The sequence below is a fragment of the Cygnus olor genome, chromosome 2, assembly GCF_009769625.2.
Source record: "Cygnus olor isolate bCygOlo1 chromosome 2, bCygOlo1.pri.v2, whole genome shotgun sequence".
In the NCBI taxonomy this organism is placed as follows: domain Eukaryota; kingdom Metazoa; phylum Chordata; class Aves; order Anseriformes; family Anatidae; genus Cygnus; species Cygnus olor.
Genome location: NC_049170.1, coordinates 136,373,342 through 136,950,057, shown reverse-complemented (window position 1 = coordinate 136,950,057; position 576,716 = coordinate 136,373,342). Strand labels below are relative to the sequence as shown.

Here is a 576,716-nt window from a genome sequence, read left to right as displayed (position 1 = left end):
ATAAATCTACCACTGTAGAGTGGCTTTGGCCTGGGCACTGCATTTCAATTACAGAGAAACTGTGTGGTTTAAGTGCCGGAAGTTTGCTGCTTATACAGAAAAATGTGTTTCCCTCAAAGCTCTCCTAGTGAGATTCCCTGTTATAATTTTCACACAGGCTTGACCTGATGAAGGAGGAACACTCAACCTGGATTTCATATCCACTGGACATCTTCTGGGCAGTGTACTTAGATCTTTTACTCTTCTCCTACTCTGAGGCGGATGATCTCCTCACTGTCCCTCACTAGCATGGTCTTGTTCCTACAAGAGAATCAAGGCACTCTGGACTAGCCAAGAGTGAAAAAGATATATATGTTTATAGTCTTCAAAACCTTTCAATTTAGTATTTTCAATTTAATAAAGAAGATGTGGGTTTTGCCAGTGAAATGGTTTCCTGTGTCTCCAAAAATGAAGAAAACAGTACCTTGGTGGAGGATAAACCATGAAGCTGTCACATTTGAAGAACTTATTTTTAAAACCACTGTTGCCAATTAGTACCCAAGAAGAGCATTAGGGAAAAATGAAGGGGAAAAATACAACAGCATTGCTGGAAGAGTAGATTGTCGTGTTCATAGAAAGTTTAAAGCTAACAGCTAGGAAAATCAAATGAATATAGGCATCTGGAGGGGGTGAAATTATGTTTCTATTACGTAACATTAAGGCCTTAAAATGTTTAAAACAACAGGGCCAGGGATGTGAGACTTCATTTAATTAACATGCTCGGAAACCTTATTATCAAGTTGAATGTGAATTCTTCGTGATATTTTACTTGCTCTGTTGCCTGAGGCTGGCTACAGGAGGCCTTATCCCTATTTTCCTGTAAAAACTACTTCCACATTCCACATCCCAATTACTCTGAAGGGCATACCCAAACTCCCAATAAAATCGTGCTTGGAGTCTACGCTGACTTCTAAATGCTATTCTACATGTGTTTCTGATCACCAAATCAGATTTCCGAATGTCAAAATTATACTCCAAGTGGAAACTGAAGAATAGGTTAAGCCTTTCTATTTGTGTAGAAAGCTGAAAATGAAAATATGAAGCACCTGAAAATTCACTAAATTGCCTTCTTTATTTCTATTTGAAGCAGCAAACTGAGACCTATTGAACTCCAGTTCATTTACACTTCTTCACGTTGTGAGCACCGAGGGGGCAAGGACTGCTTCCACTTGCCGAGCACAACAGCCACAATGAGGGGACAACCGATTCCTGCCTTCCTTCAAAGAAGTCATTAAACCACGAATAATTCAGAATGCCTGGGTTTGGGTTGACTATACAGGCATTTGAGAGGTGGAGGAATATCTCCTGTTGGCATCTATGGGCAAACATCGTGGGAGCAGCAAAGGAATTGCAGCCCCTTCCCTGTGCTTCTGCAACCATTTACTGTTCCTTGCAAGAGCTGCACCTCCATATGCAACATCATTTATAAAAAGGACATTGGCAAGATTTTCAGAAGCAAATATTCAGTTTTGATACACCAGGTACTCACTCCCTGATTCAATGTGTTTCCTCCAGTGTTCTCTGTTTTAATACCATCCTCTCCACCCAGTTTTGTCAACGCTGATAATAGCTAACGATTTACTGCATGATACTCCCTTCTTAAGCCCCGTTGCTTTTCTTCTGTCAGATGCTCATTGTAAATTCTTATAATGTGAAACAGCTCATCTGAGCGGGGCTCCATATTTTCTTCTGTTTCTGGTAACTTGTGAGGAGTTGTCACTTCGCATCCAGGAGATTTTCAGGGAAAGATGACAGACTCCACAGGCTGCACATTTCAGAGCCGGAGGAAATGGATACTAAACACAATGTCATTTAGATTTAAAATAATGGCTCTTAAGTGTTCGCTGTTGTTTGTAATAAATATAATATATATAAACTTTAGCTTGTGGCTGAAATCTAAACTATCTGTTTTAAATGAATGATAACATAAAACATGTCATAATTCCTGGTCCATTAGTATTGATGAGGCACAAATTAACATTCCACAACCTGGCTGGAGTGAGCTGTGCTCAGTTATGGAAAGGTGAAAGCATCTGAATGCCAAATGTACAACTCCTATAGCCCTCGGCTCACTGTCATTTAATAACAGGACTTTCTTCCAGTCATCGCTTGCTTTAATGTCATCCATGGGACTGATTATCTCTGCATCTGGAGATCTTCTTTGTTTCCGTACAATGCAAGGTGAACACTCCTGAGTAGGGATTGTGAGGCTCTTATCTATCAATCAGAGAGACTAAAAGCGTTGCCGTACTACTCCTGTGCTTCACTTCAGTTCCCAATAGAGAAACTAAGCCCTCTTTATCCAGCCCTGTGCTACAGAGTCAAGTCTGGCAGAAAACTGCTTGCTTGGGGCCCACTGCCTTTATCAGGGAAAGCCAGCAGGTTTTCCTAAGTCAGAAGCTCAGAAGCTCAGAAACGCAAGGTGATCTGTCCAAATGGTGCTGAAAAAAAAACATCAAAAGAAGTCGAATTCCATATCCAGAAGCAATTGACAGGCAGGGTCATCACATACAAGCTTTCACAGAGCAAAAACTATTAAGGTGGTGAATGCTTGAATTGTGAGGAGATTTGTATCACTGAGGTCTGACATAATAACATCAGAATTCACTTACGGCATGACCAACCTCTAGAAAGTAATCTTCAATGAAATTTAATTTAGAAAAAAAAAAAAAGAGGGAAAAAAGAAGAAAAAAGGCAATAGAAATGGCCAACAGATGTCATCTTTTGGTCTTTAAAGCTAGAGTCTGCATCCACACTCATGCACATTTGAAAACCTCTAACACTTTTGTTTGCTGCTTTTGTTTGTGACAGCCAGCCAAATGTCAGAGGGGTTTTATTTATTTGTTTGTGTGTTTATTTGTCTGTTTATTTTTATTTCCTTGTAACAAGTTTGTGTATTTTACATTAATTTGCTATTACTACCTGACCTCATTTTACTTCTTCATCATGCTGTCTGTGGTAGTGATTTAGATACATACAGAATAGAAAAGTGAATCTAGAATTTAGCGTATATAAGGACATGAAGGCAAAGGACAGATGGGGGAAAAAATGGAGGCTTTTTTTCCTAAAACTGCCTTAATTTGATTAAATTTGGCAGTTATTTTTCTGGGAAATGCCACAGACAAACAACTTAGCCTTTAAAAGACATATGATACACAAACTCTGAGAGTACATGTGTTTATGTACATCTATATACAGAAATTCACACATATATATATGTAATCATTGACGTCTGCTTGCAGGTTTAAAGGAAATGGTGCCCTTTCCTTTACGCAATATGTAGTTGAACCAAGGAGTTCATTTGTGTAAAACACTACAGTATCCAGAAAGACAGAGGGGTTCAAAATCACTGGAAGAATAAAAGTCAGGAAAGTTCATCAAGGATTATTGAACGCAAAACTGCAATTTCCAGTTCAGGCAGTCTCCAAGCCACAAGCTGACAGCAAGTGAGACAATTTGAGAGAGGAGTGATCAATGCACCCTTTTTGTTGTTATAGTCTTGCCTCCGCATCTGCTGCCCTGCCAGAGGCAGGATGCTGGAGCAGATGAACCTTTGCTCTGAATCCACTTGGGCATTCTCACGTTAGATAGAAAGTCACGGTAGGGCTACATGATGAAGAGCCTGGGAAATAAAGACAATGGGCTTATGTTTGATGTGATAGTAAAAATGGAGACATAGAAGGGAGATGAAGGAATGGCATGGTCAACACAGGAAACCTTGACACGTAATCCTAAATTTTGTATCATCTCATGGGGCTTCAGTCCTTGAAAGCCAAACTCACTGCAGTGCTTTAACAAAACCAGTGTGAGCTGGAATGGACTAATTTCTGTGCACTTCGAGTGGCCTCCAGGCTCACACACAGGTAGAAACCGTACGCTCCAGGATGGGGACCAGTTACATTTCTCTCCTGAGTCAGTAGGGATGTGCTGATGTGCACAAGTGCATTGTCACTTGACTTACTTGATGGCAGGTTGCAGTGGAGATCCAGAAGCTGCATCAGTCAAGAAGATACACAAGGCTGCATAAAGAAATGTGATATGGCTGTGCTGTGTTTCAAAATTCAGATCTGGTGCCAGGGCTGCAAGTAAAAGATTTAGCTCAGCAGCCTCAGTGGCTCTCTGAGAACAGATAGGTTACGCCGGATACTTTGCTCCCATCAGAGAGCCTGTGCCACTATGTTAATGATTTACTGTGCACGAACCATCTCACTGAGGGAATTGAAAAAATTGAAGTTGAAATTGCTATTAAAGATGAGCTGGGCTCTTCAGTCTTGACTGTCTTGCTCCCAGAAAACACCTCAGCTGTATTTGAAGCTTTTCTCCAGCAAGAACTTCAAGATGTGTTTGAGCTCAAGCAACAACTTCAGGTTATTTTCACCCCTGTTCAAAACACTGGGAAAAGGCAAAGACTTGCCAACTTAAACATGACCAAAACATGTGAAGGAAAGTGTATTTTCAAATGATTCAAATGCAAGTGGAGAGAATAAAAAGGAGAAATGCAATGGTTAAAAATATCTTGAGAGTATCCCTGTGAGGGCTAGTGGTTCTCACAGACACTGGGGCTCTGTGGGTCTGAACTAGAAATGAGCATAAGATGAATATGAAATAGCATCTTACACTACAACTGGCTCAGATTAGGCAGAGATTCCCTGAAATCCTATATATCAAAAATATTTTGGATATCTAACTAGATAGCCATTCCCCAGGACCACTATTTTGCAGGTTTATGAGATACTGGGAATGTCTAAGGGAAAATATCAGCCCTTTGTGGGAAAAGACCAGCAGCTTTTAATTTCACTTACCGTCTGCAGCACATTCCATTCTGTCTTGTGAAACTGAAAACAAATTTGGCAGCAGGCAGTCATCTGATTTTCATGTAATTCAATAATTTATCATGAAAAATATTCATTTATAAACAATTACTTGTTTTGGAATAATAGCAGCTGTCATTCTGGAGTCTGTAGTTCCCCCCACTGGGATATTTTTCTGAGTTTATCCATCATTAAATCATGCAGTGTTCAATGTGTTTGGAATCTGGGCTGAATGCATTTTACAACGTGTTTATGTTTTGTTATGTGCATAATATCATTTTTGCTTTACAGACATGAAATCCAATATTGCCAGATGTAGAAATCTCTCCTTTCTGAGCAGCTCCCCTTGATATGACTCTTTGGCTTTAGGGAGGAATTCCCCCATACAGAACCAATATCCAAAATATCGCCATCTCTGTTTCACAGTCACAACCGTGTAAATACCCAAGTCACAGGCACAATAAACAGCTTCAGCTAGAGGCCCCCCAGGCTTGACTGAAAGGCTCATGAAAGCACTGCCTTTTGGATTTCAAATGAAAACCCGAGCTGAAACCATGCAAGCATTTTCTTTTATTGCTGCCATTCTATCACAGGGTGAAAACCAGACAAAACTGATGTAGCAAAAGTGACTTAGAAGGGATATCGACCTCAGGCATGGACTTGCCCTGCTGTTACCAGCATCCTGCATTGAACTAACAGAGAGTGTTCGTGTGTGTATGAGCCAAAAATTCAGGCATTCATGAGAGAAGTAGCTCAACAGCACTGCCTTTACAGTAGCATTTTTTAAGAAACACTACCTCTCCAACCTCACAGATATACTGGGCAATCAATAAAACCAATGAGCTTCTCAATAATATGTGTATTGGTTGGCAAGGGATTAAACAGAAATTGCAGTGGGTTTTTTTGTTTGTTTGTTTTTTTTTTGAGCTTTATAAAATGTAGTGACATGCAAAAAGAGCCCTCTCAAAGGGAGAAGTTTCCTATCTCCTCATTTATTTTACTTTAGAAAGGGCTGAGGGGCATCAACTGAGACTGCTCTGGCAATACTATGGATGCCTTGGCATGCTCAGGAGAAGTTCTTCCAAAAGGTACACAGCTTTTTGGAGTTTAAACAACAATATCCATTTTGCAATCTATATCCAATATGGATACACCAATATCCATTCATTAGAAACTGAAACGAAAAACACTGTCTAAAAAGCATGTAAAATATGAGTGATTTGAATAATAAACTTTTCTGTTTTCAATTGTTCAGATTTGTTTCTTGTGGATTCACATGGTGCTCATGTTTCTGTATGCTCTGCTTCTCCAGGCTCACAGACAAAGTAAAAACTAGAAATGTAAAGACTAGAAAAAAGTAAAGATTAGAGCAGATCTTTTTTGAGAAGATTATTCAAGACTTCTTATGCAAGCCATTGTTCTGGAAACACAGCAGTATTGATGTTAAGACAGAGATAGTGTTATGGAAGAAGCAATGGAACTTGAAAAATGAAAAGCAAAGAATTAAGCTTTTAACATGATGGTAAGGTGGACAACACAAGAGGTTTGTGCTAATGAAGCCCACCATGCCACCCCAGTTCTGTTCAGCAGAACACTTACGCATGTGCTTAGCTTTAAGCATGAGCTTAAGTCCCACTGTATGAATTGGTCCAGGGCCAAACATGCACTCAGGCATTCCTCTGAACAGAGCAAACAAGCCTATGTTTAACCACTTTGCCACACTGGTTATGATATGATTTATCAGATTCATTAATGCCCTGGGAAAAGGGCAAAAGTGAAGAAGGAAACTCGGCAACCGATAGATAGGTTGGCTGATATTTGGGAGGAACTTGCAAAGCTCAGTCATCGGTCAACTCACTGAGAAGTAAAACTCAAGGTAGACAAAGGCAGAAAAATGCATGCCGGAGACAAATATATTAAACCTTTCAGACCCATGACAGGGTCCTAAATCAGCTGCAGCCACTCCAAAAAACAATCCTAGCACCATGGTGGACAGCTCAATGAACACCTCCTTTGAGCAGGCAGCCTAGGTGGGGAGTCCAAACCAAATGCTGAGACGCAGAAGGAAAGTAATGGAAAATAATGCTGAAGTATAAGAATGCAACTAAACCAAGGGTGTAGGATTTCACATTCACTTCTGGTCACCCCTTCTTCTGCCAGATGGCTGACTTGGCTGAAACAAGTAACAAAAACAGAAGGAATAGAGAGATTTTAAAGGATAGTGGCTATTTAGTTATTAGAAAGAGGCAGAGAATAAAATGGGACCTATTAGAGAGGAAAACAGTAATGGAAGAAGAGAGAGAGAGAGAGAGAGAAGTCACACAACCCTATTTACCTTTTTCTTTTTGTCACTGAGCAAAAAAGAAAGGGATTCTCCAGGAAAATTGCCAAAGTTAAACCAATAGGTATGTATTAACACTTTGTGTTTTAAACCAAAGTAGTTAAATCTTCTCCTAATTCTACGCATCTTTAACCTTTTGATGTTGTTATCACAAGGCCACAATATTAGTGATATTTGGAAAAAAGAAAAAAAGAAAAAAAAAAGAAACATTACACACTAACAGGAATACTTGGCATAACACCAGTTACTAAATACTGGATTTACTCCTGTGCTGGAGATGTAGGTCTTCCTATTTCTGTGCATATCCTAGCTGCCGACTGAGAAGGACCAAAGGATTCTTCTCCTCAGAATATGGTTTTACTTTCTATTTTTAGTTTTTTTCCCATAGTCACTGATTGCAGCCCTCTGCATCTGCCCATGAGAATCTGCTAAGCAGAGGGTGCATAACAAGCTATCAGGATCTCCCTTCGTGTTCAAATCCAGAAGATGTTGTGTGCCTTTCTTTCTCCATGGACAGATAAATATTAGGCAGAAAATATAACTGCTATAGTCATCATCCTCTGAAGACAAACGTTTGTTTTCCTGTTTGTTGTCTGTTCCCTCCCTGCATCAGACAGCAGCAATGAACTGGTGAAAACAGTCCAGAACCCCAAAACATTGAAGCAAGGAGACATCAACCTTCCTCTCCATTGCCCCTCTTTTCTTTGCCTCTCTCATGCTAGCACAAAAAAGATGTCCTTGTCCTCAGACCTGCACCAAATGCAGAAAAAAATAGAACACTGCAACAAACAAACAAACAAACAAACAGGTATCTGGGGCTAGGTGCTTTCTTGAAAGATGATGGTGAAGAAGGACACCCAGTAGTACCTGGCCTGCACAGAGTATTTTACACCTGTGATGTGTTTTCCAAACACTATACCACTGGTCCATGGGACAGGTCTGAGGATGACACTCATGTTAGAGTGCCTGTTCTATGGATGGGAGAACAACAAGGTTGAGTGACGTGCCCAAGGTCTTGGTGGGGGCACTGACAGAGCCAGGGGCAATGCAGAGAAGTCCCCACTCCAAGAGAAGAAAAGAGAAAAAAAAAAAAGCTCCTGGAGGAGTGCGATGTATTTGAAACCTGATAAGTGGCTGCTGGTGTTGCTAAAAATTACTGTTTTTAACAAAGGATTTTGCAGAGTAAATCTGTAGACCCTGATTAACTTTGAGATGGTTTACTCTCACATGTAACTATTCTGTGTTTTTTTTCCAGAAGATATTTTAAATGCTTCGGCCAACTTAATTCAAATGTGGGGTAAAAAAAAAAAAAAGCTAAATATGAGAAGTAATAATTTTGGAGTGATGCAGAGTTGTAAGCTGGTCAATGCTGGCTTTATGCAAAATATAGATTTTTTTTTTCTTTTTTTTTACAGTGCTGGGTCAAATGAAATTTCTGAAGTTTTGCAGCCTGCAATAGCTGACATGGAAAGGCTGCACAGCCGGACACTACTGTGCACATCATGCACAGTAGCATGTGCACATGAATGTGCACATCATGGCCTCTTCAATGTACTGGGGAAAAGCAAACTAACTCCTTATTCTCTTGCAGTGATAGACTACTTCTCTTTCCTGTCCCTACTTCCACTCCACTGCAGCCCTGGTTTTGGTCATCATCTGCTCTCTGCTCAGCATGGTGAGGAGAAGGGAGCATGGGGCTCTGTTTTGGGCTGCCAAAAGCAGGGATTTCTTTCTGGCCCATGTCCTGTTCTTGATGGAACAAACCCAGAGGAAGCTTTCTGAAGTTTCTTTCTTTCAAGTGTTTTCTCACTGGAGTTTATGTTATCTGCTGCTGTAGAAACCGTGTCGTAGAGACAGAAGGGAAGGATGAGCCCATAAGGGAATAGGGGAAAATCAGGGCATCTTTCAGGCTAACAGAAGCCCAAAAAATCTTTGTGCTTGGCAAAATTCCTTACTGTTTGCTGGCCCTGATACCTACCTGTGCTTGATGTTTGTTCCTTACAGCCCTTGGATGCCACATGTGAGTCTTTTCCATCTCTCCCTGTACACTCCTGTCTCCTCTGTGCCCTGCCTGTGCGTGGTACAGTGCAGAGCAGCATTGGTCCTCCAACACAGCACCCACCCAGGCTCCCTCTTCCAACTTCAGCTGGTCCTCCTAAGGGGCAGCAATTTGTGTTGGCATGCTGTGGATGGACACACTGATTTCACCAAGACTCATTCCCCACGTTGCGAGCCTTTGACAAACACTGCGTTCACTGTAATGCAGAGATACCAAATCTTTCAAAGTGAAAATAAATTAGTCCACAACTGCTAGGCAAAACAGGCTTGATAAATGGAAGTTTTAGCCAGTGATGTTTAAAGTGAAATCAGTAAAGTGTGCATAATGATGGATGACTCCAAAGTTTTTTATTAAATACAATAGCCTAAAGAAACATAGGGCGCTATTATAAATGAAGCAAATGCTAGTTTAACTAAAACAACTCTTGTTTAGAGAAAAATGTTGGGATTTATTATCCTATTAGTTGCTTTTTTCCCTCCTTTTTTGTAAGGAGTAGCTCTCAGGGTGTCCCGGGCAGAAAGTCAAATTCTACATTTACCCAAGATGTTTAAAAAACATCCTCTTGAAAGTCGAAACTACTGAGTTTTTGATGGGACAACATAAATATATTCAAACTGTTGTCAGTACACACTAGGCATCTTGAAAAGTGTAGTACATCTCCACTGGACATAATATTATAAATGTATTTGAAACACTTTGGCATTTATTTTTAAATAGCAAAGAGGTTTGATTTGATTCCAAAAGGAGCTGTAATCCAAAAGTATCTCCTATTATAATATTTTAAATGACTGGATGTGCAGAAAGGCAAACACAGCATTTTTTAAGGATCAGCTGACTGAAAAAAGAGTTTGGAAATGTGTGCTGGGAACCAGTTTGTGCTGTGCTGCTGTTCAGGTTTCATTTTAGTATCTTCACCTTGCTGTTAGACACTGGGTTTTATTGGCCCCAGACACAAATAACAGTCCAGGCTGGAGTATGGGTTATAATGAGTCCTGCAGGACTGCAGGCTCTGATCTGCCCCATGACCACTTTGCAAAGATTAGGTAGCCCAGAAATGTCTCAGAGACTTTGCAAAGGATTGCCTCCAACACTCCTAGCCCTCCTGGTCTTTCTCTTACCTGGGTAGGAGTCAGAGAGGAAAAAAGGGGAGCAGGAATGTCTGAAGAATTGAGGTCTTCAACTACCTCCAATTTTTCAGATGGGGTTTGTGATACGGCATGGACTGGGACAAGCTAATCTAGGTTGGATCAGGCTGTCTGTTTTTCTCATCTTCCCATCCTGTCTTCCCTCCCAGTCTGATATGAAGATTTGGCATTGAAATAATCTGCTCTGTTGAATTTTCCCAGTAGGACTCAAAGCTTTAGAGCCCATTGCTACATAATGCTGAAGCCTGCTGAACAATTTGAACCAATGAATGTCACAGTGTCAGATGGTTAAAAATGATCTTGGGTGCTGTGTCAAGCCATTGACAGTCTGCTTTCACCATAGCAAGCACTGGGAACTATGTCTTACTAATGCTATAGAAAAAGAAATGAAAACAATTCAAAAATCCACATGTAAATGCCTAAATAAGGCTTGCAATGGAAGAACTGTTCTCTGTCCTTTTAGCTCTAAAGTATGTCTGGGAAAACTCCTGGCTTGAGAGTAATTTGGATAGGTTTTGAAAGGATGATTCTGAAAGAAAAGGAATTAAAAAAAAAAAAAAAAAAAGAGCAAGGACCTAGTTTTTTGATTGTCTTATTTCCTTGAAGGTATAAAAAGACCCCAAAATCACTCAAAAGGAAAAAGAACAGCAAGACATAATTTTGGTTTCTGCTTCTGGTGCTGCTTTTTCTCGTAGACTCATTGCAGTTGATAGAATCATAGAATCACAGAATCATTTAGGTTGGAAAGACCCATAAGATCATCAAGTCCAACCATCATCTAACACTACCAAGCCCACCACTAAAACATGTGCCTAAGTGCCACGTCCATGCGTCTCTTAAATACCTGTTGGGATGGAGACCACCACTTCACTGGACATCACGTTTCAATGCCTAACCACTCTTTCTGGGAAAAAAATTCTTCCTGATATCAATTCTAAACCTCCCCTGTTGCAACTTGAGTACATTTCCTCACATTCTAATCTGAAATGAAGTGCTGAGATGAAGTGCTCAGCATTGATGGACTTATTGGCAAACCTGAGCCTGGGGACAAGCTCCTGCCAAGAGCAGATCTGGGTGCTGCTGAAGCTGGTGGATGGGAATAGGTGAGGTTCAGAACGGAAAAAAACCCTCAGTGTCCTGATGAACTCAAGAGCTGACAGCGCTCAGAGTCATGCCTCTTGTGCATGCTTGAGGTCTCAAAGACAAAGAGTGACCAGTGGAGGATATCAGCTTCTAGCCATTAGCACTACCCAATTGAACGCCTTGTTGATTTAAAGATAAACCTTCTAATTAATAGTGATGTTTTTCTTAGAAAACTGTGTAGCACACAAAATGTTGATAAATTAGGCCATGTCTAAACTGATGGACCAGGCAATTCCTGGCTCTGTCCCATCCCAGCACCAATGCATGACCTGGATGTGCTCCAGCCTGAGGATGCAGAAATGAAATGAGGTGTGTGGGCAGAAGGGAGCAGTGACACATCTGGCCAGGTTGCACATCAGGATGCTGACAGGTCAGAACATGCACTTGGCGCTCAGTCCCTCAGTTCAGGCAGCCTGAGGAAGCAGACCCTTGCACTTCCTGCAAGGTGCAGCATCTCCTGACGTTTCCTTGGGAAGTGCAAGGGAGTGATGTCTGTTCCAGGAGGACGTGGACATGGAGATCACTGACTGGAAACTTTCCTGGCTGGATTTTGCAGACAAGCCAGTTCAATTTTTTCGGGGGAGATATCTCTTTAAAAGGATACATACACTCAGAATGGAACTTAGAGCAGAATTCAAAGAGATTCATTGTATTGCTAGAAAAGAGTTTAGTGGATACCTCATGCTGACTTCAGATGTTCAACAGATGAGGAGGGCAAACCCAGGACTGTGCTGCTGGAGATCACCAGCCAAGACTGGAATGGCCTTGGCTTCTCATACCTGCCCTAAAAACCACTCAAGTTTTTTGAATTATAGCACTGGAGAAGATACAAAAACAGAGAAGGATATAGGATCCTGAGTGACTGCACTCTCTGACAGCTCAGTGTTGCCATTTCTGTTTATACACAGCTTTCCCTAAACATGGTTGAGAAAGCACCCCTGCTTACAGGGGGCTATTTTAGCAAACCAAGGGTTATATCCCAGAGGGGGTCTCTGAACACCTCTCTTCTCCTTGTCTAACTCAATGCACTTGCTACAAAGCTGGTAGGTGCATCATCAACTTGCCCTGGAGAAATGGAGAACACTTGCTCTCATTTCTTCAATGAGGGACTATGAGGTTAGGGCCTGAGGTCAGAGGAAGGAGTCTGGAGAACTGAATTTGAGACCTGCTCCTACCTGCAGTGTCTCCCTTTCAGCTAGCTTTGCACAGGACCTGCTCAGCAGTGTGCTGACTGCCCATAAACCTAGCCTGAAGCACTAAGTTTATATTGGATTTTAGTCCTTCACTGCATTCATCCCCTGGTCACCAAAGCAGAAAGTGGGCATGGCAGTGACAGGGACTATCCGGGAAGTGTATGGCCATTAGCTGGAAACAAACAGGCATCCAACACAGTAGAAGTAATATTTTCCTGTGCCCAGACCGATCATCTGCCTTTCCTTTACCCCTTTAGGGTCTGGAGAGAGACATCAACATGCACCATATTAGTGATGATTCCCACCAGAGCCAGCCTTTGCTGTTGCTGGTGGCTCTGCAGGGCTACACAAGCTGGACCAGCTCTGCACAGTCACCTGCCCTTCCTACAGAGCTCACTCTTTTGTCTGTTTTTTGCAGCTGTAAGGTGAGATTCCCATATTCCAGCCCTAGAAAATAACATGACCGTCAGCTGCAAGGTAAGCAGGTTGGAAAGGAGATCGGTTTTCTTGAACACTGCTGACACATGCCCATTTTGGGGAAATAATCCTCATCCCAAGACCCGTGACTCAATCTGTGCCTCACCCATCTGGCACGTGTGCCTGCCACTTTGGGTGACTTGCTGCCCACGGCTGTTGCTCACACTTGCAGGGACTCTCCGGCAGCAGAATCCATGTTCAGTTTCCTGCCAGGCAGGAGGGGAGACCGCCAAGGAGAGGTGGCAAAACTCATGGCAGAAAATTTTGCTGTTCTTCCTCAGGGAATTAAGAGAGGAGGAGGAGAAGCCAGCCTGAGAGGAGAAATATTTGTGCTGGACAGGACGTGTCACTAGAAATACAAGGCCAGGACCCACTACTTATCATGTGCAGAAAGTCTAGCAGTTTCCTTAATTTCACACATGTTATCTGTACAATAATGCTAAAATGTACACCCTTTCCCCCCATGCAGTTTATTGGAAATTACTAATTAATTGCTTCTTTCATTAACTTAATTGTTGAAGTGTGATGTTGTATGAAACGATTAACCACCTGTGTAAAGATCTCAGCAGATCCAACCAGCACTGAGTGTGCTGAGCAGCCTAATTCCTACTAAGTGTTGTCAGCATCATTTACAGGAGGGGACACTGAGGCGGGGGAGATCGCAGCCACCATTTTCATCCTGGAATCACCCAAACTCAGGTTTCATCTTTTTGTGACCTGGCACAAGCAGGAGTTTACCAGAAGGCACCAGAACTCCCCGGCACTGAGGCTCAGAGACCCAGATGGCCCAGCTGGGTGGACCTGTCCAGAGCTAGAGAAGAGCTCTTCTTTTTCACTGGAGAGAAAAGTTTTGGGGTCTTCCCAAAACAGTCCACCTATCCTTTGCTCTGCAGAAGCTTCAAGGCATTGGACCAGCTGGATTTTATCCAGATGGATTTTGGTTAATTAGTAAATTCTATCTCAAAATTAACCAAACCAGCAGACAATGTATTTCGGTAGCCAGTATCTAAGCCATTACGTGAACAGGAGGCATGGATATTTCTGTACAGAGACTTGTAGGTGAAAAGGGAATTCAGTGAGGCAGTTATTCCTGACACCAAAACCCCATCACAGCTGCCTGTGGGAGCATCCATGCCCAAACTGGAAGCAGAAAGATGCTGAAGAACCATCTTTAGGAAGAGATGTGAGAATCCAGTTATGCTGGATCAGCATGGTCTGTTGGATTTGCCTTCTTCTATTTAAGGCTAAATGAAAACTTTTTCATCCTTTGGAAATACGTATTCTCAGATAATTCCCAGTCCTCCCATTAGGAACTCAACCCATTAGCAGTCTACGTGTTTCTGTACACTTCTGGCGAGCTTTAGACATCTCTGATCAAGACAAAGTCTTAGTGAAAATTTGCCAAAAGCTGTGCGTCTGTAATCACATCACTGCATTTGGCAGCAGGATTGGTACATATGGCAAACTTCAAAGATTTGGCAAAGTGAGCTTACCTTCAAAGAGAGTGTTCTGAGTTACTGGAAAATGAATTCTCTTTGACTGGTGCTAAGTGTTGAGGTTTTTTTTTTTTTCTTACAGCAATAAAACTGAATTCAATTAGAAGTGAAGAAATAAAATTTCAAAGACAATGATGAACAAAGGTTTATAGAATAACAAACTCTTACAGAATAAGTTACCAGGTCAAAGCAATCCAAGGAAGACAAAATGGCTATTAATTCAGCTAGACTGGAATTCATACTGCCCTGAAACTGAATCTTCCATCAAATTAACCTCTGATGTTTCCTCTGTTCATTTTGACATTTTTTGAAATCTGTATCCTTTCTGGAACACTGCACAGCCATGTGGATAAAAGCTGTGTCTTCGCAGTATCTGTACTGCACATAAAATAGTTTGGAAGTATTAAGACTGTAATGTCAAGTATCTGAAAGTTACGAAACATTAGAATCCAGGTTGCTTTTTAAGCATCAATTTGCCCTGCACACACAAATATCAGCATATCAGTATATATACTGCCCCTGCATTAGCATCATGTCACAGCAGGGACACTGCAGCCCATGGGGGCTGATAAAGAGTCTCAAGGTAGCATTGAGAACCATCTTCACTCTGACAGCAAATCTGTGCCTGTGGGTAACATAAGTACTGAACTAAACGTCCAAGCAATGTGTAGAGTCAATAGATCTTTCATGGGACAATTCAGGACACTTTGTTCAGGGATGCCGACCTCTACTAATTTCCAGGCACTCTGAATTCCTGAATCATGATGATGTTAGCAAAGTGATAACTTGGTGGGGTGGAGGGGAAGTTCAGCACTCAGCAACCCAGACAAGGAGATTCTGTCCTCTAACAGGCTTATCCCTCTCTTTATGGGCTGCACACACACACCCATGCATAGCAAAGCAGAGGTACGGAGTATCCTCCAGGACCAGCTGTAGTATGTATGCTTCAGTGGCCATGCAGACTCAGCATCTGCAAGCCTATAGCATCCACAAACACAAAGTGGACATCAATTCTCTGTTACAGACACCTTTTACAATTTTTAGTTTTCTTTCTTCGAAGTAGGCAATGTCTCTGCTTTATTCAGCAGTTGTTTTTCCTTTCTCATTGCCTATATTCCTTTCTTCTGCCTTCCAGGGAGGGTCTCTTTGCCTTTCTTTATTTCCTTATGTCTTGAATAACATCAGGACAAAAAAAAAAATGAGGCATTATTTTGGAAGGTGGATGCAAACACAGGTTACTTACACTAACAGTTGCTCATGTGTACTGCAGGCTACTTGGGCTACAGTGCCATCGATATGACATTATTTTAAGACTGTCACTGTTAGCCATCTACTCTAAGATGGTAATAGAAGCATTTCCTACTTGTCCACAGTAATACCAGCTATTTGGTAGCTGGAAGATCTTTCCAAAACAGCGATTACACTATTCAAACACAGGCAACTTCTGAATCAAAACAAAGTATGTGTGACTTCAGGGTCCTCTTGCATGAATTGAATATACGTTATATGCTGTGGTTCAAAAACATCTGTTGGTTAGGCTGTATACAGTAAGGATACACAGAACACATGGCACTGTCATTTGCATATAATATGTCACTGTTGTATTAAGAGCAGAGGAAGATCACAAAAACCTTGAAAAAACAGCGGAATGTAAGAATACAGCTGTATAAGTCATGGGGAGCACTGTAGTAACACAGCAAACTGACAAAAATCTGACAAATTAGAAACAAAAACAAAAACACTTGCAGCAAAGTTCTGAGTAAACTGGTAAAGACCTGACAGCAGTGTTCACCTGGGGGAGTTGTTAAAATGACCTTGAAGAGGGATAGATTGCCTTTGTATCTTCTTTATTTTTATTTCATTTTATTTTTTTTTTTTTTTTTTGCAGTACAGTGCATAAAGAAAGCTCAAACAGCAGTTTCAGAGGTCCCTTCCTGTCCCCCTCATCTTTCCAAATGCTTATGGCCATTAGTGGTAATGGATCTTTTTTAACTATGGCAAGAGCCTTCTTGCTCGTGTGAGCCACGTACCAAAGTGTCCATACATTGAGAGTCCTGATGGACCTAGCATCCCTCAGAGGTCTTATAGGATGATGAAATCCAAGAATGAGAGATGAGAATGAACTTGCATTTGCTTTTCAGGATGAGGCCAAGCTCCATGCACCTCCTCACTGCAGGGAGCCCGTGCAGATTTGGCTGCAGCAGCTCTGGCTGACTCATGTCCGCCAGTTAGCAGAGGTCTGGGTTACACGGCATCCTCAGCACCAGCACAGTCTTGCTGCTGGCCATGGGATACAGCCTCAGCTGGAAGGCTGCAGCTGAACTCACGAGCTGCATACTCATGGGTAAACAGTATTGCACCTTTGCCAAGCCATATAACTGAAACATTCACAAAACTGGTTTGATTTAAAAATTAAACTAAAATCAAGTTTGTTTGGTTTGGTTTTCTGGCGTGCAGGCTTCAGTGGTTCACTTTTAGAATTCTTTTCCTGTCATTCTGATGCTATGTTTTTCCTCTAGCTGACATTCTCATACCACCCCTCATTTCAGAGCTTAGGCATTTGGAAGATGCTGCCTCCCAACAGGCACTCCGAAGCCATGAGGGCTTTCAGTATTTCTGTGCAGGGTATTGCATTTTCAGGAACTGGGGTCAACATGCACAACTCCAAGCCTGACCACCAAAAGGCATTTGTAAAGCTTTACCACACATCACCATCCTCATCAAATTCCTGTTGTGGCTAATTTTATGTCACTTATTAATTGTGCATATTACTTTGAAGGAGAATGTCCATCTGCTTTCCTTTCCATAGAGGGTGGGAATGTTTTTGGTTTTTTGCTGCCCTGCCTGAGGTAGTTGGGGAATCCCTGAGAGCAACAGAGCCTTGCCCAACCAGTTTTCTCCTCTCCCACTTTCTCTGGGCACATATCTGCCTCTGGCAACTTTAGCTTAATTGATACAAAGGAGACTCAGGGTCTCACTGACCACAGCTGCAGCTCCAGCTCCAGAACAAGGGCCTGAAGTGGCTTGTGGCTGAGTCCATGAAGGAATCTTGATTAAACCACTTCAGACTTAGTACAAACCATGATTTGACAAAGATTTGTGATTTTCCAGATTTGTTAGAAAAATCCAAGACCAACATTTGGCATTTGTACTCATAAAACAATTGTCCATGAGAGTGACCAATTCCCAGCAATGCCTTCAGGGAATACTTCCCATGCGCATGCACAGCCTATGGTGGTTATACATTGAAACAGAATTCCTACAGCTGATAATGGGGTAAACACTGTACAGTTTGGGCAAAGCTTTTTAAAAGGAATATTTAAATCTGTTTACATTTATATCTGTAGAGATCAGGTGTGGTGGGATGGAGTTAGTTGTACAGCAGATCACTTACGCCCTAACATCTTCCATGCAAGCACAGTGATTTTCAGCGTATCATTCATCCAAACAAAAAGACACACAACTCAGTTAATATTAAATCTAATGATTTGTCCATTCAGTCAAATATCTTAACATGCAGTATTGATGAGTTTAGGAGATCTGATATTTAAAGAGTCCATCAACTGTTTGAGTTTGCAGAGGCCCAAGTAATGCTGTTGCTAACTTATTTCTGCAAAAAGGTAGTTCATGCTGTTGGATCATGAATGAAATGCAGCCCCTATTACACCTCTAGGCTCTGCCTACAGCTGTCTGCCACACAGTACAGTTCAGGATCACAGCTTAGGGAGCAGCCTGAGAATCTACTCAACAAATAGCTGCTAGGAGTTGGCCAAGAGGAAACATGAGGGGTGTTACAAACCTGCTCCCATTCACGTGGCAGTAAGGAGGAGCTAGCTGCCATCCTGGGGCTCCTGCAAGAAGGTGTTACAGCCTCTCTGTAGGGGCTGGCAGAGGTCCCTTCCCCCGTCAATATACAGGGAGTTGGGCCATGCCATTACCAAGGCACAGCCCTTGTTTACTTTCACAGAAACAGTCCTTGGCATGGTCTCTAGCTTGCCTTTGCCCCATTTTTGCAGAAAATGCCCTAACAGTAAGGCACTTATGGAGTCACATTCCTTCTCACGTCCATCATGTCCCTGGTAGATCTGGGATCGTGGCCCCAAAGCTCTGGTGTGTATGTCTTCCTCCAGTTCCCACACTCCGGGACATGCCTTGTTCTCACTAACCCACCTTCGCACTTCCACAGTGCAGGTGGGTTCCCTGCTCACCCAGACAGTGTCTTACAGAGCTGCTGCTCCTCTCCCTCTGCTTAAAGTGGGAGTCCTCCCTTCAGAGAATTTTGTTCCAGTCAATGTGCATTAGGAGATGGTCAAGTGGCTTGAGCCATCCCAGGTACCTGGGGGATGGTATTTACATATGATCTGCTCAGATCTGGCTAATGGGGCAACCCTGGGCACTCACAGTAGAGGTTTTGACAGCAAGAGAACCTGATGTTTTCCAAGTAATTCATATATGAGCTTCAGGTATCTTTAGGGCTATGGAGCAATTGAGCAAGGGTTTTCAGAGTGGTTTGGCACACCATCCTATTAAAATAGTCATTTTCTTTCCTTGCATGAGGCCCCAAAACACTTGAAAAAATATCCCATGGGGATATGTGGAGCAATGCCAATCACTACTGTCCCTAAAAATATCTCACCTGAATCTATGTAATATGTTGCATCTATTATTAGAAATTTAGTAATTTCAAAATCTGCATCCATTTCTAGGGAAATTTATAGGCATGATATCATGCCAAAGTACCATTGCTGCCTTCATAATAAAATAGTTTGGATAACAACAACTTTTATTTAAGATGTGAAATAGTAGTATGAGGGTTGACATCTAAGCCTGGTCCTGTGCATGTCTGTTTCTTTTTTATCTGCACAGATTCCTTGGGGTTTGGCTCTGGCATAAAAAATGAACACTGAAATTTACTTTAAGTGATATGTTTCTTTTGGTCTATTTTTCTTTTACAACAGAAAAAAATATTTGCTGCTAAATATTTAGGATTTTTGTCTGCTTTTCTAAAGAAATCTAAGCAACTAAAGGCCCAGTCCTACAAGCTTTCTCATGTGTGTCATCCTTGCTTGGACGCAGTTCCCTGGAGACAAGGGGGGACTTGCGTGAGAGAGGAGAGTAAACTGAACCCTGAGAATGGAAATGCAATTTTTAAACAAGCAAAACCAAAGCATCAATGTGGTTGACATTGCTTCCTACTTTGGATTATATATTGTATATAATCCAATTTAGACCAGTCAAGGAGGGCAAAAGACTTTTGTGAGCCAAAAACCAAGGAAGGAGAGATCCTAAATCCTGTGAGATTTTGTTTGTATTTCAGAAACTAACCAGAGTGGAAATGCATTAAAAATATATAAATAAATAAAAAAAATAAAAAATCCATTACTTAAAGCTGACCTGCAGTTCTTGCAGTCTCCTTACACCCAATCTACATGTTCCCGCTAGTTTGCACGCTACCGTCTCTGAAGTTCCTGCTACTAATCACTACAATATGAAGTCTCTAGCCTCAATGTTAACATTAAATATAGTGGCTTTCAGCTGTAGCCCTCCTAGCATTAAGAAAATAAACCCCTGCTGAAAGCCATTTTCAGCCTCATGTAGGCAGGGACCACAGGGACCACCAGCAACCATTTTGGGCTGAATTTTGATCTGTTGCTTTTGCCTTTACCCATCTGGCATGTATTTTTTAGGGGGTTTACAGCTACAGAGACACCAGAACTGCATGCCAATCTGTTTCAGGCTGACATTCAGACTTCTGCAGTGCCAACCACCTCCCTTGCTGTTCAAGATCAGACTTAAACATAATCATGAGTGTGTGTGACTGGCTGTAAAGCAGATTTTAACATGATCTGGCTGAAGATCCACTAGATGGAATTTAGGGACACACGTAGGAGTTGGACTCGATGATTCTTGAGGGTCCCTTCCAACTCGGGATATTCTATGATTCTATGATTCTATATCCAAGCCCTGACCCTGATCTCTAATTCTGTAAATGTGTTTAAAAATTCTTTGTAATGCATGTAACAAACCTGCAAACTGTAGGAAGCCATCACAGGTACTCAACACTTATGTAGCCTTCATTTTGAAGCATCTGGTGAGGTAAATGAAATAGCAATAGGCCAATGATATTAATATGCTTTTTTCCCCAAACAATTCTGGTTTTAATTTATATTATTTAAAGAACTGTGAGAAATAAACCAGCACTGAGGTGGAATGATCATGAAAGCTGAAATGTTTTGTACAGGGCACTCACACTGAATTGAGAAGAAAGTTCTCCGACAAGTGTTGGTCTGGCAAATGTAGTGCACTAACTTGAGACTCAAAGTATCCCCATTGAGATCAACCATGTAGGGAGTGGAGGTGCCTAGCATCTTGTCAAAATGGAGTTTAACTCTTGAAAACTCACAGAGTGAAAATATTGTAATAGAATAGTACTATGAATGGTCATGGAAACTCACAGACAAGGAAGACTGAGAGGACTATACAAGGTGTTTGTTTATTTATTTATTTATTCATTCATTCATTCCATTTTGAAGGTGCTAGGCTTCTAGCCTTCAGACTTTGACTCCACTAAAAATATCCCCATCCTGTACACCCTCCTGAATACAGAAAGACGGCTAGCTTTTAGACACTTTCATCCTTTGTAGTTTCTGCCAATCCATCACATACAATTTTCCACTTTCCCTTCTCTATTAGCCTTTGGTCACTGAAGAATTTCAACTGCTCCATAAAACCCGTGAACAGTCCTGATGATGGGGAGCTCAGCACTGATGTGGAGGCAGAGGAGTGCTTCAGATCTGGGTCTGTCAGATCCCGAAGCGCTTCACCAAGATGTGACTGAAGACTGGAAGAGGCAATTTTTGCTGTGCTGGTACACGATCTGTTTGCCAGTTTAAAGAGAAGGCATGCCTCAGTTCACCTGAAAGCCCAGGGTTCATTTGCTATGTTTGTTGCAGAGGGCGTGAGCTGCAGTCATGAACAGATACATGACACCACACTTTCACAAGCATAGCTTGCAGTCTACCTGTCAAAATCCTCTTCACTTCAGCATCAATGCAAGTTATCCTGTGACACAAGTAACATGAGAGAAAGCCGGTGAAAGAGAGCCTATCCCCTCAGCATGGAGTGGGCTTTTCAGTCCTCTACTCCTTCCACATGACCAAGTTCTGGATTCTGCACCTGAGATAGGACAGCCCTGTCTGTATATACAGATGAGGGCCAAGAGGCTGGAGAGCAGCCCTGTGAAAAGGGATCTGGGGTTCTGGTTGACAGCAAGTGGAATTTGAGTCATCAGTTTGCCCTGGCAGCCAGGAGGGTCAGCATGGGGTGCCTCAGGCCCAGCATCGCCAGTCAGTCAAGGAAAAGGATTGTCCTGCTCTGCTCTGTGCTGTGCGGCCTCACCTCGGGCACTGTGTGCAGTTTGGGGCACCACAACATAAGAAGGAATTAAAACTATTAGGTAATGGCCAAAGGATGGCTACAAGAGTGGTGAAGGGTCTAGAGGTCAAGACGTGTGAGGAGCGGCTGAGGTCCCTTGGTTTGCTCAGCCCAGAGCAGAGCAGGCTGAGGGGAGGCCTCATGGCGGCCTGCAGCTCCCTCACGAGGGGAGCGGAGGGGCAGGCACTGAGCTCTGCTCCCTGGGGACAGCGACAGGACCCAAGGGAACAGCATGTTTTGACTCCTCCTTAGGGGAGGTTCAAGTTGGATATCCCATCTGGTACCACTCCTGCTCTGGGCAAGAACACCACGACTTCCTGGGATCTCTGCAGAAAGAAAAGAATTTGTGAGGAGTATAGCTTCTTGGAATGAGCTTCTTTATACAGCTTTTGGTTGTCCTTAGAAACTTTAGAGACCTGATTTCTGCGTCTTGCCTAGGGACAATTACGGGGCATAGGCACTACACAACAGTCAGCTGTAATACTAGGGCTGGGCATAATACGTGTGGCTTAATCATAGGTGGATGAAGTTAGATGGGAATACAAGTCCATACAGCTGGGCATGCAGCACAGGTCAGAAGAGGGCTCTCTTCTCTCCTGTTCAGAGCTTCAGAATGGAACCTGGAGATACAACAGGGTGCTGTGCAGGCCTGTGGTGGCAACAGGCAGAGATGCTGGGCACTGTGCAGGGAATGACCTCCCTCTGTAGTAAGGGAGCCAAGCAGAACAAGGCTGGTGGGGAGGAAGAGGAGAGGTGTGATTCTTCCTCAGCTCCCTGCTGGATCACACCTGGCCATGCACCTCTGAGGTCATGGACAGATGTCCCCTCAGCAGACAGCTGTTGGCTGGAGGCTCTGCTGTTGTTCAGGTGTTCTTCACTGCTCCTCAGAGAACACTGCCTATGCTGGCTAGTGGACAAACAAGTTGATTGTCTCACATAGAGCTTGCTGGAGTATCAGTTTTGTCCCAGTTTTCAAACCAACTTGACCACCATCAGAACTGTGGGGGCAACAGCCACCAGCTGGTGATTGATGAGGGGCACCCTGGGAGGGCAATGTCTTCCCCCACTGCACCTGGAGCTGGAACAGGTTATATTTGGCCATGGCCTGTACCAGTGTGATATAACTAAAAGGGAGTCCAAACTAGCTCAATATATGTGTTGAAGAAAGCCAGACAACAGCATGCATTGAACTGACTTAGCCTCCATCCAGATTTCACCCCAAATTTGGCCTCTCTTCAACCAGCTGTTCCTCTGACTATGTGGAGATGGGGGCTATAGAGACAAATAAACCTCAGGGAAGACCTTCTGGAGTCCTCTCTGCAGGCAACTGTGGCTCGCCCTCGTGAAGTTCTGGGTTTGATGGCCTAGTAGGTCTTCTTCATCCCATGGCACCATGATCCTACATCGCCTTGGTTCACGTTCCCTTCTCTTCCTGGCCTGGAATCTCCAACCACTCTGCTGCTCTGCCGCCTGGGAGGCTGAGTGTTTCTGCCAAGGCAGCTGCTCCATATGAGATCTGACACTGAAGGAGGAGGGAGTATTATTCCCCTGAAAGTAAACCCTGTGTAAATGCAGGAGTGCCAGGAAGGAATATTCTTGGCTTGTCTTTCATCTGAACTGTAAATGATGTATCTCGTGAGTGGTGAGTGGTGATAGCGAGCTGCATCCAAATCCTAATCAGCCAGAAGTATGGTCACAACCAATAAACTAATGAACCCCTGCAAAGTCCAGCCTCCCAGGAGGGGTCAAAGCCTATTTATACAGAGTGAGAAAAGACTTCAATTCACAGGCCCTGGAACAGCAAAAGCAGGTTATTCATTGGCATTCGTTTTCTCTCTGCGGAGCAGGGAGGAGGAAAAATTGGCCCCTTCTTCCCTGTTACATAGCATTAGAATATTTGGGGTTAAAACAAAGCAATTATTTGCTGAAGAGTAAATTAGGAAAGCTCTCAGCTATTTGTGAATTTGGGTTGAATTTCATGATTAGTTCCTGTTGGATAAGGGGAGAAATGTTTTAAGAATGTCACAGTGTTTTATTTGGTTGTGATATTTGTGAAATGAAACATTTGGATTTAGAACAATATTTTCTACTGGAAATGTCACCTCTAAAACAATGTTTAAAAATATTTTAAAACCAGGTTTTGCAATTTCAAAAAGATACAGATCTTTCCCTTTTAAGTCAAGGGAACCATTTAAAGTTAATCTCAGATGACTGCTTTTTCTTTTCAATTAGCTTTGCCAACTTCTGTCCTTCCCCCTGCTGTGTGCTTCACTTTGGTTTGGCAGGAGCTGGCTCCATGATTTCTGCTCCTTTCCTCTTCTCCTTAATTGCCTGTATGGCTCTCTAGGCCAAACAGGCATTATTCACCCAACCCAGTTTATGTCCCTTTGGATTAGAAAAGAATCAGAAAACATTTCTGTAGAAAATTATTTCAACTCATTTTTGACAAAATGACTTCTGAAACAAAGTATTTAAGAGTTGAATAGATAAACCAAAGTGGTGATTTAATGGAGCCCTTAGGCTTCATGATCTAATAAAACACATGGAGGATGTTGCAGTGACCCCAAGGTTAAACAGTTTGCGTGTACGAGCCAAGAAGACGTAGACTGGGATTAGAAAAATCTTGGGTCACTGCAAATTTAGTATTCCTTGTTGTCACGGTTGCAAGGTAAGCAACTTCCTCCTAATACATTCCTCCATCTAACTAAGGTGTTGCTTTTGTGATAGCCCTGTGAACACTTCCTTTCATACGTTGAAGCACCATATGAACCCTGGCAGCTCTACCTATCTTGTGTTTTGATGATTTATTAGAAAGCAAAGACTGATTGTATCGCACTGGCATCAAAAACCCAAGCTCTCCTAAGCCTTTTGGGTGTATCATAGCACCATAGTCCTAGAGGGTTGCAGTTGCTTTCACACTTACTTCACAGGCTTTCTGTTGGACTTGGAGTCACCAAAAGTTTAAGTTATTTCTTCACTGCAGTAACTTGTTGCATCCTGTTAACAAAGAGTGCGGAGGCTTTGTATAGGGAATGTATCTTTCTAGCACTTGCTTTGGTTGGCAGAATGCAGTAACCATTTGATCCCAGTAAATGTGTGCCTGGCCTGACTCATAGAGCTCTCCTTTGCAGCCCAGCCTTGATCTCCTTTGCTCATGTATAAACAACATTTAGTTTAAAGCCTGCCTCATTGAAATCAGTGGCAAAGCTCCTATTCTCTTCAGAAGTCCACCTCTCACATGCATTCGAAGGAGAAAGACTCCTTCCCCCTTATGGTTTGTACTTCACATTATCTGATGTTAAACAGTATCCAAGAGCACGGACACAGTGAAAAAGACAAAGGAATCAGGTAAAAGACTTCATATGAGCTATACAAGATAAAATGGGACCACAGTGTGACTAAACCAAGAACCTTGGTTTGTAACGGTCAAGTAGAGATGTGATTTTTCATATAAAAAAATCCATGTGTTGGAAACTGAATCTAGATGCACAGCCATCGAAAAGTGACATTTTTTAAGTAAGGAATTACTAGCATTTACCTGGGTACATAGTAGGGTTTTCTACCCTTGAAGTCTTTAAATAAAGGCATCTTATAAAGAAATATACTTTTATCTATCCAGACTCTTGTTGCTTTTTTGGAATGATACATTGAAATCCTCAGACATGCATGCATAGATCAGACTAAGCACTAAAGGTGCTTCTGCTTTTAATTTCTTTTTTTTTTTTTTCTAAATAAAATCTCTGCTTCATGTGCAATTCTTGCTATGCTTCAATCTTTGTATTTTAAATATTTGTCAATCTGTGTATTTTAAAAGAAAAATGTATAGACTTTTCAAATTTTTTGAACTTGCAGTGTCAATATGTTAGATATTTTGTGACCACTTCACACACATTGCTACAGGAATGGGGAACACTGCGGACATGGTTGAAAAGATAATCCCAGTGACTTCTCACCATTTCTAAATAAATCATCTTCAGTAGTTGGGGGCCATCTTCTTCATGGTAATGCCTCATAGAAATGTTTCTGAATCTTCATTTTGACCCCTTTTTGTCTATAAAATAAACATTTTTGCCAACAGAGTATCCCTTTACTGTTCGATATCTGACCTTTCGCAAAGAAAGGTCCGTTAGGAAATGTGATGCTTATCGCACTTCCCTTGCTTCCCTATTTTGCTGGAACTCAGCAAAAGGCTCCCTAATTATTTCTTTATGAGTTAAACCAGATCATTTTCTCATGTGGGGATGGGTCAGTTTAAAAGCCCAAGCAAGTGAAATCATGCTCCTTTTGGAACAAAAATGACTTTCACAAAGAAAGTATAAAAATAGTGCCAGGCTGTCATTGTCAATATAAAACTAGCTATTTTCTACAGGTAGAAATTCAGCCTTAAATTAAAGCATTAGGGAAATTTCTATTTTTCTTGCAAAATTCTGTACATGCAAAATCTGAATTTTACACAGCTCAAGAAGAATCTTGCTGTCAAAAGAGAACCTCTAATAAACGTTCCGTCAAGTTATGAAACTTACAACAAGCAATGGAAACTGAACAGATCCTACAGGGGCTGAGATCCCAGGTAAGAGGAGGGAGGACAACTTGGAGGCACCAGTGGCAGCTGGGAGGGCGACCTGGTGGGCACCAGTCTCAACCAAGCTCGCCAGTGTTGCTCTGGGGGGGAACCAACCACATGAACATGCGATGTTTGGCTCCCCCTCTTGGTGGGTTATTAGTTGTAAGGGAACAGAATACAGTCCTTTTTTTTTCTTCTTCTATTTTTTTTCCCCTGTCCCTTACTAAAAGCAGATTATCAAAATTTCCTTTCCCTACTTACATTGTGCACCTGGAAATAGTTTCAGTTTAAACCAGGGCGTTTTGTCCAGTGATTCAACATAAAGCTATTTCATCCCTCTTTAAACAAATGGACTCTACTCTTGTTTTGCTCTTGCTCTCTCTCTTGGAACTATCTCGCACTAGTTTCTATGACCTGTTGTTTCACATTATGAATAAATTGGTTTTCTTCACTTTAGTTATCCCCTAATCCCTTTTAGGCATATGATAGTTTTGGAACTTTATACAGTGTCTCTGGTTAATGTACCTCTGAGAAGTTAGATAAGGCTGATCCTTATTTAGCCTGCATTCAGTAGAATTACATTGAGCTATTTTTGGCTGAATGCCCTTTTAATTTTCCAAGCTCTCAAATGGAGTCATTTAAAGTATAAAAATGTATGAACATCTTTCCTCTGAACTAAATGGCACTCTTTTTCTTGGCTTAATTTCCTTTGGAAGTAAAAGCTATACTATGCTTCACTGGTACCAACAATCAGAAATGTAGTATAGATTGCCAGACGTAAAGATTAGGTAAGTATTTGAATTTCCAGTAGTGTTTTCATGGAATTATCTATATGCAGCTCATATTCTATTCTGAGAACACAGCTGGACTAGCAACACTAATTATATTTCTTGTCTAAAAGAAAATGATATTTGCTAAAATGGAATGACTTGAAATCTATTTGATGTGAATTTATAATTTTTTAAAAATCATCCTAAGGGTCAACATTGATGTTGGTCCTGAATATATTCTAGAACCTGAGAATGCCTTGAAGATGCAACAATTACACTGCACCATTTGCTCTTAATAGTTTGGAGTGGGGAAAAAAAAAAAAAAAAGAAAAGAAAAAAAAAATGGCATTTAGTTCCTCTTAATTGAATTTTCTTTCAAGTTGAATTTACGATCTCATTTTTTTAAGTATCAGAATAATAGTAACTTCCTAATAATGGTCAATTCTGGTCTAAGAGGTAACCATGTCAAATTTCCCTAGGCTTCCTCATCAGAGCTATTCCTTGAATGCACTGAGTCATTTCTGCAGACTGAGGACAAAAATAGCTTTTTACTCCTGTCATTGCAGGAGAGCCAAGAAGGCTTGGAGAGATGAGGCTGGAATTGATTTCTCTTCTGCATCATCTATTTTGAATGAAGAGAAAAATCTTTTTTTTTTTTTTTTAATGTTTCCTGAAATATATATGTTTCTTAACAAACTTCTCTTGCAAATAGGCAAACTTTTCCCCTGCCTTCCATTTTAAAACTTTTGTTCACCAGCTGAATTTTCTCAAAGTCTCTCTGTTTCATTAGGAGGAAGTGGATTGTACTATTTTGTATTTATAAACCCAAACCTATTCATATCTCACTTTTTTTCCAACAAAACCAACAGTATAATTCAGCTGACCAAGCCAGCTTAGACAACTTTTAGAGAAATACAAGTTTTGACAACTTTTAGAGGGGATATGAAGAAAGATCCTTGGGTTCCAGAGCTGAAATATTCAGTAATCATAATTCATAAAGGAAGTCCTCTGTTACGAACCTTGCTGTGTTCCCATGTATTGGCTGGATGAGCGCTTGCCCAGGATGGAGGGAAATGAAGAACTCTGGCTGGTAGGGTTCATTTTCCACACTGTGAGGTGCAGGAACGTATAAATGACCAGGGCACTTTGCCACTGCATCTCGTGTGCTTTTAAATGCTTCCACAACAAGAGCTACTGCTTATCTGTGTGTGTGGGAAGCATGAACCTGTTCTTCCCCCGTCCCTGTGGGACGACCAGGAGCAGTATGAGTGTTATACAATACCTTCATCTTTTAGCCCTGTTTTGACCAGGTACATTTTATCTCATCAGGACCAGATGCCTTAGGAATAAGGTATTTTTTCTTGCCACCTTTCCCCTACACGTCACCTCCAATGGTTCTCCTCCATGAATACTTGAAATTTTACATCTGAACTGTGTATCTGAGCAGCTCCTGAAACTGGGAGCACTCAGGTCTGGAGATGCCAGCACAGAATTCGAATGGGCTGTGATAAATATCTCTGGTGTTAAAGCACCTGGTGCATGTCATGGGGTCTTTTTGTGCCTAGACCTAAGAATGTTTCAGTGCTCTTCGGAGAGTCTGTGTGTGTAATGAAGAGTGTATGAGGGTGGGAGGTGAGGCTGTGTCTCTTTACGTACTACTTATTCATTTTTACCCACTTCCTAAATCCTTCACCAGAGTCTCAAGGGATCATTAGTTTGTTATAAAGCTAATAACTTTTGTATCTTTCCAGTATTTAGGTAAGTGGAAAAGAGCCTATTTTCCTAATCTCATTGGCATCTAGATTGTATTTTATGGATTTTATCATATGGAACTAATATTTCAGTACATTTCAAAAAAGACTTGGCGTAATGCAATCCAGCATTGCTGATTATACTGGCCAATTTTTACAACATTATGAAACAATTAAGATGATACATATGCAATATGAATATGGCATAAGTAAAATATGAGCTGAGCAACATGATGGTGAGCAGACCTATTTATGGGACACTTTTTGCTTGATACTTGACTGAACAAAGAGGGACAGGGACGAAAGAGCTGGGAAGGTGTTTCTCTGTAAGCCTGAGGCTCATGTACTTACAGCACGTTCAGCTGACTGTGTACAATAAATGCAGAATGGAGTAGCCAGAAGGAGACATTGAAGGGACATCAGTGTGCAAAGGTCCTTATCAGAGCTGTTCTTTCTGCAAAGCCTTGCTGAAGTCCTACAGAAAACCTGCAAGAGAAAGAACTTTGCCCTCCCAGCTCAATCTGTGTGCCAATGCTGTAAGTATAGCTCAGAAAATTTGGTTGGTGTTACACTGTCAGACTTACTTGTGGAGGAATGCAGGTTTCCTGGACTGCAGGCACAGAGTCATGAGAAGAGACCTGCCCTGGGATCCTTCCCAGGGGTGGTGGGGAGCAAGGTGCCCTGTGAGAGGAGAATATCACTGGGAATGAGACAGCAACAAACCAGCTTCACACAAATCAGCCTGTGCAGAGTCCTCCCAGCAGCGTGCTGGGTTGCAGTGTTATGGCAGGGACGAGGAGACTAGTACAGATGTACATACATGCAGGCAGAGCATGTGGTAACCATTCTCAAAATGCCGGGCTCAGAGAAAGAATAGACACAGGCAGTGTGTTTGATGGTAAATTATTTGAATAAAAGCTGACAGTGAATCTCTTGTATATGCTCTGTGCAACAGTGTTAGCATTGCAAGAACCTGCTGTCCCGAGCATGGTGCCTGGCAGGAATTTAGCGCTGATGGTCTTATGGCACTGACCCTGTCACTGCTCTCCTGAAGGCACTGACAGTGCATCTAGGCTCTAACACTGCTTCTGCTATTTCTGCAGCCCTGCGGTAATTTCATGCATCAAAGTCCTACTGCAGTCTCTCCCCCTCTCCCCCTTTGTTGCCCCGGGGTCTTGTGGGACTCCAAAAGTCTCTCACTTCATTTTCCTTTAAGCAGATTACTTCTGGACATTCAGCTGTGGGAGGGGAATGGGATTCTGGCAACTTTAGTGATGTCCAAGGGTATTTAGGTTCAAGTGATGACAAATGAACGTAATTAATATATTAAAGTATGAGACTGTAAGTACTCCCACCCTCAGAGTAGTTTTGCTTGTTTTTAAAAACAGTTTCAAAACATAATTCATTATGTGATCTGAGGGGATGCCGAGCCAATTTCCACTTGGATCCACGTCCTCAAGGACTGTAAGGAACGTGTTATTCTGCCTAGCACCAGCGATAATGCGTGCTTCTCAAACTGAATTCATGTGAATTGCTTTCAAGTAGCAGTACTCAAGCAAGCAGATGGTTGGACTGAAAACTCCAGTGAAGGCATCTTTGAAGGGCCAGGCACACACACAGTCAGATCTGTCCTGGCTCTTCCTGGCAGTCACTGCTTTCACTCAGATGTAGCTTTTGGTTTGAAAATACTTGCTTGGCAGCATCATCAGCTGAGGCAAAAGGCACAGTTCCTGCCTTAGGTTAATAGCTTTGTTTCAGAAAGACAATCCATACCACCAACCTGCTGTACTTGAGTACCTGACCAAAAATGTTTGGATATTACCACTTTCTAGACCCAAACTTGGTTCCAGTGGCTGTATCCAAAACTTTGGCAGAATTCTGAAAGTGATGAGGACTTGGGTTTCACTTCAGATGTTTTCAGAATTCTTTTCTTTGGTCTTTAGGATCAGTTGATCTTTGATCTTCATTGACCTTTATTGTCTTTATTGTTTGCTCCATTGGTTGACACATTTACCACCATAAGAAACAATGTGTTTGGATTGCACAAGATGTTTTGCTGACAGAGAGCTGACATACATACCTTTTACCTCTCTGGGTTTGTCTTTTATTTCATGGGTCTCAGGTTATTCAGAGCACATGATTCAGAGCGTGAGTCAGAGAAGCAGTCTAATCCAGGTGGTCTGAATTGGCCTCGGTTGCCTCTATCTCCAGAGATAACTTACAGAGGCTATGCAGACTGGCATCTCACACTGATGCAGTAGCGCAAAGATCTCCCCAGGAGGATCTGAAACAGTAGGCAATCTCTTCCAATCTATTCAGTCATCTGCAGGATAGGAATATTCTCCCAATGATCTGGAAAAACTGTGTCATAGCAGAGTAAAATTAGTTAATATTATGCCCTATATAGAGAGGCACTAAAGCATTATCAACTCAGTGAAAGAGTCCAAAATCAGAAAGGATGACTGTTTAATGAAAGAAACACTATAAGAGGTTTAAGGTATTTTGAAACATGTACCATGCCGTATGTATATGTCATCTGGATTTATTCTTTTATTGGGAACTGTTCAACTGGGTTGCACTTGCACACAATATTTGAAAGTGTGAACTGGAATAGATGAAGCAATTATTTTAATTAAAGCTTCTTAAAGTATACAGAGTGCAAAGTTCAAATAACCAGTAGCTCTGCACACAGTTCACATGGTGAACCAAACAAAAAAATTTTGTCTTGCAAAACTTTCACCCATCACACCCATATGTTTCATCCATATGTTGTGTGCAAATACTGTTTATGTCGAAAGTGCTTTATACCACACAAAGCTCCAACTGAAGTCAATTAAAAGTCTGAAAATGCCCCAAAATAAATTGCTATAGTGATTTCAGTACGGAAATCAACATGACAATAAATGTTCCTTGAACAGTAATAATCATATCATATCTCTCTGGTCAGTTGTAAAAATAATGATTTTGCATTTCCCAATGAAAATTAAAATATTGAGTTCTGAGGTGTGCACTTACAGTCTAATAAAATATTTACTTTGACATGTAACAAAAATACATGCAATTTCTGAACAATGTGGCTTTGTACTATTCTAAATATTTCATCACTATGATTTATCCAGAAAGCAATATTGAACCTTTACAGCTGAGACAGCAGGTGTCTTCATAATGTCCTGGAGTCAATTGAATTGTACAGTCCAGGTATAGGACAGATTCCTTTTCTAATTACAAGAAAATTATCTATAAGTTCAGTTTGGAAAGAGCTTGATAAGAACATAGCCCTTAATAAGGCTAGCCCCATTCTGCTTTGCTTGCTGCACTATGTGGTATGTATGAGTGGGCAGTGACCACGCAGCTGCACAGCCTCTCCATCACAGGCAGGATTTACATAGACCATGTGAACATGCACACTGCAGGCTGCTGTGACAGATATCCAAGCTATTTCTGTCAAGGTCAGCTCAAGTAGTTAAAACACTCTGTCCAAAGCACTGCTCTGCAAACCTAGGCTACCTGGAGGAAGCAACACGGTGCTGTCATTCGACTGATCAGTTAGTTGCCTGGGACAGGTTGCAATCAGAGAATATCCCAAGTTGGAAGGGACCCACAAGGATCTTTGAGTCCAACTCCTGGGTCCACACAGGACCACCCAAAAGTCAGACCCTATGTCTGAGAGCGTTGTCCAAGTGCTTCTTGTACTCTGGCAGGCTCAGTGCCGTGACGACTTCCCTGGGGAGCCAGTCCCAGTGCCCGACCACCCTCTTGATGCAGAACCTTTTCCTAACACCCAGCCTGACCCTCTCCTGTCCCAGCCCCATGCCGTTCCCTCGGGTCCTGTCGCTGTCCCCAGAGAGCAGAGCTCAGCGCCTGCCCCTCCGCTCCCCTCGTGAGGGAGCTGCAGGCCGCCATGAGGCCTCCCCTCAGCCTGCTCTGCTCTGGGCTGAGCAACCCAAGGGACCTCAGCCGCTCCTCATGTGTCTTCCCTTCTAGACCTTTCACCAACTTAGAAGCCCTCCTTTGGCCACTATCTAATAGTTTTATGCCCTTTTTATACTGTGGTGCTCAAAACTGCCCAATACTAGAGGTGAGGCCACACCAGCAAAGAGCAAGATGGGATGTTAGCTGTAACTACCCCAGACAGACCTGCACAGCACTGCACAGGGATTGCTGTCTCTACTCTCTTGCTAGCAGAGAGGAGAGATCAGCTGGATAAGCCTGGGATTAGGGAGCTGGAAAAGCAAGGGAAGGAAACCTGGAGCTTGTGAAAAATACCCAAATGGAAATGTAGAGTTTGGGTCATGGAACTGCAGCCCAGATCTCCTCTTAGACCACTGAGTTCAGTCTTCTGAAAAACTCATGGTCCTGGACATGAGGTTGCTGTTGAAAGTAAGATTTAACCTGTGGACTGTCACTATGAGCAAAATAATGTAGCTACAATATAGAGAAATGCAACTACATTAAAATTATTATACTTGATATTAAACTAGTACTTTCTGATTTGCATGAGCAATCTAATTTTCAGATCTTTCCTCCAATATAAAATAGGCAATGAATGACTCAGGTATTTGCCCTGTCTACTGCAGTGGAGTAGATATGGTAACTGTCTATACTGCAGGTGACTTGCTAAATCCTGTTTTTATATACTCATATCTTTGAAATATTAAATCTCTCTATTAATAATTACTATATTATTTCTTACCTTTTGGGTTCAAGTTTTTTTGCAGCTGCTGCTAAACCCGGGCTTTTGATTTCCCAGAGGTTGGGACAGCTACACTTCTCCATTTGCAGAAATATTCAAGCTCCTTCAGACTATGCCTGAAATGAAAATGACTAATACTTGAAATTTAGTTTATCTCAGACAAAAGTTAAAGCAACAGAAAGTGTAAAAGCCATGAAGTTTTCTCTTAATAAGGCTAATAAGGCAGCTACTAAGGCTTTTGCAGAGTTCAGAGAAAGCCTGCCCACTCAGAGGTGAATCCACAACCTGGAAATCATGGAACCTTTCCCTGACTTCAGCGGGGCTGGAACCAGCCTTTCTGCGCTATTGCCATTTGTTTTCCTGCTAAGGTTTTGTTTCTAGGACAATTTATCAATGGAGGCTCAGATTTACATCATGCCACACAAAAATTTTGGTTCATACATTGGCATGAATTCAGTTGTAGTAGAGAAGGAAAGTAAAACCTGCCTTTGCATCCTTCCGAAGCACGTCATTTTACTGGCAATGGTGCCAATGTCCTGGCTTAGTCAGATGATTATATAAGCTGTCACGTTGCTGATTTGGCAGTTTCTCCTACTTTCTCTACTTCCACTTGCTTCAGAGAAGGGCGGTGGAGAGTTTGGTCTGTTGACTTGGGTTCATCCAAGGAGGCTGACTCACCCAAAATGCCCAGATTCTCTGGGGCAATGCCTAATCTGCAACCGTATTCAAGCCCTCCAAGACAACTTCAGATTTGTGTGAGTTTATTACACTGTCCTTGAATGTTTCCCAATAACCCTTTTCAGATACATAGTAAACTGTTTCCTAAATGAACTCCAAGCCAGGACACGAGCCTCCCTCATTCATTTATATGCTGCTGGCTTCATGCAAACAACACTAGCTCTGCGGTTTTGTGAAATGGACTCATTTATCACTGAATGTGATGGTGATGATACCACCACCCTTTACTTATGTCGGATGCCTCACAGCTGTCTGATCAGACAGATTTCTTGGTTCCTCTGGCAAGGCTTCATGAAAGGCACAATGCTAAAGATGAAAGGTCGATTTTATATAATGGATGAAAACAATGAGTAGCAGATTAAACTAGCTTTCTGGTAAATGGTGCCATTACTTTCCAGTAAATAATGTCATGAATTACTTGATGAATAACATAAGTTGTGAGATAAAAAAGATACTCATTAAGTGATGGAAAATTAGGCAGCTCTATAAACTCAAATATGCGTTTGGTTTTCTTTCCAGTATGATCTAGTCCTTAAAACATTTACTAACAGGTCATTTTAGCTAGACTAACTAATGAAATCTGTGTATGAGTTTAAGCTAAATTCACTGTATGGAGATAGTACTCTTTAAGCAGCCTTTATTTTATGATTTACAAAAATGTGAGATGCAGCCCCTAGGAAACATTCTTTCCAAACATCACATTCAAAAGACTCTGAGCATTCCCCCACAATCCTTGACCCCCTAACCCTCCTCACCACTTGCATCACAGCCATTTTAAGCAATCATTTCAATTTCTGATCATGAGTCAAAAGCACCTCCCCTGCCAGTAAATACATGGAGAAAGTTTTTCTGCAGAGGTAGGAGCTTTTCTGTGGATTTGCTTCCAGAGAAATTACAGCTGGCATGGCTTCTAGCCAGAACAGCAGCCGGAACCATTCCTTCCTCAGTGGAAGGGAATTGCTAAAAAGAGGAAAGATTTCCAGCCTAAAATACTGAATTCTGTTGTTTTTACAGAAGCATAGAAGCCAAAATCAGTGGGGAATCTTGCATGAAGGACAGGAGGAAATGTAATCTGGTCAAGTAAGAAAATATGTTTAAAGTAACTGTCTTTCAAACTCCTCAGCAGAGCTGGACATATACTAAAGAGCACTTATGAGCCATAGCTAGTGGGTCTATGAACAGGAAAAAGCAACTCTAGAAAGCACTTCTAGGAAGCATAGTGGAGGGCCATAAATATATCTTGTTAATACTGAACTTGATAAGCTGAGAAAGAAATTACAACAAGTAGTTGACTGTGACCCCAAGGAGACTCATTTTAGTAATACAGCGAGGTCTCTTCCAGTTCTCTTTCACCACATTTAAAAGCCACTTCATGTAAGTGTGTTTTAGCCATTTTATTTTCTCTTTCATAACCACTGGTGTGAAAGAGTATCTCTTTGCACAGAAAGGTTGCTGTGGGTATGCACATGTACCCCTCTCTGCAAGACCTCACAGAGGGCTCTGTGTGTCAGTCTGTGTCCTCTTCTCTTCATTTTGAAGGTCCAATCACTCAGGCAGAGAGCAGAAATAGGAAGTTGCACGTTACTTAGGAAGATGGTGGTTTACTTCAGAAAATAAAACAGCAAATAGTCAAATGGTTGCACCTTGCACCTCTGCCATTAGAGAAGGAAGTGACTTGTTGGTGGCATCTGGATTGAATTGTGTGGGTGTGTTATCTCTGGTATACCCACAAGCAAAGATTTTGGTAGAGTTAGTCACAGCTGTGCACACTCAAGACATGAGATGTAGCACCATAAAGGCCTCTGTCTACCTTCTATGGTTCTTCTCGGCCACCTTACGCCTGCAGAACTTCTCCATGCTCTCATGCATGAGCCCATCCCCACAATAGCGTCTTCTTCTCAAGTCTTCAGCCAGTGAACACAGACCAGTGGTCAAAATCTCCAAGTGAGTAATGCCTACCAGAACAATGGGCTTTGCTCCCTGGGCACATGGTGTTGGAGAGCCTGTTGAGACTCCCTCTCCTCCTCTATCAGACAGGGCTGGAAATCAGCTGAAGATTTTAATCAGACAAACAAATATTTATACAGTATCATTGACTGTTGCAGCCCAGGGTTGCTGTGGAAAAAAACAACACTGTAAATTTTTATAAACATCTCTTGCTCATGTCCTCTTCTTCAGAAATTACAACACATTTGCTTTCTAAATTATTTTCAGGGGGGTGAGGAATGAACAACAAAAATACACATTTTGCAATTATAATTCAACTCCAGTTTAGCCAGAGGAAGTGAATTTGCAGATATATTTTCATCCAAACTGGCCTCCTTTAATATTTCCATCTTTTTCCATCTTGTCTGGATAACCGAACACAGATCATAGGAAAAAAAAAAAAAAAAAAGAATCTGCTATTATTCATTTCTTCTTTCTGGCTGCTGTAGGGACCTCTGTTTATTGTTTGTTTTGGAGTATATAATAGCTTCTCTTCCTTACATGTCTGTTTGCTGGCTTCTGTCTCATCAGGACATGTTACCCTCACTCAGTGCACAATGGGTTTGACAGCTGGGAAACCGTCACCAGGATCTCTTTTTTGAATCATCAAGAAATCTCTACCTAGAGCTCTGAACAGAAAGTGAGAAGAGCCTCCCTCCTGCTTTTCTTGTAGGCACCCAAATCCCAAGTCCAACACCCAAATCCCAAGTCCATCACCCAAGTGCCCAGCTGATCCCATAAATGGGGCAGGTTGTTCCTCAAGCTCCTCTCCTTGACGCAGATTAGGCAACTGCCACCTGCCTCTCTGTGCCTTTTCACCAAGCAGCTTACTTTCGGTAAATTAATTCATTCTCAGTATCTGCATTCACAGTCATTCATCCTGCGCAGAGGTCCAAACTATGTTAGGCTTTTGGGACAGACTATAAAACTTAAGAGCAAGATACTCTCTTGCACAGAAGAATGGGCAACCTGTGAAGGTGACATTCAGTCTTTCGTCTTCTTGCTCAACATGGGGAAATAAAAACTGCCAGGTTTGGTCTTCAGCTATCTTAAAAAGCAAAGTCTGATGTAAGCCAGTCTGGACTCCTTTGACAGATCTCACAAGTATAGAAACATAGAATCATTTAGGTCGGAAAAGACCTCCGAGATCATCTAGTCCAACCTTTAACTTAGCACTGAAGAGTGCTAGTGACTAGTTTCTAGTCAGGTAGAAGTGACTGAGATGACTCCTGCCAGACTTTGCTTACCCACTGTTGGACAAGAGGTGTGCACGAAAGGTGGGCACGATACCAGGACAGCCCAGATCTGGTTCAGGGGCTCACGAGCCAGACCCCTGTGTTCTGGTTCATCAGCCATTTTGCAGAGAGGTGCACCCTCAGGCCCCTTGGGAAATGGTAGGCAGCAACTGTAGGCCCATATAAAGGAAGTTAAATAGTGGAAATTGTAAAGCCAGGCTTACCAAGGTGAGTCTGACTTTTGTTATTTGCTCTATTCAGACATTTTAAAATACTAAATTCTACACTTGATGTTTTGTTCCAACTACCCTAAACTGTTAAAACACTAAACCAAAAGTCTCTGCCAATCTGGAAACAATAAATCTCGATGCTGGAACATTAATCGGGTTTCCAAACACCCTCCTAAATAGCACTTAATTTGAATTATGGATACTAGCTGCAGCTGTGTTCAAATAACAACGACAAGCATGGTTCCATCACACTAGGACGTGACTGCAGCTTCACAGTTGTATCACTGAGCTGAGGGATCATTTCTAATTTCTGTGTTAGCAGAAATCCACCATGGCCAACACTGTTTGGAAATGCCATCAAGATGTCTTCTTCAGTAGCGCTTGATGTGAAAGCAAAGCCTAGGCTCCAGGCTGTGGCCACTGCAAAATGTTTCTCAAAACCAAGACCTGATCTGCTTTGTTTCCCACTCAGATTGCTTGGATGGGCGCTTGAAATGCCGGCTGTAGTCTCCCTGTGACCTACAGGCCACATTTCAGCAGAAAACAGTTTTCCCGGTGCAACAGGCTTTCTCTCCTAATTGCAGAGCTGAACTTGACCTTGTGCTCTTTCAGGAGAGGAGCTCAGTGGTTGATCACATCTTTCTTAGCTCCCACTTACAATAACCAGCTATAGAAATCATCTAACAAAACCCATAGCACGTATTTTGCAATCAAGACAAGCAATAATTACCTCAAGCTGCACTACCTGAGTGAAGAACGGTGGTTCCCCATTTCTTCATGTGTTTTCAATATATTTCTGTGATGTAACTTAGCAGATGAAAAACATTTTGAGAGGATGCAGAGATTCCCAACATTAAGAATAAGGCATCCAAAACCTCATCCAGATATTTATAAACATTTCCTAGCCAGCCAGCACAAGGACCAGGCAGATTTAGAACAAAACAGTCAAACTGCATCAGCTGGAGGATGAGATCAGCAATTCTGTAAATAGTCAGCTGCATGGTACATCTGTAGTACCCTTGGCTGTGCAAAATGTGCCACATAGAGTAGAATGTAAAACTTTCAAGGCACATCTTTAATGTTTCTTCTGTTCTTTTAAGAATTTTAAAACCAGGTTTGAAATAACCTTTTGTCTGGAGCTAGTTACCCTTGAGGGTTTTTGCTGCGTGGACATGGTCCTGGCCAGCCTGCTTTAAGTGGCCCTGCTTGAGCAGGAGCATTGGACCAGATGAGCCCCAGAGGTCCCTTCCAACCTCAACCATTCCATGATTCTGTGATTCTGTTTTTAAAGGCAGTTTTCTTATGATCATTCAAAAACCAACCAACCAAAAAACTAACACACATTAAAAAAAAAAAAAAAAAAGATTATTTCTTAAACTTAAAATAAATAAACAAATAATCATTCTTAACAACCTGTTCTTAATTTCTGGACCCTAAATATTGAAAGGAAGCACTTTGCCCATAACTGCAAATAATAAAAAAATCCTGTTCATTCTTCTCAGCCACTCTACTGCTGCCCAGTCTGACTAAGCCTGATGAATTTCTAGCTCAGATTACATACAGTAAGCCCTCCCACATCTCACAGGATCATTTCTAAATTGTAAACAAGAACCCCAAAATACCCTCATGGTGCAGCTGTGCTTGTGGCCAAACTTCAATGTGCTATTACTTTAATTTGACTCTTATAAGCATGAACAGATTCACATCTTCAGGCAGGAAAGCACCCCATCAGTGGTTTCTTTTCTCTTGATTTGTATGCATGCCTCTGACTCTCGCTGTGACTGCCACAGCCAAAAGGAGAACCAGATCTCCATTTCACTCAGCCTTGCATAAATAAAAATATCATTAAGCGCTATTTAAAATATGTTACATTTAACAAATTGACATGAAATCCCTTACAATTTATTGCACTTGGCAATATTAATAAATGTGGTCTATATTTTACAAATCAAGAACATGTTTGCTGGAGGTGTGTGCACTTGAAATCACTTCTATCCAGAATTTTGCTCTTATTTCCATCAGGAAGTGTTTTCTCCTGTTTTACTGGATACATGTCTATCGGAGTGACTAAAAGATACGTTTTAGTCAAACAATATATTTTCTCTCTTCCCACCAGATGGGAAATGCTTTCTCCTCATTGAAAATGTCATCTTGTATTGATTGTCAATCACTATAAGTGCATTACTAGCTTAAATTGGTTCCTTTAAAATAAATTTAAAAAAAAAAAAAAAGAATCAGAAGACAGAACAACGGGAACAAGTAAGTATCGCAAAATCCTTTGCCTCTTTACTATGAAAAGTCTTTGGGTTAAGTCAGTAATGCCATCCTCCTCATCCTTATGTGAAATAAATTTGTTACTACTTTTTCTTTTTCTATCTAAAAGGAATATTTTATCAAACTGTCACAAATCACAGACCTTTATACATTCCACAGGTGCTGGTAGATGCAGAGAGGTGTGTCAGTCTATAACCCACTGAAGTCCCTGATACGGCATTTGCATGATACATGTGCCTCATAAAAGGCTACAGAAGCTCCTGTTTTCTACCTGGGCAGAAAGCTAAAGCTTGTACATACAACTCAACTAGAGGAGTGAGCATGCAAGTCATGTTTTTTTTTTTTTTTTTTAATCCAGCTTATTTGGAGTCTCACCTTTTTACACCTTCTCTGAGCAACTCGTAAACCAGCCCAGATACAATTTCCTTGCAACTGTGAATCCTGCAGCTTTCTAGACTCAGATGGAGACATTTGGCCAGACATCTCTCCCTTTGACATCTCTGAGCAACCAAGACCCCAAATCAGTCCTGGGTCAGAGTCTGCCCTTCAAGGAAGAGATGAAGGCAGACATGAGTAAGAAGGCAGCAGGATCTCCTGGAATACTGAAGCCTTTGGTTCAGATATCAAAAATGAACCAGAGGTGAGTGGATCTGCAGAAATGCACCCACTGGTTTCAACCATCTTTGGACAGCTGGTCTTTCATTAACCCAAACACAGAACCAATGAGATCCTCGTGCAAAGTGTACCAATGTGAGAACTGTGCTTTAAATGCAATGTAAAATTCAGGGGTTGATCCTCAGACTGCCTTGCTGGGATTACCTGCAGCTCCTTTCCTGTAACCTCCAGGCTTTGCCCCTTGTTGCTCCTGCCCAGGTTAGCCTGTTGACACTCTTTGTACATCCAGGGGCAAGCTGGAACTTTATGGCAAAACTTACAAATCAAGACGTTAGACTGCCTTATCGCATTTAAGTATTTTAAATATTTTCTTTTATGATGAAAGGGCATTTTATGTTCATTGTTAAAACTGTCAGGGCTCATTTTTCTAAATTTGTGGGTTTAAACTAAGCCAACTATTATGCTTACTCCTGATGGGTATGCTACACAGATTTCACTACCTGCCTTGTCCTTTCTGTTATGTATTAAAATTCTTACCCCCCTTCTTCATTGATAGCACTGTAAATGTGATTTGATGCATCTGTTGTCAAGAGGCTGTCATTCTTTTCAGTTTCATATTTCTCAAATGAAAATATGTTGGAGATGAGATTATGTACTCACAAACACATGCTCTTCTCCCACTGTGCTTCTTTATAGCAAGGCTGATTTTGACCGGCTGACCTCAAGTCAGCAGAAACGTTGCATGTGTTCATACTTAGGGGTTGGTGGTATTTTTTTTTTTTTTTTTTTTTGCATTATTCTGCCCTTGCATTCTCTGTATCTGACTTTCAGTGAATCAACAATACAAATAAGACATTCCTAAGTGACATTATTTAATTTATTAATCAGAGCTACAAAGAAGAACAAAGGGTGTTAATTATTCTAAATATATAAATATTTTTGTCATCTCAACTCTTCTCGGTCTTGAAAAAGGTGATCCTATATCACCTTTGCTGCTGAATCCCATCTCATATTTGCAGAAGCATTGCCTGGTTTCAATAAAGTCCTTCTTATCGATCCTCTTTAACTTCAGATACCCAGATGTCCTGTTGAGAGTCATGTCTTGACTTTGCAAAGGCATCATGAGCATCACTACTGGGTGCATTTATTCATTTTACCAGTTACTTTCCCCTGTGCTCACACTACTTGTCTGCAGTAGTGGCTGGGACTTATTTCCAACAACTCATTTTATGCAAAAATATTGGCATAAATCATATTGTCAGAATGGAAAACAAGTTTAAAAAGTAGCCGTAGGAATTCACTGCCTTGTGAAAAAGGCTGGGGGAAAGATAGAAGGTTTTAAGAGTTACTAACTTGTGAAGTGGAGCTTAGCCGAGGAAAAGATTGGGTCCAGGAAATATGTCCACAGTGAAATATGTAGACGTATGGAAGGACTGGACATTCTTCCCAGATAAACTTTCTCAATATTAATGGCTGTGTTTTTAGCATTAAACGACTATTCCACCCAGATTTGGGACAGAATCCAAGGATTTTGTTGCATTGAGGTATGCATTTAAATGGCATCTTGACCTGGGGCCAGAATTCAGGGGCTCCTTTGGGGTGGCTCTGTGCAGTTAGGGGAGTCATGCCCACGCTGGAGCTGCTTGCCCTCTGAAATGTGCCATCACCCAGCTGCAAACACTCCCAGCTCCTCTTCCAGGAGCTCCTTACTAAAACATACTGTACGCTATACTAGATAAGGGCAAGAATTTCAGGGATTTTTTTCAAATGATTAAAGAAGTTGCATCATTGCTAATACATCATCTCTAACACAGCACTCTCTGCCAAGGAAAATCCCACGCAATCACATAAAGGCAACAAGCAAAGCAGCAGACATGAGCAAACCCAGAATTCCTGAATGCCTGTGTTAGGCTGCTACTGTTGCCTACAACACAGACTTCACATGAAAGACCCAGTACACTGATCCATACATTATTTAGACATCTAAGCTGCTTGCCCACAAATCTCCAAGGCTAGGCAGTGCAGGCTGCCTGGGGAGACGAGAAACAACAGGTACAAAAGGCAGACCCCTAGCCCACGTTGTACTCAATTAATGATAATTAATGATACAAAGGGAACTTGGGAAACATTTTTGAAGGTTTATTTTTTGTCTGTGTGGGAAGCAATACAGGTTTATTTACTAGAGGAGTATTATAAGAGACAAAGGCACTTTCAGAGGTTTTATGTGGCACTGTTTCATAACAATTATCAGCGTCTATATCTGAATCTGTAAAAGTTACCGTGGGTAAAAATGCTCTGGTGACTTAGGACAGCATGTAGAGAGTCCATTCGACAAGTGGGACCCCAAAGTTAAACTCCATGTGCAGCTGGAAGAAGGCAAGATTCAGGCAGCACCGCTCTCACAGGACAGGCTGGGAGGTATGATGGCAGATGTGCACCTTCTTGCACACCACAGCAGGGCAGGACTGCTGTGGGTAAGACAGAGTAGGATAAAACTGGGCAGGAGAGGACTTCTCCATGTGCTGTACAGAGGGAGCAAGTGCAAGCAAATCCTTGGGCTCATCTGTTGGGCATTCAGCCCTGGGGCTGCCTGCTTCCAAGGGTAATGCTGTACTCCTTTTTTTTTTTTTTTTTTTTTTTTTTGTGCAGAGTGATGCTGAGAAACAGGTCTAGGAGCAAGGCTAGAGAGACCAAGGCTGTTCTGACCAGCACCGTATCCTATGCAACGCACAGTGGAGTGCTCTCTGCCCAGCTCCCACAAGAGAGAGATGGAAGGCCAATTGGAAGAAGTGTGCACACAGATGGCTCTTCCCTCCAAGGTAGATTCAGAAGCCTCAAAAGGACTTCCAGAGAGCATGTCCAAAGCTCCAACACACGAAGAAATACATTTTGTCATCCTGATGGATGTTGGCATGGTATATTCTTAAAACTTCCCCAGTAAGGACATTCTGAAGCCTTTCAAAGTAATCTATTATGGGGCTTCGTTGCCTTACTGACAAAAACATGTTCTTCTCTCTAACCAAAACATTTCTTGCTACAATTTAAGTCCATAACTTCTTTTCCTAACCACAACAGACAGAAAGAAGAAATTATTCCCTTGTGGCCAACAGCAGCCTTTTTTATGTTTGATATTTGCTGTCATATTCTACCCTCAAATTTTTCTCCTTCAGGGTAAGTAATTCCAACTCCTTCAGTCTTCCTTCCCTGTCCTGTTTTCCAGAACCCCATCATTCTCCAGATAGACCGCTTCTGGTTGATTCACATCTATCTCAAAGCATGGCACTACAGTGGGAAGCAGCAGTTCCACAGAGGCTTTGCCAAAGCTGAGAGGAGCAGAAATAGCACTTAGCCCAGTAGTAAGTCTGGTAATGGTAGTCCAGTAATGGTGGTCACCATTCAAAGTCTGGGTGCAGCACTGGATCTTCACCAAAACTGGGTGCATCCATGGTCAAGGATCCTGTGATCCACTACAGCCTAAAGTCCTTTTCTGCAGAACAGCTGTCAAGCCAGTTGTTTTTACATTTTGTTTCAGCATTTGTGGTCTCATCTCATGAAAGCATCCATAATATTACTGTTTTAGAGAATCTTAAAGTACTACTCACTTGATAGCATCATCCTTTTTTTTTTTTTTTTTTTCAGACTAAATCTCCAGTCCTTCTGGAATTCCAGTCCTGTCCTCCAGTGTATTCCAAGTCCCTCTAAGTTGTTGTGACAGCTTATTTAAAAAGCATTTGACTGCAGCCCAATCTTACCAGCACATGTCGCTAGGGAGGAGACCACAGACCACAGACCACACACTGCAGTTGTTCTGATGTGCTCACTTGGGTCCATGGGATGGAGGCTCTCCATCCCTGTAGTAGCACCTTTTTGGAGTCACAGTATTGGTACATCAGCCTTCCCCCACGAACCGCAAACAAAACTCCAGTGCAGAGGTTAACCCTGGGTCACTGCAGTAGGGACTGCTTGCCTAAAGCTAAATTCTATTTAAGCAAAGGTCCATGCTTTTCCTTCCTTATGTTTCTACTAGGAATTTCAGGTCAAGGGATTTCATCAGGAAAAGAATTAAAAATTTTCTCACTTTTCTCTTCCACGGTCAGTGTGTTCAGTAAGTCCAAAAACTATCGTAAAAAAAAAAACAAAAAACAAAAAACAGAAAGGGTCTGAAGCTGAGTAGGAGTAGCTCAGTTTTGAGTACTAGGCATGAGGCAGTAGGATTTTCTTAGAAAATAAAAAACATTAAAAACTCACAGAGCACACATTATCTTTAAAGTTAAAAAGCTCCACACTGTGCAATAACATACAATAACATAATAGCCTTGGAGTGATTTCATGAGAAAAATGTAGCTGGAACCTTTTTCAGTTTAAACTCTAGTTTGTCTTCTCAAATTATTAGAAAATACCAGAGAAGATGTTACCTAAATGTTACATTATGTGGTCCCAATTCATTAAGCTTCTTTGCTGTAGTGTATTCAGTTCTACAGAAATCTGTGTCCAGCTCTCAAAGCTTGCATGCTAGACATAGGATCCTGCAAGTCGGGATGAGGAGGAATTGTTTAGGGCTCACCAAGAGCATCCAGTGGACATTTTCTTTTGCATCCTGCTAGGCAACAAAATCGTTTGAATCTCAAATTTTTTTTTTTTTTTTTTTTTTTTTTTTTCCCCATACCACAGGACGGAAGCGGTCATTTGCCTCTTTTCATTACTGTCTTCAAGATCAGAACTAACACCAGTGAGGCTGTTAGGGTTATAGCTATATCAGGAGGACCTGGTAAAGCTAGGAGGAGACTCATTCTCAGATTTTCTTTTTTATGGCAGCAAAGAGAAATTTTATGTCATTTCCTATTGAAAAAAATTATCTAAATTCAAAATTTTATTTGTTTAATTTTGCATTTTGCAAAAGTAATACTTGTATTTTACGAGTCAGTTATACAATGAAAGTTATTTTCCCTCTCTTTCCATTCTGCTCCAGTTAATTACGTAATTATTGTTCATTATTCCGAACTTAAAAACTAACTTTTCATAAGATACCACTACATCATTTCAGTATCTCACATTACCAAAATGTTTCAAACTTCTGTTCTGTGACTTAATCACTTCCAAGTGCTTCTTCAAGAAATCACTGAAAACATTTCCAAGTTTTATCAAGATAACTAGATAGGGAGAAATAAGAAATACCCAGAACATTTCAGTTATAATACAGATTAAAAGTACACCTCTAATACCTAAATTAAACGAAGTACTTTGTGACCAAGAAATGTTCTTTTAGTTTTGTGTCTTAGTTTGCATTCATAAACACCTAGTATAAATATACAGATCTGATTCAAGTCCTGTCATATTCCGATTTTCATATATAAAATGCAAAACTGAAAATATTAGTTTTGCAAAAATTGATTTAAAATAATTCTTAACATTTTTGGTTATCAAAATTCCTGTGTGGGTCTATACACCAAATCTTGGGCAAATATGAACCTAGCAGAGGTGTTTCTGGTACAGTTTTTCAATTTAACTCACCAGAACTCACAGGTGTATATGACCTCCTCTATATCTTAACCTAAGTTGGTGCATTGCCTCCTTCCAGAGTGTTGTACCATAGCTATTTAGGGAAGACTTCTGTACACTGCTTTCAGAGGGGTGTACTCTGGGACCACTGATGTTTGACTACTTCAAAAAATCCTTCAGCCTGAAGAGATTTTTTGCATTTATGTTTATTTAAGAGCATTTCAAGTTACTGAAAGGACAAAAGCAGCAAGTGCAGATCACACAGGACCTAAAAACCATCTCCCAGCCTGTTGCATTTTGCCTTGAATCTGTGAAGTTGCAGGTTTACAGCTAACATAGTTGAGACCTACTTCATAATTCGGACCTGAACGTGGCCTTCTATATTGCTGCAGATTTGACACATGTGTGTGCAATCAGAAGCAACCCCCCTGATATCTCTCCTACAGCAAATCCTGTAGCAGTATTATTATAACCATACATAGCTACATATAATATCTGGAATCCAACCAGCAGCCAGATTTGAGGGATCATCCATAAAAGTTTCACATAGCTAAAGAGAGCAGTCAACCCACTCTTAATAAATTTAACATTTTCACAGATTCTCTGGTCAGCTTCACAGGCTAAGGTACTCTTTAAAGAGACATATACATTTATATGCATGTACTCAGGTCAGCTGGAAAACATCCAAACCCTTCCTTAAAGCAGTCAGGCACAAATTTCTAGATGTATTAAGCAAGATCTTTGTGCTGTAGTCATGATACTGCTCACAGCACTGCAGATTTATTTGGTGTAGCAGTGGGTTCAACAGAATTTCAGACCTGCAAATATGTCATAAGATAAGCATGTCAGAGGCTGTGGGTATGTCAGGTAATTTGACTTGTACACCTATCTTTGTTCTGGCATCTGCCCATTTGTGATATACACAAATGATACAGCATAGGGAGTACAGAAGACCTGACTGTTACTGGTACTTGTTAAAGTAAGACATAAAATGGTAAATATTATCTATCTACTTGGTTTAGAGAAGTCAGGCAATATATTTCTGGCAGGCTGAAAGACTGTCTGATGTGGTACATGACATTTGTATCTGATACATGATTAAATGCCAACATGTAAGTTGAAACCTACGGGTCTGTTTTACTGTACGGTTTCTAACAAAAAGATGTTTAACAGTGGTAGGAGAAAATACATGTTAGAAGTAATCTCAGTCTGAAAAAGAGCATACTACATCTTGTGAGCAAGGGCTCACCTCTAAGAGTCGTCACAGGTAGCCTGCTGTGGATGTTGGTGCAGAAGAGGAAAGAAGCAAGGACACAGAAAACAAGTAGTGACCTGGTATTAAGTAGCAGGTTGAACGCTGTCACTCCACTGGGCTGAACAACATGCTAAGAAGGCTTGCAAATGGATGAAATCTGAGGTTTTCTGGGTTGCAAACTTTGATATGGGTCCAGATGTTGCAATAACCTACATTATGTGTGCAATAATCATAGTAACCGAAGCATACTGACACTTGCACGTCACCAGGAGCTGAGCTTCAGAGTCCGAGCTGCCTGTATTTTTCAGCTTAGGTTAACTTCATCAAAAGCAGGCACCAGGACATTTGCACATATGGGCCAAGCTCTTTTAAAATAAGCTCCCTGAATTCTTGTGGTTCCTTATTCTAGAATTAGGAATAGTCTCCAGGGTCTTCATGGGGAATGGTCTATACCTATTACTAAAAGAAGGTGCCCCAATGATGGACTGAATGGTAAAAGAAGAGCAAAGTGTCAGCTCCAGCCAAAAAAGAGCAGAAAATGCTTCTTGCAACTTAGAAAGACCTCAGATGTAAAAAGTCAGGCAGTGTTTAGCAATTATCTGTGTTCGGCAGTCTCACATTTGTATGCCTACTTCTGATGGATCAGGAAGCAGAAAAGTCAGGGTAAAGGCAGCAAGGCTGGTCGTTTTTTTTCAGTATTTTGAACCCAACTAGGAGCAACAAATATTGAGAGAAACACTCGGTGACCTTTCATTACCTCTCAACAAGAAGAATTAATACAAGAATTAACATAATGAATATTTTGGTCAGCACTCTTATTAGCCATCCATATTTCTAAAGTCTGTCTTTTTCTCTCCATGTTTACTTGAACTGAAAAGGGCAAGGGAGCATGTCTTAAGGGAAATACTATCTGGAGGGCATCAATAATGCCATTACAGTTTAATAACAATTCATATATAGTCATTCCCTAATTGGAAAATTAAGTGTACATTGATTGATGCTTACAGTTTCTGATGTCTACTAGGTGGTCTAAATATTAAAACAATCCCCAAGGTATTTTTCTTCATCAAGCCCAGGTTTCTGGTTATTTCTGCAAATTAAGAAGTCACAACACTTCCACCTTTCTATAGTGTTTGCCTTCTCTAAGCTACCAAGAAAGTTATATTTCGTCATGAGAGAGGCAAATGAGAGGCCTGGTTGAATACAGGACCAGTAGATGAGAACACCCAATCCAATTCCATCCTAGCAAAAGCCCTCAGCATGCAACCTGTTGGAAAGGAAGAACAGCCCATATATAAATTACCAAGTTTAATAGGTGAAACTCAAGCCATTAATTTTTATGTAATATTTTAAGATAAAAATCTACATAAATATAGTCTTTTATGTTTTTTAGCTGTAGAGAGCATATGGTTTCAAGTCTTTTAAAAAGTTTTTAGTGTTTTAAAGGCTTTTAGGTCTTTCAAGTCTTTAGATTTTATAGCATATATGGTTAAAAATAAGCAAGGAAAACAGTTTGCAAGAGTAAACAGATGAAGTAATTTAATTAGCAGCTAGAAGCTGTCCCTTGTGTATTCTGAAGGGTAGCTTACAAGTGTATTAACCTAAAATCATTTTAACAGTATTTGAACTGAAGTCTTGCTGGAGAATCTTAGCAATTTATTGCTCTTATTGATATACTTAGGCCTCTTGTTATCACGGTGGCTATAATTGGAGTGTACAGAAATTGGTATTAGTATTTGGATTCGAGAGCTGTACTTGATAATTATGGGAACTGTAGGTGAGAACCACTCCAAGGAGACTATGCTTGCAAATAACAGCTTTGTGTGTGTCCAGGACGCATGCAAAGCCATAGCATGGGTGTGGATGTTGATACAGAGACAGTCACCAGTTTGCTGAAAGTTTTCACTGGTGTTAGTTTCTAGACCTTTATACTTGAGTAGTTCAACCCAAGCAGAAGTCGTGCACATAAGACACAGAGTCACACTAAAAGATATCTCCAGGCGCCAACAGTCCTACTAGTCACCACCCTCCTTACCTGCTCTCTTCCATGCTCAGCTGGCCTGAAATAAACACTATCTGCACCATTCCTCAGTAATATCTGCTCCCCCTGCCATTTCTATAGCTACAAGTGGCACTAAAATCACCATCCATTTTCTGAATACATGCTTTTCAAGATCCAGCAATTAATTTAGCCTTGCAACATCTTTTTCTCTGTTTCTGTATACCAAGAAATTTTCTCTGTTTTCTAACACCAAGATGAAGCATGGGCTCAGCTTTAAGTGAAACACCACTAATTCCAACTTATTCAATGGGCTAGTGGGACTTACTGGGCTGTGGATGAATGAGTATCCCTAAGGATCAGCTTAGGGTCAGAGCCCATGGTTACAACATAGAATCTTAGTATCATTTAGGCAGGAAAAAGCCTCTGAGATCATCAGGTCCAAACATTAACCTATCACTGCCAAGTCTACATTAAACCACGTCCCTAAGAACCACATCTACATGTTTTTTGAAGACCTACAGGGATGGTGACTTAACCACTTTCCTGGGCAGCCTGTTCGAATTCTTCACAACACTTTCAGTGAAGAATTTTTGCCTAATGTCCAGCTAAGCCTCCCATGACACAACTTGAGGCTGCTTCCTCTTGTCCTATTATTTGTTACTTGGGAGAAGAGACCGATCCCCACCTTGCTGTAGCCTCATCTAAGATAATTGTAAAGTACAGTAAGGTCTCCCCTGAGCATCCTTTTCTCCAGGCTAAACAACACCAGTTCCCTCAGCTGCTCCTCATAAGACTTGTTCTCTAGACCCTTCACCAGTTTTATTGCCCTTCTTCAGACATGCTCCAGCACCTCGATGTCCTTCTTGTAGTGAGGGGCCCAAAGCTGAACACAGTACTCGAGGTGAGGCCTCACCAGAGCCGAGTACAGGGGGACGATCACCTCCCTAGTCCTGCTGGCTACACTATTTCTGATACAAGCCAGGATGCTGTTGGCCTTCTTGGCCACCAGAGCATACTGCTGGCTCATATTCAGCTGGATATCAATGAATACCCCCAGATTCCTTTCCTCCAGGCAGGTTTCCAGCCACTCTCCCCCAGCCTGTAGCATTGCTTGGGGTTGTTGTGCCCCAGGTGCAGGACCCGGCACTTGGCCTTGTTGAACTTCATACATTGGCCTCGGCCCATCAGTCCAGCCTACCCAGATCCCTCTGTAGAGCCCTCCTACCCTTGAGAAGGTCAACACTGCCTAACTTGGTGTCACCTGAGAACTTACTGAGCGTGCACTAAGACCTGCCACAGCATCAGAAAATGCTGGTGCTGCAGGATTGGGCCATCTCAGTCTATGGAGGACAGTGAACACAGGTCGCCCGCATGTGGGTGAATGCTTTAACCATTGGGATGTAAACACCTCAGACTGTGACTGAAAAAAAAATAATTATCCCCACCTCTTCTGAGTGCAGAGTATAATCTGATTGGCATGTGATAAGAGTAAGGAGAAAGTGATAATCCGACCAGATCACTCAGCTCTTGCTGCTGAAAGAACGTCCAGTTTATTAACCCATGCCAGAAGCAAGTGCCAAACTTCTCTAAGCAGTCCATGTAGAGGCAAGGGCAAAGCTCTGGTGATCTAGAAAACTTTGGCCCAAAGAAGGAGACTTAAAGTGAGTCCATGTACTACACTGGAGTTCAACTCCTTTGCCCTGCAGAAACTTTGTTTGTTCAGGTCCTCTGCAACCCAAACTTTTTGTACCTAGATGTACAGTTGTTTTTTTTTCCTGATGTGGTCTGTTGAATGATACTGCTGTGTTTTTGCAATGTTTTCCATGGCCACAGCCATATCCACAAAAACATCTGAAACCAAATATTAACATGTTTTTAAACACAAGCACTAGTTCAAATTGATTTTCTATTCCTTCAAATTGTTTTTACTGCTATTCACCTGTTCAAAGTCCTTTATTACTATTTACAGTGAAGATGTGGTGCCTCTTAGCTGAGATAGACCATCTTGTACCAGGAAAAACAGCCACTAACAAAGAAACAAGCAGCTCTGGAATAATCCAGACACTTAAGTTCCTTTGCATAAACTATTCCTTTAGTATTTATGAATAACAAATGCACCCACTGAAATAAGGTTGTGAATGACTCATGTTCAGAAAAAGGCCAAATTTCATTGGGCATTCTGTTTATAAAAAATAATTTAACCACTCTAAAAATATTTTGGGGGTTTTTCCTTACAGGGAAAAAAAAAAGTGTCTCACCAAAATGAACTTGTTAAAAGGGAAAAAAAGTCCTCGGACTGGCTCGTAACCCTGCAATCCAGCCCAAATAAGGACAGCATGTGGCTGTGCTATCCCAGGAGCAGACCGTTGACCAGACTGTGCCTGAAAATCTGATACTTCCCCTCTGAGGCGTGGGAGAGAGAAACCACTCAGCTGCAGCCTCACAGCTCCTCGCCTGCCCCAGCGTTGGCCAGAGGAGCCTGGAGGTAAAGCTGGCAGGCTCTGCACCCCTCCAGCACTCTGACCAGCTCTGGTGACACAAGTCACTCACCTGGGGAGCTGGGCAGCACCTCGGACTTTTATCCTTGCACTGACATGCAAGGAATCGCTGCTTGGGTCCAAGTCTGCGAAACTCCTTTTCCAAATCTTGTGCAGTAGGTGGGTTATATAATGTTGTAATGTTATAATGTTGATATAGTTTAAAGTGTGTGAATATCTCACACTTTTGCTTGTATTCTCTGGGTTCTCGGTGCCCCGACCCACTGCTGAACCGTTGCCTTTGACAGCTCCTGCCTCACTGTCCCTCTAATGCTTTCTGACTTACTGGGATTGCACCGATGTGTGGTACAACACTACATGCATTCCTGAAATCCAAAGAAATTATGTCTATCCAGCTGGGATAATGTACCTCCAAAAATCCGAATACACTTATCAGACATGAGCTATTTTTTAATTGTTTCATGCTGAGCGACCTTTAACAAATCCAAGCTAAAAAAAGCCCTCATAGGTCAATGCATGTGTTTCCTCCCCTTAATGTGCTCCAGTCTATGGGCAGGTAGGAAAATGCTTAACTTCACAGCCTCCTGCAAACTTCTCCTAAGTGCAACAAGAATTAGTGCTGTTTTGGCTGGGAGCCTGTATGCATAAAATCTTGTAAGAGTTCATCTTACAAAAATGTTGCTCCCTCGTATGGCACGGGTTAGGCAGAATCAGCCTTACCCTGCTAGGACTGCCTGTGACACGTCTCCCCTAGCCCAGAAAATGTGGGAATAAGATGCCACCATTCAGACAGAAGCAACACGGGGAAATGCATGGATGCCTGCAAGGTGCAACCACTGTTCTCCGGGATCTCTTCAGGAAAATAGTCTGACATTGGAGAACAGAACATAAGAACAAGGAGACCAGTGTGTGATGATGACCAATGAGGCTGAAGCTGCTCCTGGTGAAAGGCCTGCTTGAATTATGGAAACAGCAAAGGGAGGCAGAAAACAGCAACACATAGTTCAAAAGAGAAGCTATGTGCAAGAGTGAACTCTTGAATCTAACACCATAGATTGCTTAGGAGCCCAGATGGAACCATGATCATGAACCATACACACCAGGTCACTGTAGTTTAGTTTAGTTTAGTTTAGTTTTGCATGTTTCTCAGACTCCCAGGGTGGCTGAGGCTGGCCAGGCCCTCTGGAGCCACCCGGTGCCACCCGTGCCCAAGCAGGGACACCCAGAGCAGGGTGCCCAGCACCACGTCCAGGCGGCTTCTGAAGGGCTCCAGGGAGGAGACCCCACAGCCTCTGGGCAGCCTGTGCCAGGGCTCCGTCACCCGCACAGTACAGAAGTGCTCCTGGTGCTCAGGGGGAGCCTCCTGGGGTCCCATTTTTGGTTTGTGCCCATTACTTCTTGCATGTTTGCTGGGATATTGATAGGGTGAGTGGTCTGTGAACCTTTCAGGAAAAAAAAAAAAAATATATATATATATATATATAATAATAATAATTTCCAAAGCCTGTGTAATTTTTTGCTGTGCAAATGACTGTAGATTGATTCTTCAAGATAAAACTCTTGGTTCTATCTGAATAAAACACTTGCTTTTACCAGCTTATTTAAGAAAATACATTCAGCTGGGCAGAAGATGGGCAGAGTGTCTGTATGTCTTGGCATTAGTCTGTGCAGACTCATGGGTCATGTCATATGTATGCAGTCACTCCAGCAGCATAATCCACACTCACAAGCTAGTGTCTCTGGCATCCAGAGTAGCATTATTGCTACCTACCTACCTAGCACAGCATACAAAGATTTGCTGCAAGTTCATATTACTGCAGTGGTTCCCTTGTTACATCAGGATCAGGAGATAAATAGCCTTACACTGGGGGGGATTAAATGATTCAGAGTACAACACTGGAAAAAGGTACGTGGAGGCTCACGGTTCATCCCTACCTCTGGGCTGTGGGACCCCAGTGAGGCACATTTCTGTCTTAGAGCAAATGGGATGCAAATTCCCAGTACACAAGTTAAAATGCAACTTGCAGCTATGTTAGAAGCAAATGAAATGAGTGCTCAGAAGCAGCTGAATGCTTTCAACTGCACGGTCCAAATACAGCTTCAATTCAGTTAGTCCACGAGGAAGGACTTCTTGCCCATACAGAGCATATTGCAGGATTGGGGCCAAAACCAGCAAAATTCTTCTGGAGCACTGAAGACATGAGTGATTTTTGTAACATAATATTTATACCAGCACCAGCCATCATATATCTTGTTTCTGCCACATTCTGGAGAAAGCACTTCACAAGATATTTACTGTTTATACATTTTTATTGATATTATGTATGTTTGGGAAGTCCAGAAGCTTTTATGAACTATACACAGCCCTTGAAATTAAAAAAAAAAGAGTTTTTCCAACTGCCCTAAAATAACTTTTTGATGCTATCCTGGGAGTTGCAAGATTCATGTCCATTGTTTTTGCATAACTGTAGACAGAAAAATTGTACTCCTAAACTGAGCACCTCAAACAGGCATGCCCAGATCTGGCTGATGAGCCAGAACCCAGTGCCCTGTACCTATTACGGGTCTCTGTTGTAGACTGATGTAATTTGGGGCAGGGGGATAAGAATGGAAACTCCGTGTTTATAATGGAAAGAAGGAAACTTCCTGTGACAGGGTTTTAGCATAGGCTCAGGGTTGAGCATGAGCTGTTTGAGTGCTGCTCAGAGGTTTGCAGTGCCAGAAGTGGTCCCAGCAGAAATGGATTAGTGGGCAAAGAACAAGTAAGGAGATCAAAAGGTGAAAACTAAATGTAATTTATCATGTGGCTCTGGTGTTTATGACCTCGATAGAGAAATTAAGGAAATAGCATGGATATCATCACTTTGCATAGGATGACCCTACACACATACGATCTGATCTACTACTCTGGATTAGCTTCTTAAACCTGTGAAAAGGGACAGAGAAATAGACCCAGCTACTTTGCATCGTCTGGCAGGCTCCTGTTTGGGAATTAAACACATGTCAATATCTTTAACATGATCAGTCTCCACAGTAAAGCGACCGAGAGGAGAATTCATACCCAGACTGGGAAATTTCCACGGCAGTTTTACAGTTCAGAAAATATACATATCACACACACACGCATATGCAGTAAGCATAAAAGATTAGCATTGGAACTGACAACTTGTAAGCCAAGTTTTAGCTTTATGTGATTCGAAACAGCTGAGTGATAAATTAAAATAAAAACAAATGCCAGCAGCTCCTTAGCGCTAGTGGGATTGGTGGGTGCTCCTGTCATGAGAGCCTGGTGAATACATATTGTTATAATTGGCCGGGTGGAGGTGGTAGAACAAACGTGACTCTTCCAAGGCAGTGTTGGCACTGACAATAATTGTTAACAGATTTGGTTTCCTATTCACCTCTTTTTTTCCCTTATAGCTCCTTCTTAACTTATCAGCAGATTTTATTTTTGAGTTATTAGAAATTGCATCCTTCTTTTATTGATTCTTGCGAGTTGCCAGCCAGCCACTAATTGCTTCCAGCTCTGGCTTTTCAAAATTACCAATTTCCTTTTAGATACTTTAATCATTCATATATCTTCCTCTCCATTCCTCCACCCCCTTTTGACTTTCTTTGGCTTGAGCTTTTCTCAGAGGAGCAGTGAGCTTAGTTAACCCTAGTAGTTCTAGCCAAGCACTGCTCTCATTCCTATGGCAAAGGGTAGTCAAGAACTGCTGATAAATGTAAATCCTCATCTAACTTAACTCCTAGCTCAAGCAGTCTGAATCCAAATACTTTGAATTTGAGCATCTAGTTCATGTGCTGTGCAGGTGTACACATATATTTTTATATATGCGTGCACACATACATACACACACATACTTACATATATGTACTCTCATAAAGTGAGTTTCTGTGTTTCCATGTAAATTTATGTAAATATATATCTTATATAAATATAATATGTAAAAAAATGCATAGCTGTATTTTGTAAAGGAATGGAAGTACTTGTCTTTAAGGTCCAGTATACTTCCCCTCCCGGCCTGATGGCTCTGGGGGCAGGGCAGACCTCATGGCACTGAGGCTGTCAGAGTCACCCAGGAGTCACCAATTAGCAAGTCACCATACATTATCCAAGCAACAGGAACTGCTGACAGATTTGCTGCTAACCCAGGCAAAGGGAAGGAGAGCTGACTGCTTACAAGAGCTCTCTGAGTGTGAGCAAAGATAACTTGAATTAACACGCATTCTCCTGGCACTAGAAGTGACTTGCCAAGGTGCAGTATCTGGTGGATGAGCCCGAGCTCTGCAGTCATGGTCTGCACAGCCTGCTTCCCCAGGCTGGAAAACCCCATCACAGCCTCACCAGGTCTTTGTCCTGGGATGCACACCTTGCTACTGCTGTCACCCTATACACACAGCCCTGCACTTCCCATCCACCCTAGAGACATCCCAGCCTGCAAGCCCAGCCTGCTGTGGACCAGGACTTTCCAGGCTATCAGTCCTGTTCAGCTGCTCAGGAGGCTAGCACTTTCCCAGGTGCATGCTCTGAGCTGTCAGCAGCACTTTTAAAAGTGCGTGTCCCATAAAGCAATCAATATAGGACCTGGGGTCACTTGAGGACATTCCTCCTTTCCCTATTGCATAGTCACTTCTTCCCCAGACCTCACGTAAACTACTCCACTGCTTAGCTCAAAGCAACTAATGGCAGCTGCTAAACATATGGTTTAATTTTAGGGATCAGTCACAGTCATGCAAATTAGTTTTCACTTGTGTTAAATGCAAGCAGCAATTAAGAGCCTCTTTGCATAGTGAGAACAGAAGCAATTGGAAGCTGCTGCCCAAAGCAAGATCCTGCCTGAGAAGACCAGTAGTCCTCAGGGTGCAAACAGGAGTGCAGGCACAAAGGTGAAGAGAACAACTGGCTGCAGCTGAGCTCAGTAGTAAGGCAAAAGCCTGAAGATGGACATAGCTTTGGGAGAAAGACGCATTCCTCTATGCCACGATGCTCATTGGAAAGACAAGCTTGCCGAGGGTAAAATTGCAAAGCTTTGTCAGTCTTATTATAGTACTGTTTTGTCCTGTTTAGAACAGACCTCCAAAAATTTGTGACATAGAATATTTTAAAGAGCTAATTTTAAGAAGAGCAAGAAGAAAGGCATTATTTCAGTAACCAGAATTTGCCATGTCTTTTTCTTCCACAGGCCACTTCCAATCTTATGCATTCTGTTTGGGTTGTAAATGCACTGCAGGAAACATGCTCAGGTTTCTCACTGAGTGGCAGTCAATATCCAGAGATGATGTAGATAACAAGTATCTATATGATGAAATTATGAAATTAGTTTTTGGTTTTTTTTTTTCATTTAAGAGGACCGAATGTTCCTCTTCGTGCAGTAGTTGATGATCTTGTACACAGTTTATAAGACTTTTTGCCAATGAAAAGCATATTTCATTGGCAAAATTTCTGTTTAATAACCAACTTCCATGGTGTTGATGTCAACCAAAATAAAGGTGGGTTCAAAGCTTCATGTTTTCAACCTGTAATGCTGATTGGTCGGTGAGGGTCAACATGACACAACATCACAGTTACAAACCAACTCAGTGCATGTCAATCAGTCTTAAAGTATTGTTTTTCTCTTCATATATGCAACAGAGGTTGTGACCCTAGTAGTAAGGGAGAGCTAGCACGTCTCTGTGTGTCCTGAAGTTAAAATAAAATATATATTCACTGCGGGCAAGCCAAATCCTCTATCCAAGCCTGGTCCCTGTTCCAGATGACAGGTTAGAGTATACAGCTTTCCCATTCAGCAAAAACTTCAGTTTCCTGAGAGCTCTAAAAGTCTGCAGCAGAGCTAGCAAGTAGCCAAGGAGGGACAATTCTATTCCCAAATTCACAAACTCACCCTTAAAATTGCAGTCTTGAATTCTTGTCTTATTTCTGTGGTAGAACCATGCCCCTTGAGTGATTTCTCATTCAAAAGAACATTTTTAGTCCTTTCTTTGACTTTCTAGAAGCACCACTGTATCACTAACTAGTTGGCTTTTGACAGATAAAGGGGATGTTACAACTGGGGAAAAAAAAAAAAAAGGAAAAAGAAAAGAGAAAAAAATCTTGACTGTTACGGAAGATTCTTCCTTTTAAATTATGCGGGAGAAATGGTTACCCTGTTGAATCACAGGGGTGCTGTGGCTGGGTAATTTAAAAGATTTGCTGCCTGAGAAAGCACATTTAAAAATTATCTTTTCTTTCTTCAGCTATCAAGATACCATTGGGACTTCACCAGGTCCACAGATCTGCTACATAATGTGTGAATAGCTGTATCTCACCATGGAGTCAAGAGTTGAGCTGTTAGGAATACTATGTAAGTAAGACCAAAATCAGAGTTGATTTGTGTGAGAAGACTTTATAGCTGCATGCAAAAAGCAGGAAGGTCGAGGATGGAGAAATGTGATGAGTAAAATATAAAAAACAGCAAATATAAACAAATTGACTAGATGGATTTGCAACATTCAGCATCATCTCAAACAGTTTTATCAAACCCTACTAATCATTTGAAAATAGCAGTTCATTTACGTCAACTCACAATTATTGAAGGGAGAGGTAGCACAGTTTTCTCAAGCTTACCTGTATGATCACCTGTATGATCTAGCAGCATTTCATACCTCTCCTGCAAATGCATCACCTTTTCTTTTTTCATGCTCTTACTATGTTAGCGCATGGTGATCATTCTGGAACTGAATTCTGGAACTGAACTGATCATTCTGGAACTGATTCATCATCCTTGCCTGATGTTATACCCATTTCATGAGCTTCCAGTTTTAACATGCTACTTATGTTCATCCTTGAATATCTGACTGCGCTTTTTGTACTAAGGACCTTAGTGTTCTCCTTGTGCCATCTTCTGCATGTTGTTAGTGCTATTTTCACAATATTCTGAGCCTACAGTGTTAAATGGTGCCACCTTCTAGCCAATAGTCTCTAATTATACTTAATAATACTCAAGCAATTAATATCTCCTCAGAAGCTACTTTCCCAGCTTGATCACTGTTCTTGTTCTAATCTCTCCCATCTTCTTGAACATGACTGTATCAAATGACACACTGAAGTCCAACTGGATTGTATCTAGACTTGTAGCTTTGTCTAAATTACTAGACAAATATCTTAAAGTTGTCTAATGTGTCCTCATGGACTGTATTATGCTTTTTTTTTTCCTGCATTTCTACACTTATTGTGCAATGTGGGTGAAAATGGGGAAAACTTACCTTAACCCAACAGCTAGAGGAAAATGTTAAATGAAGCTTGTTTTCCTCACAATAAGATGCCTCTCCAGGGTGGTATGCACATCATATTACAGAAAAGTTACATCACTGCTCATTTTTTGACATATTTGTAGTAGATGTGAGAGGACTGTTTTTGACCAACAGCTGTACCCACACTAACTCCCAAGGTAACTCCATTCAAAACTCCTCTTCTTCTAGGAAAGCAACCTCCCTTAGTCTTGGCAGATAGTTTGTGCTTCCTTCTTCTGTCTCGTCACTGAGGACAGAACTGGCTCCCAGTAGGCTGGGAAGGAGCCCAGCTCCAACAGCAGGGTAATTCCCAGCCAGGGGTATCTCCTTGGAAGCAGTTCTCTAAATAAACCTTACAGTCTTTTCTGACTGTAAAATTATTGTTCATTGTTTTGATATTCTGTCTGATCAGCATAATAGATTGGCACAGCTTGTCACATAAAATGGCAAGCAGAAAGATAGTGTCAAAATCCATCCATTATTTTGCAATGTAAAGTGTAATACCTTGCAGGAATCCAAAGGACTAATGCAATGTTTTCTTCTATGAAATGAAGGATTCATTTCAAATCAAACTGATACTCTGTTCAGCCTACAGAAGATAAGGCTCTGGGATGACCTCATTGCAACCTTTCAGTACTTGAAAGGGACTTATAAAAAAGATGGGAAGCAACTCTTTGCTCAATTGGATAATGACAGGATGAGGGGGAATGGTTTAACTAAAAGAGGGGAGATTTAGATTAGTGGTTAGGAGGACATTCTTCACTCAGAGGGTGGTGAGGCACTGGCACAGGTTGCCCAGAGAAGCTGTGGTTGCCCCATCCCTGGAGGTGTTTAAGCCCAGGTTAGATGAGGCCCTGAGCAACCTGATCTAGTGGGTGGCGTCCCTGCTCATGGCAGGGGAGTTGGAAGAAGATGATCTTTGAGGTCCCTTCCAACCCAAGCCATTCTACAATTCTGGTACAAAGCTGTGATTTCATCACCACATACAAAAATACAAAAAATATCATTTAAAAGATATTACTTCTGAGCCAGATCATCATATGTCACAAATTCAGATTAATTTAAACAGAGCTGCTTTAGTTTTTACCAGTTCTATATCCACTTCTCTTTTCCCCGTGGTCTGGAACATTATAAAATATTTCCAAATTTTGGATTTTTTAATATTTTCCAAATGCTGTTAGAATTTTAGGGAAGGGGGGTTATACTTCCCTTTTTCCTGCCTTTTACCACTCTGCTATCTTTCATAAGGCTTTCTTCTTGATTTGACTGAGGATCTGTTTAATAAAAACAAAAAAAAAGCTGATCTCCTAGTTTTTGTTAGCCAACACTGTAAAATGTCAGTCAGGTGGAAAATAGCTAAAGAATTACAGAATCACAGAATCGTCTAGGTTGGAAGAGACCTCCAAGATCATCTAGTCCAACCTCTGCCCTAACACTAACAAGTCCTCCACTAAACCATATCACTAAGGGCTACATCTAAACGTCTTTTAAAGACCTCCAGGGATGGCGACTCAACCACTTCCCTGGGCAGCCCATTCCAATGCCTAACAACCCTTTCAGGAAAGAAGTTCTTCCTAATATCCAACCTAAACCTCCCCTGGCGCAACTTTAGCCCATTCCCCCTCGTCATGTCACCAGGCACATGGGAAAATAGACCAATCCCCACCTCGCTACAGCCTCCTTTAAGGTACCTGTAGAGAGCGATGAGGTCTCCCCTGAGCCTCCTCTTCTCCAGGCTGAACAATCCCAGCTCCCTCAGCCACTCCTCGTAAGACTTGTTCTCCAGACCCCTCACCAGCTTCGTTGCCCTTCTCTGGACTCTCTCGAGCACCTCCATGTCCTTCTTGTAGCGAGGGGCCCAAAACTGAACACAGTACTCGAGGTGCAGCCTCACCAGAGCCGAGTACAGGGGGACATTAATTGGACATTAAAATCTGTAAAATACTAGTCTTAGAAAAGCAGATATAAAATAAATGACAGGAAGGAAACTTTCTGCTCAGTACTTTAGAAAGTGGCTACTGTTGAATGCAAAGATCAGAATAAATGCAAGGAAAAGTGAACTGTTGTTAAACTCCTAAGTCTTGATTCATTTTTTTGTTCTCATAACAACAACTTTCTTTAAAAGTCCATTTAGCATGCAGGTTCACTATCTGTTTGGGACTGTGAAAAATAATATTCAGTTACTAAAAATTCATATTATTTCTTCAGTCATACTTTCTATTAACTCCAATTTTCACTGTAAGGAGTGAACCAGGGACTTGTAAGCCACATCTTGGGGAGAATACAAGGAACAGTATATGAAGAGAAAAAATCAGTAAGGCCAAAGCCCAGCACAAGCTCAACCTGGCCACTATGGTCAAGAATAACAAAAAATGTTTTTATAAATATATTAATGGAAAGAGGAGGACCAAAGAGAATCTCCATTCCTGACTGGACACAGGGGGGAACATGGCTACAGAGGACAAGGAAAAAGCTGAGGTACTTAATGCCTTCTTTACATCTGTCTTTACTAGCCAGACCACTTATCCTCAGGGTACTCATCCTCCTGACCTGGAAGTCTGGGACAAGCAGTAGAAGAACTCTTCCACAGTTCAGGTGGAAACAGAGACCTGCTGCTCCACCTGGACTGTCGCAAGTCCATGGGGCCAGATGGGATCCACCCAAGGGTGCTGAGGGAGCTGGCAGATGTGATTGCCAAGCCGCTTTCCATCATCTATCAGAGGTCATAGTCATCCGGAGAGGTCCTGAATAACTGGAGGCTTGTTAATGTGATACCCATCTATAAGAAGGGTCATAAGGAGGAACCAGGGAACTACTGGCCTATCAGCCTGACCTTGGTGCCAGGAAAGGTGATGGAACAGGTCATCTTGAATGTAATCACACAATGTATGCGGGACCACTGGGGGATCAGGCCCAGTCAGCATGGGCTCATGAAAGGCAAGTCCTGCCTGACCAACTTCATCTCCTTCTATGACCCGGTGATGCGCCTGGTGGATGAGGGAAAGCCTGTTGATGTAGTCTACCTTGACTTCAGCAAGGCCGTTGACACAGTCTCCCATAATATTCTCCTGAAGAAGCTAGTGGCCCATGGCTTGGACAGGTACACTCTTTGCTGTGTTAAAAAGTGGCTGGATGGCCGGGCCCAGAGAGTGGTGGTGAACAAAGTGAAATCCAGCCGGTGACCGGTCACCAGTGGTGTTCCCCAGGGGTCGGTGTTGGGGACCATCCTCTTTAATGTATTTATTGATGACTTGGATGAGGGAATTGAGTGCACCCTCAGTAAGTTTGCAGACAACACCAAGTTGGGGGGAAGTGTTGATCTGTCAGAGGGTAGAAAGGCCCTGCAGAGGGACCTAGACAGGATGGGTGGATGGGCAGAGGCCAATAGGATGAGGTTCAAATGGCTAAGTGCCAGGTCCTGCACTTTGGCCACAACAACCCCATGCAGCGCTACAGGCTTGGGGAAGAGTGGCTCAAAAGCTGTGCAGAGAAAAAGTATCTGGGGGTGTTAATTGATGCTCGCCTGAACATGAGCCAGCAGTGTGCCCAGGTGGCCAAGAAGGCCAACGGCATCCTGGCTTGTATCAGGAATAGCGTAGCCAGCAGGAGCAGGGAGGTGATTGTTCCCCTGTACTCCACTCTGGTGAGGCCTCACCTCGAGTACTGTGCTCAGCTTTGGGCCCCTCACTACAAGAAGGACATCGAGGCCCTGAAACGTGTCCAGAGAAAGGCTACAAAGCTGGTGAAGGGCCTGGAACACAAGTCCTATGAGGAGTGGCTCAGGGAACGGGGGTTGTGCAGCCTGGCAAAGAGGAGGCTCAGGGGAGACCTTATTGCTTTCTATGACTACCTGAAAGGAAGTTCAGGTTTAGGTTAAACATTAGGAGACATTTCTTCTCAGAAAGAGTAGCCAGACATTGGAAGGGGTTGCCCAGGGAGGTGGTGGCGTCACCATCCCTGGGAGTATTCAAGGAAAGGTTGGACGTGGTGCATAGGGACATGGTTTAGTGGGTGACATTGGCAGTAGGGTGGTGGTTGGACCAGATGATCTTGAAGGTATTTTCCAACCTTAATGATTCTGTGATTCTATGTTACACTGATCAGAGGCTAGAGCCTGAGCTGGAAAACATCATGTGGAACAAGGTAGATAAGGCTGTAATTTCCAAGGTCCTGCAGTTTTGCCACCTAACCTAACCCATAAAAGTGGTGTAAAAGAAAGCTGGATAGGGACTCTATCAGGTAGCCTAGTGATGGAACAAGGAATAATGGCTTTAAACAAAGGGAGGGGAGATTTAGATTAGATGTGATGTGAGGAAGAAATTCTTCACTCGGAGCACAAAGCACACATGGGAATTAGGACTGAAGACGCATCTTGCTTCTGTTCTTTTCCATAAAGAATAGAGTGAAATTACCTAAAAAACAGTGTTAAAAATAAACCCAGGGCACAGGATGGGAGGTGGAGGGCAGACCCTGTGGCTGAGGGGCAGATTTTCTCTCTGGCAAGCCAAATGGCCTGGGGGAGCCAGCCCCAGAAAAGGGGCCCTCAGCTCCCCCAACCCTCCTCCTTCTTCCACGTGAGGGCATCTTCCAGGCTGCTCCCAACACAGCCGCCTTTGGCCACGCGTGGGCCACTCCATCACAGAGCCTTGCTGAGGTCACAGTGGCCACCGCTGCCCCGCCTTTGCTCTGGGCCCTATAAAACAGGACCCCTGCAGCTGGCCCACCATTCGCTGAGCTTCTAGGCGCTCTGACAGCCATCTTGTGTGGCGGGAAGACAACTAGAAACAGCAAGGCAAGCGGCAGGCCTCCTCGGTGTGAGAGGACAGCTATGCAGTCCAAGGAAGCACCGAGAAGGAACGCACCTAACGAGAAGAAGTGTCGTGGGCAGAGGGAAAGCACCTGCAGCACAACTGACACCAGTGCTCGAGGGACCTCTGGCGCGCAGCCCACAGACACTTACAGGCGGTACCGTTGGCACCGCAACGACGCAGGGAACAGGCCGGCCCCTCACACATACAGCGACAGGGGGCTTGGGCCTAACCATTAGAACAACAGTGGCTTGGGGCAAAGGCAGGAGCGCCAGGCAGACAGCCGTGTGGAGCAGAGGCATGCCAATTGTCCAGAACACAGTGTTCGACCCAGCCATGGCCGTGAAACAGACGGCAATGTTGAACCCATGCATGGAAATCAACTGGACAGTGGCATGGGACCTCAGCGTGGAACTGGATGACCCCCTGGTTCTGCACCCTGGCCTGAAAACATTCCAGATGGAAGGCATCCCGTTTGGGCAGTCCCGGGCAAGGACTGGCTTGTCCTTCTGCCAGACATCGTGGAGCCCATGGAGATGGATCCACCAGATGTGGAGGAATCAATGGAAGTGGATCCACCTCAGCCAGAGCAGACCTGGAACTACCCCGGCATGTCTTTGCTACCTGCCATCCGAGCGCTCAAACAGTGTCGCAGCAGTGCCCGGCGAGCTCCCTACTCGTCTCGCAGGCTCCGTCCCAAGCCTTAGCTTGGAGCCACCAAACACCACAGACATCCTGCAGGCTCACCTGCAAGATGTCCCGGCAATAAAGAACTCTGTTGCCGATTCTCAGGGGTTGTGTGAGTGCTTCTTTCCCATCCCCCAGCCCCTGTGCGAGAGGTGGCATCCCTTCTTCACAGAGCCTCAAGGAAGAGCACAAGAGAGGACCCAGCTTCCTTCGGGCTGCTGCGCTGGGGTGACAGAAAGAGTCCCCGGGGGTCACCATGTACCTTTAACATTTGTGAAAATAGAGTGAGTGGTGAAAATAGTAGTGTGTAAGCGATTATGGCTGGCTAATTTCTTATATTAGGAGTGAGTTTCTATATCTGAGTAATTGGTAACGACAGACGTGGAGAAGGCTGAGGTACTCAACTTTTTTGCCTCTGTCTGCACTGGCAGACAGGCTTCCCTAGTATTTCATTTCCCTGAACCCATAGATGGAGGCTGGGGGAGCAAAGTCCCACCCACTGTAAGTGAAGAGCAGGTTCAAGACCACCTGATGAATCTAAACAGCTACAAGTCTATGGGACCTGATGACATGAATCCCAGGATCCTGAGGGAACTGGCTGATGTAGTTGCCAAGACTCTCTCCATCACTTGAAAAGTCCTGGCAGTTGGGCAAAGTCCCTGGTGAGTGGAAAAAGGGAAATATCATGCCCCTTTTTAAAAAGGGATGAGAAAGTCAGGTCATTTAGAAAGTAGAGGAACTCCTACTCAGACTGGGGAGGAAGAAGAAAAGATAGGCTACTCTGAAGTGGCTGGGCCATCAGCGGAACAGGAGGATGAAGAGGAAGATATCATAAGAGTATCAATAACTGCGTGAGGCCTATACCAGTGTGAGCCTAACTGGGAATGAGTGTCAAAAGCACCCTATTGTGACTGGCCTGGATGCTCCGTGCATCCTTAATATAGACTATCTCAGGAGAGGATGTTTCAAGGAACTTTTATCTTCAGAGAGCCAATTTATGAATGGGACAGGGGGAGATGTTTTTCCCACTTGTTCATTCTTTCTTTCTCCTTCACCTCTCTCTTCTCCTAGTTATGATAGTTCTTCAGGTCTTTGAATATCCTTGGGATGTTCAGACCAGCATGCTCTTATAGTTATGTGTCCTGAGTGCATTTCAGGTTTTGTTCAAGGTTAAACAACTACTTTGGAATGCCATCCAGAGATCTGTCCTGAGGCAGGATAGTTATGAGTGGCAGGGAGTGTGGGAGAACAGGGGCAGGCATCTAGAGCAGTGGGCACCTCCAGTGCTTTGGAAATTCACCCCTGAACAACTGCAAAATCCTAAAAAACTGGTAGAATGCTTGAAAAAGGTGTGTCATCACCCTGGCAATTCCAGAGAGACACAAATCACTGCCATGTGCTGGGGTTGGCCTATGCCTATCGAGCTGCAATCAATGACACTATAACCCCAGTGACGGACCCTGTGGCCAATCCAAGCCTTGTGACAGGCCCAGCAACCACTTCAACCCCTGCAGCCGCTCCAACTCCTATGACGGGCCCTGTGGCCACTCTGAGTCCTATGACAAGTCCTGCAGCCACTCTGAGTCTTTTGACAGGCCCTGCAGACACTCCAAGCCCTGTGACAGGCCCTACGGCCACTCCAAACCCAGCAGCCACTCCAAGCCGGACCATCACCTGTCCTGCTTCTGTCCCCTCCCATCTCCTGCTGCACCCTCAGCCTCCTCACTGGCAGGGCAATGTGAGAAGCTGAAAAGTCTTTGACTCAGTGTAAGCACTACTCTTCAACAGTTAAAACAATTAGGAGACATTTCTTCTCAGAAAGAGTGGTCAGGCATTGGAACGGGTTGCCCAGGGAAGCGGTGGAGTCACCATCCCTGGGGGTGTTCAAGGAGAGGTTGGACCTGGTGCATAGGGACATGGTTTAGTGGGTGACGTTGGTAGTAGGGTGATGGTTGGACCAGATGATCTTGGATGTCTTTTCCAACCTTAATGTTTCTATGATCTCTGGTAGCTAGACTAAAGCATGCACTGTGGGCAAAGACATTTGGGCACTGCTCGGCCCAACTTCTTGCCAGGCTGGACCTCTGCTTTCTACTGGGGGCATTATTTCACCACAGAAAGAAGACAATGACTAATTAGTGTTCAGAGCATAGGCAAGGGGCACACCAGGACCTGTGAAACATGCGGGGATTCATCTCAGAACTCCATCAAAACCCAGAGCAGTGATGTCTCCTGACCATCTCTCTCTGAAACTCTCCTGTTTTCCGTTGATGTTAGCTGTGTAAATACATGTGCCCTCACAATATGGCAACGAAGCTGGTGAGGGGTCTGGAGAACAAGTCTTACGAGGAGCGGCTGAGGGAGCTGTGATTGTTCAGCCTGGAGAAGAGGAGGCTCAGGGGAGACCTTATCGCTCTCTACAGGTACCTTAAAGGAGGCTGTAGCGAGGTAGGGGTTGGTCTATTTTCCCATGTGCCTGGTGACAAGACGAGGGGGAATGGGCTAAAGTTGCGCCAGGGGAGGTTTAGGTTAGATATTAGGAAGAACTTCTTTCCTGAAAGGGTTGTTAGGCATTGGAATAGGCTGCCCAGGGAAGTGGTTGAGTCACCATCCCTGGAGGTCTTTAAGAGACGTTTAGATGTTGAAATTGGTGATATGGTTTAGTGGAGGACTTGTTAGTGTTAGGTCAGAGGTTGGACTAGGTGATCTTGGAGGTCTCTTCCAACCTAGATGATTCTGTGATTCTGTGATTCTGTGGAATATTTATGGAGAACATGAACAAGTTGAAAATGTCAAGATAACTGTGCTTCTGACCTTTTAGAAGCTGTATGTCCCCCAGATAGCCTGTAAATGGATTATTTAAGAAAACCATACCCTTTTGACCCAGTTTTCCTCTGAACAGTCTATTTTCAGTACATTCAGTACATTCATTAATAATATGAGAAATAACTTTACTGAATGTCTTTGAAAATTCTGCTGTATAACGTCTGTTTTTCCATAGTTACTGTGGCAACTATATCTTTGAAAAGTAATCAGTCACTCAATTAAGTATGACCTATACCTCATAAAACCATATTGGCCGTCTCTAATGAAGTTACGCTTCTTATTTTGTTCACTTACTGAGTCCTCTTAAAGTCTTTACATTGATATCCTTACCAATAATGCAGAATACACTGGCTTATTGCTGCCTCTTTCTAATCACATATACCACAGCCATATTTTCTAATCCTTGCAAATGTGAATACCTACCTACATTTATCAGTAAAAACATCATTCTTTTTTATGCATGGTTCCTTCTAAACTCAAGGATGAGAGCTAGTCAAAGCTCACTTCATCAAACTCTGCCTAACTCAAGGACTACTAATCTTTCTCAAGCCTCTGAAAAGGTGTTTGTTTAGGATGGAATTCCTCTTCTGGTGCACTGGAGGACCTCTTGCCAGTGGTGTATGGCTCTGCTTGCCTAGGCACTGTAAAGTCTAGAGGGAAGAGAATAGCTTGCACTGAGTGACTTCTTAGCTGAGGTTTGCTTCTAATGCTCTTTCGCAGATTTTCAATGCTTAGAATTTCCTTCATGCTATTCTGTAATCAAAATGGATTTCTAAATGACCCGCGAGTACTTCTTGGCACCTGACCTACCCATGGGTAGTTTTACTGGGAGTAGCAAGGTACAAGACTCAGAACTGTAATGGGATGAATTAAGTCAGAATGAGTACAGAAATGATCTGGATGGAGGTAGCTTTTGGAGTATTGTCAATCCCAGTATTGCTCCCAAAGTGAGAAATGCTGGTGCTGCCTAACCTGTGGCTGCAGGAGACTTCCCAGTATGCAGAAGAGAGAGAAGTGTATCCTAGCCAGCCTGGACTAATGGACCAGACACTCAGTGAGTACCTCTCTGCTGCAGAGTTGCACAGAGACACCATGTGTTCTCATGTGTGAGGAAGAACCAAGTGCTCAGAACTACTCAAATTTTAGATAAATTTTCCTAGAACAACCCACCTCTCTCCATTGGGAACTGAGGTCAACTACTGAAGCTGAACTCTTAAGTGGGAGACTTCATGCTAGTTGCCTAAATTTAGGTGGAATGAATCCAGGCCCTAACACTTACGCTAATTCTTCTGGGTAGCTGCAGACACAGCAACAGTCATTATTTCCATGAAAGCACTTGCTAGTCAATCTTTTGCATAAAATATCTAACAGCAGCACAGACAGAACTGTGTGCTTATAATAATAAAACGGAAGAAATACAGAGAAAGATTTGAATATGTTTTGCAGTAGTTATTCGGGCCTGTTAAACACAATTTGAAATATTTTTAAAATGTTTGTTTCTTTGTTTATGAGGTCTATATCTATGTTTCTTAAAGGAGATTATCTTAATTTTTTTTAATTAATTTTTTTTTAATTATGCCACATAGCATGAATACATGTAAAAACCCATCACCATGTATAGAGTTCCATTGGCATAGATCCTTCTAACGTTAGCCCTACATCTCTGTAACTGGACTTTCTCCTGACATGGCCCTCCAGCCATTTCTAGCTTCATCTCTCCAAAAAGATTACACTACTTGAATTTTGTTTTGGGGCTTAAAGATTTTTCCTGTTCAGGTGGTGATCAGATACTCTGCTGATGCCAAGGAATACACACAGACTTAAAACTACTTGGGACTGATAATTTCATTGCTACTTATATTTATTCAACAGAGGTAACCCCATCACAGCCACTGGGTTGTTAATACTGGTGCCTATAAGGTATTGAGAACCATCAAAAGATTTGCTACCAGCAAAAGCCACAACTGACCACAAGTGCACACAAATGTGCAGCAGCTTGACTTCTTGCACATGTACAGAAATCACTTTACTTGTATGAGCATCCATACAGCCTATCCTGCTAAGAAGAGCTGAGTTCAGGATTCTTTTGTTTTGAACTTTGAAAACCTTTCACAGTGTTACTCCTACCTCCTCATCCAAATGTTTAAGTCCCTGTACATTTAAATATCAAATCTTATTTTTCATTCTCAACTAGTAAATCTCATCTATTTCTAAATCCCTCTTGAAATATTAGTGTTATTGTGCATGTTCTGTCATAAGTATTACTTTGTGGATTACATTGCCAAAATACTTTTGTGATCTGTCTGAGCTTAGCCATTTTAAATCCAACCATTAATACACATCTGCTCACAGCTGAGCAAAATTCTCTGTTGGAATTATAAAAGATGAAGTTATTGCTATATGTATTTTCTGTGTGAGCTTTTTGTTTTATTTACTCCTAGACACTGGGTCCTGTGGATCTGCGGGATGTCCCTAACTGGGATGAGGCACTTGCTCTTGGCTTCTTTGGAGCTCCCTGAAGCTGCTTTAGCGGGACAGGTTTCCAGTCCATGGTGATGGCTTTGAAAACTAGCTGACTTCTGAGGGGATCATCACAGCTGATATTCTTGGTAGATACATGCTCTTGTAGTGGTGAATATGCCCTGGAACAAAGCTCTTCAGTCTTCCCAAAGACTTGCAGAGGGGAGGTGATGGCACCATCAACAGTGCAATCAGAAGGTTTCTTCTGCCAGCCTCCCTGCCCTATCAGCCAGGGTGACCAGGTTGATCCCTTCCACAGATGTCCAGGAAACAAGGCCAAACCTTTGCTGTCAAGGGCATAAAAGGCATGTATATCATAGGCCTTTAAACTTTATTATCACACCAGATCCAGTAACTTTGATGCGGTTAAAAACTCACTTCAGAAGTACCTCTAATGTGATTGAAGGGAACCAGGAGAACAAATACCTGCTTGCACTGCTAGCTTCCCAGACTAGCCAGTCATCCTTCCTGCTGAAAATCTGTGTCTTTATTTCTAATTTTAGCCTGTCTGTCTGCAGCTCTCAGACCTTGGCTCTAATGTCTTGGCTCTAATGTTCCCAGTTTTCTCTCCCTTGAAAGGTGCTTACACAGTGTACACAAGACGCTTCGCAACCTTTCTGACTGATCGCGGTCCTGGGAGAAGGCCCCAGACTCTCCAAGGCCACTGACTCCAGTCTGCCATCACGGTGGGTGGTGAAATCCTTTTCCTGCACTGACAGACCGGGCAACCCTGCTCTGCAGGTCTCTGGCTGGAAGGAATCCTTTCCGGGGACTTGAGCAATTTCCATGATTTTCTATCCTCACTGGTTTTTAATAACTTCTTAAAAATGCGTTCAGAAAAGCTGGGGATAATATTCCAGCACTGGTCACAGCAAGGATCCTCCTGATGTAGTCAGGACGTTCAACTCCTCCCTTTTACACCTTCCCATTAATATAAAAATAAGGGAAGCCAGGCCTGGAGCAGGACACTGCATTGCAGGTACTGTTTTCCAACATTTTGTTGTGCCTGATCCAGATGCCTGAGGCTGCTCAGATTGTGCTGGGGGAGTGCAGCCGTTTTTCGTCTTTGTGGATTTTCTGTGGACAGGTTACAAATTCTCAGGCTTTATTTTCTGTGCTAAATCAGCCTGAGAGCTGCCGCTTCCAAGAGGTGTAAGTGCCAGCGAGGTGTGCTCTTCTTCCCTTGCCTGGGTGCCAAGGAGTCTTGCCAGGTGATGGAGGAAAAGGGAAGGAGTCAGAGGGAGAGGGAAAGGGATTTCCATCATGAGGAGAAAGTGGGGAATGTTTGCCCTACGTAGGGATGCTTGGGGAACCTAGCTCAGCTTCTCACACTGCCTGACAGTCATCAATCTGTTGTACTTCAGCAATGTTTCTGGAGACTTCTCAAGCTAGTAAAATTTTGTGCTTGCAGCAAGTGAACACAAGGATCCTGAGCAAGATAGAATCAGGTTCATCTTTCACCTGAGACAAGTATTGGTGAAAAATCTGTACTACACCTCTTCTGGCTCCTGTCCCCAGTCCTCTTCTCCACACCTTTCTGACCGAATTCAGCAGTCAGCTGATGGATGCCACGTTTAGTCCAAAACCTGCGGACAGGCAGGAGGCATGGGATTCTTGTTTACAGCAGTGGCCTCAGGCTAGGCCAGGCAAGGACAGTGGCCCCTAGGATTTTTCCTGGGAGGACAACATGGATCCAGAAGGAGTGCTGTGCCCTTCCTTCTGCAGAGAAGTAGCGCACTCAGGACACTACAAATTTGCAAAATGCCATACAAATGCAGCAACCACTGCAGAGGTGACTGATGTGCTGAAGAAGCAGAGTCCAAGGCTGAATGAAGGCTGACTTGCATCAAGACTAAAGAAGAAAATTTCTCTTTGTTATTGGGAGAAGTCAAACATGTCTTCCTGTTATGGGACAAGGAGAAGAGCTGCCATCCCAAGGATGCTCACCCCCAGTCCTTGTCCCATACTTTCTCCATAGAATTTGTGCCATGCGGGAGCAGGGAGTCCAGCCCTTGTATACCCACATGGTGTTCTCAGCATGGGCAACATCTGTCTGATATAATCCCTCCTTGACTTCTACCAGGTGTAGAGAAGAACATCCTGTCTGCTCTTCCACAGGCAGTGATAACGAGTCCTTTACAACAAGTGAATGTTGCACTTACTTCCCTTCTCTCTATTTCTGCAGGTTGCTGGTCCATCCATGGCTAAGACAGAAAACAGCCAGGTTTTGTCTCCTCTGTTTTGCTGGTAATATTAGCCCCCAAAGCTCTATACCTATAAGGGCTGCTACACACCTGTGACTTGGATCTGTGAGCCGCTTTGCAGGTCAGTAATAAAGAGAGGTCTTTCCTGATCTTTGTTCTTAAAAAAAAAAAAAATAAATAAATCCTGAAGTGATCCTGCCTAGTGAAGCAGGGTGGTCGGTGCAATGCCATGCCATAGCTGGCAGCTCCAAGCCCCAGGTGCCAGCCCCAGCGAGATGTGCTGATCTTGCCTTCAGGTTCTCCTGTGCTTTGAGCCACTTCCACAGCCCTTGGGAAGAAAGACTGGCCTGGGTGTGACCTCTTGATTTTCTTACCTTCACCGGAGGCACAGAGACTTCCTCCAGAACAGGGCTGAAAGCAAACTGTCTTGCCAGTGGCTACTCTGCATGAGCTCTTTGCAGGTGACGGAGCCCTGGCACAAGCTGCCCAGAGGCTGTGGGGTCTCCTCCTTGGAGCCCTTCAGAAGCCGCCTGGACGTGGTGCTGGGCACCCTGCTCTGGGTGTCCCTGCTTGGGCACGAGTGGCACCGGGTGGCTCCAGAGGGCCCTGCCGGCCTCAGCCACTCTGGGACTTTGTGAATCAAATCAGCAGACTTGATAACAAACAAAAAAAAATAATAATGTGATTTTTCTTAACCCTCAGGACTACCACCCCTGGGCAGCTGACACACCACGATAGGGACATTGCAGGAATTGCTGCTGCAACAGCTGCTACAGCACTGCTTTCTGTGGTGCAGAAAATGGTGTGGCAAACTGTGTGATAAAAGGTGTTTATCACTCCTAGACCTGTACAGTCAACTTAGGACCCATCAACCTTAACTCACCCACCCCGACTGCCTTGCAGCCATCTGTGACTGCAGGGACTCACTACATCAGCTGTGATGACAACTGGAACTGGCCCCATCTTTTATGAAAAGCCTCCTCCTCTTCCAAAATGAAGTGGCACACGTCTCATAAACTTTTCTTTCTTGGCTCTAGTGAGAGACGTGTGTCAGGGCACAGACAAGAGGAACACATTCAGGCACAGATGTACACCAAAACAGATATGACTACAGGAAAAAAAAAAAAAAAAGGAGGGGGGAGGGAAGTTGGCTAGGGAACAAGTATTTTTAATAGTGTTCCCTTTAACAGAGCCTAAAGAGAAGTAACACTTCATTTTACCTTTTCTATTAAAGCAAAGAGCTCACCAGTGTCAGTTGTGTGCAGGTGCTATGCGCAGTGGGAAACAACCCAAACCAGCATGTGTTCTTTGAAATATTTCTTTTAAACAGACACTAAGTATTTTCAGCTTTCGGAGAATGTGGTTCGAAATAACAAGTAGATAAAATATCACTGTGCTGTGCAAGGGAGGATACGTGCAGTTATCTTCTGCGATTTCACACTCATATTTAGCTATCATATAGCACTCTCCCTGCTGACCCCACTGTATAAACACACAGTAATTAACCAGCAACTTTCCAGCTATGCAGCCCGTAGGTTGCTCGTCCCGTCCCCAGGTTACAGGCAAGGAATTTGGAGAGATGATGAAGCTTATCCAGACCCACTCAGGATTTCTAAGGCAAAGCAGAGAGCAGGATCAGTCCCTGCAGGATACTTTCCCCGGCTCTGCCTTTAATGTTACAGCCTGGAGACATGTCAGAGCAGTCCTTGGTGGAGAGGAGTCCACCTGCAAAAACTACTAAAGCCGTTTCACACCCCTGGCAGTGTCTGGAGCAGAAGAGGCGCAGAGGGGAGCCACGGGAGTGCTGTAAATCAGGATGGAGGCAGAGCAGTGTGGGAAAGCTTTCCTGGGCTCTGCCGCTTGCTGGGAGCTTTTCCCAGCGTTTTTGGTGCTTCTTGTTCCTCATGGCTAGAAGCTGCATGCTGTGTAAAAGCTCCTCATTGACTAATCATCCAGTTTAATTACAGTGTGTGGTTTGGTTGTGGAGGAGGTGTGAAAATGAGAATGCAAGCATTGCACTAATTCACTGCAGGTACAGGGCTGCAGGAATGGCTCGTGAGCATCCTACGGCTTGTAGTGCCGTAGCAGGGATGTCATCCCTCACCTGATTCCCAGCGGGGCTGCCCATCTCTTTCATTTCATCCCATTCGCAATCACTGCCATCAGAAGCAGAAAGCTGAATAACAGAGAGTAGTTCTCAAAATAATAATAATAATAATAATAATAATAATAATAATAATAATAATAAAAATAAATAAATAAAAATTAGCAGTGTTACACATGAAATTATTAGCTTCTCACACTTTGCACCTGATTTTGGTTTAAGCTTTGAGTGATGAGGAAGAACATGTCATGGACCACTGAGATTATTTTCACCATAGGAAATGACGTGAAGCAAAAGGCAATCTTTGTGTGGAAATTATAGAATCATAGAATCATTAAGGTTGGAAAAGACCTCCAATTAGTCAAATCATGTTGAAACTTCAATTCACCATAAGGGCTGCATTTTTTTCTGCAGCGAGGTCAGTAAACTTGGGGATGTACTAAAAAGCACTGTTCCATTTTTCCCATTTTCTCCTGAAGGAATCTATGGATACAATTGCATGGACAGTTAGTTGAAAAACAGGCTTAAGGAAAGCAACAACATTTTTCTGGCACAATATTCAGGAAGTTTTGGCTTGGCTATTTAGAAAGGCTGTTAGTTTTTTCACTTTGCTGCATGGAAACTGTGTATGGCTGCTATTTTTCATGGCCCAACACGTTCTTATGCCCTTGCATAAAAGTCTTATACTGCAGCAACATTGCCACCACTTCTAAAACAGGCAGCATAATGCAGTCCTGACCATAGGAGCTCGTATCTATTACAAAAATCAAACTGCATGTTTTTTCAGGTGCTACCATCTTGGAAACAAGGCACATGGGGACCCAAAAATGTGTTTCAGGACTTAACATGAGGCCTACAATTAGAATTTTTTATTGAATCTCGTTATTGCAAACTGCTTTCAACTGAAGTGTGCATTTGTTTAAACACCTTCAAACCCAAATTTGCTCTGACCATTGAAGTTATATTTTCAGAGTCAGTAGAAGAAAATAGTGCAGTTTAATTGGCAATGTTATTTCTTGTGACTGAAACACTTTATTTAAATCAGTAACATTTTGCAAAGATGAACGTTTTAAAATACACTGCAAACATTTTAAGTGTGCAGGATAAAGTTTCTTAGTGGAAGCGTGTTGTGCTGTACATGAGCAATGTAACACTTACACCCCAACCCAAGTGCACATGGAAAAATATGGATGGTGCAATTCAGAGTTCCTGCGTAACTCAGACAAGTTGCCCGAGGTCTGTTTTCCAGCATTATCTAGCACATGTATCTTCAGTTGTCTCCAGATGGATTTAAGTCTGATAGCTGAAGCACCTCGGTAGCTGAAATTTTAAAGGAGTTTGAAGAAATCATGCAGGCTTTTTATAAAACTCTCCTGGCTCCTTTGAAAATGAGCCTTCAGTTCCTAGTTTTCCCCTGCAAAATGGGAGCAGTGACATTTCCTGTTCTCTGAAATTTGCCTACATATTTTGCATGTTAATACAACATTTAACCCACCTTGTCTGTACTCTCCAGGTGTTACTCCAGTTTGCATGGCACAATGCAGACCAGTCTGCACAGGATGGTGCCAAGCTCCCAGCTGTCGTCTCAAGAACCTCACGGTTGCAGAAGAACAGGTTGCAGGAGAACTGGCACTGCAGCTACTCCTGCAATGTCTCTCAGTGTCAGATCAGAGAACCGATGTGTTGCTGTGAGCTGGAAAAAGACTTCTGGCATGTCCAAGGATGTCGGTGAGACACAGTCCAGCCCCAATATTCATGTGGGGACTCCTTTTCCATTAGATCATGACAGTTTAAGCATTAAGTGCAGAAAGAGAATTAGGTGTTAGGAAATTCTGAATGCTGTCTAGTTCTGGGTTTGACCAGAGCATACAATGCATACATGCGCGCACACATGTTGAATTACAAATTTTCTGTATTACAACACTTCTCAGATTAACACCAGGAAATTTCAAAAAATATTAAAACTAGGACTCCTTAAAATGAAGTCAAAATACCTTGTCTTGGATCTTCATAGGTTTTCTTGGGAGTTTTATCTAAATCACTCATATTTATCAATTGTCAAATTTTTGTACATGTTTTGCAGTCATTATTAGATGAAGAATGGGTTAGAATTGCACAATGATATTAATTTTAGAGATAAAACTTAGTAGCACAATGTGCATCTGATCTGAAATCATAGAATCACAGAATGCTTTGTGTTATCATAGAATATCATAGAATATCATAGAATGTCTTGGGTTGGAAGGGACCTTAAAGATCATCTAATTCCAACCACCCTGCCATGAGCAGGGACACCTTCCACTAGACCAGGTTGCTCAAAGCCCCATCCAACCTGGCTAATCTGTAGCTCTAGGCTGGAATATGTTGAAATTTGCTAACTCAAGACCTGAGTTCAAATAATATACAACTCTTCATGTAGTCATAGTTATATATACCAAATCTACTGTATCAGCAGTGTATGTTATAAATGTAATATTGACATATTAGGGAGTACAGCAAACAGTAGAATGTCCTTGAGAAAGGCTGAGTATAAAGGAAAGAAGAGATCACCTTTGCCCCAATGGGAAGACTCATAACAAATGGCAGATGTGGGGAATGTGGGTTAGTGACAGACAAGAGCCAACAGCCAATGCTGCTTTCTTTCAGCACATCCTCAACATGTCCCTCAAGCCTCCCTCACACTGCCTCCTGGCAGGGTACAATGTAGACATTTGTGGTGTCTCCTTTCTCTTAGGGAGGGCAGGTTAGAAATAAAATCAGTGTTCCTCTGGGATGCCTCCAAGGGTGTAATCTCTTTCACAGTTTACCAAATTATAAGACTGATGGCCTCTCCTTAGGCATCACTCCAGGAGACCTCACCACCAGGACTTTTCTCTTTTTCATCCACTTGTCACTGATTTTCTACAGGTTTCATTGTGATCTTCTCTGCTAGACTCTCCTAAGCAATGTCAAAGGGTTCCATTCCTCCCTGTGTTCAACATGGGGTCAGGCCCAGCCCAAACATCATGGCTAATCCCACGGTATTAGGAGATCCTAGGTAGCACTTATGCAACATTTGCTACTTCCAACCCAGCCGCATGGACTAGAGCACAATGTCTGTGATGATTTTGGCAGGAAGAATAAAAATACATGAACCTTTTCTGTAATGGTGTTGGCATATCTGTATTTGTTACCTTTGTCCTGCTACAGTAAGGAATTTCCCTCTTTTATTCACTGTTCTTAGCAAATATTGACCAGAGTGATCAATGAGTAGAAACCCCTTTCCAGTGTAAATCAGGCATGAGCTGGTTCAATGTTTTAAAAGTCCCTCTGCCTACTCCAGTCCCTTATCCTGAATACTTATGTTCATTGCTTTCACCGTGAAGAAACAACATGCAGGAGGTCAGGGTAGGTATGAGAGGAGAGAGAAAATTCCTTGGCAGCCAAGGTGCAAAAATGAGTAACTCCGTAGTAAGTCCTGCAGGTCTTTAAAGTGGCTTCACATATCCTTTTCTGCCTCTTCCCCCCTCCACCATGTGTAGTGATTGCTTACCAAAATTTAGTTCTCAGAATCCTTCCAGTTTCTCTCTCTATCCTTGACCATGTTGGTGGCTCATTGGTAGGTTCCACTGACATAGTCCTAAATGAAGTAGGGACTTCACTCTCAAGACAAGGATCCCGGAACTGCCCTGAGCATCTAATCCCACAGGAAAGCCTCTTGCAGCACCTCCAGAGGGAAAACTACCTCCCTGAGAAATGACAAGATGGCTCTGCACACATGACCCACAAGCACAACTGCGTCTTTGCCCTGAGAAGTTATTACTAGGTCACATCTGATTTGTTACCTATTATCTATCCTAAATCTTTATAAACTCAATGGCATCCAAGTATTTCCCTCCTGCTGATTATGCAGTTAGGATGATTTTCCCTGAGATATATTAGTTCGTGTGTTAGGTTTTTTTTCTCAGTTGAATCTAATTGTGCTGTTTCCTGCCTGTATTTCCAACCCTGAAAGTCCCTTTGGAGAAAGGATTTCTCTGTCCTCACCGCTGTACACGTGAGGAAGACTAAGCAATCGCCCAGGGCAGAAAAACAGGAAGGAGAAAAGTAATAAAGGTTCTCAGTTCTCAGGTCCCATTGATTTCATATGCACTGAGAGGTCTGCAGTGGGAAATCAGCACCATGCAGGCATGTGAAACACAACTGATCCCTGAGACGGAGAGGGAGACAGGAGAGCTGGTAACATGTTACCAACCTCCAGTAATTTAAGAATCGTTTTGTTAACTACTTCAACATGTTGGGCTTTTATATTAAAAAAAAAATCCTTTTATAGTGTAAATAAAGTCATTAAATAAAATCAGGATCAGTTATAATCCCTGCAGATTTCTCTCCGACTCAGTATATGGCTGTTTACCATTAGCATTTGTTTCCAATCTTTTATTCAGTTTTCACTCCACATAATAAAGTTCATGTCCAAGTAAGACACTCCAAATGTTAATAACAAAGAATTTACCAAGTGCTCCAATCAAGTGAGTATTAGAGTGAAACCATCCAGACACTGAAGTGACCTGCTTTAATATTTCTTTCACACACATATACATGCACAATTCTTTTTACACATTTCACGTCACTTTGTTGCTCTGGCATTACATTTTTGGCAAGCCAGTGACATATTATTAAAAAAAAAATACTCTGACATTTTATCCAATAAGAATGAATTAAAGAATATTGTTGCTTTTGGTCAGGATCAGTGCATCTTATAATTTGCAAGATAAATGACAATAAAAAGTACATAATTCCTGTAATTTATCAAATTTTGAAAATTTTAATTGGCTGTACCCAAGACAGTGAAAAAGAATTATACAATTGTTCTTCACACAAGAGGTGTTTACAGCTTGTAGTAATTATTCCCTTCCGAGATTCCCAGAACACTTCAGAAGATCATTGAAACCAAGATCATGAAACCAAGTTACTGTATGGTGTTAAGAAATTCAGGAAGCCTTACAGCTATTTAGGGTTCTTTAGGCTACAACTTTGTAAAACATGGTCCAAAATTAGAACATGCTGATAAAGATGTTCTCCCAGACTCCTGAGTCTTTGAGGAGAGCCTGGGTTATTTTCCAGCTGTGCACCAATATATATATGAATTTTCCAGATTAGGTCAGCTTCGCTTTGAAAAATGAGTAGAGCTCAAGAGCTCTGAATAAGTTTTGTTCTGTGATTTTTGCCATATTCCGAAGTTTACCGGGTAGAAATCCCCACACATCAAAACCAAGAAAATGTTCCCATGAACTCCTGTGAAGACTGAATTTTTGGCAGCTCTGCTGAAACCTAAAACAAGCGTGAGAGAGCTACAATCGACAAAAATTATTCATCAACATTTTCACTATATATGGATATGTTTTATTTATATGAATATTTTATATGTGTTACGATCTATGAGCTGTTTGCCTGTTATTCATCATCAAAGAATCTCTGGGCATGCACCAGGATTTTAGTGTCCATTTTCTTGTAGCCTTACTTCAGAAGTGCTTATTTCCTACTGATCTTGCTTTCCTGAGGGCTGTAAGCACTCCCCACCACTGAGCACGAGACCACTGGTCATGAAAAACGCAGAAATAGTGTCGTGTTTGTGGCATGTCTGCTGATCTGAGTAATGTGAATTAAAAAACCCTGATACGGTCCTAATGCTACCATGTTAGCTTGAATAAAACCAAATCAGACTATACTAGGCCACCTGAATTCAATTCTGTTATCAATCAGAGGGGGAAATCGTAGATAAAATAGCAGTAGAAGATACTTTTCTTTAGAAAAAAAAATATTTACAGAGGCTCTATATTCTTTGCAAAACCTGTAAGAAGAGAGAAAGAGATTTAAAGTAATCTAGTAATTATAAATATGTTTGTCCCCATTGCACTTATCCACATTTCCATAATTCTGATGAGGTAAGAAAGACTTACAAGAAGCGCCAACACATGCCAAGGGGGCACGAAGGGGCTCATCGCAAAGGATGGACAAGCCTTTGTTCATCTCATTCGTCTTCACCGTGTCTGTCTCCAACCTTCCCTTCAGCTCCTCACCTCTGAGTCTCTTCCCCCTCAACCAAAGAAAGAAAATGTGCAGATGGGTCTCATAGCTCTGTGTGAATGGTGCCTTTGTGAATATTTGGGCTTCAGGAATGAGAGACAAAGTTGATAATGTCCAGCTCCCAAAGTACTCCAGAGGCACCTCTCTGACAGAGTTATTGTTGCCCCAAATGAACCTTCCAAAGATTGTATTAATCAGAGATTTCTATATCCCACCACCACCACCAAGATGGGGGGGAAATAAAGGAATGGCAAAAACTCTTCCAAACGTTTTGCACGTAACTGATGATCCTGTTAGCAAGCTGGAGTACTGTTCTCAGAGTTACCCCTGGAGCATTCCTGGCCTGCAACGTAAACCGAGGTAATCGTGTGCAATAACAGTCAGGAGGAAAAAACAAGTCATTCCCACAAGAGACCATCCATAGCCACAGGAAAACGATACAACACTGTAAGTAAATAACTAACTGGAGGGGGCTGACAGTCTTCTTTTGGCTAACAGGAGGGGATGCACATTTGGATTCAAATTGACAGCCGCTTCTGGGATGGAAGGCCTTTCATTCGTGGCGCTGAGTATGATGGATCAGTACCAGCATAAAATTTGCAGATCCAAGGCTACATGCACTAATAGCTGCTTCTGGGAGGATTTTAGAAATTCAAGAAGAGAAGGAAAAATGTTATCATGTAGGAAGGGAAATTCTGAGAGTGTAAGACATCTGGCTTGTCAGTAGACTCTGTCTGGAGAGAGGAAGGAAACTAGCATGTGAGGTGCAAAACATCTCTTAACTGTAGAGTTTCAGAGCAATATTCTCCTGGACGTGCCTCTGTTCCTATGTTTAGGTTTCTTATTTAACCCACAGACTATTTGGCCAGTGCTGTTCCAGTGCTATGTGTAATGCAGAAATATTTGAAATGAAGAGCAATTAGGGTTACCGCAACATTAAGGCTCAAGCATTTAGAAGGCAGGACCCTTTTAAAGTCAGGCTTTGCTAAAAACAGCACCTTCTATTTTTCAGTTTTTACATCTCAGAGCTGGCTGTTCACACTGCTGGCACATGGTGAGGTAATCACAGCAACAGGGAGTGGTATTGCCATATGGGCCAAGTGGAGCTAGGCTGATTTTCCCCACCTGAGAATGTGATCCAAAATCTTTCACAGGTGGATTTGGCCAAAACTAGGACGTAGCAAGGTGAGCACAAATAAAAAGTGATGGTAGAAAAGTTACTGTGGCCTCTTCTGCACACAGTGAAAAATCCCCATCAAACCTTTGCAGTTCCTTTCACCTCTTTCTCTTTTATTTTTATTTTTATTTTTATTTTTATTTTTATTTTTATTTTTATTTTTATTTTTATTTTTCCCTCTGCATGTATTTGATGACTGGGTACATTGCTCATTCCTGCTCGCATGGTATCAATGCACCATTTTTGCAGATGTTCAGGCTCCTGACAGCTCAGGGTCCCTGCTGCAGTGGGGACCTCTCTTCCCCTTATTCTGCTGAAGGAAAACCATTCCCTACAACTATTTTCCTCACATATGAAGACCAGACCTGGGGCACCGCTACCCCCAGGCTATCATGTTTAACTAGTTGCAAGTGGGGGAATTTTCCAGTGGTCCAGCCAAGCAAATGCTTATGAGGACGCAGAGCATACACAGGGCCTGTACGTATGCACAGAGGGGATGATCTAAAAGTTTCCTGTTACTGCAGTACAGCTACTAAATGTAAATTGACAGAATGCAAAGAATATTATCATGGAAACATCGGCAAGCAGAGTAGCCTGTGGGAAAACATCACAGGAAAAGGCAAAAAGAGTTCCCCTCCACATTTGGAAATTTGGATGAAGTGCTAAGCTGCAGGGGTTGGATCTTGAACTAAATGTCAGTGCTTTGGGGTCAGTGACCTTACCTCTACAGTACTTTATTGGTAGTGTGATAGATAATTTATAGCTTTAAAAAATGCTGGAAGGACATACTCTTTCATGGAACATATGGTTTGGATTTGTACTATGTCCATTACTCTTGTTTCTGACAGTCTGTAATAAGTCTATATAAATTTGTTACTAAATTACTATTTCTAATAGATATACAGTATTTCCATTATTCGACAATATTATTGTCACAGGGATACATACGTCAAGTCCAAAAGCTCTTATGAAATGTGTGACTATGTGCCAGGATTTCACTTTGACATGCAAGCTTTAATTTTAAATATAGTCATATAAGCAATAAAGGTTCAACAATTCTGCTTGAATTCCTTCTAATAATAGCCTTTTTTATTTCCTTCTTTTAAATAAAATTGACACTGACAGCATATTGGCAGGGTTAAAACAATCCTGTTATTACAAGCCTTTAATCACAATAAAAAGGAAACAATGTATTTTTTTGAAAATATTCCTTTGAAGCATTACTGTCTGATTACCTCATAATTTCTTTATCTCTCAGCTAGTCCCTGCCAAGCCTGTGTTTCATTCCTCTATCCGTGAAGAATGACATTTTTTCCCCAAATAGAAGCAGAATTTCTTTCAGTGGCTGATAATTTCCTTCCTATTTCTGATATTCCAGCAAGAATCACCAAGAGTGATTTATCAAGGGAAATAAGTTTTAATTATTTTGATAACTTTCTTCAATATTAAAACAATCTGTAAGTTTCTGCCTGTTGTTTAGCAGAATGTGACTGTATAAGCAATAACTAGCCATTTCTTTCATGTTGGCAATACTGAGTTCCTGTGGCCAGAGAATTTAGTGCCTGAGTCAGCTCCCAGCTAAGTCAACAGAGTTTTGCCATCAACTTCCAAGGGAAAAGGTTCAGGTTCCAGGTAAGGAACAGCTGAAAGGTCTGTTGGTCTGTTTTTTGCACTTTTTTTTTTTTTAACTGAAAGCTAATTCTTTCATGAGATTCAGGGAAAATCATGCAAAAGCTTTTGTTTCTTTCATTATTCTGTCCTAGCAGCAAAGGGTCACTGCTGAGATGTTATGTCTAGTAGAGACTGCCAAGGTTTGTCATTAAGCACGATCACTTGGGAATGTTCCAAACACTAACACTTTTATATTCAAGATAATGATATTTTCAGTCAAGTGATATGCACTTTTTGCCAAACCCAAGCAATGCAAATGCAACTTCTCTTTGGTCATATTGGCGGGGCCTGTATTGCGTGGCAGGTGTCCTCCACAGCTTTGGTCCCCTGAGAGGTTGCTCTGGGGCCCTCCTGGAGCATTTTGGGGCTCCCTCTTGACTTTGAGCCTGGGTTTCCTCTGCAAAGCTAGCCAGGATTGCCTGGAAATGGTGCACATCTGAGTCTTGTCCCAGCAGGAGAAACACTCCTGGATCCCACATTGCAGAGGAAGAATTTATCATTGCCTATTCCCATTATTCTGTCTCTCTGTTCATCTTATGACAAACCACAACAACAGAACTAGCAAATGTTCTGTTTGCCATTTTTTGTTCTGCATCTTTCAAACATAGTTTGCTATTTTCATTTTTCAAAAATCAAGGCCTATTATGTGGCTGTTCTATTTCCAAGCCAAGTGTTAACTCCAAATTTACCTGTGCAAAAGAGGCATTACAAACATAATCACTCATCCTATTGCCATTGGAGATGGGAAATCTCTCATCAGCACACAAAGAAAACAAGAGTATTCTGTTCCAATGTTTGACAGAACTGTATCTTCTATTAGTAATAAAAATACATCGCACATATAAATTGCATTTTATGCAAAGGTCCCTGTGTGCATTACAAAGGTTGAATTACCATTATCCTTGTTTTACAAATTGCCTACCAGCGTCACAGTGAAAACCATTATATCATTATTCCTTCAGCTAGATCTTTTTAATCACTAGTGGCCTGGACTGAGCTCAAAATCCAACTCCCACGCAAGTATCAAACTAGTATTTAACCCTCCTCATTGTCCCCTGGTGACACTTCCATGGAAGTAATAGTGATGAGCTTGAACATGTTGCTGAGTGCTGCATATTTGTGAGAGAAGAGCTCTAAGAGCATTGTACGCTCCAGTTTGCCATCCCCATGAGCCACTCCTGGGGTAAACAGGACTTACCTACCAGTGCATTGCCAGTAAGTTGTGAAAGAACTGCAGATATCAAGATAGATTGGCTTCAAGAGAGGAGAGGTGGCTCCAGATCATGTATGATTAGGGATCAGGCAACACCTCCTTTAAGTGACAAAGTGCTGCAGAGATCCTGTAAGTCATTCCCTTTTGCATGTGCATCAAAAGGTCTCATGACCCTTGCAACGCCACAAGAGCAAGCAGTTAGTAAGAAACTCATCCTAGACCAGACTCAAAGAAGGCTCTCTCTTAACCTTGTTCCCGTGAAGGAGAAAAAAACTATTGAATGGTGGTGTTTTGGAAACACTTTACCCAACCATCTGCGGGGCATCCCAGCCCTAGGACTCTGCATGCTTCATATGGACACCAACCTCCTGCAAGATGGATCTGCTTGTGCTGTAAGGCACTCATCTAAGGCAGCGTGAATCCCAAGGTAGGATTTCCTTACCGCCTCACTGTCCTCCAGAAAGTGAGTGCATATTTGCTGGAACATGTTGGAAAGAAAGTACTGCTGTGTCAGAAGTGGTGGCTCGGCCTGCTCTTCCTACCCAGGCCTGCTCTTCCTTCCCACCTGCATGTGGAGGCCATTTTCCACACATGTCCATGAGGACAACCCAGCCCTATGTAACTCCATGCTCCCCACAAAGCCAAAGTCAGTGTACCTTGTATTATACCTGCTATGGACTCTGACTTTATGCAAGAGAGGAACCAAAACCCCTGATATAGACCTCACAGGAGTTCGGAGACAAAAGCAATTATTAGATCGGCAAGTCTGACTTCTGCTAGTTCATAAGATAGAGGATGTCACAAATCCTTTTCCATTCTTTAGGAACAAAGACTGAATAAACTAAGTCATTTCAGACTTCAGGTAGCTTAACCATATGCTGCTACAAGCAAAGAACAGGAGAGAACGAGATGCCCAGGATCTGGAGACTCAAGAGATGAGAGATGCCAAAACAGCTCCAGCTTTCATCATTTTGCCTGATGAAAAGTGAGGAAGAAAACCATTGTGAAAAGCTCCTCATGAAACAGGCCAAGCCTCCTGCTCGCTTCAGAGAAGACCTGGCAGTGCTAGGACCAGCTTCATCAGAGTACACCAAAACCATGTGGATGTTTACAGTATTTGCAGTGGTACTGAGCAAAAGAGAAAGTTGCAGAAAAGACAGAACTTTTTCTTTTGAACCTTGCTAAACTCCTGTGCTAAGACCCCCATTTGAGCCATTCAGACATGCTCAGGTACTTGTTGGCACAGGTTATATGTTTTTTACCTTTTCTTAGTGTTTCTACATATTTCTGGATAAATATGTTCTCAGTATTAGCTGAGTTTCCAGTTCACTGGGAATATAGAAATAGCCTCATCTCAAATGGGTGGATCTTGCAGTACTGAGAGAGACATTCCCCTTCTTTCTTCCTTAAAATGCATAGACATTTCTTTTTTCGTATGCATTTAAATTACAGCACTAAAAGCATCAATTAGCATCATTATTTATTATTTTTTTTAGGAAAAATCCATATTTTTCACCAGCATGCCTGGTGCATGCCCCCTGCCCAGGGATATGTATATAATAGTTTTGTCTCCTACGGAATTTACTTCAGCTCTGATGAGTTTGAGAAATCACGTATATGAACTCTAGTAGAAAAGTCCAATATCTGGTCTTATCAATTTTAATCTCAAGAGGAGTAGCCAATAAGTAAGCACTAGAAATAAATATAATAATAATAATGTATTTTGAGAATTTCAGTGGGATAACATGTTTGAAGAAAGTATGTAAGAGCTGCTATCTTTAGGTGTTAAAAATACTTTGCAATGTCTTTTGTGGGGTGATCATTTCATGCTACTTGGCTTTTCAATAGTTTGCTTTTTCACAGCTCTATGTGTTTTCCTAGTAAGAGGTTTATCCCCTTATAAATCCCAACTCCAGTCATTTAGAATCTTAGCACTTAACTTACTGAAGCTTGACCCAGCTGTTGACTGCCTTTGCTCAAGAGGAGCCAGGTAACAGCACTTGGGGAAGGATGCAAAGCCCCAGACTGAGCTCCCGTGTCTTTACACAGACCTGCAGTTGCCTTCATTGCACCTACCTGAAAGGAAGGGCAGGTGGGAGGCAAAACTGCTTATAGGAGGGCAGGAGCTGAGGCATAGGATGCATTCATACATCCTTTGGTGGTGAGGGAAAAGGAATCAGAAGGCCTGGATTTGTCCCACCTCTGGCTATATCACCTCTCCTTTCACTCCGGGAGCACAGACAATGATAAACAAATCCTTTTCTCCCTCCTCTTCCCTGCCAGTGTACACCACGTCATTTTGCTAAGCACCTGCCTTTGTGACTGCAGCCGTGCTCATTTTGGGGACACCTCCACACAGACCACAGCAGCAGCAACATCACTTCACCTGTGTCATGGCCAGTCCTCAGAGGTTGCAAGCCATACATAGTGGCCAGTTTGTTTTTCCTAAAGGTTTTCACCCTATTCCTACTTTGAATTCACCTAGTATCAACTTTCAGGCTTTATACTCTGCTATGCCTTCATCTGCAAGGCATTCCACTGCCAGCTTTACTGGCGTTCCCCTGGGAATTGAGTGTTTGCCCCTTTCCAGGGTCCCCAGCAGCTGTTGGACAAGTGATAAAAGGGAAGTAAAATATTGGCCAACAATGTAAGTATATAAAAGAATAACCAAAACACCTTGGAAATCTGGGTAGAATTATTTCATACACATAAAGGATCTTATTTTGATATTTCTGTTTTAGATGTATTTATTTTTTAAGAACACCTGTGATTTCCACATCTGGAGTTTAGCAGGATGAGAGGTTTGGGTCCCTCTCTGTAAAATCAACTGAAGCTGCAAAACAGATCCAGATACCAGTGGCTGTGTGACTCAAGGACTGATAACTAGAGGCATTGGATTTACATTGAAGGCCTTCCTTGAAGCCTGTTTCTGTCCAGAAATGAGCTAATGCCGTTGTTGTATGATGGCTCACAGGCATGCCGTCTCTGGAGTGCAGGGAAAAACAAATGGTGATGTTTGTTCAGTTTTTGAAGAACTGCTCACGGTCACTATCTAACACCTTTTCAATAACTTCATTGGAGAGAACAAGTATGGAATGAAAATGTTTTTATTCCTCCAGACCAGAGCCGATTATAGCAATAAGTCAGCATGAGGACAATTGCTTTGTGTTGCCTAGGCAAACAAACGTAGAGTAATATTTATTTTGTGTTCATAGACCAGTTTGCATAATCACTGACTAAAACTGTAGATTATATGTCCTACATGTTGATAGACCAGATTCAGGCTAACAAGCTATGGCAAAGACAGTAGCTTGATTTATCTACTACCTGAAATCCTTTTCATTGAAAAGTATGAATAACAAAATGTGTCTCTCCATGAACACTTGTTCAAGTAAGGTTATTAAGGAAATTTGGATGGACATGGTTTCCACGGAAATAAATGAAGGTCTGCCCAAACAGAAAGATTTCTTAGAACCATTTCAGCTCTCTTGAAACTATTGTTAAGAATTAAAAGAAGAAACTGTGATGAGAATGCTGAAAAAGACAGTTTTGATATTTTCTGAATTAATCCTTTCTGACATTTAATTTTAAAACATTTTCCAAATTCAAAATGAAACAAACTTAATTATATAAATCAAAATCTTGCAATTAGACGGCTTTTTTTTTTGTCTGTTTGTATGGGGTTTTTTTGTTGTTTGTTTGTTTTGTTTTGTTTTTTTTCCTTACAAAATGAAAGCAAATTTTAAAATCCTAAAACAGCTCTGGGAGATGACATTTTATTCTGAGCATAAATCTAGCACACATGGTTTAGTGACTTTATTTTAGTTACATTCACTCATTTCTGCTTGTGTATTGCAAAGAGTTTAGTGCTTTAGTACTCTTTTAGGAAAGAAAATTTCAAAGTCACATATCTCAGCGTTTCTGAAGTAAATAACCCTGATGTGATGAATGACAAATCACAAACAGGGAATCTGATTTAACACTTGAATTCATTTCTGATTTAGAGAGTAAAGCAAACTATTTAAACAAGTTAATGGGAGAAATGAATTCACGAGAAGTCCGAGGTAATGGAATTTCCCTTTGTGTGTTCCTTGAGCATGTTTTTCTTTGTGACTTACTTGCTTGTATCCATTCATGAAGTAATATTCCATATCTAAATAACTGAGGCAGCCTTTTTCTGAGTATTTCTCAGGCACTTAGAATATATATAGCCTATAATCATTGCAAAATGCCAAGAATTTAACAAGATTAGAAGATGCAATCAGATAATTACACAGATATTAAGTATCTTTACTTGTGTGCTACAATATTTTTTTAAATCTTCATACTTCAAATTTAGAAAATGCCTCAAGGGGAGAAACACATTTTTCAATGAATATTTAACAACATACATAGGGACATTTCAGTTGTCTGAAGCATCTTGGGAAGTAGACTGGTCTACACAAAGACTTAAATGAGGAGAGGGAATGAATGAGATGCCACATTTATTCATCATTTTTCTTCACTTCTGTAAAATCCTAAGCACAAGGTAACAGAAAAGAAATGCATCTCATGATTTTCCCTAAAAACAAATTGCTTTGTTTTCCACTAATAGTAACTTTGTCATAACTTCCCACAGAACGATCCAGACTGCCAAAGGCAGTCATAAGTCAGTACAACTTCTACAAGCTGAGGACCTGTCCTGCCTTGATGCTCCAGCCCCTCTCCAGCCCTGCCTAGATGAGCAGATCACCTACACAGTCAGCAGAGAAAGCAGAATGCTTCCCTGTGAAAAAAAAAAAAAAAAAAAAAAATTAAAAAAAAAATGAACCTGCAGCTTGGATAGTTGCGGTAGAGACCAAATTGATTGTTCTCTCCAATTGTGTGGGAGATCACATCTGTAACTAACATTTTGCCAAAATTCTCCCTTCCTTCAAAGAGATCTGCAGTGCCAGCAAGGAACTTGACAATATCCCATCACCCAAAACCAGGACTCGCTCGGTGTCCTGTGTCTATATTAATTACCTTCAAGCTGCTTTGTTGCTTCAACCAAAGCAGGCTAGTGTGCCAGGACACTGTTTCTGGTGAACCTGATAAGTGCACAGCAGGAGCACTCTTCCACATGCCTGCAAGAAACCTTAGTTAGATAGTGCCCAGCTACAGTGACAACAGCCACAAAATGTTCCTATATGGCTATTTTTACTCTTCCACCTGGCAGGACTTCTATGCTGCCCTCAAACCCACCCTTTTCTTTTTGAGATGTTCTGTTATCTGTTTCTAAGGAACCATTTGAATGGGGCATTTCAAAACAAAGTGTGAACCATTCCAAGTTACATTTCAAAAATTTTGCATATGTCTGTGTTTTGAAAAATAGCCAGTGATACAGCTCAGTTTGCTAGGTAGGTGCCAGGTACCAAGGACTCAGTTTGCAGAGAAAGTGCTTTAAAAAAGTGCTTTTTTCCACAGATTTCAGCCTGAATTAGAGGAGGATGATGCAACTTCTTAAAACGTCTTAAATCAGCCAGCAAAAATAGACAGATGCTTAGTAATCAAGTTTGAAAACTTTAACACCTCCGCTTTGTCCCATTGTATCTGAAAATAAGGGTAACAATTGTCATCCAGAATACAAGATATTAATTTACTTAACATCTATACGACATTTAAAAGAACAAATAATGGCAAGTTTAAACCATAACAGCCTTTGCAAATGAGGTTTGGGGGCCTTTCTTTTTTGTTCTTCTTTTGTGCACTTATTTACTGTCATGTACAGTCATTATACAGTGATGCTTACACAGAGAGGAACCAAGCAGAGCATTTTGAAGGGTTCACAAGGTTTGAGAATTTAAAAGAGAATTACTGTCACCATATTTCAAAAGGTCTTATCCCTCCTTTCAGTTAAATGGATGTTTATAAGGTCACATGTAGAGGTTACATGGTCACATGTAGGCCCAAATTAAGTCTTGTATGGCTTAAGGAAGAATGATCTGCCAGGACCTTACAATACCATTGATATAAGCTACACATTTGATAAAATTGATATAAGCATTACCTTTTGATGTGAGCTGTGAGTTTCTCTCTGCCCTGACCCACAAAACAAACTTGGATCAAACTAAAATACTGACTGTGACGCTGAGACCAAAGCTGTCCTAGATATCAGTTGGCCATCAACTTGCACTGGCACATCTTCCTCAGCAAGCCAAAGTCCCAGAAGTATGCCTGTAGCCTCTGATAACAAAATTGTGATTTTGCTAAGTTGTGTGTTTTCATCTGCTGACTAGGAAAGTGAGAAGAAAGCCCAGCAGATTATGGACAGAAGGGAGCAAGAAGAGGTTGGGAGCTGCTAGAATAGAATAGAGTGGAATGGAATGGAATGGAATGGAATGGAATGGAATAGTTCAGTTGGAAGGGACCTGCAAAGATCGTCAAGTCCAACGGCCTGGCCACCTTAGGATTTAAAGCGTATTGATGAGGACATTGTCCAAATGCCTCTTGAACACCAACAGGCATTGGACATCCACCACCTCGCTAGTAAGCCTGTTCCAGTGCTCGTCCACCCTCATGGTAAGGAAATTTTTACTAATATCTAATCTGTTATGTTTTAGGTCATGCAGTTGCATTCCCAGGTGTTTGTCCATTAAGCTCCAACTGTGCTGACCCTCCTGCTGTGCCTGCCTGCATGCGCGTGGAGGGGATAGTATGCATCCTGTCTGCATGAGCAGCATCTCCTGCCAAACCATGGTAGATGTCCTTTCTTCTTCTGTGGAAACAAATGCTCCCAGAGGGGCCATGAGAGACACACACACCCCTGATATACTCTTAAAGAAAAAAAGTGTACACTACAGGACCTGACTCTGGGAAAGCCACAGGGGAAATCCCAGCAGGGGTTTCTGTCAGTCCCATCAGACGTGTGCAGCCATGGACGTGCCCTGAAAATATCCATACAGACACACAGTGCACTTCTGCTTCTCTTCACGCTCAGAGCAGGCATAGCAGCTTTTGCAGTTTTTCAGCCAATGTTTTTTCCCTTCCAGGTGATGTTTGGCTCAATACAGAGGAAAGGAGAGGGAGGGAAAAGAGAGTGCACTGGGGCTCTCTTTCTGTTTTTAAATAAACCAGACTGGTGAGGTTTCTGTGGCTGATGGGCAAGTACCTGTGTGAGCTCCCATGCGGCTGCTCCACGTCCCCTCCTTGGCAGCACAGCCATGCCCAGAGCCTCTCTCAGCAGAGGTCACTGGCATATGTCAATATTGAAGCATGCCCTGGAGATAGATGTCTATGGATGGACAGAACAGGTCAAAATTAGGCTAAGATACGTATAAAAAGTTAAACAACCCATGTCTCTGGGGGCCTGTACCCCGGTCCTTAATTATTTATTGTAATAGATGCAGCTGCCCTCTCCTGCTGCCACAATCTGTGCTTAAACTGCCCTCACACCCTGTTGGAGGTAATTTAAAGCCCTGGAGGCGTCTCCACGAATGCTGTGGCTATGGGGCAAGATGCTCTGGCAGGTGGGACCCTCCTTAGGGGCCACAGGAACCCCTTGCAGACACAATCCTTCCCACAGACCCTTTCCCCCTACCATCTCTGTGCACCCTGCAGCTGGTGGGACACTCCAGACCTTGCTGGAGCCCTGTGCCCATCCATGGCTTTCTCCTGTCTGGATCACTCATAGGGCTGCTTTACTTCCTTCGGATTTGGTGTGCCTGCTGCAGAAAAAAAAGTCATGCTGCGAGACTGCATGAAGGAATTTGGACTATTTCTGCCTTGTATTTGGGCACTGAGATTATATTTGCCTGTAATCAGAAACATTACCTTCTCCTCCCCCCAATAAAATGATTCTTCTAATATTTAAGTTCCAAGACCATACACTGTGTTTATAAGCCTCGGGCCCTGAAGTAAAATAAGATTGAGTTTCCCTCAGGTAAGTACTTTCCAGACACTTATCTTGCTATATCATTACAACTATACTCTATTTGTTACTGTACTATGTAACACAATACTTGCATTATATTCCACATGAAAGCTGTTTCTGCAGCATCTTGTCATCATTTCACAAACGCGGCTTTGAAGCCGTTTTGAATTCTGAATTCGGTGCATAACAGCTAAGGCTCAAGTGCACAACATCGTATTATTTACTCAGATGGGGTTAATTGCTGAATAAGAATGGTTCCTTTCAGTTTACCTTTTTACAGCCTCACGCGCACTGGATATGGAAGACAGGAAAGTCTGTGATAAATATCAAACTTTCTAATCAGAAACTAGCCCAGTCGTATTTGAAATCTTGAACTTAATCCAGAATCAGGAAATGCAGCCACTTGTGTTACTGTTGCTGAAAGAAGAAAATGACCTTTTTATTGTAGCTTACATTCACTATTGTACCTGTGAACCATGGGGAATGGAGCAGAAGAAATGCAAGGGCTTAAGGAGACCTTCTTTAACAAGAAAACTGAAATTGGGTGTAATAAAAATATATAGCTGATATAAAGGCTGTGTTTCTCCAGGGGATATTGGTGACTTTGACATGGATTCAATCCTAACTTTCCTGCTTCTTAGCTATTGTTAAATGTTTTCTGTCAGATACATTGCTTTAAATTTTACCAGAAGAAGACCGTTTGAGAAAAATTAATAAGCCACACCTTTAACAGGAACACAAAAGTGAAATAATGCTCTAAATTTTGAAGTGAAGACTGACATTCAGCAAATACTTTTTATTTCCCAGTGATGTTACGGGGTGAATGCCTGCAGGATTATTTCAATATAATGACCCTCTGCCGATGACTAATTTATAGCTGAAGTGGAAGCAACACCAGTACCAAAGGGCCATAACTCAACAGCATGCTCCTGGACTGCACGCAGTGGTAGGTGACGTTGGACCAGATGAGATCACAAACATAAAATTATTCACCCAACCAAGCTTTTTTATTTTATTTATGTTTTTATTTTCTAATGAGTGCTTCATTGTGGTACCCGCTGAGGTTCTGAAGAACTGGAGAATCAGATGCAAAGGGTATTGACAGCACAGGTGGAGCTAGATTTGCCAAGTAGTCATAATACTTAAATGAAGTGGATAGATTTTAGAATAGTTTTAATATATTTTAAATATTTTAGAAATTCTAAGAGCGTTATACATTCCTTAGGGCTGGCCATTCTCTCTGGAAATTTGTAGTCTTAATCCTCTGGAGAAATCAGATCCTAGTTATAAGTGAAAGTTTAAGTTGATGGGTCAGACAGTGGAAAGCTGTAAAAGCTTCCTGTTCATTTTTATACAGTTTTCAGTACCTGGTAAAAGAGAATTGGTCTTGATTTCTGATTCCTAGATCTCATTTTTCACTCTGCTGGATTCTGGCATTAAGATTTTCATTTCCTTTTCACTGTTTATGATATAAAATTCTCCAAAAGATATTTAAAATGGATCAAAACAAAATCACACACCAACACAAAAGAAAAATTCACAGGAATTTCTTTAAGCTTGCCTGTTACTCAGTGAAACATTGGTATTGGACTGAAAGGATAATCTTGTACTTTTCTGGAAAAAGGCCGTATGGATTATTTTATCAGATCACCAGCTCTTATAGGGCATAATGAAAATTTTGCCATGAGTTTCAGCTGGAAACTTTAGGCCTTACCCAGATGGTTCATTGGCTGTGACATGCAAGGACTGTCTAAGGTCCAGCACCGGCCACTCCTTATACCAAAGGATGAGAGAGTGAGTGACTAAATCCCACCACCAGCAGCCACCAGCAGCGCTGTGTGTGATTCCCCAGGGTCCAACCTCAGCACTGGCAATTACATGGTGCTCCCCAAGGAATTAAACTGCATTGACATGTCACGTTAGCAGGTGGAGTTGCAGCAGATGGGATGTCAGTAAGCACACCTTGAGCCCGCAGCAATTCTCAGACTGGAGTTGGACAGGAAGCAGTTTTATAGTCCCACCTTTACTGCTGTGGATATTTTAATTTTTCACTATGCTTCCATGAGAAGAGGGAAATCAAGACCTTCTGAAATGAAAGAAAGAACAACAAAAATCAAGAAAATAACTACATTGTAAAAGCCAGTCCTGTAGTTAGGTCATTGGCTTGAAATCTGGGAAAGTAACCTCCATGTCATTGCTCTAAGTCATTTAGAATAAGAGCTCATTTAGCATAAGAGATGATTGAAAGGGACATAGCTAGTCAGAAAGGCTGCTGTAATAAGCATCCACCACACACAATTATTTTTGCAAACACATCAATTTGTGTGTGTCTAACCTGAGTGCTGAGTGAAAGACATGTTTGTTGAAATACAAAACTAGACCAGCCATTTGCCTTTTATACTCTGCTTGGATGTCTGTTTCAGAATATCCCTGTTACAGAGAAATTTCTTCTCATTTCCACCCATATTTATATGTGTATAGCGTATTCCCACCTGTTCCTACATGAACAGTTTCCTCTAACACAAACTGTTTTTCCCACTCTGATGTTCCTGTGATGTATTTTTACAGATTAGTTAAATCCCTTCTCACTCTTCCTTCTGCTGAGCTGATGAGGTTTAACTGCCCATATCACAGAACCACAGAATCATCTAGGTTGGAAGAGACCTCCAAGATCATCTAGTCCAACCTCTGATTAACAAATCCTCCACTAAACCATATCGCTAAGCTCTAAATCTAAATGTCTCTTAAAGACCTCCAGGGATGGTGACTCAACCACTTCCCTGGGCAGCCCATTCCAATGCCTAACAACCCTTTCAGTAAAGAATTTCCTCCCTAATATCCAACCTAAACCTCCCCTGGCGCAACTTTAGCCCATTCCCCCTCCTCCTGTCACCAGGCACGTGGGAGAATAGACCAACCCCCACCTCGCTACAGCCTCCTTTAAGGTACCTGTAGAGTGCGATAAGGTCGCCCCTGAGCCTCCTCTTTTCCAGGCTGAACAATCCCAGCTCCCTCAGCCACTCCTCGTAAGACTTGTTCTCCAGACCCCTCACCAGCTTCGTTGCCCTATCTCACCTCATACAAGAAGAGATCCTCCTCCAGCCATCCCTGCCACTGTGGCAGCAGAGGACTCGCACACAGTCTTTGTAGGAGGCTTTGCCACCAGCATCGATCCTTCCATCCCACTGCTGAAAATTCTGGGTGTAAATCTCTTTCATTTGGACCGTGCTGAGGGCTCATGGATGCCCTGTAGTTGACTAGCACCCCCTGGTCTTCCTTCTCTTCTATTGTTTTACAGTTATGAAGTCTTAAAACAGCAGAAAACTCTTGTAGTTTGAAAATAAAAGTGTGACTTTGCCGTAAAACCTGTGTTATTTTAACCTCTTACTCTTATTGCAGACCTCCTCTGAGCTGATGATGCTTCAGTGCCATCAATACATTTATGTCTCTGTGTTAAAGTCACTAATGTAAAAATTTTTGTAAGATGAGTTTAAAAGTATCTTCCATATACTTTGTCAATAACATCTTCCCAACAGTTTTAATATAACTAGTAATTACATTGTCTGCTTAGCCGGTTTTTAGAGTTTTAGCATAAAAATTATACAAGATGTGTTCATACAAAAGAGAATCTCCATCCTAGCAGTTTTGTAGCAAGCAACAAAGGTATCATGTATGTTTTCCTTGTTCCAGATATGCATCACGTCACAGAAGAAAGTATTGCCTTAAGTCTGGTTGATCCACTTTTGTTATATCCCTTATGTCTTTTATTCTACTTTCTGTTTACTTGTATCTTTTCTTTCCAAGGTTTTCTCTAAAACCTTACACGCTGTTGGAGGACACCTAGGAAACCTGGGGTTTCAGAATTACTTTTTCCCTCCATTTAAACTTCTTTCTTTTCCGCCTGTTAGACCTTTGCTGACAACCCAAAACACCAGAAATCCAGGATGGGGGTTGTTCAACAACCCAGTTTAAATTAGGAAACTTCTAATCTCAGCCTCCTATATGAGCTTGGAGTGCTCAGAATCATTTGGCCCTACTTCCCTGATGGTGCTGAATTCACTGCTACAGTAACTCCTCAGCAAACAAGCAAGGAAATTGATAATCAGTTGCCTCACTTGCTGATGTGACATTCAGAAACAAAGCATGCCATATTTATTTAGTCTATCTCCAGTTGTGCTTTAATGATGGTTTTGTGACGGCACAAGAAAGAGTTAACAACAAAAAACAAGTCCTGCTTCAAGTATTTTTATACCTTCATGCTACAGAGCTGTGGTGAAAAACAACATTTTAAGTGTTGCTCTTTTTTTCCATTAGGTTGTCTGCTTTTACAGGTGGTGTGTCAATATAAGATCTGAAAATCTCCACACATGAAAATGTGATGGAGAGATGGTCTGCAACTGAAACACTCAACCTATCTGACCCGTTGCTTAAGGGTGTATAACACAGTCACTCAGTGACTAACAGTAACAGTCTGGTGTGTGAACACCTAAATCTATGAAAGCCAGAGATACAGCTGTCTCCCTAGCAGCTGGTTCTCTTTGTCCTGGAGCAGTGGATATAGACTCAATTCCAAATCCCCTGACAAAAGAGTCTAGCAATCACAGCATTCACCCAACAACCAAGTGAAGAATTTCACCTGTAATCTATTTAATAAAAGACAGACCCCCACTGATTCTTTCCTACCACTTTCATTGTTTTTAAGATTTGCATGGCTGTTTATCACCTTCAAAAGTGAATTATTTGTGTACCACTATTCTGCCAGAAAGCTGGATCAAGATGAACATTTGGAGTCAGAGGGAACAGAGCTGACAGCTTTGGCTTTACATCTTCTCACAGTCAACTGATACCACCAGACTGCTACCACAATCAGAACATTACTGGATAATTCAGGTGTAAAGGGACCTCAGGGGGCTGCTAGCCCAACCTGCTGCTCCAGGCAGGGTCTGCTTTCTGGTCACCTTAAGTTGCTCAGGTCAGGTCTTGATAACTTCCAGAGATGGGCACTGCACATCTTCCCTGAGCAGTTTGTTCCCCTGCTTGATTGCCCTCATGGGAAAAGAGTTTGTCCTTGTATCCAGTTGGAAATTCAGTTCTTTTAATTTAATTGAAAACAAAATTGTCTGTTGTCTGTTGTCCTGCTACCATGCAACTCATCTGGTCTCATGGACTTGTAGAGGTTGGGTTCTTGCAAATAGTTCCTCACTGGATCCTCAGCCAGAGCTGGCTATTCTTATCACCCTTGAACCCATTAAATAAACACAGATGTCTGGGAGGCCTTGCCGATGAAGAGGCAAAGCAGGCAGCAAGTACCTAAGCTCTGTTGCGTCTGCTGGCAGTAGATCACCTTCCCCTTTCAGCAACAGAACCTTGTTTTCTCTGCTTAGCCTTTTCCTGAGCTAATGGCAGAAGTTCTTGTTGCCTTTGACATCTTTTGCAACCATCAACTATAGGTGAGCCTTGGTTTTCATAGCACTTCCCTTATATGTCTGGGCGTGGGTTCCAAATCCCTTTGTGGCCTGTACCTGCTTTCACTTCCTGTGTGCTGTTTTTTCCTGCAGGAGCTTGTACTTGTGTTCTCTGTTTAGCAAAGTCAGCCTCCTGATACACCTACCTGATTTCCTGGGTGTTGGGAGGGATTGTATTTGAGTCTGGAGAAGGTTGTCCTTAGCACCTGCCAGATTTCCCGAGATCTTTACCTTCAGAGCTCTTCCCATGGGATCCCATCTGTCCATTTCCCAACTTAGCCAACCTCTGGCTGCCCCTATTCAGCTATTCTTCCTCCTCACACCCCTCAGGATCTTCAATTTAGTGGGCACTAAAATAGTGGCTGCCTCTGATTATCACATTCCCAACCAACTCTTTCTTGTTTGTAATAGCAGATCTAACTGTGCATAACCCATGGTTGACCCATCCAGTACCTCTACCAAGAAATGACCCTGCCTTCCATAAACCTCTTAGACTGCTTGTGTCCACAGTGCTGCTCTTCCAGAAGATGCCATGAGGTTGAAATCCCACATAAAAAATAGCATCTCTCATCCAAGGACTTTCTTGAGTTGTTTAAAGAAATCTTTTCCCACTTATTCACCTTGTTTGGGTGGTCTGTAACACCATCACACCACATTGCCATTCTCACTGAGCTCTCCTCTGATCATGATGCACAAACTCTCACCCAGCCCATCAAACATCCCATTCAAGCACTCCATATATTAGATCTGCTTCTTCACATAGAGGATAAGCTACCGTTGTTTTTTCTGTGTCTCCCGAAGAGCTGATATTCACCATAGCACTGCAGTCATCTGAACTTTCCCCTGCTCATCCAAGTTATTCCAACAATGTTGTAGCTCTGTAACCACATGCAGAGCTCTAGTTCCTCCTGCTTGTTTCCCACTCTCTGCACTTTATTGCACCTGTACTTGAGTCAGGCTTCCTTTCACATTTTTTTATCATTCCTGAGGAATTTATTTTTCTTATCCCCCCCAAAATTTTCTTTCCACCCATGACCATGGTTTCTGCTCTTAGAGGTGGTTTGCAGTCTCCTTTCCCGAATAGTTCAAGTTTAAAGAACTTTCAATACCTAAAATACTCGATATCTTTCAATATTCAGTACTTTCCAATATCCAGTAATGTTCAAAACTTTGCTTTTCATTCTTCCTGCTGTGGGTGTTTTGTTATTTATTTTGAAACACATTAAACGTATTCATATCAGATTTTTCATGCTGTGTCACCATGACATGTTTTCTTAAAGCACCATGAGATGTTTCCTTGAAAGGGGCACTATGTGGATTTTCCATGGTGCTTAATGATCAAAAGTAGCAGGCTGCTTTTAGCTGCCATCATTGGGAATCACCACACAGAAAGATAATTTGGAGTAAATGTATCAACGGCAGTGATGGCAGGAGAGTCCGGTGCCCTTAAGTATCATTTTTTGTTTTTATCCAAAAGCAACCTTTTCTAACGAGTTCACAGAACGCATAATAATACTGTCTTAAAGTGTCTGCCACACAGAATAAGGTCATGCACCACCACAGAGGAGGCGCAAGGGAATGAAAGGTGGACAAAAAATATTGCAAAATATTAATTCATATCATTTTTTTTTCTGATCTCTGAGAGGACATGAATCTGTGAGGAGGAATGTGAATGAACCAGAAGGAAGAAGATAACATATGTCCTTCCGAGAATGAATGAAAATTGAGTTTGTTGCCTGTTTTGTTCCTATCAACATGCTATTTTTGGAATTTAATGTAAAACTCCTGTGTATTTCTAATATCAGTGAAGCTGACCACAATATGAAACAGCCACTGGAAGATGTCCACAGATGACCAAGGGGGTTTTGGAATTAGACTGACTGATATGTATTGCCAGACAGCACAACATGGGCAGTCTAATGGAATAAGACTTTCAACATTGTAAAAATGCTTGAGGCATAAGTAGAATTATTCTGAACTTCAAATTAGAAACTTTGGGTCAATTGGACAAAAATTCTTTTAACTTTGGGGGTTGATCAGGTTTGACTTGTTCCTTTATGAGACTGTCCAATAATTTAGGAACTAGGTTTATCTGTTTGTTTATTTGCTTTCCTTCACTTTCTTGTCTATGCTGAATCTTTCTGTACCAAGAAACACGAAGAAGTCAAAGGCCATTCAAGACTTGCTGCACTCTTTCCGAGACAGAGTCCTCAGACAGCCAGAACTGCTTTTTATGCAATTTATTGGCAGCGAAAAGGAATGGAAGAGAGGTGAAGAGATGGCCCATAAAAAAGGTTGTTCTAGGTTGGTGTCTGATCTGGAATTTCACATCTGGAAAGGTGGAAAGTCAAAAGGCTCAGTTTTGCCCTTTAGGTGTGGAAAAGTGAGTATGTTTTATAAATAACATGTCCTTTCACTTGAGCAAAAAATAATAGCATGCTGTACATGACATTCCTTCTCTGAGTAGGTGAGAGTGAGATGAGGGCAGTAACATCTGAACTGAAGAGGAAGGTGAATCAAATTCTACCACTTCTTACCTATCACAAAAATTGCAACTTGATAGGAACAAATCAATCTGGACATAATAATGACCCTTTTCCCAAACATAAGCATCTCCGTACCAGTGATTTAAAGATGAAAAAAGGAATTTCAAACTTGTATTGATTTCTTGTTTCTTTCCATTTTATTTGAAAATGAATGTTGGAAAAATTTATTTTAGCTTGGTTCAAATTTTTAAATATATATATTTAAAATTAGATATTCATATTCCAACCAGGCTGAAAGATACTGTGACTGGGGGACTGGTAGAGTGGCAACACCATTGAAGAATTTGTTAAGACAGATATTTTAAGGTAACTAAAATGACTTTTAGAGTTTATTACTCCCATTTAACTTCAATATTTAGCATTGAGAAGAGAAGACTTCATTGAAAAACTAAGAGTCAAACCATTTTAAGTATTATGATTCACAGTAAACACCGCTTTTACCTTCCAGTAATTCTTTGAAAAAACAGACAATGCCAAAATTTTACTCATAATTTTAATAATATAAAGGGGTAAAAGAAGAAAAACTCTTCAGATACAACTTCCAGGTTGTTCTGCTGTGAGGCAAGGCAAGGCAAGGCAAGGCAAGGCAAGGCAAGGCAAGGCAAGGAAAATATTTTTAACACAGACATGACTTTAAGGAAAATAAATTTCTAGAGTGAAGCCCTAAGTCCTCTTGAAAATAGTAATGATGACAACAGTCAAGTTCTGCATGATTGATTCTTAACTTCCAGGGTAGAAATCCAAATAATTTCAGTGGTTTACTGAATGTGACTAAAATTTTTTTTAATACTTTGTTATTTACCAGAAACAGAAATTCAACCTGACAGTTTTTTGCTCTTTAAATTTTTTGTATTTTTGTTTGGTTGGTTGGTTGGTGTTGTTTTTGCTTGGTTGGTTTTGCTTGTTTGTTTGTTTTGTAAATTACCTTTCTATATCACAAAAGATGATTTTATTTTTCAGGGATTTCTGATCTGACTCTCTAGGTCAGAAGAGCATTGGTGGCAGCCATCAAAGGGCATCTGGTATACCATGCAGCTCTGCCCAGCCCACTGCCTTTTTTGCTGATGATGTCAAGGACTGAAGGTTAACCCACAGCAAAAATAGCACATCATGAGGGTTCCAAGAGCCAAACAGCTCCTCAAATGCTTTGCCACAACTTGGTATTTAACGCATGGGCTGCCATGACTGAAACCTAACACCTGATCGCTCAGCCTTCAAAAGGCTGGACAACCTCATGGCAAAGCCATTAGATTCTGGAGGTCTCCCTTAGTGGCATATATACAATAAAAGAAGTCTTTAATGTCATATTTCAGTGAACCAAAATCTCATATTTTCTTAACTGCTCATTACTGCTTTTTGTTTTTTCCAAGTCTGAGAGAGAAACGTAAGTAAATTTCCCAGTGATGTTGGTGATGTGACTATCACAGCAATTAACTGATTGCATCTGGGATAACAGCTATCAGCAATATTACTTATGGGTTATTTTTAGCTGTACACATTGCATGGAAAAATGAGATGCCCAATAAAGGAGACTTGCTGCATCTTTCATACCTCAAATGGGAAAAAGGAGGGCAGACATGTTTTGTCTGTTCTGTTTTTGTCAAACAAACTGAGCTCTGATCTTATGGATGAGTCTGGAAGACTATGAGTGTCACTATCTCATTATACAGCGCAGTTTGGTTACTTGCATGGATGATTCAGCAGAATGTGCAGAAGTAGAGAAGTGACACATTTGTGATTTCTGAGGCCTTCTTCCAGCAGAGATTTACAGTAACTGATGATGAGACATATTTTTAACTATTCTTAATGTATACAAAAAGCCCAAACTTGAACTATTACATGTCCTTTGCATGCATCAGTCTCTCACATGTTTTAGCCATCTTGACAATTCAAGACTTTGCTGTTTTTAAGAGTTTACAAGGTAAAAAAGAATTGCACTTTGGTTTAGTTAAGGTTTCTGGATTAATGTACATGGATGCTTCTGCATGTTGTTGATAAGCATCAGAGTGTCTGTTCAATAGTGAGAACAAATATATGTGCATCTCAGAAATGAGGAAGAATGGAGAAATTTCCCTACAATTAAGATTTCAAAAGGCTATTCTTCTAGGTCCATAGGAAGAAACTTTCTAAAGTCCCACCACCAGCATGCTTTTTGCCTTTTTATTTTACATACAATACACTATGTAAGTGAGGTACGAAAAACACATTTTCCTTGGTACTGTGTCTACTGAAATGAGGTCTTGCTAAGGCAAAATCATGGGGTTTAACAATCTAAGGTTAAGGTCCAGCCTCCTAAACCATTTTGTGTGTCTCCTTCTCTGGAGATTGGGAGCCAAGACATGTATCTGTATGATATCTACTATTGAGGCACACATATCATTCATTTGATTAACTTCGGGAATGAATCCCATGACAAATCAACTCCTGGCATAAAGCTTGCTTAGGTCTCTGCCTGCTGATGTGAGGGAGCTATTAGAAAACATTTTGTGAGATGAAAACAGAAGTGCCGTGCAAATGTCTCAGATATGAGGTGGCAGCAGACTTGAATATCTGAAGGTACCCACAATTACCAGGAGACTTCTCCTTATAATGGATGTAATGATTTGTGTCAGGTTTTGGAGTTACACAGGCTAATAGGTGGATTGAACTGGCACAGAATGAGTTAAAAAGGTTCAGGGATGTGCATATGATTCAAGGAGCAGTACCAGGAAATATCCCTGGCCAGGATGCCCCAGGAAATCACATTTCTTTTTGCTCCATTAATGTCTCCTGCCAGCTGCCTGGCTGCTGTGTCAGCTCTTCAAGCCTGTCATGGCGCTGCCTACTGGCAGCTCTTACGACATTGCAAGGAAACCTCTAACAAAGCTTGCTGCCCCTGCAGTCGCCTCTTCTCCCCCTCTCCAGGAGTGCAGAAGAGATTGCTGAGGACACCAGGGCATCTTCTGACATGGCCTGTGCAGCCAGGACATGGAGGTGCTTGGAGCACAGTGTGCTGCAGACCCAGGGTAGGTATTGCTGTCTATCTGACAGACTTTATCTCAGGTTTTGGATTTGAGCTCTGAGAGCTACTTCAAGCTGGTATGGCGGACCAGTATGCTGCTGAGCAGGGGTCATTCTGACATGGAGGAGAGCTTGCAGTGGTTCCTGTTCCCATGCATGACACACAGCAACCGAGGTGGCCCAGAGAGAGAGGCCCCTAGAGAAAGGCCACAGCAGTGTGCTGCAAATGGGCCTGGCACAGACCCAGCTCTGGGGACGGAGATGGGAGCCAGAGGGGTGAATCTTGCTCTGCCCATAGAGAACCTGGCCAGGTAAGCAAAGCCATCTCCAAGTACTGCTTGCCCAGAGGTGCAAGCACACCCAGCAGCCCAAGCACTGCACTGCAGATTGCAGGCCCCATCTGCTGCACAGCTCTTGCACCTTGGCCCAAAAACTGGGGTGAGGACTGAAGAAGGGATATGAAAATGCCAAAAGAGCAGACTGTGAACTTCTGACCAGGACCCAGATTAAACTTTCCCGGCACTTAAGGATGCTCTCCACAGAGCACACACGGCAGGACCCAGAGTGCCTGTGGTCTCCTCCATGGCCGCGACTTGGGTGGCTCTGGATTCCTCCACACAAGCATCTCCGCCTGGAGCCGCAGCCAGCTGTGCCAGCAGCACGGAGACCGGAGCTGGTTCGATATCTCTGCTAAGTGACTCATTGCAGGAATCCAGCTTCTGGTGCTGTCACGGGGATCCTACTCTCACTGCAGTGCCGTCGCCCCGAGCGAGCGAGGAAGGAGCGGGCTCTGGAGCCAAGCCTGCAGCCTCCGCTGTTGCTCTCAGCATGGGCTCGCATTCCTCCAGCACAGCTGCATCACGTCGCACAGGGCTTTGCATTGCTGGAGGACAGTGCCACTGGCAGGCCTGAGCACTCCTATCTGCTTTGTCAGGAAAACAACTGTTAGGGCCAGCTTCGGTCCCGTAGTCACGATTCCCCCATCCACACAAGGCTGCATGGGGAAGGTGGGGGTGCCTCAGGGCAGGAGCTGACTCCCTGCCACCAGCTCTGCTGCTGAAGTAATGCTGTGAGATACAGCATAGCATTGTCTGCAGGGGGAGAGCCCTGAATTACAATCTGAATTAGCTTTAAGTGGATTAGTTACACCCTATCAAACTCTTGTGTGCATGTTGCTATTCAGAATTACAGTGACCTGATTTCAGCACAACTTAATTCCACTCGTAGTGTGGTTAACCTAAATCTTAAGATGAATGTTTTATTACAGCTGGTAAATCTGCTTTGCACCTCTGCTTAATTTGGATTAACTTCCCAGAGGGACCATCCGTCCTTGAGCCCTGCTGGTGGCCAACTCGGGTTAAAGCCTCTGCTGCTGCCCCTGCCACTGTCACTGCCAGGAGGTGGAGTGCTCCCTGCCACAAGGAAGGAGCAGAAGAGGGTCAGTTACTGTGGACTACTGCCATAAGTCAACACTCAAAGCCCTTCTCTCTCTAGCTTTATCACCACCTGTCTGCTTAGGCAGGTACCACAGAGTCTCAGGGCCAGGACAGTGATGTGGGAGAAGGAGGTGCCACCACCCTGGGATGGGACAATCTGACACTGTTGCTGTGGAGAAAGAAGAAGGTTCCCAGCTGAGGGGAGGAAAACTGTCCTGGGAGCACCCCCTTTTCCCAGGCAGAGGAGGGAGGTACACCAGGGGTCCTCTTTAGCCTTCAAGGTAATCCCTACAGTGGAATTCCCCACTCACATGGATGCTTCCGTAGACTGCTACTTCCCAAACCCTTGCACAGGCAAGTCAATATTTCCTAAACGTGATGAGTCCAATGGTCAAGATGACCCAGAAGTGTATCTGGGCATCACCGCTAACCAAGGAACAACATTGCAGTCTTTGATTGCAGAGCTCTCCTACAACCACAGGGCATTTCTGCCCCTCTGGTGTGTGCACTTGGATGTGTTTCTTACCACTCCGAAATGATCAGCAAGAATCTGGTTCTGCCTGAATCTGAGCATTTTTCACTTTATGAATATTTGTCTAAGATGTCTGATTATTAAGGCCAAATGAAGCCTTCACTTCCTCTATAAATATTTGTGCAATGACCTATAACTACTGGCCAACATGCCTGCCAGCACTCCATTAGATGACATCCCATTTTACAATTAACTATTATCATTTGATAACCTCTTGAGGTTAAGAATACAGATGTAAGATCTCCAAGATTTCTGATGGGAATACTTCATATCAGAAGTATGTTTCCCTTGAGGATGACATCACCACAGGGACACATTTTTCAAATATTTTGGCCATCATATTTTGAAAGCTTCTTTAGAAATACAAAAATTATTTTTGAGCACTAAAAGAACTTTTCTATCAGTTTCAAGTAAACATACTACCATTTAACTCTTTTGAAAGCCCTGCACAATAACAACAAAAAGCGTCATGGGAAACAAAGATAAGTATTGTTGTGTAGCCAAAGAAAGAAGTATGTCCAATATATAGTATTTATATTACCTGACAGAAAAGTTTTTTGCTGAATGCTATCCTAGCTTTTTTTTGTGTGTGTGTGATGAAATAGTTCAAGTGGTGCCTAAGTCACAGTTTCAGATCAGGACCCTGACAGATTGTGGAGCTGGACTCCAGGTTCAAATCTAAGAAATCTCTGTGCACTGTGGAGCATTAGCTAACCTAAAGCCCTAAGCCTGAACCCCTCCCAGACATCAAACTCTGGTAAAAGCTGGATGTAAATTTAGTCTTGCCCCTGATTATAGACAGGACTTTTATCAGTGCCTGAGTACTGAAGGTAAATCAGGCAGAACCCTACTCAGTTTGGGTCCTCTTCTGCTGGCTGCTGCAAAGAGCCAACCATGTATGATTGACAAGGCCACGGGCTCTTGGGTCTTTATTGTAGGACAGCACTAAATAAATGAACATTCATTACCTCTTTTTTTTTTTTCCTTGTAGCTGATGAGCAGGTCTATAATTGCTCTGAGATGTTCTCTTACTTCCATTTATCATGCTAGATTAAAAATCTCATGTAACCTCAGTAAAATCTCATGAAGTATTACTCCATCATTCAAAAGGTAGCCATGATTTAATTAGTATTATCTTTATAAAACCTCATTTACTTATAATGTTATTTTGATAATATAGTATGCAAAATCATCCAAATGAGACTTTAAATTTACTCTAAAGACAATATTCAAACTAAGAATGAGCACTTGAACTTCGTTAAATAAGACTAGTTTAAGTGCCCAACCCCATTAATGCTTCTTGAATGCAGCACTAAAGTCACTTCCATTCTCAAAGGCTTCATAGAATTTCTAATAGTTTGATAGACAATCTCTGAAGATGTGTTTAACAGGAATGACGAACATAGCAAAGCATAATTTAAGCAATTAATTAGGTCTGAAATCTTAGTGTAGAATTAACATTGTGTGTCTAAGTTTCATAGTTTGAAAACCCATGGTATATTTTAAAATGTGAGTAGTTTGAGCTTTAAGAAGGAAAACAAAGTCAGTGTTGCTTTCAGAAAGCTGTATTAATACCTATGTGTCTTGATGGGTGTATTTATATTGTGAGACATATTAACTAATAAAAGAATGGTACCTTAAGGTAAACTGTTCTTCACTTCCACCAGTTTAGACAGCCAACAGTTTGGGTGTGTTGATAATAGAGGAAAACAATGGCTCCCATTGGCAAGGGCACCCACTCCTCTGTTGCATGTGCTCAGAGACTTTGCACCACTGGAAGGGAGACCCTGAAAAGCAAATTGCGGCATGTCCACATAACAGCAAAATACAGGCTGTTTTAAAAAACATCAGTGAAAGAGTGTTAGACTACTGCTGAGAAAGTGGTCCATCCATTTTCCAGCCTATGCAGAAATCTTGTGATAAGCTTCATCTTAGTCTTTTCAGAATACATACAAAATTCAGTTGTGCTATCTGGATTGAAAAACTGAGCGAAAGAAAAATATGTATCTATATACAGACTTTTTTATGTTTTATATTGCAGTATAACTGTCACTCTGGTCATCTTTCTTATCCTGCAAGGAAATGATCTTTTTTTATAGGGGTAACAGCTTGCAAGTCTGTTTTCCGTGAGACACCTCCCAAAATAAATTAAGTGTATACAAAGTGGGACAAGTATTCCTTCTTTTTCTTTCTCTCCCACTTCACTTTTATTGTACTTAGGCATTTATACCACACATACTAATAAACTGAATTTTCCACTACATCATACTGATGTAGATTGTGAAAAAGGAAAATAGAATATAATCAGATTCTGTTAGGTAGTATGGCTCTCGCCTCTACCTTTCTATCATATTAAAAACGGTCAACACTCTTGGGATTATATCAAATCTATTGCTCAGAAAAATACTTTAACTACACATAAACTAACAGTATAGTTAAAACATAAAGAACATATTTAAAGACCAAGCAATGTGATACAGAAATGCGATGATGCCTTTTTGATATGAACACCAGTCTAAGAATAGAAAGAGAAAAAGAAATTCACAGGAATTGTGGTTTAAGTTGATAAACACATGAAAGTGCATGAAATATGCATTTACTGGTCTAACAGTCCATGAGAAATTGTCACTCCAAGAAGAAATATTTGCAAAGCATAGAGAAGTTCATACAGTAACACCAAATTAAATAGATTTCATTGTCAGTTTTTGACATTACTAGACAAAAGACCACAAATCAGTAATACAGACTAATTCTAATGTGACCTAAAATTATAGAAACATAAGAGAAGGAATGAAAAAACTTTCAAATTTAGTTTAAAAGTACAGATGTCTTTGTTTTTTCATTGGCAACTTCAGCACTATTGCCTTTGGACATTTTATTTTTAAGAAACATCTGTCCAATTTGGATCTGTCATACTGCAACTGTGATTAGTTAGAGATGTTACAGAAAGCAAAATTATTTATGCAAGTAAAGTCTACAGAGATAGTATCTCATGAATACAAAGTAATAAACTTCGTGAGAATGACAATTTGAATTTTTCTATTGTCTTTTACCCATGGAGCCTAAACCACCTGAAAAGCATTATTTAATTGTATATTGCATAACCTAGAGAGATAGACAGGATGCATAACTAAAGCTCTGTAAGACTCCACTGAGATGGAAAACAGCACATATTCAGAAGTAGGAGTGCAATGCCACAACTTCAGAGGACATGAGGATGGAAGTCAATGAAAATTCAAGAACACGTAAGCAGGTAGCCTGTAATTATTTATGTTATGGTTGGCTGAGCTATCACCTTTAACATCAAAGCACTTGGGGTCCCTGCTCCGTGATGCTTACAACCACAACTGGACGGTCATTCTTCCCCTCCAAATATGGCAGTGGTAACTGCTCTGTTTTAAATCGTTTTTGTGAGAACTTTGAGATAAATTTTAGAGCTGGACAAAAAAATTTTAGACAAATAGTTTACTCGCCAAAAAATGCAGGATGACTGAAGCTATTTGGGAGCTTGGATTGAATTCAGCAAATTGTTTCAGCCAAACAATGTGGGGGAGGAAAGTGGAATTCTGAAAATGTGAAACATTTTGTTCTGACATTATCAAAATTACAAAATTCTTCCTTTATTTTCTTCTTTTTAGTTCAAGCATTAGAAAAAGTGGGCAGTGTAATCAAAAGAGAAGAAAAGAGGAGAATGACACACCACAAGAAAAACCTGGAGTGTGTCACACTTGGAAGCTTTTCAGTCTGACCATTTCCAGTTTGTGCAAGAAAGTCTCCAAATGAGAATGAGCTGTACCACAGAGAATAAGGATACGTGCACATTCCAGCTGAGAACATATTTCTCCTGTGAGTTAGAGCAAAGATGCACCAGTTGAAAGCTGGAAAATGCCGTTACTGAAGTCTACCAGTTTGATCTATTTGCTTGTCTTATATAACATGTTTGATGAGAAGTGATTTAGATGGCTTCTCATCTGCCTTGACTGAACTATTTTTGCACGGGTCATCCTCTGCCTTTTAGTGGTTACAAATATCAAGTAGACAAAACTATCAGTACTCTGGAATTGACCACACATCTTAGTCAAATGCTTCTCTTAGCAGACTACAGTTGCCTAGAGCTGACAAGTGCAGAATAAAGTTAAAGCTGCCTTACCTGCTCACCAGAGGACGGTTTTGTGGCTGAGGAGACATCACCTGGTGACTGAGGAACCAGCTAAAAGCAATTATTTTCCCACTCACCAACAGAGCAGCATGCAACTTTTCTTGAACTCTGGAAAACCCATTGAATATAATCCACATGACTTAAAATGATTGTCCTATGGCACACATTGGGCTAGTACAGTTATACAAATGGCCACAGCCAACTAGCTCAAGATCAAGGAATCCAAGAAAAATAAATCAACCTTTGCACATTCTCTTGTCCCAAGCTCCCCAGCAAGATCTTCAGCTGCAGCTGAAGGTCAAGACCAGTGACTGTATTAGTTTCTGAGCCCTAAAATACTGCCTTAAAGAAAAAAAAGAAAAAAAAAAGAAAAAAAATTAAATGTATCTAAGCCTTTGTGCTAGAAACCAATTCTAACCATGGCTCTCATCTCAGCAGTCAGAGGTAAGAGCAGCTCTCGTGGCACTGCTGTGTACATTCAGAGAATGTCTGGGAGAGATGGCACTCTGATAGGACCAAACAGTTGTTCTAGCAGACTGAGCTGCTCAGGCTGCAGATTTGGAACTGACTATTTAAAGTGTTTGGGAGACCCTATGACTCAAGCCCTAGCATTGAACTCCTGCTTGATAACAGACAGAGGGAGAGTGCTTACTCATAAACATGAGTGATGTTCAAATGTCTGAAATATCATTCCTTCCACTGTAGGAAACTGGCAGGGAAGCAAAAGATTAGAGGACCTACAAAGATGCATAGCTCAGGGACGTGTGGGAGGCTCTGACCCATTTCTGGCTGGATGTGTGAGCCTGCTCTCAGGGGCATGTTGACCAATCATCTGCAATACAAACCTTCAAGCCCTGGCAATTCACCTTGAACCTCAGAGACTCTGGAGCCTGACCCCAATCTGTTGTTGCTCATGCAGTCTGGATGAATTGGGCAGCCCTCAACAAACTACAGCTTCCACTGCTGGCAGAAATCCCAAGCTCAGCTGTACTGAGGCTCGATGGCTTCTCTTGCCCTTTGAGAGCTCATATAAGCTCCCTTGCAAGGCAAGAATCTGGCATCCAGAGCTGCAGCTACTAAACTCCATTTACAGTCATCTGCATATGATTTGCCATATGGAACTGAGGCACCACATTGTTGTGAAGGGAGAAGAGTGATGTGGAGGAGTGAAAAACATTCCTATAGGATCCAAATCTTGTTTCAATATTTTCGTAGGTTCATTCACTTTTGCGGTGCACAAGGAATGGGAACAGAGGAACTTTTGAGTATGTGTATGGCAGACTCACACACGATGCACTGGGCTGTTGATGTGAATTTGGCTGAGCTTTACAATGGCCATATATTGACTCATGTTAGGAAGCAGCCCATCCCAGCTGTGTTTGTTCTGATGCTGATTTCTGGTTAGGGGTCTTCTCAGGGCCCAGAAGTTGTTATCCACAATGGTGTGTGGGAAAATGCAGTTCACTTCCACAGGGAAAACCTTCTGCTACCAAGATAACAGAGAACAGGTGTTGAAATCACCGAAAAGAGTGCTATGCTGCTAGCCAACTAGAGCCACAACAGGGTATGAAACAGAAACTTGTTCTGGACTTGAGTTTGACTGATTTTGGTGTGAATGACCTCTATCCTATTGACCACAGTGGTCTATTTTCCTGTTTGCTTCTTCAGAAGCTACCTGACTACCATTTATTTCAGCATACTTTTCCCTCCCCAGCTCACATTTGTGAAATATATGTATATATATTCTCAGGCTCCAAGTCTGTTGGAGTTCAAGTCTGCCAGCTGATCTGCTCTTGAGAGCACCACCTCATCTGATTCATCCTCATTAGCAAACAGCAAAATATTTTACATAGCCTTTCTATTTGAACGGGTTCAAAAACACACCAGAGCAGCCCCACCAGCAAACCCAATGGTCAGTAATATATGCAGGAAGGAAGCGATGAGAAGGCAGAACTGGGGAGGGTTGGATACTCTACATAGCAAGTTGAAATGACTTGTCACAGACCGCAGTGCAGAACAGAACACATACCTGATTTCCGTGTTGGCCTAAACTTCAAATTGATCTTTATTCTGACATTTAAAAGCAACAGAAAAAGGTAAAACTGTCGGCCTTGTTTGTTTGTTTTCAGAGTAACTAGTACTTTCATATATAATTAGAGAAGAACATGAGGAGAAGGAATAAAAAAGAATCAGAAGAGGAAAAGGAGTAATTATTTATGAATTTCACCATTTTTTACTGAAAGGGAAAAAAGCAGACCTGATGTTTACCAAGGAAAAGAATATTTTCCCCTGATCTTTGGTAGACATAACGATTATAGCAAAGAAAAAGTAATAGAGAATTTGTTGTGTTTGCTATTTGCAAAGCATTGTTCAAACTCAATCACTAAGTCACAGCAGTTGTGTAATCGCACCTAAACATGATCGGGTTATCTTCCCTCTTTCTCTCCTCACGTACATTCAATTTTATAAAGTGCTGAGGAAAAGGAAATTGAGATTACACTACTTACAGATGTCCTGAGAATGCTGGAAATTGTTGATGGAATAAACTACCCTGAGAGATCACCTTTCCTTCATTTCAAAGCCTGCATTCCGTAATTTGGCTGATGCTGAGAGATGTTTTCTTCATGGGGCCTTCTGTCTCTTCCACTTTGGCAAGCAATGGGAGAGGATGATATAAGAAAAACTGGTCCAAGTTCAGGAACATACAACCTTGACTTTAACTCATGTTTGGAGGGGAAAGTTGTTTCTGCTACATAAATAAATCACACCCTTTACATAAACCTTTATATGGCCATCTGACAGTAATATTCAATGTAAAGTGATATTTTTATCATGTACAACCTGTGAAAACTGTCCTTTTGTCATGAGAAAGGATTAAGGCTGTGCTATTTTCATTCTTGGCACATTTCCTTAACTAAATTGTAATGGCTTCATTTCCTTTTCTTTTCAGTGTGAATTTAGTGCTGATGAAAGGTACCAGCTTAGCAGCTCAGGAGGCTGAAGCATGTTATTCATCCGGAGAGTGAGAACAACATAGGTAATCATACTGTAGAGTACCACCAAAGCCAATCAAATTTGATGTGGATGGGAAAATAATTTCAGTCAGACAATATGTTCCCCCCTTCCCAAGGTATGTACAATTCTTAGTCTCTCCAGGGACTTGGCCAACATTGAGTCCACTAGTGTTCCTGAAAAATGGTTGCCTAAAAAATTTAAGAACTTTTTCATCAGGACTGTTAAGTCAAAATGTGAACAAAGCAAATGTGACTATAACTATTTCACTGACAAATCGGTTGGTGAAGCTTTCCAAGTAGCTATTTTTTTAATGTCAAATATCCCCCAAAGAAGTTGTTCTTAAGATGATGTCCAGATTTCATTTTCAGACAGTAATCTCATGCATCCGCAGTTATGCTCCACAAAATGGCTATTCAAAGCTGGCTCAGGTGCAGCATGCAAGCATCTAGTATGCCTCACATGCCTGATTTCAGTCTAAATGTGCCTCCGTGCTAGAGTGTCAAACAGTAAAGTCACCTTCTTAGTGGCTCTATGTTCAGGCTCAAATTCACTTCTCAATGGAAAAAAATAAAAAATAAAGAATGTGTTCTGGTGGTGAACTTTTTTCTGGGTTTGGTGCCCCTTAAAATCCAAACAATTCAAAAGATGCACTACTTCACAATGTGCTAACCTACATATTTGATAAGTCAGTGGGACACATTCTATGGAGATACTGTGTACTGTAGAAGACTAACCTTGGTACATGCTGCATACAATGCAGAGTGTTTGAAACTAGATATGTCATACCTAAATAAAGGACAACTGCAGTCTATGCAGGATGTTTCCAAATCCCCCTCAAATGCTACCATCAACAAACAGCTCAAATATTTGCAATAAGGCTTTAATACTGAAGTCTTTGTTATTTCAAAGTCCTACAGAGCAGTTTCTGTCATGCATGCTGTGAATCCTCTACCTGCTAAACAGTACGTAGACTGAAACTCTTCTCTCTACTTATAACAGTGTTGTTGCACAGATGTGAAGACAAAGCAAATATGACTCAGAATATATGATAATGGTCATTAGGTTATTTAAATCTAAACATCCAAGGTGCCCTAAAGTTTAGCCACTGTTGGATAGGAACGGGGTTATATTCTTGATTACATATGCTAAGTTTTTAGCTGTAAATGTGTTCTTCAATAGCTCTCTCTTTTCTTCTGAAGTGATAAATAGCTGTCTTCAGGGTATCAGTGGTATGATGATAATTAAATTTATGATAATATCATTGATAATGTGAACAGTGTTGATAATTACAACATTGTTGATAATGATGTGTATGTTAACATACATATATTACCACAGCACACAGAAATGATTAATCTTGGACTAAGTCCTGGGCCCTGAGACCCTGGGGTGTATAACCCATGCCCATCCTGGCTTGGGTGGTGGGAGGAGACTGCATGATGAGCTCTCCTCTGCCACTCCAGATAGGCTGGGAGCTTTGGTATTTGTCAGCACAGGACCCGGATCCCAAAAATACATCAGAAAGTTCCCCGGCTCCGCATTTTAGAATTAGTCTTAGAATACTGTTAGGAGTAAATGCAAATATCTTAGGCCAGACAATACTCACTCACCAGTGTTCAGGAGCAGCTGAGCCAGGAAGCCTCAAAATTTTGACTTATGCTCTCTTATTAGCTGACCTTCTTACTCTACTCCTCTCCCTCCCATTAGGTGGGGGGTTAACTAACCTAAGACTTCCTTAAATTCCTTAAATGCAGCTTTGGATGTCCAGGTTCAGAGCTCGTGTGAGAAGCCAAGGGATTTATACTGTGGCTGGTGCATGTGAGCCTGAGTGCATCTCAGTGAACATAAATGAAAACTCAGTCTGAGGGAAGCTGGGTCAGTGTAATGCACTCCTGGGAGGAGGGGAGGCGGAAGAAGGTGTAAAATACACCAACACAGACTCCCTCCAGAATTGCAGAACTCAGATTCACATCTGAATTTGGCTTCCATTGCCTGACTCAGAAAAATGAACTCTTTCCAAGTCTGGAGACACCAGTACATTCTGTGCAAAATCCTTAAAGGGATACTTTTAAGCTTGTCTAGCCCACAAATTAACTTAGCCTGACATATCTTAGGTTTTACTCTGGAGGCACAGACTCTGTTCAAAGAATCTCCGCGCAGCAGAAATGAGGAAAACAGAATGTGCTGCTCACAACCTGCCACTGTAGCCTGCAGCCTGTGGCCCTGGTGCCATGGGTATTTATGCTGGGGTTGCATGGACCTTTTATATTTTAGATGGAGGAACAGGAAAGAGAATGAGATGATTTGCTGTAGCACAAATACATTGCAGAGAAGCTTCCTAGATCCTTACAGCAATACATACTGTGAGAACTGCATGTCAAAGTAGGGGCTGGTTGGCTTTTAGATGTGACACAGCTACATAAGCAACATGCACAGGTGAGGACCCTGTCCTACCATCTTCATAACAGGAAGTCATTTGACAAAGTCAAATGACGAAGCAAGAGTATTAGTGCTGGCATCTGCCCTGGAAAGGAGTGGTGACCTTCAGAGACTGCTGCCTCCTTCTCTTCCGTGATTTCTGTGAAAAATGATACTATAAATTGTGTTTGTAGTAATTCACATGCCAATATATAGTGGTGACTAACACCCATGACTTGAGGAGATCATGGGTCACAGTTTAGTTAAGGGGGTGTCATCATTAGCTTTTAGTTAAGAGGGCGTCTTACCTGCACATCTGAGAAAGTCTGGGGAAAGCACTGTAATTTCTCTTCTACCATCAAAATTTGGCTTTACAATGGAAAAGTTACAAAACTAAAAGTAGATAAAATTGGGGAATGGCAATTTTAAAAAATTTTGGGAAGAACTTATGATTTTGCTAATGTAAACCCTCAGATCAAGGAAATGTAGTGTTGGTTACTTTTTAGTTCTATTCTTTCCCCACCACTGAACTTAGGGTAAATGTCTGAAGTACCATACCTTTCCCTCGTCTTTCCCTCCTTTCTCCCCCAGTGGTAAAGAGATTTTGATAGAATCTGAAGGGCTGTTTACTTTTTGAAGAATTAATGGGTTTTACTATAGCAGTAAACTTTTTAAGGGTTCGGTTTTTGTTTTGTTTTAATCTAGAATTATTAATGCTGGGAACAAATTGCTCAAATTATGACTTATTTCTTATCAAGATCATGATGGATTTCCATATAAAAACAAATTATATCACAAAAGGGCTGTCTCAGAAATTGGCTGAGTGCAGGAGCCCTGCAATCTGTGCTGCTGACACCATGAAGAAGGGCAGGAGAAAAAGCAGAAGGACAACTGCATTTTGGTCCAGCAAGGGAATGCAAGGTAGAAATGCAATGAGGAGGCGAGCAGTGTCAGCAGCCTAAGGCAGCATGAAGTGTCTGTGAGAGAGAGCAGCAGCCCCAGCACAGCTGTGTCCCAGAGACCACATTTGTAATGACTCGGCAGAGCACATGCCAGAAAGCCTGCCTACCCCCGCAACCATCGGAGTTGTGAGTGGATGCTTCAGGCCAAATTAATCCCTGGTGGAAGTTCAGAAAAAGCCAGGGGAGCTAGAGGCACAAAAAAATGCAGCCCTTTATTAGCATCATAGCTTGGAAGCCAGTTTTTGTACATCAAGAAGCGATAAGCAACCAAAACGATGTCGGAACAGAAGAGGACTTCTCTTTCTAAGAACTTCTGACTCCGGTGTTACTCATCCTTATTTCCTGCTGTCCCTTCTATTCACTCCAGTGTCTGGTGGGAATCCAAAGCCTATTAATTATCCCTCACTAAAGAAACAGACTAAATAACTCTAAGAGAGGACTCCGCGATTTGGTCAGCTTCGTGGACATGGGCCAAGAGATTAGCACTAGATCGCGCAAGCAAAGGATCAGCCTGAGGTCTGCTGCAAGCCCACACTTCATGCAGGGGAAAGTTTTCCAGACGTAGGAATTGCACCTGAAAACTGTGCACTGTAACATGATAGAGCGGATAACATCTGCCAGGGTTTGAAAGATGTTAAATACACAAACATATGTTTGGGCAACCTCATGCAGATTTTTGTAGCTCGTAAAGAAGACACCTAAGGGGGTATGCTTTCAAGGGCTGAGGTCGGTATTTTTGGTTGGGGGTGATTCATATTGGTTGGAAAGTGAGCAGTAATGGTGGTGAAAACTGGGAAAAATAAACTTCAATAAAAGTCTGAAAAAAGCAGGCATTCCCAGAAAATGTTTAGACCAAAGCCAATTTTCCTTAGAGAAAAAGTGCTAAAAGAAAGCAATCAGCCCAAACACTGACTAATTCAGCTTTTTGCTTGCTGCCAGGCATTTCGAGGTGCAAACGCACAGGTTTCCAGCTAGAGCTGAAGTACAGGTGTGGGTTTGATGGCAATTCAATTAGAGTAATATGCAAAGCAGGTATCAGTGTGCAAAATGCAACCACATAAAGACAATTGTTCGTGCTCTTTTCAAATGTTTTGCACAACTCAGTTTAATCCATGTCATGCCTGACCACATAGAGTTAAATCAAAACAGGCTGTTAGGGGAAACAAAGAGGAAATGAAACAATGGCAAAGATAAGTTCAGGCTGAAAATACCAAGTGGTCTTTGAGGAAACAATAGGGATGCTATTAATTGTAAAATACCCTGTAGGCTCCAAGCAGGTTGGCAGCATTCACTTTTCCAAGCCTGGGGCCAGAATCAAAGAGGACACTAAATCATCAAAGCAACCAGGGCCCAGAAAAGCAGAAGAGCTGAATGTGTTGCTGAGGGTTATGGAGAGAGTGTCAGTGAATGCTGGCGGCTGGACAAGACACCCAGACAGAGACCCACAGACCACGCCGCAGCTCAGCAGTCTGCTCTGAGCCCAGCAGTGGAGGTAACAGGGCTGTGGAGCAGCTCGTGCTTGCAGGGGAGGATTAAATTCCTGTCTCACGTTACTCTGGGTCAGGAATAGCTGATGGTACTGATAGTTGTTTAGTATTAGACCTATTATCTGTGATTTAGTAGGTAGAAGCCAATGTGAGTTTCCATGAGAAGTCCTGGGTCTCCGTGAAGAATGCATTTACGCATCCAGGCTGAAACCATTCCAAACACCAGTCAGAGAAAGATGATGTCTCCTCACGAATAACATGTATGGGAAACAGGAGTACGGCATAAGGAATGGAGTGAGGGAAAATGCACACCATTGTCCCGCGTTGAGCATGGCACAGGTGGGGCAGCCCAGCACACCGGGCTGTGCCATCCAAGCCTTGCTCGCTCAGGGACTGTCCTGGGCGCTGCTTCCAGCCCCAGAGCTTGCACAGCCTATGTCACCTTAAGCACTGCTGCCACGGGCTGCAGCCCACTCTGCTGGCCACACTCGAGTAGTGGGGCAGAGATGGGGTTGTGTATGGAGACTGTCCCAGAGGGACCTCAGGTGCCCCTCCAGGAACTCGCTTCTGGGAGAGGAGTCGCTATCTGCAGCCGCAGTGCAGGAGTGACCCCCAAGCTTGGTACAAGGTAGCTCCCAGTCCAACTCTGGAACAGGTGCAGTATTTTGGGAAGAGCATCCCACTCCTCCACAACACTTATTATTAAACCTGAAGTGGGGCAAACAGGGCTTTCTGGGGCTTGCCTTAAGTAAGGATTCAGGTGCCCATATGTGATGGGTTTGGTGTGCATGCCTTATCGGGCTACTGGGCTATATCCAGCCCCTTGGATATAGATGCTGAATATCATCATGTGGGGCTACACCAAAAAATTATGTGGCTAGATGTAAGAGCTACTATTACTTAAATGATTTCTACTAGAAGTAGCCACTTTAAAATAACAAGTGTAACTCCGTTGTGTGTAGTTTTACATTCTTATTCGGTGATTGCCAGCAATATGAATGAATATCTATATAGAGGCATTTAGACAAGAAGAAGTACAAAAGAGAAACAAAATGAAAGGAGTTAATGTTTAAATCAATGCCTATTCACATTCTAGTCAGTCTTGCATAAAGTATGCAAGGTTACTTTAAAAAAACTGTAACAAATGTTTTAGCTCAAACCTCTTACTTGAAAATAAATTGTTTTAATATGAATTGCTTTGATTGCACTTTATTTTTAATACATTTTGATATATAAAAAAAAAAGCAAAACAGCAAAATATTGCACTCAGAACAGAACTCAACATTTTTAGCTAAAATATGTTGTGTTTTGGTCAAACCTTCATTGGCTTAAAAATTTGCCAAATTCTTGGTCTCACCAAGAGGCCAAAGAACAAAATTCTTTGGAGATTAAGGAAAACTTTTAGGATATAGTGTCATAAAACAAAGATGAAGGAACATCACAAGCCAGGCCCTAGGAAAGTTCCCATAGCTATAAATACAAGGACTGATATGAGAGCTGAATTTACACATTGCCCAGATTATCCCTGGCCTATATTGTCCCTTGAGTCACCACGTAGACCTAATGGTACCTATATATGGCTGCTCCCACGGTGGAGCAGGCCACCTGCCATGTGCAGGCAGCACGAGCATGCTCAGGGTGATGGAGGCTGCCCCAGTTTGCCTCCATGCTGGGGGAGGAGAGGATGCCACTTACATGAAGATCTGTCTCATTTTCCTCTTTCTCCTCCTGCCATCTCATACCTATTTCTTGCTCTTGCCACCTGCTTTTTGCTGTAAGGCCGACTAGTGCCCAGCCTGACTTCTGATTTAGTCCTTTCAAATTATGTTTATATAAATAGATTTAATCATCTCAGGATCTGTCCCTACTACCTTGCCACTATTTTGAGGGACAGCAAATTCAACAGCACAGACTCTAGCCATACCAGTCCAGTTGGCCTTGCTACCAGAGAACATGCCTTGGCATTTTTAACTTTTCCAAGATAGATGTGGCCATGAGAACCAGGAAATATCATGCAGAATTAAATAAATACATAAAAGAGAATATTTTCCAATATCTACAAGGAAATTTTGGAGGAGATGACTGGTGCCAAATATTTTTTTACACTTGATGTGTCAGCAGGGTTCTGGCAGGTGCCCTTAGCAAAAAACAAGCACATATTTGTGCACATTCAACACCCTCTTTGGGAGATGCTGTTTGCTCAAACTGCCATATGGGTTGTATTCAGTATCCAAGGTGTTTTACAGGAAAATAAAACAATTTTTTATCATATACAGAGTGCTTAAGCCTAAACAGATGAGGAGAAATAGTAAAATAACAAGACAAAAGGCTCCAAGCAAATTTGGAAATAACTAGATCTGCTGCAAAGAAATTAAACAAACAGTAACACTAATCTAAGTGCTATATAATGAAAATAGCACACCTGGAGGAGAAGTTTTGACAGCATAGCATACAGACAGGTTTCAGTGTAGCTGGGCTGTCACTAACATGCCTGCCCCAGCAAGCGGAGGATAGACAGATTCCTCATAGCAGTGAGCACTGGAAATAAATGTATGGCTGAAATACCTTATCAAAAAACATGCAAAATTGATCTTGTCAGAGGGAGCTCTGTTCTGAGGCAGCCCAGCACTAAATGTCCATCAGACTTGCCAGTGTGTGCGAACATGGTGCTGGCGCAGTGCCCTCACAACAAGCAGGTCCAGACTGGAGGGTGATCAGCTCCGGGCCACGACCACCACCAAACACCATCAGATGTTCGAGGGCCATCATCTTTCATCCCAGGCTCTGGGTTTTCAGATGCTTGCTCGAGGAAGAAGTTGCTCAAAGCAAGAACAATATGCTGCTGTTACAAATTATGCCCTGCCAAGCCCTTCACCAAGAACACACAGAGCTTTTTTTTTTTTTTTTTTTCAGCTTCCAAGGACTGTTTTGCAGTTGAGCACAAACCCAGTGAGCCTGGGAATAGTCTGGAGCATTTGACAAAAATGTGGAGGTCCTCAGTCTGAAACAGCCTATGTAATATCCAACTGGATGAGTCAAAGCCTTGTCTCTTTTCAGGGAGACCACGATGGCCAGAACTGCTGTGTGAGAACTGCAGCAGAAGGCACCTGTGAGGCCCTGCTATCAGCATCAGCATGATCTTGTTTTTCTGGCAGAAAGCACTGGTCACATAGAGCAATAATATCATCGGATACCAGTTACTCAGGGTCAGGTGAGACCTTCTGAAAAACACTAGCCTCAAGGAAGTGTAGGGCAAAGAGTTGACAGGCTCACCCAAGGGAGTCTCGTATAAACAATATCAAAATTGAATTCAGATAGCTGCGTCCCACAGCATGACATGGTACAGAGGCCTCCACACAACACCACAGTCTCCAAAAGTTAACTAAACCATGCTGCTTGGTTGGCTGCCTGACACCTTGTATTCTCTACATTTTGCTTCTTGTAATTTTTACAGTAGGTAGAGGAAGAGGGTGTCTATCTTTATCTACCTTCAATAATCCCTTGCAGAATTCAGTTGGAGCCAGTTTTCTTATTGGGCAGAAGCCCATGTCACACAGTGCTATCAGCTAGCACTGAAGGAAGGGACCTGTTAGACTTCTCAGGTCGGAATGATTTCCAGCCAAGACAATGGGTCTGGCCTCAGACATCTGCACCCAGACATGCCTCAGACTCCATCTAACCCAGGGCTCCTCTTGGTATGCCAAACAGGACAAGGGTCACTTTTTGAGCACAGTGGAGTAGCAAGTATAGAGTTTCTAATGGGGAGAAATGAGGTTCATTTTGATAGAGAAAAGACCAAAGCAAAAGGATTAAAACATGAGATAATCAGAGCACAATGACCTGCTGTTTAAATCCAGTCTGATAATGCTGAGGGAGAAGAAATTAATCAAATAGTGACCCAACTATTCCATTTTTAAAAGTCAGACAATTCCTTTTATAAATAACTTGTATAAAACAATAGATGGTGGAGCAAAGGGACTGAAGATTATATTGTTTTCATCAAACAATGTTGTATTTGGGGATTAGAGGAACTAGTAATTACGATGTTTTAATAAAGTCTGGTTTTGGCAGCTTTTTCAGCATCCACATACAGAGTGAAATGTCACTTCCAAATATCAGATTAACAGTAAATCTAGTTCTTTCATTTCTCCTGAGTTTCATTCCATTGACTTTCAAATCACTGAGTGATTTAGAATACCAGGGTGTTTCAGAAACAGAATATACTTGGTGGCATTTCAAGTCTGACATTTTGCTCAAATGTGCATTCTACAATTCAGCAGATTATTTAACAAAAAGCAGCTACAAGGGTCAACAAACTTGTTTCAGCTATGAAGTTACTGGAAGAAACCAAGCTGATAGATTAAAAAAAAAAAAAAAAAAAAAAAAAAAAAAAAAAAACAGATAAACCACATGATTGGGTTTCAAGTTTTAAATGAATTTCACAAAGAAGTGATCTGACAGAAAAACAGCATCAGAAGGCAAGTTAGCAGAGGACTCAAAATGCCTTGCTTGTAACTTTAGTACTTGTTTGATTGTGGGAATAAATCAGAGTATCAATACTGTCAGTGAAATTCTTGCCATTTTCTGTGGGAAGCATATTGCATTAAAGAGACTCTAATCTAGAGATCCCTTGATCATTAAATTTCTCAATAATCAAAAGAGGTCAAAAGGCAAACAAATGAAATAAAATCCAGTGACTACAAAAATAAACAACTGAGCAGTAGATGGTAATTTCATGAAGCGTATGCAGTAGTTCATATTGCAAGAGTGGGAGGACTGGGAAAAAAAAATACTGAATTTGGGGGAAAAAAAAAAAGATATTTGTCTGAAAATGATCTCTTAATTTTTTGGCTACTCTTTCATCCACCACAATTGTGTGGTCTGTTTTTCAGAGAAAGAAGAAGCCAACTGAACTTCCTTTGGCCAGAGTTATATTGTCTCAGGAGTGGAGTCAGGTTTCTCTTAAATAACTGAAGGCAAGATTGTTGTCTTATATTATATGTGTTGTTACCAAAGCTATTGTGGATGAAGACCTTACCCAAACCATAACAGACTGTACCAAGTCCAGAGAAATATGTCCTTTCCTTCAGAAGAAGAAGAAAAAAAATGTTTTCCATTGTACAACTGAGAAAACATCTGTTGCTAATCCATGTAGTTTTAGAAGACTGACTAGTAGCTGTGTCCCTCTGGACATAGATTGACTTAACATGCAATAGATTAGTCTTAAGAAAATATCTTCACCAGTGCCTTAGTGCCCTCTCTGCACCCTAAACATACCAAACTGAGGAGAGCAGATGTGCCACACTCCAGCAGGAGGTGATGAAAGATGAGCTGGAGGAATCCCTAGCTGTCCCTGTAAACCCTGCGTTTACCTGCAAGGCTTTGTAATACCTTTTTTCATGCTTTTAAAAATATTTTGTATGCAAAACCCACATACAAGATGTTGGGAAGAAAATGAAATTTAAAGATGTCTGAGGACCATGACCATAGCACAGGAGAACATGCTAGGTAACCTTCAGATCTCAAACCTGTGATGACAGCCAGCTCCCTCCGTATTGTCTAGGAAGTTGTCTTTGGCACTTGCTCATCATTTTAGAGGTCCTGTGTATTTTCAGCTCTGTGGCTGCCTCCAGGAGAGGACAGAACAAATGCTACAAGGGGAAGCAGGGGCAGGAACAGTGTGTGTCAAGGCAGCCAAACCTCTGTACTCCTGGACCAGGAACCTATTCACAGAGCATACTCAAGAAACAAAATGGTAGGTGATGCTTTTTGCTGTTATCCAATTGGTATCTGGAAATATATTTGTCTATGTCGTTTGACCCGAAATTTAAACCAGATCATCTCTGATTTTTTTAAACCAGATCATCTCTATTCTTTTTCTCTCTGGCTTCCCTTGGCCAGATCACCCTCCCAACAATGGGAAAAGTCCCCCCTCTGAGAAGTCCTTGTGGTGACCCACAGGAGCCAGCAGACTCCAGGGCCAAGCACAAGGCTGGGTGCCTGAAACCACAGTGGTGAACATCAGCCTGCAACATCCATGCTACAGCACTCTGTGTATCATCCAGAAATGTAGGTGAATGTTAACTCAGGTGGTCTAGGCACTTCAACAAACCAAAATGTTTTCATTTGAGAACAGGAACAATGAAACACGTTGACTGAAAGCATCAAAATGAAGCATTTCCTCATTTCAAGCAATACGTGTGTGTATGCCATGAACTTTCAGTACTATGAAATACTGCCTCTATGAACACCACATCACAGTTTAATCATTTAGAATAAAAGATTAAAAGGTTTTGAAAGCAGTGGGTTTCCTGTAGATTATAGCAGACAGCCTACATTATCTAGAAGTTTGCCATCTTTCAGCAGAGAACTTGGATGGCATTTCTTTATTAATTTTCCCAGCAAGTCACTTTCTTTTAATCCTGTTTCTTGTCTCCTTCAGAAGTTGTTTGACTCAGTTGCCTGGAGTTTTGGTTCTCCTCCATATCCTGCCTGTGACACATCCTGCCCCAGTGGGCAGAGTTTGCTGAACTCAACAGCTGCACAGATGTACGACATCAAAGCAGATGGCATTTGCAGCAAGTTCTAAACACAATTGTATTTCTCCTTGCCCATGGACAGTCAGCACCTCCTAGGACCAAACACGTTTTCATACTGTAAATCCCTCACAGTATTTAAAGACACTTATAAACATATGGAATTCATAAATTACTCAAGAGCAGCCCAACATCCTTCAAGTTTTTTCCTGAAGCTAAATATTCTACAGAAATGCAAGCTATTATTATTATCATGTCATGTGGCCAATAGCTGCTGGAAGTAGTGAAGAGATCACTGCCACTTTCTCTTGCATTGTGCTACCCTAATATGTACTTAGAGTTTGCTGGACATTTATAATTCAGAAAAACCCATTGCTTAACATTTTTTTTATAAGCAAAGAGATAGAATTCAAAACATATTGAGCAGAATTGAAAAAGCCCATTGTTAATAATCTTAAAATTAGTGAGCTAATTAAGTTAGGACAAGAAAATCATATTCTCCACATTGCCATTAGATTTAAAATAAGGGAAGTTTGAAGAAAATTGATTCAGCTGTTACTCACATATATGCATACAGCTTTCCTTTGGAATGTCTGGGTCAAATTTTGCTGATACAAGCACAGGAACAGCTGGATGTACTGTGATGAAACAAGCGAACAAACAAAAAAGGGAGTTTCGGAGAGCATTTTGATACAAAATAATTTGTTTGAGATGGTTATGGTCCATTAGATTAATACCTGACTGAAAGACAGTTGAAGCCAAAGACTCCCTCCCAGCTTTGATGGGCTTTGGATGAGACCATAAAGCAGATTATAATATGAGCTGCAGTTCATCCTTAGCTATTGCAGGTGTTATTCTTCCAGCTACAAATTACTGACAAGTAACAAATACTGATGGACTTTAAGTATTTCTACCAGATGACAGTGATCTGGTCATTGAAAAAAGACTCTTTGCTTCTGATTAATGACTAGTTGGTGAGTTTTCTATACATTGTGGTTACCCTGACCTGCAGCTTTCTGCATCCACTGAATGTTTGTTCCACTGCTGTACTTGGACCGTACAGTCAAAGGTCTCTCTTGTGGTGAAAACTGTAATGTTAGACAGTTTTCTGCCTGGGCTTACTGCATAAGTCTGCTCATTAATTCAGTCTTTGTTCCACAAGCACAGGTTAAGGGTCTGGAGAACAGTGCACTGAAAAGATGTTAAGGGAGAGGTGAGGTAGGGCCAGCAGAGGCTAGTGGAACTGAGTGCATGTTTCTACAAGACACTGAGCTGTTCCAGCTTTCTCCATTCCAGAAGGTGGATTGGTCCCAAGGCAGGATAATGTTGGCATTTCTCCTTTCCCTCTCTCAGCAGACACTTCTTCCAAAGAGCTTGTCCAGCCAGAGTAGAGAATAAGAACATTGTTTTGATCAAGGATAATTTTATCATTTTTCTGGAATGCTGTCTCAGCTAGAGACTGACTCAGAAAGGAGAGTAGTAGGGGGAGTCTATGGATTCCTATTTAGGTGAAAGATGAGACATTGATCTATTCCAGCCCACTAGAAACACTTTGGGACAGAAGCGTTTTCTTTTTCTTTAATTCTTAATGACTAGTTCCTTTAAATAACAATTATAATAAGTCACCCAACACTGTCTGGCAGTGTGCAATTTCAGCCCCTCTTTACTTTGCAAGGCACTGATTAAATGCAATAAAATACAGCAGGCAAAATGTCTTGGATTTTCTTTATTAGCAGCACTAGGAATTCTGGCCACTCCAAAGGAGGCAAGGAGATTGTGGCCCCACTCCAAGAACTGTCAGCAGAGCAGATCTTCTTCATGGGACACAGCAGTGGGTATCGCCCAGCTTCTGTTAGGGGATCATGCTTCCAGCAGCTCTCTCGTTCCCCAAGATCTGGAGGACAGTACTTAAACTGCACGGGTGAAGAACTTTGAATTATGTGTGGTTCTGATAATCAACGTCAACACCAATATATTTCTGCAACTGTATCACAGTTGCCCTTTCATTATTATTCTGTGAGATTGTTCCCAAAAGGCACTAGCAGTAGATAGATCACCCAGTTTGTAGGCACTGAAGCTCTCTGGGACACCCCCAAATTGTTCCGGTCATATCTAACCCCAAACCAAATTTTCTGTGGACTCAGCATTATTCCTGAGTCATTGTTGCACCCCCAAAAAGTCCCTTCGTACATGCAACTTGCCTCATTCATCTGCATCGTGCAGAGCTCCATCCCAGTGCCTACCACAAAGAGCTTGGCTTGACACATGCTATCAGCATCTCAGAGTAAGTTAGGCAGAGATTAGTTAGGAGTGTTACTGTTGCAAAATCTGAACAGAGATTTCTGGGTTTCAATTTTTCCTGCTGGTTCAATGCTAGCCTAAAGGTTCACCAGCCTGCTAGAGTCCTTGCAAAGCACGATGTGTAGGAAAGAGAAGGCCCCTTCCTTGATATGTGTGTGTACTTTGAGGGAATTTGGGAGTGTTCCCTGCAACAGCAAGTTCATAAGGCTTTTCCTAAAATGTCTCACGTGCTTCATCCTTGACTATTATCCAGAAGAAAGCTCCTTAGGTCTCTCCACTCTCATATGCCATGGGCTTGAATAAGGGAAGACAGACCTTGTGGGTCAACAACTGGTTGAACAGCTGGTGTTGACAACAGAGATCTGTTTTTTACAGTCGTGGAACAATCAAGGAGTTCTAGGAAGAGATGGGATCCATCTGACGAAATGTAATCAGCAAAACGGGTGAAGTGATTCCACCCCAAGTTTACGCGTGTAAATAAGAAAGCGCCTTCAGGAAAGCATTATGTGAAAAGCTCTCATTCCTCTTTTGGGTAATCAGCATGACTGAGCACCTCTCTGAAGTGCACTAGTGCATTGCACTAATGCAAGCAGCATGGAGAACAAGAGGAATTAGCAGTCTGCGTGCAGTTGTTGAGCTACAATCTCAATGGAACCACAAGGACATGGGGGGATAGCTGAAATAACTGGAGCACTGCCATGGCTGGATGCAGGAATTTTAGCAAGGACTGGCTGGGAGGGTGAGAAGGGGGAGTTGCTCTTTCTGTAAGAAAGCAGCATGGATCACCTGAAGCTCTGGCTGTGGCCAGATGATGATCACCTGGTAGCTGGTGGGTCAGGATTACAAGGCAGACCAACATGGAATGGGATGGAATGGAATGGAGTGGAATAGTTCAGTTGGAAGGGACCTACAAAGATCATCAACTACATCTGCCTGGACACATCTGGGCTAACCAAAAGTGAAAGCACATTAATGAGGAAATTGTCAAAGTGCCTTTTGAACACCAAGTGGCATGGGGCATCAACCACCTCGCTAGGAAGCCGGTTCCAGTGTTTGACCACACTCACAGTAAAGATATTCTACCTAATATCCAACCTGAACCTCCCCTGGCACAGGTTTTTGCTGTTCCCTTGCATTCTATCATGACTAATCCTAGGTATAGGAGGATCAGGTTAGGGAACATTTAAACAATTTGGACATACACAAGCTCATGGGAGCAAATGGGATGCATCCGTGAGTGCTCATAGAGTTGGCTGGTTATGGCAAGGCCACTGCCAATTACCTCTGAAAGATCATGGTGATCAGAGGAGGTTCCTAAGGACTGAAAGATATCAAATGCCCTTTCCAGAAGGAAGCAGCGGACCAGTTTACCCAGGATATGGAGAAGGCTGAGGTACTCAATGACTTTTTTGCCTCAATTTTCACCAGCAAGTGTTCTAGCCACAATGACCGAGTCTCAAAAGGTAAATGCAGGGACTGGGAGAATGAAGAACCACCCACTGTAGGAGAAAATCAGGTCTGAGATCATCTAAAGAACTAGAAGGTGCACAAGTCCATGGAACCTGGTGAGATGCATCCTGAGGATATCATAAAATCATAGAATGGCTTGGGTTGGAAATGTATTGGGTTTACATGGCAAGGTTTTTTTGGGGGGGGGCTGCAGGGGTTGCCTCTGTGAGCAGAGGCCAGCAGCTGCCCCATGTCAGATCAGAGCCAGCTCCAGATGGCTCCAAAACGGACCCGGTCTTGGAGATATTCAAACCTGATTAGACACAGCCCTGAGATACATGCTGTAGCTAATCTCACTTGAAGCATGACGTTGGACCAGACGATCTCCAAAGGTGCTTGCCAGCCACAGCTATTTTATTACTCTGTGATTCTGTAAATCGGTCACATATAGCTGAAACAAGAGGTTTCAGGAGAGCCTTCACATCCTTCACACAGGAGTGCAATCCAAGCTACAGATTCACCTTTTGGGATCTCACAGCCAAGACACTGGCAGAAAAGAGTCGAATATGGAGGAATCTTTCTGCTCTCTTGAGATTGCTCATGGGCTTGATGACAGCACCACTGAAGGCTATGATCTGACTTCATATTAAAGCCCACTGTTCAAATTGAAATGGAGAAATGGCAGTCAGCATGAAGGGGAGTATTGTCAGAGGCTCAATTTTTCTGTGAAATATGCCTACAAACCAGGACTGAAAATCTGGTTAAGGTGGAGGCAGGGTGGAATCCACAGCTGGGAGAAGGAAGGGAGAAGGAGACGATGAGTTTTATTTTAAACATATGTACTAATCATGGCAGAGAAGAGAAATAAGGGTGGGAAACTGCAGCTGGGAGGGGGAGGGCAGACAGAGGCGCTGATGATTATTTTAGATATATTTATTAAATCATTGCTCCAAGCAGGGAACCAGGGTGGGAATATGCAGCTGGAAGGTGGAGGGCAAGGGGAAAGCAGCAATTTTATATTCAATGTTTGCACTGAGCATGGCTCAGGATGGGGACCAGGGGTACAGCCTTGCAGCTGGAGGTGGGAGTGCCACAGGAGAACGCTGGTTGCTAGACCTGTCATGTTAAAATATGCACATCTTGCCTCCAAGAAACTGTGGTGCAAAGGCTTTGCAAAGCTTGTGGAATGGGAGAGCTTTTATTTTAAAGGAGTGAGGGAGAAAGCCTGTTCACCTGCTGGGTTTTTGCTAAGCTCTTGCAGCTCTATTACAAAATTACTCCATAAACTTTTACAGCTGGCCCTGTGCCAGCAAAATGTCATTATTAATACTGCTATGGAAAGTGCCAACAGAACTGAAATACTCATGGGGAGACACTGCAAAAGACATACAAAACCCCAGACCTTTGGAGAGTCAGAAGAAGGAAAAGGGGAAGGGGAGGAAAGAAAACTGCCATATGGACCCCGTATGAAATAATGAAGTTTGTAACAGAACAGAGGTCAGTCATCAAGACCGGCCACTGCCAGCATGTTTCCAACTTGGCAGTAGTAAGTGCATCAGCTCTGGCCCGTAGAAATAAGAAGGCAAATGTGTTTAAGGCAGGGAAAGGAATTATTGTGTGTTTTATGTGTTCCACAGAGGTAAGAACGACAATCCACAAACAAGCTATGGAAGGGAAAAGGCCTTCTCTTGTGCTGAATATTTTCATCCTCCAAAGCAAGTGCTGGGAGCAGAAGGTACTCAGAAACTTTTGGGGTCTGGCTCTTGGCTATGTCATCTCCTTTTGAGGTCTTTCAGTCAATGGCACAATCTGCTGGAAAAGTGATCACAAAGATGTGCTTTGACTTGGTCCTCTTACAGCTGTGGCGATGCAGCTGAAATTTTCAGAGCTCAAAAGATAAAAATGAGAAAACTTTAGTAAAAACTCTATAGACATATGCACAGATCCCTACACAGGCCCTAGAATTACAATCAATCGCAACACCACAGAAGTGTGTGTAGTCATCCAGCTCTTGATTTTGGACTCAGAAGAACCAACACAAAGTAAGAAGCTCTGCAGTCACAAGTCACTTGGGCATTGATTATCCACATCAGGGAAGGCCTCAAGCTGGAGATTTAGAACTGGATCAAGAGAAATAATTGCCAAATTTGCAATAATCTAACCTGAAGTTAGTCCGAGATTTGGTGCAGTTCATAGGTAATGGAAAAATCAGATCCATAAAAGCTTGAACATCTATTCAGGCCCCCAGTTAACCTGTTTTCAATTCCTCCCCGGATAATTCTGAGGGAAGCTGAATGTCAGTCAAAGAAGTCACATTAAAGCATACGTTTTTAGATCTTTTAGTACTGAAAATTTGTCATGTTCTCATCCTCAGGTTGTTGGGATATTCTCTGGCTTAACCACTTTCTTGAATAGGATTGCTTTATTGAATCAGGGCCACAGAAAACATCTGTCTCTGCAGCACAGGAGATGCTCTTCACAAAGTTCATCATCAGGAAGTCCTTCATGAATAAAGCATTAAAGCAACACTAAAGCAAGAATTTTCTCAATTCTTTTCTTTTTGCTACCTATTAGAGAAAAAGCACCATGTAATAAAACGGGGCCTGTATCATTATCTTGTAGCTTATCATGATCGCTGTCTTTTGTGTCCTTTAGATGGAGAAACCACTTAAAATAGCAGAATTAATCACTAGAAAAGAAAAATTCACCTCGCCCTTTTCCTGCCAGTGAAAGATTGTTTCCTGTACTTTCTATGTCTCATCTAGATCAACTTTAAAAGTCTCAAGAATTCAGCAATTCATTTTTTTTCCTGGGAAAAAATCTCCAAAGAGCTCAAAGTTAGAAGCTTATTTTGAATGTCCTCCTCCTAAGCTCTATTTACATTTAGCCTTCTTCCTATACAGTGGCTTGAAGCAATGCTCTCATCACCTTAAAATATATAATTTCACCCTTTTGAAATCTGAAACTAAGTCTTATAAATCAAAAGGCGAAGAAGACGAAGAAGACAAAGAGGAAGAAGACGAAGAAGAAGAAGAAGAAGAGGAAGAAGACGAAGAAGAAGAAGAAGAAGAAGAAGAAGAAGAAGAAGAAGAAGAAGAAGAAGAAGAAATATGATTTTATGAACAGCTGTGAACTGCTGCTGCTGTCAGTGCTCTCTGGATATTGACAGTTAGAACAGTTAGACATCTTTAGGTTAGTTCTGGTTTACACTTGTCTTTTCTCAATGATTTCATTCTCCTTTAATATGAAGAAACCTGAATCTAGAAGTTAACAAACTAATATACACCATTTTTGTGGAGAAACAATGTCCATTGTTTTTCATTTTAATATTTTTTCTTCATGCATTCAGAAATTGTTTTATGTTAGGTTATGTTACATTGCAAGCATTTTCTGGAATTTTATAACCACTGTAATTTGATTTCATAATAACAAATTGTTCAATGATAGTATAACGATAGTACGAAGACATTTTTGAGTTCCACACATGAAACTATTTTATAGACAGGAAGACTGAAGAAACACTCAACTGCTTGCCTAAGACTAGATAGTTGTGGCTGCACTGTACACTTTCAGAACAACCAGGTTTCTCTTAGTGGTTTCCTGGGTGAAGGAGACAGCAATGGGGCCCATGCAAACAGGCTGGATGCAGTCACAGTGTTGATGTATGAAACCTCCCTTGTCTTTGGAAAATACATGAAAAAGCCTCCATGGAATTAAGCAGGGCAGATCTCAAGTCTTCTAAGTTGTATGTTTTCATTGCATGCTCAGACAGGGTTACATTACTGTATATTTGTCTGCATATTTAGATGGGCTTAAGATAAACCTGGGGACCAAATATGACTGAGAAAAGGACCGGATTCAGATATCCAATGAAGCACAAGTTTTAGGGCTGACTAATTCAGACTTATTTGACTCTTACCGTGGTGGCAGATCAGAATTTAAATTCATAGTGAGTGGAATCAGCCTGTCATTTCAAAGCTCTTGAGTGCAAATTTTGTTCAAATTGTAACTATACTAAAATTAAAAGTCTCATTTTTTCCAACAATATAGCTAGGAATGCTTATCTTAACACTTTTAGATTTTCAAGTTTAAAAATATGATCCACAGCATTAAAGATGTGGATCTCTCCCCACCACCACTTTTTTTTTCTTTTTGCTGGGGGAGTTTAAGTACATCAGAAAAATATTACTTTAGCCTTGATAAGGCAATAGACAAGGTTCTTCTCCAGTTTGTACTAAGCATATAATGGTATAACAATAATGACATCAGTGAAATCTCTCTTGATCTGCCAGGTGGAAGCAAAAGAAGAATCAGATCATTTTTTATTTCTTTTTTGCAATTTCCCTATCCAGCCAGACAGGTGTGTTGGCCATGTTATTTCTCCATATGTCAGGAAAAATGTTTTTTAAAACAGCTAATACTATACTTGGGAAAATTCTACGTAGCATGTGCCGTTTAATATGTACACATTTTATCCATACAATTATACAATTTTTTATCCATACAATTATACAATTGGGTAAAATATACAAAATCAAGTTGTATTTAAGATGATTTTTGGTTATAAGCCAATGCAAATATTATTCTCCCAAGATTCCAGGAAGAGATTAAGTGTAGAGCAGTGACTTGTGCAGTGTCTGCCAACTGCTGACTAATTGCATGCCCGTCATTATTGCATCCACATATACAATGAGGGTGAAAATTCAGAGCACCACACTGCACAGCATACTTCAAATAGCAATGGCCATTTCGAAACAAATTAACATATATTTTTCCAGTGTTAATTTCACTCAGTTGTTTTAGGGTCTTGGGGGACTTGGAGCATCATAGCACTGAAAACAAAGTAGTGGACATGTGTGTAGTATAAATGAGAAAGCAGAGACAAATGTATGTACATAAGCTGTACGACTTTTTCAACCTTCTTCCTCAACTAAGTATAACAATGGGAGAAAACTACACTACATTGCTCTTTATGTATCCTGTCTATCAGCAAACATTTTATAAGACAGGACCCTGGGAATGTTGTACATTATCACTGGGGAAAATAATTACAGCAACCACAATGTATATATAGTCAGAGAGACATCTTGGAAAAACATTTCCTATAATTGTACTGTGACAAAATGTGCAGTTAAATATTATACACATGGTGAAAATTACACCACAATTAATGGCATGCCTCAAACATAATTCATTCTTAATGTTTTTTATTAGTTTAGGAAAAGAGAGCTATCACTGAGCGTTTCATGTTATCATATTGTTAGACAACAAGTCTCAACAAATGTCATAAGCCAGGCAGTGTTGGTTCTGGTAAAAGCTCACCTACATTCACGATGTTTCAAGAGTAAAGCTCAGGATACCTCTCTCCAACCCAGTTTAAGTTTGTAGGTAGAACTAAAACATTAAAACAATAGATTAATAACATTCACCAATTTAATTGAATGATTTTGCTGAAAAGTATATCGGTATTTAGGGAAATGGTGTATTGATTTCCCCTCTTTGCTATATTTAGTATCCTGTTGCATGAGAGCAGTGTTGTTGTACGTTTCTTTAATTCTAACAAGTGGGTTGCTTTGATAACAGTTGGTGTTTTCCAAAGCAATATCTACAAACAGGACATTTTCTATTGCTGAATGAAAGACAAGCTGTGTTATTTTCTGACTCCTCCAAATCTGGGATACAGACAAGGACAGTCAGACATACTCAGCCAGTTGTCACCTAGATGAATGTTAAACCAATATCTCAACACTGTATTAATAGGTGGCATTCAAAAGGACACATCCTCTGAACTTAAGAGAATATTAGTGTATGAAATTCCCAATAATTATAATCTCCTCTACCCCTTAAAGACCTACTGATATTTACAGCCATTAAATGCCTCTTCCATGTCCCGACCACACACAGCATGGTTAATTACTCTCGGGGAACTTAAATTCCCACTTCAATTTCAACAGGACTGCACTTAATTTCTATTCAAATCTCTTCTACAGCAACAGTGTTTGCTGCAGAGGATATCAGAACACAGAGCTCCAAGCAACTTTCTGGGCCATTAAGTTGATTCCCCTGTTACTGCAAACAAACACAATGTATAATTTCTTTCATACAATCTTCAGGCTCCAACATAAAAGAAGTTGTTGGGGTTTGGCCTGTGTTACTCAACTGGAGAATATCCCAAAGCGCACTTGCTCTAAAAATGAAGAGCTGCCTTCTCATTTCCAGCTTAAACTTGTTTCTCCTCATTTTACACCCATTGTACATGTGAAAATATTTTAATTTAGCTTAAATGACTCTTTTATTCCTGATGCTTTCCCCTATGCTCTTCTTCTTATCCTCACTTTCCCAGAGTAAACAAGCCAAGCTTTTCTATCATCCTCTTATCAGGACAAAGATACCTCTTTTGAACCTTCTTGAATCCTCACCTGCCTCTGCTAGATTTTCAAATGGCCTTTTTTAACCATGAATGGGCAGACGAGTACATAATGCTTGAGAAGAGGTCTAGTCAGAGCCTTGCATGATGATATTAGCATTTCTTTGTCCCCACTGACAATAATTTCACTGGAGAATTCTGGGACTACATTTGTCTTTTCATGGTTATATCAAATTGGTGGCTCTCAGACAGTTCTTGATCAATGAGTAAGAGGCTCTTTCACAACTTTCTACTAACAGATGAGCTCTGAGATTCTAGCATAATTTTTCATTAATCTTATTATTATATTTTATCCCACTTCTATTTGGGCCGTTAGACCCTGCGCTTTCCAAAAGATCTGTATTAGCAATGCTTCCAAACTCCATATATCAGTAAACCTTCTCAGTACTCTACTAATATTTGTGTCAAGTCCCAAAGAAGGTATTAAAGAAAACAACTATTGTAGTCTGGTTGATCCATTCCATTTTCACAGGCCCTGCTGCTGTCCACCATATGTCTCCAGTTACTTCACAATTCTCCTGATTTGTCTCATTATAACAAGTAAAGGCTGCCCATTTGCTTTCAGAGCATGTTTTCCTGAAATCTTGATGGATGATATTTACCACATCATTTTTGTCCAGAAAATTAGGAATTACATAGAAATAGTTCAATGTGATCTACCTTTGCTAAAACTATTATTTGCATTTTACTGTTTTTCATTTATCTCTTTCAAAGACTGCTGTAGAGCCCATTTAGGTTAGACTTACAGGTCCATGGCTGTCTGGATACCTTTTCCCACACTCGGATATAGACATTTTCCTTGCTATCCGCCTGACCTGAAGTGCTAATGCTTGTTTGAACCAATTAGTGACTGCAATTGCTGCCAAGCTTGCAGTTCTCAACAGCAGATCTTCCTGTCTCCTGGGATGGAGATCATCAGCCAGTTGAAATTTTCACTTGGATGCCTCATTCCCATTGATCCCCTCCCCTTTGTCCTCATGGTCACTATTTTCATCCTTGCTGAACAATGGGACAAAGGATTTCTCATGGTTTGTCTCCAAGTCAAAAATACCTTTAGTCTCAATTCCATTCTTAATGGACAGAAGTCCTACTTCTCTGTACCTGCAGTGGACAAACTCTGGGGTTTCTTTTTTTTCCTTCTAAGCTCAGTTCAGGTTGTCATTAGTTAGTCTCCCTTTATTCCCACCCTTTTTGAATTTATACCAAGGATTTCCTTGTAAAGCAGTCCTTTTTTTCAGCTTCCATATCCCTACTTATTGCCAATATCCTTCCTGAGGTAGTAGTTTCCCCACACACATCTGAAACATCTCCCTTTGTTGTTGTCACTATTGCTTGTGATAATTTTATATATCCCTCAGCATCTTTGACCTGAAGCAGGTCCATACCTTCTCTACTTGGAAGACCCTGAACTCCTCAGCCCCAGCTGTCTTTCCTAACCAGTTCTCTCAATTTATCAAAGTTTGCCCCACCAAAATCTGAAATCTTAATTAGAGAACTTGACAGCTCACAACCACTCATGCCAAGTCCCATCCAAGAGGTGACCGAACTTTATTAGTGGATGAAGTGATTGCTGCACATAGTATGCCGAGCCAAGTCCTGACACCTTTCCTCTGTCCTCTTTATTCTGGCATAAGTTTGCTGAAATCAATGGGAGTTTTGTTTATATAAGAACTAAAGGATTGGGCCTACACTTTGTAGTCCTCTTTGAAATCCCTTACTATGAAAGGCGCTACGCAAATACATTATTATTTTTACATGCTTTTTATAAAGCACAAAATATTATTGGCCACTGAAGTTTATGGAAACTTGATGCAATCGCAGTTGGCATTGACCTTTTCCCCAGCACAGGAGTCCCTAGGATAACACAGATGTCATGTGCAATGAAATTAATGTTGTGGGCACAGCTGTTTAGTAAAATAAAGTAAGATAAAAGAAGCAATTACCTAATTTGATATGGGATCTTTTCAAATTTTTTTCTCTACCTTATGCTACAGTTTGCAACTTATTGACTCATCCAGTGCCAGATAGACTTTTTCCCTTCTGTAAAACAAGTTTTCACCTACATATACTGCTGGGAAGCATTATTTGAAATGATGAAGTGTAGGAAGTAGAGCCGACAAGAACATTTTACATAGCAAGCATGTACACCCTGACTTCTCTTCTGCAATTTACTTATAGACTTAACTTGATTGTTCTCAGGTTAATATGCACAATTTGGAAAATTGAAATAACCTTCTATAATGTTCAAACACAATCCCATAAACTGAATCAGTTGTTAAAGTAAGCTTTACCTCAAGACCCCACAATGAGGTATCTATTACCAGGAGCTCTAAGCAAATGTTCTTTTAATTAGCTACATTTATCTTTAATCCCTGTTTTGACAGAAACTCTAACATAAACATACATTACAAATACAGAAAATCCAGCTCAAAGTATGGTTAATTTTTATGTTTGACAGAGCCATTTGGAAAAAATAACTGTGACCTTTTTGGAGCCTGGAAAAAAAAATCTTAATGTGATGTCATTATAGCACAGTTTCAGAAACCAAGAAGAAACCAAGAAGAAACAGTGGCATCTGTAGCTAAAGTACAATAACAATTCTTAAAATGTTCCTTAAAAGTGGCAATAAAACCCTGAAAAGACCTTTGGGCCTTATGATGAGGCAGCTGCAAAATCATGTTAAAAAATTTCTGTAAGGACAACAGTAATTACAAACCTGCTTAAAGTTTACCTACATTTCATTCCTAGAGTGTCTGAAATGAGGACTGTGAAACCAGATGGTTACAGAGCACACGTGATGGATATATCCCATCAAGCATGTCCGTTGCCTTGGAAACAACAAGAATAACATTATCTTTAGTGTCTATTTCTTCACAAAACTGTTCATTTAAGTGTTGCTGCCAATCTAAGCAAAATCCATGTGAATGCTTAAGTATCAGCTCAAAAAAATAGGTCTGCCTCTCCCCACTCTGTGGTAAGTGTGTTGGACGTTGCTGAGTGTTGCAGGAATGATAGCAGTGTGTGTCCTCTCCTCAGTGCATGCCTTATTCAGCTGCTTTTCTACAACCTTTCTTTTTGTTTTGTTTTGTTTTGTTTTGTTTTGTTTTGTTGGTTGGTTGATTGGTTGTTTTTTTGTTTGTTTTGAAGGAATTCAATTTGGCTTAAAATCTTAAGTTATCGTATTCAGAGAGTTCAATTGTTATCTGAACAAAAACCAAACCAGATGATAAATGTTTCTTCCTTTTCCAGTTTCTATACTGATAAAAGGAACCAGAGGCAGAGCAGAAGAGAGTTTGAAAAAGACATGAGACAATACATATGGCTTTTACGGGAAGTCTTAACCTTGCAAACAAGCACATGGATTAGAAAACAGTAAATCTGAAGCTGAATGAGGGAATGTGTATAAACAGAGATGATAGACAGTACTGGCACCGTACTAACTTGAGGTATTCTACCTTCATCCTCTGTTATGGCTGTTTCAGGAAGATAATGCTCCAACCTATCTCCTAACATTTCCCTCTCATCCCCTTCCAAAAAAAATAAACAGTAGGCAGTGCTATATGTAACAAGCCATCCCCAGCCCTCCAGCACCACAAAAGGGCATACTTTCCGGTTTGCATTCATTTTAGAAATGTGTGGAACACATCAATGATCTGAAATAGCTTTATGAATCCAGTGACTGCAGCAAAAAGAGGCAGTTTAAAAAGATCTCGATGTTTGATCTGCTCATTCAAGTCTGATAAAATGATCTGTGAGATGAAGGCTCAACTTGTCCCTAGTAAAGTACATGGCAAAAATCCTATCGATATCACTGGGCAGTGGTTGACCTGATTCTCCATCCCTCCCAAAGTACACCTAGCAGGTCCATCACACAATATGTATAAGCAGGTTAAAGCATTTCAGCCACAAGATTGTCTTAACACCTGTTCCTACAAACAACGAGCTCAATGATGTGTTATGCCACACAGGCACTAGATCAAAAGTCCTGGCCAAAACTTATGGAAGCATTTCTGAGAACACATGAATCAGATCTGCATCTTTGCTCCATCCAATATCCACATCTATGAAAATATATATATATAGAGGAGTTAAACATGTCATACTGAGTCCAATCTGCTGCTTAAGAATTTCACACCTCAAAAGCTGTGTGGAATATGCATCACAGTGGCTTGTGGAGGGAAAGTGAGGGAGGGCTGAGAAGCAGAGACATGCCAGTGCAGGCTGGGAGTAAAACATCTAGGGCTCCACTTGTTACAGCCTGGCTTTCCATAAGAATATGCCCAAATCTTTTGTGCTTTATTAGTGTATCAGAAGCATGCTTTATACAGGCAGTAGCTGGGGCTGCTCCTTCAAGTTCACCTGCTCGCACAGGAGCTTGAAGTCTGTGACAGGGGCATGACGGCCACAGACGGCTGAAATATCTGCAGCTGGAAAGCTGCAGATATGCTCGTCTGAGGGATATCATGTTACCTGGGCGCTTTCCATTTTCACGTTCAAAGCTCTGCATACCTGTGCCCTGACCCCTACTTAAGTCCAGTGTCTTATCATATTCCCTCTTCATCCTTCACTGAGACCAGTGTTTTTAAATTCCCTTGCACTCTGCACTTCACAGGGAGTGTTTTATTGTAATGGGTCAATATTTGGGCTCCCTGGTCTTACAAAGAGGGTGTTTTTCCCAATGAAAGTTGACTGGTGCTACCAAAACCAAGGGCAGCATATTGTACAACGTACACTGTATTGTTCCTGTCCCCAGTGCACAAAGTAAAATATAGCACATTTTCCCAGGGATGGTGGCTAAATACCCTAGAGCTGGCCAGGCTCTCCCACAATGCACACATTTGTTTTGCTGCCTTGAAGGAAGTTGTCAGGATGCTTATTTGTCTCAGCATTTGCAATTGACATACAGTTCAATTACACCTATGCTTTTTTTTTTTTTTCCAGGATGGCATCGTCTTTGATTCCTCTCATGCCCCCATCACCCAGGAGAGGTGAAGGCAAATGTCATGGGTGTCTATACTGCAAAAGATGCATCCCACCCAAATACTCCTAAAAAAGCCATATTACTCTTTCGTATAACTAGCAATGGGGGGCACAACACAAACCCTCATTTTTCTTTAAAAAACATGAAATTTGTCCCTTTGCTCCTGTCACCTTGCTTTTATTTCCATACTGTTGAATAAGCAGAGTTGTTTATCTGCTCCCTCATACATAAAAATTGTCTTCATACGTCTGAGTGAGAGTGGCTCCAGAACAACATATAATATTGCAAGTATACTCCCCCAACGACTGGCTTTGTTTTCTGAAACATCTGTAACCTGGGGCCCAACTGCCCTATACAGGACAGAAACAACTACCACCAAAGTCAAATTCAGCTTAGCCACTGCCTGAATTTCCCTTCGACAGCTTTGACTTGCCCCTCACTCTTTTGCTTTTCCTCTGACACAAATTCTTTGGTGGCTTGGGGTTTTCACTCCTCAGTTGTCCTTGGGGTGACACCAAGTCATGCAGAGACATACAGTGATTTCTTTATCTCTTTCTCTCTTCATCTCCCCAAAAAGTAGAAACCAAGTGAATTTGTTTTTCAATGTGCTTATACGGTTCTCATGTAGTACATGCTGTGCTTTCTGCTTTTATTAGAAAAGCAGTTCAAAGAAACAAGCCTTTCCTTGGAACAGAAATTTTGCTGCAAACGACTAGGGAAAATTTTGGTCCCAATAAATATATCCTGCAGTTATTAAGAGGAAGTAAATAGACCAGGCAGAAAAAGACTGGAAACAACAGAGTGGCGCAGCTGCATGCATTGCATTAAAACATGTTTATCATCTGGTCTACTTGGAGTTGTATTTTACATCGCAAATTTATTATTTTTTGGCTTAATAAACTTGAATTCTCACGTTCTTCCAAAGTTATAAGTAAGTCCAGATATGTTTCCCACACATTTCTTCATGATCTCAGGTTGTGTTTTTCAACCTAGTACCTCAAAAATTAATTTAAATATATGAGAACAAATTAGGCCATGTCAGGTGCATTTCTCATATCTGGCTCCTTTTGCTGAGACAAACGAAAAACAAAAGCTGAACTTCATTCTCACTGGAAAATCTTGAGCTGCACAAAACATAACCACAAGTGAAAAGAACAGGAGAGAGAGATTGTAGAAAGCCATGCCATTATAGAATTTGAGAAAAAAAAAATCTAAAATGACTTTAAAATATGCTAACGTGTACATATTGAACAGAACAAATGGCATTTCCCACTGTCTTTGGAAGATCTCCTCTCAAGGATGGAAGGAAGGAAGGAAGGGAGGAAGGAAGGAACATAAGGTGCCTCCCTTCTCAGTGACTGCTGCAAAGCTGAATCTCTGTCATTTTTATTCACTACGTCAACTTAGATGATAAGCATTTAGAGGAAAAGGTCAGGCACTAATGAGTGACTGTGAGTGGGGAGACTGAGCACGCCAGTATTCAGCCTTGTCTGGTTCTTTTATGCTGCTATGATAAAAAACAGTTAATGATAATATTATTTCTCTGAAGGGAAAATCCTGTTCAGCAAAGTAAAAATATATATGACAATCCTTGTATAATCATTAGTAGAAATTATTTTTAAAGTTAGACATAAATTTTTCTATGAGACCCCGTATGTTTGAAATCACCTTGAAGTTGTTTAATATAATTAGCTTTCAGACATCATTTCTATGTGTTAAAAATGTGCTATGAAGAGGTGGAAACCTGAGAACACACCGAAGTGCAGAGTGGGCTTGAAGAATTAAATGAATGTGGTCAGAGAGGATTATGTATTACCAAAAGGAAAGGTTCCCAGATCTGGGAACCAGTTTACTGATTCTTGTCAACTGAAATGAGATCTATTTTCTTTCTTTTTTTTCCCTCTCTCTCTCTTTTTTTTAAAAAGAAAGAAAGAAAGAAAGAAAGAAAGAAGGAAGGAAAGAAAAAAAGAAAGAAAGAGAAAGAAAGAAAGAAAGAAAGAAAGAAAGAAAAAAGAAAGAAAGAAAGAAAGAAAGAAAGAAAGAAAGAAAGAAAGAAAGAAAGAAAGAAAAAGAAAGAAAGAAAGAAAGAATGAAGGAAGGAAAGAAAGAAAGAAAGAAGGAAAGAAAGAAAGAGAAAGAAAGAAAGAAAGAAAGAAAGAAAGAAAGAAAGAAAGAAAGAAAGAAAGAAAGAAAGAGAAAGAAAGAAAGAAAGAAAGAATGAAGGAAGGAAAGAAAAAAATAAGGAAAGAAAGAAAGAAAGAAAGAAAGAAAGAAAGAGAAAGAAAGAAAGAAAGAAAGAAAGAATGAAGGAAGGAAAGAAAAAAAGAAGGAAAGAAAGAAAGAAAGAAAGAAAGAAAGAAAGAGAAAGAAAGAGAAAGAAAGAAAGAGAAAGAAAGAAAGAAAGAAGGAAGGAAAGAAAAAGAAAGAAAGAAAGAAAGAAAGAAAGAAAGAAAGAAAGAAAGAAAGAAAGAAAGAAGGAAAGAGAAAGAAAGAAAGAAAGAAAGAAAGAAAGAAAGAAAGAAAGAAAAAAGAAAGAAAGAAAGAAAGAAAGAAAGAAAGAAAGAAAGAAAGAAAGAAAGAAAAAGAAAGAAAGAAAGAAAGAATGAAGGAAGGAAAGAAAAAAGAAGGAAAGAAAGAAAGAGAAAGAAAGAGAGAAAGAAAGAAAGAAAGAAAGAATGAAGGAAGGAAAGAAAAAAAGAAGGAAAGAAAGAAAGAAAGAAAGAGAAAGAAAGAAAGAAAGAAAGAATGAAGGAAGGAAAGAAAAAAAGAAGGAAAGAAAGAAAGAAAGAAAGAAAGAAAGAAAGAAAGAGAAAGAAAGAGAAAGAAAGAAAGAGAAAGAAAGAAAGAAAGAAAGAAAGAAAGAAGGAAGGAAGGAAAGAAAAAGAAAGAAAGAAAGAAAGAAAGAAAGAAAGAAAGAAAGAAAGAAAGAAAGAAAGAAAAAGAAAGAAAGAAAGAAGGAAAGAGAAAGAAAGAAAGAAAGAAAGAAAGAAAGAAAGAAAGAAAGAAGGAAGGAAGGAAAGAAAAAGAAAGAAAGAAAAAGAGAAAAAAATCTCTAGGAAAGGAATTCTGATTCTGAAGTGTTTGTAGTGTAATTGAGGGAAAGAAGATGAAGTGTCTCAAAATCTACACAATTTTATAAACAATAACACTGTATTTTTCTTTCTAAAGAGGAAAAAAAATTGACAGAATCACTAAAATGCAGAATCATCCATGCTAAGAAATGAGAACGCTCTTTCCAAAGCCTGCTATGACCAGCCAGCTTGCTTGCCAAGGGTCAGCTTACAACTGCCGCCCAAGGAACATTTTAATTACATTGTCCAGACCAGCCTCAGAAGTCCCACTTGCCCATTCGTTTATCTCAAATAGTGTCACATAAATTGGCTGGTCACTGAAACCTCCTGTTTTCCTCAGCCATTCCCAATGAACCCATGGGAGAAAAGAAAGGGGGGGAAACTGTCAAAAACATTCAATTCCTGAAAAAAAAAAAAAAAAAAAAAAAAAAAAGAAAAAAAGAAAGAAAGACAAGAAAGAAAAGAAAGCCTTGAAGGCAGGAAGTTAGCTGGATGCCCCTTGAAGAGAAGATGACAGCAAAGGGGAGAAATGTCTGGGACTGACTGGCTGCTCCAGAGAGGCAGCAGGAGGAGGCTGGGGAGGAGGACCAGTGCCTTCGTCTTGGTCCATCCATGCCAGTTGCTCTTCTGCTTTCTCCTCCAGGTCCCGGAGGGGCTGAGGGCTCAGAGGGAGCCAGGCTTGTGTAATCCCTCTGGGTGAGAAGGAAATAAAAATTAACAAAGAGCTGATGTGGGCACCTTTAAAATGGGAACTTTGTGCATGCCTCCTACTTCTGTGGGGCAAAGTGCTAAGACAGCGTGGTAACTCAAGGGGTTCTCACCCTCAATGTTGGGAATATTCTCAGCTGGCTGGGGCTGGCAAGGGAGACAAACTCCAGGCGCAGCAGGTAACCACAGAGTTCCTAGCATGGTTACTGTTCTGCTCCTTCTTTCCCATGCTACCCCAAACTATAAGCAAGGATAATTTTTCACATATTTTGTGCCCTGTGTTTTGAATTCACAAGAATGACTCAGCCAGCATTCAGCACATTTTTGTTGCCCATTGAAGACCCTGCCCTAGCGTTGGCAGTGTGCTGGACCCTTGGTGAGGGCTGGAGAGTTCACATGGGCCACGCAGTGGTGGCCCTTCCTGGCTCTGGCCACCTCCTCACCCAGTCTCTAGTCCTCTGAGCCCCGTGGCTCTGCACTACAGAGCACAATCCCACTTTGAAGAGAGATGGATATTGGCACGGATTTATTTTTGCAAAGGTAGGAGTGCTTGGTTGACATCTGCAGGAGAACAAGAGGAGTTTTCTGGAGTGGCTCATTTCCCCCATCCCAAAAATTCTGTTTTCTTAAACTGGTATCTGCAGCTGTGGAAGAACCAACCACCCAGACCATGTAGGATATTTTTCCCCCATATTTGTAATTGGGAAGTCAAGCCAGACCTCAAGCAAGGGCTCATAAATGCCCGGACAAGGCACTTGTGCTCCTTCTAGCTCTCCCTTGGCAGCCAAGCCAAGCAGCATCTTTCTTCCTAGGGAAAATGCTCCAGCATTTAGAGGTTAGGCTGCCCATGGACATCTGCATCGGCCCCAGCCCGATAACTCCAGCTCCTTCCACCCACCAGCAGGACCAAGCTGCAGGCTCCTTCGCGGCATGCTGGGGCTGCACAGCTCTGCTCAGGCAAATAAGAGGAAGCAGGTTTTCCAGCGGGGTGATCTAATTTACGTGCCGCTTATGCTGCGTTATACGGGAATACATTTGACTTTTTGATTTCCCGATTGTAAATTTTACTCCTGCTGACAGAAAGAGTAATTGCCGTGACCAGAATCAAACTGATTGCTCAAAATGTTGAAGTTGACTTTTTTGTTCCACTTGTACAATATATACATTCCTGAAGGCTGAGGTTTCGAAGGATAGATATGGTATTGGTGTTTACCAGAAGTATCTTTGAAATGCTTTGTAGTGCCAAAGTATACAGAAGGCTCATTTACTGTGTTGGAAGAGTAAATGCAACAGGGGTGTTTCTGCAGAAGTAAAATATATGTATGTTTTTATTTCCTATTCTCTTACATAACCTTGTTATTAGTTTGAAACTCTCCAGGCATTCTGTAGGTGATAAAAAGAGGAGAAAAGTTATTTCTAGAAAGCTGAGCAGTTCTAATTTCTTGTGTTTTTACACTAAACATGCCAGCTTAAGCAGAAAGGTGTAACCACACTCCGCTTTGGGGACAGGATAGCAGTCAGGCCAGCAAATGAAAATAAAGGTCAAAGCAATTTCCATAAGGAGATGCAGCCGAAGGCCACTGATCCTTTCACAGATACAGCTGCCCGCAAAGGCTCAGGAGGTGCAGCGAGGAGGGCTGCAGTTGGGGAGGGAAAAGCAGCCAGCAGAAGGAATCAGACAAGAGGCTGCTCCTCAGCTTGCACCAAGCCTCGTACAACTCTCTCACCATCTAATCACATCTAGCCAGATCTGCTTGCTGCCATGCAAAGTCACTCAGATGGCTCAGAAGTGCGTAGCAATCGCAGCAAGGATTTGGGAGCATGAAGGCAGTCCCGTGCTTTCAGCTGTCCCCTGATGGTCTGACGCCTGGCTCAAGGTGTGCTCCCAGCCCTTCCCCATGCTCCCATCCGACCACACCGCTATTAACAGATGCTCTGGTGTAGATCAGCACCGCATGCTCTGCACATATTATTTGAATTTACTTAAACTCACTGAAAGATGGAGCCTTTGGGAGGTAATCAAGTGCTCAAATGAAAAAAGGTTATTTTGATTAGTTTTGTAGGCTAAATTCAGATTAAAATTGCTGTAGATACAGAGAAACAGGGTAATAATCCCACGTGTGTTAAAATACTTCATTTTGCCTGGTCCAGCCCTTTTCTAGCCGGCCATGCCTCCCCATCCCTTCCTATACCATACTTGTTGCATGGTATATCACCCCTGTGGATGATGAGGAAGACTGACACAGTGATGTCTCCTTCTAGCCACTTTCCCAGAAACCAAGTCAGCTGAATAAACATTCCTCGCTGCTCAGGAAATAAGGAGTGAGCTCACAATGAGGTTGATAAGGGTGGAATCTTCCTCCCTGACCCCACAATGCCCATAGGTGGGAAACCTGCTTCCAACCCTACCCATGTTCGTCAATGGGCATGGAGCAGGAAAAACCACTGGGACACTAGGTTCATATCCTCAGCCTTGTGTCATCCAGCCTTAGTGTCACTTGCAGAGCCTGAAGAGATGTTCTGATGTAAAATAACTTAACCTTAGTCGAGGGCCATTACTCCATACTTATCCTACATACCACATGTCCCATAGGTGACACAAATGCCTTGGAGGCTTTGCTGCAGATAAATTAACCAGTGCATGGCAGAAAATACAATATAATTATTATTAAGTCAGTGTAATTTTTAAGGTTGTACTATAATGGATTTGCACCCTTAAGAGCATTAGGAAGGAGCAGGGAGAAGTTCAGGTCAGCACTAAGGACTCTCAAAAATCCTTCTCCTCCATCTCTAAAAGCAACCCAAAATGTTAAATATAATAATATTTGGGGAGTTTCTATGGAAAAATCTGGAAGCTTCTGAATAATTCAATATTTAGAATGATGGTCTGAGTATCTTCAAAAATACTCTGTGAACTACATCTAAATGGTATTACACAGCCTTGTAAAAACAAATAAAGCATCACTTCACGGGAACGTGTAAACAGAGAACTGAATTCTGCCTTTCTGTGGGGAAAACTGGCAAAAGGGAAAGTCATTGTAAAAAATCCGTGTGGCTGAGGAAACTGTGGCATTACCATGAGGACTCAGTTTAATGGAGATTGGAAAGGGACAGCACGGATGGGCAGAAAGCTGCAGAGACAGGAGATCTCTGCCACAGGCTGCAAAGAACCCAGGTCTTGTTTAGCAAATACACTTTGCACTATTCCTGCACATATCACAGACATAAAGGCTCAATGCCATCCCCTCCTTGATGTTCTCCAGCCCCTTGGAGCAGGATCTGTGACTACTAGTCGGGTTGCAAACCTGACTTCCACAAATGCTGTGCCCTTTATAGAGTCTTCATACAATCAATATTCTCCCATGTCACTCTGTGTGGCTCACTCTGCAAAAGCTGGTGAGAGAAAAGTGTGCCAAGCTGCTCCACCTGCAGAGGGCTGGAAGCACTAGGGCAAAATACAGCTGTCTTTATTCTGAAATGGGCATCTATTGTGCATTTCAGCTGCCTCCTTACTGTTCTCCATTCAGTTTCACAGGTACGTTGTGAAAGTCTGGTTCAGTCGAAATGCTACACAGAGCTGTTTTAACATGCTTTAACTCTGAAGTCCCCAGGCTTAGTTTATTAATTCTCCAGAGACCTATATTAGTGCCAGTCAAGGGAACCTAGTCTGTAAGAGAAAGGTATGTTAATCTTTTTATTGTTACATTAAAATGCATGGCTTATTACGCTTGCCTCATAACTGTGCATGGCTACATGCAAAAACTGATGATAAAAATGAAGTCATGCTTTTTATAATGTGACTACTAGAATAATTTTACATGAGTAACTACTATTTGGGATACATTTGAAATGGTAAGGAATTCCTAGATGGCTGTTTCAGCATACTGTATTAATCAACTCAGGCGTAATTGTATGATGGCCCAAAAGTCAAACTTTTCCTTAAGTTTCCTGACCTTGACCTGAAGAAAATGTTATAACAAAATTTCAGATTGGGTTTCTTCAAGGCAACAGTTCCTCTTACCTAAACATACCTTTGAAATGGAGAGAAAGAGCTTGCTGATAAATGTTTCAACACCATACTTTATTAAAACAAGTTATTCCTGTTGTTTACTATGTGGTTAGGCCATGATGAAAAGCAGATCTTCACCAATACATTTTTGTGCAAATTCCTTACCTTTCTGTTTACAAAAGAAAGTGAAGTACCTTTCAGTGGTATTTGTCACAGAGCACTAGCAGCCAACAATGCGCACTGTCAACTGCTTAAGGTTTCACTTCCTAATTAACTTTCTGAGAAGCTAAAGAACTGTCTAAAAACACAAAGCTCCCACATTTACCCTCCTGCCACTCCTCCCCATTCATCCATGGGGAGGCTGCAGCCACGAGAGCAACAAAGTCCTGCAGGAGGGTCCCCACAGCCCCAACATCAAGGGGAAACCTGAGCAGCCCGACTGCACAGCAAAACACTTATCTGCTTTAGTGGGGGGTTTCTCTAAAAGATGCAATTCCAAATGCAATTCCACCAGAAAGAAAAAAATTCCTCGATGCTAATATTTTTCTGAAACAAAGCTATTTCCTCTCTCTCTTTTGCCTGTGCTCATAGAGATAACTTCCCACTCAAACACTTTCTAGGTTCATGGAGTAAAGAGACTGTCCCCAGGTACAAATCATCTTTTGTTCTACCGAATAGCAAAAATAGTAGACATAGCTGAAATGGTTATGGAGGGTGTTGAGATCTACTTGAATGTGATAAACAGAGAAAAGAGTGTTCCGTGGACCAGCTCACAAGTATTGCTTTGCTTTGCAGTGGGAAAATGGTTTTAATTTGAACAGTCCAAAATGCAGATCAGTACAAAAGGAGGCACGAATCCTGCCCATTTCAAACACATGCCCCTGTTTCTTCTAATAGTTAACCCCGGGTTCACTTTTGACTATCAGGTGTGTCTTTTAGAGCACGGTTTGTTTACCTGCAGCAAACCTCTGCAATAATTACCACAGCACTAACCAGCTGGAATGGGCTGAACCCAGATGTTGAATACAAATATGATTTCACCAAGTTTCTACAAACAAGGACTGGCTAAATCTCTGAACAATGTGCCCTGTCTTCTGCTGTTTGCTGACCCTTGGGCTGGCCCGAGCTCTTTTTTCCTTACAATGATGTAAAAACAAGTTTGGCATGAGGCTGAAAGGCACAGAAAACCAACCTGTTATGATTTTTCTGCTGTTTTTTCCTTGTCAGGTTGATTGTAAAGTACTAATTGCATTATAGGTCGAATGTCTCAAGATGATTACAGGCTGTGAAGCTCTTCCAAATGCAAGCATGCAAGCTTATCGACATCGCACAGATCCTGGTAGCTGACTTCCAAAACGACAGACTCGTCAGCTGAATGAGCTGCTATCAGATAATATTAGCTGGCAGACATCTCCAAAGAAACAGGCGGCATCTGCAGAGCCCCGGTAATTAACTGTTTACAGGTCCAACACCTGCCTGGCGATAGTATTTATTTCACAAATCATTTTAATGGCCATTGTCTCCAGCAGAAGAAGGTAAAAAGTTCAGCGCCAGCCCACTCTGCGATGCAGCGAGCGGAGCGGGAAGGGAAGGAAAGGAAACAAAGCGCTGCAGAGCAGGGCGATGAGTGACGGGCCAGCTCCTGCGGCCACCTCACCAGGATGCTCGCCACCCGACGGGAAGGGCTCTGCCAGCTGCACCGCCAGGCACCAGCTCTCTCTCGCAATTAGGGAGCGAGGCCAAAAGTGCAACGCGGATCCTGGCAGCGGGCGAGGTGTGCACGGGCAACAGACGCCTGGTCGGCCGCTCGTAACGTTGCTGCTGTTTTTACAGTAGGAGAGACAATGACACTAATAGGCATTAATCCTCCCAAAGGCTTTCTGGTCCCTTGCCAGGTCGGCTCTAATCGGCTGTGGCTGTAAAAAAAGTACAGCTTTCGAGGACCGCGCAGCAGCATAGGTTATATTGCACAGCAAACCTTAGAGATGCATCACATCCAGTCCCACAAGTCAGCCAAGATAGCTGCTTAAATAACCCTCTGCTCATGGTCAGCACTGGTGATCTGCTTAAGAAAATGTGGTAAACAATCATACAAGTAACATGATTTCAAATACTCATGTTTCAGTAATTATCCATTTTTATCATCAGCAAACCCACAGATACAATATTTTAATGGTAAAGCGTAAAGACTGAGATTCTGAGTGATGTCAAATATTGGGTTGAGGTATTGTGCACTAAGCTCTCTGCCCTCCAAAAGAGCTGCTGACTTGTGAACATACACAGGCCGTAGGTCGCTCAGAGCCAATGCCTTGATGCCACTTAGCAGCAACTTCTGGGCTCAGGCACCTCCAGCGCTGGGAAGTGGCCCTGTTTTCCATGCCTGAATCAACAGTCCAGACACATTGCGAAGATTAATAACGTGATTTCTTTCTATTAAAAAAGCAATATTTATATAAGGAAATACAATAAATGTATTAACAGCAGGAAATCCCATTTGCACTGGGACAAGTCCAGATGTTGCTTCCTAAGTGCAAATGCTAAAGTGCAAAGTGCAGCGGGTACCACTGAAATTGAGCTATCTGAATTAAGTTAATGGAGGCATTTCCTATTCTGAGATTTTGGAAACAACAAGGCATCTGTTAAGATAAACAGGGAAAACTAGAGAATAAACTCTTTACACTTTCCATTCAGGAACTTCCTTCAGATCATTTTTAAAGCACGCACTTAAAAATTTCCGTACCTGAAGGATCATAATTTCAAGAACATGTGAGTTATCTGAGAACACGAGAAGTGAGGTATGCCTCCTGTCACGGTAAATAATCTGATAAATACCCACGAGTCCTGTCTCAGTCATTGTGCTCAATCTTCTTGGCAAATCGGTGGAGGTTTTTTGTTTTTTCTTTTTTTTTTTTTTTTTTTTGCCAGACTGATTCTCACGGGGGTACTGCTCACGTTTGCTCCCATAGCCACTGCATGTTAGTAACAGCCCAGCTGTGCAACCACACTCCTTGTGCAGCAGCAGGGTAGAGACATGTAACTCCACGCTAGGATTTCACAAGAAAAAAAATGGGGTGAAAAAGCTGGGCCTGGCAGACCAGCATGCAAAGATTATTACTGATATCTAGCAGCACACCGGACACCATAGTGCATCCAGAAAAAAAGATTATCCTACAGTTTAAACAGGCATCCTGGCCAAGGAGGGCTGCTTTGTGTCCTGAAACACCTTACTTTCCTTTCCTCGCCCCTGCGGCCATTTGTGTTTTGAAGACCTGGAACTAAATCTGGTTGGTACAGATATCCCCTGTGAAAAAATTCCAGGTGTTCAGCAAAAAGATGCAAAGAGCATGATTTTATTGGCTATAACAATGTTCAGAATGGGAAATACACCTCTATTTGTACAGAAGAGTTGCAGCCCCAGAGCCTCACACCCATTTTCTCTGCTGAAGATCAGGCTCTAGCCTTTTGCACATCCTCAAAGGTCCATCCCACCAGCCTGCAACCAGACAAAGAGTGGGAATTTCCATTTTGCAGGAAATTCTGCAGTTGAGTTGCAGCCACAGCACAAAATTTGGAATTTCCAACACTTTTTTTTTTTTTTTTTCACGGAGGGAAAATCAAAACATTTCCACCTGAAACCAAACAGAGCAGCTGGCCGCACCAGTCCTGGACAATCCAAGGAACCCCAAGCCTTGGCAGTGATCCAGGATTGTCAATGCAGGGTCACCCTCTGCCAGCATCTCGGCCACCCCTGGCACTGCTCCCCATCCCGCCAAAGGTGAGGGGACATGAGCAGCACTGAGCTCTCACCACCTGCATCCCAGCTGCTGCATGGCATCAGCATTCTGTTGCATTCTCCCTGCTACATATTGCGGCTTTTCAGAAATTTTAGGTTTTTTGGACTAGCATTCCTGTGTTTCCTAGAGGGTGCTGAGGATGCAGATGGAGGGTGAGTATATCCAGATGCTCATATTGGCTTTTTGAGACACAGCCTTGGGTTTTGCAGTTGCAGGAGGAAGGGAAACTGAACCCAAATATTCTGTTACTGTCGTAAACTCCCCCAGTTCTCCCACTTTCAATGCTTCTAAAATTAGGGCCATGCACCATTGCCTCACTATATCCTTTTCACTCTGCTCTTTACAGATATTCTATATGAGGCCGGGCTACAGTTTCTGTCATCATTAGAGGATTTCATGACAAATAGGCTATAAGCCTGAACCTTTAATCCTTCCTATTCATGCGAGCACACAGACCCTGGGGAGCGCCTGCATTGTATTCTCACGGACGAGACTCCCTCAAAGTGAATCTCTTTCCCCTGAGGATATTCAGTGTCCACATCACCAGTGGCACCTTTCTGAAGGGAGTTCCCTATAACTCCTCCGTGTCAATTTTTTCACCAATGCAGTAGTTATGGGTAACAAACGCTTCATTACATAGGACAAAATCCCTGGCCACAAGGAAGTCAAATAGCGAAACTCCTGTTGCCATTAAGCCATGCTGAGCAGATCATACAGTCCAAAGGCTACATATGGAAACGTCATCTGTGCATCCCTGTGTAAAAATAGCATCCATGTTGCTTTTGTTATTCCTATTATTTCCTGGCCCATAACAAGATCCAACAAATCCTAAATCTCCCCTTTCCTAGAGCTCCTGTTAATGAATAGAATCTCACACCCACATTATTCCTTGACAACGGAAAGATGGGTCTGCATTCTCAGCTTTAAAAAAATAAATTAAAAAATAATAAATTAAAAATCAGGTTCATTAAAAGCACACAGAACTTCCAGATCTTGCCAAAAATTTGATATGGCCTTGAATTGGTTACAACTGAAGAGTAAAGTGGACAGAGCTTGCTGGTAATTTTGAATCTTTTTATAGTAAATAGAATTTTATTGTAAATTGAATCTATTTATTATAAACACAGCGTGTGATAGGCTGGAGAGGCCAAAATCTCAGTGTCCAAACTTCTGGCTGTGCTCCTACATCAGCTCTCTGAATGTGGGATGGTGTGGTCCAAGCAAGAGAAACCCCTGGCCCTCCCAGAAGTACTGTACACAAGTTATCTGCAGATGAAAGACTGTGAATGGCAGCGTCACCTCTAAGACCCTGAGGATTCTGTAGCTTAAGTCATCACTTAACACATACTGCTCCACTGCCAAGAGAATTAACAAGTCTGGTTTTCTACAGCCTTGTGTCCTTTGTGTCCCCTTCCTCCTCACCACAATAATATCAGCCTCCCTCTCTGCTGTGTGTGAGCAAGAAGCAGCAGGGGCTGGCTCTCGGGGCTGGCTGCACACACTGCTTGAGCAGGTCTTCCAGGCTTTCCTCCTGCAGCAGCATCCATCTGAGCCACCCGTTTCAAGTCAAACGTCTTCACGGAGCTTGTAGGCATGCAACAGTGGCGAACCTGCTATTTCCACCAAATCTGGTTAATTTGGCTAAAAATAAGCTAAAATAATGAAGCATTTGATAGTCGGGAAACATCCAAATCAATTTTGCTTGCATAACTAATGTTTAACTAGCTTTTCACTGTTTTGTTTTGCTTCGTTTTGTTTTGTTTTGTTTTTGGTACAGGTATTTTCCCGCAGGATCCTTATCCCATTCAATTCACAGGGCAGGCATGCTTTAGAAATGGATCCAGATTCTGAAATGAAGACTGTTATCTGCAGGGCTTCTCCCTCCTTCCTTGCAGAATTCGAAAAAGGAATGAGGCAGGGAACTGCAGAAGCAGAATGAAGTTCATGCCTGCAGCTTCTAGCTCACAGCCAGACATTTCACATGTGGTCACTAATTGTGAAGACTTCATTTGTTGAATGCCTGGCAGAAGATCTGGCACTTGACTTCTAAGCATTCCCAGATACAAGTCCCTGGAAGCTGAGTAAGTCTATCTAACATTACATTTCTCTGCAGACCCTTGCCTCCTTAGGAAGGGCAACCAAACTAAATAATCACTTCTGGTCTCTGTTCCTATGGATTTCACCATCCCACTTCTACAACAGGGCCAATATCCCCTTCATACCACAGAATCCACTGCTTTACTGATGCATGGATTAATATGAAGAAATACGTCTGTTTCATGCCCATTGCTACCCCTAGAAAACATCTCTGCAGAAATGGACCTGCCTGCCATCAGAGCTGAGGTGGAATGGGGTGCAATAAATCAGGTGTGGGGCCACTTGCAGAGCAATGAAGGGATGCAGCGATGTTAAAGACTGCTCAGTAATTAAGAGCTTGCACTTACTGTGTGCACAGAGGGAGGCAGAAAATGGATCATTTGAACAAGAAATTTGGACCTGTATATGGATAAAAAAAAGCGGGGGGCAAATGAAGGATAAGTGTCCTTAATATTGGTATTTAATAATGGCTATTCAAGGGTTCATTTTATGGTCTTGATAATGGTCCTCTAAGAATTACTTTAAAAAAAAAATCATATAAGACTACACATGGAAAACCTCATGGCAAAATAACACATGACTCCTGAGGTTCTTGCCTCTATTTTGGCTCCCATAGTAGGATTTTATCTGGGGTAAACTTCTCTGTCCTGCACTTCCAGGCTTGTCTCATCCTCCTCTGCTCCCTCAGAGCTACCCTGGCTTGCTTCTGGCTCTTCTCCACCCTTGAATCTTCTTTCCTTTTTTCAACATATATCCCAATATCTCTCTTTCTGGCTTCTCCTTTCAGCTCCAGCACCTTGCCCGTGCTCCACCATCATTTCCCACCTGTCCTCTGGCCCCAGTCTCTTGCCCTGCTCACAGCTCCTGTCCATGTGTCCTGACCACCTCACGTCCTGCTGCCCAGCTCTTCACCCAAATTCCCTGTCCTAATCCCAGCCACCCCAGCCTCCCATCCCCAATCTGGGGACAGCGATGGAGGGGAAGAGCCTTCTCACCACTTTAATCCGCGACCGGAGAGATGACACAGACCATGGTCTCAGGCTCATCAAAAACATCTTGTGGGAAGGGCAGCTGAAGTCAAAGTATCTTCAGTCAAAAATGAATTTTTAGCTGCTCATGTCAAAGAAGTCTCTCATCGTAACTAAGGATATACAAACCTGTGATTTCTCAAAACTTGGTAATATAAACAAATTTTGTCATGAAGATAACCAAGCGTGCAGTCATGAAACAAAGGCCAAATTTCAAATCACGATACCGAAGCCTGGTGGGACTTTGACTTAAGGTTGTTGTTTCTTTTTAATTCTTTTCCCAAAATATCAAAATATGAACAAGCAAATATATTTATGAACTGATTTCTTAAAGCAGCAAAACAGCTTGGTAAGACAACACTTTCCATACATTATACAAATAATCTTCATTTCAATGGGGAGAAAAAAAAAAGCAAATAAGAAAATAAAAGAAAAAAAATATGAAAAAGGATTCAAAGTTTAGCAAAATTTTCTGGGAACAAGATTGAAAGTATGTAGCATCAGCAGCACTGCCTGTAATAGCAGTTAAATGTAACAGTGCATAAAAACTTAATCATAAATTATGTCTTCAAATGTATCCTGTGCAAAATATCATCTTGCACAATGCGTTGCAGCTGACCTATAGAGGAAGTATCTTTTTTAAGCAAAAGCATTTAACAGACATAAATGCTAAACTTGTCCAAAGATCACATCTTTAACTGCAGATCCAACTTAAATCTAATTTTAGTTTTGAAACTGGTTGCAGAATTTACTTGTGAAATGCCAGAAAACTTATCCAATGCATAGTGTTGTAAATTGCTAAGGACTGGCTGCACCTTTCATATAAAAACAGAGATTTGATCCCCACAGAGTAAAACTTAGTCTTAAAAATGTCATCATGCTTGGGCCTTCCAGCATGCTTTATCATTTACTATTATTTGTTGATTCTTATATACACAAGCTCAGCTAGCAACAAAAGATCCTTAGTAATATAAACTAGATGAGTATAGAAAGAGGCAGAATCACTAATTCCCAAGGTTACCAGTTAATTGTGTTTTTATTTGAAACCATTACATATGGACTTTTTTTTTCATTTTGTACTGTTAATTAGTGCTTTCCTGATCAAATTCACTTGCTTTAAAGCTCCTTGATTATTAAATGGTGCTTGCTAGTTCTAACTAATCTCAAATAAGAAAAAAAAAAAAGTTTAGTTGTGTAGCAGAGATTAAAGGTCTTTGACATGCTCACTGTTAACAGGAAGTAAAGAAAATACATTTCTTCATCAAATCATTTTCACAAAGTCTCATATATTTCATCAAAAATGGCCATTAGTGTTATTTCAAAGACGTTCCTGTGGTTTCTGCTAACTACTTATTACACAACCATCATTTTATAATATAAACCAATGACTTGGTGATAAAGTACACCAGTTGGAAACATAAACAGATGCATTATGGATAACTTAAGTACTGCTTTCTCTTCTACAAAATTCATTCTATGTCACTTAAAAGGAAAAATCAAAGGAACCTTATGTTTAATGATATTTAGATATTCAAGATATGCCTAAACTAAGCATTTACAATAGCCTATGTTGCAGAATACTGAACTCTGGATTCAAAAACTAAATGAGATGGAAAATGCTTATGATCCCTTGATAAGCGTAGCTAGGAATGAATTGGCATATGGAGGTGAAAGAAAAGCCAAAAACAGCAAGAGTTGTGCTGTGCAGGGCTTTTGTAATGACTTTGTGGCCCTATTTCCCAGATTATATTTCCAGTTTTGAAAATCAGACAGGCAAGAACTACATTTTGAAAAATCAAATTCTTCTGCAAAACTATTTATATGTTTTTATAACTATCTTGTGGTAAATGCAGACCCAGTCCTAAAATGCATACACAAACAGGCAACCTCAGCTCCAGGATGCTGCCATTGTCTCTAGCAGTGCCTTCACAGAAAATAACTCTCCAGTTGTATGGCAGAGCTTGCATGTTTGCTGGTTGCCTTTTTGATGGTATGGGTGATCTCAGATTCAGGTTCCTTTGATAAGAATTCAAACCTTTACAACTGTATGCTTAAAAAAAGTAAATCCAAAAAATTATCACCTTTCACCTTGTATTGCAAAGGATGAGTTGATAAATTTAATCAAAGACAGTGTCTGAGTCTTAGAATTGTTAAAGCCAACTAATGGGGGATTAAGTTGAAGTTTTGGCATGCAGCTTTGAAAGACCCACATCAGAAGCAGAAGCAGCAGATGTTGCTGATCCCTCACTGCCCCAGAATGATTCTGTGAGTAATGCCCTCCATAGATAGGACACTCCATGGCACTCCACATCTCCAGGACAGAGATTTAGAGGCAGAAGTAGCTTGAAATATTTCCTTATTCTTTCATGTGGTGGCATATTCCCAACTAGCAGCTACACACTGAACTGCTCTCAGAAGGGAATTTCAAAACACCATCTCATTTTTAAAAGGAAAAGCCCTAGGAAGCTGCAGAGGAATTTCCATTTCTCTGTACAATTTCCAGTAGCCGTCTTACAATTTGTACTCTTAAGTGTAGCCCCAAGAAGAGCACCTCTCCAGTGAGTTATTTCCCAATGGAGGAAACGTTTCCTTTAGCAAGGCTTTCAGTGCAACATCCTGTAGCATCTTTATATCCAAGATGAGCCATTGCAGTCCTGATGGATGTACTACAAATTTGATGCAAAACCGGCTGGATTATCAGTCAAAGGGTAGAGATTACTGAGTAGTACCCTACATAGTAGCTGGTGACAAGAGTTCCTCAGGGATCTGTCCTAGGACAACGATGTTCTGGGCTGCATTAACAGGAGTCAGCAGATTGTGGCAGTGATTATCCCCCTCTACTAAGCACTTCTTGGACCACATCTGGAATACTGTGTCCAGTTTTGTCCCACTCCCCCAGTACAGGAAAGACACTGATGATATAGAGCAATCTCAGCAAATGGCCAATAAGGTCTATAGGGATCACTCTTAAGAGGGAGGGAGGAAATTAGGACTTTTTCAGCACTTTTAATTGAAACAAGACCATGATTATGGAATTTAAGAATGCTTTTTTTTTTTTTTAACTAAATTTTGCTACTGCTTTTTCTGTGTCAAAAAGTTTGGGGAAGATCTTTTTTTTCTTTTGAGAAAATTGAAAATGTCATCAAAATCCTATTTTTGATGGAAATATATTTTGAAAATATTCCAAGTAACTCTAGTGGATAAATAAACAATAATAGCAAAACTGGCAAAGCCAGCTGACTTTAAACATCACATAGCTGTGTTTTTTCTACTGCATCCTGGTTGAAAGTGCCAGAGGAAAAATATCAAGGAAGCTTGAGGACTTCAGTTGATGCCAGTGCTGTCCTTTCTCCCTTTCTTTGTATATATATATATTTTTTCTTAAATAATTTTCTTCTTATGTGAATTTTGGCTAATATCTTAACCAAAAGGAGACAATTAAAGTGAAGAGCGCTAATTAACCATAAAACAATCATAAGGCAGTTTCTTGCACTACATCTCAAGACCCGTGGTTATGAAGGAAATTATCTGACTCAACACAACAGTCGGGGAAGGAAAGGAGGAAGCTCTGCATCATACAGAAAATTTGGTACCAAGCACTGAAAGAACATGAGAGTATACATGAGTATAATGCGCCTGGTTAATTTTTAAATCAAAGAAGTTTTTTAAAAAAATGCTAATTTTAAGCTCTTATGGTAATTGCTTAATGAAGAGCAGCAACTGCCTATGTAATGGGGTCATTTTATATTAAGAACAAACAGTGCCCTCTGTGGTTTAACAGAAAATGTGGTGTTGGTTTCTTCTGCATTGTATTTTTAAACACAGAAGCCAGCAACACCCAAAATTGCCCTATTTAGTATAATCACTTAGCTCGATGAAAATCCTCAGTCTTTTTAACATGCTTACCTCAGGAATGCAGATTACAAGTAGCAAACAGAAAGTAATCCACAAATAGCTTTAGAATCCTGTTTGAAAAATTGGCCTGCAAGCTGTGTAGGTCTAAAAGCCAAGTGAGTACATTATGATCCAAAAAAGTGAACGATTTTTTAAAATGATTTATGTAAACTAAGAAAGAAAAACTCACTTTAAAACAAACTAGACCATGTATTGTTGATACGATCACATTTTAGAATACACTAAGTGTTCCAAATGGCCCTCAGATCAATTTGGGGAAGTAAACAAAGCTCAGCTTTCAATGAGATTTAGGTTTTAAAACACAAGAAATTAGGTATAGGTTAATTCAAACATTCATTAAATCCAGACTGCCATGAGTTATATCCCATGGTCTAAAGTGATGACTAATGCAGATAACAGTCATGCTTATGCAATCTGTTACAGATAATATGTTAAGTAAAATAGTTTGCACAAACTCTAAAATAAAGGACCTTTCCAGTTAAGAAAAAAGACAAAATGAACGCATCGTTTAAAACACATATTTTGTTCTGTATTTGAAATCAGAGAGTGCGTCCACGTTTTATATACACACACAGGCGTTCGTGCACACACATTATTTTAATAGATGCCAGATGGGAAATGTATCTGACATCCAGTTTTCTGTCGGGATACAAACGCTGTGCTCACGAGGCGCAGAGCTGCTCAGCAGCCGTTATGGAGCACAGCGTTCCTGGGGCAGGCCTCACGATGGCCCTAGAACATGGGGGGACATCGGGCAGGCCGCACAGTGTCCCCAGGACCCAGGGGGACACAGCTGGCCACAGAGGAGCAGTGCCCATGGGGGCCACATCCTCAGACTGCCTGTGGACCTCAGGAGGAGGAAGGAGTTGAGATCAGTTCCCATCCCATGTGAGTAGATGCTTCTCCTGTGGCTGGGAGGAGGACGTAGCCCATGGAACAGCACTGGAAGATGCAGCTCAGCCTCACCTTCAGGAAGGGAGCGTTGGGGAATTGAGGGGGGTGCTGCTCACTTCCCACCCCAGTTGCCTTTCCCCAGCTCCAGCTGCCCTTTGCCTATCTCATCCATGGCACAGATATCAGGACAGGGGGACACCTCTGCAAGCCAGTGTTTCCGTGAGCAGCTGAGCCCCAAAATGGGGTCAAATCATGTGAGTATCCCCCACAGTGTAAGGCACTATGGTTTTTGCCACTGTTAGCACCTAGGAAAGTCTTCCTTGACAGCAATTTATGGTAACGCATGTTCACACTCCTATGAGATCCTGACCATTGGCCAAGACAGCTGTGGACGCTCTAGCAAGCTGGAAGACACTGGTCAGCACCCAAAGACCTCATAGTCCAAGTGGAGGCGAGAGTGGGTGCAGGAGGGGACCGGGGGTGTGCCTGGGGACAGCCATGGCCCCGTGGGGATGCAGCACCTCACTGCACCGAGCACCCATCCACTCTCAGAGTCACTGCAGAGTCACAGTGAGCCTTCTTTCAAAAATTTTATTACACAATGTCTAATCTGCTCTTGGGGGAGCCCCAGGGAAACCCACAAGTGTCTGCAGCTCAGTTTCAGTGGTTCGCCATCTGGAGCATCATCGTGTTATTCTCACAGGCACCAAGACCAGATTTGCTGAAGCAGCTGGAGAAATATCAAGGCAGGTTTACTATACAATAAAGCTATTACCATACTTCATTGATGGTTGTTTGTAAAAGACTCTGAAGATGTAAAGAGTAATATAAGCACTGAGTGATAATATTAGTGTTTCAAAAGCTACTTTGGCTTTTAGGCTTGATACATCTGCAGCATGCAAAAAAAGCCATCTCCCCATACTTTGTCCTGTAGCTGGAAAGCCATCAGTGTGCAGAGAGTGAAAAATGAACTCACAAGTATCTATCAAAACACTTACATTAATTTAACATACTCGTATTAGTGAAGTATTGTAGTGCAAAGTATTATTAGAGTTAGCTGGATGTCTGGGGTGGATATGGGAAGATGAAGAAATTAAATATTTATTTTACTACCCTGGGTGTCACTTTTGTTATGATATCTGGGTGTAGAGTGCTTTTCTGGCTGGGCCCTTCTGTAAACTCAGCACTGCAGGGCACAGCACAGACCTGTCTAAATAATCTCCAAAGGCAGTTTCACTTTGCTGATTACTGGTGGTGTCAGTGCGCTTACGTGGGACCTCCTGCTCTACTTTCCGAGCACCTCTTTATCCACTGGCATGAAACTTCAGCACATCAGTTGTGTGGCACCCAGGAGCATTTCCCATTTCCCAAGGAATGCAACCCAATGCCCACCCTGACTACATTATAGGACATAGCTGCAGATGCTCCTCTGGCCCCGCGCTGATGGACAAGTTGGTACGCAAGCCAGAAGAGAGCACGAGTGGCCTGAAAAGTCTAGGTAAGATATTTTTAAATTACTGTTCCAGGCTCATAGTTTTGTAACAAGGTTCTGCAGTCAAACCTTTTCAGCATTCCCCTCCCTTTCACAAGTGGGCAACTGATTTTGGCAGAAAGCCTGGGGGTTGTGTCTAAAAGAGCATTCACATAAAAAGGGCATTTTAATCATAGAAAAAAAGCATTAGAAAAAGAGGTGGTCAAGAGGACACTGAGTCAAAACAAAGAAAATTAACAAATTTATTGCATATAAAATATATATTAAAAACACTTTGAACTGTTGTCACAGGGTCTCATGGGAGCTGTAGGCAAATTGCTTCCTGTCTTCACTTTCATCTGTGGCTGCATTTCTTGGCAAGACCTCATCTCCTGGGGTGCCAGAATGGCTCCCAGGATGCACTGCCGTGCATTCACCATGAATAGGATCCACTGAGAATATTTTTCTGTGAAAGATATAGGGGAGGAAAGGAACTCACACTAGAAGAAAGACAAAAGACTTAAATTATTGTTCCATGTTTTTGCAGTGATAAAAGGAAAAACATCTAAGGTATAGAAATATATAAGCAACCTATTTTGAATGGCTTGGATAAAATTTGAACACTCTACCACAAAGGGAAGAAAGGAGACACCATTAACAAATCTATTATTTACAGGATTAACTTACATCTTGTTGAAGCCTCAGGCATCCTAGTGAAAAACAATATCATAGGCCTAGTGGGAGTATAAAGGCACCTCTGCCTGAGGCTCCCATTTTTCCCTCATTAATATCCAAATATACGTCCCTAACAGCTAATTTCCATTTTTCTCACCCACATGTTCAAAGTATTGCCGGTGACATGGTTGGTTTCCCGGGGATGCCAAGAGCTGTAGATTAAAGTGCTCTTTGATACATCCTCCTCATATAAAATCATATGTTCATCCATACACGAGGAGCGCCACTTCATGTCACAAGGGAAAAAATATCAAATCACTACACACAGAAAGAGCTATTAATTCATCTGCTCTATCTTGCTGACAGCACAAGATGCTCCTACAACAGAGCTTCTTCTCCTCTAATTGGTTGGCTGTCACAGCAGACTCAAGAGGAAATCTTCAACCAAGTGACAGTCTTCAACTGTTTCCCCACAGATGCAATTCTGCAGCTTAACTTGTTTCATAGATATCTGATGCTTGATAGCCTGATGCTTGGCTGAGAATCGTTCTATTTCTTCTTGGTGTATTCCAGTGTAGATTATGAACCATCACTCACCAGAACTCCATTGAAGTTGGATGAAGATTGCAAAAGACTTAAGTTAGAAAGTCTCCCACAGAAAACGAAAGGTGGAAAGCAGTTCTTCAGAGCAGCACTCATCTGTGTTCATCAAAGGACTATCCTTTCTCCTCCTATAATCATCTGTAGCCTTTACCCTATGACTCTTCTAACTTCTGTATCCAGAGAAGCCCGAGCCCTACAGACCAGAGACCCTTCATTGAAAAACCCCAATCCATATCAAGGGCATGATGATACTGTGCCTTGACCACTGCACTGTTCCGTGGGAAACAATAAATGAATACAGGTTGATTCCTTCCATTCCTACGTATTCAAGGGAGGAAAATTATCCCTAGTACTTTCAAGATTTGGAGTGATTGGTTTTTAAGCATTAGGTGAAGTTATTTCAATAACACTTGGTTGAGAAATTAGGGGTTGGGGGAGGCTGAATGGTTGTTTACTAGCCTGGATTTTCAAGAGAGAGAAAAAGATAAGTAACATGGCATCAGTAGCCTTACTTGCTACTATCTAGGAATGAAAGCTTCAGGGCAAGTGCTCTACCTCTTGACAAGAAGGATAACAAACCAGAGCAAGAATCAGATGTACCTGTTCCACTAGGATGGCACCAAAAGGCAATCAGGCATGACTAGGACACCTCACAGATTTTTTTTTTCTCAACAGGGAATGGTGAGCAAAATGTAGAAAGCACAGGTCGATTCATAGCTTCACAGCATACTCTGGTGGTCACCAGCACTCAGCATAACCTCATTTGACCCAACACCTTTTGTCCAGTCTCTCTTCAGCTCAAAACAGATATGCTCCCATTGCTTCTCCAGATTCCTTAGCTTTTTGTCCCAGTCCCCAAATCCTTCCCATCAGTCCTAGCCTCCCAAACAGTGCTTTAACCTCAACTATTCATCCAATAGATTTATACATTTATTACACCATTAGGGATTGTTATGTTCTTCTGCTTTGATCTTCTCTATAAAATAACACACACAATTTCACTGCAATAATTATTTGAATAAGGACAACACCTTTTTCTAAAAATCCTAATTTTAAAGTGTCTACTGAAGGAAATGTGCCACAAGTGTGTTATGTGGCTCAGATGGTTAACAGCACTCTCTCAAAATATTTGTCCCAATTTCTGCTCGAAATTTTCAAGCTGCAACTCTCAGGCCTTGGATTGCATCACTTTTTTTGTACGTTTGTTTGTTTGTTTGTGCCATACCAAACCAGAGCACTACCTCTTAGCATTCGTTAACTGGAACCTTCATCCAACATAACCACCAAAGCTAAGTAGCAAGAGTACCTTAAAGATTTACCTCCCCTTTAAATCTAACTTCTCCTTTGATTAAAATAATCATATTGACCCCTCTGAGTCTTTCAGCAGAGGGCATGTTCTTTCATGAACATGTTCTTTCTGACCACATGTCCTCTGACATGTGGTCTTTCACCCACTCTGGTCTCCTTGTAACCACCTACAGTATACTCTGCACACTGAAGGATCTGATCAGCCTTTTTAATAGAATACCTTGCCTGACAGCATCCTTTGTAGAGTTACTTCTGACAAGTCAGAGCTACCTATCTCACAAGCAAGGCTCATTCTCTGTGTTAATAGAAGTGTGATGTTACTTTTACCAGCACACTTGAGTCAGAAGACTGACTTCTTCAGTAGCCACCTGCCTTTGTTACTTATTCCTCTCCAGTCTCTGCAGCAGTTGCAAACCTACCCAGCAATGATTTCCTTTCAGGTCTTCAATTAGAAAAACTGGGGGGAAAAAAAAAATCAATACCAAGAACTACAAGATGCCAATAAAAATATAGATATTCCATTATGATTATCTGTTCATTTTGACATTATGGCATCTAATGCAGCTAGAATACTTCTGGGACTGAATTATGTTGTTCTTTATTAAAATGTTGCATGGTACTAAATGAAACATTTTATAAGCCTTGCTTTTCAACCAACTTGTAAGACATTCCAAATATATATATATGTTTCATTTTTTTTCCAAAAAAAACCTATGTTTTGGGTATTAATTATATTAACTTCCTTCATTTTTTATTAATTGAGCTTTTCATCAACAATTCTGTTTCTTCACGATTAGCGTAAAGTTAACAGGTTTAAAATTACCTGGGTTGCAATATTACCCCTTTTAGTATGGTGTAACATTAATTTTTGCTCTGTCCTCTAAAACCTTGCGCCGTTCCAAGACTTACTGAAAAGTACCATTAATCAGCCAGAGAGCTCTTCGGCAAGCTCTTATAAAACTCTCAGATGCAAATTATCTACACTGCCTGATTTTAAATTGTCTAGTTTTAGTAGCTGCTGTTTAACATCCTCCGAGTAACTGCTGGACTGGAAAGTGTTTCAGTATCAGGATCAGCATGTAATATGACTAATTCACATGGCTTTTTCCCAAACACATAACAGAAGTATTTACTTAACACTTGTGTTATTTCTCCATTATAATTGACACTTCTTCCATTTCTTCTTTCAATAGCCAATATTCTTTTTGTTCCTCGGATTCCAAAACTTGTTCTTATTGTCTTTGGTGGTTGCAAACATTGATTTATTCTTGCGATTTTTATTTCTATTACCAAGCTTTCAGACTTCTTATTTCTTACTTAAAATCAAGCTTGTTTGTACACTGCACTATAAGAATTTTAGAGTTTATTCTGTCTCCAAATCATAATCTGATTATAACACATTTATGATCCAATCATGGCATGTGACTATTTATTTTCTATTTAATAATATTAAATCTGATTTACTATTCAGTTCTGAAAGATGCTAAATCATTTAAAATTCAGTGCCTCTTGAAAAGTGTACAATATTTTAATGTAGACAGAATGAGACAGCCAGTTTATCATTCAGACTGAAATTTCCAGCAATTTATGGGTCTTTTTTGTTCCAACACACAGTACCAGCATGCACTGAAGAAATTCACTATTGTGATTTTGTGATTTCTTTTGAAAACTAATTAGAAGCATCTCATGTTTTCTCTCAGAATAGCATTCAATGCCATTTTCATGACCTCATGTGAACCACCCCAGGAATGCAGGACTGCAAGAGACATACCCAGACTCTTTCCCATGTGCATCCACATCACAAAATACCTTGGCAGGCTCAGATTTTTGCTTCTTTTGATGTAAGGTGTTTTCTTACAACACTCAAATGGTTTAAATGGATTTTTTTCTATGTCCTCTTCAGGCTTCAACATCCCTTTCTGATGATGAGCATCAGAGCTGGATGCCATATCCCCATCAATGCCACTCTTCTACATATGAATGTACAAGGACAAGCAATACACACAGGCTCCTTTCTGAAAGTTTCCATAGCTGCTAAGGATAAAAATGTCATCCATCCATCCATCCATCCATCTATCCATCCATCCACCCATCCACCCATCCCTTCTCCACAGTGCAGAAATGTTGAGCCCAGCTCCCACCAGCTGTGTCAGCCAGGAGCTCCCTTCTGCTGGGACGATATGTTACCGGTACCTGGGAGAAGGACATTTTGTGTTGCACAACCATGGTGTGCATGCAGCAGGGGAACTGCCAGCTGTCAGGGCCAGTCTGTGCCGTCATGCTCTGCTCCCTGCATTGTTTTCTCCATGGCACCATGTCCTCCGACCACGACTCCCCCGAAACTGGAGTGCAAACATGGGAGGAGAAGAGGGATGTCCAGTGACTCAGAGAGAGATAACAGCCTGTCTTATGTAGCTTACCATTCCCTTTCCCCTCTTGACTCTTCCTAAATAGGTTGCATTCAGAGACTTTTGCATTCCAGGCATGTGAGTCCCACAAGCAGCATCCAGTGATGGCAAGGCAGCCAGATTTATTACCAGGTTCAGAGGACTGCTATATGGACAATTAAATGCTCTTTCTCCTCAGATCTCTTTGTGCCTTGATTAATTTTAGCTTGATATATTGATTGGATGAAAACAAGCATTCATTTTTTCCCACTTCTGACCTGGTTATCAGGTGGATCTGCTGCCCTGCTCCTTTACAAGGTTGGGAGGGATGCCGCCGCTCCTGGAGCCAGCACCATCCCCAGCTGGTGTCTCTGGTGTCCCTCTGTGCTCCCCACTGTGCCGTATGCCCTGCAGGTTAAGGGCAACATCCACAGGAAGAAGGCTTGCTGAAATCACCCTATAACCTTTATATGTATGCATATGAAACAAAAGAGTGGTTTGGGCTTGGTGCATAGAAGTCTGTTAGGTTTGCAGCCTCCCTTTTCCCCTGTCTCACACAGAAAGGAGTAAGAGTCGTTTGATATGGCCCTCAAGGCCCAAGCTGGGATGGCTCAAAGGAATTTCCTATCTAGATTTCTTGGCTGCCTTGTCTGTGGAGCCAGTCGTTATTTGCAAAACTCCAAAATTTTTGAAAACATGGCTAATATTGGGAAAATAGACATTGTCTGCTCATCATAGGTAATTTGGAGGGACAAGTTAAAGGCCATATTCTATCCAGGTGACTCTTTTCTCATTGAGTTTCAAAAGGGTGCTGACACACTTCTGAAAACTTCACCAAGAAAAAGACTTTTAATAACCAGCAATGTCAGGAAACATCAGCGGCCAGGGTCCCCATCCAGCTGCGCATGTTGCATATTCATACTGATGCAGAGCACACCGTGCGCTTCTTCGTCCACGCTGCCAGGCACAAACAGGAGGGGTTAACATGAAACATTCCTTCACTTAATCACAGCACCTGAAGGGTGGCTGTAGGGAAACACAGCTACCAATACCGTGAAGTCATTTTAGGTGGATAAATAAATAAATAAATAATGTGCATAGCCCAGGGATGATTTTCAGTTTGGCTCCAATTTTAATCAGGATAATAACACCCAAGAGCAGCATGGCAGTGCTTTTCCTTTCATTTTGTGCCACGTTCAAGTGATGTTGTTTCACAGCTTTAATAGTCCTGTCAGCATTCATCAGCAAATCAAGACAGCCTCCAGAATACTGCCATAAAAACACAGTGGATTTTTAATTAGAACAGGGCAGCCTTTAGCACACCAAATACATGTTAAATTGATATTTCTCACTGCAAGCTCTAGATTACCCAGTTTCAGCTGTTTCCAAATGAAGCAAATCAAGCTTAATGTGGGCTCAGCTGAACAAATGTATTTTCTTAGGTTTACGGCAGCTTTTAACTTTTAATACCGTGTCTTTTTTTTCCCCCTTTTTTAAGATGATGTTATGGTAGGAAAATGTTACACTTGCCTATGTAAGATTTACAGATGACCTTTTTACTGGACAAAAGTTCTGTGGGACATGGGACAGAATATAAATCCCAGTCTCTGCTCCATCAAAAGCTGATAAATAAGTGAGGAAGATTAAGAGTGCAGTTTAATGAGGCAGTATGTTTTCCATTACAGTTGTAACTATTTGCCAAAAAGTGTTCTTTCCACATTCATTTTGTTTTGAAAAATAATGAGTCCTTCATGAAGCCATCTAGTAGGTTTTCTGGATTCACCACTTTTTAGGAGATGGGTGGTTTGTGGTCACGTTGGTGTGGATCAGAAGAAATCAGTCTTTTGTTGCTTTTCCTGCAACCTAAAGTACCACAGGCTGCTGGATCATTTGTTATTAGTATCTGGGAAATATTAAACTGTACTCAGGATTCTCATCCAGTCCCATTTTACAGTAACAGAAAGCACAGAAAAAAATGTGATGTTTGTTACTCCTGTGTTAGTTTCCCATTAATTATGTGAAATATATTCCCCTGTTGTTCTTCTATTTAGCTAGTCAATACTCAGAAGTCATGACTCAGGAAAAAAAAAAATATGTGTTTTCAAAGGTTAGCTTAAAACAGTGGAAGAGGGAAAATTATCCTGGTGACAGTACCCACCTCCTCCTGATCTGCACATCTACCACAGCAGCTGGTTGGATCCCCTGAAATCAGACAACCTGTACTTCACTGGTTCCATGTCCTAAAAAGCAAGAGAAAGGACTGTGCCCACCTGCAGGAGAAAGCATCTTCAGGCACTTTTAACACAGCAGTCTCACCTCCTGGACACAAGGCTTCACCTAAGGCAGCATTAGGAAACCAGGAGTCAGGCACATTGCTCCTTTCCTTGTCTTAACACTCACCGGAGAATTTTTGCTGGTGCACGCAGCTGTATTTTCCACAATAATTCATGAGCGATTTGTGTTGACCCACTTGTGGAGTTGCTTAGTGTTGGAATATGTACTTCAGCCTAGCAAGAGGTAAAAGTACAACAGCTGAAAGGAAAAAGCATAGTTAGACAACTAAGTTGTTTGTATTCTGGTGCCCATATGGGTGCTGCAACTCTCCAGCGTATTTTGAGCTTTACCTAAGGGTCCCCAAATCTCAAAAATAATGTAAGAGAGTTAAATCCCTCAGAAAAGGATTGAATTTCCAATGTCTAGAGCAGGGAGACCACTACACTGCCCAGTGGGAAACTGGTGGCAGTGCAGAGGCTACGCTGCTCTCTGCCTTCCTCCAGTGTTGGGCTGCGAGACAAGACCTGCAGATGTCAGAGGATGCACCCTCACTGCTTGCTGTACAGCAACCTCCTCACATCTCTGTGCCCTGCCTTGCTGTAGAGGTCTGGAGGAGAGCAGGGAGCTGCACCAGGGTCATCCAAGCAAACCACACGTGCTGCCTCTCCCAGAGCTTGAGCCCCCTTCTTACGAAGGTCTCTCTGGTGCCAATCCTCCTGGCAGCGAATCACTCTGTATATATTTTTCCTTGGTCTCTCAGGAAACCTGCAAGACTTGCAGGCTCTTCAACCAGCTTATTCCACACGGGGAATGATGCACTCTGGCAGGCTGATGGGACAAAATCTCCCTCCAAGCATATCTCACGTGTCTTATTATTGGTTTTGGGTTTAGTCCTAAATGTCCCGTCGTCCCCCCCCTCCCTCCCCCCCAAATAAACATATACATCACAGTTAGACATTCCACCTCAATCATTTTTCTCACTGCTCAACCCAAAACAGCCAGAAAGAGAAATACCTTTAAGTCAATCATCAAAGATAAATTAAATAAGCACAAACCTTCACTTAAGTTTTAAATGGCAATGAAGCTTTGAAAAAGGGTTCTGTACCTGAAACTTCATGTGTAAATTATGACTTCACTTTCAAAATTTATCTTGGCCAAATTTCTGGAGTAAATCCATCAAATGCAATCTTCTGTGGGAAGCTTACTTCCGAGAAACAATTTCCTACACCGAGATGCAAAGAATAAGTCGAATGACAAATGCATCCCTTTGCGTGTGACTGGTAGAAATAGGCAGACATCATGATAATGCACAACTCAGAGGGACTGGGACAACGTCTGCATTTCACCGTCTACCTTCTGTTTCAGCTCCATGCTAAGGCTCAGAGCGGGAAGGTGCTGAGTGTCCCCAGTTCAGCAGACACCGAAGGGCACAATTTACTTCAAGCCTACAAAGAGGCCTTCAAAACTAATGGGGAATCAAACAGATTAAAAAGCAGTGGAGCAAGAAAGCACACTCTGTCATAATACAAGTGGACAAAATTAATCACACATTAGTCTGATTAGACCTCAGCTGAGCTGGAATCCCTGTTAGAGAAGGCAAAGGTCCATTTCCATCCCCATGAGTTTCCCCAGCCCCATTTAGCAAGCTGTTTCTTCACAAGCCCTTACTTTTGTCTCTGTATGTCTTCCCTCAGGGTGAGGCATCGGCCTTCTGAGAAACATCATGTCATTGAGCCAGGGTGTGACAGGGAACATGACTTTTGCCCAGAGAAGCTGTGGACACCCCATCCCTGAAAGTATTCAAGACCAGGTTGGAGGGGGCTTTGGGCAACCTGGTCTGGTGGGAGGTGTCCCTGCCCATGGCAGGTGGGTGGAACTGGGTAGGCTTTAAGGCCCCTTCCAACTTGAATCATTCTATGATTCCATGATTTTATGATTCTTTCGATCATAACAGGTAACATAAGCAGGTAACAGCAGTGGTTTCCAGGTGGCACTTGAGATGCTAGCTTTGAACCTGGGACTTGCCTGACTTCTTGCTCACAGAGATTGAATTAATAATGCCAGCTAGAGCGTTCTTTCTGTCTCTCATCATGTACAGAGACAGACTGGGCTTGTATCCTGCTCAAGGCACCTCCACTTTATGTCTGGGAAAAGAGCATCTTGGGTATGAAAAAATACCTGGAGAAAATAAGGAGGTTGGTTCTGTTTGTGCTGGTGCCCCCTTTAACACATGATGTTAGTTACATGTTTAGTAAAATCATACATTCTGTACATAAGGGAAAGACAGCAGCACTCAGCAGCTAGAATGATTTACTTCAATATGGATCTAGACCACGTATGGCAAAGCACACACAAAAACCTGACACAAAGATTCAAGAAGTAGCATCTTCCTTTTTATTTGGCACTTGGCAGAGTACGTCTCACCTACTCTGTGGCAGTCAGGTTCAATTACCTCAGCTAGCAGAAGGAACTTATGCCCCAAGTTTATTTCCCCTGGAAAAACGTTCTTCTGGTGGGGAAAGACCCGGACCTCCTTCTACAGCTGTCCTAGCCTGGCCCAGGCCCAGAGGAGATCTGAAGTATAAGTTTGCTGCTGTTGGATGGATACTTTATCCCAGCTGTCCCAGCCACATCACAGGCAAGCCTGCCACACTCCAGCCCTAGTGTGTTCACCTTTCTTCTGTTCAAACCATCATAATGTGCAGCACGGGAATGACTCGGTCATCTCATCTTTCCATTAGGAAAATATCCAGACTCCAGTCCCTGCTCCAGCAAAGTGTGGTTGTACATAAAATGTCCCTGTCATGGACTAGCAAAAGCCTAAAGCTTGTTGCTGGGGACAGCAGCTGAGAGATGTGGCATAACACTCCCAGTGCCCTTGTCCAGAGGGTGCCCAAATCTCTGCAATTTTAGGAGAAAGCAGGCCAGTGCCTTCTCTTCTAATAGACTCATCTCAGAGGGAATGCCTCAGACCATCTTTCAAGGAGAAATAGTTAAGGAGAAACATGTGAGAAACACTACTGGAAATCCATTAGTGCAAGAAAGGATTTGTTTTCAAAGTTTAAATAATTCAGCTAAAGCAGTACTAGCCAGCGGAGTGGATCTCACATAAACATTTCACAAGTGGGTGGCAGGGAGCAAAGAACCAGAAAGGAGTAAATAAATTACTCCTCTCTGCCAAATAAATCATGTGAATGGTAAGCTTTCTGGGGCATATACTTTCGATACTTTCTTTTCTCTCTCTGTTTGTACAGCATACCTCAACACAGCCCCCCAAATTATTTAAGGTGACCTCTAGACACTCCAGGAATATAAATGGAAAATTGGATAAAAATCAGTCCATGATAAGGCAGACATGGTCCCAGTCTGAAGGGAAGGAAGGGCCAGGGAACCATGTCTGCATCACTTCATTGCATGCGTGGCTGAGCTCTCTCACCTTCCTGCACTGATGAAATTGGGGCAGCCCCAAGCTGAGGACACCCCAAAGGCTGCCCTGATCCCCTGCTGCTGACACAGGTTTATCACCTCCTGTGGCATTTTCTTCCCGTGCCTCTCCACTTAGGGAAGAAATCAGGAGAGTTTTCTGGAGACACTCCCCACATTAAAAAGACCCGAGCAAACATCACATGGTGACTTCAAGGCAGGGCTCTACGGAGTACACGCAGCGTTTAGGTTACGTTTGGGTAGATGCACATCAGCACAGCTTCAAAGAAGTGGCAAACAGCTCCTTGAGGCAAGCATGAGGAAATGTTCCCATTGGAAACCTTAGATTGATTATTTTGTATGTATGCCCCCCCTCAAAAAAATTATGCTGGGTAATCCATGTGTGCTTAACCTTTGGGCTCTTGACTAATTAATTAAAGTTGCACATAGTACACGCAGTGTTAGTGAGGTAATATTTCATCATGTTTAAAGTAGTGAAGGTTTTGGCACAGTGCAGTCTTTTCTTAGTCCAGATTGGAATAACAGGGGTTATATAAATGCAAATTACACAATTTGACAGCTGTGTAACATCAGCATGTTACAACTTAAAGAGCTAAATCCCAAGACCCTTACTGACCAGTGAAATCAGGCTCCCATTGATTTTTGCCTGTGCAGGGGCCTGCAGAAAACAACCCTGGCTGTACCTTCTTGCCCTCCTGAGCAGCCCTTCTTGCCACCCTGCTCCACTCACTTATGGTTTTTGCGTGTATGCTTCCCCCCCTTTACACAACACCAGCTATTCCAGAGTTTCTTCCATCTCACACCCACCACGTCTTCTTTCTTCACTTTCTCCAACTTTAACTTGCCTTTTTTTCTGCCTTCCGTCGTCTTGCTATATTTCTGTCTAACTTTCCTATATTTACTTCTTCTAAGTGCTTCTTCCCACTCATCAGAACAGTTTCATGATATTTTAATTGTTTGTTATTACTTTGCTGCTTTCTGAGCATTTCTGGTGTCTTCTTCCATTCCTCTGGCCATTGTCCTTCCAGTTCAGCACATTTGTCCTTTTGGCCCATTTCTCCTTCCCTGGCTCTTTCTTTGCCTTCTCCCCACCCAGCACTGCCCTTTCACCCCACTTTTCCACAGTGCCCAAGCAGTGCTGTGGGTGCTGGTGTAAGGCTGGGTTTGCAGGGTCCTGCACATGTCCCACACACAGGATGGAGGAGGATGGATTTGTTGGCCAACAACAAGGTAGGGTATCTAGAGGTCCTCCATAACAACAGTGACTCCACCAGCTGCTGACATTTCTGCTCTGGGAAACAAAACAAAGTCAAGTTGTTCCTTGTTATCTAATGCACATTCCAAACATTCTTCACTGGGGTGAAAGGACAAATCAAGATGAATGTATGCCTAGAGAAACATGAGAAAAGTGCATCCACTTGCAAGGCCCTCATCTCAGGATTCATTAAGGATTCATTCATCAATTCCTATTCAGTTTCTGATCAACAGCTTGCCCAAAGTAGGATACGGCTTGGTTTGGCCTGGACCACCCAAAACTTGGTTATATGCAGGTGACACCCCACCACGACCTTGTTTTCTCTGTCACAGCTTCTCCTGCTTTTTCAGGGTGCCTCTTGTCCCAGTGACCGGCATACCCTGAAGGCGCTGTAGCAAACGCCTGCGCTGGCTCCTCTGCAAGTCCTACGGCAGAGCCAGCCTGTCAGAGCTGTTTCTGTTTTTGTTGGCTCCAACCACTTCTCAGAAGAACCTGATTCCTAGATCTGGCAGAAACAAGGACTCTCCAAGTATTTTCCCCAGAAACAAGGCATCCATAGCGTTAGCATATTTGCCCTCTTGCTTGCTCTCCTCTTTCTGCTGTGTCCAGAGCCTAACCTGGACACGCAAGACAGGTGTTTGTCCTTCCCCTGGGACATACCCAATATTAATTCTGGTTTTGCTACACTAAAAAAATATAATAAATAAATGTTTTTTTAATTCATAAACTTAAACAAATGTGAATGAAAATGATTGAAACATTTATACTTAGCAACAAAATGCAAATGAAATATGACCCATCAGGCATTAACAGATTGTCTCTAAACCTGTATCAGTCAGTGGGCTTTATCACACACAGGGATAAACCTGAGGGCTCACCAGTTTTCACGGAAAAAGGCTTGAATCAACATGTAATTTTCACGTGCATTACAGTGTGATCTGAAATACAGCAGAGGCCAGAACCTCATTGCAGGAGGCATTGCACAGACACAGAATTAGGCAGCAGTCCTCCTCCCATGGAGCTTACAACCAAGTACCATGTAAGAGACAGCAAAGAGTAGGAAAAGCCCAGGGAAATACAATTTCTAATCTTTTCATACAATGTCTGTAACATCAAAGTAATGTGATTGTTGTAGTGCTGTTTCACACAAAGGACATGCCCAGGGACACCTGGATGGAAGACCCATATCTACACTGCTCTCCTGGGGCTCCCCTGGGGACCAGATCAATGTTGACTCCTGTCTGTTTCAAAACTTCTGGCCCTCAGGGTCTGCCTGCTCTCAGTGCACACCATCATACACACCAAGATCACAGTTTGGACATGAAAGGGTTTGCATCACATTTTTCTGTCTCACCCCTGTAAGGAGCTCTCCCAGCTCCATCCCCTACATCCAGGCATGTCCCAAGTCAGTGGTGCAGAAGGGGAGCAGGTAGGTTGTGGGGAAGGCCCATGAGGACAGCTCACAGAGGAAAGTGCTATACAAGTCCTGCTCCACCAGCATCCTTGGCCAAAGCTGTGTCTTACTCCCTGGTTCACAACAAGTTTTATTCCACGCCCTGCTCATCATTGCACCCTGAGCAGAGGAAGGGGCACAAAGTGTAGGAGGGAGGGACAGCTCTTCATATGAAATACACAATAAGAGGGATCGCTCGGGACATGGAAGGAATCAAGGAAGGTGAAGTCCTGCCAAAAGCTAAAGAGCATCTGACTTTACCAAAGAAAACATCTCTGAGGATATTTTCCAAAATAAATAAACTACATAAATACTCTTTTTTTCCTAGAGTTTTCGAAGAAAGAAAACCCTGCTGACCCTGGTGTCTGTGCTTTTTATATTACAAGATCCAGAAGTAATTTATAAAAATTGATAATTCCTCCCTTTGTTGCAGACAGCAATTACCCCCATGTACAGATGAGGAACAGAAGTTAAATGAGTTACTTGAGGTCACACAAAGCTAGAGCTGAACACAGCTCTTTTGGCTTCCAGGACTGTGACCTAAAACATAATCTTTCCTTTTTCTCTACCAGCATTGCAGCTTCCACCTCACTGAAGACTCAGTACAGTGGTAATCACAATTTTACACTAATTTTAACTCATTTTCTACATCAGTGCTCTGCATTTAATTACTTCAAAATGTATCTCTGAACCATCTAATATACTGTAACTGCTTTTCTGTGTTAAATAGAAGCATCAAGTGGTCTGGCAAAGCTCAGCATTAAATAAATAGACCTCAAGGGAAAAATCTGATTGAGATGGGGAGATAGTTCTTTCCCCAAAAAAAAAGCTGTGGCTAACCTTACCCATGTTTCCTAAGCCTGTTAGAAAGCTCCATAGAGTGGAACTGAGAAAATAACTGGGGGAAAATATATATATATATATATTTGATTGATGCAGCCTTCTTTTCAGTCTTTGTAGCATTCAAAAGGAGATTTCTGATTTTTTTATATGCTAATTATTTATACTTATTCAATCATGAAAAGCGACATGCCAGTTAGGTAGGGAAAGGAAAGCAACAAACAGAAAAGGAAGAAGTTATTGGCAATGAGCATTTAGTTTGCCAAAATACTTGTTACAAACCAAGAAGAGTTGACAGGACAAGCTCAGTGTCTCAGCAGATATTCAGCAATAAGGTAATAGTACAGTGCAGAAAAACATGGCCAAGATGCAGACTGACCTCTGCTCTTTGCAGGAGATACAGTCATTTTGGGAGAGTGGGCCACTGGGGAGGACAAAACCACAGATCCCCAAAGGCACTGAAATTGTAGTGATTATTGTGGCCTGAAAATAATATTTTAATCCAATTTTCTTAACAGGAAATTCTGCATCTTTTCCAGTGGATTTTTTTTTTTAACAAAGAATAAATTTGATAAAATGGTACAGAAAATGACAAAATGTTTGATAAGCACTTCTTTTCCAAATCTGAGAAAAACTATTCATGGAAGTCACACTTTATAGTGGCAATGTGTAGCTGGTATGTAGACTAATGTGAAAGAAAATATATTAAAAAAAAAAAAAAACCTGCTGGCAGCATTTTCTAATCCTTAGGACAGAATTTCTGGCAATTTACACATCCAGAGGAATTGGCTGAAACATCTGAAGACACTCACGCATTAAATCAATGGGGAAACTTCAGCAGATGAGCACAAGATTATCCCAACCCGGCAGTGGACACCTGGGTGCCCCTGGGCTCAGGCCGGCTCTGCACAGGTACATCTCAGGGCATAACCTCGAGCCTCAGCAGTTTCCACAGCACCAGTGGTGTAGTGGTATCATGCAAGATTCCCATTCTTGCGACCCGGGTTCGATTCCCGGCTGGTGCACTTAATTCCTGCAGCTGCTTCCAGAGCCTGTCCCCAATGAGGGGGCTCTCAGCGCCTTTTAGGTCCCTTCGATAGCCCAGCTGGTAGAGCGGAGGACTGTAGGGGCGCACCTTGTGAGAACCCTTAGATCGAAGGAGACGACACAGAATTTTTAAGTGCCTAGGAGAACAATGCTGAAGCTGGGGGTGAGGCAGACATCTCATCTGAAGTGCATCTATACCAATGCACACAGCATGGGCAATAAACAGGAGGAGCTGGAAGCGATTGTGTGACAGGCTAACTGTGACCTAGGTGCTATAACTGAAACATGGTGGGATCACTCCCACAACTGGAGTACGGTGATGGATGGCTACAAGCTCTTCAGAAGGGATAGACAAGGAAGAAAGGGTGGTGGTGTGGCTCTTTATATTAAAGAGTGTTTTGATATTGAAGAGCTTGGGGTTGGGAATGATAAAGTTGAGTATCTATGGATAAGGATCAAGGGGAAGACCTATAGGGGTGACATCTTGGTGAGGGTCTGTTATAGACCGCTTAATCAGGATGAAGAGATGGATGAGGCATTCTATGAGCAGCTCGCAAAAGTTACACGATCGCCAGCACTTGTTCTCATGGGAGACTTCAACTTCTCTGATATATGCTGGAAATATAATACTGCACAGAGGAACCAGTCCAGGAGGTTTCTAGAGTGTGTGGAAGATAGCTTCCTGACACAGCTGGTTCAAGAGCCTACCAGGGGAGGTGCCCCATGAGACCTGCTCTTCACTAACAGAGAAGGACTGTGGGGAGATGTGAAAGTTGGGGACTGGCTTGGGCAGAGCAACCATAAAATCGTAGAGTTTTCCCTTCTTGGTGATGTCAGAAGGGTAACTAGCAAAACTGCTGTCTTGAACTTCCAGAGGGCGGGTATTGACCTGTTCAGGACACTTGTTGAAGGGGTCCCTTGGGAGTCACTTCTGAAGGGCAAAGGGGTCCAGAAAACCTGGATGCTCCTCCAGATGGAAATCTCAAAGGCACAGGAGCAGGCTGTTCCTGAGTCCCATAAGGTGAGCCGGAGGGGAAGAAGGCCGGCATGGATGAACTGGGAACTTTTGTTGAGACTCCGGGAGAAAAAAAGAGTCTACGTCTGCTGGAGGAAGGGACAGGCTACTTGGCGAGACTACAAGGAAGTTGCTAAGATATTCAGGGAGGAAGTTAGAAAGGCAAAAGCCCAGCTTGAACTTGGATTGGACACTGCAGTAAAAGAGAACAAGAAATCCTTTTACAAATATATCAACAGCAAGAGAAGAACCAAGGAAAATTTCCATCTTTTACTTGATGCAGCAGGGAATGTGATCACTGAGGATAAGGAAAAGGCTGAGGTTCTCAACGCCTTCTTTACATCTGTCTTTAACAGTTGGATCAGTTATCCTCAGGGTACCTTATGCCCTGACCTGGAAGTTCCCTGTGATTCAGGTAGAGCATCACCCCTGTGATTCAGGAAGAGACAGTTAGAGACCTGCTCCTCCATCTGCAATGTCACAAGTCCTTGGGACCAGAGGGGCTCCACCCTAGGGTGCTGAGGAAGCTGGTGGAGGTGATTGCCAAGCTGCTTTCCACCATCTATCAGCATTCCTGGCTATCTGGAGAGGTCCCAGGGGATTGGAGGCTTGCCGATGTGACTCCCATCTACAAGAAGGGCCGTACGGAGGGCCTGGGGAACTACAGGCCTGTCAGCCTGACCACGGTTCCAGGGAAAGTTATGGAGCTCATCTTGGGCGAGATCACATGGTACGTGCGTGGCATCCAGGCGATCGGGCCCAGCCAGAATGGGCTGAAGCTGCCCCATCAGCAGCCCCAACCCACTGCTATTGATGTCAAGCCATGGAATTGGTTGCCTAGTCCAACCTGCTTGCCTGGGCTTGGACAGTGGCAGAAGGAGGACGTCTCCATAAGGAGATTCATCCCACTGACGTGAAACTTATTTTAGGAAGGAATGAGCCAACTTCTAGATGCACCAGGTTAGAGAGCAAAAAGAAGTCACCCAGAGTGAGCCCTCTCGCAGGAAGCAACGTGAGTGCATTAGCACCAAGGGCCATAAGGTATGTCCCAGCAAACACAGAAGCCTGCAGGCTGGTTGCATACCATAGCAGGCACGTGTGCTCCAGCACACCTGAGAAAGGCTGGAGCAGGTGGTGACCAGCAGCCGTGCAGAGCAGAAGTAGAGTCACATTTTTCAGATATATTTTTAATCCCAAATTTCCCAAGGTTATTCCTGGGGAGCAGTGTGGTTTATGCAACAACATTTCTGTTGGACTGAACCAAAAGCTACAGTCTACTCCTTATTTTTTTTGTATTACTCAACCAGTTCCACCAAAAACCCACACCTTCTCTGGACATTGCTTACATGGTGCAGAAGGGGAATTTTTAAACCACGTGTATTGTATACAGAATATAATTTAATGCAGAATATACTTTAATTACTTCCTGAAGCCTATGATTTTGCTAAAACATATCTCCAGCGGCATGCAAATCTGGATTTTATTATTATAACCTGAGGTGTGATTGAAACTGATTTGTAAATGAATTCATTTCTAAAAAATATGAAGTCATACAAAATTGCCTACTATTAGTTCAAGTTTTTATCTGGCACAATAAATAAATCCCAGTTCTCCTCAGTGAGGAACAGGGAGAAAAGTACTAAACTGTGGAAAACACCTTTTGAGCAAAAAATGTTCAGTAATTGTTCCTATCTGTACCTTCTTTGCTTTTAATTAACTTATAGAGAAAAGAACAAACAAAACTCTAACTAAAATATTCCTGAATTTATGTATTGCACATTTTTTAAAATATTCTTTTCTATATGGTGTTGTGAAAAAAAAAAGAAAAAAAAAAAAGGTAAAATACTTTATACTTCCATACCCTCAGTTTGCATTCTATATTATTAGAAAAATGCTACAAACACAACTTCGCTTGTATTGCTCTGTATCTAGGGCTCAGAAAGAAGGTTGCTTCTGTCAGTGTTATTATTTCCCAGTGCTCTTTACACGGCCATATTTCTCTTCTATTTTCTGCTCATTCAAAGCTAAAAATGATAACCACTGACTTTCATTTTTCAGTGTCTTTCAGCCAAAATATTTTTCAGTCTCTTTTGTTATCAAATACCCATCAAACCTGTAAGCCCTTGGAGCAAGATTTGGAGACTGTCACATTCAGGATTTCAAGGACTAAAGGCAATGCCAAATTCACAACGATTCCAAATCGAGGCTTCTTGGCAAGGATTAAATTGCCAAACCCCAATCTGTTCCAAGGCAGAGCAGCTGACAGGGACCTGCAGGGACCTGTTCTGCTGGTGGGGACATCGGTCCAGGTGCTGGAGCCAGGCAGGAAGTGCGGAGGTGGCTGCAGCCACACAGCTGGACCAAGCAGTAGCTGCAGCGTGCTCTGTGCACCTCTGCGCACGGGCATGGAAAATTTTCCATGCACTGAAAACCTTTGTGATGTGCAGTAACTGGCAGTTCTTTGAAGGCCATGGCAGCTTCTTCTGGGGCCTCCCCACATACTCCTTACCTGGCGCCCAGTGCTGGGTATGCTCCTGGCTGGGCTGGTGTGACAGGCCCTGGTTGTGAGGTCCTGCCCTGGCAATAACCACCTAAGTCCTGGAAAGTTAATTAAATTTGAAATTGTGCCTCGTAATTAGCTGAATGCTAAAAATTAGAATAGTATCGATTAAAATAGTGCAACTATTTCCACAATGCAAACTATTAGCAGTAACTGTACTTTTACTGCATATGGTGCTCTACATCCAGAAACCTCATCAGTGAAGTATGGCCTACAAAATGTGTCGTGGGGGACAGCAGTGAGGATAGGAGATGTTGGTACAGTTCAAATAACATTGAATAATTACAAGAAACTTCTATGTATATTTTAATAGGTAATATAAATAAATAAGTCCAGCTTAAGAAACAAAGAGATGACTGACTGCTCTGTTGTAATAAAATTATATATACAAGGCAGTTTCTTTATGGTTTTATTTCCTTTTTCCATTAGATCTGAGAGAATCACAGAGATTTCACTTCCATCATTACGCAATGGTTATGCAGTTTGTTGCCATCTTTGAGAGCAGTCACTGAAAAGATAGAGCTAAAATTAGGGAAAAAACAAGCTCTGTATAACCATCAGTTGTTGTCTGTGCTCTGTCTCCTATTAAATCTGCCCTGCAGGTGGTTAACACTCTTGCAAACTTATTTTCTTTTCTGCTCATATTTCTAAAGACCAGAAGTATAATGCAGCATAATGCCATTTGATTTTTTTTTTCTGAGATTTGTAACTATTTGGTTTGCATGTATTCTCCAAAAGGTCTCTTGGTATGAAGTTTTCAGGAGACATAGAACTCAGTTTTTCCCTTGGTAGCTCAATATCTTTCTAGGATAGCTTAAACTTTTGTCTCATCGCTCTGCTGTTTTGGTCTAGTGCTAACTTGTATCCAAGACCTTGTTCTGCCTTTCTCTGTAAGGATATAGAGTCCTTTCCTACTCATTATTTTCACCAAGTGAAATATCTTACACATTGATTAAATAGTTGCACAAACTTTTTTTTTTTTTTTTCCTGATAAGCTACACAGATCAAGTTTTTTTTTACATTTTCAGGTTTCAAATCATGCTACTGACTCTATACAGTTTTTAAGTATTCCAGTACAGGGGTGTAATGTCCCAGTATTACAAATAGTATGTTGAGAGGGGAAATCATCTCCCTATATTGACTTTGTATACATTAACTTCTTTTTTCATAGTATCACACTGAAAGCTAACCTTCAGCTCTGTGTCCACTGTGAATCCTAAATCCTCACGTGGTTTCAAGCAGCAGACAAACTAATGCTGTATTGTTTTACAATACGATGGCATATAGCACCCTGAAAGATAAATAAGAATTTAAGTATTACAATGAAGATAAGGCACCAGAAAATGTGAGTCTATCCCAGCACATGTATAAAATATCATCACACCCCTATCACCATAATTCCTGAGCACTTGCCAGCAGCACATTAAGCAATGGGATTGCTATCTGTTTTGGGTGTTTCATTCACTCCTTCACCTGCTTCCTGAGGGTGGAGAGCTGACTGTGCACTACTGGGTTTTCCTTTTGCTGGGTTTCTCATTCAGATATATTTTTCATAAATGCTTCTTCTGCTGTACATCTACTCAGGGAGAACAAAGCTGGGCGACATGCCTCCTGCATATGGTGTGGAAAGCACTGAAGCTCGGGATGCTCATTATTCCCGTAGGAGTCAGATCCACCGTCTCCAACTGGCTGCCCAGAAACCTCTGGCTATACTACAAGGCCAAAGTTTGTCTGTAGAGCTGTCTGAAGACTACTGCTAGCTGGCTGTTTGCTGGATGCTAGCATCTGTTTAAGAATATTGAGCAACATTGTGCAACAGTTGGGGTGAAAATGTCAAGTTACATTAATAGACACTTCAAGAGGAGTGCAAAATGTTAAGTACTCTAATTGCAATGTGGGAAAAAGACTAATATTCTTCTGATTCACATGAAAAATACCTTTCATAACCACTTGAGGTTCAGTGTTTTAGTTCCATACCATGTCTAAAACAGGATCCCTCTTTTAGCAAAGTGGACACAATGCTAAATCACAAGAATTCCAATTGCTGAATCAAAAGTACTGCTCAAAAACTTGTTTGCTCCAAATACCATGTAACTGAATGTAGATCCTGGGAAAATGATTACAGATGAGAAAAATAAATAAATAAATAAATAAAACACAGATGAACTAAAGTTGCTTCTCATTGCTTACTGGTTTCCAGGGAAAATTCAAGTATTACCTACTGCAAGAGACATCGCTACTCCCATAAATACACAGGTAGAGCTTTTTTAGCTGATGGCTATAAATGGCACCCCCACTATCGTCTGTCTGTCTTTCTCCAGCAGTCTCCCTTTCTGTTCACTATTCCAGTCTGTGGAAGTCCCAATGGACTAATATAAAGTAGACAATTTTTAAAAGCCCCAAGTCCCCTTTAAATAAAACACTTTCCCTAGCTGAAGAGTAACACCAGAAACTTTTATTTTACCCCAGGTCTCACTCCATATGACACCTATAAACAATAAAACAAAGCACCAGCATCAGCCTTTTAACCTCCACCACTACTCATTTCTGGCTAATTAAAAAGGCTTTTTTAACTTTCTTGGATAAATATGAAATGGCCGAATATGATGGGCTGGTATAGGCTGCATTTGGTATCATTGTAAAATGAAGTTCATAAGGTTAATCAAGTCACCAGCATTTTAGAAGTTGGGAAACTTTCTGTCCCAGATGGCTTAACAGGTGACTCCTATAAATTACACAGTACATTACAGCGGCATCCGCTAGCCTTGTTAGAATAAGGAGTCAGTCAGCATTTCCATTATAAACCCCTATTTTCAAAGTTTATTAGATAGCCATAAAAAACATTCTCCAAGCTGAATCTTGGCACAGTGGGTTTTCACCTTATGAACAAACCTTCTGTGTTACAGAAAGCAAGATAATCATCTTCAAGTCACATTTCAAATTAGATAAAAATTTTCAAAGCTAATTAAAAACAAAACCCCTGAAATTTTTAGAACCCTTCTTACCATTTCTGTGTTGTTACTGAGGATATTAAGTTTAACAAGGTTTTGTTCCTTTATGGCCTATAATTTCTTGCTAACTGATCCTGAAAGCAGGTTATTGAACTTGCAACATGATAATTCTTTTCATACCAACACACCAGAACATCATAAAGGGAATCTTATACTAACTTCTAACAGAATGACATCTTGGGCTTTGGTGGAAAAAAAAACAATGTAAATGAAAAAATAATCTGTGAAAAACACTTTAAGTTTGTTTGTAGCTTGATTCCCTGTGGCTAGGTGCAATAAGCGCTTCTAGCAAATATCCTGTGAACAGATGGATGAGTTTCACCCAAGACTGGGTAAATTCCTAGAAAAAGATCACACAGTAAGATGGTGGCAAAATTTAGGCAATGGTTTGATGCTCAGAAAATGTGTGGAATTCAATATTAACCAAAACCAAAGGGGGGACAACTTCAAATGCACCAAAAACATTATTTAGCATACTTAAGAGGCCATAAGTAGAGATGAACTAGTTTTAAGTAAAAGAGATGAGAGATGTGCCTCTCACTGTGCATGCTAGGAAAAAACATGGCCGCATCTTCCTATAGTGCATCTTGTCCTGTTCTACATGACTAACACCCTGAGGTTCCCATTTCAGCTCAGTCCTTCAAACACAGACTTTCTCTGAACAAATAAAAGGTCTCCCTGATTTCTAAAAGACAGTCCACATGCAGACAGGCTGGCTCAGGTACAAGTGTTGGCAAGGTCAGGGTTCTTTCCACGCTGTCAGTCAGGCTGCACATATCCTATTTCTTCCTCTCAACCAACTGCACAGCCAGCTGAAGCCTCTCTGGCCTTTGGGGGCCCTTTGCTTTATGCCTTTGGTTCACCTCACTCTTATGCAAGGAGGTGTGGGGATTCAGGACTTTGCATCCACTTCTAGCTGCTATAATTGCTTACAGGAGTACAAAGCAGTTTTAGCTGGTCACACACTAACACCCCAAATTATTCCAGTCCATATGATGCATTTATTTATTGTAAGATGAATAGCAAAATAATAAATTTGAAGTTTGGATGAGAATTGTCTTGTTCATAGCCTCCCTGGCAGGCTTCCACATGCAAGACAAGAGAAACTCATTTAACTCACTCACTGCTTCTTCAGCTCCCCCCCTGCCCATGCTCAGCCACTCTTTTTGCTGGGCTTTTGCTTCCAAATTGCAACTTTATTAACACTAATTTACTGTATTTAAGTGTCCTTGGAAGAATGTAAGTCAAACTAGTTTCTGTTTACATTTTGGCTTCTTATCTGAGAAATCCTACCTCAGTGGTGTCTTCTCGTCTTCATTATGGCCTTCCTCGTGCCTTTGCTTTGTGTTGCCTGACACCTACTAGTGTGCAGCATCTCACACACATTGAATTTATATCTCTCCATAGTAACAACAGAGGGATAATAAAGAAAAAGAGAATGTGGTACATGACCATCCAAGTTCCTGTATAACAACGAAATTGCTATCTTCTTACAAGTGGCCTGGGAGCGACATAGTCCAGGTCTAGTTTAACCAAGGAAATGTTTTAAGTTCTTGCTGGCCCAGAAAGCTTTCCTCTGTCAAAAAGATCCACAGACAAAAGAAACCCTTTCACATATAACTTCCAAGCTTTTGTTTGCCTTTGTTTTCTTCACATAAATACAGAAACAGGAGACGGTACTCAAACTTTACAGTGAGAAGAGCTTTGACAGTCTCAGCAGACAGAAGGAAGCTTGCTCAATATCTGCCACATTTAGAGAGAGCTATTTTCCTCTTGAGATTACACCTTTGCTTTGGTTTTATCTCGGAGATGTGAGAAGGGTAAGTAAAAGGACATACTTGTCTGCAGCAACTCCCTAAACCCTAGCTACTACATCTATACTTGTCTCTCTTGATCCACGCTATTTTTCACTGTTACTTTTGTTGACACTATCTAGGTGATTTTAAGTCCTCTAGCTTTACTGATTTCCTGCAGAAGACAACATACTGGTTTAAACAGACTGATGCAGTTTGGATTTCCTGTTCTGCAGCCTTTTCCATAGCTATTGTAGGGATACATACTTTGGTTGTTGCATTAACTGCAACCCATTCTTTCCAGCTACCAAATCCTTCTGATTCCTAAGTTTTCCCATCTCAGTTTCCAGAGGAGGTAGAACAACATTGTAATTGGCTTTTTTTTTTTTCTTCATATTAAATGATTTGTTTCCATCTTTTCGCAATAGACTTGGGAAAAAAAAGAAAAAGAAAAAAAAACTACTTCCAATTATGCACTTGTAAGCACAGTGTGTATGGGACTCGGTCCATTCAGTGCTCACCCCATTGTCCCTGCAATGGGTCAACGTTCCCCAAGGACCGCAGAAAAGAAATGGTACATTTACTAAAGACATGATGTGGTTTTGCACCCTAAGATATGTGGGTTAGTTTTGAAGGGAAATTTTGCCCTGGGTTATTTTGGAGCAGCAAGCCACTCATCCTCAATTCATTTCAGCTGTCTTTTGGGAAGAAGAGGGGAGCATAAAGATTCCTGAACTTGATCAGGTTTCCTCGTTTTGCAGAATTTCATCAGTGGAGTGTTCTCTGTTTAAGAGGAATGTAACCCTGATCTTAAAATGCAACCCAGGTCTGTGATTCTGTGAAAAACTTCATGAACTAATAATAAAATGGCAAAGAGAAGGACCTTTAAAGAACCGTAATTACCAACAGTCAAATGGCTGTTACACTGCTCACCTAGAATAAAATCTAAGTCCAAATTTTTTTTCCTTGTTTCTGAGATGTTTTCCACACAAGTAACACCTCAGCAATTAATAAAGCTTAAAACAGATTCATTAAAAGAAGGAATTTGCCAGGTTGTGGACATCAGACAGGAATGTGATTCAGTAGACAGTAATAAAACTCCAACCTAACTGCATTCTACTCTGATTTTAAGAAGTCCCAAAAAATAGTTGTGGTGGAGAGGTGTTCAGATGAATTTTTTTGCCATCATGAATTTTTTGGCTTCTTAAAAAGAAGCCTTAAACCTGTAAGAGCTTAGCATTACTTTCTTGATGGCAGTACCTTATTGCACATTTGTTTATTCATGGTTTCCATCCAGAATTGAAGAAATTCCTGTTTATCAATTGGAAAATTAGAAATCCTTTTTTTTTTTTTTTTTTTTGTGAGGTGAGTTGAGACAAAGTGAAAAGAGGAACCAAACAGATGCCTCTTTTTTTTCCTAAATAAAAATGGTAATTTCTGGGGTCTCTTGTGGTGTAGGGTCTTATTTAAAACACTGGTTGACCCCAAAAGTTATGAACCATAACAGTCTGGAGCCACTGGGAAGCAACATGGATGGTTCTGTTACTGAGGTCTTGAATCCATAAAGAGGTCTCTTTATCTACCTGGTCCTTCATGCGGTGATTGTTTAGCAAACTGCAGTCCTCCCAAAAGACTTTAAAAAGAATGATTGCATATGTATTTATTTTTTACATAACTGAGTAATGCAGAACATGAGGTGCCTCCAAGCTTTGGCAGAAGCTCACAAGTACAGAGCAGGTAATGATCGAGGCAGGACATCTCGAGCCTCTGAGCTATGAGTTGTCTCTATCAGAAGATCAAGCTCTTGATAAATGCAAATGGCTTGGCTTCACTCCATGAAAGAAGCCACCTTCATGCCCTTTTATCTTCTGCTTGTCCCACGGTATGTGAACACAGTGGCACCTTTGGATACTTTTGTGTATCTGAGCACATATGTATAAATACATACAGATATGCATGGGGTAAGTGGATGTAAGTTGTTTGTATGAGCAAAATACTTAAAATACCAAATAAATAGAGGATATCTAACTCCTGTTGCAAAGACAAAGTTGCATAAAGTCAGTTAAAGGATAACACAGAAACAAAATAATTCAACGTCTTGCAAATATTTGCCTCATTATTCACTTGTTTATTGTGATTCTTATCCTAGTTTTCCACAACTGTGCTTACCCTGTCTGTCCTATCCATCAGCTTATCCTAATTGTATTTGGCAGACAGTAGACAACTTAGAGGATATTCACACATATTTGCTGAAAATCAGAAATGTCTGATGGAAACTGCAAAGCGGACTCAGCTGTTGTTCAATCTGTTTGGCAGCAGCTGGCCAGTCCACAGGCGTGTGCTCTCTAGAAAATGCATACATATGTATCTCTGCACTAGATATTGTGCACGGTGCCCAACAGCACAAACCTGCAGGAGCTTAGAGCACTGTGGAAGGGGAATAGGACCAGAGGGTGAACTCATTGTGCTGTTGTAGGGGAGGCTGGCAGCGTGGGTAGTGTTCAGGAATAGACGTTACTGCATTGCGCTAAGGAATGTAAGACACGGGACAACAAACCTAGAGGAAATCACTAGCTCTGCTGCTCAGGGAACTTCTATTTCAGCAGAAAACACTAAATCCCTTCCCCCAGATCAGGCTTCCTCCAGTGCTCAAACCCCTCATCCTCTCACCATGGAAGGCCACATCTTCCACACCTGCTTCCCCAGGAAAAAAAAATTTGTTTGGGAGCTGCCAGAAGTCTAGGATGATGCTTGCACCAGGAGAGAGAGCACTTGGCAGACTCTCGCTCGGCTCAGATATCTCAGACTGAGATATGTCTGGGTTACACCAGCTCCTGGGACTAAATCCGCAAAGTCACTCCCACACTTGAGCTCCTTCCACGGCAGTGGAGTGCATCGCCTCCAAGCCACTTGCCCGGCCCCTCCAAAATATCCCTTCGTTTAATTGGGCTTGGCTAAGGAAGGAGTGCAAATAAATCCATTGATATTGCAACTTAATGCACAGCATCTTCTTTAATGCGCTGAATCGTAATATGACCAAACTTAAATGCTCAGGGATGCAATGTAAAGCTAGTCAGCATACATAAATCCAGCGCTTGTAATGAAAACAATGTAGTAGAGAAAGACTTTTAACCACATACAGGATAGCTGAAATTAATTCATGCTGTCTGTCCAACTACCTGCCAGAGAGGTTGTAATTCAGCTGACAGTGTTCTCAACAGATGTTGTCTGACTGTCAAAAAAATAAAATGTCTGGGTTCACTTCCAATATAGAAATGGAATGGAAATAAATATGAAATATTTTGCCATCTGTTACATTGCTGAGTCACTGGAGAATATCATCCCCAAATGTGCATACTTGTAGATTAATTGGTCTATAGCTGTCTGGCAGCTAGAATTAAAAAAAAAAAAAAAATCCTCCAAGGCATTGATCTGACCACGTTACAGAAGATGTATGGAGACTGTTGTAAGGAGGAACATTAAACCCAAGCGCTAGGAGGAGGTTACAAGAAAGCCCTTTAAACATTGAACCATCTCATCACACGTTAATTAATAACCAGATCCTTCTAATGATCCTCCCAGGAGCCTGTGGGTATTGTGCCTTCCAGCAAGTCACTTATAGCCGTGCTTGGAGGGTGCTCCACATGATGCACAGGGGGGTGGGCTCAGGAGTGGAGAAAGAAGGAGGGATTTCTCCCCAAGGAGACAGGGATTTCCTGGGGGTGATTTTCCTTTGCATTTATGTGTTGTTTGAATGCAAACCTATTGTGGAAACAGCATGAGGCTTCAAGTGGTGTGATGTGCCCAGCAGCAATAGGTTGTGCCAAGATAAAACATCTAATTTAAGTGGCTGTGAGGGTACCAAGAGGAGCACTGAGCCTCCTTACCTTTGTGTCCTTTAGTTCCAGGGTGTTAGCACACCTTGTCTCACCTGGACATAGGTCCCTGGCCTCAAAACAGAGTTGACTGGTAGAACCCATGGCCAGAGGCCAAGCAGGACTACTGCAGACCATGGCAAGTGGCAGGAGGTGCCTATGTTTAGGCAACTGAACTCTTCCTCCAACACCTCTCAGTTCACCAGTGCATCATCTCATGGTTCACAAATGGCTTTATTTACCAGCAGCACCAAGTTATGTAAAGACAATTCTATTCATTTTTCTGTCTTTGAGGTTGAACCATGGGCTTGAGCACAAAGCTGAATTCATAGATATGACAGCTATCTGGTGCCATAGAGAGGTCCCTTTTGGGGACCAATCCAGGCTCACTGGGTGGATTTCAGTCCCACCCATTCCTGTCCCCCAGCACCATGAGAGTTAACGTGAAATCCCTCTGCACAGAGTATGCTTATGAGTGGTACCATGGGACTGTTTTCAGGGTACAACTGGGAGGATTGTAAAAGGGAAAAGGGATTCTCCCTTTTCACTTTCTCTAAAGTCAGATCCAAAAAAATATTAAAAATGACAACTCACTGGAAGAATCCCCCCCAGCAGAGGCCAAGGAAATATCAGGACCAGCACCTCAGCATGAGCCAAGTCAATGCTGACATTCAAAAGCAGAAAGCGGATACGCAGCAAGATTTAAGGATGCTACCAGGTGGTGTGTTTAAACCTACCTCAGCTTCTCCTTCTACTTCTACACTGAATAGGTGATGAAAGAGAAGAAGGCAGAAAAGCTGAAGAACAAAGTCTTCTAGTTCAGCAGAAAACACTAGAAATTGTCTTCACATTCTACATGGAGGGGAAGAGAAACAGGTCACCTCAGCAGAAAAGGGTGATCTTGGCAGGAATTTGGCTTTATTTTTCACCAAATATCAGGGTGGCTTACAAATTATTTCTTTCACAACATCCTACCCACCTCAGGGAGAAAAGGTCCTGATGAACAATGTGTTTCACAGAACATCTTGCCAAGACTGGCTTTTCTGCCTCCATCCCTGAGCCACCTCACAGTGAGCTCACCCCCAGCAAGGCTCCATGCCATCCCCTACAGATCTTCAGCAATGTGAGCAAGATGGGCTGGTGAAGCAGTGCTGGTAGCACAAAATGCAGCAAGCATGGCAGCCTGTTGGCAGCACCTGACCACAGCAGTTCAGCCCATCAAGTTTTCTCCATGATGAGGAGCTTGCTAACAGTGACACCACTGGCAGCATGAGTGGAGGGTTATACCTTCTTCAGCTTTCCCTTACTCCTGACTCAGTATGTTTTTGGTACAGAAAAGCCCATTGGAAGCATTTGATGATGGCAATGCCACTTATGCATGGGCTGTGCTACCATCCCTGCGGAGCAGTGGCTCTGGCAGCCCAGGAGGGCCAGGATGGCCAGCCAGGCTCTGCCATGTGCCCTCCCATCCTGGTGCAAGGCTGGAGGCAGCCCCACTACCTCCTCATTTGCTGATGATTCCCTCTCACTGGGGAAAGATTTGCCTCCCAGTCACTTGCGGCCAGAGTACCTAGCTTCTGGAGTACTTGGGTGACACTTAGGATTCAGCTGCTCAAGGGTTAATTCACCTTCCCAGAGCATGGCAAAGCTCCCTTAATTGTTTCAGGAGAGATAATGGTTCCTTTTAGACACTGGCTTAACATGAAAGAAACCGCAGCACCAAGAGATCGGTTCCTTTGCAACTCACGTGAGACCGGTCATGAAGTACTTGGCCATACTCTACTCCAGTACATGGGGGCACTTCTTTCAAATCTGTGGCTTTAGGCCAAGGTTACAGCTGTGCTGCTGAGATTGAAATCAATTCTTTCAGTCAGGTAGATCTCAGAGCATGTCCACTATTTACCTACACGTGCTTTACCCCATTCAAACAAAGAAGTGTGTAGGACAGAAAAGCAACCTGGATGCAGAAGAACAGACTCTCTAGAAACCCTATCTCCTGCTTCATAATATTTTTATAGGATTATTTTTTTGATTGCTGTCTAATTGTTAAGTATGGTACCCATCATCTACCAAAGGAGAAGCCAGAGAGACCAAGTGAGTTGGGACTACAAACTCACACCTGGACAGCATCAGGGGTGAGAGAAAATAAACCCAAGTGGGAAAGGGACACATTCCCACCCAAACCCACCAAAGAAATAATGCACTCCTATCCCTGGCAGAGCAATTAATTATCTGCCAGGATGAACCAGAAATGCAATGCAAGAAGTCACTCCTCCCAGACTTTGAGCAACTTTGGTGCACTTTGAAATCAAAGGGAAATGTGACGGCCAAATGAGCCTCTCATCTGAGCTCATACCTGTATTTTAGATAACGTCTGTAAAGACTCTATGCTTATGGAGTCAATAAGTTAAAAATTTTTCTGAATTCTGTAGGATGGTTGAGGACTTAAAATAATTCCAACCCATCTTACACAGTTTTTGAAGCAATGTTAGATTTAAAGTGATAAAACCCAAAATTGACAAATGGCCATTTCAGAGTGATGCTATTTCATTAGTTGTATTTGGATTAGGTGAACTCACTAAAAGAAACAATAATTGTTTTGTAGACTGAGATTGTTCAGTTCTAATTGACAATGGAGAATAATTTAAAATGCCCTTACAGTTCGCTTTGTAAATGAGGCAGATATAGGCACCTGCTCAGTTACCAGAATCCTGAAGTATTAAGGATGGTGAGAGAGTCCTGAGAACAGGCAATGGAAGAAGCAAAGACAGGCAGAACTTGGTCTATTCTGTTTGCTTGAAGTGCATAATCCCACTGAATTCAACAGAAAGAGCAGAAAAAAGCCAGAAGACAAGAAAGATATGGCCAAAAACAAGCCATGCAGATTGCACCAGGAATTAAAACCATTAAACAGCAGAAAAGGATCACATTAGGCCAAGGGAGAAGAGGTGAGACAGGGAAGAACAACAAATCTTCAAGAACAAACTCAGGAAATCAGACCAACTCCCCAGAAAGTAATGAGAGCTCACAAAAATTTTCTAAGGTGTCTGTACACAAATCCAAAAACAAAGAATAAGAAATCAAAGGCTGTAGACACAACAGCATGGAATAAAGGGGGGGGGGGGGGGGGAGGAAGAAGAAACAAAAAAAAGAAAAAGAAAAAGAAAAAGAAAAAGAAAAAGAAAAAGAAAAAGAAAAAGAAAAAGAAAAAGAAAAAGAAAAAAGAAAAAAGAAAGAAAAAAAAGAAAAAGAAAAAGAAAAAGAAAAAGAAAAAGAAAAAGAAAAAAAAGAAAAAGAAAAAGAAAAAGAAAAAGAAAAAGAAAAAGAAAGAAAAAAAAGAAAAAGAAAAAGAAAAAGGGGAAGGGGAAGGGGAAGGGAAAGATACAACAGAAAAGCAAAGAGCTCTGTAAAGACTAAATAGGAAGGATGGTGTTAGAGAACAGCCTGAATTCACTGGGGATTTGCAAGAGAACTCACTCAGTTTGAGTCAGGTATCCCATGTGAGTCTCATTTTCCTGATTTGTGATATGTATGTTTGATACCTCTTGGAACCAAAGTGAACCTTTATTTCCCCAGGTCATGAGTATAATATTCAGCAGCAGGAACTCCACTCATCACATCTGTCTGATCTAGCAGACCAGGTTTGCTTTTTGGCATAGACTTAATATTGTAGCCTTCTCATGCCATCATTTCTTTGCATTTTAAGCCAAAATAGATCAAGATTATCAGTTTCATAAGGGTGAACATGATTGCCATTTCTGCTTAATATCTTCAAATAGAAGGTTTCATCATATTATCTCATCTTACTCTAAAGAGAACTTCTTCAAGGATCTAGTCAGAGTTCCTGCCTCTCGCCCATGAAGGTCCTGAGCTCCATTTTTGTGTTCCATGTGGTCATCACATCGTCCAAGACATCCGAGCTGTTTTGGACCCTCATGGCTGCTACCTCTTTCAGCACTTTCTGTCAAGACAAGGTTGTGTTTAGATGACTGTCCCCCCAAATTTTACCCACTTTATTATGAGTGAGATATCTAAGAGGGTAATTTTCATATTTTCCCCCTTAAGATGCAGATGTCCAAGGCAAGATCTATGTTCCTGGGTAACAGACAGGTATTGTCTTTTCCTACAAACCAACTCTCCAGGACATACTAGGGATGCTCCCTGGCAAGGCGACCTGTGGAAACCTTCATATCTCTGTGTCCACAGCTGAGAGGTCCAGAAGAAGGCACCCACACAGAGATTCTCATTGGGTAACTCATTGAATAGGTGAGAGCTCAGGAACTGTTTTTTTGTTTGGTTGGTTTTGTTTTGGCTTTGTTTTTAGACAATAAAATTCATGATTATGATATCTCTCTTCTCCTTTCCTTTTTTTTTTTCTTATTTTCCAGACCTTTCCTTTATGAAACTTCATTTGTGGCACCCATACAATTTATTTGTCTTGAGAGTAGTCTGAAGTACTTCTGTTTGTGTTATTGGTAATGAGTGATTTTCCCCTATTTTGCAGAAAGAGAAGCATCTGAATTCATTTTCTAACCCCAGCAACTCTGTGTATACCCTCTTCTTCCACTCTCCCCAAAACATTCACTGCAGCCATTGATGGATGCTGTCCCTGTGGTCAAATCCAGTGTGGTTCTTGTGTTCCTGCTTCCTCATACCAAATGTTCTTCTAAGAGTGGATGCAGAAGCTTTCCAAATGTTTCCAGCCAGGTGTCCATGTGCTGTTTCTGCCAGTTAGAAAGGGTCAGCTTGACTCATATTGGCCTGAATATGTACAAACCAAAAATATTAAGCGGAATGAGACCTTAAAAAATTGCAGTGACATTTTATTCACCAAGAGGGAGACGCAGCACTGTAACAGATCCCTAGCAATGGACTGTAATTAGAGGGTTTCTGATCAGGTCTACCCTGATCTAGACGGTAACAGACCTCCTTTCATCAGGCAGCTTCCACCGATGTCCAACTCAGCGGTGTTCCCATGATTTCAAACAGGACGTTTAAAGGACAGCCCTAATGTGGATGGGTCAGAACAGCTGCATAAACATGTAAACCAGGTAAAATGGTTAAAAGCAAAATAAGGCTGCAAGCTTCATCTCCTTTTTAAATGTGTTCCCCTAGGAAAGTCAGTATTCATTGTAATTCAGAATGATTGTTTAACATTGGATTATTTTTTTTCCAAGAATAGTGAATGTTTTTATTAGTGGAGCAAGCAAAAGTGCACTTGGTAACAGGCTAAGTGAGAACAAGACTTACCTACTTATGCCACAATGATGGTCTTCTGCTCTTAGATATGTGGATGATATCTCTATATGACTGATTTCCAGGCCTTCTTTTGCAAATACGTCCAGGAGGAAAGAGGGAGAGAAAAAAAAGGCAGTGAAAAAAAAAAAAAAAAAGAGTAAATCTGTGCAGCTTGTTTTACTTCCCTGGTGAAATAACCATTAGCTTCCAAATAGACCCATAGCTCCCAATAGCCCTGACTGGCTATTACTCCACTGTTCTGGCAAGTTGCTAATGGCTTTGCATTTTCTCTTATTGTCAGCAAGAGCGGCTGGAATTCATTAAGAATTATATGAATAGCCTCAGTGCTTTCATACTAGATTTGGGAATACACTTAGAAGTGATCAGTGATTTCAGACTTCTATTAATTCTATGGTAGCCCATCATAATTACTGAAGGACTGAATAAAAAAAAATAATAAACTTGGTAAATGGAGAAAAGCTGTATGTATGTCTAATAAAGTGGTATGTAAGTGTAACAGAGAACATCAATTACTTTAGAGAAGTTGTTATTAAGTAACCATAGCATTGCATTTAAAAGTTCTAGCAAGAGTTAAAAATGAAAACAAAAATAACATTTGCAATGGCTATAAATCAAAAAAAAAAAAAAAAAAAAAAAAAGGTTCCCTGAAATTTAAATCAAATACTTGCACAAATTTACATACTTTTAACTGACCATAAAGTACTAATTGTGGCAACATTCACTTGCAACAGCTTATCAGGGAACAGCAGAGCCACCAGGCCCAGTATTTTTTTTAAAGTACAAAGAATGCGTGCTGAAAACCCAGAGGACAATTTGGGGGGCTGCTTGGAGAGAGATTAGATGCAACATGAACACATTACACTGACTCACATATAGGGACAAAAGTAGAAAATATGGCCATTTATTTTTTATCTTCTATAATTTCTCAGTGTGAAATATGTTTTTAAAGAGACAGGAATGTGAGGAAACATTTATTTTAGACTCTCATGGAAATTAAAGTCTTTGCATGCAACAATCTTGATACCTTCCTTTCATTTTTCGTTATCTTTGAGTATTATTTACAACCAGACATTGAAGTAAATACTCCTACCCCAAACACATGAAATGCTGACTGAAATGAGACTGTCTCAGTTAGGACTATTAAACTATGAAATAATCTCCAAAAGGAAATGATGCAGGGTAAAGCGCTTCAAAAACTGAAAACTAGACCAGACAAGATACTACGAAATATAACAAAGAAAAAAAAAAGAAAAAAAAAAACAGCAGAGACAGCATCTGGCCAGCCTAAGAGGGTTCTGTAATTGCTTTTGTGTCATTATGTACTTTGGAAACCTTAGTGATACACAGGAAAGCACCTGAAAATTTTAGAACTGCTCACCTGGTCAAACACACAGCATGGGCAGAGTTACTGACAGGTGCTGGTCTTCTATGGACAATGCAATTCACTTAATTGACTTTTCTGCCACCCGGCAGAGAACAGCATGTACATCACAGTAGTAAAGTGTTAGTCAACAAAAGTCAACACTGCAGAAAAAGAAAACAGGCATTGAACTCAGGGTGGTGCAATGCTCCTCCTGCTATCCCTTCATCCAGTTCCCCCTCGCCCTGCTTAACCAACCCCCCTCCTCACCATCACACCCCTTAGTGGTGCCACCACATCCACTGCTGCTGCAGAGGATGGAGAGAGAAGACCACAGCCCACTGCTCCAGGAGAAATTTTCCCTGGAGTTTACTTGAGGAGAAAACGATGCTCTCAAAACACTGGGGATTTCTATTTGCAGTAGAAATTGGAGCCCAAGTGGATTGGGACCCAACAGGCAAACCTTAGGGAAAACACTTGTTGAACTGAACACGACCAGACGACACCGGAGGCTTAACCTGTGGCTGGCTGACCTGAACACAGCCTGGGAGGCGAGGACATGGCCATTACTACAATAAGTCTACACGTTTTGATCTATACTATAAGGATGAGCATTATCAGCAGCGGTGATCAGGGCACACGCATTCCCCTGGAGATTAATCACTGTTTGGAAAGAGCTGATGGACAGAGGGCCTTAGGGCATTAACCCCAAATGGCCATTAATCCCCAAAAACACCATCTACTGAGGCATTTACCACTATTAAAAGATAAAAACCACAGAAAGGGAGGGGAACAGAAGGACTGCATGAAAACCAGCATTTTCTTCTTCTTTCCTGCGGTATGGTTCAAATCTGTATAATGATTCACATCAATCAACTGTTCTGAGTTACTCTTCTTGACCGGGACAGAAACAATTCTCCTTTTTCCTCCTTCTCTCTCAATTAAGAATAAAAATAAATACGGTGCCTAAAAGAAAATGAGGAGTGGAAAGGGAGGGAGGCAAGGAAGATACTGTGCTGCACTTTAAGCTGATGTGTTTTATTAGTTGAAAGGCCACGTCTAGCTGAATGCCGTGATCAGTTGTGGAAATTCAAAACAGAAAAAATGATCTTCGTACTAAGTGCAACTGACTCCCAAGATATCCGTATACACATAAAGTGAAATAATTAGACCTTGGATGAAAAATCTTGACAGTACAAAGAAAGACCATGATCTAATATCAGAACAAAGTTAACAGATGTCATTAAGTGAGACGATTAGCCGATGACGGAAGGTCGCACCCAGTTTACTTTTCACAGTTGACAGATCAAAGTTATTTGTTCAGTTTGAGCAAAGACTGAATACAGTTACCCTAGGAAAATCCTTTCACATAACATTAAGTCTCTCTGTGTCTTGTGTTTCTTAGACGTGAATTGTCAGGAAAAATACCGATGAAATAGTACAGAGCAAGGGCAACCAGCTCGTATAGTCCTGAATGGAAATTCCCTTAGTGGTAGGTAAAAATAAATGTGTAATTGTATCCAGTGGCCCTTACACTTGTGTGAATCACATGCCTGAGATGTTACGAACTAGACCCCACCGCGAGTGACACAGCTGTGAGCCAGGAGAAGCCACTACACCATGTCCCACACTAGGACAGGATAGTGTCCAGCAGGCACTGGATCCAGCCCTGCCACCTCCCTTCAATGCCAACCCTCACAGGCCACTGCACATCTCCCATTGCCCACATCCCACTCCTGTGCCAGCCCCAGCAATGAATGAAAGGGGATTATGGAACTGGGGGTGTTGTGTGATGCCTGGGAGAAATGCCCAGGGTCCATCTCTGCCCCTGAACCTCCATGGTGCCCTGGAGTTGGCCTGGATCAGCATCAGCAGAGCCATGCAGCATCACCATTGTGCCCCTCTTGCCCAGGTGGGCATCCAGCCCAGCAAGTGCATGTCACAAATCGCAAGTAGGGCCATTGCAATTCCTTTTTTATTATTGAATTTTTACATAGTGTCCACCCAGGTTTGGGATAGCTGTTGTTAGTGTTGGGTTTTGCTCTTGTTTTTTCTTGTTTGCTCTCCTGAGTTGGAATGAAGGAGAATATTTAAAACTCAGATTTTAAACCTTACTTCCTTCATACCTCTTCTACGACAAAAATGTTATTCATTTTATATTGGATTTCATTTAGAAGGACACTGGAAGTATTCATTTGTAATCTTGAAACCTACAGTGAAAAACATACAGGAGAAATTCTCAACTTCAATAAGTTCACTTTACTCCAAGCATGCATCCAACACTTGTCCATTTACTTAGTTACACCATCAAATAATATCTCTTAGAGAACTGCATTTCATTTATTCTCCAGAGACTGAATTAGGTTGATTTTAAAAACTCTGAGCCTTTACCTCAACGTTGCCCATTTTGTACCAAGAAAAAAATGAAGCTGCAGCCTCCAAATAATCCACAGAGCAAGTATTAAAAATATGTTTGTACCATAATAAAATTAAGGAAAAATAACACATTTATACTCTAATAAAAATATTCACAAATGCAGTGGAGTAGAGTTTCAACAGGCTGCAGTTCAAATATTCTACAAAACTCTGTGTCAGCTAAAGTTACCATTTGAATGCAGAGAGCCTAACATTAAAGAATGTTTTAAAATGCAGAAAGATTATGCTGGCCACTGCCCTTTGCAAGCTGGGGAATTTGTTCCCTGCCAAACCTGCTGCGGGATGAGAATCTAGACATTCAGACCCTGCCGGGGAAGAATGATTGCTTCATTGTGTGAAGGTATTTCTGTTACATGCAGCACAATAGCGGGGTTCTTCATCAGGGAAGCGCACAGTGGATTATAAAAACTCTTAACTCTGTGGTCATCAGGAATTTTAGCAGTATCAAAGTAAGAGGACCAAAGAAAGTGGCGACTAACAGAGAAAAGAAAGGGAGGGCTTAACCTTTGTCCTGAGGGTGATAAAATAGCATCACATGGCTGAAAATCAGTCTAACTTCAGCCATGTGATGCAGTTGACACGGTCACTTTTGTGAAAGTTACAGGATGGCATCAGTAGTCAAAAGGTCATATTTGAAAGGACTTTCTAATTATGCCATCACAATACTGGCTGCAAGACTGGGAGGTTTTATTCCATAGCTACAACTCTGGGTATGTGCTTATCCTTGCATTAAAGGCCAGAGCAACAGGCAGACTACAGGAACTACAGCATGCAATTGACGCATTTATTTGTGGGTAGGGGTAACACACCAAATCTCACATCTCATTGCACAGAGCCCATCTCCACTTGTCTCAGCTTTTTCACAGCAACAATTACAGTGGTATTTGGGTGGGATTATAAGTGGACTTAATTGGCAGAAGACAATTTCTGAAGGGATCATTGAAGACATGGACTGAATGCTCTGCCCTACTTGTTGATGTGGTTGAGAGAGTGCAAAAATGTGTTTCTGTGTTTCAATTTTCTTTTGAGAGAAGACAAATACCTTAAAGCAGCAGGAGCTTGTTGTTCTCCATTGCTGGTGGACTTTCAAACAGACCTTCTTCGACTGCCTTTAACTGCAGACTCAAGAACAGTTCCTTATTTTCTCTTCCCAGGTCTGTTCTGCTCTCATTCACGAAGTTGATCAGAGGGATGAAGCACCTCCCCTATGAAGACAGGCTGAGGGAGTTGTGCATTGTCAGTGGGACCCCATTACTTAAACAGGGCTTATAAAAAAGATGGAGAACAACTTTTTGATTGAGCAGATAATGATAGGACATGGGGGAATGGTTTTAAACTAAAAGAGGGTAGGTTTAGATTAGATGTTAGGAGGACATTCTTTACTCAGAGGGTGGTGAGGCACGGGCACAGGCTGCCCAGAGAAGCTGTGGATGCCCCATCCCTGGAAGGGTTCAAGGCCAGATTGGATGGGGCTTTGACCAACCTTGATCTAGTGGGTGGCGTCCCTGCCCATGGCAGGGGGGTTGGAACCAGATGGGGGGTTGGAACTTCCAACCCAAGCCATTCTACGATTTTATGATTCTAGGAAAATTGTCCACTGTGCAATGTCCTCCTTCTGCAAGTTTTATGAGCATGCCTTCTCAGTCTCCTACTCAAATAATGAACCCAAACATGGCTTTCTTGGAAAACCCAGCTCCATACCACTTGCCTGTGAGTGATTACAAAGGTCCTCTGCTATGCCTTCTCTTGCAGTAACTTCATCCACTTGTAGGCAATATGGCCTTTTCTCTGTCCTGATAACTTTGTCTCTCCAGACTGCTTGTCTCCCACTACATAATCCCCTGAACCCCTCTAGATCAGACATTTCAGCCTGCTTAGCCTTCTGTTGTAATCAGTGTGACCAGAACTTAATTCGTAAACTTTTCTTTTGAAATTTTCCTGCTCTCCCACCTCCACCGGCAACACCAAGAGGTTTTTCATGATATACCACACACCTTTAGAGACACTGACTCTTCAGAAGTAGATGATAAACCTGTCTTTCACCTCTTTCAAATAAACATTGAGTTTCATTTTAAAACTGACTTCTCATATTTATTGCAGTTACCTGGACAGATCCGAAAATTTTCTCTACGGTTTTGTGATCATATTCCTCCACACTGAGTGATGTAACATCAGATGAGAGTTCAAGATCCTAGAGCATAAACTGACATAAAAATTTGTAAACCAACACAACATAAATTTCTCACACTTCTCTTAGATGATTTCCCCAAAGGCCCCTAAATGGGAACAGGCAGACATCCCAAGTTGAACAGCCTTAAGCACAGATCTTGCAAAAGAGCAGTTTGCCAACCTGTGAAGAGTACTGATCTTCAGCATCATCCTTATCCCACTGTAACCTTCTGGAAGGCAGATGAGTGATTCCAGTAAATCTTTCCACAATTTGCCTATAAAAGTAAGAAGAAAAGACTGAAAGACAGGTCCAAATCGGTTTATTCCAAAAAATAACTTGAAAAAGTACAGAAATATACAGAGGAAAGGAAGTCCCCTGTATTGTTTTGCAATTATCCTTTGGTTCCCCAGAAATCTCAGGTTTAATCAGTCACCTTATTAAGAAAGAAAGAAGCCAAATTTGCCTGCTTAAACATGAGGCACAACCTTCCCACGCCTGTGACCAGACCTGGGGAGAGGACCCCATCTGCAGCTAGCAGCACAGCCCTGCTGGCTGCTGCTCTGTGGCGGCTGTTAAGTAATTCCAGTGACGACAACCAGCTCCTGAGCTACAGATGCTTCTCCCAAATTGCTGCTTGCTGGGGAGCAACTGTCAGCTATTAAACTGCTGTGGCACAGGCCACCCAGGCCTTGCTGGATGGTATTTACCTTCTGTCATCGCTCTTTTTCCTAGATGAGGCAGACAAAGTCAGAGGCTTTGCCCAGGTGATGCCTCCCAAGAGGACTCACATCCCTGTCCAGGGCACTGGTGTTAGTGCCTGCCACAGTTCTCACCACCAGAGCATGTGTCATCATTTTTCAGATGATAGGCAAGGAAATTGCTAGATGTTTCAAGCACCTGGGCCATCCCATCCAACCTCTGAAGCCATTGTGTCTTACCAAGTCAATGTGCCTTCAGCCTATTTACAAAGCACATGCACGTAACATCACTTAATGTTGTTTCCAGCAAGCAGCACAAGCTAGGTGGTCACCACTGCTGGTGGACTTTCTGACAAACCTGCTTCATCTGCCTTTACCTGCAGAGACAATAATGGGTCTTTATTTGCTCATCTCAAGACCAATCTGCTCATCACATGATTTTATAATACAAACAGTCGGCTAACTCCAAATTGTTTTCTCCAAAAAAAAATCATCTCTCTCCAGTTTTAACATGAAGCCTGCTTTTTCCAATTTTACTTTTTAAGAGGAAGAGCACGCAATGCATCACAGAACACATCACTGTGTTTGAAAGAGAGAGAGGGAGTTATGAACCACAGCAGTGATTCAAAACTAATAAACACATCGTTGTAACCAACATTTACAGAAAGACTTCCTGTTTGAGGGAAAATCAATGACCAGTTTAACACATAGTATTCTTTTTCTATTTCTTTTTTTTTTTTTTTAAGGAAAAATTATATTCTCTTGGGTATTAAAAATTGCTGTTTATAGCCAGGTTCTAAATTCCTGAAACCTAAGATGTATTATGGGAACTTTTAATATTAACTATATTTAGTGGGCATTTTATTGTCCATACAGGCAATGCTATAAAAAATATTTCTTTCATAACCTATATATATATATGTGTGTGTGTGCATGTGCATTTGTGCTCGTGAAGAAATTCATATGGTCAGCAAAAAGGCTTTGGGTTTTATTTTTAAATGAATAGAAAGTCTCACTAGATCTTAAACTAAATGCAAAGGAAACCAGAAATGGACAAAGCATTTGTGAGTACAAGCAGCCAAAACAGTTTGCAATCTGAGTATCAGCAGAATCAGTCATATATGTTATAACAAAGTTATTGTTAGTTTTTGCCCACACACCAAGAAAATGTTTCAAAGGCCTGTGTCTCTTCAGACTTCCAGCTCAGGAAATAGTTAGTGTTTCTTTTTTCCTTTTTTTTTTTTTTTTTTTTCCCATACAAAAGAGCAAGCAGATATATTCATATTTTAAATGAGGGGAACAAAAGTAGAGGAAAAGCAATGTTCCTGCGTGAACACGTGTTTCCCTCTGTGACAGTCTGCAACGAGCAAAATAACAGCCTGTGTCTGCAGGCACCAGGGGATTGGGAAATGTAAGAGTGTAGCACGCAGAAAGCAGAGATGACAGCTGCCCAGAAAAGCTGCACACAAGAAGGTGAATGAGGTGCCTCTAGCCGCCTCCTCCGGCGGACACTGAATCCACAGCTGAAGTGCTAGGAGGTGCTGTGCCCTCCTTCTTCCCTCTGCTACCCATGACCTGGGAGGTTAGCCACACAAGAGCAGCTCTCCCATAGCCATCTCATGTTCAGTAACACGCGTTCAATGGCAGTGAGAAGGGAATGTGGGAGGAACAAGCCCACCTTATGCTACGACCCCTTCAGCCATCCTTGCTGCAAAAGTGGTCGCTGGCTGAGGGGAGGCCTCATGGCGGCCTGCAGCTCCCTCACGAGGGGAGCGGAGGGGCAGGCGCTGAGCTCTGCTCTCTGGGGACAGCAACAGGACCCGAGGGAACGGCATGGGGCTGGGACAGGGGAGGGTCAGGCTGGGGGTTAGGGAAAGGTTCTGCACCCAGAGGGTGGTCGGGCACTGGGACAGGCTCCCCAGGGCAGTGGTCACAGCACCGAGCCTGCTGGGGTTCAAAAAGTGTTTGGACAATGCTATCGGACACATGGGCTGTTTTTTTGGTGGTGCTGTGTGGAGCCAGGAGTTGGACTCAATGATCCTTGTGGACCCCTTCCAACTTGGGTATTCTGTGATTCTATACGATATGCCGTGGGTTCATCCCACTTGGGCTGTACTGAGCAAAGAAATGTTTGCCAGTGACTACTGCTTTTAACTGGTAGTCGTCCGAGTACAGAGAGATGTCTTGAGATTTAAGGACTGCAGAACTGGCGGTATGCTCAACCGCAAAAGAGAATCCAAATATTGAGTCTTGAAATGAAACTCTTTTGGTGCGATCACACTGACCTGACTCCTTACAGGGGTTCCAGCAAAGCTCAGAACTGAAAGGACAGAAAACTGTGCCTGGTATTGCACCATGGTATAAGCCTACTTGGGTTGCTCTGGTGAGCGCTCCTCATCTGATCAGCCAGCCACACAACCCAGTGCCCAACACGTTGTACTGCTCAGGAGGAGAAGCTGCTGCTGAGCTCAGTGGCTTTGATGCAGTTTTTAGGGTCCATCAGAGGCGCAGCCCTTCCTATGGGCTTCGTGTTCTTTGACTCACCAGCTCATCTTAGAAGTCCTCTCTCTTCTGCTAGGGACAAACAGACCAGCGCTGCTCAGCGCTGGTTGCAGTTTTTCTGTAGAAAACTGAAGAAAATCTGTATTTTTTCTTCTCCTTGGTACAATATCCTTTCTCACCTGTCCACACACAGGTATACACCCTAAGACCAGGCTGCTGCAGCTCTGCTGCCATGGGCATTCAAACTGCTGAGTCTTGCAGTTGCCATAGTCCTGGGAGAGAACACTGCCTTGCAGCTAACATGAGTGGAAGGCTCAAGTTAAATCTGTCTTTCATAACAAGATTTAATCCAATTTATAGCTGGACTTAATGTGAAACTGAAGATGTGTTATGGCTTAGAAGGAATATCAGCAGCATCTCAGACAGAACAGGCCTTGACTATAAAGGTAAGTCTCCTGAGAGCGAGGTGTTTGATTCAGATGGACAAGCAGAGCCGGGTTTATTATCCAAACTTCTCGAGCTTGCAACACTGTGCTGGAAATCTCATGAAAACATGATTTATTGGAAGATTTCTAATACTTCCTGCTTCTGCCTGGGCTGGAAGTACCACAAGAACTACATTTCTGTGGTATTTTGGTATTTCCAGTTGTGGTCCCAGCTGGAACTGAAAAGGGAAAAGGCACACACACTTGGAAATGATCATTTTTTGGTCATCTGCATTTTTTTTTAATCTTGGGAAAGATTTCTGCTCGGTCCACTTTAAGGCAACATGTTTTGGGGAGGCATACTCATTCTAAATGCTACATAAAGTCATGACTTTTCAGTTACATAAAATTTGCACTTTAGTTTGGAATTTTATGAAAAATGCCTCTCTGGCTTACTGTTTTATATTAACTCTACATAGTTTTGTAACATAAGAATTTCACGATGTCAGTCATGCATAATAATAATATAACAATCTAAAATAATAATGTAATAAATCCACTCACTAGTCATCATGGGCCAAACTCTGGCAACCCTTTGTGAAAATGTGCTGCAAACACATGTACAAAAAGTCTCTTAGCTCAGTCCTGGATGGCTTCAAGCCAAGAAGTTATCTAACTGCAAATCAACAGACAAGTGTCACCAAAAATGTCTAATAGCTATGCAGTTCTGCTGTGAGCATAAGTTATTCCATTTTAGATGTGGAAAGGTTTAATTGGGTTCGATGCAATTAACAAACCTTAATTATGAGTAATTTGTTAGTCATGCTTACTTTTGGCTAAGCTTTGCTTTTTTCCTTCTCTCAACTTTCCCTCTTGAAACACCTGCAAGTAGATTTGCAGGGGGAGCTAGGCAAGAAGGTAGGGGGGGATCTGGCTTGAATTCTGATAAAATGTCTCGTTGGTACAGTTTTTTATCGTTTTTTATGAAAACAGCTGCTCTCCTTAGAGAATGTGCCCATGGGCAAAGCTGTTTTCACTTCTAACAAGGGTCTGAGGAGCAGCACTGGCAAAAATCACCTGCTGGAAAGAGTGAATCAGTGTGTCTGCAATCCAACGCAGGGCTGCTCCCTGTCTCATTAACCTGGTCACCCTGCGTCTGTGCCAGGCAGGTCTTGGTCATTTCTGGTGCAGAAACAGCCCGGACTGCTCCCCGTTTGGACGTAATAAGAGCCGGGGGCAGCATCCAAGGGGGGCAGATGCCTTTGAATCACCTGATGGAGTGTGCCTCCATGCTGTGCTAAATACCTTGCTTCCGCTGGGAGTGTAACTTGTGCTCTCCCTCCAGCTCTCCTGTTACATGGTGCATATCTTGAACCATCATTTAGGTCCTCAAACTTGAACCGTATCAGCTTTCTAAATACAGGCTGGTCTCATATTACTGCTCAACTGAGGTCTTTGGAATCAACAAAGAGGATGAATTTTACCCATCTGTTTCAATCTTTATATGAAGATAATTAGAAAGAAACAAAGCAATTTTGACTATGAAGAAAGAAGCCTGAGATTGAAACACGGGTTTACTGGAGAAAAGGTCTTAAGGATGCTGATTGTGCTCCTGGTGGGACAAAGAAACAGCAGTTCCTCCCAGAACAAGCTCAAATTATTCATTCTCCACAGCCAACTGTCCTGGAGACTATGCACACTCGTGTTCCACTTCACTGCTGTTTTGCAAAGTGGTGTGCTTTCAATAGAGGGAAATTTTACTCTGTCTATCCCATTCAGCAGAGCATGGCTCAAAGACTCCCAGGCGAATGGGAAAAAATGTTAGTCCAGAGGTGGAAGCAGTATAGCATGACAAAAGGTAATCCTCTTTAGCGTTGGTGTGGAGGCAGGCTAACACAGCAATATTATTTTCAGGGCCACCCCAAGATGCCTGCACATATCAGTGCTGATGGGCACTGACTCGGGTGTCTCCACCTTACCCTGCTCTGCTCAGCACGGCTGGACACAGCATGGCTGTGCCATTGCAGTCCTCAGCCTCTTACCTTGCCTGAGGGATCTGGTTTAAGGCAAACACAAGGTCTAGTGGTACAAAAACATAACCATGGGAATGCCATATAGCTATCTAAAATGTAAAAATCTATGGTTTGTCTTCTTTGAGCTTGTCTGCGATTTTCAGCTATATATAACTCTTCCATCAGCTCTTGACTACATGCTCCTTATGGTGGTAGCATCTTCTTTAAGCCCTGTAGGTGCCTAGGACACCACTGAGAGCAGGTTCTCATCACCACAGTAATGATAAACAACAGGCTCCACCATAACCCAAAAGTTCACTTTTTGCAAACTCTCCAGGCTGAGACAAACACCATGGAAACCTGCAGCTCTTTTCCTCGAGGACATGAAAGAGAGGGGCAGATAGCCTAAAAAGCCAAAATCTTATCAGGTTTTATATCAAAGCTAACTTAACCTTTAACGGCAAAACCTCTGATTATTTTGTGCCTGATAGACCAGATACTTTCTAATCAAAAAGGAACTTTGTGGCAAAAATATACAGATACCAAGGCCCCTCAGAAATATTTAAAGCTCTCATGAACATAACCAGAGAGTAATTAAGCTTTGGAAAAGAAATCTCTGTGGCAGCAGTGGTTATGTGCTATGTGTTCATTCACGAGGGTGGAAGCTAAAACCTAACAAGACAAGTTGCAGATTTAACATAAAATAACAGCAAGGGAATATAAATAAAATGTAATATAGCAAATGGGGAATAATTATTTTGTAGATTTATGACACCTGCTTCCCCATTCCATATTCAGAAGTGGTAAGGGAAAAGAAAAAGGTAAGCACTGAGGTGAAAAGTTCTCCTAATTTTTTGTTATTATTATTTTTCAATTAATTTCTAAGTACGTAGTACAATATTGTGAAGAAAAAAGAGGTTAGGCCATAAATAATATTTCCACTCATGGGAGTTTCTCTAAACTGCAAATTTTTTGCTGTTGTCAGAAATGGGAAAACCCAAAAAAGATGCAGGTTTTAGATTTGAACTTCACGTGACATTTTCAGGTTCTCGCTTTTATTAGAGCCTTTTGAAATACTGATAGTGGTCTTGCAAAAAAAAAAAAAAAAAAGTGTTCACATTTATTCTCTATTTGCAGTAGATTCAGGTGCATAAGGTTTCATACCAATTACTGTGCACTTGTTAAAGGGATTAGCAGCTTCTGCCTTACTGTCCCTTCCATTCAGTCTCCCTCAAAGTGTTTTCCAAAGTGTTTTCTCATATCGTAGCAAGCCAAATATTGTTATGACCACCCCACCTCCACAGCCAGGCGAGGCTACCAGCAGCAACGCCTCCAGCAGCACATTCAGCACCAGTTCAGCTGGTGATGGGTGAGCTCCCGGGCAGCAGCGATAAACCCCTGGGACCTTTCCCTGCCTCCTGAGGAATGCGGCGGGGTCACGGCTTGAGTGGCCTCAGATACTACAGTGACGGGCACCCTGCAAGGGCTTATCAATAAATAAAGCCGTGATTTTCGGTCCTTCATTAAACCTGAGGGGCAAAATCCTCCCACCGCTAACAAGCAGGGGAAAGGGATAAGCACTTCATTTGCGAATGCAGGAAAAAATACTGTATTGATAAAAGGGTCTGCAGGTCTGGCACAACGATTGTGACTTTTTCCATGTTTTTGAGATCCTGTACTATTTTTTATGCACCATGAAGTCTTTGCAGAAGTACAAAGATTTTCAGAATAGGTGCCAGGGTGTGGACAGACAGCAGGACTGAGGGCTGTAGCCTGTATTTGCTGCCCAAATGCTTGCCCCTGAACTCCCAGCAGTCAAGAAACTTTGCGAATGACTTTAACCTTTGCTTCTCACAAAATGCACTTTACTTTGATCCTTGAACCATGATCAATAGAAGGTGCAGAATGGCAGGGAAGAATTTTTTCTGCTCAGGGGGAAACAATGTAGTTCAAAATGCTCAAATAGCCTTAAAAATCTCCAACTAGAATGTGTCTGGAGATTGCAGACCAGTTATTTACTTCTTCCTGCTGGTTTCAAATAATATCATGAAGTCAACTCCCTGTCTTCATTCTGCAGGAGGAGAACAAGGCCTGTGTGTGACATGGACATTTTCCTGCAGCAACAAAATTGCTTGCTTGCACCGAGGCTGAATTTGATCCCCTGTCCTGCAGTTATAATAAAGTGGATGCAGGTGCCATAGAGCTACATTGCTTATTGCACTATGCCAAAAGTTCCTACACACGAGGAAAGGACGTTCAGCAAACAGCTACATCAGCTGAGCAGCGCTTCCAAGATGAGTTGGTCTGCCACAGGAAAAATGTACTTTTTTGCAGCAGAAATAGAAGCATTTCACAGTCACCCAGGGAGCTTGTTTCCAAGAATAAGAGCCACAGGCATGTGTACAAATTAACTGGCAATAAACATTCTAACTTTGGTTACAGAAACTGGTCCAAATTTTGTTTGACAGTATATCTGAACCATCTTCAGAGCGGTTTGCTGTAACAGGATGCTGTGATCCTGAAAATTACAGGCTAGACCCACAGGTGGTTTGAACAGATGCAGTTCATTCTAGTCTAATGTCAGAAGCATGCTGCTGTCATGGGTTAGAGAATGAGTTCCTTTATTTTTCTCCATGAAAACACCAGGGTAGCCACACTGCCACCAAACATTGGTTTGACCCCACTAAAAGGCCCTCAGGTTGCAGCCACTCTTCAGAAGAGCCACAGCTCCCGAGACATTCACTGTGCTTAAGGTTGAGCCCAGTGCTCGTCACCTCACTCCTGCCCCGTGGTCAGAGGATGTCGGAGATGCTGCTACAGTTCAGCAGGAGTGACAATACTGGGTGGTGTCCCCTACATGCACATTATCAAGTTTACAAGCTATCGGTTCTGCTGAGGGCCATGCTAAAAGTTAAGACCTTGCAGCAGGTGCTTGGACTTCTGCACCTTTCCTCCCTATCTAATACACCAGCCAGTTCTGGAGGAAATGAAGAGCTCTGGTATTTACCACAAATCAAGCAACAAAGACCTGAAAGGAATCGTTGTGCCTCCAGTTAGAACCTTGTGATGAGCAGCAGAGTCCATCTGAAGGACTGTGACGGTGAATTGTGCCTGTGGCCCAGGTGAACATACTGGCTCGCTTCTTCTGTAACCCACCAGTGGACAGTCCTCCCAAATATGAAAAATAGGAACTCAAACACACCTGTGGTGTTTATGTGTGCAAGTGCCAGATCCATGAGCAAGGCTCATGCTGTGCCAGTTCTCACTGTTTTGGGATGGTGTGAGAATGACCCAACAGCACAGGGAGGAGGCAATCCATGAAACCAAGCGTTAACTACTTCAGGGCAGGAGGGGTGGCACAGAGCTGCACTTCTGCTCTGCACAAATATTGAGGAAAAGGACAGCATTAAAACAATCAAGAAACAGTCCTCGCAGCCTGCTACTCACTGTTCAGCTTCTACAAGTGATAAATGTAAAGCAAAGCTTATCAGATGAGTATCTCATTGCAATTCCCAGCTTTATCAGCCCACGTCTTTCAAGGGGTAAGAAATGCAGAAGAGTTTTATGTCACCATGCCTCTGCTGAGCTACAATAGCTGCTGAAGTTTAAGCTGACTTTTTTCTCTTCTGTTTGACCAGCCTGCAGGCATGCATGGGGACAGTACCCACAGCTCACCTAAGCTGTAATATGGGTGCTCCAGACCCAGGTGGTGTCCAAATCTTATCCCATGTTGAATGACAGCAGGACATATCTGGTGTTGAAAAGCAGGTATTTCAGAGATTTTGAATCGGAGTGTTCTATTTGCCTACTTTTAGGTACAATCAGGGAATGACGAAAATGATAAAAAAAAATACAAGCAATGATTTTATGGAGAGTCCAAGAACTCATGAAACCTAAAAAAGGTTAAAGAGTATCCCACTGAGGATATGTCAGGATGCAGGTTTTCTTTTCACAGCCCAAAGGTGGAACAAAGCATTTCTCCTCCCTGTATTGCAATCAGACCTACGATATTTTTGCATCATACGCAATAATTATGCATCTCACAAGATTATTGTGAAAGTATTACTCTGTCTTTGCATAACTGGACACCACCAGAATGTCATTTCAATTTCATTCTTTCAATGGACATTAAAAGATGGCTCTCTCCGATCTGATCTGGTGTTCATAATAGCCCAGCTCCAAGAGAAGGTTGGACTCGATGACTGCCAGTGGTCCCTTACAGAAAATATTTATGCAATTCTGTGACTTGGGTGTTGCATTTAACCATTCAGAAATGAAGAAGAGATATGTACTCAGATGAATTCCATTATGTTGCTGTTTAGTATTGCTTACAAACATACAAAATATTTTTGATTCTATGATTTTCTTCAAGTCTTAAGACAGTGCAAACACATTGTCATTTTTGCAACTACAGTGGAGCCATTTTTCAGAGTTAAATTTTTGCTATTACAGATATTAAATGATTGATATCAAATATAAATATTATAGATATTAAAAAATCATTGACTCACTAGATTATTCAGCAGAGTGGTACACCTGTTCCTTCCAAATGAAAATGCATGGAAGGAGTTATTTTAATTTTATTTTGTCCCAAAACTAAGATACAGCTGCAACTTGGGAAAAAAATGACTACTTGCACAATTCCACAAAGGATGTAGAATCAACAAATCCCTAAGCTAAACCAAGCAGGTGTTTTCAGACAAGAGCTTTCTAGTAACCGGTTTTATTAGACAGATTTAAACTAGATGTGGTTTTACGTTGTTATGTTTAAAGATTTCACACACTACTTGGTTTAAAAAGTAACACCTACTCTGCTGCTTCCTGCTTAGCTCTATTTAATTGTCTTTACTCTTTGTATCTCTTTTGCAAAAAATAAACAGATTCTCCCTTCTGTGTCCTGAAAACTGTAGCAAAAAAAAAAAAAAAAAGGAAAAAAAAAAAAAAGACTGCTACATCCCAGTTGAGATTAGAGGCTCCGCTGCTAGCTGGCTTTCCTGGTAGAAGTCGACACGCCAGAAAGTTTGAAGGTAGAGCTAAATAGAAAAGGTCTGGTTTGGCTGGCATGACTAGAAAGCTCGCCAAGTCATTGAGGTGACTGTATACATATAGAAAAATAAATACAGAAAATGATATATAGGGTCACTTTGACCACGGGGAAGTCATGCCAAAATATTGTCACTGTCTTGGCTCTGCCATTTTAATGGGTTTTGTAGCCCAGCCAAAACCTGGCACTCCATTAGCAGCTGCGTTGCTTGCTCTTCTCTGCACAGGCAAAAGGAGTAATATTTATTGACTATTGTAGCTAGACTGTATGAGTGTACAATGTGCTTACTAATAAGGATGAGTCAAACATTTGTGCTGTGGATAAAGCTATCTAATACAAGGAAGTCACAGAAGGAATCAGTGACCACGCACATGAAAAAATAGTGGTAATTCATGATCTGAAACACTCTTCACAAAGTCTGCTTCCAGTTCTTAATCACTTTTGACATTTTTAGACATAATCAGTTATTTGTAGCTTTGAAAATTAAAATAGTTCTTCATTCTATTCAAGAGATCATCTTGGAAAACCATTTCATAGCTGAAAATAATTATGATTATCAAAAGGCCAGTGAAACCACTAATTCCCTGCTGAGAACATTAAGACAAAATGAGAGAAATGCCAGGCTTCGCTCATAGGGCTCGCTTTCCACGAGAGAGGATGCTAATTTACTAACCCCTATGCTTACACGAACCATGTGGATTTTTTAAGCACAGCAGTAATTGCTACAGTTTTCTGTGTCTTTATCTTGTATTTAGTGGGGCAACAAGAGGTGTGGTTTTGGTTTTGCTAAACCTCACTGTGTGGGTTTGGATTTAAAATCCCTAAACAGCAGTGGTTTGCATCTAGGTCCCATTCATCTGAATCATAAGAGTCAGGGGGAAGGAGATAAAGCTGTCTGGTTTCACACAAAAATAACCAAAATTACAGTTGGTTTTGGTTTGAGCAAAGTAAAATCAGGGTAGTTCGGATCGGAGTTTTATCTTGTATTTACATCCTAAAACGGATGGTTAACAAAACCGCGTTTAAGATTTATCCACAGCTAGCAACAAAATGAGCAAAATCTTCTGGTCACTAACCAGACCTAACCCAGCTGCCAAATCTGCTGGGGCAGTGTTACTGCAAACCACATGCATGCCACACAACCACACTGATTCACGGCAAACCTCATCCCCGCACACCGCAGCACCCTCAGCAGAGCCCTGCCCCATCCCACAGCCACCGCGGGACTCGGAGGGGGACACCAAGCAGGGCAATGCCACCCCATTTAATATTGCACCTATTAAATGTGTAAGAATGTCTCTGCAAACTGTAGGAAGCGACTTCTGTAGCTGATTAAATACTTCCTAATAAACTCAGAATCCCATCATAAGCACAGAGCTGCCCACTGCTACATCTACAGTCAAAAGCCCTGTCCTCCTCAACAACCTTAACAAGGAGGGAAGGCTTTGGAGAGCACCCGCAGGAAAAGCAGAATAGCTTTCTTCACTGTGTTTGCAGTGAGCAGGAGAGCAAAACACACTTCAAAATCAGTTTCCACCTCTTCTTACTCATCCCCACTAAGATGTGATCTCCAGATATGTGCAAGGTGGTGCTTATTTACTCTCTTTTCCCAAATATTCCCTACTACCAGGAATATTCCCTATTCCTTGTAACATGACGTCTCACGGGCCTAGGCACAATCTCTTCAGCAAGGCTACATCTTATGAGCTTTTGCTATGTCCATCAACAATAATAGCTCAGCCTTTACTATAATATTTATTATTTGTGTTACTATTACAGTACAGCAGCAGTAGCTTCATTGGCATAGCAGACGTGTTCGCACATATGGCTGCATTTCTCTCTGAGAACACATACTTGGTTCCCCATTGCCACAGTTTCTAAACACCTTATGCTCTTTCTACTTCCTCGTTTTACTATTGCAAAGTAATGAATCTTTCTTCCTAACCTGCACCTTGAAGAAGCATATTTGAGTTGACATCTGAAGCTGTGGGCTAATGGTATAGTTTCTACATTTCCAGGTGAGTGATAGACCCTGTTAACAGCTCAGAAACAAAACTGAATCTAAGAATATGAATTTAAGAGTTCATAAATTCTTAAATTGTTTGTAGCAAAAATATAGGAAAGTTAAGAAAAAATAAATATAGTTTGATGAACAGGGACAAAAACTAAACTAAACTAGACCATAGCTTCTAATTTAACATTTGAACATATCGACTGTGTAGTCCATAAGTATGTCTGTTACTGAAAGCAGATTTTCTTCCATGTTATAGAAAAAAAAAAATAAAAATCAAGAAATCTTTTCTTAAGAGATCAGCCAGAAAAAGTTGTCTACTGGGGATACCTACAAAGGGATCCACTTTGACTAGAAACTCAACATCCAGCCTACAAGCAATGGAGAGTAATGGTTACCTTCTGAGGGCAACTTATCCTAATGTCTAAGACAGTTCTAACAAATCAGCCTGGAGGTACCCATTTGTCTCTGCTGAAGCCAAGCAACAAGATGAGATGCCTGACTTCAAGGTGTCAGTAACCAGGTGGCATGAGTCCCTCCCCAGAGCCTACGAAGCCATTACACTGAGTGAATATCATTATCAGGGCATTCACATAGAGTACATAAAGGACATGGAGAGCCCAAACTTCTTGCTGAGAGCTGCTGGAAAATCAATAGAGGGAGCTGCAGCACACCCTACACAGTAACCCTCCGGGGCAAGATGCTGCTACTGCACTTCTACCCTCAGAGCTAGCTTATAAGGCCTCCTCAAACCTGCTTCTATAAGCTATTGGAAAAATAAAGGGAAAACTGGAAAAATAAAGGACTGGAAAAATAAAGGACTTTAAGAGAGAGCAAACCAGCCCTCCACTTTTCCTGAGAGCCAGGGAAAGGCTGTGGAAATAATACCCAATGAACTCTGGAGCTGGGTTTAGCAATCCCTAAACCAACCTCAGGCCAACAAAGCCCTTCGAGGCTCTGCAGCAGGGTGGAGAGCTGACTACCCCTCAGCTCCCTTCACTTCCTCAGAGAATCAGGAAGCTCACTGTGTTGAGCCTGCAGTCAGATGTATACAGACTTGGGATATTCGGACAATCAGCTTACCTTTGGCAGGCTATTCTTGTCTAATATCCCTTCAAGGATTGTGATGGAAACACGTATGAGCTGTGCAGGATCGGTGTGGGGCTTGGTAAGTGTCTTCATTCGTGGCTTGTGAACAGAAGGAAATGATTCTCATGAAGATCTGCTAAGTCTTGTTTGGCTGCCAGAATAGGGAACTATGCTGACAGTCCTGAAACACTTCATGACAGGGTGACGCTTCTCCATGGGGAAGAGGCTTCTCACACTGAAGACACATCACAGAAAGTCTAACAGCTGCAATGGCTGCTTGGAACAGGTTAACAGATCCCAGATCCCTTGATTCCTCACACTTAGGTTGGGAGGAGTAAGATGGATAGATGTGTAAAAGGAAAAAATATATATATATTCTGAGTTTTTATAAGGCAGACAGGTGGGAAAGGAACAACAGCAGTCCTCCAGGGTCCTCAAAGAAAGGAGCTCAGAGCATGAAGAAGGTTGTGCTGGAGACCTTTAGGAGACATATATCCTCAGGGCTCACGTACAGAGCAACCCGGAGAGACTAAGACCAGCAGAAATGGACTCTTAAGTTCAGCTAAACTCCAAAAGCCACTTCAATAGGAAAAAAAAAAACAGCAACAACAACAAAAAACACTTTTTAATTCCTAGTAAAGCCTTTTTGAGAAGAAATGATCATTAAGACAAAGTTCAGTAAATTTTAATCTCTTTTTTTTTGCCTAAGACCTCTGGAGGTTTGATAAGAAAATCTAGACCCCTGAAGTGCAAAATGAAATCTTCCTCTGCACCAAGATGTTCTGCGCGGCATGACACAGGAGGCCCAACAGACTGCATGAAGCTGTTTTGTTCCCATCACGTGAGGGCTGACACAGGCTCTGCTGAAGGCAGTCTGTCCTGTTTACCTCACTGTCCACCTAAAACTTTCATTTTTCAAGTAATTACACAGCAGAAGCATTCTCTTGAGTAGTGGTTGGCCCCTGTGGGAGCTTCCTTCACCACCATGATGTGCAATTTATATAGGGAGATACCACGGCTTCCACTCTGTGGGAGAACAACGAGGTCCGAGAACCTTAACAGCATGTTCGACATTTTTAACTCACGACCTCTATCGCTTGTTTGTTTTTTTATTCCAAATTGAAAGTACTTGACAACTATTCTGATCTCAGGCTACTGATCAGGTGCCTGCGGCTGAAATGTCACCCATTTTAAGCGAAAGGGTAGGGGGTTAGATATCAAAAGCAAAACAGTCACTTCTCTCTTTGACTTGATCTCTGGGGCATCCAACCCAGATTTAGCATCATCTGAAGTACTCGGCAAGTGCTTCCACAGATGTGCAGCTCCTTTTGAAGAACTGTCTCAAGCATCGTTTTAAGCCTTGGGTATAAAATAAACTTCAAATCTGTTACAGCTTGAACAAAAAGCAAAGCTGGCAGCCATTCTTTCCTGTAAAGACCTCTGTTTACTGTAGAGAGTTTTAGCCATGTTTGAATTTCAGAATTTTTAAATATGTATTTTCTGAGAAATAAACATAGATGACTTAACTGTAAATTAAACCTGAGTCCCCTGGCTGATAGCCCAGGCATCTACCAAGGAGGCCAACCCTCTGGCAAGTTCATCTGCATCTCCCTGGCTGCCCTATAGCCAGGACAAGCTCTGTTTATGTTCCCCTTATAATGCATGTACTCACTGGTACAGGAATCAGCAAACCAGAGCTTACTCTGCTACACTTTCTGCTCCCAAGGAGTTGCATATGGCTGCTGGCCGGCGTGGTTATGCCCATGCAGGTACAGTATAGAAAAACACTTCCATCAGTATGGAAAAACACACACTTCAGCACTGATGCTCAGTACTGCCACTGCTCTTTCAACAGAGGCTGGTAATTAGGTGCTGTGTAGTTGCTTATGTTCTGGAAAGGCAAAAGAAGAGCACAAAGTGAAATTAGCTGGTAAAGCTGCAGCAGTGGCTGGAGAGGGAGTGAGATGGGCAAAACTGGAAGCTGGTCATGGACAGCAGAGGGAGCAGCCCAAACACTGGGGGTAAGGTAGGAGGTGAAAGAGGAAACAGGAACCAGCTCTCAGAAGCATCCTGGCTGGCTGCAGGTATGGCCATGCACGGCACGGGTTGGTCACTCCTGGGGATACACTCCTAAGCTCCACACTGCTAGTTTCCAGTCACTGCACAGACAGTCAGTGGTGCAGATATCTCCGGTGACTCAGGCATGGGTCAATACCTGAAGCTGGTCTCTGTATTGGATGGGGTATCGATATCTGGAAAATAAATCTGAGCTAAAAAAATCAAATTTATGTGTAGGTAGCCTAGCACAGGAATTAGGTTCTGCAGGCAACTCAGTAGCCATTGCAAATAAAATCACTGGGATACCATAGACACTGTAGACAACTGGCTTTATCTGTATTCTGTGTCTGTCTCCTGATATAAAACAATCAGCCACAACACTGCATACTGCACCACACAATGTGTTTGCTACTGCTTCTACACTTAGTGTTTTACATTCCCCTAGGCCCAAGACCTTGTGCAGAGAATAACTATTTAACCTAGTATGATACAAAGACAAAATATATACATATATATATATATGTATATATATGCTTGCCACTGTGGTAAGAGAGACCTGTAGCAGAAGAGATTAAGAAAATGAGCTTGAAACAATGGTGCTGAGATATTCAAAAGCTGTCTGGACATGGTTCTGGGCAACTCCAGGTGGCCCTGCTTGAGCAGGGCGTCGGACCAAATAACCTCCAGAGGTCTACGATTCTGTGACCAGATGCAGTACGGAAATGGGTTTCACCAATAATCATAGGAAAAAACAAGGCTGAAAATATTGATCTCTGCATGACCTTAAGGAGGCCAGAGGAAGCCATGGTGACAGATATCCAGTAACCTCATCACTGCTGAACAAGTATTTGCTCTGATGGACAAAGATGTTTTATATTTCTGCTGTACAGAGCGTGTCTCACCAACTAAAGCTGCAGGCAGAGACCACATGGCATGTGTTACACACAACAATTTCCCATTTTAAATATTTGCCCTAAAGCATTCATATCAGCAGCCACATGGTTTTTCAGAAAATGTTGCTCATGACTTTCAGTAAGAAGCCTAGCTGTCCAATATGATCTGGATGATGCTCTAAAAGACTTCTGAACCACACTGAAAAGACTTCTGCAATGCATCAACACAACAGGACTGAAAACGAACTTTAACAAATACCACTTTCTGTGCACAGAGTCAGCTTTTATCAGGCAAGTACCTCTGCCCATTGAAATGAAATTTGACCCAGTTTTTACAAAAGTCTCATCTCTGAAAAAAATGCAAACATTATGTTTGCTTTTTCAGAAATAAATGACGGTATGCAAAGCTTATCCCTATCTTTGCTTCAGCTGTAAAACTATTACGAATATTATTTTGAGGAACCCCAAATTTGCCCCAGATGGATGCTGCAGAAATGTCTGAAATGATGAGCAGGTCCCTGATCATGAACAGCCCAGGGCTTACACTGGTTGATCCTGGATTATCTACAATTTACTGATGATGGACCGGAACTGGATGGGCTCAGTTTCATCAGGACAGCATGGAGAAAGACAATGCATTCGTTCGAGAATTCTCAGAGAAGAAAAGAGTGAGCAGTCTCTTGTAGAAAAAGAAGCTCGTCCTTAGGTCTCAGAAAGCCACAGAGCCGTGGATTCCTGCTGCACACAGACCACAGCCCTCTGACCACACTGCGAACAATGAACAGGTCCATTGCGTGCAGATATGAATTGGCCTACAGTCAATGATGAATATGTTTATATATGACACCGATCCAGAAGAGATGTAAAAGCTGGCTGCTTGTCTCGCCTGCTCATGTTCTTTGACACCTACTCTGATGGATGATGACAGTGCACTTATTGCACAAACATACAGACTGACTGCAGCTGCAGGAAAGCAATATAAGGAGCTTTGCTTAGCATGTCTGATTCAATAAAAACAATGTGGTTTTCTGACACCAAAATGGCTTAACAGTTCCAAGCCCTGAGCCAGCTCCACTGTCGCACTTCTGTAAATTCCAGAGTAAATTGTCCCTACAGGACAAACGTGTGATAGAAGCTATTTATCAACTTCTTATTTAGGGGAGCATATTGGAAAGCATGCCTACATGGCTCATGATGATTTCAAGGGGCCATCAGTACAAAAAAAAATGTTTATCCAATCTGTGCTGCTGCTCAGGACGAGATTCTCAACTAAAAGCTCCTCTGAAAGCTTGTGTTACTTGCCAGCCCCACGACAGGGCAGTAGCTGTTCATGTATCTTTTCAATCACTGGAAGAGGCTCCCCAGGGCAGTGGTCACGGCACCGAGCCTGCTGGAGTTCAAGAAGCATTTGGACAATGCTGTCAGACACATGGTCTGACTTTTGGGTGGTCCTGTGTGGCGCCAGGAGATGAACACGATGATCCTTGTGGGTGTCTTCCAATTCAGGATATTCCATGATTCTGTGATTCAATCTTCTGTTCATCTAGAGGTATCTGTATGAGAAAAAAAACAACAACAACACTATTAACTGCATGATTCTGTTAGATCATGCATCACTTAATTGTCACAGTGATGTCCCTATCATTTCATTCAATAGATGGAAGCATTTCTATACACATTTACGAACATATATGTAGGTGTATATATATATATACATATGTATGTATATGTATAGTGTTAATATTTTTCTTTAAAAGAAAAAATAGAGAGAGGAGGTCATGTCAGACAACAGGCTAAATTTCTCCTCTTTAGAATATGGTTTTTTTTGAGGGAGAAAAATACCATTTACTAAGATAATCCAAATACTACCTTTAAGCCAATGGAAAAAAGCAAACATTACAGCAGGACTTTGAAAAGATATTTACAGATTCTCCTTGGAAGAGGGGGCTTGAAGAGTTTTGGTTACAGGTGCTCTACAAGCATACTAAGCCACATACTCTGTAACACTTTCTGAATTACATCAAGGTAAGGCAGGTGCATTATATGCTACATGTTGCTGATACAGAGCCTTAAATCTGATGCAAAGTGACATTCAGATAACATTCAAATAGGAGCAGCAAAAATCAAAACATACCCACTGATGTATTAAGGAGTTACAATTTGAATAGAGTTCACTTGCAACAATCCATTGAAAAGTAGAAAAAAAAATCTTCCTATTTCATCTTATTTCGCTTCTCATGTTTCTCACTTTGTACCTTGCCAGAGACAGCATCAAGATACCTGGTCTTCCTACCAATATAGATACCTTCTGATTTTACACCAGCTTCTCCAACATAAATGCACACAGGAGTGTGAGCCAGCTCAGCACCTTATGACATGCCAGCCATCACCTGCATGAATGGGAAACTAAGAAAGTTCTGGAATTAGATTAAGTTTCAATTATTTTAGCCCAAATCTCAGTTTGTCTTTTTGTTCCTAGGTTATTGGCAGCCTCATAAGTGATGGCCCGGTCCCTGACCACTGCAATAGCAGAAACACCTTGCAGAATGAACCAGGTCTTCTTCCAGGAGAAGGAGGGAGGAGCACTGTTGCCTGACTGATGTCAGCAGCAGAAAGTGCCAATCTGATGTTCCCAAAGAGAAGTGCTGGGACCCTTTGCTGTGATGAGCGTCCTCTCCTCATGCATCCCTTGCAATCTTCAGGCTGATGAGGGCACAGCTGAACGCACACAGTGTGCATTGCTCCTGCTGGAAGTGTGTTAAAAGACACTTCTGTTTCTGTTCCACCACAGGAGAGCGGAGCTAAAAGAAAAGGGAAAAAACAAAAAGTCTGAAATAGTTAAAAAATGAAGCACATGAAGAACTGAAGTCACTGCTGGGAAAGCGTTTCCTCATTTGTCTGTGACTAAATATTTTGGGTGGAAAAAAGAAGACATCACGCCATAATATTGCTGAAGCAGGGGATGTGTGGAGCACCCTGGATCTTGCCATGCTCCTTCTGCCACTGGGACAAGAGCAATGAAATGTTCAGCCTCAGTGGCAAACATGTTTGTGAGGGGGGAAAGCTTGTTCTGCTGGAAACCAGCAGGACTGTCTGGGTCTCTGGATCCTGCTCATGACAGTCAGTTAATTTCTCACTAGAGATCCCTCTCAGAGCTGTTTGTGCTGCAGGATGCGGAGAAGTCCTGAAAGTGATCTCAGATCAAACACAGACAATATTGGCTGTGATGGAGAGGCATTTTCTTCTTCCTTATGTGGCTGAATCCTAAAAACCTCATTCCATTAAAAAAAAAAAAAAGAGAGAGAGAGAGAGGGAAAGCTATCAAGATATCAAGATATCCTACACAAGGTACTGAACATTTACATAGCAGACTGATAAGAAAGGCAATATACACAGAACTCCAAGAGGTCTCTGAAGATCCAAACTCTCAGTGGTGATGTGAAGGAGCCAAAAAGAGGTTAAGATGTCTCCAAGCTTTATATCCCTGGCTGGGAGCATCAGGACATCCTGGCAATGTGCCTGAGCAGGTGGAGCAGCCACGGGGTGACTGGAGTATGTGTGTGTTTGTCACTAATCAGGTGAAAAAGAAATCCCCACCAGAAGAAAAAATATATTTTTCTTTTTAGCAACAGCAGTTTTCGAAACTCTTACCTTCAGTGCAGTCACCTAGAGAAGGGTCTGGTGTTCAGTCGGGCTGTGCACCTTGTTCCTGGCAGCAGGACACAGCAGGTGCCTCAGACCCGTGGGTAGCTGCAACCTGCGGTGATGGGACTGGTGATACCTTCAAGGTGTAGGTGAGAGAAACTGAGGCAGGGGGATCCCAGAGACATGTTCATCTCTCTGCATTGATATTTAACATGGTTTGGTCTCTGTCTTGCGTGTTGCAACCTTTTTACCTATTCTCCCACCTTGCCTGTATAGACTGTGGCAGGAATTGCTGTTGTAATTCCCAAGCCTAGTGGCCATTCCACTGTTCCCTAGGGCCTCTGATAACAGAAAATAATAACAACCATAATCTTAGAAACCAGAGTTTGGAAAAAAAATTGATTTCTAGAGCTGCTCTGGTCAGCTTTTTACTTTCTCCGCATATGCAGCTCTCTCAGTGCTGGCACCAATTTTACATTTGCCCTGGCTGGTAGGAGACAGAACTCTGTGTACAATAAAGGACTTTTTAAGGACTTTTTTTTATCACTCTCTTTTTTTTTGTGTGTGGTGTGTATTAGTGAAGTTTTAAAAACTTTTAAAGCCATCAGAGAGAAAAAAAGAACTTATTCACCAGGATATGAAAAACTGCTTTTTGTAGACATCCTGGTTGACTTCCAAGCTGCATCTGACAGCTAGAGAAGTGCCGTCCATCATGGCTCATTTTCCATTTCCAATCCTTTCCCTGAAGCCCTTCATTTCTGTAAAAAGTTCCCTCTCGGTGTCCCCAACACTTCATCCCAGTCACAACTGCCTTAAGTGATGCATCTGAAAGATCTGAGCTGTGTGAAACAAGTCTGACACCAGGGATGGATGGAAGGAATCAAACAACCTTTTTTTTCTGCAGGTGTGGTAATTTGGGAAACTCACAGATGCTGAATCTGTCACACCAGCTCCATTAGTCTCTGCAAAAAGTACTGAGTGTACTTGTATGCGCACACATTCATACAGAAATGTATGCACATGCAGGAGAAAAATCATGAAAAATTATAGTTTTCCTTTCCATGAACTTGATCTTTCAGCTGTACCTCACTAACCTGAGAGCTGTGAACACCCTAGAGCTTACAGAAAGCACCAGTCTGAGGGTGGGGGTGTATTTTCCTCTTTGAAACCAACATATTCATCTTTGATTAATTCATCCTGTTCAAGCTTTGGCAATAGCCTGTACCATGTCAGGCTTTACTGAAGATCTCCCATTGGTACAAGAATTGCTCTCCACCAACAAGCCACAATCCGCCTAGTCTAATATCTCTTTTGAGACTTTCCAATGTGTTTCAAAAGAAATTCTTGAAAATCCCAGTGATACTCAAGTAATGGAATAATGTTTCTAAGAGGCTTCTTTCTTTTTAGTGGTTTGCTTATACCTTTCTTATTTCTTCTCTCTACTGTCAGTAATTATGTAAGTAAACAAGGTCAGGCCCTCACTAGTTGACTGAAGAGAACATTGCTCCACCAATTCCAGTTCAGATTCATCATTTCATACATAATGAAGATAGGTTTCCTTCTCCTTATTGTGCCCATCATTACTATAATATAAAAGCGTCCTCTTTTGAAACAGTCGGATTTTTCATTTGGTTGGTGTGGGACACTGGGAATTTAGTCAAGGGCATCATAGACCTGTCTTCTGGGATCTGATTTATGAATTATCAAAGGTCATTTTAAATGTAGCGTAAGTGGTCCATGTGCTGTATGCAGAGTAACTCTGCTCACATCCAAGACCTCCCCTCACTGATTACCTCTTTCTGCAGTATCATAAGCAATAATACTCTACAGATAACACCTACGTCTCTTCCAGCCTGTCTAAAATCAGCCATTTTTCTTATGGCACTTTTCTTCTTGCTCCGTGACTGCTGAGTTTCTTCAATATCCTCTTTTGGGGGATTTTGTTAGAGACTTTTTGAAAGCTTTGGTGATCTTCTCGTGAACAGAAGGTATGATGCCACTTCAGAGTCCAACCCTTCCCTTCTCCCTGTCCCTGGAAAATCTGCTGAGGTGAGAAGGGAGGAGGGGACTGAACAGCCATTGTGTGCATGCTGGCTTGCACAGCCTCCTCCACCCGATGGTGCTTTCCATGGAAATTGTGGCTGCATGCACTTTGGCTGAGTTTTGAAGGCTGTTTTTGGAAAGTTTAAAAACCTCCATGGAGTGACTTTTATTCTTATAAAGGGTCTTGACTGACATTTATTAAAGAAATAAGAGCATGCCCCCTCTGCTCAGCTTTAGCTGGCTTTCCTAGGGTATAAAAAAATGGGGATGGCTGGGGTGGCAGCCAGGTGGGTATAGGATGGTTTCTGTGAGCCAAGAAGGAATCAAACAGCCTGAGAGAAAGTGGAGGAAGAGGAGCCAATGCTACCTGTACCCAAAGGATTGTCAGCTGATGATGACAGCTTGGAGCAGTGAATTCAAGTCCTTGGGACGTTCTGCAAGACTTCTCTCCAGGTGAGGAAAGAGGCCAGGAGAAAGGAAGAAGGTTGGGGTAGAGGTGGACTGAGGACAAAGAGGGCAGTTGTGGAGTATTTCCATGCACACCAATGATCGAGCTGTAAGCATAGTCCATACGCTGAAGGCACATCTCAGAGACTTTTAGACAGTGGGGTGACTATAATTTGCCTATACTCTGCGGTACAGAACATGCATATGCTCTGCTGCTGCATGACATGTAGAGATCCAGGAATTTCACCTACTGCCCTAATTTCTTGCAGCAGAGGCCTTTGGTCACAGATGGTGCCATATCTTTGTCAACAAACAGAAGTGTTGGAATGTAGGAGATAATACTGCCTTAGGGGGCTAGGAAACTTTTGAGGAATTAAAATTAAACACCCTTTGACCATAGGTGAGAAGTCTGTGTTTAAATAATTGTCTAGCTAGATGAATATGATTGCTTGGGTGCGTATTTGAGTATATAATGTATTAATGAGGCAGTCAAAAAATGCTAATGCCACTGTTTTTCCAGTTAAGAGATGTGGCTGGAGGTGAAAACCTCGGGGAAAAAAACAGCATCAATGGGACTGAGGGATTCAACTGCCATTTACCACTTTAGATGTCCTTTCTATACTAAACTTAAGACACATTGGCCATGAGTTCATTTTTCACCTACTCTTCAAACAGCGGATTTCTATCTCCAGCACTGTCAATCTGGCACTTTTCATGAATCATTAAGTCTTTTATTTTAAACTATACAAGAAAAAGAAATGGTCATTCCAGGAACAACTAATCCGGCATCGTCTCATGAAATGGATAGGCATCTCCTATAATAAACCTTAAATAAGAACTTGTTACCAAAACAGATGGGGCAAGTCATACTTGATCCAGAAAAATGCTTTCTCCTCTCTATCTTAATAGCCTCGTTTAGTGTTGTGGTATTTCCTGACTACACCATTTGGCTCATTGCAAGAGCAAACGACTCAGTGTAGCTGCAAGAACTCCAGCAGGCTCTCACTTCTATCAACAGACAGGCGATTTGAGGGGCTTGGCAGATGGATAAGCTGCAGACCATGCTTTTGCCTCAGGATATCAGCACCCCTTCCAGCCCAGGTAACAGTAAACTCCAGGATTAAGCTAGGAAATAAATAGTAATGTAAATAGATAGGAGCTTTGAACCAAACTAATTATATATTTGTTGAATGCAACATTTTATTTCCTCTTGATCATTGATAATGTATAGCACTCTGCGCTAATTTGTTACCTTTTCAGATTCCCCATTTCCCTCCTTTCCTTCCCTTCTCCATCCAGCAAGCACTGCTATCCCCTACATTTTCAACACCACCACTATGCCGCATTGCCCTCCCCTACACCACTGATCATCTTGAGCTGCCCCTTCGATGTGTCTTTAAGAGCTGCCTACCTCAGCTCAGTGCTGCTCAACAGGGAGCACTCCCTGGTAGGCAAATGGACAAACAGGCAGAACAAGGGGGGCAGAGCTGGAAATACCCCTCAACAGGTTTGCCTTCACCATTAGGGCTGCAGTAATAGAAGCAAGTTCTGGATTTTATACCAGAGGAGTGAGCTGTGGAGCCCTGACCAAATGGCGCCATACCAGATTCATAAAGCAGTCATTATCAGGGAAGGTGCAGACCTCACCTCTACCAATGGCAGGTAGATCATACCTAAGATATGTTGGTATCATTAAGGCAGGCAGGTATCACGAGATTATAGCTATACCAGTAATTTAAGCATCCCTAGTTTTAAATACCTAGCCCAGTGAAGCAACTGGAACATCACTCCCTAGTTCTTCAAGGGGGTAGTCTTATGATGGGTACAAGTACCTGAAGGGAGGGTGCAGTGAGGATGGAGCCAGGCTGTGCTCAGTGGTGCCCAGTGCCAGGACAGGAGGCCCTGGGCACAAACTGGCCCCCAGGAGGCTCCCCCTGAGCACCAGGAGCACTTCTGTGCTGTGCGGGTGACGGAGCCCTGGCACAGGCTGCCCAGAGGCTGTGGGGTCTCCTCCTTGGAGCCCTTCAGAAGCCGCCTGGACGTGGTGCTGGGCACCCTGCTCTGGGTGTCCCTGCTTGGGCACGGGTGGCACCGGGTGGCTCCAGAGGGCCCTGCCGGCCTCAGCCACTCTGGGAGTCTGACATCCCTGACCAAGTCCAGGAGCTGTCTGGTAGAATGTTGTCAAAAGAATGCCTGAAACTATATAACAGTACAGGTGATTATAGTCTTCGTCCAGAAATGTCCCCACCATTTAATTTTCTAGTACAGACTTAGCCTGGATGTCCTTTGTACTGGCTAGCAAATACCAAACTCCACTGAATGGGTGGTGTGCTTGTTGGGGTGGTCAGTACTAAAGATATTGGCATTGTCTGCTCTAATAAGAGATATAGAAGATAATTGTGTCACGTTTTCATCCCCAAGGATCTCAGAGACTGAGGATTTTTCCAGTAAAATACCTTCAGGTGTTTGTGGTGTTTGACCAGTGTTTTGTGGTGGTTTTGGGAACTCCAGCCGAACACTTTTGCAGAGCAGTGCCATTTACTCGGGTGCAAGCCACAGCCAGAACATACCAAAGCAAAGCAGAGCTGCAAGTCAATGGGGAGGAAAAATGGGGAAAATCTGATAAAAGATATAAAAATATTACTTTGTTTTTAGAGACAGTAAAGACCTTGGAGCAAACAAGGCGATTAAGAGATAGCATTAATACAAGAATGAGCTGGTACAAAATTAGCCCTGAACACACTAATGAAGATAATTGAAAGGCTTTAGCTATCAGATGGCAGTGAGGTTCTGGCACACACTTCTGAAGAATGCAAACTGCTTTAAAATAGAGCTGATTCAGATTGAGAAAGTGATTGCCTGGCGTGACTGTGGGAGCAGCAGAGCTGCTGCATAGCCTCCAGGCTGCAGGCCCAAGAACGGCACATTTTTAATGCCAGGACACCCGATCTGCTGTAGCAGGCAGAACAGACAGATTCTCAGGGAAGGTGCAGGGAGTGAACAACAGAAGAAAATGCTTTCTACACAGTTTGCAAATGCTGAAAAGACCTTTGCATTCTGCAGGGTTAATGAAAACACATCAGGGCCTTTCATGTGGAATACAAGACTGGCCCAATCAACATTGGCCAAGATGAGTGCCCACGGTAAACAGATGTCACCTGTATAGACACCTGGAAAAGCAATGTAAGAAGATACGATTTCCTGTATATGGCCATATCCCTTGACCTGTTGTCTTGATGCATTCAGGCACATGGACTGCAAGTACTCCCTGAACACCTTTCCTTTAGAGGTAATGGACCTGGACTCATGTTGGCATCTCAGCCTTTTAGTTGGGTTTAGTTGGGTGATACGTTAATCAAGTTAGTTCATGACCTACTTACATTTTCTATAAAAGATCATGTATCTCTGATTATAGGTACAAAGCAAGACTATCAAGTCTGTGTGCTTCCAGGGATTGACCATTTGATGCCAGGAAGCAAAACATGGAGCAGCAAAATTGTCGTTGATTTGGAGCTAAGTTAGAGATGTCACTGCAATTTGTCTGTCTTGCAATGTCTTCCATGAAGCAACCACATTGCTGAGAGTAATAAACCAGTAGGCAATAATATCCTCAAGCAAGACCACCTGAAGTCGCTTGCCAGAGAAGCGAACAGCCAGCTGCATTGCAGAGCCATCTTCTTCTTACAGAACAGTTTCTTCTGGCTCAGGAGATGTCCAAACATCACTCATCCTACTCACTTTCTAATGAACTTTAATTATTATACAATAGTCCATACATGTAGACAGAAGATCAATAAATCCTTACTTAAGTCTGAATTAAAAAAAATAAAAATCTGATAAACTAAGTTATGAAAGCACCACTGTTATATTATTTGATCAGTTCTTAATCTAAAGACAACTGACTGGAATGCTCTATTGGCATGCGGATGCTATTCCCATGTGTACAACCATGACCAGCTTGGGTCCAGCCAGCTTCACTAAGCCACTCCTTAGTAACACTAATCCTGGTGTTATACATTCCCTCTAGGACCAGCAAGCAGAACCTGTCCTTTCCCCAGAAGGCCAGTATTTTCTCCCAACTGTTTTCATTTCTGTGTTTTAAAGCCCACGTGGGGAAAGATGAGATTAATGTGGCCTAATCCTGTGGCACTCCACCACAAGTAGACTTTGCTAAAGCTAACGGGAATCGCCTGTAGCTGGAAATGCCACCTTTTGTCTCTAAGGGAGCAGTCAGTTCTCCCGTCACAATCCCACATTAATGCAACAGAGCAGGAGCAAACCCGAATGTGAAAGAAAGGTGGAAAGTTTGTTCATGAGATCCCACCCCAGCATCCTTCGTGCAGCTCCCTGCCTGCTAAGGACAGCTTGCTGTGGCCTCAGGGGGCCACCGCACCAGTGTGGTCAGAGAGACATCCACCTGCAGGCAACACACAGAGGTAAAAATGCTTGAGCACTCCTAGCTGCTGCTGTGGCAGAAGTCAGGGTTCAGGGAGAAAGAGGAAAAAATGAGGCAGAGCAGAGACTGACCCCAGTGGTGAGGGAACTGTGCCCCAGTGGGCAGCAGGGCTTTTGCCCACTGTGAGGTGGCCTCACCAATGCCCCAGGCCGGTCCAAAACTCACCCCTTTGTTAATCCTGCCCTCTTCCCACATCCCCCATCCAGCTGCAGGAGGACACGAGCAGGACGTGATTCAGCACAGCAACAACCTCCCAGCTGACCAACAAAGGCTGCAGAGAGGAGTGGAGAACCGCAGTGTCCTGCAGCATGCATTTTTCCTCCAAAACACCGTAAAACGGATACAAGTCCACATGACATACATGTCTCGATACGTGTTTGTTTTCTTAACTACATGCTCCAAATAGCTGTAGCGCTCTGTGCAGACATGGGGTAGGGTCGTAGTGGTAAATGGGGTCCTTGGGATTGAACACTTCACTCTCCCCAGGGTTATGTTACACTGTACCCCTTCTCTCTGAGCCAGTTTCAACTGGCTTTCAGTTCTTTGGCACAACATGCCACTACTAAGGCAAGAGTGAGCATATTTGGCATTTTAAATCTTTTTCTGAGTGGAAGCTATACTATGGCTTGTGACAACATAGTGAAGTTTATCTTCTTAAGTAAATTTACCTTTCAGCAGAGACTCCTGGGAAGGAAGCTTCCTACAGGTGGCTTACTTGCTGCAAAGACCATGCGATGTTTCATTTCCTCTGAATTTCCCACAGTGTTTTTTGTTTCTGTAATAAAATTCTCAATAGCAGATGAGTGAGGGTCTCTTTCTCTCTGCTTTTAGCCAGCAATTTCATTCTGGTTGAATCTAGTTTGAGCAGCCTGGCAGAAATCTGGATTTCAGCAGATTGGTATTTGCGTACAAAACCCAAGCTTGTTGTCCAACCTACTCTGCATCGTACCCACTGAGGATCTGACCTGCTTTTTGTTCAGGAAATGTTAGTTGGTCATCCTCTAACTGTTAAAGGCAGGCCTACAATCTGTTTCTGACTGTGGTTTCTGATAAATCCCTTGATAAAACATCAGAATTTTTGCAGAGAAATATACTTTATTTGCAACAGATTTCAATGACACTCCTCATGTCAAGAGTGGAGGCAACTGGAGCATAATTTTTTCAGAAAGTTCTGATTCGCCAGAATTAAAACTCTGTGCAGGAAAAGCTGCATTCAAACAGATTTCTTAACATGTTCAAGTTTTGAATTACTCAAATAAAAAGCCTCGGGAGTTTGAACATTCAAAGTTCTGGTTCTCCAGCTCAGCACTACTTTGTTTCCGAATATAAACAAACTGACATAAAAAATCTAGACTAATTATAAAGGCTTTATTCAGGGAGGAGAAAATGCTGCCACATCGGATAACAACATTTTCATGAGCATCAATTACACCACAAGGCAAAGAAAAGTCAGTGCCCGTAAGCAAAATTCATCACTTCTCTGTGTCTCGGGCAGTCAGTTAAAATGGTGCAAAGTGGGCCTAAGTCTCTAGCATTATTTGTTTACTAGTATCATTGTTCGGCAGAGCGCCACTATTTAAATAGAAATATGTTTTAAGGAACAGTTGTAGAGAGCTGCTTTTCTGCCATCTGGAAAAAATAAACGAGTCTGATTCTAAGACATGTTTGTGACATTTGTAATGTAGATGTGATGCTGTACGCATGCAGAAAACGTGCAGGTAATGATTTTTCCTTGTGAGCGTATGAGGCATTTTCTGGTGATTTATTGAATTGCTTTTCTGCAAAGGTAAGGAAAAAAAATATTTATGAGGGTCTAAGTAGGGGAGTAAATCTCCCAAAGGTGCTCTCCTCCTCCCGGTGCAGCCCAGCCCCGATGTCCCACCAAGGCGGCTGCTGGCCCCGGAGCACAGCTGGATGCCACGAATCCCCTACTCGTGGTGGTGCTGCCCCGCTCCATGCCCAACAGGACGGGGCTGAGGCTGCAGGAGGGGTTGCAAAGAAACCAAAGCCCTGTTTTCTGACCATGCTCCTATCAGCCCGAGTGGGTGATGGTTGAGAACCAGAAATAAACACGCTGAGGTGTATGTAGAGACACAGCGAGTGACTCTCACTCAGGAGAGATCTGGGCAAGTCTGGGAAGCAGGCATTTTTTCCCTGAGTTAGCCCAAAATCTTCACTCTCCCTTGGTTTTCCTCTGGCTACAGTCAGGCATTTATGTCCAAAAGAACACCAAAGCCATGAGGAAGAGGGGCTCTCTCCTCTTGTCTCCCCCATCCCTGCTCAGAAGCAGAGCAGAGGAGAGGGAACGCCACACTCTGCACACATCAGGACCAGCGTGCAACCAACAAGAAGGCAGGAGTGGTGGGAGTGGGTCTTGCCGTGACTTTCACCATTGCTTCTGCCCACCCACCTGTCCTTTAGGAAGGCTGTAGGAGCTCACAGTCTTCCTAAAACACCACACTGGCATTTCGGTACCTGGCCACGGGGATAAGTGTCTGTAATTGTAGGTGCCAAATGTGCTGCCTGACATATTCGGCACGTTTAGCATAAAAATACATTTCTGTCCCTAATCAGCGGCAAATTTTGTCAGCAGCATGCTCAAGGTTGGGGGCCTGTCCCACTGCTCTAAGCAATGAGTTCAGGCTTCACCATGCCTATACGTCTCTGAGTGTATTTTCAACTGCTTACACACTTACATGCAATACAGCATCATAAAATGAAAAGAAAACACCTACGCGTTCTGTGAGAGTAGACAGAGACAGGCATTATCAAATAATCTGGCTGCAGTTATAAATATATAATAATATTTAAATTTACAGATCTGACCACTTATATCTAAAAGCCATTATTTACTTTTTGCATAAAAGCGCTTTACGTCATGCACACATAATAAAGAAATGGAAAGTCTGAATTGCTTTACAAACGTGGGACCTCATCACCTTCTAAGATTTAAGAAAGAAAAAGTTCACATGGAAAATATAAACTTGGGCTACCAGGGTGGATTAGAAAGATCTAGTGATATGTATCAGAAATCTGAACTCTTTTTTATTGACAGTACTCCCTGTATATTGTGTTTTAATTCACCCAAATTAAATGATACTTGGCACTGTATTCTTTCGAGTGCAATTCCCAGATGTCTTGCAATAGTTAATCTCAGTGTGAAAAAAAATCCTCTAGTTTACTGCAAGATTCATGTTTCAGAGATACAATATATAAATGATGCAAGTCAAAATGTGATGCACATAATCAATTTCTACACCTACTGATCAATACCTTTGAGCTTCAAGAATCATCATTTACTTCTGAAATAAAATATTTATAATTCTTAGTATTTGCCTTAATGCTTATCTCATCTCTGAAGTTTAATTTATTAAAATAAATTTTGCAAACAGGCAGCTATTAGCAGGAAAGTATCAGCATACACTCATGTAAGAGCCAACTTACTGATGCCACGAGGGACAGAAACGGCAGAGAAAGAAGCATTTCTGTAGAAACTGGATCAACTGAAGCTTTGCTATCATGTGGATTTCTTTCTCTCATCCATCTCCGCTTAAAAAACATACAAGGACTTCCTGTGCTTGAACCCTTCATATTTGCCAGGTTTGGTTGCTCTACATTCACAAGGGCAGGAATTATAGTAATTATACATTCACAAGTAAAGGATTATATTCCCCTCAGTGCCTAAACAATGGTATGGATGGGGGGAAAAACAATCCTACTTTATAGTTCACCACTATTTTTGTAAATCACCTCTCCTGTGTTTAATAATGACCTCTGCTTCTCTTCAGGGAGAAGGTTGGTCTTTTACTTAAAGTACATGACTGGCAAACCAGGGCATTCAGGTTCTGGTCTGAGCTTTCACACATCTGTTCTTTGGCTTTGGGAAAATTACATCATTCCCAGTCACCATCATTTTCACAATGACACTCCATCCTCCTTGTATGCAGACTGGGAGCAGAAGCCCATCTTCAGAGCCGCTAGTTGCCTTCACTTCTCTCTCCCCGGTGACCACAGAGAAAATGTAGACCCTTAAGTAGGCAGCTGGCTTTAGATGCCCAAGGAGGAAAACGTGCCTAGCCTCCAACACACACAGGCAGAGAAATGTCTGTATGTGCACATTTTCACATGTAATTGGGAAGAGATTTATGCCTTGAGATTAATCACAGATACATGTTTTGACATTTTCAGATAAATATGATAATGCAAAGTACTCTTAATATTCTAACAATCAATTGTAATCACTCTCATAATAACCATCTTCCCCTCGTTGCTAAGTCAGTTTTACATGTTTATGGGCCTTAGTGAAAAGATGTGAATAGCTGATGTGCATATTGAAACAGTTATGTAAGACAAGGTTTTGATTTCTATACTGCATATTTTTACATATACCGATGTCCACTAGTTTAAAAATTGGATGCAATTTTGTACTGGGGTGTACACATTACAGTCCCTTCACATAATCTTCACTCAACAGTGAAGGCCTTGGATTTTCTGCTTCTAAAAGTTGACCTTAAACCAACATACATGCTTAAGTTTCCCATCACAATCAACTGTCACTGATTTAAGTGGCAATGATCATGGTAGTAAAAGTACACCTATTATTTAAGCAAGATAACATATTACATCTATTGATCCTTAAGAAGAGGGAGCTAAATGAGAATTTAATTAATCCCTTGCTTAGAAAGCCCTGCATGTTTCAGAAGCATAGTATCTCAAATGTGAAGTGAAAGATCCACTGTATGGCACACTCAGCCTTTTGGACATGACACAGAATAACGATCTTATTACTTCCCTTTTGGTTGCTGGTGGTTTGACCAACAAAGCGGACATGCAATTCTGAAATACATGAAAAGTTAAGACACGAAAAATTGTGGGAACAAGTGAGATAGCATAGATTTCAACTTGTAATTGCTTTGTTTAACCTTTTGCGGTCCTGTAACTTGGCCCCCATATTAAAAAACATGATGTATTTCCTCCTATTTATTATTTGCACTGGGCTACTGAAGAAAAAAAAAAAAAGGTGAAGTATGCCTCTGAGTCGAAATGGTCTCTGCCAGGAATAACACTGAAGCTCTTGCACCAGTGCCTCATTAGTTTATGGAAAACAGTTCCCTAAGGAAATGGTGGGGTGTAAATAAATTTAAAACAGTTCAGCCTTGCAAGTAAAGGGGATGCCAGATTTTTAAAACATTGGTGGTTCAATGATGCCTTAGTACTGTGTTGCATATACCATAAATTTCAGCTGGGCTCTGCAGGATGTTTATAAGCACCCTAGAGTGATGATATTACAGACACACATTTTTAAGCTGCAAAGTGCACGTGTGCTCTTTGTCATCTCTAAGTAGTATTTTTTACCTGTGGCAAAAATCCCTGTTAGAGGATCTGTCTACATCTTGACAAACTCCTCCCCCGCTCTGCTCTGCCAAACAAACTGCCTTGCTTCATGTTCCTGCAGCATCCACCTGGCTGAGCACAAACACCACAGGGTCATAGAATCATAGAATCATCTAGGTTGGAAAAAACCCTCAAGATCATCAAGTCCAACCATCAACCTGACCTACTGAGTCCCATCACTAAACCATGGCCACTAGTGCCATGTCCACACATCCAAACATCTCTTAAATACCCCAGGGATGGGGACTCCACCACATCCCTGGGCAGCCCATTCCAATGCTTGGCCATCCTCTCCTTGAAAAAACACTTCCCAGTATCCAATCTAATCCTCCCCTGGGGCAACTTGAGGCCATTTCGTCTCATACTATCACTTGTCACCCAATAAAAGAGACCGGCACCCTCCTCGCTGCAACCTCCTCTCAGGTAGTTGTAGAGAGCAATAAGGTCTCCCCAGAGACTCCTCATCTCCAGACTAAACAACCCCAGTTCCCCTCAGTTGCTCCTCGTAAGTCTTGCGCAGTCAGCACAGAGTACACTTGATAAATATCTCCCTGGATGACCAATGAAGTTCAAACTTCTGGACAAAATCTTGCTGCTCACATGTAGGTAGTTCATCCAGGTATCTGAAGATCCTATACCTGGAAACAGCCTAGGAACAATATCTACCAACTTTGTGGATTCCAACTGCAGATCTAGATCATGATGGGTTTTCACATCTGAAAAGCTCCCAGACTTGGACCTGCCACTTGGAATGTCTATCAAGACATCCAGCAGAGTCTTCAGAAAAACAGGTGTAAATCCCAGCCTAGGCAGTGAGGATTATTCATATATACGCAAGGGTCCTTACACATTTTGAGCATATCGTCATCTCTCAAACTACAGATATCTGAAGACAGATGCAGAGAATGAATTATTCATCCAAGTTCCCTTACTGCTTGCCAAAGACACATTGATTCATTATTGATCTTTAACCTACATAAAATGTCTAAAATCAGTTCAAGGTCACATGAAGTGTTTATATTTGCTTAGGAAAGTAATTTAACAAAAGATAAGCAAAATTGGTGCCCAGAGGATTAGATGAGGAAATGTCCAATGCTATAAAAGACTAAATATACTTCCAGTACTAGGTCCTTCGCTGCTTTTGCATCTAGTGGCAAATAAGTGTCCCCTGTTGCAAACCCCAGCCAGGTCAGCAAAAACACAGGAGAATACACCTTTCTTACGTTTCATATCACTGGGAAAATGCATCACGCAGCATCACTTAAATGAGCTACCTTAGGCAAAAACAAGTCTGTGGTATGCAACCTCATGGGCCGCGGCTGCAGTAACCACCCTCCTGTACTCTGGTGAAGCAATAAACCTGGCTTATGTTACACTATATAGGCAGGAGGTAGTGCTTTATTCAAAGGTGATACTCGGGCACGTTTTAAATTCTTCGTCTCAGAAGATAATAAATGGCAAGTGTATTTTTGCGGCCATTAATAAGATACGCCTTATTGCTCAAGGCTTCAGTCTAGTGGTCTGACAGCAACAGGCCCTGTTTCTACTTAACACATAGGAGCAAGATTACATCCATCCTGAGCTGCCAACAATTTATGAAGCAAAAATTCTCCAGGGAAAGCCATAGCTTTACATAACATTACTGGGTATTTACAGTGGGACGTGGGGCTTCTCCCTTAGCAGATACGTGTGAGAAAATATATGAATACAGCCATCTTCCTCATGCCTGTACATCTGGGAAAGCTACTGCATATCAGTTATTTCATCTGAAGGCTGCAATAACTGTTTTTGTTGGCTCTGGCCTTCATCAAAGCCAATATCAGCACTGAAGGTTTGATTTTACGATATATTTCCCTCTTTTGGAGATAGGAAGGGGTTAATCCCTACCACCCCCACCAGGAATAAACTCATTAATAGGTATGTGAATATCTGGAGAAAACAGCCATTCAGATGACCATGCAGACCTCCCATGTTTCATTTTTGACCCTCAAAGACACTCAGCAACAAAAATTCCTCAAGAGTACGTGGGGCTGTGAAAATTTGGCACCTTTGGGCAAGCCACATTTTTTTAGGTGCCACTTTGAGCAAGACAATTTGATACCAAAGTATTTTCTTGTGGCCATGGGCAAATTTCTCCCTGGTTTTGCTTGACAGGGCATGCAAGCAGGGAGATATGCTCCAGGACGGGGTGTCTGACCATGTTCCAGCAGGAGCTATGCAGGCTGTCCAACATCACCTGCAGCCCAGGCAGGGTGAGGAGGACACCTGGGGAAGCTCTGCTGGACCTGGCAAGGTGGGACCACATCAGATCAGAGAGCCTGGGAGCAGGGAGGAGCAGGGTGCTCTGGTGGCTACCAGAGGAGAGGATGCAGAGGGTGAGCCCAAGCTACCTGTGGCATTCAAGGTCTGGTTGAATGCTCTTTTTCTCTTCTCCATGTAGTGAGACTACTTATTGAACAGTCAGGGATAGCTACAGGCTTACAAATGAGTGGAAACACCACTGCAGGGAAGATCTTTCTGCAGGTGTAGGCATAGGTGACACTAGTGCTTCTGCAAAACTTAAGAGGAAAGCACCACCAAAAAAAAAAAAAAAAAAAAAAAAAAAAAAAAAAAAAGAATCCTGAAATTTGTCCAGAGACGGTTCTTCTGGGTAAATGCTTTTCTTTTACTGTTCTCACTAGGCACTGCCACACCACAACAAAGGTAGCACTAGGTAAAGGTTGGCCATCAGTTTTTCCTTAAACTTTTTTTCTCTAGCTTGAGTCTGTGACAATCAGCAGGAAGATTACTGTGCCTTCCTTTCAGAAAATCAGTGAGCAGATCCCACTGGAAATGACTTGCCTGCTAACAAAGTAGCAGAAAGCAGCTAGAGGGCTAAGTAAGGCTTCACCAATGCAGAGGAGGTCATTTAGTGAGGGAAATGATACACGGCATGTTTCCCAAATGTGGTTTGTTTCCTCCACAATAAAGAGAGATTTATTTCTGATTCTGCTGAAAGACAACAGTCCAGCCTGATTCCAAATCCCAGGCCCAAGAGCCTGAGATCACAAGTGATCCTTAAAATTGTAATTCAAACTTAATTCAACTGCACTTCATGTCTAAACAATAGCTCGAACCTTCATTTAATAGGACTGGGATAGCCTAGTGTATTCCAAGCCTCAGTGGGCTTCCAGTGTCTAAATTGTACAATAAAATTGAATGAAACGTGTTAAAGAGGTAGAACTCATGCAGTATTTATTTCCCTACTTTTGCTTTTGTGTATAACTTGGATTTAGCTGTAACAACACTACATAAAGAACTGGGGTATGTTCAGCAATGCCTTTGGAACAAAAAGGGATGATGATAGGAGATCTTGCTACAGCTTCTGCTATTAAGTTCTTGGGAGAGCTGGGAAGAGATTGCTCATTAAATAAGTGTTATAAAGCATTCAGCACTGAGAGAATAGTTCAGAAGCAGAAAGTGAAAGGTCAACCGTTCCCGCTAGAAAAGTATCCATCCCAGCCAAGCAGTTATTATTGCCTGTTGTCACAGGGCCCTTCCCAAAACGTGGAGGAGGTCTTGGAGAAGTGAAAGAGACTAAAATGACAGTGATTAAACAGGACAGCGGTACATCTGGGAGTCAAGATGACAAGGCAATCCTGACAGTAGTCCCGTGCCACAGAGAGGGAAGTATGCGGAAAGTGCTTGCAGTTACTGTACGCGCGTGTCATTCACTAGTGAGCAAACAGATGTGGGCTGAGGACGAAAGCAGTCTCTGGGTCTGTGTCAGCTGATGAAACAGTCCATTAAAAATCAGTATAATTTTTAATTGCTTCTTGAAGGTAACCAAGAAAGCAAATTTCCCACATTTTCATTTTTAAAGTATCTACTGTGGTCTACATCAGAGCACACTGTAAATATTACTGAAAACCAGAATCTAACTCATAAATTACTGGCATTCTGTGCCAGACAAGCTTGTACTAATGTTTAGAGAAGCAGATCACCTGGGAGAAATATGCTCTACAGGTTGCAGGAGAAACTAAAGAGACAATTAATGGGCATTGGCTGTGCTGCACATATTGTTCCCATGTTGTTAAGGCCAAAGTTGACTGCCTGCCAATAGATATAGAAGTAATTGTCAACAAGATTTACAGTTACTTTTTCATTTGCACAGTTAAAGTAGAAAGGTTGAAAGAGTTATGTGATTTGTTGAAGGTCTGTGCTAACAACTGATAGACCATAGCATCCTGCACCAGTGGTCGGTAAAGAACACAGAACACAGACTTCACATTTTTCTCCATTCTGGAAGCTATTCTTCATGGCAGAAGGCTGAAGTGCCTTGCTATCATCAGCAACTGTTTTTTATTTCAAACATCCGTCCAAAAAGCCATCCTTCCTGCTGCCAAACAAGACACCAAGCAAGTTCTAATCCTACAAGCTGGGGGGGGGGGGGGGGGGGGGGGGGGGAAGTATTTTTTAACAAGTTGCACTGTAATGTAATGAAATGATGGATGTTGTGTTTCAGCTTGTAGCAAAACTGCTACCAGCTCTTGATTTGGCCATTCTTATATGTGGACATGGACAGCATTACTTAATTAGCTGTGTTAGACTGAAGCCTGATGATTTGCATCTCCACTCTGCAAAAATATAAAGTGGGAAAATAAAAACCCTATGAATGACCAAGAAATTGGTAAAAATAATCAGGTAGTAGCAGGTTAGAAAGATCTCTGCAGATTTTAGGGAGCCCTGTTACCCACAACGTTACATGGGTACAACTACGTTGTGTCTGTCATTCAAACATAGAAAATACAACAGAGAAGTCACTTTGAAGGAACAACCTGCTCCACAAAGCCTGTTTGGGATCAATCTGGAGATCCCGTCTGTCGGTTTGTGGATGTAGCCAGGAGGTGCTGGACTGAAGAGGGATTCATAAGGCCGTCGCTTTGGTGGATATCTGGCATATCTCTAGTGCCTTGAGGGATTCCCGAGTAAATTTCCTTCTGCACTAGAAATATGGAAGCCAATGAAATGTGATCATCCCCTCAAGGTCAAATGATGTTCCTTGCTAGGCTGTCTTTCGAAGAAATGGTGAGCTAGGCTCACCTCTGGTCAGCCCCACAGGCCTCTCCCCTCAGCAAATCCTCCCTCTGGGGCCCGCAGGCAGGGCAGAGGCAGTGTCTATGCTTTACTTATCCCAGCTAACACAGCTTCCAGCAGGCTTTGGCTGGCTTGTAGCTGCACCCTGCTAGCTAGTGTTTGTCTTCGGCTCTGGCAGTGCAAACTATGACACAAGTGGCTCTTTCAGCCTTTTCTGAGCCGGCTCTCCAGTCCCTGAAGGAGAACGCAGTTTGTAAGTGTGGCCCTGACACCGTTTGGTGCTATCCACACAGGTTTGAGAAAACATTTCATAAGCTATCTCAGCTGGAAGTAGGCTTAACTCTGTCCTCTGGCAGAGGTGAAGTCCTTTGTCATGGCCAGTGTAAACAGGGCCTAAGCTCAGCAGAAATTAATTGGGCTAATTAAGAGGTAAACCTAGATTTGTAGGATGAATCTATAAGGATTTGTATTCCCATCAGCTTTTAAGACTGTGGCAAACATTCCTTGTTACAGTAGTGCTGTGAGATTGTCACAGAAATGCTGCTGGCCAGAATCCATAGGCTGCAGCCACTCGGCGATGCCAGACTTAGAAAGGATGGAAAATCTTATGTATCAATTTAGTGGTGATAAGTGATGATGATGCTGAATAAGCACAGTAACGGCTTGGGGGGATTTGGAGATACTTTTCAGTCTTCTACCCCAGTGGAAAGGAAATGTGAAATTGCTAATATAACCTCCCACATTATTTTGACTAGCCATGGGGCTAGGGATCCCTTGCTTTGTAACAAAATAAATCCTGGGCTTCAGGAGGCTTTTCATCATCCTTGCATTTTTCTTGGTGTATTTCATTAAAATGAGAAATGGAGGAAAGAGAGATTAAAGCTTCAGGTACAAAAAATAGTAGAACACAGAATAATTCCTGCATGTCAAGCTAGAGCTGAGTCAAGTTAATTCTCAAATCTTGGGTCAAGCCTCAACAGGTCTTCCTCCAGAAATACCACTGGCATGTGGTTAGAAGGAGAAAAAGTCAGGGAGAGTAAATGCAATTTATTTTTAATCCACCGCAGAGAAAGCTTTCCCCCCAGCAATGCAAACGTCAATTCTCAGTCCAGATCATCAGATCTGACACCCCATGACTCCATTGCATCCATCCTCCAGGGTCTCCCAAGAAGGATATCATCTAACTTCCCTCTTTAAGTAGGGATTTCTAGAGATGGGCTTCTTGGAAACCATGGTATCTATAGACTTTTCAATCAATCTGTCATCTGTATGCTAAATCTATACAATTTAGCACATATTACCCCTACCCCTAATGCTTCCTCACCCTTCTGATCTAATTTTCCACACCACTCAGTGGTCACAGAACTTGACAACTGATAACATGAGGCCTTCAGGATAGCATTAACTCAAAGGTGGGTAATGCTCTCTCTCTGGGAAGAAAGAAACCATCTCACAGCAGGGACCCCCGATGGCCAAATGCTGGGGAAATAATTTTCCCAGCACAACTGTCTTTGCTTTTACACAGAAAAAAACAATGTTAAGAGGTTTAGAAAACATGACCTATGAGGGAAAAGCTGAAGGAACTAGGTTTGTTTAGTCTAGAAAAGAGAAGACTGAAGGGGCACACAATAACAGTCTTCCAATATGAAAAACGCAGTTGGAGACAGCGATGATGAACTATGCTCTGTGGCCATGGAGAGAAGGATGAAAAACTAATTTGCAATAAAGAAGGTTTCAGCTGGGTACAAGGAAAGAGGAAAAGAATTATCAGTCTGTGAGGTGGTCAGAGTGAGCAACAGACCAGAGCTGCAAGCTATCGGGGAAGAAAGCGCAGATTTTTAAGAGCAGACCAGACATATGTGCCTATCACTGAATCCTGCTGTGGTATCAAGGGCAGGACACCTTGTGATCCCTTCCAGACCTATAGCTTTGTGACTGAACAAGACCTTCTTTCAGCGTAACTCAGGCAAGTTCAGAAGAATTTAGAAGTCCTTCTTGCACCAAAAGCATGCTACCTCTAGAAGCTGTCACAGATAAACAAACCCAAGCAAGAAGAGCCCAGATGCCACCAGCCCAGCTGGGACAAGTTGCCCACACACTCAAATGCTACTTACCCTGAAGTACCAAAAATCTTAGGGAGGCAGAAGCTGCAGCTTATTTCAGGCCCTATGTCAGATAAGACTATTTTCAGCCATGAGATCACAAAGACATGTACGACCTAGAAATTTAGAAAAGTTACTAGAAAATTCAGAACTATCTCAAAGATAAAGAATTGCGTTGATTTTTTTTGACAATTTTTTACTCCTTTTTTGAAGTTAAAAAGAATGTGATCCAACCTTGTGGGTGCAACCAGTGTAAATTGAACATGTAACCTTACAAGCATTGAAAGGGTGGGATTTTCACCTGTACTTGGGGCTCATTTTATTGTATTCCCACTGAAGTTATGGGAGTTATCGCATCCATTTCAAATGGAGATAATGGTAGTCACAATAAGTCTTTTGGAGAATAACATAGATTCGACTGTTTGGAAAGAAATTTCACTTATCTGCTTAATAGGGATTCAATACCTGCCATTCTTTTCCTTAAGAAATTAGCCAGCTAATTTCTTTTCAGATTCATTACATTCAGACCCAATTAGTTTGCAAGGCGCATGGCTTTTGCAAACAGACAGAATTCTGTATAGCTGTTATAAAAATAATTTATTCACAATGGGTTGAGGTAGCATACGGACCAGCATGTGAAGTTTCAGACTCTTCTAGGAAACACATCGAGTAAAAACATGCAATTTCCAAGTTCATAGATTCTACGATCATTCCCAGATGGTGTCAGACGTCTGTGCAGTACTACTAAACAAGGAGTTGATCTCTTTTCCATGCACTGAAGAAAGAAGTACTGCGTGTTCAGAAGTAATATCAAATGAATCTCAAACTTCCCCGTGTGTTTGTGTAGTCAGATCCATTGTGTATACATGGAAGTATATGCTGGGAAAAGATAAGCAGGAGGGATTTTCTTCCAATTATGAAACTTGTGATAAAAGAAATCACCACATACAGCCCAATTTTATACAACGCAACACACTCAACCCTGTGAGTATGTTAACAAACAAGTAGGTATGTTTCAGGTAAATTAAAATTTGAACATACATTCAATGTGGTCTACTCTGGAAGGACCAAGAGGAGAAAAATGCCTTACAATTACTTTAAATAAATCAAGTGGTTTTGCCAGGAAAACATCCTTGTATTCCTTAGCCTTGCTGAAGTGAAGGCATCAAATAGCAAACCTGTTGCAACTCACACAATTTTTAGACAAACAATAAATGTATCAAACAACTGAACATAAACCTATAAACGACTTTTAGTCACCTTTGGAAAAATTGTTTTGGCTGGGATAAAGAATGGGGGTATTCTTTTTTGTGTTGAAACTTTTCATTTAGGAAAAGAAATGTTTGTTTTGAGGAAAGTGAACGTGTTGGTTTTTAACATTTCCAAGTGGAAACTCAACAGCTCTTGCTTTTAAACTGGTGTTTCTCTCTTTAAAAATTAACTTGTAAGTCTGTGTGAGTGAGAAAAAGGAGCAGAGGTAAAGACCACTTGACTCACATCCACCAGGAAAAGAATCATGATGTGTAGATATGACCAGGGAGCCGTAAGTTGAGAACTGCCCAGTAAAGGAGAAAATGTGCTCATTTTGGCCAGAGAGTTTTACAAAGCCCTTCTTTCGGTATCCACATGCATCCCATGATCCAGCCCGGATTCCAAAGGCTCCTTAATTTTTGAATAGTCTCAAACGTGTGTTAAAAGCTTAACAAAGATGACAAATGTTGCATTGAAGATTTTACAGGCCTTAGTCACACAAACTGTTGCACAGAAATGGGCCTTCCTATTCTCTTCAGCAATAATACACATTCATATAGTAATAAGTACAAAAGTAGCCTTAATAATTTCATACCTATTGGTGAACGTGGGTGAAATTCTTTATCTCTAGGAATGCAGGAATTCATATTAATTTATCATAATTGTTTTTTTGACGTCTGAATCTCTGATATTTTCCCAGCTACCTCATTTCTGAGTTACAGTTCTTTTCACCATATTGCTCTTCGTACACTTTTTTTGCCATGCATAAAAGCCAGGTAAGAGAGATCCCAGAGAATGCCATAAAGACACTCAAAAGGATGTTATATGGTTAGGTCCCGATCCTACAGTGTCCTTGTACCCCCAGGAGAGCTCCCTGGATTTCAGTGGCATTTCTTGTCTGCCAATGTCCTCCTAAGTTCCTCAAACTACAGGACCAGGACCTTGGTCAAAGGAGAGGTTCATGGGCTTTTAAGGGATCTGCACCAAAATTTTTGTCATACTTTTTATGTCTCCAATGCAAGCGTGGTTAAATAACTCATGGCCTACAGCCACTGAACATTTCACTTAACTATCCAGGGGTGAATATTACCATTTATTTGGGGACTTGTCAAAGTATTATTTTCATTACACTAATAAATACTGTAAAAGTCAAAATAAAAAATGTTATAAGTTCTGGAACATGTCTTATCTAAATCTATATGATCTGGAAATATTTAGCAAGGGAGTTCAGTAATACAAAACAGAAACAGAAAGGGTCCTCAGTAAGCCTTAGGGAAATGCCAAACTATTAATTACACATTAAGTGGATGGTTTTTATTTTTCTGTTGAAACAGCAAGTCTATGCTACAGCGCAACAAAAATTATTCTCTGGTATAACTTGGTATAGAAGTTGAAGTTATTTTGATCCCTACAGTCAAAGTGCTTAAAAAGATGAAATAAAATTGTGTTGGAATTTTTTTAAGTTAGGAAATAGGAGAGACAAATTCTGACCCATTAGCACAGAACTTGGCAAACACTGATGATAAATCAAAGCTATGCTCTGCAAATATTCTTGCAGATTTAACTGTATACTTGCAAATTCTTTTCCTCACCTAAATGATTTTCCCAACTTGAATATCAGTAAATGTCTCTAATACTGCAAACAGTTCTGATAAAGTCAAAACTAGTGTTCACATGTGTAACACTTCCCATATATGAGAACATTTGTCCAACCAAGGTCAACAGAGGTTACATCTTGTTGCTTGCAGTGCTGGCCATTCCTTCATATTAATTATAAATAATGAGGAATATCTAAAAAGAAGTCCCAAAATACTTCACAAGACATGGCCATAAGCCTGCTGACATTCTGTACAAGCACAGGAATCTTCCATTTGTGTTCAATGCCCCTTGCAATACCCAGGTCTTTCTTTGTACACTTATGTGTATATTTACACAAAGACTCAAGTGGCACACACTGCATAGGTGAAATGCAGACACTTCCAGGATGAAGAAGAGCCCCTAATCAAAGTATGGTATTCTCTTTTGCTCCGAGAAAAAGGTTACATTTTGATCAGGACACGGGGGTAAATCTTTCCCCAGTATGTAAAGCACCACGGGATCTTTAATGTCTAGGCAGAGCAGACATGACCTCAGTTTTCTAAGGTTTCCTTAATTCCTCAACTCCCACCTGTGAACGGTCACAGAACAGTTGCAGTGCTTTTGAATTTGTGCTTTGCTTTGGAATTTTGGGAGGACTGTTTCAGGTTGTGGGTTTTTTCTTTTTCAGTTTACCAACCTGTTTCTTCCCCGGACTTGTTTGGTCCTCAGAACCATGAAGTCAGTTCTCGTCAGTGCCTTGGATGCAGGGTAGGGGAGAAGAGGCAATCTGGAATCTGAAACCAGACAGGACACATCACTCCTTTAATCCGTGCTCATCCGTGTCCTTGTCAGCTCTAATGGGAGCAGCCTGGAAGATGCAAAGATACCATAATATAACCGTGTATCACTTTGGAGACTATGGGGGGAACTGAAGAAACCAATGCTCAAGTTACCCACAAAATCAAGGGAAAAAGAAAAAAACTCCATTAGAGCAAAAAGACTTCCTACACTAACACTAGTCCTTCATGTATCCCACTGTGAATGAAGCCCTGTGTGTTGTTAAACTCCCCATCCATCACTGGAGGGAACTCAGGAACTCCTGAATGACCAAGAAAGTAGAAGAAAACTGGGGAGAAAATCATAAAAGAAATCCTCAGAGATCCCTGCTCCATGGAGTCCCTTCTCCTTCTGAGGGTTCTCACCCCAGAAAAGGGGATGGGATCTCTATATTCATGGTGATTTCTGCCAGCTGTTACTAGTGAGCAACTGCCTTTCACTAGGTACTATTAGTAACCTACCTAAGCACCTGGGACCCTTAGCACTGTTCAGGGACTGCTCCACAGATGTGTCAACAGATTGGGAAAGATGTATGAAATTTAAATGACTACAAATCAATAAAGCTCCAATTTCAAAGGACTGCAATTTTCAGGACGAGCCCATGATTCCTCCCCAGTTATGTCCTGCAATCCATAGGACTGCTCTGTGTGAAAGAACTGCAAAGCATAAAGTCCTGCTCAGCAGAGGATGCCTTGTAATTCATTGATGTGGACTTGCATGCAAAGCTAACGTGACTAACATCCTGCGAGTCTTCCTGTACCCATCAGAAAGTAACACACTGGTGATGAATACTCCTTCCAAATGCACATTCTTATTTTTGTGTGTGTGTGAGAGCATTCTTCTTTGTGGTCTCCCAAGGAACCTGAGAGAGGATTTTAATTATCCACCCTCACAAAGTCCTCCCTCCCCACCAGGATATTATCCACTTGATTCATAAGCTAAGGTCAACGTAACCTTGAGGAAGTTATCACAGCTAAAGCCACATGCATTTGCCTACAGCAGGGGGAACAGACCAGCACTCTGTAGAAGCAAGGGGTTGCTCTGAGGAATTTCACAGGCCTGAATCAGGCGATGTCTCCTGAAGTGCCAGGGCCAGCTTATATTTATGGATATGCATTCGCTGACACAGAGGGCTAGCAATGTAAAATGGGGTGGAAGTCATTGCATAATGGTGGAAGGGAGGGACTGTCCACAGCAGCTCTCCCTTCCAGTTTAAAAAGTCAAAATAAGCTCGCCAAAAGATGGTTTATCTTTTTTGCAGTCTAATTTTATGTTGACTTTCCTTTGCTTGCCTCCTCCCCCGAGTTCGGCTGGTTATATCCTCTTCTTGTTACACTAAAGTCATAAAAAATGTAAAAATACCTTCATTTCACCTATTGACCACTCTTAGATATCAAAGTCCATAGCTCCTTTAATGAAGTCCACAGGCAGCATTTCCTTGTATCCTTATCTGAGTTTGGTAATAAAACATATCTTAAGCCAACCTTCTTTTACAACATACGAACTAGAGCTGGGCAAGCTTTTCATAGCAAATGTTTTATTTAGTGGATTAAGCCTTTTGTTCTCTTTGTGAGTTATTATGGACAAACTTTGACTTTAATTCATCTGGTTGTTATTCACAATTGTTCCAATAACTGTGTCAGTGAACATATTTCAGCTGTTTAGATTGTTCTCAAGTGATTCACTTCAGTTCTTTCTTTTGCTATTTGTTATACATTATTTACTATTCAAGGGTTGTATTTGGTTTTACCCACCCCACCTGGTGACAGTATTACTTGATCCTTACATCACAGGAAGGTCACCTATGTAGAGGAGCAAAATCAAAGAGATTTCATAATACTCACTCTTCCTACTGTCCTCTGTTCACAACACACATTTCTTATTAAATCTTATAAGCATCTCTGATGAGGTCGATTTTCTGTGAATGGGCTTTCAGTACAGATAATTAGGTAACCACATGTTAACAGAAACCATTAAAAGGTCTGAGAGTACTACCTAATTGGACTGATAGCTTCAGCCAAGTATCTTGAGATTCCACCTAGAAGTAACAAGGCAATGGGATACCAGACTCCAATAGTTCTACAACTCACTGAGATCCTTCTTTTCATGAAACAAACATTTCTAAATATTTTTGTACAATACCCACTTGGCTTTAATATAAACTAAATAATCTTCAGATTTCCAGCAGTGCCCAGAAGCATAAACCTGCAGCACTCCAGTATAACCACCGGAAATACACAGTATGTTCCTAAAAGTATAATTCCAGAGACAGAATGCATCCAACTAAATCTAGTTGAAATCATTTTGATTCTCATAAGTTCATATAATAATCTATTTTTTTTTCATTTAAAGAGATTCCCAGAAAGTACAACACTTTTATTTAAACCTAGATTTGACTTGCAGTAAAATTAGTGTACCAGTTCAGGCTTTTAGTTTTGGTCCATACCATCTCTGTTATGTGCCTTGGGGCTCTGAAAATACAGTTTCTACAACAGCTTTCTCCAAGAGACAAGAAAATAGACTAAAAGAACTACAGTGGGCCAAACTCTATCCTGAACTCAACATTGGGGCTTACTTTTTTGTAGGCAGAGTTCAGTCTCTCAGTTCTCACATTTGAACAGAATAACTCGTAAACTTTTTCTACAATTCAAAGCTGTTGTTTAGAATACTAATGAACTGTGATTCAGTGAACCCAGTAGAAATGCTTTGCCAAAACCTCTTCAAGTTACTGTAGACATTTGAACCTGCATCACTCATCTATCAGTTCTTACTTATTGACTGTTATGTATCACGTGTTTTCCTTTCAATCTGTTAAAGTTATCAGCCATGAGAATAAGTTCTTCAGATTTCTTCTGAAAAATTATGTTAGCTTTAACATTTACGACATTTTTGCAATTTATCACTCTTTCTACCCTAGTATAACATGAGCTCTTCAATTTGCTTAAGTAAATATTGGCAACAAATCAAAGAAAGTACTGTAAGTCCATGGAACACAATTTTAAACTAACTACGGAAAGCATGCCAGGGATAGCCATGATGTTAAATGTGTTAGGCTCACTAATTTTCCTATGTGGTATGTTCTTCCTTGACTATATGCACACAAAGGGGAAAACACAACCTTTGAAATGTTATATTGTCTAGTTCCTACACTGTCTTCAGCAATACTCTATTCATTTTTCTTCAAGTGTCGCTATGGCACTATGTAGACAGAGCTGGCAACCTGACTAATGACATTTGTTAACCTTAGAATCACATTTCTGTAATATTTTCATTAGTTATTTTTTTCTCTTATGTCTGTATTTTCTAGAGTAGTACTAAAGCTCTCTGCATTATGCTTCTTTGGTTACCAAGAACTCCAGTAGAGCACTAGAAAGCAGCAATATAAAGGACAATTGGTATCCTGCTTGTGAACTTGCCTGGACTTGTATACATCCACCAGAAGATACTTACATCAACGGGTGGCTTGGAACACACTAGGCACGAGCTGTGTTTAATTCAGCAGCATTGTGATCAGGACCCTTATTGAGAAACCCTGTGTAGTTACTCTGGATTTATACCAGCATGGTTGTGATTAAGATTTAACCCAGACTGTGAGATCTAGCTGCAAAAATTTCTCTCCCTCCAGTATTCAGTGGCTGTACAGTCCAGTCTTCTCAAACACTTATCTTCTTTCCATAAATTGCATGTAAACTACATGCAGGTATCCCAGAGCATATGAACTCAAGAATCCAATGTTGTCCTAAAGGAATTGTAAGAAATAATGGAAAACCCAAAACTTATAATGAAAAAAATTGTAATAATCCATGAATCACGTTTTCCATCAGAGCTATACAGAAAATACTGCCTTGCTGCAGGAACAGTTTTACAGATATTGTCATTTCTTGCCTGGAAAACAATCACAATTCATCATAATGATTATAAAATACGTGACTATATAAAACTCAATTTTATCTTCATCAGGCAAGTTCACTTTTGCAGCTCAGCTTTCGTTTGCTGGTCTTGGTTTTCCCATGCTAGATATAGCAAAGCCATTGGTAAGAACAAATCATAGAAGCCAATTTAAAACTAGTAAAACTGATAACCTGCCTTCAGAATCATACAGAAGCCTGGTGCTTGGGTGATAGTCACATACAACTGCGCACACTGTGGTCTCCAACAGACATCAAATCCTCCCACTTTTTCTCATGGAGGAAACTTTTTTGGGGGGGCAGGGGGGGTGGGGGGGGCGGGGGGGGGGCAGTTCTTTTGAGGTTTCTTCTTTCTCCCAGAAGAACCCCAAGGTACTGCCAGGTCTCAAGGTTGGGAGGTGACACACTAAGGATACAGGTATGTGAGGTGGGCATCAGAAGATGCCCTGTGTGTGTGCCAGGGTGGGTGAAGATAACGGCAGGATGAATGACAGGTGTGCACGAGAAGGGAACAGGCACTCAGCAGTGCCACAGACCTGTGACCAAGGAGGTACAGAGCATTAGGGCTCAGGGCAGGCTCGGGGTAGCGAGTAGGTACCTGTGCCTCAACAGGCCCTGAATTCAGGCCACTGTTTGGCTGGTGGGGTGGCAGAGGACACAAAAAGAAGGAACATTTCAGTACTGACAGCCAGGAATGTAATTGGGAAAAGGAAGAAAATGAGAGAAGGAAGAAATCAATGGGGAAGAAAATAGACAAGGAAATTAAAATCAAGACCACAGGTAGACAGATATCCTAGGAGCATTTTAGCTGCCTGGAAACCACTTACAAAGGACACAGTTGTTGAACCTGGTTGGTCTGCCCTACCCAGAATGCTTTACTTTTATAAAATTAGTATCTCTTGAGGCAAGTTATTTTCTTTCCTGAACAGTTGTTCAACTCACTACTTTTTGCCTCAGGGGCTCTGCAGAGCATGTGCCAAAACACTGAATAAAAGATCATTGCTCATCATTAAGATCCTTGATTGACACAGAGAAGCTGTGGCTAAAAGTACAACTGTAGCTAAAAATAATGAATCCATGAAAATCTTTTCCTCAGTCTTGGACTATGTCGCATTTATTCATCCCTTTGGCCAATTCTGTTCTAGATTCCTACTGTGCTCTGTGCCGGGGCCACCCTGGAGAGGACTCACAGAAGCCTGGGTGAAGAAAATGGATGCCTCTTTCAGGGTTGGCTGTAGCAGTACCAACACAGTGAGTAGATGGATATGCCTTGCAGGCAACCAACAGTTAGTGCTTGGATTGTCTGCAAATAAGAATACTATGGAGCTGGACCTTCTCTCAGACGCATTCTCCTGTTAAATGGTTTAAAGAAAAGTGATTCATGAATCCTAGCCCATTGAGATAAACAACAACAGCTGCATATCTGAACTCTAGTCTCCACACAGCTGAAGCTCCTTAATTTGTGCTGCAGAGCACACCATCAGCCTTGAGATCAAGAGCCCCAGAGCTCCTTCTGAAGAAGCTCTGTCTTTCAGCAACTAGCTGCAGATCATTCTGGTCAGAGATCCTACCACCAGTGTTTTATACAGTAGCCTACTGGATAGAGCGTGTCAGCAGTTCTTTCCTCAGCCTGAATAGCTCACAGTTCGTACCCTAACCACAAAACACCCCTCCGGCCTCTCAGGCCAAAGCCACACAAGCATGGCTGCATGTCCTCCTGGGACACTCACTGAGGATAAGTAGAACTCAAGTTCCAGTCCGTGGTCCAAGGCCCACAGAAATGCTTTCCTCTCCATTAATTATTCAATGGGAAATGAAAAATCACTCAAAACACTCTTGAAGAAGTGCATCCCTAAAACACCCCAAAGCTAACAACTAACAAACATTAAATGGTAGCTATTGAGTCTTGATTTCTATTTTGCACCGCAAGAGGAACAGAGATCGCCTCTCCAAACACGAGAGGTTAAAGCCTTTTCCTGAAATGGGTGAGGAAGATAGTTCTGGTTTTTTCGTTTCAAGCAGGGAATCAAACTGGACCTGGATTTTCCACATCCTGGGTAAGGGTTTTCTCTAGGCTTTTTGGGGAGGAGGGATGGTATGAAAGAAGATGTAGCTATAACCCGTCTTTGAAAGAACAGAAACTCTGTTGCATCCTTTTCAGGACTTATTGATGTTGTTCTTGCCACCTGAGCTCTGAGAAGCTGTTGAAGATTTGTCCCAAAGACCTTGGACTAGATCCCCACCTGGCTTGGATGTCAAGCAGATCTATGTGGCTATAAGCCTGCCAAGCAGCAGAACTGCAGACAACTGAGGAAACATGAAATTAAAGAAAAAAAAGAATTAGGTACTACTCACAAACTTCCCAATACTGCTCTGACGGTGCTGCCTCCCTGAGATGCTTAAAACCCATTTAGGTTTTAGGTACCTAAATCTAACTGGAATGTGTCCTTCAGCTGCACACGTCCCAATTTGTTTATGTTATTGAGAAACAGAAACATTTAGTTGAGTGAAGGTGATGGGCTCTGTCATGTTCACAGTAAGATAATTCATGTCAGTGCTCACATGCAGCCCTTATGTAAAGACTGGGTGGGTGACTTTACCCAACAACGGGAAAATACATACTACCTCATCCTAGCTACCAGCAAGTGTTTGGGAGAACTGTCCAGTTTCCATGTTTCATAGAACTATCATTGGGATTGCTACTTCAAAGATGGGTATCATGTCTGCAATTCCCCTTACTCAGAAGAGAGAAATGGAGATTTGTTCTGTAACGATTATTACTGTTTATTTCTCTGCATGCTGCTTTTTCAGGTCATGATTTAGATGAAATTACGGTGTATTTGTGCTTTTTTTGTCCTGTAGACTTTTTCAGACTGCTGACAAACCCACAGAAGTCAAGAAGAAAAAAGAAAACCCTTAAAAATATATACCCTAGAGAAAACAAAACTGTCATCAAACAAGAAAAAGACATGAATTCATTTGGAATCAGAATATTCATTTAGTTTTAAAACAACAGCTTACTCTTGTCTGGACACAAGCAAGTACCAAAAATGTAAAACAGGTTTGGAAGGCGTCATTCACTTCAGGTGGCATTAAACAAAGGAGAACAAGGAGCAATGGAGTAGAATCAAAACTGACATAGATCTGGAGCACTTAGAACTTGCTATCTATAGAAACGTGTACTTTATTTCCACTACAGATTAATGAAACACCTTGCAAATGCTGTGCATTTGTGGAGTGCATGCAGGTCTGTAGGCAGCGTGCGTATTACATAGTGTGCACTACTCCTGTGCATTGCTTTCGAGCATCATCACCAGAGGCTTTTTAAGACTTTGCAGCCATGGAATTAGCTGTGGTATTGCCAGCCAGCTGTGTATCCTCTATGGACTTTGGAACAAGCTATAAAAGTAAAAAGAAAAACATACTTTGCCAGCTCCTTACGAAACAGAGCCAGCACTTTAAAACCAAGTGGGTCCTTTTCCGCCCAGCAAATCTTGAGGTCGGCCTCTCAGGTCACCATTCAGGATTACGTCAGGGACCAACCAGTTGGGTTCAGGCAGGCTCAGGTTGGTCTGGCAGGCTGCGTGAAGTGAACAAAAGCCAGACCAAGACAAAAAGTTGAGGGAGTGGGATAGGAGGAAATGAAGAAGACTGTTCCAAAGGCTTTTAAATTACGATGGCCATGTTGTTGCAATACTATTGGAAAACTAAACGAATTGCTCCCTTCCTTAGCCCCCTGCCGCTGTGGCTATATTTCTTTTAGCTAAGGGCCTGAGTCAGTAAAGACGCATCCAATTTCCATGCTGTCCAAATGTTTATAATCACTGCAGAAGCCAGATAGAGATTTCAGTAAAACATATTCTCATGCTAAAGAAGGCTGTCCTTTAGGTGGCTGATAGCCTTCAAAGTTCTCAAGACCACAGAATTACTAGGAGAAGGTCACAAATTTACCTTAGAAAGGACTGATTTCCTGAAAATTCTGCTCACCTGTTTTCTTAAAAGCAGAGGTGTTTCAAGAGTTTCTGTTCAGGAACCTAAAAGCTGAGGCAACTTGACTCTATAGTCACTACTGAAAAAAGCAGAGGCAACTTGACTCTATAGTCACTACTGAAAAAAGCAGACTATCTTTATTATGTCTTAGTTCACAGTTACATTACTGGAAAGCCAGAGGTCTTCTACATGCTGTAAAACCATATAATAAATGCAGTGCACATTTTCTGGAGAAGCCAGGAGCTCTGTAACTTCACAGTCCATAATACAATTTGCAAGGACCCAGCTACAAAGAAAACAAGATTTTCTAGTACAATCACAGCAAAAAAAAATCTAAATTTTGCAAAACTTTAGGGCTTCACCTGGCACAGATTGACAGAATCTCATCAGTAGCTTTCCAAGGAAGCACTACTTATTACATACAAGATCTATCACCTTTTCTTCAGTTGTTCCGTAGCCATTAAACACCCCCTGAGTGCAATCATGACCATGTAGGCTAGCAAGTTTCCTGTACAGAACAAAGATCTATGTCAAAAGAAATTGAAATTGTAGAGCATGATAAGTTGTGAATTTCATGGTGGATTCCCCTTCCCTTTGTTTGCCCTTCTTTTCCCCTTAAACACCCAATGTGTCTGTTTAAAGAGAGAAGGTTGCTTTCTATTTTGTTTCCTCTTACTTTACTCACATAATTCATTGCAGACTTCAGGACAGTAACCCCTGTAGAATTTGCTAGTGGCCCACAGAGCTAGCATAAAATAAAAAGTTACAAGTCCACATAACCTTAATTTTATGGTTATAAGCTATATTTATAGCCATATCATAAGTCTGAAAAGACTGCTAAGTGTTCGGTGTGGGAATGCAGGGAATTTCTCCTAAGTTAGTTTTATGGAGAAATGTGTTGTTAAACTGTAGGAAAGGTTACGGTCCTTTCAAGTCTTCCAGAGCAGAATGCCTATTAGGTATTTTTAGGGTATTTATAAAATACCCCAACCACTCCCTCAGTATCATTCATTGAAATTCAAATGCAGGACCTTTGCTCTCTTCAAGTCCCTTTGGTTTTAACACTGTAAACTATCCTTGGTGAGAACACTATCAAAAATCAAGGTAGGAGAATTTGCTTTTTAACTCTTGCCCACCTGCATTTTTTTTTAATATTTGCAAGTTTTTCTCACTGCAGCACATAAGTGTGACACACACTAGTGAGTATATGATGTACCAGGCTGAAACTTCACCAACAGGAGTGGTTGGAGCGGTCTTAGTACTTTTTGTGATTTTACTTGATGACCCTGAGCAGGATACACCTTCCTGTGTGCCTCGGTTTTTCCACCTGTAAAACTACAATGATGCTAGTAACTTCTGAACATGCTAAAGTCCCCTTGTAACCAGCCAAACAAATACTAGACAAGATAAAGTACTATTGCTTCACATTCCTCTCAGCCTCTCCTTCTCTCCTCAGCCTTTCACTCCCCTCTTTCAAGGCACGTGCCCACTCAGCTTGCTGGATGGCCACACAATAAACTGGACTAACAGACGGAGACATAACAGGATGCCCATGTTGTGGAGCCAACCTGAACATGTACAGGAAATCCACTGCCTCCAGGACATGGATTGGCTCTACAGTTACGGGCAGATGGACAGGATGGGCCAGGCTGTGGGGACTGATTCAGAGGACACTTCATCTGCCCTGCGTGGTAGCTACCTCCCTGTCTTCCCCTTGGATGTGCTCCTGCCATGTATGCCATGTAATGTGGGGGGATGCCTTTGGGGCAGAGCTGGCAAAAAAAAAAAAAAAGCTGGCACTGAAAGCTACACACTGCCACTGGGGTACGTGGGTACTCCACAGCTTCTTGATTTGATACAAAGCACACCTCTGTCTTTTTAAAAATCAACTTCTTTCCTATGTCTACTTTTTGAAATTGCGTTTGTCATTCGCCACATCTACTATGAATTATGAAGTTTCTCTCTTCTCCTTGTTGCTCACATCATTTTTACTTAAATTCTGCATTTCACTTGTAAAGCGAACAGTTTATTATTTTTTTACAGAGTGTCAGGAGGGTCTGAGCCTGAAACAAGCCTTTGCAGTTCAGCCTACAGTGTCATTTAAGAGAGGAAAATAAATTGTGTGATAGAGACTCTGAAGAGCAAACACTTTCTGGCACTAGTTTTCTCTTTCTGGCATAAAGGTTTTTTAGAATGCAAGGAAAAATTCCTTTTATCTTCCAACTACACAGTTCACTAGCGGCATCTTTGGTTTTAAATGACTGATAATCTACTCTCCCAGTGGAGGTCATTAAAATAAATTTTAGACCAGTCAAACAGCTCCTTGAAATTCACTGTACCTTCTGCCAGCTTGTTCTAAAAACAGTAATGTCACCCTGCAATGCCCTCTGCTGGGAGACATGACTTGGAGCTGGAAGCAAAGCCACCAGTTCGTGTCCTCAAGCAAGAAGCAATGAAACTTCCAATTAGACGGACTGGATTTTCACCTTCAATGTGAAACCCTGACACCACTGAAATCAGTGGGGTTCTAGCTTTTATTTTCTATGACTTCACCTTTAATCATTCCCCCTTTAGAAAACTACACTGTTCAGTATCTGAACTGGAACAAAACTGTTTATTTCAAGTCCAAAATTAAAAGCTCATTACTGACTTACAGAGATGAAGGTTTCTTTTTAGCATTTATCAAGCTCCAAGAGAGAAGTGGTAAAAGGAAACTGCAAAAGACATTGCTCCTCTTGATTTTCTTCTAAGTCATTTTAACTGAAGACTGTACGTATACAAAGTCACACGTGCAAATAGCATTTGTGTAATACATGATTCTGCCTAACATGTATTTTCACTGACCAGCATTCTTGTACCAGAAACCAGGTACATATTATGCAGTAAAACAAAGGAATGTATCCAGAACCTCCTATGTGAGAACACCAACCCTGTTAAGTGCCACCTCCGACTCCCCCTGAGATGCAGCATCCTGGGGACTAAGGAAGAAATGTCTGTTCTGCTGAGGGCTCTGAAACTAGAATATCTCAAACTGCTAGTTTTACCACACACATGATGCTTGCCAAAATAAAATAAATAAGTAAATAAAATATTGCAAGACCTACTTAGATCCATAGAACATTTAAAACAAGCTCTAAAACTCCTTAGGTAAAACCATGCTGAATGGCTGGACCCAGAAAATACCGATTTGTTCTAGTCCATAGAAATTACCTACAGGTAAAGTTTTACTGTCTTCTCAAGGCAAGAGCAAACTTTGGCCAAAGAACTGACTGGCTAAGTGAAAGACAAGGCAAGAGAGCACCCATTTCTAGATGCCACAGAAGAGACAGACACCCTGGTACTTACCACAGTTATAGGTGGACAGAGAAGCCACACAGCACATAGATTCAGATTTGACCACATAACCTTCCTTAAATTCCTCTCTTCTGTGCCTCAAGACATAGCCTTTGGGCTGGGTTGCCAAAAAAAGCAGATATGAGCCTACCCCTACACTGCTCCCCACACCAAGATTCAATCACCCGAGGGGCCTGCAGAGAAGCCTGATCAGAACAGATGTGGACATTCAGGCAGCAGGAAAGCAACGTGGGAAAGACAGAGCAGACTTCAGCAGATACAGAAATCTCAGAGAACTTGCAGTTGCTTTTCACATTGCTGGCCCTAACTGTAGCCAGTGCCCATCGCATGGCTCGGCCTCTTGCTTGGCACTGTTCTGGAAGGGCAACCGGTGCACCTAGCCTTTGCCTAACTGCCTTCACCAAGGCCAAAGCCCATCAGTAGTAGCTCCACAGCCAGTGCAGAGAGAGGACCCAGGTTTGCCAGCACCACTGGCAGTTTCCCTAGGCACAGTTAAGCGTCCACAGCTCAGCCTTTCTGTCCAGGTCCCCTCCTGCTATGCGTTCGGCTGCACTGGTACAGCTGGGTTCTCCTGTGGTGGTTGTTGATGCACAGCATCATCCTGACAGAAAGGCACATGCTAAGGCAGTGCTGTGGCAAAAGATGGTAAGATTTCTCGACTTCAGTTCTTCTAGTATAGCAAGCTGCTTAAGGAGTGTATGAAAGCTACATCCATTCACAGGATTAGCCACAAATGTACCCAAAGCCAAAATAATACAAAATCAGCTAGAGTTCATACAAACAGCAAACTTCCCCTTTCACGTGCATACTCACACCACGACCCCATAGCTTACAGGCTCATTATTCCCAGCTCACAATTCATCTGGAGAATCATCCCTTAAAAATATTTTCCAGCCTTGGCAAGGGTGATGTAATACTATCACTGCTTTGGTTTCGACTCCCGTGTCCCTCAGCTAGGATGGCCTTGCATGCTGTTTGTCTCTCGCCGCAGCTGTGCAATGGGCAGCAAGTAGGAAGGATTTTTCCACAATAGCCCCCGGTCCTCTCTGCTGGACACTTGCTCCTTACTACTCATGGTCCACAGCTTAGGTCCTTCCTGGCCTGCCCGTTATTTTATATTTACTACTAATTATTATTTCTATCTTTTAGATGGAAACATTTTTTCCTTGTGATGAGATGCTTCCCCTGCATTAACCTGCTTTATCACTGTGCCTCCCTCTGCCCTACTTTACAGGGACAGACACCCTCGGTGCCAGAGAATGCAGGTGCAGCAAAGCCACGCAGCGCCTGGCAACACCATTTTTATTTGAAGTTACACATAATTATCATTGATTTGCAAGTGTGACTTTCTTGATACACTGCTGTGGAAGCTAACAGTTTGGGGTTGTTTTTTATTTTTCCAGAAATGACTTTCCAGTGTTTGTTATGCCCACTTGGAGATTGAAATTTCATGTTTATAGGCAGTTTTCAAGACTACACCAGGTTCATTAAAAGGTTTATAGACAAGTGGTTTTTTGCTTTGCGTACTGTCCTGAAAACTTTATCCTTCCCTAGGTAAACGCCACACTATTACACTCATTTGCAAATGGGCATGTGTGGCTACAAACATCCAGAAGTACGTATAGTCCTGATGACAAGGGCTCAGGTTGCCACTGTGGACACTTAGCTGCTCTCCTCAGGAATATCTCCCTATGCAAGAGAAATGGATAGCCAGGAACCAGGTGATGGCTGCTCACGTACCCTAAGCCTGAAATGATTAATTTGAGGAAAGGTTGGAAGTAACTGAAAGTTGTTCCAGTCCCAATGCCAGTCTGGTCCTCACGGGTGAGGCAGCAGTGCCAGAAAACCAAGCTGAAAATCCACGCTCTGAGCTGGCACCTTTGATGGAAGGATCAACAGTGAAGTCCAAGACTGAATTGGCCTCCAGCTTATACGGTCCTCTGATCCAAGGCTGTCTCTCAACATCACAAATGAATAACATTACACTAGGAATCTTGCACACAGTGCTACTTTTGCTGCCAAGCAGTCTTTCAAGAAGTTGTCTCCCAATCTGATATCTTTACAGAGAATAATTTCATCCACAGAAATGCTTACTACTGGTTAAATTATGGCCAAGAATCTACATTCGGCCTGAATTTACTCGTGTTAATGCACTGCACCACTACTGGAAAATAAGCGTGATGTCGCTCAAAATGATATTATACTGGAGTGTGACCAGGAACAGGATTAGAGCAATAACTTGGGACTGGACGCAAGAAGTTGGACTGGTTGTAAAATGGGGCATGACCCATTTACATTTGGTGAAGGCAGCACACCTTGGTGACAGGCAGCTGCTGTGCTCCTGCCTCCACCCCAGCTTCTGGGGCAAGAGCTGGAAAGGCAAAAAGGGCTGCAACATGTCACCACCACATCAAGAAGGCCTCCCTGCATTCATTTCCCTCCTGGCTGGCAGCAGTTAGCACAGCACAGAGGAAATGGCAGCTTTGGTACTTCCCAGCTCTGCCAGCCTTTATCATCGCCTGAGCACTGGAGATTGATCATTCAGAGAAGGGAGCTGAGGAAAGCTCTGATCGACTTCAGTTAAGGCTCTCTTTGTTTCCCCAGAGAAAGCACAGGAGGTAAATTAACATCCTGCCCTAGCAAGTTATTTTGTCCTCATCACTGTGGTGGCAAAAGCTAGTTTTATCAACACAGCTAAGAAGGCTTGCAGTGGCTTGTGGTTTAGAGACCATGATGGCTTCTACTCAGGCCAGCCTTCCAGCTTTCTGTCCTCTCTTCCTGAGGATACACTATGAAGAGTCTTTTTTAAATAAAATTAAAAAAAAAAAAAGTGTTGCCAGATAAAATGATTGTTCTGCACTTGAGATAGACACTTTTCCAGACCTCAGCAGTCAGTAACCATTCTGTTTGCACCGATACAAGCCCCATGCAGTCAGCAAGAGACATGATTTGCGCAAATTAATTCACTCATCTCCTAAGAGAGGGCAAAATTCAGGATGTGACCTCAACTCCTGTCTCCTATACTTCTCCTGGCCACAGCTTAGCTGAAGGCCCAGTATGTCAGCTTCACCTCAATGTGATTCCAGGGACTGGTCTGGAATTAATTTGACCCAGTCTCTTTGATTGCTTTGGGCTTTTCAGAAGTTTTGAACAACAAGGATCTAAACAGCAGGCAGTAATCTGCACAAAAATAATCTCTGCAGTTTTTTTAATTCCTTTGCAGAGGAATTTTAAAGATCTGTGCCTCTTTTTTTTTTCTTTTTTTTTTTTTGTTTCAAATGCTTTCCAACTGAGCAAATGCACCAGTGGGTTCATGGGAGAAGGCCTTGAGGCACCCCAACTTTGGCACCGTTATCCCGTAGACACTCCATACATTTTTGGCACCTTACAGCAGACACATTGACAGCCACAGTATTGATGGAAAAGGAAAGAAGCTGTTTTGCAGTCAAAAGAGAACGTACTCGGATTTCTAAGGCCATTTGAAAGAATGCCAGAATGATACTGGATTTCGGCATTCTTAAGCTCCTTTAAGATGATGCAGCAAGTGGTCTTTTCCACATGTGATGATGTATTTCAGGACAAGAGTTTCTTCAAGATTTTCCAAGCCTGTGGGCTACTGATCCTTTTTCAAATTACAGAGATGATAGCATACCAGGGAGAATTGTGATTAGTTTAAACTCTCCACAGCTGCGAGAGATGAATGTAAAAATTCCACCAAAAAATCCGCTTCTTCTGGATTGAATTTACCTACATGACACTGAGTCCCGACCAAGGGACCACTTAAAAGAGCTGGAGCAGCATCAACGCTATTTAGTTTCTTCCATCACATCAGCCCAGGGAAGGCTCACAACTGCTGTACCCAACACATTCCCTGCCATTGCACCGGCTGGGGTATTGAAGGAGCCCTGAGATGCATGGGGAGGAAAATGGAACAAATAAATAAAAGCTTAAGTACAAGTGAATTCAAACAGGGCTTGCAGCTCATTACAGGGAATGCCAGGAGGATTGTAAAACACCTTGTAACCGAGAGGCTTTGCTTGGAGCTGTTAAGGACTGCAGCCCCCACTTCATCACAAATTTTGAACGGTCCTGGTGAGGGGGGTAAGTGCTGAGCTTTCTGTCAGCCGACCAGAGATGGCAGTGCCATGCTTTGTGTTTAACACAGGCGAGATGCTGCTTTTGCAGGGGTTTGCTTAAAAATCCTAAATAAAGCACACTCAATGAAAAAAATGCTTGATTAAGATATCTCCTAGAACCCTTTAAACAAACTGTGTATGGCTGGAGCACTCAGTGCTGATTGAGAACCTGCTAATTACCAGGTCACAGCCTGGCCACAGCCACTTTGCTTGGCGTGCCAGCTGGAACTGGCTGAGGCTGGATGGAACTGGTCAGAACTGTCTGGAACTGGCTGGAACCAGCTGCAACCAGATGAGACCAGCCAGAACCAGCCAGACCTGGTTGAAACCAGACAGAACTGGGTAAGACCGGCTGGAACCAGCTAGACCTGGCTGGAACTAGCTGGAACCGGTCAGAACTGGCTGAGACTGGCTGGAACCGGCTGAAACTGGCCAGAACTGGATGAAACCAGCTGGAACCAGCCAGACCCCGAAGAAACCGGCCAGAACTGGTTGAGACTGGCCAAAAGCAGCCAGAAGCCCCAGTCCGGCACCACCAGTGTCCTTCCAGCCATGCCAAAGCCTGCCCATGAGTTTCCTACAGGCTGACTGGGATGTGTACATAGGAATGTACCTGTTTTTAGGTAGAGTCCCTTCTCCTGACAAATGCATCTAAACTAAGAAAAAAATAAATAAATAAAGGGGCATTTATTGGGGGATGTAGTGAAGTTGGGCCGTTTCCTCAGACTCACAGCAACCTGTGAAAATCCTTTTTTTGTTTTTAACAGACCAATACACAACAGACCGACCTACACTAAAAATGCATTAAGCATTTAAATGCACCTCTATTTTATATCTTTCAGTTCGCCCACACAGACGAAGTCCATACCCCCGCAGTTTTAATCCGAAAACGCCCACCCCCGTCCCGAGAGGCGGCTGGCGGCGCACAGACCTACTGCGGCAGGAGAGCAGCTCCCAGCGTGCGTAGTCGTGGCCGAGTGGTTAAGGCGATGGACTAGAAATCCATTGGGGTCTCCCCGCGCAGGTTCGAATCCTGCCGACTACGGCCGGAGCTCCAAGAGCTCCGCACGGCTTTTAAATCCCCGATTTGTTTATTTTTTTAATTCCCGCATGCCGTACAGGCGGCACGGCAGGCGAAAGGGCGAAAGCTCCCGGCTGCCCCCCGTGCTCCCCGTACCCCGGCGGGCTCGGAGGCTCCTCCCCTGCCGGCGGGGGCGGTGCGGGGCCGCCGTGGCAACGGGTGGCGGCGGCAAGATGGCGGACGACTTGGAGAGGTTGCTGGACGAGGTGGAGGCGCGGCTCTGCCGCCTGTCGGAGCGGGGGGCGGCCCGCGGCCCGCTGCACGGCGGCCGGGAGGATGAGGAGGGCGAAGAGGAGGAGGAAGGGGCGGCGGCGAAGGGCAGGTTAGCGGTCCTGCGTGGGTATTCCCCCTAACGCATCCATCTCCCGGTGGCGCAGTGCCCGCCCGGCAGGAAGGGGTCGGGGCAGTCCCGGGGCTCAGACCACCGCGATGATGGACCCGGAGCACCGGTCAGAGTTTGCGGTGATATGTTTATAAACACCCGAGTCGTGTGCCCGCAAGCCCTGTTGTTTCTGCTAATCTTTGTCCCTCAGGAGAATCGGAATAAAAGCGGCGTTAAACCCACATCAGCTTGCTTGTGAGTTGCAAACGGGTGGTGGTTAGCTCTGTAGCTGACCCTATGACAAATAAAATATGTGCAAGTTCTGCAATTTGTAATAGGAAGAACTTTCTCAGTAGTGTTTTCAAATATTTCCTTCCGTTGATTATGTGTATTATTTATGTGTTCTGTTAGCGTTCCTTCTACTAATCCTCTACAGTAAGTCGCTACCTTGCACTGTACACCTTTACGGATCCACTTCAAACTTGGTGATGTTCAGAATGACAGCCTCCGTGCCGACATCTTCAGGCACTGCAGGGCACGTCTGGTGGCACTGCCACCACTGCCTGCCCTCAGGCTCCTGGGTTGTCACCTGTCCCCTCCAGAGGTCAGCAGCAGATGTAGATGTCCCAGACTCCCAGGCTGGAACATCTTGAAGATGTTCCCATCTTGAACATCTTCCCAATCTTGAAGAGCCAAATGACTAGTACAAGACAAACAAGGCCACTACCATCAGGGCACACGGCTGTACTTCCTCCTTGTTTGCTTAATGAGCATCTAAATTTAGTCAATCTTACTAGAACTTTAAAAAAGCACAGTTTTCTTTCTCAAGAGTGGCTTTGCTGATGGCTGGCTGATGCAGTGGTACTTCAAGCCTCTCTTTCTCTGACAAAGAACTAGTCAAGAGCAGGTTCAAGTGACATGACTTCGCACTTGAGTGAAAACGAAGTGCCAGTGATTTCTCTAAATGCATACAGGTTGGCAGGAATTCCTTCAGAACCCCTTTTCAGAATGTTTAGATTGTGTTAAAGCACTGTTGCTCCACCACCAGCACACTTTCTGTGAACTTAAACTTTATAAAATTACTGCCTATTGCAGTGTTTTGGCCACGGAGTCCTTTTCCATGGATCTGCCAGTTGCTTTACAAAATTGAAGGTGATGCTTCCTTTCAGTACCCAAGCAGTTGTCAAAATACTCCTCTTTTTCCTGGGATTGCGGTGTTGTAGAATTACTGTATGCAAGTATTTTCATATTGAATTTCCTAGTTTTATTTGAGAGAGACTGTTATTCACCCGTGTTGCAGCTAAGCAGTTGTCAGCACTCAGTTGACTGGATTATGCCAAGTATTCAAATTCAAAACATCTCTGCTGTAGCTATATCTTTTTTAACATTTTTTCACTTTTATCACAGCTTTTACAGTCATAATGTATTACAGTCAAAATGGCAATGTGTCCTTCACTAATTCAGTCACAACTCCTATGACTTGTGTACTGTGCTGAGGAGGAAATCAGTAAGTGCAAACATGTTTCAAACCCATTTTTCTAACAGATGCTGTTTGTAAGAGTGGCACAGATTCTCCATGAGCATGAATTCTGCCTGTGCATTTATTCATTGTGTAGAACATACTTATATACACTGTCTGATTTCATAAATGTAAAGAAAGCTAGCATTGCCCGTGAAGCAGCTTTCTGCCAGTACATTAGCAGCCTGGCGTTGACTTCGCTGGATTCTTTCACTGACTGTAGGTCCACAATGGAGTATGTTTCTTATTATCCTTTGAGGCTTCTAAGAAGGAGATTGATCCTTACTGCTTCCTCAGTTAAGTCTACTCTTACTGAAGTGTTCAAACCGTGATCTGTGCAGTTCTTATTGTCACTTCAGATTCTTCAGATCCATCAAAATACTCACTGAATCATCTTTTTGAAGCAGGAGAGAGAGCACAACTTCTTGTGGACAGCTGTGTGAAATGGCCCATTTTTTTCTATGATGACAGTCATATTGTATGACAATACATTTGCACAGAACGTGAGCACCCCATTTCAAACAGGCCAAGAAAGGTGAACTTTCCAAATGTGTCCAGCCTCATGCATCTAGCTTGTAAGGATTAATGTGCAATCAATCCTATAATAGTATGTGTGAGTAGCCTTGCTCTCTATTCTGATTTCAACTGAGCGTGTAATTTTGAATTGCTAACAAAAGCTCTGAGGTTTATAAATTATAAATTATGGATTATAAAATAAATTCAAACACTGCTGCTCCACTTGAATAGAGTAAATAAAAAGGCTTTTTTTTTTATGGGAAACTCTGTGCATTGCCAGGTTGGAGGCACAGGCTTTAGTAAGCAGATTTACTGTTTCAAAAACAAGTTGCCCTGGTTCCAAACACAATACTGAGGAATGAGTTCAAATTTGCATACAGCAAAAACAGACATCCCTCCAAACACAGCTGTCACTTTTGCTGTGTATTAGTGCTGTATTTTAGCACCGTCTGCTTTTAAGATTGACTTACGTTATGCAGCCTTGTCAACCCTTCCATAGGGACAGTAATAGTACCACTTTCAGTGGTGATAGACCACCAGTGAAAGTCTGCTACATTTCCATCAGGGGCATCTGGAACAATGTCTATTACCTGAGCCCATTAGAAGTGAGGCATAAAGCCTGCCAATTTCAGAATGTTATTTCAGTGTTTTAGAGATTTCTGTGAAAGTCAGGGCTGTACAATAAGCCAATAACCCTCAGTATGTGCAGCATGGGGTATATTATCAGTGTTTTATTCAAGCTTTCTTTATTTTGCTTGTTTCTTTATTTCCAAATAAAAGAAAATAAAGAAACAAGCGAAAAGAAGGCTTATGATGGGACAGGACAGTTCAACAGGGACTGAAAGTCATGATCTGGACGGCCTACCTTGGATAGTACAGTAATTTTAGAGGAAAAATGTTGTAACCAATTTATGTTTTTAACTTGCAGTTAACATGGAGGTTGATGTGTTTGTTTTTCAGATCAGCTAAAATGTTAATGAGACTTGGCAGCAGTGAAGAAGATATAGATGATGTTATTGATGAAATCTGTAACGACAGCTTTGCCAAAATGCCTCTGGTGAGTATGAGTCTGGAGAAGTGCAGAAGTTCAACAATGGAAAGAAAAGCACCACTAACTAAAACTGGTTTACACCAAAATTGAATTAAAGTAAGCTGTAGGATAAACTTGGAGAATAAAACAGGAAGGAAAGCACAACAGTTCTATAGTGAAGAACAGGAGAGATATGAAGAGATGTTCTTATGCAGGCGGTAACAGGCAATTAAAGGAAATGCAAAGTCAGGATAGAGCATAGTGGCAAATGTCAAAGCAATCTAAGTAAACACTGTTTTGAAATAAAGGATGCAGTTTTGTCTTTTTTTCTTTTCTGGGATAAGCACTTAGAACCATAGAATAACAAAACAGTTGACATTGGAAAGACCTTGGTGAATTGTCTCGTTCAATCCTTCTGCTTAAAGCAGGGTCAACACAGGCAAGTTGCTCAGTTAGGTTTTGAATTTTGAATTAAATTTTCAAGAGTGGAGACTCCACAACCTCTCTAGTTAACCTGTTGCAGTGATAGCTCATCTTCACAAGAAGCTTTTTCTTATATTTAAGTAAAATTCCTTGTATTTCAATTTATGTACATTGCCCCTCCTCTTGTCAGTTGGCACCACAGAGAATAGTCTGAATACATCTTCGTTACTTCTCCCCAAAATACATTTTTATACATTGATGAGATTGTCCTGACCTTTGTCTTCTACAGGCTAAACAATGCCAGCTCTCTTGGCCTCTATCAGTACGTCAGGTGGTCTAAAGATCTTAATCACCTTCAAGTTCCTTTGCTGGACCCATTCCATTATGTCCACATCTCTTTTGTATTGAGCACAGCACTCCAGACATGTCCAGGAGGCCAAACCTGGAGTACTGCGTCTGGTTCTGGGCTCCCCACTGCAAGAGAGGGATGGAGCGACTGGAGACATCAGCAAAATGCTGTAGAGATGATTGAGAAACTGGAGCTTTTTGGGAGAGGCTAAGAGAGCTGGGACTGTTCAGCCCAGGGAAGAGAGGGCTTGGGGCAGTCTTACCAATATGTAAATACTTGATGGGGGTAGTTAGCAAGGAGCCAGACTCTCCTCTGTAGTGAACACTGACAGGAAAAGAGGCAATAGGCACTAAATAAAATACATGAAATTCCACTTGAACACAAGAAAATACATTCTTACTGGGAGGATGGTCAAACACTGGCACAGGTTGCCCCGAGCGTTTGTGGAGACTGTCTGGTGTTATTTTCAAAACCCAACTGGGCACAGTCCTGGACAAGCAGCTGATGCAGACCCTGCTTTGAGCTGGAGGTTGACCTGGATGATCTCAAGAAGTCCTGTCGAACCTAAATGATTCTGTGATTCTGTCTCACTGGTGCTGAGTATCAAGGAAGGATCACCTCCCTCAACCTGCTGGCAACATTCTTCTTCCTAACGCAGTCCAGGATGCTGTAGGCCTTTGTTGCTGCAAAGGCACACTGCTCATGATCAGTTTGTCACCAACCGAGATTCCCAGGGCCTTTTCTGCAAAGCTGCTTTCCAGCTGGTCAGTCCTCATTGTACAGGAGTGCACGAGGGTTTTTTCTTCCCAGGTGCACTAGTTTGCATTTTCCCTTGTTGAATTTAAAGATACTTCTCTCAGCCCATTTCTGCAAACTGTTGAGGTCCCTCTGACTGGCAGCCAGTCGCCAGCCATACCAACCACTCCTCCCAGTTCTGTGTCATCTGCAAATGACTTCTGGTGTTTGGCAGCAGGCGATGGAGATGAAGCCACCAATTTACATAGTCAAGACAGTCTGAAAAAGAGAGTGATAGAAGGCATTGAAAATTGGTTTTCTTTTAGATATCGTCAGTAGAAAGTTGTGTGATTTATACTTCCTATATATACAACTCCCTGTGCAGATTCTCTTTATTTTTGTAATGTTTGTTTTCATTTTGTTTGGCCTTGTTCCTTACAGGATGACTTAATATGAGCCAACAAAAAATGCTTGTATACCACAATAAGTTTCTCTTAGTGAGAGCAAATTACACCCGTCAGTAAATGAGTATAAATTTATCATTTTATATCCCTCGGGTTTCCAATTTAGGATATATAATTGTAGCATTCTAGAATTGTGATAACCTGTCTTATGTGCAGCAAATAAACTTCTCAGAAACACTGTCCTTCTGATAATATAAGACCTTGATATGTTTTCAATAAAACCTCAGAAACTCTGAGGGAGAAGATTCCTAAATTAAATATGTTTTTAGAGGCAAAATTATTAGAAAGAGGGTGTGAAGCCAAAGTGATCGTGTAGTGTTCCTTCAAGCAGAGATGGGAATTCATTATAGGGAGAGAAGCCTTGTTAACAATCCATCTGTAACCTCAGCAGATTTTGTCTAAAAGAGCCTTACAAATTCTTAGTCCCCAACTTCTGTTACAGAGATTTTCTGGCTCTTGCTTTTTAAGTAAAACAGAATATTGTTTTACTGCTGAAATGCTGCCTTTTATTCTTTGATTGCTTTTTAAACAGAAATTGAAGTCTAACTCTGCAAGACTCACACCTGAAAACAATAGTGCTGCTGTACAGACTCATAGGAGAAGGTAAGTGATAAATGTTTGGCTAGCTGAACGCAGCTTGATTATAGCTTGTTTTCAGCCTGGTGGTATTACTGATGTTTAATTTGTATTGACATTAACTAAGAAATAAACTGAGTACTTAGAGAAGCTTTCTTTAAAAATAAAGATAAATAGAAAATTAATTTTGAAGAATTACTAATGTGTTTTCATGTAGTCAAAATTTAAGTAATTATTGAACAACAGCATCCTGTCAAAACCTGCAATATGTAATCACATGTATTTGGCATAGAGAGTGGTTATCATAGAGTTTTTCTTTGAACATCTTATCAATGGAATTTTTAAAATTCAATAGTTTGTAAGCATTTGGATGTTTTGCTTGTATTCAATAAATACTATCTTAGAAATACCATGACTTTAAAAAACTAGAAGGAAATCTTGCTGAAAAGGCAATGCTTGAAGTAGTGTAACACATAACTGTTAAGGAAGCTATATTACTTTCTCCAACATGTTTTGCTATAATGTAAATTTTTTTTAATGAAATCCATATAGGTGCTGTCCAGTGTACCTGGGTGGAAGCTCTTCACCGAATGGCATAGGAACAAATATTTCAAAAAGGTAAAAAAAAAAAAAAGTTCTACTTGCTTTATCATTATTTTTAATCACAGCTGTGTTTCTGTGGTGGTGCAAAGTTCTGAGTTTGAACTGTACAGGACAGCCCTGTATTCGTTTGAATATATGACTGCCTGTAAGTGCAGTCTGAGTCAGCTCATCCCTTCCGGTCCTTTGTTCTTGATCAGAAAATCTTTAGTTCATCTGAGGAGTTGAAAAATGTGTGCATGTGAGACAAGAGACTACTTCTGCTGTATAGCATTGCATTTTTTCTGCTGGTTATCAGCTTTCTGTGTTATGCTGAGTATGACACTTAAATCATTAGGCTGGTTTAAATCATCCCAGAGCCTGAACTGAAGATAGGCAGCCCAGAGCCTCAACTGAAGACAGGCAGAGTGCTTTGTAACTGCAGGAAAGATACTTTAACCGTAGGGAAGGTACTTTAAATACGTGTGTCCAGTATCCAATAGAACATCATTGCATTTATATCTGGGATTTTTTGTAGTAAGTAATTATGCACTTGATGTGATGAATATGTGGATGGTGGTCAGGTGCCATAGCAGTGAGGAGGACGAAAGAGAATTTATCTGGAGAACATCAGTTTATTTGATATATTCAGTGGAGTTTGGAACCTGTAAAATTAATACATGATCATATAGTTTGAACATGTACATAATGAATGTACCAGATATGTAAAAAATTAAGATTATAGGTTAACCTTGCTTCTAGTATTTTTGATTGGGTCTGGTTTTAAAACAGTAATGATCTGTGTAGCCTCTCTAATTATAATAAGCTCTTGGAGATTTCTGTTCTTTTTTTGTCTTTGACCAGAACATGTGATCAGCTACGTTGTACTGCTTGCGACTTCCGCGTGTCGCTTTTCAATGACTACATCTGGGATCAGTCCTGTGATTATCTTTTTTTCAGGTATGTCTCAGGTGGGTTTGGTATTAGTATTGTGTTACTGTGCTTCAGGGCTAGATGGGAACAGGAAATGTGCAAAGTCCTTAGCAGCCCTGTGTTAACTAATAAGGAACTGTTTGGTAATCAGTTAGGAAAGTCTGCAGGGAGAGGGATGCAACATCTTCCACAATCTGTTTTCGTGCCTTTCCATTTCTTCCCCATCACTGTCCCTCTCGGTTTTTAAAAATAATTCAGGTTTGATAGATCAAGAGGCAACTTCACTGCTGAAATAAGAAAATAGTCTGTGTGATGTGTTGGCCTTTGGTGTGCCATTGCAGGATGCCAAAAAATTAATGAAGTACCAGCATGTACTTCTCACCATATTCTCATACATACACGAACTACAATTGTTTTAAGTCAGCTTTTCTTTTTTCCAGTATCAAGCATTATGCTGTCATGTTCAGTAAAAATCAGATAGTTTGGTTTCTTAACAGGCTTCTTTTTGAAACAACTGGAGAGGTGGGATTTTTGTTTTCTTCTTATATAGTGAAGTCTTTAATCATTTCATTTTGGGGGGAAAGACTTAAAATTAAGGGGTTCTTCTGTCCAGTTTCTCTAAAACTATCTAATGCCAAGACTTAGTGACATGTAGCATAGAAGGCATGCTCCAAATACAGACATCAAGTTTAATTTCTCCTTGTTTTGGTGAATTCTCTTTATGTGCCTGTTCACACATGGAGATAGTGGATGTGTTCACAGTATGTTCTTGGCCACCAGGGGGTGTAACATCTGGAACAGAACAGTAATGGATAAATCATCTCATTTTCCATTATTTTTCTTATACTACATTTTAGGTTTTTCCCATATTTTTCCTCTGGTTTCAATAACTTGTGTTTCTCAGTGAATGAAAATCTTTTTTTTTTTTTCCCTCAGTATTTAAAACAACAAAATTTGTAAAACAAATGTAAAAATACATTGCTGCAGTAGTCTCTTGAGATGAGTTTGGTAGCTAGAAAGGTTAAATAAAAATATAGTTCTTCTGTTTATTTAAAGTCTAAATTTCCCTGGTTCTGAGATCTTGAGTTAATAAACAACTTAATGACACAAAAGGCTTTAATGTCAGATAATTGTAATATTGATTAAAACTTTTAATCTTTAGCAAAATGTTTATTTTGGCTAATCTGAATTTTAAAAAGTAAAGTTGATGATTAAATTCTCACCTCCAATTAATAGATGTATGACCTCTTTTGTTAAAAATTCTTTCTTTGTTGTTTGTTTATTTGTTTGTTTTTTATATAACTGAGCTTGCCAGTGTTGCTTTTAGGCATTTCAGTGACCAATAATTGATGGCAGGAAGGACGTCATGAGAGGAGGGATAATTAAAATACTAAATTTTCACCTGCTTTTTGAAACAACTTGGTTTTGTAATAGCCATACCAACTCTTTATTTGTTGTGCTGGATGCTTGCACAGGAATAATTTTTGGTTTGATGTACATTCTTCTCTTTTATGGCCATTTCAGTCACTCAATGACCATCTTGAGAAACAGCTACAGATAACATTTTTAACTCTGTAGTTATATCCCTTCTGTATAGGGATTTTTACAGTAAGCTTGATAAGACTAATATATTTTTGGATAATTTCTTGGTAAGACAATTGACTTTACCTGGTTTTCTTCCAAAACTCTTTCTTTGGAGGCTGAAGGAGCATCTCTGAACCACATAGAGGACATGGCTTACAAAAATATTACACTTCAGCTGATCTGAGAATACAGAAAGTACACACTGAGTTCTGCTCTCAAGAAAGGATTGTGTTCAAAACAAAACTTAAGCGTATATCTAAATTCATTCATGACAGGGGTATTCAGAAATGTTCTTAAGAGCTTTTCTGAATTAAAATGGCCTTGTGTGTCTTTTTTCTTAAAAAAAAAGAAAGCATGATTCTAAACTGAACTCGTTTGATTGACAGGAATAACATGCCTGAGCTCAGTAAGCTAAGAGCGAAGATGATAAAGAAGAAAGGGTCACGAGCATATGCTTGTCAGTGCAGCTGGAGATCCATTAATGAATTAACCGACCTCCAAGCAGACCAGCAGCTTCGGTGGGTTTGTGGTAAACATGCAGAATGAAATCTTCTTGTGTGTGGTACCTAATTCTGTATGGAATACAGGTCACAGGCTCCATTTGTTTCCTACACTGTTTTCTGACAACAGAGGGAAACCTGAATATTTATATCTAGAAATAGATGGCAACACCCAGAGTTCAATCCAAAAGCATTTTTTCACTTTGTCTTTCAAGCAATATGAGGAGTTGGACTAATAAACGAAGCAACCTATTTGGAGGCTTTCTGGAGACTAAATGAGTGAGGTTAAAGCTCACATTCAACAGTGTTAAAGGAAGGAAGAAGAAATCAACAGATTAAGGCACAAGGCAAAGGGTGTGTTCCTCTTATCCAGAAGAGAGCCTTATTTCCCCTGTCTGCAAAATGTTGGACTCAAAGAAAACAGTGGGCCACAATCCAGCCATTTCACACAAGCATTTGAATTTCTACACAGGAATTAATACTGTTCTGCTTTTCTCATAGCTGTTAATGAGCAAATGGTTGTAGATCTCTTTAAAAGTATGCTGCAAGATCAGCTCTCATCTCAAAGGTTTCATTCAGCACACCCCAAAACTTTATTTTAGCCAACAACAGCCAAAAACTGCAGGTGTTGGAAATTTCCTTCCAGTTTGTACTGCTTTCTTCAAAGCGCTTTCTGCTGACTCAGGACTTTTACTACAGTGAATTTCTTGGACTTCCCTTCAGCCTTCACTGCAAGAGATGAACAGGTTATTGTGCAATTATTAAATATTTTGTAATTTTAAAGATATTCTGAAGAGTATATGACACCTATCAATATTTTCAAGGGAAAAAAGGTTCAGGCTTTGAAGAGTGAGAAAAAATATATATCTCCACTGAATTTCAAATTTTTTTTAAGTTTCACTTAGCTTTCACTTCAGCTTCACTTCAAAATATTACATATTCAGAAAGTGTAACTGTCCTGTTGCAACACATTCCCTTCCCCCAGTAACTTCATAAAACTACTTCCAATATGTTGTTACTTGGTGAACTGTCTTGATTACAATTCATATTATGTAGCTTATGAGCTTGTTCTTTTCACTATGTATAAATAACACAGGAGATGGATTTGGGTTTGGGGAGAGGAGAAAGAAGGCGAGGATTACCAGTCCTGGCAATCATTACATTGAAAAGTGTCCCAAAATGGGAAGTCTGCTTGTGGTTTTGCTACGTGGTATGTGAAACTGTACCGATAAATTCAAAATTACTTGCTTTGTGCAAATTGTAGGCATACAGATCATTTCAGTTTTCGTGAAGTTTTGCTCCTGGCCCTAATCCATTCATGATCAATCTGAGCTTTTTCTGAGCTTTTTCAAAACAATTGCATGGTCTTTCTTACAGAAGTCATCTCTTGAATCTATAGCCTTGTCTGTATCCCTCTGAAAGAGCAGATCCTGGTAGTGACCGGAGGCATAATGTACTCTGCATCCTGCTCACCTTCCACTTTCGTGAGTGTTTTTTAGAGCCTGTGGAGGACCTGCAGTGTGCCTGGGTGGCCTAGCAGTGCTTACGTACGCAGTGCTTTTGCTCTAGAGTGCTCTAGAGTGCATGTTCCAGTGCCACATGTGTCCTTGCTAGTAGGCTGAGATGAGTTGGGTTTGGAGAGGTACTTCAGGCTCTCTTGGCATAATAGAGTACGCACATTTGGGGGTCATGTATTGTTTTCAATGCAATTGCTGTTTCAGACAGCAATTTCAACTGCTTAAATTCTAAAACCACAGGTTCAGGAGACAGGCAGACCAGAGACCATTTAGTTAATGTCCAATCTGCTATTGGAAGAGATCAGCTGAGCTTTCTCTCCTTTCTGATGAGATAGTCCCAATGTTAGAAGTAAGTGTTCGTGAGTTTTCTTCAGGTGTGTCTGAGCAGTTTCTGCTACTGGAGAACACCAGTGCTCATGGTAAGAGAAGAATGCAGCAGTAGCACTTAATCTACTAGCAAGCTCTGGAAAAGAAGAAACCCCATTCTTCTTCCTGAAGAGTAATGTATTTCAAAAAGTGCTAAGTTGCCTTGGCTCACCTGTCCCAAGGCCATTTGAGACTGATGACCAAGTAGCCCCATAGGATGCTGTTTTGGCCTGGATTTCCACTGGACGTTGTGCCATAATGTGGGGAACAAGTTAGGCTTGCAACTTGTGAGCAGGAATCAGGGGAAGTCCTAACAGGCATCTGAGTTCATGAGACCCAGTCTCATGTGACTTGGAAAAGAAGCATTTCTCCTCTAGCCTGTTTTAAACAAACAAACAGAAATAGTCACCCCCCTCTGGAACAGTTTGCACTACCAAGCATGTGGAGCAAGCCAGGCAGAAACAAAGTTCAAGGCATCCTTCTTAGTGATTTTTATGACAAGAAGATGGCCTGCAGCACTTGAAAAAGGGAGGCTAGGAAGGAATTGAGACAAAAGGACTGAGAGTGTAAGAGAATTAGCACAAATATCAGTTGATACCATTAGTCAGTAATACTCCTGGGTCATCTCATCCCCCATTCTTCTGTTAGCCTAGAGAGTTGCAGAATTGTTATCAAGCAATCATATCACTAACACCATTAAGACCACTCCAAGCCCTGAAAATGTTAGAAGATAGTCTTTATTGGTAAGTGTATATGGAAACTTGAGCATTCCCTGAAATCATCACGTTTATTCAAGTGTACTTGGTTCTGGCCTTGATCAGAGTGGTGGGATATGACAACACTTTGTCCAGGTGAAGTTTTAAATGTGCAGAAATGGTGCTTATTGTATTGTTTTCCATTACAGAATTCAGCATATTCCAAGATCTGAGAATAGTTAGTGTGTCATTAAATATAATTATTTTGTTGGAAAGAAGAGTGGTTTTCAGTATTTGATTTCCCTACTTTTGCTTTCTTCAGTGTTGGATGTTACAAACCACTCCAAAGCCTTCAAATGAAAAGAATGTAAAGAAATGTAAATTCGGAGCTTGCATGTTTATTTGATGTTTATTTGATATAAGATTGCAAAAAGGTTCTCAAGATGTAGCCCAGACCTGATACGATACTTCTGTGTCAGTTATCTGAGATAGCAGGGATTATATAAAGAATTTTGTTGAAGAATGCCATTCAGCTGTTGTCAAACGGAAGTACTGGGGAACAGTTTTGCCAAGTATAAATGTGACCATTGTTTTCCTCCAGTTTTTGCTTTGGAAGAAATAATACCATTTCTGTTTGTGAAGCAGGCAAGGTGAAAACTTGAGACTTTCATTGGGCTTGGGTGGTATGCTTGGAAATTTTCTAGCCTGCAGCTTTAGTCTGTAGCAGATCCCTCAACAAAACAGAAGCAATGAAGTATGACAAAAGGAGAATCCGTGCAAAAGCTTGCACTTGGAAATGTAGCCGGTGGTTTAATGTCATACCAGCTTTTCCAAATCAGTGTTCCTGCAGTACTTCTGGATAGGAATCAAATTCTGATGTACCTAATACATTTTTATAGCTTTCCTTTATGAAATTTTAATGTGCTGTTCTATCTCACTTGTTCTATGTGCAAACATAGATGCATGTTATGTAGGGTGTCCAACCCAGACTCTGAATATAGCTCAGAAAAGGAGTTATTAAGGATATTAGCCTGCCATAAAATTTAACTTGCAGAAGTGTAATAGCATTACATATGGCAAGCTCTGCATTGTATAAAATTGAATATATACATTTCTTATTAGCCATTTCAGTTTTGTACTGAAGGTGTTCTGTAAATGCCAGGCACTAGATGCTTCCACGTGTTAGAAGACTGCTCACTTCTCTTGTTTCCTGACATGTGAGTCTTTGGGCCAGGTCATGTAACCAGCACATGTGGGAGTCACACAGTAGGCTATGTTGGGAGCTGCATAGGCAAATTCTTCTTCCCGACAGGCTTTTTTTGCACAGGGCCCGACCAATTTTGCCTGTTGTGTGACACCCGATAACCACAGACAGGCCGACCTGTGGGGGATGGAAATAAAGGAGTGTCAGGTGCTGCTCATTTGTGAGAGCCACATATGATGCCTGGGACCGGTCATGTGTGCATTAAGTATTTTTTGAATGTAGACACATCAATAAAATGCAAAGTTGGAACAAATCTGAATTGTGTTTCTTGTAAACTGTGACTCTAATGTGTTGTTCCTAGCCAAGAGAAGACTTATGAAAATGCTGCAGGACCCTGTTTTCTCTGTTGGAAGGGTTATGAAATCCCCCTACTAAAAAAGCATTGTCCAAATCATAAAAAAAACAAGTACATGGTTGTTTTCTGACATCAGTGGGGATGTAGCAAATACCTCAGAAGTAAGTGAGCTTTATCATTCTTTACCAGATAACATGTGGACAGCACATTAAATTAGAGCAAGTTCATAAAGGTAGATCCACGTTTCTTGGACATTTATCTAGGATAAAAGGCTGAGCCAATTGCTTTGGGAGGTGGCACACAGCTAAAGCTGCGGACTGGGATGCTGGTACCTTGGTGTATCCATCAGGGCAGGTTACCACTAGTTTCATGCTGGTCCCTTAAAATTGCAGTGTCAGTCCAGGAATCACAGCATTTGCAGTCCCCTGGATCTTGCTGTAGAAAACTTTTCTTAGTACCAGCAAGAAGTTGCTCTACGTACAACAGTTAGAATAAATCTTCTTTCTCCAGCATGAAGAAATGGTGAATAGCACACAATAGAGCAATAGACGTAAATATCTCCTATAAGATACTTTCCATTTGGACTCTAGGCGTTGGTGCTATTCAGGCAATAATTACTTCACAGACTGAGTGGGCAATGTGGACGTGGTAAGAACACAGGAAACACTGGCTCACGAGTACTCCTGACTTATCTTACGGCTTGTAGTGTCACAGTGTGTGCTTAGAAGGTAGCTCCTATGTTGAATTCACATTAATTCACTAATTCTGCTGTTTTAGACGTGCTTTAAAAGATGTCATTGGGGGTAAAATGTGATTATACAATCTAGTCTGTAGAGGGCAGAGCAACACCGCTGAGCATTACAGGTCAGGCTTCTGCTTCGCTGATACAACCTCATACTTGGTTTTTTTTCCTGGAATAATGAAGGTTTACGTTCAACCAGTCTAGGCTTTTTGTACTTGTTTTCTATTGATGTAATTATAAATTGGGCAGCTAGATCTGTGGCAACTCCACTTGATTTTTGTGTGATTTCATCCAAATTACTCAAGTGGTCCTTAACTAATACGGAAGCAGTTAATTTGTTTTAGCCCTTAGCTAAGGAAGCATATTAAAGAATATGTGTGTATATGTCTATAAGTATATGTATTTTCGTTTATCTTCTAGCAGCCTGAGTGGAAGAACTAAGCCACCTTCATAGAATCATCACAGAATCACAGAATGGTTTGGGTTGGAAGGGACCTTAAAGCCCACCCAGTTCCAACCCCCTGCCATGGGCAGGGACACCTCCCACCAGACCAGGTTGCCCAAAGCCCCATCCAGCCTGGCCTTGAGCACCTCCAGGGATGGGGCATCCACAGCTTCTCTGGGCAGCCTGTGACAGTGCCTCACCCTCTGAGTGAAGAACTTCTAACATCTAATCTAAATCTCCCCTCTTTTAGTTTAAAGCCATTTCCCCTTGCCCTATCCCTACACCCCCTGACAAAAAGTCCCTCCCCAGCTTTTCTGTAGGCCCCCTTTAGGTACTGGGAGGCCGCTGTAAGGTCTGCCCAGAGCCTTTTCTTCTCCAGGCCGACCAACCCCAGCTCCCTCAGCCTGGCTTCATAGGAGAGGTGCTTCAACCCCTTGATCATCTTTGTGGCCCTCCTCTGGCCTCTCTCCAACAGGTCCATGTCCTTCTTGTGTTGGGGGCCCCAGAGCTGAACGCAGGCTCCAGGTGGGGTCTCACAAGAGCAGAGCAGAGGGGGACAATCACCTCCCTCGCCCTGCTGGCCACGCTGCTTTTGGTGCAGCCCAGGATACAGTTGGCTTTCTGGGCTGCAAGCACACATCACTGGCTTGTGTTGAGCTTCTCATCAGCCACCACCCCCAGGTCCTTCTCCTCAGGGCTGTTCTCAACCCATTCTCCACCCACCCTGTATTTGTGCTTGGGATTGCCCTTGTCCAGATACAGGACCTTGCACTTGTTGAACCTCATGAGGTTTGCACAGGCCCACCTCTCAGGCCAGCCCGGGTCCCTCTGGATGGCAGCCCTTCCCTCCTGTGTGTCAGCTGCACCACACAGCTTGGTGTCATCAGCAAACTTGCTGACGGTGCACTCAATTTCACTGTCCATGTCACCAACAAAGATATTAGATAGTGCCAGTCCCAATTCTGACCCCAGAGGAACACCACTCATTACAGATCTCCACCTGGACACTGAGCCACTGACCGCAACTCTTTGAGTGCGACCATCCAGCCAATTCCTTACGCACCAAGTGGTCCATCTGTCACATCCATGTCTTTCCAATTTAGAGACAAGGATATCATGGGGGACAGTGTCAAATGCTTTGCACAAGTCCAGGTAGGTGTTGTCAGTTGCTCTTCCCCTTCCCACCAATGCCGTAACCCCATCGTAGAAGGCCTCCAGATTTGTCAGGCACGATCTGCCCTTAGTGAAGCCATGTTGGCTGTCACCAATCACCTCCTTATTTTCCATGTGCCTTCACATAGTTTCCAGGAGGATCTGCTCTGTGATCTTATCAGGCACAGAGATGAGACTGACTGGCCTACAGTCAGTTCCCTGGCTCTTTCTTCTTTTCCCTTTTTAAAAATGAGGGTTATCTTTCCCTTCTTCCAGTCAGAGGGGACTTCACTGGACTGCCACAACTTCTCAAATATGGTGGAGGACCTCCAGGATTTACCTTTCATTCACACCACATTAATTTTCCCTGAAAATGTCGTTAAGCAATTTTGGTAAGCAGAGCTTGTGTAATTTAGAATCTCATAATGTCCAATACAAAATTCATATAGCACATTGCCCAAGATGTGAAAAGATGGCAGGTCGTATAAAGAAAATAGTAAAAGGCCTAGATTCAGAAATGCCAAAAGGTTGTTTCTGTCTGTGTAGGAAAGCAATGTGGAACATGGGAGATGCTGCACAGCATCTGACTAATGGCAGCGAGAATCTTCCAAACACCTGCATCTTGCGGTTCATCAGCCATTAGCCATGGATAACGTCTTAGTGAAGAGTGAGTTTTAAAAGGCTGTGTCAGCTCGAACTCTCGTCAGGTTCTTTGGTAGGTCAGTAGATGGAAGTAAATATGATCTCCATGATCTCCATTAGCCTGTGAAGTTAGGACTATTTCTGTAGTTAAAAAGTTAGCGTCGGTTTCTGAAGCATTGAGGTGCTTTTAAGTAGAGCACATATATATAAAACATAAAATTAGAACTTGCTTATTTTGCTGGCAGAGAGTATCATCTAAATTTAGCCTAGTTACACCATAGGTGAGTGATCTCTCTCACATTTTTTTACTTCCTTCCTTCCTTATAGGAGAACCAGTTGAACGAAAAGTTTTGGTAGAGAATGTAGTAACAAGCAAGGCTGAGTGGCATACTGTGAAAAGCTGCATGTAGAAAAGTTTTGTGGAGACATTTTTTAAGGCAAGAAATAAGTATTGTTTTGTGGGTGGGGTATTTTTTGATTTGTTAGTTTTTACTGGTTTGTTTAGTTCTAAATTAAAGCGGACACACCTAAATAGAAGAGATAAAAATGGTGTGCTGCAGGAGGAAGTTCAAATGACTGCAAAACATTTGCTAACAGGAAGGACAAAACCTCATATGGGAGGTGTCCCCTGCTGGAGACTTGTGGGATGACTTACCTGCAGTCCCAGGGGTCTGGCCCGGAAAACGGGGATGAATCCACCCCCATCCTCTGCCCTCGATCACTTCCACACTAGGACCCTGAGCTGCACAGTGAACCAACATGCAGAGGAGAGGAACTACATCCTCAGAGAGTATCGGTTTGTTTGCACGAGGATGCTGTGCTACAAGGACAAGTGAGCTGAACACGACTCGCTTGAGTTTGGGGGTTTTCCTCTAAAAATTGAGAGATGGGCTTCCTGCAGTTTAAAGCTGTTTACCAGTGATAAGTTTTAGGTATGAGCTACATTCATTCAGGGCTGCTAAAATCCTCTTAGCCGGTGGCTTATAACTGTTATTCAAATACAAGCAAATGAGCTTGAAGTTTTTCATGAGAGTTTAGTGAAATTGAAACCCTTATAACTTTGGAGCTTGCACTAAAGAACTGGGAGGCAAAGAGGAAGACATTTTCATATTGGTCAAACAAACGCATAATATTCTTGCCCCAAGTACCCTAAATACAGCTACTTTAAAATGTGGTTGTCTACAGAGAGGGAAAAAATGCTAACTAGGTGGTAGGATAGTCATAAAGTGTCTACTGAATTTTTCAATCTCTATTTAAAGGCAAGCAATATGGCCTTACTATGAGATAATTAAATGTACGTGGTAGTAATTAAATTCAGTCTTTCAGCTAAGGCAGAGAAGCTTTGGGATAGTCAGCACTCTGACTGCTCGGAGGACTCTCTCCTGACTGTGCTGATGTAAACAGCGTTCACAGGAAGGGGGAAGCAGCTAGCCCAGACAGGAAGATTGAATTTAGTATCAAACTCCTTATCTTGGCAGAGCGGGCTGCTCAGGATGCCGGTAAGAAAAAGCATGTAGATAGCTTCAGCAGAACAAACCGATGTGAGTGCTGCCTGTGATAGCTGCTTGCTCCTTCCTGTGAAGACCTTCACATCAATGTAATCAGGGTATGATCTTGCGCATGCAGAAGGATTTAGGAAGAGATTATATCCGGAGGCTGGTTATCCAAAATAATGCTTACCATGGTGTATTACGGTCTCCTGGAAGTGACATGTTACTCTCACTTGCAGGAAGAGATTGACTTGGACACTGAAGTAGGAGGGCGTGTGTCTTTTAAAAATAAAAGCTTCTTCATAGTAAGAATCATTATTAGTCTTATTATCCCTACAGAAATATGAGCCTTTCCTGAATCCTAATGCTATTCCGCACTGCAATATCTGGTTTAATTTTTCGATGAGGGGTTTTGTAACAGAGCTGGCACAGACCAGTTCCACCACTTTGGGGGTAAGAACTGTTGTAGCATTGGTTTACATGCTTTAAATCAGTGAAACATCTGGTTTACAAATGTAAGATAGAAATATTTTTTGTGGTGTAATGAGTTACTCTTTAACATACGATGGCTGTTTCTTTCTGATTTCTGTGTATATCTTGGGAAATTCATCTGCCCTGAGCCTACAGCACAGCAAGGCACCTTCAATACAATACATGTTCCTCGGTGGCTGAAATGAAGAGTTAACAGAAAATTGTAGCATCCTCTGCATTGATTTTTCTATGAATGATGGCTTTTGTTCCTCCCTTCTTCCCCAAAGTATACTGCAAAGTCATTTCAGATTTTCTCAAAACTTTATTCAAGCTAAAATTGAGAATTGGAACCACTTTAAAGCAGTCTTTCAGTTGCATCTTCCTACATATGTCTGAAACACCTTTTTTCACTTTTTTTTTCCATGCAAGATATATATTTAGTTCAATTCCAGTAAGGAAGGCTGGAAACAATTAAACTATGAAAAATGAGAGTGGTATAAAAGAATCTAACAATGTTTCTGAAGAGCAATAAAACATATCTGTCCTGGGTAATTGCACAGAGAACATTCTGGAACTGAATTACCGAGACAATTCAAGCCAAGAAGATACGGGGGTCCATCTGTTCAGCAAACCGGGGGTGGGTGCAGCACATACCCTGCCTGGCGAGCCCGGGAGGATTCGCTGACACAGCTGGCAGCAGTCGGAGCGCCCGCGGTACCCAGCCAGGTGCTGCACGCAAGGGCTGCTGGTGTAAGCGAAAATCCTCAGTCGCTCTGTTTTTGCAAAAGATTGCTTTTCCCCCTGCAGTATATTGGAAGTCGCTCCCAAAACCTGGGGAGTATTACTTCTTTATAAAGGATATGTTTGTAAAGTGGATAATTTCCAGATGTCAAATGGTTTCTCAGACCTTACAATAACAATCCGCTACCGAGGGTTCCCAGCCAGCTCCAGGCATTTGGTTACCCAGGGTATTTTCAGGATCCATCATAAGACAAACGACACCTTTAAATAGGGGAAAAACAAACAGCCTAATAGCACGGGGCAGCAGGAGCACCTCATCAGGCCTGCCCCAGCACATTCTCACTTCATTGTCCGATACCTGACAGGCCATAAAAGAACTGAGCAGCTACTTTCCTTTTCTGTCAGATGCTGCGAGTTACTCACATTTCCTGTTCTGCTATTTTAGGGACCAAGGCCTGAAAAAGGGGGTTCATTAGCTTGTCTGAAATGACACATTTTCCTATCTTCCTACAACCGTGTTCAAACGAGCTGCTTAAAGAGGCCCTGGAAGGCATCGCCGAGGGCAGGCCGCACGCTCCGCTGGGCCCAGCACAGGTGGCATGGTTGCCACCAGAGCTCTCCCTCTGGTCTGAGGGGCTGCTGTGGATATAGTCTATAGCCAACGAAGGGCAGCAAGGGTTTCTGTGCCCATGAGGAGCAGGAGGAACACCCCTCTCTCCCTGCTACCTGAAAGCTGGGGCTGTAGTCTACCCAAGAACACTGTGGGAGAAGATGGGAGGATCTCAACAGGCTAACAGCGCTCCCAGTCCCTCTCTGTACTTATAAACAGTCTCCCCTTAACTGAGCACATTCACACTTAAACCATTTTAAAATAAAACATTGCTTCCCACACTTTCTTTTTCTTTCCTGTTTGCTGTTTTCTTTACAGACTTGAAGCTGCGTGAAGCTACTTCCTTCAAAAAAAAAAAATCTTATCTCGGTCTGGGAAAAGCTCAGGGCACGCTTGCAATGCAAGCTTCAAGGCAGTAAATTTAGCTTCTCAGTGAATCTCAACAACTTAACTGTTGTGTTTTACAGCCATCCCACTCAGCTTCTGAAGGAGGAGGAGCCTGCTGCTCTTGGAGTGCAGTCTTCTGCTGTGGGCCCTGATCAGCTTTGGGCCCCAGGAGGTCACAGACCACATCTGAGAGGCCCAGGAAGAGTAACTAAGCAAAACAAGCCTGTTGTCAGCAGCCTTCAATTTGCTTTGCAGGAATCTGCACTCGGGAAAAAAAAATAAATAAATAAGTAAGAGTTTGCAGATTGAAAGCAAGGTCTGCAAGCAAGGCCACAAGCTTGGCAGCAGCAGCTGCTGTGGCTTTCAAAATCCAGAGGCAAATTCTTACTGAAATGCAAAGATGTTTGCAGGGAAATCTTTTCACTGTAATGTACTCTGACTCAGCACCAGTACGTAAATTATGGCTCATTAGCATACTCGTGTACAAACATCCTCACTCGAGTCCCTGACATCCAGCAAGGTGTAGATGAGCGCTGAGTTCACCCTGAACATCCCTGCCTGCGCTGCCCATCCCTCGAGAAGCTCCCCTGCATGGCACTCTGCCATCCTGCCAGCCACTGGCCTCACATTTCCTTTCATGCACCACGACCTGGACCCAAATGCAAAGTAAAAGGCTCCCAACAGAAGCTTTTATTTTTTTAAAGGTTTAAGAATTCAGACAGTGAGTAGCCACTTGCATTGCTTGAAGTGCCTAAAATAAAGACGATCTCTGTTAACTGCCAAGTCTTAAAAGACCCTACAGATCACATCTGTGAGGAAAGCACAGAAAGATAAAGAAAATAAGAAGTAGAATAAGCTACAGGCACAGGCTTAAATAACTGTGAATAAAACATGGCCCTGGCACAGAGATTTTTACATCTTACAACATTGAGAAATTGTCTCCCTTTAATTCATAAAATAAATCAATACGATGACACCAGGAATTTAATAGTTGCGACAGCAGCTGATGCTAAAATAAGGTCTGCAGGCACCGAAACATCCCCGGGCAGCACAGTCTGAAGTGTGGTTATGCAATGGGGATAAGCACAGCGTTTCTTTGGAGCATTAACCTGAATTAAAGGATGAAACGGCTGGGCAGGGATCAAGTGACCCCCCTGGTCACTGTGGAGGGCTCGGTAAGTGCTGGATGACACTCGACGATGATGCTGATGCTCAATAACAGCAAGAAGAGCACTTAAACGTGGTAACTCACCGAGGAGCACAGCAGTGCCTGCACAAGAGGTTTCTCCTCCCCACAGCACCAAGCACTTTCCAGCTGGGGGAAGCTTTAGGGGCTGATGCAAAACCAGTTTCTTGTCACTGTGCAGCTGCAGCTGAAAATGGAGGTATCCCTGTGTATCATTATTAAGTGTATATTTTGGAACCAAGGGAAGAGTGAAAGTCAGAGGACTCACCCACTAGATGAGGATTTTAAGGCTCCTAAGTGTTTGCTTACTGTTTACTTGCTTTAAGCACCCCATGGGCCTCACTGGCTCCCTGTGATGCTGACATTGATACAGCTCAATGTTTTTGGTGATTTTCATGGTTATAACTTATGGGTGGGAGGAACAGAGCAGCACACATGTACACGCTCCACCACCAGCACTGCTGATAGCTCCCTGGGGACTTCTGCTCCCAAAAACAGCCTCCCCTTGCAGCAGAATAAGTCATGAGATAAATGGTGTTAGCCTATAACTGCACACCCATGAAATCTTCCTTTGCCACTGATTAAAGGCAAAATAAAGACATGTGGCTGGTGCATTCCTCTAAACTGAGCCTGCAACTGAGCTCTGGAACATCCTATAACTACATCCTATAACTAGGCAAGGTGTGCTGGCTCTAGGACAGCTTCCCACTAGGACCAGTTTGGTGTTTTGCAGCCTGCTGGTTACATCAAACCAGCTGGGGTGGTTCTGCATCATCCCTTTAAGCTCTGTCTGGGGTTAGGAAGCCAGAAATTAGAGCAGTCTTCCAGACTTTGATACAATCCGAAGGAAACCAGTTTAAAAATGATACCTCAAGAGCTTATCTAACTGCAGAATTGCATTAGTTCAACACAAGCAATTAAATTCATTTAATCTTTCGCAAAATGCTGTGCCCATACTCTCACTGGCATTTTAAGCAGGTTTATTTCATAACTGCATCTGAAATCGCTTGCTACAGTGACTTTTGGTGTGTGCTTCCTACACCTCCAGACAAGTCACAAGAAATAAATGAGAGATTCTCTCACCCTCCCCAAAATGACATCGGGTCCCTCTTTCTAGTTACGAAATGTTACATGCCAGATCTTCCCTAAGGCAAATTCTGGGGCAGTGACACACCACAGGAGGGAGGAAGGCTGACTGGGGGCTCGTCCCTTTTCATTTTTTTTAAACCACGTTTTCAAAATTACTGAAATATCGCATACCTTGATGGCTGCCAGGTTGGCAGAAGCACTGCAAACAAAGCTGCTCTCCTTGAAGTGCCTAGCATTTAGAAATGACTAAAGAAGCATTACAGGCATCTTCTGTGTACTTAAACATCCATTCATGTACTGCATACTCACCACTTTTCCAGTGTGACAAAGCTTTTTTAGGAACCCTTTTCTGCAGAGGCAAAAAAGTAGCATAAATGATCAAGCAGACTGGTGTTGTCTTTAGCCCCTTGTAAACTCTGTGTGTTCAACTAAATGTTTTACAGCCAATACCTTTGGATACATCAGTTACAGCTGAACTAATTGATATGCTAACTATAGATAAGGAATACAGGAACTTGAGATGGAAAAGTCTACTGAGAAGGAGAAACTTTGGTAGGGTTGTCTATAGATGTCCTTTTACCAAACTGGTATTTAAGTAGCTCATACAAGAGAGACCCTGGAGTAAGAAGGACACCTATTTCTGCAGCTGTTTTACATCTGTGTAAACATGGTGCATTTAAAATGCAAGGGGATCACCTCTGGAGCTGCAAACATCAACATGCAGATGTTTCCTCTGGTCGGTGAAAGCGGCTGAAGCTCACAAACGTGAGCTTCACAGGCTGTTGCCTTCAGAGCAGAAGACAGCTAGGAGACTGCTTATTTGACACAGAGCTGGGGTTTTGATAGCTGTACTGTCACTGCCACCCCCATGTCGCTGGCAGGCACTTGCTGGGGGAATCAGTGGATGCTGCGGTGAGGAGAGGTGGCAGTGAGGAGCACAGGGCACAAAGGGCTACACACAAGCTCTCTCCATGCTGCCAGAGAGGGTAAAAAAAAGATACGTTAAAATGTTGTGGTTAAAATTTGCAGGCATTTCTTTTTCTTGCAGACAAATTAGGGAGGATTCATTCTGGCTTTGCCTTCTGTCCCAGAAGTGATGCTGTTCCTCTTGGCTCAGGGCTGCATCTCTCCTGCCTCTGGATGGTGACTTCTCCATGAGACCTGTAGCCACGTGGCCAGCACAGGGAGGTCCTCACTAAAAGTGACTGATGGGCTTGCTGAAGAGGACAATTGCTATCATTTGGGCAGTCTGTAGAGAGCGAAAGAAACAAAATGTCTTGTTGGTCTAGTTACAGCCCACCGCATGCTTGTTGAAGCCAGGAAAAGGCCCTTCCTCACCCGTGATGGAGCAGGGCCCGGAGGGATGTGCATCCCACAGGATGCTAGCCCACCAGCCCAGGACACGGCCACTTTACAGACAGGCCACGTGAGTTATTTGCAGATGTGAGCAAATGCCAATTCCCCTGGGGAATACTCTGCTTGCAGGAAGCTCAGGTAGCGCAGGAATGAGAAAAGCCAAAAGTCCTAAGAAGCTACGGCTCATGGCTTTGGTACTCCAAGCAGGTTGTACACTTGTCTAAGCCTGGTTTCATTCCTATTTTTTTTTTGGGAAACGCCTATCAGCAAGCAAGAGAAGACAATAATTCCTTTGTTTGTCTTCCCCGCTCAAGAAGACTTTCAAAAAGCAGTTTCTGTGGCTTCAGCCTGAAACCTGTCTGAGGCATCTTTCGACCGCAGCTCCTGAAACTGCAGGTGTGTGCCACTGGCGGCTGGTGGGCGCAGAGGGAAGGCATGTGGCTGTGCTCAGGTTCCTGTCTTCAGGTGAGAGAGGCTGTGGCCAGCAAAAGGCCTTCCTCTGTGCTTGCAGGACAGAGATCTGAGTGCTATGCTGGAGCATACACGAGCTTTTGTTCTGCTTATTTTGCAGTGTGCTTTATTGCACCGCTGTAAAGCTTGGTGTTCCCATGTTTTACTGGCGCTCTCCAGGCGCTAATATCACTTGGAATAGGGGTAACGCTGCATTTGGAGAGGAGAGGTGAAATTCTCAGATGTGCCTTTGACTGGTGCCCAAAGTGAGTTTGGACCAGAGAGACCCAAGCAAGAAAGCCTGGCCCCAGCATCTCACGTGCCTGGCTCAATGGCTGTGATACTTAAAATGAAGGCAGCCTTCTTGCTGAGGTAACAAGACCTTCCTTGTGACTCAGCAGTGTCCCCCGCCTTCAGGTCTGGCTGAACATGAGCTCCAACAAGCCCACGCGGTGCCAATTAGCGTTAATCAGTGCTTGCTCCCACATCCGTTCCCGCCTGCCCTCTTGCAACAGGTTGAAAGAAATGAGTAATATTTAAATGGAGAGAGCGTTTGTGATTCCCAGTCATTTCCCTCAGAGCAAGCAGGTTGACCGGTACTCAACCACCAGGCTCCCTGTAATTCAGCGGGCCTAGCAGCTCGCCAATGCTTGTTTATGGCCGCTCTGCTCCTCCCTAAGGCAGAAGCCTCCAGTGGCTGATCCCCTCAGCGCAGGCCCTTGGCAGGAATGAGGACAAAGCCTGGGCAGGGCAGGCCAGCTGTGACTCAGCCCTAAGCACCCCAAGCAGGTTTTCTGGTTCATCCAGGAGGGAGCTGGTGGAGCACAACCCGCCCGATGCCGCGCGGCCCCCGCGGATCCAGCAGCGCCCGGCACCCGCGGGTGTTTCCGCAGGCCTTGCCCCAAACCCGAGCGCATGCCTCAGGAACTGGGTGACGGCAGGACCGTGCTAACAGATACGTCCCTATTCCAAATCCTGGCAGGCAGCTGTGCAAAACAGGCCGCAGGCACCCAGGGGGGTGCTGTGAGGCTGGTATTTGGCCAGGCACCAGCTCGGCCTTGAAAATCCCGCGCGACCGGTCGCCTGCCGGTGGTGGCTAAGTCAGACCTGCGTGTTAGGAGCAGTGTTTTGGTTCCCTGCATGCTTCGTCACGCCACCAGAAACCATGTCCTTATTTAAAAATAAATAAATAAATCAAATGCAAGCCACAAACATGACTGCTGCATTTTAACGTGGGTGTGGGTGGTTATCACCCAGCTGTAAGAGCTCAGATTTGGGCCTCCAAAATTAACTACGCTTGGACATCCTCCCCCTTTCCAGGTGCAGCCTCATTTAAAGCCGTTTTCTCTGTCAGCAGCGAGGTGCAAAGCTGAGGGGTGAGAAGGATTTTGGGGGGGGAAGAGGCATTTGGGGACATGGCAGGGACACAGCAGAGAATGCCCTAGCCCTGGCCCCAGAGGAGCAGCAAACCCTTCCCATCAGTAGAATAAATGAGCAGTAGGTGCTCCTTGGTGGATCCACTTCAGCCTCCCTCCCAGACAGCATTTTTATTAGTCAATCACTACTAATTTTTACATCATCACTCTGCAAAACTATGGCTTTGTTTCCACCTGTCCTGGGGAGAGACGCCCCCCCCCACCAAGAGTAACATCCAGCAGCCCCAGAGTCAGCCCAAGCAAATCACATCTCAAATCCTGGTTCTTCACTGCTGTTTGCCCATTTTAACTTCATGTTCTCCAATCTATCCTCCTTCCTCTTTCTGGTCCTACTTCCAGGCTTGTCTCTCCATGCATATCATTGCTTTTTACCTGTGCAACCCCTTCCCTTGCTGTCATCCCCTTATTTTTTTTGCATCTCTTCATCTCTGCATTGTAGCATCTCATAACCCCTAAATATGCCCACTGGCTGCTGGCACTGTGCAGCACAGATGATGCTCCCTTGCCCCCCACATAACATTTAATCCAGCTGTATCACAGGCTTGCAGCTCTTCCCTGCTTGCATAGGAGCAGGAAGCAGTGAAAAAAAAAAAAGTCCTGGTCCTCCCCTGAGGCAGCTTGTGCCCCCCAGGGCTGGTACTCAGAGATGCTCTTAAATTATTAATCGTGAGGGGCCTGCCTTGCTTAAAAGGTTTGTGCTTTCAGGCCATTATGCCATTTACTGTGGAAGCCAAGGGAGCGATTGATGCAAGGAGGAGAAGTAGAGGCGAGGAGAGCATGGAGATGCACTCAAGACATCAGGATTCAGCTTTGGAAAGGGTTTCAAAGCCATCAGCTACACCGTGGCTTAGCCAGGACAGGCACCAAAGCTGTCAAATAGCAAATAAAAAGCAGGAGCACCGCAGCACCTTTCGCAGAGCTGCCATCTCCCAGCCACTCAAAGATCAGAAGTCAACACTTAAAAAGCGAGCATTTGCATATAATGCAAAGAGCGCTAGGGCTCTTCATTTCTTTTGCAGTCTGGGAGCCTTTAGGGTTCGTGTTTTCTGTTTTCCTCCCAAACCACCTGCTGCATAATGAAACCTGACATTACTGTGGGGTGGTGGAGCTGTAGAAGAACACCCAGTACATCCAGAGCCAGCTGTTTCCATTGCCCTCTGCAGCCTTTGCACAACAAAAACACCCCCTGACACCACTCGCCAAAATCAGGGGCACAAAGGCAGGGCTCTGGGGGGGCGCTTTGAGTGAGATTTTGGCCACGAAAAGAGCGACAGGGCCGGGGTTCCCTGCTGCCAGGCTCCCCTGCCTGCTGCTCTCTGTGCCCCGCCTCGAGGTGCCCGCTCGGTTTGAATCATGAGCCTCCTCTCCGATTTCCTTCTGCGATAAGGCTTTTGATACACTAACCGTGTACACAACAGAGCAAATGTTCAGCCACCTCAGAGCGCGGCTGCAGATCAAATGGCTGCTGTATCTTCAGATCTTTCTTCTCTCCCTCCTAAAAACAAAAGCCCACACACGCAGCCTGCAGGGGAGAAGATTGCTCACTTAGCACTTCCCTCACATCATCAGATAAATAATCAAGTATGAGTTCTGCATTTTACACAGAGCAGAAGAGTCAGTCGCTTCACAGCATGCTGCAGTAACGCTATGGCAAAGAGCTGGATGCCTGCCGAAGCCTGGCTCCTCTCCCATGATGGGTTTTGGGCTCCATCCTACAACCCCGTGCACTGGTGCGCTGGCACAGCTGCCATGGGCAGTCCCTGGTCTGGGCAGGAGGTGGGAGCCATCTCCCGCGTACTTCCACACCAAGCAGCAGGGATGTATTCATATGGACTTGGGCTAAAGAAGAGCCCCAGAGAAATGCTCTGGAGAGATCGTGGCACAAAGCACAGGGTCAGAGCAGGAGAAAAGAGGCAATTGAAGACTTCTTTCCTAGCTCTGGATCATGGACAAGCAGGTGACATCCTCATGCGGGACCTATCCAGGAACACCATCAAGAACCTGATGTCCACACATCTCTACAGACCACCAGCCCTTCCCCATGTGCACATCCAGGCACAGCCCTCGTGCCTTTACCATGGGTGTCGGTGCTCTTGCTCATGGGAGAGTAAACAGGACCTGTTGGGGTGGTTTTACCCAGCTAAGCTCCACCACAACTGCTCTCTCACTCCCCCTCCTCAAAGGGACAGGGGGAGAAAATACAATGGAAAGGGCTCAAGGGTTGAGATAAGGATGGGGAGATCACTCAACAATTATCGTCACAGACAAAACAGACTCAGCATAGGGAGATTAATATACTTTATTACATACTATTAACAGGTTAGAGCAGTGAGAAACTAAAAACAAGCCAAAAACACCTTCCCCCCTATCCACTCTCTTCCACCTCCTCCCCCCAAGCCATGCAGGGGAACATGGGCTACAGTCAGTCCCTACCACTTCATCTCCGCCACTCTTTCATGGTGCCTCTCTGCCCCTGCTCCCCGTGGGGTCCCTCCCACGGGATGCCATCCTTCCCGAACTGAGCCTGCGGGGGCTGCCCACAGGCAGCAGCTCTTCAAGAAGTGCTCCCACACGGCTCCGTACCACAGGGTCCATCCCCCAGGAGCAAACTGCTCCAGCACGGGTCCCCCACGGGCGGCAGCTCCCCCCAGACCCCTGCTCCTGCGTGGGCTCCTCTCCACGGGCTGCAGCTCCGGCCCGGGGCCTGCTCCTGCGGGGGCTCTCCATGGGCCGCAGCCTCCTCCAGGCCACATCCACCTGGTACCCTGGGCTGCATCAGGCAGAGCTTTGCCAGCAGGCCAAGGGAGGTGATCCCTCCCCTCTGCTGAGCCCTCGTGAGGCCACACCTGGAGCACTGCCCAGTACAAGAGTGACACGGACATAATGGAGAGAGTCCAGCAAAGGGCCATGAATATAAAAAAGGCCTGAAGAGCAATACAATCTCGGATGCAATCCCCACCTTTGTGGGTCAGGTTCTGCAGTGCAGCTCCTGCTCCAAACTTACCACTGACCACCAGGAGCTGAGGTGCCTCTCCTGGAGAGCCAACAGCCCTGAAATAACAACACCCCCCCATCTGGAGTGGTACTTCATTGCCAAAGCAGCTGGCATTCATTGAACCAAAATGGGACGAAAGTTTTAAAGCTTCTTGTCTGTAGAGAGCTGAACTTGAAGAGAGAGGAACCCCATGCTGCTTATGCACAGCTTTGGCTGGCCATGACTAACACTGTGGTGGTTCCTCCATCTCTTATTCTGGCCAAGTAGCACCACTGGGTCTCACTGACAGGTTGGTGTTTGCTCTTGTACCGGGTACTCAACCATTCCCCAATGGTTTTCCACACCAAGCAAATTGTGAATCTGCTCTCACATCAGCTTTGCTGCTCCATGGGGAATCACATCCCACCAGCAAAGCTGGGGCACTGAGACCAAGCCAACTGGGAGCCACACAGATGCCATTTTGGGGCAGGCAGGCTCTGGCACAGCAGGGGCTTAGACCACAGAGAGCTTTACAGACCAGAAGCTGCTCCTTGCAGGAACAGTCCCGAACCTCCTTTTTCTCCCCACCGTCGCTCCTTCCCCCATGGCTTCCTGCAGCTCCAGCACAGGCACTTACACGGATTACAGCAGGAAAATCCCACCCGCGGTGCTACTTCACATTTTAAACAAAACCTTGGTCCGGCTACCAGGCACCAGCAAAACACGCCTGTAATTCTACTTCGGCATCTGTGTGCATCAACAGAGCCGCGGTTGCTTAGCCACTGACAGGAGCTTGCTCCGAACTGTCACTGGGTGTGCACACCGTGTTCTCCCTTACCCCAGCACCCAAGAAACGCAGCTCTTAACACCCAGATCTGCAGCTCTGGGCATCCAGACCGGCGTACCAGCCCCACACACTGCAGAGCAGAAGACTTGGACAAGGAGGAGCCTGGTGCAGCCTGCCTGGAGCCACAGCACCACCGAAGGTGCTCCCCTTGCCCCAGCACGGCATGGGTGGGACAGGTTCCCACTGGCTGCACGGAGAGGCAGGCGGCAGGAAGGAGCACGCCACAGCTCCAAACCCTGCCCCGAACCAGTCTCTCCTCTGTGAGTCACCTCCCCTACTCCTTTATCTGTTTTTTTTTTTTTTTCCTTTCAGGCCTGTTGCAGAAGGCAGGTCCGAACATCTACAGAGAGCGAAGCAACAAAGGAGCCCTTATCTCAGCGGGGATGTGCAGCAGTTTCTGTAATAAGCAGGGTGATGCCTGGCAGAGGCATTACAAACCGCATGCTTTCCCTCCACGGTAAACACGGAGTGACTTCACACCAAGGCAAACTCCTGCCCGATTTGGTAGGAGGTTACACGCCTGGAGAGCATCTGGCACACGGCAGGACCAAGAAAGTCAACAACCGCAGTGGGCAGAGCGTTCTTCTGCCTCGAGTGCTTTGGGCATCAAGGACAAGTGGGTCCAGCGTGGCATGGGATGCCCGCTTCCCCCTGCGGTGAGCTGGGCTGGCAGCAGCACTGGCAGTGGGTGTGAGATTTTGGCAGGAGTTGGACCCAAACCAGGGCGATGCACGGCGGGTGGTGTGTCATCTGCGGTGACACCACCACAGGCACGTCAGCCCACGCCGGGACGTTTGGCGCAGGAACGACGGGCTGCAGCAAATGAAACCATCGCACTGTGCTGGCAAGCCGAATCTAACCCATGTCAGCACTTCTGCTACGAAGCAGAAAACAAAGTGTTTAGCAGGTTGGATGATAGATCTACCTTGCACCTACGTATGGGTGGGAATGCATGAGAGCAAAGGGATGACAACAGAAGAAGGGGAACATCTCGTGTGAAACATCTGGGTGAAAATAAAATACCAGCAACTCTCCGATTCTTATTCCTCTATTTTCCCCAAATCAAAACATTTAAGCTTTCCCTTTCTTCTTTGTGGAGAGGCTAGGAAACAAAAAGAATCAAGTTGCCAAAAATAAAATAGCATCTTATGATCTGATACAGAATCACAGAATCACAGAATCGTCTAGGTTGGAAGAGACCTCCAAGATCATCTAGTCCAACCTCTGTCCTAACACTAACAAGACCTCCACTAAACCATATCACTAAGTTCAACATCTAAACGTCTTTTAAAGACCTCCAGGGATGGTGACTCAACCACTTCCCTGGGCAGCCTATTCCAATGCCTAACAACCCTTTCAGGAAAGAAGTTCTTCCTAATATCCAACCTAAACCTCCCCTGGCGCAACTTTAGCCCATTCCCCCTCGTCCTGTCACCAGGCACGTGGGAGAATAGACCAACCCCCACCTCGCTACAGCCTCCTTTAAGGTACCTGTAGAGAGCGATGAGGTCTCCCCTGAGCCTCCTCTTCTCCAGGCTAAACAACCCCAGCTCCCTCAGCCGCTCCTCATAAGGCTTGTTCTCCAGACCCCTCACCAGCTTCGTCGCCCTTCTCTGGACTCTCTCGAGCACCTCCATGTCCTTCTTGTAGCGAGGGGCCCAAAGCTGAACACAGTACTCGAGGTGCGGCCTCACCAGAGCCGAGTAAACATACTCAGACACATGGGCCTGAAGTAACAGGACAAGGCGCAGTGGTTTTAAACTAAAAGAAGATAGGTTTTGGTTGGATGTAAGGAGGACATTTCTCACAATGAGGGTGGTGAGAGCCTGGAACAGGTTGCCCAGAGAAGCTGTTGATGGCCCATCATTGGAAGCATTCAAAGTAGGGTTGGATGGGGCTTTGAGCAACCTGATCTGGTGGGAGGTGTCCTTGCCAGTGACAGGGGGCTTGGAACTAGATGATATTCAAGGGTCTTTTCCAACACAAACCGTTCTGTGATTCTGTACGGGTTCTGTGCCCCAAGCTCTCCTCTAGCCTCCTGCAGAGTTGTAACGCATGGCATCCACCACCAAACCGGCAGGTGCAGAAGCCTGGCACACCGGTCATTTGTACACCGGCACTGATGCTTGCACAAGCAGGACAAGTAAGGACACCTCCGACAGCCTCCTAACACACAGACTGCCAGATAGCACCAGATCTGACAGAAACTGCAGATAAAGCCTCGCAGGCAGCAGCGTTGGTGTCAGGAGCTTGTTGCTGAGCCCCACCTACCAGACCAAAACCAGGCGACACGCACGAGACGTGCCGATGCTCGCCGCTACAAGCGGATTGCAGTCTCTATGCTTGCTTTACTAAGTTATTTCCAAATTCACCCAAACCATAAGCACGGTTCCTTTCCCGTTCCTGTTTGTGAGATGCCACAGCTGGAAGCACGGGAAGTTGCCTGGCTTAACTACACAAAATAGTCTCTGGTATTTGTAACCACTAAGAATCACACCCTGCACCTGAGCAGGACCGTTCACTTGTATGTGCTGACCAGCTGCAGCAGTAACTGCTATTCATAGAACCACCTAGGTTGGAAGAGACCTTCAAGATCATCATGTCCAAGCACCAGCCTGACCTACCGACCCCGTCACTAAACCACATCCCTCAGTGCCACATCCACACTTCCTTCCCAAGTAGCTCCTGTCCCTGAAATGGAAGGGTGACAACGACCTCTTTGCCACCACACTCGTGCTGTTCAAGCCCTGGCATCTCCACCCACCCATAAACCTGATCCCACCGGCTTCCACCACCCAACCTGTGGGGGCTGCTTTGTTAGGCACGAGCAAGCCTCATTTGAATCACATCAAATATTTCGTGCAACAAGTAAAATGTTTTTCTTTAGGTTAGGTTCGCTCTTGTCAGATTTACCACGTTCAGCTTCCATGGTGGTAGATGATAAACTCCGCATTTCACACACTACGTGCATCCAGAAGCAAGTTCCCTGACAGAGGGCAACTCTGGTCTGCTTCCAGAGGACTTGCACAAGGACTTATACACCACTAAAAGCCAAAAATGAACTGTAATTCAGAATGGACTCTTTGAGGCTTCCCTCCGTGCATACAGTGCTGTGTCAATTCTGCTGAGCTACAGAACTCGGTTTTGTTTAAAAGCCAGGTGTTGGTTCTGCTAACCTTTAAGATCCCTCTACTCAAAATACCACATTATATATAACAAAGGTCAGGTTAGATGCACACAATGAGTAACACCACTACAGACTTTAAAAAAAATGTTTTTTATTAGCAACTTTAGCTTCGGAACAAGAGTCTGAGAGAAGACTACAGCCCCTCTACAGCCAGTTCTCACTGGAGCTGGTTGCCTTTCCTTCTACAGTAAACCCCACAGCACTTTGCATGCTCATGATGGACCGAAAGACCAGGTCTTTCCTTCCAGACAGCGTTAATTTACTCGTGCCTTCATGTTCTCAGCCCAGCAATTAGCTCTGCTGTCATCCCTGCTCCTGGCACGCCCACACCCCCCGAGGTCCCGCAGCCATCCTACCAGCAGGACCACATTCACATCACCTGTGTCAGACAGGAGAGGCAGGCTCAGCCCTCCCTTATTTGTTATCTTCCTGATAAGGCAAGGATGAAGCAAGCCAGGTGGATTAGGAAGTGGCTCTGTTATGCATTCAGACACGCGGAAGCGGGTGCCCCGGCTCGTGGGGGAGCTGCCACTGAAGACTGCACGGGACCATAGCACGCGTGCACCAGAGGAACCACCCATCACTCCAAAAACAAGCAGGTCCCCGTCCTACACAGCTTTCTTGGAGATGGCTGGTAACTCACAGGCCCGTTACAGCCCCACAGGTCAGAAGTGCTCAGCAGCAGCACCAACTTGCATGGAAAGCAGCTAGCAACACCCCGATTCTTATTACAATGCAGAACAGCCTAAGATTACATTTGCATGCAGGCAACAGCCTTTGAAGAGAAAAATCTAAATAATAAGTCTAGCCAGAAGCTAAATTACAAGCCAGACACTCACATCTGTAATGAAGCTGACCACATCTATCCAATTTTCATCAGCAGAAAAAGACTACCTAGGAAAGGTCAGCGGGTGCTCTTGAAGATCTGCCTGCTTAACAAAGTTTAAGCCCTTGATTTTGTATCTCAAAACATGCCTGAATGCAGAGGCTGGGGCATCATCTGGTATAAAAGATTTTCCAAAGGCTTAATTTAGATATGTTATTGTAATTTAATCCAGTTAATCCCTGTACAGCTGAGAATGACCTCAGCATTGACGAGGCCACACCTGGAGCACTGTGTCCAGTTCTGAGGCCCCCAGTACAAGAGAGACCTGGACGTACTGGAGAGAGTCCAGCAAAGGGCCATGAAAAAGGGCCTGGAGCAGCTCTCCTAGAAGGAAAGGAGCTGGGACTGCTCAGCCTGGAGAAGAGGAGGCTCAGGGGATCTCATCACTGTCTGTAAATCCCTGAGGGGAGGGAGCAGGGAGGACGGAGCCAGGCTGTGCTCAGTGGTGCCCAGTGCCAGGACAGGAGGCCCTGGGCACAAACTGGCCCCCAGGAGGCTCCCCCTGAGCACCAGGAGCACTTCTGTGCTGTGCGGGTGACGGAGCCCTGGCACAGGCTGCCCAGAGGCTGTGGGGTCTCCTCCTTGGAGCCCTTCAGAAGCCGCCTGGACGTGGTGCTGGGCACCCTGCTCTGGGTGTCCCTGCTTGGGCACGGGTGGCACCGGGTGGCCTCCAGAGGGCCCTGCCGGCCTCAGCCACCCTGGGATTGTGAAAGTGAAAAAATCTGAAGCCTACTTTCACCGCGTGCTTGGTTTTGCTGCTGTTATCTAGTAACTTGAAATTAACTTGAGACAGTTTCTTAAAACACTTAAAACAAGTAACTGCAAGTTTTACAAATAGAAAATTCCATTTACATAAGCTAAACACCACAGTTAGATGACCCCAAAAGTGACCCCAAAAAGCCTCCTGCTCCTTAACTGCTCACTTCACTGCTGATCCAATCCGTTTCCTTTGTTTTTCATTTTCATCCTAAATGTGCCCAAGTGCAGTCGAAGTGTTCCAATTTTTACCGCAGGCACAGGCAATATTTTATGGACAATTAAAACGTAATTTAGAAACAACGCATCTCCAGTCTGAAGACTAAGATTCAGACTTCTTATTGTGAATTCTTATTCTGAAATGAGCTTTAAAACGTTTTCAGATACATACAGGGTAGGAGAACTGCCTCGCTGCACGGCGGGTCCATCCGTCACTGTGCCGGACTCCCCAGCAACTCCAAACTTCACGACAACAAGGGAACAGGGCAGGGATTCTCTGCAGCCAGAGCACAGGCTGCTGCCCCGAGTCATGGGAGCCAGCACTGGCAAGGGGCACGCTGCGGACACAATCAAGTGGCTCTCATTTCGTCAAACATTAGGCAATAAGAAGCAGTCAAAATAATTTCCAGCATTTTCTACAATTTTCTACTGGGAAGGAAAAAAAAAAAAAAGGAAGAAAAAAAAAAAATCAGTGCTCAGGCACTGGAAGATCCCTGCTCTTCTGCAGCTCTATCTGCTCACAGAGCTAGGCAGTCTTCTATCAGTTTATGGCAATTACTGGGAACTCTGAAATCACAATAACACAATCCATGATCTGCTGCCATTTAAACATTAGCCAGTAACTACGATAACCACCGCTTTATTTGCGTCGAGAGATTAACTGAAGCCTATCCCCTGAGGGAAAGCCCCACAAAAGCAGAACATTTCTGCTTATCTAACAAGCAGATTATGAAAATGACAAGACATTAAAAGCCCTGGTGCAAGCTCAGCTTTCATTAAATCCACTTCCCCGTTTTATAAACTTAATTTTAAACTCAGTAACAGCACCTGACCCTTGCAGGCTACTCATGAGCTAAAGGAAGTTCACCTGCATCAAACGTGGAAGAGAAATAGCTTAATTTATCTCGAGATAACAACTTAACACCAGTTAAGTGCTGGAATTACAGGCTTCAACTAAAGCCTTCAAAAGAGAGATTTTCTCTGTCCTTTAGCATTTCCAGCAAAGAAGCAGGGACTCCTATGGAAGGTGCTGGAGCATGCAAAACGTGAACACAGCCAAAGCAAATTAATATTTGTTTCTTCAGTGTAGCTGCTTCCACAAAGCAGAAACTGACTGCAGAGCCCTGCCAAAGAGATACTGCAGGTACCACTTGTGCTCTTACAATTCTTTCATTCCATTTGAAAAATACCAAAAAAGAGCAGGTTAAGTCCACCACAAGGAACTGGAAATAGAAAGTACATATAGCATGCAGGGACTGACTGTATTTAATAATTATTTTAAGAGCACAGAAGCTCTGGGAAAAGCAGTAAGCCGCTCTGCAGCATGACACCACGAGCTGCTGCTCCCTGCTGAAGCCACCTCCGTGGTGCCCAGGGGTGGGTGAGGGTCCTGCAGCCTCTCCTCTTCTGGTCCAACCAAAGCCTAAGACCTTGAAACACACTTGGGTTTTGCCATCCTTCTTTTAAAGTTATGCAGATGCATAACTTGCTTCTAAATCCATAACTACACTTAGTTAAAGTGCATCTTAAATCTCATCCAGCATGCATATTTACCCCCATCTTGCTAATAATCCCTCCTGAAAATGAATGTGCCTGTTGGTTTTTATCTTGACAAGTGTTTTTTAAAAACTGCTCTACTTTCTTTCACCCTCAAAGGCCCACGGTTAAAGAAAATTAAACACATAGGCTTGAAGCTACACCATATATTTGTAAATAAAATAATTTGACAGAACAAGATTACAAAGTACGAAGTGAGCCCTTTCATGAGTTTGTAAGTACAAGAGAAGTTAACGTTACGTCTGATGTAAAACTTGTAAAGTTTTAAGCAAATACCACCGAGGGATATGAGTATTACCATAGAACACGGCTTTTTTTTAATACTTTCTCAAAAAGCTTGGACCACACACATCAGTTTCAAATGAAAAATCCCGCCATCCACACACACGCAAACATTGGTTTGGTTACAGCTTCAGGGATCAGTGCGGCACAGTGCAAGTTCCATTCACAGATAAAAAAAAGATATTCGAAACAGGTACAAGAATATTCTGCAAAATATAGAACGTGATCCAACTCCTGACCCCCAAAAAGTGCTGGGAAAAGCACAACACAGAGAAACACTGGGAAAAATACACAAAAAAAGGTGGAACCTTTAACAAGTTAGTATTTGACAGTGTAAGAAAGGAAAACAATTGAATCGGGAAGAACATTTTTGTTAGTCACTAGAACGTATGTACAAGGGAAGCTCACGTTTCGATTCTGTACAGAAACTGAAGCTGACAAGTCTCCATTCCTGAAACTTAAACGTTTTGAGCAAGAGAGGTACAACAAATAAGCACTATTAATTGAAAGCATCTTCTCAGAATAGCCCATTTTCCCATTCTGCAGGTCATCATCCCCCTGTCTTTCAAGGAATGAGCACATGTAATTACCTATTTCAGCCAGGCTTTGAGTATGTACAGTTGTATATTGTTTATCTGGTAATTTTACAGAATCTTCCTGGTCCCTAGTCTCTATCAGAAAGCATTCCCCCCCCCCCCCTTTTGATGTTTATTTCAAAGCAGATCAAATCCTCTTCAGTGCTTTTTTAAAAAGTTATTTTCAGAAATTGCCCAAGCTAAAAATATTCCCGTGATTTTCACCTGAAGCAACGTATTGCAGCCTATTAACGCAGAGTGCCTCCCTAAAGATGCTAAGTGCATCTTTAGCTCCTAGAAATCTGAGTGCTACGGCTTTGAAGTGCTCAGCTATTTTATTTCTTTTAAATGACTGACATTTACAGTGTACAGAATGGGAGACTAGTGCAATATGCAGCATTGATTGTTTATTCAATAAATATTTATCCCAATTATCGCCATCCAAGGCAAACAGTGCAGAAATTGTCACTTAAAGATATACCAAAGTTTAACAATTTTTTTTGTATAAAGTCAGTTGCTACTATATTCATACAGCTATTTCAAAGAGATTTTTTTCCCCTTCAAAATTGACGCTACCATTATAAAAATATAAAAAAACATAGCATTTGGGGGGCTTAACACATCTTTGCAAGTCTAACTCTTACATTTATATACGAACATGACATTTCAGTATTCAAGAACTTGCTAAGAGTAAAAATGAGTACTATGGTAGAGATATTTTCTGCACTATTATAGTTCTTAAATATATCTTTCTTGGTCCTGGGTACACATTTAGAATGAAATAACTTGCATCTCACATTTATCCTGAGGTCAGCTGTGTAAAAAGGACAGCCAATTTTATACAGATATTTGCAGGCTTGTTTGTTCAAAATTTGAGGTTATTTTTAAGCAAGCCAATAAAATTTGCGAAGAAAAAAAGTGAAAGAACTCTCACCCATGTTTTAAGAAACTAGTTAGTGTTGCGTTTGGGAAGTATCTCCAAAAATATATAAGCTATCACAGCAAAATGCTAAATCACCCCACTAAAATCTCTGTATGCATTTGCCAAATTTTAAACTGCTCTGAAAAGAAAACGTTGATATCCCTGTGAAAAGTCACCCTCAGCTTCTCATCTCCAGATCCCAACCCACGATGTGGCCCCTCCGGAGAGAACCCCACCGAAGGCCGGGGGCATCTGCAGCGTCTTCGGGTCTGCCTGGACGGGTGAGGACGTGTGATCCAGGTCTCCGTCACCCACTGTGGGTACGCAGCTGTGACCTGTTGAAAGCTCCACTTTGAACACAGCAGTTATTTTCAATAGCACCAACGATCTCTCAGATACCAGCATCAGGTGAATACAGACAACACGGAATAGGTTTCTATTCTTCCTGAATCAGCAAAAGTGTTACAAGGCACTGCTTGGTGTAGGAAGTCATAAATAAGAGCAAAACAAGACAATTTCCAAGCGTGGTGACATTCAGGTTTGTACTTACGTCACATTTCAACTCATCATACACCACGGTTAGAAGAACCGGATGGTCTACGGGATTAACCAAAACATCACTGTTCTGTGCATGCTTACCATTTTCCTCCCCATATCCAAAACACTCATGTAACAACATATCAATAGGAAACATTAGGAAGTACAGGTTGTGAAATTAAGAAAGTATTTTTAACTTTCCAATCTTCCATTAAGTCTAACCTAGACATAACTCAAGTATGAGAGGTTGGAAAATGATCTGATTGCAAGTCTATCCCTGCAGAGGAGTGAAAAACCTATTGTCTAGAGAGTTCATAGATTGAGGCACATCGCAGTTGAAGATATTCAGGCATATTTTATGGCTAGAACAGGATTTTTCTGGGGAGCCTAACTACAGGCTTCCCCAAAAGCAGCTCCATATGGTCTGAAACACAAAATTGCAACACATGGAAAAAAAACGTTTGGTCCTTAATCGCTACTGTCTTCATCATCGTCATCATCAGATGCATCATTTAAAGAAGATTTAGGCGACTGGCTGTAGGAGTCTGACCTAGTCGACTGACAAGCAGTCATCTCCCCAGTAGAAAGAAGATCGTAGCAGAAGTCGCAAATCCGCACAGGCTTGGAAGACTGGCTTGGGAGAAGAAATCTCTTTTCAGAGCAAGGCCCACACACGACGAAGCCGCACTTGCGACAGTGGTGGCGACGGTTGACGGGCGTGAATTTTGCTTTCTGACAGCGCATGCAGACGGTGGCTTCCGAGTCTGGCACCCAGACAGCGGCATGTTCGTTACTAGGAGTCTTCCCACTCTTGGAAAGCAGATCAGAAACGCACTTGTTTATGTGGTTCATCCACTCGGACTTCTCCGTAGCGGTGGCAGCGTAAACCGCGAAAGACTTGGTTGGCGTCTTGATAAGCCACCCATTCCGCAAGTCTCCTTCGTCCTGGATGGAATCAATAGTGACGTTTTCCAACGGGATTATGTGCTGCTTATTGTATTTCTTCTTCTGGATGACGATGTTGCCGTAAACAAGAATGTCATTGAACAGGAAGAACTGCCTCGCTTTGGGCTTCTTCCTACACAGCTTCGTTAAGACTCCCTCTCCGATCAGGACGCGACCAGGGATAGTCAGAGGCTGGCCGGCTGCTCCAAAGCAGTTTTCCACGATACTTATTCTTCTAGTGTTTGCCTCGCTGTTTGCCAAGCGATCCACCATCTTTCACAAGTATCCTAAAATCAGAAGAAAAAAAAAAGGAAAAAAGTTGGTTGTTAGAACAGGGCTGAGTCAACAGCAGCCCTCCACAAGGAAGGCGCCAACCCCGCGCTTCTTAAAATATCGAACAGAACCCACCGGCTCGCAGGCGCTGACTCGGACTAGATTTAAATAAGTATTAACTCCTAAGAATTTTTAGCAACTGATTAGTCCTTTTTAGAAGCAAAAATGTTTCATCCAGCTGACAGCTATCTTTATCGCACAGACAGCACCTACAGCGCTGCTCTTGGGAGCTTCTGGCAACGGACTAGGAGGCTTCCCCTCTAGTCAGGCTGCCGCGAGCTGGTTTAGTGCTCGCCTCTTGCCTTGAACCACGTCTACGTCCCTCGCGATTATGCGACGCACACAGGCCGTGCACCACGCAAGACAAGTCCTGCAGCTCTCAGCTGCTCCTGAGAAGCAGCGAGTGACCTGCGCTGGCTGAAAGTTTAAGGCAGGAAGGCTTTATATGTCAGGAAGTGCTGATAAGATAAGCTGCAGAATAATATGTTCCGATTATGGATTAAAACCACCCCCTCGTCCTTCCCCTAGCAGCACACAAGATCTTCTCGTGTAAGGGTAAGACATTAAAGCACCCAAAGGCGAACCGAAAATAAGAAGCTGCTGTAGTGATTCATACCTCTGCAACCAACTCTTTAACCTATCTTTTACTCGGAGCTTCCCAAGTAGAAATCGAAAAAAGGCAACTCCTGCCAGTCAGTTTCAGCCGAGAAAGCTGAAGATCCTTGCGAGCACAACCAGGACCCCAAGCTGCGTGCTCCACACAGCTGTGAGAGAGCTGGCTGGGGTGAGTCCCAGCAGCAGACCTTTCTCTAGGTGGCCAGAAGACAGCTCTCCTGCTTCATCCTTTTCAGCTACTCCAGGGGTGATGCTCACCACACCCTTCAGTAGGATCCACATCCTGACACAGGCTCGAAGGAGGGAGCGGTAGCAAACATCCCACTAGCATTAACCCGCACTTCCTAAAACACCACCAGTTATGGAGTCCTCCACGTTCACCTACCTTTGCTTTCAGATTTACACTGCCTGCCTTCTCTACAGGATCAGCCTTTAGAGGAAACGAGGCCTTGATGCTGCTCAGACTAGCGTAACACTCATCACCTCAATCTTCTTCCTATAAATTAGAGCTCCCCTACAGAATAGTGGTAAAAATTCTCCTCGGCACAAAAATTCATTTGCGGAGAAATCTCTCATCAGGCCTCATCTCAGTAAGTGTGCCGCCCTTACTCAGATTACACAAATCCACAGTTAAATGAGATTAAAAATTAACTTCTATGTTACTGCTTTGAGAATTGAATTAGTTCTCTGAAAAACAATTTAAACGAACGCACTAAAACAGTTTCACGAGTGGACTTACTCAGCTCTAGCTGAGCTGACCATTTTTAAGCTCTGCACATTACATCATCTTGTACCAAAGTCTAACACTGAAAACAGGAAAATCTATTCGAGATGTCACCCAGCACTTCTGCTGAACCTTTCCTTACCTGCCTCACAGCTTTAGTTACAGTATTTCAGTATTGCACTAACCAGTTTCATGCCTTGAGAGAGGAATTACAAATCCACCTAACGTGAAATTTATTTTGATCTGCAGAAAGTCAGGGAAAATCACAAACAGGCTGATAGAAAAAGGGTTGAAGAAATGTAATTGTGCTGCATCAAGGCACACAGGCAAGTACAATTTCCACCAGGTATGAGCCAAACCTAAAAGACAGACAGACAGACAGAAAATAAAAGGAGGAAAAGAAAAATATGTGATCTCCACTGCCCTGTCTAGTGCCTTCCCATTTGATCAGTTAAGCTTAGTGCTAGGAAAATATTTTTTAAGCCATCTTTGCTGCAAATCACACATTTGTTTTTGGTCTTCAACCAGAATAACCGCCTCGATCTTCTTTATTAAGTGTTGTGAGTGCTGAAATGCTTGTTGCTCATCTCTGAGGAAAAGACGGGGAGTCCGAGGGGAAGGAAAAAAACCAAACCAAAGCAACCCCAGGTGATTTCAATCTCCTTCCCCAGACACATTTTTCCAAACTGGTTATTCCTGTTCCTCTTTTCAAAGCTTTGTCCATCGCTCTCTTAAAGAGAGGTGCCTAAATCCCTGCATCCTTTTGCAGCACTGAGTTTAATGAGATGCAGCTCGACTTTCCTTCCATGGCGATGCTCCGTTGTGCCACGGAGTGCAGGGAGATCTGGGAGGTGCTCAGCCAGGGCCTGGCTTAAACTGGTGAGTGAACAGAAGTATTACAGTCAATATTAGTAGAATTACGCCCCCCCAACCCCCAAAATAACAAAGGACTCAAATTACATCAATTTTTTATTTTTTTTGGAAATGACATCTATCAGGCATACCCAAATATACCTTTCAAATGACACCTCATTTCTTTCAAGCGCTCCAAGCACCAAAACTAGCTTGCAACTACCTACCACTGCCAGCATTTGGGAGGAATTTTAAATGAGGTTTTGGGGTAGGTGATGGGCGTCTCTTCTACTACGCCCCGATGTAACGCGGCAGTGCAGAAGCGTGCTGGCTGCCCCGACCCTCAGCCCTCTATCTACCACGGAGAAAGTGCTAAGGAGGCAGAGAAGGTGAGGACACACAAGGCTTTCTGTTTTGGTTGCTGTTGGCTCAAAGAAAACAAACAAACAAACAAAAAAAACCAACAACAAATTCAGCACAGACCAGGGTTTGGAATGAGGGACGGTGGCACAGCCACTCCTACCTACCTACCTACCACCACCCCTCCCGAGGGATCCAGTGCCGAAGCTGAGGCAACAGCCACCTGGGTCTGGCACAGCGAGGAGTCGCTCAGGGGGTCAGGCAGAAGTTATTCAGCTGTCCCACGGCCCCTGCGAAGTGGAAATCTGTCAGCAGGGTGCAAAGGACGCAGACCGGAGGAATACACTCTGCTGCTACCACGAATCGGCATGCACTACTAAGCTCGCACTTTCAGATGCTTTACCCGCAGATTACAACAAGCTGAGTGCTCTCGCTAGTCCATGGGGGAGGAAAAAATCTGAAACGAAAACCCACCCACATCCATACCGCTGAGTTTCGCTGGGGCAGGCTGCCGGTGTGAAATTACAGCGACACTCGGCGCCCTGCAGCTCGGCGCTCGCTGCCAGTAAAGAGCGAACTCGGTTCAAGGTCACCGCGCAAGTTTTCAAAATACAAGTCCCTGGGAGGAGAACAGAGGGGGAGAAGAGGCTAAAGGTTTTAATTAAATGTTCCCTAGGACGACCTAGGAGAAAACAGCTCTACCCGGGAGTGTTTAATAATCATCGTGGCTCCAAACCAAGGCACATGACTCCTGACTTGTGCTGCAGACCGTGCTTTCGGCTGGCTGTTGAAGTAACCACTTCCTAGGCTTCGTGCGAGAATTTTGGGCAAGTTAAGGACTATTATGACAAAAAGATTAATGAATACATACTTGCATCTCTTCTAGATCAAAGCTTTCTTCTATAGTGTTCAACTCATTCTTGCCTCGCAGCCTCAGCTAAGGTAATAAAAGCCACGGGCTGCTGGTGGATCACTCTGCCTTCTTCCAAGGCACGAATTGTCCACACTGAAGGACACTTTAAAGTGTCCTGAAAAAAGTGTCCACACTGAAGGACATTTTAAAATAAGCACTCTGACATTTTTCTCATAATTTTAAGTCTTTAGATAGAAGGAAAAATTTTAAATCCTTCTGAAATCCTACGTACGCTAACGCTCATTTACCTCCACTAGTGCTTTCTGAGAAAGGAAGTAAGTTCAGAAATGGACAAAATGCCTGAAGGAAGGGACTTGTGATTAGAAAGAATAATCCAAGTTGCAAAAAACAGACTAGGAATACAAAAGAGAAGCTATCCCCAAGTCACAAGAACTCAAATTAGAAGAGGCACGGCTCTTCTTGCCATGAGCAGGCAGACCAAGGAAATGTTAAACGAAGAGACTGTCCGGCCATCCTTTTACATTTCTGGTAAGTAGAACGCAGTGGAACTTTTGACCCCAAGATGTTGCGGTTCAAAAGCTATGCAAAGTTATTCCTTACCAGTCTTTTGAAATTACAGCTTCTTCTCTTCAAGCGTATTCAGATAAAACTGTCGAAGATAACAGATCGTACCCTGGAGCTGGGTGGCAACGCCGTCTTCTCTGCCATCTAAACCACTTTCTGTACTTTCTTCTGAAGTTTCCACTCTTGGCTGCTAGGAGAAGCAGCTACTGGGTTACGGCCCTCAAGATCTGATCAAACACTGCAACCCTCAAGTGATGGCGAACTGCTGGAAGCATGCCCCAGATCTTCCCCAAAGCGAATGCGGAATAAAAAAAAAAAAAAAAAAAAAAAAAAACCACAGGCTTCAACGTGGCAGGCTGGAGAAACCCACTTGAGGGGAGAGCAGAAGTGTTTCATACACAGCATCCACAAACTGAGGCTACAGAGTCAGAAACCTCAAACCTGGCTGTTCAGATTTTTACCAAGTTTGGCTCGTTTCACAGTTTGTGCATACAAACTGCCCCAAGTCCCCAAGCCCTTAAACAAGGGCTCAGTTCGTCTATGAGGTTGATCAGCCCATGGCAGCAGATTCCTTTTCTGCATACAGACTGAACACTACTCAAAAATAAACAGATCCCCATCCCTGAAAAGTTAGCTACCTAAAACATGCAACTTAAAGGTGATAAATTATTTCATGACACCAAGTCTCTACCCCACTACCTTACGCAGAACTCCTTGACACCAAGTATTTTCTACTTTTTCTTTTTTACTTTTACTTTTTGCTCCCAAGAAGCTTCTATAGAAATAACAACTCTGTATCGAGATCTTATCTCCCTATTTTACTCTGGTTTTACATCCACATCATACCAGTGAGAATAATCGTTGTACGAGTGATCAGCGGTGGGCGTTCCTCAAGCCTACGGAGAACCAGCAAGGTATCCACTTGCCTAACACCGCAAACACTCAGGATGTCAGTAACTTCAATAAATACACGGTGCTCCTGACAACTACAGAGTATTGTCACTGTACACTGAACAAGTCACTCTGCACATAAATGCTTCTTTTTGCCACCGTATCCTGGTGATCAACCCGATTTTTCCAAACTCAGCACTTCTACAGATTTTATTTAAAGCAGGAGAATGTTTACTTTACGTGCTAGCTCTGCTGTTGATAGAGGCTAGACTAAACCGCATGGAAGAACAGCTGTACTCCAAGACAGATATAAAGAGTCAACTAAAAAATAAAGCAAAAGCAACCCTGCCTGAACGACACTGCCATCTCGGCAGCTGACAGATCGCCACAAAGCAGAAGCAGAGATAACACCCCGGCAGTGATTGGAGGGGAGAAACGAGGTGAAAAAAAGACATTCTGTCTTAGTGATGTGGGTTGCAGGCAGCTCGGCACAAAGCCATTTCCTCACCCCAGCTCGGTGTGTGCTCCCATCGTGACCAGCACCGCCTGCGAGACAGGCGCCAAAGGTGCACAGGAGAGCCCAAATTCCCCAGTTTCTTCAGCAAAACTGCAGCACCAGCAGAGCTCCACTGCTTTCTGGCCCGGGCAAGAACAAGTCCCATCTAGCAGGCAGCCCCTGCTAACAAGCATTAATTAATAAGCAACTCATTTTTAACATTATTTTCCCTCATGGTTCCTTGAAGGGAGGAAAATGCTACCAGCCTTACCGTAATTGCCAGTTCACCTGTCATTATCTTTACAATTAGCAATTAAGCTGTTAACAGTTAGATTTAACACACTGCAGTAACGCAGACCAGGCGGTGTAGATTTTTCAGAGTCGTGGTATCAGGATGCAGGCAGCTCGTTCGTTACTACCTATGTACGTTCACCGTTCAGGCAACAGCTTTGAAGGAAGGGGGAAAAAAAAAAAAAAGTATATTTAAGCTGCTGGAAAGGGTACAAGAGCTCAAGACTAACCACACAAAGGTCTGTCTTGTCCTGAAGCAGCAGCGGATTCTGGATGTTTCCAAGCCTGTTTCAGTAACACAAGTCCCATAAATAAATTTCACTAACCACGGTATCTGGTCACACCACCTGAACGGATGAAATGGGAGCAGAGCAAGCTGGACGGTAATGTAGGTGCTGCTGCAGCGAAGCAAATGCTGGGAATCATAAAAAGAGAAAATTCAGGAACAGAGGAATACAAAAGGCACAGAATAAAGAAAGAAAAGGTAGAAACAGATCTAAATGAAGGCACATAATACCTTGCCACCTGATAAACATTAAACTTCTAATAGTTACCCAGTTGTCATACAAAGCCCTGGTCCTCACAACTGCGTTTGTGCACACGGGCAACGTCAGCAAACGCGTTCCCCCTGCACGTTCAGATCTAACCCACTTTCTTCCTTGCCTAAGGAGGACATGCATGCTTTATAATGAAAGTTTTTCCTTAGGGCCACTTAACTAAATAACTTTTAAGACAAAGGAGACAGTTAAAAGGTTTTATCATGTCTGACTCCACAACTCAAAGGCTCGGAATAGAGATTTCAAACAGGACTCCATCCTGTTTTAGTATAGTTAATCACACAAGCTAAACATACGTGAAAGGTACAGAAGTTCAATAAAGCTTTTACAAACCAGAAACAAGTGAAGTGCAAGCTTAGGAAAGACAAGGACTTATCTGCAAACCAGGTATCTAATCTGCATTAAACGGCTGATTTGTAAGGAGACTCCTCTCTTGGATCAGAGGAAGATCACCCCTTCCTCAAGAGCAGTTCATCAGGCACAATCAGTCTCTTGGCGTGTATTCATGTTGCCCATGCCTTTTAGTAACAGGTTTCAAATAATCTTTATACACTACGTTTGCATGTCATACAAACATGAGCCTTCAGCTCTCCTCTTGCACTTCGTCCATGCAAGGAAGACACTCTAATTTGACTTACAGTTGAATAAACACAAACACAAAGAATTAAGTTACCTAAAACCCTCATACAAACCTATGATTTAAAGCTCTGCCACGGTAATTCTGTGTCTTTGTGGACAAGCTTTTGGCTATGAAGGCAGGTCAGGACTGTAACAAAGTACTCTAATCTCCAGTAACATTACTTGTAGTGTTCTTAAGAACAACACTTGACTCTTTGCACTACTGCCAAGAAAAACACAACAGACATTTTTGATGTGCAACCTGATTTTTAAGGAAATCTAACAATTTCTACTGCTTTGAAAATAGATCTGTTGGAAAAAAACAGCTGAGCTAAACACAGGCACAGCAGATATTCCACATTTCTGATATAGCTCAGAAGAGAAATCAGCATAAATCTTACTTTGGCCTCACCGGTTCCACCTCCTACACAGTCTCCTTCAACACATACAAAAAAGGATGATGCCATCACTTGTCCCAAATGTTTCACTGTGTCATCTTTGTTGGCAAAACGCAGCTTTCTGTGCACTTAGCTCTAATAGCTGCAATCAGATTCCAAGCGCTCACGCACGAACCAGCACTACCTGTCAACAGCCATAAAGGTAACCATAAAGAGCTGGATTAATGATATAGAAATACCAGGAAGACAGACTTACTAAAATAAAGAAATAAAGTTTAAACACGTAGAATAAAACGATGAGGAAAATGAAGTTTTAAGTATCCATGAGGGCATTCATGAATGCTTTAGCATTTCATTCTGTATTGTACGGTTACTTAAATACAGCTATGACGACTTTATTTTAATTAAATATTCCAACTACTCTCCATTTGATTTTTATAAAAACAGTAAAAAGACCAATTTTACAATACATAAAGCCATGTGAATTTAGAAGAAGTTTCACACCCCAAAAAATGTTACGTTGAGAGGAGAAAGGAGTATGACAAACACTTTCTAAAGGTCTTTACCGCTGCTAAACACTGACAAGTAGCAACCTCGTGCCTGTACCATGCTGGGGCTGGCTGTCCTGGATGCTATTTAAAACATCAGACAACTGCAGCTTAAAGCCCAATGCATGCTTCTAACAAGCAATTCCCTTCACAAAAGCGTTCCTAAAACCGTTGCGTTTTGCAAACCGCCTTGCTATCAACACTGTCAGCAGCCGGTGAGGATGCAGATAACCTGCTGGTATCAAAGATATGAGTATCAAGGACAAAAAGCTCTATCGTGACACTGCAAAGAAGTAAAAAGGAGCAAGAGATTCAAGAGTCTATTTCATGCTAGAGACGACAGCAGGAAACAAGGCCCCTCTGAAGTTCTTCTGGGACCCCTCTGAAGTTCTTCGGGGTAATCTGTATCCAGAATCGCTTCTGACTAAGCTGGTTTATGACCGCAGCGTTTAGAAAGGTCCCGGTAGCAGGACTTGACTGACAGAGAAAAATACAAACCTTTCCTTAAGGTAATGTATGCTGTTGCCTCCTTGCACCATTTTTTCCACACTCTTATTAATTATCTCTATCAAATAAAATCAAAAAAAAAAAAAAGAAGCAGGCTAAAACACCGCACAGTGCACCACTTGTGAATACTCTGCCTTGCCCACGTTTTAGCACTCTCTGAATTAATTCCCAGTTGAGCACTTAGTCAAAGTACTAGCCCAAAGACAACGTGAAAGGAAATCCATTTGTCTGGTCAGATGTCACCATAAGCCTACAGTTACCATAATTTACCATAATAACCCAGGCAGATCTGTTCTGGTGGGTTCGTTTTTTAAACTCCTGCAAATGACTGCCACAAGCCTGGTCCCACCAAAACTCCTCTTAAGGGTGCAGGCCATAGCAGTCCCTATTTTAACCACCTAACATCTTGCAGTTCAGTGACTTTTTCAGTACATTGCAGTTAACTTTAGCGTACTCTAACTTACAAGGAAGGCCTGCCATTTCCTTTTAATTCACCTGTTGTGTAAGAATTGTTCGTGGAATGTAAATGTGTTTAAATGAAGAAAACCAAAAAACTTTATTGTCAAACCTGCACGACAAGCGCTTTACCCTTAAAATTTACAATAGCCGTTATCCCACTGAGCAAAGAAAGGCCAATGAAATGTTGATGATGGAGGCTGTTTTGAGGTAGATCTTTCAAAATATGCAGCCTCACGTTCCCCAGCCCACTGCCAAGCTTGTTTGGATATGGGAAGTTATTTTTAGCAAAAGACTCTTCCTACCTGCCCTGCCAAGCAGCACACACATTAGCACAGCGGGAGCAGAGCGATGCTCTTTCACTGTCCAAGCTGCTCTGCTGAAAGTTTGCTTGCATGCTGCCAGAAATGCTGCATGCAGGCAAAAGCAAGCATTGATTTTAATGCTCCAGAACTGGATTCTGCACATCAGCTTCAAATATGGGTTGGTGTTTAACAGAATAAACTTCAACAGAAACAGAAAAACAAACAAACAAACAAACAAAAAAAAAAAAACACTGATTTAGCTTCCTCGTAAAGAGATGTGCAAAATGAGTCGTAATGCAAAATGACCACAGGGGAGGCAAAAGGAAAAATATGCAAGAGGAAGAGGGCTTTAACCCATTAAAAACACAGATTGCTGTGTCCCAAAGCTGTTCCCACGGCTCTCTCCCTCTAAGTCACAACAACTCACTCGACACAACTCCCAAGACCATTTATCAGCATGTTTTGGTCACGAGAAAAAAAAAATAAGAATCAGAGTGCTTCAGCCCTGCTCCTCTGCAGAGCCAAACAAGGTTACCACGGGATTCCTTGCCTGGGAAAGCAGGGGCAGGGTGCTGAGCAGGGCGCTGAGCAGGGCGCTGGAAGCTGGTGCTGGCTCACGGGAGCTAAAAGCCAGGCGTAAACCACAGCAAAGAGGGAGAAGGGACCTCGCTGCCAAAGCCGAGGAGCAGATTTCTTGTGAGAGATCCAGCTTTTTCATGAGATCAGCTGCTTATTACCACCGTCGGGCTGCTTTTTATAACAAACCGTGGTAGCTGATAGTGTTTTTGTCTCCTGGCGCTCCAAGTTGCTGCTGGAAAGAAGCAGGCATTTCTCCATCCCCGCCCAGCAGCCTGGGGTCGGAGCAGGAACAGGAGCAGCTCCCTAAACTCCACTCCTCTCCCTTTTTCGCAGCCCTTACTCGGGAAACCCTTCCCTTACCCGTCTGCTGACGAGCTGAGCGTTCCCCTTATCCATGCAGTTTTGCACGGCTCTGCACTGCACTGGTGGAACACGGTGCTGCTCGCCAAACCGCTGCTGTTGAAGAAGTCGGAAAACTCTCAACGCCTTTCAAGCTGCGAAGGAAGAGGTTTCCACGCGCACTTGCATGGAACAGGTATACGAAAAAACAGCTGCGTATATACACATGCACCTTTATAAATTAAAAAATAAAACTAAAAAAATAACAATAATGAAAACAAAACGCAAATCAAATCTCTGCTCTCAAGGGAAAATACCCAACTATTTCAATTTTCCATTCACATGTAGCTAAGAGTACTCGCAGTGGTTAGCAAACTGCATCCTTCATCTTACCCAAAGCACTTGGAACACAATCCAGAACACTGTCTCAAAAATAAGGAGTTTACACAGATCTCGAGCCCAAAACGTCCGAGCTCCTCCCAAAAACCTCCACGACTCTGAGGAGCTAGCAGCAACCCGGAGGAACAGCAGCCAGACCACCAGCTCCGAATCGTGCCAGGAGCGCGAAAGGGAGACGAGATGGGGGACAGGGCATTGGTGTGCAGCAGGGCTAGCCAGCAACGTGGCATCCACAAATGCTACCTCGCTCAAACGGGCACGGACCATGAAAAATATAAACTGAGAGGATCAGACCAATTTCAGTACAAGCTACATTGTGCCTTAAAAGCTTCCTCAAATCAGCCTATGAAGAGAATGCACAGCATCAGCCCACCTTTTATTTAAATTACTTTGGGATGGCAGGGGAGGAGGGACATAGAATTATTAGTACAGAAAAAAATACATCCAGCTATAGCAGCTCGGCAAGAAGCGTTGCCAAATCCGTGTTACAAGCCGCTCTTCAAAATCAGATCCGTTTTGCAGTAGAACAAGGTACGCTTACTGTGTTTAGATGTACGCATGCAGACACCTCCACACATCACACGCAAATGTTATACAGGGTGTAACTTCTTCTTAAGGAAGCCCTTTTACCCCATGCTTCATGTCAGACATTAGCTAGGCTATCTCTCAAAGTGAAAAAGAGGATTTGGTCTTCGGTGACTGAAACACACAGTATTTGCCAGCACATTTAATCTACAGGCACGGGACGCGTACCGGAGCACGGCCGATGCTCGGGCTAGGAACAGCACCTCCCAGGTGCCAGCGCACCTGCACGTTTCAGCTCCCAGAGCACCTTTACATGCAAACGGACTTCCTCAAGCTAACCATATTTCGTTTTTCCTTCCCTTACAATCACACACCTCTGACGCTGACAGCTGGTTTCGCTCAGGATTGCGCCTCTTTACTATGCAGAGGTCTATAAAACTGCCATCGTCTTGTTTACTTCCAGCACCAGCATGAGGGGAAGTTCCTCGGTGTAAAGAGCAGCCCAGTAAGGGCTGGACTACGTGTAACCTGGTACAGCATGGCCAAGCTACAGAAATAGTCAACAAGTAGTCAAAGCTAGGTAACAGGCATTAACTTCTTACAAATAACTACACTGCAAAAGGACTAGCTTTTTTAAAACACAGCTGGCTAAAAGTTCTCCCACAATTCACAAGCACAGAAGTATAACCACAACCTCCCTATTTCACTTTTTATTATATCAGTATTATTTTCACGTGCATGTGTCCTTTAAAAATTCAGATACCCTAATTCAGGAAAGAAAAAGCTGCGTGATAAAGAGGTTTCTTTACCAGTTCAGTAATTCCAAGCATTTCCATGGAAGCAAACAGGACACGAGCCAGGCAACAACACTCATCCTCCTTCTCCGACCAGGCAGAACCACCTTAACCTTCTGCTGCTCTTGACTCTTGGAGAAATCCAGGAACTTTCACTTTAGGAAACAACCCTAATACTATATTATGTTGCAGGAATAGTTTTAGGCGGCCTGGCAACTGACCACTGCCTAGCATGGTCAGATGCAGCACATTTTCAGTATTACAGTAGGAAAACAAACATACTTAGTTCCTGAGAATTCTGAAATCTAATTGGTTTTTTCTCTAAAAAGAGCCAAACCAGCTCGCCAAGAGCAGACTACAGAGAAGTGCGACTTACACTTCAGGTAAGTATTAGCAGAGAATCTCCTCACTACCATTTACACATCCTGATAGGAATTGGCTCAGAGAAACAGCTCGAGCCACAGCAGTTGCATGCACAGGGACTTCGTCAGGCTGCAACCCAACTGACCCAGCAGAAAGCCGTCAGCAGAAACAAGGGGCTCACACGTAGCCGAAACGCAGCGTGGGGCTCAGAATCAAAGCACAGGTTTAATTACAGCTTGCTTTAGTAGGACGCCTGATGACACCGGGGTGCTGGAATCGTGCACCCGTCACTGCTGCCCTCCGGCAGTATTTTAAATGCACAAGCCACGCGTTGCGTTGCTCTTTCACGCTCAAGGGACATTAAGGCCTTTTTTATACTGAACACTGCTACCTGGCTACAGATAGTAAAGGTCTAGAAAACCAGCATCTGACAGCCATCTGCAAAAGCCAGAAGGAAAGCCTTAAGAAAAAGAGGAAAAGCTTCAGTTCAGCCACAACCTGTGTGTGAGAGGGGCAGCTCGTTCACCTCCCTGCTACTAACCTTGGTCAGAATTTGGGGGGGGGAAAAAAAGCAACACGCACACTCACTGCCAAGCACAGCTTTCCAAAGAGAAGTACGCTGAAAACCAGTCTCAGAAGTTTCCCGTTATCAACTGCTGACAGCTAAGTCTGGTGAAATTTTATGGAGGGGAAAAAAAAAAAAAAGAGGGGGTGGGAGAAAAGGGGTGGGAGTCAGTTCCTGAAAAGTTCCTGGAAGAGCCCTGTAATCACAAAGGGTTACTGCACATGGCCTTCTTGGGAAGTGCACTCGCTAGCCTTTTTCCTTTTTCCATCTTGTCAAACGTGCTTGATGCATGTTCAAGTTCCACAGACAGCCCTTGGAGCATCAGCACAAGGCCGTGATCTCGGGGTCTGCTCACGCCTGGGCTCTCAGGCCCTTACTGCTGCATCAGAGGCGACAGGATCTGGAAGAAACTGAGATCTGCGCAAACACTGGCGCCGAAGTTAACAGTTCACAGTTCTGAGAAAGATGCTATCTGATGACTCGAAGAGCAGCGCGTACGGCACCCTCTTTAATATTAAATTTGCATTAGCAAGTTAAGCGTACACTTCAGAAATGCAAATGCCACAGCCGCCGCCGTAATTTTTCATTTTGCAGAAGGCATGCCAAGTACTTGAAGCAAAAAGGTTACCTCTAGATGACGTGCTTGGGGTACAAGAGGCAGCTAGCAAAAGGCAAAGTGGCAACGTGAAAGGCAGAGGTCAGACATCACCATCTAGCAGCCCCCCCGACCTGTTTGAATCTGTAAAACTTCTCCGGAGATTGCATCGCAACACAGCAGCTAACTGCTTGCATGTCATCTTCTTACATTCGGGAACAGCACCGGGAGGGGGAGTTGAGGGACGATGCTAGTGTATTTGAAATCCTGAAGCTTCAACTCTTTTTCCTTCTTTTACATTTACTCAAAACGCCTAAATCCCGCTATGTTACGTACACAATATTCTTAACGCTGCTTAATATAAAACAGCGAAATGAAAAGGGGAAAAGACTCTCTAAAATATTTTTTAAATCCTTAAATTGTTCATCATGACAACAAATTTGGCAACAAAATAAGTTTCGTTGCATCCACAGCAGCAGCACTCTTACCTATTTATGCAATCTTAGAAAACCCAAGTAAACTTATTAGGGCATTTTTGACTATGTAAGATCAAAACATCATGTTGAAAGATACACGAAAAACACTCTTCTGTTCAGTAACACTTATGCACAATATTTCCTTTTATAAAAGGAGAATCGTCGTCCAACAGCTCTCAGGCCAGCAACTTCTCATGCAAGCAGACCCATTCATTTCAACAGCACCGATCATGTGGCTAAGAATGTGCAGGACTACTTGCTAACACAGTTGTCATCACAGCTTATAGTTTTTGACAATGCTAAAATAATCTTTAGTATGACAAGCATGTTCTACCACACCTATACGCAGAGTACTTTTTTTCTTCCCCTCTCAACTGTAAAAACGAGTGCTCCGCTAAGTCATGAAAACAAAAAGTTGTTCTACAACAGCAAACTCTGCGTTTGCTGCACAGGGAGAAAGTTTTAAGTATACGGCTCTACTTCAAAAAGTGCATTTTTGCACCTTGTTTATTCTCTTTTGGAACAATCCCCAGATTATCACACTTCATCACATCACTGAATTAATCCATGAGAGCAGTAAAACGTGCATATATAAGCATTACCTATCATTAAAGAAGCACATAAATTCAATGGAATGGTAAGCTTGAATATTAACAGAGCTTGGAACAAGTCACAACTGTACTTTAAGCACTTAAAGCAGTACAGAGCAAGGTTTAATTCCTTAATACAGAAATCAAGAACAAGTCAACTAACTCCCTTACCTAAAAAAATCTGAGAACTTTTCCCATAGTTAGCTCCAGGGCTCCCCTATTTGACATCACCCATTGATAAATGGCCTTTACAAATAAAAAATTTGCCTGCCATTTCCTTGACCAATACTTCTCAAGTTCTAGCTTACAGACATTCTTCCAGAAAATGCTGTCTGCAAGTATAAAAACCTCAGCTTCACCTCATCTACATGCCATAATTCGACCCTCAGCTTTCACTTTATGATCCAACTCTCTTTGGTGAGGACAAATCACCAAAAATGCTACGAATGTAGCAAAAATAGCATCTGTACCCTGTCTGCAAACAGCATCATGGCTCCATCAGACTGACTTGGCTCTTCTTGGCACGGTGAGATGGACACACCAACGTCCACTGTATCTCGCCTCACTTCAACCCGCAGTTCCCTCGTCTTTACTGCTCTGACTGCAGAGAGAAGAAACCTTCCTGCATCCACTAACCACGGTGGTGGAACCTAAAAGTCACAGTGCCATCTGAATAGAATGATTTCAGTTCTTGCATCGAATAAATACTTAAATTATGTATATGAATTATATTCATTTGTATTTAATAATATCATTTTAGAGATTATAACTTCTGTAAACTTGTGCTTCAGGACGTTAAGGGCAAATCTTGTTAGTCCAGGGACAGATGTAATACTGAAATTTAAGATTGTAATTTAAGGAAAACAGAATGCAGTTCTTGCTAAAGAATAATTTCAACACTGTATGTAATGAAAACTTGTGTCTAGGTGAAAAGACACTGCCCTGTTTCTTTCTGGACGACACGACAGAGGAAACCAATCCAGCTTCCTCAGCTCCAAGTTTCTACTCACTGGTTTTCATTTAGCATTTCAGGGACTTCCTCTATGTGGTTTCCTACACAGAACTAAACTCACAACCACTCCAAAAGCCGCATGGCCTAGCTGCATTCAGAAGCAAGAATTTGGGACTCACGCTTACAAATGCTTCACTTCTGCTGCATTTTGGACACCCCTGGTTGCCATTTTGAACATAAGCAGCACGGCCCTAGAACATCTGGGAAAGTGTTATTTGTAAATGTCATGTAAATCAGCTCAGTTTGTTAATTACATTGGGATTTCTCACCGGATTAGTCAACAGTATTCAGATTATAGTTTAAATGTAAAAACACTGCCTTCTGTGCTAAAGAGCTGACTCCTTTCCTCATGTTTTGAGTGCATACAAAGCAAATCTACAGTCCTCCGAATTGATCGCATCGTCATCCTTTAAATACTTCCCTTCTTTCAGACAGCCATTCCTAAACTAACTCAAAGCGTGCAATTCTTAAAACTGAAACCTGCGCTCTTAGTTCTCCTTACTTCAGGCAGCAAAGAGGAATTAGCAGTCTCGGTTCTGAAATCCCTTCCAGTTCTGAGGGCTTGATTTCAGACTCGCTTCATCTGCTGCACCAACCCTAAGGTGTCAGGCACTCCGAGACCTCAACTACAGCCTGCCCCGCACTGTCAGCACTGCCCTCAGCTCCATCCCAAGGCAGGGGATGCTCCGTGGCTGCTGAAGGCAGCTCTGGCTGTCGAGAGCTACGGTACCGATGCTTAACGTCAAAACTTGAGCCACAAGCCATTCTCCTCAGGGGGGACGAACTAGGTGCCAGGATGCACCGCACAGCAGGCTAATTCCTTGTCTTTTCGTCAGGGTGAGTAGTTTAGCCGTTTATACGCAGCAGTGCCTGGGCACGCAGCATTTCAAAGGAGGCGAGAGGGAAAACAGGCGGCTGCCTTTCCCTGCACCACTTTCAGGCGACAGCTTACACTTCTCGCTCCGCGCCGAGAGGAGCGAATCCAGCGGGCGGCGAACACCCCGTGCTGACAGATACACCGCCCGCAGTTTCACAGCTTTTTTTGGGGTGGGGGGACACACAGCCTCAAATACTTTTAGGCAAAGGGGTTTATTTAGGGCCACGCGTGGACACAGCGCTGGGCTAGGCCCTGGGGCAGCCGCCGCCGCCCCGCGTCCCCGTGTGGGCAGCGCGTCAGGAGCCGAGGAGTTCAAGGCACTTATGTAACACCTCGAGGCTGGCTGTTGTTTGTTGTCATGTTTTTTTTATTTAATTTTCCCTTTTAGAGGCGAACTGCTTTCAGATAGCCTCGCGGCGCGGCGGGACAAACGAGCGCCCACCGCTGCCCGCAACTTTCCCGCAGCTCCTTCTTTATTCCCTCCTTCATTCCCCCAATCCTTTCTTCATTCCCTCCTTCTTTTCTTCATCCCCTCCTCCATTCCCCTCGCCCCAGCCCCTCGCTGCCGAGCGGGGCCGACGCCCCCTCCCGCCGGGGCAGCTCCCCCGCCGCCCGGCAGCGCCGGCTCCCAACATGGCCGCGGAGCAGCGGCCGGAGCTCCAGGAGGGAACGGCTCCGCCAGCAAAGTTTCCCTCCCTCTCTCCCCGCCCGCTCCCGGCGGCCGAGCACCGAGCTGGACGAGCCGCCGGACTCCTCGCTGCCCCTCTCGCCGCGATGCTCACCCCGCTCCGCTCCGGCTGCAGCCGCCGCCGCCGCCGCCGCCTCCCGGCCCCGCCGCGCTCTCCCCGCACCGCCGCGGTCATGCAACCGCCGGGGCCGGGCTCCGGGACACCGCCCGCGCTGGGCGGTGCCGCCGCCATCTTGGGAGGAGCCAGGCGGGCGGGAAGGGCTGAGGCGACCCGTCGGTGGCGGGGTGTAGCGAGCCCTGGAGCCCGCCCGTTCCTCTCACCGAGGACCCCCGAGCTGCCGTTTCCCCTCGGTAAACGGCCACAGGTCCGTTTCCGACGAGGAAACGCTCTGCTGGGTCGCGAGCCTTCGGTTCTGTCGCTGTCGGGACAGGAACAGCTCGCCCCCCCCTCCTCAGCCCGCGGGTGCCCGCTCGTGGAAGGGGATTCTCGGGACACGAAAACATCGCTTTTGTCATGATTTTTTTTTTTTTTCTTCAAAAACACGTTTCCGTGCCTTGCACGCCATCCAGGGTCAGGTGTCCGACGCTCCGGGCGTGATTTCCCAGCAGTGGGTGATGAGGGTTGTCACGTTTTGTCACATAAACATTTCAGAGCACACGGAAGGGAGTTCCCAGCTTGTTCTAGTTTGAAGAGCTGCCAATCGGCTTGGAAAAACTGTCCCTGGCTTGCTAAGCACAAATTGTACCAGAAACACTACCGAAGACCTAAATACAGAGGGGGGCAATAGCACAACACAATTATTTTGGCGTTAACTTTACGCTTGGTAGAAGAAAGGATCAGAGCCTCCTGTGATACCACAGAAGTCTGCAAAACATGGTCTGTTTAAATAAAGTTTCACTCGTGTGAAGTACAGCAGGGTTTCACATTACAGCTAATTATTGGGCAATAAGGCAGCTGGCTTTTCTGGGGAAAAAAACAACAAAAAAAAATGGACATGCTCAAACCCTTCTGCATGGGTGTATGACAGGCAGCATGGGCTGATGAAAAATACCACTACCACACATCCATGCCAAACATGTTGTTCAGCTCCGTTGTTCAGTGAGTGAATTTCCTACAGAACAAAACCAAGCAGGGGTACCAAAACAAAATCCCGTCTGGAAGTAACAAATCCGACCCCTTTCAGTGATTTCTGGAATTTTCAAAACATTCCCTGATGAAGAGCCAACAATCTGTAATATGGAGAGAGAGCCTGTTGTAGCAGACTTAAGTGTCCAGACAAAAAACCTATGAAAAGCCATTAGGGTCCTACGCAGAAAACAAATAATGGCTAGAAAACCAAGTGTGCATGAAAACCATTTTTATTAATGCTTTTCTTTTTTTTTCTTAAGCCATATTGTGGTAAGTTTTTTAGCTCTGGTGTTGACTATGCAGTCCATCAGCTACAATTTTCTTTCCTACAGCCTTTTTGTAAAACATGGGAGTTTTCTTTTTCACTCCTCTCATTTCTTCACTCCTTTTTGGAATCTATTTATTTTCATTTAGTCAAAATATAGAAGGGAAAATAATAATAATGTTTAAAAAGCTCCATAACGCCCCAAACAGACCACTCTGTTCTTGAAAATTAACAGCAGTCGTACTAAGCCCTGTTTGACATCTGCTTAACTTTGTGCCCTCTCCCAAACAGTGCCTACTAGTGGAGGCATAGGAAAAACAAGTGAAAATAGAGCAATTACGTACTTATATCGGACTGAGCTTCGTGTAATAGAGGTAGCAATTAATACGCTCCTTAATAGATACCAAGTGATAACGTATCCTTAAATTTATCCTTAAATTCATCTCATTCATTTTTTTCAGCTTCATAAAATCACATACAAATGTATTTATTCTTTAAACGATCATTATTTGATTATTGAATTATTTTATTCAAAGTAAAATATGTTTAGTAATATAAAATTAATAATATGAAATGTATATATGATCTATAAACATATGCTACTAAAATTTCACTCCCATCTGTAGGAGCCGGCACACCCAATGCTTGTATTCTGAAAATAATCACTGCTTGCTAACCTTTGATCGGTTACTTCCTGGCAAACCCACCACAGCCAACTAATTGACCAGCCAGAGCCAAGGATGAACTGTGGAAACTTGCTGTTAATCATTTCTGAACACCTTGATCCTCTGAGTAGGATTCAGGTCAGCAGGTGGTTTAACTTCGATCGGGTCAAGGTGGGATTAGAATTGTACTCTTGCCATAAGAAAAAAATAAATAATGGCTCATAGCAAACTGACCACAGTTGCAATGGAAATAGCTGAGTGATAAATAAGGATTCGCACATCATTTTAATGGAGCTGTATTTGACATACATAAAATTGAAATATTATGGCTATTATTTTGCATGTAATGTTAATGAGAAGAGGCACTCAAAAGAAAATCAGTCTGATATCCTCAGATACAACTGCTTTTAAGCATTTCATTTTTAAAATAGACATCTGAATATGTGTGTTTTTTTTTTTTTCTGTGAAAGAGCACAACATTTGTCTCTTTCATATATTATAAGCAGCGTCCAGTGAAATAGGACCATCTGTAATTGTGCATCTTTTAAAAATAATTTCATCAAGTTTACATTAACAACTTGGAGTTCTGCACATTAGACATCTTTTTTTCAAAAGCTGTTAGAATTACATAAACCACTGTTGCTTACTGAAGACCTTGCACCACTGTGTTACTGTAGGAGCCAGTATCTGTACATGTACAATAGAAACTAAACTTGGGGATTCAAATTCAAAACCTCAGATTGATTCCCAACTTCTCTCAGTTAAAATTGCTTAAATGTGTTCTGCAAATTTAACCAGCCCCCAGCTGTGAACTGGAATTCAGATGGATATCTGTAATTTTTGGTCTGTTTTGCTTGAGCTATTTCCATTTACATATGTTACAAGCATTTTACACCTTAACCTACCCTAGAAGCCACAAAGTGCAAACAGATCAGTTATTTCTGAACTGAGATCAAGATACACTCCAATGTAATGCTTTTTCTTTCTGCCCCTCTGCTGTACTCACCACACAGATGAGACACAGCAATAACCATTTAACACTGTATCTTAACAAATAACAGAGCCACAAAGGCTCAAGCCAAGTTCATTTTCTGATGCATCGTCTCTCTTGACACTGTTAACAGAAAGGGACTGCTGTTTTTGAAACAATAAGAGTTTCTGACTGTTGCTCACCATCTGTGTATTCAAAATCTCTTCGGAACTTGAAAGCAATTTCCGATCAGTCAAGGGAAAAGTAACAAAATCCATCGTTTGTTTTCATACGATGAGAATTTGTAACCAAGAGGGCACACTCACACGCCAAAGGTATGAAAGAATTTGGAAAAGTAGCAGCCATAACAACTGATGCCTTTCCCTAATGTTTAGAACTTAATATAAACACAGAACTTTTCATTTTTTTGGTGTTCGTCCCATCTGTTCCAAATGGCATTCTTTTTCCTCAGTTTACGCAGCCAAACTGCTAGCCAGTGGCCTGAGAAGAAGGGGCTCAGAAGCTGAACCAGAAGTAACTCTTTGTTTCCTAGGGATCAATGTCTTTCATTCTGAACTGGCAAATATTCATGTTATTTTTTATGCCAGCTTTCATTAAATAACCTGTCACGCTAAATTCTAAACTTGCACTGTTGAAATCAAAAGACTGTTCACCACCCCTTTTAAGAAATTAACCTGTTAAGACAGATTTTTAAGGGGAAAAGCTTCAGCGAGTCCTAAGTTTTGTATTTTCTGGCTTTCCAAGTGCCACGAAGGCACAGCATTTTTGCAGTTCAAGTGTATCTTAGTAAAAGTTTAGACTATATGATTTGTAAGTATACAAATCACATGAATTTGTCAGGAGTCTGGCTCTGTGAAGTGTTCTGCAAAACACTGAAGGAATCCGGTCCCGTGCGTTCATTTCTGAATAAACCATACACTGAAATTTGGAATTCCATCCTTAAGGTGTCCTGCTCAGAGCTATGGTTTAAGAGGCTGAACTCCTCTTTGTGTTCTGCCTGGACAGAAGCAAGCAATAACTCGGTGAAGAAAGCGTGGATAGCTTGTAGGGTGCTTTTACATCTCCTGACATTAGAAGACAACATATGTTATGCTGTATTCAAATCTTTGTTGTTGTTTTTTTAAGCAGTGATAACAGTGTCTGACCGTGGGCTGGCAGGGAAGGAGTTTCAGACCTCATCCCTGCAGCAACGCTTCGCAGTAAAGCTTTCCAGCAGACTGAGGCGCAGATCCCGATCTCAAAAGCACATAAACACCTAATTCCCAGTCTCAGGAGCGGACGGCAGAGCTCAGCGCTCTCTTCTTGGAAGCGGCGAACGCAACCACGAGGCCCGTACAGGCACACTCCCTCTCACCTCTTTCCAAATGAACTGCGAATCCCGCGCTGCATCGTGGAGCAACGCCAATGCAAGAAGCTGAGTCGCACGGAGTTGCCTCTGTACATCTCCAGCAGCTTCGGGCTGGCTGAGACCTGGTGAATAAGGCACCCTCCTGCACGGTGAGGGCTTGAAAGTGCTACCAGCTAAGAGAGGAGCTGGTTGAGGTCTCCGTTTCTGGGACAGCCTTGAAGGACCACAGCCGTATGCTGTGAAAGCCCAGCCATGCTCTTAGGTCCTCAGCTTGCTTAGGGGCTCCAGAGGACGCAGTATATGCAGAGCCTGCATGATGTGGAAATGAGATAAAGCTCACTGGGACAGCTCCGAATCTACCCAGACACAGCTCCAGGCACCACGACAACTTTAAAGGTAAGGGGCTGCAGAGATCAGGGGCAGCTGTTGAGCAGCAGCTACTTGCATCGTGGTTTTAGCCGTATGGGGTGAATTCCTGCTCTGCCACACATTAGTCGCTTATGTCCTTCACTTACATTACACAAAAAGCTTATTATTTGCAGGCAAGCAGATTTCACACAGCTTCTGCGGCTACAGCTCAGACCTCTAATTTCTGAAAACTGCATCCATCATTAGCCCCCTTACATGTTGCCACCTTTGGCTCAGCTCTCCTGGGGAGGTTTTTGGTTTTGGTTTTTTAAAGTTAGAGTGAAAATATCTGGGGGCAGTTGACTGAACCTGGGAATCGCACAGATTTGCACAGAGGGAAAACAGCCACTAACCTTTGTTGGGCTGTTTTGGTGAGGAGAGAGAGACCAGACTTCTAAAGCAGGATGCCACATGCAAGCACTTTGTTGAAGGAACGTGGTCTTTGTGACACTGAAGAAGGCTGACAGTGATAGCTTAACTATTTTTCCTTCCCCCTCATTTAATTTTATGCTTATTTAAGCATGGCAATCTAAATAGGCATGGATGCTCTAAACCCCAGTGTTTTGCTCTGCCTGCACTATCTAAAGAAGGTGTGAAATTACAAAATCTAAGCTTTCACGCTTCAGCCTTAACTGATTACATGCAGTAATAAGTCAAGAAACAGCATCTAGATACACTCTGGCAAAACTAAACACACACTCTGATCTTTTAAGAGTTTGGAGGGGGTTGTTTTGTTTTTTAGACTATGAACTGAGAGAAGTCTAAACAACCTCCCCAGCCCAGCCCCAACATTTTGGCTTTGATTCTCCAGAGCACGGTGATTCTGATGTAGGAAACAGTAGGAGATGCCTTTGCATACAAAATTTCCCCTCCCTATTAAAGCCCCTCTCCTGCTGGCACAGATTAGAGACCAAAGTAGTAGCAGGCAGCAAACATGACAGTCTCTTTATATATATTGCTCCACTGACAGCGTTACTTAAAACATCCTTTATGTTCCTTTCAAATAATCCCAGAGAATAGCTGTAAACCCGAAATGGACAGCAAAAACCGAGTACTTCTTACCACCTTCCTAAACTATACCAATAATAAATTCCAAATCTCTTATTTCACGTTACGTACTTGTAACAGGGGTAACTGGATGCTATAGCTACAGTTGATTCTGCTCGTAGATGCACTGCAACTTTAGTTTCTTCCCAAGGTCCCTTTCAGCCCTGTTCTCACGAGGCTGTACTCAGTATCAAAATGAAATCATAATCAAGATGTTTGAATAACAGATCTGTATGGCCACCTAACCTAATTTGTTCCAACTAAGATCCTGCCAACAGGGAAAAGTAAATGTAAGACCTGTTTGTGGCTATTTAGGAAAAGGAGACCTTGTAACTTGTTACAGCAACTTGACAGTGAATGTGAAGATTAAGTGGGCACACTGATTCCTTAGATGCTTAAAGAAAAAAAAAATAGGCTATTTGTGTTTAAGGCGATAAATTACAACACAGATTATTTAAAACAAGGACAAATCAATTAGAGCTCAACTAAAGAAAATGCCCCGTCTTGTCACATACTACAGCTTGAAGTAAGAGTGCAGATTTTGTGCATTATAAACAACAAAAAAATGGATTTATGTTTTAAGGCAAATTCCAGCCTTTTGCATAGTGACTGGAAGTTAGAGGGATTTTTTGTTGTTGTTGGTGTTTGTTTTTAAAATTCCTTTGTAGTCTTCGGATTACTAAAATATAAAGTTTGAACAGTCTGAATAGGGAGCGTGCTCAGCCTAAGATGCCCAGGGAAAAATTAATCCTCAGCTCCAGGCCGCAGTATGTGGGTAGCTGCTCCTAGCCCTTCCAGCAGGTTATACATGAGTAGCTACCGCTTACAAGTTGCCATCCACTGCCTACTTTCAAAAAAGAATCTCAGCCAGTTATTACTGCACAATTAAAGGTTCAGAAGTCCCCTCACCAGTATAAAGAAAAAAAAATCCTCCATTAAAAACTCTTTTTTTTTTTTTTTTTAATCCATGAAACGGAAATGGACATCATGCTGCATTTCAGACTTCAAGCAGATAAGGAGAAGCCCATCCGAGAGCAGGGAATCTAAAATATCCAGAGCAGATTAACCCGCTGCGTATCTAAGTTACTCCTACCAGAGCAGGTTCCTAAACACTGTTCGCTTCAGATGAGAACATAAATCAGTGAATGATTATCCATGAATGGTTGCCTGTCTATAAGGGTAAATACCAACTAATTTTTAGCCTGAACATTATGGTTTGATTGTAAATTTTGTCCTGTTCTATGTTACCTGTGGATGTTATTTTTTACTGGATCAACTTCAACAGTTTGAAAGTGGTTGGCAGTCAGCCATATTTTAAAAAAAAAAAATCTGTAGACAGAGTGAGATTCACAAAAGATGGAAAAAGATGGAGACGTTTGAGGCAGAAGGACAAGTGTAAGCTTTGAGAACACAACTGCCATCAGAGAAGTCAATGGAAAGCAGGTTCTGAGAACACTGAGCATAATGCTGCATCCCCTTCTAAATCCTGTCACAAGTCAACCTTTGTCGTTCAGGTCCTGACCTGGCATCAGCACAATATGAAGAGAAAATCCTCACTGTGTTGGCACATCTAAACGGTTCCTCTTGTATCTTTCTTTGAAACACAAAAAGTCAAACGTGAGAACTGCAAGAGTGCATGGCACCCCCCTTTTGCAGTACAGCAGCCCCTATGCTTGTGGTTGGAAAACATTTTATGGTACTACTGAATGTAACGACACCAGAGGATTAAAGTAAGGTGCAAATATTCAGATGCTAAGCTCTGAGAGAAGTGGGTACAGTCTGGAGGATGTATTTCTCAGACATGAGGATTGAGATTTTTGTGTATTTCATAGAAACATTTTTTTATATTTTTGCTTTACTAAGGCTATTATATAGCAAAGTGGGAAACCAATTAAACAGCAAGATTACCATTCAAGTGATGTCTGAGGTCAATTTCAATTTGTTGTGCGCTTTTGACTCCACAGTTGTTACGTGTCACAGACAGAATACAATTCTTATGTTTTGCCAGCTTTAACCTGCAAGTTTAAATGGAGAGGGCCTGCGGAAGACTCCGGTGAGCTGCTCCGAAAAGAAAGATGAAAACACAGTTCAGTGCTTAACCAAAAGGAAACAAGACCATAAAGATCAAATAGATACACAGAACACATATGGCCACTGAGGAGTATACCTGCTAGATCGCTGTTTTACAAGGGCTGGTTAACTAGCCATGATGCAATTAGGCATGGAAATTATTTTCAGAAGTTTAATTAGCAGCTAGCAATGCATTTGCTAGTTTTTCTGATAGGCGTGACTAGCAGGTTAGCACCACTGTGAGGAAATACTTTGTCAGAGCCAACAAAAGGATGTTTTTGTAGGATGTGGAATTGTACATTATCAGAACTGATGAAATGAGTTTCTATTATGGCACCAACTGCAATGAAGAAATAAGTGGGGAGAGTGAAAGCAGACACCCTACGACCACCTTGTCTGACAGGTATTTAATGCCCCCATTCCCAACGCTGCCCCTAAGGGCAGAATCAGGCCCTGCGATCCAGGAAAGAGAACTGTTTCTGGAAGGACACAAAGCAGACACAGATTGCTTATTCAGGCAGCCTCTCGTCATCTGCAATTCAAAGTGCTGCTTTACTTTCTAAGATCACTGAAAACTCTCTCGTGACCTAAGTCATAACTTGAATTTCCTTACTCCGTATCCTGTTTACTAAATCCACTGATAAATTCCTCTCGCCATGCTAACCATTCACTGCATCACATGGTTTCTTTTCTGCGCTAGGACAAATCGGTCCTTCCACGGATTCCTTTGTAAGCACATTGTCGAGATTTGTTCCACTTCAACAGCAAAGCGAAGCACTGGCCTCACGGCCTGGAAGCAAGATATCAGCGCAACAACCCGATGCATTTGTTATGCTGCACGGCTTCCCTTCTTTCCCTCCTCCTCCATCCCTGCTAAGTTACTCTAAGTTCCTGCCAAAAGTTAACTTTACAGGAGGGTGATTCCTTCTCAAAGGGAAGACAGGGCTGCTGCTATTGTCCTGGCTCAGCATGCTAGGAACAAAACGAGGACCACCTGCAGAAAGAGACATTTGTAAGGCTTTCTCCAGAACATAAACGGGGTGAATGTGCAGCTGGCCTGGTAGTAGCAGCAGAGCCTAAGCCCCAGCTCGTCATTTGGCAGGAGGAGCTGTGGTGCCTACATAGGAAGAAAATATTTTCTTTTAGCCAGGCCGCTCTGCCGGACTCAAGAACACCAATGATAAGATAAAGCAGCCGACTTGAAGAGTGGACACAGACTGAATCCACTGTGTTTTACTTTTAGAAAACATCCAGTGTACTCCTGATCCAGTCTACACAGATTTTTCTAGGTTCATACCATCCTAGATTCTTTATTACTAGAGATGTAATAAAGCAAGGTCCTGAGCTGAACACATTCAAAGAGAAATGTGTTACTCAGGGGTAGGAAAGTGCAGAATTAACTAAGATCTGCATCACAACCCAACTTCAAACGTGTATAAGAAAACCACTGAATGAAGGATTTAATGTTGGCTTCCTAAAACTTCCACTACGCTAACAGATTTTGTGATTAAAAAAAAGCCATGAATTTTGTTCTCAGGGATTTGTTATGGAGCACTGTACGCTAAAATACAGGATGCCGTTATACAACTGAGCATCTGGGGAGATGAACTCTGATGAAACAAAATCTCTGGGGAAAAAAAAAAAAAGCTTATTTAACAGAATGAGGATGATGGCAGAGCAAACTACTGGATTTGTATCATTGAATCAAATTGGATGTCAGGAAGCAGTGTTTCACCAAAAAAAAAAAACACAAATCAAACATATTTTGCACTTAAACCTTAATCTTAAGAGATGCTAAGTACAAAGCTCCCAGTAAATTCCCACCAAAACCAGCGCAAACTTTCCAGAGAGGGAGGACTAAAATGACCTGGAACATTCAGCAATGTGTTTCAGAGTACTAAAGAGAACAAAATCAGGGAAGCCATGTAGGTGGGCATCCTGAGAGACACGGGGAATGTCAACAACGGGGCAGTCGAACCCACGTTACAAGGGCAGCTGTGGGCAGCAGCAGAGAGGGATGAGGGGGCAGGAGGAAGACAACGCCAAGCTAAGAGCACAGTGAGAAAGTGTTTGGCTGAGTTGAAGATTAAAAAAAAAAAAACAACCTTGTAAGAGTTTTCTTCATCTGGTGTAAAGCTATCCTCCCACTACCTAGAGTGGCTTCAAAGCTCAATCTCAACACAGTTAAATAATTTCTGTGCTGCAGCTCTGACTAATTTCACCATTTTGAAGTACTACATAAACACTAGATAATTAAAACAGCTGAAGCTTTTCCTGACAGTTTTCTTACATCCAACTATATGCAAGCATCCTTCCAACTATGAGGCATCATTAGTACTTGCAAGGAGTTCGCACCTTGCACAAAACAGAACTGCTGAGCTGATACACACTGCATGTATTGTAACTGCTTCAGGGCACAAACAAAGGTGGGGTTTTTGTTGGTGGTTTTTGTTTTTTTTTTTTTTGGCAGCGAAGAGGAAGCTATCAGAAGTATCCATTAGTACAGAATTTGTCCAAGAAGAACTCTACCACATTGCTGTTATTACAAGAAATGAGACAAGAAAAGTAATCTCAGACAAGGACATATGACTTGGCAGACTTGTGAAGCAGAGATATCGGCCTAATATTCCAAGAATAAACTTAACTACTGCCAGCAGGCTGACAGCTACAGTTCATGCACATCTGCTGCTTCCCAGGAACAGCAGTTTGCAGAAGTGTGAAGTCAGACACTTAACAATTCTATCAAGTGAAGACATTAAAGAATAAAACAGCAGCAGTCTGAGAAAATTTTCTGTTAAGAAAATTTTAATATGTTTTTTTCCAAGATCTAATATATAAATACAATGGTAATAATGTACTCCTCTTTTGTAAGCTTGGATGAAATATATTGAAGTCCACTTTCCGTATATTATATAAATAAGCATCTAAAGCAACCTAGAAAAGAAAAAAAAAAGCTTAGTCCATATGGTGCACACAAATAATTGGGCATTAAATTTAAAAAGTGATACATGAACCCGATAAGGAACTGCAAAAAGGCTTGACAGTTTGCCTGTTTTAGCAAGTGGTAGCGTAACCATCGCATTTGAAGGATACAGAAAGGCAACTTTTGAGAAGAGGAGCGTTAATTTCTACTAGACCAACTAGCAATGATAAAAATAGACAAGGATTTGGCCCTTTGCATTAGGAAGATAGGCTACGAATACACAGACACCGTTGGAGAAAATATGTAGACAAAAAAGGATTGAAGCATTGATCAAAACTACGAGGTTCCACAGAAGGGAACATTATGACTTTCAGAAGTTTTAGGATTCACATTCTCCCATAAACACATGAAGCATTAGTTAACAATGCTTAATGTGATACTCTCCTGTTCACAGACACACTAGCACAAAAACGAGGCCGTCACTTCACCAGTGCACGATATCGCACCCACCGTACAGTAAAAAGCAGGATATGCCTTCGCAGGAACTTTCTTCCTGAAAGATCTAGCCTGAAAATAAATGGGGTAAGGTGGGAGAGAAAAAAAAAAAAAAAAAAACTTATCAGGAGAGAGAGTTTAACATTTCAGATTAAACATCAAATACTCTGTGTGTAACGTTTAGAGGCAACAGAATGAGCTTTGTCCCTGCTTACTTTGACATACTGAAGCTGTAATTTTTCACTACGTGCAAGCCAGCACCATCCCTCACCCTATGCAGAAGTAATTACCCGAAGTATGTAATGCTGGGAGACGCCTGCTAGAACTCTTTCATCTTTTGACAACCTTACAGTTTACGTAATAAATAATAAAACAATGTAAATTAGCATCCCTTACTCCTACAAAGTTCCAAGCTGCATTTGATTTAACAAGTATAGCATAGCAATTTTTTCCCCACCAAGTAATTCTTTGCATCCCAAGGGACAGCACTGATGGAAGACCAGAAACGCCTTTCTCCGAGTCTTTTGATCTGGACCTTTTTGGTCCAGCCTTACCGTCAGTCCCAGAACTTCAGTTATGCTCCATTTATATTCATGGGACTCTGAAAGTATTCAGTCAGTGCCTCAGGTTCTCAGTAGCTGTGTGTAAACAGTCCAAACCACGGCTGAATCAAATCTACAGTTTAAAAACATGTACGACTCAGCTACACCTAACAGAACTGAAGTTAATCTTCCATAGTGCTTATTTATAAACAGTGAATCCCTTCTAGTTTTGCCCTTTCTTTTGCTAAAACAAACAAAAAAGCCCTTCACAAACACTGATGAGTATGTATGAGTTTCTGTTAACTTTCTAGATTTTTTCTAGAGAAATCGTGGCTGAAACTTTAGGAAGGAAAAATACTCAATCTTTTCACAGGGCAAATTATTTTAAAACTTTGAGATGAAATACTGTGCATATATATAAAAGGAAAATTATGCTCCTGGATCTTATATTCTAGCTTACTAATTGTGAGATGAAAGAAAAAAAGTAATCTTGCTTGATCTTCTTAACTCAGAATGGGTTTGTATGACTGTTATTTAGAAAGCATGTTATCTTCCCTGGTAAACTGATAGAGCATAGCTGAGATATATGCAAAAAGCCAAAGGAGACCATCCTAGAGGAATGTGGGAGACAGTGCTTAAGAGAAAAAGGAGGAACGAATAAAGCCTGCTAGCACATTTCAAAGGGCTCACTGTGGGACTGACACAGCCCTTTTATTATATGCTTTTATTCTAATAAAACACCAAAGTCCTAAAGAAAACTGCAATCTTCACTATCTTATTTTGCCCTCTGCTGGTCAGCAGCAGCAGTCTCAGGAAGAGCTGACCACACTTCAGAAACTTCTCTCCCAAGATCAAGTGCCGTATTAGTACAATATGCTTCATATAATATCCCTGAGACTTATTTAGCATTTTGAGATTGTTTCTTTTGATTGTGAAAGATGGATGATAACTGTTATCTTCATCCTCCAAAACACGTGCCAAATTCTGAGATGGTTAAACCCTCTGCAGGTTTAAGCTTCACCACCCCCAAGTAATTCCAACCAGGACAGAGGGTAGTGGTTGAGAACGCCCTCAAGCAAAATAAAATGGCATAGAATAGATGCATTTAAAGTCACTAGCCCATTACATTCACCTGAAGCGCTGAAATCTCCAGAACACACTGCCAGCAAATGCCTATTTCGTCCATTAGGGGAAAAAGTATCTTTATTTTTGCATTAACAAAGACCATCTGATCGTTAATGAGGCTAATACCCTACTATTACTGCCTCTTAATACCACTTTCAAGTAGTATGAATCCTCTAGAGATCCCCCACTACCCATTATCATCCACTGATGACGACGGAGATTGGGGCAAGTATTCAGAGAGGAATTTTTTTTAAGACTATTAAAAAAGGAAAGGGAGAAGGTGCCAAGACCAATACTCAACTGAATAAAATGCTAATTATTGCCCTAATCTGTTTTCTTTGTGTTCATACTTTTCTTTATAGTCTCCAATTACATGATCACATTACATATTTTCCATAGGAACCTCCCGGTGTGCAGTTTGGGCAGGGCTCTAGGAATGGGGTGGGAAGGAAAAGAACTAAGGTTCTGCCTTAGTTAAAGAACTGACTAAAGAACTGCCTTAAAGAACTCAATTATCTCTGTCTCTGTCCCAAAGCTTCCATTCAATACCAGCGACCAAGTTTTAAGCAGCTGGACAACAGCTACACATTGCTTATTTTCCGTGCCTCCCACCACTGATATGAGACTTTTCAGGCCAGGTGCTCGGTGTTTCTGTAACCACAATCACAACCCGAGTCAGCAGGTTTTATACGCTGTGCACTGCAGGTAGAGGAGTAATGGGGAAAAAAAAAAGTCAAAAGGTTTCAGCTTGAACGTCAAAGATAGTGGGCAGTTATGACCTTCCCTGCTTCTCAAACGGGATAAACAGTTTCCTTGGGCACGTGACAACAAAAACAGAGACATCAGGTGAAACAGCATGAACAGGAATGCACCTAATATAAATTATAAATAGTCTATATTAAAAATAATGACTGAGGCTACATATCTGTGACAAAAAGAATTATTCAACTAACTGCATTTGAACAAAAAAAAAAAAATCAGTCAACTAGCTAACAACTCATGGAACAAACGAGGGAGCCTCATTTTACCTTCAGAAAAATTTAAATGAAGGGCTCTCCCGCTTTACTGAAGAAAATACTTTGTGATCGTGGATAACACTGTAGTAGAGGACTATATTAATGGGGTAAACGCAGAGACTTCTGACGTCTTTCCTTTGCAGTGGTACCTTTCCAGACCACCATCATTGGAAGCATTGGGTGCAATGCTCAAAGTACATCTGTACACATACGTGTAGACACAAGACGCTCTTTACAGTGCTTCTTGCAAGTTTTATTTTCCAGATAAAGGCAGACGTAACATTGCTGATGAAGCATTCTTTTGAATTAGGCACCAACGGGCAGTTCAGATTGGGTCTAGAATAAGAGCATCGACATAAAAAGAAGGGAAAAAAGGCCTATGCACTTCTTTAGGATTCATTATCAACTGTTCCAGAAAAAGAGAAGTCTTTCCTAACGCACTTGGCTGTGGGCCAGAAAAGAAACAGAAAGCACCTTTCCCAGCACAGCTTTCAGCACGGCTGGCCAAGTTGGGGAATGAATCCTCCCTCCCCACAAGCTAAGCAGCAGTTAAAGCCAACGTGCCCTGCTTTCCTGGCAGCCATTCCACTGTGCTGTGCAGATGGTACTTCACAAGTGCCTTCTGCGGTGCTGATCCCATGCTGGCGTATTCTCGTGCTTATAAAAGTCTGCTGGAAGTTTCTCTCCCAGCAGTAAGGCTTTGAGGCAGTATTTATATATATGCAACTGGACCTGGTAGTGAGAAAACTGTCTCCTCTACATCTGTACAGACAGATAAATATCTTATTCATACAGAAGTAGCTGTAAAATATTTAAATGTTTTGTTTTTTTTCTTAAATTTAAATTTATCTCAAAGTAACTAAGCTTAAAATATCTGAAATAAAGTATCACACAGACCCACAGAATGGTTTGGGTTGGAAGGGACCTTAAAGCCCACCCAGTTCCAGCCCCCTGCCATGGGCAGGGACACCTCCCACCAGACCAGGTTGCCCAAAGCCCCATCCAGCCTGGCCTTGAGCACCTCCAGGGATGGGGCATCCACAGCTTCTCTGGGCAGCCTGTGCCAGGGCCTCACCGCCCTCTGAGTGAAGAATTTCTTCCTAACATCTAATCTAACTCTCCCCTCTTTTAGTTTAAAGCCATCCCCCCTTGTCCTATCCCTACACCCCCTGACAGAGTCCCTCCCCAGCTTTCCTGTGGCCCCCTTTAGGCACTGGCAGGCCGCTGTAAGGTCTGCATGGGGCCTTCTCTTCTCCAGGCTGAACAATCCCAACTCCCTCAGCCTGTCCTTATTGGAGAGGGGCTCCAGCCCTCTGACGCAGCTATAGATCTTCTAACAACATATTCACAATGTTTTGTAAAAGGTTAGCATCAATTATGTTTATTGGAAAGAAAGAAAAAAAGGAAGGAAACTCACATGTTCTAGGTGAATATGGGCCTGGCTGGCAATGTCATAAATGACATCTCTCACATTTTTCTCTTGCTTGCCTCTTATGAAATCCTCTTGAGAAACGCCATGCTAGACATGGGAAGGAAAATCAAAAAGTAAAAACCCTTCAACAAATATCAAGGCTCATTTTAGCTTTGTGAAAGATAAGAAACCTCAAAAGCCCACCCCAGCAACCAAACCGCAGGCATATGGCTGAAAGGGCCTAAGTGTGTTTTGCTGCTGCCTCCTCCCTGCACTACCACCCCTTTTATTTTTTTTTGGTCACTCAGAAAAAAAATAGAACAAAGAACAGTTGGTACTGATTCTTTCTGCACGAACTTGTTCCCTAAACACATTGTGGCCAGTCAGATAAGCAAGTCAGGTTTTGAAGTTTTGGGAAGTTGGATCAGCTTAGATGCCCAATTTTTGAAAACATAAACCAAAAAGCAATATTTAGCAGAATAAGGCCAAGAGAAGTTAACAAAGAAGCCACGCTTATCTTGGGATTGGTGTGCACCACCAGGTTTGAAAAAAAAAAAAAGCCACACCCACCACGCATTCTCTGAGTACAGTGACCAAAGGAAGACAGAATATGGTATATTAAGAATTGATTCAGAATTGCACCGGTTGCCTGCTGTTCTTCTCTGCAACATTCAGACGTGAAAACTGTACAAAGGCAGGCAGGTAGGCTTCACGGGAGGTCCAGATTCAAGTATAACTCTGCAATACTTGCCAGCAGCTGAAATGCTTGCAAGATGCTCAGCCTGCACAGAAGGGACGCAAGCTGTCTGCCAGTCTCCTGATCTTTAACTACGCAGTTTCACTGTAAAACACCTTCTGCAGCAAGGATGACTGAATTTTTCAGGCTATGGCTGAAAACCAAAGAACTTGGAAAGCCTCCCATACCATCCAGTCCCAGAAGGGCTGAAAGCGGGGAGCAGCTCCTTTCTGCAATCCTATAAACCCAACCTACTTCAGTGTCTGTGCCTTTTGCAGAATATTCAAAGCGAAAATACTACTAGATTTAACTTTTTTTTTTTTTTTAAAAAAGGGGGAAACAAAACCACCCTGGAGTTTCATGAAGGTCACTCCTCTCACCTCCCAGAAGATATAAAACCATGACTTTTGAGTCATGAGTATTACTGGGCCACACCAGAAACTGTTGTAAGGATAAATTAAAAAAGGCATTCTGTTTCATGGAATCATACAGGTTGGAAAAGACCTCTAGGATCATCTAGTCCAACCTTTAACCTAGTACTGAAGTCCACCACTAAACCATGCTACGAAGTTCTACATCTACACGTTTCTTGAAGACCTCCAGGGACGGTGACTCAACCACTTCCCTGGGCAGCCTGTTCCAATGCTTCACAACCCTTTCAGTGAAGAAATTTCTCTTAATATCCAACCTTAGCCTTCCCTGGCACAACTTGAGGCCATTTCATCTTATCACTTGGTGCTTGGGAGAAGAGCCTGATCCCCACCTCTCTACAACATCCTAAAGGAGGTAATTGTAAAGTACAATAAGGTCTCCCCTGAGCCTCCTTTTCTCCAGGCTAAACAACCCCAGCTCCCTCAGCTGCTCCTCATAAGACCTGTTCTCTAGTCCCTTCACCAGCTTCGTTGCCCTTCTTTTGGCACGAAATTTCTGTGCTAACGAAGTGTGATCTCCTATCTAGTGTTGAGACAGTTAGAAACATTATATTATTCAAACCCAGGTAACTCCTTTCTCTTACCAACATACAAATGTCCATGGGAAGAAAGACCTTTTGTCTTGCACCATGGTACGGAGTTGCTCTTAAACAGGTAACTATGCCTTGCGCTTTCCCAATGTGACTGGCTGCATGGTCGGCGTGGATGTCCCTCACACCTGAAATTGCAGAAATAATATGTTTAGAAGCATATTCTCAGGCCTTTTGTGGGGTCTTCCCTGATGTGTATTACAGTGCTACTGAATTATTTAGCTAATGAGTGTATTGATCCATGATAGAACTGCCTATGTTTAAGTTGTTTAAGTTGCCGTGAGACCTCAGAGGTGCAAAGCAGCAGGGAAATTTGTTGATTCCCACATTCAGAAGCAAGATGCCTCATTGCTAGTTCCAGTTTTGGTAAAGGGCGTACTTTGTGGAGCGGCACCTATTCAGATACAATCCATCTCTACACAGACATTTGCATTGGCACGTCTTCTTCCCAGACAGCAGTATTTCAAGAACTGGTTTTCCTGCCAGAGAAATCATTCAAGTGTGAGATTCCTCGTTTCATCAATTAGCTGCAGCAGATTCAGCAGTGTCCCGAAGCCAAAAAGAATGGTGCTACGCTTCCCCCACTGAACCCATATTTCTGTGCCACCTCCCTTGTGCTGTAGTGAGCAATGAGACAGTAACATTGTAAACTGGATCAGATCACCACTACAACTACCTTTGGTTACTGCAGGGCCGCTGTTAGAACTGAAACAAGAGGAAGATGAGTGGGGTACAGCCGCACCACCCCTCTTCATGGCAAGACCGTGTAAAATTGGCTTACACTGATCACAGGACTGACCCAGGATAAAATGAAAATTTAAAGGAAAATTAAAATTCACAGTTAAAGTTCTAACAGAAGCAACGTTCTACAAAGACAGAAATGAGGATACAGGAGTTACAGATCAATCAGCCTGCCTGGCACCTAGAAATGATACTGGGGATACCAGAATCACTGCCCAAGCCTGCCTGAGCCTTGCATGTGTCTCAGGACCTTTAGGAAATAGTGACTACAGGCAGACTACATGGATTTATTTTAGTAATGGCAGTAGAAAGCAGACTGGGGCTTGGAGGAATCCATAGGTATAACTTACTGACTGGGCAACTCAGGCTTTACAGATAACTAGGGATGAAAATTAAAAAAAAGCCTCAAAGAATAGGAGTTAACAATGACTCGCGCTCAGCCTAAACATTGATATTTAACCTACGTTTAGGAAGCAGCGAGGATTCAGACCCAAATTTGCAACATTACCAAGGGAACCTTACAGGTTTGGAAGTCAACTGTTTCAGGATAGCCAGTAGAGATCACAAGAATACAGAACAATAGCTGCAGAGTAACTACAGCACTCTGTGTTCTGCCAAGTGGGACAATCAGAAAATACAGGAGAGACCTGAACTTACCACACTCCATAACAGGGACAAGAAAATAGAAGACATTGTTAAGAGAAAGAACAAAGTATGAAACCATACTTCAATGACCTTTCCACTAAACAGCTTCTAAGAAAAGTGCGTAGTTTCAGGAGAGGGGCAGTTAAGATTCCAGGTTTATGGTTGAACGTTAAGATGGTATCTGAAGTGACAACCTATACTGAAATTAAACCTTGGTGGAAAAAAAGTGTTTGTTTGTCTTGAAACATCAATAAATATCATACCAGTACTAATGAGGCATCAACAAGACCTAAAAAGGGGAAAGCACCTACCCAGCATTTCCAAAGTGAGGTACAAGAGAGCACTCTGCGTGTTCTCAGCATACGTCTCAAGCTCCTGGATGTTACTGTATGCTCTGTCATCCAAATTCTTCTCCTGCAATTTGAGCACAAAACTTCAGTAGAAGGTACACAGAACTGCTATTTCTGCAAGTTTTTTATTGTACACACATTAGACTGATTTACTATTAGAAACAAAGGACAAAATTAAGAGATAATGGGAATATACACTCAGGTAGAAACAGGCATTAAAACTTGGAGGTAGTCTACCATAAACTACATGCAACTGCAACCAAGTCCAGGTACTGGAGCAATTATAACCTTGTGCAATAAAGACACATCAGAATTTTCCAGAAAAAAAGATACAGCCAAAACAAAATGATACCGAGGTGCCAAATTTAATACCTTATTAGAAACTGAAGCACAGAGAAATTTAGATGAACAGGAATATATTCTTTAGAATATGCATGCACACACAAAAAACCAATCCATCAAATACACGTGAGTTTCAAAGTCGTATGCAAACACCCCAAAAATATAACACCCTCCATCACTCTTCCTGTCCTAATAGCTTCTGTGGTTAAAATATACCAGTTTTAAGATTTAAAAACTCTGAAGCCTTTCGTAGTCAATTGCTTGCAGAGCGTTGCTGCTATCAATTTTCTCAAGGTAAAACTTGAAGTGATACCGGCTTCAGCAGCGAAGCTACTTCAAGAAATTTGTGCCCTTACGTTTTCATTCCTCCCCTTATATCAGAGTTGGTAGCAGCATTGCTGTACCACTGAAATTGTTCCTCTCATTTTTCCCCAAAAAAGGGTGGATATTTAGATTTGTGTTATTTTAATGTTCTGATTTACATTAATTATTAAAATTCATTTAATACATTAAAATTAATTAACGTTCAGCAAAAACTCCACAGCCACAACAGGAAAAAGCAGCAAAGTGTGGCAGAAAGGTTCAGAGAGGTCATTCCAATTCTGAGGTTTTATTTCCATGACTCGTCACAAGAGAAGGCTATTTAGGGGCAAAAGTGACATGGTAATAAAAGAGGTGAGGAAGAATAAAAAGATGTTAATGAACAGGGCAGGATTGGAATGGCACAAAAAGAGACTATGCATGAGGCTTGCTTCTTATGTATCTTCATTTCCTTTTCTATTAAAATGCAGTTTTCCAAAATTCTTAACAGGTGAATATGAAGACCTCACTATTTAATATAAAAATAGGACTTCCCTCGTTTATATGCAGAAAGGTGTCCAAGCATAACTCCCAATGGGGAAACCTCTAGGGGAAACCACTGTAAATCAGAAACAAAGGCCAACAACAGAAATCATGGGCACAGATACACTGGTTATCAGAGCAGGGAACAAGAAAGATGTGGACTCACAAGCTACATTACTAGAATTCTAAATGGATCCTATTAGCCTTTTTGGCCAAAAAGGGCAGAAATTATGAGTAAGAGCACTAAGGAAGAATTAAAAGGGAATTAAAAAGTACCATTCTCAGGAGAAATACCACTGTCTGGAAAAGATTAATTACTTAAGCTCTTGTTTTTACACACAAACTCATAAAATTAAGGGAAGAAATTCTAATATGACGGAAAACAGAATCAGACTTTGAATGGCAAACACTTACTCTTTCATCAATGATCTTCGTGAACCACATTTTAGTCAAGTTATGCCTCTTGACAGCCTGAAAATTATCAAATAAAACATCCATGTTAACGTATATAAACTGATGGTAGTACTGCATTCTGAAGGTTGAAAGATATTTTTCATACTACTTGTCTGCTAAATTGCCCTACTTGTACATTACATCCATTTTGAACCACTGTCATCCAAACACATCCTCATTTTTCAAGTTTTTAAAAATGGTTTCTTCCACAGAAATGGGACGTTTGGTTTCACTTTTCTTATGTTCAAAATGGACATACTAGTAGGAAAAAATATACAGTTGCCATCTAAAATTACGTTAAAGTCACTGAGAGTTGAGCTATTAATTATTCTATAAATATTTTTATAGGCTACTTATATACTTTACTAGTGCATAAATCAGAATCCAAATTTGAGTATTCTGGAATATACAAAACTTTTAAAAAACTTTCAACATGATAAATTACTATTTTTTCCTGGAAAATCAAAACTGTCTTCATACAAACTCAACAGTGAGCACACAGTATCCATAAAGAACGCTGTGCCAAAGGCATGCTAGTTCTATTAACAGCTCTGCAACACTTAAGAGTTCAGCCAATCTATTTCCCAATGTTACTTTCTAGGAAATGCAATGATATTCACGAAGATTTGTGAAGCTGCACTCTTTAAACAGGTCATTCTTGGGCATTCGCTGAAATACAGAAATATCATTTAGAAATATGAGAGAGGATTTTCTCGAGTGCAGAAGTCACCAGGACAGGCTGTGCTGTTAGTTTGTTACAGTGTTCTGCAGCGGTCAGAGGTAACAAAGCTCCTAAAAATAATTTCTGAATTATTTCTCAACAGCTTATTTCGCAACCAATTCTGTTTGGATCGTCTCACATTGGTCTTCCTTCAGAGAAATCACATGTAAGGTCAGATCTTACCAGAGAGATGGGCCATTTCTTTCTTCCACTTCAAAATCAATTTTCTGCTTTGTGAGAAAGGACTATGACTGGCAGTCAGAGCTGCTGCAAAGGGCTGCAATCTGTATCTCACTATCTGGATGATTTATATCTGGATGATGTTTTTTCTAAGTGAAGCTTCAGCTAATAAACATTTCTGCCCCACACTGGTATACACATGAGCAGCCTGAAATTAGAAGTGATGGAAAAAATATACACAATCATACCCAAAACTGACTTGTACCTAATCTACTCGGACAATTAAAATGAGATGATATCTTCAGAAACAAAAGTAAATTAAGCTACACAAAAGCAAGTTCCTCCTTGGAAAGGAGATGAAGGCATTTGGGGAGAAAACCGTCTTGTTCCTGGGCAGTTTGCCATAGGCTGGAATGGAGACAGAAAGAACAAAAAAAATAAAATAAAATCAAAGGCACAGACTGACATGCAGAACTACCAATCCTGCACTTTAATGTTTGTGTTAAAGATCCAGCCAGGGTGATACTCTTAAGTCCCGTAACTTTGCAAAAAGGCTCGCAACATTTGCCAGTCTTCTTCCTAACCATACAAACACTTTGTTGTGGTTACAGCACACACTTTGTATGAGCTGGAGATGCTTATGAATAGCTCTGGTCTTCCTAAAAGTGACTGTAACAGGTGTTTTTCCTTTATTTTACTTCTTGGCTTTACCTATCTTTTCTCTTAGTTAAACAAACAGCACCTTGTTTAAATCCAATTTCAATCTGAGCGTTGGTAGACAGGAACAAATGCTCGCTTGTGTTTTATTTCACGTTTGAAGGAGGAAGAATCAGGGACAGGCTGAAGGTTCGGCACTGCTAAAAGTCATTCAAAGAAGATTTGGAGAGGACTCATTTTTGTGGTCTCAGAGGTGCAGCAGAGAGTGGATGTGAAGCCAAGATGGCAACAAGTTAAAGGCTCCAATCCCACAGGAACTGCGTTGTTCTAACCCCTCGTTGCAGTGGGTGCTCTGCTTCTCCTGGGATTTTTAACAGGAATAACACGGATGAATACTTGGATGAAGAACCCACTTTTGTCTGCCTGTTCTTCAGCAGGTCCATACATCTAACTGCCTCTGGGATCTATCTTAACTGCATTCAGCTATGGAAATTTAGACAAAATTCAGCTTTTCCAGTCCAGGAACTCAGAGATCCCTACTTTTAACACAAGTTCTGATCTTATACGGGCCTTACAGAATTTCCATCCCTGAAGAAATTAAACTCAACATGACCCTGAACACCTGATCTACTAAACTCTGAAGTCTGACCTGCTTTGAGTGGGAAGCTGGACTAGCTGACAACCAGAGGCCCCTAGAAACTAAATTATTCTGTGATGCTGAATCAGCATCAAGGGGAAATCCATTTACACTGCCTCCAGGCCTTCAATTGTCTATTAAACATATCAATGGCAGGTCTGACTACTAGAAACAAACAAAAAAAATCTAAAAAAAAATGTTTCTTCAGCCATGACCAGAAGAGGAACGGATCCGTAGGTGTACTTCCTGACCAACGTTCTAGTGCCTGCCAGAACTCACATACAGGGTCTTGGTAAAAATAAACTGTTAAGTTCACAAGTACATTCCCTGTTACGCAATGCACACAAAAGGATCAGCGCAGAACATCATATGTAAATAGAAGTCACCAAACAAATCTCCAGCAAGGAGAAAGACTGCATGAAGATTCTCCCTGTTGCCCAGTAACTAGGCGTGAAGGGCTTTGGCTTTTCCTCATACACTGTTTGCCAGATCAACCTCTGTGCTTAGTTTCCTGTCTTTTTTTAAACTTATCTCCTTGGGCAGGACTAGCACTAGCTCTGGAAAGTTTACTTATACATTTCACTAGCTATCAACTTACAGTTTACCACAATTTCCTTTGCCCTTCTCCTAAACAGAAGAGAAAAAAGCGGTCAGTTCACAGAAGCCTGAGCCCCCAAGTAGGTCCTACCTAAATATTCTCCTTTTCCGACTCTGCTCTTCCTAGGTAACTTACAACATCACACACAGACATACACACCCTTTACATTACCTGTTTGACATAAAATAATGCAGTTAGCAATGCAACACAGCAGCCACAAAGCAACAGAATTATTTCTCACAGCAATAATTTGGTCAAGTGAATTTTGGGACAATAAAGATGTATTTTACCCTCCATAGTGCTACAGCAACTGGCTGATGGGGTGGGTTATCGCAGTATATATCTTCCACAGCTTTCCTCCAGAACTGCATTCGCATCAGGCCTGTAGTCTTCTGAGTTATGGAGTCTTTGATCTGGAAAGGATATATCTGGAGTGAAATTCACAGTCTCCTTAATGCACTTTGGTCTGTCTGTACTGAAAAGACAGACACAGGACAGTCAAATTCACTAGGAGAAGGGCTCAGAATTTACGTTTACTCCTAACAAACCTTATGAACACTGCAGAGAGTAAATAAAAATGAAACATTCACCACAACCTGACTTTGAAACCTGTGGAAATTAAGTTCTGGACAACTCCCACCTTGGCTTTCTTCTCTTGGGAGAAGCAGCGGTTAAGAGCAGCGAGGGAGCGAAGCCCTTCGAGGGCTGCCAGAAGCACAGCCCACAGAGGCTGCACCCGGGGGGTTGCTGGGTCAGCACATCTCTGGGACTGCTCCTTCCTGGCAAAGGTTACCAACGTTTGTGGTTGCACCGGCAGTTTTGGCCGCCCAGCAGAAGTGGGAGGGTGCAGCCACTCCCCTCCCACAGCTCTCTAATTACAAACTTCCCTCCTGGAAGCATTTCCCTCACCTAACTCCTGCCAGGAAAGACCTGGGACGGATTATATCATTCGGGTTTTTGACTGACCTTTTAACACAGGGGCTAGTTACACTTTTCTGATCCAACCACTGCATTTCAAGCCAGGACACAGGTGCAGTCATATAATAATAGCAAGGACCTCAGCCTGTTTGTTAACACTTCATTTCAAAAATGCAGAACATAAATGAGAGTCAGAAAAACTACATGCATGAGCAGAAGAAACTGGGGGCAGCTGGCTACTTTCCAAGGGCCATTCCAAACCAGAGGTTTGTATTGGCTTCTTTATTCATTGCCCTTTCTAGTATGAAAAGTTAAATCTCAGCAAAACACCAGCTACTGCTGTAATTTAGAGTCCCGAAACTGTTACTTCACATTTCCAGAGATCACAAGCGTATTTTAATACCTGCCTGAGCCAGTTCCACATTGAAGGCTCTTAAAGCAAAAGCAGAGGTTCGCGATTCTGCAGGCAACAGCAGAGAACACAGAAACCCTTCGTAGTCACGCTTTCTATAAAAAGGAACGAAAATACACACATTATTTATAGCACCATGTAAATCAGGCACATTGTTGCTTAGTATAGAACTCCTAAAATAGTAAGAATAAGTTATAGTTCAAAACTCTGACTCCGCAAAAGTGGTAGCTTTTAAGCTTATTTTAAAATAAGGCAAGCTCTGAGAGAGGGGGGATGCAAGCTGAACTCTCAACACACCTCTCGGATCCAGATCTCAAGGTATTTGGCTGAAGGCATGGAACAAACCCGTGGCAGAACTGCAAATTGAATCCAGATTGTCTGACCTCCAGGCCTGTGTTCTAGACGTGAAGTCAAATTTCTTTAAAAGCTTGTGCTGTGGAGTTTGGCACTAACGTACCTGCTTAACCACCAAGTTTTTGTTTATTAAAAGCATAAAAACTCTTGTGCTGCAGTGGCAGTTTCACAGCAGGTAACTCACCGCCAGTCTGAAGTGATATGCTTTCATTTGACCACTTGGGTGTGCCATTAAATTACAAACAGAGCACACAGAGAATGATTATAAATTGCAAAATCATTCGTAACTGTAATGACCAAAACCACTTGGCCACCTCAGGAAAGCTAAACTGCTTGTTTTGAACAGTACTTGTGTACTTTCCGATAAACCTGCAACCCGATTCTTCATTAGAAGAAAAGCAGCAATGCCAAGTTATGCCTCAAGAACGGAGAAGTAGGTGTCAAGTTAAACATTTACTCGTTTTCAAGAAGTCTGCTGTTCTTAAATGTCCTCCTGTTTCTTTTGAATGTCAGCTTAAAACAGCAAGAAAAAACTAAAACCAGAGGTTAAACTTAGGGTTGCTACTTTTAGCACCAAACAAAAAGGAAATGAAATATAACAGTTTCTTACCCCTACAACACGCAGCAGCTTGATAGCTAGCAAATGCTTAGAGTTTTCTTAATACTTGTGACACTTGTTTTCCTGATGCAAATCCACAAGCATCAATGAGAAAACAGCATTTGGGGATTTTAGCAGGCTTTAAAGGCCACATTCATAATAAACAACAGATGCATCAAACCTCCCCCAGTTAAGACTCTTTCTGAAAAGTACCATCAGCTCAAATCCTAGGATTTTTTTTTCTAAACAGACTGTAAAAATACCCTGTATTGCCCAACCTGGGCAGAGCTGCAAGGTTTACAGCCACTTTTTCCACGTTCCAGCGATGCTGTCTGCCTGGGTTGTTCACACAACACAGAAACACCACTACCTCCAGAAAGGAAACAATGACATACATTTCAAAAAGTAAACAGCAGCACAACAGAGGTATTTGTCTTCTCTCTGGTAACTTTTTCCACTTACCCTAAGCTTAAAAATTGCAGGTACCAAAAAGAAAGTTTAAAAAAAAAAAAAAAGTGTGAGTTTTATGTTGACATTGCCCCCTTGGACATAACAGAAGAAAAGCAAATTTTCTGGAACCTTCAGCAAAGCCTCAGCATGTAAAACTAAGTTCATATTAGGGTAGATCATGTTGCAACCCAACTCTGTGTGTTAGGGTAAGGAATGAAGAAAGGAGGGAACTTAAGGTAGCCTGCTATCTAGTGTTTCATAGTCTCCCTCTCAAAGAAATATAAGCTTACATATTAACCCACAATAGGAAGATTTTATTAGGACCGTTACTGGTCTTTTAGTGTTATTAAAAGTTTAGAGTCTTAAGAATTTCTTCCACATTGTAAAACTGAATAACATCATCAGTTCATAAGTTTGTCTTCCAGAGCAGACATCATCAACAGCAAGAATCAAGAAAACGTATCTACTACAGAAAAATATTTTTAATCAAACAGCTTAAAGCCAGTTTTAAAAGACCTATTTGAACAGCAGCTTCAATTAAATGATGCCAAAAGGATAAACGCTTTTAATTTCACTACTGTAAATGCTCGTGTATTTTTATTAGTAGTCTTTTTTATGTTTTAATATAACATTAAAACAACAAAAATGTCTAATGAAAATAACAAGAGATGCTAATCTTCTGTGACTTGAGACCTAACTATTCTGTTCACAGTTGTTTGCTAACAAAAATATTTTAACTGTATATATTGGTTGTACACAGAGCCTTTGATCTCCTGAGTAACAGGTAAGCCCTGGGTAGAGCAACCACGAAAACACAGCCACAGTCTCTAATTTTATCAGCTAAACCACAAACTGGCTATGCATTCTGATGCACCTGAAAAGATCCGCAGCTTGCTGCTTCACTGAGAACTTAAGGTTGTCACATTCCTCTCTATTAGCTGTCCCACTTCAACCATTACTGCTGACCACATGTGACTTTGTGTCTTTTACAGCTGTCAGTTTGGAGACGACTATCCTGTTCCACTCCTTCCATACACACTTCGAAGCCTTCTCTCCGCTTTCATCAACGACAACAGCATTCAAAGAGAAACCAGGAGTCTTTACACAGCAGATGGGTTTCTTTCTCTAACCCTGTACCTTTGAACTCCCGGGGACTAAGAAGCAAGCAGAGGGCGTCGCACATCGCTTGCAGCTCCAGAAGCAAAGCAGGACGCGTCCCCTGACCTGAAAGCCTCCGGGCTGTGCTCCTGCTCCTTGGGCTTTGACCAAAGGCAGATATTTTTGAAAAGATGTTTTTGCATCCTCCCCCTCCTGCTTTAAGGTCAGGGCAGCTACTTCAGGTCTGTCCAGCTGGGGGATTTCCTCTGCTCGTTTTTCCAAGGAGTCCTTGGAAAGTTTGACTATTTCCCAGTAACCAAGACCTGAAAGCACTGATTATTTTTAAATGCCCCTTTCGATGATCTTTCACTGCGTAATCTGAAACAATGAAATGGAAACGTTCAATGCTTCAGAAGAAAAGCAGCTGTGAAAGAAGGAAGAAAAAAATAAAAAAACACTGTTTACAGATTAAATCAGCCTTGCAGTTCCAATATTTATCCAGCAGTTTCCACCGCAGGTTTTTATTTGCGGTCCCGATATTACTCGAGGAGAAAAGACCACAACAGGAGCAGGGCCCTGGCAGTCCGCGGGGCATCTCAGGACCTCGCACGTCCCCCGAAAAGGGGAGGTCGGTGTCCCCACAACGAAAGGAGCCGTCTCACATTAAGATTTCCTCAGGCCCATCCCCGGGCCGGATTACCCTCACTGACCGGGCCGGGCTCCCCCTCACCGCCCGGCCCCGTCCCCGGCTCTCCCCACCCCCGAGGCGGGCTGGGCGGGCGGCGGAGCCCGGCCTCCCCCCCGAGCACTCACCGCAGCAGCTCGGCGCAGTACTGCACCTCTCCCCCGGGCTCCGGCCGGTTCCAGCCCGCCGCCACGGCCGCCCTCCCTTCCCTCAGCCACGGCTGCCCGCCGCGGGCCCTCGCCGCCCTCACCAGGCGGTGGCACGGCGCTGGACGAAGCCCTCCCGCGGCCATGGCGGCGGCCGCCATTTTGCCGCTCCGCCCCTCCTGTCGCTCACCCCGGCCCGCGCAGCCGAGGGGGACGGCCCCTTCCTCACCCCCTCGACGGGGAGGGTTGGGAGCGAGTCGTCTGTAAAGTGGCAGCTCATCGGTGGTTTGGCCGCTTTTCCCCACACGATTCCCTCAGCGGGGGGGCCCGCGCCCACTTGGCTCGGCGGAGGGTGGGAGGACGCTGGGACAGGACCCTGAGGTAGCCCCAGGCGGAGATCGGCTCCGTAAAGTGCCGAAGGGTCGCAGAAGGGCCCGGTGTAAAAGTTTAAGGGAGAAAGTACCGGTAGATGGCACCCAAGAATGCGTTATTTCGGTCCGGGGTTTTTGGCCGTGCAGCCTTTTGTTGTCCTGCAAATGGCTTCCTCGGCGCCGCCCTGGCCTCAGTTTACCCCGGCTCCCGGGGTGGGCGTAGCTGGCATCGGCTTGAGCTGAATTCCCCTCAAAAGAAATTCCGGAAAAGCCGGCACTCACGTGTTTAAACCCCACAAATCTGAGGAATCTGAATGATAAAAATATCCCACTGGAGCAGTCCCAAGCTCTGACAGGCTGGGCACAGCAATATTCGTACACAGAACATGTTCGGGCAAGAGAGCCAGCACACCACAACACAGCGGTGGCACATGAACACGGGGACAAGGGAGACCTGACACACTAGGTTAGAGCTGCCATCGCTAAAAGACACCTTAAAAGCTTCCAGGTGCAGGCTGTGGGACACTGCTGGGACCTTGTGCTGGATATGGTCCCTCTGCAGAGCTAACTCACATCACAACACGGTCGTTTTGGTCTTGTAGTCACAGGCAGAGCAGTCGTGTCCCCTCAAAGTTTGGCCTATCTGAGGATAAACTAACAAATTAACAAAAGTACCAACAAGCTTAAGAGCTGTTTCATCTTAAAACCATGCCAGCCCAAACTGTGGGTAGTTATTAGTAGAAGTAGCAACAGGCCAGTTTTCCATCCCCAGCCTTGCCATCCTCCTCCCAAGTGCCAGCTTTTCCTTCATTTAATACTACATGGAGCTGAATCAGGGGATTAAAACAGCAGAAAATTCACTGCTCTCTCTTTGTTTTCTTGAGGAAATTTTCTACCAGTTTGGTGCTCTGAATCAGTTCACTACGTGGTCAGGTGAGAATACATGCCAGCACAGGGAATTGGCACGATCAGGAGACTATGAGCTGGAAAGTGAGTAGGATCTCCCTGATCTGGTGCACTAATATACATGTTCATTTGCTTAACTGAAAATTATTGAAGCCACACAGTAAATATGGGGGAGGTTTTGAGTGGGCAGTGACATTCAAGTTACAAGACATCTGTCTGGAAATGAGAGTAAGCCTTTATTTTGTGTCATGACAAGACAACAAAGGGAAGAGGAGGAGAGGAAGGCTGGGAACATCATTCCAGCATTATTTGGTTTATCGATTAGTGGCTGTTGTGGGTTTATCCTGAGTCTTTCTTCGTCCCTTTTCCTCAGTTCTTTCCCTCGTCTCTGAAGTTCTCTTTGTCTTGAAACTCTGGACCTTGTTTTAAACCCTTGCTATGCCTTGAGCAGGATTTATTGTTTGTCAGGGCACCCAAAGGAGGTCATTTAGCTTTGGTAGATTTCTGGGTGGAGGCTGAAACTGCTGTTGTTTAAGTTTTCAGAGAGAACCCCTAGATAAATGAATCCAGCTCTTTCAGCTGCTGCCAATTCCTGGCAGAAGGGTTACATAAACATACTCTAAACCTCAAGGGTATTATAAATAAATCTTATAAAATATTAACTTTTGTTAATCTCTGAATGAACCAAAATTGTGTTAATCTGATTTAAACCCTTAGTAAGAAAAGAATTAACCAGGTATCTTATAAAAAACAATAATCCTGACCTCTTTCTCAGTTCACTGAATTTGTTTCTTGCCATTCTGTACCTTTACTGTTCTCATTAAATTACACTTTTTTTTCTTTAAACAAATATTTCACGTATCATGTATAGTTATTGAAAAGCTTCTTCAAGTCTGTTTTGGTTCTAGCCAGTTAGACTTTTGTTTTGCCAGTGTAGTGAAAATAATGATTAGAGTTAATGTTTTATGGAGTTACTTTTAACACTGTATATGAAATTTTAAGCTTAATAAGGGACTTCTGTGATTTTTTAATTATAAAATTGTGTTAAAGAGCTCATTTCATGGCCTTTTTCAATACTCCTCTTAGAAGCTGAAAGATAATGCTCTCTCTGATGTGTACTTATTATTTTGTCCAGCAGATTCCTCAGATAAAACTCTGAAATCCTTGGGCAGAAATGCTAGTGACAGCAATGACTGCTTTAGGTAGAAATCAGTCAGTTGTTGCTGTATTATAGAGTTTCTGGAGGAAAAAAAAAAAGTTCTGGGTCAGAAAATACTGATCAGTTATATCCAACCCTTGTTGAAAACATCCAGATATTATTTGTCACCATATAAATGAGAAAGAGAGACCCTCAGCTATCCTATGATAGCCAAACAGAGTCTGAAATACAGGAGGGCTACGTATATGCAGGTGCTTGTACCCAAAAAGTGATCATACAGAAGAGAACAGGAGAGAAAGAGACCCACCTCAGCATAACCAGCAGGCTGGAGGCTCAGGTATTCACTGGAAAATGAGATACCAACACCAGCATCCCTAAGCTGTAATGATGAGAGAAGAAATAAGATCAGGGATCTGACAGGTATATCCTCTGCACTTGCATGAGCAAGGATATATTTTCTTTCTCTCATTTTCCTCTTCTGAATACTCCTGGATTCGTTCCAACATGAGAGTTAAGGAAAAATCTTTGTGGAGTAGCAATAGTGTTTGCTGTCCAGTTGCATGCCACAATGAACAGGCACATGCAGTTATTTTTACCTGGACTACTAAAAATATTCAACCAAAAATCTTTGTTTAAAGGAGTACACTAACAAAACATGACTAACAAAACATGACTAACTGCAGTCGTTCCACTCCTGGCCACAGAATAATGCGTTCACACACGTGGTAACACGCAGTGGGACATTTTAAAACACAGTTTTGCCTTTTTACATGGTTTAAACCTCTAAGTCCTTAATTGCAAAGTAGACAGAAAGTTCCAAAAGGATGTTGCAGTTTTCATCTTTGTTGCTGCTGTATGTTTATTTTTTGTGGTTTTGACTTCAGATAAATGTGCTCGTAAACTTTCATTTATTTCTTGTTACCATTTGCTCTTTCACTGCCCAGTTTCAAGCACAAATGAAGACTGTAAAAGATGCTATACAATGGACAACAAAGGAATTATGAAGTGTGAGGACCACTATGTGCTTCCCTGGCCATGTGCTGCAGGACTGAACTGATTGTCCTACAGAGGGAAAGCAAATGGCTCTTTTTTTCATACCCACCAGCAACTTCACCAGCCATGGGTGCCGTCCACTGCACTCACAGGAATTGCTGCTCGTCTGACATTTTCAAGCCTTCTGCAGTTTTAGTGAGGTTCAGTTTTACTCCCCGGGTAGATCTGTCAACGCACTTTACATATGCTGTCAGGCAAAGGCTGGATATTGCCAACTTTAAGTTATTTCTGATTCAGACTGCAAACTTGTGTGTGAAACAGTGGGTATTCGGGTTATGCAACTTTTGTTGCATGATACCTTTTGATACCTATCTTTTGTAAGGATAGTCTCTTATCTCTTTTTAGCCAGTGGAGTAAAACAGGACTTATGCAGAGAGAAATTCAGAATAAGGACATAGCTTCAGCACTCAGATCACCCTAATTAACCTCAGTCTCTCTACTGGTTGTAGGTTACTGATCCTCTCTGACCAAGAGCCTCTCCACAGCTGCACTGTGTTCTCTGAACACACAAACAGGCAGAAGCAGAACTCGGTGCCAAATTTTCAAGAGCTTAGCACATAACTGCCCAGCTTCCACTTTGACATCAGAATAAGATTTTAAGAATTGAGAAGGCATTGCTAGTTACCTAATGTACTCCTTTGTAAATCTCTGTGGGGACAATGCACTCTCTTCGGAGTTTTGGCTCTAGCTTTTCAAGAGCCACCCTAAAAGCTCAGTACTGTCGTGAGAAGAGATGACTTATCTGTCTGCCCTTGCGCAGCAGCGCAGGCCCACACAAACACAGTTTGGTTCCATGTTGTTGCCTGGGGTGATATCAGATGCAAATAACGTGAGTATTTGAATGGAATTCACAAAGTGTATGCTTTTAAGATAAAGTAGAGCCAAGTCCTGCTGCTGCTGCTTTGGATGCAAATGTATTTGTAATGAACTCTGGTTTTGTACGTATCCCTTATCTTGCACCTGTTATCATCTTTGTTGTAAAAAGCTTACAGGCAGGCTTGCCAAATGATACGCCCCATCTGTGCTACCTGGATAAACACTGTTAGCAAGAAACATGCAAACTGAAAAGCCACAGGTTCTTGACGGACAGGTACCAGTGCTGTTGCTCTGGCTAGCAAGGACAAGGTCTTTGTGTTCTTTCAGCAAGTTGCCAGCCTTTTCTTGTTTGCAATTCTTGTGAAGCTGTTGGGAGGGAGATGAGAGGGAGAGGAAGCTGGGGGTGTGCAAACTGGTCTTTGGCACGCAGATGAAGTCAGTGGCAAATATAATGAGGATTTCAATGGAATCTACAAAGCAAATGTGTTTTTGCCAGGGCCAAGATAGAGCTAAATGTTGTGTCTGCTGTGTTGGAGGCAGATGCATTTGTTGTCAACGCTGCTCTTGTTTATATCTTTTTGCTTGGACCCCTGCAAACCAGACCAGCACCTGGAGGGAGGGAAGGTGAATAATGGGAAACTGCATCGCTAGGACTTGTCCCTGGGAAGTCTGGGAAGAAGTGACATAGCAGATGTGGCAAGGTGAGAGTGTGCTAAGGCAATTTCAGCAAAGAAGCAACAGTAGGGGAGAACAGCATGTTCCAGGAGCTTATCATGTTCCACTGAGATCTCTATGTTTTCCTGTGTTGTTTTTTTTTTTTTTTTCTAGGAACTTGCAAGAGGGAGCACTATTGAATAACCAGGGCGCAAGGCCGGTAGGTTGGATTCTGAAGTCCTGTCACTAAGTTCCTGTGGCAACGTGTGTGCTGCCTGTGATGGTCACATCTGAGGGCGGCTGACGCCTCATGGTTCCTGGACCAAGTCATTTCAACAGCTGTTAGCAGCTATATTTAACTAAGTCAGCAGGAAGACAGGGTGGTATGAGACCCGTCCCACCAGGGAAACATCCCCAGGCCTGTTTCCACTTTGCTACCTGAGACAGAGGGGATGAGAGCAGCAGATCTTGGTGTTCCTGGGCATGGACCACTCCCTGCTCTGCCATTCACCCTCTGCCTCGTGCTCCCTGCACAGGCATGCTGGTGCTTGCTGCCTCTGTGTGTTAGAGCAAGGTAGAGGGTAGAACTTGGCATCGTGAGCACCCTGTCCTAGGCCTTGAGTTACAAGGGAGTTCATCCAGTGGCATTTAGCCGAAACAAAAGACACCAACGGGGCATTTGTTCCTATTGCTGCCTGCCACGTAGGGTGTATATCAACAAGAAAGGAAGGGTGCCACACCTTGACCCCCCAGTCAGTCCCTGAGGGTAATCAATAACCTGGTTACTCTGGCAGAGGCCGTGATGGTGGCGTCTTTCAGCACTTGGATCCCTTCCACGAGACGCAAGCCAGGAACCTCCTTCTTCTGCTGTTTAGAAAACCAGTGGCCTGAGGGGATCCCACTTCATTATGGTCAACCCCTGACCTGTCCAGGAACTTTAACCAGGCTCCAAACTCTTGCAGGGCTGAGCGTGCTGCCAGGCAGCTGAGCGAAACACTGCAGATTTGCTGGCAGTGATACAACACGCCGAGCACCCTTGCCGCCTGCAAGGCTCCTGTAGAGCTTGTAAAAGGGCTCGGGGAAAACTTTCCATTCAGAGCGGGCATTCGTAGGGTGCTGGTGTGCCCGTCTCTGGGGATGAGACAATGCTTTGGGAAAGTCACATGTAACAAACAGCTAGCAGCAACATGTCTGAAGTTACAGGTCACAGACGTGCATTCGTTCCTTCTTAACTTTTGGTCTCTGCCTCCCAGCGGCTGCTTATGCCATGAAACTAGCCTCTTCTCTCTCCTTCCTCCACCAAAGCCCCTGACGACAAGTACCATGCTGTCCCATGCATTATTCAGGCCAGGCAGCCAGCAGCTTAGCAAGAGTGCCCCAAACCCTGCTCGTTTCTTTTTGAAGAGATAGTGCCTGCCTGGGTGTCTCTGACATCCACACTTCTCTGCCTACCGCAAGTGTTTTACACCGCACAGTCTGAGGTCAAGGGCCCTTCTGTGGGCCGAGCAGGGAAACAGAAGCTCCAAGAGCCTCAGAAATCTCCACAGAGGTGAGCAAACACAGCACTTCAAACAAAAGCCTAAAAAGCCTGATGTCAAGTAAGCTTGTGTTTATATGTTTATATATATATATGTGAATAATGAAAGACTTACCCTGCTGACTGGGCTTCCTGGCAGCAGCTAAGACACCTCAGGTCTTCTCCCATGCCTTCCCCTTTGAAAAGTGTTTCTACCCCAAGCCATGGCACTTGTAGCCGAAGCTACACCACGTGGCTTCAGCCAGCTCCTTGATCCCATAGTCTTTAAGTCCTGGGTGGCTACATATTGTTCCTGACAAAATCCTGGGCACGTAGAGCCCCTCAGATCATCGAGCAGGGCCTGGCAATTCAGTCAAACTGCTTTCTGCCCAAACTTTACTTTAGGCAACCATGCCCCTCTCTGCAGCTTAGCCTGGTTCCTCAGAGTCCACAGAGTACCCTGCAGGAGAGATGTAAAGCACAGAACAAACCTGCAGGAGATGCAAGGACGCTGCCATTTTGGTTGTGTACGCAACTGAAGTAGTTTACGAAGGGCTTCAGGGAAGTGGACAGATAGTAAAATATCCACATAGCCAGGGAATAATGCAGAATTTATGTTTAAGCTTGGCTTTTTTCCCCCTCTCCTGGCCCTGAGCATGTGAGGAAGCTGTGAAGCAGAGCCGTCACAGGTAGGGACACTTGAGCAGTTAGCATCCCGCTGTTTTACAGGTGCTGTTCTCACTCCTCAGACATAATCCCTCCCAGCTCTGCTTGACCAAAGTGATTTGTCTCATCTAGGGGGCCAAGGAGAGGGGACACGTCTGGGCAGAAACTGGAGGGAGGACTTCAGGGGATTTAAGTGCTGACATCTGCAGAGGTAGGTAGAAACATTCTCCCCCAGAAGTGCCCCTCAACAGCCAACCATAATAACTGGTTACAGCGCTGCTGGAGAAACGAGATTCCTAGCTTTTCACCTAGCTTTTAGCCCTGCTTTTCACTTCTCCCTTTTTTTATGGTGGTCTGGATCCAAAAGCATTTCTCAAACACCATTTAAAAAGCAACTGTGTTCAAATCCACCAACAGCCCAGAGTTCAATTCTGAGCATTGTAAATGGTCGTGCTAATTAAATGCAGCTAAAACACTGAGAAGAGTTGCAGGGCAGACAAGATCAATGACAAAACACCCTCAGAGAGCACAGGAGGGGAAAAAGTGCTGATGGAGAAGGGTGATTTATGGTCATTCTCTGGTTGCAGAAACAGAAGAATTATTGAGAACCTTAAAGGAGAAAGGAGCTTTAGGTTGTAAGATTGACGACTAAAAACCATGGGGAAGTAATCCTTTCTCCATCAGTGTGGCAAAGCTTCAGTCCTGGGAGGCAGGTCAGTGGAGGTCAAGGCTCAAACTGGAAACGCTAAACTAGGGAACTTCTCTGGTCGCCTCCTTCCCCCACGTTGCCTCTTCCCCACCCCCTCTTTAACAAAAGGAAGCCGTGCACTGCAGTGTTTTCCACTTCTCGACTTCTCGAACTGAGCTTTCAGCCACACAGCCTAGCTCCCAACCAAAGGCTTCAGTGGTGGGCAGCCTGGTGCAGAGCTACAGTAAGTTACTCTGCTCTGTCCTGAAGTCAGCGAGTCATTAAAGGTGGCTGCTATTTGCATTTTGGTGTATGTAAGCGTAGGGGGTCATTTTCTTGTCTTTTATCCTGTACAGGGCATTGTAAACTTTTAACACAAAAACTATTTGAGATCCATCCATTCAGGGAACTCATACACAACTGTGAATTACTTTGTGCTGTCCCCCCTGTAACTGTGTTACATAAAGTGAGGAGAAACTTTTATACCATTTTTGTACTTTCCTGTAATCTGAAAACATTTTATGAGGAGACACCCACTCTACCCCAGAAGTAATATTCCAGCCTTACCTGCATTTCCTCTGCGACAGAGGATGACAATCTGTGAAGAGCTGGCATATTGATTTTTGAAACTTTCCTGTTTCTTTTGGCTGGATGGAGTTAGGCATTTGGATGATCATACTGTTATGTTTGGACAGTTACATTATTATATGACCATCACAGGCAGTAATTAACATAGTTGTCTCACTATAAAGTTACCATTTTCTTTGTTTCAGGAGGTTTCAGACAGCAATTACAGCAATTGGATGGCATTTCACTGGCCGGTCTCTAGCAAACGCCTACCATGAGTCAAATCATCAGCAAAATGTGGCAAGTGTGGTGGTGTAATGTCATGTAACAGCAAGTCAGTGTCTTGTTCTAATATTTTAATGACAACCCTCTGAATTAGAACAAGTTTTCAGAAAGTGGTTGTTATTCACACATAATGATCTGGGCTGCAGAAATGCCCTTGGGAGGGTAGAGCTAATAAAATAAGCAGCTAGTTAGTACAAACTTCTTCATTTAATTTTATTGTGTGGAGGGCAGCACAGTTTTCTCACATGAGAAAGGCGCTGCTGTTGCCTGGAAAGTTTCCATACAGCCTTGCAGCTTCTGAATTGCTCCGGTCAAAGGTGTCAGTCAGAAGTTTGCTGCAGTTTCACCGCTGTTAACGTGAACATCTGTATGTATTTCATGGCTTGGTTTTATTTGAAAAGCAGTGTATAGCTGTAAAATATTAGTCATTAATTCGGCACCACTTAGCTGCAAATTATTAGTCATTAATCTGGCGTTGTTGCCAGGTTTGTGCTCTAATTCAGTTGTTCTTGATTGTAAAACAACGTATTGCAAATGAAATACAAGATCGCTTTTTGTTTCTTCTGTTGCAGGGATGCATTTAAGAAGCCATCTCTTGTGCTTCCTTCCATCTGGGAAGTTAGCAAACCTGCACGGCTCTGTGAGACAACACTGGTGCTGCCTGCTAGCCATGACTAACGCATGCACAGCATGGCAATTACAGCAGAAGGAAGTTTAAAATAATTTCGTTAGTGTTTGGAGCACGAGGTTCATCTCCAGCCAGACCTCAGACTCTGCTTTCCACAACATGAAGATCGCTGAAGTACTCTTATATAAGCCTAATTGACACAATTAAAAGAATGACTGCTTACAGATGTGTGTTGCTGTAGCAACCTGGGGCAAAGGGAGCCAAAGTGCCCTCCATACTTAGAAAAATAATATTAATCATAATAGGTAGAAGCACTTTATCCTTTTTATAAGACATTTGCTCTGGAGCCAAGAGCCTTAGCATGTTGCAACAAGGATCACTGCACTGGAGCTGAAATAATTTGAAGATGAGCTAAAATGCTCTCAGTAATAAGCAAAATTACACGGAGACAGAAACATATTCAGATGGTCTCTAACCCTCCCAGGATGTAGGCAACAGGATTAGTTGTTCAAGGCTTTGATTCTGCTGCCATAGGGACACCGGGTGAAGGAAAATACCAAAGGCATGGATACCAATACCAAAGGATGCAGGATGAGGCCTGAACTGCTGAGCTTGGCCAGGGTTTGTCTTACCTAAGGGTCTGACTGCCCAGATCTCCACGAGCAAGCTTTAAATCCCCCCGCAACATCCTTTGTTTCAGATGGGCTCTAAGCAGCTCCGTGCTGTTGACAGAAAATGGCAACAAGTCTCCTATTTTCCCAGCAAGGCAGAGCTGGAACAGGGCTTTGTAGACTGGATACGAACGCTTTTATTCTTGACTCTGCTTTGCTTGTCCCACTAAAACGGCAGGTTTCATCAAACGTAAGTCTCTCTGAAGTGTTGAAGGGACCACACGAATTACCCGAGACACACGACTTAGGACTTGTTTTAATGAACTCTTTTGATGTAAAGCCAATGATATGTATTTTGACCGGTATGAGTGCGGCTTCAAATTTATTATTTTAACTAAAACAGTTTTTAACTTTGTCTTGACAACTTTGCAATTTAAACACAGTCACGCTGTGTTGCTACGGAGTACAAGAAAAACCTGAAATCGGTGCTGACTGGGACTGAACAATCTGATTTCCATTTCCAAAGTAAAGAAGCAAGTGAATAGCATGGACAAACAAGCAAGTCTGAAAAAAAAAACAACCAAACAACCAAACAAATAAACAACAAAAAAAACAACAATAACAAAAACAACAACAAAAAAACCACTTGTCTTTTGAATGATCATTGAAAATACAGATGAAAAGGGATCTCCAGAAGCCATCTCTACCATCCCACTCACTAGAGATGGATTAATTTTATCTCTGTCATTACAGACCAAATTTTCTCTGTTCTTAAAAAGATTTACAATCCCCAGGCAATCTAGTTTAAGGCATCACTATCCTTATTTTATAGTTTTTTTTTTTTTTCCTAATGGCTAACCAAAGTATGTCTTATTAACCTCTAATATCTTTGTTTTTGAAGACTCCTATCTCTATCAGGTTTCTATTCACTAAAGCAGGCACCCTCATTTCTCCAGTCTTCTCTGGTAAGTCGTGTTTTTCTAGAACTCCGATCATACTCATCGCTCTCCCCTGTAGCCTGATTGCTGTTTTATCTCTCCTGAGCTTGGTGCCCCAAGCCAGACTCTCGAAGCTCCAGATAAGTTTTGCCAATATGAGAAAACTGGAAGAATCACTTCAAGTACTTTATAGCCTCTATGTTATAGCCTTGTCTCAGTATGAAGTTTGGGGTTTTTCTGAAACAGTATGCAACCTCCAGAACATTTCTGTAGCGCTGCTCCCTACCCATTTGCTCCTCAATCTGTGTTTTTGCAGTTGAGTGTTCCTGACCAAACTTAAAGCCTTGCATTTTTTATTCCGTAATAGCATCTTATTTTTTTCACTAACAATCCCAGATATGCTGTTCATTAATGATTGGATTCAGTTTGAATATTAAACTCATATTTCTTCCATCTACCATTTTTTTTTAAGCTTTCTCACACTGCTTTGTGCCTACGATCTATAAACCTTCAGCCTTGCTCTAATTATAGTTGCAGAGGTACAGTGTGTTCATGTTCAGCCTGCACGTGGCCCTTCACTTACCCTGTTCCAGGTACAGTGGTGTGATTATGGCTGTTTGACCTGTTGCACCATTGGAAGCTCAGCTTGTCCTGATAATAGCGCAGTTATGTTTACTGTCCTTGCAGCTCTGGCAATTACATCTCATTACACCACTTTAATTATTCAAGCACTGACATTTCAATGATAATATTTAGAAAAATTCAGACACACAGGAAAAGAGTTCTTTCAATTAAAGTGTCTTTTACTTAGCTCTTCTCTTGAACTGTCTGTTTTCTCACAACACATTCCTCTCTCTGTCACAACCACAGTCATGATGTTTTTCCAAAAACCCTGGAAGACACTCTAAGGCCCTGCTTCTGCCAGGATTGCTTTTATTAAAAAAACATTTCTGATACTTGGGCCCTTTCTCCACGTTGGAGTGAACGACGCATCTTTAAAACACATGAGGTAACGTGTATTTTGAAGTAGTGGCACAGATGAGGCCAGTGGATTTCAGCACATCAGCTGTTTGGGTTGAGCCTCGGGAATCCCGGGTGCTTGGGCACTGAGGGCGACACCACTGTCAAGTTGTCACATTCTGTCACGCTGTCACTCCCAGCCAGGAAGTGCCATTTCGGTGTGTATGTGCAAGAACTGAATCCTACGTGTAACTCCCTCTAGGATTCAGCCCTCACGCCAGCCGAACCATCACCCGGAAGAATAATCCAGGAGCAGCTTGACTTCACCTTATCTCCTGCAGTTCTTGGAAAAGTTCTTAGACAGCCTACAATAAAAAGGGTTAAGAGCAAACAAGTCTCTTGCATCACCGCTGTGGCACGCCTGACTACCTGACCACATCCTACGTATGAGGAACTCGGGCAGTTACGTAGCCTGCCCAAAGCAGCACAGCAGGTTAGCAACTAAACCTGGAACGACAGGTCTCCTGCCGTAGTGACTGGACAAGACTGTCTTGCTGGAAACTTTGCTGGCATCCGGGGAGCTACGCTGTTGTGCAGGGAAGCCATACCTTGCTGTGAAAGCAGACTCTTCCAGATGGGAAGGGCGTGTGGCAGGATCTGTCTCTTGCCTAGAGGCTTCATTAGCACTAATCTGACAGACACCGAGACCTCATTAATTTGTTGTTGTGCATAACCAGTTTCAAAATGCGATCTGAACAAAGCTCTTCAGTCGAACGTAATACCAGATTTGCAGTTGCAGTGACTCAGTATGCGATGATGACTCTTGCACCTGGCTTCTATGAAATGCTTAGCACAACAGACAAGACCTCCCACGGTATTTATTCATTCAGCAGAGCTTGGCTGGCACAGAGCGCTGGCATTCATCATCCGTGTCCTAGGCGAGCAAGGGAACCTGTCGGTAAGTGCTTGGGATCCTGGCAGTTCCTCCTTGGGTAAAGCACATCCACATTACATACTGTGTATATAATTTACAAAATGCATACAGATACACATATATTTGTATATATAATGTGCTAAAATTAGTTTTGAACATGCTGGCTAAGGATATTGTGAAGTATCGATTGGCTTTGTTACCAACACAGTGCCTGAGACCTGGAAGCAGGACAGGCCATGTCTTTTTTATCCACTGTGGTCACCTCAGGCTCCACTGCAATGGCCCTTATTTGATCTGCTCTCAGAAGTATTTGGCGCATTCTTTTATCTCCTGGGTCCGTTCTGAGTAATGTTGAGAAACGTTGGGCTCAGAATTTGCAACAAACATCCACGGCTGAAAAGGATTACCGTGCAGAATCACATGCATGGCTTCGTACGCTGCAGAGATGAAGAGCTCTGTCAAAGATAATGGAAACTTACAGTTGGAGGGAGTCTTGCGGTTGAAATTCAAGCACGTTTTAAAATGACCTGATTTTTATTACTTGGTTGCTAAGCTGATGTTGCTAATTCTTTTGTAACTCATCACAACAAAACAAAGATAGCACTCGCTATTTTAGGAAACATATGGATCAGTGGGAGAGCCAAAAGGAAACAAGTGGATCGCTGGTCGGGCTAGAAATGCCTCAGAGATATATACAATGTGTGTCTGCAGATACTGTGGCTGTGCAAAAAAAAATCAATAAAGGGTTTTAAGCATGGCTAGCCACACAACAAAACATGCTTTGAGCTGACAATTTAAGGAGGAAGCTCTCTGCACACACACTTCTGTTATTTCATCACCATCTGTCATTCCCACATGATTTAAAACACAGATATGCTACCAACAAAGAGACCTACTTATCCCTGCACTGAACATTAATCCTTACGAAGATAAATCCAGCACAGGAAAATAAATCACGGCACCAAGCTAAGTTCTTCCTAAGCTCATCTTGTAGTAGGCAGAGAACAACTTCTTACAGACATGAAGCTGCAGCAGCTTTCCCCAGCACTGGTTGAAGCACACTGGCCTATATGCCGACCGTGGGATGCACATCATCGTATTTCATCACACTGAAATAAAGAACAAAAAAATTGAAGGGTTAATAACCATGTTAATAACCCATCAAACACCGATGTGTTAGGAATTTCATAAACAGCGTGTAGAAATTTCATAAATGTAATAAACTCAAGTTCATGCCCAAAGTCAAAAATGCCCAGGTGTTTTCTCCTTTGGATGACAGGACAGCTCTCCTTGACTGTCTTGGGCAGGAGCTGTGCTTCTGGAAAGCCTCTCTGATTAGGGGGCAAAGCCAAAAACACTCAGGGAGCACGATTCTTGGTTGTGCCCAGAGGTATCATAGGTTCTTTTATAGAGAGTGCTGAAGGAGAGGGCAGGTTCAGAGAAGAGCGGTGAAACTGCCGGACTTTTTGTAGTACGAGACACAGGTATGAAAGAGGGCAGCCAATCCCAATGGAAAATGATTGACGAACGCCTCGGGGCTAAGCAGATAAATCGTTCACATCATGACACAAAAACAAGCACCAGCCTCTGTCTCTCTGCTGCCCATACTTCGGTACAGTACCAGCTCCTGCGATGCCCTGTCCCTGCCAGCCTGAGCTCACAATTCAGACACCGTCACTGAAGGCAGCACAAAAAAAGCCCAGAGGTATTCAGACCAGCCTTCTGAAAGGGTTTTTATTTTGACTGAGTCAAGGAAAAGAGCTCGAAGCATGGCTAAAGCTTACCGTTATTTTTTAATCTGGCTATGATTTACAGTGGCTCCCTGCCAATGAAAATGTGAAGACAGAATAATACCTGGGTTTGCTCTCTAACAATAGGAAAAGAAGGAATTGCTTTTTGACAGCTTCTAAGGAAAAAGTATTCTCCCTGTCTCAACCAAGGACTCTTTTTCTGGGAAGGATCACAGGTTTAATGGTTTCAGATAATAGTTCTTCCCCAGAAAACTGAAGCCCCAACTTTTTCAGTCTGGTTTGGAGAATCAGATCCAGTAATTTCTGCTTCCTTGGATCTCAGTCAGCCAAATTATGAGGCTCCTAGTCAAGCCCAAATTGGATTCTTGAATTTGCTTAGTTCATGCTCTAGAAATATAGAAACAGGTCCCTAACACCTGTTTTGCATAAAAATCTGGAAAGGCCTGGTCTTGCTCAAAATTTTAACTTGCTGTTTGGGAAAACAGCATTACAAACTTGTGACTTACAACGGGAACGATCAGTCTGGTATCTTTAAGCCAATGTTGCAGAAAGCTTTGCACTAACCAAAGTCGAAGGAAGAAAAGCAGAAAAGGAAGTGGCCATTTTAACTGAGGTTGGTGTTTAAATCTAAAAGTCCGCTTTCAGAACAGAACATTTTGTACACAGACACAAGTGTGAGACTGGGCTTGGATCTGTCCAGACCACTCAGGCTTTAAACAACAGGGTGGTAGTTTATGTGCCTAAATTTGAGGCAGGAAAGCCTGGAATCTTTTGAACAGCATCTAATACCCTTTTCTTATGAAGAAAAAAAAAGGATTTAATTGTGGTTAATTATAAAATTGAGATGTTTCTGAAATCATGAAACCCCAGCTATTTCTGCATATTGCTTTCAGCAGGATGGACCAAGACCTATCCAACAGCAGTGATCTTGCAGAATCCTTCAAAATCTCTCTGCCACAGCCAGGTGGAAGCTGTCTTGCAGGTGGAGAAGGCATTAGACTCAGTCTCAATGACAATCAGGCTCAGGGCATATGTTTTTAACCGAGTATTAAAGTGAAGTGTTGATTTTGGTTGCTGCACTGCACTGACCTTAAACCAGTGAGACATGAATCAGAAAAGATGAATGCTTTGGAGGTTCCTGTACAGTCATGCTGGGCTCGTGCTGCGTACAAATGATTGATTTGTTCATAGGAATCACTCAGAGTGATATAAAGAGGCTTGTCACATATAGCTTACATAGGTTTTTTATATATCTTTGTCTGGAGGATATGTCTTCACCAAAGTTTATTTTTTTTTAGTTCGTGCAAGTGCTATTTCGCATCGCTCTCCCTCCTGCCACCCAGCGTTCCTAACATGGGGATCGATCTGCATTCTCACCTACCCCTTAAACAGGCATGACCAAGCAGTCGGGCCTCTCCGAGAGGCACGACACATGGCAGGGCTTTGTTAGGAGCTCAATGCGCTCATTGTACCTTGCAGATCCTGCACTAGGAAGGTCAATATCCCTGTACGCCACGGCCAGACATACATTGTGCCTGCTAAACACTGCTGTAGCAGGGACCCAGGCAGCAGATCATGCTTCGCATTAATGTGTAGGATCTAGAAAAATCGATGTAGTTTAAAATCACGGGGGAATATTGCCCAGCCACTTACTGCTCTTATGATATGCAGAGTGCTCGGGAAGTACACGGCAATTTTTGCAGCCACAGCAATGGCCGTGTCACTGAGCACACAGAAAGCACAACGGGCTCTCTGCTGACTTGTACCAAAAGTCTGCACCGGGCAGCTGCCTGCATTGCTGGAAGCAGTTCGCTGGCTCTGGAGATCGCTTCATAATTTATTTATTTTTTCTGTAATGCAAATACAAACATCAGATTCCTTATGGAAAGCTTGTCAGCTTTTGTGTCCAGCAAACCCCACACCGCAGAGACCGTATTTCTTCTGCTGTCGGCCGGCCTGAGCTACCAACCATTAGACTCAATAGGAAGACTAATTGATGTGAGCAACTCGGGACAAAGCGCCTAAAGCCACAACCCGCTCCATCGCAATCACCATTAAATTTGTCATTGACCTCAGCCAGGGCGGGATGAAACCCCCAGGCTCTTGGCCAGCAGGTATTGAAGTCCACACGTGTAATTTATTTGGTCTATAACCACTCACGGGCCTCAGGTCTGGAGCAAACGAGTGGAGGGCAGCTCTCGGATCTGCCCCCATCCCGCCAAGGGGATTTGGGGGAAGGCACAGCAAGGGCCGTTGCTTCCACCATTTTGTGATGACGGGCAATTAAAGGTGGAATGAGAGAACCTGAGGAGAGCTCCATCCCTTTAATTACCTCTCAGGGGACGTTAAAACATAACACTGGCCTTTGAACTTCAGCGGGGGCTTGTCTCTTGTGTACAACCCCGGGGCTCGCCTACGCTGGCAAAACACATCATGCTAATTGATTAACGCCCAATTCTGAATATAGCCGTCAATAATAAACAACGGCTCCTGCCTTTAATGCTTCTGTTGTCACTGACCCAGCGGCCAGACGTGACGGCTCCTGTCAGCGCCGTGTGCTTTGTGCAGCTTTATTTGACGCGTTGTGACACAACGCAACCCTGGGGTAGATGATCAACCCTTTGGGGGCGTTTATTTTTTTAATTTTCAGCCTCGTGCTTAATTCGGAGCCGCTGTGACCTCCCCCTTCACCGTCAGGGAACCCAGGGGACGCCCCCCTCAGCCCCTCAGCGGGCTCCCTCCCCTCAGCCTCCCCGGGCAGGCACCGCCCGGGGCGCGGGAGGGGCGGAGCCTCCCCTCACAGCGAAGCCCCGCCCCCTTCCCCCTCCCCCCTCCCCGCCGTCACGTGCGTTAGCGACAGGCGGCGGCGGCGCCTCCCATTGGCGGAGGGGCGGGGCGGCAGGGGGCGGGGCCGCGCTCCCCCCCCACAACAAAGGGCGGCGCGGGCACGGCGCGCGCCCGGCGCCGGGAGCGGCAGCGGCGGGAGCGGCCGCGCGCAGGTGGGCGCCGGGCGGGGACCGGCACCCGGGGGGGGGGCGCCCGGGTTTGGGGTCCGGGCCCTCGTCCTCCCCCCCCCCCCCCCGCCGGGTGCCTCCGTGCCGGCGAGGAGCGGAGCGGGGCTGCCGGGGCGTGTGGGGCTGGTGGGAGCCGCCTGGCGGCGGCGGGGCTCCTCGCTCTGCCTCCTGCTTTATTGTTGTTATTTAATTTTTTTTTTTTTTTTTTTTTTTTTTTCTTTTTCTGCCTTATTTTCGCTTCCCTGCTCCTTCCAGAGCCGGTGCTCCCCGCTCGTTTGTGGGGTTGTTGCTTGGGGAAGGGGTTGGGGTCCCTCCCTCCCCCCCCCCCGTGTCCCTCCCGCTGCCTTCTAGGCCTGGACGGAGCGGTCCCGTAGCCCTCTGGCGGGGTGGGGGGGGGGGGGGAGTTAATTAATTTAGCTTAGTTAATTATTACTTCAGTGCGCTATTGGAGCGGTGTTTAACTGTAAGAGCCCTCATGAGCTGCGGGAGCTCAAATATGAAGCTGTTTTAATGTAAGCTGCATAGTAACTGTGTAGTTAAGTCACAAAATAAATAAGGAATAAGTAAAGGCCGCACGGGAGTGATGTTCAGCTGGTTTGTGGCCTCGGTTTGTTAGTTAATACAGAGATATTCACGGGCTGTAGGCAGGCTGCTGTGAGGTGGGTAAGCTTTGAGCTTCTCAGTACTGATGGGATGTTTGTGCTTCTCCAGGCTCGCTGGCTATGTGTAGATCTAGTGGCGAGAAGCGAGCCCTGCTGTAATTAAGCATAGGAGTTGCCTCTCCTTGCTCCTTGGAGTTGCTTAGCATGTCACGGGCTGTGTGGAGATCCTGCTGGTAACAGGGAGTGAGTGTGCTTTGAACCCCTGCCTCCCCCCTTGTAGGTGGGCGAGGGGAGAAGAAGCCCCCTGGGCGCCCTTGGGTGCTGCTGGAGGCACCAGGGGAGTCTGTGGGCTGAGGTGGGAAACCCCCCTTGCGTCCCTCTCCCTGACCGTGAGGGAGCTGGCAGGATGCTGGGGAAGGACTCGGTGGAGCACAAAAGCTCCCTCCTCACCCAGGAGGAGGTGGGGTTGGAGGCTGGGCAGAGCTCTGCGTGGGGAGGAGGACCTGGGAGGAAGGCTGTCCTCTCCCAGGAGAGACCCAGGCTACTTCTGTGCCTCTCACTGGGAGGAGAGACTCTGCCTGTGAGAAAAAACCTCCACTGATACCTCAGACTGCACTAAGGAGAGGGTTTCCATTTGTTTCCCTCAGGATATTATTGCTGCTTTGTCATTAACACCCTGTTTTTGTTTGTTTTCTTGCAGGCTTCACAAAGTGTTTACCAGCCATGACTCTGAATGTCCCATGCCTAAGCTGATAAAGCATCTATGCACTTTAATCTCAAGTCGATGCCACTCTGCTAGTACAGTGTGAGCTGTGCCTTGCTCCTTGGATATAAAGATCTACCAGCCAAAGTCTTGTTCCTGCCTTAGTAATGTTCCAGAGGTTAAATAACATGTTCATGGGAGACATCGACAGCCTGTCCAGCCAAGAGCCAGAGTTCAGTGAGAAGGAAGACGATGAGTGGATTCTGGTTGACTTTATAGGTAAGATGGCTTGTACTTGTCACCTTTCCATGCGAAGAAACCAGTCACTTAACAGGATTTTAGCCTAAGAAAAGGGAATGTAGATAGAAATGTAGGTCTCCTGAGCAAATAGGTGTCTTCTGAGCAAGTGTACCAAAACGGGTTATGTAAACTGATGAGAAGAATGATGTCAGGCCTGTAGACCTGACACAGGCTTCAGCAGAACCACTCGTGCAGATAAACCCTATTTGACTTATTACACAATTGTATTGCTCTGCTGATAACAGCTGTTTTATGTGTCTAGCGTGGATCGCCAGGGAACTCCCTTTTCCCCTCCCCTTGCTGGTAAAACAAATTTTGCGTACATGCTGATAGGGGTGTATTTCTGTTTCTTTGTTTTTATATCCTGTGTCTGGCTCTTTTCGACCTTGCTGTCTGCGTCCTCCTGCCCTCGCCAATGTCCGTGGCTTCCTCACCTGCAGCAGACGCTTGCACCAACTGCTCCGCGGAGGAAGCGGACCTCGCCGAAGCGCCGGCCGCCGACACCTCGCCCGTCTTCTCTTGCTTACCGTCCCCCTTGGAGCACTTGCCGGAGGCCAGCGAGTCCTGCTTCATCCAGTTCGAGTCCTGCCCCATGGAGGAGAGCTGGTTCATCACCCCTCCGCCGTGCTTCACCGCCGGTGGGCTGACCGCCATCAAGGTGGAGACCAGTCCTATGGAGAACCTCCTCATCGAGCACCCCAGCATGTCCGTGTACGCTGTCCACAACGCCTGCCACAGCCTCAACGAGCCTGGCTGCGGGGACGAGGAGTTCCCCAGCCCGGGTAGTCCCAGGTACGTCTCGCTTCTCCCGCCTTGTCGCGAAACTATCTGGTTTCTACTTCATCAGCGTAGACACTTAATACTGAATTTTCCAGCTTATTCCGGAGCGAGTGAATAAAGCATGAATACTGCACAAGTGGAGTAGGGTGGTCAGAGCTGCCTGCCTAGGAAAATCTTAGGGGATGACTGGGCCATGAAGCAGTTGGTGATGCTGTTTTGGCTCTGCGGTGCGTATTTATGGAGCCCAGTTGCTCCCTCAGAACACACTCCAGGTCTGGCAGTTAACTGTGTGGCTGGTAATGTAGACTTGAAAGCACTTTGCCCCCTCCATAGCTATCGGTATTTTTTCATAAGCATTAGTCAGTACCTTTTCAGTCACCTTGAGGTGAAAAATACTACTTCAACAGTCCTGTCAGGAAAGTCTTTTTGTTACTCTAACCCAGTGATAGATTAGGACAAGAGATTAAATCTTCCACACACAGCTTGTGGTACAAAATTAAACTGATACTCATAGACTTACTCCCCACAAGGTAAAAATTTGCACTGTAAACTTCTAGCAGGGTAAGAAGCTGTGCTGTTTTAGCGTTGGGTCCTAAAGGTCTGGCCATGTGGAATTGCTGCAGTAGCAGGGCTTGGTGCACTGCTTCCTTGGTGTTAAATGGCCAGTGTATAGACATCTCTATAATATAGACATCTGTATAATATAGCACGTGTATGTGTACAGATAGAATGTATCTTTGCCATCATGGCTCCATATTTGTCTGTGTTCCCTTAACTAGAAACAATGGGATGTTTTGTTTATCCTTGGCAATAGACTGACCTTTCCTGACACCCCTAGAAACTGTAGTTAAAAGAAATTGTAGTATAGTAAGCTTTGTCTAGGAAAACAGTGAGTGCAGTGATCAAGCTGCTTTAGGGAGATGCCCGCTGCCTTTTCTGATCAGCTCCTTGCCACACTTGAAGCTCTTAATTTGAAGAACTGGGTGACTTTGAGATAATGCATGTTGCTGGGTAATGAAGCACGGCGCTGATACCAGTGATCTTAGAGAACAGGGGATTGCTGTAGGTATTTAGGGAGGGCAGTTTGTGATGTTAAGCATCAAGGGTTGAGCTTAACTTGGTAGGAGGCTATGTGCGCACAGCACCTTTAAAACAAAGATCTGAGGGAAGCTGAGGTAACCACAGGGTGTTAGGCATGGCCTGGTGAAAGGCAGTAGGCCAGTTTATCTAAACTGCGAATCTCCAGGGGACAGGAACACCTGAAGGCGGATACTGACTTCTCTGGTGACTTGTGAACGAGAGGCGCTTCTCCCAAAGAATTTATACTGGCATCTTGTATTATGTTAAGCTACTTGAATGTGTTGGGAAGCTAAAGCTGAGATCCTCAGCTGGCGTATCACCAAGTTTCTTCATGCTGACTTCTGAATTGCTGCTTTATTTAGATGACCTAGGCTTGTGCGTAAAATGTAACACTTTCGGGTGGCGGAACCGGGAGTAGTTTAAGTCTAAAGCTGAGGTAAATTACAAACTGGAAAAATCAATAACATTGATGCAATGAGTCTCAAACTGTTTTGGAGTCCCCAGTGATTTAATGGTTGGCCATTTAACATTGTAGGGCCAAGAAAAGCTGCTTAAGGCACGCTGGCACAGTAAGTACTCCTGTTTTGGGACAGTGCTTTGTGTTTGATCAGCCTGCTAGCAACACCGCTTCCTCTAGAGCCTTGTATGCCAAAACAATACTCATTTTTAGGACTAACCTTTGTGCCAAATAATGTGAATTGATCGAGCCTAACTACATCTGCTTTAACAAGCCAAAATGCTAAGTGCAGAAAAATCTCGTTAATTGTTGTGGGGTCTGAATCCCATAATGTTTCTTACGAGGCCTGGCTGTGTAGCGCAACTAGCAGGACGCTTAGCTTTCTGGCAGAATAGATGCTGGGGACACAGCAGAGTGTGTGTAGCAGCAGGCTGGCTTTAGACACAGCCCCTCCAAAATGAGACTTGACCGTGAGGATAGGGGTTTGTCAGCCCGGTTCCAGTGCCTGGGGCCCACTAGTGCCAGGCTACCAAGAGCAAACAGTAAGGTACCACAGTGCCACACTTCACAAGAGTGCATGGCCTCCTAGATAATTCAAACAGTATCTGCTATCCCAGTCTCTTTTTTTTCATTTATTTTTCCACTTTTTATTACTCTTTCAGCACTGGCTTGTAAAGCATTTGAGGGGCGTGTGAAGTTAAAAGCATCTTCAGCAAGAATTTCAAATTGGTCTTCCTCCTTCTGTGGAGGAAATCTCGATTTGCTCCTCCTAAATTTCTTTCAGAGCAAAAGGATGTTGCATAAACTTCCCTCTGTTCTTTAAGTTAGTCGTATTTTTCCATAGTAAACCACAATGCTTTGTGTTAGCAGTTGATGCCCTTCTGTAGCTAATGACATGAAGCAAAAGCATGCTTAGGTTATGGGTGTTCCTATAACAGTGGTTTGGCCCCCTAGTTTCTTATGCCTTTCACTACTAAGACTTCATTTGGAGTTCCAGCTCCACCACTGAACGTGTTGAGGGACCTCCACATAAAGAAAATGATAGCCCCATATTTGCAGGCACCCTCTAGTAAATTAAAGTGGTGCAGTATGTATAGCAAAAATTAACTGAATTGTGAAATGAGTTGATTTGTGTCATCCTATTCACTTGTTTCTTGCTTCATATTTAAAGTGTTGGGTTTAGAACAAATCTAATGAGGGAAGAAGAGAAAACGAGCATGCCGTATGTGACTATTCTGGAGTCTGTAGGCTTGAGTGCAGCTATACCCAGGGGGCTAAAAAGCAAGTAGATCAAGTGGATTTTTATATTTAAAGGAAAAAAGTAGAGGGGAGAGGCAGGGTGAAGTTCCGTACTGACAGCACATCCCTTCCACACAGAGTGGAGAGAGGTAGAGGGTGCTCATGTCTGTGCTGATCAACTGCAAGAGCAAGACTGAGAGGGTGTACCGGGGGCATGGCAGCCCAGACTTGCTGCAGGCTCTCCAGGAGCTCACAGATATTGGACGACAAGTGCAATTAACCCTCCCCGGCGTTAATGGACTTCACAGAGGCATGCTAGTGCTGAAAGACTTCCCAACAGGCACCTTGCTTGTGCCTGAGCAAGCTCCTGGCCTTGCGGACACCGTTCTGGGCACTGCTGGGTTGTTGACAAGTACCTGAGTCCTGGGGCAGGAAGGGGGAAGGCAAGTAGTGCTGGTGCCACTGGTCTCACTCCAGCTGTGGCACTCAGACTTGGGATTTGCTTTTTTACTTCTAAAACTGCAAGGTTATTTTTGTCCTTTGGAAGTTTTTAGGAAATCCAGTGATTGTTCTGGGAAGTAGGGAAGTCCTCTCAGTGTGTCAGTCCCTGCTTGCATAGGCTGCTCTTGTGTGTCTCACTAGTGCATGATGGAGTAAGGGTTTGCCACAACTGCTGGCTCTCTGCTCATGAAATCAAGAGGGCTGGCTGGAGAGCGACCCTGCTGAGTTATTCCCAGCGTGTGTCACCACTAGTCTCTCTCCCATTCTTCTGCATGAACGTTGTTTGGGTTTACTTGTGTGGCCAGTGATCCAACTGTACACTTCCATCAGTGTGCTTTTGTTTTCAGACCGAACAAATGATGTTCAAGGTGATTTTTTTAAACCAAACTTAGCCCCGCGGATAAATTTAAGTCTTCTAAAGCTGGATCAGTGACGCAAGTAGCCTTGTAGTTCTGATCCGTGCTGCATCTTGGGGTTAGGGAGGTGGGGCAGGGAAGGAAAGGCACAATAGCATAATAGCTCGAGGCTATTGTGTTGCCTCTGCAGAAAAAGTGAGTTGGCAGCACTACACCCTACTTACCAATGTGATTTTTTTTCCTGAATTGACTTGGCCTAACGTTGGCCCAAATCGTTTTCCAGTAGAATAAGGGTGCCCCTGCTTGACCTGCCCGATGTTGAAGTTCTCATGCCCTGTATAGTTTGCCTCTTTTCAACGCTAACTTGGTAACAATCTAAAAGTGCTTGTTGTGTTTTCAGACTGGAGGCCCAAAATGAAACGGGGCAGCGTGTTCACTGCTACGTCACAGCTCTTGCTACTCGTTCAACTTTTCTGGAAAAATCGAAGAGCTTTCGTCCTACCCACTGGATAAAAGAGCACAGCGAAAGACACTATCTCAACAGAAATGGGCTCCGCCGCCAAAACCTTACCAGGGATTGCCACTCTCGGCAACTCAAGCACAACGGACTCTTTGTTCACCAGCCTTGCCAGCGTCAGTTCAATTACTGACGGCTCTCGGGGTTTTAATCTATGGTCTAATTGGTTCTTAGGTTGCTCCTGTTTTCATGCGTAGGTAAGTGTGGTCAATCCGAAGCTGATTATCGTTCCCTCAGACACAATCATAACTAGTGCTGCGTGCGTTTGAAACGAGACACCTCCAAACATCTTGCTGCAAGTCCTACATGATGTTTAATATCAGTGTCTTGGAAGCCTGTCAGTGCAACAGTTTGTGCTGTTTTATAAACTGATGGGTTCTTAGGTGGTCTCTGAGGACCACCGAAGTTAAGGAGACTTAACTGAGATGGAAAATCAGTTGCATCTTTGCATTAATCAAAGCGGAGTTAGAAAATCTGAGGTTAGCCATATGCTTTAATGAGAAGTACTTGACAGCTTGTGTATCTGTCTGTATTCAGCATATATGATTACGTTCTAACAAGGAAATACGGTAGCTGCCAGTGGATTTTACATAGCTATGCCGAACTGTTACAAGAAGGACATCTCATATAAATTGCCTAGTACCTATCTGTGTTTGAGTGGAGTCTAGAGTTGTGTTGGGTACGTAATATGGGTTCAATGTCCCCTCGATATTCCTGCAGTATGACATGGCACTGGTGTTGCAGATGTAGTACCTCACAGTGGAGTGAAAGGAAAAGTGGACCTATGGGTTAAGTGCAGATGCGTAACCCAGAGAGCTGAACTGTTTTACCTGGTACAGTTTGAGTTCTCTTCTTCCCTTTCTCTAACTCTTCTTGTCTTCTAAGACAGACATATTTTCCAAGACCTAACCTATTCCATTTAATCTGTCTAGTTACAGAAAAAGATGGTGGAACAACTGTTCTTACTCTAATCCTGTTGTAGATGACTGCTTTTTAAAGAAGTCAGTCTGATGCTCAGCTATTTCTGAGCTGCTATTTGCTGTTAGATTCTTTTTCTTGTTTACGGGTTGAAAGTTGCTCAAAAATAGCTGAAAGTTGTTTCTTACCAGAAGTTTTCCTAACAAACCTTCTCTAGTCCCCCTCTCCAATGAAGTCTGAGTTTAATTGTGACTGGAAATGAAGGGCGGTGTGAAAGGGAGAAAAGTGTGCTGAAAGTCTTAATTAAACACAAAGATAAGTGTATAAATTGAGGCACATCACAGTGCTCTCTCTTCCCTTCAGCTGGGCAGAGAAGGCCTGGACCTGAATTCTGTAGGCCAACAGGGAAGAAAAGCCATTCAAAACCAACAAATACTTGAGAATTCTGGAAGGAGGCGGGCACTTAAAGTTTACCTGTTAACAGAGTGCATATGGCACGGTAGCCACGTGGCACACTGAACCCTGATAGATTTATCTAGGAAGTAGGTAAAATGGCTTTGGAGGTGAAGAAGCAGAAATCTTCACAGAAAGAAGGGGGAAATCTGTAAATTTACCTCCTTTCTGTCAGTGCTCAACTGTTTTTCCCTGTGTTTAGTGCCTAGGGCATTAAAGTGTTAATGTTGCATTCAGTTATGTCTTCCAGTAGTCCTTATACAGAAGTTAGTGTAAGGAGTCATGTGGGGGGTCTCTGGAAATTGGGCAAGGTCAATAATGTGAATTATTCCAGGCCTGCATTGCTTTATTTTCAATCCAGCCAAATGCTGTAGTTTTGCAAAAGCCCAACAACCTGAGTTAGCCTCGATGTAGTGTTGGTGTTGCATGGAGTGCAGCTGGAATTGCTGTGGAACATACCTAGGGTATGGAGAACAGCACTTAAAATACTGTTTCGTCGCAGTTTTGCTGCTTCCCTGAGTTTAGTTATGATTGTTGCAAAGGGATGTTGACAAATAGTTAAATGTGTAAGAGCAAGTGGTGCTTACCTGGATATGCTAGGTTTTTTTAGACACATGGAGTTCATATGGACTGTGAAAGAGAACAAAATTGGTCACATCGTGAGCCTCAGATAGGGGTTTTGTTACTATTTCCAGCAGTATGTACCTATGTCCATACAAAAATTCTTTTGTGGCCCAAATATTCTGGTTTACCTGCAAGTAGCTGTAGTTTCACCAGTCTCACATCTGTACACTGGCATAAATACTTCTACTTGTCTCAGATTATCTACCTTTATCACTCCAACTCTTTGTCCAACTTAAACTTCCTTCTCCCTGACAGCTTTCTAGCTCAGGAAAACTCTGTGCTTTCCTGTGTTATTTTTCTTGATATGTAAGTAACTACTTTCCTTCAGCTTTAATTTTCCTAAAGTTAAATGAAGGAAGATGGCGCCTCCACCTCCCTGTGTTGGAAGGAGTAAGTAATCCTTTGAATCTCAGTGGGGAGATGGAGTTGAGAGTATAAAGGCTCCCCGGCATTAAAATGAGAGCCTTGGTTTGTTCTTAGCAGGCAAGTAAATGCAACTTTAGACTGCTCCTAGAGTTGGGAGAAACTGATCTTTTTTAATACTACATTACTAGATAACTTTCTGGTGATGAACGCCTATATCTTTCAGGATATAAACTGTTTTGTTGCACAAAGCTGTGCTTTTCAATTTGTAATATTGGAAACCATATTATTGTGTGAGATAGTACTGCATCAATTGCTTTTTGTTAATTTGTTTTAAATATTTATGTTGGTCTAGCCCCATTTTATGCCTGGAGCTATTGGGCAATTAGATTTGTTTTGGTTTTCTGTTTTAATAGTGAGCTGTGTGGCTTTTTATATGGTTTTTGAACTGTATTAAAATGTGTTTTTTCTTGTAAAAGTGGAGGCCTTGCACTGTCTCATACTGATGGATATTCATGAATCTTTCAGAAATGCTATTTTCATATGTATTGGTCAATGGACAGACTTGCATTTTAAACTGTGCCTTCTTGGTGTAACTTTACACAGCAAACTTGAAGACTCAAAAGGGACATTTCAGTTAGGATTAATACTGTACATCAGTCTATGCATCTATGGCAGCTTCTTTCTAGAGCCACTTCTCTATTTGTAGCAGACCTTTTGATATGGAAGAATGTCTGGCTCTTTTAATAGCTTAACACAAGCTGAAAACCGACAAAATACAGCACTTTGCCAAAAAGTAGCATTGCTTAATAACCAGTGTGCATTTACTAAAGTGATCTTCTGTATTCTGTTTTCGTAGTGCGTTACGCGCACCATGGGAGACATGATCTGAACTCAATAAAAAAAATGGCCTATCAAAAATTGTCAGTCTTATTTTGTCTGTTAAACTTCAAATATGTGAGCACCCCCCTTGGAGCGTGGTAGGTAGGAATATGGTGAGTACAGCAGAATTCTTGCTGTAGTAGAAACATTTCTGGGGGAATTGGCTTGCATTGCTCAATCAAGTGACAACGCATGGTCTAAGGGATGTTTTGGCTACAAGTGGGCTATGTGAAGAGGCTGGGGACTAAAAACATTACCACTTAATAAAACACGCAGGGTGGGGAGCTAAAGCTGTGGAAGGGAAGCAAACTGTAGATGGACAGGTCTTCACAAGGTAACTGGGGAAATGGGGAGGCACTGTACTTTCCACAAGGACTGTCTTATCTTCCTCTGAAGAACGATCTCCAGTCCGCTAGTAAGTGACCAGAGGGGCAGCTTGGCTGTTCACTCCATCCTACAAACATCCTAATAGTATCTAGGGTATACACCTTGACACCTTCCAGTGGTTGATAACATCCAAATATTGTCTACTTATTCTCTGATGGATGCTGATGACCAAGCTGGCTGGGTGTGGTGGTGGGTCTCTTCATCAAGATGGCAAGGCTACTGCTGGGGTCAGACCAGGCTGCTCAGGACTTGAGTTGGTCCTACCTCCATTCTGGGAGGTTTTCCAGCCTGCACAATCTCCTGGCAACGTGTCCTGGTGCTTGGCTTTTTTTTGGAGGACCAGGGAAGGCTTTTCTTTTAGTATGAATGTCTTGTTTCAGATCTTTCCCACTGCCTTTCATGGACCTGCCATTTTACCACTGTGATGAATCTGTATGCATCTTGTAGGTACTGGAAGGCTGTTACCATTCAGGAGGTGGAAGTGGGGACAGGTAACCTGTAAGGGACATAAAGACCCTCTGCACATGGGCAGTGACAGGCTCAGGAAAGCCAAGCCTCCTGCAGTTGAGTCTAACAATGGATGTGAAAGGCAACAAGGACTTCTACATATGTTACAAGCAGAAGGAAGATCGGGGGAAATAAGTGCCTGCTGCTAAATAGGACAGGAGACTGAGACCTCATGACAAGGGACATGGAAAAGGTTGAACAACTTCATGCCTCCTTTGCACTGGTATCTACTGGTAAGACCAGCATTTAGGAATCAATGGCCCCTCATGCTATTGGGAAAGGCTACAGCAAGGGAGATCTTCCCTTGGTTGAGGAGGATCAACTAAAGGAACTCCTAAGACACACGTTTATGGGATGCATCTGTGACTGGTAATGGTCATTGGCTGGCTGATATTGTGAGGCCGTTCTCTTTCATCTTTGAAAAGTTATGGCAAAGGCCAGGGTTCCTGAGGATGGGAAGAAAGCAACTATCTTCAAGTTGGATGAAAAGAATCTGGGAATCTGGAGAACTATAGGCCAGCCAGTCTCACCTTCATCTCTTGGAAGATGATGGAGCAATAATCCTGGAAGCCATTTCCAACCTTGAAGAACAAGAAGGTGGTAAGGTGTAACCAGAATGGAAATCATGCCTGGCCAGCATCATGGCCTTCTAAAATTAGATGACTGGTTCTGTAAATAAGGGGAGAGCAGCAGATATTATCTGGACTTCAACAAGGCTTTTAATGCCTCCTGTAGCATCCTACCAAATCCATAAATTTTGGACTATGTAAGTAGATCGAGCAGGTACATTGAAAACCAGCTGAACTGCTGAGCTTTAAAGGGTTGTGATCACTGGCACCAAGTCTATCTTGAGGCAGGTTGCTGATGGTGTACCTGAGGGGTTGATTCTGGGTCCTATACTGCTAAACATCTACATTAACAGCCTGGCTGCTGGAGCAGAGTGAACCACCAGCATGCTTGGAGACAGCAGGAAAGTTGTTGATCCTCCTGTGCTGCTATTCAGAAGGACCATGACAAGCAGGAGCCTCATGAAAATCACCACAGGGAAATGCAGTCCTGTACCTGGGGAAAAATAACCACTAGCATCAGTTCAGGCTGGGGGCCAATTGGCTGGAAAGCACCATCGCAGAAAAGTGCTTGGTTGTCCTGGTGGACGCCAAGTTGACTTTAAGCTAGTACTGGACCTCATGGCCTCAAAAACTAAAAGCCTCCTGGGCTGCGTTAGGAGGAATGGTGACAGCAGGTTGAGGGAGATGATCCTTCTCTACTCAGTGCTGGTGAGATGTACGAGTGCTGTGCCCAGTGCTGGGCTCTCCAGTGTAAGAGAGCCATGGATGTAGTGGAGTGTGTCCAGCAAGGGGACAGGAAGGTGATAGGCTGGAGCCTCTGAAACAATGCAGGGAGGCTGAAATCTGGGGTTGTTTAGACAGGAGAAGAAAAGGCTCAGGGGGGTCTTGTCAATGTGTGTAACTACCTAAAGAGGGCTGATTAAAAAAAAGAAGCCAGACTTTTCAATAGTGCCCAGGGAAAGGACAGAAGGCAATGGGTATGATCTGAAACAAAAGGAAATTCCATTTAAATGTAAGAAACAGGTTCACTGTCTTCTCTGGATTGTTCTCTTAGCTTTTTCCTGCAGTCAGAGATCCTTGATCTCCACAGCTTTTCAAAAATCATGGAGCGTGGCCTTGCAAGGACACCAGCCAGCTCTCTTAGAAGGTGGGATGCAGCCTGCCTAGCCACATGGACTTGTATGGGTTCAGTTTGTGCAGGTAGTCCCTGATTTTATCCTCACTTGCTGCTGGTTGATCTTCTCCTTCTTGAACCCTTTCAATAAGCTCAGCGTCCTGGGAGACCTTGCTGGTCAAGGGTGAGGCAGAGAAGGTGGTGAGCACCTTGGCCTGGTCTGTGTCCACCAACCCCGGCCTCATCAGTGAACGATTCCGGTTAGCTGGCTGCTAACTCTGTGTGCATTCAGGCTTTTTCCATAGAAGTTTTGATGGTTCTTAAGTGGTTTTTTCCCTCCGTGGGTCCTCCGAACAGAAAATATCTCTCTGAAAAATCCACAGAGCAGCTTAGCTTCTCACAGCTATGATGAGACTCGTTCTGCCGAGCCTCACTTCATGTGTAAATGAAAGTGGTGCCAGTATGAAAAACAACAACAACCAAAAAAAAAACCTACTTTATTTCTTTGGCTACTCTTACTTCATTAACTTGCATTATCTGCAGATATGTGTGTCTCGTGAGTTAATCTTTTCTGAAGGAAATCTGTGGATCTCGGGGTTTTCTTATGATTTTACCCCCTCACTGCCTGTGACAGGATGGAGAGCAGGTTCCAGGTAGTTACGTTTTTCCCCATGTGTGTTTATCAAGTATATTGTTAACGTCAAAAGGCCACTTCTGTCAATTGTAGTTGCTGAACTGTTAAATTTGAACAAACCGGGGGACAAAATGATCTATTTCACTGATGGTGTTGAAATGGAATTTGCGCAACAAAGCATCCGTCGTCCCAGAGCAAACACTGAGTAAAAACTTTCATTTTCAGATGTATATTTTGTGACCTGTATGTTTATCAGAGCAGTGGATGTATGCTGAGACATACTTTCTACAGAAGAAAGTTTGATCTATTATTTTGTATAATTGTTTCCATGCAGATAACGCAATGTAGTTATACTCACAGTGGTCCTCTTGGGGGTGCTTAGTTCAGACCTAATGCTGCTTTTTAAATTTAGGTTGGACATCCTCCTAAGTATCATGAACTGTTTTTTGTTTTGGCACTGAGAAATTAAAAAAATGTTCGTGTAAAGAGTCATATCAACAGAATCCTATTGACTGAAGTTCTCACAACCTAACTTCCTGTTCATATAAATCCTTGTACACCTCTGATGAAGCTATGATATTAATTACTGCTCTCTGAAAAGTAACACTGATGGAAGCACTGTTTTCTTGTCGAGTTGCTCAGTATCTGCTTTCTTTGCCTCAGCTGAATTATTTTGGTGCACGTTTATAACCACAAAATGTTGCCACCTCCACAGTTCAGCCATACTCGCAAGCAGGGTTCAGGCTTCTTAGCACATACAGAAATGACTCATTAGAAGAGCAAACCGGTGCTCCTCTGGCATGGTTGTTCCCATGGCATAGTCACAATAGGTTGGTATTTGAATAAATAGGAATGAAATGAGACTTAACGGGGTGCGCATAAAGTTTTGCTCCTCAGTCAGCCTTTTATTTCATGAAAATGCTATCTTGGAGCTACTGCTATATGACTTCAGAAGTTAAAGTCTCTTGACGTAGAACCACAGAATGGTTTGTGTTGGAAGGGACCTTAAAGCCCACCCAGTGTGCCCCCCCTGCCATGGGCAGGGACACCTCCTACCACCTCCCACCAGACCAGGTTGCCCAAAGCCCCATCTAGCCTGGCCTTGAGCACCTCCAGGGATGGGGCATCCACAGCTTCTCTGGGCAGCCTGTGCCACTGCCTCACCACCCTCTGAGTGAAGAACAATTTCTAACATCTAATCTAAATCTCCACTCTTTCAGTTTAAAGCCATCCCCCCTTGTCCTATCCGTACGCCTCCTGACAAAGAGTCCCTCTCCAGCTTTCCTGTAGTGCCTTTAGCCACTGGAAGACTGCTGTAAGGTCTCCCCTGGGCCTTCTCCAGGCCACATAACTCCAACTCCCTCAGCCTGTCTTTATAGGAGGGGTGCTCCAGCCCTCTGATCATCTTCGTGGGCTCCTCTGGACTTGCTCTAATAGATCCATGTCCTTGCGCTGGGGGCCCCAGAGCTGAACGCAGGCTCCAGGTGGGGTCTCACGAGAGCAGAGCAGAGGGGGACAGTCACCTCCCTCACCCTGCTGGCCACGCTGCTTTTGGTGCAGCCCAGGACACGGTTGGCTTTCTGGGCTGCAAGCACACATTGACAGCTCATGTCAAGTTTCTCATTAACCAACACCTCCAGATTCTTCTCCTCAGGGCTGTTCTCAACCCATTCTCCACCCACCCTGTATGTGTGTTTGTTTCAAAGTTTTGTAGGCAGGTAGACAGTTGAGCCCCGAAGTACCTTAACGAGGGAGCTAACTATGTTAATTTCATGGATGACCAAAGGAAAATGAATAATAGCCAAAAAAAAAAAAAAAGGCAAAAAACAGATAAGAGTAACAAAACCAGGCCAGTAGCAGACTCCAGATCTCAGCAGACACGGGCTGTGTCTGAGGTCTATACTTTCTCCTCAAGCGCAACTTTCACTTTGTTATGTCGAAGCAACAAAATGACCCAGTCAGGCAATATAATGAAAATGTGATTATGCCCTAAGATCATTCTGAGTGCTAAAATAATCCCATATTCCTTGTAGTGGGGCTCTGCTGAGAATTGGTAGAGGTAGAGTGAGGTGGAAAGGGGTAGGGAGGCCTAAAGTTTTGGGGGCATGTGGTTAATGGCCAGCTGCTACCAATTTCTGCAAGGAAAGAAAGAAGATGGGATTATGAATAAGAAAGGGAGGGCTGATGTGGGCAGAGGTATCCCTTGTCTATACCCAGTGGTGCAGTTCACCTCTAACTCACCGATCTGTGGTGTGAAACTGAGGAATAGGAGGTGAACGTTGTCTGTATTAAATGGGGAGGAAAGAGAGGAATTTGGCTTCTGTGGCCAGTGAGAAACCAGCAAGCAGCTGAATTAATAGATTCATCTTTACCCAATATCTCCTCAGAGTGTGTTGTTTGGTGCAGTTATTATTTCCTGCACATCATTCTTGCCTCTGGAGAAGTCCATGATGTGCCCTAATCATAGCCAAGGTCAGGGCTATGGTGAATCATAAGTAAAGTCTTAGTCCCAGGCATTAAAAAGGTTTTTGTTACAGTGCTTGAAAGCTGGAGCATCAGCTGTAAACACTCTTCACCTTGCATGCTTGGGAGGGAAAAACCTGAGCTCAGGGCCCTGCTTTTGACCAGGTGATGTGAGTCACCTACATGAGGAGCTGCGTCTGCCTGCAGTCAGAGACTGAGCCAGGGAGAAGAGGGTCTACCTCTGCAGCCTGCTGCTCCTGGCAGCAGGGAAGTGATATTTCCTAAAACGCTGCCCACTGTAGGAGAGCACGGTGAGGATAAGTTAATCTATTTTGATAAAGAAAGCACTGTGTTATTGTCTTACTTGCTTTCTTGTGACCTGAGATTCCTTCTTTTTCCATACCTACGCTTAGCTCCTGCTCCAAAAGGTTTCATGTTTACAGCCCAGTGGTGAAGCAGTGCTGGAAAACATCAGGTCTTTTTATTTTTTCTGGGCTGCAGACAGGAGCTCAAATGCAGAGGTAGATAAAGATAGATTCAACATTTGGCTGTTAGTTACAGGTGCTGCTCCCTACTGCAGAGATGCTGTCGTTATTGAAGTTTGAGTGTGGGCTTTGCTTAGGAAATCAACCATCAAGTATGAGGAGGGTTGTTTCAAAGGTGTTTCCCCCTTTGTGTGTTGAAAGTGGGAGTTTAAATGTCCGGATACAGGAAAGAATATGGGTCCTTAACAGAGCATGGATGGAATGCCTCCTGTATAAACGGGCATTAAAGAAAAGATAACTAGTGAGAAAGTCACATCATCTCAAGAAGAAAGAAAGAGGCTACTAACAAGAGTCAGAAGAAGATACTCCATTAGCTTGGTTTATGACTGCTGGGAACGTGATGGTGTGTACTTCTGAATGCAGGTTTAGAAGGTTGGTAACTATAGCTGGCTTTCCTCACTCCAACCACTTTTAAAAACGTGTATTGAAAAAAAAAACCAAGGCAAAAAGGAAATCCAGCATTGTATCATGTTATGTTGTTGTAGATCTGATTCTGCAGTTACCTTACTCTTGATCTTTCTTCTGTCATAAAAATAACTTACTGCTGGTTCCCATGAGCTTATCTGATTGTCATATAGACTGCCTATCAATAATTAGTCACTGTCTACACTGTTGCTGGTGTTGGCCTTAGAAAGACATATTCATATGCTTACAATTAAAAAGTTTACTCTGTTATATTTTGCTTTTATCTAACAAATTTTAATAACTGTAATATGGACTCTCTCCCCTTGAAATCATTAAAAAACAAAATAATAATAATAAAAAAAGCAACAACCAGTCAATTTCGTAGGGTCTTAAAATATTTCTTAATGCATATTAGAGCAGATTGTGGCTTTTTGTAAAAAAAAAAAAAAGTCTGAAATGAAGCAAGCATGAAGCTAGTAGAACTTTATAGGTTCTAAGAGAAAGCAGGGGTTTTGAAACCTTATGGTTTTGAGTTATCACATGCTATTCAACAGAATAAAAACAATTAGGGAAGGAAATTACACCCTGCTAAAGGATTCCTCTTTAGAAGGGGTATAAGCTTTTTGTGGTGCTTTGCTTAGTCCAGGTAGCTGAAGTCATTTTGCACTAAACAAACTCAAATCTCCTCCTAAAAGCAATGTGGTTTTTCCACATGAGAGTCCTGGTTCCCTTTCCTTTAACTGAGTTATTGAATGGCTTTGACAACATGGATGTGACTCAGAAACAAAATCTAGCAGCACAAGCAAATTGACCATGCTAAAACTTTTACTGCAACAAGACAGGAACACGGAGGCATGTATCCCATGTAATTTTGATCACGGTGTAGCCATGTGCGAATGTTTATAATGAAATACAGCTCCCTTCTTTAGGACCAACCAGGTGGATTCAAAAGCCCTGGGAGAAGAGCAGTACTGAGCATGCTTGCTAAGCAGGATCTGGGCTTTATAGATCCCCAGTAGGCTGTGAGCTCCTTCCGACAGATCCACGCACAGAGAGCCAACAAAAACATCCTCAGCTGTGTTAACTTGTGAGGAAGGCCCTGCAATTCCCACCTTTAAAGGGGTTCACATCTTCACTGGAACATGTCGAGAAGTGGTCATTTGAAAAATTTGAAAACCACAGACTACTCTAAAAGGACTTACAGGATCCCAGCACAAATACTACTTAGTAAGTGCAGTCTGCTTCAAGAAGCTTAAAAATCATTCTCTCATTTAAACTCATCCCCCTTTAGGAGGCATCCACATAGTGAAAGAGGATGTACTGTTTGTTAACTCATTTGGAAATGTCTCAATGTGGGCTAAGTCACTTTAGTTTTATTGCCACATCAAAAGGTCAGCACATTAGCTTGCATTAAAATCATAATTTCATCGTCTGCAGTAAGATTTTATTACAAACTAAATTCGTGGGTGGGTTTTTTGTTTTGTTTTGTTTTTTCTGTACTGCACAAAATGTAGGGGAGAAGTTGCTGGCAGGGCCTCAGAATGCTTACAGGACCGAGCCAAAATCACAAATCCAGCAGCACGCAACCTGCAGCTGCTCACTGCAAAAGGTGTGGAGAAACAAGCAGCACAGTCATTGCTGCCTTTGCGCCGTGACCCGCTCCTATTAGGCCTAATCCAATCAATTTTTATTCATTTTATTCATTCTGCACCGTTCTCCTTTCACGATGTGCCACAGAATTTGTTGCTGATGCACCAAAACTGCCTTGCTGCTCTCATTTTGGCTGGAGTGCTCAATTTGACATCCCTGAGGCCTGGTGCTTTTTTTTTTTAGGGAAAAGTACTTTCTCTCTCCTCTCCTGCCTGCCTGTTCAGCAGTTTCCAGATCTCTTTAACAAGTTAGATGTGGCAGGGCTTGAACTGCAGCAAGCCACTTACAGGCCCAAGGTGAGATTTACATTAATATTTGCCCAAGTGCAGGAGACTGTCTGAAGTCAATGGAGTGGGAGATAGATCCAGACAGCAGGATCTTGCGTCCTGCTTGTGGAGTACAGCAGGGACCACCTAGCAGAGCTCCTTGCTGCAGGCTGTGTCCACTTTGGGCATCGTGAACTACAGCAGAGGTTATATTTCCTGAAACAAGCTGGAGGAATACAGACAGTTCGCAAAGATGGTTTCTAAGTGTCAGTAGGCCTGAACGGATGATAGTGATTTTGCTTTTCATCCCTTTTGAGCCACGAACAGAAGATTTCCTTCATGATAAGGATGGGAATAGCTGTTCTGCGGAGCTGAGGAGGCTGGGCGGCTCAATGGCCACCTCATGCCATGGCTGTGCATGCTGCTTTGCTTGAGGTTTGCAAGGAATCATTGTCCCCATGCTGCCAGGAGCTGGAAGCACCTGCAGGTGAGAGATGGCCCTGGATACCCGAAACCCGTCATCTGTTAAGATGCTGTCAGTGATGCTGCCATAACGCCTTGGTGAGCTGCGCTGCCTTTCTTCTTGCCCCGTAAAATGGCAAAGCCATGAGAAGGTAAGCACCGAAACCTGGTTATCGTGGTTAATTACTACAATAGATATTGTAAGATACAGATATGTTTACTCTTTGGTAGCATTACACTTGGGAAAAGAAAAAGCGGAAGTGAAGAAAACGATGATGAGGTGGATTTACTTGAAGGCAGCTGTGGCGTGTCTTCACGGGTGTTTTGCTCTGCAAAAGAGAGATAGCACCAGTTGCTTCCCGTGTCTAAAATGGCCGTGCGCAGCCTTGTGTTGATGGCATGTCTCCATGGTGTGTTTTTAAGAGAAATGAAATAAAACGAAAAAGAGGGTTTTCTTTGGTTTAACTAGTGTGAGGTCCTTGCTTGCCAGTGGATTGTGTGGGATTAGCAGTTCCTAGAAGTGAGGTTTATCTTGGCTGGGGGATGTCCCTGCTGGGCCTGCAGGTGCCATTTTTGGGTGACTCCAGACGGATGCGGGCTGTGTGTGAGGAGGTGTGGGGGCAACAGGGGCTCCTGGGGCAGGTAGTCAGGTGTTAGGATGGTTTGTGCAGGGAGGTGGTGGCGTCACCGTCCCTGGGGGTGTTCAAGGAAAGGTTGGACGTGGTGCTTAGGGACATGGGTGATGCTGGTGGTAGGGGGGTGAGGCACACGAGTCATACTGGCGGTACAGGGGTGGTGCTTGGGGACATGGGTGATACCAGTGGTAGGGGAGTGGTGGTTGGGGACATGGTTTAGTGGGTGACATTGGTGGTAGGGGTATGGTTGGACCAGATGTCCTCGGAGATCTTTTCCGACCCTAATGATTCTATGATTCCCTGCTCCCACCCAGCGCTGCGCTGCTTTGACAGCTCAAACCCACATTTGGGGGCGACTTTTCAGGGAAAGCTGAGGAGAAGCCCCTTTTTTTTCCCCTCGGATCTGACAATTTCAGGTCGGTTTGACTACCCGGGGAGCTTCCACCCCAGGGCGAGGACCCGCCAGGCGCTGAGGGCGCGGAGCCTCCCTCAGGGCGGGGCGGCGGGGCCGTGTTTACATTCCGCCGCCCGCTGCACGCTGCCGCCGGGAGCCGGGCCCCCATTGGCGGCAGCGGGCGGCGGCTCCGCCCCGGGGCGGGGACGCGGCGGGCGCGGGGCTCGCGGGGACCGCGGGCACGGCTCGGAGCGGCCCCGGCACCGGGCGGGCACCGAGCGGGGCGGGATGGGGGTACCGGGGGTGGGGGCGCGGCGCGGGGATGCGGCAGGGCTGGGGGCGAGCCGGGGAGGGCGGGCGGGCGGGCGGGCGCGAGGAGGGTGCGGGTGAGCGGGGAGGAGGCGGCGGTAACGCTCCCCGGGGGGGATGCGGGTGGGGGTGGGTAACGGGGTGCTGGGGGGGGGGGCGGGTAACGGGGTGCGGGGGTCCTGGCGGCGGGGCGGCGTTTCGGCGGGCGGGGCGGCGGAGCTGTCTGCCGCCCTCGCACATGCGCAGTGCGGGCTCGAGCCGCGGTATATAGCGGCTTGGCGCCGGCGCCAGCTGAGCAGAGCGGCCCGGGCGGTGGCGGCGGAGGTGCGCGGGGAGTGGGGCCGGGACCGGGGGGCGGAAACCGGTGTGAGGGGGGGGCTCCGGTGTGCCGGGGGGGGGCTGGAGGATGGTGGTGGGGATACTGCTGCTGGGGGTGCTGCTGGTGGTGGTGGTGGTGCTGCTGCTGCTGCTGCTTCTGGTGCTGCTGCTGATGGGATGCTGCTGATGATATGATGGGGGTGATGATGATGATGATGGGGGTGATGGCGGGGGTGCTGGTACCGGTGGTACCGGCACAGCCCCGGGGGGAGCCGAGGACACCGCGGCGGCGGCGGGAGGAGAGCGGCGAGGCGGGCAGCCCTCCCGCCCGGGCACCGTTTTGGAGGGAGAGCGGCTGGAAGCGAGGTGGGGGCGGCCCCATCTGACCCCCAACCAGCTCTCCCCCCCCCGCCATCAAAGCCCTCGGGGGGGTGCCGGTGTGAGCGGGGCCGGGGGCCGCCCGCCCGCGTTGCCGGACGGGTTTTGGGGGTTTTTGGAGGTTTTGGAGGGAGACGGGCGCGGTGGGGGCGGGGAAGCCGGCCCCGTGCCTCTTGGCGGGCTGACCTCGGGTGCCCGCCCGCCGGCACCCCGCCGCGGGTCGAGGCCCCCCCGGGACACGGACCCGGCCGGGAGGGGGCTCGTTCCCCGCCGTGCCCCCCTGTGCCCGCGGTGAGTGGGGTGCGGGTCCCATCCCCCCCCCCAAACCCCCCTCAGATGAGGGGTCCCCGCTGGGGGGGCTCCCCCTGAGCCTGGGGGTCCCCGTGAGCGTGGGGGTGCTGTGCGGGGACCCCCCCCCCTCACCCCGTTCCCCTCAGGTTTTGGAGGGAGCCTGGCTCGCCTCAAGGCGGGAGCTGAAGGCGGGGGGGGGGGGTGTCTCGGCGCTGCCCTGCCCCCTCCAGCAGACCCCCCAGGCACCCCTCACCCAGGGGCGAGGAAGAGGAGGAGGAGGAGGAGGAAGAGGGGGGCGGCGGGGGCTCGGCGCTTTTTGGAGGGAGAAGCGAGCGCGGGCAGCGGCGGCGCCCCCCTCCCCCAGCTCCCCCCTCCGCGGCCTCGCTTGGCCCCGGGACCAGCCGGGACCCCTCAGCCCAGCTCGGCACGGCACAGCCCGGCACGGCTCGGCTCGGCACGGCGCAGGCCCGGCTCTGCCTCCCCGCTCTCTGCAAATTGGCGCGGAACCGGCGCTGCGGGGCCGGCGGGAGCGCGGGCGGCTCGGCACGGCAGGTGTGGGGGCCGGGACCCGGCTGGGTGGCTCCCCCGGGGGAGCTGCTGCCCCCCGGGTGTGCCCCCCGGGTGTGCCCCCCGGGTGTGCCCCCCGTGCCCCAGCCCGACCTGCCCCTCTGCCCCTTCTCTTTCAGGGAAAATGGCTTTCACAGCCCAGGGGAGGTTTAGGTTGGAAATGAGGAGACATTTCCTCTCAGGGAGAGCAGTCAGGCAGTGCGACGGGTTGCCCAGGGAGGTGGTGGAGTCACCGTCCCTGGGGGGGGGCGGTTCAAGGAAAGGTTGGACGTGGTGCTTGGGGACGTGGTTCGGTGGGTGACATTGTGTGATACCATCTCAAAGTACAGATCTTACTCCCAACTCTTTGAGAATGCATTGACTCACCTTCTGTTATTCCTTCGGCCCAGGTAGAGATCCTAGGACCCGAAGAAGATGTCAAGACGCAGGTAAACCGTCGGCATTACTGTACGCCCTGCTAATCTGCATTCATCTCGCTGCCCCTCTCCTAACGGTGCGCGTCTCTTTGCAGTAGCCGATTGCAAGCCAAGCAGCAGCAGCCACTGTCGTGTCAAGAGGAGTCTTCACAGGAACTGCAGGCACCAGAACATCTCCAGACCAGAAAAAGGAGAACAGCAGAGGTGACCAATATGGATGACTTGAAAAATTTAATAATATTGCAAGTTAGCCCAGTCACTGGGATGGGGAAAATTAGAATTCTCTGCAGAATTAGAAAATGGGGCAGGAGTAGCAACAACTCCTTTAGCTTTAGAGGTGGGTGTGCTGGTGGTCATGGTCAATCTACTGACATATCTCTCTCTTTTCAGCAGGAGATTAAGAAGAAAGAAGATGGGAAAATTGCTAAAAAACATCAATATGAAATTAAGGTAACTCAATTCTGAATGCTAATTCAAACTAGGTGAGGGAGTCTGGTTAATATTGGTGGGTGTGAAGTCATGCATTCCATGCTAGGAAGTATTGGAAAAGGCAATTTTCTACCTTCAGGTATAGAAAGTATGTCAGCTCTGCAACTTAGCATCTCTTTATACATTTTTTTACTTTTTACAGAGAGTTTTAGAACTAAGTTAACTCCTAGGATAGTTGCTTGATTCTGACTAAATAGCTTTAGATACAGTAAGGAAATGATACGTATCTTACATTGCAAGATGACTGTGTAGGAAATGTTCCTGTGTTCAGGGGCAGGTGTTGCCATTCGTTGTCCATGGGATCCCCCTAAATCCACAGAACATGATTAAAGCTCAGTTGTCACCATTTTGAAGGCTGTCAGCCATTACAGCACTACATATGCTTCACGCACTTGATACCTCCCTGGTTTTATTGGTTATGTACAACCAAGTAAGTAACAGTGAATCAAGTTACACACTTAGCTGAAGTAATATAGAATTCTTTCTCTGAACCTTTTTGCATGAAATAACTTCAGGTTGCTCTCCTTTGGAGTCATTGCATGTTTGGCATTGGCAAGCTGAGAGATAGTTCGCAGCTGCTGCTTGCTCGGTGGGTATCTAGCTCTGGAGCTGAGATGGGTGGCTCCTCCCTGGAGTACTAAATTGGAAGATAACCAGTTGCTGAATTTCCACTGAGAAGCAGTAGAACCTCCACCCTCTCCTTTCTTTTCCCTCTGAATAGATAAGTAGATAGGACCAGCAACCTACTGTCTTGTTTTCTAGTAGCAGTAAGTACCTTTTTGTTAGGTACTGTAGCTGTAGAGCTCAAGCAATAGATATACCGCATGTGGGTTCATAAACCAATGACAGATCTCCTCAAGCTGAGTTCCTTGGATTTGTCAAACTTGTTCATATGTTTTCTGTCTCTCTGCTGCAAAAGACTTTGGCATTTAGTCTGTCGCTCTCTTTCTTTGGTTTCTCAAATTGATTTCGAGGTCCAAAAAAACTAACGCACATTACAAACGTTGTTGTTACTATAATCTTCCTCTCTTTCTATCCTAGTAAAACCAACGTTTAAAAGACACCTTGTTTATGTTGCAGAGCTGTTGGCCGCCCACGATAACAGGAGGCATCTCACCTTGCATAATTATTGAAACGCCTCACAAAGAATCGGTAACCACTGACTTTTCAAGATTCAAAAAATACAGGTTCAGAAACCTCTTCATAAATCCGTCGCCTTTGCCGGAACTCAAGTAAGTTGACCAGATAAAGCAGATGTAATTGTCTTATCACATATGCTGAACTACTGTCGTAGTATCTGATGCTGTGTTGTGTTTGTCTGATAGTGGACAATATGCAACCCATTCTTCTACTTGTCTCCTCATCCCACAAACAGTTCAATGTCCAGAAAAACACAGGTTTTATTGCTTATCTTATAAATGCACTGAACAGATCATTTTTGCCTTTCGGATTTATCCTTTTATAACTTATAAGCTCTTAAGAGGCGCACAGTGGTTAAAACTAACCTTCTTTGTGTCGTTGAAACTGAGTGACCAACAAAGTGGCCAAAATACTAAGCAAAGTTTTCTGCAAGAACTTAAAATGTTTAAATGTTTAAAATGTTTAAATGAAGATGTTGCTGAAGGGGAAAGGATAATCACCCAAGTAGAATATTTCTTGCGAAACTTTCATGTTAGTATTCTTCAAGTATACTGACAGAAACAGTTTCCAGAGGATGGATTAGCTGACTAGAGAGGATTTTTTGATTTCTGAGTTTCTTAGACATTCAGGTGTGTTAGATAAGTATCGCAATTGCTGTTTATATCAGCCCAGTAATTAATGAAGGAGCTGCCAAATTTCCTGCAGTGCACTACAGAGAACTACTGCTGAAGTGAATGAGGAGAGAACCAGAATGTAAAGCTTTACTTTCAGAAGACCTGGCCAGATACGCCATGTTTTCACATGGTTCTGGCTAAAACTTGGCTGGAACTGGGAGATGGCGCGTGCACTCTGCCTCAGTGCAAAGCAGTAGGTCCATCTGTCCGTGGCCTTTTTCACCAAGCTTTGAACTTGACTGCTCTTCTCAGTATTACTCCCAAACCTGCTGTATATTGCTGAACTGTGTTTTAAAGGGCAATATACTCTTCCCTATATCTGGCAAATAACTATTTCTGTGAGTGAAAGCCTAGTGCGGAGCACTTCTTTATTTAAAAATAAAGTGAAGGAAGGAATTTGATATATGCCTTTAGAAAGTTGCTGGAAACTGCTGGATCCCAAAGACGTGTTCAGGCACAGAATTCCACACAAGGAGTTTCATCCTTGATGTTCACCTCTTGTCAATAGGCACCTGGTAAAGCTGTGATCCAGCCTTTCCGATTACCCAAAGGAGAGGGTTGTTTACTCTCTACTGCCTTATTCATACTTTTCTAATTGCAGCAGGAAGATTGTGATAGGAGATTTCTTGATGCCTGGCCACTAAGAGAGAGTTGTGCATTAAGCAAGTATCTCTCGCGTTTTTTTTTTTATTTATGGTGGCAGCAGAGTGAAACTGATCTGAGTTAAAATTTGTAGGCAGTGCCAGTGATGAGGTCTGTTCAATTTCTCTACCCTCTTGCCTGGGGAAAGGTAACTAGGTAACTCCAAGGACTTCACAAGGAGATTGACGTTACGTTAATTACAACCTGTCCTCCTTAGTAACTGTAGGATGAGAAATATTGAAGGGGAAAAAAGCCCACATCAATTCATTATAACAATTCCAAATTAAAACCAAATTGTATTTATTATCTAGGCATCTTCTTTCTCCTTCCCAGGTAGGTTTGGCTGCTGATAAATTATGTTAGCAATGAATGAGAACTTAATTTTTATTTCAGTGGCCTGTTTCTAAGCCTCATCTGTCCCTTCCTTTTTCTAAACACCAGCTCTCAATATCTTTCCAGAACTGAGACGGACAACTTTGTGCGTGCTGTTTCTTAGGTGGTTGTTGGGTTTTGTTTTCTACCTTGCTCTCTGGAAAGCCAAGTTCTAAAATGGCTGAGCTGTGTGTGTTAATGGCCACCTAACTAAGCAGAATAAGAAACTCTGCGTGGTTGTATGTGCAACTTTGGGGTGCACGTGTTCAGTTTTATTGGCTGCTCTATAAAACTGGACTTGCTGATGATCTTGGCAAGCTGCTGTGGTGGTGGTAAGTGTTCAAAGTACGCCTGCAGTTTTCTAATTCCTGTAAGGATCTTTTAGGCTGCAGAATTTGCCTTTTTGTTCATGAATATCTATAAATCATGTTTTTAATGCTCCTTTTGTGAAGGTGCATGTATACTTACAGTGCTCTGTAACTTCACTCCGTAGCTGGGGAAATTCCAAAGATGTCTGGCTCAACATCCTGAAGAAGGAGAACAGATACGCTCACTGCAAACACTTCACCTCACTACATTCTAGTTTGCAACCGCACATGCGATCGATACTGTTAGACTGGCTCCTAGAGGTGTGTTCTTTTTGTTGCTTTGTGCTGTCTTATGCCTGTGAAGCAGGCAGATGTAAGCAGAGCTTTTATGTAAAAGATTCAATAGCAAAACGTACTGGAAATGCCCAAACCAGCTTGCAACAAAGGGGTTACAAGTTACTACTTTTGATCTTCATGATGAGCTACGTTAAGTATCTCCTGGTAGGAGGCACTCAACATCCCCAACAGGGCAGCAAGCAACAGTTCTAAATGTTTGTTCTTACCATGCTGCATAACTGCCTGGGAACAGGGGAAATCTAGGTGTGGGACACTTCTATTGAAGTAGCTCTAAACAGGTTATTTATGGAGCTTCAGCTTTACATCTTCAGGTGTATCTGAGACAACTGCACCTGCAGTGAGGACTGGAGTTAACGCCCTGGCCCTGTCTATGTCAAGAGCCTTTAGATGCCTGCCCCAACGCTAGTCTTCTCTGACTTACTAGTAAATGTTTAATTATATCCTTCAGAGGGAGCAGAAGAAAGTATGTTAGTGACTGACACCTGAAGGCACTTGATGCAGACAGGTTCTTGTTTGAAAAGGATTGCAAATGGATCGTCCCTATCCCAGGCTGGTTGCTGTGCTTCAGACTGTTCCCGTTGTCAGACAAAATGGAGGTTCTCACTTGGCAGCCGACCCCACGCGAAGCAGCGCTAGTGCTGTAGAGAGCTACGGTCTGGAACCGTTTCCAAGAACACTCTGTATTATAGCATATTCGATCGCTGCTGCCAAAAGCAACCTTTGCCTCACGTAGTTCTCGCTCATCAGCAGAAGGGATCTGTGCAGGTTTATCGGTTCTGTGATACCAAGTGCTCCCGAGGAAGCAGACGTTAGGGTGGCACTCTTGCTGTCTTGATTGAACGGTACTGATAGCAGGGAGTTTCGGGGGAAAGAGGTGTGTGTCTTTTAAATATGGTGTGAATATAAAGATGGTTACACTTCTGTGCTTCACTGCTTCCTTTAACGTGCAATTTACACATCACCTTTGAATTGGATGTGATTTTTAAATTATCTTAATCTTGAGCTGCTAGGAAATAAACTTTTTTGTTTGGAAATTGATCACATTGATTTAATTACTGTTGTCTAGCTCAGTGGTTCTGTACGCCGCAATGGAGTAAAATCACAGCAGCTTTGAGTTCTCCAGTAGCTCCTTACGTAGTCTTCTGTGACATCATGTTAGAGATAATACTTAACATGACCAAGTAATATTATTTATGCTTGGCCAGTACACTTCTATAGAAATTATACCATTTATTCATGATATGGACCTTTTTAGTTGTGAATCTTGTCTGGAGCAGTAATTAATCATTCCATAGTAGCTCATCAGGTTGTGAATATTACATCAGCTCTTTTTTAAAAAAAAAAATAGCTGTGGTATTACTGCCAACTAGTTGCATTTTCGAAGGTCAGGAAGGGATGTAATCCACAAACAGGCTTTTGACCTTCTCTTAGGAAATAGCTATAAATAGTGAGATTTTATTCTGACTTTGTATCCAAGTGGAATAAGGAAGCGAGGTGGGAAGTCAGATCTACTTGGGATCTGCTGCCTGGATATTTTTCCTTGTTGTCTGTAAGTAGATTAGAAATTAGTTAGATATCTATAAATCACTTATAATTGTAGAAGGGATACGGTTGCAGATAAGATGGAGTTATGGTAAACCCACCAAAATTCAGTTAGAGATAAGAGAAAAGAGGAGGCCAGTGACGAGGTTTGAACCCAGAGTATTCTTGATTAAGCAAGTTAGTGTGTGTGTGTTTTTTTTTTTTCCTCCCCCTCAGTCCCCAGTTAGTCTCTTTTCTTTCAGTGGAAAACTTCTGGCTTTTTGTTCTTATTTTTTAAGGATGTTGGATGCTATTAATGTTGGAAAAAGTATACTTTGGAAGTGTGGTAGTACATCGTAGATAACCCATGGTTAGATGAAGAGTGTGGAAGATACCAAGCCCCATACTAACCGCTACCACCTAAAACACCTGGCTGTGTGATAGTCTGTGGGTGTAAAAGATAAAATCATATATATTATGTTTTACTGTCAAAGCTGGAATACTTTAGTGTGCATACCTTGGGTTTTATAACAGAAAATTGATTTTTTTTTTTTTGTCTGTTGTAGGTATGTGAGGTGTATGCGCTCCACAGGGAAACCTTCTACCTAGCTCAAGACTTCTTTGACAGATTCATGTTGACACAAAAGAACATTAACAAGAGCATGCTCCAGCTCATAGGAATTACCTCATTGTTCATCGCCTCCAAGCTTGAGGTAAGACACAAGGAGGAGGATATTACGTTCGAAGTAACCCAAGACAGTGGTAACATATTTATTTCTTCTGTCTGAATCTTTTGAACTTGGTGGCACACATACAGCACTGCAGGTCAGAAGGGGATTTTTTTTTTTTTTTTCCTTTTCCTTCAGTTGTGCATGCATCAATCTCTTAGAGCGTAGTCTTTGTCCTCCCTTTCCTCTGCAGCAGGGAGGGAGAGCACATAAACTTGAAAGGTATGCAAACGTGCTAGGAGCAGTTCTGCTTCGTTTTGTCTTTTTCAAAATACAGAGCAGTTGGCAAACAATCTCAGGAATGGGTGTGGGACTTGAGCAAAACCAAGCCTGTCTCTCGAGCCTGTACAGCAGGTTGATATCCCTTTAAACCCATTTAGTGGAGTTTTTTATTTCGAGGATAATGTAATCAGCGCAACAATGGCGATGTGATGCGTTGCATTGCACGCTACAGCTCTGAGCCAAGACCGTGTTTTTGTCCATCTCCTAAATAGGCTATAGCGCACGGTAGGCTAAACAGAGAGGCAAATTTGGGATATTTTTATACTTGGAACCCCCCCCCCCCGATCTAGCTGTTGCTCCTAAAGCAAGGTGGAGTGCTACAAGCAGTTCTGTTGGCAGGTTCTTTCTTACTAAAACACCTACACGTGGCCCTAACTGGCCTGATTAGATTAGGTTGGCTAAATTATGTTAAGTATCTCTGCACCATTTTTCCAGCTATGATAGCTGTGGGATTTTCTGTTGCCATTTTCTAGCTTTTTTTATTTTTTTTTAATCTGTGTGATTACATCAGCACTAGCTGATGTTATGCCTAAGCTGTATCAGTGTTTTCTAACACAGCAGTGCGCTCTGAGAACAGGGTGGTGTTTACTTTTTTATATCAAATGGCATGGCTGAGTAGAAAGCAGTTTTAATGAAGGGTTGTTCCAATTGCTCAGCATTTATTTCCCCCAAAGCTAAAAAGGTTGCAGTAAGTTTGTGATGTTATACAACAGATAACATACAACCTACTTGTTTGAGTATCTCCTATCACGCAAGTTTCAAGTCCCTTCATATAACACTTTGCTAGTGTGAATTATGTTAATATTTTAATATGGTCTAAAAAGCATTTTCTAGCATCTTCTCAAGCTTTCCTAGAATCATAAGGCACTCTAATCCTGACTTTTTTTTTCTTCTTCCTTTCAAAGGAAATCTATGCTCCAAAAATACAGGAATTTGCTTACGTCACTGATGGTGCTTGCAGTGAAGACGATATTGTAAGAATGGAACTTATTATGTTAAAGGTAATAGCTTTGTGTTTTTAAGTCCCAACTGAAATCTCACTTCAGCTGAAACTTGTATTTTTATGTCACTTTCTTCAAAAAGTGGTAGGCATGCAATGTAAAATGAGTACTTGGACTTGAAATTTTTGAGAATCTGTGCAATAAATTGAGCTAACTCAGAAGGGGGATGTATGGGGAAAAAAGATCAGAGCACGAAACAATTCTTGCATGGTTTTGGGAGCTTAAATGTTTGTTTAATCTTTACAGGCTTTAAAATGGGAACTCTGTCCTGTGACAATCGTCTCTTGGCTGAACCTCTACCTTCAGGTGGATGCTCTGAAGGATGTTCCGAAAGTGTTGCTACCTCAGTATTCTCAGGAAAAATTCATTCAGATAGCACAGGTAAGTAGTTACCTGTGTAGGAAAGCACTGGTTTAGAGTGATTACAAGCACAAGTGAATTTTATGCCCCTATAAGCTGTTAGAGAATACTTTTCCTTGTTTCACCTCACCTCTTACTTTAAGGAATGTGCAAGTTTGACTTTGCCGGACACCTTCATGCTAAATTTCGAGGAGAAGCATCCATGTGTCTCTGGTCTCCCTGCTCTCAGATATCTTAAGACTTTTCTGTACACTAGAAATATTACCACGGAATGCAGTGCTCTGGGAACAGCCGGCAGTGGCAACAGCTCTGGAGGGTGCACAACACAAGCCTCTGTGGCCAGTTAACTGTTTTGCCTGTGTCCTTTGTAACAGTGTTTCTGTGTACTTGGGCTAGAAGGTAGTGTGAGGAGTGTTTCCGCTCTATCCTGAAACTACTGCGGTTCCTCTTCTATGGATACATGTCCAGGCTCAGAGGCTTACTAGAGTAGACCAAATTCCCTGAGCTGCTCTGTAATGTCTTTATTTACGCAAATACCTTCCTGGAGCTCTGTTGAGTTTCAAGTTGTACCTCAGTCTGTGCAAGCAAATCGCCTTGCGTGTTACTGGTAGAAGTACAAAGTGGTTTGCATTGTAACACTGTCAGACCTCCTCTAATTGAACCTGGTGCTGCAGATAAACCAGATGCGTGCGATTGATTCTGAAAAGAGCAGGGCTGCAGACCATGGACTGCGGGAGGGCTACTGTACGCAGAGCAGTTCCTGGGGTAGGCTTATAGTAAAGTTATCTTGTTGAAATTTGTAATTCTTATATCCTCAACTCTTGTTTCCTCAGCTCTTAGACCTGTGTATTCTGGATGTGAACTCGTTGGACTTCCAGTACAGAACACTAGCTGCTGCTGCACTCTGCCACTATACCTCAATTGATGTAGTTAAGAAAGCTTCAGGTAAGAAGTTTTTGTACGTTTTTGTCTTGTTAGGCCGTGACTTCTGAAGGCTGTTACATCCCTGATGCTGCTGAGAGCGAGCTGGTCAATCAGGCTGCAAAAGAGCAAAAGCCACACAGGCACTAATGGTTCATTCCTCTGCCCCGTGGGTCCCTCTCACCCCCCCCAGATTTTGCTTCCTTCTGTTTCAGATGTTGCCAAGACTTGAGAGAGAAGGAAGCACTTTCAAAAAGCAGTCTTATCGAAGGAAACTAAGGAGAAATTAAGGAGATTCTTGCTTTTAGGTTGACACTGCTCCTCTATGAATTAATTGTTTTGGGAGTCATCAGCTGTACATTACTTGGTGACTTTGTCTCCTTAAATGTAATTTTAGACAGTCACTCCTGGCTGCCAATGGCATTGAACCTTTGTGGCTAATTCCTACAAGTGTGTCCCTTACAAAGTCCAAAAAAAACACCACTTAAGTTCAGCACTTGTGCACTGCATAAGGTGCCTTAAAGGACAATGATATGATGCAGGTTTTCTTATAGTGTGAACCAAAAAAATCTCACTCAAGTGAAAAAGTCACAGTAGGGTAAGCTGTAACTGTAATTGTTCCTGATAACAGAAACCCTACTGGCCATAGAGCTGCTTTCAGGAGGCCTGTGGTCAGCTCCGCTGCCTCTACATGTTTAAGTAAGAAGCACAAGGAAATGCTGGGGATTTTGGGGAGGATGTTCCTGATTTTTTTTTTTATCTGCAGTACTACTTATTTTAAACTTGGAACACTTAAACACTTTAGGAATTTTAGCCAGTAAAGACTGTCCCGCTCCATGTTTTTAAATGTTATTACTGTGCTTTATCCTACAGGCTTAGATTGGGACAGCATTTCAGAATGCGCAGAGTGGATGGTTCCTTTTGTGAACGTGGCAAGAAAAGTCCCTGTGAAACTGAAGAATTTTAAGAAGGTTGCAGCAGAAGACAGACATAATATCCAGACGCACACAAACTACTTGGACATGCTGGTAGGTGGCTTGTCTATTTACGGTTCAGATGCTTGAGTGTGCGTTACACACCCCTTGTCCTGAGGCAGCTAAGGCTGGCCAGCCAGCTACCTGCTAGCACCGGGGCTGGCTCGCCTGAGCCAACATGGGCATGGAAATGAATACATACACATCCTTTAGCATAACATGCACAAGCCATAAGCAAAGATGTAGATACCTTAGAATTACTGGTTAAAGTGTTTAAAATACAGTAATATTTACTGTGTTGTTTAGTATCTCTTTCATTTTATACGCTGTGACCTAACTGTATTATTAAAATTGTACCAGCACTACGGGGAAAAGCTGCTGCCAACTAATAAGATAAAAAGTAGAACTTGCCCTGGTATTAACTATTGTTTTCTCCTTCTGTACAGGAAGAAGTTAATAGTGGAGTAGTGTCTACTGCCCCAGGTCAGTTATCACCTGTATCAACAGCAGGAATAATAACACCTCCCAAAAGCACAGAGAAGAAATGAAAGATGGACAACAAACTTCGTGATCAGTTTCAGAACCAAGACTAGGTGCTTCGAAACAAGACCACACTAAAGTTGACTCACTTCAATGCTCTTTAATGATACTCAAGACTTCAGCAGTAAGACATGTCCAACAGAGCATCAGATGGAAATGGGGACCAGCATTTTCCTACAGCCTTGAAAAAAGAAGTTTTAGACCAAGCATCCCTGCCTGTGTCATCACAGGAGGCTGGACTACTTTAGTCTCTTCTCACGTAGGACTCAGTTCAACTCTGAACATTCCTAATTTATGAATTTCAAGCACATGCTTTGAAAGGGCTGAGTGGCACAGTTGGTCCACTCAGCTCACTTACATGTCACTGTGCTTTAACTTGGGATAGCCATACAGGAGAACGCGGTGCCAGCTTGTACATATTACCTCTTCTTGACCTTTCTTCTCTTGCAAGTTAGTCAGCTCTGAGCTCAGGTGCAGTATTACAGAGGTCAGTGAGTAAGCAGTTTACTGTTCTGAAACCACTCCGCTGTTGGGCTAAGGTAGAGCCAGCCCTGTAGCAAGGTTTAGTTCCGTAGGAGGGGGATAAATCACCTTTTAGGGCTGCCATAAACTTAAGATCCGGCATACCACTGACCTCAGGGAACAGTACGAACAGAAGCGTGCTGCTGAAGTAACCTAACTGGAAGAAGTACAGTCCTTGAAGGAAGGAGTTCTGTTTTACAAGACCCACCCACAAACGTGCAACAGTTAAAAACAAAAATAACTAGAACTGGAGGGTAGGAAAGAAGTGAATTGCTGGTATTCTACGACCACTCAAGTCCTAGGAGCAGTATTTTAAGTAGCAACTGTAGAGCTATGTTTTATCAGTGTTCATGAACAGCATTAACTACTGTGTTTTCCTTGGAATGTTTACTACCTCTGCATGTGAGGTGCTTAACTTCTGTCGATGAAGGGACAGTACTGGGCGATACGGCTGCCAGGCCCCCTCCCTCTTCAAGGTGCTCCTACCTGTGCCCCCTTCAGGGACAACTCAGCGCTGAGCAGTTCATGAAGCTCTTTTCCACTAAAGTTCCCAAACTTGAATTCAGAGCTTCTTCAACCACTCCCTCGTGGAAATAGCTGAAGTTGTTGTTTCAGGCCTTCTGTACAGTTTGTAAAGATACGGGGTTTTATTATAAGATTTCATCTATTTCTAAATGAGAGATACCAGACTGTAAATGTTGTATAAAAATTTAAATGAATTCTTAAAATAAAGTTGTGGAAGAATTTTTTTCTCCCTTTTCACAAATTTCATAGTGGTCTTCCACCATTAGCCTAGAAGTAAAGTTTTGCCATCGCTTGAAGAAACTTCTTCTTTCGTCTCTGTGCAGCGAGCTGTAGGACCTCCTCAGGGTTACTGGCATTCAGCTCTGTCTGGCCAATAGCTTTTATCTTAAACAAAAGAGGAGAGGCATCACTAGCAGCAGTCATTCCAGTAAAGCTAAACCAGCTGAACACAAGTTTACATCAGCATCCAGACTTTTAAGAATTACGCAATGAAATTAAAAGTGGAAGTGGCAATTATTTTCAAAGACTACTTCAGGGATGGAAAGAAACACTAAGATGTCGCCCACAGCACCCTGTGCTAACTTACCGCTATCTGCCTCTTGTCGGTCTCACCTCTTTTGTGGTGGAGATCTGAAGGTAAATTAAGGAAAAACACTTGTGCACGAAGTCACTTTCTCCAGCCATGAGCAGCTACTATAAACTAGTACTATTCTAACACAAGGATACATGTCAAGTATTCCAGAATTGTGACATCCCAAATATATTCATAATAGGAATCCATGGCATCATGACTGAAAGAAAACAGGTTGGATTAGTAAACCACATTTCCATATGGACATTACATACGTAACTGTCTGTAATAGAAGCTTTACGGTGATAATTACCTGTTTTGTTCCTGCAGTGCCTTGAATGCAGTTTTATAGTCTACTTCTCTGAGGAACTGGCATAAAATAGCTACCTGTAAGGAAAGGCTCAGAGGTGACTTCACAGCCTTATTCCCCCACAAATGGAAATCTGCCCCACCCAGCTTCTAGACCTAACCAAGAGCTCCTTCCCACACCAAGCATCTCCTAAGCACCTAAACTTCAGGGGCCTACATAGCTCCTTCTGAAATAACAACACTAATACCTAAAAGGAGGAAAAAAGACAGTTGCTTAGTCAAAGTTGAAGGGATGCACCTGGCTTCCAGGGTTCTAAATGTATTTACTAGGCTCTGCTATAGGAGCTATTAGAACTTCGTTACTTCCTGGAGAACAAACAACCCCACTGAACAACAATTGCCACGACGTGTGGTTATCTTGTAGAACAAGGTCACCTCTGCAAAAAATAAAAATCCATAACCTAAGATATAAATGGGACAAAACCCCCCTCAGACTATTTATACTTCTGCAACATTTCCAAGCACGTATTTAGTTGTCTGTTAATTTGGGTCCCTTTAGTGCCTTAGAAGCAACAGTGACGAAAGATTTTAATGCAGATTGCATTTGCAAAGGAAGTCAGATGCAGTTTTACTTGTAATAAGTCCGCCCCCCCATCTTCTGAAGTCAAAAATACTGATAGATGCATTTTACTGAATACCACGTTTCAGCTCTTACCTGGGTGTGACAGTTGAGTAATGAACAACACTTTATCATTCTTTTTATCACCTACAGAATGGTTAAAAAAAAGTTTTAAAATGTTAGTGTAGGAACACAGCAACAAATCTATCTATATCTATATTTTAACTAAAAGAGACCAGCAAAATAACCATCTACATTCTTCTAAACCCCTTCCTTGTCCTTGGGCTTTGTGCACACTCCACTGACCACCTGAGCCTTCGTGACGCAGGAGAGTTCACACAGGTATGATGTGTGCCACAGAACAAAGCACAGCGTTTCTGGCCAAGAAGCAGGGCTGCAGCCTACTAAAAACCTTCGCCTTTAATCCTCCCGCCCACAGGAACAGCCTGACTGGCACTGGGGCAGCAGCTCTCACACCGAGCCGAGCACATGCTGAGGAGCAGCAGCGCTGATGTCTGACAGCAGAGCGGTCCCAGCCAGGACTTCAGGACCACTGCAACCTGCTGCAAGGCTTAGGCGGGGCTGTGACTGGTCAGAATTAACAGGGGAAGAAACAGCAGTCTGAAACGCTCACTTCCCATGTGAACAGAAACACAAGGAGAAGCAATGGGATAGGGCATGAAAATAGCCACTTCCCCTGGGCGTAGGCTTGTCACTATTATAATGCATTACACACACACATTCCTGTAACTTCTAAGATTTTGTGTCTCACAATTCTGTATCTTCAGAGGATTAGGATGCTGACCGAATCCAAAAGGTTATTTCTGTACATCTAAATCCCATTTCAACACCCCAACTCACCTGGTCTGTGAACACATCGGGTGGTACCATCTTATTAAAGAAGTCTGAGCATATAGCTCCTGCCTGGAGATAATAGTGAAGGGCTGCTGAGTACTGATTTGTTGCTGTAGTGGGGAAAAAAGCCAAACGAGGACTTTAAAGTAACCACTGCAGTTAGTTCTAAGACTCAGATCAGTTGTTTACAGGATTATTCAGACATAGCATCTCAGCTGAATTCCCTTTGGAACACGACCTGCATATCACTGCTTAAAAAGCACTGACACACGAGGAGGTACAACTCATAAGAAACCACACAATCAGGAAAACTAATAACACTGGCAAAGTTCTGACTTCTGAGAATGACTTTTTGCTTTCCAGATGTTTGATCTTAAGTCCATCAGCCTTAGAGTGGAAAAGGAGTTTGCTTCACGGAACTTAGCACACGGGTGGTAGCAAAGTTTACTCGGCGTGAGCTAGAAGGGACCAGCTGAGGCCACCACGTGCATCTCGTGGTTCAGCACTCATTTTAATCCCACTAAGTTCTTTCTTAACCTACGTGAAGACCGCCTTCTGAGGCTCTGCAGTCAGAGCAGTCTGCTTGCTTACATAGCTGCTGAAATACAGACCACAAGCCAAGAGTGCTCCAACCACTGCTCCTTCAGGTAGCAACTTTGGAAACTCCCCATGTAAGCACCCTCCTTCTGGGATGCTGCTCCACTTCATACAAGTGGTGAATGATATCGCTTTATAACCTCAAATCACTCTCCCATATTTAAGGGGAGAGCCCAAACCTTACCCCACCTTCAGCAAAAAAAAAAGTCTTCTAGACAAATCCTCTCCTTTTAAATCAACAGGCTAGAATTTCTGCACTGCTGCTTGCTGCACAACACAGCTGTGCTTCCAGCCCAAAAAGAGAAACATGCACCTTGCCTCCTGCAATAGCCCAGAGCATCAGCAAATGGGGTATGTGCTTTGCCTCTGCCGTCTGCTTTGTTGCCAGAAAAGAATAATCTGGCTTCAACGCTAAATTCCACTAGAATAGAGACTACAGAAAATTTAAGCACAAGAAATGCCCACCTACTTTTGAGGATGACTATGACAACATCCTCCTCTAGCACACACATCAGGTAGCACCACGCTTGTCTGGCTGGCTTCTCAAAGTTCATTCTTCAGCAACTATCCCTCTCCACTCTCTTTACTTACACTATAAAGTAAGCCTCAGAGGCTGACACTAGACCGGGGACTACGCTAACAAAGCACAGTATCAAAAGGCTGCGCAAGGCTTCCCCAGGCAGGTAACGGATTTAAGTGCTCTATGTCCCGGTTCTGCTGGCTGCTCCCAGCTCATAAGCAAGGGTAAGTAGCAGGGAAGTGGCAGGTGAGGACAGAGAGACGGGAAAGAGCTTCCCATCACAACCAACACGAGATCAGGAGTTCACGCTTCCTCTTTTACAAACCCTAGATACTTCCCTATATAAAACACAGAACAATTTTACTTGAGCAGCAGATGAGCAGAGTAAAGCTGATCTCCACACTTAAATGCAAGCGCTATCCACAAAACCTTTATTCACTTAGTAAGAGACTCTCACATTACCGGTTTGCATGATTGTATCACTCAAGAACTGACTACACCCACTAAAAAAATGAAATTAATCACAACTCCTACAGTAAGGTTTCCCTTACCCTAAAATCAAGTCCCCACGACCCACTGAAAGCTCAGTCTGTCAGCTTAGATGACCTCCTAGGTGAATTCACTTACATGACTGCCCCCAAAGATTTTAAAGTCATATCACTTAAGCTTCTCTTCATATAAGGAAATACAAGAAAGGTTATGAAGGTAGGCAAATTTCAAAAGAAAAAATGCCCCTATACACGTGCTTAAAAAACAGATGTTGTTTTCACTTACCAAAATAAATATCTGCCTGGATAATTAACCAGAAGTGGTTGTTTGAGTTGACAGTCAACGCATAGTTGACTAGCTCTTTTACTGTTACAGCCACAGCTTCAAAATCCACTGACTGAAGGCTAAAGGAAAAGAAAAAAAGTACAAAAAAATCTTAAGTGATTGTTTCTTTAAAACCAGTAATCTGAGTTCACATCTAGTTTAAGTCCAAACCGCTTTTTGCATTAAATGTCAAGCAAAAATAACGTCAGTAAAGATCGTGCACCTGAAACCACTATAAATTATCACAGGATCTGCATAAACAGCCACAGACAGCTAGCTCTACAAACTTATGGAACTAGCTTGGAAAGGAAAGCTGCTAATAGCTTGACACATTGCTTGGGCAGCCTTTCCTAAAGGTCACGTGGAATCTCCATTTTTTAAAAACATGTTTTTTTTTTCCCCTCACCCTATAACTAAATTCTGGTAACAGACAGGAAACCATATTCTGCTTGGCTTTCTAATATACATCAAATTATCCATCAGTAACAGAGAAACTATCCCATCAGACCAACCACGGACAGACTAAGCACACTGAACATTACACGCTCTCTCTATTTATGCCCCCAGGTATGACACACACACAGATGCTGAACCGGTGGGGTTCTGGCCCCACAGAGCCTATGAACTCTCTGAACTTCTCCTCTAAACTGGAGAAGCATAGTTCAATCCGGCCAGGACAACCAATACACACCATATGCCACTTAGTATTTTGGTAATTAATCAAACATCTCTAAAAAAAAAAAAAAAGTTACTTTCTAGTAAAATATTATATGGCTCATAGCCATGCAGCTCAGTGAAGCACACAATTGAAAAAAACATCCTGTTTCTTGTGTCTGCATCTCTATCAGTACCATCAAATCAAGAGCAGAAACCTCCACACACTCAGACCAACTCATCTGCAAAAAACAAGGGGTCAGCGATGCCCTTACACGGCAGAAATGACACTAGCACACAGTAACTAATCCACAGTAACTGGAACTAAACCAATTAATCTAAATGTATTTTGAAAACTGTATTTTGAGTTAGTATCATCTTACTTGGGAATAGAGGAAGGCCAGATGGAAATGTACTCTGCTGTAATATCATTCACAATATCTTCCTAAGAGAAGAGAGATAGGAAAAGAAATTACAAAGGGAAATGCTTCAAGAAATCCAAGTGTGATCTTTATATGTACTAACCCGAACATTATGAAGCTTGACAAACAGGGACAATATTGTAGTTAAAACCAACGGTTCCTGTAAGGAAAAGGAAAAATGTGATGGACATTCCCATGAAATTAACAGAAATCCACTTTCTTCGCTAAGCTTTAAAGCTACGTCAGTTGTTCTGACATCATTATTTCCTATTGAAATAGGACAGTATTTTGTTAAGAATCCTGCAGCACAGGAAGACTACGAGAAAATTTCTTTAAGTAGTCTTCAATTATTTCAAACTTTCCTGAATAACTGCCTGAATATAAAATTTACTTAGACTTTGTACACTTCTCCCCTCCTACTGGCTAACCTTAAACTTAAGCTAGGCTTATTGCACCTTTCCGTGCATTTACACACACACTAAACAATTTCCCTTTCTTTTACTTCTGCTGCATAATTTTGATGCAAGTAGCAGCTTCTTCCTCCCCTCCAAAAGAAATGCTTTCCCAAGACGTCCAACCTTCATGAGAACCGGAATAAAATAAACTCTTCCTGTTAACTGATCTCTACTGTCAGAATTCAGGATCATGTTGTTCAACATCAAGCTAATCAACACTGCTGTATGACAGGTGTAATACATTTAGTTCTTCAGCCATATAAGAACATCTATATAGCTATTGCATTTTCTGGACTTTTCCTGTTAAATTCCAGAGAGGTGTTACACCAGAAGGAAGTTCTGACAGTAAACACATCCCCAAGTCAGCTCTAACTTACCCGAAGCTTTTTGATGAAGGACAGCAATTCACTCCTAAATCAGGGACACAAAGATCCGTGTAAGTAATCAACTGCAACTGACAGCATATACAAACTTAATTCACTGGAAATAACAGTCAGTAAAGGAAATTCTTCATCTGCCAAAACAGCCCTTCAGCTCTAAGCTTACAAATGCTGAGTGTACAAATGAAAAAGTTCAGTCAGGTCATTCGCTTTTAATACAGTCACTGAAAAGTTTGACTTTTATAATTAAGAAAAGGTTAAAATAGTAGATGTGTCTTGTTTATCAAGCTACAAAAGGCACGAAAATCATTTTGTATCGAGTCGGACGTTGAACTGTACTGTAATTCTCCAAGCTAGGACTGCAACAGTGACCTACGAGCTTACAGAATAGGGTGCACAATGATCATTTGTAACGCACATAGACTTCCTTGTCATGCCACATCAGAAATTGTCACCATAAGCAAGGCAGACAAGTACAGCCTGTTTGGAAAAGGTTTTGCTGATTCTTTTCCACAATAAAAACAGGGGCGCTGCTCTTCAGTCTGAATTACAGTGGTCAGAAGAGGTTCAGGATCCTAAAGTACACCTGTAGGGCTTCCTTTTTCTTGCCAGAGTGTACGATTAAAACATAAAGCAAGCGTGTACCCTCTTCCACCCATCCCACATCAATGTAAGCAAAAGCAGCTGGCCTTTAGATGCACATGAACCCGATTTGGTCAAGAAAGGCAAAGGAACAGCCCATACTTTTGACAGGGGAGCCTTTTCCAAGTTTTTAATACGGAGAGCTATTCCATATAACCATACATTTCAGAGTTTATCATAACAGGCATCTTATAGTCAGTCTCGGACTCAAGGAGAGGCTAAATATACTGTTTGGACAAATCAGAGTTCTAAACCCATCATCGGTTACCACTAAGGCAAGCAGAGATTAGGTTACTAACAGGGAAATCGACACAGCTCTTCAGCTGCTGCCACCACTATGATAGAGGAATACAGTCAGCTCTTGACTGGAATTTGGGGTTAAGTATACAAATCAAACAATCTTAAAAGTAAGTTAAGAAAAGGTACCTGTACATAATGCCTAGCGTAGACTCCCTGTGTTTTATCAAACTCACTCTGCCATCGTTCCCCCGTTTGTGCTGGTTGGATACACTGCAGATTTGTACAACCACTTCCCAGAGGTCTTTAGCTGTCCGTCTGCTTTCTTTGGGACCTGGGAGTTCTTTGCACGTAGCAGCCAGCAACTGTCCCAGCTGTGCAACACAAAAGAAATACAGTAAGCAGAGTTTCTCTGAGTATTGACTGGAGCAAAGGGATTATCGGTATTTAAGACGGCTAAGCAGACAATTTTAAGCTCCAAAACTACATAGCAACGTAACTAAACTTTGCAGCAGAGGACCTTGACCTGTAATCTGGAAGACAAGAATTAAACAAAACGTTCTTCCCTTTACTACTTCCCTTATGGTGTATTTCATTATGACAAGCAGAATGTAAAGCTTGTTTTCAGGAGCTTAATCAAATATATAGAGATATATTTTCAGGTTGTATATAATATAGTTTTACAAAGACTAGATCCCTCAAATACCCATAACTGTCATATAACAATTAATCTGAACTAAAAGTCAAATAAAGTTGTGCTGGCACCCTCTGCTACACAGAGAAACCTAAGGGTCAAAATGGAATTTATAGGAAGCACCGCAGGTAACCAGAGCAGGCCAAAAATGTGTCCTGTAATACTATCAGCATTCAGCTTTATTGCCTGACTGACGTAAAAACACTACTATAAAACCATTCTGAAAGTCAGGTTTCAAGAACAGCAGTGCTTGAAAGTCCACAGAAATTAAACACTGGTATCATGTTCAAAAATGGAACCATTACAGTGCATTTGGTGTCTTTGGAACAGAAAGACAACCAGACACGAAGCCTGATATCTTTACACTTCTCGTATCTCCCACATAAACCTAGGCTGAATCCCAGCTGAGAGGCGAGTCCTTCCCAGAAGTGCTACTATAGGGTTTCAGCAGCCAGCTCGGGGCTTGTTACCACACGTGCCTGATGCTCAGGGACCCAACCTCAGCTGGCAGATGACAAGGGCTACAATGCAGTTCGGTTCATCTGTTCTGCAGGACAGCCCGCGAGTCTTTTGCCAGCTGTCAAACACATTTGTTGTTTAGCCTTGCTCTGTCTTCTTTACCAGACTTTACTCATTGTAGCAATAAAATTGTGACACTTGTGGCAGAAATGTACCTGCTTTTACAAGTACAAGAGACCTCAACAAGAAAAAGTCAGTTACAGTCCGACAAGGCCCTGAGACTGAGCAGCTGTTACCTTTACGTAAGGATTAGTTTGAACCAGAGGTAACGGAACTTGCATGGTCAAATACTCATTTTCACGCCAGTTTAACAAGAAGGCAACACATTCTTCAGCTATAACTTGCCGAAGAGGAATATCTGGAAGGAAATAGTTTTTTTTTTTTTAATTTTTTTATTTTTGAGGAAAACAGCATTATATGAAATCAAGCAAAATCAATTCCCTTTGATTAACCATTTCTGTTTTGTATGTCCCATCACAGAAAAAATGATGCTTAGCCCTATAAGAGACTTCACCTCTGAAAATGAGAAGCAACACCTGCTTCCTCCAACAGCAACAATACTACACAGCTCCCTCAGTCTGAAACCACGTGGACTACTTCAATAACTAATTAAACTTTTCAGATAAAATGCAGACATGTTTATCCTGTTCAAACCCTTTAAGTGGCACTAAGCAGAAATTGTCAATGTTTAGCAGTATGTAAGCACCAAGATGTCACTGTTCTCATTTCCAACTTCTAAAAGCTAAATGAACTTCTAAAGACTCACCAAATAACAACATCACACTTCACCACTGTTTTTCCAACATACTATATCGGAAAATATACTACATATTATATGGTATATAAATATATACTGAAACGGTTTATCTGAATACAAAGTTACCGCTTTCTCCTTCTCTTTGTGCTTTACGGTGTCTCAGGAAAAACAGCAACATACTCACCAGGTACTCTCATTTCCAAATATCCTCGGACTCTGCTTATAAGATCAGAAGGAGGACGTTCTCCATTAACGCCAGGTCCGGCTTCGTGAGTGTAAATGTCTAAGAGCAGCATTTCGTTCAGCATGACTTGACGGAGTTTTGGAGAAAACTCTGTCACAAGTTCCAAGCAAGCAGCAAAAAGTTGCTTTGCATGGACAAAATCCTGCAATGAAGAGGATACACGTGTGTTAATGGTTCTGAATGGATTCGTGAGGAAAAAGAAGTCTAAGAGCTAAAATCCTGGCCAAAGCAGCCTTTGCATCCATTATTGCTAGCATTCCTTAAGAAACTCACAATAATCACATACATTTCTGAGTCCTTTGGACTCCTATTTAGTTTCATACTTCCCACAGTTTCAAATTTTTCAAACAAAAGAAGTTTAAGCAAAAACATACCAAAAAAGTTAACTACAGGCATATTATATAGACAGTTCGGTTTTACCCTGTAGTTTTAACAAACTATAGTATAGTCAATTACAAGGCAAATAAAAGAGCATTCCAGTAAATTCTTTAAGTAAAACAGCCAAAAGAACATCAATGAAAAAGAAAATCAATGTTGGATTTAGGTGCAACATGATTTAGTATATCCTAAATAAGATTTTGTATAAACTAAATTATCTCCCAGCCCAACTCACCAGAATGCCACTACCCTTGCTCTGGAACTTTGTGAGACAGGGATATTTAATTTTTATATTACACACAGAGCTTGTTACTAGATCTCTATCACCTCCCATTTCTTCAGCCCTTTTTCTCATAAAGGGCTTTCCATATTTTCATTGTTGTTCAAACTAACTCACCAGTAACTTCAGATGGCTTGCTCACCTTGATTGCACTGCAGTGTAATCCCTTCGCCATAAGGATGTAGACCAAGTCCCTAGTCAGGTTATCTTTGATTCCTAAAATAACATTGCCGTAAACATTTGGTACTTCCCACTGAGAGAAAAACATGCAAGACATTTGCACAGAGTTTTAGAATTCACATCTTTGTTTAAGCATTGAAAATAAAACTCAGATGTCAAAAATGCTTAATTTCTAAGTACCAGTTGCAGAAATGTTTACATCTGATCAGCAGTAATGTATAGCTCAGACATAGAGAAATACATTAAAAATTGTTGCCTACCCCACTTTGTTCATATGCACATATGGTCATGGGTTCATTTGTTCATATATGAATACGCAATAATTTGGAAAAAAACCCACAAAGACAAGAAATTCTTACCTAAGAAAAAAGTACTCCCTCTCTTGTTCTCAGCTACAGTTAAACAGCTACATTCCCTGACAGGAATTTAAACTAAAATAACATTGATAACTGGTCAGAGCACTGAAAGCAAAAATGACAGAAATTTACTTTTTCCCAAGGCAAATTTGTGATACAGTCAGTTTTACGTGAAGGTTACACCTTTTTCATTCAAAATATGAGTTTAGATATATATCATTATTATTACACCAAGATTGCGCAGAGAGAAAATTGAAAAAGAAAATATTGAGGATCTTCAGCAAAATGTTTACTGTTCATTGTGATATGACACCTGACCAGTCCTAGAATTAGTCTGTCATATGACGACATGAAATAAATTACCTTATTTGAGACTGTCCAGAATTGGCGTTCTGAAGTCATACCATGCAATTCAATTAAGATCTGGCGAATCCTCCAAGGGTCTACTGACAATATGAGCTGATGTTCAAGCTGGCCAATATTGACACTTGCTGAAGCTAGGAACAACAACAACGAAACAAACGATGTCTCCAGGGCATTCCTTCTTAATGTAGAGCCTTACAATTATTTAGTAGATGACATTTTAAACAACATATGAAGAACAGAAGATACACCAATGCTTTTAAAGGCCTCTTTATTCGTGGTACTGCCCACCAGTCACACAAACTTTAGTGCTGCTGTAAGTCCATAGGCAGGAATACACCCTTCCTGGGAAAAGCTGCTAGTCAGATTCAGTTCAAACCAACTGCCACACCTCTCTCTCGCTTGGTCTACTAGCGCACACTTATTTTAGCATATACTCATTTGAGATACAAGTGAAGTACAAGCAAAAGAACAAAGCTCTTGAACAAGCAGGACATTCACTGACTAAAAGTGGGAAGTATTTGCTCTAAAAACCATTTACTCTAAACTAGAAAACAGATCTACACCTATTTTCATGCCTGAGGTTACTGTGTAACTGCACAGATATAAATTACTGAAACACTGAATATTACCTGGGATATCATAAAAAGAAGTCACAGGTTTTGTGCACAGGTTGATCCTAGGAGATCTCTTCCGCATTTCATCAATGAGCAGTTTCCGTTCATCATCTTTCAGAAGTTTTATGAACAGATCATGAGATGAAATCATGAAGACAAGCTGAAGATCTTCCAAACCCAAACACAAGTTTCTAAATAAAAAAAGTTAATAATCAGAAGGAGGAAGTTGTTCATTTTTCCAGTTACAGGTTCTCAACAGCACTTATTACACTGCATTACATTGCTTACAAGATGCAAATTCAGGGTATCAAAACCAGTACATACTTGAGAAATGATGCCATTTTCCTCTTCAAAGATTCGGAAGCATTTTCCAAGTTTATTGATCTCGAACAAACCTGGGGAAAAGTAAGCAGTAACAACTGAGCCAGAGCTTAGAAATCAGTTTGCTGATTCACAATTACCAATTAGCAGCCCTCTGTCTCAAGGGAGGCAAGACAGTTATCTGATAAATACTGCGCTATCAGATGGATCAAAATTGCTTTCTCTCTGTACACAAGAAGCTTTTTCAGACAACTGATCTTCCTTGACACAATCTACTTTTTTTTCAGTTCAGTTCCTGATATTTAGGTGTGCTGACACTGAATGCCACGGTATGAGTCAGTCAAAAGATAATTAAGAACATAAAGACCTTTTGCACGACTTTAAAAATGAACTAAAATTTCGGAGTGCAAAACCATAAGATCCACTAGGATTAACTTCAAAAAATGCATTAGTTTAAATTCAACTATTTAGTTATCTTTAATTGCCAGCTTACATGATTTTTTTTTTTCTTTTTGAGAAATATGCTCAATACGACCGGTTGATGGAACAGCTTTTGCTGGCTCTGTATTTCAGAGTATTATCAGTCACTTTTAGCCACATACTTGAAGAGAACAGCTGCAACTGACGCGCAAAAGACAAGACTCAAATTAAGCAGAAGATGAAACTAACAGCAAAGCAACAAAAGGAGTAAGTTCAGTCTGAGCGACAACTTCCAAAAAGCTTCACTGAGAGCAATAGTTTAAGTCTCACATATCCAGAACATCAGGACAGTTTCATGACTTGCTAGTTTTTACAACAAAGCTGGCAAGAGCGGTCCTCTTTCACAAACACTTTTTTCCAGTATCTCTCTCTGTGTCTTGCAGAATGTTTCTTTGTTCCTCAAGAAGAGATGTTCAGTAATATCACTATATATTTTAATGAGGTCAGGAAACCCAGGGATTTCAAAACCCAGCTGAAGCAGTAAGTCAACAGGGGTTCCTCCCCAACAGATGAACTAGCAACACAGATGCAAGGCTGATTATATATAGTGTATTTGTGCTGCCTGCAAAGAAGTTGAATGAAGTTTGAGAAGTTACCTTACCAAGTATTTTTCTCTGTCTCCGAAACACGAGCATTACTTGCAACAGTCACACAGTTAACTGGGGAAAGAGATACCTCCTTAAATACCATCTCCCCACCTAGTTTCAGGTAGCAATTTCTTACCTCCAGGAGGAAGTCTATTTTCTCTTTGTTGGGTTTCAGGAACAGCAGACAAAACTGAACATCAATTATTTCACCCTGCAATATATCACGGACGGTGTTGCACACGCAAATTTTGAAACAAACTTCATCCAGAGCATCGTTCCTGCATGAACACAAAACCCAAGATCACAGAACTTCTCTGACAAACGCAGTTGGTATCCAGGCAAAGCTCCGCGTGTCAGACCCCAAGACAAGTCTGGAGCACATACCTCTGTCCATGACTGCACTCCAAAAAAAATTTACTTAGGATCTACCTAAGTTCACCCAAGACCTCAGTTTTTTTTGAAAGAAAATTCCCTCCTGGCTTACAGCTCTGTTCCACACACAAGCTTCATTTTCGCTTCAGCCTGAGCACCACTGGGACTCCAGCTAGAGCAGTGTGACCAACACACAGGTACATCTCCTCTTGGTAAGCATTCCCCACACATTGCTGACAGCCAAGACAACTTCAGGCGTATTTACGCATCTCAGGATGCACAAACTGGGCTGGTTCAGCAGTGCACAAAGCTCCTAATCACAGGTAACTACACTGCCAAAGTTCCCAAACAAAGTACACATCTCCTAAAATATCACTGCTTAGTACAGCAGTCTGATTGGCTTTGACTTCAAGTTTTAGAAGACCTCTGTAGAGGCATTTACTTAGTTAAAAATTTAAAAATGGGTGTGTATATACATATAATTTGTTTTTAAAAGATTTCGTATACTTGAAAATCATAACTCGTCTTCTCAACCACATTGAACAGACCATTATTTAGCATCTCACCCTTGTAGAGCATTTTGGAACAGTTCTCTTTGCACGGATTGCCTGAACTGAACAGGTAAACTGAGGGCTAGATTATCTTCAAGGAATATCTTCACCAAGTCCTACAACACAAGCACATTGGAATGAATCATCAATGGATAATTCAATAGTTACAGATAACAGAGTAGATGGAATCATCAGCACATAACAACAAAAAGAGAAGAACTCCACTAGAAGCAGGCTTTAATTAAGCGCAATACCTGATAGTTGCCAGTTTTCAAACAGCTATCGATTTGATTGTAAGGAGTTGCCTGTTGAGATGCATCGTCATCAGATGAGGTAAGAACTCCACAAGCTTGACAGTACCCCGCCAACCGTCCTTCATCTATGGTATAATGAAGCGACGATGAACCAATCTGAAAAGTAACAGTCGATTCGATCTGAGTGATCAAGTATTATGAAACACGAGCTTAATTCTGAAGCACAAATGGAGACTCTCAGTTTCTCCTAACAACAAAACAGCCGAAGAACGTGCGTGTACACACTTATGCTTTTGTCCTTTTTGCAGCTTACACCATGCTTTGTCTTTTTAAATGAAAATTTGGGTTTTGCAGTTTCAGAAATATAAATGTGAAGCAAAATGAAAAAGGAAGCGTATCTTAACTGTAAGTGAAAACATTATCTTTTGTAAAAGGTCAGAACAGACAGATCTAATTTCCAACAGAACACTGGATAAACATGAATAGGAAATGCTGTATGATTACCTTCCTCAAAAACACAACAGCGCTATCAGAATAGCACAGCGGGCATGGATTGTACTGCTTAGCCAAGTTAATATTAACACTGGAGATGGCACTCTTGCATCAATACTAGTTGTATAACCAAATATTCAATACACAACAGAATAAAACAATAATACATCACACCGGATCAATATAGTTCTGAACAAGACCCAATGTAAAACAAAGCAACAGAAGTTGTTGCCAAAATGCCATGAAGTTTCTTTAAAAAAAATACGTATACCATAAGCTTTACACTGCTGAAGAAGGAAGCAGTGATTTACTTCCTTTTTCTTTAGGAGAGCTGAACATAAACTATAATAAAACACTCATTACCCTTGCAATCAACTCCCTTGTTTTGAAAAACTTCTCTTTAGCGTTTTCATGGAGAGCTGCATTCGTAGCTCCTTGCTGAAAGTAGATTGCACCCAAGTCATAGCAAACCTGTAAACAGCATTGATATAAGACATGTTATCTTGGAAATTTATATAACATTTCAAGTCAACATTAAGTATTTCAGCTCAGTTTTTACATATATTTAAACTATTCCCAGTTTTATCTGGTGTATTGACACACGCTGTGTATCTTTCCCCACATACTTCAATTGTTTCCTTTGTAACTGTGATCTCAGTAAGTAATTCTGCACAGGCATTAAGAGAATTACAGAATGATTTCCACAGAATAGTAAGAAGAGTGCAATAAGCAGTCCTTGTCACACAACAGTTTACTCCAGACTAGGAAAAAGTGAGGGTTTGTGAGCAATAATATTTACAACGTTGAAAGAAGTTTTAATAGCATAAAAATGAACTCAATAACATTTTACTGCATTGAAGAAAAGAACGCAAAAACTGCAGTATTTTTCTACTGATGTTTTATTTCAAAATATCATGCTACGTTTTGTCTAAAGAAACAGAGGTAAACTGAAAGCTTTAGTCGAGAACATAAAGTACCTGGCACTGTATCTCCTCCGCACTGATTTTCAGTCCAGCTGTGGAACTCTCTGTTTCCCCATTCACCATACCAGGCTCCATGGCTAATAAATCCAGAGTTCTTATCGTGTGGACATAGAGATCTTTATTCAGTTTAAGTGCTCCTTCTAGCACCAGGATGGAATCAGCAGCCTGCTCCTTCAACTGTAACAGTTCAAATGCATTAAAAAGAAAAAAAGAAAAAAGAAAAATCATGGTTTTAAAGCTTAGTTTTGGGTTTAAATTAATACTAGAAATTTAACAGCATAGTAAAGTGATAGCAAACAAAATTTCCTTAATACACTCGTCTGCTCCTGTATTTCTTGTACAATAACGAAATTTCAGGTACTTGGAGCAACAGGATCAGACCCTGACTTCCAACAGAAACAAAACATTTTTCTCCCAGTTTCACCTATGGCTGTTTATCCACGTCTGGAGCATTAAGTTATCCAACAGTTGAATTGTAAATTCTCAGCTATTATTTCACAGCTGAACTAAAAGCAGCTTCTCCTTGAATAGCAAGATTTTTCCAGAATTTATGATGAATTGGTGAAACAGTTAAACATCATTTACATTCACTTATTTGAAAAAAAATAAAAAAAGAAAAAGTATAAATGCAAAGCCTTTAACTTATTCTAAGTACAAGAGTAGGGAAAGGAGCTAGGCTACTTCTGAAATAGAGGGTTTATTTTTCCTCTTTCTTGCTTGTCTCAAAGGAAAACACTTTAAGCACACCTAGCATTCTGTTGAAAGCAACATACCGAAAATGCACCTCCTAAATCCTCTTAAAAAAAAGGTAAGCATTATATTTTGCTGCCATATGATTTTACACCTCAAGCACAGTATGGTCTTACTAACCACACACTGATTTTGTAGAGGCTTGCTTCATTCATATGGCTCCAGGGATGGACTGATGAAAGAACACTTCAATCTCACAAAACAAATTCCGTACTAAATCCGCTACAACACTGTCCAAAACACAGCAAAACTTCTGAAAATGCTAGAAGTGCCTAATATAATATAAATGTACCAAATCCAACAAAATTGTGATGCAATTGTTTATCTTCTGTCCATTCATATTTACATGTAGATTCAAGCAAAAATTAGAGGTGGAAAAAATCTCACCACTTTCAAAATATTTTCAGTTAGTTCCTTTTCTTGCTGCATCTGGTTCATCCTGAAAAAACAGAGATGTGGTCAACACCTTAATTATAAAGCAGGCCATCCTATTATTTTACTTCATGCTCTAGACCACAACAATTAATTCCAAAAAAGTTTTGCTTAAGTATGTTTTTAACATCATTATGCTGGGCCATCAAACATTCTTAGCTATCTCTCTGAAATACAAGATTATGTAATTAAAAGATATAATGAAGAGTTTAAGATAAGAATATGATCTAATAAAATGAAAGTTTCAGTTTTCATTTCCTTGTGTATTTGTTTGTTGTTTTCTTTTTAAATCAGATTGTTAATATTAGCAAAATCATCATGAAGCAATCAGCTTCAACAGCCTCAAGTCTCTTGAAGCTTCACTGCTAAAATCTTCACAAGCATACGTGAGGGGCAGGAGCAGGGTTTGCATGATTATGTAAAAATTAGAAGTATTTTTAAACTGTTTCCCCATATAGAATCTTCTGATTCAGGATCAGACCCAGATACAGATAGGACAGTACAGGATTTCTAGTAGAAATACTAGTAAGGTTTCTAATCAACACTTGTCAGACTCTCTCATACAAGCCAGAATATTATACATCTAATACTAGAGTACAAAATTAACATAAAACACTTGAAAATTACCAATGAGATACTCTCAACTTTATCTGAGAAATGCATAATACAAGAGTCAAATCTAAGGACGGGTTGTAACTAAAGCCACGCAATTTGTGGAATGAAAACTCAATACTGACTTTAGATTACAAAGAATTGTCTAATCATCAAAAATATTTCGTTATTTCTCAGGTTATCTATAATGTTGTGAACAGTTAGAACAGCATTAATCAAGCCTGTGTAAGCTAAAACAGGATGCAAAAAATATATTGTGTTTAAACTAGAGAATAAGCTTTTTGCACAGAGAAATTGCCATCTCCCTTTCTTCTACTATTTTTCATGCCACTACAAAGTCACAGATCATAACACAATAAAAAAGTAGAACCACAGACATACAGATATACTGAGCATGCATGACAGGAAAATAAGAATATACTTGAAATAAATTTAAGTTTTCCATGTTATGGCTAACCATTTTAAGCAATTGTATATTAAGATGATTTAATTCAATTACAGATTCTATTTCTGATTACAAAATACACAAAGTTCAAATGAATCATGCTGGTAACTTACACGTTCAGTTGAGGTGGACCAGGTTTCACTTGCTTCACAGGAAAACTACTCTTAACAATGGTCCTTATTGCCCTACAGGGGGGAGAAAATTAGGCAAAGAACGGCATTAGCTTCAGAAGTGTAATAAGATGACATGCCTCTTAAAAATATCAGATTATTATTTCAGATACTTTAAACCATTACACTACACCCTCTACTTAAGAGCACATCTACTATTTCAGAAATGTTCTTAAGCCCACAAAAAGCTAAACAGCAATAACATTTTTATTTTTACCTTCCTGAGATGACACTTCAAACTACTCCCTTGACCATTTTGTTAGGAAACAAACCCAGCTTTAAAATCGCTTTTCAGACTTAGCTCCTCGCTACAAGCCATTTACAGACCACAACACTACTATTACTTTACGATTCTTTCTCATTCTACATACAGGTACACAGAAAGAAGAAAACAGTGTTTACTTCTATCATGATTTTAAGATTATTGCCTTAAAAGTAGTTTACCATCTGTTGTAGAGCAGTATGGCCATCGCAGTGGTTGGGGGTATGCTGGACAGGTCTACATCCACGTGCTTAGTCCCTGGGGGAACCTTGCTGATACACAGAAGCTCATTCAGGAGCATGTTCAACACAGGAACGGATAAGCTGTCAAAAAGAAGAGAATTAGGTACTTCATACAGTAATTCTACTTCTGGAATGTTTAAATAATTTACACTACTACTCGGTACTATATTATTAGTTAACAAAGCATGGCAGCATGGTTAGCACGTCTACTTAGCATAATGAAATGCTCTGTATCAGATGACGTTCTAGATCAGTATGTAAAGCAGCAACCTGTATCAATAACTAAGTCAAGCTTGTAGAAGGTTGTCCTGACAAAGCTATCTACTTCTATGCACACTGCATTAGTCTGCTCAGACACATCCCAAAAATAATTCATTTACAGCAACAGGTCCCAAATAGTGAGAAACTCTTTTCAAATTAGTCCCAGATCATACATCCAGAAGATAAACAATTTTCATTTCCATATTTCCATTTCAAGTGGAACTTCACTCACATAAAGGAGACATTTATCTGTGCTATCATGTCTTAGCTCCCTTTTTGAGACATCATCTGCTACCAAACTACGTTAAGAATAAGAACTGGAATGAGAACACCATAGTTCCACTGTAAGCTGTAGTACATAACACCATACATTAGGTGGGACAGAGCCTTCCCTGATAAAATGGGAAGGCATGCAGGCTGGATTGCATCACTCCAAGCTTTTGAGGTGTAATTTAACACAACTGAAACAATATTGCTAATTTAGACATTGGTTGAAATTAGCAGTGATCTGCTACTGCCAAAGTACCTTGAACCTTTTCACAAAGTTGCATTTTTTGCAACCAGCATTGAAAATAACCAGTTGAAACTACACTTGTAGCAACTAAAGCCAGAATCCTTGGTTAATAAGTTGTAGGTCTTGTGTTCCATTAGACTCCAGGTCTGTGACCACGCTATGATTTTTAAACTAACACACACTGGTTTTTACTAATGGCAGGTCCAGGAATCTTGTTTGCATTGGCAAGAGCAGAACATTATTCAACTGACTATAACAGCGGAAGTTTTAGAAAAAGCTGTGATTCTTTCTCAAACTACCCTGACTAAGCCTCCGGGTATTGCCAGTTAAAAAAAACAAAGAGCATAGTTCTTAACTGAGAACAATCTGAGGCTTCGTGAGCTCAAAGAGCGAGAACTCTTCCTAGCATATAGAGAGATGCTGTATTAGGAATTGAAATGACTTCAGATTATTTCTCAGAAAAACAAAACAATTCTGTACTGAATCCCAGAATTAGTCCAATATCGTCAAACAGGAGGGCTGATTTTTTGATCAGGATTATACCCATATTTTGAAAAGAAGAGGTACTAACTGACAGCGAGTATGCCACAAATAAATGCCAGTGGAAGTTCTTCCCGCAGGAAGGGAAGCAGCCTTAAAAACGCCCTCTCATACACACTCTGACACATCTGCTTTCAAAGCTAAAATATGTATAAAACCCCCTACTGTATACCAGATAGTTCTTTCTGTACAATACTTTCATAACTAACCACAATAAAGGTTTAAGCTTATTCTCTGCAGTTGCGCAGCACCTTGCAAAGGTACTTAAGGACGCAGTAATCCAGCCTCACAACACTCCACTAAGGCAGATAAATATAACAACAGATATTATGGGAAAAAAGGTGAAGAACTTCATAAGTAAAAATCAAGGACATCTCATTCCAAGTCCTTTTACCACTCACAATAGCACACTATTAAAAAAAAAAATATTACGATCTTCATAGATTAAGAAGTACAAATAAAAGTTGGAGAGACAAGCCCCACCACTACTTTGAAGGAAGAGTTTTCAAAATACTTCTGAGATTAGTGAATTTCTCTAACACGTGACAAAGAACATGTAATTTTCAGATTAACTCCAAAGAAATAAGACAGTAAAATACGATTTAAAAACACATCCCCCCCAAAAAAAAAAAACCAAACAAACAGAGTCAACTTAACTTTTATCTAGCAAAGAACTTTCTTCTTTCAAGGTGCTTGCAACTTCAACATACACTGAAGAAGTGGAGAATAAGTCTTGCCCCACTAAGTGTAATTCCATAATGCTTAGCAATGCCAAAGCAAATAGTTCCAGGCCTTGCAAGACCATTCAGTAGCTGAAATTATTGGCAGGAGGAGGAGTTTGTGTATTGCCCATTTCAACCACAGCCAGTTCAGTGATCTAGTTCACAGATATATGGAGCGCTTTACAACTATAAAGCTGGAGCAAGAGCTCCAACTTAATGCATTTCAGAACGGGGAAACTTTAGCTGTTTTTGTCACTCTAGAAAGAGTAACCTAAAACTTGTCTTTACACAGTAGACATCTGGACATCTTAGAACAGCATGCTTGCACGTAAGCACTTTATCTTTAAATTATTAACAGCATCGATCTGCTTACGTCTAACCTGCAGATGAAACAGAATTTGATTTCAGCTGGCAGACCCAAGACTCCTCTTAATCTAAGAAAGTTACTGCCCTAATAGCAAGCAAGAAAAATTTCCATTTGTTAAAATGAAGGAATTAAGCCACAAGTAGATCAGATTGATGGTTGGACTTGGTAGTACTGAAGGTAAATGATTCTATGACTCTAAGTTTAGTAAATTCAGTATGAGGATGTACAGACCATACCTTTTTTCTAATACATCCAAATCCCACTTCAGGTGAGCAGCAACTTTAAGAGCAAGAAGTTTTAAAATGCGATTTCTTTTGTTATCAGGTGGTGGCTGGACTTGGTTCTGTTCATTCACTGATGGTTTGGAAGCTTGTTCCAAGAACTGGACGATCAGCTGTACAGGCGGTGGATCTGCAGAAAACACAACTTCTCTTCAAATTCCACGTAAGCCCAGAAATTCATTTCTTGTTGCAGCCATGATCAGGAATACCTTATCTCCTTATCATTTATATGGACAACATTGTCACCTGACAGGTTCTAATCCCAAGGGGTATTTTGTTTATGCTGAATCAAATCAGATTAACTTCTCTTTATTTAACCTTGAAGTTTATTTGACCACAATAATTGCATTCTTACACTTCCATTTATTTTCCCTATTTTGTAATAATAAAGTTTTAGTACTTGTATCTACAGAAAATAACTGCTGTCCATTTAAATCAGTTAGCTGTTGTAAAAATAAATGCCTGCTTACACTTCTTCTCCGTACTTCAAATGTATTTATAAGCATCTTCTGTTATTTCTGTGTACATTTAGAAGAAAAAAAATGTATGATTCTTAAAAGATATGAAAGCTGCAACATCTCTCCCTTACAATGTGACAGTCTCTCCAGTACCTCTGGGCTTTTATGAAGAACCGAAGACAAATCATTCATCAATAATTTTTATTGGAAAATAGCAGCATAAGATCTCAGCCCAAAAGATATAGCCTGATTGTGCTTAAATCTACTTTTTGTAAAAGCAGTGCTCTCTCTGGTGGGTTTCCTGTCTCCTCCAGCTGTTTGGAGAATTCAGGCTCCAAAAAAAAAAAAACAAAAACCCGATTTCTCTCTCTGATCTTCAAAAGATCAGCTACTATATATATATATATATTAAATATTTTTTATAATAGACCAGTCTATACAGCTTTTTATTCATTCCAGTCCGAAGCAAAGCAACTCCAGCACGGAACCTGTAGGAGGGCTGTAGCTCTTTATGCTAGCAAACCTTAACTGGGGAAACCCGGCTGCAAACCGCACTCATTTTTCCCAACAGCACTTCCCATTAAAAACAAAAACAACAACAACAACAACAACAAAAACCCCTCCTTGTAACATCTCCATAACTTATAAACGCAAAACGAAAACACGGCGAGGACAGGACAGTGAAACCACCAGGTAGGAAAAGGAGGATGAAACAGACGCCAAGCCCCCGTCCCTGTGCCGCCCCCGTCCCTGTGCCGCCCCCCTCCAGCCACGCACCGGGCGAGGGCTTCCGCAGGTGCTGCTCCAGCAGCTGCTCCTCCAGCAGGAACTCGAACCAGGAGGTCTGCGGCGGCGTGCAGGGCCGGCTGGACGTGGCCGCCTCCCGGTCGGCCGCCTCGGCGCTCATGGCGGCGGTGCTGCCCCGCGGCCGGGCCCTGCAACCGGCTGCCTGCCTCCGCCAAAGCTGCTGCGCCTGCAAGATGGCCGCCGGCCGCGGGCAGCGCGGGGCGGGGCGCGGGGTGAGGGCCAGCCCTCTGCGGCGGGGGCGGGAAGATGGCGCCGCCGTCCCCTCAGCCGGCTGGGGGAGGGGTATTGGCGGTCCCCAGGTCTTGGGGCTGACCGGCTGAAGGCGGTGCGTGGAGGTCCCGAAGTGGGAACCTCGGGGGAAAAAGCACAGCCCGACCTCTGTCAGAAATCAGTGGGAGCGCGGACTGGCAGCACCCCACCGCCTTGCTTCCTCCATTGCTTCCACGTTGGTGCTGGCTCCCCTCTGTGCCAGCAACGCCGCTGTGGTGCTGCGGCCCTGAGGTCCAGGCCCACCTGAGGAAACATTTCTCACCGCATGCACTCCCTGTTAAGCCCCATGGGCTCAGAAAGCCTGCTCTCACCTTCCCTCTCCCTCCTCCCTTCCCCTACTAGCCTCTCAGGTCTACCTAAGCAGGGTCCACCAATGAAGAAAAAAACAGTCTTGGATGCTGAGGTGGGATAACTTGCTCACAATATGCTCACACCTCGCACGTCTCAGGATGTGCTGAGTCCTACTGGCCTGCTTCAGCCCTGTGGCCTTGCTGTCCCACGCTTCCACTAGTGAGGAAACAAAACTCAGCAGTGAAGTTCTGCCCTTGAACAGCATTACTAACGCCCTTCTAACACTGAGGAGGGTGTACTGCATGCATTTAATGACTGCCGAGAGAAAACCATGGAGTTCTTTGTTCTTTTCCCATCATATATGAAGGACAAGTTTAGAAAATACAGTCTTCTGAAGTGGCAATGGTGTTTTATGTATGAAAGTTCACACCTTCAGGTCTTTGTGTTGAAGAAAATTAAGAGTGCAAACTGGTCAGATTAATTTGGTCAATTCACCAAAGGAAACCCAAAAACTACTAAATACAGGTTTGAGCTTTGCTAATTGCAGTTCATTTTAAGTCAGCAAAATTCACTTCTGAGAGGGTAAGACACATGATCCCATAACCATGGGATAATACTCATCTCCCTTTAGGAGGTCAAAGAGCACCCAGCCACTACAAAGAAACATGACTCGAGGTCAAATGGTGCTGTAGCCAGATTCACTCCTGTAACCATCCCTAAGAACTTCTGAGAATTCTGACAAAAAAGTATCCTTTTGTATCAGGGACATCTGACAAAACGAATAGCTTCAATAAGTGCTGGATGATCAAAGCATTTGTGATTCAGAAGTTGGCACATCTCTTTCTCCTGGAAGAGTGCCTTGCTGTGAGGTTAATGTTGCACCTCAAGAGGTAAAGCAAAATCTTCACAATTTCTTCCGCTTGGCTTCAGTAAAAGAAAATTTTATTAGCTCATATTGGAAGGTAAAACATAGAGTAACAAGTCTGGGTCATTAAAGGTATTTTGGGTTTCTTGCCAGACAGATTTTAGCTCCAACACTTTGTAGTGCTCTACATATTCTTATTAGATGTTATCAGTTGAGAAGAAACATGTTGCCAAAAAGAATCAGGATTTATGGCAAAACAATTAGCCCTACCCCAAACATCCAAAGTGAAAATTACTTACCTAAATAAATTATTTTTATTTACTGTCTTAAATGAAGAGTAAAAACAAAAAAAGGTGAATCTTCCTCCTGCCCAAGCACACCTTAACACCTTCTTTCCACAAGGCAAAGAAACTAAGGCCTTGGTCCATGAACAAGGGCAGATTAAAGTCAAGTGGCAGAAGCAGCTGCTTCTTGTCAGGAGTAACTTTTATTGTTAAAAATTATAAAATAATTATTAAAAAAATATGCTAGTAAAATGTTCACAGTTACATAGTCTGTGGCTATTTATGTCAGCTCTAGCTGACAAACTATAGCTGTCAACTAGAAGGGAGTTGCTTCCCAAGTTTTTCAGATATCCCCGTTCCTAGGGTGTCGAAGTCTGGGGGAGGATGAGAAGCAGGATGATGAATGGCAGAGGATTTTAACTGTTTCAGTCATTTGGCTGAATTTCTCAAATACTTTACCAAGAAAAAAGAACACACAGGCTGTACATCAGGTTTTCAATGAAGATATACAATGCAAATCTCCTTTGTCCCATTCATTGCCTCAAGTGACTGGGCTGTTTTTCCCTTCCTGCAGGACTGCTGCTACTCATCTGCTGAACAGACACAACTTCTGTAGCAAGTGGACCAGCAAATGCTGCATCAGACTATTGCTCTGTATGGCACTTTCTCATTCTCAGTCCAGAAAGCGCTCTCAGTATACAGTGACTCTGCAGGGAGAAACACATAAAAGAGGTCTGTTGTATCATTCACACACACGTGCACACAGAATTGTAAACACCATTAGCTGTCCTGTTCCACAGTCTTAACTTTCTAAATGTCACTTATGGTATGCTGCTGCTGCTTCTTCCTTTTTTTTTTTTCTTTTCTTTTTTTTTAATCTAAAAGGAGACATCCACTATATTTAACTTTCTAACTAGACAGCAACCTGCCAGCCATAAACATTGCATTTTGCAGTAAGTGACCCCAGGGGACAGAAGAGCTTTCCTCTTTCTCATCTACCATGACAACAGAAGTCTATTAAATGCCCTGACTACAATGCAGTTTATCTGCTGTCATGTGTGCTACTTCATGTCTTCAGTTATTTGAGGGAAAAATCAACTACTGCTTCAACTTTACTAAGTCAATTTTTAATCCATTCGTATGTAAAATGTTTGGTTTCAGAATATGGATTACGAAGTAATCCTCTGGGATCACAGTTAGCCTGTCTCAAGCATTACTTGTAACACATTGTTCAAATTAGTCTCTTTTGGAAGAGACAGAATTTACCAACAATATTATTATGCTAAGCTTTACTTGAGATCAAATTCAGAAGAGGCAATTTAATAAAGAGTGATAAAAATGTATATGCACTTAATGAAAATGTTGTAAGAGGTCAAGATTCAGAACAATCACCTTAATGAAGTTCTGGGGCTCAGATTTCATTTGCAGCACAGTATATGTAATGTCCCAGAATGTAAGAGATTTACAGTTTCTTAGACCATAAATCTTTAGAAAGGCAGGAAAAACTGCATTAAGCAAGATGTAGCAATGTGTTATACAGCTAAAATATTTATTTTTATGACTTTGTAAGAACAGACAATGCCCAACCATGTGAAAGTTTGGCATGGAGTGACTCATATTGACTCACTCTTTGCTCCGAATCTCTGATAAACATTGCTATTTTAGTATAATTTGTATAAATTATTTTATGAATGAATGCAGATTTTTTTATTCAGTTCACATGGTGTTTTTGTTCAATCAATCATCAATGTAAATACATTTGTTCTAAAAATATCAAAAACTTCCTTCTAGGTACAAAGATTTTTTTTTTTTTTTTTTTTTTATGCCAAGTAGAATGATCTATAGTTATAAAAGACCTAATTTCAAGATTGTGTTTAGACATCAAAGGAACTCTCAAGACTTCAATAAAAACAAACAAATGAACTTCGAGTGTTAAGTACCAGTAATTAAAAAAAAAAAAAACATAAAAAAAATAAAACAAAAAAATTTAAAAAAAACAACACTTAAAAATAAAAATAAAATAAAATAAAATATTTTAAAAATGAAAACCTTAGCACTTCAGAGTTTTCAAGCAGTCTGTATGTACCCATTAACATTCACACGTCACCCAGGCATCGGGAGCTGCCCCTGCTTCAGAGTGGTAAGAAAGAAAGAAAGAAAAAGAGCAATTTAAGGTGATTTACCCATGGTTACAGAGGTTAGTGTTCAAGTGAATGTGAGATTTCAGAAGTTCCTGACAACCTTCTCATGCTCAGACAACCTTCCCATCAACCAAAGTCCGTTTTTGGGGAGTGGGAGTAGGAGGAGACAACGGGGAGCAGGGTAGGTTTCCTATGCCTCCTGTTTTGATAATTCCAATTTTTACAATAACTGTCCTGACTGAAAGAGTTCAGTTCCAATATTTGGCTGGATTCTCTTCCAGCTTCTCATCACACCTTTTATTAGTCCTCTTTTCCAGCTGCTGACTTGGAAGCAGGGTTCTATGTGGAAAGCAAAGTTGGAAATAAAAGTTTGCTGAAAAGAAAGTTTTTGAAGTCTGACAACCACTTATGTACTTGTGTAAAATTCTTGACACAAGTAAAGAGGTATTCACTGCTTTCCCCTCTTTAGATTTAGTTAGAAAACAGAGAAAAACAGGACTTTTTCAGAGAAAAAAGTCTCACATTTACAGGCTGGGCAGCATGTAATAGTGAATGAGAGTTGTGTGTCATATGAAGAGAGATTACAGTTTAGGAGGATAAGGAAAAAGCAGACAAAAACAGAGAAAATTAAAATGTTTTATATTTAACATTTATTATTTTACCATCTAAAATGAATGTAACTTAAAATAAAAATGCCCTACCTGTTGCTACCTGCCTGATACAAGTCATGTTAATACCAGGGAGAAAATAATTCAAATGCTTGCATCCAGGACAATTCTAGTAGCCCACTGTGGTCTACACAAACTAAAAGAAATATTATTATGCTATTCTATACAAATCTTACATTTCGATGTTTTCAAGAAAATTCATGCTTTAAGTTTGCGCTTCTGCCATTAAATAACAATTTATACAGTGCTTATAAAAAGGACTGTTCAGATTATCACTTCTGGGAACAGTATTTCATACCACTGTAACTAAAAACTTGCATCAAGTTACTTGATGTACCTTATGCATAAAAAAGGGCATTTTTTAAAAGTAGTGTCCACGTGTCATGGCAACACTTCGAGTTACCTTAACTGCTGTTAAAAAAGTTCATTTGAGAGCTCACAGAGTTCTTTAAGTTTGTCAAACTTTGACCCCCACTCGTGGAGGCAATCATAATTTAGATCTTCATCATCACTAATGGAGTCTAAGGAACTAAGGCTCCCTGCAAGAGAGCATTCTCCTTCGAGGCAGTAAAAATGAATAGTGTCAGCTGGGAAACTCTGTAGATCATTGTCTGCATCACAGATGATTTGAGAAACATATTCCTTGAAGTCTGGAACACTGCCAACAGCTGATGTTGCTTGTTTTTGATGTGCACATTTTGGTACTGGGTCTCTTTTTTGGCCAGTGGGTGTCCTGGAGTATGGAGAAGTTGCCCTCAAGGTCAGGTGGGGAAGGTTACGGAGAGGTTTCTTCAGTTCATTTATATCGTAAGCAGTCTGGAAAACAAAAATGCAAGTGTCAGAAAGAAACAACGCAAGAGGAAACAGGTTCCCAAAAATGTTTTAAAACCAGTGCAACACAAAACTGTATTCTGTGAGTTTTCTACAAACTGAAAAAAAGAGAAAAGTTCAGATACACACTTTGAGAGACGGCAGTCTCCAGCTAAATCAAGAATGCCATGTTCAGAGCAGCCCTCTCAAAGGTGGCCACAAATAACCAGCATGAAAAGTACAGACTGTGTTAAGATAGAAACCTCCAACTCAAAAAAGTACTTCAGGTAAAAAAAAAAAAAGAATTAAAAAAAAGGCCAATTGGCTAAGGACAATAAAGAAAAAAAATAAATACAAGGCCTGGAAAAGGAAGAGGAGTAGAAACTAGATGTGCAAAGACTGGATTGAGACTGCATCATACCTGGTCACGTTCTCCACCTCCTTCTTCATTATAATTTAAGACATTTTCTCTAACATCCTCCCAGCTTTCACGCTCTTCAGGAATGTGGTAAATTCCTCCTTTCCGAAACCCTGAACTTCCCCACTGACTCCACACCGTGTAAGAGACCAAGAGAGCTGGAAGAAAAAAATACACATATTTGTTTTATGAAGGATGACAAATTACAATGCATGATAAACAAGCAGTTATGTGACTCCTGAGGTATTAAATCACCTCTTAATCTGACAAACAACTACCCGCAAGAAAAGTGTAATTGTTAATATATAAACAGCTCATATTCAGGAACGTAAAGAGTCATCTATGTGTATTACATCATAAACTTCATTAAAAGGGTATTTTACTTACCTAAAGGAATCCATTTAAATAGAAGGCATTTTGGCCAGTCTCTGGCCTTTCACCAATCCTGAGTAAATAAGATACCCAAAGTAAGTAAAACACTGTTTTAATGAAGGTTACAAGTGTAATATAATCACTGGAGTCTTTACTATTCTGAGATGCATATGCAGTTTTTGTTACTGATATGAGAAGCACAGTTTTACAGTGAACTAACATTTTGGCCAAAGTGGGCCTAAAAGTGCACACATTGTGAACATTTCTTTTTGCCCTGCACTCTTATTTAGGCTTGCTTTTGGGAGTGTAAACCCTCTAGAGGTTTTACAGAAGAGAAGGTCTCTGCCTTCCTAATATGTGAGTAACACATGCCTGCTGTAGGTCCTACCTAATACAAAAGCAATGGCTCGGGGCAGGTGGGAGTTTCAGATGGATAGGGCTGCACACGCTGGTGGAAAATCCTTATTTAAGAAAGACTGAAAACAAGTGATTCTGGAAGAGAGAAGTCCTAAATTTGCTTGAAGTGACTTCCAGCAAGTAAACTGTAAATATGTATCGATGCCTGTCTCTTAGCATCCTCAAATGAACTCCCAACTTGTGATCTCCAGAAAAGGAGAAACACTAATCACAACATCTGAGGGTAAAGCAGACTTGATTCAAACAAAGAGCAAGGTACAAGATTAAAAAAGAAAAGAAAAAAATAGTAAAACAACAACAACAAGTACTTGTTTTCCTACCTAGGAAGACAAGGAGACACATGCTGATAGCCAGAATAGAGCCAGAGCTGAGTCCAACAGGTCTTCCAGCCTTCACCTGGCTAATTTCACACCATCTTCCCCTGTAGCCTTCGGGGCACTGGCAGATGGTCTTGTTTTGGGATTGAGCCACGCAGGTACCTCCATTCCTACAGGTCCAGCGTCCGCAAGCTGAGGAGGTACAGTGTCTGAGCCCAGTAAGGCTATCAACCACTTCCACTTTCCCAGCTGGACACCTGGTCAACAGAAGCACAAGGGATCTTTAAGGCAGGTGATGCACCTGGAGCTGCATGCTGTTTTGTGCACAGTTTGTTACTATTTCGTTAAAGCCAATGATTACAGTCTGCTCAAGCAAACCACAAGTCGGCATCGAGAGCATCAAATAGATGCAAAATCTAACAGTGAGCCAGTAGGCTTATGAAAATGTGAACATATATTCAGCTTTCCCCATCCAGAAGATTTGCACAAGAGCTTCACTCCTGCCTTAAAAAAGGGATTTATCAGCTTCTGAACCCTTTTTCTACAGAGGTCTTCAAAATCCGTAGCAGGAAATGGATAGCTGAGATTAATGGGAAAAGGGCTAGCGAGCACTTAGAATAAACTTTGTAATGTTCATTTGAACCTTTGGGAAAGAGATGACCATTGATCTGCTCGGAAGGACCCAGCTTGTCTTTCAGGACTTGGATCTGCAGAGAAAGCAATTCCTTCTGATGTGTAATTGGAGAGGCCACGCAGGAATACTGTGAGGAACACAGACCTGCTCTCTGCACTCTGATGAAAAAACACTCATGAATAGATAGAAGAGCCTTCACGTTGTTCTTTTACAAAAGCACTGAAGAAAGGAGTGTCCCGAGGCACGCTTTGGACCGTCTCACAGCCTCCTTCAGCAATGCGTTGCTAGGCCTCAGAAGTACAAAGTTTGGCTGAATTGAAGGAATTCAGGTGGTACCTTCTCCTGCTCCTGCGTGGTGTTTTGTTGTTGTTGTTTGTTTTGTTTTGTTTTCTGAGCATGCAATATAATGCTTGTATTTTGATTTGCATATTTTAATGTAATTTTTGAATATTTTCTTTAAGAGCTGACTCTTTTGCAAGGAACTAACTGCATGGGATACCAGGCTGGTGGTCTTTGGTTCTGACACTTGGCAGCCAATTTTAGAACTCAGTTTTGTGACAGTCTGATCTTGAAAGTCTCATTGCCTCATACAAAGTACGACCAACTTCAGCTTCTTTACAAAACATATATATCATATATTCTCTCTATATATAATGTATACACAATATATATACATTGTATTAATACAATACATATTTTCACACAGGCTGGCAGAAAACAAAGCTTTTGCAGTCCAGATTTTATCAAAGGGCATTTCATTTCCACACTGGCCTGTGATTTTCTCACCATGGGAAAAAAATGGTAGAATAAGTAGGTTGGTCCCACGTCAGACTTGCAGGAAAAGGCAAGTTTGGCCCGCAGTAGGAGATGAGATGAAGAGCAGGATATGTGCTTGGGATGCCCCCTCTGGTCAGAAGCAGCAGGGAGTTTCACTGTTAAAAGCAATTTGCCCGACCTAGGGTGGAAAAAAAGAGCTTCCCAACCACCCCGGGTGGAAAAAAACCAAAAGCTGCATGTACCGGCATTCGTATTTTCTCCACAGGTCTACACAAAGGAAAGGGCTGTAACAGGGCTGGCTGCTGCAGGCACTGGAATGGCATCCCATCGTGACACCCTGCCGCCTCAGAATTAAGCCAAACTCTGTGCTCTTGCCTTCCACGAGAAGTGGCTGACCATTCAGCTGGACATCACGTAAACAACCTGCATTAAAGAAGGGGAATGCACATAGGAATACGTTGAGTTAGCAACTTCCCTACCTTCCTTGCCCCCAACTTGTATGCAGGAGACCTTAAGGCATGCTGAAATATAGAGAAAAAATAACAAATTTTATAATGATCCTTAGATGACTTATCTGTTTTATTTTAGAAGAGATACAGGACATGTGCCCATGTGCCCTAGTCCCTCTGCAGATTGACAATACTTCTCCAGAACAGCTTGATTGTACCAATGTAACAATTTATCAGAGCTGTGCTATGGACCAGAACAGCTCCCCTAAATTAATCTAGACTTAAAATCTTAGACGTGGAGCTGAATGAGAAGCAACACACTGGAAAAAGCTGTCTTTTAGAGAGGCACGGTCTCAAAGTCCTAGCACCCCTGCCCCAGGAAACAGAGACAGCACCACATATTGCCTCCCGTCTTTCTCGTCCTTCCAGGACATGTGTCTGTTCCTTAAACCCATCCACGGGGTAAAGTGATTGAAGATCACAGCACGATTTCCCTACTTGCAACATTTGCCATTGGAAATGAAAATACAAAGTGCTACAGGGGCTTTACATCTTCACTAGGAGCAGATACAGTGGTATATAAAGAGATGAACACTAGCTCTGACTTCCCTAGCAGAGGAAGTGAGATTTCATGGGCACAGTAGTCTGTGTGGGAGTTCTTACTTGTGTTTTAGACTCTCCATTGTACTCAAAGATGGCACCTTTAGGTTGTAATTGCCTTCTTTTTGAGAGTTCATCACATCACTTACCTTGGAAATCGCTCTCTGAATGACTGGGAAAGCGGTTTCCTAGCACAACGCTTGCCCAATCCATTTCAAACCATCTGTTCGTGCCCAAAACAGAGGTCACTTCTTGATCACCTCCACCACTGTTAACACGCAGAGTAAATTCGTTGTTGTAGCGCTCCATGGTCAGCAGAACCCACTGGCCGCTATTTATACGTAACGTCTTCATTCTCAGAGAGTGATTTTTGTCCCCCAAGCTGATGTTAACGCAAAAAAACCCCTCATCCACCTAAAAGACAATAAAGACCTTTAGTAACAGAAATGCACCCGTGAGTGTTATTGCACTGTCCTGCCTCAAAACCAAACCAAACCAAAAAAAAACCAACACAGACCTGAGCTTTTAAAACTGAAATGTCACTCTTGCTTTTAAGGGTGTGAAAAAGTCTTTATTCACAGATAAAAATTGCCACAAGAAAACTTCAGGTCCAGGAATTATCAGTTCCTTTTTTCACAGGCCACTCTCTCCTAACTCAGATGAACCTTTTTATCGGTCTTCTCCCTGGTGATACCGATCTCTGTCTCCCCATCTGACCCTGCCCTTACAACTGGAATAGTTAGCCTCTGCCTGGCTAATATAATCCAGACAGCATTTTATTTATTTATTTATTTATTTTTTTAAGCAAAAACAAAAATGTAGAGGGAAGCTTTATTGCCAGAGACAGATAAAAGCAAAGGGAAAAGGCAAACAGGACAAAACAATCTTCCCCATTCACGTGTATCACGTGTGCTCACCAGTACTTTTACTGGCAGTGAAACAACTAGACTTTATGCTATATTGTCTCACCACTAAGCAACACTGCTCTGGCTGTGCTTTATTTTCAGGAAGGACAACGCAAATAAGAGCAGTTGCCCTCATGTGGTGAATTCTTGCTCTTTATTAAGTTAAAAACAGGCGTCCTTAACCAGGACCTGCATCTACGTCTCCTGTTGGGACACTCCATGACAAATGAAGAGGACTGAAGCAGAACAGCTTTTGGGGCACCCACCTCCAGCCGCAGGTACCCGCTCCCATCTGCGGAGGCCAAGCTGAGCAGGGTGCTGCGGGAGATGCGGGTGCGCACCATCAGCCGGATCCGAGTGGTGCGAGCGCTGCGAGTGCTCCTCGGCTCGTAGTGGATCCAGCTGTCCCTTCCAAAAGCCCACTCTGGAAGAACTAAGCACAACACACACACACAAAACCAAGGAGGAAATCTCAGAACTAGCTGCTCCCTCAGATCTCCCCTGCTTGAGAATTAACCAGTTCTGAACGTCGGAGTTTTAGTTCTTAAGAAACTTTGACAACATAGTGAAGCATCATGGAAAGCACTCACCCCACACAAAACAATTTAATAAATTAAATCCACATATGCATGCACCCCCCTTAATTAAGGAAATTATGAGAGAAAGAACAAACCAAGAATACAGAATTTAGGTAGCAAAGGGACAATTCGACATTCTGCTCATCACAGGCTACACATTCTACCCAATCATTCCTACACTGAGCCCCAAACCTCTTTTTTTTGTCTGTTTGTTTTTAAAACTAAAACATTTCTTCCAGTAAAGTAGTTGGAAATGATCCGAAGACAAAAATCCTTATTTTCCCATCACCTTGGGGAATCCACTTGAGAGTCTTCCAGCAGAAGTCTTTGATGAAGTTGTTTCCATTTTTGTGGAGATCAACTATCACTAAACCCAGAGCCTGGTGCTTTTATGCAGCGGGTTCCCACTTTAGTCTCATTACCTGACAGCAGTCCTAGGTCTCCTTGTTCTGGACACAGCCTAGTTGAAAAAAGAAATTTCTTCCAACCAAGTAAAGATATAATCCAAGTTCATGGCTATACAGGAAGAATGCTGAGTCACCAACACCTAAGCTGAGGTCAGAGTCACTTAAATAAAAATCCAAAAAGTGCCAAAAAGTGGGTGGTGGGGCACTTAGTCTGGTTCCCAGGACATGAAACATCATATGATAGAGACTTAATTTCTGCATTCTCTTTCTCTCTCACTGTTTCTCCTATCTCTTTTCTTTCCTAAAGTTAATTTTCTTTTCTCCTTTAACTTATTGCCTCATATTATTCTTCCTACCCCACTGTTCTCTTTTGCTCAATATCCCTGCAGCAACAGGCTCGAACTGATGAGCAGGGATGGACTTTCTTGGGACACTACAGTGATTCCTGACCCTAGCTGTCTGCTCCTTGCTGTGAGTGTGGCTCTGCCATTTGTAAAGCATCAGCTCAACAGCAGTATCTACAGCCCAAAATATTAGAAGAAACCGGAACCCATCGGAGTTTTCCTAATACAGCAGGATGTGACTTGTGGATTTTAGTTTCTGAGCACTTGGTTTCTCACACAGTGGTGTGGGGTAGGAATCAATACAGTTGTCCCAAATAAGCAGCTGGGCTTATGAACCAGCATCCCAAGATAATGCAAACCAGAATAAGACTTAAATATAGGCAGATGTTTATAAACCAGCATCATCTGTCTGCAGAACATTAATACAAATAACTGAGCTATATTGACCACTTACGTGGTCATTATAAACACTTAAACAATGAAGGCTCCAGGCCTAGAATGTGCCAATTGTGATTCCAGTCCTCACCACAGCAGACAGGCTTCCACTGGGTAATTCAATGTCACCTTTTAAGTCTTGTGTGGGAGACGGAGAAAGAAAGAAAGGGTCTGGCTGCTTGCAGGGTGTTATTGTTCTGTATGCAGGATGGACAAGTAAGAGCATTAAGCTGAAAGGATATGTGCAGTACGCCACCAGTTGTGTCTATTAATCACAATGCATCGATTCAATGCTACCTAGCACGTGCTCCTTTCCAACTGATCACTGCTGCTCATCCTCTCCCGTAGCTCACTCAAATTAAGGGGTTGAGGGAGCAAATTCTCCTCTCACGCTACGCAAAGCCCCAGATGTTATGGGGCAATGGTGCTCATAGTCTGTTACAACCAACCCCATCATTCCTACCTTGTACCTAGAGGGATCAAGCAGACTCAGGGCAGGTAAAGTCCCAGTAAACACCTGTAACTTGTGTCTGCTTTCTGCTTCTGAGCACAGGCTGCTGAAGGTATATGCAGGCCAGAGCCAACTTCAAGCATGTGTGCCCTGAACAGGGCTGCGGGCAACTAGGAGCGCTTCACACATTAAAGAACTTATTTCTTAGATTTTTGAATTGTGCTAAAACTTTGTAAATTCTTACAATGCCTCTGAGGTTTTCATTACAGCCCCTTGCATGCTTTTGTTCTCTGATGCACATTTCATGCTGATTTTGCACAGGATAACACATTTGCCGGAGCTGGCCTCATGTTATGTCCCCACATGAACCCACCGCTGCGGTTTAAGGGCATTGCACAACCTTCAATTCATTCCAGTGGCAGAGGGAAATGTAATTATCCCCCTTTTATGGATAGAAAATTGGACCTGAGGACTTGAGGGTCGTGTCCCCAGGTTTTACAGACAGAACATACCAAGCTGGCACCTAATCACTCTTAAGACTACTGCAAGATGACGAACAGCACCATATTCATTAAACTGACTTTTTTGATCAGTATGGTCAGAGGAAGAATGCACAATGCAAAATGTTTCATCTTTCTTCACTGAGAAATAAGGTGTTGTGTAAAAAAAGGCAAATCAGCCCGTGTGACCACTTGCCTCCTTCACAAAGTAAAGCAGGTCTCATCAAGATCCCCATCTGTGACATCACCTTTATTCAACAAGAGTAAGAAGGATAGTTACAGTTATTATATATATATATATATATAGTTACATTGCTGCAGATCTAAATCATTCCCAGAAAGCAGCATGGTCTTATTAAGTTCCTCAGTTCAAAGTGGTGGCAAACAGAGCTGTGTCTTTGATGCTATTCCCACAGATCCTTGCATGAATTTCTCCCTAGAACTTGCAGTACCTTTGTCACATGCTGGGCCAGCATATCCTGGGGAGCAGTCACAGCGAAAGAAGTCCCAGCCACCAACGCACTTGCCATGGACACCACAGGAGGCCACCCCAGCGCTCTGACACATTTCATCCGTAAGGACGCACCCGGGAGCGCTGTTCAAGGACTCTGCAGGGTGCTCTAAATCATAGACCTAGGCAAGGACAACGAGAAGCATCACATCAGGTGTCCACAGTTGACACTGGTAGATCCAAGATCGGTTTTAGCAGCCCTACCTTACTGTCAACGACAACGTTGCGAATGCAGCCAACAAACCCTTTGAAGTGCTTTTGTGAGGTGTGGTAAGGCAAAGTCTTCTTAACGCCCCCCAGCTGTAGGGGCTGATGGCCACTGAAGAGCCTACCCATGTTGAGGGGAAGACAAAGAGAGAATTAGTGGAAAGAAAGAATACAATCTGGCTAAATTTTCTTTTCCTCCTCTCCCTTCCTTCTCCTTAGATCTTTTGAGCTATTATGTTTCCAGTTTGCTTTTTGTTTGTTTGTTTTGTTTGTTTGATTGTTTGTTTTTTTTTACCTCCAAGTTTCCACAGTCTCTTCAGAGGCTTCACAGGCAGACAGATCCACTGGGGACATCTTCTTAACAACGCTGTTGCTATCTCTAATGATGTTTACGCAGTGGTCAAGAACCAGCTTCACTTTCTGGAGAAAGGTATTATTTAAAACAATTGCATCTGGAGACACGCGTACATTTTAATTACACATTTTCTTTCACTTAGCAGAAGGGGGATGTTAACTAGTGATTACATTGTAGGAGACTTTATTAAAATACTAAAACAGTTCTATACACTAATCTGGAGAGTTGGCATATAACTAAGGAGCCATACAAAAGAAAAATCTGACTCTACCATGACCAGGCCAAGTCTCTGACAGGGCAGAGAGAAGACAGGATTTTCTTGGAGTGTGCTGCCAAATCAGAACCCAAAGAGACAAGCTAGCAGAGCAGACTGTCTGCCAGGTTCCCTGTTCCAGATCCTGACATGCTCACTGCTTTGTATTATGGGGGAGAGAAAGGGGCAACCTAGCAGATGGCCTCACCAGTGTTACATCAGCAAGAAGTTCCCCTTACACAAAAGCATTTCTATCTTCTTTGTGAGTCACCTGGTGGGGCAGGGTTTCCCACTCCAAGAAATTAAGGATATTTCACTTCATCAGCCCAGGAAGCATCTCGTCCCCTGGATTATCATAAATCCAAGGTCTAAGCAATAGATCATTAATAGATAATTAATAATAATAGATAATAGATCATTAAACAAAGAAAACAGCAGGGCCCACGTCAAAGTTGGGTCAGACCTCTCAAGGCCTTGTTCTGATTGACTGCCTCAAGACTAAGGGGATATCTGAGCTGACAAACTTCAGTCCCTGCCCTTGCAGTGATGGGATGACTGTTGAAAAATCTCTACAGGCACAAAAAGGGGTTCTGAAGGGATTCTAGATACAGGAATTAGTGCTTTACCAGGATTGCCCATATTTACACTTGCCTTTCCATCATTTATAATTTTTATATTGTGCCAGCGACGATCTGCGACATTAACTTTTGGGGACAGCTGCAGGAAAAGCTCGCCAGAGCCACGGCTGACAGTCAGCGATGGGACACCACCAGAAAGCTCTGCAGAAAAAAGACCGTTACTGGATAAGCACCCACCTTGTTCCTATACGCACCCAGCTGAACCCTGTGTCACCCTCAAACTTTAGTCTGAGGAGCTCTTTAGCCAGTGGAGGGAACTTAGTTTTAAAATGTCCAGCTTCTAACACGGTGACGGGACACACACCGGGCATGGTGGCAAATTTGTCTGCATTCTCCTTATCCTCCAAAAGTAACTTTCTGAACCTTTTTATTTTTTAAATGGAAAAAAAAAAGCCACCAATACTACTAACTGCAAGTAATTCATGTTTACGCAACCACACAGAACAAGTACCCGTGAAGTTACCAACCCAACGCCACGAAATCTTTCAGCTCTCCAGGCTGCCCTCGTGCTACTGGTCCCTGGTACAACAGAAGGCCGTCGGGGACTTCGGTGATAAACTCCAAGGAGATGCGGCTCTCAAAACAAGGCTTGAGAGGAGGGAACCAGGCGTAACCGTGGCCTCTGAAGCTGTGTTTTGTCTGCTGGCAGTCTGGTCCGTGGAAATTAGGAGAGCATTTGCATCTATTAAAAATAAAAAATAAGAAAAAAAATCCACCATGCAAGCAGAACTGGCTAAGGGCTCATCCTACAGCAGGACTCTCCAATCTGATCATAGGAGCCTCTGATGCCTTGGCCATGGTGACAGTTGAATAAGCACTAGCAAAACTTCCATTATAAAATGTACTCCATTTACTTGTTTGTACAAACACAATTTATCTTTAGATCTAAATCATATAAGGTAAGATTAATTGCCTAATATTAAGCAAGATATGTGTGTAAATGAAGGAGCCTTCCTAAAAGACCCCTCACAAAACCAGTGAAAATGGAGCAGAAGTAAAGGAGCCTCAGAACTGAGCAGATAATACATGGCAGAGCGCTACCAAGGATAACAGTATTCCCGGGCACCAAAATTTCTCTACCTGATTACACCTGAGCAGCACTGTCAGGCTCAGGTCTTCACTGTGAGCAGGGCTTCTGCAGCTTCAGTCTGAGTCCTACCTCCCCTGTCAAGGCTCTTCAGAGAAGAGCTCCTCAGAAGAGGCTGGCTAGTTGTTTCTGCCTCCCTATGCTGGGATGGCCGCTTTCAAGCAAACATGCCTAAGGTTTCCCTTCTGGAAGGGTACTAGGTTCATTCTGAGCTAGCACAGTCCCACTATTTTTTTCATCTTCATGCTATTTTCTCTACGAGATGTAATTTTTGGAGAAACAAAATCAAGGCAAGGAACATGGGGACATGATTAAAATGTTTAATAACATTGAGGTAGGCTGCGCAAAACAAAGACATTTTGCAGGGCGACATTAAAGGAACCATGACTGCCTGCAAAATTCCCAAGGTTTTCCTGGAGACTACGACAAACCAAAGTACCTATTTGAAAACAGAGGTTTATTTGCAGGACCTGTGTGAAGTACAACAACAGTCAGACCTGCCACAGTGAGAAGCCATGCAATGACACTCCCCAACCTTCCTGTCCTCCTCCCCACAGACCGAGCAGAAGCACTCTGCCTGCACCCCAGGCAAAGCCCCACCAACCTGTAGCCCAAATCAGTATCCACACACGTGCCACCGTTGAGACAAGGGTTCGTCTGGTATGAGGAGCAGGAGAGATGGGGACTCTCCCGAGCTGCACAGCCACACAGGGCACTGCTCAGGACTGTCACAGACACCAGCGAAACACTTCCAGCTGTGGTTATCGTTGGCACATGACTCTGCTCATACTTGCTGATGCATCCGCTGCTATGAGTGCAGTTTGCAGTCACACATTCGTCAATGCCAATCTGGGTGATATTTATATCCAAGATGTTTTCCAGCTGTGGAGAACAATTAGTTGCATTCATCTGACTTTTCCACAAAGGGGAAACTCACAGATGACAGACGTGAAAAGCCCAAGTCTTATTTATTCTCAAAACTGGTTGCTGTGCCATTTCCTTCCAACATTTACCTCACTCTGTCCAGTCAAAGGCAGTTCAGCCTGGTATCTGTTAAGGCAACAGCCTTGTTATATAAAGTCATTTATAGTGTGAGTGAGTATTTAGAAGACAAAAATATTGTCATATTCATCATAAATTGAGTGGATAAGTTTTATTCACTTATAGTTCTGATGGACTATTTTACATAGAATCTGAGCTGTACTTTTCATCTGGACTTGTGCCTTAATACTGAGAAGGGTGAACTGGCCTTGGCAATGAAGAAATACCTTTTCTGGCAACAGTGAGTTATTACTGCAGCACTGATTATAAACGTGTAAGAACAGAGTCAGCCTACATGTAAGAACAGAGTCATTTCCAACAGAGCAAGTCATTTAAATCATAGCAGAATTTTTTTTTTTTTCCTGCAAGAGGACACAAACTTTGTAAGATTTTAAATGCACATTTCTAACCTGTTTCTCCACTGGGTAATGGTTATTTTACTGCTTTGCCCTCTTAACTCAGAAAGCTGGAACTGTTGAGTGAACACAGGTTTCTGAGCTTCAGCTACAGAACATTTCTGTGTAGGAGAATATAAACTGAAATATTAAGACCCCATGTACAAAGGTAACAGCCAAACACATCCTTTATACAGGATTTTACAGCCTCTTCAATAGAAAAAACGTTTACATTCCTAAAAGTTTGCTCGTTGTGTTTGGGTGACTCAATTTGTATTTACAGGCTGGCTTCTAAAGCATTCACATTTGAAACTTTAAATATAAATGTTAAAGGACTATTTGACTTTACTGATTAAAATTATCCGTTTTTCTCACACATTATTCCTTTAGTCATTCTAAATATGCACATTCACTAGGCAGTGGATATTATCTGAGTAGCCACAGTGGGAAGATGCTGTGCTTTCATATGTAGTATACATACACTTACCCACGCTCTGGAGGCTGCAACGTTGCCATTAAGTTTTTCTGCTTTATAATAGGGTGGACCATAAACTGCAAACCAAACGTCAACGCCTTGGGTTTGACTTGGGCTATTTAACACACTGAAAATGTGAACATTTTCAAGTGGGGCAGACATGATTTCTGAAAGCAGCTTCTTCATCTGGTTGTATTTACTCTCTTTTTCAGGGGATTGGGATATGAACTCCTCTGGGGTGATACCTGTAACAGAATTTAAAAACCTGACAAACACTTATCTTGCAACTGTTGTAGCAATAGAAAAGGGGAGCAGGACAGAACAAATATTAAGGCTGCAGAAAATGCACTCAATTGTAAGTTTATGAGTGTTTTCATTTTTAGGCTCTGAAATTTTCCATGCTGGCTTCTTCTTAGCATTTGTGTAATTAAGCTTTTTGATTCTTATTCATTTCTTTTTTTTTTTTTCATTCTTTTAAATCAGAAACATGGTTAAGATTTTATTTTTTCACAAAGATTGAAACAATCTGGTGAATTTCAGGGAACCAGTTGTTCAAATAAGGATTTTTTCCGAAACATAAATTGCTGTTTTGTCGAAAAGTCGGTGTAGAAATCTTGTATCTTCTCTTCAGCATCAGACAAGCATTTCTTGCCGACTTTTCTCCAGACATGTGCCTTACATGCAGTAAGGACATGTCAGAGGACCGCGCAAATGAAGATGCATTTTCAAACCTTTATCTATCAAGCCATTAGCTCCTAAGTTTAAGAGCATTAGAATTCTAAGTAACACAGTAGTAACATTAAAGAAGTAGATTTCAGTATTACGATTCTAACATACTTCATCACCTTGCTTACCTTTTATTCGTATAGAACCAGCATTACGGAGGGCATCATCTTTGATCTCCTTCACTGTAACCTTTACAGTTGAGACAACGTCTGGCCAGACTCCATCAATGACTCTAACTCTTATGTTGTATGTTCCTGGTGGGGTTCCTTCTTTAACAGTCAGCAAACCTGAGTTATCATTAAGGATAAAGTACCTGTAATAAGAGTTAAGCCAAGGAACAAGCTATGAGAAGTTAAAGAGCTAAGAAGTAATTATTATCACTGGTAGTTCCTCTGATCCACTTTATTTTGGGAAAGCTACCAAAGACAGCAGATGTGGTCCCTCATGAAGGGACAGTGCAGAACAGATCATTTTTACATTGCCTGTTGGCTCCTGATGACTCTCCACCAGTATATTGAGTTTTCTTCCTATTTCTGTGCCATAGAAACTATGTAGAAAGACTCAGGCTACTACAGGCATAACTTTGGAAACCGTGTGAACTCCTAGTTCAAATACATTCATCAAGAGTGACAGAGCGGGCACAACCCACCTCCGAATGGCATATGTAAATCTCAACCCCGCTCATAATCCAGACACTGTGGTGGGAACACTTCCAATACACATAACATTTTAAAAACAGTGGTGACACTGAAATATCAAGTTCCAGGAGCTTGGAGGAAAGAGGATGGAAGTCAGTGGGTATTTTTTCTGTAGTGGGCCATTGATATTATGGATATGACTATAAACGGGCAACTGTGAATGGTGTCCCAGTAGATAGGACACTCTATGAGGCAATGGGAAATGGATCAGTTTGGCATTCAGCATTATTTACTGTCGTTTCACACTCAGAGAGGTTTTTGGAGAGCTACGCACAAGCATCTAACCAACAACATGCTTTTGCACACTTGTTTTCAAAACAAGACAGTTTAAGTACATTCCGTGTGTTAGCATCCAGGAAAGTTTTCCACACATTTTACCCAATATCCATTTTTCTCTCTAAATACCTTGATGTTTTTCCTTCAAATTGGTAGATTTTGCGATCCCAATCATCATTATCAGGGGCACGGACTTGTCCCAGGATGGTCATGGGTAGGATACCTAAAACAACATAGCATGTAAGTGGCATAGTCAGAACAATACCATTACGCAAACAGGTCAGCCATTCCAGTTTTACTGGTTTGCCTTAAACCTAAAACCTCTACAGAAATAGTTGTGATGATTCTTTACAGAAGATGTGCACCAGTTTGTAAATACCACATGCTGTCCTATGTGGGTAATAATGGGTGTTTGCTGTATGGCTGCAGAGATTAAACTCAACCAGAGGCTGCATGGAAGAGCAGTCAGGAAGGAAAAAGCTAGCCACCTCTGAAGAAAGATAAGAGAGATTCAGAAACAATGCCAGAATAATTCTTCCCATTATTTTAGCTGCCGTGCCCAACCAACTTACAGAGTGGTTTAGACAGGGGTTGAGGTTTGGCAGAACAACCAAAATATTGACTGGATGACAAAGGGCAAAAAAAAACAATAGCAATTTGGAGGAAGTTACAGCAAGATAAAGAGGATGTCCAAAACACAATAACCAGGCTTATTTGGAGAAGGTGGTGAGACTTTGGGGTGAGAGGGAAAGCAGCATGTATTCTGCTGTTTTTAAATGCTCTAAGAAAAACTCAAAAATAAGTGTTGTTATTTGCTTGTTTTTAACCAAAAGCTATTTCTGAAGGAAAGATCCACAGGTATCTCAATTCATATATCTACTGAGTAAAGAATCAAGGATACACAAGGAGCAAAAGCTGTGCTTTCACCTTGTGAAAGGGAACAGCACAAACCCTGACATCTGAGGGCTGCATGCAACAAGGAGAGACAACTGTATGTGTCCTGCAGCTGGGACAACATTCATCTGATATTTTGTTGCATGCGGGATGCCCTGGTGTTTGACTCCTATATCATATGAATGTAGCACACAACACACTGGTAGACTTCTGATTCTGTTACCTTAAAAACACTTGCTATTCCCTCCCAGAAATTAGCAGGACAGATGACTTTAACCTTTAAAAAAGCAACTAAAAGAGAATTCAGACTTTATAAAAAGATCTGGTACTTAGGCTAGTTTGTACTCAGGCAGAGGTTCTCAGTACTTGGCTAGAGTTTCTCAGCAAAAAGCAGCAAGGTCTGAACTTGAGAGTGAGCACAAAACAGGCAGAATGTTTCAACACAAACAGATGGTCAACAGCATCTACATAGAAATAGTTTCTAGTGTCCCACAACAGATATGCTATTTAATGTGTTACTGAACCACTGGTTATATGGCAAAGAAAAATAGGAGGAAGAAATTACCTGAGCCTAAATGATGTAAGCAACCTAAAAGCTTTTCACCTGTGTGGTTTAATTTGCTGTTGGGCACTGGATCACAAGAGAACTGCTAGCTAATTTCCAAAGCAAGGAGGGAAACGTGGCATCTCTCACTGCTGCAGCCAGCGTTCACAGAAAATCCCTCCAGAACAGCGTTTGTCAGCTGAAGGCTGATATGAATGTCTCAAACAATTTACACAAGTTCAAGTTAAGAGTATTCATTGATACCAAATTGACCATTCAATTCAGTCTGTGCAGGGAACAAGGTTCTCTGAGTAATTCAGGTTCAGCACAGCAACATTCTGAATTCTGTTCTTTTCTCTTCTTTTCCCCTGGAATGTTAACTTTGCTGGAAAACCGCATTTGAAAACAAGGGACCATTACTCAAGTTTGGCAGAAACATGCATAGAATAGCAGGCAGCTATCCTCTTAATTCAAGGCTGCCTCAGCTTCTTCCACAAACCAAGTAGCCCAGAGTCCTTTGCCTTGCACACCTACTGTTCTTTGTGCGGGCTCCAGCAAACTTCAGTAGCACTTCTACTGAGATCTTATGTGGAAGAGGCCAGAGCCCTCTTGTGAATCTCACAGCTGTTCCTTTGGCCTTACCGTAACACCTGGAAGCAAGCATCAGAGAGCGCCTTACCATCGTAGCTGTAGATGAGGCACTCCATGTAACCAGCAGAATGCGGGTGGTCGTTCTGGTCCCCAATATTCACAGTTAATGTGTTGGTGGAGCTCATCGGTGGAATCCCGCTGTCTGTGATCAGGATGGGCAGGTAGAAGACCTTGCGCATTTCCCTGTCAAAGGTACGCAATGCAGTGAGCTGGGCACTTCCATTATGGAAATCCTGCAAGTGGAAGTTATCCAGACTATCAAAATTGCTGAGTAAATGGAAGGAGAAGGGTGCTCCGTTAGCAGCAGTGTCTCGGTCCTTAGCATACAGCAAAGCAGACGTCTCATTCATTTGGACTACCTGAGGAGAAGCCGTGTTTTCCCAGACCACTGGGTTATAATGAGCCTCAAACTCTGGCCCGTTGTCATTTACATCCCGCAGAGTCACTAGAACAGTGGCACTGCCTGCCAGAGGGGGCTGCCCCATATCTGTGGCAATAATGATGAGCTGGTACTGCGTCACTGCCTCATAATCCAGCAGTCCTGCAACCACCACCCAGCCATCACTAGCCACAGAGAACTGGCCACCTGGGTCAGACTTGTTCAGCAGGTGGAAAGAAAACCTTCCGTTCAGGCCAGAATCCAAGTCAACAGCAGACACCTGAACAACTTTGGTGCCTACAGGCACGTCTTCCCCCAGAGCAGCCACTTCATAGAACTGGGGGTAGAAGACCGGAGCATGGTCGTTGGCATCCTCCACGTAGATCACACAGTGAGCGATGCTGAAGAAATCCATGTCCTCTGCTTTCAGAGTCAAATTGAACACCCTCTCGTGAGGCTTCTCAAAGTCAATCCGCTTTCGCAGCCGGATGACCCCGCAGTTGTTGACTTTATCTGTCTCCATGGAGAACTTGCGGTCGTTGTCACCGTCGAGGATGCTGAATGTCACCACGGCATTTTCCCCCTCATCCCTGTCCACGGCAGACACCACTGCGACCTCGGTGTTAATGCTCGCGTTCTCGGAGACAAATGCCGTGTAGATTCTTTGCAGGAAGACCGGAGCATGGTCGTTCACATCAGTCACCAAAATAGTGGCGGTGCCTGTCCCAGTGAGCCCTCCTCCATCTTTGGCCTCCACCACCAGTAGGTACCTGTCTTCCTTCTCCCGGTCCAGGGAGCCAAGCATGGTATAGATGGTGCCGCTAACGGAGTTAATTGAGAACAAGTTCAGGTTAATTTCATTTTGGACGTTCTGAACGATTCTGTAGGTTAGTACAGCATTCGTGCCAGCTTTTGGGTCGTCAAAGTCCACTGCGGTCATGTCCATAACAGCCGTGTCTGCCGGGGAATCCTCAGGGATGTGACCCATGAAACAACCATCCGAGACACAGAGGAAAAGGGGCGCGTTGTCGTTCATGTCCCTCACTTCTATGATAACATCTGCGAAGCCAGTCAGTCCCTCTCCGCTCTCATCTGTTGCTAGAACGAGGAAGTGCCATGTTGATCGCTTCTCGCGGTCCAACCTTCTGCTTGTGCTGATCTCGCCCGTGTTCTCGTTGATGCTGAATTCGCTACCGGCCCCCTGTCCGTGCAGGGAATAGCTAATGGCATTTTGATCAGCCGCTTGGTCGGGGTCTGTTGCAGAAACCTAGAAGAAACCACATCAGGGAAGTGTTTATGCAACGGAAACCAGGAAAATGCTGTTCTTTTACTGATGTCAGCTGGTATTGTGCAGGCTACAAAAATAGCATGAAATTTAACAACAAACATCTCTTGGTTTCAGTCACTCAGGTCAAGTACTCTCAATAAACATCAATGCACAGCCTAGAGAAACAAAAAGATCATGTTTAGACAGGCTAATATATTCTTCTTCCCATTATATTTTGGGAAGAGGAAATAACTTCAGAAAGAAGCAAGTGGGAATAATAACAACAGATCTGCTGAGCATATGTTTCTTATGAAACTCTTCAGAGCTGTAATACAAAGACAAAGAGGGACTTTCTCTCAGAGTGAACAGGAGGCTGTGGGAACAGGGTGGCCATATATCCAAGCTGATTATCAGCACGGGACAGAGGACTCTCAGCTCCACAATCAAAGAGCATCTCTGATTATTTTTATTTGGTAGTATAAGTGTAGCCAAAGAGTCTGTGAACTTAAACACATGAAGTACAGATGCTAACCACACTATTCATATACAATTCCTCAAATACACTTTCCCTTGCTTTGTAGAGGAAAGCTAACTTACTGTTCAACATTTCTGCTGGTCAAGGGAGTCCATCACACAAATTCAGCCAGACTCTATTCTCTTCTTTACAGAAAGTTGCTAGCAAATCCTAATACCAGGGCTTACCCACTCTGATGATACTGTCTCCTTGGATTTGTGTGCATGGACGGGACTGAGCCATTCTGTGTGCGTGGGTGGCTCAATCCTGGGAAAAAAAATTAAAAAATCAGGTTTTTCTCTGCTGCATGAAAAGCACTTTACCTTTAGAACAAACGCAGGCAGATCTGTGAGTTCCTCCAGGACACTGCCATAATACTCATTCTGAGTGAAGACTGGTGCTTCATCGTTCTTATTCACAACATTGATGATGATAAGAGTGTGATTTTCCCACTTTCCATCAGATGCTACAAGCCGGAGCTCATAACGTTGTTCTTGTTCATAATCCAGTGACTGAACAATGAAGACAGTTCCAGCCTCAGGTTCCACATCAAAAACTCCTTCCGCATTTCCTGATGTGATCTGGTACCTGAGTTTGGCGTTTGCACCTACAAGAGAAAGCAAATGACCACAACCTGCACGCTCCCTGAATGCTCAATTCACTTGTACATGGTGGACATGTATCCAAGAGCAACCTTATTCACCAGGAACAGAGCAGGCTGTTACGACGTGTAGGAGATAAAACAGACACATATACAAACAGAATGAGCCATATATGTAATTTGACGGGTTTGTTTATGGTAGATTGGGCATAGGGTCTGCATTTGTGTCCACAAATATAATTTGTAGTCACAGACAAATCCCTTTTTATTGGTAATGAGGGAATCGTGTGCCTTTAATTTATATATTGTGCATTCACTTGCTAACAATAAAAAAGTAACATACTATTAAAATATTAAAAGCTATTTTTACTTTGTGTTTCCTAAACCTCCTTCCTCAAATGCCAACATTCCTTAACTTTTTATTAAATTTTTTACCACTGGATGGTGCTAAAACATAACAGCATTGCTCTACTTCAAGAGAATCCGTCTGAGAAGAATATTCTCCCTGTACAATAGTAGTTGTTTGCTGAAAAATGTTTAGGAATAAAAAAGAAAATCATTTGGTGCTTCAGGTTTACTTCTCTGTTCACTTCTACAAACGTTTGAAGTGCTCAGTTGTCTCCTGAACGCAGAAATTTGTTTGCCCAAGAGGGAGGTAACCGTACATACAACACACAGGGATAATAAGAGGACTTACAAAGAAAGGGCAATGGAGGGCAGGTCAGCTCACCTTCATCTTGATCATTTGCTGTTGCCGTCACAACAGGACTTCCAACGTCCCTGTCCTCATCTATGCTGATCTCATACACCGACTGAGGAAATGCCGGGGTGTTGTCATTCACATCACTGACAAAAATCCTTACGTAGGCTGTGTCTAAGGAGATGCAAGACAAACATGTAGACTAAAAATGGCAAGGGTGGAACACCTTATCATATTCCAGACAGCTGACGCATCCCCAAGTCTAGAAAAGTTAAGGAATTCAGTCTCTGATATCTTTTACCAAATACATAATTTGTTACTAGTTTTACCTGTATTGGGCTGCCCATGGACACCAGGCCTAGCAGATTCTGAAGAGTCCTGAGACTGAACTTCAATCAAGTAGGAGGCTCTTTTCTCTCTGTCAAAAGACGCACGTGTGGAAATAATTCCTGTTTTGCGCTCAATGGTGAAGAACCTGTAGTCCTCACTAGCATCTTTCAATATAAAGTAGTGAACCTAAAAGGTAAATAGGTAAGGGAGGTTGCATTTTCCTCTTTCATTTGTATGGCCGAGTGCTGCGACCTCTCCCTTCCCCAGTAGCCTCCTGGGCCTCTCCACAAGGTGGCAACACTCTTAGGAAGGAAGTTTGTCTGGACAGAATTTTTGGAGTTGTTTGCCCATTTCAAAACAAAAACAAACAGAATTCTCAAACAAAAGAACAGCCAGACCAGTCATATCAAATCCCATCAAACCAGTATCTCATCTCCAACTGTGGTCAGTAGGAGACAGCTCAAAAAGATCATGAAGACAGAGAAAGTGGGGAATGACCTGGGGGTCCCTGTTGCCTCCCCATCTTCTAGCAACCCACTGTGCTTCTGATAGCAAAGAAGTGGGGCTAACTGATAGAACAGTTTGGGTCCTGTTCAACAGGTTATTCTGCCTCATCACCCCACCACCACAAAAAAAAACCCTCAAACATGAACAAATCAAGACCTTCACTGATGAAAGCTGTCCATTTTTTCCCCTTTAGCAAAGGTTTGGCTTCTTCCTCTGATAAAAAAACCAAAACATTTCCACCCAGGCACAGTTCCACCACATAGGTTACTCCATAGGAGCTGCAAAATTAGTTACAAACCAGCAGATCTCTACCATCCAGAATTCTCTCTCAGAAGATTTTATAGGATTTTTGGAAAAGGCTTAGGAAAATGCACTGAAAATGCATGATTCCTTCATAACACTGCTTTTTTCTAGGGCCAGGTCACTGTAACAATGATGGCCAAATGTGACAATGACGTTCCCTGTCATCTGCTGACTGTGCACTCTCACTGATTACTATACTAAAACTTGCCTACTGGGAGGAAAAGAATTGGATGTGAGGTCAAACCTCTCCGTGTAGACCAGAATCCAAGTCTGTAGCTAAAACCTGAACCACAGATGTGCCAACATCAGCTCCTTCTGGCACGGACACCTCGTAGCTGGAAGACATGAAGAATGGCACGTTATCGTTGACATCTGCAAAAGAAGATGATTGGGACCACGGTGAGGAAATGTTTGAAGGCTTTTAGAACAACAGCTTTGTTTATTCTGTTTTTTCCCACAGCCGTAATTTTGCTTAGAAAAAGAACTCACATTGTTCATAGTAAGAAGCAATCCTGCTTTTGCTCTTCCCATTTTCATGGCAGCTGTCAGAAGGCATTTTACAGACATTGAGCGATTTCTGAGAGAGACTGGCCTAATCTCAGATAAGATACTAGCTAACAATTTGACCAGCAGTCTTACTATAATAAATCCATGAATGCCAGGACCAGGAGGCCTTTTGTTCCCAGTCTGTAAAGAGCTGGTTATCTACTGAAACCTAGAGCAGAACCATTCAGAGTAGTTAATTTCAGCATTTTATTATGTGTTGATTGACATACAAAGAAAATTCAAATTGCAGAGTCTAGTGTTGACAAAGAATGTGTGTCAGACAGTCTTTCTTGGTCTTTGCGGGGCAGGACAGCCAGAGCTGTGTTAAGCTGTAGGATCTAATGTTTATTTAGGAGGCAGCTGCACATTAGCCTCCCCTCACCTAAGCACTGGCTGATGTTCACAGGACCAATGCTGATCTTCTCACTCTTGTCATCCTGCTCTAAGCAGTGGGATGCTCCCTCCCATCAGCTGCATCGTGTGCTGACAGTGCTTGTTTTGTGGCTCTGGCAGAAAACTGACTTTCTGGAGAGAATGGGGCTAGGTGAGCTAACAAACTGCAGCAGCTAATCACTGGATCCAGTGCAGGAAGAGTGGCAAGGAGCCTGGAGAAAAGAAAGGGCTGCCCTGGTAGTAGTCATCTGCAGCCAGATCAGATTGGACGCAATGCAAAGCTGCATTGTCTTTTTATCAGTGCTGGTCTTGCTTTTCTTCCTTGCCTGACCCTTGGAGAGAGCTAAACTGGAGAAGATATGTTCAGTAATTTGACGGGCCAGCTTTTGATGCATTTTCTCCCTAGAAATGTTGTGTAGGAAGAGGTGAGCACAAGAGACAGGCAGGGGATCTATGACAGCACTGACTTGGTCAACCCACGATAAACCCAACTGGTGTTACTCTTTGTAAGAGAATTACACCCAGAAATGTTACATATTCCCCTAAACCTTTTTGCACTTTTCCCTAACAGCCACATTTTAAGAAGCATTCTTGCTTGTGAGTAGAACAAAGTTTCTAATAAATTCTGCTACCAATAACTGCGCTGTCTGAAAAATATTCTGGGACAGGGTCCACAATCTACAACGAGGCTCAGGCCCTGTCTTTAAGCACCCCTGCCTCACAGAAGGGTTTTTGCATTAGTGGACTGTGGAAGACAGGACAACACTGTGGTAAAGTGAAGCAAAAGCGTTAGATTCCTATTCAAATTACCACTTAGGTCTTTCATTTCAATGGTGGTGACAGAGACAAATGTTTTTGCCAAAGACTTCACTTATTCTTATTTTGATCCTAAATGACTACAACGTATCAAAGAAATTCCACTAATGCTTCAAAAGGCAGAGATTATATTTGGACTTTTATTTATATGGTTCTACAGGAGTAGAGCCTTACAAAGAGATTTCACTGGAAGGTGGGTTAGGTCAAATCTTAGAAAATTCTACCTGTTGTAAGAACATCTTCATTCCTACGGTTTTTACCTCAATGTTAAATAGAAAATTCTGAACATAACAAAAAAACCCTAAACATATCAACCACAAAAACAAGCTATCTGTACTGTTTCTCTTTCTATAGCACAGAAAATTTCCAGCGATACACATCTCCTTTCCATAGCTTGGGGACATTTACTAGATTTCTCCTCCTATCAAAATGAAATCTTCGTTTTTATGTTTATAAAAGCAGGTACTAGGATTGTGTAAACATTCACACAGCGCATTTTTACAATATCACATTTCCACATTTCCTAGTTATACTTAGAAACTCTCTCAAACAGACTTTTTAATGACCATACAACTTCCTTTTGCAGCACAGAAATGCACAAAGAGTTTATAGGTGTTTTGTAATTTCATGGACGTTACCTTAATTCATGGTGTTACGGTAAAAATAACAACAGTACTGCTCTGAATGAGCTGTTCTAACAACAGCAGGGCTTACCTGTTACATTAACGCAAACAGTGGTGAAGGAAGCTAGAGGCATCATCGCTGCGTTTTGTGCCCAGACTCGCAGGGTGAAGAACTTGGTTGTCTCGAAGTCAAGTGGTTCAGCGACCAGAATAGAAGCAGATCCATCGGCTCTGTTTGGCTTCAGGTAGAAACGAACTGGCATGTTTGTCCCTGGAACTTGACCCTCCTCCAGGTTATACGTAACCCTGGGATCACCAAGAGGGGATGTGGCTTTGATGGTCTGAAGGAGAAAAGAGCCACCACATATGGTGATGAAGCGCAGGGTTGCAAGTGTGCAGTGTTCAGTTTGATGGGAAGAACAGTGCATGCATGGCTATGATAACAGACAAGAGACAAACAGTTTACTTCCATTCTGAAGAGCTGAGTTTCCTTGTACAACATTTAGGCTTGCTGCAGCTCTTTAACTGACAGCAAATTTACCTGCCTGTAACATTTGGCCTGGAGAAGAGAAGGCCCCGGGCAGACCTTACAGTGGCCTTCCAGTGCCTAAAGGGGGCTACAGGAAAGCTGGGGAGGGACTCTTTGGCAGGGGGTGTAGGGATAGCGCAAGGGGGAATGGCTTTAAACTAAAAGAGGGGAGATTTAGATTAGATATTAGAAAAAAATTCTCCACTCGGAGGATGGTGAGGCCGTGGCACAGGCTGCCCAGAGAAGCTGTGGATGCCCCATCCCTGGAGGTGCTCAAGGCCAGGCTGGATGGGGCTTTGGGCAACCTGGTCTGGGGGGAGGTGTCCCTGCCCATGGCAGGGGGCTGGAACTGGGTGGGCTTTAAGGTCCCTTCCAACCCAAACCATTCTGTGGGTCTGTGGTTCCAATGCAGACACAGAGAATGCACAACAGAGGAAGAAGATGAAACGAACTTAGGAGGGAGGGAATTAGTCATACTTTTAACGTACCACTATCCTGGTGTCACGGATGGTGTTTTCGGGGATTGTTACCCAGTATCTGCTCCGCTCCCACCGGGGCAGCTGGCTGAGCACGCTGGTGATGGTTACGGTCAGCTCCACAGTGCTGCTTCTGTTGCCTCCATCTGTTGCTACAACATAGCAACTAATGCGAGTGGCCTACGAAACAAAGAAAATCGAGGATATTTGCAAAGCATTTTGTACAAATCAAGAGACTGCAATGAACCCTCTGCGACGGGTGTGAGGGGTTGGGGCTGCTCAGTTCCAGCAGGCAGGGACATTACCTGGGAGATCAGGCGGTTCACATACATCCAGCCCGTGCTGGGGTTGATCTGGAAGTACTCCACTTGATGCTCCAACATTGAATAAGTGACGGCCGCGTTCACACCTTGGTCACTGTCATGAGCTGCAATACGGAGGAAACTCGTCCCCACTGGAGTGTCTTCGCTGAGGAAATCTTTGAGAAGACAAAGGTATTGTCAGCAGGTCTGGTTGTGATTTACTGAGCTGTGTAACAGAAACACTCCTGCACATAACAATCAATAAACGTGAGAGAGATCTTCACAGGTCAATGCCGAATGTACGGCACAGTCCTGCCCTTTAGATAACTCTCATCTCAGGTTTTAGTGGTAATCTGGAAGAGACCGAGGACGTGGGCCTCCCTGTGCCACTTCCTCGCTCAAACTAGCATTTCAGAGCAGTTCATTTCACAGCAAAGCCAGGTTTTCCCAGTGCTTTCTCAATCAGGGTAACACACAAAACCTCATAATTCCCATCACAGGAGATTAAACGTTTCTGTAGCAAGGCAGGTTACGAAGTATTGTCACTAACAGAGCGTCTACATTCTTCTTTCTTTCTTTCAGGTTCCCCTTCCATGCCAGGTTGTTAAGCAAGCTGTTGGTGAAACAGATTTGTTTTTCCCCAGCTAAGGTCTTTGCTTAAAGCCTTGCTGGGCTGGCTGTGCCTGGGGGTACACCCCTAGCTCCCCTGCAAAACCAGCAGTGCTGCCCAGCCACTTTCTCACCCTCTTGAAGACCACAGTTTTGCCCAGAGAGATTATGCTCATCAGGAGATGGCTAAGTAATTGCTGGCATTTAATTTATCTTTTGGTGCAGGCCATCCATGACCACGTCAGCTCCACGTCCCCGCTAGCCTCTAACAGTGCAGAGCTGGGGACTGTCACCCTGACAGCTTCTGGGTGCTGCTGTCCCTCTGCGACCACGTCTGGCATCACAAGGGGTTCTGTATGATCAGGATCAATGCTGAAGGTGAGCGACAGCATCCCCACGGGGAGGCAGGAGGTGATCACGGAGCATAAAGCCTTGGGTCCTGAGGTCTCACTCTGTGGTCCTAGGCAGACCAACCCTTCACTGAACCTGCTGTTAGAGCCAGCAAAAAAGCTACACAGTTGAAGCATTCAGTGCCCAGAGGAGTAACTCATTTTGTCTTCTTGATTCCTAGCAAGGACGCCAACAAAATCATGAGAAATAGTGAGCAGTTCTACTCCAGCATTTTTGAGGTGGGAAAATCAGCATTTCACACTATTTATAAAGTGCTCTGCTCATGTCTTCTGTTTTTTCTCCCTTAATATCTACAATCTGTGGCAACGGGGCAGTAAAACTGCAAACCACCACAACTCCGTGAACACAAAGTTGAGCTTTAATTAGCTTCTCTTATTCCCATGACATTTAATTGGCCTAGGATTCATGTCCCAGGCATGTCAGTACAGCCAAAGCTACTCTCAGAAGAGATTTACTGGCATTAAAATAGATTAATGAAAATGGAATTTATTGCTAAGAAACACTGTAAAATATCCTTTCGTTGTGTTTAAATTTATACTTTTATAGTCAAATCCTGTTAAATCACATTGTGAAAAAAAAAACAACAAAACATTCACAATTACTTGGAAGGGTCATTCTCTTTTATTTCATGTACTTCTACTTGCTGCTGGCATAACTAGCAATTACTATGCCATCCGTGCATAGAGATAAGCAGTTGTTTAATGCCTGCTTTCCATGCAGATTATAAAATATATGGCTTAAATGTGGGATTTGACCAACATCCTAGTGCACAGGAATCAAGAACCAGCGGTTTCCACGAAGAACAGGAACCTATGACTAATGGCGTTTGATCTCGTTAGAGAGGAAGCTATTTTTAATTCTGTGATGTACAAACATTGATTACTTACGTATACATGCTGGAAAAGTGCCACACATAAAGTGACCTCATTATCTGCATTTTCCCTGTCCCAAAGGGCTGCCTATGCTATAGGACCTTTGCAGGTTTCCTGCGTTCATGAAAAAATCCCACAAAAATCCACCTATTCCTTGGAAATCCCAAAGTCATCGTAACTACCAAATGCAACCTTTCAGCTTCACTTCTTTTGAAAACAATCACAGGCGGCTTCACCTGAAGAACATACTTGAAGATACAGTAGAAAGGTTCATCTTTGCACAAACACTACTTTTGTCTCAGAAACTTCTCTGCTCTGTTCCTCCCCAGCAAAGACCTCTCCCACCTGAATTCTCCGTGCTGCTACAGCCAGGTTTACAGAAATCACTGGTGGAAATGCAGAAATTGCTATTCCCAGTTGGCACATTTTAACCAATTTGGTGCTTGATGTTAGTCACTATAAGATACTCTAAAAGGTGTAAAACAAATTTATTTTTGTCTTTGTGTGTACCTCTAATGCACAGGCATATATTTATTCCCTAGTAGGTCACTTCTCCAAGCTGAAGTCCCACTGTACAAGCATCCAACCTCTTTTTGAATCCTTAAATGCTGGCCTGTGATGCTAGAGACAACACACTTATGAGTCCTCTTCATTTTAATAAGACATTGGGCACTGCTTTGCCCTATGTGACATTTCCACTGAACAGTCAAAGCCTCCAAAATGGACTTGCTGTCACACACGTCATCAGCCATTTTTTGCCATTTTTGGCGAGGCAATTATGCAAGAAAAGCCTGTCACAGTTCATCAGCTAGGAAGTACACTTGTCATTTGTGGATCACATGAAATGTACCGAAGTGCAGGACTCTACTGGAGAAGCAGCAGCTGAAGGCAAATCAAAGACTGTTGAAAAGCACATTGTATGGGGATGAAAAAGGGAATGGCACCATGGCAAATGGGAAAAACTAGCTCAGGAGCACAGGGTGTAATCAGGGCTCACAGCCAACTGCAGGCTATAAGCCAAGGATTTCAGGCTGTTTGACAAGAGATAAACACAACTCCAACCTATTTGAGCTGGGGCACTGTATCAAAGAGACATAGATGATGACTGCTCTTCTCACCAGGGTCGTTGAATTCCCAGCTTTTGTCATGTTTTGTTTCGGGAGATGCTGAATAAAAATTCAGAGTGCAGAAAAATGGGGCAGGGAAAAGCCACAAAAGAAAGGGATCAGATCTGCCTGGTTCGTAGGACTGTAAACTGCCAGTGTTTCTAAGAGTATTGCAATAAATAAGACACTGATGACATTGATTAATTCTGCATTCTTCCACTGACAATGAGATAAGCAGTAACTGGCTTAGCCAGCAGCAAAGATTGGTCACCTAAAAACTGACCATCATTATTAGGAACTACTAAAAAGGTTCCCGTTGTGGTAGTGGGAAAAACATCACTCACACTGATAGCGACTGTTCTCAAACTTGGGATCGTTGTCATTGACGTCAGCGATAAAGATGGTGATCTGACAGACGTCGATCAGCGGCTCCTGCGCTTGGTCGGTGGCGGTAACAGACAGCGTGTGCTCTCTCTGCTTCTCGCGGTCAAAGCTCTGCGTGGTGGTGATGACCCCTGGGGACACAGACACCTCGGGACTGAGCCTGCAGAAAGGGACCAGCGCTGCTCCCGCACAGGAGGGAGCTACAACTGCACGCAGCACAACCCTAAAGCTCAATCCCTGGCCAACCCTGCAAGGCAGGGCTCGGACCAGACCAACTACAAGTCCTGCCTCTCCTCTCTTCGCTTGCCAGACAGCACCAGCGGTCAGCAACCTTCTCGAGAGACGTCTCTTAGGGCTATTGCACTGCTCGTCCAAGTAACTGAGTATTTGAAAGATAGCTCATTATTGCTCTGGGGAAGAGTCACACCACAGGAGTCTTAAGTGATGTAGTCAAAGCCATCCCCACAGTGGGAACCAGAGACTGTCTTGTTGAACAGACTAAAACAGGGTAGAATCACGTAGCTCAGTTAATAAATTGAACATCTTTCTCCCTGTCTTCAGCTTTTTCTCTCTAATTACCAAGCCTCTCCCTGTCTCACCTCTTTCTTCTGGTTGTGAGACTTTGAAGCGGCCTTTTTGGGGCCCCTTCCAGACCTCCGTCTGCACTACGCTCGAGACGAGGACTCTGCTTCCCTATTGCTGGCTCCTCCAGTCTACTGGGGAGTCCTGGACACCAACACGCAAATATCCCACTTGACTGTTTTGACTACAGGAACATCAGCAACTTTTATAGCTCCTTCGTCTGAGATGCATCAAGACTGTCACTGTCCTCAGAATAGCTTTTTACTTTCACATTGAACTGGGATTTGTTACCCTACTCAATTTGCCATCTAAGTCACTATCGTCTTAACTGAATCTATATGCATGGTTACCCACTTACTCTATTTTTTTTTTTCAGTATTTATTTTATAAGCTCTTATGGCTAACCTACAGCGGCACTCTCACTAGAATACAACAGCATTTTCATTTTACCTCAGTAACCTGGAAGCCACTGACCTGTGTCTGGATCAATGCTGAAGCCCAGGGAAGCTCCGTCGCGGTGCATGAGCCCGTACTTCACCTCTCCATTAACGCCGAGGTCTGCATCGTAGGCTTCCACCTGCAGCACGTACGTCCCTGGAGGCTGGTTCTCCAGAACCCAGGTGCTGTCACTGTAGTAAGTGCACTAAAAAAAAACCCAAAATCCAGCCCTATGTATTACACCAAGCCGCGTGAATTAGCTGCACAGTGGCAGCACGTCGGGGAACTCTGAAGAAAATCACTTCTATTGCTTATAGTCACAAAGAATTCAAGCTCTAAGGGAGAAAGAGGATGGAAAAAAGAGAATGAAGACTTTGCTCTTTAAGCATGAAGAAATGTGTTCGATTACAGATTCATTCAGCCTTACAGAGTCCCTTCAGCCCACCAGCTATCATAGGGAGCCAAGAAGGATTTATAAGTCCAGCTATGATGGGAAAAGAATATCTGCAGAAAGACATCTTACCTCTCTGAAGACAGGCTTGTTGTTATTTACGTCGTTAACTCCTACAATAACCTCAGCAAAACTGCTGAGAGGGGTGGGCCCCCCTGAGATGTTGTCATCTATGGCAGTGATGTTCAGTACGTACTGCGGCCCTTTCAGGCTGGGCAGCGGGCTTCGGCGGAGCTTAATGATACCTGAATTCGGAAGCAAAGTGCAATTTTGTTTTACCATGCAAACAAACAAACAAAGTCAAGAGAGCATCACATTTCTCTGCCACTGTATTTTTGGTTCAGTTTGTATTCTGGTTGCAAAGTACAGGATTCAGTCTTCACTAAATCACATCAGTCATCACATCAGATCGCACAGTCCTGGGACCAGGGCACCAAATGTTGGTGATATTCAAGTCAACCGCGAATATCAAAGAGGTAATTTTAGCTGATACGAAGCATCTGCACTTGCAGATTATATGAATATGGTGATTCCATATGACTTTTGACATACAGGTGAAGCTGTAAATACAGACTAGACAGTATCATAGAATCACAGAGTGGTTTGGGTTGGAAGGGACCTTAAAGATCACCTAAACCCAGCCCCCTGCCATGGGCAGGGACACCTCCCACCAGACCAGGTTGCCCAAAGCCCCATCCAGCCTGGCCTTGAGCACCTCCAGGGATGGGGCATCCACAGCTTCTCTGGGCAGCCTGTGCCAGGGCCTCACCACCCTCTGACTGAAGAATTTCCCCCTTATATCTAATCTAAATCTATCCTCTTTCAGTTTAAAATCATTACCCCTTGTCCCACCACTACAGGATCTGTAAAAAGTCTCTCTTCATCTTATAAGCCCCCTTCCAGTACTGGAAGGCCGCTATAAGGTCTCCCCAGCACCTTCTTTTGTCCAGGCTGAGCAACCTCAGCTCTCTCAGCCTTTCTTTGTAGGAAAGAAAATGTTGCACCCTTTGTGTGGCTGCCAGGGGAGAGAACTTTGGAGGAGAAGAATGGACATAAAAGGAGGGAAACAGAGGCCAGGTGGAGTTTTTCTGTGGTATCTTGTCTTCCCTGAACACATTCCACGTTGCCAAGTGGGGCTGCCCTCATGTTTAAGAACCAGTGTTATAGCTAGAAAAGGTAGTGAAAAAATATTTTTCCCCTCAGTGTTTTTAAAATGTGTTTGCTTTGTGCATTCAACAAATGTACCTGCAAAGAAAAGCCAGTCAGTTACTTCTCTTTTATTGAGTAGTAGTACCATGCTTCATGAATAAATGCAAAGATCTAAGTGGCTTCAGCACTACTGCTGAGGTAAGATGCCATTTATTACGAGACAGTAGAAACTAGACTGTACTCACTTGGCAGCCCTGTATTGTATTTAGTTTAAGTAAAAGCCATTCTCTTTTTAGGATCCATTTTCTCCCATGCTGAACTTGAATTTGGTGTATGGAAATTAAAATAGAAGAGATTGCTTAGAATTAATACATACAATTTTATCTTCCAAATTTGTATATACGAGGCAATTGCTGTAGACCAATGCTGTAAAAGGGACAGAAAAAAGGGCATGCACTTAGAAAAAAAGTTACAGGAAAATTAACAATGGAATTTTAAAAGTTGTTCTGAATCTCTGCCTGAGAGTAACCTGAAGATAAACCAGAGACTTGCATTCACTTATAACTGTCGTAAAACCTTTCTTACCTGTCTGACTATCCAGTTCAAAATTGCCCTCCTCGTTACCTCCAGCAATTAGGTACAGCACCCCATCTCCATCAGGGTCTTTGGCCCGGACAGTGGCCACCAAGGTACTGGGACCAGCGTCTTCTGAGATGAAGGTTCTGTAACTGGTGCACGGAAGGGAGAAATTGGAGGGCATTTAGTTCCAGCTTCTAAAGCCTTTCTTCATACACATTACCCTCTGGTCTCACTGGGGCTTACGGATGTACAAAAAAAACCCAAAAACCTTTAGCCAAGTGTTATCAAGGTTACACACAGAATCTGTAAAAAGCAAAGCAGGCATTCAAGGTGGCTTACACGGGCTGGGAGAACACAGGAGCCTCGTCATTCATGTTGGCCATTCGAACGCGCACGGACGCGGTTCCTGTCCGAGGGGGATGTCCTTTATCGACAGCTATCACCACGAACTCATACATATGGTTTGCTCGCTCAAAGTTCAGCCTCTGGTTAGAATTGATGACCCCGTGGTGCGTGATGGAAAAATCAGTGCTCTGGACGAAGTAGGAGATCTCTGAGTTGGAGCCAGAGTCGCAGTCTGTGGCAAGAACTGTTAGGGAACACATTTAACATGCTGCAGCAGGGCTTTGGTTATGCTATTTCCTACCTAGTAAACTTCAGACAGGTTTTTTTTTGGAACAGACATCATGCAAAATTTCTTAAAAAGCCATCATAAAAGCCTTATTTGCAGTAGGAGGCTGGGAACTCGGCAGGAACCTGGGACAAAACAAGCAAGACAGCACCACCCCGGCCTGGCTGCTCGCTGCAGTGCCCTAAGAGCACGGCAATCCCAGCACTGCAACCTGCTTCGTGCAAACTGCAGTCAGCACTGGTAATTAACACGCAATCAATATGCACATTGTTCGAGCATTATCAGTCACAAATTGTGTCCTCGCCCTCTCTGGGGATGCAAAATTCCAATTTAATTAGCTCCCAGCTACGTTATAGCTAAAGTACTTTTTAATTACCTGGCGCTTCAAGGTATAGAGTGCTTAAACATTCCTCCCCGACAAGTGTTTGCTCAGTACCCACGGTGTGCCATCTGCTCCAGAGCAGCAAAGCAGCAGAACAAAGAGCGAGAGCTTACATGTTGCATCAAAAGTGATTTGAAGAGCAGGAGCTCACCTTTTCAATTACCCTGCCACTTTTCTAGCCAGACAGCGAGGCTTCGCCTCATACCGGTATTAAACCACTTCCTCATTTGACCAGGAGGATACGATTAGGGCCATCTCAGCACTAAATTAGTCTTGTGGAAGGCACAGAAGTGATGCCAGCGCATGTAACAAGCACATGGACAACCTGACAGACTGCTCTATGAGGTGAAGAATCAGTGACCCATAATTATCAGAATACTAACTCGAAATAGGAACGGAGAAGAGCAAGATTTCAAAAAGAGCAGTGAAATACTGTGTTAGTTACTCAGGAAACAAACAAACAAACAACAACCCACAGCAACAAAAAAACAACTACCTCTGCTTTTGGAAAGTTACTCATCTCAGTATAAAAGGTCATTCTTGTGGTTCTAATTTCCTGTTTAACATCTCCAAATCCATTTACAAAAGCACATTTTACATGCTCAATGATCATACCTTTTTTATCTTTTTTTTTCCCCCTGACAAATAGGGAATGTGATGCTTGCACGTTACACAGCCATCCCTTGCTTCCCAATAGCAACTGGGAGTTCCATTCCCATTCCATTCCATCCTGCAAACTGATCTGCACTGCAAACCCATTTTGAGGCTCATACAGCAAGCGCAAGCAGGTCTGTGCTAGCTCTGCCCGTGCTCTGAGCTATCTCAGTGCAAGCTAACTACAGTCCAAAGCCTGGTATTTCCACACACACTTGCCAGCTACAACTCTAAGCCTTGCTTTGCTGGCGCAGCTGAAGAAGTTCACTGTCCCCTGCTGAACACAAACCTCTGCGCTTTTCAGAGCATCCTCGTTTGTATCCAGGCATCCTAAAGCACGTGCAGTGAGCGTCAATCTGCCTGTAGTGACTAAGCAGACAGACTGACTGGGTTAGCAGAGCATCAACACTACAAACACCACGCAAGCCAGCCTTCCAGTGTGCTGAAATAAAAATGTTTGATGACCAAACCCTGCGTTTACATCATCCGCAGGTTTAACAAGTGGCACAGATCACTGTTTTACCCAGTATTTACCATAATATACCCCATAATTTACCCGGTATGGCAAGACAACCAAGCTGGATGCGCTTATAAACCTTACTGCAGAGCTTTGCCATTCTGCTTGATTTGGACGTGGGGCACACATTTTTTTCCTGCAGTTGGGTGAGTTTTAATCAGCTTTACAAGTCTCACGGAGAGAACAGCATTCGTCTTTTCAAAGAAAATCACATGCTTGGGAACTTCTAGCAGTTAATTGTTCTGATCAACTGGCAACTTATTTCTTCCCATCAGCCACTAAACCAAAAAATGAGCTGCAGCAAGCGGTGAGCTCTCTTGATAAGTTTGCAGGGAAAGCAGTCCCTGCAGCCCTGCTATCACCATGTCGCCACGCAGGGGAAACTAAGCTTCTTATCACCCCTGCGTCCTGCACACGTTCAGCTTCAAATTCAGGAAACTTACGTCCTTGTCTTCAAAAGACACGTCCTAGATGTGAACATTTTCACTAAGTCTTGCCTTGGCGCTCACCCATTTTACAGAGTTCATCACCACCGTGAGGTCTCAGCCTGCACTCCCATTACCTGGCACCTGCCCGTGCTTTGATTTGAACACTGACAGCGAGCACACGTGCGTTTTCCTGGTTTTAGGCAGAGCACATCTGTGTCACCTGTCACATCATGATGGGCTATGTCAGACCTGGAGACATCTTCAAAGATGAAAAACAGAAAAACAGGTTGGAAAATGGACTTTTATTCCTATTTTTGTTGGACTCCATAAAGTGAGACAAAAGGTGCAGTGCCATCCAAGTTCAGTCCTTATTTGTGCAGCCACAGGATTTTGAAAGTGACTGTGAAGTTTTGGTTGGACCTTGGGGTTTAAAATTATTTCCAACAGCTCCATTTTTTCAAGTGGATAATATTCTGAAAGAGGGTGGGTTTAGATTAGATACAAGGAAGAAACTCTTTGCTCAGAGGGCGGTGAGGCACTGGCACAGGTTGCCCAGAGGAGCTGTGGATGCCCCATCCTGGAGGTGTTCAAGGCCAGGTTGCTCCCAAAGCAGCATCTCTGCCCCCCCTTGTGCAGATGCACCAGCTCAGGGCTCCCTGCATCTCGCTGCATCACCAGCTCTCTCTGGTGCTGCTCTGCCTCGTGACCCTTACCCACACCGATTGCAGCAGCTGCCCCTGGACCAATGCATTCAACTCCATCCTCCCCTTAAGACACTTACAAATCTACTTCCAGGATACCTAAAAAAGCCATCTGCAGACCCCAGGGAAGTCTACATTTTACCAAGTAAAGTCTACATTTTACAAAGCTCGCCGTGGAAGAGCATTTTCTCATGGAAGAAATGTGAACCTGTAACACCAGCTAATGGGACAAGAGTGAAGCGAGAGGTACCGGGAAGGTGCTCACCTTGCAGAAGAGACGTGCCGACAGGAATGGTTTCAGGAATGTTGTCCCTGGTGTAAATGGAGTGCTGGAACTCAGGAGAACAGTCGTTTTCATCCGTGATATGGACCACGACCTGAGACAAAAGGCCACCTTGAGAAGGAATATTGGTTTCTACGCTCAGGAAAATGCGCACCTCACCCTGGATATAGGCTGGGCATTCACTGGAGGTATAAGGATGGGACATTAAGCATTTTCTCACACTACAACACAGAGAAATGTCATCTCCTCCACTTCCAAGCTGATGGGAGGCAAAGCCAAAGCCAAACAAGTATTTCATTTAGCCTAAATGACCCCAGATCAGAGCCCAGACTTCTGCCTTGATCATAAGACATCCTCCCTCCTGAGCAGCATCTCTCTTCACGAATTTTCTGGACTATCCACGCGTGTAACTCATTCAGCTCATAAGGTGATGGAGCTGGACAGGACAGCGGGTGGCACGTGAAGCGATTCCCATACCTCGGTCACGCTGCTCAGCTCGCTCTCAGCTTCCGTGGCTTTCAGGAGGAGGTGGTAGAGGTGGTGCTCGCCCTCGTAGTCCACAGGCTGGCTCAGGTGGAGCTCTCCGCTCCCCTGCCTGACGCTGAACAGCCCGCTGGGGTTCGTCAGCAGCGAGTACGAAAGGGGCTGGCTCTGGAAGGAAACAGCCTCGACCACTGCTATTCTGTAAAGAGGGAGAGAATAATCCTTCGCTTCAACACTACAAGGAAAGATGTCGGGTGGGTAGCTAGAAGAGTGAGGAGTGGATGGTAAAAGGTGGATTCAGGCTGGAAGCGCCTGTGCTACAGGAAGCCCCCTCATCTCTCACCAAGCTGATCCCTAACACAGCAGAGCTGGGATAAAATGCTTTTCAATCCCCTTTTAACACGAAATCCCCTTTTCTTCCCCTATGTACTCTTTCCAGGGCTTTACAGGAGTTACTGTTCTACTTCAGTTGTATAGATAACTGCTACACTTCTGACTTTCTTTGAAGCTTTAGATTAAGAAAAGGAGTTGGTTCAGATGGATAGGAAAAACAGTAAGCACGGGGCCTTTCCAGATATGCTGCTGTCCCCTCCCCAGGCAATGAAATAAATGCTTGCCTTTCTACCATGACTTATGCTCGAAAGCTTCATCTCTCACAAGTCTCTGGCCAGTATGACAAAACACTCTAAGGCCGCCTTAGCGAAAGCTCCAGGGAGGGAGACAGATTTCTCTCCACCCCATTTGGTCTCTTTTAAGGAGCAAGTGGCACATCTACAGCAGCTTTTCCTATTTCACCAGCTTAATTGGAGATTTCTTATTCCTTAAATGCCCTACAGTGCAGCTCCACCTGCTGCTGGGTACCTTAAAACCCTGTGCTGCTCTCAGGCAGCTGAACAGACCCTCAAACACCAGAAAAAAGATCATTTATTTTAGAAAGCACATCACATTTATTATACTGTAATACACAAACGCACACGCATAGCCCTGAGAAGTAAAAACAGGAAACATCCCTTTATTGGGCTCCGTAAAGATCCTCCCAGACAGTGGTGAGGGAGGTCACCTGACAAAGCAGGACTTACTTTTCTCCCGCCGGAGTATTTTCGGGGACAAACACGCTGTAGGACATGTTAATGAACTGCGGAGGCCGGGAGCCTGCCAGGACGGAGATGGAGGCATAGGGGCTCTTGCTGCCATACTCATCCGAGGCTTGCACGGTGACCACGTACTCCTTGTTCCACGCCAGAGGCAGGCCCGTCGTCCTGATAACCCCGGTGTCTGCATCTACCTGAAATCGCTCCTCACCACCTGCCAAGGTACGCAAAGCTGGTGTGAAACATGCCCCGCAGCAAGAGCGTTTGCATCTTCAGTGTTTTAAGGTGAGCTATCCTCAAATCGTCTACCTACAACCTTGCATGTGCTTATTTTTCCCTTTCCTTATCTCTTACACTGGGCTGTTGGCTGGTGCAGAGTAAAAGAGACAAGACTGTACAAAAACCAGAGCCTTAAGCTAACTGTAAGGCTGCATCCAATTTCAAAACAGAAGTAAAGCAAAGCGAGGGGCGGAAAGAAGATTCCCCTCCACATATCTATTTTACCTAAAGCCTCCCACCTTCGCTGTATCTTGTGTCCCCCCCACAATGGATAAAACCTACCGACTGAACTCATAAAATGGGAAACTGATAAGAAAAATCTGCAACTTGGCAGATGCTTGCCATTTTTTCAGCCTGGACCTACCTGCAACTAGTGTGTATGTTAGGCCAGCGCTGGTGTTTTCGCTGGTACTGTATCGTGCAGCGAGCTGGTAGACGAGGGTGCCTTTGCGGGCGTCTGGATCAACGCGTGCCAGGTAGGGGTACGGGTACATGGCCCAGGACAGGAGCTCCTCCTCTGGGGCCAGCAGGGTGACGTGGCAGAGGTACCAGTCGTCGTCTGCAAGAGATGCACACGCTGCTGGCAGCTTGTTCGCAGACCCAAGACGAGGACTCGAACTGCACTGACCGAAGTGGGTTTATAATGGAAACCTTTGGGAAGCTGAGAAGCAAAAAACATGCCTAAAGATCCCACCTGGGAAATAATGGTGGTTATTTTGTTTACATCCCCTCTGGCAAAACCATATGAATGTAGAAGAGAGAGCACAGCATGTAAGGATGTTTCCGAAGCACTCGGTTCCATGGCACCAAGGCTGGGTGCTCACACAGCGCCGCGCTGGGCTCTCGGTGCAGGAGTTACAGGGGCAGGGCAGGGCCAGCAGCTCCAACCCACCGCTCAACCCTGCCCAGGGAATCTGTGCCCGAGAAGCAGGTCCTGTCAGCCTCCAAATCGTGGCTAAGGAAGCCTTGTAATCTTCAGGACTGAAACACAAAATTAGTTTCTAATTACCTGTTTTTTCCTCAAATTAAAAGAAGTAATTGCCAGGAAACACCCGGTGCACTGAATAAATTAATAAGCTTCCATCTCAAATATCATACCAAAAAATAGTGGTTCTAGAAAGCCCCTAAATTCTTGTGCTATAAATTTGCAATTTTCCTTATGAATCACATTTTACAAGAGTAATTTTTTAAAATGTAATCAAATCGACTGAAAACTATGAAAAGATCAGTGTGTTTTGGTAGAAACAAAAAGGAAAAAAAAACCGAGGGGGGGGGCTCATTTCTTTAGGTTTAAGTTGCCTTGAGGTTGTAGACCTCCCTGCAGACACAGCAGTTACTGAGGCAGCAAGGTAAAATGCCTGGCGGGCAGGCAGCTTGCACAAAACCTGTTTGTCTTTAACATTACACATCACCACAAAGACTGGGGGGAATTGTTGCCTATTTCCAAGATCCTCCTTGTTTTTTTGTTTTTTTTTTTATTCCCCTCTTTCAAGCACTGTTCACTTCTCTCACTCAGATTTGGTAATACATCTTCCTCATAAACCACCTAGGAAATCATAAATCAGATTTCTCAGACCTAGCAGTTTATCAGACTTTTTCCTAACTAGATGTTGTATGGCTGCAAGCCACTCTTGTGTCCCAGTTTCTAGTCGTTAGCCCTGACTAACAACAGAGATTGGTTTTGGTTTTTTTTGTTTGTTTGTTTGTTTTGTTTTTACCATTCCAGCTGCTTTTGAACACTCCAGTCCTTGCTTTTCAGTTATGATCAGTCCCAGGTACTCCAGCACTACCTAAGGATGGACCAAGCATGGGTGTCAGATTCTCATAAAGCAGCTCTAAAACAGCCCTTAGCACCAAAACACCTGCAGCCCAGTCCTCACCAACTACACAGCATCCTAGAAGAAAAGCTCTGGATCTGAAAAAAATTAAGACACATACGGACATGGCTTGTGAAGACTCTTCAATGTGTATTTTTGTGCCTTTCAGAAATTTCCCCCGAATTTCAATATACATAGGAATAATGCATTTAAAGAGTATTTAAACTTATAACAGATGTCTTATAGGAATAATTAATCTTTAACTAGCATTCATCGCTGGTTTTACAAATGCTTGTGGGCCCACAGAAGTGGTATTTACACAGTCATGCTGCCAGCTGTGCCCACTCTCTCCTGCCCCAATGGCCTTTGAATCCAGTGGCTGATTTGTTCCTACAAGCCTCAGGAAAGCCAGCAGGGATCCCAAATAATGGTTCGCTCTGAGGGAAAGGAAAAGAGAAATCAGTTTTCACGTGGTCTCGATGAGCAGACTGGTGCAGTTCCAGTGCGTCACGAAAATGACGGGTCAGCTCCACACCGAACACTGATGACAGATTGTAGAGGGTGAAAGTTCTGTTAGCGAACAGATTGGTGCCTCAGAAATACTCCTAAGGTTTGGGTACAGCGCTCAGGGGTATCATATCCCCCGCGACACACTACCACACCTACTGGGCTCCATTGCAGTAAGTAGGTATGGCCATATCTCGAAGGCAGGGCAATAGCCTTACCATCGGAACAGATGTCTGTTCCGTACACACAGCATTTGCTTCCTCGGCCAAAACCTTCGCCAACCCACCTGATGTGAAGCAAATACATCCGTAGTTGTAGGCACAAAGCACTCCTTACTCTGCTGGCACCAAGTGCTGTTGTCAGGTCCTTCCATCAGCAGTGTGCAAGCAAGAAGAGCACAGTTACAGGAGCAGAACCTCCTCCTTTCCACCAGCCCATTTCCTAAGGTGATGTTTTTAAACGTTGCTTCTTAAATTTTTATGCACCAATTGCTGTGCTGGCACCGAAAAATTAATGCCTGCACTGAAACGCCTGCATGGAAGCCACCAGCACATGAGTGAGGACAGCCTTCAAAGGGGAGCAGAGAGGCATGGATGGGATGAAGATCAGCTCCGCTTCAGGATTGTATTTCCAAAAGCAAAATCTGTTTGCATGCTTGCCTAGGTACAAAGGAACGGGCAAACTACCTGTGCAAACTGGATTTGGGGCATCCCATCCTGCAGCACCAACATCAGCCACACGCTGTGCTCGTGGGGTGTGAGGCAATGGTGAGGGCATGCAGGGATATTTCTGGCAAGGTGCAGCTTTGATCTGGGTCTGAAACAAATTTTAAGTGCCTTCCTGTTGCTTTAATACACTGACTTTTCAGAAATATGAAATCCTAGGCTGTATAAAGAGAGTTACCAGGCTGGTGTTAAGGATAAAGGGCTGCATATTTTCCTTTGGAGAGCTCTGCTCTTCTCTTTATCTTGTTACAACAAGGCATCTATTTAAGTGATGAGAAATCCTTATGCACCTTGCTAGGAATACTAGTAACAAACTTTACATTTACCTCTTCACTTTTGAAGTTTTTTGCTTGTTTCTGATCTATAGACATTACCCCACATTCTTACCACTTATTTATTGCCTCTGGGTCACTATATATTTTTACCGTGAGATTCTTCCAGAGATACAGACAGACAGGGTAACACAATAACCTTCATCCTGGAGCTTGCTGTTTTGTCTAATGATCCCTGGCCATTAAAATGGTTTCACAGTTCAAGCAAATCAAGCCTTTCCTCTGCTGGCACCTGAACTTGAAGGCATAGCAGTGGCATCCACATATGGCTTTAATCAGTCCGATAGAGGGAAGAGAAACCAGCAGCGTGACCTCCAGTCCTGGCTGCCAGGTCAGGTTTCTGCTTCTGGTCTCAGGTTTGGTTTGCTCTAAAAATGTCAGGGGGTGCCAGGAAGAAATGGGCCATTTTTGCATGAAAAAACTAAGCTGTATCTTCACTGGAAATCAGAGCTGGCAACGTACAAGGTTACTCATTAGCTTTTACGGAAGCTGCATTAAGCGGATTAAATGGTTTTCCCTTCCAGGTGGGCATACTGGTGAATGTGTTTTTTCTGTCAGAAAGCAAAAAGAAATCAAACTGCTTGATGTTTGAAAGCACAACGTGGGCTAGGTGCATTTTCAGGAACTTCAGGATTTGACAGATGCCTTTTTAAAAACGTAGCTTGCTGTCGGTGAGTCGCACGGCTCGCTGCCTATCGGGCTCTGCCTACGACACCCCTGCAGAGGAGCGGGTCCACAGGGCCCTCTCAGCCATGAGGGCCATCACTGCTACTGCTAAGTCAGGATTCAGGAGGCTGCAGTACTCCACACTCACATTTATTTCGGTACTTCAACGCTAATACCTCATCTTCTAGGACTACAGTGAGACAGTGCTCTGTGTTACCGCCTTTTCCTTGAAAACAAAAAGCCAACACACAAACGTCACTGGAGAAGCAGCACCCGCGAAATGCCTATCTCCACTCATACCATTTTTACGTAACACATGGCAATTAGTGAGGGTCTGATGGCTTTGTTTCTCGTTTAATGAGAGGATAAAAAGTTGGGCGCATGTCCCATAGTATTGACTGTTGTGTCACCCACTGTTAATTATATTTGGTAAGTGGCATGAGGAGAAATGAGGAGCAGGCACAAGTTAATTCTGCTTGGCTTTAGACAGTTCACCAAGTTGTTTCAAATGAGAACAAGATGCTCGAAGCCTCTGAATCTTTAGTTGTCTTCATAAGCAGCTAGAAAGAGATCCCAAGTTCACTACTGTACACATTTAGGAGATAGTTTTTATTTTAAAAGTGGCTCAAAGGAGCAACTAAATGACCTTGTCCCACTTGATCATCGAATTCCTTTCTCCCTGAGGCTCATCTCTTGTCAATACTTTATCGGTGCACAGACAGGAGTAAAAAATACATTGTACAGCACTGTATTGGAGAGGACAGCACGGCTGATTTATACAACACTGCCCACAAGGTTATTTGCTTTCGTTAGGGATAAGCAAGGCGGTCAAGCAGCACAACACCCTCCCGGCTTTGTCTGTGGCTTGACTGAGAAGTTCTGCCTTGAATGTCAGAGGGTTTTTTTAAGGTTCAGGGCTGGAAATACTGCCCAGCATTTTCACCGTGCTGCTTCCCAGCTGTGCAGCCCAGCGCTCCCCTGTACGAACAAGTCTCCCAAACAGCGCTGGGGTTTGCAGCCTGCACATGACAGAAAGGAGCACGCAGCCCCAAGCATGCTTCAATGTATTTGTTTTCCATCTAGCTCTACGTTACACAGTTCCCGACCATTACAGGCTGTATAAAACATTTACAGAAAGCCCTACAACCCCCCTCTGCAATGAAGCGGTGCGAGAAAAAGAAGGAAATGACATCCACCAATACTGTCAGCGACCCTGTCAGACAAACTCCGAGTAAGAGCAAAGCAGCTCCGGGGGATGTGTGCGTGTGTGGCTTGGGGTGCCTGTGGCACCCCCATCCCCTGTCCGACCCCATCCCCTGTCAGACCCCATCCCCTGTACACCCTTATACCCTGTCCGACCCCATCCCCATCCCCTGTCAGACCCCATCCCCTGTACACCCAGATCCCCTGTCCGACCCCATCCCCATCCCCTGTCCGACCCCATCCCCATCCCCGCAGCGCCCAGACGAGGGTCCCGGAGCCCTCCCCCGCCGCCCCCTTACCTCGTCCCCCTCCTCTGTGCACCTTGACGAGCGCCTCGGCGCCGCCGCCCGCGGGCAGCTCCCCCCTGAGGTAGAGGCGCCCCGACGCCCTGTCCACCCCCAGCGGGGCCTGCCCGGGGGCCGCCATCTCGAACCAGCCGCCCGCCTCCCGGCCCGGCGGCAGGGTGAACACGGTGTCGCCCACCCTCGCCCCCGGGGGCAGGCGGGCCGCGTACCGCCGGGGGCCGGGGGGCAGCCCGGGACCCCCCAGCCCCTCGGTGGCCCCGCAGAGGGCCAGCAGAGGCGGCAGCAGCAACGCGGCAGCCCGGGGCATGTCACGGCTCGGCACTGAGCTCCCTCCGCGTGGAGCCCCAGCCCGCCCCCGCCGCCAATGAGGGCCGGTAGGGGCGGGCACCCCTGGTGGTCTGCGCTGGGCGAAGCCACCCTTAGTGGCGTCCCCAGTGCTCCCAGTGCCAGTCCCAGCCCGCCCGCATCCCCCCTCGTGGTCCCCCTTGTGCCAAGTCGATCCGTCCCGCTGGTCGAGCTGGGGTGAGGTTTTCCTGCTGGAAGTGCTCCTCATGCTGAGCCCAGCTTCGGTGGTCTACCAGGGGGCTGTTGGCCAGGCGGCTGTGCCGTAACCCCAGTGACAACTCGTCCGGGCTGGAAGGGAAACTTTGCTGAACGGCCAAAACGATCCCGATCAGTTTTGCTTGAGCATTACGGGCAGACATCAAGATGACAGCCAACTGCTAGGCCATGCTGGGAGCCAGCGGGGCACGGGGAGATTGCACGCTGTTCCTGCAAGCTCTTGGCCCCCATCGTTACCCCAAGGAAGGACGAGCCACATCCCATCCGAAAGGAAACCCTGAACGTTGCTCATTGGGGTGTTACCAGGAAACCACCATCAGGATCCAAGCAGGGTTAACTTGCTTTCACACCTCACCTTTACTTTTTGTGCCCTACCTAAAAATGAAATGTGAATAATTCCCTACCTCCTAAAGGCACCGGAAAGATCATTAAATCATGACACTTACCCTGAGCCAGCCAGAACACTGGAATTTCTGGTCCGGTGTTTATGGTCCAACCATAAGTGGACCATAAAATGATCTTGGTGGTCTTTTCCAACCTTAAGGATTCTGTGATTCTGTGAGCATGCAGTTTAGGGAAAGTTCAGGTCAGAACTGAGATACAGATGGACAGATCATCTTCTTTAATGCCTTGCATCCTACTGGCCTCACGCAACCTCTTAACAAGCAAAACCCACTGAAAATCAAGTACTCAATGTTAGTAACATTGCAAGACACGCTACACTTTCTGGTCTTTTATATTCTCATGCACATTTAGAAACATACAGTTTTGTCTACAGCATATCAAGACGTGGGCTGGATTTTATTCATACTACTGGGACAAAAAATCCCTCACATGCGTGAACGCATGCACTCTTAATATGTTGCTAACATGATTTTCATGATGTAAATTTAGGCACATGTTGGCAGAAATGTATTACGTTTATTATGTTTCCTGGGCAGGACACTGCCGAGACAATTGGATGGCTCTTTCCACATAGCCCCGTTTTCCAAAGGAACTCAAGTCTTGCTGTGAAACTGAAGCAAAAACCACAGAGACTGATCCAGCATTAATCAAAGAGGCAGCACCAGCAGGAATAGTGGAGGTGGCTCTTGGCTCCGATAGGAAACAACGGAGAGAATAACTAAATAGAAATATATTAAACAAGCTCTTTAGAAATCTTCAAGACACCATCAGCTTCAGCGAAACTCATTTTTAGGATTCTTCTCGAGCAAACCTGATGGGGTGAACTGGGGACCGCGGATCGCAAGCAGTAAATCTAAGGCCTGCTGTTGTGAGGCTGAACCAGCAGCAAGCCCAGCGGCCCTGCTCTGACCGCACCAAGGCCCCAGGACACGGTCATCACATCAGGGAAATGCTCAGATCACTACAAAATGAGTCCCCTGATTTTTATTTTTTTAAAAAAAACAAAGACTTCTACTCTAGCGTACATTTATCCAAGTGTTAGTAACGTGGAAATAAATGTAAATTACACTGCTAGTGTCTGCATGCTTTCGAGGTAAGTTTTCATCATGAAATGAAAGCAAGACTTGGTTTTGATTCACTTTTCTAAAACTGTACGAACAGGTCAATCACTTCTGCTGAAGCAATCGGTATAACCGTGCGTTATTATCCAGATTTGATGTTAGGTCAGCTGAAGAAACAACACGAGCTCTTTCCTGTATCCACAGTTTCAGTGGCCAGGCTTGGAAGGGCCAAACAGCTTCATTCTTGCCCATCCTTTGTCAACCTTCTTCAGAGGGGAGAATGGCGTAGGGATTTCATATTCATCTTCACTTTACAGAAAAGGTTGGTATTTATTGCAACGGTGTAGCAAAAAGTCAGCCTTAACATGTTTTTGGTCTTCAACCAGTCAATATAGTAACATCAGCTTGATGGTCAACATGCAGTCAAAACTTTGAAACCCAAAGAAATGCCAAGGCATTGTGAAGCTGTTCAGAATGCTGTAGGTGAATGTATGTACTGCTGGTGTGTCATAACCTAGTGAGTCATTCAACAATATTCTATATTGCTTTACATTTTTATATTTTACACACGAATTTTAATAAATGAGATGCATCTCAGCTCATTACTATTACAAAAATGTCTACCACACCTTTGTTACCAAAGCAATCTGGAAGTGTATAGGAATAGAAGTGCGTGCGTGACTGGGCCACAGCAAAAACTGGAAAATCTGGGAAACTAGGTCCTAGAGGCAGATTATAGAACTAGCATTTAAGGAGAGGAAACAAAATGAAATAAAACCAACAGTAATTTTACCTAACTCCTCTCACTGATTAGGATCAGAATATATATCCTGTTATATATACACTTGTGCATACATAAAATACACAAACACTTTATATAAAAATATACATGTATTTATATGGACATGTAAATACTATTCTATATATAATAGAATATTTTGCATCTCACAGCTGGTAACCACGATCTATTTTGGATAAACATGTGGAAGAGTGCAGAAATAACAGCATGTATTTCATGGTGCCAGAAAGCCCCATTCCCATTTCATAGAGCCTAGGGTGCTTGAAGCATTCACGACTAACCATGAACACGTCAGCATCAGTGCATTTCATCTTTTTAAAAATAAACTTTTAAAATTCCTTTTAGACCAGCCAGGAAACATTCTGAAGAATTGTTTGAACTCGGAAACATTAAGAATGAAATTGTAAATACATATTTTTGGGTGACATGGGATCCATTTTTTTTTTGAGAAGCACTTCATCAGATATTTCTATCAACTTTAGAAATTTAACTAAAATAATCTCAAGGTTTTCATATTATTGCATAGGGAACTATTACAAAATAGTCAGCATTCACTCCTGCTATCATCTTATAAAATGAAAGAAGGCTCCAATACATGTAATCGTGATCTGTAAAAATTCAAGACACGATACACTGGTTGATTAAAAAAATTAAATCATTAAGCACTGATGCCACATGGCAATTTATTTCCAGCTGACATGCCTGTTGTGGGAGGATCTTTAGGAAGAAAGTTAGACTTCGATAAATCCATACAAAGCACCTGGTGTTCTGCCACTCATCTTCATACCGGCGTGTCTCAACATGTAGTCAAAGTCAGCATGACGTGGATTCAGTCTGAACAAGCTGCTAATCCTCAAGGGTTGTAAAAAAGTGTTTATTCTGCCCATATTTTGGGCACAGATATTTTGGGCAAGATATCTGAGGTATAAAGTCTCAACTCGACTGAACGTTGCATATGCAAATAATACAATAGAATACAAAAATTGTTTTATTACCACAAGAGAGAAAGGAATTTAATTAACTATGAACTTCCCCCCACCTGTGAAAGGGTATCAGGGTTTGCAAAAGAAAGCATAAAACGGTTTGTCCCAAACCAATCCATTCTTTCTGGACTTGGCTTTTATTACAACTTTTTTTTTGCACAGAAAAAGTTTGTCACAGGAGAAAAATATTTACTATTTATACATCATTTTGATAAAAATATGTCCAAGACAACAAACTGGATGAAAGGAATTGGATTCCTTTGATTTGTTATTAAATAGCTGCACATAGGTATGTCCAGATGCCATATACGCTACTACTAAATGTCACCATTAACAAGTACAGCATCACCAATAATTCTTCCGCATTACTGAAGTAACAGAGCTTGAAACTTTGGAAGGCATTAAACACCCACCACTCTCCCACCAAATAAATAGGTACTCTTAAGCATCACTGGAAAGGCAGAACTGCGTACATGTAATTGCGCTGAAATGGAAAACATTGCCAGATCTAATTACACATTTAGACATCTAGCTGAGGTACCAAACAACTCAGAATGCCTTTAGGCATAGCTAGCCCCGCATTTGGCATAGGAAGAGTGCAACAAGATAATGGTGATATTTATTTCAGCTGTACTGATAAAATAGAAATGAGTACTAAAATAACATGCATTGCATGTTTTAAAATTTTCACTTTTTTTTTTTCTAAAGTTTTAAAAGAGTACTAAAGGCATGATTATACGGACATTGAGGTATTACTTCACATGAAATATTGCTTGTACTGGAATAAACTCAGCTTTTCTTTTATCTTTAATACCATAGTAGAGTCCATCTGTCCATCAAAATATAGGGGATATACAGACTCAACCATCACTAGCAATAAACAGAAGCTTCTCGTGACATCTCCAAAACACAACAGCAAAACAGACATCTCTAAATGCAAACACAACATGCACACCCGCGCACTCACACAAACAGCTTATGCTTTCTCCTGTTAGACTTTTGGTTGAAGGATAGCTTATAGTTAGTTAACAACAGTCATTAGAAGGTGTTTCAACGACATTTTACAATCCCTACGACTGGATCTTGCAGCTCCTACTCATGTGAACTGCACGGGAAAGCTGATGAAGGGTCACACGACTTGGGTGTTTGCAGATGATTTATCAGAAATAAGGTGGTAAGAACAAACTTTGGTCCCTAACCTCCTACCTTTCAGTAAACAGTTATGCAACCAGAGCAAATACCCTCGAAGAATTTTCAGTAACTATTAAACCGTGGCCCTCTTTCTTCAATAATTTACTTATTTTCCCTTGCCCTACTCCTAATGGAAATTGCATTTAAGATTTTCATTTCCTTGGGAAGAAAGGAAAACAGCGTTTTTAGGATAATATGAACAGAACCCCTTATGTTCTGAAAAGTCTTTACTCAATTAGTCTGAAATACCTCCTTGCAAATCTACCAACTGCATTCAAGTGTGGTAATTTAGCATGTGAAAAAGTGTTTTTTAAGACAAAAGATTAAGACGAAACTGTAAATGTCAGTTTAAGTGTGGTTTGATTAAACTGTAATCCACAAGTCTAACGGTAACAGCCAAGTGCCTGAAAATACTATGTTCATTCTATTCTTTCAAGGTAATTTTTGGCATTTTCTAAAACCAAGTATACTGGAAATTGGAAAGGCGAAGGAGGAAATATGCCAGCAAAATAACAACACAATTTGCTATGCAAGTTCTTATTCTTCCCCGTGAACAGCTGTTAGTACGACGGCTGGCATACATCCTAGCTGCACCCACTTGCTGCATGAGCGTCTTTGGAGGCAGGGGTATGAGGACACAACGGAAGCTCTAGAAGTCGAAGGGACAGGAATTTCTTAAAAAAGAATCTTCACAAAAAGAAACATCAACTGAGTTTTTTGTTTGTTTAATAAAAGCTCGCAAGGCACATGTTTCAACTGAACTGCAACATCTACAGCAAAACAGATCAAAACTTGCAAAACATTCCCCCGACCGACCCACTCAGGGATTTAAACCTGTGACCTGGGTTGAAAACCAAGGTAGGGTTGTGTGCACAAGTCGGACGTAATTATGCCCCACTGTTGTCCTTCTGAGGGATATCATGAAATGGTCTGTTTCTTTTTTTTCCCCACAGAAGACAGAGATTAGAACAGACAATGTTTTTGATAATCCATAACTGGACAAGAAATTCAAGCTTATCATTTTCTTCGTAAGATATGAATCTTCCAGTCACTTGGTTTAAAAATGATGCCTTCTGACTGGGACGACAGCAATGTCGCTCCCAGTAAAAGGCTCCTCTCTGTTACTTAAGGCCGCTGTGCCAATGATGCTGCTATACAATTTTCTCTAATATAAAAAGCAAGTTAAAAATCTTACGTGATTCTTCTAATGCAGAATCAATTGAAGTATCAAGAATATGTCTTTAAAACTATGACAGAACTAATAATAACTATGTCATAGTTCAAATAAAGTTCAACATGTTCATTCAAACATGTATAAAGGCCAATGTGCTACAACAGAGTTTTCCTTCCATGTACAGATGGCCCCGTTTTTGTTTTTCTTAACATATGTGCTCTACGTCTAAGTATTCAAACTACGTTCTGGGTGGTCACACATACATCCAGCGTTGCAGTAAAACACAACAGGCAGTCCAGGATAGTTGAGCATTGCATCTTGGCATGGCATTGTAAGGCATGAAGCCAGCAGCTAAGCGGCTTCATCCACCCAAGTGCAACTGTAACCCTGAAATTTGCTACCTGGAACGCCTTATTGCTGTTATGAAATGGTATTCGTGAACGATCACCTCCAGGAGGGCAAACGACTGACACACAGACATGTAATTCCTGACAGTAATTCAAACGAACTTAAATTGTATATGAAACTCTCCAATTACTGCCAAATATTAAACCTATAGCACATACAGAGAAGGTTCTGCATGCCTGCTATAGCCGAAGCTAACACACTAGCTTCTCTTTTGATATTCTAACTGAAGTCTGAAACAGTCCAGTGCGGTAAAACAAATGCACTCGTGCAAAAGCAAATAAATGCAGACTGCACTTGGCCAGAGAGACATACACGCTATCCTCAACACAGTGGCTGTATCCCCAAAAAGGATATTTACTTTTAACCTGTAACTCAGTTACACTGACAAACGTTTCTCTCAGTGATCACATCCATATTTTTAATGGATTCATCTGACTCACAGACCTAAAAATATGACTGAAACTAAAAAACAGATTACAGGCATGTTGACATTTACAACAATAAAGCTTTTCTCTTTTAAATCACTCCAACAGTGATAACAGATTTTAAAAAACCTCAGCACTACCTCTTAGTGTAAAGTAAACAAACGTATCTGCATAGAGCAGAGAGAAATCATGCATACACACCAACATGTTGCAATTCCTAATAACGTCAGAGTCAAAATCTCTGAAGCCGCATTTTATCAACAAATGCAGTAGGGAGAGTTTTGCAGCTTTCCTTTGCAGAATGGTTTACAGATTTTTTCAGTTGAAGGTTCATCCCATTTTGTCAGCTGTTTCGTTAAAGACTTCTGGGTTCCAAAGAATCACTTCCACGTGCCTGACAGACTGGTCTCTGGGCCAGGTGTTACAAGAATACATAACTGCAGGCAACTCCTGACGGATGAATAACCTCTCCCAAAACTTAAGCCCTGGCTTTCTGCACAGCTACATCTATGGAAGCAAGGTTACCGTTACCTTCTGTTGGGTTTTCCATTCGCAACACCAGGATTAGGCCCAGAGCTGGAGTTAAAGCATCATTCATTCTCTTGAAAGTACATCAGCTAGCAACAAAACAAACAGGGTGAACAGGTAATTCGTGGGGTCATATCAGGAAGACAAATTTTGGGGGGAAGCAAGACTGTACAGTACTTTCAGGTATTTTCAAAGATCCCAGCGTAGTTGCATAATCGATGTAAAAATAGCTACGAACTACTGTACCTTTGCTTATCAATGGTGGTGAAGATAGTGTTTAAAATGACAGTTATGGCACTACTGTAACACGACAAAAAAAGACGTAAGTTGAATGAAGTATCTTCCATCCCTCCCCACACAGAGGATACACACACACACAGCAGCTCACACACAGAGGGAGTGAAAGAGAAGTGCAGAAGCCTCAGTAGCAAACCTAGTTGTCCTGCTACACTTGTCTGACAACAAGTACAGCATGCTGTTGTGTACTGGCCCATTCTGATGGCTGCTAAGACACACATATGCACACACACAGACATACTTAAGCATGGAAAAATCCCTAAGACGAGTTCTTTCCAAACTGAAGATCTGACTTTGTCAACCTCTCCAGCTAGGTCTAAGTCCAAGCACTTCCACCAACGTGTCTCCAACAACCCAGAGATCAGTGCCTTAACCTATGCAGGTGATGTTTAAATAAAAATCTTCCTTATTCGATTTATACAAACGCTGTACCTACACGTAAGATGTATGAATGTGTTTGATAAACATAGCAATGTTTACGGTGGGAAAAAGGAAGAATAAAAAAACTCAAACTAACAAAAGAAAAAAAACACAAACCCAAACACTTACTTGAAGACTCAGGATACCAACTGCTTTCTTGCTAGACAACAAAAGATATATGACTTAAATGAGGTCTTTAACATAACTTTTCTGCATTTTCCAAAGTCTACCCACATCAACCGTCTAACACTAAAGTTAGAAATCTCAGTTAGATGAAGATTACGATGATTTATAATGGGAAGACAAATGCAAGAACAAGGAAGACTGTCACACTTTCTTGTAGAGACTGTAAAATTGACGAATTTTCCTGTTTTCTTCAAGGATGGTATCTGTATCTGTTGGTCTGTAGTTCAAACAGTTCCAGTTTGGTAAAATAAAGTCGTCAATACACTGTTTGTGCCCACATGTAACTGCAAAAATAACTTCCTTGATCAAAAGGAACTTTTCCAACTGAATCCCATTCGTAATCAATCCTCAGAAAGAAGCTTGCTTGCTTTTTCATGACTGGAAGGATATCACAGTGTTGATTCTATACACAAAGTAGGATCTATTCCAGTATACCCGAGTAAAATAATTCACATATGGAGAATAGTTCATTTTGATTTCATGACAAAATCGTCCATATTTTGAGTAGGCATAACTGTCACCTTCCTCACAAACCACCTGTCAGAAAAGAAAAAAAATAATTAAAATACTGAAGATAAATCATTACAGAATGCATTTCTGTACATTTCATTTATTTCTGGGTTCTCTATGTTTCATTTATGATATAGATATTTAATTTCCATACTGTATGATTCCAATAAGCTGTAAAATATATTCCCCTGTAATTTCTTTAACCATCTAAAATAACCTTTGTGAATTAACACCTTTTCTGGGACAACAGACATTAAAACCAGTGTACTTTACCCATATAATTAAGAACAATGGCAGTGGAAACTATCCACATGTCCCATTTATCCAGTACTTCAAACATGACCTGCAAGGAGCACACCACCTATTTAGGGAAGGAAATTCTCAATCACCTTTTCCAGGCCAAGTAAGTTTGACATACCTAATAAAGACTGAGGATGCACATGTGTGCACATCTCCCTGTAAATCCCAAACAATTGACTTGGAGGGGATTCCATGAATTTTTGCATCTACTGTCCGGTACCCCCGATACCCTTCTCTATGCTTTCTAGTGGCAGAAGTTTACATGGGTTTAAAAAAATGTGGTAAGACAAATTCATGGAGAAAAAATAGTAAATTGGTGGCTACCAAACACAGGTATTTCTCCTGAACTAGACAGTCCTTCAATGACAGATTGCTGGAGAACATCTGTCTTGCCATGTATAATCATCCTAAAGCATATGCTCTAAGCCAGGGTCAGAAATAGGGTACTGGACTATGTGAATACATAGCCCAAGTTAGAATGCAATACCCACACTCTCTTCTTAAGCTTGGTAATTTGGAAAACACAGAATCCCAGAGTGCCTGAGGTTAGTCAGGAGGCCACCTGGTGCCACCTGTGCCCAAGCAGGGACACCCAGAGCAGGGTGCCCAGCACCACGTCCAGGCGGCTTCTGAAGGGCTCCAAGGAGGAGACCCCACAGCCTGTCTGGGCAACTTGCTCCAGTGCTCAGCCATTGTAAGATTAATATCATATCATTATTATAAAGAAATGCATTATTCCTGTTGCCCATTTGAACATTTTTCTACAGCTAGGATGTCTAGCATGCAACCCAATATGCACTGAGCCACAGACAGGAAGCTTTCTGCCCGGGGTGTGGAGCCCCCATCCCTGGAGGTATTTAAGAGATGGGTGGATAAGGCACTAAGGGACATGGTTTAGTGATGGGACTCAGTAAGTCAGGTTAGTGGTTGGACTTGACGATTGTGAGGGTCTTTTCCAACCTCGATGATTCTATGATTCTGTGATAAGCATTCAGAATAACAGATTTTAATTGAAACTCTGATTATCAAGCTTCTTTTCCCCTTAGTCAATCCACTATAAATAGGACAACCCTTGTCACTCTGACAATCCCAATTACACAACAATAGTATGTGGCTGGTTTTGTTTACTGACGGCATTGTGTATGGCTTTTATTGTGCAAAGATAAACTCATTGCACTGGATTCTGTCTTTTAATCTTTTTTTTTCCCCCTTTGACCAAAATTATCATCGCAAGCAACAACAGCTCTGAAAAGTATCGGGAAGCATTCCTGAGGATGAACTGCTGAGTAACTGGGTGTTAGGAATGAGAAGAGGAAGAAACTGATTGTAATATAAGAACACAAGAGGAAGTATTAAAAACCCCACAGTAAAGCTGTGCTGCTGAAGTTAGGATGAGATCAAGATTATGTGTAAGGCAGTGAAGCATGCAGGAAGCACAGGGAAGAGAGGTGCATTGGTATGAGGGAATGGAATCCTGAAATTGTGGTTAATTGTTCCAGGTGACACGCTCAGTATGGTACGGGGACAGGAATCAACTCATGCAAAAACAGATCTGAGAAGAAACTGAGTGATAACGTGTTGATTATCAACCCCCAACCCCCAAAGTTGAGTATATTGATTACAACATGGAATAACCGTGGCATAAATGGAAGTAATAGAAAGAGAGAGGCAATATCCTCCGTGGACAAACTGGCCAGGAAACCTCCAAAGGAAACTGACACCAATTGTAGATTATTTAGAGTATGTAGAAATTTAGAGTAATCCCCTAAAACATATCACCCCTATAACTACTCCCCAAAATGAAAGCAACTAGAGGAATGAAACTGAGTTTACCCATTTTAAAATCTTAACTAGTAAGGAACGCCCTCTGAAGCAGGGATGTACTGCTTTTGTAATAACCTCTCAGGTGTTACAGTCAAATATTTATAGATAGTTAAGCAGTATTTAACGACTGGCAGAAAAGCAGCATTGCTACATACTGATGTATTAGGAGGGATTAGGACATGTAAAGAACAATATGGGGTAAGATTACTAAAGTGTCTAGGAAACAGACAAGCCAAAACTTAACTGATCACTTTTAAAATCTATGAATCTTTGTCCACACATCAATTACAATCAGAGAAATAAGAACAGCATTACAAGAATGTTACCTTTTGAATGAATTACTTTTGCATTCAAACTCACTTTTATCTTGCTGTTACTTACATGACCATTAGCAATATCCAGCAGATCTTTAACTCTACATCCTCTTACAGGTCCCACTTCATTGCAAATTGAATCTTCAATAATCAGAAAATTGGCTTTGTAAGATGTGAGTATCTTATAAATATCCTCTGCCGACCTCTTTGAATATATCTGATATATCTGTAAATTAGGAAACATTTTAATACCAGGTAAAAATCAGTGGAAAATTAAATACTTTTTGGAGGGGGAGGGTGACAGACAACTTATTTGTAACAACAAATTATATGTACACATCAAGCTATAAAATGTCTATTTTTGAAATCTCCAAAGGTGAGGTAATGGGGAGCTGAATGGGAAATATTTGTCTCTGCTAGTGACAAGTTCCCATCTTATATACTTCAAGTGTCCTGGTAAGTCTTCAGAAAGAATATTTGTTTCCATCCAGACTGGAGCACTGATAATCTACTTAATACTATTTTCCGCATTAGCTGGACTCCTATGTCCTCTTTCCTTCTAATTTTTCCCCCATTACATGTGGGTGAAGAGGAAAGCAGTTCCTGTGAGATGTTTTCCAAGTCAAGTATCTTGCTAGAGATTCCAACTTCCCTACTGTAACCCTGAAGTGTTCAAACACAGAGTGAGAGCTCAGGTAGAGTAGCAACTTTGATTTCTCTCCTGATCAGTCACTGGGCAAGTCTGTTCTGCTTTGTGACTTTCCCCCTAGCAAAATACGCAGAACAAAAATCGCTGAAAATAATTCAGAGATGACAGTCTGCCTAAAACTCAATATTGTCACGCTGCTCAGTAAGGAATCTTGTTCATAGGCTTACTCATTATGTATTGGTGTTATCTTTCTTCACAATACTTCGTGCTCTTTTCTCACCTTAGACTGCAAACACTTTGGAGAAAAGATGGTATATGGAATAGCACTTCTGTACAGTGGGAGTTGCACCAAACAAATAATTTACACTGTCAGGTCGCCCAGGGAACATGAAAGAGCAACACAAATGTGTATGCCATGAGGAATGTTGCAAGGTCATCTTCTCTGGAATATTAACATTTACAGTACTCCCACACATCTCAATCAGGCACTCCAGTCTTACATGATGGCCTATAAATCATTGATCATACATACATATTTATGGAATTGGATACTCACGTTTTCATTTCTTTTTAGAAGATCATCATCATTATATATAGGCAAGCTTGACACCATCCATCCAGTACAGAGCTTAATCACACCCATTAATTGTGGGCTGCCTGCAAACACAGCAGCCACAGGAGCCTGCCTTCTGCAAAAGCAACATCAACATGCATGTCTGAGTGCAGGAGGCATTTCTCAGAATGATTTTTTAAATTTTAAACACTGCGTGACTCTTTAAAGGTGCTACAGCAAGTAACAGAGTGCATGAAGGTATCATTAGGGATCTAACTGCAACTGGCATTAATTCCCTGGTGGCATTAATGACTTGCAGCCCTATGGAGCTTGCAAGGAAGGCCTCCTGCTGGTGGCCATTCTCCCCTCCTTGCACCATTCAGAGTGGTCCTAGATCAAACTGTTGCTTTGCCAAATGGTTGCTGTCTGATGACAACACAAGCTTGGGAGGGAGTGTAGGTAGAGGGAGAAACAACGTGATGTTGTCTCGTAAGTGACAAACTTGTGATTATGTTTGTTTGATCTGTAGGACAACATATTTCATCATTTATGAGTAAATACTGTCATGATACAGTATAACATCTACAGTAATTATGCTTCTGGATTTTGATTTTGTCTTTTGATTATTTATACTGCTGCATTAGTGGAAGAAAACAGCCATTGTCACACACTCTTACAGACCTTGGGCAACTTTTCCTGCAGAGAAAATTCAAGTAAATTCATTTTATCAGAGCAAAAGTTATAAAAAAATATACTATAATAATGACATTCAATTAAAATTCCAATATGGATATCTAAGCATATCCTAAAAAAATTTAAAAAATCCTTTTCATTATAAATACGAACAGCTGCTACAAATAAGGGTAGTCAAATTGCTCTTAGCTGAGTGAATCTCAATGCAATTCACCATGATTAATTATGTACTTGAAGCGTAATATATGCAGACTAATGTAAAAGCCATTAGGTACTTGGCATTATTCCACTTGCTGCCTTGAAGAGCTACAGCAGTGACAAACAACATACACTACTATTAACAGAAAGAAGAAATTGGCTGGAACACCATAATTACCAGCCTTGTCTTTTCTGAAGATGAACAGGTTGACATTAAAGATTCCATAAATACGGAAAATAATATTCTTAAAAAATACGGTTAAAGGTAAGTAAGTTATTTGAACACAGGGGACTTAATTTTCCACAGAAGTGCCGTTCCTAATGACATAGTTCAAAATTAAATTGAATTAGGCCAGAATTGAGTTCTGAAACTTTTGGTGAAAAATACATCTCTGAAAATAACCTGACACTCAGCATTTGCCTAGCCAGCCAGATAAAAACCTTTGAAGCCTTCTGCTCAAAGGGAAGTTTGAACCACACGTTACACTCCATGTTTCTTACCTGAAGTCTCTCAACACTTACATTTACACATTTCATTTTACTGGCTCCTGCACACTCAAATTTCATTGTTTCTATGTCCCATGGCATTCGGAGTCAATATGACTCCTCTAATCTACTGAAAGGTCATCAAGGAAAGAAGCAAGTACTAGGATGTGCATCTTTATTTGGAAATCAGTTCTAGTAATGATATCAAACATGAGTTGACTGCTTATTTCAGGATCTTCTCCTCTTTTTTACGAATATTAAATTCCTGTTACATTCCACAGCAGTCATACCAAACTTAAAATACTCATCTCCTCCCATTTCCCCCTACATCATGTAATGACGGGGTAAGGGAAAGCTCAGATTAATAGAGGTAGCTTCACAAAATGCTGTTATAAAAATACCTTGACGTAAAGAATTAAAATGAAGCGTAGAACTACATACTTACTTTATCCATGTCATGAGTTCTACTGTGTCAGGATCATAAAATTCTTGTATTTCTGAAAGCTCTGACATTATCCTAGGGAAAAACTGATGGAAACATACTTGGTTACTTACAGTTAAAAAATAAAAGAAAAATTCTATGGGCCATCTCATTATGTTATGGCCTTCAATAACACAAGAGAAATGAGTTTCAACCAAGTTTTCTCTAAGTGGTATTTTTGTTTGAATACTTTGGGAAACACACTATTTGTACTTGCCTGACAGCAGCAGACCTTCTCCAAAATAAACAGAAATTAAACCTCAATTCTCAGCTCTAATTATCTTAATACTTATAATTAAAATCAACCAAACAACAGCAACAACAACAAAACAACCTTCATCAACTTTAACTGGTCTTAAATGCATCAACATCATAGTTCAGGCTTTTATATGAAAATAAGTAAGGGCACTAAAACAAGAAGTTGACAAATCCTCTCTCATGGCAAACATACTTGAGCAGGGAGGCTGAACTGTTGCAACTCGATGAAAAGCAGGAAAGAAGAGAACAAATTTCCTAGAAGAATATCATGTGGGTAGTCTGCCCTGGACTTCCCTTTGACTGCTACTTCAGTTACTTCAGGGAAGTAAAACACATTACATTGTATGAAGTTGGTTATCTGAGTTTATACTCTTGAAAAATATTTTGGGAAAAGTAAGGATCCTGGGAACCTAGACAGAATGCCAACTCCTTGTGACCAGCCCAGACTGCAAGCCTGCACCACGGTTTCCCTATCCTGTCAGGTTTGGAAGGTGAAGGAACAGGTCCTTACTAAGACAGGAAATTCTGTCAGTCTTCAAGCTATTTTGAGTTTTTATCTGGAGAAGGCATGTCTAGAAGCTTGCCAGCCTTGAGGCGCTGGAGCAAGCACACACATTGTAAATGCTAAATGAAAGCTACGGTTGCCAGCTCTTAAAAGGATAAGTAGAGGTTACAACCATGGCAGACTAAAGGGACAACTTTACGCAAATGACTGGAGTCTGCAACCAGACACAACAGGGTGGCCTGGGAGGGATACAGAGACATTGTCTGAGCAGCCAAGGATCAGGTTAGGAAAGCCAAAGCCCTTTTAGTGTTACATTTGGCCAGAGACATCAAGGGCAACAAGCAAGGCTTCTGTAGGTACATCAGTGATAAAAGGAAGACTAGGGAGACTGCAGGCCCTCTCTAGAAGGAAATGGGAGGCCTGGTCACCCAAAACATGGAGGAGGCTGAGGTACTCAATAGATTTTTGCCTCAGTCTTCAGCAAGAAGAGCTCCAGCCACATAACCCAGGTCCCAGAAGGCAAAGGCAGGGGCTGGGAGAATGAAGGAACAACCAGTGTAGGAAAAGATCAGGTTCAAGACCAGCTAAGGAACCTGAAGGTGCACAAGTCCATGGGACTTGATGAGATGCATCTGTGGGTCCTGAGAGAACTGGTGGATGCAGTTGCTAAGCTACTATCCATCGTATTTGAGAAGTTGTGGCAGTATAGTGAAGTTCCCACTGGCTGGCAGGAGTAAAACATACTCCCATTTTTAAAAACAGAAAAAAGAAAGACCTGGGGCCAGTCAGTCTCACCTCTCTGCCTGGCAAGATCATGGAGCAGATCCTTCTAGAAACTATGTGAAGGCACATGGAAAATAAGGAGGTGATTGGTGACAGCCAACATGGCTTCACTAAGCGCAGATCATGCCTGACAAATCTGGTGGCCTTCTACGATGGGGTTACGGCATTGGTGGGTAGGAGAAGAGCAACTGACATCATTTACCTGGATTTGTGCAAAGCACTTGACACTGTCCCCCATGATATCCTTGTCTCTAAATTGGAGAGACATGGATGTGACGGATGGACCACTTGGTGCGTAAGGAATTGGCTGGATGGTCGCACTCAAAGAGGTGCGGCCAATGGTTCAGTGCCCAGGTGGAGATCAGTAACGAGTGGTGTTCCTCTGGGGTCAGTATGGGGACCAGAACTATCTAACATCTTTGTTGGTTACATGGACAGTGAAACTGAGTGCACCCTCAGCAAGTTTCCTGATGACACCAAGCTGTGTGGTGCAGCTGACACACAGGAGGGAAGGGCTGCCATCCAGAGGGACCTGGGCAGGCCTCAGAGGTGGGCTGGGGTGAACCTCATGAGGCTCAACAAGGCCAAGTCCAAGGTCCTGCATCTGGGCCAGGGGAATCCCAAGCACACATACACAGTGGGTGGAGAACGGACTGAGAGCAGCCCTGAGGAGAAGGACCTGGGGGTGGTGGTTGATGAGAAGCTCTCAACATGAGCCAGCGATGTGTGCTTGCAGCACAGAAAGCCAACTGTGTCCTGGGCTGCACCAAAAGCAGCGTGGCCAGCAGGGCGAGGGAGGCGATTGTCCCCCTCTGCTCTGCTCTTGTGAGACCCCACCTGGAGCCCCCAGCACAAGAAGGATGTGGGGCTGTTAGAACGAGTCCAGAGGAGGGCCACAAAGATGACCAAGGGGCTGGGCACCTCTCCTACGAAGACAGGCTGAGGGAGCTGGGGTTGTTCAGCTTGGAGAAGAGAAGGCCCCATGCAGACCTTACAGCGGCCTTCCAGTGCCTAATGGGGGCTACAGGAAAGGTGGGAGGGACTCTTTGTCAGGGAGTGTAGTGATAGGACAAGGGGGAATGGCTTTAAACTAAAAGAGGGGAGAGTTAGATTAGTTATAAGGAGGAAATTCTTCACTCAGAGGGTGGTGAGGCCCTGGCACAGGCTGCCCAGAGAAGCTGCGGATGCCCCATCCCTGGAGGTGCTCAAGGCCAGGCTGGATGGGGCTTTGGGCAACCTGGTCTGGTGGGAGGTGTCCCTGCCCATGGCAGGGTGGTGGAACTGGGTGGGCTTTAAGGTCCCTTCCAACCCAAACCACTCTGTGGGTCTGTGGTTCTAAGAACAGCTTCCATGTGTTAATATCACGGCTGAAAAGCCACAGCACCACAGGAGCTGTTAGACATATTCCTGGACTGTCCCAGGAACAAGACAGACAAAAGAGGAACTGCCACTCCCGCCTCAAGGAGTACCAGCTTCACTTAACAATCAGAGCCCCTCGAAAAAATCTAGTTGGATGAGGGACTACGCCTGACTGAATCAGAAGGCAGCCAAGCAGAAAGATGCTGAGCTTTACACTCATCCCTCTGTAGCCAAAGTAACAGATTAGGAGCCTCAAGGCATTTGCACTGTCCTGTTCCTATCAATCAAACTTTCCAAGCTCAGGGGTGAATTACGAACATGGAAAGCAAACTGTTCACCAATGCTTAAAAGCAAAAGCTGGATTTGCAAGGGATGTAGCCCTCTAGAGTCCAAACCTGCACACTGCTTTTACTAAAAAATGATGTGTAAAAAGAATTCTTTGTTCAACTAAAACTAATTTTCTCTCTTGTAACCAGTTGCATAACGTTTTTGAGCAACTGCAGCTTTTTTTTTCAGGAAAAATTATCTGTAACTCTGCCAGAAATGTGTAAAGAGTGAGATTACACTGCAAACAAAATTTCTACTGTAAGACAGGTGTTATAAAATCTGTTAAAATGTTAGTCAAGACTGAATTTTATTTTATTTTTTACAAAGCATTCAAATATACCACCTTAAATTCTTATAAAACTATTCAAACTAACTCTTTTGAGCTATGACACTACAGTAGGAAGTTACATTCTATGGGATATTTTCGGTATTTTTTGCACTTAAAGAAGTCTAAAAAATAAATTTCCAAATACTCTTCCCCTGCCTGCCAGTCCGTCTGGCACCATGACTTGCAGTAAAGAACAGAGTATTTCTTTTAAACAAGGAAACATCTGTAGCTTTTTCCCCCTGTATTGTAGTATATACAATATCTATACACAGTGCTCTCTACACTAAGGATTTAGCTCCATTATAGTTTGCTTGAAAAGCTCTCAGATTATTTGCCTATGGCCTTCCATAATTTTATTTCCACCTAATCTCACGTCCTCTCACTAAGAACAAGATAGAGACAACACACTTTTCAGTATTGCAAGTGTTTATTTAGCAATGCTTTCTTTGTTGAGTCAGTTCATATATCCAAAGAGTAACAGATGAATATAATAATGTCTTAATTTAAATTCAAATACTTAATTACATTAAATGATTGTTAACAAACTGAATTTTCAAATACATCATACTAAAAAATGTGAACAGTTTTGTTTTAAAACAAAACAAAAAGAAGCCAGCAGATTTTCAGATGTCAGCTTTTATTTCTCCTTAGCATTGTATTTGTTCAGTGCTCTGACTCGTATTTTGCCTAAAGACAAAACAAAATACAGAAAGGTACTTTTCTTACCTCTTTCCACAAGCTGAATCCAATTATTGTGGGAACTGCCATACTCAGAATGAGAGCCTAGAAAATAGATGTTAGAAGAAATGGATTATGGACTGCTCTCTATTCTCCTACCTAGACTTTGTGATGATTCTGTTCATACACTGGCATGCCACATTTACGTCTGAAACCTTAGTGACTGCAGGTGAATTTTTGCAGTCTTCTACTGGGCAAAAAACTACAAACAAGAGCTTGTCTAATTTAGCACTGAAGGACTTTTTTGACCCATGTTAACTTTACCACCAATATTAGAGATGGTTAATTACTGCTCGTATAACAATGATACAAAACAATGATGCAATGCGCACATGAAGTAGGGAACAGAAGTAAAAACCTCTTAGATACAAACACAATGAGATAATTTGAGAAAAGAGAAAAAAATATGAAACAAGTATTTCAAACTCTGATTTTACTAATGCTTTCATTCAGATTAACAACAGTGAGACAAAAAACCAGAAAACCATTTTTCATCACACCATCACTCTAACTCATATCATATACCCTTTGCAAAAGGAGAAGATTGCTCATGTGGTACAGAAAATAATTGGTAAGGAGTGTACACAAGGCATTCCTCTTGATAATAAGCTGTTAACACAGCTACTCTATGAAAAAAGCAAGTCTATATAGCAGGAAGCATGTAAGTATAAAGTACAAGGGAACATGTTTTACATGTATGTGAATATATTCTTACTCCTTGACTGGAAGGACACCGTCAATGGTTATGACTCAACAGTAAATGGCACTTTCACAAGTGCCATACATGAATCTTTGTTTAAGTATTAAATATTTATTCCTATAAGCATCTTGAAATTAAAGGTAGGGTAACACACTATCTTCATTTTATTAATAAAACAAGTGCAGAAAGCTGACAAAAGCTGCCCAAAGCAACTCTCAGCAAATTATGAATAATGCTAGGATTGGAAGTGTGGGAATTGTTTGCATTACAACACAAGCTCTTCTTCAATCGCAGCATTCTCTGAAATGGCCACACAAGAACAAATCCTACACTAAGTTAACTCCAGCTACCATTTCTTATGAAGCTGTTTTACTCTCAGCAATTAAATAAACCTAAGCACCACATTTTAGTCTCATTTCCTAGTGAAACGAGACTTACATCGATGCTTACCTGCATGCCTGTACTTTTTCTCCTGCACTCTTCCTAAACAGCATTTGACCTTCTTGGCCGATCTCAACTAAATATAGGAGGTCTTGAGGTCTCAAAGATTTTTAAAAGAAATTAAACAGATATGTGAAAGAGAGAGATGAACACAGCTCTGCTCCTCCTGAGAAAAAGGCTCTAGTGTGAACACAAGTTTACCACCAGGTACCAGAGAACACATGAAAACATGCTACTAGAAATAAAAGGCACAGGAAAAAGCAGGCATGTGAGATCCACTGCTCACAGAACTACACGTTTGTACAGTGGGAAGTTCTTTAGGTTTTAAGTAATTGTTGTTTTAAAAGTGATATGCCTGCTAGTTGCAATTCCCAAGACATTGATGACAGCAACTCACCAGCAGTATTGGGTGCACAGCTTTCAGACGAAGCCACTTGAAGAGTGTCATCCAAAGTTCAGGAGAGCACACACCAAATGCAGCAAGCATGCAAACATATGGAGTCCACAGATATTTCATTCTGAAAAATAGTGCAAGAACTTAGTTGCGACTCTGTACATGCCACTGTGCAGATTCAGGCTACTTATAAAAGCATTCAGATTTTTTTTTGCTTGCACATCCAGACCGTTTGACACGCAATCTGAGATCAAACTTGATGGCACTGGAAGGTAAACCAAGGAAATCTCTAGCAGAAGAGCAGGCACCTGATTATCTGCTGCAAGATGTAGGAGCAAGATCCCAGGTCAAAGATGACAAAATCCTTCACAGAGTTCAGGGGAGGATGAAAGAAAAACATACAGACTAGTAAAGTCACTTGGCTGTTGCAGTTTTCCAGCCAAACAAGGATAAAAAGTAGCTATTCATCAAAGTTGTACAGACACTGTACTATAAGGGAGTTCCTGAAGAAAGGAAAGGAAAATGTTTATTAAACAATTTACTATTTGCTGGCATTGTTTGCCTCTTGAGGACAGACAATTCAGGACAACTACTTGGCAATAAAACAGTCTGCTCACTTTAATAATTTGTGAATATTCAGATATTAGGATGACGAGTGTGATACAAACACACATTTGCCACCTTCCAGTTCATTTAGATGAGAGCCAAGACTGGAAAAACACGGTTTTCCAAACGCTAGGTCCTGTAGCTTTAAAGACTAATACTCGCAACACCTTAGAAAACTGTTTTGCTACTGCTTTAACATGTCAAGCAAAGGTATACCTCAGGCTAGCCTGAGGTGATGGGTAAGAAATCTGCTTCTTAGAGATCAAGAACAACTACTATTTATCAAAACACTACACAAGATCTCACTAGAGTACAATATTCAAAGAATTACAGAACAGTTCTACACCTAAATACTGCATGGAAAGCGTTTCACATTTGCTCTGATCAATTTCACAGAGTTTGGCTGCATTAAAGCTTGGAAAACACATTAAAGAGACCAAGCACAATTCATCACACTCCTCTATGCAAGTTAGAGTCAAAATTCTCTTTGCTATCTCCCCTACTAACTAGTACCACTGTACGCCAAAAATATTTCTGAAAAGACTTTTGAATTGTAGACACATTTCAAAGGGGGTTAAAATAGAGCATCACGTCCAGTTAGGAATTCTCTGTTGCTTTCAAAAGAGATACATCAAAACGAGACTTACCCTTCCAAACACATCGCTAGAGAACCAAGTAAAATTGTGTGAATTACATGATAAACTATTTCTGGCCTCTCTCCAATTCGACCATCCTCAAGTTTAACTGTCTCTTTCAGTGGTTCACCACTGCAGTTGGAGAAAATGAGACATCACTTAATTCAGACATTATCTCAGGCAAAGGTGCCAATAAATCTATTTTTATGACCATAAAGTCAGCAGCACACTGAGATCACTCTGTGCCATATCATACACCATCGTTGCACTGCTTATTTGGTTTTCATTCTTTGTCAATGATCTCTCAGTACCTGCTGTCCCTTGTCTCTGAAGCAATGGCTGTGAATTAACACAACAGGATCACTGCCTATGACAACCAATCCTATTTTAAGGTACTTCAGCAACAAGAGACAGTCTAATCAAGAGCATGCATACTCCACGAACATTTAGGCAAAGCATGCTGTACACATATTCTAAATCTCTTTGCATCATTAACCTGGTGAAGATTATGGAATTTGTATGACTACATATACCATGTTACCACAAAGTAAGATTACAAAAACACCTTTCAGTGACAGTACTATCTTATGAATATATAATTACAAATAAAATACAACCAAAATCTTACAACAAATGTTTCTTCTACAAACAAGATAGTGAGACACATGAAAGACATTTTATTCTACCATTAAGTGATCTCAGTTACAAAGTTGTAAATAAATCCTCATGACAAAGTGCAAAAAATATTTGAGATTAGTAACTGTTTCCAAATTAATTAGCTTCTTTTTTTTGAGGAGGGAGAAGGGTTATTTTAAGCTTTTAAAAAACCTGCTGGATATACTGAAGTTACTGCTCATCATGAAGCAGTAAATAGATACTACACCCACTAGCGAAAAATCAGTGGTTTATCGTTTTGAACTGATTATTTCACATCCAACCTGACATATTTTCATTTATAGCAGTGTAATCTTTACCTATTGAAAGTCTTACTCCTTGAAAAAAAATCTACTCATTTTTGCTGCAGACAAGTGAGGAATCTGCCCTAACACCTAAGCAGCTATACCATTTATCTTCTACCAGGGAGATGTAATCTCCTAGCCAGCTTCCAAGATAAGTTATGCTAGGATCTATGATCTACAGTCTTGCCATTCTGAGCCTGCACACAGACAGCTCCACTACCCTTCTCTCAAGGGAACTGTGAATCACTGTGAAACTAAAAATAATTGAGTCCGTTTTACTTCAGCTCCATTCTGAGCAGCTAAGACTGATGAACCTTATCACAGTAAACAAGATGTGAAAAAAAAACAAAACAAAAACAAAACCCAGGAAAGTGTTAGAAATCTGAAATCCTCAACTCCACCCATTTCATTCTTTGCAATATGTAAACTTGGAAAAAATAAAACAAAAACAAAAAACAGAGAAACAAATCCTCTAGAAACAATCCAGGGACTTTGTTGTTGGAAGGGGAAAACAGATATTTCTTTCTCACAGTGCTAAGAGACAAACATATCACAAAACCATTAGCCAAATCTCTGCAGGAATCGCACCTTTGGAAAACAAACAAACAAAAAACCACAAAACAAATAAACAAACCCAGAGACAATTCCCTGTCCTGACTGAAGGGATGCTCAAGAAGCTCCTCACTAAAAGACTTTCTGTGGAAGCCCTTCCACTGCTGCCCATGCCCTCGCATGCTCAATGGGCTAACCCTGTCTTGAGGCCTCAATCAGATACACGATTGACCATTCGCTTATAAATCCATGAACCTCTTATTTTTCACTTCTAAATTTCCAATATAAATAAGTTACTTACCAAATTCTCCTAAAAATGACCTGAGTTACAGAAAAAAGGCAGATAATTAATACTAAAATATAGAAAGGCAACAGTGATGACTGTGTTAGCCGCAAAAAAAAGTCTTGGGATGGTGCCTGAAGAGATTCTTGACAAAGGAGCCAATTCATTGTAAAATTCCTAGTAAGGCAAAAACATCCCATTAAAAAACAATAATAATACCACATAGATTAGGAAAAAAAAAAGTAAACAACCAAGCATGTTTTCATCTATTCATGTCATAGGAAACTATTTGAAATTCATCTTTGAAAAGTGGTATGTTATAATTTTAAACTGTTTTACAAGTCCTCTTTACAGTAACTATCAAAAGCTTATCTTCCAGAAAAAGCCTGTGATCTTAAGAGGCCAGACTACAACTCTTCTCTGTCACAAAAACCCAGCCTCCTGTATAGCTCCATTATGAGGACCACAAAGCACTTTGTTGTCACAGTGGATTAAGATTTTAGAGATATTGATGCAAGAAGGTATGCTTGTCCTCATTCCACAGGGAAAGTGGTCATCTGAGAGCACACGTAAGCCTGAGGCACTGCCAAGAATGGAATCCTTAATGCTGAAATTCTAATTCTGTAGCTGAACCCGCTCGATCATTCTTCTTTCTCAGTTAATGAGCAGAAACATTATATACTATGCCAAGAAGCACTATAAATGTGTATTCTCAACTGGACTTGGTGTGGCACGTGATTCAGTGAGTGCATTCTTGTCTTTTATTTTCTTTTGCTTTCTTCCCTGTTTTCTTTTACTCCCAAGTGAAGACCAGAGAACTGAACCACTTTCAGTTAGAGAGAACCAGTTTCAGGATTAACAACTGAGCACGTCCAAACTAGCCTTAAAAGACAGATCTTGAAGTTCTTGTGCTGCAAACCATAATTCCCACATTTAGTTACACGATTTTCCAGGGGTAGTTGCACCCAATTTGTCTCAATCAACAACTTCAATGCACGGTTGCAGAGCCTGGAAAGTAGCATGTACTAAGTCCCAGGAAAAAACAAAAACAAAACACATCCATAATACCTGGTAGCTGAATAAACCAAAATCCTGACCAGAAGCATTCTTGTCTTTTCTTGCAAAACATTTACGAACGTGCATGTATGTGTTTTACAACAGTGCATCTTGGTCAAACTCAGAATATCTTCTCTTCCAAAAATTCCCCAACAGTTTCAGTTTTGTGGTGTCATTTTCCAAATCTTCTCCTGAAAGGCTGTGAAGTAGTTTTGTAAGAGACAGATGGAGTTCACAGGAGAGAGAACTAACTCCTGCACAGAACTGCAAATGCTGGCTTGGGTCCATGAGGTATCTCTGGTTCTTACCAATACTCCGTTTGAAGATTTCCAGGATATCTGTAGCCGTGTTGTTACCTTCTTGCAGACCAACGCTCAACTCTTTTACATATGCAAACAGTTTCTCTTAGGATCACAAGGATTTCCTCTGACTTTTAAGTTGTCCCTTGTCTTAATTTCTTCTAAAACAAATAGCTTGCTTTTTTTTTTTTTTGGTGGTGGTGGTGTTATTCTTACAAGACTAAAAAACAACCAACCATGTTTTGAGGTACTATCAATAGTCCGTGACTCCTTTCACGGTTTTCCAGTCAGGACCACTACCTTTACCTTACACTCCCTGCTTTCACATCTTATTAGAAACACTAGACAGGGTACAAAAAGTTTTTGCTTTTCAACATCAAAGAAAGCAAATATCTACATGATGGGATTTCATTCTCAAGGGATGAAATGTTGAGCAGCAGAAATCTCCAAATCGTAAGTAAATTTTGTATATGCATCTTTTTAAATTTTTTTTTTTAAAACCAAGTGACAAATACAAAGTTTTGCTAACTCCTCTACAAAATCCACATAAGCCACTGAAATTTTGTACTTCTTAGAGAAGTTTCAGAAGTTTGGATATCTTAGAAAATGTAAAAAAAAAAAAAAATATTAAAACTTACTTAGTTGTGTTTAAGCCAAGTTTTACTTCAAGGAATTTCAGCAAATGCTCATTTTCCTTATGAGGAACAAACATCTGAAAATTAATTTAGCAGAGAAAAATCTTATTAAATGCAGGAAACAGCTTTCACATAGTCACTTCATTCAGATTACAAAATGGCAGGGAATAATCAGTTGTTCAAGATTTAGTTAAAACCCACACATTGGATTAAGTGTGCCAATTAAGGTACTGATACAGTATTGTAAATCTTCACTTAAATAAATCTGTCTTTAGGATTTCCTAGAAAATATAATACCCTGCATTTCATTCATGTACCCCAATGGGAGGGCTAGCGAGAAGTTGTCAACAAGTTGCCAGAAGGCTACCGAGTGGGGCAAAAAAGATCATGAAAAATGGACATGGACTTACCACCGAGCAAGCCAAAGAACATTGTGTTTAGCTCCACTAAACAATAGGACTGCAGCCTAGCAAAAGTTATGAGCATTTGTAATCTTCACATAAATTGTTTGAGCAGCCAAAAGTTCTATGTACCGTCTACGTAATTTAAGTTATGTTTTTCAGGGTTAGGCTTTATTTTCCTGGAGATACAGCAAGGCTAGCTAATCTGAATGACACAAGAAAACAATCAGATTTGAGCATTCTCTCAGACTTTTTTAGCGTTTACTAGGATCTTCATCTTTAAGATGACACTTAATTAATACAACCAGGATGAATTTGAGACGTAAAGGAAAAGCGCAAATTACATAAAAGACTAGGGCCAGTAAGAGGGAGTTACTAACCAAGACCTAAGACCAGGTTAAAATCCCACTGAAAGTTAACATCTACCCTAAGCCTACTAGCTCTTTTCCACGCACAAGAATACTGTTTTAATATCTAACCCGATTGGTAGAAACCATCCAAGTTATAACAAAAAACACATTTATGAAATAACTAGTGTGTGATTTAAAGAGTATTTCCATACTATGCTTTAATCTCAACCCAAAAGACTAAAGCCCCCAACAAAAAACAGCTGCTTGGGTTGTTAAAGGTTTTAAAATAAATATATAGATACAAAATTTACTCTATTATCTCTATTCACAATAAATTAAGTTACGAACTCTCAGACCAAAAAGATAAGCGACACTTCAAAAGACTTTTTCAAGGTAACCGTAGCTTTTCATTTAGATTATAACAATTAAAATCACTTTTTACAGATGAATCTTACCTTTAATAAGAAGTTTAGCATCAGTGTTATTGTGAGTACCAAATAAATGTACATAATTTTCAGCAATCTTGATAAAAATGTACCTTTCTTCATATTCATCTGCAAAAATATGTTAAGAATGTCGTATCATTTGGAGTTCCGTTGAAATAATAAAAACTACGTTCAGAGCTGGAGGAGAGTCTAGTTACCTGAAGGCATTTAGAGAGCATTAGAGCTGCTACAAGACTTAGTAGCGGCGACACTAGTAAGGCTGAATTTTCAAACTGCAATAGGTACCCCAAGAGGAGAGAAAACAAGTAGATTTTGTATACTTCATGCACCTGTTGAAGAAACAAAATAAATTACAGTGGATATACATTTTGCTTTCTAGAGCAGGAGGTAGTTCACTTCATTTTCCTGTTAATTAGGGGATTTAATGGATAAATCTTTATCCTCAAGGTTAGGAATCTAGCAGGGTACCATTTGGCTGTGAAAAGTATTTCACATCAAAACGGCCCTGGTCAGATTCAGTAACCAGACTGCTTCATGGGAAATCTGTAAAAATGCCCCAAGTAGTAGTATTTTCTTCTGCTGAAGAACATATAAAAGAAACTGAAAGAAGAGGTGACCAATTATTCCTGCACGCAGTTTGAAACTGACGTCACATCTAGGAAAACTCGAAGGCACGCAAGTATGAAGCAGGAACCATAGGAAAAGGCTAAGGAAAAATGTCTTACTGTTACATTTCTAAGAACCATTTTGCAGAAGAATTTCAAATACTTTCTCATATTGAATAAACAGTTACTAGTTAGCCTACAGCATTTGCATTATTCACTGACTGTATCAGTATAGGGTGGGCCATCTGGGGTGGCCATCTCTCCGAGGATGTTTTCAGGCCTTGGGGCTTTCTTTAGGTTCTGCCCTTTTGTTAGGGAAGCTGTCTGAAACACAGCAGGCCAAAGGAGAGCAAATTTTAAGCCATTTCATTCTTCCAAAGGACAGGACGTGCACTTTAGCTGGACCCAGGCTGCCAGACACTCGAGTAATCACTCGATCTATGTCCTTTGCAGCTCCTGAGCAGTATGTATGGCAGGCACCTCTGAGGCTGTATTTAAGTCCCCAACTACCAGGAGGTCGATGAGTTTTAATACCTTTTCTGTCTGTGCCAGAGCAAAGCTGTCAAGCAGAAAAAGAGACACGGCCTGGACAAACAGGAGATAATGACTGTACTCCCACATCATCATGAAGGTGTACGTTGAAGCACTCACCAGAAGGTAACAAAACTTCTAGAGAAAACAAGAACAACAAAGCATTAATTTGATACCTACGCATCTCTGTCACTAAGTAACTGAGAGGTCATTAAAACAGGAATTACAGAAATTCACTATTTTAGGAGATAAATAAAATACTGCATTCAGACATACTTAATACCTTCTCAGATGGAAAAAAGTCATTACTGAAACATTCAAAAACACTGAAAGCCAATCAAAAGAAACACCTCTGACAGAGAGACAGGGAGAGGAAGTTACCACCATCTTCTCCAAGCAACAGGAAAAGAAATGAAACAGGCTGCGTATTGAGAAACATTCGGCATCTGTTTATCTTAAAAAAGACAGCACACAGCTGATTCCCACACTGTTCTCTCTAAACCCTCACGGGGGCATAACAGGGCAGGGCACGACTCGCTTAGCAAAAACCACACGTGCCTAGGAGAAATCCAAGTGGCGGCTTTGAGAAGGACAAACAAAACATCTACAGTTTCCTCCCTAGCAGGGCAGTAGCGACAAAGAGGTAACTACTCTAGAGCACAGTTCCACCACCAACTCTTTATTAAGAAATTAATTTAGTTTTACCTCTGCAGAACAATTTAGGTTTTTTTTTTAAATAGCCTGTGAGAGCTGCTACTTGACATGCAAAATATGGCAAAGCCCAATTTTCCCTTGATGGTATGGAGTAATCAATTCTTGTTGTATCTGTCCTAGAATAAAGTACAGACAAACAAAATTATTAAAGATTTACGGAACAAAAATATCAAGGAAAGCCTACATGTCACTTCCAGTTACCAGCGTGGCCTCGCAAGCAAGCTATTCCTGTATCAGGTTTAAAGCAACACGGGCACAATTTTGCTGCTGATGCAGGTCACAAATTTAATATCAGCGTGGAAGGTCCAATCTTGACTCACTTATTCAGCACAACTCCATATCAGGTGGCATTTACAAACCCAAAGGCTGGGGACCACTGCTGGAACAGCAGCTTTTCATGTTATCATGAGCATCAGCTGAGAGAGAAGAGCCTTTTCTGTTCTCCTATGTTTTAAAAAGCAGCTTAGGCAATAGAGCACAACATACTCCGAATCCAAAGCAGTGCAGCAGCAGCACCAGCAGATACTTGGCCTACGGGGAAAATTCTCCCCAGCAAAACGAGGGATTAAAGACGGATGGGAAGCATGGGACAGAACAGCAGCAGGATCTTCTCGTGGAGTGACTTGACAGTACCTGCACAATTGGAACTGGAGGAGAAAGTTTTAAAAAGTGCTAAAGCAACTTAGAAGCACAAGGCGTGCTTTCAAATGTGATCAAAGCCATCGGTTTCAGAGGTACATAGTCTTCTTTCTGTCTACTGCGCTTTTAAAAAGGAGCCTCAAGCTCCTTTATCGTTTAGGGACTTGAAAGCGTCACCTTTCATTTTTACCTCTGAAGCGCCTCACAGAGGAGTACTTGGAGCTTTTTTTTTTTTTTTAACTACCAGACCATTCAATTTGTTAACAGTGTTTAATCTTCTCTGCTGCTGAAAAAAATACAGATTTATTCACCATTTTTCCTACTTTCCACTGCTCACATCAGCTTGATGAGCAGTATTTTTAGCCATTAATCACGGATTTGGTCATGATGACTTCACACTCCTAAGAGACGCTTCCCAACAGCTCAACTTTAAAAGTACATCTCTAACACTTCGCTCTTCCATAGCTTTTTGTGTCCTTTTTTTCTTTTTTTAAAAAGGATTTCAACATTTTTCAGGGCAAATAAGTACTCTCAAGTTCACAGAAAGCCCCAGAGCTATTTGGTGACAAACCAGGAATGAGAACACAAGTTCTCATTGCCTACATGAGGTTCCCTATTATTGTGGTGTTTCACAAAAGGAAGGGGCATTTTCATGCAAGTGAAACGTTACAAAATGAAAAAAATGTTGAGGTCAGAATCATCTAAGAAGATTCCACATTGCACAAAAAAATTCTACAAAAAGAAGATTAAAAAAATAATAATAATCAAGGATCCTTTATAGAAAAAATGCACTTGGTCATTTCCTTCTAAGCAACAGAACAATGGTCACAATGTTTGGAGCTGGCCACAGACAATACTTCTCTTTTCAGCAACTTCAGAAATTTGTTTTTATTCTTCATCAGAACAAAACCAAAACCTTCTGATGAATGTTTTTTTGCAAAATGGACTCGTGTGAAAACACCCATGTATTCACACACAGCCATGAGCTCAGGCCAACTGACAGCGTGGCTGGTTTGGACGACAAGAGACTATTTCCATTACCCAAGGCATCGTCAGAGTCAGTGCATCTCCGGGAAACCCTTTGTATTCAGCACAAGAGCCCGCTCTCACAACGAGAACACAAAGTTTAACAGAAAGCATTTTAACCCACTCTCATATTTTCAAACGCCTTAGTGACAAACTAGATTGTAGAAAGATGTTTTTCTTACCTGTTAATAATGAACCATGCTACAGTCAGCATTCCTGCCAGCCAAGTCCCACTCATAACCCAACTGGTTACAAACAATGCAGTCACATAAATTCCCTGCAGTCCAAAAACTATACCAATGTAGAAATACACTGGCTCAATAACTTCCTGAAATTACAAATAAAAACGAAGAGACATAGCGGCAACTGAGCTGAAGCTGGAAAGTATTGCTACTTACTATATGCATATTGCTAACAGCGTGCTAGGTGCTTTACAAACAGGTAAGAGACGGCCTCAATTCTAGGAGAGTATCAAGCATGCTTTTCTTTTGGGCTCAGGGAGAACGAAGCCGTGTTTACTGACAGCACACTCAGGACTCAGCTTGCTAGTGCCAGGATTTTTGTATTTGCTACAGCATGAACTCTGCACGGGTCAGATTTAAAGAATCCATACTGCAGTGAGATATAAAGTTCATTGGGCTACTGAAAGAAAGTAGGTAAGAGAGGAACTTGGAAAGGTAAAGATGTGGTAAAAATGGTTCCAAACAGAGAGGAGAACATATAAAAATAAAAAAGTTAAATGAGAGAGCATAAGGGAGGACACAAGTATGCAGCGTAAGCAGAACAAAGCCCAAGTGGAGCAGAAAGAGACAAAAGGTTCACCTACAAAAATCTATTTCCCTGTTACCTATACTGAATGGATAGAGACAGGTAGCACTGGTCAGTACTCTGAAGGACCTAACTTTTGTGCTTTTAATGGATGGCACAGATCCTCTCAGCACTTCTAAGGGGGTTGCAGAAGTAAAGAAATAACAGACAGAAAGGTTTAGTGCATGTAACTCCCCCACCCCCCATCCTATTCCAAAGACTGATGGGAATTGAGGAGAACCTGATGGTAGGCTTAGCTCGATTCACTCCAGAAAAATCGCATGTATTTACTGTACACAACATGGCAAGTCACACACACATACGCTGAAAGCACAGGAAGCAGGAGAAACGCACATACTTCACTACCAGATGCTTGGTACAACACACTGGCAATCAATTCTGGGTACAAAGTCATTTGCTGGACTGCATTTATCGTCTTCAGCGATATTGTCTTATTGTTGTGCGTCAACTCATAAACACCTACAGACAAAAGAAAATATATTATTCCTGGAAGCACTTACTATTGCTCTTCTTAAAAGGGATGAGAAGTATACTCAAAGGCAGGGGGAAACCGATTTGGACGCTGAAGCGATTACCTGATTCATCATTTCTGATTTTAAAAGGAAGAAGAAATTACTGTGCTAGGTGCTGTTCCAACCTATTGATATTGCAACAAAATCATTACCGTTTTTTGAACTAGTCTTTAAGTGGAAGGTCCAAAACTAATCAGCTAACGTGTAGTCTTTTCAGGTACAACACATTGATGCAGTCCTGGAACAAGCTCCCTACAGATCACCTTCACAGGAGCTTCTTAAGAAGCGAGACAAAGATCTACCAGGGATGAGCAGGACGTATTAAACTTGTCTCCACAGAGAGGTCAGACTCCACGGCCTCATCAACGTTCCCAGCCCTGCATTTCTGAGACTTCTAAGGCCCACTCACCTAACACAACATGCCTTTGTGTGGGATTGAGATGAAGCTGAAGTTGGCATACTTGTAGGACACATCACTCAGAGACATTATAATTTAAAAAATAACTTGTCATTATTTAGGACAATGGAGGGAAGGAGAAAAATAATCCATAAAAAAAAAAAAAAAGAAAGAACAATAAACCCAACAACAGTGCAGCAAAGAAGATTACTGTTTCCAGCTCTGAATGCATCTTGGTGTGTGGTCTGCATCTGGTTCTCTGCAGGCCAAACCAGGTCTTACAGAGCTCAAATCTGGGCTCAGCAGGGCCATGAAAGCCTTTGAAAACTGCATGCCTCCTAAATGCCTCGTAGACACACGAGTCTACCTGTTTGCAGAGCCAGCTGCAGCACGCCTGTGAATGAGGCAGCCCATCCATCGCCAGCACGGGTAATCTTCCCAGGGATAATAAGGAATCGACTGTTCCAAAGCCATGTTGCACACTGCTGACATATGCTACGCATCAGCTGGGAAACCGCTACCAATAAAACTATACCCATAAAGTTTAACTGGCTTAGGATGAGATTTCATAAGAGGACTGAACTAATTCAACAGCTGGCTGCTGCAAGACAGGGCTGGTCACTCCTCCCTCCCTCCCAGCAGTCTCACCTTTCCCCCTGTGCTCTTCCGAACTCACTAAAATAGCACAGAACCGTTCGAGCTTCTTTTCGCCGTTTTCATTTTCCACTGGTTCAAGAACCTGACCCAGTTATGGATGGTGGTGACCTCCAGAGCCAGCGCAGGATAAAAAGGAGCACAAAGGGAGGAGAAACCACTGCCACCCAGCTCGTTCTCCTCCCTCTTGGTTTCTGTCCCCCTCGCTCAGCCCTCATCAACAAGTACTCATCACAGCTGACAGGTTTAGAAACTGCTGGCAGGGACAGGACGGAGCAGATCATCTCTTGACAGAAACTGTTCTACCTTCTCATGGGATGAAACAGTAATTTCCATCCCCCGTTTCCAAATTAAAGAACAATACGCTTACAGAGCTAAAAATCAACGACATAGCATGGGCAAACCCGACGATAACAGATGTGGCAGTATCAGCATAACATTAATCCTACTCTGGAAAGTTAGGTCAGCGTGCAGTTTTTATAAATCTGACCAATATGCCTATACAGGAGTATAAAAATCAGCCTCCTTAGTCTGCAGCAGTTATAACTGCCTCCAAAAAGAGAACAGAACTTTTCAAGGTTAATAAAATAAACGTTTTTGTACCTCTTTCAAAGGAAGGAGCCTTTAGCAGTTCTTTATAGAATGAGTAATAAATGGCGCTGTCACCCTGAAATGTAATTTCTCGTTCAAGTTCCTAGAAAAAAAATAAATAAATATTCACCTCCTGCAATCTCTTTCCATGGAAGACCATATATTTTCAGACAGACTGCTTTTGTAATACAGCACATGGTTATGACTCCACTGTACATCTTCAAAGTATTCCACAAAACATTAATCTTCCCAGCACCTCTGTCAGGTATACAACACTCCCTAGAACTTAGGAATCAGAGCAACTCAAATCCACATACTAAGTTAGCACAAGACGCACAGGATTATTTCATATTCTCAGACCCGAATCTCGTTTGACTTTCCATACCTCGCTAAACAATACAGTTCTTAAAAAAACACACATCCCTGATGTTTAGTTTACACAACCCCATTATGCTTCCTTTTTTCATCCAAATTTTAGAAAAGTTATTTCAACTATAAAGGATGGCATGGGAAAACACAGAAAAACATGACAAGACAAGACTACTCTCAGTAGCAGAAACACCTTATTTTTTTAAGGAACTACTTCAAAGACAGAGGCCTGAGCAGAAAGACATGGGATTCTGAAAGCAAGCAGTTCCAACCTGGCATGGATCGGCTTTAATTTCAAGGAAACAATTTGGCTTTTGTTTCAGTAATTTAACTTTTTCTTTACCTGCCTGCTGGAAAACCAGAATTTCCGTTCATGGTATGTTGAGAGGTACACAGCGTACATCATTCCACTAGTGACTGCCGCGAGACAGCCAAAGAAAAGTTTCGCAAACCGTTGAATTAACAAATCTGAAAAGGGAGAGTGAAAAAGCTAAAGTAGTCCAGAGGACTTAAACCACAAACAGTATGCCCTCACTGTGACTTGTTGCTGAACAGCAGGTAAGCGTACCGGCATCAGAATTATCCCACCACCATCACCACAGATCCATCAAGATCTGTGTTGCTGTTCCTTTCCTGCAGTTTTCTCTCTCATTTCTGACCGCTGCTTCATAGGCCTTTTGGATACAATACCCACACGCTCCACGGCAAACTCCTCTCTGTTCTAACAAGCTTCAGTTTCAAAGGAATTTCAAGAAGGAAAAATGAATTACAAGCACGGAGAAGAAATTCTTAATTTTGTCCAAAACACCATAAAATCTTTAAATGCCTCAACAGAAAAAAGTGACCAAATCCCATTTAACACCAATGCTGAGACATGCTATTCTCCATTCCGCTTTTCAAATGGAAAAGGAAGGAAATAATCTGAATTTTACCCGTTCTTTCCCCTGTAGCTCCCTCAAGTTAGTATATGCTTTTAACATAAAAGTTTTTGGTAGCTTGGTGAGCTTTTGCATAAAATTACACCTGGTTTTAGTTCTGTGCCTTGAAGAGCTGTAAGGACTTTTGACTATTGTTTCAATACCATTAATTCATGCCTTTCAGCTTCTCAACTGAAAGATAATTCCAGGCGCAATTAAAATGTTTATCTGTACTCAAATATCCAACAATAAGATTCTTAACACCTCCCTCCTCCAACTGAAACAACCCAGGACTAGCATTTTACTCTGCAATACATAAAATGTCATTACTAAAGAATCCTAATGTGCATGCACGCTTTCTCTTGAAACATTCAAAAACCTAATGCAAAGCAAGTCTGTTATAAATTACTGCGCTAGAAATATCTTCCCATAAAATGTAAAAGAATATGAAAAAAGAAATCAGAAGTTGGCTAAAAATTCTGTAGCTTACATTTTGGCGATCTTCCCAGCTTCGAGTTTTCTTTGTTTCTCTCCTCTGGAGCCATTTTGTCAGATTCTGTGCAGTTTTGTTTCCTCCTCTGTCGCAGGTCTGCTGCCCCTGAAGACATTTTTCTGAAGTTATTGCAACAGAATACCTAAAATCACACTCTGAGAAATCCACGCAGCAGCAGGTAACAGCCAGTTATCGCCAGGGATTCAGCCACACAGCAAATACATTTGACAAGAAGACTCAGCTAAACTATTTCATATGCATAACTAAAATAATGTTATAACTACACAGAAATCAATCCCTAGTTATTCCTTAGGGAAAATCAGTAATTTTCTCTTGAGGTCATACTCTGGGATTACCCTGAATCAAACTGGAAGTTAGCTGTTTTACTCCCTCGTTAACATTTTATAGAAATGAAGGAAAGAGGAAGTTTAGATGAGTTGGTGTTGACATTGCGAGAGATTGGTGTCAATTCCATACTACTCTCATTCTGGTTTTACACGGCTTTAGTAGAGTAGCACACTTGGCACATTACTGTTATGTAAAAACTGGGCTAGCCACTGCTTTTAAATTGAGCCGTCTGATCTTCATGTTACACTGACTTTATAAAAGCTTTCATCATAACACTTTTCCTGCTTCCAAATCTATTGGAATTAAGCCGACTTATGAATTCTTAGTGTAATACAGAATGAAAAGGCCCGGTCTGGTAGGCCACATAGCTCGTTTCACATCACGACTGAGGACCTTGGCTTCTGTTTTCTGTACACAACGGCAGTGTGAAGCCCTGGTCCATTTATTTTACGGTCTGAGAAGTAACCAGGCTAATTCTCTGAGTGCAAGTGTCCATTCAAAAAGACTCGTTGCAAAATATCTGCTATGGCTACTATATTCAAGATGACGCCCCACAATACTTAGTATAATTTTAGAAGCGTGAGGAAAAGGGTTATCTGTAATTCGCACTCCAGTCCTTTTGGCTATCTAATTTGACCTACAGAGGCTACAAAACTTCGACCAGTGATTCTTCTGGACTTAAAACAGAGCTTCATGCAGCCATTCAACGTTAAACTCCAAGCATCATTCTTGCCATCCCACAATAAAGCTGCTAATTACTCTGGCGGTGTATTACTTCACATCTAAATCGATCTACTTTTAAACCCCAACTATTAGATTTAGAAGTCAGAAACAGGATAGTAGTATAAACAACCTGTTAAAGTGGTGTCTGCCCATAACATTGAACCTGCCTTTGTGTTTTAATGGGATTTTCAAAGCAATTATAAATTATTCTAAGCAGACCAAGATCTCAATTGTATCATTTTTCATGGTACAATGAATAGAAAACGTCTAGCTTCTTAAACATAACAAGAATTAGAACAATATTCAACAAAACAATGCTTAAGGCACTCAATATCGCATTTACCATTAGGTCAATCCAAAACGAAAGGTACACTGGTAACTCTTCGTGTCCTTAAATCAATCAGCAATGCAAACACAGAGTGCACTGCAACTGTAAGTCATTTGTATCAGACAAGATAAAATGGGAGAAAATATTTACATCACCAGAACGTGCAGATTGCTTGGAAAGACAACTGTCTGTCCTTGCCACCCTAGTTACGACCAAAGAAGTCGCCGTGAGAACGCTGGAGGAAAATGTATTTCTTTCATTATTTTTAGCATATTATTAGTGAACCAAACTCGAATGTAAGATGCTTGTAAAGTTTACAGTTAGCAGCACCAATAGAAAACTCCTAAAGAAAAAACAATTTCAAACTCTAATTCTGAAACCACTACACCTCAGTCAGCAAGTGATCTTCACCTCAATTTGAAAACTGCTCAATAGATTTCCCCCTCAGAAGAAACAATAATAAAGGAAGATCCAAGGATGCTATTTCTGTTCAACTTGCAGCTGCCTCAAACAAGAAAAATGCTGTTTCCACTTCCATGAATCCTTTTAAATGGGGTGAAATGAAAGTCAACCAAGGTGACGACTAAAAATAATCTAGCATTTTGAACTGATGACACAGCCTCTAGTGTCTCTCTATCCAGCAAGCAATTTTCTATCCACGATCGCTCCCCAGTTCCCTGCAAGTTCCCTTAAGTTTTTTAACTCATTTAGTGATCGTGTTCCACTTAGTTTTGTGTTTCTGTTGCAGAGCCACTGCTCCTGTGTGCCACTCTTTTAATCCATTTTTTACCAGTAAAGTGACCACTATCTGCGATTTTTGTCCTCTTATTGGAAGAAGGATAAAGCAGGACTGGGAAACTTTCAGAGAGGGACCCCAACAAGGATCAAGGCTGCGCAGTGGCTGCCATTCACATCTCAAGTAAGCGTGTTAGGATATTTTCCTCAGTCTGCAGAAAAAGATGACCAAGAGAAGCACAACAGAGACCTACAAGCTAGGGAAGTGCACCCGCAGGGTGAACAGACACCAGTGAGGGATTCTGTTTTCCAGCATTGGCGCCAGAAGCGATGGCCCAGACGCCGTGCGCCAGGCCAGCAGCAGGTCCCCCACCACACACCGTGGCCTTCAGGGGTCTGAGCTGACACCACAGAGCTCGCACAGCCCCAGAGGCAGATGTGTGCATCCCAGCAGCACAAACCCCTGGGCGCTGCTGCCACGGAGCCCACATCCAGCCCAGAAAGCCTCCAAAATTAGGAGAGCTGGGACACAGCGCGTCGCACGGCTCCTTTGCTCCCCTATTCCTCAAGATGCCCACTCCCGGCCGTGCTCCCCTATTAAGCCAAACGCCACCCCCCAGCCCCACAAAGGGGCACCCCACAGAAAACCCCTGGGGGCAAATAAATGGGGGCTGCCTGCACAGAGGAGCCCCGCGCCCCCGGGCTGCCCCCGGCCGCCCCCCTCGGGCCTGAGGCGGGGAAGGGGACGAAGCCTGCCCCCCGCAGCGCCCACACGGGCCTCCCCGGCGGCGGGGCAGCCCCACGGGGCGAGGGATGGCGGTGACACCCGGCCCCTCACCTTCCTCCATCGCCCGCCTGCCGCCGCCGCCCGCCGCCGGGGCCCCGCGCTGCTCCCTCGGGGGCGACACCGCCGCCCCGCCCGCTCTCCGGCCGCCGCCCGCCTCTCTTCGGCCCCGCGGCCGGCAGCGCTCTCGCATACCCCGGCGAGGGGAAGCGGCCCGGCCCCGGCTTTCCTACCGCCGCCTCCGGGCGCCCCGTGTGTGGAAGGGGAGGCGGAACCGCGGCGGCGGGGCGAGGGGAGGCGGCCGGCGCGCAGCCGCGGCGTACCGCGACATGGCGGCGCCCTGCCCCAGCTGCTGAGGGAAGGGGCGCCCCCCGCGGCTGAGCCGGCGGTGGGCAGGCGGCTGGGGTGGGAGCAGTGCCCCGGTGTCGGAGTATAACCTGCTCCTTTGCTGCTCTCGGGGCGGTGCAGAGCCTGAACCACGTCCTGGGGGCACTTGGGGTGGTACAGTCCCTGAATCACGTCCGGGGGACACACCTCAGGAGGTCCCCCTAAGGGTTTACCCACAGGTGGTCACCGTGAGTTCCTATAACAGGGAGTATATAAAGCCCTGTGTGCTAAAAGGGTGCCAAGAAGTTCAAAGGTTTATAGGATCTTGGTCTAGAGTTCTTAGTCTCAGATCTTAGTCTTGGCAGAAAGAGTCTGGCAGAAGGTGGAGGGCTGGGGTAAGATCTGATACTTAGCTAGGTCATCTTACATTTTCCTCTGTCTTGCCGACAACTGGGTCAGACCATAAACGTTAAAGGTTGGGGATCTCTCTCTAATGATCATGGTACGCGTGTGGAGGTGTACAGGGCTTCGCCACCCTCATGCAGATGTCATTCCCTGCATGGTGGAGTCACCGTCCCTGGGTGTGTTCAAGGAAAGGTTGGACGTGGTGCTTAGGGACACGGTTCAGTGGGTGACATTGGTGGTAGGGGGATGGTTGGACCAGGTGGTCTTGGAGGTCTTTTCCAACCTTAATGATTCCATGATTCTGTGTGCGCTCTGGACTAAATACTGCCACCCTTTGAGGGAGTCGTGCCCTGAACTATCAGATTAGAGTCATCATCTCTGGGAGCAGGACAATACCAACTCAATATTGAAAGATTGCTGAAGACGCCCTGACACTTGCTACCTGAAAGTTCAGAAACAAACAGAATGACGTGACTGAGAGGTGTCTGCATGTCATCGCCTGTGTGTGTGCAGAGTTTGCCCAGGCACAGTCAGCTGAGGGCTCGCTTCGGGGCTGGGAGGCTGTGACCCAGGAGCTCTCATCAGCCAGCTCTGTCCGCACCAGAGTGCATCCCCGAGCAGAGCAGCTGGGCTTGTTTCAACCTCACAGAAGCAAACTGTTGGACAAGCTGTCGGAGAGGTTTGTGGCAATCGGCCCTTGGGGGCTGCATGTCTTCCTGCAGTCAGCCCACTGTCTGATCAGCCGCTGGAAAACTGATTTGGTTTCTCGTCTAGCAGCTGAAAGGAAAAAATAAACCAATTTGTGTATCCTATTGGAGCGTAAAATGAGATTTATAAGTTTCCTGGGTTTTTTAATAAAATTTAAAATACTTCTGCAATAGTTGATTTATTGGATAGTTAAAAGAGTTGCTTATGTTTTTAATGATCCATAAATTATCCATTGCATTTTTAATGTAGTTGGGTTTGATTTGTTTTATTTTTTTTTCATAACTTGATTCTATTATAAGTCACTGGAATGAACACAAATAATCTTTGCAATCAAAACAGCAATAATAATTTTAAATATTTGTAATCAGACCATTAATACATGGACAGGAGTAAAACAAATGACTGTACAGTTATGCTGTAAATTTTGGTCTTCTTAAGCCTCCTTTGTATTCGCTGTTTCATACTGTGCCTTGTTACATTTCTTGTGGAACTGGAGTTTTCTACAAATGCTCCAGTGTATGGGTAATCCTGCACTTTAAACTCATAAATGCATGTAACCATAAATGCATGTAAAGTTATTTACATACAGACAGTTAATAACTATACAGATAAAAGGGAAATGAAAAAAAAAATCCAACCCGCTCACTTGTTTTTCATTTTTTCCAAGGTATTCTCTGAATAAATTACAAAATTGAAGGTGAGAGAAACAAAAATTTTTCATGCAAGTTTCTTTCTCTCAGAATGAATAGGCTGAAATAATTTTTAGAGTAATGTTGAAAATGTTACTAATGCTGCTCTTCAATCTTCCCAAACACTTTGTATAACTAATTTTCTATGCAAGGTATTTCATTTGGCAGCTTACTTTGTGTCCTAAACATCGTGCTGTAATGCATTAAAATGAATAAATATAGGGATGTTGGGTTCTTTTTCCAAGCTTTCTCGGTACAAACATGAATCATGTATCTGCATTATGGCATTAGTTCTCTATTTACATATTATTTCTAAGCCCTACAGACATAACTTTTCTTTTTGTTTACAAGTCCATGTTATTGATGGTTTCTAGTTTAACAATATTTTTCTCTCTGTTTTAGAGATGTCATGAGGCAAACAATACACAGATGTACCTTAGTATAAAGCATTAATATTGAGCATATTTGTCATTATTCAGAAACGGAGAATGTGTACTTGTTTATTCTGTAAACATACCAAGATATATTTTTTTTGGTATGTTAAATAAGTAACAATCCCCCATACTTAAAAAATGTTGTAAAATTTGATTTCAGTAATCTGGTAAATACTACAGATATTTCACCCGTTCTCCTAATTTTGGCCTTTTGTGGAGTTAATTTTCTGGCTTCTAACTTACAGTTCTGTGTTACCAGCATCCCAAGGTTTTGCTTAATTTGATTATTTCTTACTCTTTCCTCCCCAAAGCTATATTTATTCTACTAGGATGTCAAAAGCATGACCTACGTGCATGTTTGCGGGTCCGAGGATTTTCACTGTGTTCTCCCATCTGATAGGGGAGGAATGACAACATGGAGTCAATTACTTAAAACCAGAACTAAGAAGTCAGAAAATTAAACTGCACAAAAAGAAACAAACCGTTTTAAACTCTTTTGTTTGCAGGGTGTGCTGCTGATGTGTTTCTGTGTTCTCGGTACCCAATATGGTATGTAGGATTTGGGCAAGAAATTGTCAGGGTGGGCAATTCCTAATGAAAGCATTAGGTGCGTCTTCCATGACGTGTTGTTCATGAGTAGTTACAAGAAGTGTTTTTGTTAACTAGAAGAAAAGTATTTGGGGAATCTGTCTCCTTTTTAATGTAGTATACGTTTGCATAAAGCGTACCCAGCACCCTCTAGAAAAGGTTTTTATTGAATCATAGAGAACCTTCGGGATTTTTCCACCTGTTTAATCCTCTTCCTACTTTATCTCAGCACAGCTTCCGGTACTTTTGATCATGTCAGCTCTTGCCCAGGATATAAGTGAGTCAGATTCCATTGTCAGCTGCTTCATTCTTTAACACAGTTATGTCCATTAAATCAACGGAGCCAACTTAGTTTCACACCAGTGAAACCAAGTTGGGCACATGGAAACATGCTTATGGCTCTGTTCTCTGTTTGCTTGACTCCTGTAGTAGTAAATCTGCGTTTTGTTTTCTAGTGAGGCCTTTGTAATTTTCCTTTTCCCTTTTTCCAGCTCCCCACCAAAGCAGAAGGCGCTACTGATGTGATTACCAAGAGCACCTCCCTGTTCTCTTTTGTTTTCTGTCCTGCCTCTTTACTTGCCATGCCTTGATGATGGGTTTTCCAATACAGTCCTTGAAACAGCATGAGATCCTGCATGTTCACTTTGTTTACTTCTTCCTGTCACTCCTGATGCTTCCCTGTAATCTAGGACTACCTCATAAGTCAGCCTGTGTTTAGACTTGTGTGGTGCTGTGCAGCCTCTCGTCCTGTCCATGTTCTGTTCTTCGTCTCTCGAACAATCTCTTAGCCATCTTCATCCCCTTTTTGTACCACCTTAAAATAATTCCTCACTCTACTTTGTCTTTCCACCCTCCAAAAATGCATTGATCATTATCGCAGTTGCCTTTATCTGACCTGTAATTTTCTGTATTAGTTTCTCACTTCTCATCTTTCTTCATAAGACTGAGCCACGTCAGCTGGCTAATTGCTGTCTTGCTCTTCTTCTGAGCTCGCCGTAGCGTGCCAGAATTGTTCTGCCCAGAGCTGAAGAACTGACGGGGACAGCCTGGCTGCTGCTGACCGGATTGCCACTTGGAAGATACTCTTGAAGGTTCGTGCATATGCGACCCCAAATTGCTCTGGCCTTTTGGGCTGATAGTTTCAAGCCCAAGTGCCTGCAGAGCGCTCAATCAGTAATAAAGTCACGGTAAAAGGAGAAAAAAGGAAGTATACGTATTTATTTATTCTATTTATTTATTTCAGCCCCCTTTTAGTGATGTGACTTGCTTTCTGTACCATTTCCCTCTCTCTCCTCTTGCTGGAGTTCTTGTTTGTGCTTTAGACTACGCTCCCCAGGGCAGGAGCCTGACTCTTGTATTTGTACAACACGCAGCATGTGATGTGCCTGGCCAGAAATAGCTCCAAGGCAGCGCAGCGGGCTGATACCAGCTTTGCCCTTCACTCGGCTTCTGCGCTCTGAAGAGGCCCGGTGCCTCGGCGCTGCCTCTGTTCCTTCCATTACTCCTTTTTCTCTCTGGGCTGCCTGTTTGACTTTTATCCAAGGATAAAGGCCTTTGAGGTTGATGACTCACAGCTCAGCACTTCCTTTGACTCACGCTTTGCCACCTAGGACATCGGTCAGCTCTTACTAAACTGCATTTTTTTTATTGCTGATGACGACATTCCTTGCAGCTCACGTCTCTGATTTCACTATCACTTCTTTCAGGTCAGAGCCGTATTTTTTCATGCAGCATTTTTTTTTTTTTTTTTGGCAGGTCCTGTCTCCCTCCCCACGGGTTTGACAGCTTTTCTGTTTCAACCATCCCCTGCAGAGCCTGGTGGCCCTCTCCTCCCCAGGGCCTGGCTGTCGGGGCTGCATTTCCAAGGCGTGAGGTGCAGCCTGGCCCTTTGCCTTCCCGTGCAGCAGCATCGCCATTCATCAGCTGCCTGGCCCACAGCAGCACAGTGACACTTGCATGATGACAGTGCAGCTGGTGGCATCACACAGGTGCTGGTGCTTAGGGCCTAGCAAACACTTCAGCTGGTGCAAAACAAACGCTAGAATCCAGGCCACTTCCCTGTAACCCTGTTGTCTCTGCAGGGTAGGGCTGACGTGGCTGCAAGTCACCAAACACCTCCTGACGGCACTGCCATCAGCAGAAATGACTGATCAGATCCAGGAAGCCGCTCGGGGAATATCGTGCTGCCTGTTGTCACACAGGTGTTTGTCAGAGAAGCGGTGCAGTACAATTTTTAATGTATTTGTGCATTAGTGTCCTGTTAGAGATGCCGGCCTGGCACCTTTCCCCATGCGAACCCGGCACTCCCACCCCACGCCCCCTGTTCTTGGCCCATCTTTGCTGCTGGCAGAAGGAGGGGCACTAGCACAGCTTTTGATAGGTTTCCAGCTTTAAACGGGAATGAGCTTGGCCTGGTGTTTGAGAATTATAAATCAGGAACACAACCAATAACACTGACACTAAGCAGACACTAGATCCCTCCTGGAGAGCTGCAGCTAGTGTTACTGAAGCATCCTGGACGCGAGCAGCCCTGGGCAGCTGGCGCTGCTCTTCAGCGGGGTGAGTAGGAAGAGACTTCAACAAGGGCAAAGCACAGTCCGAGCAGGCGGATGGGCTGCACCCACTGCTGAGCTGCTGAGCTGCTCGCTGTCTGCTCCAGTTTCCTCGACAGCAGGAGAAGCGGCTCGGACTACGCGCTGCTTTCCATGGAGGGTGCAGCTTCTACCAGGGGCTTGGATTCGCAGCTCCTGGGCAGCTCGAAACCCCAGCTGCAATTTTCAGAGGGGTGAAAGCAGGCCAGGCAGTTTTTTACGGAGAAGCGTGTTCCTCTAGGAAGGGCACCTTGTTCTCCGTGCTCTCCCTCACCTGCAGCTGGCATTGCTGTGCCTGGCCATCTTTCCCAGTCCTGATGCTTCCCAAAGCTGGAGTTGTGTGAATATCCACATTGAAAGTTATACTTTTGCTGGCACCTCCATCACCCTGTGATGCTGCTTTTATGAGACATGGCGCGTTATGAAAAATGCACGGGACAAATCCATCTAACAAGTAGGCAGGACATGCATCACTTTATAGTTATGCATAACTCTACAGTTACGTAAATGCTTTTCTTGGGGAATCACCAGTGACGGAAGCAAGCTTTGCCTATCGTGTTTGGGCTAGTTAAGGCACTGATTCATAGCACCTAGTTTCCTGCTTGTTCCCCAGTAAATGCCTACAATTTCAGTAGTAATTAATGAAGATGAGAGATTGATGCAGTGATAAATCTGGGTCTTCTGGAGAAGAGGTCTGACTGGCAGAAATGATTCACCCACATGTCAAAGCTCACAGTGTTACTAGAATATTACAGCCTTGTTTGCAAACTCACTATTTCTCTTCCAGACAGGTGCATTTCTGTCAGCCCTGGTAACAAATCTAAACATATGAGCCATGATTTGGCTATTTTGTTCTCCCTCCATCCAAAGTCTCCACATCTTTCTGTTTATGCCATTCTCCTTTGACTCCTTTTTGCAGCATATTTCTCCTCAAACAGTGCAACCCATCTTCCCTGCTTCTGCCTCAGCCTACGATATGCATGAAGTTTACCAAAACTTGAGCACAGGTTGCAGCAAAGCTCTGTCACCGTGATGTTCGCTGTACTTGAATTTGTACTCTGCTTCCAGCTTAAGTACCTGCAACACTTCTGGTACCTACAACAGCTTGCTCAGCTCATTCAGTCCGCTCTAGATAAAACCTTATTGTGTTGAACGAATGAATGAGCAGAAGGGAGCAATGCCACAAAAGAGAGGAGCAGGCGAGACGGAGATCTCAGTTTATTCCGTTCGCATGGAAGCTGTGGAGGAAATGCATACTGATTTTTCAAAGCACAGCGTGAGCCGCAGAGGAAAGACACTGCATTAGTGCAAGATATTTATTATCAGTGGTATTATTACTGGTGTTACAATGGCTGTTCCTGTAATATCTTATTACAATCCTTACAGAAGAACCAAAATACATCCGCAGGTGCAGGGAGGGAACCAAAACTATGGGTTTGCTTCAAGCAAAAAGTGGCAAAGCTGGACATTTGATCTTAATACAGTGATCTCAAAACAAAAATGCATTCTTTGCTTCCAAGTCTTTTCCAGGTGTCTTTGGATGGATTATGCAAGTGCAGGTAAAACAGACATCCCGGATGGTAGGTGGATGAGAGATCTATCATTAATGAGTAATTTCTGAAGAGACTAATTTATGGAGAGCTCAGATGAGCAAACATTTTACATGTTGGTGCATATTCCTAGTGAAAGTGCCAAACATTTATAGGGCTTCTGTGCTGGGAGACTCTTGGGAAAGCAAGCGCTGTGGTTGAGCTTAGCTGGCTGCACTGCTGCTTCCTGCATGCATCAGTGTTGGAGTCATTTGTTAAATACCTTTCCCAGGTTTACGTAACTCTGACCTTACAGGTGAAGGGTTTGGTCCTGCCCTGGGAATTGCAAAGAGAATGATGTTTGTTGACAGAGGCAGATAACACCTTCCTTTTCAGTGAGTCGGCATGTCAGCAGCAATGGCTGGGGCAGGAATTGGCAGGGAATTTAGGCTTAGTCCTTGAACTTGTCATTTTTTGGCAGAGATAGGAAGAAATGAAACAAAAAGAGACACAGAAGGAACCTGGATTCCCTCCCAGAGAGAAAGTTTGCTTGAATTGCTTGGTCGTGGGCTAGCTTGCTTCATTCACAGAAAGCATTAGGCCAGCCTCGTGGGAGACTACAGCGTGCATCCCATTGACATCAGGGACCCTGAGAAGCAGCAATCATGTAATCCTTCCCTGGAATACTTCAGAGGGGTGTAACTCATCTCTGTAAGGGCCCAGTATGGCTTAACTGAATTCAAATTGTCCCACAAACATCACTGAAACTTCTCTGGTGAGTTTTGTAAAGGGGATTTGACTATAAATTAAAACCAAGCATATATGATAAGTATTCAAAATGTCAGCTAATTTTATACTGAAGCAATTTCTTAGCACAGAGTTTAAATTTTCATTAGTTTAAAGAATGGCCAGTTTTTTTTTTTTTTTTTGGTTCATGTTTTCCAGATGTGCCTGGTTGCAAATCAACAGCCAGTCTCCTGCAATAAATTTTTGCTTTAGACACTTTACAGCCAGGGTAAAGAGCACGTATGTAAATGGGGAGAAAACTGATAGACTGCTAGAAAACCAGTGTCCCTTCCTTTCCTTAGAAAGGGTAGTGTAAGTATCCACTTGTATTACATTTGCTTGTAGGGTTTTCTTTCCTCCTCTTCATCATCACTGGTTTTGCAGTTGGCATTTGGAGAAGTACATAACTAAATGCAAACCAATGCGTCTGCCATTTAAGTCTCCTGAACTACATGGAGGGGCAAGAGGTTTATGAAACCGGTGCTAGGAAAAATTGGCTGCTGTTTGTGACCTCAACAGGGAGCAGCTGAGGAGTTCAGTATCTTATGAGAACAGAGGCTAAATTAAGGCAGAGTCTGGCATGCGCAATTGCAGAGCAATGCAGTTTCATCAAGGGAGGCTTGGAGGTGAGCGAGTGCCACCTACGCCACTCCCAGGAGGTTCCTGCTTCTTGGAAATGTTATGGCAACATGTCGTAACAAAGATATTACTTGTACTTTTCAGCTTGCTTTGTCATTTTGATTAGTAGCTTCTACTCTGTAACAAAACACACCAATACGCGGTAATACAATCGTATTAATACGAGTATGTGCTTTCAGTGACTTGAAAAAAGCGGGTAGCACGCTGGTGTGCACCCTTTCCCTTTCCAGACTTGATTGCAGTGAGCAGTTCTTGCACTAAATGCTGAATTTCTGCCATTAAAATTAACGATTCTCAGTAAACACAGAATTGTCCAGTGCCCCAGTGGTTAAGTACTGTTTTTCCATTGATCCGAGATGCACAGAAATGGTCGTGACTCATCGCTTGCCAGTCAAGCTCAAAGGCAAACAAGCAAAGAAAGCAAGTTCAGGTGGAAAAGTCGTTCTACAGCACTGACCAACAGACATTTCTTGCTTTGTGAGATCCTCACCGATGAGGATACTTTCACTCAGCGGGCTCTCGTGAACAGACATGTGTTGGAAGGCTTATTTATAGCTCACGTATACATAAGATGCTGCTCTCTTGTTTGCCAGCCCTCTGCTGCTCTCATTTGACCTCATCCCTAGAAGGCTGAAACTTTATTACTGTAATGAATCTTTGTTTCTCATTCCCAGCACCTGGGGGATTTAAACATGCTTGTGCCAAGCTGCTGTCTCCTTGCCCAGCAGTATATAATCTAGGATACACGAAAGTTGATTTCACATGGGAATTAGAGAGGAGAGAAGAGATTTATCACAAGACTTTTTCGACCCTTGTTACATCAGCCTCTGTGAACACAGTATAACAGCAAAGATAAAGACTCACCCCCTGAAATAGGTCATTAGTACTGATAAACAACACATCAGTAAGTAGGGAGTCGAGGGTCAGGATGAAATACTGAAGTCGTTTGGGATGAGGAGTTAATGCATTTGTGCGTAAACAGGTTAAGGATGGAGGAGGACTGGACAACCTAGCAAACGTGATGCCCATCTTGGTGCCAACTTTTATGGGAGAACTTTGATGTCAGAGTCTTTGTTAGCATCTAATTTTGTTAAGTGTACCGGTACAGAATTCAACCAGTCTTCTGCTCTTCTGGTTTACACCCAGTAGCACCAGCCTTCAGTTTTGTCATGATTTATTGATGCACTGGCTCACGTCGTATTTGATCTGATGCCACATGGCAGTGGTAACAAAACATGTTTTCCATGGAAGCTCTTCTCTCTGAAGGACACAGACTGCTTCACTTTGACGCTGTTTTGTAAACATGGCTCACGTAAAGCCAGGCACAAATGAATGTTTCCACCCCATTTTTAGAGCTCGGTTGAAACGCCTCTCTTTTTGAGCTCCCGGTGAGATCAGATTTCTTCCTTGGTTGTTCTGGTTCCTCTTTTTCCTGTAGGGCTGAAGAGTTGGGCTCTGCATAATCCTGGCAAAACCAGGAGATGAGAGTTCCTGGGAAAAGGGCTGCGATTCCCTTCCCTATCTTTTCCCATCAGGATACCAGGCATGCAGCTTGAGCGCATCGCTCCATCTCCATCTCTGGCTAATGGAAAGAGAGAGGCAGCTCCTGGCAGCTCTTCATCCCACGGACCTGAGCCAGGTGTGATGAATCACGGGCTGGAAGCCTGGCCAGGGAGTCAGAACAAGAACTAGAGCTGGGAGCTGGAGGGGCACGAGGTGAGCCCTGCCCCAGCAGCACGACTGCTGGGCTTAGGGAGAGACGAGAGGCTTCACACCAGTGAGCACAGATTGAAGACAACAGCTAAAGGAGATTTTAGGATGTGGATCACCTAGGATGTTACTAATAGAGAAGTCCATAAAACTTAGCATCTTCTCAGTACTATAATTAATAACTTTAAAAAAATATATTACAATGTATTTTTATTTTAATGCAAAACGTAAGTTTTAATATATTTTTCTCTCCTTTAAGCTAATGTTTGTTTCCTTTGAAACCCCTCTCATTTTTTATTTTTAATTTTTTTTCCAGAAAACCTTTTTTTTCCTCTAGTTTCAGCTAAGAATAAAATAAAGATGAATCACTTTTCCAACACCACCCAGAAAAAGCTCCCAAGAAAACTAACAGCTGAGTCCACGACTCCCTTTGCATCCTAAAAGTTTTCAGCAGCCAGTCCGATACTTCCACGTCCCTCTGCAGCACCCTTCATGCATTATTAACTCTCATTCTTTTCAAAACTCTGCGCACATTTACTGCATGTAAATACAGAGTTAGATTCTTATTTATTCCACATAGTACCGCAGAGTAAGAGGGCTTTTAAAGTACATGTATATTAAACATAGTTTTTCAGAAAACTGTTTAGTTTGTTTAAAAATCTAGACCAAACACAGAACTTCTTACAGTGTAGATCATATATCACAGTCATTATTTGCTATTTGACCTCATAGTTTATTTACTCATGTAACACAATATAAGCCATGCACAGATTAATCTTTTCAGTGGTTCTGCTTCTTGTGGCTTCTAAAGCTTTATATTTGTTTTATGTTTTGATTTTAACTCACATTCCAGAAATCGTGTGCCTAAGGAAGAATCTCAGTTGTCTTTGTTTTTGTTTTTTGTATGTTTATTTGTTTTTGTTTGTGTATTTTGTTTAAAAAGCTGATCCCCAACCTTCACAAGTAGATAGAAACCTGGAAACAAAGACTCAAAACCCTAAGGCAAATATATACCCAATACATGGCTTTTTGAGGAAAGAATCTCATAACTTCTAAGTTAGTCTCTTGATCTGAGATTTGTTAGTGCATGGGAGGCTCCATGTAATGCTGTAATTTATGAAAACCATCCTGCTGTATGAGTAATCAAAGAAACAATAATCATAGTCAGGAGCTGGGAGGGAGGTGGCGGATTGCTTTCTACGAAGACTGTGAGCTTGCTTTAACTGTGGAAAAGGGAAAGAAGGAAGCAGAAGTCAAGGAATGGGACTGATGGAGGGAGTGCAGGTTGGAACAAACCTCTGTCTTCCTTTTGCAGTGCGCTTCAGCAGACAGTGACCATAACTCAGAGACCATCCAGGCTTTGTGTAGAAGGATGCTTGGGGCTTGTCAGCCGGTGATGCACTGGCCGGTACGAGAGCAGGGTTGTCCCACGCCTGCTCTTGATTAACTCCAGGAAAGGTATTGGTACCATGACAAGCAACGCATTGCACGCCCAGCGAATGTTTAAGTCCTTTAAGTTCAGATAACATCTGAAACAGCAAAAGCTGCTTTGTTATTGGAAAGAAGCAAAAGACAACAATGACTTTCAAGCCGTAAATTAAAAGCCCACTGCAGATGTAGATTTCTTGAGCAAAGTTATTAAGAACATTAGTATGCATATTATAAGTAATTAAAAAGAAGCAAACAGGAAGAATGCCAGGCAACAACGCTCAGATCGAAGGAGAATTCACCACTCGGTTACACAAGTGTAAATGAATATCTTGAAAATAAATCTGCCATGATTTACATGGGTGAAGTTACAGGCATGCTATGTACAAGTAACTTAACCATAAGTGTTGGAAACCAAAACAACAGCATGCCATTTACAACAACAAGACAAAAACTAAATGGAAAACAAAACAAACTTGTCTGTGTTCTCAGCAATACCCTGGGAATGAGGTTATGCTCTCGGAAAGTGCTGATAATTTACACAAGTTTTGCAGGATTGGGTGCAAGCTGATATTTTTTGAGTAATATCATAACCAATCAGTTACTTTAAAATATTTGTCTGAGCAGCCTTCTCTGATATGGCTCGCTGTTACTCTTTTTTAAAACGTTGTTTACAGTTATAGTTGTTCATACTATTTTATTGATGAATTTCTTCCCCTTTGAGTATAAATAGTGGCCCCTACCTTCCCTACATAGATTCATTATTTGCAAGTGTTCTGTGAATGATTCAGAGAGCAACTTCTCATTTCACGGGATGTGTAGAACTTCTTTATTCCTTATCACTTGCATTTTGTAGTTAAGCTGTAAAATGCATCATTATACTTGCTCTAGACTGGAAAATGCTCTTTTGATTAAAACAAGTAAAGGCTTTAGAAGTATTTTCATTAATATCTGAAAGTTGCATGGCTAGTCAAATAAAAGATGACTCACAGATCACGAGGAAAAAATATCCATCTTGTTTGCCCAAATGCCAGCCAATCTGTTAATGCTCTTCAGATCGGTTTTACTCATGTGACATCAATATTTCAAGGTGCTCTGGTACCTGTCAGAGCAAATCAGTTACTGACCAAGATGCAGGCTCTGAAGCTTCTACATTCCACTGATCTGCACCGAACAAGGGACTAAGGACAGGTAAAACGCCAAGCCCCTTAGATCACCTGCTGCAGAGAACATTTCCAAAATGTGCCTGGTCAGGTCTTGTTGCGTGAATAAATCTGATGAGCCCCTCTTACCAGATCAGAGAGAGTCTGCAATGTCTCGGCGATATGCAGTGTGCCATGCTGTTGTATGTATCACAGAAACCTAAAATACGGTTAGGTTGCAAAGGCAAACACTCAAAACTTAAGAAATGCCAGAATTAAGGATGCTTGCTCAACCATAATTTGTCTCCCGATGCCAAATTATTCATGATACAATCTTCAGCCACGCCTGCCTACTGTTTTCCCCCTCTCCTGTGCAGGGGATGAGCAGTTTGTTTACTCTGTGCTGTGTGTGCCTGGCCCGTATTTACTGTACACTCCTCAGCCCTGCTTTGAAAACAGGACTATTTATTCTCCCTTGGGTTTTTCCTATGATCGTATCTCTGGAGCAGCTCAGAAAAATAAAAGACGTGTGGGGTGTCACAGGCACACTCAGCTCAGGCATTTCCCACCTTTGGGTGCTTGCCCTGGCGATTGAAGTAATGTGCCCTTGCTGCAGAGGGGAGGGGACCAGAGAAAACAAACCGATGGCAATTCCCTCGTGTGGTGTCACAAGGGATCCCACCCAACTCACCAGCCAGATGAGAAGCCTGCTGTACCGACATCTCCACCTGCAGCTCCTTGCCCCGGTGTAGTTCACCTGCCCCCTGCCTCCTTCCCTCAGCTTGCTGCCTGCATCCTATAAATCAGGCCCTAAACTCCTCATGGTTCTGCATTCAAAAAACCCTTCCTCCTGGCTGCATGGGCAGGTGGCATTAAGACCTGAAAATCACCATTTCCCCTTAGTTTTGGCATCTGGGCTGACAGCACTTCCCAGCTGTAATTACAGGGAAAGTGATGGCCAGCCCTGGGCTGGAGCACACCGAGGAAGCAAGGTGCTACGCACCAGCATCTCTGCTGGGTCAGTGCCAACTGCTTTGGTTTTTCTCCCAGAGAACATAATTTACCAGATTTCTCTCATTTTCCTGCGAAACAGCAAAAAGCAGATCGCCGAAGAGAAAGAATGCTGCCACGACAGTCTTCTAATTGTAAAGAAATTAGGCTTCCTGAGAGAAATGGTGTCTGCTTTAACGACGGCAAAATGATGAATTTCCCTTTAGCTTCACAGCTGGGTGCTGAGCTGATCTGGCTGAAGTTTTCCACAGTAATTCAACAGGAGACAGAGATTTGGAATGAAAAAATACCAGCTAAAGTTTGACAAAACCATAAACGAGAGAAAGCAAGGCTTTTAATGGGATGTGCTGGGGACCTAAGTAACAGATGCTGTCAACAGCTCCGCTTCTAATAAGCTGTGGGAATTGATAGTGTTCATTGTAAAATCATTTTCACATTTAAATTTTGATGAGACTCATTGGTCAGGCACGGTGTGAGGGGCAGATAAAGCAAATAGTCTTGCAAAGTCATCAGTGGTCTTGCAGAAGTGTGTCAGCCGAAAATCCTGTTCACTGAGCAGGAGGACATCTCGGGCTCTCGCAGCCACAGGGGACGTAGCTCTGGTTCCCTGTGTTTTAGTGCCTCGCTCAGAAAGTTCCTTGGTGATGTCCCTCGTGTGATTCACACCCGTGCTCCATCCTTGTCCTTTTGGGGATCAGTCCCCACACGGTATAGGTTTGCTCCGTGGGCGCTGGGCGGTAAGGAGCTGGTCAGGCAGCTCCAGTGTCCCCGCTGGAGTGGCTGATTTGCATTTTAAGTTTCCTGGCTAGGCAAACCCAGGCTTCTCTTCAATGGTTAGCAGAGGGTTATAAACTATTAGGAAGTGACCTCAGCTGACAAGTATATCATGTTCTTTCATTCTATTCACTTACAGCATTTACAGCATCTCCCCATTATCGTTTAGACTTTTACAACTCTTAATGACCCTTTTATCAGAGCAGCAATAACCAATAAATCCACTTTGGCATTTATTGCCCTGTCTCTAATACATAAAAGCCCCGATTTATAACATCTCATGAATGCTAAAGATTATTTTTCAAACTGCTAGTACTGTAGAACTTCTTCAAATCTCACTACAAAAATAAAAAAATAACAGCGGTCTCTGATAAAGGCCCTGTTTCTGCCGTTTGCTCAGCATCAGCCCTAAATGAAATGCAGCACCAGCCTGCAATAAACTCTGTGCTCTGGATGCTGTATGGCAGAGGGAAACCAGAAGGCCAAAACAATGGGGCCCAAAGAGGATTTTTGTAGGGTGAGTACAGCACATTGGCCCCTGTATCTGGAAACCTCCTCCCCTCATCTGCACTGTTTTTTTTTTTATCGTAATATTACAACAGTTCTCTCCTTGGTTCAGCTGCCTTGATGGTGCAGGCTGGGCCACCACCGCTGCCTGAACTTTGCAGTGTGATGGGCTGGTCTGCAGCCTCGTTGCTGGGCCCTCAGCATCCTCATCCTGCTCCATGGGGAGGCAGGGAAGGAGCTGAAGTGGTGAAGGAAAGGGTGGTGCCGGTCTGCAAAACTCAAAAGCCATCGTCACCGTCTCTGAGAGTTCAATATTGTCCCATGGACATCAGGATTTGCCCAATCCTGCACCTCCTGGCTACCTGAAGTCGGGCAACTGCAAATTTGGACTTTCTCTTTAAACAGCGGAGAGAAACAGGCACCACAGGGAGAGATTTCATCCCACCTTGGGCTGGTGCCTGAGATGGCCACCTCCTGCAGCGTGCTGCTCCCGGCTGCCCTTCTCCCGTCGATGCAGGTGGAGCTACTCACCTGGCCGACAACTCTTGAGCATCTAAAATTAGGTGTTGCACATCTCCTGGCCTGAGCTTGCTGTGATGACAACGTAAGTTTGAAATTATCTCTCTGTTATCATAGGCGATGACCAGACTCCGAAGGTACCTTGTTTACTCATCGGTGTCATTTTTGCCCAACACCCAGTAATGCTCTGCACTCCCTGTAGGACATTTAATTAACTGCCATTGGTACCACTCGAAACTATGCCTTGGCTTTATTTATCTGCCAGCATGACACATGCAGCCATGGGTGCCTACAACAAGCAGGGGGAGAAGAATTTCTGCTCACCCCTCACTGAAATCCTCCTCTGTATTTCCAGACCTCCACAATCAGAGTGCAGAAAATTAGTCTTTAAGAATCATTTGAAACAGCACTCTTAACGAAGGCAACACAAGGATACTACGTGTTCCTGGCAGCCGCTTCATTTTCTGCTAACTCTATTTCTAGACACCAGACTTGGGTTTGGTTCAAAGCCCAGTGCCAGGAAGACTTGACGTCAGCGGATTTTGGACAGGCCCGTGGATATTTCTGTGTGGCAAAGGCAACACTGGGTAAAGACACCGAGGCTGGTTCTAGGTGAGCTTCTGCCAGGATGGGAAGTTGGTATTGCTGCACTGCTATTACCTTTGTTAAAAAAATGGCTATTTTGATCTGGGCAGAGCTCAGTCGAGGCAGTGATTCCCTACCGATGTGAGTGAGCCCAGGCATCTCTATGATATCCCTATGATATCCCTTTCCCTTCCTACTCCCTTATTTTTCTCCTGCCTGCTGCTGACCCTCTTCTCCTCTGCAGAACCATAAACCCAACAGCTCCCTAAAGAACTTTTCATTAATATAATTTATTAGTCAAATCATTCCTCCGACCTATTTCCTGTTCAACTAGCACGTCTCCCCATCCACTCCATATAATTGGTACAGCACCTGAACTCCGCTGCCTGGGCTTAAATGGCCTGACATATATCACTGAGTCACAGGATATTAAGAGAAAGGTGAGAGGATTACTGGCACGCTGCCACCGAGATCAGATTGGATTTCTTGCCCAAGCACCGAAACACAGGGCTGTGTGAAGAGGGTTTGCTCAGCTCTGGGTTAGTCCTTGCTCAAAGCCACTTGCTGGAAAGCAACGGGGGCTTTCACTAGGGGTTGAAGGCTCGGTCCCGAAGCCTGGGCCGTGTTAGGAAGGTCTTTGTTGTCACTTTGGTCCTCAAGGGGTGAGACTGAGGAGAATTGCTGCTCTGTGGGGAGCTGCACATCCCACCTGGCTTGTGTGCCAGCCCACCCGTGGCCTGGACCTCTCCCATCGCTTAGGCCTCGTGCTCTGCTCCACGCCTCTCTGCCCGCTGCTTCTCTCGCCTCTAATTTAAGGAAATACAGAGTGCTGGGTTATAGGCTTTCACTGGTGATTAATTTTGTTGCACACTGTTTCCACTTCTGAATTACAAAACATCAAAGAGTGCAAAACACAGCCACTGTCTTTGCCAAGAGACATCCATTCAGGCTTTTTGTCCCGGGGAAAAAAAAGCCCTGACAACGTCATCCACGTTGCTCAGGATCTTTGCAATTGGCTCCATCATTTTCGGACTCCTCCTTCTCCCCCCTCACCTCCCTGTGTCCCCCCACCCCACAGCGAGGGGTAGCCAGGGAAACCAGAAACCATGGCAACCAAAAGCAGGATAATTTGTCTCCGAGGGAAGAAACATAAGCATGCAAAATCCCTTTAATGTTTATACCGGGCCGAGTGGGTCCAAACCTTCTCTTCTTTGGAGAAAGCAGGCATGGCTCCTTTTCCAAGCACAACGCGGCCCCGGGTGGTGCTCACCTCCCAGCGCTCACCAAAGCCCTCGGCCCCGCAGCCACCCCATACAGAGTGGGGCTTCCCATCCTCAAACAGTGGCTCTGCCTCAGGTTTCAATCTTTCCGTATCAGGTTTGAGGCTCTCTCCTCGCTCTGCAGGACTAAGGACACAGAAGTCCAAAACACAGAACACACACTGTTATTACTATTTACTATAAACTAATGAACATGAATAGTTAGGCCAGAACTCCCCCCAGTCCTTCATTACACTCTCTTAAGATGCTGGGCCAGAGTTAACACTGGTGTTTGCCATTTTTCTCTGGCAGCAAGCCTCGGGGCTCATGTTTTTAGTCTCCACACTGCTGATTTTGTTTTTAAATAGATGTCCTGCTCCGTGGTACCAGGGCTGCTGGGCACAGATACTGCTGCAGAAACAGTACCATCCCTGTCCCACCTTGCATGGCCAGGCCCAGCCCAGCTGGATCTCTTCCCTTTGTCCTCTCCAGCATTGCAGTGGTGCTATTTTCACTGATCCTCCAAAACTGGGAAAGGAAGAAGGCTGGGGAGGGAGGAATAAGATGGTGGTACCAGCTGCGGAAGCATCAGACAGCATCGCCCGGTGCTGCTCAGGGGCCAACTGAGCAAAGAAGTCACTGGCAAGTTTTTCTACTCTAATGGAGGGCGAGACAAACTGCTTGACTTCTAGCTTATTTCCAAAATAGAATGATGACTATAAGTTGCCTTCTTTAGGAGAAGAATGATGACAGAAGTAATAAATTGTACGTATTTATTTTTGAGTTTGCAGATGGATGAATGTCGAGTGGTGGTTGGGAAGAAAACAAACCCTTGCAGGCAGCTATTTTTATAGGATAGCTTAGTGTTGAAATTTCTATAAGTTGGCAACAGAGTCACCATGAGACCTTTTATCCAGATAAGGCCATGCCAAAATCTTCAGGAAACATCTTGCATGTTTAATTTTTTATTTACAAAAACAGGGGGAGGGAGGGAGAATGAAGGCTCAGGGGAGCATTTGCAGACATACAGTGTCTGCTCTGTAAGATACCAAATACTTTTTATTCTGGGGATGTAAACGGGACTTTTTCCAAATCTGCCACTTGCTAAGTTCAAATCTGGGGTGGCTCCAAGTCTGGCCTAGCACTGGATTTGTTTGCAGGCTTGGGAGGGAGATGTCACAGGCAGAGTAAGCAAAGTTCAGGAACCTGAAGGACAAGTCTGGAATATCTCACCTTTAAGGTCAATGAGGCTGTTGAGAGAAGATTGGCTCTCCAGTCTCTCCAAGAGCAGTCATTTGAAGGGGAAGTCAAAATTCTGCTGGTCATGCTGTCCCTGGCCCCTGCCTCTCTGCCCACACCCAAACAAGGTCTTCTCATGTGGAGCATTGGGCCAAGGGTATGTCTACTGCCTCCACGACTATCCTCTGAGAAGTGACTTCTCTGTCGGTGTTTGCTGATTGTGTTTTATAGCTGGGAAATGTCTGGGCATTTTTAGACTTCACACTAAGTCATGAAAATATTGCTGTGTATGTGCATGCATGCATCCATTCCTAAAATTTGCATGATGGAGGTTTAAATCTTAGGTTTAAATGCTGGTTCATAAAGAAAAATTATTTTAAGCTAACGAAACAAAAGAAAAAACAACAAACAAACAAATCCAACCCCAAACCAAACCAAACAAACAAATCCCAGAACACTTGAATCTGTTCCAGGTAGTTTCCAGTTAATAAGAGATGTTAATAAGAGATGTCAAAATACTGTTTATTTGAGTTGTTCTATTGAAATCTGTAACAAAGCCTGCCTGCAGAGGGGAGGAAAGGGTTACCCACTCTGCGAGAACGGAAATCTAAGAAGGGAGCTGTATAACTGGCTCTCTGATGCGAACATAAGATAGTAATGTCTCAAAACTAAACTATTTAGGCAGCTCCAGTTTCTATGTTAAATTGACTTTAGCATGTTTGTAACCAAAGGGACAGCTGCTTCCTGAAGGTCCTTTCTTAACATTTATAAGGATTAACTATTTTTCTGTTGAGATTATTGAGATCATCTTGATGCTTTTATTTGATTTTGATTTGTTGTCTCGTTTTCTTTGTAATGTTAATAACTTAACCTTAGGAGTATTTTTGCCCTGACGTTACTAACCTTGTTTAAACTGAGCTTCTTGTAGTGAATAGGGACCACAGTGGGGTCAGAAATAGAGGCCAGTTGGCCATCTGTAGGCTTGACCACATCCTTCAAATTTGCCCACTGTTATCTCTCTGAAGATTCATAACAAATTCCACATTTTTCACACACGTGTGCAGTTGCAAGTCACTCACTGATGTTCTCAATAGAATTTGTTGCAGGTTTGAGCACTGAGGGTCTTTTTAACCCAATTTGCAAGTAGTGATAAAGTCTTCTGAGTATTTCAGAGACTGTTTGCAGAGGTCACACCTGGGCCTCAGCAGCAGGTTCATCTCCACTGATGAACTCTTGAAGGACCCTACAGATGCTCACCCAAAAGCATGTGTCTTATTTAGATTCCAAGCATGGCAACACCACAAGGTTCAAATTAAAACCCTGAGGCTTCAGTCACTAATTAGCTTCTGTGCTCATTGCATACCCATGGAGCCCACCCTAGGCAGATGAAAGACATACTCAAAGCACTTAGGAGAATGTGGGAGAGGGATGGAGAAGAGCAGAGACAACAACAGCTGAGACAAGGCAGGAAGAAGGAGCATCATTATAGCCAGACCCAGGATGGGGAGGGGTCAGGAGCCCTAAGGGATGAAAAAAGGTTGTCTGAAATGGTCAGAACCCCCTAACAATCAACATAACCCTGTCCAGAGGGAAAGGCCACAGAGAGCAGATGAAGAAAAGAGGAGTACAAGGCAAAGAGCCTTAGGAGATGCCCATGTGCTCCACCAAGGAGCCAAAGAGGGTCCCACTTGAGCTTGGTGGTAGGGAGTCTTGCAGTGCAGCTCCCTTAGCCTCCCTTGGAATGGGAGGTGACTGGGAGAAGTCATGTCACAGTCCTCTCTCTCTGAGCTCCTCTGAAAGAAGCTCGTATGGGACTTTGCTGGCATTAGCCAAATTTTGTGACACAGGACTCTGCTGCCTCTGTGGGACTCATGTTTTAGCACAACATGTGTTCTCCTAAGTACCTCTGCTTATTTTCTTTAGGATGTCTGAACTTCTTCCTTTGAGGCTCCATTTCCTTTACAATTACCTAATTCCATTAGAAAATACATCCATTCATTCCTCAGGCTTCTGATACCGCTTACCACTAGGGATAAAATATCTCCATACAACCAGCTGGTGTCCATGTGTCCCTCCATTAGGCTTGTATGTGCAATCACTGGCTTGGTGTTCCTGCCACATGGACAGGACGCGGGTGTTTCCCATGCAGAGGGCTCAGCTGCCTGTTTCTGAGGAGGAGGAATTCATCATCCCAATGAGATCCTGGAGGTTTTGTGCCGGAGCTGGAATGCATGAGAAATGATAATGCATTGATTAGGCCTCTGAGTCAGCTGCAGACGCACCCTTGACACCCTGTCAAGTGGTCCATTCCCTCCCCCACTTGTTTGCTCCCTAATTTATCAATTCCACTCATCCCAAGCCCAGCAGATACCAGAGATAGGCAGATTACACATGGCAGCCCCTTTGCCAGCCTGTGGTGCATCTTTTGCAGCCATCACTTTAGCATAAAGAACAACAACACAGCAATGAACTTTTCTTTGCTGAGTTGGAAGCAAAACATGGGGAGTACAATGAGGAGAGGGAATCCTGGAGAGGGAAAGTGAATTGTGAGAGCATGTGGGAGATGAAGTTTTCTTTAAAAAGATGTTTCCCTTTCTTGCACTTCCACTAAAATTATGTCACATGGGCACTGGTCCCATGTTTGAGTTACAGTGATGTGCTCACCACGAGTGGAACAGCAACCTCTCCCTGTAGCACCAAGGGCAGAATATGCTGTACAGCCATTCATCCTTCTCTCTGCATAGGAGAGGGGCCCACCAGTGCTTTTTTATTGTTTATTTTGTTTCAATGCCAGAGATGTTGGCATTGCACAGTGCCTGATCATAGCAAAATGACCATCATTATAAGGCACTATAATCGCTTTCCTGCCATGACACGAGATAGCATGGGCTTGGGTGGAACTTGACAGAAGATGGAGGTGAGGATGGGGTTGACCCAGTTTTGATGGGGTTGAGGGAGCTGTAGCTGGGACAGAAATCCTAGGGGAAATGAGCAGGGGGACAGTAGGAGCTGTGGAGGTGGGATCACATGCTGGGAATTGGGACATTGCATAGGAAGGTGGGGGTAGCAGGTTGAGATATTAGCAAGGGATGGAAGGCAAAAGCATAACAAAGGAGGGGCCAAAGTGGGCAGTGTGGGTGTACCTCCTTTTATGTGCACACACTGGCTCCCATAGGGACACCTAGGAATGCTGGAACCCGTTTTTGCTCTGGGGACACTGAGCTTTCTCGCCCACCTTGGCCCGAGGACCCCTGGTGCAGTGGGACCTCTCATGCACCCATGAGCTCTCTTGGAAAGAGAGTCCGTGCTGTGATGATCTAGCTGTAATGAAGCCAGGGGAGGACTGCTGTGCTCCAGGAGGACATGTCCTCAGTGTCTCAGTGGAAGTGTCAGGCCATTCACAGGCTGTGGGGTGCTGCAGCCAGGAGGGATTTGCTCCATGGTCACTGGTTTTGCCTCATAGTGACCTGCTGGAGTCACGCACACACCACCAGCAAAATGCCTGCAGCTCATGACACCTAAACCCAAGTAGCCCTAATCTGAAATAATGCCTTGCAGTCTTTACTTTCCAAGCCAAATCCAGAATCTCAGCTTTGTGCTGTCTCCAGCCCTTACTTGGGTGGCATCCTGCACAACCACCAAGGCTTCTTCTCTTCAATGGTTACTTCTGCCTTCAGAGAGGTGCCAGAAGTGAGTCCCTTCTCCAGGAGGGAGACAGGCTCTGCTGAAGTAGGCTATGGAGGTACATCATCCCATAACAAAGGGAGATGCAAACTGTAAGTACTCCACCTGGTTAATCTTGCTGCTTATTGTAAACTCAGCAGCTCCTGGGCTCAATTTTAGGGCCAGTTCTCTTTAAAGTTTTTTATAAATGATCTGGATGCAGGAGTCAAGTGCACATTAAGAAAATTTGCGGATGCTACTAAATTAGGAGGAGAGGTTGACTCTGTCAAGGGCAAAGAGTCTTTGCACAGAGATCTTGACAAGAGAGCTGGGCAATCACCAACCACATGAAGTTTAACAAGAGCAAGTGCTGGATTCTGCACCTGGGACAGGGCAGACTGGGGGATGTATGTACCTGTGTGTACAGACTGGGGGATGAGAGGCTGGAGAGCAGCCCCACAGAAAGGGATTTGGGGGATTTGGACAATGAAAAGTTGAACATGAGCCAGCAGCGTGCCCTGGTAGCCCAAAGGGCCGACCCTACCCTGGGGTGCCTGGGGCTCTGCTCTGTGCTGTGTGGCCTCACCTTGGGCACTGTGTGCAGTTTTGGGTGCCACAGTATAAAAAGGACATAGAACTGTTAGAGAGTGTCCAAAGGAGTGCTATAAAGATGGTGAAGGGTCTGGAGGGCTAGATGTATGGGGAGCAGCTGAGGTCCCTTGGTTTGTTCAGCCCAGAGCAGAGGAGGCTGAGGGGAGGCCTCATGGCGGCCTGCAGCTCCCTCACGAGGGGAGCGGAGGGGCAGGCGCTGAGCTCTGCTCTCTGGGGACAGCGACAGGACCCGAGGGAACGGCATGGAGCTGGGACAGGGGAGGGTCAGGCTGGGTGTCAGGGGTGGTCAGGCACTGGGACAGGCTCCCCAGGGCAGTGGTCACAGCACTGAGCCTGCCAGAGTTCAAGAAGCATTTGGACAACGCTCTTAGACATAGGGTCTGATTTTTGGGTGGTGCTGTGTGGAGCCAGGAGTTGGACTCAATGATCCTTGTGGGTCCCTTCCAACTCAGGATATTCTATGATTCTATGAGCTAATTCTTGGTGCTGTGCCCCCACCAGCTTTATGAAGTCCCAGTAACCTGCCTGAGAAAGGCATCTGATAGTGATCTCCAAAATGTTAACTCAGTGTCTATGAGGAGCCTTGCTGGTGACTGAGGTTTTCAGAAGGAATGAAGGCTGCCAGAGAAGACTTCCCTCTTCTAATTAGCAGCCCTTGGCATATTACACCAGGCACGGTGTTCGTGTCAATCCATTTCTTCCAATCTTCACTTTTCTTGCTCAGGGGCAAATGCCCACAATTCTCCATTCATGACTGAATTTTGACAAGTAAGTGCTCCGCAGCATTCCTTTGAGGCAGTTCCCCTTTCCTGCTGCTCCAGCTGCTGCAATGCTGATATGAAGTGCACATGAAAGTCTGAGAGAGTGTGTGCTGCTGCTCTTGCACATTTGGAAACCGGATTCATTGCAAAGCTCAGAGACTCATGGAGAAAGGTATCTGCTTTAACTTTTACTCCCCACTGCTGCTCTTGGAGGCAGAGGCATTCATCTGAGTTGACTCAGTGTCAGGGGGCAAAGGTGGAAGACTTCAAATTTTCCTGCTTACCAACTCCCAGACATTGGCTTGGGCTTTCTCGTCTGGTTTGGCAGAAGCTGGCACTGACTGGGCACAGGTAGATCTTCACCATCAGCTGCTGTTAAGGCACACGAGCTCAGCTTTATGTTTTGCAGCTTCTAAAAACTAAGGGAATTCTCCTGTTGTTCAATGTCATTCCTGCAGCAGTCAGTGGAGTTTGAATATCCTTGATTTTATTTGTATGGCTATAGATCCTTGAATTTACCAGCCTGGATTTGCAAAAGGGGCATCTTTCTTTACCTGTCCAGCTGTATTAGAAAGCCTCCAGTTTTCTGCTCTCTCTACAGCTGGGGGGACATGGCAATTCCTATGGGTAGATATTTAGGAGCAATATGACTTCTGACTTATTTAAATAAGCAACTGCACCTTGTAGATGATTTGCTTTGCTGTGTTGCAAATGTTGCAGTTTGCATTGTGCAGTGAGTGTTGTGCCTGTGTGTTGCAGAGTCTGGGATAGGCCCTTACTTGTCCTAGATAGCAAGATATAATCACACTGGACCAGATTTACTTCTCACATAAACAATCACAATTCCTTAGCAGGGCTGGATATGTTTGTGAAAGCAGTAAATTTGCACATTATTCCCAAATACGGGGATGTTTGACCTAGAGCCAGAAAAGAGGGAGTTGTCAAGATGATTGCTAGAATTCAAACACGTTTTTTATTTATAAAGGGGTTGAAAGACAGGCACTTAGGTGGCTGCAGCCCATCCTATCCTCATCACCTGCTTGGCTGTATTTGTGAGTTAACCAGCTGGATCCAAACTATCTTACAGCCTATTATGAAGGAACATGCAAAACTCCAAACCCAGATTCAAATGTTTGCAAACACCACGTTTATTTAGTAAAATGCCAGACTAAACCTTTCCACTTAAACATGTATTCAAACAACCTTTTCACATGGACATTCAAAATCCTGGTCCAAAATGAGCCTGAGTGCTGGGGCACTGAGCAGCACTGTGGTACTTCCAGAAAGAGCTCGAAGAAATTTTCTCCAGAGCATGAACCCACTAGGCGCCAGATGACGCTGGGCGCTGCATCTGTTTGCCTCACTCGTGGTGTGAACCCCTGCTTGGCAGGGTAAGTTAGGCCCTTAATGGCTACAGAAAGGCTTTGGAAATAAAAGTTTATATTTACATAGTACATTTCATCCCAAAGGACCCTAAATCACACTGCACAAACTTTACATAAACAGCAGAAGTGAAATGCAGCCGTGTCTGGAATGGAGGGTGGCAGCCAGCTGGCATATGTTAGCAGGACCAAAATAAGAGAAGTGACTATTTTTGGCCAAGGACACCAGAGCAAACCCCTCTATTGCGAAAGTCCCTTCAAAACTTCAAAGCGGAGTTTTACTCTAAACAGTGATTGTGGATAAATGGGTCTTTTGTAGCTGATCAACGTGTTCCTGGGCACATCTGGAGAATTCATTCACTAAAATAAGTTTTTGCTACGTTTTTTGCCTGCTAGCACTGCAGAACTTCACCTGAGATAGCACAGTTCTACTCCAGCTCCATCCTCACCAGCGGACCTGTAAGCCTCTTCTCCACAGCCCCGACTGCTGCATGTGAAAGACCCAGAAGAAACCTCTCCAGCTTTCACAGTTGAGCTTGCTCTGAACAGGTAAATCTGGAAATAAACATTTTTGCTTATCAGCTGGGTGGATCTGTGAGGTGATCAGAAAGACAAATTTCCACAGTGCCCGCCAAGGTAATTTTTCAAAGTACAACTGACTTTTAAATATCAGTGCAGAGCAGCCAGGACATTTGGAGATCTTACCCAAAGACCTTCAAGGAACAGGCCATGTTGTATCTCTTTGGTCTCCTTGGGCTACACAAATACTTCAACTCGCTGAAAGGCACAGCTCCTTACAACAATGCAACAGACGAAATGCACGGTGCTTTTACAGACACATATTTACTTTGGGGCCAAGGCGTCCATAATTACAGAGTGCTTTGCAACTCAGAGGACCCTAAATATCTCTGCAGGCCAATTTGCCCTGTGGCAGCCTGTGGGCATCCTCCTGTACTTCCAAGCTGAGCAGTAGCTAGCTAGATCTTCTCATGTGGGCCTTCCCCTGCTTCATCATCCGCCCTCCTGAGCCATCCCCTCACTTTTGTACCAAGCCTGCACCGGGCAGTGCCAGCACTGGGCTCAAGCACAGCCATGCCATTTAGCTGCTGCTAGACTTCCTGGCATGATTTCGGCCCAGACTACAGTCTGTCTCATTTTGGGAGCTATGAACAATACAGGAACAGTTCCGCGAGAGGCAGGATGGACAAGGAACATTTAGCCACAGCACTTGCCTTTAGGGCTAAGACCCCAGCTATTTTATTAATGAACATACTTGCGCTTTTGAGAGCAGGGCACCCCTTCCGCAGCCATGCTGCACACTGGACAGGACAGGGAAGGAAGAAGTCAGCCAGGAGCCTTCTTCCAAGGAGCCTTCAAGCTGGGACTCAACTCTACTGGACCTCAGTTTGAGGTAATCTGGGGCTGCACCCATCCTCCCTGTCTCCCACTCCCAGCACCAACACTGGCACCAGTGCAAACGTACGGTGACAGTGGGATGGAGCTGGTTGGTCTGGAAGCTCACCGTTTTCTTCCCTGTGGTGTTAACTTTCAGCTAGCTCAGCTCCCTGCCTGGCTTCCCAACAGCTGCCAGGTTGCAGGAGCACAGCCAGGGCTGGAGAGGAGGGTGAATCCCATGGCAGCCCCACTTCAGACCAGTTTATGCTGCTGGGAACAGCCCCACGTTGCGACACGGGAATGCAAGATGGAGCCTGCTTGCACTGAGTGCTCAAACATTTGCGTGTGAGATATGGCAGGAGTTGTTAGGGCACAACACGGGGCCACAGGCACCACAGCTCCCTGCTCAGCTACACATGAATCCTACCAGGGCAGCGGTGAAGCCAATTCTGGCTTTCGGATGAGTGGAGGAGTGACAGATTTGCAGCAGTGAGGCCAGTTCCTTGCTGCAGGTCTGTCCCTCCTCCGATCACGCAGGATTCCAATTGGCTTCTCTAAAACTGTAAAATTCAGACGAACATTTCCAGTCCATAAAAATCTAAAAGCGGCATTTCTCCTTCAGAATAAGCACATGAAGGCCAAGTAGGACACATAATTTGGAGCGCTAATAGTAAGACTTTGGTCTGGTTGGTTTCACGTTTCAAATTCATTGCAGAGCAGCGTTAAAGGCCCTGTGGACTCAGAGCAGGGTTACAAGGGATGGTGTTTTAGGTGCCCAAAGTGCAGAGCTCCAGGCTTCCTCCCCTGGCATCCCAAATCCACGACTATCTCCTCCCCACCAAGGAGAGCATCGGCCAAGTCCTCAACATCATCTAGCAGCAATATGGATCTCCGTGGGTTTAACCAGACTCCTGAGTCTCCCAAGAGTGGGGCAATGCACTAAGGGTGGCACCTCCATGTGGGACATGGGGTCCTTCCCTTAACTCAGCTGCCACGGAGAAGATAACCATTCTGCCCATGACTTCTCCAGCGGATCTGTGTCTGAACCATGCTGAGAGGACTGGAGAGTGAGGAAGGAGAAAAACAGAGAAGGAAATTTTTGGTGACCTCAGCTGAGCTCTGAGAAACACAGAAATGTGCAGAAGTGGAGAGTGATCCCCTGGGAGGAGTAAAGTAAGGGGAATACGACTCGGCTCTCCTCCTGATCACAGAACCGGTGCAAAAACAGTTGGAGGAGGTGGAGCCACCTTTGATGTTGGGAGCAGATTATAAAGCCATGCTGCACCGGTTCCCAAGATTCCTAGATAGGGAAAGCTGCTCACACACTGGGAGACTTTCCACAAGGTGCCAGGAGCTCCCTGCTCAGTGTGCTGCAGTTTCCCTGGCCCTTTAATTTAACCCCCTTGCCTTTGCCCTGCTTGCACAGCATTAAAGCACTGCAATTCCCAGAAAACAATTTGTTTTGCCTCGTGTTTGTCTTCATTCCAAAGTTGAATTTTATTTTATTTTATTTTTTTTTAACTTAACAACATGATCCAGCAAATAGTCAAACATACAAAATCGACGCTGAGCGAAGCTTGTGCAACGAAGCTGCAGGCGGGCAGCGAGGCCCCACAGGCCAGCACTTAGGCACTCGAACCGGTTATACCCAAGTTCCACGGTTTTATACATTCATGAGTGAACTCAGGCACTCCGAAAAACTCTCACAGCACAGGGAAACCAAGCCTCCCCCTCTCCTCCACCCCCTGCCTCCCAACACGGGGCCCTGCAGGGAAATGCGTCGTGCTGCTGTTGACGTTTCCCCCGAGCGGACTCGCATCCGTGACGGTATGAAATATTAATAAAGGAGCACAGAGAGCACTAACAAACGCTGACAGATCTCCCACGGTTAATTGACATCCACCGTTCCATTTAAAATTAACGAAGGCCTGCAGAGCGCGCAGAGCTCGCGCCTCACAGCAGAGGAGATGTCCCGCACAGCTCAGCAGGTCGTGTCACCGTGTCGGTGATGCTGCGTGCCACAAACCATGACAGATATTCCAGGCACTGTGTCAGGCCCATGGCGAGGTGCTGCTCTCGGCCCAGGTGTAGGAGGGCTGTCTGACACACGCTCGGGAAATTGCCGCTCTGATGGGTGCCTGACACGGGCTGCTACGAGAGTCGAGGAGTTTCCGAGCTGCAGTGAGTCCGTCTTCCTTTCTGCTGCAGCTGGAGCTGCAACCAGGTGGTGCTGGGCTCTCTCAGCCCCCCAGTGTCTCCCATGTGGATTTTGGTGCTGGGAGCAGTGCTGCACCACTGTCCTGTTGCTTATCCTGCAGGCGTTCGGTGGTCTGTTCTATGATCAGATGTCCCACGAACATCTTATGCAGCCGTGAGGGCAGGATGTGGACGGGACCTTCTAGAAGTGAAAGGAGAAACCCTGACACCACTAATGGCTATGTGATGGCAGTGCTCTATTCGGTGGAAGCAGGTGACAATCTGGGGAATTGCACACCCTGTGAAGACCAAGAGCTCTTACCCTGTGTAAGCTCTTCACAAGCCCTGACGTAGAGCAGGACACCCCTAGATGGAGTTTTCTTGGAAAGCTGTGGGGTTTGGGGGCCCACCAGTGGCACAGTCGGAGTTGGGACTGGCCCAGGTGTGCAGGGGCGACCCCACTCTTGTGTGGTCTGCACCATCTAGGCTAAGGTTGCCTCCAGGTACGGGTAACCCTAAGCCTTCATTCAGGGATAACAACAACAGGGTTGCGCTGCCAGTGAAGCCAATGAAAATAGGAATCCTCATATGTGACGCCAACAATACCCTGAGACCTGGGGACTTTCACACCCTGCCCTGGGTGGCGATGGCCATCTGCTTTTGAGATCATCTCACGTGGGTAGACTGATGTGGTGGCTCTCTGGCGAACCACCCGTGGAAAGGTGCCCTTCTCACCTCCAAGCAGCTCCTGCAGACAAGCCATGACCTGGGGCATAACTCCTCTTGTACAAAAGGACAGTGCTTGAAAAGTGAGGAAGATGCTTGGAAGACAGCTCCTCCGGGAGAGCGCCTTGCCCAGCCATATTGAGCTCCTTCTGCTCCTCAGCTGCGTTCTCGTTCTTCTGGCACTGTGGCAGGCAAGGAAGAGGACGCCAGAAAATTGGCAGCCAAAACTGTGTGGGAGAGTTGTGCCTGGCTCAAAACCATGCAGCCGTCTGGCCCCGATGTGCCAAATACACTGCTGCCACATGAGTCCAGTGACCGGTCCAGCTATCTTGGCGAGAGCTCTTTTGTTCATACTGGTTTGTTAGGAGCTTGGAAAATGGCACCAGCTACTCCCAGAAGGTGAATCACAGAGGCTTAATAGTGTGAGCATCTACATGGAAATCAGTGACTGCTGGCGATGCTCTGTTGCCTGCCCCACCATCCACCACAGGAGCAATCTCGCAGCCCAGCAGCAGCCCTGGGTGATGTGGGATCCCAGCTCTTGGCATCCTCTGTGTCCTGCTGAAGTGTCCTACTTCCCTCCCTCCAAGTGGAAATAATGACCCATAAAATAAAAGCCGTGTGTTCATTTGCACACTGCTCCTGCCTGCTGGTTTATACGATGTAATTGCATTGCAACACCATGCTGCAAAGTAAACTCCTTTGTGTAGCCAGGTCTGAAAAGGGAAAAGAGTTTCCCCCAAAATCTTGGCTGAGATTTGAGCCTGGGCTTCTGAGGGAACTGCAACCTCTTTTCATTTAGGCCATGGAGTTACCCCCCTGAGAACAGTACCAAACCCTAAGTGATTTCAGTTTTCTGTCTGTACACAGAGCCTGAATCAAAGTAACTTAAATATTTTACTCACTTAAATCTTTGACTCACAAACTTAAAGCTTTGACTCACATTCCCAGAGCTGGCTTAAGATGTAGTTTCACAGCCTTCCTGCTCTCTGCTATCCCCTTGCAGGAGCTGCATACCTCCCTGGTGGAGCTGGTGGACCTGGCTGTGTGCGTGCATCCCTGTGCCTTGATGTTCACAGCTCCCCAAGACACCGCTGAAACTCGTGATCAGGGATAATGGGAGCTGGTGAATCAACACGTGCCTTGAAGTGCTCTCATTTGGTTCTCTGGGATAACACACTCGGTGTTCTGGTTTAGCAGTGTTTGCACATACCCCGACCCACTTGTTTACATCATACTTTGTAATTACCTCCGCTGAGCTGTTTCGTTGTTTCTGGGGGAGACGTAGTCTGTGCTTTGCCGACACAGTTTGCTTTATCTAAGGTCTTTTGAACACTTCCTTTTGGGATTTTATTTCACCGGCTCTTTAGCAAATGCTGCAGCTATTTTCTCATCTAGCGGTGGCCAGAACTTTTGTCTGGGTGAAGAATATGGGGACAGCCGACTTCCTGCCATTAAGGAAATCTCTCGTTGTACAACCGAGGTTGAGACAGATTAATTTGATCCACACTTGCTACAAAACAGCTTGGTTCTTTGGCTGTGCTAATGCTCTACTTAGTCTGAAAAAAGCGAGGGGACAGAGCTTTAAACAACCTTCAGCTGTAGCCCAAGCACAACATCGCATCACTTCACTGAAAATGCCACGGGAGGGATAAACTGACGTGCCTTGGAGCTTGGATGTGCCCCATCACGTTCCTCTAGCGGGGTGTGTGTGCAGGCTGCACCCCTCGGGCAGGATCTGGGTGGTGGAAGGGGACCTAGGCAGGAATGAGATGGGCTCTGTTCAAATCTGACTCTTGGCCAGGGGATGGGAGGAAGAGGGGAGCTTTTAATTAAGGTATCTGCAAGAGAGGTCCTCGTTTAGTTGGAGACACCACAGTGAAGTGATTGTGACTGGAAAGGGACATTTTTTCCCAGGTCATTCACTTGCTAGGTGATTTTCAGGAAATCCACCGCCTACTCAACGCCACCAGCACAGTGTCTCTGCCATGGGTGCAGAACTGTCTGCCTCCAAAACCCCTTTGAGATCCACCACTGGGACATGACACCTAAGCCTCTTTCTGCTCCTTCAGGCTGAACCTTGACCTTTTTGTTACCAGCAGAAAACAAACGGTGAGATGCCTCCTCCATCAGAACAGCTACCAAGGGCTTGCCTGGTGTCTCACCTTTTAGAAGGACTAACACCGATTTGTGTTTAAGACACCAGACTAATTCCAGTCTGGAGACTTCCTGAGAGCACTGTTCTTAAAGCTGAGGAGTTGAACGCTGTCACTACAGTAGGTGTTGCACCGCGTGGCCCATTACGTGATGGGGTGTTTGTGGCCGCGATGCTCTTACCCGGCCCGTTCGTAATCAGAAGTAATAGTACCACTTCAGCACTTGCTCTGCTCGAGGATGCTGCAATAAATCCCGACGAGGCGTAGCTTCGCTGCAGCTGGTGGGGGATATAGGAGCGCTGCCGCGCATTTTTACTCCTTTAATGTTTATAGCTCTTCTACGTTATATGAATATTGCCGGTCCTGAGGATTCAACCGTCATGAATCAACCCTCAGAAAATAATGAGATTTCACAAAATGTGTACTTTTGAAGTGGTTTTTTTTTTTTTTTTTTTTTTTTTTTTTTTTTTTTTTTTTATAGCCCTTCAAATGGGGCTTTGTGTTGTGCTGTTAGGCTTCCCTCATCCTCCCGTAGCAAGCTGATTTTAAGGAAGGCAAAAGAAAACTGAGATTCACGTGTGATCGTGTGATTCCAAGAGCTGGCTCCTAACAAAACCTCCTGATATCACAAAATTCAAGATAATGCTGTAAGAGTTGTCAGCACGGCCAAGCAGACCCTCATCTGTGCAATGGGTCAACCCAGCTCCGTGGAAGGAGCAACCGAGTGTGTATTTTTGAGGCGATAGCAATAGAAAGCAAAGGCTAGCAGGTCAGGGGCTGAGCAGAGAGCATGGGACACTTCTCTTGTTGGTGATTCAGGATTCAGCAGCTCCATGCTCCCAAGCCAGCAGCTCATTGCCGCCACCTGCTCCGCTGTGCTGGTGCAAGCGCCTGCGAGGCTGCAGCGTGAAGCGGCTGAGGGAATCGATCCAGGTCAAAAATAACGCTGCCTCTCCCTCCCTTTCTCCTCCCAGGTTTACAGCATTGCTGCAAACCTGGATTATTTTCCCGATCCTGCTGGCTGGCTGGCACCACGGTGGCAGCCATGCCACGGTGCAGGGGCGTTGGTGGGGTTGTAGGGCACTGGGAGCAGGAGGCATCGGGCTGGGTATCCACCAGCTTTCTTAGGACCGACCACAGACTTAAGGGTGCAAGTGCCTGAGAAACAGAAAGAAAGTAGGAAAAATAAAAATAAGGGGAGGGATGATGTGTCCTCTTTGGTGCAGGCAACAAACAAAGAGTCAGTGTGGTGTTTTTTGGGAAGGCAGGTGTGGTTTCCTTGCAGTGTTCAGGGAGGCACGACTCTGAAGGGCTTCTTTGTAAATGGTTGAGACTGCACCTAAGAAACACCAACCCTGGCATCAGCTCCTCTTAAAACCCGAACATGGCCCTAAATTTAGTTTGACGCTTCCCTGAAATGAAGGACAACTGCAAATGGATTTGAAGCTGGATTTTGCATGTTTCTTAACACCAGAGTGCAGGGCTGTTGGATGGAGACCAACAGACTCGTGAGCAGTTACTCTACAACAGACCTAATGAAATGGTGCTAACATGGAAGCAACGTGGGAGGGGGCTGCAGCACCCCAGCCTGTCCTGCTCTGGGGAGTCTGTGCCTCATTCCAGTTCTCCTCAGCTCCCTTCTGATGCCTGTAGAGCTCCTAAGTCCCACATTTCCAAATGTTTAAAACTTTATTTATTTCTGACTCTTTTCCTAAACTACCAAATGCCACCATTCCTGCTTTATGCTGCTCTTCTAACTCTGCACCGTTACCTGTTAGTGTTCTCCATCTATATGTTTTTCCATTCCTTTTGCACTCACCTTTTTTTCCACTCATTTTTTATCCCCAGCTCCCTTAGCTTTCTTATCCTGATAAGCTCTTTCCCCCCTCCAGCATTTCTATTCTGCTAAGTCTTCCCTTACTCCAGAACTGGGTTTCTAAACGAAGCACCACAAGAAGGAAAGCTACAATTAGCAGCTCTCCTGCCAGTGTGTTTCCCTGCATGTGATCTATAAGTGCGTGCCAGAGCTCACCTTGCTATATGTTTTTGAGACAGAGAGTTTTCTTTTCCCCCAGCCTCCACCTTCTTTATCTTTTAAAACTGTCCCCTGGTGACTAAAACTGTATTTTCCTACCAGTACGTGCAATTCCTAGCGCATCTGCAATATAAATGCTACATAATCGTCAAAATAACACATCAAGCACTGCAATCTCAGGATGTCTAGAGCTGTGCACCGTGTAAGCATCTCTCCCTGGCAATCAGTCGCCTCCACTGAGGAGCTTGGAGCATCCTCCCGAGGTGGAGAGGTACTTGCATCCCCACACCACATGCAAGCAGCAGTGACGTGCCACAAGACACGTAACACGTCCCTGCGGAGAGGGCGAGGGGACTCCCAAAGCCTGCTGAGGGCTCGTGCTGTGCTTTTACACACTTTGCCTCCTTCTCCTTCCCACACAGCGGTGGGAAGCGGGATGTGATCTCAGAGAGGAGTGGAACCGCAGTGTCCATGGGACGAGGGGTTTTACGAGTCCCCCGAAGGCAGCCACAGCAGTTGGTGGATTTGGAAAGGGGAAAATGAGAAGGGAATATAAAGTCCACCTCTGTTTGTTAACATCCTTTATTTCTTCTGTAAATAATGCTCTCAGCCAGCGTTTCCCAAAGGGGGATCTGGAGGGAATCACACGGTCTCTGCATGGACTTAAGTACGAAAGGAAGCAGCTGGTCCCTGACATTTATTGCTGTACTTCAGCTCGGGAACTTTGGTTGAAACACGGCACTAAAACACATTTCTCTGGGTTATTTCCATCCTCTCATTTTTATTTTCAATTAAGTAATTAATATTACAAGGAAAAAAAAAAACCCTCTGAGAGCTCGTTTCAGCCAGGACAGGTTGTGCCGGAGCGTAAGCAGAGGTAAGGCTGAGGTGCTGCGGGACACAGGGTTGTTCCTGTTCTTATTTTAGCTGAACCAGTTCACCCTCCCTGGTAAATATGTGATAATGCAGTTTGTTTATAGCAGGTACCATGCACGGCACAGCTGTGCCGGATTATGTAACTTCATTGACTCATAGCTGAGTTATTGGGCCACCTAGTCCAGCCCCTTGCCAGGGCAACAGTGTTCCCCATGTACACCGATGGGCTTTCCGTGCGCTAATTGAGCTTTGCAGCTTTTCTGTGAGGCTAGATGTAATTACGAACATTTTTCAGGCATAGGAACTGCGAAAAAATTCTTCCTCCTGGTGCCAACATGTTGTTTCCTCTGATTTTTTCTGGGGGTGCTGAGAGCTCCTTTCAAAGACCTAAACACCCTCGCAGGCTTGAGCAGGAATTATCATTTGGTATCACCACACCTAGGGAGTTCCTGGCCAAAACTTCCATACTTGCAATAGATATTTGGCACCTAGATCCGAAACAAGCCAAAAATAAGTGAGTTTTTAATAATCCTGCCATCAGCAGGAGCTGCATGCCTGAAGGGCCTGTTGTTAATTCCCAGGTGCTGGAGCTCCTTCAGTGTTTTTTTTTTTTTGAGAGTTGTTCTCCACGCTGTTTGAGTGCAAGCGGGCTTTTAATGGATGTACTGACCTGCCCACGTTGGCTTTTAGTGGAGCTAGCACAGGATTTTCACTGAAAAGGCCCCCCTGTTTCTATAGATGCTCACATTGATTCACTCAAGAGCTGCACAAGCAAGGAGCATGTCGCTGGGCACTGCGAAGAGACTAGCTCTTGTAGAATACCAGCAATCACATAAAACTGGCAAATAGGCTAGGAAATGGGAAAAGATCTATGGGTTGCTACCCAAATGGCCTCTTAGTACCGGCTCCAGATTCCCTCAGAAGGGAGCTTCATAAGCAATGTCAAAACACAGGTGAGTTTTTACTCTAAACCCAATTCCACTGAGTCATGGGAAAAAAATGCTCGCTGATTTCACTGTGGCCGAGATTTGGGTTGGGAACAGGGGCACTCACTATTGTTCACTGAAGCTAATGCTAAGAACTGCAGTGGCTTCAGCCTGTGGTGTGGCTCCAGGTGCCAGGACCACTTACTGGCCACAGCAGCCGATGTCCCTTGTCCCCACCAACTAGTCTCTGAGGCGTCCCTGCGGCCTCCTGAGCTCCACCAGCCCACCTCTTTGTGTAATCGTGCAGCAAACTGGGTTAGGAAATAGCCCAGCAAAACTATTTGTGTTCACTGGCACAGTGTACTCCAAACAACTGGGCGAGCCCAACAGAGGGGTGGCACGAGGTCCAGGGAGAGTGGGGAGAAGTTGCTGTTTAACACTGCCACCGAGATGTTGTCCCGATGGAAGGTGCTCCTGGCCTGGTGACAAAAGGGGCCACGCGCACCTTGTGTCACTGTGAAAAGGGGGAGCATCTTCACTGTTTCTCTTGTGGCGGCTCTCACGTTTGGTGGATGCCTCACTGAATTGCTTGAGCTCGCTAACCTGGCAGAAAACTAAGCTGGAAAAAAAAGAGGGTAGTTTCCCAACAGGCTGTGAGGCGGCTCAGCTGTCTTGTATCACTCTAGCCCTGGCGGTCAGGTCCTTGATCCATGCTACTTATGCAAGGACACGCACTCACATCCATGAATCTCTCCATGCTTGATGGAGATGATCCACGTTTACAATGCACATACCAGAGAGAAGTCCACGATGTGACTAATTATGTTCCTCCAGCATCACTGTATCGGTATTTTGTTTATTGAGCTCTTCCATTCCAGTTCAAGACTCACCACGTAGACCCATGCGCTGACCTCTTCCAGGATCGCTGCTTCGTGGAGAACTTCTGCTGAGGCTGTTTGTGTTTCCCCTACGTCTTAATCCAAAGCTTTTATTGAGTTGGACATACCTGTCCCCTGCAAAACTCCCAGCAGCTTCATCTTTACATCATCCAAAAGCAGCTTAGCCAGGGGTGGTTTTTTTTTGTGTTTTTTTTTTTTTTTTTTTCTAGCTTCTCCCTCGTGACTTTGAATGCCAAGTTTCAGCCTGAAAAAACATTTACAGCTGTGTTATATAAACTAATGAAAAACAGTGTTTAAAATGAAAGTGCTGGCACAACTTTATGGAGAACAGGAGTGGAAATAGCCATGTGGTAATAAACAGGCTACCTGATATGGTTTATTGTTTAACTCGTTGCTCACTTTTAGAGACTTGGGTTTACATTTCCAAATGCCATCCCTAATTCTGAGCCCTCTGAGACATCGGTGTGTGTTCAGCCACCCAAACCTGATTTTGGGTCCCCTCGTGAGTACGTAGCCTTGGAGCAGTGACAAACAAGGGGCAGGCTGTAAACGAAGCGTGAGCTTCTAAGGTAAACAACAAGCCACAGACACGAAAACGTTTGGACGTAAATAGGTTTTCCTTTAGGAAGGTTAGGTTAGGAAGACCAAAGAGAGGGAGAGATTTTGTGTTTTCGTGGCGCTGACTTTCTCGCGTGTGGCTGTGATGGTTTCCTAGCCTGTGACTGCAATGTCATGATGAGGTATTTATACCACGCCAGGAAAAACGTTTTCCTTTTTAAAGCCCCTCACAGTAGCATAATAACAAGCCTCGTAATCTGTCTTCCTTATACACTGAAATCACTTGATGGAAATGATTTTTAGATGCTGGCTGCCGGTGTGCACATTAAAGCCGTTTCTGAGGAGAGGCTGTAAAACATCCATCCACACACGGCGCTGCGCACACATGACTGCACAAGGCGATGAGGCCACCCGGCAGTAAAAATGCCTGCGCCTGGTCTAACACGAGCTTCCACGGCTCTTACTGCGGCTGGAGCAGTGCTGGGACCAGAGCAAGGGTGGGAACAGCGCTGGCGCAGATAAGCCTTTACGGTAAATCAGCTATAACATGGCTTGGCTCCAGGCCCAAGTAATAACTAACCAGTTTTATGTTAATTATTTGCTGTCCTTCTGCATATAGCAATAGTTACGGGCCGGTACTGGGCACAAATGGGGCTGTGTGCTGGTGGGTTTCAGAAATCCCCTCCCTCTATTTTATTTTATTTTTTTGGACATACTGCGTCACTGGCTAATTGACAAGAGTTGTGAATGATTCTCATTTATTTCCCCCCCCCCCCTTTTGTTCTGGCTTCTTTCTTGCAGCCTCTCATGAAGGAATAATCTAGAGTGTGCTTGTAAGCATAAACAGAGGCTCACGTACATTTGGATATTTCATTCCACAGTTCCCATGCATTCTGTATGGTAATTCACCCTTACATGCTGCCTGCAAAACAGCCATTCTCTCACGAGCCCCCCAGTAAATCAGCTCCAACTGGAATATATTTCCAAATCTGCAATGTAACCACCAAGAAGACGGGCAGCAAAACCGCAGAGCCCCCTGCCATCCTCCTCCATCCACCCTCACCACAAGTCCCCAGTCCCAAATCCCAAAACACCGCCCTGTCAGGGTCACCAACAGAGCTCTTTGAGGGGTTGATTGTGAAACTGGTCCAGCTCTGAGCAGTCAGCACATTTTGTCCTCCAGGGTTATATTTTTAAACCAACAAAGCAAAGGGGCAGCCTGCAGCAGCAGACAGATGTCTGAGGAAGGTGTACCTGTAATTAGCATCACCTCGAATGCTCCCCTCAGTGGAGCCATGACCTGAGACCTGTCTCCATCACAAAAATGATCACGGTGGGAACCCACTGGTTGTGAGGAGCACTGACTCCCTGGACAATTCCACTAAGTGCCTATCTGCCCCTTAGAAACATCATCCTAACAAGTCCTCTGGAGAAGCTTAGGTGTGTAAATGTTGTTGGAAGTGTTGTTACATGTGTAAATGCGCTTTTGGGAGTGTCCTTCTAGGTCTTACTATCTTGGTCTCCATCAACACAAGGAAATGGTCTCAAGTTGCGCCAGGGGAGGTGTAGACTGGATAATAGGAATAATTTCTTCACAGAAAGGATGGTCAAGTACTGGAATGGGCTGCTCAGGGAAGTGGTGCAGTCCCCATCCCTGGAGGTATTTAAGAGACGTGTGGACGTGGCACTGAGGGACAGAGTTCAGTGATGGGACTTGGTGGGTCGGGGTGATGGTTGGACTGGTGATCTTGAAGGTCTTTCCCAACCTGGATGAGTTTATGATCCTGTGACAAAGATTTTGAGTCTCCGCTGTGACTTGCCAAGGCACTGCGGGCTGGTGGAAGGGTCACCAGTGTGCTTCTGCAGCCTGTCCTGTATCCCCATGGCCCTGCAAGTGGGAATGCAGCAAAAGAGGTCTTGGGCCAGAAGTATGCTATTGCCAGCATTACTTTCAGTAGGCTTTTTTGGAGGCAGGTGAAACACTACCAAATCACAAATATACACTCCTCCTAATGTTTGATGTACACTTTGCATGAGTATAAATGGCTGACAAGAAACCAAGAGAGAATTAGGCCCAAGAGAGATAAGCTTTAATAACGCTGCAGCATCCCCCAGGAGGTAATTTGTGCAGCCATTAAATAAAGAAAACACTATTGGAATTTAACAAATAGCATGGATTACTAACAGGGGGAACCATTCTCCATTATCTGGGTGGGACATGCATTGTTTCATTGATATTGCTACAGTGCAGGGAGATTGAAATAAATCGTGTTTTAATTAAAAAGAAATGGAAATAATGGAAGAGAAAGGAATTGCTGATGTTCTTCTAGGCTACTCCAGAAAGTGCTGTTCTTGATAACGATGGGCAGAGCTCGTGGGGGAAAAATGAAAGGGAGACAAGTAGGGGGATGTGAAGACAAAAATTGAATGGAAAATGCTTCGAGTCAGGCTGACAGCTTGCCTGATAGAGCTCTGGGCTAATGAATATTGGCATGCACTTGGGCCCACCTCACCTTTGAAGCAATTGGGGTGTGGAGGGAAGGCTCACAACTTTGCTGCTGTTAGAGCAGAGCTGGCTCCCTGTAGGCCCAGGTTCCCTGCTAAGTGTGCTCTGCTGTGTTACCAGACCGCCTGCAAAGCGGAAACCAAACCAGATTTTGGAGAAATTATTCTAAATATCTAACCCTAACGCAGGAGAATCATAAAGGCAGTGCTGAAGGTACTGAGATCTCATGGGTGCCGAGGGCAGATCAGCTCTTGCCCTCTGAAAATTAGACCCCAGGCATCCCAATGCCAGCAGCTAGCCACTGAGGCAACCACAGTGAGAATTTCTGTGTCCTGATCCCACCTGGATAAACTCATTGGCTCCACCAGGACCACACTCGAGTCTCTGTATCCCAAGGAGGAATAAGAAAGAAAATCTGACCCACATTGGACTGGGATCTGTGTTGGATCCATGCAGATCCCACCCTGTTTCACCTGAAAAGGCAGTGCTGAGAACCGGACCATGCATTGCTAAAAAAATGAAGTGATGACTTCTCCAAAAAATACGAAGAGTGTTTGAAAAGCGACCAGCTCTTGCAGTCTTTTTTTTTAAACACATTTATTTGTTTTGTTCTATTTACAGCCTCTAGTTTTCTAGTGTGCCCGGTTATATTTCACCTTGGAGCGCTCCAGCTGGGGAAGGCAGCAGCCAGCCCTGGCCGCAGCCCAGCTGGCCTCTGCCCTAGTTCCTCTCCCTGCTGCAGCCGGGGCTGTGGGATCGCTCCTTTTCAGGGCTAAACCGTGCCGCCCACTTTTGATCATTAAAGGAAATGAAGCTGAAATCCCATTAGAAGAAGTAAGGGAGACCAGTGTACGAGGGAGCCGGGGTGGCAAAGCAAGCAGCCTCAGAGGTTAGCGCGCCCCAGCCCTGTGGTGTTCTGCACACTTTTGGCAGGGCTGTAAATGATAGCACGAGACGTGAGGCAGTGAGGAATAAAATCCCGACTATTCGGTTTTCAAGGAAATCTGCAAAAACCACTGTCTCAACAGCCAAGATTTACATGTGTCTTCTGAGAAAGAATTGCTTTTCTATGGGAAAGGAGTCGTCCCCTGCACTGCTGAGCTAATGATGTATAAAATAACTCTGACGAGCCAAAGCCCCACGGTGGCACCAGCCAACAGCAAAGAGAAAAGGGATTCCAAACAAGCTGTTGGTGACCAGAAAACAACTTGAAGCAGATCGCTAGCAATAAATCTTCATATGACATTGGAGCTGGGTTCATCTTACAAAGAGCAAAGAGTAGATGGAGAAAGGCAGATGGCAGTGCCTTTCCCAGTGGTATAAACAGAGATGAATGCATATCGTTTCTGGGTACTGTAGATGTCCCTGCCTATCTCAACAGCTTAAATAACTGGAAAGAGCATTAATACATTTCTAGGGATTGAGCTTCAATTGTTCTGTGGCTTACAACCACCAGTTGCACCTCATCCTACTTACTGTGGCAATAGCTCCAAATACTCCACGTTATGGAAATGGTGACGTTCGACTGGAAATGTTTTACCTGCCAAGATCTGGACTTCATGCTAGCAGTTATACTGCAGTAGCTGGTGGCAGAATAAACCTACAGCAGCGTAACAGGAGGTTACATCCTTTACATGGCTACTTTTAATCACTTTGATGCTTATCTTGAATTGTTGCTGAGTACAAGGAAATACTGATTCTGCATTCGACTCTGCAGCTATGAAAAGTAACAGCAATAAAAATGAAGCATAATCATCACATCTTCCTCTACAAGGAATCCAGGCTTATTATTATTTTATACACATATATATATATATACATTTTACTGGTAGATTTCCTTAGTTCAAGTATTTTCCACAAAAGTTGTTGGGTGGAAAATCCATGCAAACCATGAAATCTGCCTCAGTATAAGGAGCACCAGAAGAATTGTGAGCCTGATCACACTGAACATACAATCACATGCATAAAAAGAACAAGCTAAAAACTAGAGTATTTATTCTTCCTGTGATACACTTTAATTACAATTCTTTTGGGGTTATGTGTAGCAGTAGGATGAAATAAAAACTTCAGACAGTAGAATGACTTGCCAAAAATACATGTTCATACCATTACACAGGAATAAAACTTTCATTTTTTCCTACGCTATTTATGGGTACATTTGTGTGTAAACCTTTTAAAAATGTTCTTTTCAACTCCTTGAAATTTACTTTCACCATTTCATAGCTCTTCTGCAGAGCAAAGCTGACGTCTCCAGATGGCAAACATAAACATCCGAAGATGGACTGCCACTCAAAGACACGTGGGGAGCATTTGCCAAAGCTAAATACAGTGCTAGAAGAATTTCAATAGGAGAGGAAAAGTTCTTCTGAGCACGCCATTAATACTGGCGCAATAGATCTCACTGACGCGTTGGAGGTGGTGAGCTGCACTCAAATACTTTGCTGCCCACAGAATGACACTTATTTCTGGATTGTTTTATACTCAGGAAATCATACAGTAAATCAAAGTGACAAATTACACAAACTGTGCCATAAAGTGCAGCAGCACACATTAAGTGACACACAAGAAGCGTGCACATGTGCACGGCTTGGGAAGCATGCATGGGGTTCAACCATTTTGCTGAATAAATATTTGGGAGTTTTACAGTTCTTCAGCATCCCCTTTTATGTATCAGATAACTGCGACTACAAATTTTACTTGAGGACTGACGTTTTTACATTACAATGGCTTCTTTGTTGCTCCAAACAGCAATATATATACAACAAATCAGTTCAGAGAGAAAATGCTTTCCATCGTACTCGCGTGTGCTTTATCACCACAATGAGAAACTATGTGCACAGAGTTCTTTATATTTTTTTTTTTTTTACCAGCAGTATTAGTCTCTTTTAGAAATTGGGAGGGGCGGTAGGGGATCTGCCAAAATACATTACACATTTTGTCTCAGCTGTAGTAACAGAAGGCATTCATTGTGAGCTGTGTGACTCAAAACCTCTAAGGATGGGAGAAAGAGTTCACTCAAAATAGCAAATAATTAGTTTGAACTTTGCCACATTCTGCAAACAGAAACTGCTTTATAAATGAAATGTCTGATGAAGTTTCCTCTGCAGGAGAGGTCCCAAAACCTCGCTCTTCCCTTACACCAGCCTCAGCTGGTTGTGGTGGCTGGCCCTTGCCTCAGACACCAGTTCTGCAGGTCGCGTGGTTGCATCACTTGCATTGCTTTTGGAGGCTTGTCTGCACACAAACTCCCTGAGGAACACTGAGATTGCTGTGGAGACCACACCTGCAGGCACTTTGGCCCATGTCTACTTATAAGTCCTCTCAAGGACTTCTTTTTTTCCTGGCATAATTATACCAATGTTCATTGTCAGCACGGAAGAAATTGGATTTCTGTTTATTCCTAATTCCTGACTGAAGCATTGGATTTTGAAAGGCTGTGATGGGAGCTGGTACTGAACAGAGCTGCGTGGCTCCGTGCTGGGAAGACCTGTGCCAGTTGTAGGCCCCAATAACCGCACTGCAATGCCATTGGGGCTCTCTGCACAGCACCTGTCCATGCCACAAGACTGAAAGATGTACAGCCATGGTGTTGTACACAAGCAACAATTAGCTATAACAAGGCTCTGCTGCGATAGCTCTGGTTTAACTCATTCCCCCAGCAGAATATTTTCTGTGAAGAAAACCGAACCTGCGATGTGGGGTTTCAGAGGAGCTGGGCCATCACCCAGAGGTGCCTCTACAACGTGGTGCTGGCCAGGCTGCTCACAAATTACACAAGCCACCTTGCAACACCATGAAAGCTGAGGTACCTCACCGAGGGAAACACCCCTGTGGTCACTCGGCGGGGCTTGTCGTTGTTGAAGGGTTTCTCATTGAGCAACGCGGCCTTTCTTCCTCTTTTCTTATCTTAGAAGAGCTTTTCTTTGGGGATTTTGGGACTGCACAGTTCTTTCATACCAGAGTGATTTTGTGAAGAAAGAGCAATTTGGATTCACATTCGCTTCCAGAAAAGCCGTCTTCAGTTTAATATTCTACCCACTTCAGTTGCAGAGGCATCAATGAGCACAGCAAGGAAAGTTCAGCAGCGGAAGGATGGCAGCAGTGATAATAAGAGCTCATATGGGAATCCCAGGAAAACCTCAATCATCATCATTAACATTTTATTTTCTGCAGTGCAATCCCTGCTCCGATGCACCACAATTTGCTGTACCAGGCTATGCAATGCCCAATGTAAACAAGAATATGCGTAAGTATGAGGAGTAGGATAGCTGTGATGAAAAAATAGTCATCAAAAGCTGGAACTGCCATGAGAGTTTTTCCTTTTGATATTTTAAAATTATCTTTGTTCTGCTGTGTGGGTATGTTTCAGGTCAGGCATGATTTTGAGGTAAAAGGAAGGTAGTTTCATAAAACCACTCAGGTTGGAAAAGACCTCTTTGCATAAGAGCATCAAGTCCAACAAACTAGTTTCGAGCATATAGATGGATTATGCCTCGCTGCCCTCGTTCCTAGCTTTGTTGCTCATTTATAAGTTTGCCTCTTCACAAACCTTGTTGCAACTTCTGGCTTTATTGCCGGTTTGCCCAGCTAACTACCTTAGTCAACTGAATGCTAAAGGAAAGCAATAAAACCCACCAAGGCTGTAACAACAATGAATTTGGCAGACATGGTGGAGAGTTTTCCTCTGGAATCTTGACATTCAGTAAGAAACACAAAACTAAAGCAGGGACCGTTTAAAATGGCTCATTTGGGCAAATTTGTGAAATGACCAAAGGGGGGAACTTCTGAAATAAATGAGCTCATAACACCGGTGATACCTAACTTGAGTGATGGCTTCCTAGCTGAAGATGGTGATCTAATGTGTATTTTATAGGAAAATTGTAATGAACGTAAATAGCATTAAGTGCTTTTTAAAATGGTTCATTAACTGAAAAAGGGTGTTTCTTCCTTGCACAAATTGCCTTAGAAATGTTGGCCTTCAGGGTCCTGCCTTCGTTTTCAGCGTAGAATTGCGCCGGCAGATCTACTTTATAAAGTTTTAAATCAATTTTGCAGTCAGGGCCTTCTGTTTACAAGCTCTTTGGGCTTAATATCACAGCAAAGCTAACCTGAGTTATAACCTATTCCGGTTATAACTGGAATCTTTCCTACATTAAAAAAAATAAATAAAAAATTAAGTCGGAGCCTGTGGTTGCTTTTGATTTGAGGCAGTGAGGCTAACAGGAAGATGCAGGCTGGTATTAAAGCGAGCCTAGCTGGTCGGCTACTCGGTATTGTGAGCACAGGTTTGCTCCATTTGAATGCTGCTGGTTGTCCCGTGCATCCTCACGCACCCTCCCCTGTTACCAGAGGGATCCTGCTGATGCCTGGTCCAGAATTAATAGCGCAGGCAGCAACGGGGCTGCTAAGAGTCATGAAGATCCTCAGAAATCTCAGCCTGGGGTTTCACACTGTAAAGTGTTTACAGGTAAAGCTGGCTTTAATCGCTCCTGTCCCATCACCCTTCCTCAGCCCTGCCCTCCCCCATCCTGGCATTGCTCATTTCTGCCGATCCATCGTTTTTAAAGAGTCCTGAAAAAGAGGTATTTTTAAGGAACAGCTCACAGGCTCACTGCGTGGCTTAGCACAGTTCTGCCAGCACAACAGCAAGGGCTTCAACGCGGGCATTGAAGCAGGTCAGAAACCCTAATGCAGTGTCAGTACTAAACAGTTTGCACTCAGAAGCTGCACACCAGACACAAGTGAAGGTATAAAGACATGCTCCTGGCAGCAGAAGCTGCAAGTGTCCATTTATATCCTAGCAAGGAAATAGAAGTATTTTTGAAGCCGCTACCCCAGGAGCAAATAGATCGCTTGTAAATGCCAACAAATGTCGTCAGTGTTCAACAAGAGAGTGAGAGAAGCCTGGGGAGGGTTAGTTGCAATTTTCCCAACAAAAAAGCGTTTGAAGCCCCATGACTCACACCCCAGAAGTACAGTCGTGTCTCTCAGCAAAAAGGATGGAGTGCAGGAACCGAAATGTCCATCATCGCATTGTACCAGCTGCTGATGGGAAGAGGAAACACACACTAATGCAATGAAGTTGCTGCTCTCTGGCTGTAAAATATTGAAAATGTTCCTTCATAGCTGGCAGGAATTTTGCTTTGCTGCTCTTGATTCAAACAATGCTAGCAGGAGGGAAGAGCAGGGAATTACTCCAAAATGCTGGATGTCTTCAAAGAGAGGGAAGGACATTGATTGCTAGCAACAGTGAGGGTCCAGCGAGAACAATTTGTATTGTGTTAGAAATGGTAGCTCCTGTAGCTTAAAGCTTCACCTCCAGGTGTCCATTCGACCAGAGCACAATGCCCCGATTCCCAGGGGGGAAGGAAATGCCCAGGCTGGGACGGCTGTGGTGCTTCCAGCCTCTCTCTCTGCCTCCTCTTCCCACTGCAGGGGCAGCCCAACCTGTTCCCGTGCAGCTTCGCAGTTGCTGCAGGTCTAAATTTGCCATAAAGGAAAATTAAAATCACGGCCAGTTCACGTTGGTGCCCTGGGCTGCGAACTGTGGCTGTTCAGCAGGACCCTGCAGAGAGGAAATGTGAACAAGGCAGGAATGTCTCCGTGCCTCTTACTGTAAGCCAGGGCGTGTTTTTTTTTTTTTTTTTTTTTTTTTTTTTTTTTTTTTTTCCCCCAAAGCCTTGAGAGTCCTACATCCGAAGGAGCTAAGTGACATGACCTGTGCTACTTACGCTAAATTATGCATGTATAATAGCACCCAAGGACCTCATGAAATCTATTAGGTTGGACTCCGAACACCGAAAGGTTTGCAACCTAAAGGGCTGTTTTTCATTATCCACTGAGGGTGAGTGTGGCTGTAAACAAAATATAGAAGAAAACACAGTTGCTAATGTGATGGAAAATATTACTGGGTAATAATTTATGGATCTTGTTTGTTGACTTTGCTGTTGGGAAATTCACTGTCTAAACACACCGGCTTGATTTAATAAGGGAAAACCAGGCTGACCTAATAGGTGTCTGTAAGAAAAAATAAGAAGCCAGGGTGAAAATAAAAGCTTGAAATAAGCCACTGCTTCACAAATGCTTGTGGATTTTTAAGAGGTAATGAAAAAAAAAGGGAAAAAAAAAAAAAAAAGGAAGACAAGCAGATCACAAGGACTGTATTAGCTAAACAGGGGAGCGGTGCAGTAGAATTGGGCTGTCAGAGACATTGCTTTTGAGAGGGAAAAAAGGAAGGTGTTCCAAGAAGCTGGACCTCCCTGTCTGGTTCTGAGGGGCTCGTAAGGCTTTAGGAAAAAGGATATGAAGGATATGTGTTTTTAAAAATGTTTTGGTAATCACCAGCTCTTGCAGAGAAACATGACAGGGATCAAAACTCGTCCGTAATAAGTACCATGAGTGGGCATCACAGTGCTGGCCAGAAAAAGCGCAGAAACTGAGGAATTTGGGATGACATTATTAACACCATGAGGGCTGGTATTTGATGAGCTGTAGCCAGAGAGCAGAAAGGAGGAAACGTAACGTGCCTGTGACCAAAGCAGCTGCCCCAGGATGTTTCTCATCTGAGGGCTGATCGTGCTTGTCAGGAGCACATTCAGGCCCTGAATTACACACTCAAAACACAACAAGGGGTTATCAGATCTCAGGTGGTGCCTTGTTTTCTTTTTCTGTTTTTCTTTCTAAATAACATTCATCTTTTCTAATGCCTTAGCGCCCAAAGCATGCTTGAAGGAGGGATTTAAAAGAAGAGAGCTGGCAGGCGTACCCAGGTTCCATTGATTCCACCGAATTGGCTCCCGTCCTTGTGGGACAAGTGCTCCCTTAATTTTAGACAAGTCTACTTCAAGCACAATTAGACAAGAGGCTTTTTTTTTTTTTCCTTCTTTTTTTGGCCTACATGCCAAGTGAGACGCATTACTTGTAATCATTATATACTAGTTTATTGATTGTGGCTTTTCAGTATTCACCGTAGATAGGCTTGTTTTAACAGAGCTTTCAAGAGACGTGTCTGGTTAACAAACAGTTATGGATTGGAGGTATAGCAGTAAGCACGGGCACTTTGTCAGGAAGTACAGAAATGTGCAGGGAATTTTGACGAAAACGTGAATGAGGTTTTCCTTTTGAATCACTAGGATTTTTCGAGAGATGTTGCAGAAGTCTATTTCCATGGAATTTCAGGGCTGGTTCAATATTTTGTTTTCAGCTCCACTTCATGCATTTTAATATTTGAAAAGATCACACAAGTGGAAATTATTCACAGGAACTGCGTATGTGGAAAATCTATGTGATCCCACACAGCAGACCGCGCCGGCCCATTGCTTGTAATATAATGTCACCATAAAAATGCATTCCGGTTATTAGGAAAGCTGGAAGTGAGTCAATTATTTGAATAAACAAACAAAGACCTGGTTGCCCCGTAGTTTGGTGCATCACCGAGGTGTCTGAAGGCTCCTTTCCCACGCCTGCCGCCTCATTCCTAAACTAGCAGAGGCTGTTGTGCAAGGCAACTTGACAGCCCATAATAACCAGGTGGCTCAACGCGCTGCTCTGAAGCAATCCCCGCACACCGGGCACGTTTGCACATCTGGGGCACAGGGGACCCAGGGGTGCTTGTGTGTATCGGAGGATGAAGAAGAGGTTTTGCAGCTTAGGGAAAGAGAAGGATCAGGCTCCTGTGGTCCCCCCTAGAGGGGATAAAATGCTTGTCCCATGTGCATGGACAAACTGGGATGCAGCACCTTGGTTTGCCAGGCAGTGCAAGGAGGTAGCAGAAGGTGCCAGCTTTAGCTTTTCACTCTGATGCTAATGGTTTTGTGGCTAAAAAATGTAAGAAACAGTGAAAACTTCAGCAGAAAGAAGCAACTCAGCCTCACAGGTGGCTATATCTACAGCTGCTGGTAAGCTGCATCCCTCAAGGAGACTTCTGAGGCAATTGAGCGAGGATAAACAGAAACAAAACAAGAAAAAAACAAATCCTGTAGGTCTGAATTGAGGTTCTTGTGTTGTGACAAAATATGCATATTTGAATTTCCTAAGAACAAAAGCCTACGTTTTCAAAAACAAGCAACATTTTCTGTTTCCATCAAGGTTTCTGACTGGGAAATCCAAAACCATGTAGAAGTGTTGGCCAACATATTTATATTTACTGGGAGTTGGTGCAAGGCTCGTGACATTTCTGCTTATTAGCTCCCTTGTTCTAATGTGTTTGGATTTTGCAAGTTATGACACCGTAAATACATTTGTGTCACTTAGCAACCTCAGCTGTTTCTAAAGGAATGTCTTTTGTTCTTGGAAATGTATTATAAATGCAGGTTACAAAATGATTATTTGGGAATCTAAACTCCTCTTATTTGGATGGTATTCGGGCCTCTCCCCGTTCTGCATTGTAAAGTGTCCATAGGAAATTAATTTACTCTGCACAAGCATCACTCATAGGCACTACCTCTATTGTTACGGAGAGAAGCTCCGCATATTTAATAGATATGACAGAAGTTTCTGTTGGAAATAAAAGACATGAGAAACGGCCACGGAAACAAAGGACTAGAAAGGACCTCCTGGTCCCCGGGTTCACTGAGTTCAAAGCCCTCTTACTGTTTCATAAACAACACTATAAATACTTTGCCATTATGATGCAACACTCCCCAGTCTCTTTCATGAACTTATCAATCTGATTTATTTTAACACACAACACCAAAGTCTGAGATCATAGATCTCCCAGCCCCAGCATAAGGTTTGGAAACGTAAACGCCTGCCCAAATTCAGCGTTATTTCTCATTTCACATTGGTTGGGTTGTTGTTTTTGTGTAACTGGTTGGTTTTGTGTAACATATGCATGATCCCAAACACATATATGTAGTGGAAGGACTTCTACTTACGTAGCCAGGATTACACCAGATTGCAGATTCAAAGGATTTAAGGGTTTTCTTTGTTCGTTCTTAATAGGTTTAAAGCTCAGAAGTCACACCCACTTGTCCATCTTGTCAGGATCAGTACAGGAGGTAAGATATGAAAACTGACCTTTATATTCTGAAGCAGAACGTGTCCTCAGGAAACCCTGCAAAATTATGTAAAAACTCTTGGTGGCCACATAATTAATACAATTAGCGTTTGTTTATGAAACCTGCTGATTCTAAGCTGTGCCAGAGATATATGAAAGTCAAGTATTTCTAAAAATATCTTAAAGACCGATTTCTAAAAAATTTGAATGGATAAACATAAAGGGAGAATACATACGAGCAATAGTAATGAAGGAAAGGAACCGGTTGTTGTCTGCAACTGTTATGTCTTGTTAATGGAATGACTTACACAACAGTTTGCAGTGGTAATTTTGGCAGTCCCACAGCAGAAGCAGACAATACAGAGAGGTGTATCAACCGCAGGAAAATAAATAAAATAAAATAAAATAAAATAAAATAAAATGCAGAATACCAGTAATGTTCCAACTACTGCTCAAAAAAAATGTCATAGTGGTCAGAAAAATGTTGTCAACCATTTGTCAACTGTTTTCACCTTTTAATTTTTGAAAGAACCTGCTCTTACCCTTTTTTTTTTTTTTTTTTTTTTTTTTTCAGTTAGTTTGTAGTTTAGGAAGCCCCATCCTCTACCTGGCAGCTAGCCCTGTTACTTACTCTCACAAAGTCTGCATCAGGGCACATACATGCACGACAGCTGCTGTTCAGCAGAACCCACTGTTTATGTTGTTCCCATTTCCACGGGCTGAGAGGCACGAGCAAACAGCTCACGGTTAATAAACCACCGTAGTGATTTCTGCCACCAACATCTGATCACGGCAGTTGACAGCTTAGACCTTGCTCCTGGAATTGGTTTGGGTTTAACCCCAGAAAGGTTGCTGGGTGCAGAGATCCACTCAGCAGAAGGGAGCATAATGTGAAGTCCTACTGAGCCCACTTTGGCACAGGTTTCTCATGTAAGCACACCAGCCAGGGGAACTTCGGCTCCGACGTGGGACACATTGTATTCTCCCGCATTTAAGCTCTCCTCTTGTCTCTCACCCTGACTTGCAGAGAGCAGTTAGAATTCCAAAATAAAGGCTGAGGTTGGTGAATTCCTCTAGGAGAATGCAAACTGCAACGCCCTTCTTCTGGTACCTCCTTAAAATATGCAAATTTACAACACTCGCTTTGTTGAGGTGGGAAAACTATTAGCCCTGATTAGTAGTATTCAGTGTAAACATTTTCAGTGGGTTCAGCCTGAACTCCTCAGCAGATACTTACTCAGTCGATTGTCAATCAGTCTTCGCAGAAGTTTAGCATGAAAAAAGATCTGAGGACACCGGGATTCAGTTACTGACTGCGCTCTGATCTCCCTATCTGGGCAATGATCTCTTCCATACTGCAAACTTTTCCCAGCACTGCAGTTGGTTGGGGACGCAATGATGTGCGATTTGTGATTATCATTGCCGGGCTCATGAAAGCCCCAGGTGTAGATGTAATCACGAGCAACACTGAGCTTTTGCTGGGATAGCTTATTTTGCTTTGTGGGAGGAGAAGAAAAGGCTGGAATAAGCTGTACCGGCTTATTGCAGTTTTGCTCGTACAGAATACCAGATTACCTTCTCAGAAGTGCTCTGAATATAGATCTCCCCTGGAACTGAAGTCGATCCCTCTACTGCATCTGTGTAGGCCTTTCTTTATTCCACTTGAAAAGATACAGCAGAGTTAGTGAATAATGGTAGAAGCGTTTTTTTAAAACACTTTGGACGTGGGGAAACAAGATCCCACGTTTTTATTATCTGTGGAACAATGCGATCAGCTTTAATTGCCTGTTACCAAGAGGGTGCTGAAAATAAGCAAGTACCAGTGCGTTAAATATATATGAATAAACAATGTGCATGTTTTGTGCCCGGCTCACATAAATCCAGCCTGGACGTGTAGTAACGGAGCTGGACATGTAAGCTGAAGCGACCAGTAACACTTTCACATGACAGACACCATTCATAGACACGTGCGCACACACACACAGAGTCCCTTTCATTTTGTACAGCAAGTGAAAGTAGCTCTGAAAAGCATCGACAAACAGATCAAAGGACATTCCTTCTCCTCTGCCAAGTGTTTACTTATTAACCAGGGACCCGGTGCTGATAACAGTTATGTGTGTGAGCTATTTCCACCATCCCGGCAACTCCGCTGGTTTCAAGGCCGTTCCTACCACACACACAGACACATGAATGAGCGCATCCTGGCCCATGCTCGTAATGTTTTGAAATCCAGAAAATGCTATTTGAGGCTCGTCACGGAGACCTCGGCACTGGCTTGAATGTGACCGTGGCAAGCTGAGGGGGAAAACAGGCTGGGATGGGAAGAGGATGGCCCGGGATGGAGCGGGTGTTGGTCTGGGGCGTCAGACAAACCATGGGTAGAAGCCTGGCAGGGTGGCGGCAGCGTAGCCTTGCTTCACTTCTGGTAAATGCTCTCTACAGCTACCTGAAAGGAGGTGTGGGGAGCTGGGGGTCGGCCTCTTCTCACAGGTAACTAGTGGTAGGACTAGAGGGAATGGCCTCACGTTGCGCCGGGGAGGTTCAGGTTGGAAATGAGGAGACATTTCTTCTCAGAGAGAGCAGTCAGGCACTGGGACGGGTTGCCCAGGGAGGTGGTGGAGTCACCGTCCCTGGGGGCGTTCAAGGAAAGGTTGGACGTGGTGCCTGGGGACACGGTTCAGTGGGTGACATTGGTGGCAGGGGGATGGTTGGACCAGGTGGTCTTGAAGGGCTTTTCCTACCCTAATGATTGTGTGATTTTAATTCGGATAATGCAAAATGGGGTCCCAGCAGCGTTTCTCTCTGCTGGAGGACTACAACCAAGACCAACACTCCGCCGGCTCCCAGCCGCCCCTCGCCCTGCCCGGCCCCTTGTCCTGAGGCGACCGACAGCCCCCCCCCCCCCGGCCCCGCCGCCCCCCTCGGCCTCAGCCGCCCCCCGCCCTCCGCTGCCAATCCCCGCGGCCCCGCCCCGTGCCGAGCTGCGGGGTTTGAACGCGGGCCGCTCCACACGGACCGGGGGGGGGGGGAGGGGGGGGAGCGGGCGCTAAAACGACCCAAAGCTGATCCGCCGAGCGACCCCCGCCCGCCTCCCCCCCTCCGCCCTCCCCGTCGCCTCACCCACGGGATAACCGCGGCTCCGCGTGCGGGAGGCGGGCGGCGAGGCGGGCCGCTCTCCCCTCGCCATCCCCGCCGCACCCCCCCCCCGCTCGCTCTCGGTGGGAGGCGCCGCAGCTCCCGCGTCACCCATTGTTTACAAACGGAGCGCAGCGGGGCCGAGCTCCAGCCTCGGCCGCGGCCGCCGGAGCCGCGCGTGCTGCCGGGCGGCCCCCCCCCCCCCCCCTCCCCGGGCCACCCTCCCCCGGTGTCCCCCCCCCCCCCCTCCCCGGGCCGCGATGCCGTGCCGGCCGGGCGAGCGCTTCGTGCTGCTCGAGCGGCCGGCGGCCGCCCCGCAGGCGGGCCCCAAGGAGGTGGACGCGCTGGTGGCCAAGCTGGGCGAGGTGCTGCAGCTCAGCGCTCAGCACCGGGCTCCCCGCGGCGCCGCCAAGCACCCGGGGCCGGGCAGCGCCCGGGACCGCGCCGCCCCTTACTCGCCGCGCTGCCCCTCGGCGGCCGGCGTCGGAGGCGGCGGCTGCGGGGCCCCGGTTCAGCCGCCGCCGCCGCCCCCGCGGCTCGACGGCAGCGGGCGGCCGCCCCGGGTCGCCAAGCAGCTGTGCGGCCGCGGCTGGCTGCGGAGCGCCGCCCGACGGAGGAAGGAGCAGCGGCAGCGGCAGCAGCAGCAGCGGCAGCGGGCGGCGGACGGGCCGGCGGCGGACGGGCCGGCGGCGGACGAGGAGGACGACGACGACCCGCACCGGCTCCTGCAGCAGCTCATCCTCTCCGGGAACCTCATCAAGGAGGCCGTGCGGCGGCTGCAGCTGGCCGTGGCGGCCTCCTCCGCCTCCTCCGCCTCCTCCTCAGCCTCCTCTTCCTCGGCGGCCAGCGGCGGGGGCGGCGAGGCGCTGCGGGCCCTGCAGTAGCCTCCCCCCTCTTCTCCGGGCGAGCTGGGCTGAAGGAGAAGCCGCCAGCGGGGGCTTGGGGGGCTTGGGGTGAGGCCCTAACCCCCCCGCCGCCTCCTCCTCCTCCTCCTCCTCTTCCTCTTCTTCCTCTTCTTCCTCCCTCGCCCGGGGTCCCGCTCCGGCCGGAGCCATCTGCAATAATCCCGTGTGGTGGCCCTGGGGGGGGTGCCCGGCCCCCTCCCCGCAGGTTTGGCCGGGTGGCGGTGTTATTTTTTTTAATTTTATTTTAAATGTTCTATTATTCCCCCCCCCCCCCCCCCCCCTTCTCTCTCTCCCGTCGTGACTGTATGAAGCAGTTTTCAAAAAATGTGAATATCGAAGCTGGAAGGCAGCTGGACTTATAATTGTAACGCCTGAGGAGTGAATGGAGCCAGAGATGCATTGTTCGCATAAGGTAGCCGAAACAAGTTTTTTTTTCTACAAAAAAAGAAGAAAAAAAAACCTCAGAAAACAAATCCACCCCTCCCCGACAAACTCAATGGCTCAACTACAAGATGCGGCTGTTGATTAAATATATGCACTTCGTACCGGAGCGTTTGAAATGTGTTCCTGATTTACAGGACTTACTGTCTTAATTAACCTGTCTGTATTGAATAAACGTGGTCTTGTTTTTATTTTGGGGTCTGTGTCTCATTGTTAAGGGGGAAGTGAATTTCGGTTTGTGTGAACAAAACTACGTGGGTGATGCTCCGGTAGGAACGTTCCCCTTGATCTCCTTTCAGCGGTGAGATCTCCATTTTGCAGACAGAAAATCCCCCACGACAATCCGCATAGTCTGATGCAGTGGGACACCGGTTATTAATGCACGGAGATGCAACTGAGCCCCTTTGTTTGCCAGCAGCGTTCATTCGTAAGCCGTGAGACGCCCCTTCGAGCAGCCGAGAATGTGGCTGTCGGAATTTGTAAGTCAGATCGCTCTGAGACCAAAATTAAGTACCTTGTGCTGGGGAAGGAGCAGAGCTCGGGTTTGTTACCTATTTGTTTTTTATTCCTTCAGGGAGAGGAGAGGGAGAAAAAAAAATAAGAGGGGAGGGAGGTCTAGGCAGTCATGCATCAATAAGAGCAAATTATTAAAAATATGTTGATAGAACTGGATGCCGATGTTGATTAGGTCACAATACCCGTGCTGAATCGCTTCCTTGGTGAAACCCTGCGTTAGGTTTTTTACAAGTCAAAGAACGAGCTTCAAGACCAGAACTGAACACATCAGACAGACCGGAGCATAACGATCTCCCAGCCCCCACTCAATTTGAGGTAAAAGCTTCTCCTTTGAAGAAGGTAGCAATCCCACATGAAAGAAAATGGAAGATGTTTGCCTTTGTCCAAGAGAGCAATGTGAGCAGCTACGTTTACTTGTGCAATGAGTTTTCTGACAAATGCACTAAATCCACAAGATATTTTAGATTTCTTTCTCTCTGACCAGCTCTTGATAAAAACTGACGCTGAAGGATTTTACAGTGTTTCACTGAATTCCTCGTGCACTAGGAAAAGTACAGGATGTCATTATTAGCTTTATCTTGACTAATTTATAAGTAGAATGCAGTTTTTCCATATCAAAGCATGTAAGATGCAAAGGAAGAAGTTCAGCGCATTTTAGAGCCTCCTTAATTACTAACATCTGAAGTCCTTTTTCTCATAACTTATGCTCCTTTTGTGGCATTTTGCACGGCTTGGAATGGGTTTAGGTTTGTCATTAGTTCTTACCCTCAAATACAACAACGCAATGTGTAGGTTGTCCTTGCTTCAAAGGAGTTTTTATTTGAAATTTTGTTGCTTCCTTCTTACTCCAGGAAAAAAAAAAAAAAGTTCAAGAGAATGTAAAAACAAATCTTAGCTTCAGATATAACCACTAGCCAACAACAACTAAAAAACTAGTTGTTCTCGTATTTGTCCTTTAGATGCTCGAGCAGATAGGCGTTCTCGCTGTGCCAAGGGTGAATTTGAACTCTAGGATGAGCGGTTTAATTATCTTCACTGAAAGAGCTGGAGGAAATAAGCTAAAAACCGAGCGCTGCTGATGGAGCCCGAGTAGTTACACAACTACGGTTAGATGAGTATGTGCGGCTGTCAGCTGAAATTATGAAAGCTACCGTGGTTGGCTCGAATTTTTTACCACCAATAATTATGCATCGGTTCTGCATTCCCCCTTTTTTCCCCCCTCTCCTTCCCCCCTCGACAAATCCTCGCCCCTGTATACTAATGAGAACAGCTAACTTTACAAGTGTCCTTTGTAGTCATTGAAAGCCCTGAGACATTCCTTTTAAGGATTTTACTAGAATAACACTTCTCAATAAACTGGCAGTTGAAGTGAGGCTTAGAAAAGATGCTAATAAATTTCACAGTGACTGGCTGTTTTTTAAGCTTCCTAAATTACTTCTAAAATAGCTTTTACTTTCTCCTTTGTGAGGGGCTGGGAGATGTATATATGAAAAGGGTTATAGTGAGCTAAGTGTTATGTAGAGTGTGCGATGATTTGGTAAAAGGATTTTTGGCACTCCTTTCAGAGCTAACTTGCATAACTCACTGGTGCGCCGTCATCGCTTGCAATGCGGACATCCCCAGCTCGCGCCAGTAACCTTTCCCATCCCATCTTCCTGACGAGTCTTGAAAACTGGCGTATTCCAAACAGAGCGCGTGTCACTTCTGCGCGAGGAAACGGATCACATGGGGCTTATTTTGGTTGTGGAAGCCAAGTTTTACAAGATGCTGGACCGATTGAAATATTGCCGTAAGGTTTCCATTGATTCACTGCAAATTCTGTTTCTCACATACTGTTGTGCGGCCGTGTGCCACGCTGTGTGAGCAGAGCAACAAAAATGAACTTTGATATCAAAGTCATCACCTGCTTTGTTGCCCAAGTAGAATTAAAGGGGTTAAACGGTGAAGCCAGCGTTTCTGTGAGCTTTAAATGTTTATGTTGTAAAGGTATTATTTCCTTAATACATTTAGTCTGTTCTGGTCCTCACGTGCCAAGTGCTTGGTTTGTGGAGAAGCAAAAAGCAAATTTGGGTACTGCTACATGTGGCCTTCACAGTATGCTTAGATTATCTTCATTAGTAAGTGAAAATACACTTTACTTCAGCTTTAAATGGGGAATAAAATTTTATTTTCATAATAGGCATTCAGCTAAGATTTATCACCACCTTTGTTTTTTCCATCTCGTGAGGAAAAAAAATGTTAAAACACAAGATTTTACGGCAGGTCACAGGAGCTGAGGCTGAAAAATAACACCCTTAGATATTTGTAAGGAATGATATGGCCATGCATTTGGGAAGAAGTTTATCATATTGGGGGGAGGGGGGTGATATAATTTTGGGGTAGACCTGGTTTTGAATATTTTTGTAAGCAAACGCACAAAAGACTGAACAATCTCATATTTCCGTGCGCCTCTCGGTGGTGTTACGTTAGTACGGCACGAGGCTGCTGCAGCTTTTTCATCAGTTGTCTGCATCATAGCCTAATTCCTCCGGAGTTTTCTCTGTATGGCTGAACAAGTGTTTTCGTGAGCCCTTGCCCAAAACTCAGTTGCAGCAGCACTTGGAGACTCCTGGAAAAATTAGGTTGCTGTAGTACTTGGCATAATAAACATGGCAGGAGAGTGGACACTCTGTCCTACGCCCTTAAAATCTGATTTTAAAGAAGATTTTAAAGAAGATAGCAAGTGCATCTCGCAGAAGGCATGAGGGATATGGATGTAGGCTGGCTCTCCATGTTGGCATCCTCTCCCTGACCATCTAAAGAGCATCCCTTATCCCCACCTATTCCCTGGCCCCACGATTCTCCTCTCACCCAGCCCATCATTCTGTGGTTGTAATCTTTCACTTTGACATTTATTTTTGTCGTGCCATTTTCCATGGCATTGCTTTTCCTAAATATTAAGTAGGTTTATTGTCCTCAGTTGCTTTTTTGGCACGTACTTTTTGACTTGCATCTCCATTTGGCTTCAAATATTGTAGCTCAGTCACTTCGTGGTAGCCCAGACCTGTTTTATTTCTTAGAAACTTTGTGTTACGTTAGTTGGAGGGCAACTTGCAAATATCCTCTGTGCTCAGTTTGTATCATATAGGGCAGAAATGGGGGGTGAAATCCCAGCTGTGGTGAAATGAGCAGATGAAGTTAACAGAAAAACTCCTCTCCACTTCTGTGGGAATGTCTTCCTGTATTCCTGTATTTTATATAAGTGGCAGGAAAACACCACTCACCGTGCTGATACCTACATCAATACCTTTGCAGCAATGCAAAAATGACGTTGGCTTTTTTTTTTTTTTTTTTTTTTTTTCCCTGAGCAAATGCAGTTTGTTTGCTTTCTCTCACCACCCTTCCAAAAATGATGCTTTAGCTGTGTGGCTGACTTCAAATTTGTCAAACCTGTGGGGTTCTCATTCTGCAAGTCCTGTGGCAAAAGGCAGCCTGCTAGAAAAGAAGGAGTCAGTGCTCTGGGAGGGAGAGAGGCTGCACCAGCCACGTTAGCAGACACTGTAGGATCCACAGCAGAGGCGGCTACAGGAAACCAGGCTTCATCAGTTCAGAGGCACCCAGAATCAGCTGTTCCTTCTGCAATATCCTGGATCTAAATCGTATTATTTTTGCCTCCCATGATCTAATCTGGTGGTGTCTGGTGGAGTAATGCACTTAGCTAAGGGTGCCCTTCACTGCTGTAGGCACTAGGACGTTGGTGGCCAAAAGCAACCGTAAAGACTCCTTGTCTCTGGGTACACGTGGCAGTCACTGACTTGGCAGGACTTTCGTGAAGAGGAGTTAAAGAAAGGCTGCAAGCTCCTGAGCTATGTGAAGAAGTTTATCAATACTTTCAATTCCAGCCCCAAGTACAGGTTTTATAGCAGCAACAATTGTAAAGGCAAGGAAAAAAAAAAACTGCAAAAACTGCTGGAGCTTTTACAGTTGGAAGCCAAGGGGTAAGTTAGAGAATAAAGAGACTTGCTTTTGGCTTTTGGAGGGGCGTTGCAGCTCCCCTGCACGTCATGGGGCTTGCTCCATCAGCCGCCACCCCGAAGGCGAGCCCTGGCTGATTTTGCAGTCCGGAGAGGTTTTAGTTGTACAGCTCGATGGCATCGTTTTTAGGAGCAGGACTGAATGAAAGAAATACATTTTTCATCTGGTATTATGTGATGAAACAGCACCGGGATGAAAAAGTTTTAATTAGAGGAAATGGATGCTGGCTGGCTTAACGCTAAGTATTTGCTGCTCTAAGCATTTTGCCACAAGAGGTCGAGACTTACTCTGTCTGTATCACAACAATTGCCCTAGTTTAAAGGCTTAAACCTGCAGAAGCATGGGCTCTAAGTTAAGGTGAAAATTTGGGTTATTAGTGCTCCTAAATCTACATAGCAAAGCCTTTTCAAAGACTGGTGGTTTTCTACAGGAAACCAAACGGTGCTGAAGCAGGTGACAGAGCACGTGTACGCACATCCCAGGTTCTCCAGAAGGATGAAAACCAAGGGGGTGTTTAATCCTTTCCTGGTGTTAGAAGGCAGCTTTAACAGCTGGTATTCTGGCAATGCCCCGCTGTCAGTCTGTGTACAGGTACGCCCTGCCAATGTGCTATGTCATCTGTACATCAGGTTGGAAGGTAAAAAAAACGTGAGGTTTTCATGTTGCTGCTTTCCTCCAACACAAACCTCCTCTGCCACTTAGCTCAGTTCTTGGGAAGGTCTAGGTCCCTTCTGCTGAGTCACAGGACAAGGAAATCTTATTCCCACTTAAAAAAAAATAAAAATAATAATAATAATAAAATAAGGAATATGTCAGCCTGAAGTGTGCCAGACCAGTAGCAGAATAGAAGTAACAGAAATTCCCACCTCTGCATTTGTGTAGATCCGTTTTTCCCCCTTCTTCTTCCCCCTTTAATAGGGGCTACAGATGTTGGACTTGATGATCTATGGTTGGACTTTATAATCCGAGTTTCTTTTCCAACCTAAATAATTCTGTGATTCTATGTCAAGCACCTCTGAATGTCAAATTGCCTCCCTCAGCAGGGATGTGGAAGTGATCCAGAGTCCCGTTTTTTCCCTTTTCCTGTTAATTTGCTGGAGACCCCTCCACAGCACACTTGTTTTGTGGCACTCCTGTTCTTCAGACTGTGCTAAAACAGAGATGCTCGAGTCCTAGGGACAAGCACACACAAACGTGGGTTCAGATGTGAGCCACTGAAACTGTACTTGCACTTTGCAGCTGTACTATTGACACTAAGAATGGCCCTACACAAGGGGCATTTGCTATTAAATAGCTTTAAAATTAGACTTTTAGGGAAAAAAATAGGATGCAGCAAAAATAAGGAAGCCTGCCGTTATGTTTTCTGACTCATTGTGTAAGTTAAAGGCAAAAGTTTTTTCAGTTTAATACCGCTTGTGTCTGGTGTGTGCACTGTCTTGATAGCTGCTCCTGGACGGGTCTTATCTTAGTGAAAGCAGATCAGACCCCATCAGAATCTATTAAATTATTGCTAGAAATAGAATTTCAAATGGATTTTGTTTCATCTGCTCTTCCTAAACAAAGCAAAAATCCTCATCGTTAGGGAGATGTATATCCATGTGTAATGACCCTTCCAAGCATGTCTTTGTGCAGGACTGACTTGAAGTTTGCAGCCAGCATAATCCAGCTCTGACTTAGGATCATAATGTTTTTAACTGATCTACTGTTATAAGTCCCAGTTCTTTTGGCTCCAGTATCTTTAAACTTGGTTGAAATGTTTTTTCTCATTCACAAGAGTGAAGATTTTTCTTGTATTTTCTAGAGCCAGGGAAGTTTTCCTTCAGGTTGAGGAGAAAAAAAAAAAAGATAAGAAAATTTCAGCTTAAAATTGAATTGTGATAAACATTTTATGTTTTTAGATTGTATCTGCTTGGGAAGATTATATTACAAACTGATCTTCACCTTTAAATACAACTGGCACAGCCACCTAGAACATGAAATTGTGTTATCCTGGAGGCACCACGTTTAAGTACCTAAATTTCAGAAAGTTTTAAATCGGGGAAGGGAGGTTATCACGAATGTTAAAACTCAATAGAAAGAGCAAAGATCACTCACCGAAGAGTGGCTGATTTCAACTTCACGAGTAGCCCACTCCAATCTATTTGCACACCTGTGACTCAGCAGAGGAGATTAATGGATTGACACCAGAGGTGATCTTTCAGAAGTGACAGTTTCACATAATCAACTCTTGAGGGCTCCAGGAACTGTCATACTGGTAGGCAGCTCAGTATCTGGGATGCTGGTCAGCTGCTTCATGGTCAGCCGGTCAGCTCTCCTCCTGGCCTCTACCAGTTGGGCTTCCCCTGGCTTGTATAGCTTAATATCCCTCCCATGCTGTTGGTTTTAGACCTCTAGTTAGGGCTGCAGCTGATTCTAGGGAGGTGATTGTCCCCCTGTACTCGGCTCTGGTGAGGCTGCACCTCGAGTACTGTGTTCAGTTTTGGGCCCCTCGCTACAAGAAGGACATGGAGGTGCTTGAGAGAGTCCAGAGAAGGGCGACGAGGCTGGTGTGGGGTCTGGAGAACAAGTCTTACGAGGAGCGGCTGAGGGAGTTGGGGTTGTTTAGCCTGGAGAAGAGGAGGCTCAGGGGAGACCTCATCGCACTCTACAGGTACCTTAAAGGAGGCTGTAGCGAGGTGGGGGTTGGTCTATTCTCCCACGTGCCTGGTGACAGGACGAGGGGGAATGGACTAAAGTTGCACCAGGGGAGGTTTAGGTTGGATATTAGGAAGAACTTCTTTACTGAAAGGGTTGTTAGGCATTGGAACGGGCTGCCCAGGGAAGTGGTTGAGTCACCATCCCTGGAGGTCTTTAAGAGACGCTTAGATGTAGAGCTTAGTGATATGGTTTAGTGGAGGACTTGTTAGTGTTAGGACAGAGGTTGGACTAGATGATCTTGAGGTCTCTTCCAACCTAGACGATTCTGTGATTCTGTGATTCTGTGATTTTCTTGATAGCTGTGCATGGTGTTGTGGGTGACCCAGTGCCTTCAGAGCCAGGAGAGCTGGCCTGCTGTGGTCAGCTGGTGGAGGCAGTGGGAAGGTGGTGGGGATGGTCAGAGGAGCCGCCTCAGACACACCTGGGGGCTGCCTTGGCTTCTGGGCTAACGAGGAAGCAGCAGGAATGGATGCTGCAGGGGGAAGCTGCCCCCAGAGGGGTGTGCGGGACTGGGAGCTGGGCTCCTTAAGAAATGTTTCCTCTGGGAACGTCGGAGCTGGCGAGGATGAGAAACAGAAGATGACCAAGAGAAAATGGTCCTGAGAAGCAACACAAGGAAGTGAAGGATTCTGGAGGGAAAATAATGGTTTCAGACACTTGAGGCCAACCTACTGGCACCGAAACCCCGAGGTGTGCACAAGCCTTGCTCCCCCTCGCTGACTCCTAGCGAGGGCGATCACTAAAGCTTTGAGAGCAGATTATGGAGCCCCACTGCGAGAGGGAAGAGGCTATTAAAGGCCTGTCTGTAGAGCTGTAGGCACAAACAGGCTTCCTGATGAGGAAGAACAGTGGTGTGGCAGAGGGAGCTCAGGGGGGCTCACAGCAACTTTCCCTGACCTGGTACCAAAGAGTCCCAGCAAGTAGAGACCGACCTCAGGGGGTGCCCACCCAGCCCCTTCCTCTTTTTCAGTGAGTTCTCAGCTTCATCACCTGCCTGGACCACTCTGGGATTTTTCCCTGTTGCTTTTGCTGATCACCTCCAGGCCTGTGGGTCTGTACTGGCAGAACAGAAGTTGTCTGGGGGCTTGGCCATATTTATTCCCCTATCAGTGCTCCTCGATGCCCCAGCACTCGAGATCCGAATCTCCTGTGTAATGCTGCCTCATCTTCCTCCATCTGCTCTTGTGAGAGGGGGAAGTACAGCACTGCCTGGCTCTTATTTCCACAGCTGTGGTGATGGAACAGAACTGGGAGGCGTGTGCTGCCTGTTTATTCAAAGAGCTGATGACTTTGAAAGCAGCGAAGCTACAGCAGCTATACCTTCCTCTCTCAGCTACCTTTCTCTTTGTTTAGGTAAGTTAGTTGCTGCCGGGCTTCAACTCATGTGACAGTGAGCAAATTTAAGTACAAACAGTCTTTATTATTGTCTTGCTGTTCTCCTGGCTGCGCATTCAGCAAGGATGACAAAGCTTTTGTCAATACCGAAGACCTTGGTACTTGTGCTGTCAGCAGGGGCTACATCTGCAATTCCGCACACGCTGAGATTCACGGCACTGGGTGATCCTGGCATCAACTGCTTCCCTTGGATGACTGCTGCTATCCGCTGGTTAACACTCTCACTGTGTCTGATGGTGTTCCTGAGGCACGGAAGATCTGATTAAAGACTTTGCCATGCGTTTACCTCCCGGATGTAAGGAGAAAGCTGTTCCCCATGAGGAGAGTCAGGCACGGGAGCAGGTTGCTGGGGGGTTGCACGGTCTCTGTCCTTGGTGGTGATCTAAGATCAGACTGGATGAAGCACTGAGCATCGGGATCTGACCTCAGAGCTGTCCCTGCTCTGAGCAGGGGGATGGACTAGAGACCTCCTGAGATCCTTTCAGCCTGAATTATGCTGCAAAGCTGGCACATCCACTTAAAGCAAAATATTCCTTTCTAATGCAGTGGATGAAATTCACCTAGTACTTCCTTAAATCCTTAAACCCTAGTAATAAGGAATCCAGGCTATATGACTGTAGCCTATATGCCCCTTAGCAAGTGTGTCCTTTCAAGACTTTTTCCTGCTATGGCTTCATTCACTCCAATCTATCTTGAGTAGCACCCTCATGTATGGCCCTGTGGTTCACAGTACCGTTCTCCTTGGTTTCCTTGAGATCTAGGTTCTGCCCTTCCTCACTGAAATCTGTGCACGGAAAAGAGCAGGCAGAAAGGACCAGGTATCATTTTCATGATTCAGGTACTCAGCATTCTCCACAGCTCACATCTGGATCTCCTGTTGTTACCTTGGGTCTTAAGAGGGAACAAACCGATGCCAATTTGATGTGTGCCCAAGGGTAAGGGCTATTTTGAATTCCTAAAAGAACAAGAAGAAAGCCCTCCTCCAGATCTGAAGGAGCCCATCCCTTGCATTGTGAGGATTGTGCTCATAATGGCAGGTCTTGTCTCAGTAAATCTAGTGCCCTGGGACTTGACAAGAGCTGACAACACCCTCCGTATCAGGAAGCTGCTCGTTGTGAATCCACGACTTACCAGAAAACGTCCCAACCCAGTGCCCAGGTAGGGAGTTTTCAGATCACTGTGACCGGACAACAAAAGCTACAATTTTTGTCCATTTTTCAGTTCAAACTGAGAACTGAATGTGAGGTCTGCTTTCTGCTAGCTACAGAATTAAAGCCACATCCTTTGCTTCAGGCAAGCCACAAGCCCGAGGCCCCCTCTCAGACATGTGTATGCTCCCGGTGCCTCAGCCTCCAGAGCGTACCAGCCCGTCCTTCTTTTGGCAAGGGCACTAGGACATTCAGCTGGGAGCCCACATGGCATGGGCTTAGCAGGGCAGGGCTAGCCCAGGCAATTCAGCTGTCCAGATCTCCCGATGCTCCCTGTTCAGTCTCCAGTAACGTGGCCAAGTCGCTCAGACAGTCTTTGTGAATGGGAGCAGCTCATCGGGAATATTGGTTGGCTGGCTTCCATGGGGACAGCTTCTTCTAAGGAACACAAAACTCCCCCCCAGCCCCAAACCTTACAAGCCTGGTTATACAAATAAAGAAATAAATAAATTCCACAGCACTGGACCACTATGGTATTTCTTAGCTGAGAGAGACGTTTGTAACAGAGGCACGTACCTCGAGAGCAGAGTATATATGGCCAGCACATTCTGAAGAGCCAACTCTAACCGACCTTTCCTAATTAAATCTCAAAAATGGAAAATGATGGATGGTTTAATCAGGCCCCTTCACATCTTTTGCTCTGGGATAGAAGATCATTCAAACCTTCTTCTTTTTTTTTTTTCTTTTTTCTTTTTTCTTTTTTTTTCTTTTTTTTTTTTTTTTTTTCCAAATGTGTCTAGCGCAAGGGCTTTTCTAGATTCTTAATTCTTCTCTCTCTTATCTGAACTGCCATTATTTTTCCATCGCTCTTTGCGTGAGGCATGACCACCGCCTCACGCAGCAGTGCAGATGGGGCGTGCTGCTGACTGCTATTAAACGCTGCAGCACTCTCAGTTGTCTCCATCCCTGCCTCTACGAAACTCACACAGCTTGTTTGCTGCCGAACAAAACTGCTGAACTGTCTCCTGCAATGCCCTATTATTCCTCTCTGCTGTAACACACTGCTTTTGATTTTTGCTTGGCTGGTTCGCTAGCGAGCCCAGTTTGCATGTATCCGTACTGCGGTCGCACGCCAAGAGGCTAGCAGAGATACGTCTCTCTGGCTACGTGCTTGGCAAAACCAGACCCATCCTTTTATCCCCGAATAAGAAGTCATTACAGCCACCCTCTGGCCTCTCCCTCAGCAAAACTAGTCTATAAAAAACGTCGGCCTCCATCCTGCCCTATTAACGAGAAAAAGCCGGTCCAAGTCGGTGGTGCAGGGGCCTTTCTTAAACAAATTGCATCACTGTCTGCGTGGTGCTGAGTCAGCACGCGTGCGGTAAGTCGGCCGGTGGCAGGCAAGCCCTCCGCCTCCTGGCAGCGGTACAGGATGCCGGCATGTCGCCTCGTGGGCTGCATCAACGCCTTGCCTGCTCCGCGTGCTTCCTCGGGGGTTCTCCTTGCACCTCCCTCGCGTGGGAAGTAGACGGGGATCGCCGACGAACTGAGTCGTCGAGCGCAGAGATTCAGGATTTGTGCCAGCAGCCTGTGGCAGCTTTGAGCCTTCGTCTTCCCGTGCAGTGAGGCTGTGACAACGCAGACAGGCACTTCCCATGAGGTACTCACAGACACCGAAAATAGACGCTCCACCACTGTAGCACGTTAGCTGACAGTAATGACAGGGGTCTGCTCACTAGTTCAGTTACACGCTGGCAATCTGTCCACTTTTCATGCTTTATCTATCAGGTATTAATTGCGACTTCCACTTACCGCCACCAGCCTGAATCGCTGCATTGTCTGCTGCTGCGATCAGACATCTCCTTATTTCTGCTTTTGTTGTTTAAGCATCAGCAAACTCAATTACACGCGCGCACGCATGCATACACAAACACACAGTAGTAGGTTTGTGCTGATGTTTTTAAAGATACACATCTGCTGATACTAAAAATAGGTCCGTGTCACCAGCCTGGTAATTTTAGGCTCAATGAGAATTCATCCCCATGGTAACTGTACAGTTGTTGAATCATTTATTATTTGAGCTTCGAAATCACAACAGTGCTGGCAGTTTTCACCCTCGGAGCATTTTTAAGGACCTTTTGCAGCGTGGCAGTGCTCCCTGCTCCTCGTCATCAGTATTTATCAAACAGCCCTCGAACTGACTACCTGCTTCCCCTCGTCTGCAGCAGGACTGGGATGCTCGATAGCAGGACGGCAGTTTAAATAGGTTTCACTTTGACGATAACGGCGGGGCTGCTGGCGTGGCTCTTTGGCTGCGGACAGAATGCACCAGCCCCTGCGAGCTCCCAATTGGCAAAATGACTTGAAGTAAACTTGAAAGTGCAGCCCCGAGCCTTGGTCTTTGTCTTGATAGCCAGAAAGCCAGATAGCTCGGGTCTCCGTGTTGCAAGAGGTTGTGCAGATAAGGGGCCGGCGGTTTTTAACCGTGCAGATAGATGCGGTTGGCTCCAAGCTGGTGGGGTACTCCGCCTGGTTTCTTTGAGATAAAAGCTGTTTGTACTTTCTCCCACTTAGAGATAACGCTCATTAGCCATCGGGTGCCAAAACAAAGGGAAGTTGGCCTGCTTGGCTGACAAAGCGTAAGGTGACACGCTGGTCCCCTGAGCCCAGGGCTTTCTCAGGCTCTGCTGCCACGAGGTTCCCCGCTCTGCAGAAGGTGGGAACAAGCTGTGCAGAACAGGCAGCGTTGGCTACCTTCAGTACCGAAACAGCAAGAATTCAGCAGCAGGAACCATTCCACACCGACTGCCTTGAAATGGGGTGCCTGAGACCGCTTTCAGGACCTATTAAATCACGGGCATCAACTCCCGCACCAGCTGCCCGCAAACTGGAAGCTTTTATTTTTGCTGCACTATTGATGGCTGCGAGGTTTACTGGAGTGGATCACACCGAGGGCCATTTCGGTTTAGGTGGAGGAGGCTCAAAGAAGTCCCTTTTAGTCTGACAAACTGGGATCTGAAAGAATGACCCAGAAACACGGACTCTGTTCCCGGGTGCAAGCAGTTGCAAAGGGATGCGCTTAATGGAGCGGATTCCTCCTAGATTAAACATGATAGCTGTTATACACCGGCATGAGCAACGCTGTCTTTTTAGTCCGAAGGCACTTTCATTGTCTGCGCTTTAAGAAGCTCTTGGCCAACCTAATCTGCATGGTGCTTTTAAAGTGGCGCTCGTGTGTGTGTGTGTGTCAAACACAGCGAAACACAGACGTGCAAGTGCCTCGTCCATCTTGCACGCAGACGCCGTCCACCTTAAGCAGCTTTCTGTAAAGCTGTCAGCATCCAGCGCATGTTGTGCGGCATTAGCCCGGGATTTGTCAGGTGTGCCCAGCGTATGCTTGTGGGAGAGCCACAATCTGCCACCAGGAGGGGGGCATTTCCCCTTTCCATGCACAGTCACCTCTGATGCTGGTCCTGCCTGCCTGTGGCGGTGCTGCTCCCTGGGCAAAGGGGAACCAAACAGAGCATCACGGGGCGAAGCTGCCTCATGGTGACGGCTGCTTCTCTGCTCCAGAGATTGCCTTCAGAGCTGACCAGGACTGTGTCGTGTATTTCCGTTAGAATTTCTGTCAACGGCCCCAAAACATTTTATAATTCTAAAAGATAAAACAAATTAAAGAAAAAAAAAAAAGGAAAGAGCATCTGGTTGCTCAGTCTGTTCATTTAATTAAATGAGAATTTCCCTTCCCTCCAGTTGGTTCAGCCACTATACGTTTATTCCAAATTTTCACTGCACATATATAGGCAGATTTGGGAGATGATGTCTTTTTTTTTTTTTTTTTTTTTTTTTTTTTTCCACCCAACAGCTTTCATCTTCCCCAGGGTGAGCAGTGCACACTGTGGCCCGACACGATGCTGGCTATCTCTGCTACATACCGTGCCGCAGCCAGGATGCTCCAGCAGCAGAACTGCCATTGTGTAGGATCCAGAAAGCCGGTCACAGCTCATGGGTTTTATAACGAGTTGGGAGGGGGAAAAAAATCACCTGCACAATGGACCAGAAGTGGCATTTATTTCCAAGCCTATTGTGGCCAAGAGAATGCTTCCAAGGCAGTTCTTTACTTTGGGAGCAGCTCCGCTTTGCACCCAGGCTGCTGCCCGCCCCTGAACATGCCCAGAAGATGGGGTGGTGGTGCCAAAGCTCCTGTCTCTTCCCAAACGCTCTTCCCCTTGCCACAAGTGCCTGGAAAGGAGACCCAGCCTGCCTGAGACTTGGGCACCAGGCTGGGTTTGAAACCTTGGCTGCAGTTTGTCTCCTCCAGCACAGCATGCCTTTTTATCTGAAGTCACAGAGCAATAATGGGCGTGCGAGTCCATTGTGCTGTTTTTGCAGTCGCTTTCTGAAAATGAATCAAGTGTTAAAACCCATCTATCAGCTCTCTGTCACTAGATTTTTCCATCTGTTTGGAACTGTATTTTCCATCTGAGATTTTGGTTGGTAAAAATAGCTCATCTATGATTTGTATCATAGTAGTGACGAGGGTCTTCTAACCGGGACTGGCTCTGGGGTGCCCTAGAAATGTCTCTTCATAGCTTTGTGCTTATTTATGATTGTTTATAAGAAGCAGTTATTACAAGCAGCATCCCTTCCCTCTTCCCCTTGCAAGCAGATTCACATGGGCTGCAACTTTTTAACAAATGGGCTGCTTTGTTCTCCGTTTGGAGAGCATCTCACCCAGGGTCACCCCCAGACTCCTGAGGGAAGCAGGTGAAGTGATGCTGGGCTGCTCCAACAGCCTGCCGGAGCCGGGTGCTGCCTCTGCCTGCTGAAAGCTGTCTCTGCTGGCTGCTGGGGCTCTCAGTGGAGATAACTTTCTCCATCCTTCACTCCAGCTCTGTTACAGGGGCTGGGACTGGAAGCAAAGCAGGGCCAGGACCGAGCGCAGCAGCCTGCAGGACAGCCCCCCTGCTTGGGTGAATGCCAAAGGTGGGGTTTGATGTTGGAGACCTCAGAGCAAACACTCACAAAATTGCATTTTTGCTGCTGACGCTTCTTTATACAGTGATAGATCCTCACTATAGGTGCCAACAAATAACAGTCATCTAAAAAGCAAACCAGGTGTGCTGATTAATCTAGGCCATCATTAATTGTCTCCGCACTCATCTGTGTGCAGTCTTATTTTGGTCTGCCACTCAGTGCCCCTGAGTGTAACTGCAGCAGTGTAAGCGGGGATGTCCCCTCTCCCCATCGGGGTACTGGCCATGCAGAGAGCGGGGCTGGCACATCTTCAGCCTCTCCCCAAATTCCCCATGCTCAGAGGTGCTCTGCGTGGCGTGGGGGGGGTTGTTCCTGCTTGGGTCCCACCTGGGCATCACCTGAAGGATGAGGGGTGGCAGCTGGGAGCATCTGTCTGAGAGTGGTTGCACTGGACCTGTAGGTCCCATGGAAGCAGCTGAATGACCAGGTTTATGTGAAGTCCCTTGAGTGATACAGAGCTAGCACATGTTATAGGTTATATATAGAGCCAGGGACAGCTTTTTATTGCTATTCAGGCTCACAAATCAGTAAGAGATTTGTTGCCAGTTGCAGGGATTGATATCACATGGAAGTGTGATACACTTCTACTTGCTCACCCATCACTGGAAGCATTGGTGAAATAAGCTTTTGAGGTGACTTGACGTCCTTGTGCTATTGTCAGGGTGACTGTACAGCATCCTGTCTCCAGCTGGCCTTTTTCAATGTCATCCGGGTCTTTTCAGGCAATTTTAGCTGCCTGTCATGGCCTAGCGACAGCTCCGATCACCAGCGTGCAGTGTTGATGGCAGTGCTGCTTGCACACATCCCTGGCTCTGTACTTGGGCTCCCCTCGTCTGTGCAAGCACTGCTATTACATATATATATGTGTGTATATATATATATATATATATATATATATAAAAATATATATATATTCAGATCCAAGCTGGGGTCAGTACCACAAAATCCTAGAGTGGCTGAGGCTGGCAGGGAGCTCTGGAGCCACCCGGTGCCACCCGTGCCCAAGCAGGGACACCCAGAGCAGGGTGCCCAGCACCACGTCCAGGCGGCTTCTGAAGGGCTCCAAGGAGGAGACCCCACAGCCTCTGGGCAGCCTGTGCCAGGGCTCCGTCGCCCGCACAGCACAGAAGTGCTCCTGGTGCTCAGGGGGAGCCTCCTGGGGGCCAGTTTGTGCCCAGGGCCTCCTGTCCTGGCACTGGGCACCACTGGACACAGCCCGGCTCTGTCCTCGCTGCACCCTCCCCTCAGGGATTTACAGACAGTGATGAGATCCCCCTGGGTCTCCTCTTCTCCAGGCTGAGCAGTCCCAGCTCCTTTCCTTCTAGGAGAGCTGCTCCAGCCACTTCATCATCTTCATGGCCCTTTGCTGGACTCTCTCCAGTACGTCCAGGTCTCTCCTGTACTGGACACAGTGCTCCAGGTGTGGCCCCACAACTGCTGAGCCGAGGATCACATCCCTCAACCTGCAGGCAACACATTGCTTAATGCAGCCCAAGGTAACACCAGCCTTCTCAGCAGCCAGAGCACATCGCTGGCTTGTGTTCAACTTGGTGCCCACCAGGACCCCCAGCTCCTTTCTGCAGAGCTGCTTCCCAGCTGGGCAGGCCCCGCCACGCGCTGGTGCCTGGGGCTCTTCGGGCCCAGGTGCAGAACTCTGCCCGTCCCCTTGCTGAACTTCATGAGGTTTCCAGTAGCAGGGAACCATTAGAGTGGTTACAAATATCTGTTGCTTCTCTATGCCCAAGGGTGCCTTTGGGCCTCCAGAGCCGTGCCCAGGACCCAGGCAGTGTGTGGTGGCAGAGGGCTGGGCCCAGGCATGGCAGGGAGGAGGAGGAAGGGACATTCTGCTGGGGTCGCTCCCCCTCTGTGAAACCGTGGCCCCAGGGGATGAATGGGGACACAATTTGTAGGCTGAGGTGGTGACAACCAGAGCCATAAATTCGAATGAAAACAAGGTTTGGTTTTCCAGACCCTTCTTTGGGTTTAGTATTTCAGCATTTCAGACATCTTATAGGCAGCCACAGCCAGTCAGGGGCTGGCTTACTGTTGCTCACATGGGGGCCGCTCAGTTATGCCTGCTAAATCTTGCCCAGCCAGACTGACATGCACAGTCCACATCTCTCACAGAAATAAATGATATTTGTTTGATATTTAATTACTTGAATAATACATTTAATCAATATTTAATCACTTTTCTCAGCGCGGCCCTCGTGTTTCTTGATAGCTGATTTCTGGCCCAGGACCACAGCCTGTGCTTTGCAATCGGGTCTTTTCAGCGGCTTTGCCATCCAGCTCCACACCATCACCCATCAGCTTCTCAAATCAGAGGTGGTGAAGGTGCACAGAAGGAACCAGGCCCCTCTTGCTCTGAATGCCCTGCTGTGCTTGCAGCTGAGACCTGCCGGCTTAGAAGGAAGCTTCTGGCTCCCTCAGTGGGTGAGGACGCAGGGAGCTGAGCCCATGCCCGCACAGGGATGTGGGGATCCCAGAACAGACACAGTTTTCCTTACCAAGTTGCTAATTACGTGCTGAAAACACTTAGCGTTCACAGACTTGGGGTGCTCATTTGCAAGTTATTTTAATGGATGTGTATTTATTTTCAGCTTGCAGTGTTCAAGAAGAAAACAACCCAAAACCACAGACCACAATATAACTAAATGCTTGAAGTATCCCATAATTTAAAAATGGTTTGGTTTTGGTGGCTCAGGCTGCATCATAGGAAACTTGGGATAAGAAACTTTACTCTTATCAGAACTGGCCAAATAGGCACTGATATCAACGCTTTTTGAGGTGGCTGCCAAGAAGCCTTCCCGCGATAAGGAGGCTCTCTCTACTTCTCAGAAAAACCCAAGAGTTTCACACAGGCGGCGCCAGATCTCATTAAAGCCAAAGGGGAAGTTTCCCCAGGCCCTTGCTGCAGCATGGGGCATGCTGGCCGCGCCCAGGCAGCCTTTTCACAATCCTACAAAAAGCTTTTGCCAGAACAAGATGTTATGGTGAGATTATCCCTCCTCACATCACTCATCTTGCAAAAGTGCCAATAGAAGAATAAAAATTTAAGGTGGGAGTTTTAGGAACTTGTGTAGGCTTAAATGTAGCAAGAAATATACTTCCTTTATACTAAAGGAAGTATATAAACATTCAGTTTTAGATTTTTAAGTTTGGAATTGTAAAATTCAAGACAATGTGACTGCTAAGACTCAGTTATAAACAAAAAGAGAGAGAGAGAAAAACAGGAAGAAGACATAACAGCCTGTATACTAGACACACTTCTATCATCATGGTAAACAGTTGCCATTCATTAGCTTATCCAGGTTTGTGGAAGTTATGGTATACTCCTGTAGTTTAGATTTTGTTTTAAACATATAAACACACTAGATTTAAAACCAGGTTTTATTAGGACATAAGATCATTATCACTATTTATTAAGACATAAGATCATAAGTTCATAAGATGAATTTCCTGCATGTAATACGATTTTAAATACAGTCTTTAAGAAAGCATATGATATATTTTCATAACCCTTTTTTCAGATTAATTCTAGTTATTACTTTCATACAACATACTATTTACACATCTCAAAACATGAGTGACAGATTCACGTCTCAAGTTCAATTGATAGTCCTTACCCCATAGAAGGCTGGACCTGGACTTTCATCTTTCCTGATGGAGTCTCAGGCTTTCCTGCTTAAATAAATAAAATTGCCTCCAGCTGAGATCCTGTTCCTAACTGAGGTAACCAAGATATTCAACGATATCAAAGCGGTGAGATTTGCCAATTAGTCTTGCAAAAGAAAGCTGACTATACACACATTTTTCTCTTTTGTAGGAATCACGTCATTTCTAGGTTATTTGATTTCTAAAACATACAACCATTAAAACGGGGGCATGGTATACTACTCAGCTTTAGGTTAAATAGAATTTAACGTTGTTGTAGTCAATTAAAACAGACTGACTTCTTGGAAAAGGATATAAAAGATCCAGTTTTGAACTTTATAAAAAGAATCTCAAATACGAAATATGAGCTTGTGAAAAATAACACAAAACGCAACTCAGGTCAGGTACATTAAAATGTGCATCTGACTGTATAAAATGTGAGGTCAGGGCCCTAAGAAAGTGGAATCATCATAGAAAATCGTGGTGGTTTTACTCAGGTGGGCAGCCGAGCTCCGCCACAACCACTCTCTCACTCCTCCTCCTCAAAGGGAAAGAGGGAGAAAATACGATGCAGAGGGCTCAAGGGTTGAGATAAGGACAGGGAGATCCCTGTCTGAGAACTATTATCATCACAGGGAAAACAGACTCAGAGTAAGGAGATTAGTAAAATTTATTGCCTATTACTAACAAGCTAGAGCAGTGAGAAACAAAGAAACCAAAAAAACCTTCCCTCCATCCACCCTCTTCCACCTCCTCCTCCCTAGTGGCACGGGAACAGGGAAATAGGGGTTGTGGTCAGCCTTCCCGAACTGAGCCTGCGGGGGCTGCCCACAGGCAGCAGCTCTTCAAGAACTGCTCCCACATGGCTCCGTACCGCGGGGTCCATCCCCCAGGAGCAAACTGCTCCAGCACGGGTCCCCCACGGGCGGCAGCTCCCCCCAGACCCCCTGCTCCTGCGTGGGCTCCTCTCCACGGGCTGCAGCTCCGGCCCGGGGCCTGCTCCTGCGGGGGCTCTCCATGGGCCGCAGCCTCCTCCAGGCCACATCCACCTGCTCCACCGGGGGCTCCTCCACGGGCTGCAGCGTGGAGATCTGCTCCGTGTGGGACCCGTGGGCTGCAGGGGGACAGCCTGCTCTGCCAGGGGCCTCTCCACAGGCTGCAGGGGAACTGCTGCTGAGTGCCTGGAGCACCTCCTGCCCTCCTGCTGCACTGACCTGGGGGTCTGCAGGGCTGCTTCTCACTCCTCACTCTCCCAGCTGCTGTGTGCAGCAGATTTTTTTTTTTCCCCCCTTTCTTAAATCTGCTCTCACAGAGGCGCAAACAACATCACTTATTGGCTCAGCTCTGGCCAGTGGTGGGCCCCTTATCTAACATGGGACAGCTTCTGGATTCTTCTCACAGAAGCCACCCCTTACAGCCCCCCCACTACCAAAACCTTGCAACGTAAACCCAGTACAAAAACAAGACTGGAGGGGATGAGAAGAAGGCATCTCATGTCCACATCATGCCTGAAAGCGGGATCAGCTGCACCAGCATCATCTCTGATGTTGGTGTTCGGCTGACCAGTGTCAGGTGGTGGAGACTGAGCAGCCTCCCCAGGCAGTCTACATCCATATCTAACTATTGCCAGCATGGGAAGGTTTGTTCCATCTCCCTTAATCCCCTGCCTGTAACTCAATCCAGCTCTCCTGGTCC

The 576,716-nt window shown here is 43.2% G+C and overlaps 9 protein-coding genes, 5 long non-coding RNA genes and 2 other non-coding genes across 47 annotated transcripts; 8 read left to right on the top strand and 8 right to left on the bottom strand.

The window, feature by feature from the left end:
• Positions 1-75,690: 75,690 nt before the first annotated feature.
• On the bottom strand, positions 75,691-110,369 carry LOC121064689. 5 transcript variants are annotated; one of them, XR_005816627.1, is made up of 8 exons: positions 110,067-110,369; positions 109,817-109,933; positions 107,303-107,453; positions 92,958-94,773; positions 91,926-92,048; positions 89,801-89,901; positions 80,609-80,745; positions 79,071-80,499 (listed from the first exon to the last, which is right to left on the bottom strand). It is a non-coding gene; the product is annotated as an uncharacterized LOC121064689 (long non-coding RNA). The 5 variants fall into 5 exon arrangements; XR_005816629.1 differs by having other exon boundaries at positions 79,203-80,499; positions 94,402-94,773; XR_005816631.1 differs by lacking the exon at positions 91,926-92,048 and having other exon boundaries at positions 79,203-80,499; positions 94,650-94,773.
• Positions 110,370-129,589: 19,220 nt separating this feature from the next.
• On the bottom strand, positions 129,590-165,325 carry LOC121066079. Its single transcript, XR_005817494.1, has 2 exons — positions 165,162-165,325; positions 129,590-129,881 (listed from the first exon to the last, which is right to left on the bottom strand). It is a non-coding gene; the product is annotated as an uncharacterized LOC121066079 (long non-coding RNA).
• Positions 165,326-175,581: 10,256 nt separating this feature from the next.
• Positions 175,582-175,652, top strand: TRNAG-CCC. The gene has a single exon. It is a non-coding gene; the product is annotated as a tRNA-Gly (tRNA).
• A 63,982-nt stretch (positions 175,653-239,634) lies between these two features.
• On the bottom strand, positions 239,635-243,071 carry LOC121064688. Of its 2 annotated transcripts, none has more exons than XR_005816626.1 (3): positions 242,892-243,071; positions 242,575-242,745; positions 239,635-239,927 (listed from the first exon to the last, which is right to left on the bottom strand). It is a non-coding gene; the product is annotated as an uncharacterized LOC121064688 (long non-coding RNA). The 2 variants fall into 2 exon arrangements; XR_005816625.1 differs by lacking the exon at positions 239,635-239,927 and adding an exon at positions 242,149-242,466.
• A 15,971-nt stretch (positions 243,072-259,042) lies between these two features.
• C2H8orf37 (chromosome 2 C8orf37 homolog) lies at positions 259,043-272,807 on the top strand. 2 transcript variants are annotated; one of them, XM_040546585.1, is made up of 6 exons: positions 259,043-259,505; positions 262,501-262,597; positions 265,074-265,144; positions 265,670-265,735; positions 266,561-266,667; positions 268,600-272,807. In XM_040546585.1, the coding sequence occupies exons 1-6, from the start codon at positions 259,213-259,215 to the stop codon at positions 268,626-268,628; spliced, it is 663 nt and encodes a 220-aa protein (XP_040402519.1). In that variant the 5' UTR covers positions 259,043-259,212; the 3' UTR covers positions 268,629-272,807. The 2 variants fall into 2 exon arrangements, with proteins under 2 accessions (XP_040402519.1, XP_040402518.1); XM_040546584.1 differs by having other exon boundaries at positions 259,047-259,505; positions 266,561-266,656.
• TRNAS-AGA lies at positions 259,066-259,147 on the top strand. The gene has a single exon. It is a non-coding gene; the product is annotated as a tRNA-Ser (tRNA).
• Positions 272,808-295,604: 22,797 nt separating the features above from the next.
• On the bottom strand, positions 295,605-316,129 carry PLEKHF2 (pleckstrin homology and FYVE domain containing 2). 3 transcript variants are annotated; one of them, XM_040546581.1, is made up of 3 exons: positions 316,020-316,083; positions 301,790-301,908; positions 295,605-299,021 (listed from the first exon to the last, which is right to left on the bottom strand). In XM_040546581.1, the coding sequence occupies exon 3, from the start codon at positions 299,005-299,007 to the stop codon at positions 298,258-298,260; it is 750 nt and encodes a 249-aa protein (XP_040402515.1). In that variant the 5' UTR covers positions 299,008-299,021; positions 301,790-301,908; positions 316,020-316,083; the 3' UTR covers positions 295,605-298,257. The 3 variants fall into 3 exon arrangements, with proteins under 3 accessions (XP_040402515.1, XP_040402514.1, XP_040402516.1); XM_040546580.1 differs by lacking the exon at positions 301,790-301,908 and having other exon boundaries at positions 316,020-316,129; XM_040546582.1 differs by lacking the exons at positions 301,790-301,908; positions 316,020-316,083 and adding an exon at positions 305,061-305,144.
• A 10,511-nt stretch (positions 316,130-326,640) lies between these two features.
• NDUFAF6 (NADH:ubiquinone oxidoreductase complex assembly factor 6) lies at positions 326,641-344,427 on the bottom strand. 14 transcript variants are annotated; one of them, XM_040546571.1, is made up of 10 exons: positions 343,928-344,069; positions 342,891-343,538; positions 340,606-340,709; positions 339,575-339,697; positions 336,453-336,509; positions 334,815-334,917; positions 333,112-333,245; positions 331,367-331,468; positions 327,282-327,338; positions 326,641-326,782 (listed from the first exon to the last, which is right to left on the bottom strand). In XM_040546571.1, exons 3-10 carry the CDS (start codon positions 340,624-340,626, stop codon positions 326,654-326,656), a joined length of 726 nt encoding a protein of 241 aa, XP_040402505.1. In that variant the 5' UTR covers positions 340,627-340,709; positions 342,891-343,538; positions 343,928-344,069; the 3' UTR covers positions 326,641-326,653. The 14 variants fall into 14 exon arrangements, with proteins under 14 accessions (XP_040402505.1, XP_040402510.1, XP_040402511.1 ...); XM_040546576.1 differs by lacking the exons at positions 342,891-343,538; positions 343,928-344,069 and adding an exon at positions 344,409-344,427; XM_040546577.1 differs by lacking the exons at positions 342,891-343,538; positions 343,928-344,069 and adding an exon at positions 344,175-344,381.
• A 1,434-nt stretch (positions 344,428-345,861) lies between these two features.
• LOC121064685 lies at positions 345,862-354,489 on the top strand. Its single transcript, XR_005816624.1, has 5 exons — positions 345,862-348,951; positions 349,079-350,453; positions 351,150-351,297; positions 351,674-351,799; positions 352,548-354,489. It is a non-coding gene; the product is annotated as an uncharacterized LOC121064685 (long non-coding RNA).
• Positions 354,490-361,352: 6,863 nt separating this feature from the next.
• Positions 361,353-371,270, top strand: TP53INP1 (tumor protein p53 inducible nuclear protein 1). Of its 5 annotated transcripts, none has more exons than XM_040546562.1 (5): positions 361,361-361,447; positions 362,765-363,046; positions 363,508-363,859; positions 365,463-365,496; positions 367,881-371,270. In XM_040546562.1, exons 2-5 carry the CDS (start codon positions 362,935-362,937, stop codon positions 367,896-367,898), a joined length of 516 nt encoding a protein of 171 aa, XP_040402496.1. In that variant the 5' UTR covers positions 361,361-361,447; positions 362,765-362,934; the 3' UTR covers positions 367,899-371,270. The 5 variants fall into 5 exon arrangements, with proteins under 5 accessions (XP_040402493.1, XP_040402496.1, XP_040402497.1 ...); XM_040546563.1 differs by having other exon boundaries at positions 361,362-361,447; positions 363,511-363,859; XM_040546559.1 differs by lacking the exon at positions 365,463-365,496 and having other exon boundaries at positions 361,353-361,447.
• A 10,484-nt stretch (positions 371,271-381,754) lies between these two features.
• CCNE2 (cyclin E2) lies at positions 381,755-395,123 on the top strand. 4 transcript variants are annotated; one of them, XM_040546557.1, is made up of 12 exons: positions 381,755-381,901; positions 383,521-383,559; positions 383,643-383,751; positions 383,941-383,997; positions 385,117-385,268; positions 387,358-387,493; positions 389,617-389,763; positions 390,966-391,061; positions 391,308-391,442; positions 392,255-392,366; positions 393,216-393,370; positions 393,763-395,123. In XM_040546557.1, the coding sequence occupies exons 2-12, from the start codon at positions 383,546-383,548 to the stop codon at positions 393,862-393,864; spliced, it is 1,215 nt and encodes a 404-aa protein (XP_040402491.1). In that variant the 5' UTR covers positions 381,755-381,901; positions 383,521-383,545; the 3' UTR covers positions 393,865-395,123. The 4 variants fall into 4 exon arrangements, with proteins under 4 accessions (XP_040402491.1, XP_040402489.1, XP_040402492.1 ...); XM_040546555.1 differs by having other exon boundaries at positions 383,938-383,997; XM_040546556.1 differs by lacking the exon at positions 381,755-381,901 and having other exon boundaries at positions 383,226-383,559; positions 383,938-383,997.
• Positions 393,942-417,499, bottom strand: INTS8 (integrator complex subunit 8). The gene is made up of 27 exons (XM_040546554.1): positions 417,239-417,499; positions 415,959-416,133; positions 413,259-413,399; positions 412,758-412,829; positions 411,543-411,594; positions 410,400-410,582; positions 409,786-409,893; positions 408,931-409,086; positions 408,692-408,792; positions 407,890-408,031; positions 406,690-406,760; positions 406,381-406,556; positions 405,749-405,882; positions 404,992-405,102; positions 404,132-404,333; positions 403,427-403,548; positions 402,167-402,351; positions 401,096-401,129; positions 400,367-400,423; positions 400,225-400,286; positions 399,149-399,267; positions 397,264-397,367; positions 396,499-396,549; positions 395,788-395,861; positions 395,630-395,694; positions 395,490-395,533; positions 393,942-395,287 (listed from the first exon to the last, which is right to left on the bottom strand). The coding sequence occupies exons 1-27, from the start codon at positions 417,366-417,368 to the stop codon at positions 395,171-395,173; spliced, it is 2,988 nt and encodes a 995-aa protein (XP_040402488.1). The 5' UTR covers positions 417,369-417,499; the 3' UTR covers positions 393,942-395,170.
• Positions 417,500-421,794: 4,295 nt separating this feature from the next.
• On the bottom strand, positions 421,795-465,146 carry LOC121064679 (neural-cadherin-like). Its single transcript, XM_040546553.1, has 33 exons — positions 464,818-465,146; positions 459,633-459,827; positions 458,978-459,203; positions 457,893-458,097; positions 457,398-457,509; positions 454,159-454,408; positions 453,826-453,968; positions 452,164-452,336; positions 451,677-451,845; positions 450,581-450,751; positions 447,242-447,414; positions 446,949-447,116; positions 446,023-446,272; positions 443,798-443,925; positions 442,743-442,929; positions 442,444-442,587; positions 441,436-441,719; positions 438,981-440,598; positions 436,993-437,086; positions 436,018-436,202; positions 435,176-435,408; positions 433,857-434,134; positions 432,633-432,847; positions 432,179-432,306; positions 431,215-431,339; positions 430,917-431,040; positions 430,654-430,834; positions 427,753-427,919; positions 426,731-426,995; positions 425,775-425,955; positions 424,125-424,378; positions 423,019-423,173; positions 421,795-422,603 (listed from the first exon to the last, which is right to left on the bottom strand). Exons 1-33 carry the CDS (start codon positions 465,128-465,130, stop codon positions 422,202-422,204), a joined length of 7,896 nt encoding a protein of 2,631 aa, XP_040402487.1. The 5' UTR covers positions 465,131-465,146; the 3' UTR covers positions 421,795-422,201.
• Positions 465,147-468,321: 3,175 nt separating this feature from the next.
• On the bottom strand, positions 468,322-504,018 carry DPY19L4 (dpy-19 like 4). Its single transcript, XM_040546552.1, is given in 20 exon segments — positions 468,322-473,798; positions 476,277-476,435; positions 477,415-477,547; positions 479,234-479,316; positions 483,556-483,612; positions 485,106-485,226; positions 486,356-486,475; positions 488,156-488,314; positions 490,131-490,204; positions 491,334-491,432; positions 491,522-491,653; positions 492,464-492,598; positions 493,166-493,192; positions 493,194-493,290; positions 495,022-495,167; positions 496,005-496,126; positions 497,834-497,924; positions 498,534-498,658; positions 499,598-499,705; positions 502,573-504,018. Coding segments are annotated over 20 exon segments (2,292 nt in total). The 5' UTR covers positions 502,712-504,018; the 3' UTR covers positions 468,322-473,633.
• A 22,418-nt stretch (positions 504,019-526,436) lies between these two features.
• On the top strand, positions 526,437-533,950 carry LOC121064676. Of its 2 annotated transcripts, none has more exons than XR_005816622.1 (3): positions 526,437-526,596; positions 528,203-529,217; positions 533,130-533,950. It is a non-coding gene; the product is annotated as an uncharacterized LOC121064676 (long non-coding RNA). The 2 variants fall into 2 exon arrangements; XR_005816621.1 differs by lacking the exon at positions 533,130-533,950 and having other exon boundaries at positions 528,203-528,355; positions 529,098-530,642.
• A 21,371-nt stretch (positions 533,951-555,321) lies between these two features.
• On the top strand, positions 555,322-556,748 carry LOC121064675 (GSK-3-binding protein FRAT2-like). Of its 3 annotated transcripts, none has more exons than XR_005816620.1 (3): positions 555,322-555,738; positions 555,772-556,155; positions 556,431-556,748. XR_005816620.1 is itself a non-coding variant. In XM_040546551.1 (2 exons), exons 1-2 carry the CDS (start codon positions 555,472-555,474, stop codon positions 556,093-556,095), a joined length of 591 nt encoding a protein of 196 aa, XP_040402485.1. In that variant the 5' UTR covers positions 555,325-555,471; the 3' UTR covers positions 556,096-556,748. The 3 variants fall into 3 exon arrangements, 1 of the variants encoding a protein (XP_040402485.1); XR_005816619.1 differs by having other exon boundaries at positions 555,323-555,738; positions 555,772-556,164; XM_040546551.1 differs by having other exon boundaries at positions 555,325-555,738; positions 555,772-556,748.
• Positions 556,749-576,716: the final 19,968 nt, after the last annotated feature.

Coding starts and splice junctions, on each gene's coding strand:
- C2H8orf37 (XM_040546584.1), top strand. CDS start 259,213: ATGCCGTACAGGCGGCACGGCAGGCGAAAGGGCGAAAGCTCCCGGCTG. Junction 259,506..262,500: donor GGGGCGGCGGCGAAGGGCAG/GTTAGCGGTCCT, acceptor TTTGTTTTTCAG/ATCAGCTAAAATGTTAATGA. Junction 266,657..268,599: donor TGTGATTATCTTTTTTTCAG/GTATGTCTCAGG, acceptor TTTGATTGACAG/GAATAACATGCCTGAGCTCA.
- PLEKHF2 (XM_040546580.1), bottom strand. CDS start 299,007: ATGGTGGATCGCTTGGCAAACAGCGAGGCAAACACTAGAAGAATAAGT.
- NDUFAF6 (XM_040546565.1), bottom strand. CDS start 344,106: ATGGCGGCCGCCGCCATGGCCGCGGGAGGGCTTCGTCCAGCGCCGTGC. Junction 334,918..336,452: donor CGAAGATCATTGATGAAAGA/GTAAGTGTTTGC, acceptor CTCAAATTGCAG/GAGAAGAATTTGGATGACAG. Junction 326,783..327,281: donor ATCCTGCTTTTTACTGTACG/GTGGGTGCGATA, acceptor TTTCTTTTCTAG/GTTGCTTTAGATGCTTATTT.
- TP53INP1 (XM_040546559.1), top strand. CDS start 362,935: ATGTTCCAGAGGTTAAATAACATGTTCATGGGAGACATCGACAGCCTG. Junction 363,047..363,507: donor GATTCTGGTTGACTTTATAG/GTAAGATGGCTT, acceptor CCTCACCTGCAG/CAGACGCTTGCACCAACTGC. Junction 363,860..367,880: donor CCCAGCCCGGGTAGTCCCAG/GTACGTCTCGCT, acceptor TTGTGTTTTCAG/ACTGGAGGCCCAAAATGAAA.
- CCNE2 (XM_040546555.1), top strand. Junction 387,494..389,616: donor TGTTAGACTGGCTCCTAGAG/GTGTGTTCTTTT, acceptor TGTCTGTTGTAG/GTATGTGAGGTGTATGCGCT. Junction 391,062..391,307: donor TGGAACTTATTATGTTAAAG/GTAATAGCTTTG, acceptor TAATCTTTACAG/GCTTTAAAATGGGAACTCTG.
- INTS8 (XM_040546554.1), bottom strand. CDS start 417,368: ATGAGCGCCGAGGCGGCCGACCGGGAGGCGGCCACGTCCAGCCGGCCC. Junction 396,550..397,263: donor CCGATGTGTTCACAGACCAG/GTGAGTTGGGGT, acceptor ACCATTCTGTAG/GTGATAAAAAGAATGATAAA. Junction 395,534..395,629: donor AATTCTGGAATACTTGACAT/GTATCCTTGTGT, acceptor ATTTACCTTCAG/ATCTCCACCACAAAAGAGGT.
- LOC121064679 (XM_040546553.1), bottom strand. CDS start 465,130: ATGCCCCGGGCTGCCGCGTTGCTGCTGCCGCCTCTGCTGGCCCTCTGC. Junction 450,752..451,676: donor CAGCATTGATCCAGACACAG/GTCAGTGGCTTC, acceptor CTGTGTCCCCAG/GGGTCATCACCACCACGCAG. Junction 425,956..426,730: donor TTCAGAGAGCGATTTCCAAG/GTAAGTGATGTG, acceptor TCTTTAATGCAG/GTTGTTTACGTGATGTCCAG.
- LOC121064675 (XM_040546551.1), top strand. CDS start 555,472: ATGCCGTGCCGGCCGGGCGAGCGCTTCGTGCTGCTCGAGCGGCCGGCG. Junction 555,739..555,771: donor CGGTTCAGCCGCCGCCGCCG/CCCCCGCGGCTC, acceptor GGGCGGCCGCCC/CGGGTCGCCAAGCAGCTGTG.